Source organism: Dicentrarchus labrax, unplaced genomic scaffold (genome assembly GCF_905237075.1).
Source record: "Dicentrarchus labrax unplaced genomic scaffold, dlabrax2021, whole genome shotgun sequence".
Classification (NCBI taxonomy): Eukaryota; Metazoa; Chordata; class Actinopteri; family Moronidae; genus Dicentrarchus; species Dicentrarchus labrax.
In genome coordinates this window covers 24,555,641-25,054,190 of record NW_026136718.1, presented here as the reverse complement: position 1 = coordinate 25,054,190, position 498,550 = coordinate 24,555,641, and the positions used below count along the sequence as shown (strand labels likewise).

The following is a 498,550-nucleotide window of genomic DNA, read 5'->3' as shown; positions in this document are numbered from 1 at the left end:
CGCTTCTTGCTTTTTTAATTAACAGACAAACAGGGAAGTCATCTTCTGACACAAAATCATGTCTGTTTGCAGCAGTGCGGCTGCCGGTCTTTGCATTCACACACTCCATGTTTAAAGTTGGGTTTCATTCCACTTGACAAGGTTAAACACACAGGAAGATTACCAGCAGTACAGAATAATAGAGATAAAGAGTTTACAGAGGATCACAGTTATCTAAAAGGAGTCCCTTGATTATGTGTATTTTGGCAGTGCACTTTATTTAGATTGTTTTAAAGTCTTTCTCATCCTCAGTACTTTCATAGTGTACTCAGAAGTTATGCATGTATTGTAAAGCAGCAACAACAAAAAGTGTTTCAGCTCTAGTGGTCAATAATGAGACTCCCTGGCCATGTAAAAGCTTTGTTAAAGTTACTTTATTCTGCTTTATCAGGTTTTTCAAAAGAAAAATACACACACGAATACCAAAAAAACAACTTTGGAGTAAGTTTCTGCGGTGTGCCTGTGTGGATAACCTTGAGTTCACCAGCTTGCCTGTGCAAGCTACATGCTAAGGTTATAGTCAGAGCAGAGGCGTGTTAGTGGGCTAGAATTCCAATTTAATCAAATCAAAGCATGTAGATTTAGGACTTTCTCAAGGCCAGCTGAGAGGAGCCAGGAATGCAGCCTGCAGAGTCGAACTTGCTGGAATTTTCCACGCATACCAGAAACAGTCCCTTGCCAGTGTGCCATCTGCTGGATGATGGGTCAGTAACTTCCACAAAATATGAGGATATAGTACAAGTAATAGCTACCATCCTTACAAATCTCCACAATCTCAGTGTTTGCTCTAGCTTCCTCTTTTCTCTCACATGCCCAGGGCTGCAGAATGCAGGAGTTCCAAGAGCATATGAGGAGGAGTTGTTAAATTTGGGACAACTTCTGCACAGATTAGTTTCAAAGCCTTGGTATGTGTCTCTACATGGATTCAGTTTGGTATTTAAACAGAGTATCCACTCTCAGTGATAGGGAGCTTTGGTGCCGAGATTCAAATGGTAAACAAGTGGGTCTTATTTCTTAGCACCACCCTTAGTAATGATCCAATAAGAATCATCTGCCTGAATCAACCCCCTTTCCTGCACTGCTATCACAAAACCTATTAGTTAGTATCAAGCTGTAGATCTGTGTGTGTTTCTTCCTCACCTCACAGCACTTTCTGTTTAGTCTTTGACTTTAGGCTTATAAATGCATCTATACTGTACACCCAAGATTCCCCACCAGGGGTACTTTATTAGCAAATGAACAGAGAAGTCAAAATAGTTAGAAATCATGGATGAAAGGTTTCCAGTGGATGGCACGGTGGGGCAGTGGTTAGCACCGTCGCCTCACAGCAAGAAGGTTCTGGGGCCTTTCTGTGTAGTTTGCATGTTCTCCCTGTGTGTGTGTGTGTGTGTTTTCTCACTATATTGAATCTGGTTTTCCTCCCACAGTCCAAAAACAGTGGGTCAAATGGCGACTCTATAAATTGCCTGTAGGAGTGACTGTGAAGGTGAATGGTTGTCTGTGTGTCTCTGTCAGCTCTGTGATTGACTGGTGACTTAGCCCAGTGTCAGCTAAGACTGACTCCAGACCCCCCATGACCCTGGAAAAGGTTAGTGGGGTATAGCTAATGGATAGATCGATGGTTTAAATAATAAGCTAAGAGATAATTAGCCAAAAGTAATGGATAAATGGTTGAAATGTTTAGATAAAAGTAATGTCCCCCAAAAAATAATATAGATGTCTAAAGGTAATATATAAAAATGACATGGAAGTGAATAACGGTTATGGTTTTTTAGCATTTTCATTTATCATTGCTGTAGACTTATTGTGATTCTTAGATTCTCCAGTTGTAAAACTGTGTAGCCTGAAATATGCGTCATACCTAATGTGGCGCCTTTCCTCTATATAGTGCTTAACCTCAATAGTGGTGGCTATAGTCTCGAGTGTCCCTTGCTTGATTCTGAATCCAAAAACATTTAATTGAACGGGAACAGATTAGTTTGCTTTCAACACCCACACTGCTGGCCTACCGGTATGCTTGATCTGCATCGACAAATTAGCATTATATGTTGTTATTTTCTTTTTTGGCCAAAAATGGCTGTTTTGATAGTAAAGATTGCTGACCCCTGGTTTAAAGTGATGTATGAACTGTTGCAATTGGTAATGTTAGCTTACAGTAATAGATAATAAGTTGCAATTGTTAATGTTAGCTTATGGATAAACAGTTAAAAATGTATAACCTCACCTAAAAGTAATGGATAAACAGTTTAATGGTTGAGAGATGCATTTTTTTTTACCAGTTCTAGTGGTATAAAAGTAGTAAAAAAAAACACTGACAAATTAAAAAAATATCCATCTTTTGTAGGGTTACTTCACATCCACCTTAAAAGCAACTGAAATAAAAAGTGGTGTTGGTGAAGGGGGGCATTTAATGTCATCTCTGATATAAAGGGTTGGGAACTGCTGATCTACAGGTCAAGTTATATCTATATAAAATGCCTGCACAGATTCTCAAAGGGTGTTTCAGCATATTCATTTCACACTGTGATTGAACAGAATTGGAACATTGTCCAGCATTGGTGACAAAGCACACTTTCTCAACAACTGGCATTTAGAGATTTTAAGAGTCTCAGATTACCTCTGACACGCTGCAGGAGTGACAAATATAAACAGAAAAACACAGCTCACATTGAAGATTTGATTTCAAGCTTGCCATTTGCACTGTTGAGGCAACAGAGATAATATTTCCAGTGTATTTCCACTGTACCAGTGGAACATCAACAAGGCCCAAAGTTGTTAAACCAGTTTGAATGCTTTATTTTGTATTATGTACTGTGTTTGTTGCTCCCAAGCACTGCATATTCAATGTGGAGTGTTCATGTTCACATCCTCAGAGACAGACAGAGACAGGCAGCCAGTGTTTTGTCGTGTCATTCCCTCAGTAAACTGTTGCAGGTCTCTACTTGCCCCCTGCACTCCGTCATGCTGTGGCTCAATTCAACTATATCAAATCCTCCTATGTTACATTGCTCCCACTGCCAGGTCAAAGTAGCTGCCTGCATCTAATGCCAATGCGACTGATACTGGTCTACAGGGCTGGTTAAACAGGAACTACACACACCTAGCTCCTGGCTACGGTTCAACAAGAATGTGCAAAAACGTCTACCGCCTCAGCCCTGTGTCTGTGTCAGAAAAATACAACACAACAAATGTTATCCTGGGTTAAAGCATTGTTTAATTTCTCATGAAACAGATATATTTTCTTAATTTTCTTATATCCTAACATGAGAGGTCAAGTCCACTGCAGTTACACAGTGAAACTGTTTTCAGAAACGCTAAAACGAGCTGTGGATGAGCTTTCATAATTTCCTTTCGTAAGAAATCTGGCATTAGCCCTCAGTATATTTGGGTAGGGATCCCATCTGCATTAACCGTCCACAGCCTCCATTAGTATATAGGTGTATTTTCATGTCAGCTTTCTTTTTTTTCCTTTTTTTTTTTTTTGGTTTCCTCCAGCCAAAGCAGTAAATGGATTTAAATCCAACATGGAAACATGGGATTGGCGAGGATGAAAGCAATCCCACCAAGCCCCAGAAGTCAACTGCTTTACCAAAAAAAAAAAAGCCCTCAAACTCTGACATGGACTCAAGAAGAGATCATTCCAGCATTTCTATCAAATATCAAGGAAAATATATGCATAACACATTTAATTCACATGTACATTTAAATTGTTAATTTTCAAAGGAAACTTAGAAACACCATCTTTTTTATTTTCTTTCCTTTTTTTATTCAATTTCTGAACAATAATATAATATTAAATAAAGTTAGATTTGCTTAAAATGTATAATTTTTAATTGAACTTTCTTATGAAACTGACTTTTTCTTGTCAGCGCCTACACCATTATTTCAGTTAATACTTGAAGCCTGACAGTGCTCGCTCCTTCTAAATTCTGGAAAACCTCCCACTCTTTACGTTTGCTAGAAACAAATCCAACCATCCGGCCTCATTAATATGCATTTATGCACATTTGAAATGAAGAAATGAACATATTTTTGATTACAATTTATTCTTACTAATGTATCATATTTAACAGCTAGTGCATCCCTCAGTGCTCTCATTAGAGGTATCTCTGAAGCCCAGGAAATGCCAGGTGGAAGTGCTGATGCAAGAAAGCAGAGTGACGCCTCCCGTGCTCAACACGTTCACATCATTGTTATCTGTTCTACATCACACAGACAGACGCTCTTGATATCTGCTGCACTTTGAAATACTTGCATGCACGGGACTGCAAGCATTTCTTGATTGTATCGCATGAATTTAACAGAAAATCAAGCAATTTCACAAATTGTGATATATGGATTCCATTGAGCTTTAATGATCTGTAAAGTGTCAATTCAAACATTAAAAAAAACTCCAGTAAGCTTGTAGGCTGCTGCTCAAAACTTTCATACGTTTTAAGAAGGTTTTTGATGTTTTTAAGTCCTTTTTGACACAGAAACCACCAGCCTTTGTTCTGTGTCTTGTGTGCAGATGTGGAAAGATTCTCGAAGGGTATAAATGAAAATCAAAAAGAGTGAATCAGAAAGGTCTCTCAAATCACTCAGCTCCTATCTGAAAGTTAAATGTCTGTTTTACATGTTTTTACATACAGTAGATAAACCTGTGAGGACATTATTTATTGCATTTGGCACTCCCATTTTCTTATCAGATGTCAGTTGTTTTATCACAACCCGTGTCTACTGTATGTCCTTTGACGTTAGTTTGCATTCTCGCTTTTATTATGTTGTACCTGAGTGAGTGATGCAGCAGTATATTGATTTGATCTCTGACATTAGCCGACCATCATAAAATTATGGAAATATATAGATTTATCATTAATGCAGGAGTGTTCCTGCCCTGTGTGTTGCTGTCATCCATCCTGTGGAGGTGTGTAGTACTGATGTTACTACAGTGTTTGGTTGAATCCAGAGTGATTTTAATAAAAAGGGAAGTTTATTTATTTATTAATCTTATTTCAAAAGTGAAATTACATGTAGATCTCATGTAAAGAGCAATTTCATTACCAATCTCACAATTAATAATTAATATAATGTAGTGTTAGATCCACTTAAAATATATATTTCTAGGAAATAATCAAACTTGATATTTGTGCACAATATTTAATATAATGTCTTAATGCAGTTTATCACCTGACAAAGTCTTGTACCCTTATGACAACATATGACACGCACTGGTAATAGAGCGATCCAAAAATCACATGTAGTCAAGTTTCTGAAATGTTTATATTCATTTAAACTTTAAATTCAAGGACGGTTTGCCAAGAATACATTCTATGATATGTTTGCAGCGACGCTGTGCTCCACATTCATTTATCTTGCTGGGATTGAAACAGCGGCACAGGTTTTGAGAAACAGAAGAAAGAAGTCTCACCTTTTTTCTGCTGGAAGGAGTGAGGCATGATGGGATCTGTAGTGGGAATCAGGAGGCAGTGCTGAGCCTTGAATTCAAAGCTGTGAGCCCAGTTCAGGAAGCGAAGGGGCCTCTTCTGCAAGTTCCAAAAGTCTTTTCAGTGGTGCCAGTCACTGAGATCAGTCAACTTTTGCTACCTGACTATGGTAAGATCCAGAGCACAGCAAAACACAACCCGTCTTACTGTTTTCACCAGAGTTTTATTTTTCTGGCAAGTAGCTAGATGATCCAGGATGCAGAGTCTGACTGGTGCCCGAGCCTTCCTCTGAGTGGCAGCTAAAGCTGGAGGGATGAAGCTGTCTTCAGTGCAAAAGGGCACAGGATCTGTGTCTCGCGGTGGCGGAGCAGCTCTGGTGAAGCCTCGTGTCTGTCATTGTTCAGCAGGATGGGAATGCTTCTGGAAAGGCGGGCGCGGCAGCGAGGCTGAAGTGAGTCAAGTCGACTGAGCACGCTCCATGTTAGTGTAACGGTCCACAGGGCATCTCTGGCTCTCTGAGCTGATAGGCCGCCTGCACTCTAGCGTTCATTGATTGTAGCACTCGTTCGCTCTACTTTTCCACGAATGCTAAAACTCTGGGGCAGGCTCAGTTTTTGGCACAAAAAAAGAAGAGATTAAACAGCCTGTAAAATAATCCCAGTTTTTTCTATATATAATTCATTTGAATGAAGAGTCTAAAATCCCATTAAGCCTCAGGAGCACAAACCATAGACTAACAGTGCCTTTAACATGGAGGAACTCTTGGAGCTCAGGCCATCTGCCGGATCAGAGTTTCTCATATACGGCAATGACACATTGTTTTATAAACAGTGCTTTTATACAACAAACATTTCAGTGTCCTAGAGCATTAATCTACCTAAGCTTATCTCAATCCATGGAACTAGATATTGCTCTTTATAACTTGTCTAGTGGAGGGGGTGTTATTACATCACACCAGCTGTCACTTCAACCTGGCACAGCCAATAGGAAGGTCAGTAATGTGGCTGCTGGACAGAAAATTAGGGAGGAAAATCCTGAAAACAGTACAACAATATTTGGGGAAAATGTTAATATCACTTTTACATTATTATTATTATTTAATTTTTTTTCTCACTAAAAATGGTGGCAATATCTAATATAATAAGAGTATATCTGCATGTAATCAAAATGTAATCATTTTTATTTTTTGGCTGCAAAAGCAAAACACTTACACCAGGGATAAAGCACCTTCCTGCACACAAATCCATAGTGTTAATGTAAGAGTATCAGTGAGCATGGGTATCGGTGTGTAATCGTTCTTGACACCTGATGTTGAACTCAGATTAAATGAATACACATGCTGTCTGTGCAGATAAGCTCACCTCAGCGGGTAAGAACTCCCAAAGCTCTTGCTATTAACAGCGTTACATGCTGCACAGCTTTACTGTGTCAGCATCAGGCACTGTGTTGCTTACGATGGTGCTGTCATCATTACAGAGAAATGAGAGATGAATGCATCAGAATGTGCACTTATACAAGAAGAACCAAACACTGGAGGAAAATTATATGTATATATATATATATATATATATATAGATATATGGGGTTTTTGACAGATCTGTACAGTATGTTCATCGCAGCCATGGGATAATCCATTGGATGAGTGGACTAATATTCAGCCAATCCTACTAAAGCCAAATTAGTCCAACACATTTCCATCATATTTTAGAATAAAGCAGACCCAACAATCTGAGCTCTTGGGATAGCGACGGCAAATGACCGGTGAGCCCTCAGATCCCTGTGATCCAGGGATAAACTCCTCATGAAGAAGCTTAAACCTCTGAAATGACACACAAATGAAAGCCAACAACAGGTCACGCTGCCTTAGAGGAAAACTTTGATTACTGTATTATTGTCCTCTTACTGTCACCGGCAGCCACAGTGAGGCAGAAAAGAACCTGGGCAGGGCTGAAGTGAAATAACAATAAAGACTGGACACTGACTGGAGTCCAAAACATCGACCCCCCACTCCCACTCTGGGGCTTATAAGAGGATGGCTTCTGTAGAGCAGTGTATGAGTGACCTTAATCATCAGAGGGATATTTGGGTTTTATTCGGCAGCGATGCAATGCATGCGGTCATCTCTGTGTTTGACTGGCAGGCATAAAAAATGAGAGGGGGGCAAGGTCGGTTTGCAAAGTGTAGGCTAATCCATATCATCCCGTTACAGAGGCTGCGCTGCCTTCGGCCCCCGGGCCAAACATTTTGATGTTGATAATGATGTCGGATTATGCTGTCATCTGATGTAATTTCGGCCTGCATCAAATTAACAAAAGAGGGATCAACCAAATTCTTTAAAAAGGACGATTTTTTTCGTTGCAACCTTCTAGATGCAAACTTGATTTGATTTCATGAAGTGTTTATTTTTACGGGTTTTAAAGTCCAGGCAGACTTTGTATTTCTGGCTTGGCCTTTCCCATGGACACATAAGATCAGCGATTCACAGCATCCTCGCTTTCTACAGCATGCCTTGCAGACAGTAATTCATATCAGCAGGGTCTGAAAAAAAAATAGTCTGGAAGTTGAAGAGAGTGACCCTGCACTGTCTGCACCAGTACCTACTTTCTTTTCCAAGAAAACATTTAATCAAAATGAAACCTCTGGGAATGCGTGAGCCTGAATTTATAGATTATTAATCAATGAGTCTATCGAATGTGTCTTTGTCACTTGAATTCTTTTTAACACTTATGGATTTGAAATCACAGATCTCAGACAACCTGCTTTATTGCGTAGATGCAGTTTCCTGGAGCGACTCCGGGCTGTTTGCGTGTATGATAACCTTTGTGAGGCAGTAGACTGCAGGTAATTATCACATCAGTGAAGGATAATGCTTGCTTGTCATTTATACTTACCTGCTATCACGTAGATCTGTAATCTAGCTCCACTACTAGCCTTTGTTGTACCAACATGGGGCTCCCTGGCGGCTCCTATCAGCTTTAATAAAGGTCATAAGTGCCTAATATTGTGCTTTGAATTAGATAGCATTTATAGAGTGAAGAGAAAATATACTTCTGAGAGAGACATGGGCTACATATAACAGATGATTCTAAGTGACAGCTTTGTCATAGATTTTCTAGGTTTGCCTTTCTTCAGCAAAAACGCTATAAAAAACGAGTATACACAAAGTGTTATTTTCAGTATCAGGAATAAAATGTGTTTGAGGCATTCAGGTGTGATTTTTCATTGTGTCAGTAATCTATTGAAAGAACAAATACTCAAACAAAGATCAAATTCAGCGTTCATGTTTCAAAAGGCAAGTATGTTTTTGTCTTCCTATTTTATGAAATTATCCAAACAATATTAATGCAGACAGCTACATAAAGAAGACCGTAAAGGAAAGTCTGGCCACTCAGAAAAAATACTTTTTACTGCGTGGCTATAACAGATCCCGAATTTCATGTTTTATTTTTTGCCATTGTCAAATAGATAGTTGTTATTGTATTTCATTTTCAACCATGCTGTGTGAAAAACACACTTTTGCTTAAAACTAGTTTGTAAGTGTCTTCTTGGAGCTGAAATATAGCTGAATTCTCCTCAACTTGGACATAATAGCCTGGGACATAAGACTTTGTTAGCAGTGTCAGCACTTGTGTGCCAAGTATGAAACACAGAAACTAATCCATTCTTTCCATGGACAGGGTGGCCATTTGCTTCACATCAAAAAGGAGGACACTTTGCATACACAGACACGCAAGCAGATATTTGTTTGGTATGATCCGGTTTTAAATTTTAATGTTTTTCCACCAGATTACATAAAGGTGCATACACATACCACATAGCTAATAATAAATATACAAGATACAGCTCATGACAACTGCCCTTCCAATTCAGATTACATAGGTCTAATAAACATCATACAGAAACTGTTCTTAATGTTTTATCTGGGGATAAAGGGATTTGCCTTTACATATGAGTATGAGCATTTTCAGAATTTCAGTCCAACAACTGATGTTAGCTCACCTTACCTTCTCTGCTGAGAGCTTGATTGACAGCCTGGTGGTAACTTAGCAACTGCAGTGAGCACACATGGCTCATTTGAATATTAAAATGAGCCATGTGTTGGCAGGTCACAACACGAAAATGTAACCAATGAAATTATTTATTTTGACAGACATTTTTAGCCAATAAGTATTAAACTAATGAGGTAATGTGTCAAAAGGCGGACTGTTTTAGTTATTTTCTCAAAAGGAGGACAAATGAGTGTCAGGCTTAAGGCTGCAGACTGTCTGTCTAAAGCCGGACGAATGGCCACCCTATCCATGGATAATGTAATGTTGTCAGTTAATACCAACATATTATAATTCGAAATGGCCAGAAGTAACTAATGACTCCATCATTGTCTAAGCTAACCAACAAGCTAACGTTAGCTTTGCACAATTTCATAATATCTCTTGTCCCTTCTTAGACATATATGGACTCATGGACTCAAATTTAATATTTACACCTCCAAGACAAAAACAGTCAAGACCAGTGAAGACCGAAGACAGATTATGTGCATTTTCTCAACATGGTTCAGTCTACCAGTGCTCAATGTGTAAATCCTCTAAATTGTCTTACAGGTGTCTCATTTCTTGAATTTCAACCAAAAGAAAAATGAGAGTAGCACAAGCTCTCAAATGAGTCTCAATACCATGCCACCAGTTGGATGCACTACCTCAATTATGCCTCGGTTTATCACTTCCAGAATCTAGCTGACGTTAATTCAACAACATAACATTAGCAGCAGTAAGGGTTAACGGATAATTTCCTCATTTAAAACTTTAGACACAGCTTACACGCGTAACCGGTTGAACCTTCAGGAAGCCGGAGGAACCGGAGAAAACCCACGCAGGCATGGTGAGAACATCCAAACTCCTCACAGAAAGGACCCAGAACCTTCCTGCTTTGAGGTGACATGCAGCACCCGGCCCTCCGTTCTATAAAATAATGTATTGCTTATCCAGCTTCAGTCTCTCAGAGAATGATCATCTACACTCACAGCCTTTTAAAACCTTACACTTTGCTTTTGATTTAGCATAGTCTCTGCCTTATCAATTATTTGCAAATGACTTGATTTTGTATTTGCTTTGCTATTCTTTTACTGTAGACAAACAGTGTATGAATAATTAACGATGTTTGTTGCTGGGAGGAAACTATCAAATTTAGCAGGCTTTTCAACTAAACATGATAAACAAACCGTGGCATCATGTTAGAATACTTGGCTAAATTAACATCTGTTTGTCCTTTTAAGGTAAATGATGACAGTCTTTTGGTGAGACTGAACTTTCACTTTATTTTTTATTCATTGGTACAAGCTGTAGTGCAGGAATTCATCGTTTGTGTGTTTGCGGGTTGGGTGCAGTCTGACAGCCCTCAGATTTTAGGAATGTCTCCCTTGTATGTTTGTAGTTTCTCAGCACAGGAATGTCAGCATGGTTTACAGTCCGAAGATGCTGGTCCACTCGTTGTCTTCACCTCATACGGGAACAGAGAAGAAAACAATTAGGATCTCTGCATCCTGAGCAGGAAAACAAACCTTCAGGAACTGATACACTGAATTCAAAGCCTTAGTTTGGTGTGGAGAAAATGAATCTGTTGGGAGTTGTTGCTTTGAACATGTTGAACATCTTGTCCAGGCTGTACTCTCTCCTCTCTGTCTCTCTCTGTCTTTTTTTCTGCATGCATTTTGGTATATGTTATGCACAAAGGATACCTCTATATCTGATGAAGAGCCAGTTGGGATCTTAGAACTTACTTTTTCTAATGTAATAAGAACAGAATCTTTTAGGGAGCAGTCAACAGTGTTGCATCCTTGGAAGGCAGATATCCTAAATACTAAATACTGCGCAATTATTCATATTATGTTCTTGTCTAATCACTTTGAGGTAAAATATACGTTAGACCAAGTCACTTATGAAAGTAGCAATAACACATTTTAAATAAAAAAGTTTAATTCATAAGCAATAAAAGCCCCCTTTGTTCAATTTAATACACTCAGTGTACTACTCACTGTAGTTTGCTGCTACAGCCTTCTTTGTCCTGGTATGAAACACAAAACAGCATGGAATTAGCATAAAGTGTATGATATAATCTGTTTTCATTCCCATATCTTAAGCTCAAAGGTCAAAGGTCAAAGGATGCCTTTAAAAATGGCAATGCCAGTTTTTAGATGGCAAAAACGTAGCCTGAATTTGGAGCGTTATTTAGTCCCCTTCCTGACATGCAAGTATGACATGGTTGGTAGCAATGGATGTGTTAGGTCATCTAGAGCCTCTGAAAGACAGTGTGGAGTGTCAGAGGTAAGGATAATGGGGTGAGACTTGGGGTGGCCATATTTCCAGTGCCACCCCCCCGACACGCCCCTGATTACTGAGACTGCTGACTTAATTACTGATACTGCTCTGTGCTGCCGGTACACTACATTTTCCCATTATCCTGAAATTGTCACTGTGGCTGCAACAGCCACTGTTCAGCAGTACTAAAGTTATAGCAAAAGGCTAGCTTTAAATCTCCAAATGTCTCACACTACAGAGCTAAAACAGATTAAACAACACTGCAATGGTAATTGATTTTTATTTCAAGAAACACTAGACCTCCCCTGCATCCAACACTTGAAATTATTGTGCCTGTCCAGCCCGCAGGCCTCTGCTTCCTACAGTAAATACTTCTTTGCTGGGCTTTTGGTTCAGAATGGATCAACTACGTAGTGATTCATTTTTAAGATGTGTTTTATATCATTTCTGCAACCACGCCGTCCGGACGGCTGCACGTGTCGTCCAGGTTTTTGGTTGATAATATCAACCAGACAAAGCGCTCAGCTACTCTGTGGTTGCTGAGGAACAGAGCCAGCTGAATCTATCTTCCTCAGAGGTAAGAAAGCTGATAATGTTCATTGAAAAAAAATAAATGCCATGTTAAATGGCAAACCCCCAAAAAACTGATTTGAGGATACAGCAACAAAATCCTGCTGCTTTAAAAATGCTTCAAAGGTGCAGCATGAAGCTCACAAGTACAGATCATTTATGCTAAAACCTTTGCTGTAGGCAGGGATTGTCTCCGTCTCCCATTTTAATACATATTTACATGCTAAAACATAAGAATTAGAATTCATTAGTGTAATCTGAGGTCTAGATCTAGATTGGGAGTTGTTTGATTAGTAGCTTTGGGACATTGTTTTTGTAGTGAGTCTGCCTGTCTCCTACTTTTGTTTTTCCTTATTTGGCATGACTCTCTGTAATATGGTTGTGCTTGAAGACTAATCTCTGCTATCTCAGCTCTAATTAACAGAGCGTACATAGTTCCCAGACACATTTGTTGTTTTTGTTTTTTCGGCAAAGATCCCCGTGTTGTTTTTGTGCAAAGCACCTGGACTTGCCTGCCTACTGACAGTCATTATAGTGAGATACCAAATGGCATTACCTACAAATTAACAAAAACATAAGTTGCACTCATCTTGGTTTCACATGACGGGATGTATACTGCATGATGTCAACGTTGTCACCGTCAGCCATCTATTCCTGAAAACTGGGCTGGGTTTGAAACTAAGAGAGCTGCATTTAGAAGACAATTGGTTTTTTTGTTTTCTTTTTCAGCATGTAGGTGAAAAACACATGCTTTCACTCACACTTTTATGAGGAAGTACACATCAACTATGCAGCTGCCGTGTATAGTGTTTGAGGTTTACCTACTTCAGAGGAAGTGGTGTGGGGGAGAAGACAGTGTTACAACCAGCAAATAAAACAGGATATCCGATGCTGGAACAATTGAAACACTAAAATATAACAAACGAGGTTGTTTTTTCTGGTTGTCCTTTCTGGCCTTTATTGACTTCTGTTAAACGTGACAAAGTTGGATCAAACATCAAACATATCTCCAATGTGAATTATCTATTGTGGTGGACGCTGTGAGCACATTTCTTTTCATATGTTTTGGTACAGTGAGGATAAAATTGAAACCCATCATATCAATGACATGCGTAGCGACACTCCCTGACTGCCGAACATCAAAGAGCCCTTGATTTCCTCTAACCGAGCATGTTAATTGGTGCTTGATTGATAACTTGGGTTCACAGGCGATGGCATGTGTCGTCTAAACTGTTCCAGGGTGTCTTTTTGAAATCAGTGGAAGAAGAATCACTGGCGGGCCCATTAAAAAATTGCCAGTGTACACACTTGCAAATAAGCTGTCACACATTACAAATGAGATTACCTTTTTCAGTGTGCCCTGGAACTTCGAGATGAGGGGATGCAGGAGTACGACACTAAAATAGCTCAAATCGTTTGGTTTTTATCAGTGTGCTTGATCTGCAAGTGCTGTTTATGCTTCCTTCATGCATGGTGAAAAAAAGTATATTCACAGCTTGGAGCACAATGTAATCAGTTGCAGTAAAGTAAGAATTATCGGTTAGAAGATAGAGCTCAGAGTGAATTATTCTTTTTTTGCATTTGGCTTCTAAAAATAATGACAGAGCTTTAATTTCTTGTAAATATTTTCATTAAACTAGCTCATAGAAAACTAATCAGTAATTATATCATTTATTTCTTCATTCATAAGAGATAAAAGCAACAATATATGAATGCGTTGGCACGTGCAAATACACACAATGTCAGTACTGTGAACAACACTGTGACACGGCTATGAGAACAGAATCAGAGGCGAAAAAGCAGTTATCATATTTGCATTCAATCGCGAGCATGCAAACTAATTGTCTAGTTTGCATAGCAAAGATCACTGAGGTCAGGTAAAGCCCACATGAGGCAAGAGCTTTGTTGGACATCTGATAGTGGCTTGCATGTGTCAAACATCAGAAGCGTGTCGAGCTTTGACCAACGAGAAGCGGCAGAACAACTGCAAATTCAAGTGAAGCAGAGGATAACGAGTGAAACACAGGAGCTCAGTCATTATAAGTTAGAATATGTTCAAGTGTTGTTCAAATACTTAGCAGGAGAACATTTCACCAAAAATGTGGAATGCCTCTAGAAACCAAATGTTGATTAGAGGTGCGGAAAATGTCGGCCCTTTCACTGTTGACATCTTGTCAAATATGCCATAGCAGAAGAGACGCAAGCATAAAGCATAACATTATTAATTATTATAGTAACTTAATTTACTGAATTGACTTATATGGTACATATATATGGAACAGAGCAATTGTTAATGTAACAAGTTATACCTGTGCCTATTTTTTAAATGTTTTTGGGGGGTTTTGCCTTCATTTGATAGGACAAATGAAGATTAAAAGAATAGGGGAGGGGGGAAAGAGGGGATGACATGCAGCAAAGGGCCACAGGTCGGATGCAGCAAGGACTCGGTACATTAGGTGCCAGCTCTACCAGCCCCGCACTGCCTGCTATTTAGCACGGTGTAAGATAACTGTGTAAGCTAACTCCATACTACATACTCATTTTAAGCAGATTTTGATAAAGTTCAGTTGAGTTTAAAAAATATATATTGAGAAAGTCAGTATGCACACTAGAGAATGTTTAATTTCTTCAGTTTGCTGTTGATCTTCTTCCAAAAGGCAATGTAAGGCCTGTAGAAATGAATGCAAAAACTAATAATTTGTGGATGGCGGCGAAGATTTTGAAACCAAAAACTCAAAAACAGCATTAAAACTTCACTAATCACTATGTTATGTTAACAAATGGTCAAATGACTCTGTAATATGAAAGGGGTTGCTTGTAGTGACCAACTCATAGAGATTTATCGCCCAACGGCAGTTTCTCGAGGCTGTGTGAAACAACTTTTGTCTCGTTTTTATTTTTATGGCATACAAGTTTACCAGTTTGGTTCAGTCTCAGGACTCTCTTAGATGTCGTTTCAAGTCTCAACAAAAAGCTGTTTGTAGTGAAGATGCTCTGATAAACCGATTGTATACCATTTAATTGCCAGGCAGACAAAGTTAGCAGTTTGCAACTTTGTTGTGGTTAATGTAGCGGCGCATTTAGCTGCTAAACAGCCAGTGATCTCCCTCAGAAGTTGGCGGAGACCAAAACAAAGCTAAAAGGAAAGTGAGTGTCTGTCTTATATTTGTCAGTTGGCCAGAAACACAACTCCAAATAAATCCTGATGTCCTTATTTGCTGGAAGTGTAAACAGGGAACTGTTAGCTAGCGTGTACGCCATATCCTGTTCTGCTGCTCCAAAATCCGTCTAAAATATTAATGCTTCTCTTTTAATCTTTGTAGAATACATTTTGCTTTCTCTGCACCATAGCAAGTTATATTATAAAGTCAGTTTGATTGACATGTATTGTATCACTTCCTGTCAGCACAGTACATAATGATGAAGTTATAAAATAAATGATTGCTTCCTTCCAACATAGATGCCCAGAAAAAGTTTTTCATTTTTATGGTGACATTTAAAAAAATATTATCCCAAGATGTAATGCTAACGTTTGGTCTTATCGCAGTACCCTCTATTGTCCTTGCAATGCAGTTCACCGTAATGTGTGGGGGCACCAAATGTGCAAGTTCGGGTCCTGTCCGCAGGTGACTAATGTGATTAATTGATCCCCTAATTAAAGCCAACCATATGCTGTTCAACCCCTTAAATATCTCTTATTCCATGTAAGTAAAAAAAACTTAAGTGTGACTGTCCAAACACGTCAGCTCACATATTCACACCCACAGAAATACACTGTGCTTCCCTCAACACAGAAACCATGAAGAATGGAAAACCTCACACAAATTGTTGACTATGTGACAAACACAGTACAAGCACTAAGGCCTTGTTCACATTTGCAGTGCATGCATGCAAAGCAAAGTTCGCTAACCTAACTAGAGGAGGTACAAAACTATGACTGAAACTAATAAACAAACAAACAAACCAAGGAATGTATGAATCACATCCGGCCAAATGTCTGATTTGACTTTATGTTCTGATGTTACTTGACAGGTATAGAGACAATACAGAGTGAAGTCTTTCTCATGGTTCCAGAAGATAGACAGTGCATGACAGCGTATGGGAGCATAGCAGCATAGACTGTGAATTTGAATCTGTTCAAATTACAGCATGTGGCAATTCACACTTCATTGGATGAGTGCTCTGTGTTAAAACCGAAACACTTGCTGAGCTGCTTCCTTTTTAGCCAGCCCCTTGAAATTTCAAAGGCCTTTGTCAAAATTATTATGAGTTTTCAGCAGGACACCTTGAAAAAAGATTACCAATTATAAAAAAAGGTAATATTAAATTTTATAATTCAAATACAGTGTAACACACAACATAAGTCATTTGCCTTGACTGAAATCAGTATTCCTAATATGAATTAAGTGGCATTTGGTAGTTCAGAATGTGCCTTCTTTAAAGTCCCCCTCCACTCATAAATCAGTTATTATTCTTGGACCCTACAGTTTGGTGTTTGAGCTTCACTGTGCAGAATGATGTACATGCAGAGTTTGACACTAGAAGCATGTTTCACATGTCCATCCTGGTCCAATATAAAACTTACACAAGTGTGATGTAGAAACTTGAAACCACCAGTTCACACATACTGAGAATGGACTTTACAGTGAAGTAGGCGACATCTTGTGTCCAGCAGGAAAACTTTAGAAATTAACAACATTTAATTTTTAATGAGGTAGAAGGAGATGATGACTTTTAAAGATTTTAATGTGGAAATTATTATATATTAATTATATTATATATTCTTTGTGATATCATCAGTGTGTAGTATTCAGTAGCATCTAGTGGTGAAGTTGCAGACTGCAGCCATTTGAATACAGTTCAGCCTTTTAAGCATGTAGGAGAGACAATGGTGGCAGTGAAACTTGTGAAAAATATAAAAGGCCCCCTCCATAGTCAGTGTTTTGTTTGTCTGTTCTGGGCTACTGTATAAAAATGGCTGTTCAACATGGTGGCCTCCGTAGAAGAGGACCCTCTGTTGATAAAAACGGCTCATTCTAAGGGAATGAGAACACAACAATTATTATTCTCAGGTGATTATACACTCATCAAAACATACCTATGACATTTCTGAGAAAAGATTATGCTAAAAGTTACACACCGCGCCTTTAAGAGTAGTACACTGGTGCATACAGTATAAACAACAATAAAATATATTACATACAGCACATAACGTGGAATGACTCTAGTACTGTCATTGTTGAGACACGTCAGAGAAGTGTTGAGGTCTATCATCATTTGTGAGGTCATAGTTTGAGGTGAAGTTGTAACACATTTTACATTTTTATATTTCTGTATCTGGTAGACAAGGCTTACACTGTAGACTACAGTTATTGTTACTGAACAGGACTGCGTTTTGAAGAGTGCATCTTTTACAAACAGGATATACAATTCCTGACATGTTTCAGTTAATAACACGATTGGTTAACAACATATGTGGCATATTAAAGACAGAGTCCTGGGGTTTAAGTGTTAGGGGAGAGAAAAAAGGGGGTGAAACTGCATTCCTGTATACATTATATTGTGCATTTTTTCCCGTTCCATACATCCGTCTATAAATAAAGCGGCGCTGGCGGAGCCGTGGTGTTTGGGCTCGGTGACACCGCTGGCCTGCTGCCTTACATGGGCAAACTTGTGAACTGACTGAGACGGCTGGAATTTCAGAGCGTGACGTCACTGCCTACAACTCTCCCAGAATTGGGATCAAGAAGTTTCACTTTTTTTGGTGGGATTTGAACCTCTGTTATATTTCCTAGAAAGCGAGGTAAGCGGAACTATCGAGCACTTTTGTGTCGCTTTAAAGCTGTGTGTGACTATCGGCTGTGTTAGAACTGGTGTGATTTAACGTGTGACTGGTAAACGCAGCGTCGGAGGAGCTCGCCTCCAGTTTGTTCGGCCTTGTTGGGTTATAATATGAATTTTACTGTAGCTCGGACGGAGTTCACAATGAGGGCGTGGACTCCAACGATAGCCTTGGCTGCCTTGGTGCTAATGTTACATGAGGATACTAACAAAGCTAACTTCGTCGCTAGCTAATGCTGAGCCAGGCTCGGTCATGCGTTGAAAATATAAGACATTGTGAACCGTCAGGTTTTGCCAAAAGGGACCCTGGGCGTCTCTGGTGTTTCTGTTTTTAGCCTGGTGGTCTGCTGCTGAGCAATGCGGAAGACAGACTGTCACCGGAGAAACATGAGAGCCCCTAACTGCAGGGAAATATGTCGCTGAATTTCACTTTAGTACTCTCATAAGCGCCCATTGACTAAAGTGTCCCGTTACAGAAATAACTGTTGGCTAAGTAAGTGTTTGCTAACGTTAACTTAGTTTTGGCGTCGTCGTTAAAGGAGATAAAGTTACCGCTTAACGTGTGAACGGGACGCACTTGTTTACGACAGCATAGATTCGCCACGTTGTTTAAGTAGTTTTGGTGATGGGCTTTTATTAAGTTAGCCAAAACTGTTGTTCCCGGTCACTAGTTATGACTTAAGTATCCATTAGACTGTATAAATGACAGTGTAATTCATTGTACATGCACATATACGTTTGTTGAGGCACAACTAACACATAGTTTGGTTACATTAGGCCCTTAAAGAGTGGACTAACATCACAGTGCAGGCCTACAGTATACTTTTAGCCCTGGTTTGGATGAAAAGACAAGGCAGGAAACCATCACTGTTTGATTTGTGACATAGAAATGCAGACAGGCCAGACCTGGCTCCACCCAAAGTTTAAGTGGTAATTTAAAGTCATTGCAGGTGACTTTTCCATAATCTAGCTAATTCTAACTAATGTAAGCCCAAACAATGTCAAGATATTCCTGTCAGTCATTTTCTTTTACGTGCATGTCAACAAGGGCGAACTGACCCATGCCATGTACTGTATCTGGACCATTTATCACAGAACAAGAAGTTACCAAAGACAGTTCTGAATAAAGTGACTTCACCCTTGAGATAAGAAGTGAAATGTTATCCACTTTGAATGCTTCAGAAAGGGAAGTTTTTGTCAGAGCGCATAGTCTGCCCTGTTGTTGACATCCTGTGTTCACAACCTTGTATATTTAAAAAAGAAAAAGAAAAAATAAATTCAACCAACAAACCCCATCAGTTTCTAGCTATGACGGAGAATTCCAGCATCGTTTATGAGTGTCAAGTGTTGCTCCATGCATTACATGTATTGTGAAGTTGTGTGAGCATAGCTTCAGGCCACAGTATTTCCTCTAAAGCTTAACATGGGTTGTAGTTACTCACAGATGACTAACTGACTGCCTGCCTGTAAACAGCTTTAAGGTCTTCAATTGTATTCATTTTTTTTGGGTAAAAAAAAGAACCATGGTCCAGACTATAGTTATTGTTCTGCCAGAAAATGTAGCTAATGTGAAAAATAAGCTTCACTTTCTTCAATTCAAACTTTGACTTAGATGTTGGATTTCAAATCAATAACACCAAGGTCCCCTGTGTGTGCTGTCATCAAACCGAATACATCTGCGTCGCTCAGACACATTTTTGACTCAGGCAACATTAAACGGAACTGTCTTTAAAATCTCTGGCTAAAAAGGACTCATTTGACAGCGTTGATGATGTTAAAGTTAAAAGATGAGTGCCTCAGCTGCCTTTGAGCGCGGGCCCCCCTGGTAGGTTTAGTCAAGTTGTTCTACTGTTTGTGTTTCTTGGCATATTTTAATGAGGGTCTCCTTTTCTGGAAGGAACAGCGGCAGTTTCTCAGACTCAAAATGCAGTTTTAGAGTAGAGCGTGATGTCAAGACAGTGGGCTTTCAGAAAGTGTCACACGTATGAATGTTACCAAGAAGCCAGTGTGCATCTCTATGATCTTTCGTAAGTGTGGTCTATTGGTACCTTTCGTGTATTTCTATTACATTTGATCCACAGGGCTAAGCATCCAATTTTACAAAAAGTAAGTATCAGGCAATCTTTGCCAGAACGTTATTTAAAAACACTTACTGCTGTGCTAAAGGTATTTCCAGAATCTTCAAAGACTCTTATAACCATGCGGATGAAAAATACTCCGTCTGCTCCACAATAAAAGTTGCACCTCTTTTTCCTAATCCAAACTAAGAGGGTAGCCGAAAAAGACGCGTCTCCTTGCTCAATTTGCATAACTTGAACCAAAAGAAAAGACCGGTTGTATAGCTTCTTTCTGATATTTTATATTTTCATACAAAATAGTGTGTTAATGTGTCATTTCAATCTACCTAGATTAGAAGATGCAGTCGCAACTTGAGAAACCAGTTAAAAGTTAATTGTATCATGCAACACAGAATATTGGTGGTTAGAAGATTGAGGAATCTGAAACTACGACCTTTAGGTTTTTATTTTAGTACATTTTGGATGCTTATCCCTGAGTGTAATGGTAATACACCAGAGGCCTCATATTGGGCTCGTGAACCAGGGAACACTTGTACAATACCTGTGTGTTTCTCACAGTCATATTGGTAGTGCAACAGCCTTCATTGTATAACCTGAAGGTTAGTGACTGATCCAAGACTCTTGAATGCATCTCACCTGGACCAAAACATGCATAGAACACAGAGAAAGGTTACATAGTTATGTTAGAGGAAATCAAAAACAAGTGTATACTTTAGAATGACACAATGAAGCATGATCAGACTTACAACACAACTCACATAGCAAGTACATGTCAGTGCCCGCTTAACATTTCTGCTGTGTTCTCAGGTAGGGCTGTGACATGTAGTAGGCTGGTTTGCACAACAGTACTGTTGTTTGTCTATTACTTAAATCCACGTGGATTCTAATTGTTCTGTAGGAATTGTCCTACAGAACAATGGCATTGTTTGTACAGGACAATGCCTGCATCATTCCCACAAGACTCCTTCACAACTGAAACATATTCCTCAGTGAGGTTTTTTTGTAAGTGTCTAATTAATGACATGCACTGACTTAACATGAGTTTGCCTCTCCTCAGACTCCTTTCTCGAGTTTTACACTTAAATGGAGCGAAGCCTGCGAACTAGTTCAGGCAGTCAACTCGAGCTGCGCTGATTACACACATGACATGCCTTATTCCATAATCACTAACCAGGCACTCCCTTCCAATCTGGCGGTCTATTTAAACTGCACGATTTCCCAGCTCTCCCTCTGCTCTGTCAATGCCGCTGTTGCCCTGCATCTGTATTGCTGCTGCTGCTGCTGCTCTGTAAGCTATTGCTGCCTGCTGCGCTTCAAGCCCCACCACCACTCCAGCATCAACCTGTAGGCTCCGACTCGAGTTAAGGTATAGACTATGCATGCAGTTTGTCTCCTTCCACTAGCCTACCCTATTAGCTCTCTCAGCTGTGCAGCAGTAGGAAGTACTGTAATCTTATGCAGTGTGTTTGCAGGTTTATTGCTCTAGATAGTATGCATCTTGTTCCTTTTTAAAAAGGCTTTGTCGTTGTGTCAGAAAGCTCCATCCTCAAGGTCTACGGGAGAACTTGTGGCCTTCAGATAATGAGAGAGGAAGTATCTGTACATCCTCTCCAAACTCTGAGAGACTGGTGCCGGGCAAAACTAAATTCAGAGCAAAGATGAGTGCTGTCCTATGTTTTTACCATGACCAATGAAGCTTAATTTCCTGTTGCTAGTGTACTTGATGTAAGTTATTGTGCAAAGCATAAACTGACATAGTTATTGGACACAAACTCAGTCAGGTATGTTATCGATCTCGAAGTAAAAAAAACTCCACCCACTTCACTACTAAACTAAACCACACAGCTTGTCAGCTCAATGATTATTACCAAGTAATTGGTTAAAGTAATTTATCAACGTATGTATGTTTCAGCTATAGGTTTACTGGGTGTGTATTAGGAAAATAAGCAGCAAAGACGTCACAGGACATGACAGACGTCATTTTACATATTATAGCATCTGTGTATTAATTAAAAGCATCAATAGATGAACGTGTTATCAAAATATTGCAAGTTAAATCCTTAAACTGCACATGGTAGCCTTTTGTATTCAGTACTGAGAGAGCAAAGAAATGCTCTCTATTATCACCAGTGATATCAAGAATGAAATTCATTAAGAATTACAATAGTAAGTGAATATTATATTAGAAGAATATAGTATATAATTATATTGTTGATAATTCGATGAGTGCTGCTAATTTGATATACAAATGACTGGATCGTTGTTATGAAATTTGTGAGACAATTTCACATTCGATTTAATTTTGATCTTCTCCTCACTAAATGATTGTTACACTGTGGTGAAATATTTTCTGCAGTGTCACTTGTCAGCATTGTTTTGCCTGTACTGTGTCTTTGCATTGAAATATTACTCCAGCGGGCTGTGACAGGTGCCTGGTGAAAGATGACTAAAATTTAAATGGACAACTTACGGTCAGGTTCATACAGGATTTATAGGAGCCGGCCCGTGATTCATCTTTTCACTGATGAACGACACAGTCATGAAAAAAAAAAAAAAAAGAAATCTATGAGTTGACAGAACCCACTTACCATGTTGGTGTGGTCCTGCTCAGCACAATTATAGTCATGTAATCCATTTGAGTAATACAGAGGTCTCTCTTGTTTCTCAATCTCAACAGATTTCAACATACAGTAAAGGACATCGCTTCAACAATCTCCCAGAAATCCCAGAAATCCAGAGAGGAGGAAAGGTAAGATCATTTTTGCTGTACTTCGCTGCATTGGACTTTACATACTTGTGCTTTAATGTCAGGTGTTAGTAGAACGTTTTTGTTTGGAAGGTTGTGTGTTTTAACTTCTAGTTCAAAGCACAAGAATATGGACATATCATTTAGCAACCCAGAGCCAAGTTACCCTCAGAAACGATCACAAATTTATCACAAAATATGTTTTGTTGTCCCCAATGTGAGTACTTGTTGGTAAATCATTGTTTTGCATGATATCTTTCAGTAAGAATTCTTATTAACTTGTAATTGCTGTGAGGTCTTGGTGAGCTTTTGTACGGCAGGTGTAATGTCACCTTTTTTGAGGCCATGTTTCAAACTGCAGGGAAAGTAGGGTACTACTGCGCACTGTATGTGAACAACGTTGTATAAAGCCTTTTGTGGTTCCAGAGTGAGCTCCAGAATATCTGAGAAACTGCCTTAAATGATGTCACTTGAGTGAAAAAAAAAAAAAAGTCTGGAATGTGGAGTTTAAAAGGAGTGATGTTATCAGACCTCTGTAGCCCACTCCTTATCTCCGCTTGAGGGTAGTGTCTCGAGGCTACATTAGCCACTACCTGCATGAAACACTTCCAACTGGTGATCGAGTTGCATTGTGGGTAATGTAGGTGCCAGATTTTGATAAGGAAAAATAATAACATGTAAATAAAACATGGAATAAAAAAAAAGATGACATGTTTTTTTGCTGCATCAGTTTAGCATCCAGTGCAGTCAAAGCATGTGGTGTCATTATGTATCTCAACTGGCTCATAGCTGAGTTTATTGCATACAATCTGGTTTGGCTTATTGTAAAAAGCACACATTATACAGCTACGGCCAAATCTTTTATTCTAGTCTTTAGATCTTTTATATTATTTTTAAGGCTCTAATCTCTGCATTGACATTGCAGCCACATTCTCATGTGGTCCTGTTTAGCCGTCTCTTCTAATTTTTCTCATGTTTTCTCAAGTGCCTGACAAATGTTGCATTAGAGTTACATCGATTCTTATTAGACTGTCCAGACTGATTTAGCTTAGCTGCAGATCAAAATTGTACCAGATTTCTGACTTTAGGAATTATGGAGAAAAGCAGAGGCTGTATTTAAAATGCAAACAAATAAATATTTTTAAAAGAATCTGTGGACATTTAAGAATTTCAGCCCCCTGAATGCGGTCTGTTCCTTTGGGATTTATATGAAGTGGGTTGTGCCGTTTGAGGAAACAAGCACTCTCAAGCCAAATTGCTCTTTAAAACAATTCCAACCCCGACAGGACGGTGTAATGTTCTCTCTTAACGGCTCTTAATATTACCGCGATCTCCGCTGACCTATGCCACTCATGGGGAGTAATCAGACTTTAATTATACATTCTTAATCACTTGAAGACAATCTGTGTGACAAGACTGCTTCTCACAGTAAATGGGCTCTCTATACCTTCTAATCTGGCCCTGGTTACCTGATGAAGGAAAAAAAGTGACATATGTCTATCTTTCCCTTCATTTTTGCAATTTATTGATATTCCCATTCACAGTTTCAAGCTATCTCATCTTCTCCTCCCTACATTTTGACTATCTACCCATAAAAACGCAGCTTCTAGGGCAGGCTCACAGTGTTATCCATCTTAGGTCAGACCGAACCCAAACCGATTGTGAAAAGTTCTCTACAATCATCATTATTATTCCTAGTGAAAGGTATGCACCACAGAACTGGCTCTGCCGAGTGACTGACTCTGGCTCACAGACTATGGCATTCCAAGTTAAAAGCAAACCAAACTGATATTGCCCTCAATACTGTCTTCATATTTTCTCCATATTTGGAAATGTTTACCTCCTCATGATGGTTGACAGAGGTTGGAAGAGGGGATGTGAGTCATTTCAGCTGCATAAGGCTTTCTAGGGGTGAGAGGAGCCTTCCAAGTGACTGCCATTTAGTGAAGCTAGCAGTTTTCTGTGCTTGAATGATCTAAGGAGAAACTGTGAGTATCATTCTGTGCTCAATTTTAGTTTTAATATTTTAGTTTTATGGTTGAAATTTGTTATTGCCAAAACAGCCTTGAATATTCATATGAGTTGAAAGAAGCTAAATTGATTGATTCATCCATGTCTTATTTTTGCATTGTCAAAAACTGTGTATATGCTGCTTGTGGGGAACTTGTGTCACTATTTGTCACTGCTTGATTGAAAGTTTGAGAGGTGTAAAGGAGATGCCATTGCTATTTCCTTGCATCAGACACAACCCCAATACACAATGTTCCCGTCGACTCGGCAAGCATGGAAAAGACAGGGAATTGATATTGACTGCTCGCCGGCTCACCAGATGTTTTGGGAAAGTTTTTTTGAGAAGTTTGGACTAACTCAGCACTGCAGTGAGAAATTCTTTGACCACGAGGCTGACCTTGTATACAACTGTCTGTCAGCAATATGAGGAGGTTAGGGATGAAGGTGAGAAGTCTGTTGTGTCTGACCAAATTGAATAAACAGCAAAGGATAGAAATGGTTAAATAGCCCAGTATGTTTTCCTGTAGATGACTTGTGGTTTTGTGAGTTGGGGGCAGCTCAGGTCATTGAAGAATTCTGGTTTTGCAAACATCCACTCTAACTGATATCTACAAATTTCACAGGTCTGACCTTCCTCCTGGCTCTTACTTTCACAACATATAGTAGCTGGTGCCTGGCAGTAGTAGTAGTGGGGAGAGGTAAATGATTTTACTTAGCTTTAAGGGCTGTTGCTGCTGACTTTAGCGGTGGTGTGGTGTGGTATGATTATCTAATTACTTTTATCTTTTAAATTATGCTCAGACTGTTCAGCCCATAGAGGTACTTAGCCTGTTTGTGTGCCAGTGTCAATTGTTCTTTTTTTATTTTTATATATAGTTTTATTGGAAACTCGATTCTGTATGCTTACACAGTCTATGAACTGATACATATATCATATTTTCAGCCATGCTTGACTTTTTCCCCCTATATTAGTAATAGTACTGACCAGTTCTAACTATAAGCTTGTCTATCTGGCACCATCATCAGGTCAAAATATTAATTTGTCCAGTACTTTGGTTTATGCCCAAATACCTGCAAAACTACTTAGAGTCCCATCATTCAGTTCAGTGTTATTTGTACGCCGCCAAATAATAGAGGTTATCTCGGGACACTTCTTTCATATAGTGCAGGTTTAGACACTACTCCTTATTAAATTATTTACAGAGACCCAACAATTCCCACCATGAGCAAGCACTTGGCAACAGTGGCAAGGAAGAGCTTGGTGGATGGCCGTCTGCCTCGACTGGTTGGGTTTAGAGAGAATTAGTAAATGTTAGCATGCTAACAGGTTAAATTAAGATGGCAAACAGTATACCTGCTAAACATTAGCATATTACCAATATGCTAATACATTTTCATTTTCATGTTAACATGTTGACATCAGCTTATAGCTCAAAGCATCACTGTGCTTAAGTACAGCCTCACAGCTAGCATGGCGGTAGACTATTAGACTTGTTTTTTTCACGTAGTGTAAAAGTGCTTTGAGTGGTTGGAAGACTAGAAAGGCACTATACAAGTACAGGTCCATTTACCATCCATTTACCATAAGATTTACAATAATCTAACAAATATTGAACCATTACCAGTGCAATTTATTGAAATTATTGTAGTTTGTTACTATTTTTATTCACAGTTCCAATAATAAGCAGTGACTGACACCGATCGTTGGTTACATCAGTCTCTGAAATGACTTAATCTGCTCTCATTCTACTTTGCGGCCCTTAATTTCAAGATGTTGGCATTGGCAGATTGGGAGAGATTGTATGTGTTTTCAAGACAAGTCTTTCAAATGAATCTCGTCAACAAATTAAGGCTTGATTAACAAGAGCAATTACACTGAGGGTCCAACTGAGCTGAGGAGAATCAAGCTAAAGTGGAGGAGATTATCTTTCTTATTAAGGAGAATCACTTTAAGGGTTTGATTACTTTCTGTTTTTATGTTAAATTCTTGATTACTCTTTAACTAAGGAGGCCTTCTAAACAGCTGTTTTTTCTATACTGTTGAGAGTTAGAGTGCAGTTTGAACACTGAGACTGTATGTAAACGTGCAGTGCCGCTTCTGTTTACTCTCGGCAAAAAAAATCTGTCGTGGCACCAACAGTGTTAGAAATGACATATTGAAGATTTATTAGAGCTTTGGGGATTTTTCTGGATGATTGGAATTGAAATGCAGAAGTAGTATTTGAAATGTATTTCACCCTAAGCAAATACTATCCAGTAACATATGTGGCAGTCATGACAGCTTGAAGTACTCTATTATATGTCAGTATATGCTTGGCACAATCTAAGTTGAATTTTTTCTCTTTCCCAGTCAAGCTGGATGGTGAGTCAATAAACAACAATCGGAGACGCATTATTTTTCAATAGATGTCAAGGCTCTGGCTGTGTCTCTCATTTAAATGTTGATTTGGCTGCATGCTGGTGACCACTATTGTGTTGGAACATAAATCACTGCTTCAGTTTAAGGTCTTTGGCACTAAGAGATTCCCCTCAAAACTTTTCCTACGTTTTATTTTTCTCCCAATACAAAAAATGACCCACACCCACTGCATGATGTCATGGCCTTCCTTCATGGTGGGATGCTCTTTGATATATGATAGGATGTCAACAGCCTCCGCCAGACACTTTCTTGTGTCTGAAGAATTCAGTTTTTATTTTTTAGAATAAAATACCTTTTTGCTTAACACATCCTATTCCTTCATTTACTTTTTTGTTTTTCAGTAAAGCTTTCACTCTGGTTTTAGAGTCCAGATTTCCCTTGGGAAAAGCCTTGTGTTGCTGCCACTGAACTCTGTAGTTTTTCAAAATGTCTAAATTCTTCTCAAATGTGTCTCATCAGTTCGCCCTCTAATTTACAATTCTGGAAAGCCCCTAATTTATATTCCCTAGCTTACTATGAAATAGGACTTTGGCATTTCAGGGCACCTGTATCGACATCCCAGGACATTTACAGTTGTGCATTTAGGTGCATTAAATATGTGTCTCTGGATTATATTGTAATATGGATTTATTGACTCTTAGTATTTTTATCATTAATACTTTTGAAAACTAAAACAATTCTTTTTTTAATAAAATTAAATCTGACGTCAGAATTTCAACCATGATATTACCGACCATATTGCATGTTAAACTTGTACATGACCTCATTGCTGATTACTCATTAGGAAAAGCCAAGTCAACAATGGCCATTTCCAACATAACTGATACAGTCAGGAAGCTCCTAAACATCAACAACAGCTAAGTATTGTTGGCAAACTGAAACGAAAATGGTCTCTCTCCAAAGTGGTGATGATCTTCTGAAACTTTTGGGGTATTTTTGTGGGCCTTTTTTCTGCTTTAGTTTAGTTAATACTTTTTGGAAAATCAGTACTAGCAGGGCAGCAAGGACTTTTTCAGAGTTAGGCAACAAGACTAGAACTCTTTTTGCTTTTTGTTGAAATGAGTACCTGAAAAAGATACTGGGATACCCAGAAAACTCTTTTGTCAAAACTTTTACTTTGCTTTGAGCCTGATTACACCCATCCTTTTTACCATTCTGGATAGTGAAAATGTCTATTTACTCATCATCAACACTTCTGTGTAAACAGTAAACAGCAGTAATCTTTGACATTGACATAATCAGTGGAGTGATTGTGTGCCAGAAGTGACATTTTCTCGGTTCCCCTATCATTTAAGATCAGATGCCACTAATTGATTAATCTCACATTAGGGAGAGGCTCGAGGCTAATGGGACACTACACAATGTGACTGATACAGTTGCTTGGCATGCAGTGACAGATGCCAGCCTGTAATGACTCCAAATTACTGAAGCATGTTGTGAGCAAAACACAGAGCCGTGATGATGTGCAAAAACGTATGACCTGAAAACCACATAAATCAGACTAAAATAAGGAAAGGATAAAGGATGATAGTGGGAATGGTTAGTGTTGCAACTTAAAATATGCTTTTACTTTTCTATGTCAACAAAAAGTAGCGAAACCAATCAAAGAACCTGTATTTATGGTGTAAAATTTGCTAAATTATCAACATTGTGAATTACTGGAAATGTCAAAGAAGCTTCTTCAAATGAATTTAATTTTTTTATTTAATTTTTTATTTAAAAAGCTCTTGAAAGTAGACTTAAATCTTTTAAAAGTGTCCATTATACATTACAATCACATTACAAAGCAGTCTTGACAGAAAATCGAGACTGTAAAGTCCAGGAAAGTGTTAAGGGTTAAAAAGAATGTAAATGGCCCATTAAAGCCGGTGCTATTTGCCTTCTCAAGTAATTCTACAACCATTTTGAATTGAACTCTTAACCTGACAGGAGTTCCTCTTGATCTTGATTAAGAGAAAAAAAGGAAAGGAAGGCTTGCTCCTATAGACAGATAGAAACAGTTAAAGAGGTGTGTAAAACTGGATGTTTCAGGATATCAGTTTTGGAGAACCTGATGATGTAGGATTTTAGAGCTTTGTGCTTGTGTTTCACATGTTCAGGAAGTGCTTAACTGAGTAGAAAGAGTTACATCAGGCACAACATGCTACGTCAGGCACAACAGTCTCTTGTTGTGTCATTGTAGCTGTGAGTCGCTGGTGTCAGCAGCAGAAAGTTTTACCCTATCACTCTTTGAAAGAGCTATGTTAACAGAGCTGTATTTATCAGTCTATTGGCACACTGTACGTGGGCATATTTCATGTGGCTCATTGGCAGGATTAATTGCCAACAAGTCCCCTGTGGTCCAGGAATGCAATTACCTACTGACCCAAATCATTCTCCTGGCTGGAAGTCAGTGTCTCTGTTCTGGCAGTTACACCTGGGACTAAGTCTTCACATAACCTCACACTCACCCCTCGCTGCGTCCTAATGTCAAGGCAGTCTGTGATTTTAATGTTTGTGTGATATTCCCGGCATGTATGCAAATTAGAGGAGTGACGAGTTATTTATTACCCATGAGACCACTTTGTGCTATCAGGAATTAAACAGAGATATTCAATTACCTTCTAATTTTACCTCCTTATTTGGGGTTGATGTGCATTAGTGTGGTATCCTCTTTTCAGGAATAGATGTACTTTGAATTTAGGCCATATCTGTTGAAAGTTAGGTTTTCCTTACTTGAGCTATTAATTTAAAGGTCCAGTGTGTAACATTTAGGAGGATCTATTGGCAGAAATGGATTATAATTTTCATAGTGTATAATCACCTGAATATAGGAGTCCTTGCTTTTTTGTTACCTTAGAATGAGCTGTTTTTATCTACAGACGCGTGGGTCGCCCTCCATGGAGTCTGCCATGTTGTACTGGCATGTTTCTACAGTAGTCCAGAAGGGACAAACCAAACGGTAGTTTATTTGCCATAACCACAATCTTTCCCAAACCTCACCCATACTGTAGCCGCCATACACAGGTTTTATAGACAGTAAATTTTGACATTAGATGTAAAGAAAAGATTTAATTCAATGTACTCTCACTGGGTCTTCAGAATTGTCCTACATTGATGTTACTGTCTGGTAATATTGTGGCATTTTTTCACAATTTCCTGACATTTTGTAGACAAACAGAGAAAGAGAAATACATATTATAGAGTGCAGACAGGGGATGTTTGTTGTGAAAGAGTCACCTCAACATGATTTCCTTCTCTTGTATAGTAATATTGTCTATGATGTCAATTGGTGGCTTATACTGATTACCCTAAATTGGATTTCAAACGGGACATAGAAACAAACAAAGATAAAAGCCAAGGCTTAACTGAATGGAAGCCATTTATTGCTGGTGCTGTTACGAGCACTAATGCAGTAAGATGTAGACTTTAAAGCATTGCTAATGCTATTACAAGTATACACAGTGAAAGAGATGGAGGGGACTACTACATACTGTTGGTTTGTCACAGCATAAAGAGAAAAGCTTCTTTGCGTCTCCACAAGTGCATTTACTTTCACTATTGTCATGTCATATCTAAATACATAGGAGGTTAAAGGTTATGGTCTGGGTCTTAGTGAGTTGCCCCATAATCTGCTTTATTAATGGATTACCAAATTGTATATGATGTAGCATGTATTGTGGATCAAGTACCGTAGTGCAGCCACTATAAGCACACAGCCTATACATGGCTTGCCTGTTATTTGAGCTCCCTGCCTGCTTTTTAGGTCTCGGGCTGTGGGCTTTAAGCTGAGGTTGAGAGGGACCTTACGTGTCAGGTTTGAGGTCACTTGTGTTAATAGTAGACTGATCCAGTACATTAGATACATTCCCTAATCTATTTTATTTGTTGTAGAAGCATCAAATTAGGCATAAACATACAAGGCAAAGCCCTAGATTCTTCTTGCCACCTTGGAGGGAATCACTTGCTTTTTGCAAATTGCCTTTTTTTACAGGGTTTTTTTTAATGATAAAAGCATTGAGAAGCTAGCCTCTGGATTTTTTTCTCCCACACGTAGGGATGGGATGACAACTCATTATAAAGTTATTATAAAGTTTTGGTTTCTGTTAATATCATTTTGAGACAGCACTATTCGTTTACAGTAATACTTCTTGGTATGTAAAGAGGGGTGCTTGTTTTTCTCCCATGTGCTGCAGTAGTGGTATTTTGCAATAGGCACTTTGTTTTGTTGCATGGTGGAGAGATATTGTTAATTCATATGTTTAAATATGAAATTAAATTTAAAACTAATATTATATGTAGAGATAGTATTGGCTAAGTTGATCACTCAGCCTTGCTGCCAATATGGCCCAGTGTGCATTTGCAGTATTACAACCAAAAAAAAAAAAATAGGCAGGACAACTCCAACAACAAACAAGGTCAATTATTACTCTTTGTATTATGAATTATAATCCGTGGAGGTTTTATATCTAGCAGGCAGGTTGGTTTATGCACTGGGTGAGCAATTTTCATTCAAGTGAATGGGCGCCATTTTGGAGTCAGTAAATTCCTCTAATACATCCATGCTTGAACTACATTCTCGTTAAAACTCAAATGTTTTTGACATGTGAAATCCAAATGCCCCCTAATATGATATTGCTTTGTAGCTACTATAACCCTCAAGCCAATGGTCGAGTGTGGTTTTATATGATGGGGGGGAGCTAGCAATCACCCCAAATCACATTTGATTGGATACATTTATGTATAGTATATGTGCTTAAGTGCAGGATCAATTGTCATTGTAGATATCACATTATTTAAATGTATTACAGGAAGAGAAAAGAGGGATTTTAGTCTAAAAATACATATATTTTGCATATACTGAGCAATAACTGTCAACACAAGGACACCAAGAAATCCTGGAAAATATATTTGATACTTCACTGTGGTTTTGGTGATTATAAAGCTCACAAAATCTCTTTGTGACGCTGTTGTCAATGACGGGTGAACCATCAGAGTAACCGTTAACCAATCATAATCTCTGAATTTACTGCAACAGTGGAAGCTTCTGAAGATTTGAATGGTTTTGACAGGAGCACAGAGCTCAGTGCAGGCCCTCTGCGGTATGGATACTGGTCTCTCTGCATGTGCTCTCTGTAACATGGATACTGCACATGCAGACAAAAGCATACATTTGACAATGATTCTTGTATTGAGATAGAATTCAACAGTGCATTAAAGTTACATTTGAGATTGACAGGACCAGAAGAAATGTGCATCCTAAGCACTGAATGCTCACAGACTTTCAGATTGTGAGTGCAGGAGGGTACAAAGGGTCCAAATACTGTATAAGAAATTGGATAATGGGACATTGGTTGTTACCTGGGGAGAGGCTTTGCTGTGGCCATTATTCTTTCATCTGAAGTTCAGACTTAGAGAGAGTGTACATATTGGCACTAAAAGTCTGTAAGAGAGCCCTTCAAACACTTGACTTGTTCACTACAGGACAGCCCTGAGCTCTAAGACTTATCAGAAATGAATGTCAAAGTCTGAGAGTCTGTAAAAGTGGACTTTGGGTCTGGGTCATGGGGCAGAAGGAGGGCACACAGGAAATATGTCACATATAATTGTAGTGGTCGATGTTCGAGCTCACAGTCAGTCAAGCAGGTAACTGAGTGTACAAACTGGGAAATCTGCAGACAGACGACACAGGTTGGACTACTACGGCAGCACCACATTACAGGCCTGGTAGGCAGGTGACTGGGTAAGGTGAAACTCACTGGAGGCAACCAGTGGGAAGGTAAGGAATGACATACTGTAGAAAATTCTAGACAATCCATTGAGATTAGGCTGCGTCTGTCTGAATGTGCCTGAAGTTGAAGAGGAGATAGGGAGATAATGTACACAAAGAAATACATTCAAGTGTTTTTTTGTTAGCTTGTTTTGTTGAAGTTTATTCCACTCTACATTCCCTGCATATACTGACTGAAAGGTTAATACAAGGACTCAAAGTGAGGTATATTATTAGTCAGAAAGAATTTGTATTTTGAATTCTAGTGGAAGGAGATGAAAATTGTAAGATGATGATTCTTCAGAAAATTCTACCCCTCGTCAAACTATGTGTACTTACATCTACAAGAGGTATAATCAAAAATTCCAACTGGGGCTTTGACAGTCACTCCAGTGCATTCAGCCTGGGAGCTTCCTCACCTCTAAGTGAGAGCCGGCTGTATTCTTGGTCCAGGTGAAGCTCTCATGAATGGTTTGCAGGTCAGGTATAAATCAAATGAGCCACTTGTTTCCTGTCAAGGGTATTTCCTGCACTCCATTCTACCCTCAGGCGGATTCCTGTAAGCCCACTGGTTCTGTACTGTACCTGGTTCAAAAAAGGTAACATGCTCTAATTTAATTTGAACATGCCTTTCACTTTGCTGCGATGCTGTAAAGAAGTGGTTATAAATACACCATAAAGCCCAGGGAAAAGGCCAAGGTGTTTTCAGGGATATGTATTTTTCATTGGCTTGGACTCGCTTTTCAGGCTGTAAACATTAAGGTCCAATCAAGCTGTCCATTGTAGGAGCACTTAGAAAGAATGTGTCCACAGAGAGGGTCTGTATGAGAATAATGTTTGGGTCAGCTGTTGTTAAAAAAAGGCTTCATGAGTATTCAAACACATCATATATAACCTGTAAAAATAGCCGAATGATCCTGAGTGCAGCATGAAGACCAAGATGAGAGCTAGAGGAAGAATGTGACACATGTGCACTTGTTTTTAGTCTCCTTCAAGCCCGTCCATCATAACTTGATAAATAAAGACCTTTTCAGGGCCTAAATTACATTTCTTTGACAGATTGGGAGTCTTTAGAAATGTGTTAATGGTCTAATGTACTTGGATGATCACTTGTGTTTGATAGCAAATTACTCTATCTGAATGTTTAATGGGTTTGATAATTTGAGTTTTTAACTCATTGTGTTTTTTTCCTCGGTCTACAAGGCTGAAAATTGTTTAACCTAAGTTATCATAATGGATTTGGCATTGAATGAAATTGGCTCATTTTATTTGACTTTTTAAAAAATATGCTTTTACATTTCTGAGGGTCTGTGGTGTGATGGCAAATCTTTATGAATAACCTATTTAACTCAATTTAATCTAATGTAATGTGGGAAATGCATGGTTAATTAGCTGCAGTTGTGTAAGGTCAGTTCCAACTATTGAAAAGTAGTCCAGGTTAGGTTGTGGTAGTCAGTGGTAGGCAGTATTTTCAAAATGGGTACACAAAAGTCTTTTTTTACTTGGTTATTGACTTATTGGCAATATTGGTGTCTCATTTATTATTGCTGTCACATGACTGCTTTACAAACTTGACTAAGATTTTGTGTCCTCTCAAGCTAAATTTCTGTAAGCCAGAGGTTTTCAGACTGCGAGGCACTCCTTCTCAGGGGGCTGTGGGAGAGTTGAAGGGGGGTTTTGGAGGGAGAGACGTGAGACGAAGATTCTGCGAGAGGGTCAAAATTGTACTTCTTTTCTGAGTCATATCTCAGTAAAATCTGAATATATAGACATGATACACATAGTTTTAAATGCAATGTGACTTCCAGAGGATATCATTATACTTGAATAAATGTTCATAAAGCGGCTTAGAAATTTAAAGAAGAAAAAAATGCTTCCCGTAACTCCAGAATTTGCCTGAAAATCGTCATGATTTTAAGTTTTCTTCGCTATCAAAGTTATCCAGTTGTAGTTGATTGTACATCCATCGGTACATTGCAAACAGGAACTGCTAATAACTAATTGAGCGTACTTTAATGGTGCCGAATCGCAAAAATGTTAACTCACTGAAACCATGTCAACATTATATTCCTATTTACATCTCACAAAGCATTATGGGAACTGTAGTTCCATATTGTGGAATGGGAATTCTGTCTGGGTGTTATTTGGCCTTTTTTGGTCTTGATTTGACTGGAGTACACATTGGAAGATCACAAGAAAGTAACATTCAAGTCTCTCTTACAGCAGAGGTCAGCAGTTTAAGTTCAACCATTGGTCAATTCAATTCCGACTGAATGAAAGAGCTGTTGTTCTTGTTGGCTTAGAAAAAATATCATCAGCATGCCATTTATTTTGCACTGCCCATTATTCGTGTTTGTGAGAAGCAAATCTGTGATAGTTAAATTAAGCAGTTTAAAGATCCAGTGTGTAACATTTAGGAGGATCTATTCCAGAAATGGAGAATAGTATTCATAGGTTTGTTTTCATTAATAAAACTAACACTGGATGTACATAGGGCCTTTTGCGTTTTTTGTGAGTTTCGCCGCCACCATAGTTTCTCCTATAAACTTCACAGCCCGCTCTCATTCCCAGGTGGTCAAATACAGATGTAAGTTGTGTTCATTTAGTTGCAATCTACAACTTCACCACTAAATTCTACACATACACACAAAAAGGGACTTGTTTCATTCAAATAAAGTATATATTTGTATATTTATTGTGTCATTCATTTCAGCACCAGGTTTCGATACGGTGGTGCAGAACGAGGCTCAGGAGTCAGGTTAGGTTTGAATGCCTCACTTAATTTTGCTCACATTTATTAGGATTTACATGAACCTTGTATTTACATGGTTATCTATAGCAGATCTATGTCAAATCATGTACATTTTGATGTAAACTATGAAAGTGAAAGTGTTCTTTGGCACTGCTGCTATTTGCCTACCACTGCCTTACAGGCACCTCTAGTGCCAGCAAAGTTACAGTTCTGCTCAGTTCTGCTTTAAACTTATTGGGACTGGCTACAGTTGGCAACTGAGAGACAAACAAAAACCCACAAGCCCGTCTGACCTGCGCTTTCCACAATATCTGTCCAGATCACCAATTACACAACCCTGTCTTTGCTGGCTACGTCCCCAGATGTCTTGGCACAGAACGTGTTGAAACCCTTTTGTTTTGTTAAGATTTGTAGCCCAGAGACAGTAAACCTAAGATCAATCAAATTTTAGTGGATAGGTTTCAAGTCCCACCACTTCTTTCAGAAAAAATCAAAGCAATTGGTCAGATATTGATGTTAGTAGATCAAGTCTTTTTCTTTTTTTTTGTAACATATTTCATGCAGATTTCTTAGCTGGAGAGGAAATCACTATGACTACTGGTTTTAATAGATGGATTTCTATGACTATAGCTGTTTGGCAGCTGCAGAACGTCTGCTCATAGTAGTAATAGACTGTTGTTGTAGCACTCAGTAAATCTAGCCTGGGTAAATAAGGTATAAATAAAATATCCAAACCACATAGAAATGGTGCACAATTTAAGATGATGGCAAGACACGCAAACAGGAAGTGAGGCATATTTCCATAAGACTTAATAAGGTCCCCAGCTAGCTGTTACTTTCTCACTCAGCTCTGTATGGGTAGATGGCACAGTAGTTGTGATAACAGCACAAGTTTGGCCTTGATAGTAGTACATTGGGGGAAAAGCTGATGATGCTATTGGAGAGTAGACAGTTTTAACTATTTTTCTACCTTTTTGTTACAACATATGTCCCAACAAAGAGTGCTGACGATGACCTCTTTAGTATTCTTACTAAAAAAGACAAGATGTTGTAGAGTTTCTGTCAACTTTCAATGCTTTGAGAACAACGAATTCTGTTCCATTTATCTGCTTGGTATTGGGGTGACAACAGAAGTCTAATTGGCAGTTATGTCAAAGCTTCAGCAATTAGAAGTAGAGCTATTTGCAAGGCTAGCTATCACTAAGGAAAATGTGAGAAAAAGATGTTTTTATATGATGTTATTTTTGGTAGTTCTTCCACACTGACAGCAATATTAACATACAATAGCAGGGTGTAAACAGGTGCTACCAGTGATACTAATTAAGGTGCCATTCCATTCAGGTCAAACAGAGTCAGGGTGCTGCTGTTGGCTCACTGGAAAAGGCTCTGCTACACTAAATGGACAGAACCTCAGTTAATGTCATTGATGACAGCTGTGATTACCCTACTGTTTTATATTTGTGGAGCTACACTCACTGGGGCTACAGCTAACAATTGTTTTTCATTTTTTTCCCATTTAATTGATTAATCCTTGAGGGTATAAAATCAGAAATTGTGAAAAAATGTCAAATGTCTTGCATTGTCTGACTTGATTATTGAGTTAAATGATAGATTATCAAAATGGTTGCAGATTCACTTTCTGTTAATAATCAACGTTTCAGCTCTAATATTTGCACATTTGTTCACAATGTTGGAATTGTTGGTTTAAGAAAATATTTAGACTCCATTAGGTTATTTGTATGTCTTCTGATGTACCGTTTTAATAAGTAAAAACATACCAAGTGCACACATTTCCACATTTAACTGATCGTTAAGAGAAGCATTCTCTTTCTGTGGTAACTTAAAGTATACACCACTATTCGGTTCTCAACACTAAAACTCCTAATTAAAAGTGAAGAGTAAAATAGTTTTTGTGGTAAACACATTAAAATTACTCAGTAATTGAGACTGCATTTTGAATAGAATCAAAAAAGAGTGTCAGACTGCATGAAAAGGCACCAAAATAGAGCTTGTTCATCAACATCATTTCCCTGGAGGAACATGTCCCCAGCACCCCGGCTGCTGGTTACTTTTCCTCTGCGCACGGCTACTCGCTGTGCTTGTGGAACAACAGCGCCTCTGAAAATAGGGAGCATATGCTACAACAAGGAACGCCACTTCAAGCAATACTTGTTCCTCAACATTAGCACAGCGTAAAGAAACCGACGTGAAGTTGAGAAAGGACTTAGTTGTCAGTTGCATGTTCTCAAAACATTGTGTTATACTTGCAAAAAAAGTGAGAAGGAGGCACGGATAACAATCCCGAACTGGCGCCCACCAGTAATTATGATGTGGGTACAAAGAGATTTTTGCCATTCTGAAGGGAGAAGGGGAGTGTAGGTGTATTAATTCCTATTCCTTCCTGCTTCCTCGACTTGGAAGTTCAGATTTAGAAAAATAGACCCCCCTCCCTCAAAAGAAAAAAAAAAAACAAGAACTGTCACATTGACTGACGCCAATCGTATGTAGCATGTGTTCCCACCACTGCTCCCTATAGTATATGCCACACTGTGGCAATGTGGGAAACTGACAATGTCAATTTATCAGAACAAAAGAATTCCTCAGCAAGAGGAATACACATCTTTGGGCCCTGGAGACAAAAATCATTCCACCCCCACCCTTACCTGTATCTAAACAGAATGTAGGACATTCACAACGCCAGAAATAGAAATTTCAGTCACAATTATCATTTTTGAATGTATCCCCTGCAGTCAAAAGTTAGTATTTCACTTTAGGAGTTAGAGCTGCACTTTAATGCTAACTTTCTTAAAGTCAACAATTGAATAAAAGAAGCTGAGATGAATTAAACACCCAAACAGCTGCTGCAACCCAATATCGGACAGTTTAAATGAGCTGATCCAGATCTATTCTGCCCTAAATGACTGTCTTTGTTTTACATATTACATTTCTGCTGCTTTAATTTCGGAGCTGTATAATTATACTGTGTTTCTTTCCAGGTGTGTGTCTGTCTGATCCTGTAGCCCCCACCGCCACTTAGTGTTAAAATTTGGGTAAGTACTCGACCTCATTTTTCCCTCCCTTCCACAACAGTACAATACTGTTTATTCACAGACTAGAGGGTCCTCCATAAACACTGCTGTAATTCCCTGCCTGTTTGTCTCTTTAATTTAATTTAATTTACCTTACACTGTTTCCCTGTAGACAATATTAACATATTTTATATATACCGTATATACGTTTACATGTACAGTCACATACATTTGTTTTTTGACCATCTCACACACGTATCTCCCAGATTTAGTGAAAGCTTAGTAACAATCTTGTTTTCTTTTCACCATACTACCTCTCCCACACACATTATTTCTCAATTTGTTTCAAGAAACATTATTAAAATATGACAGGTATTGTTTTCAACATTGCAGTGTTAATATTCTAATTCTATTTTAATATGCTAATGGTTCATTCTTGTTTTACTTAAGTACACGTTTATAAGTGTGCTTCTGCAATTCTAATAACTAAATACAAAAAACACTCCATTGTTGATTCTCAGACAGGAAGTCTTTTTTTGTGTTTTAGTTTTTAATTATTATTATTATTATTATTAGAAGATTGTGACGTCTTGGTTTTGGCATCCATATTAGTTGATTACAGTTTAGATCCCCCTGTCTAGTGAATGGATATGTGTCATAGAAAGTTGGCTGGAGGTCGTCCCAGTGACGTACAGTAAGTGTTCCCATGATTCATTCTTAATTTATTCAATTAGCCTTGGTTATGAGAAAAAGGAGTCATGTGTTTTAGATAGAAAATATGGAAAAAAACAGTACCCTCTCTATTCAAAGAAGGCTTTGTCTAGTTTTCTCTTTAGTCCTCAGATAGACATAAGCCATATTTCTGCAGCTCCATCAAAGTGTTCCCACAGTCCCGCTGAAGTTGCCTCCAGTGTAGGGATTGATTTTTTTTTATTCAGTGTAGGTTTAAACTCATGATTGTCATAGCACCACTGCAAGACTAGATGGACCCTTTGTGGTGACTTTGGCGATGAGGCCAAAATAAAATAAAAATACAGGTCACAAGATGTGCTGAGGTCTACAGATACTCAATCCCATACACAACAAAAGAAACCGCTGTACAACAATTGCAAACATTTACTTAGCTTCACACAATCAGTAATAATGATCTGAGCTGAAAAATGTGGAATCATTAAGAAGTATAAATTGAACTTGACTTTGACAGTAAGTAACACTAGTGACCTAATTGCTGTAACTGACTAGCGTGCCACTATTTGTGATATGTGTGTGTATGACAACAGTAAACAGTTTATCTGCGTTGCGTTTAGGTTGCATGTTGTCAGTGGCAACTGAAACACGGGAGAGAAATTTGTAGGTTTGAAAATAAAGAGAAAGGATTTTATGAGAACAAAAATAGCTGCTAATGATGAAATGGTTACTTGTAGACCTTATTGCTGCATATTCACTCTGCATTTGGTGCATTAGTTAAGCCTACAGTGATTCTTTGTCTTTATCTCTTGATTAGCTGACTCTTTGGTTTTATTTCTGATAAGCTGCTGAGAACTCCCTTAACAGCCACATCAAAATGATGTTTGCATGTCCTGATAACACTAATGGTCCTTGCTATAATTGATTTAAGATACAATTCCGTCAGTGTTGTAGTCATGCTGGTGTGTTATTAATTCTAATAGAGAAATGTAGTCTTGATTGTTGTTTTTCAGTCCTGTCACTTAAATGTATGCCACTCAGTTGTTTGTGTGTATTCTCACTTTAAAGCAGGTTTGTTTGTATTAAATGGAGGAAAAAATAAATATACAGCAAATACAGTATATTGCACAAACTGTAATTGCAGACATTGAAATTAGCAGGCTCTGAGGTGTCTGTGTTTAGCAAAGCATGCACAGTGGTTGAATACCAAAATTTGATATATTTTTGAAACAGATGGCAAGGTGCTCATATGGGAACCTGAGCTCTTCTTCACTGAATATGAAAATGTTAAACAGGTGGTTCAAGAAGCTTCCTTCCCTGCTATTGCTTTCATTAACACACTTTTATTTTTCCAGTAATAATAAGCTAACTTGCACCCTCTGAGATACAGGCCAGACAAAAGGGCTGCTTCCTTTTATTTTATTTTTGTTGCAAAAAATGGCAAAACTGTGGTCTTGTAATGTATTATTAGACAAAACCCTCTCCACCAACATCACCAACCAACATAAAAGACATGCACACTCGCACAGTGTGAGCGTGTTTTTCTGATGTGTGATCTGACAGGTCCTTTGTTTATTAGAGCATGGGTTTATTTTGTGATCATTTTTTAGTAGATATGTGAAACTACCATGTAGTCATATTCATAGGTGTGCAGACTCTATATCTCAGACTTTACCAACCATTAACTTCCTGCACTTGTAATTTTCCAACCACATATGTTCTAGCTAGACAGCAGTCAAGTACTGACCCAGAGCTAATGCAAGTCAATTGTAAATAACAGTCTGAATCTCTCACTTATACTTTTAAGCACATCAACAAACATATTTTAATGAACTTAATCAGACTCTGGAGCATTTGGTGCAGCAGCTTGTTTTGCCAGTCTGTGAAAGTATAATGTGAGCTAACATAACATTAGCTCAGCAGCTAGTATAGTGCAGACTGAGCGCTGTCGGCTGGATCAATTTAGATGATACCTTTTATACCTTTCATTATTACTGTAACTTATCAATAAATATGAAATCATTGGAATAATGAAAGCAAATGTTAAGCATTCAAGAGGGTAGCTATTAAATGTGAATGACAGTAAATTAGTTTGGTTTTCTAGATACAAAGAGATCAGGGTTGTCTGCGGTTGACCTTTAGGTAAAATACATCATTATTTGTCAGTGACACAGTTAAACGCTGATGAATGGGCTGTATTTTCTCCATCACTGTATTTTTAATTAATTATTAATTTTAATTATATTACTATTATGTAATAATATAATTATATTATAATTTCTTTAGTTTAATTAAAAATGAAATTAGTATATGTTTGATGCATAATAATATCATTTTAAGTTTGACAGTTTTGTTGAATGCAGTTTCAGCGTAGACAAACGTAGACAATCCAGCCTCAGACACCATGTTACACTGGGTTATGTTAACCTGAACAGCTTCTCATAGGTACATAACCTTCACCTTAACATGTGTATTGCTGTGTATATCCTACAATTGGAAAAAAAATAATTTGCTTTTATTAAAGTGATTTAATTGTTGGAACATTAAGGTTGATGTATCCTTCAGAAAAGCCAATGGCAGTGTTTAACTTTTCCCTATTGAAAGGTAGAAAATTGCCATGGAAACTATTTGCTTGCATTTTCAGATAGCATATTTATCAGGGTCATCAGTGATGGTAATATCACTTGTTGTTTTACAAACTCAATGAGCTGAGCGATCTTGTTTGCTTATTTTACTCCTGTAGTACAGTAATATTGTTTATATTGTAGAGAGTGCAGATGGTCAGGAGTAGAAGAATGAGTCTGCCTGATGTCGATTTATTAAAATGTAGATTTATTGTAATGTATACGCTAACATCTCAATCTACAGTCATAAAAGATTCCCAGATTTATTCTCACAAATCACTTACAGAACAGAGCTGTTTGTCTTTGTAATAAAGACAGTAAGGTGAATCATTTCACAGAAAGAGAAATATTTGTATTGATTTTAACATGACCTTTCTGTCATCATTTATGATGAAAACTAAACGATCAACAACACCACAGTGCCGGACTTTTGTCCTTTCAGTTGCTTGGAGACATTTCAGCTTAACATAAGCAAAGAGAAGTGTGAGCAGTATGTAGTGAAGGTTCAACCACCTAAATGCATTTGCAACATGCAACACACCTCACTATCAGTATACACCACAGCTTTGCACATACGTATACACAGTAACTCATACAGTATATACACCCTCTGACTGAGCAACATGCACACAGGCACATTTTTTGTGGAGCACCCACAGAAAAACCTGATAGTTTTCCTCCTTTTAAGCTGTAATTTAAATGCAGTGTGTTACATACAGTAATGACACAGTGAATCAATCACGTTTTAAGGTCAAACAGTAGCACAACACCCTACACACAGATGTTTGGTTTCATTTCTCAGTTGCAGCATCACAGTAGCACAGACGTGGACTGATGGAGACTGCCTTACATGCTTGGGCCACGGTGATGGTACAAACTTAACTTGCCAGGGATGGTTCTTGGTTTCTCAGACTGTTTGTTTGGATTCCTGGCTCACAGTTTGTCTGTTTGGGCCAGGTTCTTGAAGCACACATCAAATCGACGGATGACTAGCCAGGCTGGCTGCCAGCTGAATTTCAAGAACAGTTTAGCTTCAGTGTAGAATTTAAAATGCTTAACTCTTTGTTGGGCTTGACTAGAGCTACAGTTAAATGGTTTTCCTTGACTCATTTTGGAATATAAGGGCCTTATGTAAATGGACAAATCCTTCAGTGGTTTCTGGACTCTCAGGGAAATTATATTATGGCCTCTTTTTTATTTTTTTTGTTTTAGGAAATTGTGTAGTCTTGTCTCTCATTCAATAGCCCAGATTCATCCCTACCTCATACAGTTCCATCCTACTGCAAGTAAGGTAAACATCTTTTAGATAAATGTAAGTAATTCACAGTGTTTCCCCGTATTTCCTTCAGAACTTTTCCAACCTGATAATCTCAACAGTATTGTTGCATTTGGTGTTTAAAACGTTAAAAATTCATACAGCTTCTTATTCAAATCTGTGTTTTTGTTTTTCACTTACAATGCAAAATACCATCGGAAATAGTCTCTATTTTGCTCACATCAATTCAATAAAATATATTTATGATAGTTAAGCTTTAACTATCAAAAGCATCTTGGGTCCATATTAAAATGTACAAATGTTACTAAATGTCAGAACTTATTTTCTGGCTGTCCAGTGTTGTCTTTCACAAGCCCTGCTGTGTCGTGACTATGAAACTGTAGTATATTGGCTTACAAAGTTCTTAAGTAGAACATATGTATTTTATGCTGTGTAGAACAACGCACAGGCAAACCTCCAATCATTGAAGCACCATATGGCCGGTTCCATTTCCAACTAGTGATTATACACAAACTGTGCACAAGTTGTACATTTCAGTTTTAATGCTTAGTTTTTGTGATTCCTAATCATATTCAATATTCGCTGCAACTGACAGCTCCAATCGTCAGTAAGTAGGTCTTCTTGTTAGGTCACAGTGATAGCCCAAGTGTGCCCTGATTGGATGGTCCACAAATTACATACCACACAACAATAATGATGCTCATGAATATTATACCATTGGCTTACATGGTGCCTGAAGAGTTTTACATTCATAAACACTGCTTAACAAAGACCCTGGATAGCTCTGTTGTGGCACCTTTTATTATGGGATTGTGCAACTAATTAACATCAAATTTGGCAGATCTGGATGAAAGAGGCTGGCAGTGCAGTCATGCAACAGGAGTAATATTTCCCCCTTCTTTTCTGCCTGCTTGACTTTGTTCATTTCTTTACCCTTCCTTTATTTTCCCCAGAAAATACACATTACTATTGAGGTTCTTCCCAGTCTCACTGCAGTAGATAAGAATCAGTGAGTTATGACGGTTGAGGTGGACATGGCCAAATGGTCAGAGCTAGATTACATAGCATCTGAAATAAATAATTTTCTTGTGATGTCTATCCTAAAGATGCTATCACAAGCAGGTGCACCAAGGTACTCTGTCACAGGCTGTGTGGGTTTATGCCATCAAAAAGTGAACTGCTCTATGTGCCAGACTCACCTTATTAGACACAAAACAACGTCTTTATACTTGAATGTGTTAGACTTGCATGTTTCTTTCTCTCTTTCAATTAAAACACATTAGTGATTAGTGTTAAAAGCTGATCCAGTACACTCATTACATTTCGATTTGATTAGCAGGCCCACAAAATAATACTTTTTCTAAAATCGCCAGCATTTGCCCCCAGAATTGTATTCCTGGTAGTGTGGATACTTTGAACAACACTTAGACCTTCTGATTATGAAATTAAGGTGAAACAGTGTAACCGAACAGTTCGATAAATGGAAAATGGATAATATATGCAAAATCCAAGTAACTGAAATAGTTTTTGTGGTTTCCAGTCAGTCATCAGTAGTTCTGAAATCCTGGCTACAGCCCTGGTCTGTGATGAGCTGCATTCTTGTCACTTATGGTAACACAGTGGCTGTAATGTATTAGTTCTCAGAAGTCCACAGAAACTTCAACTCCTTTAACATAACCCACCTCTTCAGTTTCCCATGTGTATAGTCAGTATGTTACAGACCCCAAAATATGGCTGAACACACTACTTCTGCTAGTAATTTGCATTTGCTTCTGTTTTGAAGGGTGAAACTGCCAGCTTGAAAGCGATGTAGATTTTAGGTTTAATATCAACGTTTTTGTATTTTGTGTTTTTCATTTATTTTCAAATAGAATCTGACTGTAAAAAACGCTTAATTTCAATACCTTTTTAGAATTTCTGAGCTTTTTTATGAATTCTCCTCCTGATTTTGGCTCCATGCAGTTTTAGAAAAAGATGAAAAGCTAAATAAAACCAATACAGTTTAATTCTTATGTTGTGTTTAGCTGATTAAACTGTCTTTCACATGAAAGTTGTGCAGTCTTAATTTTTTACACCTCAGTGAATGGCAGTTTGTTTTCAAAGCAAATCATTTGGTTAACTTTACTAGCAGAGTGCATATTTAGGATGCAAACACAGTGAGCAGGAATCTATTTCATTGAATCAATGCTGCCCTGTTGCCTGGGAGGGCCCACGCGCCTTAACAATGCAGTGGAAAATAATGGTGTATTGAACTGGCATATGATAGAGTAGTTGTACCCTTTGTTCACAGCTCGGCAGATATGTTTGATGCTTGCTATCAAGCTGCGTGTTTACACACAGAGGATGAAGGACTATTTAGTGGAGCTTTCCATGAGAAATTTGAGCACAATTGAGCTGCAATCACTTTCTGAAAGGAAAGTGAGGAGCAGAAAACAAGTAAATAAGACATGCTTAAGATGGAAAGATTAAGACAACCCCAGAGTGATTAAGAGGGCTGACATAGATACCCTGGCTGGATTTTTAGATAGACCAGTGAGTGGTTTGGATTTGGTTTTAAGCAGCAGAAACACATAAACAGCAACAGCCACCAGTCAATTAAGAATAAATCCTTCCAAAAACAACTAGTTTAACTTTGCTTTTCAATTAATCTTCTTTGGGTGTCACCGAGGGTCATAGCGCTGCAGAGTGAGCAGTGGAGAAGTAAAAGATTAAATAAGAGTCCACAACAACTGGGCACGAGGCCTAAGGCCCAAAGCATTTAACCAAGCCCCGCGGATGCTGCACAGATGCTTCTAGAAAAGCAGGATTTTCAGCACTTTGTTTTTCTTCAGGAGCTAGACAAAGATCTGATTTATAAGGTGATCCAAGGATAAATTATGGAAGTCCAAATGTGTCCAATTTTTAGAATTACACAATCTCCTAAATGTTTCAGTTCTATCAAGGCTGTTCAAGAATGTTGAACATTACAAAAACACATCTGTGCTGTAATAACCTGTTTATCTGCTGTGGAGGAAAATCTCTTTGTGATGTACTTTGGGGTGAATCTAAATAATCAAATCACACTGTTTACTGTGCAAATGAAACAAATCTTATTGACCTTATGAGTTTCCACAACAAGGAAGTACTCCATTGTTTTGTATTTTAACTTCTGGCAGTGGGAATGTGTTGCATTGTGTAGGTGGACATCTGCTGCTTGTGATCACTTTGCACTGCATTTGAGCAAATATCTGATAAGTTTTATAATATTATGTACAGTGTTAATAATAGGCCTTGGCAATAAAACATTAGCAATATGTATCTGCAATAGACGCTTCATGACTAGCAATAAGAAATTGTTTCAATCATTTTCAATAGAATGTCAATAGTAAGCAAGAAACAAAACTGGTAATGGAACACACATGAATACAGTGACATGCGTTAGTCAGCAACCTTAGGCACGCATGCCAATGGCAGCTTTTGTAGCTTAACCAATAGCATAATAGCAATAAACGTACAAGAGATTTTTTTGGAAATGTTGACGTGCCCTCTTATCCGCATGCAGAATGACCTCTTTTGCAGCCATTGGCATTTACACACCCTGTCTTATTAAAGCATCTCATGGATGTATACATGGTTTTGATGTGGATGTTTTCATAAAGATGGCAGCCTTCTTTATAATGCTCTCGTATATAATTACAGTGTCCTGATTATGGGTAAAAAAGGTTTTCTTTCAAATGTTGCTATCCACGTTGCCTATATGGATGGAATAAAATTACAGATCCACTGGAGAATTCCATTTTTGATGTGTTGTCATAATTAAACTTAATGTTGATATGGCACACAGATTAACGAGAAATAAAAAAAATGGCACTATAGTTTTATTTTGCCCCAAAATGTAGATTATCAACTTATCTCAAGCTCCTTTTATAATATCTATCTCCCACAGTGGCTGAGAACCTTATAGTGAGCTGAGCCAGTGGTTTTGTGTGTGTTAAAGAGAGTATGAGGAAACCCTGGCTCAGTGTGACATGATGAAGCTATGGACCTAAAGCTCCTCATTGTTATGTATCTGTGGTCCTGCAGTCCAGCGCTGCAGAATATAGAGAGGGGGAAGGAAAAAAGGCGCTGTCGCTGCCAACCCTTGCCCGAGCCTTTTTCTGCTCCTAAGAAAAGAGTGTACAATTGAAGCAATACCTGTAAGTTAAAACAAAGGGCCAATGCGCCCAGGCTCTTTCATCGGGCCAAGTACAAATGATTTGGATACAATTGTGACGCGAAATCTCTGTCTGCTGCAATTGCTTAAATAGTAGCTCAAGTGTTAAAAAAAACCTTGGATGAAATTGTCATGAGCTTACACTTATTCATGTCTTTATATCCTGTGCTGTTCTAAGGGGATTCTTGAGCAAAGTCATCTGTATTCAGTAAACAAAGTGTTATTGATGAGTTGATTCTATGTGGCTTTGCCAGTGAGCGAGCCGGGAAAGGGATTATGTCCCCAAGCCAAACCCAATAGAAGTTTGAATAAGGGGATAGATGTGCAGTGCTCATTGTAGCAGTAGAGATAAGCTGTGTTCAACATTAAAATAACAGCTCAATACCTCTGATATGAAAAGGTTTGAAAATTTCAGACTCGCTTAAGTGGGAAATATCTGCGTTTACTGTCACAGAACGGTAAATCAACAAAAGTTTTTGACCCGAGTACCAAAGGCAGCAGAGTTTGACTGGATGTTTGTTACCAAACGTCCGTAATTGAAGGAGCTTTTTTGAAGACCTTCGATGAGGTTTCATTTATTGAGGGATTTAAGCATCTCCACTCAGTGAGATTGGAAAGGTGTATGACAGTACAGCAGCATATGGCAGTCACTGTGAGAAATCCAGAAATCCGCTAATCCACCATTCTTAAAGTATAGGGATTATACCTTCTGTGACTTGTCTCTGTTTTTACGTCTTGCTTTCCATTCGTGTGTGCACAGTTTAGTTTCAGTCGCTGTTGTTATTCAGCTATGAGCGGTGTTACTTTGTGCTTAATGTTGCATCTGGTCAGCAGGAGTTTTGCAAGGATCTTGTTTACAACCACTTTAGGATGTTCTTTTCACTTAGCTTTATGATGTTTTTCAGCAAATAAACAGTAAACCTCTCCTTAGATACCCTGCGTGGAGTGTAGATGACAGTATCATTTTTCTGACTCCGTGTTGTTTGACTGCTAGGAAGAACAGCTAACAAATGTGCAGTCATTTCAGCATACCTTGAAGGCCATGAAAACATTTCAAATATTCCTCTATAACACTGAATATTTATCAGAAAATGTGCAACAAACAAATGTAAAGTTAGCTATTATTGTTAGCTTTTGTTAGAAACATAAATAACATAAATGGGAGCTCTCTGTCACCAGAAATATAGCCTAAGCGGAATCGACAAAAAAACTTGAATAGTCTACACTCAGTGTCAATTTATAAAAAGGGTTTCTCTCACAACTTCATAGGGGTCTCCCACACATACTCCTTGGGAGGTTTGTGTTAATTCAGTCTGACTTTTTAAGATCTCGCAGTGTTTGGGATGTCGGAGAGATTATGCATTGACATCAAAGTTGAGACTTCAGAGCTGTATTCTGTTACTGTGATGAAATTTTTGTACATGTTAATAAACCAATACCAGTGGTGAATCAGGCTGAAATGGTTAGTCTTAGATCAGATTAGATTGTTGCACTTTAGCCCATGTCACGAAAAGTGGTACTCTCACACCTAAAGTCTAGTCTTCGGGATGCTTTCCCATCTGTAGTGTGATTCACTGGGCCCACCCCAAAGAAAGAAAGTGATTAATTTTTTTTTTTTTATCATGCAGTTTTGGTGATGTCCTGAATCATCATGCTACATGGACCCATTAACAGTCGAGACCTCTCATATCATAAATAGAAAGAAATCAGACAAAAGAGGGGTATCCTTTGTCTTATTATGGTGCGATGGTCACAGTGAGTTTCACAATTTCTTTTTAAATGAGGAACTTGGAAAACACACAGAAGACTAACACGTCTGTTTTAACCCCCTTTCACTGTCTGATTGATCAGGGAAAATCCCTGCGTTCAAGAGCTAATGTGCATATGTATTACCACTTGTACAAAATAATCTTGTATGAATACACTCAGTGGCCACCTTATTAGGTATGCTTGAACAATCTATTGCAATTCATTAAAACTGTTTAGCTTTAAAGTTTACTTCCTTGATGCCTTTAATGTTTTTATTGACATTGTCGGAAATGTGTAAATTCCATTATAACTGTATTGTAACTGAGGTCATAGTTAAAGGTGGCTCTACTGGACTACATTATATTGAGAGGTGTAATGTAAAGTAAATGTAAAGCAGTCCGCAACATGAACGCTAAGTAAGACCTCAGTGCCAAAATATACAATTGAATTAACACCTTGATTAGTGTCAAAAAAACATTGCATTAGATACTGTACACAGTACTTTAGAGAGATACTGTGATTGTGATGTGATTCACAATCACAATTTTCATTTTCACTGAAAAATGAACATTAAAATCAAGATGACATTGTGTTCATGTGTTTTTACGTCTAGAGAACAAGATTTTAGGCCAGGAATCTCTGCAGAACTACAGTACTTCATTATAATGTACTTCATTTGACCTTTATCATAAAATTGCAGCTTCTTGCGATTTGGATATTGCACTTATTTGTGCAACATTATGAGTGTAGATGCATTGTGTACACACAATGTTTATAAGATCAATGCATTATAAAGTTCCACTAGGAAGCTGCAATGTTGTGACTGCGACAATGAACGCAAATTCAGAACATTCCCACGAATTCTGCATAACCTTGCAATTTTTGACCAGTTCTTGTAGTTTCCTGCTCAAACGTCGAGCCATACGTCATCAAACTCACTTCCTTGTCCGTGTTAAAGATGTAGACCATGCAGATGTGTGAGGATTTTATTCTCACTGGAACAAGTTGCCCTCGATTTTAACTGAAAAACACCAACTATTTGTTGGAATTTTCTCTTTCTCCAGAAAATAACGCAAAAGAACAACAACAAAACAAACAAAAAACAAAACATTGCAACATGCATTGTAAGTTTTTGAAAAAGCTGCCCTAAAATCAGGCACTTTAGTCCCCCAAAAACCAACCCCACAAAAGCCAGGAGGGACTTTTTATTAGTTCACCGTCAACAGATGGATTCTACCATAGTTTGGCTTTTTAATTCACTCTAAACATGAATATTCATGCTTCAAACAAACATGGGTGGTCTTGGTCGACACCAGAGTTCGATTGACAGCATTCACATTAGACTTACTGAACAGGTTCTGTGTTAAAGCACACGTACAATTCATTGGTACTCTACTAATCCCTAAATGAGAGCTGACACAACTCTGTGAGCTCTTGGCAGTATAACAAAGGCAGAACTGACCAAAGAAAAAAATTATCAGTCGATGCTTCAAATAAAATTGGGATATAAGAGTTCTCCTAATTGCCTTTTTTTTGGCTTAAATAATAATGGTACAATGCAACATTTTTGCTCTAAGTTAAAAATACCAATCATATTTTAGTGGTGTCATAAAGATTGGCATAAATGCATTTTAAACCTGATTAAAACGCAGTGAGATAACCATATCCATCCCAATCACCACTGGTTTTAAATAAACATGTATTCAAAACTGATTTACAACTCCTTGACCACACACATACCATTATAAAGATACACACAGCTGACAGTTTGATCCCCCAAATTACACGGTTGCCTCCTTTTTATCATATTTCATCACTTCAGTCCTCACCAGCACAAGCAGTTACGGTCGTACGGCCAGTCGCTTGACTTGTTTGTGAGTTCAGGATCGTAATTAACTCTGTCCAACAGTAAAATGTGTCCTCTTGCAGTTCATACTTTTCTCGTGAGATGAGGATTCCAGTCTGTCCGTGTCTTCGTAAATTACATTTCAGAGAGTTTTTAGAGAGTCTATGAATGTGTTTTTTTTTTACAGAGAAACCCCAGTCAACTTAATTATCACCTAGACTTACATCGTAGACTGTCCTTGAAACGCCCAGCTATATTGTATGTTTGCTACAATCCAAGTCTTCTTACTTTTCACCATTGCCTCGTTATACATCTGTAGAGCAACTGCTTCCATACTGAACAAATATTTAAAATAGAGGGAGCAGCTCCTCTAGTATCAGTCTACCAGCAGACCCCGCTGAGAGTCACTTCTAACATCAAGTGTTCATTCTGAAATGAAAGGCAGCAATTAACACATCAAGGCTGAAGATGGTACCATGCTCGTTTTTCTTCCTATTGTCCAGGCAGGTAGCTACAGCAAAAAAGGCTTCCTGTTGTATGATAAGCATTTCCTCTGCTGTGATAAGAGGCCCTAGGATAATGCCTGTCAGATGAGGCCAATTAATGATGGCTTGATGTGATGTTTGATCTGTTCAAGGCAAGTCTGCAGCTCCTCTCACTCACTGTTGTTCCCTCCCAGATAAGCTTTACTTTGTTGACTTTGCCCCAATCCGTTCCAAAGCCAAAGGCCCTTATTAGCTACCTATCCGAGAGTGACATGTGTAGCTATAGGCCAGCGTTGAACAATGTTCTTCATTGTCCCCTCTGTAGTTTCTGGATTAACGGTTTGATTTTAATTTTATGCTGTCAGAGGCACAACACAGCTGTTTGGCATTTTTGGAGGCAAGGACCAATGTTCTCGCTGAAGCTGCTCAGCACAGGCAGTTTAGATGTTAAATCACTCATCGCACACATTATTTATTTTGCTGTACACAGAAGTGCAGTATGCTAGAACATTACACAATTAGAAGGTTGGCCAAAAAAAGATGATGTAGGCCAATCTAAGAGTCTGCCAAGCTTTGGGAGATCTTCAGTGCTTTTTGTTTTTGAAAGGTTTTCAGTATAGTCAGATTCACACTGTTATGTTAAGGCCGAAATAAAAAGAAATCTAGAGAGCGATATAGTGGCTAGTTTTTTAACTTGACCATACTTTCTACATATTCATGACTAAATAATAACTACTAAAGGTAGTCAGTCACATTTGACAAGGGGATAACGATAAAAGAATAAAAATGTGGTTCAAACATAGTTAGATAGTTTTTAGCCATGCTCACGTCCCCCGGAGGATGAATCCTGCTGACTTTGGTGATCTCCTGACTTTCCTCTAGTGCCACCATTAGGTTGACCTTTTAGTTCTTTATTGAAATATCTCAACAACCGTTTGGATGGATTGCAGTGAAATTTGGTTCATAGTCCCCAGAAGATGAGCTGCAATAACTTTGGTTTTCCCTTAACCTTTCATCTAGCATCGTTATCTGGTCAAAATGTCATTGTGTTCAATACTTTGGTTTATGACTAAATACCTGCAAAACTGTCATTCCCATCAGCCCCATTGAACAAAGCAAAAATTATACCTGCCTGACATCAACATGCTAGTGTTATCACGTAGAGCCTCACAGAGCTGCTAGCCTGGCTGTAGACTCTCTTGGTCTTATTTACTGATTTGAGATACTGCATGCTCGCTTTTTTTGTATTCTTCAGTCTTTATTTTGGCCCCTCCTATCTTTACAAGTCATTTTTTCCCATTTCTGTTATTCTTTACAGTATCATTGCATTGGTTTTTCAACCACTTTCGAGAGAGTTTGCCTAAAAATTGGCTGATAAATAGGGGGAATTAGTTTATTACAAACTACTTTAAGTCCTTCTGTTGTATCTTACAAATGAGGTAGAATGTGTCTCAATTGCTAAAACAATGTTAAACTAAAAAATGAAATCTTGATTTAAAATGTGAATGCTGTAGCTAAAGTAAAATGACTCCCTCTAATGCTCTGCCCCTTTGTCTGCTGTATTGTATACAGGAATGAATTTCTTGCTGCCCGACACAATGAGATGTGCTACGCTTTCTGAGCATTGTTATTCCGTTGAACACCTTACCTTAGTTCTATTCTTAATAATGGTTAATGTTTTTCTTGAATAATGTAGCCACATCATTGTGAAATAGCATTAGTTTTGTCCCATCTAGAGGTGTTGCATTCATGCCATCCATCCCTGTATGCTTCTGTAGCAGAACATGACCCATTACAATCAAGAGAAGGTAGATCATCTTCTGTAATTTGCTATTGATTTGCTGAAAATGTGAAATATACAGATCCTTTCTTTGTTTGTTGATGCAAATATATTTTTTCAAGTCTGCTATCTACCACAGAGGTATACGGGAGATGGTTAAGGTTGTGTTGTGATATATTTACAGCTGTCAGTCAGTAACCTCCTGAGACTCAGATAAGATAAACTCCTGAGACGTCGCATCTTACCACTTGCAGTATCAAGGAGCACATACTCCAGTCATGCAAGCCATCCAATTCTATTTGATATATCCCAAGCCAATACAAGCTGTCAGTCAGCATTAAAGTCAGATTCACATATTTACAGAAAAGTTGTGCTGCTGTCATTAGGGAGCAAAGGCCAACAACTCAAGTAAACTACTCAACAGCTGTTCAGAAAAGTCATGCAAATCTTGTTATGAAGTTTTGAGGTGTTACTTTAACAAACATAGTTATTATCTAGTGGAATAAGTGATATTTTTATGCCCAGATGACGCACGGAAGTAATTCTTGTTTTTGCTGTAATTCTGTAACTCTGCAAATGAATGTTGACACGTTTGAGCACAAAAGAAGCGTAGACAGAGTATTCAAACAGTAGATTTTTTTCAGCAAGTATTTTGACCCTTCAAACTTTCTCTGTGCCTCCTTTTGTGCATGAATGTTACAAAAAAAAATCCCCAAAAAGGTGAAGTAGAGATTGGAAAAAAAAAAAAAAAAACCCGGAAGGTTTTTTGAGAGTACTCTGTATTACAAATTACTGTAGTAATTTCAGAACAATTACCTGAGTGAGAGACTCCCTCATATGGAGAAGCCAGAACAGATAAAAAAAACACTGCCCATCTGAGGATCTCGGATTATGTCCAGGCTCAAACGGTACCAAGAGGTCAGATAACGTAACAAAATAGTTGAGTCTTAATAATAAAAAAAATACAGGTTATCCCACACAGCTATGGACCGTCCGTACCAGTAAGTAGATAACATCTTTTCTAATTAGTCTCAGCAGAGATAAAGCAAAAATGTCCACACACTAGTTCATCTCCTGCTGTATGTGTTTCTCAGCCTGATATCTCCTGCTAGAGTTAGCTCCAAAGCAGGTAGACACAGAGTGAACAAAGCAGAATCAACACACTGTTCTGTCAACTCCTGTGACTTCACCTCTAGTAACCTGATAACAGTAAACATCACTTTGCGGTTGTTCTGTGTCTCTTTGCGGTTGTTCTGTGTCTCTTTGCGGTTGTTCTGTGTCTCTTTGCGGTTGTTTTGTGTCTCTTTGTGACCATTTCATGTGTCCATTTGTAGTCATATTGTGTTTCTCTTTGTGGTCGTTGTCATATTGCGTCTTTGTGGTCCCCTGGGACTCTTTGAGCTGGTAGGCCCGTTAAGTAATCCATCCAGGCACACATGCATAAATACATACATACACATGCTCCCCCATAAACAAACACACTGAAAAAGACTGAAACACTGAATCAAATTAGACTCAAACGTCTCTGATAGTCTCAAATCATATCTTATGCAAGGAGAGAATCCTTGAAAATGGCAGACTGAACACCTCCAGTTTTAACGGCAATGTAATGGGGCTTCTGTAATGAATCTAAGTAGGCTCAGATGTACAGTAGCAGAGCTTTTTCACACCTCGAAGCTATTTTCAACTTGAGAATACATTTCACATGATGTCTAAACAGTTAAATGAAAGCATTGCAGCTACCTTTTCATTTCTCACCCGTTATTATGTTTTTTTTCCCTTCTGCTCGGCTCAGGGAGGTGGTGCGGGGTGGTGGAGGGGGGTGGGGTTTTTACTCTTTGTAGTAGTCACAGCTCCAAATCTCATTTGTAATGGTTATCAACTGGTTGGGGTCTTCACAATAGCTAATGGGGAAAACAAATCGGTATTTGCCATGTTTATCATTTGATTAACCTTCATATTATCCCTCTGTGTAATTACCCTAATTATGAGAGGCTTTACACTGGCTGTCTGATAGCTCTTTGTACAAACAGGTCTGAAAATGTTCTGGCCTTTAACAAATGGAGAACTCCTTGTGTTTAAAAGCTGACTCTGAGCCAGGTAGGCTGTAGCTGTACAACATGTTCTGATACTGTTCCCGTCAATGATGAAAGAATAATTTGCAATTTAAAACTTACACCAAGTGACAGTTTAAAACTCTGCCTGCTGTCAGAAATAATTGAAGCATGTGATAATGTGTTAATCAAATTGATTGTGCAGAAAGCTTTTGTTGGTAGGTATGAAACAAAGAGCACACTGTGGTACCGCTGATACAGAAGTAGACAGGTAACCGTTGAGGTCCGTTGCTGCAACCCGCCCAACAAGTTTGTTCTCGCCTCTCTGGGGAACTCTTGCTGCTGTCCGCTCCTGTCAAACTGCAAACAGCACCCTCTCGTCGGGTTACTGTCTCAGCGTAGACACGATGAGTTGTGATTGAGACCCTCTTCTTCACTGAGCTTTGAGCGCACTTGCTTTGACACAACAAAAAGGTGATTTTGCCTGCTAGCTTTCTCACTCCTTGTTGTCATGACTGGTTTGTGTTAAGTGGCCAGTGTTGGTACAAGGACTGACTTACAGCAGGTGACTTTGAGACAGGAGTGATTGTTGTTGGTATAAGAGGTGAAGTTGCTTCACGTATCAAGAACCCAGAAGATCCTTTTTTCACACAGTTAAGTCAGACCTTTGTAAAATCACTGGTTCATGTTCTGTGTGACGGCTGCTGTTCTTCCCTTGAAATGCTGTAGACCAGTGATAAACGGAAATAAATGACAGGGCCAAAATTTGACTATGACAAAAATGATATGGCTACAGTACTTGAAACCTTTTAATGAGATTTTCAGAAATCTAATTGAGATGTAACAGATATAATATAATGCTCATAGAAATATCATGGTCAATACCTACATTTGGACAGTGGCATAAAAGAAAAGATTGAGAGAAAATTAATGGAAACTATTTAGCTGATTAATCGGACAAGTCATTTCTGACTCTCTGATAATTAATCAGCCGTTTTAGTCGGTTTTAGGCCAATCCTTCTCTGCTTTCAGCTTCTCAGTTGTTTACTGATCTCTGAATTTCTGAGGGGTTTTGACTCTTCGTTCTACCAAACAAAACATTTAAAGACATTGCCTTAGACCTTGGAATATTTTCAATCTATCAATGAAAGTTGCCTTGTGGAGTTTTCTTGTAAAAAACATCGACAACAACAACAGTTTGTGTCACTATACAAGTGCATGCATTGCATGTATGCATTGTGTGTATCTTTGAGGTCTGAATTAATTAGCTTCCTCGTTAAACATTGCAGATCCAATTATTTAAATATTTTAAATCAGGCATTGTTTATAGTCGTGTTAATTACTAGCAGTCTTCTTCACTGCCTTTGCTGGAGCAAAACTGATAACTGTTGATTAGTGGAACAATGTTAAACCGGCAGCATCCTTGTGCATGACACAAACAAAATGGGGACCAGCTTGTAAAAACATTGCTCCATGGCACTAATATTGATTAAAAAGCCAAATCCAAAGGGTCATTTTAATTGGTTAAATATTGGCTATTTTAATTAATAATGAAAATAATTGTTCATTGCTATCTCTGTAATTTATAGTTTTAATTCTAAAGCATTATTTACCCCAAAGATAGACAAAGATTAATCTGCTTTACATTTGCAAGAGTTTTGTTACAAAGAAGAGACAGCAGCCAACGTAACATCTTAAAATGTCTTTTTATGCCACTACCATGTTGACAGATATGACGTGTTTTACTGAGAGGTCGTGGCTTTGGCTGTTGCCTCGCTTAATATGAGGCATAATTAATTAATCAAAGAGATAATATTTGATGGCTTGCAGAGGTACGTATGCAAAATCCTTGCGGATATATACAAGTAATGTCTCTTTTTCTTTTATCCTTCTGGGGACTTACAAAGACCTCTCACTGTGTTGGGACTTACCAGTGATGTTTTACTTTACTTAATCCATACCCTACATGTTTTATAGGGATAAGTAAAATAACAAATTACTGTCTCACATTTGAGTAGAGGACATTCCTGTCTTAAAGGGATAAAGAAGTTAATTCTTACTTACTTTCTCACATTTACATGCGCTAAAATCCTAAATTTGTCAAGTGGATTATTTCTAGGTCATTGTGTATGATTAAAAAACTGCTGGCTATGTACAGATAATGTCACTAGTTAGCCATGTAAACCTGAGGTACCTGTGCTGCGTATTTCAGTATTCTGACAATATAATAACCAATATTTTTCATTCATTGTATTATTTACTGACTGATAATCAAGGATGGATACATGAAGAATTTGAATTTGGCCTAAAATAGAAGACTACTGAAATGAAATGTCAATGACTAAATTATCAGCATCAGTATAAAAGCTCATTCTTTGATCCTCAGTTGGCGTTGAGATGATCTTGTCATGTAGCTGAGCTGTTTGCAGTGGCTATGTTTCAGAACATGATGTTTGACTTGCCTAGTCCTCTGACGGTATTGCGCTCCCCATATTAAATTTTAAACACTTGAAAGAGGTCCAAAACAGATTTTTGCTTTTATTAATATGTCAACAACATGGTGTCAGACTTCCGGCACTCTCAAATATTTACCCATCTGCACAAAACATTTCAGGATCCATAATGACCACTTGAACTCTTTGCTCTTCCCTGTTTCCAAACAGCGGAACGTGGGGAGCGAGCTCTTGTTTGTGTAATGTCGCATTAACCTGTTCAGCCATTCAACCAGCCCTCTAAAGCAGAGCAAGTCCAATGCTGGGACAACTCGGCAGCAGCCTCCTGCAGATGGGAACCTTTAATTTTTAAAGCGTTTTCATCCGCTTGGCTGATCCTCCGCACGTTGCGTCACAAACCGTGAGTGCTAATCCCAGTTGCCTACCACCCCTCTATTTGGCATAAAAAATCTGCCAGCCAAAGTGTGTCTCCATCTTCATTTTTGCAGTGTCTTTTTAAAGTGATGTTTTGATTGGTGCTCAGTGAACCAAGGGCTGCATAGTTAACTAAACTCTACTCATGGGACGAAGCACAAGGTGGGAGAAAAGCAGCATAATTGCTGGCCTTAGTTGCTCAAAATGTAAAATGCAAAGCTCACGCCAGCAGTGGACACTGATGTTCCCGGCTATGATTTTTTAAAAACATTTATTTATACAGGGAAATTTCCCTAAGAGCCAGGTTCTCTCTTTGCAGGAATGCCTTGATCACACTCACACGGTTGCACACTTTCACACCTGCAGGCTGCCCAGTACAACCAGTCTGATCCGCCGGCCACAGAGCAGCTCCACTGGTGCAGCTGGAAGATTAAAGGACTTTGTCAATGGTACCTCAGTGGTGGTAAATAGGTAAAGGCTTTTCCCCACTCAAGTCTTAAGAGTTGAAAATGTATAGTATTAATATAAATACCTCAAAATAATGTGACATCAGATACTGAAGATCACATTTTATTTTTAAGAGCTTTATTTTAAATTTAAAAAATCCACATTGAGTAAAAATGTCAAATAGTGCAGTTGCCAATGTGCCCGTATGTGTAATTTAAAGCTTGTTGTGAGTCTTCAAATACTGCATACACAGTACCTGCATAAAGTGTGACTTTTCACTGCTATTTACACTTTCAGTCTCTTGACTAGCAACATTGAAAACACAATGAGCCACACTGGGTGACATGTTTTTTAGTCTGATGATGCTGTAATTTCCATCACACATATACCGTCCTGTTCCTATGTGCTCACTGGAGCACCACATGCTGAAAATAGTCCCCAACAAATGCACTATTTATTACTGTTTAAGTAATGTTCGCTAAAAACATCTGGTGTACAGGCTAGATTTAGATTCTCAGCTTTTACTTAACTTCTATATTTTCAAAGGTGAAATACACTTGAGACTCCTCCTGTAACAGAAGTCAGTCACCCATCAATCTTTGTGTATTCGTCTATGATAAAAAAGGCAACAGGAAGAAGGTATACAAGCTGCTAAAGTACTTTAAAAGCAGAAGATCCTGAACACTGCCAGATCAAGTTCTGCAGTTTTTTTAATGTTTTCAACAGCAGTCTCCCAGCCACAAAGAAGATTTGCTCGAAAGCATGTCATGCTTTCCCCCCCAAAAAACTCTGAACCCTACTATTTTATACTAGAATTCTGTACTCTCTGTGGTCCTCTTTGGATGGTTTTGTTTGATAGTTTCCTTGGTGGGTATGAAAGATTAATGCAGCAGAAACACCTGCAGCAGTTCCTCAATGACAGCTGTAAAAGTGCAGCGGAACAGCTGTGAGAAGACAGCCCCGACTGCCGTGCCCCCATAAAGCAAACTGTTAAACATGGTGTCACAGCTTTGTGAGTCATCTTGTAACTGCCCCGGCAATCAGAATTGACTTTCCTTTCATGAGGCTTCAATACGGAGGCAGCCTTTTTCTGTGAGACTGCATGTGTACTTTCGACCTATGCCATATGCCTTGCTAATAGCAATGTAATACGTGTAAGTGGGTGTGCATTTGTACATGGCTTCTCATGCTGTGTTCACTCTTTTTTGTGTGTGTGTGTGTGTGTGTGTGTGTTTGTGAGGTGGGGACTTTTAGTTTTTATCACATAGCAAAACATAGCTGATACAGAAGAGTGATAAGCAAATGCATAATTTATCTTATTAGGTAGCAGGAAATCACTTAACACTAAGTCACAGTTTAACAAACAAAAAAGCATGTCACGTTTACTTCATCACATTATCAGACCCAGATCAGAATATATTTACATTTATGTTTACAGTCCATATACATATAGTATGTGCTGTATATATTGTGTTTGTGTGGGTTTCCTCTAGCTGCTCTGGTTTCCGCGGGGTGAAATGGAAACTCTACAGGGTTGTGAATGTGCTCATCTGCCTGTGATAGACTGATGACCTGTCCTAGGTGTACCCTGCCACTGCTGCATGCTAGTGTCAGAAAACAGATGCATAGAAGACAGTTAATACAAAATATTTTCTAACCCGGGAGGGTTACAATGTGCTCTAAAGTGCTCCTTAGTGTCTGTATGATTCAGATCTGTGAAAGTAACTGAGAAACTGAAATCTACAGTGGGTATTAAATGTAAAGGAAATGAGGAATGCAAGATAGAGTACAGCATGTTATGTACAAAACGAGACCCCGTTTCATAAACAGCCATTAATGATGTACAGATGGAGTTGGACTATACACCAGAAAATGTGACTTTATTGGTAGAAATGAAAGACACGAGATAAAGCATTCCAAACTTGCATCGTTGGCCAAAATATGATAATAACTAAAATGTACTAAAAATAAAACAGGAAATAAGTCTCATGATCATATACTGTATCCCTTTGAGCAGGAGTTGGTGGTATTTGTTGAACCGCTTCATCACTAACATGAATCTCAACAGCTTGCAGTTTGTCACATACAGGAGCTATGGGAGACCAACTTTTTCCAGCATGGAAATAGAATGAACAAACTAACCTCGTTCACAGTTTGACCATTCCTACAAGTGTTCCACCCTAATGTGAATGGTACAGTTAACTTTACTATTAAAGCAAATCATTATCATCAGGCTGAGATGCTTATCTGATCTCTCTGGTTTTCTGGTTTATAGATATAATGCATGAATGCAAACACCATACTGGATGCACCTTGTAGTGTAGTTAGACTGTACTGGCACATAAAACAAACTAAATCTTCATTCTGAACAGTAAAATCTTTACATGCACTATATTGTTATATATGGGTTTAAAAATGACGTGCCACCGCAGTAATTGTGGCTTGTTTGCTTCGTCTATGAAGCAGCAGTCCTTTAAACCTAACATTCAAACTAAACAAAATTAGTGTTAAAATGAAAGTACTTTATCACTGTTGCGAAGAGAAAAGGCCTATAGAGTGGGTATTTTTAACTTATGCATTTGTCAGGGTTCTGTTTGTGAAAAATTGATTTTTTTTTAAAAGGCAGAGTTGAAATTATGTGTGTACTGAACCTTTTCTAGCCTAAAAAAACCTGCTGAGACGCTTTTGGTGTAAACGGCATCGTGAGTCATTGAACATGTTTAGGAGGTCTGCTTCTGTCCCTGTGGCAGTTGAACTTCAGACTCCTAAGCTTCCTTCTTCTGTGCTGCCCCTTAAAATCAAACTACAGTGGCTTCTTTGTTTTGGCATGTGTCTCGTGATCTGAAAGGTGATGAAAAGGATCTGTTGAAATATACTGTTGCTTTAACATACATAATCCATTTGATGTACTGAAAACTCTTGACATTATGTGACTGCCAGCCCTCAGAGATAAAAAGACATACTGTTATATTTGAATAGTGGTCACGTACTGCACTGCTGAGTGACTTTTTCCTCCTCACTTCCCCTCGGCCTTCTCAACTTCAGTCTCTAACTGTCGTCTTAGAGGATAAGACTGGTAATCTATATTTTTCTCATCTCAAACAAAGTTCATGAAAAGGCCAAAACCAACAATAAATTGATCCTATTAACAATTATTGTGTGAGTATCCTAAGCCCTATCTATCGTATTCCTCTGTGCCATAGAGCTCCATCGCTATCTAAAAACTGTCCAATCAGTGAGTTGCACCGTTGCTGTGGGTGACGTGTTCATGATGATGAACAAGGCCACCGCAGTTTATTTTGAATCAATCCCACATATGACGTCCTGCTGTTGAAATGTTACATCTTACATCTGAATGTGTATTAATCCGCCGCTGAAAATAGTCCACAACAAATGCACTATTTACCCCTGTTTAAGTAATGTTTGCTAAAAACTACAGTGTCCAGCTGCTTTAGGAAGTCAGAAAGCAGAGAGAGGTCGTCTCAACACATTGTTTGATTTGGTCCTTTAATAGGATTTGGAGATAATAAGAAAACTGTTGATTAACTCCAGCTTTATTCTGTAACATATTAAAAAGGTTGGCTCAACAAAGACAAACCCATATATTTCTACTCTGCTCTTGTGGTATCTGATAATACTGATATTTTTGTTTTTGAGCTATGTCACTTGAGATTTCTACCTCCACCTCAATACAATGGGAGTGATTGTGGTTCTTAAAAACTCCACAGAAACATTTATTTTCAGAAACCGTGTCCTTGTTACTCTTTATATACCACAGAACACGCTGTTAACCATTTCTGATAGGGACCATTTCTCCATTATAAAGTACATTTAATTTAAACTTGAACAGTTCAGAATAATAATTAGGTATTTAAGATTTTAATGTTATTCTGTAGTCACGTAATCTATGAATCACCAGGACGGTTATATACTGAGGTTATCAGTGTGTTGGGTTTAGCACGTGAATCAGAAGAAAGTTTATTTTAAATAACAAAGTGATTTAAGTGGGTTTAATGTACACTGCAGTACCCAGTACGCATAAAGTGGCATCCCACTGTGAATTATTTGCCTTTATCAAAGAATGTAACCACATACGGAAACAGAAATGTTCTATTCAACATGTCGTGTATTGAGTCTTACTCACACATGCTAAGATCATTTCTTCTTTTTTCCCTCCTTTTAATTCATCTTTTATTTTGTTAGCCATTTGAGTGTCGAGAAATGAAAGCATTTGCATTGAAAGGACAGGTGGGTGTGAGACACCAGCGCGTGTCTGAATCGTAGCATTAAGAGCGGGGAAAAATATCAAAAGTAAGAACCATTCAGACGGCAGGAGGAGCAGGGATTTGAGCAGATATTAAAAGATGATTGTGCGTGGGCTTCTTCTACTGTGCTCCAGAGAAAGAATGTAAACCCTGTATCAGTCAGACTGAGGATAATAAACAGCAAAAACATCAGAACACAGCACAACAAACACAAACAAAAAGATGGATGGGAAAAAGCGCAGCGTATAAATAGTTCAAATATTTCAAGTGATTTCAGAATGCGATGGTGAAATACTGGATGTTTGTGTCCTCAGCCACAGCAAGTTCTTGTGCTCTGTTGTAGTGTTCTTTTCACTGTAACTGTATCAAGGCCAGACTTGGCCACATAATACACTTAATATTAACATAATATTCAAATTAAAGTCATTATATTGAGTTTGGATATCGATGTTAGCTGCATTTTAATGTGACACTATTTTATATTTCAATGTTAGTGTAACATATTGTAAAAATATGAATAAATAAGATGAATAAATAAGTAGCATTAGAAAATGACATGACTTGTGGATCTGTGTCCTGTTGTAGCGCTGATCTGATCTCTCTTGATGCTGCGTCACCACGCACAATCATTTTGGTTTTAAAATACTTTGTTGTTTTCGCCACTCCTTGTCACATATCACTTTTTTGATTTGTTGTTCTCATTGCAAGACAGCATGAGAGGTTCAGAGTTCAAAGCGATTTTCTTTCCACTTTGATACTGTGTTACTCTATTAAATTGGACACATGCACACTGTCAGATCCGTGTGTGCGTGTTTCTTATTTGACAAAACAATATTACCAGCTGCTTTAATAGTCTGACTCAGTAGATGAAATACAAAAAGTAGACTTGAATCTCACACACGTATAATAACTACAGCTTGTGCTGCATGTGGAGGCCAGCCACCTGAACCAGTCCTTAGAAATGGTGGGAAACAATGTGACAAATGTGAGGTGTTTTACACAGTTGGTTACTGAGCATGTCAACAAGTCTGTCCCTGCAGTCCCTGCCCAATTATATAAGGAATAAAAAAGGAAATACAGCTGGTAACTTCCTACTTTCCTATTTTAGCCATGTTAGCAAATGTCGTTGTTAGTTGGTCAGTCCGTCCACTACACACCAAAATATCATAACAATTATTGGATGGATGAATGATTACAATGAATCCTATATAACTTTGGTGATCAATGCATTCTTTCTTTTCATATTCAATGTAGAATCCAAAATCCAAAATAAAAAAAAAAAGAAAAATTCTTTAATCATTTATGAATCCAACAGGAAAAAACAAATCAATCAAATTTGTGTGACCAGGAAGTTTAGATACTGACTTTATAGCCTAACTGTACCAGATGTGCTCGGGCAATGGTGCTACTTGATTTAATGTAATAAATATTAGCTTGAACATCAATATAAGTGTTTTTGTTTTAGGTATTTTGGAAAAGTCTACATGTACGCAGACAAGAAACAGGAAATATAATGCTTCCATGGATACAATGAGTTAAACTGTGGGCAGCAACCTGAGCCCTGTTTTATGTATACATTTTGAAAGTAAGTTTGTTGAATTAACTATTAACAGTTGATTTTATGCTGTGTACCATGTACTGACAACTCTAACTGAATTACTCTGATACTGAAGAAATCTTAAAAATTGATGGATTCTCAAGCAAGTTCTAAAGCGTTCCCAGTCCTGTCCCAGTACACGCAAACAGTGAGTTAGTGTGTGCTGCAAATTTAGCCTCATTTTTTATTTGTCAAAATTAACAACAAAACACGTATTTTGTTGTTGTTCAAGCTCATTATCATTACATTAAATCAGGTACCGCCATCGCCCAAGTTTATTTACCACATGCAAGTGTATCGAGGGCAAGACACAGAAGTCAGGAATTCCCTGGTCACGCAAACTGACACATTAAATATCAAAATCAATTTACGTCTGTGGTCCGTTTTTTCATAAAATCAAACAAAAGTTGGATTCATAAGTGAATACAAATACATTAGTTTTTAAATGTTCTAATTTTGAATTCTATATTGAATATGAGATTGTGATCCCATGGGTTTGAGTGCAACCTGTGGCATTTTGCTGCATGTCAGTTTGGATATAAAGCAACTTACTTTTATTAATAATAATTATGTGTATTATTTTAAGCAAAGTGGTCATTTTTGCAGTTTGCAGTTAAATACTAATCTACCAAAGGATATGACTGTTCTAGGGACTGCTGCAGTTTGGCTTAGGAGGCTGTTTTTTACGGGCCTCGTACTTCACTGGCAACATCACTGAAGTCTCTGTACTTGAAGAAACAGATTATGTATCATTTCTACCAATGATTCCAGCTGGCAGTACTTTTAAACTGAAAACACTTCATCCTATTGTGATCCAAAGTTAAGGTCATTTTTGACCTTAGCTGTAAAGGCTTTTTAGTGGTTTCAGACAGTCTCCATCACCTATGTTGACTGACATTATGCCAACCTTGTCTTTCTTCATCAGAACCATGTGGAACCCAGTGAACAGTAACGACCAGACAGGACAGGTGACTGCTAGGATGGAGACTACTCCGTCTTTGGGTAGTGCGAGCATTTCCATCTCGCAGCAGCAGGCACCCAAGAAATTTGCCCCTGTGGTCGCACCGAAGCCCAAGTTCAACCCTTACAAACAGATGGGAGAACCCACCCACTCTGACAGTGCAGGTAACAACACAACAGAAAGCACTAAATCACACATATCAAGCAATTTCAGGTTAAACCTTTATACTGTCACTTTAGACACAGATTGGACTGGCCTCCTCTGTGTGTCTAGCATTTATATTTAATATTATTATATTAAGAACAGCCTTCTAGCTAGCTGGAGTTTATCTGTAGCATGTCATTTGTGTCTCACAGTCAGTGTCTTCACTGTGTTAACAGCGTGACGATCAGACCAGGCCCAAAATGCCCAGAACCTCCCACATTACGAATATCAACCATTACTTCAAACAATGAATTCCACAGCTTTCCCTCAGGAACAAGTGAACTTGAGTAGCAATGTCATTGTATTGATTGTGAGTAGTCCTTCTGTCTACAACAGACTGATTTTAAATCAGCACAAAACCCCAACTTCAAATGTCAAACTGTATTTCACTTTAAAACAGCCCAACCATATTCCTTAATTTGTCCATATTCTTACAGAACTATTATATTATTATAAACAAAAGTAATGTTTAACATATTTGTATAAGGAATACATATCACCTTTTATTTGCCGGATAGCATAGTATTTTAATATTGGTTTTTCATAGACTAATATATTTTCACAGTATAACGTGTGTTTGGTCAGACCTCACCAAAGCTTTCTCCAGCACCTGCAAAACATAGAGAAGCAGTGAATAATGTAAAAAAGAGCTGGAGAATGCGAAGCATAACAAGGCACTGAAACACAACATGGTAATATTGATCATCCACCCTTAAATAGAGGCAAGTGTAATTCTAGTTTATTGCAACACGGATCCTGTTTTTGGCCCACTTTTATCAGTTACGAGAAAATCTGAGTTGTTTTCTGACTGAAAGCAAAATTAATTTTTGTCTTGTTATTAAACTGCGACTAGTATAGTACATATAGGCCAATCACGTGTGGCTGTGTGTTTTTATGTGGCAGCCAAGACTCTGACTAATATCATAATTCACCAGGAACTACAGTACTTTCTTATTTGTCACTGGGTTATCTGTCTTGCCTCTGTACATTTATCAAGTGGAGCCATAAAGCCACAACTGCACATTTTGCTGATGAAGTTTTGCTTCCCACTCACACTCACATCTTTGCATTGACTGTGTATTCAGCTGTGCAACCTCTAAAAAAAATTTGCTTCATGTTCAGTCTGAACACACCTCTAGAAAGCTTTACAGAACCTGCTCACAGCAGCAACAGCTACTGGTGCTGTGACACGCATGTTTCTGAGTGGTCAATAAGGTACGGGGTCCTCTGTGGCTAGGATGTATAGATTTAAATATGTAACATTTCTGCATTAAAATGTCTAAAAACGTTAGGCTTACATTATCCCAAATAACCACATCTTTTGTTATTGTTTTGAGTACATACATAGTGGCAGATATTACATATTACACGTTTGAATGAAGTTAAAATTCACCCGTGATGAACTCTGGCTCATGCTACTTTACATTGTTAAAGTTCTAGATGTTAATTGTGACAGAGGCCTGGTTGCACGCCTAATTTCTAATAAACATGCAGTGCAAGTACTGTGGTTTGCAGTCATGTGTGAGTTCAGGAAGTCTTGTCTTGTCGCCTCTTTTAGGCCCCTTGGGAGCTGATGGTCTGTTTGTATGAAAAAGGTTCTAGTGCTGCAGTTAATCTGTAATAAACACATTCACTAATAGTTTCAAGATTATTATTTGTACATGTAACCTTATTATTAGTGTTTGTTCCATTGCAATAGGGTCACAGTCTTGCATTATTAAGGTTTAGATGTCAGACAAAGATGATTTAAAATAATGCAGAATTAGTTTAGCAAACACAGCGGCTGTGCTTTACGGAGCGTAACTGTATCTGTATCTGTTTTACATGAGACAGATATGACTCCACAGTGCAACAACTGTATCCAAAATCACCGTTGATGAGTAATATCTGATGAGAGACAGGCTCATATTGTAAGATATAATATGTAAAAGCTTCTTCGGACAAGTAAAGAAATAAAGTGTGTGTTTCATTGTTAGCATATGGCCGTATTTTTCTGTTCAGAAACATGACTCAAGGAAACACAATGAAGGGATGATCTATGTAAATTAAGAGAAACCACTCTCTATTTGCTAAAAATATTTTTACAGTCATTCATGCTTCGTTTTTGCATATGACTAGCAGTTTATAGGAAAACAATACACAACTTAGTGTAAAGAAATATAAATTCCCTGTATCTCTGTGATTATGATTGACTATTTTTATTATTTTACTTCATAATTTTTTATACATTCATTCATTCATTCATTCATTCATTCATTCATTCATTCTTTCTTTCTACAAAAAAACATAGGCATTACTATTGAGTGCAGTTTATTTGTGTTAAATCTTCTTGCTCACAAAGTTGTTACAGTGAAGGTAGAACATGACACCCGTCCATATACTGTACCTCCCTCCTCCCCATCTGGTGTGTTGTGATGTGAACATTATCTAAACCTCTACCCTCAAACCCCCTGAGAGCCCTAGATTTCCAAAACAGGGGAAACGGTTATGAAATTCAGCAAGCAGTGAGCACACTGTCAGGTTGAAAACACTGCTGTCTGTGGGGGTTTGTGGTTAGAGTTGTGGACCTGTCTGGTACTCCAGATGTTAGTTTTGTAAAAAAATAAAAGTTCTTAGACGGCTTCTGTTTGAGTTCTGCCCACCAAGGAGGGAAAAAAAGAACATCACTGGTGCTGATGTTAAAGTTGTCCTGAATTAAATGTGGTTTAAAAGCTTCCTATTTGGTCAGCTTGGCCCACAGTGAAAACATACTAGATACATTATTGTGACAGACTCAGACAGGACACAGGCTTTTGTCTGCAGTATATTAAATTAAACAATATTAGAATACGAAACACAGAAGAAAAACAAAATGAACCCTTTACCTCTTTGTATTGACATTAACTCTGGCCACATATTTTTAGCAAATAAAGTTTTATTCCCAGTTGATGATTTGTGCAATTATTAAAGCCTTGTAATTCCAAAATGTCCTTTTACTGCAAAACATTTAATCTAGACCCGTTGCCACTGTCTTATTTTGCACAATTAATCATTGTCTGGGTATTAAGAGGATTAATGAAACAATATAAAAAGGGTCGGGATACATTTGTAGATTATATAATTGTTGTAATGCTGTACTTTGTAATGTAAATGTTTTAGTTTTATGAATTCAGTCATACAAGAGTTACATTGTTATTATCTCCTGACCTCTGTGACTTGAGAAAAAACGGTTAATCCCACTTTTTCTATTCTATCTCACTGTTCACGCTGACTGTGACAGTAATTACATAAACTGGGTAGTGCTTAGAATCTTTCCTCATAAAGATTCAGTTGAGGTCAACTATACACTTGATTGAAAAAGGAAATATGGAGGAAACACTAATTAATAACTGTTATCAGGGTTGATTTTAACATTATCTTATTGCGCCTATGTAATTCCCTGTAGGTTGCAGCATCTTGTAGTGAAAATTCAAGTGGTGAAATCCTCTGTCTTTGAGGCTGCTACAGCATTATTTTTCATTAAAACATTAATTTTAATAAAGACACTGCTGATTGGTTGTTGTCAGCATTTTTAACATGCAAATACGTAAAGCCATCAGCAGACATCTCCACTTGTCAAAGGATAAGACGTCTTTATGAACAGATTATCTGGGTCTCTCTGTATTTATTTATTTAATATCTTTTATATCAAATGTGGGGACTGTCTGATGTAAAATTGAGGATTAGCATAAAAATTAGGGACGAGTCAATTTGGCACAGTGCCTCACTGTCCTTTTGTCTAGCAGAGGCCAGTATCAGGGCTGGAATGAGCAGTCCGATGTTTATTGTGGGGACAAAGAAGCCAGTGCAGACGGGGCGGTACACATTCAGCAAGGTCTGCCCTCAGATTTCTTTTTTTAGAGAACTTGTTCTGATTAAAAGCCCCAGCAGGAGGAAGTGAAAGACATACGGGTCTCAGACGGTGACCCCCTCACTCAAAATTCCTTACAACAGATCAGACTTTAGGATTTAAGTTGATCTCACATGGTACATGTACTGTAGGAAGGTCATGATTGCTTTATGAAGGCGATTGTTACCATGTAGAGCAGCCAGAGCTCCACTTCTTTTCTACACGTTCTTTCCTGCAACATCTGAACTTCGATTTTTTTTCCTGTGTTTTGGCAAGTTTTAGGGAATTTTAAATGTACACTGATATGAATGTAGTAGATGTGTGATTAGATCAGGAGGAGCTCTGCAACTCACTGTGTGAGAAATGGACAAAATATCCTGAATACAACGTAGTGCAATCCAGTGCAATAGCCCTGCAATAAAAACTACCTTTCTGAAGCTTAACGCCTTCAGTTGTGTTAAAACAGTATTGACAACAGTGTGTCATTTACTGTATGCTGTCAAGCTTTGAAAAACCGTTAAAAAGCCTTCATGTTATTGGAGGATGTAACAGGTGCAATGCACTGTGGTATAAACCAGCCTTCCTTGAACCCTGTTGTAAAAAAAGGGACCTCACATCCCTGTTCTATGCTAGCAGCTTACTTTCTAGCTTGACATCCTACTTGTTTTGATTTAAACTCATAGAAATGATATCATTGATCAGATATTTTCCACGCGTTATTGCATTTCTGTGCAGCTGTCTGCATGGATCAGCACGTGCTGACTGATGACTAGTTGGAGTCTGCACGCTGCTCTTCTCTGTTTCAGTGTAAACCACGCATGACAACAGAGTGTTAAACGTGATGTCGAGGACAGAGGTCATAATCCTGAAACAGGCTGAAGATTCAGTTTCTGTTTCTCCTTGCCTTTTATTAAATGCTCTTGACTTCCTAATCAATATTTTTAGAGAAATCTTAAGCTCCTGCCTTCCTTGCATTATTGTTTAATTTACTACTTTTATCTTTGCTATACAGTAGTTCACACAGTTTCTTCAAATGTCTGTTTAGAATGATTTCAGTCAAGTGTTTGAATGGGGATTTATTTTTCTGTATGAAGTGAATGTAAATATTTGTATGGTGTGATGAAAGAGTGTTGGACACCAAAAGCAAATGATTCACACTGGAATGAGTCATCTTTAACCACTGCATTCAGAATATTATAATATCTGATGGAAATCTGTAACTTAATATTTTGCATTTTCTTTTTCAAAAGCCTCCAAACAACGTAACCTGATACTGAAGTCATTTTGTGACGGTAACATGGTGTTTTGTCTCATAATGTCTTGGCTGCTTGTCACGAAGGCTAATAAGTTTTTTGTAGCGAGGTAATCATAGTGAAAGTTCCAAACATCCGAGAAGCGCTGTTTTTGAACAAACTTTTCACACTAAGTTTCCAGAAACCCGCTAATTGTTTGCTCAGAGCAGTTCAAAAGTGTCGAACATGTGCATAAGCTGTTTTTATTCCTCCCTGCTTGACTGGCCAGAGGCAAACTGACTACCGGTTGTTATGTCAGAGTCCCTCACGGGTGTCACCAGGAGAATTTACAGGAAATCCACCAATGAGTGTGTAAGTGTCCCCATAGAAACCACAGGCTCATGCTCTGAGCGAATACAAAGGACACTTTTATCTAAGTAGAACACTTCAACTACTTGTTGTATTTTGTCTGCAGTGTGTGTGTAAAGTCGGTATCAGTGAACTGTGTGATTCTTTTCATCTGTGCTTCAAAGTTTATATGTTGTTTTCTTTGTTCTCGTGATGTCTTTTACAGTGTCTAACTTTTTGTCTGCATTGTATAACATTTCATCTGTTGCTGGTTCTCATGCAGACAGAATGAGACATTTCACTTCTCTAATTCGTACTTATCGTCGCATTGTGAAAAAACATTTCTCCATATCCTGTCTGTTCTTTCAAAGTGGTGTCTAAATAATCAAAGGAAGTTTGAATGCTGAGTAAGATTTCAAACGAATTGTGTGATAAGCAATGTAAAATATACAGTACTGACACTGTGTCGCTCAACAAGAAGGCTGATACTGACGTTGATATTCGAGATTTTAAATACATGTGATTACATATATTGGCCGATGGTATTTTTTTTATAAACTCATAACATAAACAAAAAACCACAAACTGACAAATGAAAGAGAGACGGCAAATGAGTACACAGCAGGTATAACATGACCAACAAGTATTGTCTAATGGGAATTTGTGTTAGCTTTAACTTTAGCGTCCACTTTCTGAGCAGGAGCTAGTTTGTATAGCTCAGTAGCTCCCACTTTGACCATTCTTAAGTCCCTCCCCTTTTTGCTTTGTCCTCAGTTGAACAAACCTTTGTCAGAACCTCGGTCAACTTTTCCTGTACTCACAACCGCTGTGGACTTGGTGCGTGCATATGGAAAAGACGAGCAACTTTTGAAGAGGGTTAAAAGATAAACGCGACATATATAGTCACATCTTAAGTTGGCTGATGTTAGCCAAATGCTAGCTAACTAGCCAGCTAATTTACATAATTTGTTAGTTAGCTAGTTTGCTAGCGTTTTGCTAATGTTAACTTAAGATGTGGCTATATATGACCTTTTTATTTTTTAACCAGCATCAAAATTTGCTCCTTTTTTCAATAAAGACGAGACTCTTAAAAAAATACAGAAATATGCACAATAGCTACAGTGTAATCATCATTTATATTACTATATATATATATATATATATATATTATTATTTTTTTAGATTGTGACCAAGGTATGTGCTGAGCAGGAGTACAGTTGAAAACCATGTAGTGCTCACTGGTGGACAAACTATGTTATGGTGATACAGATTCCGACATTTCTTGGTACCAGTATCTGAGTATGTGATGTGTAGTGTGTACATTACATACTTTATACCATTAACAGCTCTTATATATGATCTTCAAAGCTATTTGATAACATCTCAGTTGCTACAGTTAAAAAACCCTATGAAAGTGTCCTCCATCAAGCAATTAAGACATGTAATAAATAACATTAAGTATCCATTAAATGATAATTATGTTTAAATGTCCCCATTTACACTCTGGAACTGTACTTGTCAGCACGGGAATACCCTCACAAACATGTCATGTTAAAAGGTTATAAAGCCGTGCGATATATGTTCAAAGTTGATGTATGGCCTGTTACATCACATACTGAATTACTGGCTTTAAGTTTACAGTAGATTCTCAGCGTGGCAGAAGCTGCTTGGAAAGGTTTCATGTTATGAAACTGGCTGAGTTTACACAGCAGTGACATTTGACTGGCTTCATTTACTCTCTCTCCCATTTGTTTATAAGAAATGACAGCCACGCTTCCCTCTCTGCCTTTGATGAATCACACTTTCACTCATCAGCAAACCTTGCTAACATCGCATTTTGAGGCACTAATTGTTTCAACTTTTCAGATAAAGAGGCCAACTCTGGCTTCAAACCATTCACCCTTTCACAGTATTTGTTTCTTTGCTTTCATACAAAACATAATCCGTCTATTGTTCCTGATCTGAATTTTCCTCCCATGGGAATTCTCTTTAGAGTAGCAGAAGCCAATTTTGGTCTGCTCCTTTACACTTAAAACAAGTATATCTCCAAAGACCTCAAATCCCTCCCTTGCATCTCTAAACCAAATGAAGTCATAAATCACTCTTCTACACATATCATGCTAATTAAGCGCAAGGCTCAGCTGCTCTTCTCCAGCGGAAGATGGAATAAAATGGCTCCATAATTATGTCAAAACAATGTGCTCTCAACCTCTGCCACAGCACATTTGGAACGGGTATGTGGAGATAAAGCATGTGGACTGACACCCAGGACTTAAAACACTTTGTCCATTTTGTCTGGAAGGGATTATGGATTTTTGCTACTGAATAAAGTAAAGCCACTTCTCAGGTTTTCTTTACTTTTTAATGCAGATTCCTTCAGGTTTGTGCAAATTTAAAACAATGAACAATTTAGATTTTAGGGGTCAGGTACTGTACTGTACCTTTTTAACTAAACATTCCAACACTTTGATGCAAGTAGAGCTGTCACGTGACACGTGGACCCACACTATCTCACTCCCCTGCCGTTATTTTGGCTAATGAATACTAACAGATACCAGCACCTCAAGCTTTCAGCAATAAATCAAGATCAGATTGTGGGATATAATTTATGTTCCGTGCACCCAAACACACAGGCAAACATGGTGTGGTTTTTTTTAATTTTTTTTTTTATAGTAACTCCCTGTTTGAGGTTTCTTTAGTTTTATCTGGTCTGCTCTTTCTTCTGCAAACACTTTCCTTCAGGGAAATGTTGGATGCATTATGAGAAAGGCAGTTGTGCTGGGCTTTGTCCTAAGTCTATAAAGAGCAGATGGCCGACGCGGACATACGTGTAACTCTGATAATATTGTACATGTGTAAATCTGTAAACATATGCTCAACCTTCAGCCCCCATAGAATATACTAATCTGTACCACAGAGCAGAACTACTTAAAAATAGACCTGCAGTGGGTTTTTTTCCTCCCTACCAAACTAATGGTATTTCTTTTTTTTTTTTATTTTTTATAACACAATCCATAATTTCAAAGCCTTTACACATAGACATGGATGTATACGATTATCACAGCTGTCTGTCATTAGTTATATACAGTACTTGATGTGTTTTATAAATGTACCACTTACTTGAAAAACAAAGTTTAATATTAGTCCCAGTGTCACAGCTGGATCCATCTCCACCCTTTTATCTTCCCCTTAACAATACTCTGGTTCCCGATAACCAATTATACCTCTTATGGCCTCTCAAATAACTTTAATCACTGATTAGGATTCCTTGTTCACAAAGAAGCTACTTAAAAGTAATTGCTCAATAAAGAGAGGGGAAGTTGTCGTATTAAGTAGGTCTTCCTGCTGCTTCTCTCATTAGTGCTCACTTGGAGCTTTCAACTCCCTATTGTCACAAATGGAGCCAGCTTCATTCACAGCACTGAAGCCGTTCTCACTCTGCCTAGTTCACACTGCTTTAAAGCCTGACAGCATAAGCATGGCGCAAACCCGCAGAACAGAAAGTGCTTAACACCTCAAACACGTGCTGATTTCAGATTTATTAGAAATAGAAGAAATATTGGCCGCATAGTTCAAGTTTTTTGTGGACCCAGGGATTGATCCCTGGAGATGGTGCCTCTGGCTTGGTCAAATTTTTAAATAAACACAGTTGGCTGTGTGGGAAGCCAGTGAGGGACCTGTACTGGTTGGTTTGAAACAGGGTGAAAAAGATGCAAAATAGATCCACAAAGTGTTCAAATTTAACATCACCACTATTGCATGCATGCGTGTGTGTGTGTGTGTGTGTGCGTTTGTGTGTGTGTGTGTGTGTGTGTGTGTGTGTGCGGGTGTGTGTGTGGGTGGGTGGGTGTGTGTGTGTGTGTGTGCGTGCGTGCGTGCGTGTTTGCGTGCGTTTTAAGAAAGAGAAGTAGAAAAGTTGGAAGAAAACACATATATCTTTGTAATATTTGAATATGTGTTTAGAGGTTTTTTCAGTATGTAGATGTTTTTTTTCAGATTTTCACTGATTTCGTAATATTTAAAAAAAACCACCATGTTTTGGAAAGTTCTGGTTATTTTCTGCTTTTAATATGGAACCATATTTTTTAAAAAAAAGGAAATAAGTTGAGTTGCTTGTCACTTACTCTCCCTTTATCTCACTCTTTTTTTAGACCAGTCTATGAGTCGGCTACATACAGAAAGTGTGTTTAAATATTATTAACATTAACCAAATTTGCTTCCCTAATGCTAATATTAGCTGCAGCCAGTGCTTGCTTATACTCTAAATGATTGTTATTCTGTCAGTCTGGAAGCTTATGTTTGACCAGTTAGCTGTGTTCAGTACTGCAAATTCAACCCTGATACTCGTCGGGTTATCAGAAAGAACTACTGTGGGGCTTTAAGGGGGGCATGTATTGATCCCAGGAACTGAAACTGGAACTAGGTTTCTGTGGCCATGGAAATGCAGATTAATATATCAAGTTCCTAAAAAAGTTCCTCAAATAGTTCCTGCGGTCATATAGGGTTACATGACACCAAACATGCAGCGTGCTGTTTTTTAGTTAGGTTAGTTTTGCTGTAATGCAACATTATTTGATGTTTTGATGTTTTTGGATGTAGGCATTTGTACATTTTAAATGTGAATACTTGTCCAATATGATAGGAACATGGCAGGAGACCAGCAGACAGCAAAGTAAACAGGGAAGTGTGTGAATGATGACAAAAGCATCAAACTAACAATTAAAGGTACCATGTAGAGCTTTGGACCACTAGTAGTGCCGTGGAGTTTTGTTTTTATGAGTGTGCAGATAGTTCCTGTTATAGAATGATTTTACTTATGGAAATAAGCTATAATATTATGTGCCACTTAATTGAAAGGGCTTCTATTAAATCGCTATTTCTTTGCTGACCCTCAATCAACCACAAATGGCTTCAAGGTTGAGTGCAGGCGTGTATGAGAGAAAATGATTTTGCTTGGAAGGATTACAGGGAAAATAAACACTACTAGCGACTATGTTCAACATTAGCACATTAACACATTTCAATCCTAAATGACTGAAAATGTCACAAAGACAGGTACTCAAAAAATGAGGTTGAGGAGGGAAATAACCAGAAAGATCCTTTCAGCAAAGATCCTTAATGACCCCTGTTCCAGCTCCAAGTCTTGCTTTCCACTGTTCCACATACAGAACTCGTAAGACCTTTTCAATAAAACATGCATCTCTGAAACATTTACAACTCTTGTGTTTCCTGAAATGATAAATCCAAAACATCTTTGATGTTCGAGAGAAATGTACATGAAACCTAATGTTTTAATTCTCTGTAAGCCACAAGTTACAAGTGACTTATATTCTGGCAAAAAAGGATGTGGGCCTGAGCGAGAGGGGAGGGAGGAGTGGGGCAGAGCCTTGTTGTTGAGCAGCATATTTTATTTTCTCTCCCAGAGGTTTAGAGGAGCTGTTACACTCTGGAGTTTTAGCGGAGGTCACAAGGTTATTATATAAACAATTCACATGGAGGCCCTAGAGCACCCAGAGGGGATGTTTAATGCAATGCTCACAATTTCTGAAATGTTGTAATGCTCAAGACGCAGACATGTGTCCAATTTTAACCATGCTACATTATCTTTCTTTCTTTCTTTTTTTTCTCTCGGCTGTTTTGTCGAAGCAACTGAAAACCACGCTTAATTAATTTGGTCAGCTGCCTTGGATAAACTACATTGATGACATCAATTAGATTCTAATGAAAACAGATAAAAGCCATGGAAAGCAAATGGAATTTCTGAACAGGACTCATCAAAGTCCTAGCATTGGAACAAATTCCCATTACGTCTCATAAAAGCCTTTAATTTGCAAAGCTCATGTCTGGTTTGGTACTTAGAAGTACATGGTCAAATGATTCAGTCTTAAGTCCTGTGCCAAGAGAAGCCAAATCAGAATTTAATTTGGCACGTTAGTCCTTATCCTGTCTCAAACATGTGGTTGGATGCAATCCTTGGATTAGCGTGGACTTTAGAACTACAAATTTGGCTTGTTTCTCCTCTTCTGGCAGAACAAACACCTAGTCTAACCCATTTGTAACACAACATTTACATTTCCAATCTCAGGGGAAAAAAACACATGCTTACTCCAGATTAGTGCTTCTCAGTTAACCAAATTGCTGCAATTATGTGTGTCAATCCACTGACGTGGGATGACAAGACTCCATTTATTTGTCTTTCATTTTTTTTGTAATAACTGTATTGACCATCTTTCGAATGTCTGATTTGATTTTACACTTCAAGACAAATGAGTCCAAACTTGTCAGCATTTTGTACAGATGCTGGTTTTAAGAAATTGTGCACTTTAAGTAAATACTCAATACACTGGTCTTCCTTTCCTACATGATATATTATATTTCAAACAAGAAACTGTTATCTTAATTTACTGTGTTTTAAATATTGAACTTTAAAACACCTGTACCATAATAATCATTCAGATCCTGATGAGTATTTGCAGGACCGTAAAGTCACTAACACTAGTGAGCAATGCATCTCTGTTGAACTGAACACAAACACGTGTGACACTAATGAGAGCAGTGAGACTGAACCAAAGCAATAAAGTGATAAACCAAAACAAAGAGCTAAAGGATTCTAAAGCGCTCTGTATAGCTGTTAGTTGATAATTCAATGTGGGTTCATCACTTTGAGCAGACCCTTTCCCATTACACATAGCCATTTCATCCATTGTTAATATAAAAAAGAAAGAAGATTAAAGCTGCTACAATCAACATTTCTTTCTTTCTGTCTTAAGTTGTAAAATTCAAGCATTTGTTGCTATGGTAACTAACATAACTGTACAACTCTTCACAATGTGTTTTTTATTTGTTGTAGCTTCCACAAATAAAAAAGGTTTACAATAAACTTTCATGTTTTTTTTTTTTAAATGGATGCACATGGTTGCACAGGAATGTGTGATCACATTCTCTACAGATCAGCATGCAGGAGCTCAGGCCGATCTATTCATATATTTATACTCAGTAACCTCAGTAACCTTACTGTGTTATCTACTTTTAATCAGAACTGTTCTCTGTCTAGATATTTCTTTTGATGTAACTGAAGGAGTTTATATGACTCACTTTAACCATAGAGTTGTACCCCCGTGTTTTTTTTTTTTTTTACTTTTTCTTTACAACTACTTTTACTTTTTCTTTACTATTTTGCAAGTTTTCTTTAATATCATTTCTGAAAATGTGAATAAAATAAGTTCTATTCATTAACTTTTTTGTGTTAATTCGGTGGTATAGTGTCTGTTGGAACTGTGACAGTTTGAATGTAGGAAAAAAGGGGAAGTATTTAATAAGCCGTTTTTGTTTCTCTTGGTTTGTGTGTGTTTGTGTCTGTGTGTGTGTGTCCATCCCAGTGGACTACCCTCCCCCTCCACCACCTGCGGAAGACTCAACCGGTTTCCCACCATCCTCTGGTTCCTTTCCTCCTCCTCCGATGAACTCATACGATTATCAGGTGAGAGAAACTGTTGTTGCATAACATTTTCTTGGTTGTCAGTAACTCTCTGAGAGTCAGCACAGAAAGCAAAGACAGCCGCGAGCTCTACACTGAGTTCATGCACCAAGTCCAGCAAAACTGTCTGTCCATTTGAGTTGCAGCCAACTGCAGAGACGTCCAGCTCCAGATGCTGCCTGGAGCCAGCCACCCCAACTCAAGGACCCACACACAAACATACTTTCTTCAGTTCTGAGAGCTCTGATGCAGGAAGGATAGAAGGCTGACACCTATTGGTGGAGCCTGGTCACTTTTCTTTGCTTTGCTGGTCATAATACCCACAGGCATTTGTCCCTCCCGGGATATCTGGCCTCTGCGCTCTTACTGACACTCTCAGCACTTGACCTCTGCTGCGAAATCCTCCAAGTGCTTTACATTCCTTTGTTCAATGTAAGCAGGAAGAAAAATCCTCCTTAAGCCCCACATTTGATCTGACCAGTTTTCTATCCTAAATGAATGCTTCCTTTGTAACTTTGGAGACAGAATGTTACATAATTTGAATAAGTTATGCAATGCGTGTAAATTCACCGCTCTTCCCACACAAACTGTACATAGACAGTACAAGACTGCATCCTGGAGATTAGCAGCATGATCTTTGTCCATCCATGTCGTTAGACCTAAATGTAAACTATAAGTTGTACATTATTTTAAAAGGTGCAGTACAACCACAGTTACACTTCTCAATTTCATGGTTTTATTTAACCAAGGGGCTGAGCTAGTCAACAGAGCTGCTTTCCCTTAACACATAGAACGGGACACTCGAGCAGTTAGATATTAAATAAGTCATTGACAGGATTTACTGCGGCTATAGCTCAGGAGGTAGAGCAGGTCATCCACTAATCAGAAGGTTAACGGTTTGATCCCGCTCCTCCTGCTGCATGTCAAAGTGTCCTTGAGCAAATACTGAACCCCAAATTGCTCCCAATGCCGTGCACCAGTGTATGAATGTTAGTTTCTGTTTGTGATGGCCTTCACTGTATGAATGTGTGTAAATGTGGCATATAGTCTAAAAGCGCTTTGAGTGGTCAAAAGGCTAGAAAGGCCCCAAACTTCCACACAAATCCTTTCTTCCACTGTTTATTTCCTAAATTCACAGAATTTTTAGTCAAATTAAAGTGTTTTTACTAAGGACTCACCAGTCTGCTTTTTATGATACCAGATCTATTACCAAAACCAAGATGAATGATCCCACACAGTTAGGTATATAGATATCAAACCCACGTACAAAGAACACTAGTATCAGATCAGTATTTCATATTGGCCGGGTAACATGAAGCTAAACTACACATGCTTTCTTAACAGCAATTAGAGACACCAACATCCTTTTAAGGCTTGTGCTTTTAACGTTTAACTAAAATGTTCTAAAAGTTTTTATAAAATTGTGCTGTTACAATTTTATAACAATTGACTAAACAACAGAATTTAACATGGATCTGTCACATCTGGCCCGTAAAAAGGTCTGTTTTGGTGCTGATAGTTGTACTGTACCAAGTATAACTGTATTTAGTATTTAGTATAGGGGTCGACACCGTGGCTCATCGGTTTCCACCTTGCTGGCAAACCGGACCCCACCCATACTGGGATGGAAGTATGACTCATTTGATTTGGCACAGGCTTTTCTACACGAGATAATTGTCTGGGCTTTGGACCGGCAATTAGGAATGCAGTGGCTGGGTAGCAGCCCGCGGCTCAGTGTCTTGCCCGAGGACAGGAGGGGGTTGGGATCCAACCACCAACACTGTGATCAGTAGAGGACCTGCTCTACTACCTGAGCCGCAGCCGCCACGCTACATCTCCTATGAATAAGAATAGTTTTTAAAATAATGTCTACGCTTACTTGGAAGTAATCAGAGGTTAATCAACAGGTTAACAAAACAGGTAAAAGCCCATAATGACCTTTTAATGTGTCTGGCGAGTTGCAGTGCCTCCGTGTACGTACTGTATTGCTGGGCGTAGGCCATTTGACATTATTGTTAAAATCAGTTATTAGTAAGTAGATATATATATGATGAAAGCATCAAATATCTAAAAATTGTCCCATAATCATCTCCCTTATGTCTAAATCATTCATTTATATATTATTGGATGATAGTAAGGGTAACATTAATGTGATTTTACAGTATATGGTTGTCTCCAAATTTGCTTCACAGTCTGCCTTCAAACTAAAAATAGTCAGGTGTCCATATGTTTAGTGAAACAGGTTTTGTTCGCTGTAATCACGCCTCCTGGTCACAGAGGGAATTCTGTAACTTTGGAAGATGTCCACTTGATTTGTCTAACTTGGACTGGTGAAGCTGCATATTAGCTTCAGTTGAACTTTGTAATGTATTTTTGCATAAAACAAATGCTTTGTGCATTTTGTCTTACATCGGAACAAGTGAAGAAGGGGCCTTCTAACAGCCAGTATGAACAAGAGGAGTGGACTACAGTGAGCAAAAACTGTTTCAGTGTACATATGGGCACCTGACTAATGTTTTATGAAAAGGTGTGAGCATATTCTTTAATTATTTAAATTTAATTTATTTTTTTAGCTCATGAAAAGCTGACTTTATGGAGATGCAGGTTTTTTTTTACCAGACAGCTACCATCTATATTAAATGTACATGATAACAGAGATAATCTCTAAAGTTAGTTTCTTTCCCTATTTACTGTTGCCATTTCTACATCAGTCATTTTATTCTGCACAGTATAGACAGTAGAACTAAAAGATATTTTAGGCTTGAAATTACATAAGAAATTAAGTCCATAATTAGTTTTAGACTGCTTTACTGTTTTCATCTCTAACTGTTCTTCTCCTATCATACTGGCTGTACTATCACCCTGGCCATGCAACTTAATTCCTTAATACACCCCTGTTATCTTAATTATGTGTCCTGTGGCCAGAGAAGAACACTTTAATTGTAGGCGCCGTTCAGAAAAAGGGAAGGATATCAATCAAAATGGGTTTATATCTTGTCCGCCGTGCCTCAGTAGAGAAATTATACACTCTGAATGAATAAATCAATGATGAAATGGCATTTCCTCAGACGAAGGCAGAAACATTCTCTTGTCTTCATCACCCTGACTGAGAGAGATGTCTGGATTATGACACGTTAATGCCGAAACCTTTGGCAGGAGAGAGAAAGAAAAAAGCAGCTAGTTCTCATCATGGCTGTTGTCCACATTACGAAGCCCTACACTGCAAATTCCAACCCATCACAAAGACTGCAATGTTTCCTTTCATCCTCCTCGTTATCACCGTTAAACAAGTTTGCCTGTTTTTCTTTTGTTGATTTGAGACAAGCCATTAGTGTTTTGCTTTGTTTACCCCCGCTCATGATTGCCTTAGATGTTTTTATGCAGCAGCTCCGCTCCAAATGGAGGCAAACCCTGCCTGTAATAGATTGTGACAGGTAATCCAAACACATAACATTAGAATAAGAAGCAGTCACTGATCCAGCCAACTCAAAAAGCCCCCGCAGGCAATTGCAAGAAGTCTTCTTGCAGTTGCAGCATAGTTCAGAAGACTAAAAATATATCTGTCATTCCATGGAGAAATTCCCGGGAATTTTGTAGAAAACAGAGTGTCACTAATGGTCAAATAATTTTAACTTCTTTCAAGATTTTTGTGCAACAGATTTGCTTTACTTTTTCAGAGGTATTTTAGGTATTTTTTTTATACATTGTCGTTGTGTTTTCTCTGAGGTGAAAGTGAAAAAATGCAGATGAATAAATCAGTGAGGTCTCAGTCTGCTGGAGTGATCCTGTTACTGACGCTTTCAAGCTTCCTCTGATAATAAACTAGTTAAATAAAAATCGCAGCCATTCTTATCATCTTTTATAGAGCACATGTTTAAAATATGGGATAAAAAAATATCTGACTTTAATTTTAAAAAAAAAGAAGACATTTTTGTTTAAAATATTGAATGAGATTGTGATGAATAATACATGAAGAATGAGATACTGTAAATCCAAGTGCGCTGAAAAGCAGCAGGTGAATAGTGCACTGCCTTATGAAAGTTGTCTCTCAGACAATACATTGCTTCTTATTTCTCACCGCATTTCTGAGAGAGAAGTCTTTGCTATTGATGTGTGGCTTTCAAAAGGATTGTCTGAGGTCAAGGTGAAACATGAACTCAGAAACTGTAATCCAAAGTGTTGAAGTGTGAAAAAAGCAGGAGAGAATGTCTCTGAGCAGCACAAAGTCAGAATTACTTGTCATTGATGATTATCTGTCTTTAGCTTGAGTGCTCCGATCACAAGTAGACAGCTCTAGGTACATCAGACTGCATAATTAAAGATGGACCTATTCTCCGTGATGTCACCCATAGGTTTTTAAAAAAAGCTGTTGTGTGTTTCGCTATCTTGGCAGTGCCTGACTCCGCCGCCTCAGAGTTAATCCAAAGATGGGCAAAGAGGTGGAGCATGGGAGGAGCTGAGGCAGGCCAAATGAAGCCTGGTTGCTGAAACCAGCTGCCTGTGACAGCACCCACCTGTCACTCAAAGCGGCCATTCCCTTAATTATGCATAACTTGAAACCTCTATATAATTTAAACATGTAGGTTTAAACCCCTGTGTAGTTCTCATAAACAGTGAAATTAGCTAGAGACCAAACCTGTTTTTTGTTCCAGGCTGTAAACGTGTTTATTTCTGCTGTAAGGTTGGGCATTTTAATATGGGGCCTTATGGAGGTTGACTCACTTCTCTAGCCAACCTCAAGTGGCCGTTAGAGGAACTACAGTTTTTAGCTCTTCCGTATTGGCTTCCCTTACCAGCAACAGAGGTTGCCACTTACCCACATACGTCTCAAGTGGCTTGTGATTGGATCTCACTTTCCCGCTCTACATGTGAATAAACACGTACGCCATTCCCATTTGCGAAGACCAAATTAGTTGTTGTTTTTAACTGGCGGGAGGCCTGGTCTCATGCCTAGTCTGCCAGAAGTGAAAGACTGTATTTTTTTATTTTTTTTTCCCACAAATGGAAATCAGATTGCGTGTTTCGTGTGTACTCCGTCCATGAGAATCCATTTTCCCTGTTGCTGTGGCTTCTTGTTGTTTTGCACTTCAGTACGATGCTGTTGGCGTGCAAATTGAGTATGTACTTCCACCAAGGCAGATTATGTGATTTGAGTAGGCGGTCCTTCACTGTGGCCCAGGACACATTCGTGTATGCATGGCTAGAAGAATGTGGTCAGATGCGGCCCAGACCACGACCAAATTCTGAGTGATCACATCTCAATTTATATTGGTTGCATTCACATCTGTACATAGAGCTGTCCGCTTATGATCAGATCACCTAAGATGCATATAAATATCTCATTTAACCAATGCCTCGTGTTAAATTCACTAACTGTACTGCACACATATGTGACGTTTGTACACAGATGAAAGGACCAGAGAAGACCCTGGAGGAGAGACGCTCCAGTCTGGATGCTGAGATCGACTCCCTCACCAGCATCCTGGCAGACCTGGAGAGCAGCTCGCCATACAAACCACGGATTCCAACACAAGTATGATACCAACACTACTTCACACCTGAAATATACACTGACAGTCAGTGGGGGAAAGTAACTATGTACATTTACTTAAGTGCTGTATTTGTCATTTCGAGGCACTTGTACTTTACTTGAGTATTTACATTTACTCCTACTTTATACCATAGTTCTGTGTGGGATGTATTGTATTGTATTTCTGGTTGCTTTTCAGACTAAAGAGCCACTCTTTAATATATGAAGCCCAGTTAACTGAGTAACTAGTTAGTGTATTAAATAAAGGAGCTGAGCATTTTCCTGGAGGATGATACACTTAAGCAGGTACTGCAGTATGAACGGTGCTAATGGGTAAAAACACCCCAAAACTTTTCACAATGGTTGAATTGTCATTTTAAATGACTGAAACCAAATGTTTTGCAGTAATGACAAAGTGAGTCTCGACCTATATCATTAGTTGATATTAAATGATATTAAGAGCAACTTCAAAAAGTCAAAGCCTTGGGCAGTTCACTAAATTGTTTGACACACAATAAATGTAGGACAGGCAGATAAAAAAACCTAACCAATTGTGTTTGGAGTGGGAACGCTCAGAGGGGCTTTTTAACAGCATGCGGATCATATCTCTAGTGAGATACTCGAGCAATAATGTAGTACCTGAAAGGTTGTTCTCTGTGAGGGCTACAGACGTGACTACACTGGCACCACCAGTGTACAAAATTCTTAAAGGTACGACAGTGTTTTTGCTGTGGGTTATTTACTGTGTAGTTACCATGTCTACATGTTTTATTTATTTATTAAAGGATGCATAAGACTGAAAACAGGGTTAAGATGATAAATTATTGACAGAGCTATTCATTTAGCTGCAGATGAGGGTCTGTGCCCTCATATACAAATACAATGTACTGACCCATTATGTCAGTGCATGACAGACTTATGTGGAGGGAAAAAATTATAGTTTTATAGAACTGCACATCTGTGAATACACTCTTTTTTTCAGACTAGCAGAATGCACATAAAAGGCTTCGTTTGTGGAAATGACACTTGAAACATGGTATTTTGGGGGAAGTGCACAGTGTGACAAGGACACACAAAAGACAGTTGGTTGCAAGTGCTTACGTCCTTTGGTTTGGTGACTCCTGGATCTCTGGTTAGAGGGAGTGAAATGGGTGTACTACACACAAAGTGAAAATTATTGCACCACACAGGGGAAGCAGCGGATGCAGAGTGAAAGGAACTGAACCATGTGGTTCTGAAATGATACACATTAAAGGCAAGTAAGTCAAATATGACTTGAAGATTTCTAGTATGCTTATTGTTGTGGTAAGCCGGTGTGTTCATGGGTGGGTTCATAAAGACTGGAAACAGCCGGCTTTGTCCAAAGGTACCAAAATCCACCCACTGGCCCCTCTAAAGGTCACTAATTAACATGTTATGTATTTTTTAATCTGTACAAAAACAGAAGTTTAAAAACAGTATTTCACTCTTTTATGGGATTTGTGTGCGTGAGCCTTGTAGCTGCGTGTGGCAAGAAAACGAATAAGCGTATTTCCCAAAATGTTGAACTACTACTACTAAAAATGTTTTTGTAATTTATGAGTGTAGCTGCACAGTTAACATTATATATAGTATCTTCTACACACTGCTAGCTGTCAATGTTGTCATGACATTTCACACTGTGGAGACCAATTCAAAGCAAATTCACAAAAAGAGTAAAATAAAAAGAAGTGTACATCCTTAAAAAGGCCCACATATACACATTAGATAGGAGGAGCAACACTTTTTGGGATGTAGAGCTACCAGGTGCTGAAACACATGGTATATTTTCCTTATATACGTTTGTTGGGGTAGAAACATGTGCTGTATAAATTAGAGCAGGACTCTGAAAGCTTTTGTCAACATAACTTGAAAAATTGATGTGCACCTGTAGGGCTCTGAAAGCCCAGCTGGCGGGCAAGCGGGTGAGCAGTCATACTAACTAATGTCTGGCTGTCGTGGTGCTTTTACCTGTCAGGGTTAAAGTCGTCACACATTTATTTTTATCACAACCTGCTGCAAGCCTTTGGAGTTATGGGTGGGAAGACACACCACCTGTGTCCCAGCAGAGTACACATACATGTTATGACATGTATTAATCATGAAATGTTATGTATCAGACATTTTGTTGACTTAACCCTGCTTTCACAGTCAGCTTCTCACTGCTATCATGATGCCCTTTTACTGTTGCTGTGTTCTCTCTGAGAGCTTTTTGCACATGTAAAAGATGTGCTTTCTATTTAATTGTTTATTTTTCAGTATTACAAGCATATGCATACAGACACACACACACACACACACACACACACACACACACACACACACACACATTGTTACCCTCTCCTCAGCTGATGCTGATTCTAGCTGATTAACTCAGGTTGACCTTTTCCCCTACCCAGCTGCTCCTGTCAGTCCGTGCTCGGCTTCTTTCAATGCATTATTCTACACAACATAACACTGGTCTGTTTCGTGGGCCAGGTTTCATGCTCCAGCATTGGCACGACTGCTGCACAGTAATCTTCCGCTTGTATAAGCAAAGAGTAACCAGCAGTTTTGATTTACAGCTTTCTGTGCGCAAGCAATTACAGAGCCAGCTCTCCAAAATCAATAGGCCACCCCGCGCTCTCCCTTTCAAGCTTCTAGGAGAGGAATCCTCCTAGTCCTGCCGACGTTAAAATTTGGAATCAGCAAAGGGACCTTATGTGTGCTCGCCTCCCAGATGAAATTGAAATGGACGTTGCTGCTCATTCATAAAAATCTAAGTAGCATTCCTGCAAACATTCAGCCGGCACTGATGCTTCACAGACATCAAAACAATTTTGTTTGCTTTAGTTGGTATTCTCTGTGGCATAACAGTGGGTAATGAAATGTGATCATTATATAATTCCCATTTGTTCTCTCTCCACTTCCATCCTAGATGCCATTTGTTATTTGACACAGTTAACTAAGTTTGCGTTACAGTTTGTTTGCTTTATCTTGCGACAGCAAAAATTAGTCCAGACCTGATGATAATGTTATGCTCTTTATTCTGGTGTTTCTTGTCAAGCCAGATTTGAATCAGAAATGTTATTGCACTGAATACCATGAACGTTATTTATCATTTCTAAAAGTAAACAAAGTGTGTGTTTGAAACAGAAACCTTTGCATTCTCAGCATTTCATGCCACACAGTAGGCCATACTTGCAATATACTCACAGCCTGCACATGTTCTGTTTGACTGAAGGACATGGACAGAAAACCAGCAGCCAGTAAAGTAAATAGTGAGCGGTACTAAAGAAGTATCAGATGGACTATTGGAACTGAAATGTTGTGTCACTAAGTGTTAATGTGTGGAAAGGACAAGGTTGAATCGGGGTGTTTTCAGGTCAGATCGCTGGAAAGTGTGTTTGTGAATGTGTGTGCGTTGCTCTCGTGCTGTACATCTGTCTTGTAGGATTTGAGTTTTAGACCTTGAGAGTGAGAACATTTTTCAAAAGTGAGGACATTTTGGCCAGTGCTGATTCCTTCTAAGGGCTGTGTCTAGAGTGACTTTAGCACTCTCTCCACCAAAAACCTGAACCTGGCACAAGTTTTGCTGCAATGCAACATCACCTGGCAGTGTTGTGCACTGGCCAATCAAATGCATGCCAACTCACATTCTTTGACCGAAACAGATTTTATTCTATTTCTACTGTTTACCTCATGACCACCACAACCAAAGAGAAAATTATTGCTTCTGGGATAACTTTCAAAAGTTGTAAAATCCGCTCTCACAGTATTATAAAACAGTGGCGTCTGATAAGCCTCATGGCTCTACTACTCGACGTTGACTTTCTGGAGCGGTTTAATGCAGGGTTGGTTTTGGTCTGAATGCACAATTAGACTTGGTTGTAGGGTTGCAGTTAGAGTTATTTTAGGGTAAGGGTTGGGGTTAGGGTCAGAGTGCTAGGGTTTGCATTATGTTAGTGAGGGTTCTCACAAATTTAACCACGATCAAACACCATAATGGCAAACCACACCCCTCCATCCCCTTTACAAAACACAAAAACAAAACTGAAAAAAATTGAATTATGCAATAAAACATAATTCAACAGCAGCCAGCTTTACCAATTACCACACATTTAGCTAGAAAGGAGCAGCTAATCCGTCACCTGGTGAGCTGTCTTGTTGACATATTGTAGATCCCTACAAATGTTTTGGCCCTACATCACAGATTGTTTAAGATTTGGCAACGCTTTTTGTCCTCAATTCTAAGTCTTGCACGGTGATTGGAAGAAACACAAGAGAGCGTCTTCGTGCTAAATCCTTCAAGTGTGCTGCACTGCAATCTGAGCTCAACCAGCCCCACTAATATGCAGCGTAGGCCTGTCTAAGCACATCAGATCTGTTGTGGGGGAGTTAACAAGGAGGCCCAGATGAGTGTCAAAATAGTGCGCTCATCAAACGCCAGAGCAGCGGCGCTGCTTTGGTGGAGGCTACAGAAGCGTCAACTACTGTGACCTCTGATTCACACTGACCTCTGGTGCATTTCTAGTAATCAAACACATCACCATGCAGTACCTCCTGCTGGGATTCTACAACATTCAATTTGTCCTTGATATAGTAAAAAAAACGCCGTATTTTAACACATTTAGTATGTGCCTTTAGGTCATTAACAACATAAACAACTAAGCATGGCCATCCGAACTTAAGTCTGTCACTGGATGGTAATCGAGAATATAATAAGACTTCAACATACAAATGTGTCACAGTATTTAAATCCACACAAGCTCTTTCTCATCTGATTTGTTTATTGTATTTTTCTGTATAATGTGTTTTGTCCATTACCAATTTGTATTCAGCTCCCTCATAGACAGAGATTGATAGTTTTGGCCAACAGCTTGTAGCAGCTGGCTGGAAATTAGCAATCATATTCTGCTAATATGCACATGAAACCCCCCCAAAAAGAACACAAGCAAAAGAGTAAACAGTATCAGCTTGTCCAGACACAATAGTTTATTGTCTTCCCCTTTTACACATAGTAAAATGTAACTGGTGTTGTAAATGTATCACCCAGTCCCTGATTTAAAGAGAATAGAAAACATTGAACACAGTTGTTGGTAATGCTTTACACACAACACTCAAAAACAAGTTATTTGGTTTAGTCTTTTCTTGTATTATTATTATTATTATTATTATAACGTTTTATTATGTTTTATTGTGATCACTGAAAAGATCCGAAGATTTGTCAAGGATTAAAGTGTTCACAGTACTGACGCACTTTACTTTACTAGTTATCCACTGTATAACCAATTAAGTAACCAAGTTAATTAAACTCTAATGGGCTTCCTCCATTAAAGCTGCACCCTGTTCTGATCTGATTCAATCTGGTGTGATAAGATCTAAGTTGAAATTAAAAAGCTCTTCCTGTCTTATTCATCCACACGCTGCGAAACGCTAATGTGCAGCATAATAAATAAAATATTGAAAGCCTCCCTATTTGACATACACTTACCACCAGGATAAACTCCTCCAGTTGTGCTGTGTGTGTGCGTGTGTGTCTGTGTGTGCGTGCGTGCGTGCGTGTGTGTCTATGCGTGCGTGCGTGCGTGCGTGCGTGCGTGCGTGCGTGCGTTGTCAGAAATTCTGAGACCAAAGATGTGTGACTCACTTACAGTCACGGCCCACCTCAATTAGCAGTCAGTCAGTGAAGTGCACTGAAGCAGTCTCTTTGTTTGTGTCCGTGTTGGAAACTGAAGTGTGCATTTGTTAATGCTGTCTAGAAAAATTCTGTGAACCGGAATGTTGAGTTTCCTTGGTGCCTCCCAGGAAAGAGGTTGTGATTCTGTGACACGGACTTCAGAGTGTACATTATTAAACATTGCAGTTAAACATGTGTTTTTGGATTGCGATGTAACATTAATGGAGTGAGACTAGAGGTCTTCACTCGGTTCCTTGTATTTGAAACCTTGCCTAGGACTCAAATTGGGTTTGATTGGCTTGGGTAGGATCCGGGGTAGTCCCCACCCAGACTGAACAATGCTGGTTTGAAAACACCCTTAAAATTCCCCTTTTGCACATTACTGTTTGCATTTCCACCTCATCTGAAGAACTGTATAGATCCGGGGTCTCAAAGATTGTCTTGGGGCCACTACATCTCATAGGAGGGCCACTTCAGTGTTTAACTACTACAAGAAAGCCCAATATTCTATATTCAATATTTCTTTTACTAACCTAATTAGACAGCTGACAGAAAAGAGATACTGGCATGACCCACATGTTTCGTTGTGGCAGGCTTCCCAGGGGTTAGTTTCAGATCAGGTCCATATTCTTGGTCCTGTGGAAACCTCTAAATGACACTCACATGGCTTTTACTCTACTATAGATAGATTAACAGCCAACACCAACTTGAAAAATCTCTGCTATGAAGGGTTAATTTAGTTTCTCAGTGTTTCAGGAAACTGAATAAAAACTAAGCTAAACCTTTTTTTTTTAAACATAATCAAGCAGAAATGTAAAAGAAAAACCTTAGTTCATATCCCATCTGTTTTTGGTAAAAAGCTGAAACATACTGTAGAGATGTGGGCAGCTATATTTATTTAAAAATACTGCAAAACCAATCTGCTGGTGTTCTTCGAGTATCCCAACCCAGCTTGTGTATTTGCATTTACATCAGTAGCAGGTACAGTATAGCTCTGTTTCATTCACACCGTATGAAATAGCAAAGGGAAGGGCATAATGTTACTGTCACTGCACTGCTACGTCAGCAGACAGCACTGCACACATTGGTCTGTTTGTATTTTTACTCTGTGTCAAATAGCTTGATGTCTGTATAATAAGTTGTCATGTCCATACAAAGCAGATGGGCATTATTGAAGTCTACTGACAGTTTAGCTGTAGCCAAGTGCTTGAAATGCTGCTGAGATGGATCCTTCCACATGAGTGCCCTGAGGAGGCCTCACTTCACACTGTGCCAGTCAAGCCATGCCGTGACACTCCCATCTCTCAACAGGCAGAGCATTGCGGATGGCACTCGCTGTCACAACATGGCAGAATGATAGGCCCTCGCTGCTCGCTCCCAAGTCTCCCACTGATCATGGCGTCTGCTGTACGATCACAGAGAATGCAGAGTCTAGACCACCCTGGCAGTGTCTCAGCTCCCTGAGAGTATGATAGGGTTTGTGACCTTTCTTCTGCTCCCCCCTATGAGGTACAAACTCTGGAGGCATCTCGAGGGACGGCCTCACCATTTCAATTCTTTATCCCTTCAGGAGCACTCATCATCCCTTACACCTTAAATCTGTGTATCTGCGTATGATGGGTGCTGAAATGATTAACATGGAATAGCTATGCTCATATTTCATGTCGGGTATAATCATGTGCCAAATCCTGTTAAATGTGAGATGCAAGGCATAAGAAAGCTATGTCATTCCATCACTAGGGTACGTAATGTACATAAAAACATAAAGAAAACATGGTACATATGTAGAAATACCTCGAATACCGAATAGAAACCATAAGGTTAATGAACGGTCCATGAATCAGCTTAAAGTCACAGTGAATTGGAAGTAAAAGCATCAAGCTGTGGAGGACTATTGGCCTCCACCCACACCTCCCTCACTCGCTTTAGATTGGATAGATAAGATGAGGAATGAATAAATTAGACATCAGTTACATTCTTTGGAAATGTAAACAAGTTTTTTTCCTACTAATTTCCAAAAACACATTTGCATATATTTTGCATATAACAAGAAATAAATTAACAAATAACACAGTGATGTGGGATTAGAACCTAGAAGATGTTGTTTTTTTTTTGCTGTCTTTATATTGGTAAAGTGTGCAGCTGTGTGTAGCCTAGCTCCTCTGACCTCTCTCAGCGGTCTTTATGTGAAAGTGAATCTGTACTACAGCACCTGCTATTAGGATTCAAACTTTTATTTTATTATTTTAAAGGAATAGTTTGGCAGTTTAGCTCATTTGTATTCTCACAGAAAAATGAGAAACTATATCGTTAAATGTTAGCTTAGCTTAGCATGAAGACTGGAAACAGTGGGAAACAGCTAGCCTGGCTCTGAACGACGGTATCAAGATCAACCTACCAGCACCCCTTAAGCTCACTTATTAACATGTCATATATTATGTTTTTTTTACCTTTAGACAAAGCCAGGCTAGCCGTTTCCCCTCTGTTAATTGGCTTGTATATGTAATGTTTCTCAAAATGTTGAATAATTGAAACTATTTATATTTTTAGTTTTCCCCTCATCCAGGATATCTACCAGGGCTCTCTGCTTATGTCATCTTACCAACTTTTTAGATTTAATTTTAGGTAAATATCAAAGCTGTTCAGCCCTCCCTGTCCAATTATTGTTTCAGCCATGAGTGGACCAACCCACGATAGCTCAACTGGCCTCCTCTGTCGAGCTGGTGACATTTAACCTGAGATGTCTTGGGCTTGTGGGAAATGTTGTTTGTTAAAGGCTATTAAAAACATATTCAATAAATTACTTTATTAAATCTTTTTTGATGTACCATCCTTATCCAGACTTATGGAGTGAGCTGAACAATATACTGTTGAGCAAGATTATGTTTATAGGCTGGATTTTATTGGAGGTTGGTTCTTCTGAAACATCCCGGAAGTTCTGGTCTCAAATTTATTTGCACAATGTTTACTTTGACTTGAAGTATTGTTTAGCCATGAAACCAATGCTTAAACATTTTAATGGTATAATAGTATGTTTATGGTTAGTTTTCCCCTATTATTGTATGTTGTTGGATCTCTGTAAATAATTATATTTATAAGGAATACTCTATTTAAAGTGTCCTGAGATAACTTTTGTATGATTTGGCAGTATACAGATCCAATTGAATTGTTTGACATCTCAGGTGTCAGAGGTTCATATTCAGTTTATTTTGAGAAAATACAGAAGAAGTGTTTCTTAGTGTACTTTCTGGGCACATATGTTTACTATATATGTTGACTGGAAGCAGCTCATGGATCTAGAAAGTGACTCATTCAAATATTCATCCATTTATTCACCTGTCCTATTTGTCACATGTGGGCAGTTGGAGGCTTTGCAGTGTGTACACTATGACATTGTGTGCCCTTGTTTTTAGTACACCTCCTTTTACTGTGTCCTATAATGCCAGGAATGCCCTTCACATGTTTTGGCTGTCACAACACTGAGACACTTTGATTTAAGCTTCTCTTAAGGCGGAATAAATCAGCATCAGTCAGGAACACATATAATAAGGTACATGTAGTGACACATTACATGTTAGTTATCTGTGCTGGTTTGTCATATGGTTCCCAGCGAACACAAAGGTCAGTCATAAGGAAAATGAATGGTCAGCCACTGCTATGTTGTGTGGACAAATTTAAACAAAGCAAATAATGTATTTTTTTTCTTTGATGGTGACAGTCAGGAATGTTGGCTTCAATTGTTTCCAGCTTCTGCTGCTCTCACAGGAATGACACTGGTATTCTAGCCAACCTCTTTAATTTCTTATAAAAGGTCAAAGCTGTAGGCATCTATTTTTTGCAGTGGATATTTTACTCTTCAGGGCTCTGACGCCATGAGTGCGCAATTGTGTGTTTCTGCAGTTTATCTCCAAGAGCTGCCAGAACTGCATCAAGATGACACTCCAGCTCTGTAATTATAGGGCTTGGTGGTATTCAACTTTTTCCTCTCTGTTTGTTTTATATGGTGCTATTCTCTTTGATTGCTTTGTTGCTGCATGGAGCAGAGATGTTGCCACAATGCCGGTGGCTCCCATTGACCTTAAGGTCAATCTGGCAGCAGGTTCTGAGTTTTGACAGGGGCAGCCAACTGTGGAGAGAGGAGCACGCCTTCGGGCACTCAATGTGTTCCGTCAGTGTTTGTTAGTCAAATAAACTGCGTAGTATCACCCCTTTTGTCTTTTATTAACAGGGTGAACCAATGACAAATTTAGTTTGAGCCAAGAAACTGTGACAGTCAATGTAACCTGCCTCTTTACATCATGAAGTCATAGTAACAATGCTAAAAGGCTTACCATTAACTGTCATTGCACATTATCACTCGTCCCAATAATGTGCAAGCTTACAGTACAAACACACAAACACACGCAGCCGTCTGTGGGATTGATGACATCGACATACTGTAAGCGATGGACGTTTTCAGCTGTGCAGTATTTCACCTCCTGAAGCAGGAGGGGGTCACAAGTGCACGAAAACCTCATTACAGGAATGAGTCAGGGATGTGTGTGGTGAAAGACTGGCCTGTAGTACTGCAGGAGGTGAATGAAACAATTAGTTTCTGCTGTGTGAGAGCGGCAAAACACACATTTCCCTCTTTTGTAAAAGATAGCCTGCAGAAGTGCCACGATCGGTGACTCTCGGGGACTTTTCTTTTCTCACACAGTTGCCCAGAAAATGATTTTTTAGTTGCATCAGTGAGTAATACGCCCTACTTTGTATGATGTTGTTACATCATACTAGAAATATTACATACTTTTTTCTGAAACCTAGTTTTTTTTAGAGGATTACATAAGTGTGAATTTTGGAACGTGGACTTAATGTTCATCTACATTGTCTTCGGGTTGTCTGGGTGGTAAAACCAAAGAGTGTGCATGTGCATGTCATGTGCTGTACATGTGACTGCTACCATTCTGTGTTGTCATATCTCTCCCTGTATTTTAAGTGTGTCTGTAATTTCTGTACAGTACATCACAGACGGAAAAAAATACGTAGCCACTGTGAAGAGACAAAATGGAAAAAGATCTACAGTCTTTTTATGCCAAACAAATGAACTGAAAAAATGAATATTTTTTTTTGTGAAATCATTTTTGGTGCAGATTGAGTTAGTCTAAGCAGTGCTTGACCTTGTGATATTCCAAATAACACTGTTGCACATGTACTTATTCAGTCATGATGATTGCAACTTTCTTGATCAAATAATATTTTGGGAATTTGTACTAATGATATTAACCATTTTAGTTTTTGTTTTGTTTGAAAAAGAGCTAGACCCATCTGTTGGCGGAAGTAACAATAAATTGCAGTCCAGAAATGCAGTCTGACAGTGCCACCGTTAGTTTGTCCTGCAGAGAGCACTGACAAATAGATTTTTTGTCAAATGTCCTGTTCAGTATGCATGGTGGTCACATTTAAAAAATTATTTTTGGATATAAGGGATCCATATTGAAATTGTTTGTGTTTATCTTAAAGGACCAGTGTGTAGGGTTGAGTGGCATCTAGAGGTGAAGTTGCAGATTACAACTAACTGAACACTACGTGAACAGGCTGTTAAGTATGTAGGAGAAACTATGGTGGCAGAAAAAAACTCAAAAGCCCCTATCTACAGCCAGTGTTTGTTTACTCTGGGCTACTGTAGGAACATGGTGATTCAACATAGTGGACTCCATGGACGGTGACCCAAGGTGTCTGTAGATAAAAAAGATTTTTTAAGGTAACAAAACAATTCCTATATTCTGGTAATTATACACTAATGTAAACATACCTGTAATTATTATATTCCATTTCTGCCAGAAAATCCACCTAAATGTTACACACTGGATCTTTAAATGAAAATTACTATCAGAAGATAGATCGTACTATTGTGTATCAATGTTTCTTTTTAAGTCTGTTTATGCAAAACTACAGGCTTAAGCTGCAGAATCAATATCATAGCTGTGATATTATCAAGAACTAAAACTACTTGGGGAATTGGTAACTGATTTTGTAGAAATGTTGACTTTTTATTTCAGCTTCAAAACCCTCATGAGTTTCCTCCCAAAGCAGTCCTAGTTACCCTCAGATAATGTTAGTGTTTCTGATTTTCCATTCTTTTACAGTCTGACTCTTGTGAGTAAAGTTTAGGATGTACTTTGTGAATATTTTCTATGTTTTCAGATTTAAATTGAACTGTACAATTTCACAGTAATACCACAAAACCAAAGAAACATCCACACAGAAAAATAGACATGTCACCAGAAGTCAGGTTTCCATCCAATTTTACCCATTTTAGGCCCGGGCCCACCCATTTTGACCCAGGCCTATAGTGAGTAGTGAGTGATTTTCATTCTAGCTGTTCATCCAATAAGCAGCCTGAGGAAAGCTTTGAGTGAAAGCTTCTCAGCCAATCAGCGGCTTCTACCCCACGTGTGAACTCTCAAGCCTGCCCACGGGCTGCATCGTCACCAGCAAGTGATCCAATAAATTGAATGACGTTGGCGCGCAAGCTTTTCAAGCAAGCTCAATGAGACAGACACAGACGGTAGCTATTAGCTAATATGAAACGTAAACATGGCAAAGCAAAGCAGCTTGTTTTCATTTAAATTCACCAAGAAATGCTCCGAGGAGCAGGAGGAGGAAACTCCTGCCATTGTAACGTTACGAGTGACGAGTTATGATCCAGCTCGGCCGACCTCTCCCCATCAAGTCCTCCTGTAGCCACCCCCTCACACCCGCAAGGCAAGTCACAGTTAGGCTAACGTTAACATTAGTGTCTGGCTGTCTGTATGCACATTTTCTGGAGGGAAAAATATTATTGGCAGTAGGCAGAGGTAACTTATGATAGCGTTTTATGTGTTATAGGAGGAGACTGGGTTCAGCAGCCTAGCACAAACGCCGTTCCCCAAGAAGACGTTTGAATTGAATTGTGTGCATATGTGATTATTTATCAGCTATCTCTGATTGTTATGCTGTTGTTTATATGGTTAGATACTTTATTCATTTAATTATTCTGAAGAAATAAGCTACAGGAGAAATAATTTTGGATCGTTTTCCTGCTGTTTGTGTTTAGCAGCTGTGTCGGATTCAATGCTGCTGTTATTTCATGTCGATACAGTTCTTCTGTCATTCTGAATGTATAAGAAACAGTTAAATAATTTTGGACAGTTCTCTGCCCGCCGTGCTGGGTGAATAAATGGAGAGAGAAACAGACCCTCCAAAGATATAACTCCGTTTCAGTCTTTTTGTGTATTGAACGTTCAAAAGAGGTAAATTAAGTTAGGCTTACTGCCAAGGTGTATGTCTTTGTCCGCTTCAGCACTGAGCTGAGGACAGCGACACAAGAGCCACACAGGTGTCCTCAATGCCGCAGAAAAGCACTGAAACGGAGATGAAGGGGAACCCGTTTTTTTTGGCTTATTTTAACTGGCCCATCCAATTTTCTGGAGGCCCACCCACAATCAAAATCCTGGCGCCACTAGTGACCTGAAGTGGTGGAAAACGATGTAGAAAATGTGATGGAAATGTGTTTGTTTGTTTCATGTAGTAATTTGAGGAAATTAAAAGTCTCCTCATTTCTGCCACAATTTCTCATCTCTCCAGTCGAAGACTAAGTGCCAAATAAGTCAAATTAATCATGTACGTCATGATTAAACGCTCAGTCTGCTTCCATTGCACTTAGTTTCATTTTGTTTTTATCAATACATATTATACACCTGAGCCAAATAATGCATATTAATTAAGCAATAAAAGGCTTCTCAAAAGACGAAAAAGTAAATGCAGTTACATGTAATGCAGTTACATGTAATACCGTTACATGTAATACCATGGTATAATTAGTGGTGGTAATACCAGGCACAGCGGTAGCACTTCAGGACAAATGTTATACAGGGCACCCATTAAAACTTTCATTTTAATTTGTATGGCGTGGGTGGAAAACATCGCTGAAATATTAACTTGTTTAAAGCGAGGGTGTCATGCAACTATCACTTGAAGGAACAAAAAAAAAAATCCGATATGGAGATATAAGATACGCCGAGCAAAAAGTTCCCAATATGTGTATAACACACTTTATCTGCAAACGGAAAGATAGTTCAAAACAGCTAGAGGTCTCGCCAAGTTCCACAGAGACATTGTGTAATCATATTTAATGTGCCTTATCTTGAACTATTTTAAGAAGAGAATTGATACCCTCAATTGCATGACTATATTGAGGCTGACGGATTCTTAAATGTGACTATTGCCTGATTGTGCAGAGACAAGATGACTGAAAGTGGAGGGAAGATTAGTAAGTGTTGACTGGGAATTCTTCCATGGTCATAGTGTAAGTGCTGAAATAGACGGATGCAAATGGACTGCAGAGCCAACAGTCAAGCGCGTCTTTGTATGAATAAGGAGCAAGAAAAAGTTGAGTGAAAAATATCCAAGGTCTTAGATGAGCCTGAAAAGATGCAGAACTTCTTCCTCTTTAGGGGTTTTCCCCAAGCTTGCTTAAAAAAAAAATCCCCCCACCCTCTTGGTTTGAAATGCAAAGTTAACAGTTTTACTCAGCCCCCCAAGGCTTGTATAGTCTCTCCTAATCTTTTTTAATGTGTCAAAAGGCTTTCTTGAGAGTCTCTGTGAAATTTCACACTTAAGTTGTTTGCAAAGTCAGTCTGAATTACAGTGCAGAGTGAGGGTTCACTTTTCTGAAGGCGTTAGGGAAAACTTTTTTAAAACTGTGTGTTTTGTTTGTGTATGGAGGGGGTGTTAGAGACAACAACACAGTATGCATTCACACTGATGATATATGTTATGTTGGACTTCAAAGTTCCAAACTGTACCATAGGTCTGACCATACAAAAAAGACTGAATCAGTGATAATGTATCTAAATGTAGGTGTGCATGTAAACGAGTCTTCATTAAGTAACATTGTGTGAAAACATTACTGCAAAGTACTTTTGTGTTAATTGTAACACTCTTAAACATTAGCCCTGGGCAATGATTCAGTATTATCTTTTGTCAGCTTTCAGTGGAATTTTATTATTTTGATTTGATCTGATTATTTTCAATAATTTAAATGACTTATTAAAGTAGTATTTAATGTGTGGAGAGTTTTGTCTACAAAACAAAACAGTGGAAGCCGATTATTGCATTGACCTCAATTATTTTTCATACTCCGATATATTCTGGAACAACATATGGAGGTTTCTTGTTATAACAACATACCAAGTTATAATGTTCTAACTAGAAACACTACTTATTTTAACCAAATACACTGCTTTTGTCATGATAATGGGATATGTTTTTAACAAGAAAAGCTTTTTTTTTAAATTGCATAATTTGGTTTGCAGTAATAACGAGAAAATATTTCAGAATTACATGAAATATATTTTGTTATAGCATGAAAGGATCTCCTTAAAACAAGAAACTTTTCATGTAATAATGAGAAACTGAGCAAATATTGTTGTCATGGTGGAAGCAATATCCTGCCATAATAAATCGTTATGGAAACATTTTCTTATAAATAATGTAATATGGATTTTTACCATATCACCCCACCTCTAGTTAAAATATTACCACACAAAGTGAATACAATAAAATTGCTATTTAAAATAATGCATTAATAATGGATTAAACTAAGATATAAAAATCGGAATTATATTTAACTATGGGAGAGGGTGTTTCATCTATCCTAACTGAGGCAATATACTGTCCAATTCAAAATGAATCCTTATTGAATGTGAACACAGGACGGAACGATTTAATAGCCAAATATTGCTCCTGAACAAGAAAGTGACATGATCATTACATATTGTCTGTGTTCTCCCTATCAATCTCGTCACTTAGTAGTCAAGATTTAATGTCAGACCACACTCATTAGCATTGACAGGTCAAAGGCATGCAGCTACTAAAACGATGGCTTTAATATGAAAATCCTCTCCACTACACAGACATTTTGTTCAGATTGTACGCATTTGATTAGTTTCATCACCCTCAGAAAGGGATGAATCCATTCTCTTAATGTAATTTGTGGAAAATGTACCATGACAGTGTAATTATTTTGAGGGGGCCAATTTGCATTTCCAGTGCTCTGCTAACTAAATGCTACTGTAGGTTCTAAGGCCTTAAAGATAAATTAATAATCTAGAGTATTTAAAACCCATGAAACATTTAAATTAAGTAATTTCACTTCCTGAAGGGCATACTGGAGATTTTTCCATACATATGCAGAGAGACACACTTTTTAAATAAACATCAGCACTAATCACTGAGCCTGAAATCAGAGTGAGAGCAGAAAATATTTTCTGGAGCTTTTAATGGTTCCTTAGGGGCTCCCCTCTGACTTAGATTAGATGGGATTTAGACAAAGTTGATGCATGCACCTCTTTTACCAAAACTTGGAATTTTTTGAAATGTCAGTACATTATTAGGATCACAGACTGAATTTTTCTGAATACTTTTACACTGATAGAATTACAGCACGAGTGTGTTTTATTCAATTTAAGCAAGGAATTACAAAGGAGTGCAGCAGTGCAGCAAAACAGCTATTTGGGGCATTGCTGTGCAGCAGGCTTTGATCAACTTTTAAGAGAAATCGATTGGAATTGTTGCTCTGCCCCAATTTGGAAGACATCTCATCAAACTGAGTTGCAAAGGGTCTAAAGACTACAAGTGTTCATTTTTGTTCCCCTAGTGCTGCAAATTTAGTAATTGACTCTGATTTTTGGCTTCAGGCAGTAACCTAATAAGGCCATCCAAGGTTAATGATAGACCCTTTTTAGACTGGCTGAACGTCTGACACCGATATGTAGTGGTAGTGAAAAACAATTATTACTTACATGAGAGACACTCAGGGCAGAAGGCTCTGACATCTGAGTGAAACGTTGTTATTCTGTGTGTTATTCGCTGATATATTTTGTCATAGTTTTGTCATAGCATCAAATGCCACAGTTGTTCAGACGGTGAGTATCCCAGCAGTGGATTGTGTTGCTGCTTTGCAGCCGTCTCTTCCCAGGAACACTAGCACCACAAATCTCAGTGATTTAACATCTTTCCCGTCCAAACAGCTGGAGTCAGCACAAGTGTCATGTGCCATTGCCAATCCGCTGTCATGGCGTCCTCTGCCAAACAATTTATTGCTTCCCTTCCTGCTTTATTAGCCATAGATTATGGGTGGTCGTGGACAGTGTAGAGCCTCTGCTGTCGAGGTAGCCTTGTAATTGACTCTGGGGAGGCAGGGTGGATAATCATTTGAGTGTAAACCGCAGTATCAGTAAACAGCAATTGAATACAACAGTTGTAGTTCCACCATCCAGCAGGATTTCATTTAATTTCATTTAGTTATCCGTTTTTCAGTTTGTCCTGTTCCTGTTACTTGTTAGTTACAAAGCTTTTTAGCTATGCTAGCATCATGTCTGTCGATCAACTGATTGATGGATTTCCATGACATTTTTTTACACACATTCATGGTGCCCAGTGGATGAATCCTACTGATTTTGCTGATACATTGACTTTTCAAGTTTTTTTTTTTTTTTTTTTTTTGTGGTATAACTTTTAGATGAATTTCATGAATTTTAAATCCCCATTCGTTCATCCTTCCAACTTTTCATGTAGCACCATCATCAGGTCAAAATTTTATGCCAAACTAAAATGGTAAAATCATACCTGCTTAATGCAACATGACAACATTGCCATTGTGAGCATATTGATGGTAGCATTTTAAATGTATTTTTAGATTAGTAGTCAACCGTTTAAAATTCATAGCTTCCATTTCCAGCCCATACCCTTCAGTGTGTCTTACATTGAGCAGTGTAATTAAGTCTTTTTTTGTGTGTTTTTCAGAATTCTGGATCCTCGGCAGCCTCCACCCCCAGTGCTCCAGTGACTGGGTACAAGCGTATGGTCATTCCAACCCAGCCACCTCTGACTGCCACTAAGAAGTCTACGCCCAAACCTCAGGCTCCTGGGGGAGTCTCGTCCATCCCCCCGTCCTCTGTAAGCCCGGTGGCCAAGCCTCAAAGCCACATAGCTCCTCAGCCTGTCCCAGCTTCTTACGCTACAGCCTCAACCCCAAGCCAGCCCACCTTCAATGTCCAGGTGAGGTCGGCCCAGCCTGGTCCACAGCATCAAGCCCCAGGTGGGCACCATTTTGGCCAGCAGCCCATTCGTAGCCCTGCACAGGTGCAGTACATGCCTGCCCAGCCCAAAGGTCCCGACTTTGCCTATGGGCCACCACAGCCTGGCTTCTCCCCGATGTCTCAGGGTGCATATCAAGAACAGCACCATCCAGGAGTAGGTGGCTTAAGTTCCAGGAGACCTGAGCTGGCCCCCGCCCAAACATACCAACCTCCAGGGCCCAAGAAGACCTACATTACAGATGTACCACCAAGCTTGGCTCCCTACACCTCTGGACCAGCTGTTCCACCAAAGGTAAGACTGTTTATCATACATTCAACACACTCCACCAGTTGTCATCATTTTTAGGTATTGTAAACACAGTTGGGGAAAAATGTGTTTTGAGATTATAGAAGAAAGTTAGTAATTTTGGTTAAGTCAACAATTAGTCACACCATTTATCTATCCATCCTTTCATCCTTGTTATAATTTTCCACTTTTCATACTGTGGATTGGTGGCATTGGGCTAAGCAGCCTAGCCCAGGCATCCTTTTCCCCAGTCATGTCTCCCTCTCTGGAGAATCCTGAGGGGTTCCCAGGCCAGCTGGGATATTAAATCCCTCCAGCATGTTCTAGGTTTGCAATGGTGATTCCTCACAGTTAGATATCCCTGGAATACCTCCAGAGGGAGGAGTCTGCAAGGCGTCCTGATTGGACGCTTGAACCACCTTAACTTGCTCTTGTCAAAATGAAAGGGTAGCAGTCCTTCTTCAAACCTCTCTGGAATATTTGAGCTCCTCTATCTCAAAGGCTGAGCCCAGACACCATGGGAAGAAAACTAATTTTGGCCCCTTACGTTCCAAAATTCTGTCCTTGTTGTATGACAGTAGTTCAGGGTTTGAACATGCATAAGGTAAATAAAGAGCTTCATCTGCATAACTGAAATCACTTAATTAATGCCACTTAACCTTTATTTCTATATGCAATCATATAGAAGTGCACATGCAAGCATGATATTTAAATCTCAAAACAAATGCATTGCATCTGCCTTACCAACACAGGCCAATTAACCTCATTCTCACCAGTGTTCAGTCAACCACATGTTTAACAATACACTTTGTCATATGCCCTTGGGGAAACTCTGGAGTTTGAAGAAGAGAGGGTCAAGAGAAATCTCAATGAGTTTGTCACTGTACCATCAATATACATGCACTTACACAGAATCACAGTCACATCTGTATACATGGCAGCCATTACATGTGTACTGCACTAGTCGAACTCTTCCCCTTCACTGAGATTAAAGATTCATGGTCAATTTTATTGTCATGAACATGATTCTAAGCATGGTAAACTTGGCCTCATGGCCGGGCCTCAGAGTGTTGACCCTCTACATAAGAGACATAAGAGGTCAGCCTGGTGTTGTCAAACTGGTGTTTCAGTTCAAGTCATTCCTTGTCAGTTCATCTTTCTTTGTGGTATCTTTTCAGTTATGTTATTAGAGGTGGGCGATATATATCGTTTGCGATAATATCGTCATTGTTGTTTTGACGATGTGCAAATTTCCATTATCGAGTATTTAAATTACTTAGCCAAAAATATTGAAACGCACGCGGAAACTCCTCACATCCACTTAATACACGGTGCAGTAACTCTCTCTACAGCATGGCAGGATTCAGTCACACGACTAGTGGGCCTACGTGATCACATGACGTGATCACATAACCTCTCGCTAGCATCCTCCTTGCAACAGTTTAGCAGCACGTTGTGATGGTAGAGAGAAAATGCAAGCAACTCCAGTCCCTGAAGCTACCGGTACTTCAGATGATTTAGTGCCGAGACGTGGGTCTACCTCTCTGGCATGGAAATGGTTTAGTTTCGAAAATAACTTTTTTAGCGCAGCGCTCAGAGCACTTCAAGTTGAAATCTGTTCAACTTTTAACACCGCTGGGCGCTCGGAAAATGAGTTTTTGAGCTCTCAGCGCTAAAAACGCGTTTGGTGGACACAAGCCCTATCTCAGACAATTCCAATCACATTTTAAAGGATATCGACTGATTATCGTTATCGCCAAAATCCCCAAAAATAACGAGACATAATTTTTTTTCCCATATCGCCCACCCCTACATGTTATATGCTACTTCATAATGTAGAAATGTTTGTGTGTGTGTGTGTGTGTGTGTGTGTGTGTGTGTGTGTGTGTGTGTGTGTGTGTGTGTGTGTGTGTGTACAGTATGCATACATTTGCGCAGCTTCAGATGGCAATTCACTGGGGCCATCTTTCATTGAAATGCTCAGAATAAACAGTTGTTTTAACCTTTATGAATTTTTGAAAGATCTTCTCTGCTGGGAGTATACACCATCTGATTTCATTCGTCTCAAAAAAGGCAGCTCATATTCGTGTGTGTGTGTGTGTGTGTGTGTGTGTGTGTGTGTGTGTGTGTGTGTGTGTGTGTGTGTGTGTGTGTGTGTGTGTGTGTGTGTGTGTGTGTGTGTGTGTGTGTGTGTGTGTGTGTGTATGTATATATGTATATATACCCACTGTGCATTTTAAACCTAAGCTTATAGCTTTGTGGTGATTTTTATTCTTCATGTAATTATGTTAGGGTGGAATATAGGTAAAAACATGATTCTTTATGTTTTTATGGTCGTTTGTAGTATGTATGTATGTATGTATATGTATATTTATGTGTATGTGTGTATGTATGTGTGTGTGCCCAGCTATAATTTGTTAAGATTAAATAATAGCGTGGGATTTCTCCAAATAGAGCAAAAGTATAAATGGATGAAGAATGTTTTGGCCAGGGACATGCAGCTTTAGTGTCAGTCTTTTAGAACAGTATTATGTATAAAGCCAACAAATGCATGATTATGACCCCTTTTACATGATTCTTGTTTTGAAACAAGTCAGCTGGAAACATTACAAACTCAGCTGGACGCAGCGTTTTCAAATGACTCACGGTGCTAGCATTAGCTTAGTTGGAAAGCTAACAGCTGACAATATCTGCTTGTGACCCCTAACAAAGTCCCCGCATTTATCTGCCCCTGTCTGGTTTCAAATATTACAATCAATTTGAAGTAGGGTGGCCATTCGTCCGGCTTTAGACAGACAGTCCGGTTGTTAAACCCCCTGTCCGGCTGCAGGCGCAGCCTTAAGCCGGACACTCATTTATCCTCCTTTTGAGAAAATAACTAAAAATGACGCCTTTGACACATTACCTCATTAGTTTAATACTTATTGGCTAAAAATGTCTGTCAAAATAAATAATTTCATTGGTTACATTTTCGTGTTGTGACCTGCCAACACATGGCTCATTTTAATATTCAAATGAGCCATGTGTGCTCACTGCAGTTGCTAAGTTACCACCAGGCTGTCAATCAAGCTCTCAGTGACAGAGAAGGTAAGGTGAGCTAACGTCAGTTGTTGGACTGAAATTCTGAAAATGCTCATACTCATATGTAAAGGCAAATCCCTTTATCCCCAGATAAAACATTAAGAACAAATATCTGCTTGCGTGTCCCTGTGTATGCAAAGTGTCCTCCTTTTTGATGTGAAGGAAATGGCCACCCTAATTTGAAGTAGTAAATCTGTCACTGTTATTAGTGTAAACTTCATTATGTGCTTTGTGAGAACAGAAAGTGTGATGGGCGCAGCAACAGTAACTGGGGGGGCAGGCCTTAGTAAACAGTCACTTAGACTGGATTGTCTTCTTATTTTCTATGCTTTGTGCACCAGGGCGATAAATGTTAATTATTTTAATTTTATTTTTTATTTAATAGTACATTTTTAAATTATTTTTTAATAATAATAGTTCATTCTTAGACAGTGTTGTAGGGGTACTATGTCATTCACTCAAAGGAATTAAATACCAACACAAAAAACAACAACACACATTTATGATAAGGTTAAAAAGCATTACATTTTAATCTTGGCAAGAACGGTATGAGACTGTCATAGGCCTGGCCTCAAGCCTTCAAAAGCACTGCAAGATGTTGGATCAACCACTAGTCCTTTTTATAGAACTGTACATATCTGAAAAGAATTACAAAATACTGTTGTCCCTTAGAACAGAGTAGTCAATGCCACAGAGACAGCTATTCTAATCTCAATATATCCAGCCGTCGACAATCTCTGGAAAGTGAAAGGCCCTTGAGTTTTCTTTAATTCAAGGATTTTATGCTAGTTCAAAATACAAACTGGGCCTCCCAGCCTCTGGGAATAGCTCATCAAGGACTATACTTTACTAAATACAAATTAGCTTCAACATTGCAGAGAGTATCTTAAAAATAAGTCTAATTATATTTGTTCGGAACAAAAGTCTACATTTTGCTTGAAAAGCTTGCTTTGGTCCCAGTATGATGCATTATTAAAAAACAAAAGGTGGCGTTTAATAGATTTGTGAGCATCTCTTTGATTTCAGATAAAAGCAAAACACTAATTTTACAGATATAGCGTACACTATATATATTTGTCTCTTTCCCAAGGATATACTGTGGCAGAATAATGGGCTCTGTGCCCTCCCCGTGTGCTTTATTGGAATGCTTTGAAACATATCGGGGAACTTAATGCTCTATATGCGCACACTCAGCTAGATGATGTGCTGTAAATGACTCTGTGGTGTCACATCATATTTGACCCGAGCCCTTCTGCCATACACACACACACAACTTTTGTATCTAAACCTTAGCTCTAATCAGATTTCTTGTTTATTTGTGTCCCATATAGCAGATATTTAATGCCAAAATAAACCAGAGACATTATAAAAGCAAGATTAGACTGAAAGCAAAATCTGTCATCTTTGCCTTTATGATCATCACTCTGCTTGACCCAATGTCGTGAGATGATCATAACATTTTACAAATGGTGTTAAATCTACTTAAAATAAGTCAGTTGTGCCCCTTTTAATCTGTTGTGTAAATAAACCAAAAACATAGTCAATTAAAGGAACTATTTACACATTTGTCATCACTTTTGTTAATGGTGACTTTATGTAATACCCGAGACTTTCTCAGTAGGGGGTCTGTGACTTTGATTGAGGACTTTATTCAAGAGATCATTACACATAATTGAGGGTATTCATAGAAGGTCAGTGTCATTAGAAGTCCAAGATGAACTCCTTGAAAGAAATTCTAAGATTTAGACTTTTTCTGATTAGTTTGGTTGGTCTGCCCCCCACCTCACCCTACATCTCCCACATGCCACCAGCACCCAATCTTCCAATGTGTCCTTACTCACACGTAAAGTGAAGGTGTAAAAACAGCTCCTCACATCAACATGCTCCAAGGACGCTTAATTACCCAAATCCACCAGTGTTTGATCTCTATTGTAGTCGAAAAAAATTAACAGATTTCATGGCTGCCGGTTAACATACCAATTTCCACGAGTCTCTCCATCTTTCCCGAAATTGGAGGAAAGCTAAGCTGGATGATGACTTGTGTTATTGCTGAGCTTGAGTGACGTTTGACAGGGGAGGATTATTTTGAACTGCTCAATCCCTGCAGCCAGTTAAAGCCCCCTCGAAGGTCAATGATGGTTTCAACTGTCAAACATGTTTAAATATCTGACATTTCTCTGCCTTCTGGTCCTGGCCACTTTGCCTTCTGACCTGCACAAGAACATTTGCATATGGTGCCATCAGGATGTGTCCAAAAGACCGTCTATATACGTGTGAGGGACCTGGCATGAATCCTTTATTACCCAAAATTCCACCACCTCCAAAAGAATGCAGTTAGCAACATGTGAAAAACCATCCAAAAAAAGTGTAAATATTACTTGAGGGACTATTTGACAGTGCATTAAGTCCTTAATTCTGTATTTAAATGGTAAAACTAACACATACAACTAGATTGCATCACAAACACCAGTTCATTCTTGCTAATTTAATAGGTATCATGCAACATGCTTCAGAAATTTTGTGCAGATCAACCAAGAAAAATGTTATTTATATAGAATTTGTAAAAAATACAATTACTAAGGGTGTTACAGCAAAACAAGGCATAATTAAGTTAATAAAATCCACAATGTAAAAATAAAATCAGCTAAAATGACAAAATGATAGTCAAAACAATTAAAATAAAGTCAAAAAAAAAAAGAAAATAAGTTAAATGAGGGAAGACTGCACCACTAATGTGACCTGAGACAAATAAATAATTACACTTAGATTACAGGCATTTAGTTTGACATTATGAAATAAAGCACCCAGACTACATGAGAGACTGTTAATAATGGGGCCAGGAGGGGTATTCATAAGGATGTCTAATTTGATTCATTCAAGTGCAGGACATTTTTAGACACACAGTTTATAATTTTTCCAGGGCAAGACATAATATAGGACTTATGTAGTACCAGGCTATCTAGGGGCATACAGTTGTGTAGCATTTACAAATCAATGAACGTCCATATTACTGTATGTCTGTGGAAGATATGTCCCAGAGGTTGTATGTAAATAGGAAATGATAGGGGACCTGGGATTGATCCCTGAGGGACTCCACAAAAACAAAAGATTTTGCTTTGGACAATAGCCAATGGTTTTAGTTTTTCTACTAATATGGAAACTTAACCACTCATGATAGTCTCAGATTATTCTTATTCTGCATTGTCTGAAATGTATAGTAAGAGAGCTGTTCTTTGATGTACAAGAGAAGTACTCATATTTACGCCTGCCTACATCATAAGTAATGCCTTCTCCTCAGGTGATTGACCTCGGCTGCCCTACCCTCAAGAACTATGAGCAACTGACTGAGTGCAGAGTTACTAGCTGTGCTATAGATTACCAGAGAGGATTCTTTGCTTGGTGCAGGGTTACCATGTGTAACTACAAAGTGAGAGCCCAGGGCTTCGACAAGATGAAGACATGTTATCTGCAGCCCTGTGATCTTCCCTCCGTGTAGATGCACCTTGAAACAAATTGCACTTTATTCTGCACCAAACAAACTGCTTTTTCTAAATTGTGTATTGATAGACAAATAGTTTCATATTTTTTATTGTATAGATGTTTTTAAGCAACCTTTTTAATAAACATAGTAAATTTGTTCAGATCATTGACACATTCACTATATATTTTTGACCCCTAATACATTTTCATTTCTTTCACAGCACTATTGAACCATTACATTGAAAGTTCATCAAAACAATTTTGTGTGTTTTCTCTTGTATTATCTAGAGAATATTCCTCTGGCTACATGAAAAAGACATAAATACTTCGTCAGAATCCTATGGAATTTAAAAAAAAAAAAAAGTGTAATATCAGAAAAAGAAGCCTTACATTTCTCTCACTGTGTACCTTAACACATTTCTTTATTTGCAATTTAAATGCCACCATTTGTTTAAAGAACTAAATCACATGATTCCTATTTCGGTGTAGCAATTTCTGCCAAATGAATGTACAGTGGAGCTTTTAGAAAAGTGACACCACAAAAATAAGCTGTGTATGTGTGTGTATGCACGCAATTTGGGTGAAAGGTGCACCTAATGATCCTGAAAACATAATTAGAACATATTCCATGCAGTTTCTCAGACAGTGATATTGTCTTTACAGCACAATTAAAAACAAAATGAGTCATAATTTTGAAAAAACACACCCACTCATATCTAAGTATGAATACTCCAATTACACCTGTGAGCCACTCTGCCCTTTCAACAATTTCTTAGTTTCTTCTAACACTGTTCAAGAAATCAAGATCATACAAGAATCACAAATAACAGACTCTTTGCACTTGAATGTGTGCACATGTTAATTATGATTCATTCTCTCATACAAAAAGTATTCACCTAAAGTGAACAGCTTGAGTACAGCAAATGTCTCTGCATTAATACCACACATTAATAATGAAAAGTATAGCCCAATATGTCCAAGTTTTTGGTGTTTACTGTTGATGTTTCTTGGTGCAGTACATCCGTCTGTAGACCAGAGCACCCATGCCTATGCACATGCACCCTTGTGTGCATGCGAACAAACAAAACATGGATCCGTCTATTGCACTACTAGTGGTAGAAACATTGACAGGGTATCTTTAAGTTGTGAGAACACTGTTGCTAGGGGACTGACAATAAAAAAGACACTGTCCTCTTTCATTTAAAAAAAAGGCTAATGAGGCTGTGATTTCTGCCCTTATTCTCTGCTTTTTTATGATAGCAACAGTCAATAAGTACTTAATAAAGAAAAATGGAAAGATAACCTCCATTGGCTCCATAAAAATAGAAGTTCTTCCATGAAGTGAATACCATAGCACTGGGTCATTCAAGTCAACTCCTCTTGTAAACACAGTAAATCTGACGAAGGCACTATGTTCAATACATCATAGATATGTTTTTTACTCAAAGCTGCAATGGGCATTGGGTCTGGATGTGCATGACAATTTGTTGTTGATGTTTTCAAACTGGGCTATGAACTTTGTGAGTTTAAAAAATATCAATAGAGAGTGGGGGGATATTTGGGGGTTTGGGGCAGAATCTGTAAGGTGCTAGGCTTTAGAGACAGCAGCTTAAAAGGCTGTTGGTAACTTAATGCATACACTGTCATTATACATCATACAGCAACTAAGAGTGTAAAAAAATCATTCTTAGAAATAAATAAAGATGAGATGTGTAGTGTAAATATTTAGATGAAAATAACATTATCATAATCATTTGAATAGGAGTCTATGCAGAAAAGGCCACTTGAGGCAGTCACATCCTATCACACTCTCTGCTCATGTCAGTTTGGAATATTAAATCTATTGGCACATATCAGTGGACTGACTTATACCTTGTAACCATGCAGCACACATTCTTCTCAGAAGTCGTTACACCTCTAATGCAGGTCAGACTGTGTGACATGGATCTGTTGGATTCCTCTGGCACTGCACATGTACAAGCTTCTGTATATAATTAGTGCTGTGCCTATAACCATGTTGTTGGATGACATGGTGTTTGGTGGTGGTGCGCACAGGCTCTGGTTACTGAATGCTTCATGGACTAAAGGTTAGTCCACCAGACCTGAAGCTTGAGGTCAATGATGGATGTGGATCTCCTTATGTTTCACTTTCTCATGCTAACACATCAGAAAGCTTCCTTCCAGTAGCTGCTTCCAGACTTAAAACAAGGCTGTAACAAATCTCAAATGCAAATTTAGCCACAAGCGACCACAAAAACGAATTAGGCCCATTAAGGGTAACAGGGGCATTAGTTGTATTGATAAATATGGGGAACTATCATGTTAAAGTGATTAAGCTATGCACCTTTTGTGATTGGCCTTTGCAAATATGGAAATGATTTCTCATTTTCAGATAGTGTGGATTGGTCATCCAAAAACTAAAACGTGTCACTAGGGTATAAGAGTTATAGCCTCATTTAAAGGGGATTAATATAAAGCTTTTCATGTAAAGCCATTTTGAGGACTACTAAATTAATAAAATGATTACTAATTAATTAAGATTTTTAATTATTCACTAGCATTAATGACAAACTCTTAGAGTGGATTACAGAACTAACTATATCTAGTGTTAGATGTATTAAACAAACAGCTGGCAAATTAAAGGTACACTGTGGAGTGTTTGACCACTAGTAGTGCTGTGGAGCAATGTTTTGCAGCGGTTTTGACTTTGCTGCATGTCCTGGAATTTATCTTGTACTCACCAGAAGGATGGAAACAAAGTCAACAAATGAAGTTGCAGGATTTTACAAAAGAAAAAAAAGCAAGCCATGTCTGACAAGTTCAAGTGTCTGCTTTGTGATGCCCTTTATTGATGGACTTGCAAATGGATTTATTGGAAAAATGTATATTAAAGTTTTGGCTATTTATGAAATACGTCTTTGTGCCATAGGGTTTAAGGTTTTCTGGTGATTGTAAAATCTTTCTCTGGGATTCTTCAGAATACTTGCCATGAATTAAAGGTTATTTTAAATAATAAATAAATAATTATTCTTATTCTGTAATGTTATTCTCATTGCATATACATTTGTTTATGTGGTAGTAAACAATAGTTACCCTTAAAAGTCCATTATCTTTGAGGTGGAAAAAACCCAGTGCCAACTGTTTATCAGCCTGCTCTCATAATGTTACCAGGTTTAATACGTCCAAGTGCTTAGTGGTGAGTGTAACAAATCCAGGCATTTTTCAAAGGAAAAAATCTTGGGAAATACCAGGATCTTAATTCCCGGCATTCAACCCTTGTGTATTGTTATGAAATATCTCCCATGCACAGATGCAATTCTACCATTTTACATCTAACATTAGATTGAGCACATCAAACGTACTATAATCAAAGGGTTTCAACGTATAGATCTAAATTCCTAATTATCTACAAAACCTTAAAAAGTTAATTGATTTTAAATTAAATGAAGACTAGTTCAGCACTTTGAGTAAGTATGGCTCATTTTTGTACATTAACTTGTTGATTTCACTCAGAAATTAAGGACTTGGCCTTGTCTTTTTGTGTTACTCATTTTTGTTAGTTTGTTGATTGCCTGGTTTATTCAGTCAGTGGTAACCCTCGGTAGATCAGAAGTGTTTGTCACATAAGTGTTCATAAATAATAGGCCCTGCCACCCTCTTCTCCTCTGGCCCCCTCTGAGATGAACAGCATGGCTGGTAAATAACTGGCTGGATCGATAACTGTCATTGCAGTTCAGTGAGCCTCGGCAATCTAAAATGTCTGAGCAGTTTGTTTATTTTCTTGTTTTCTACCTCTTCCTCACTGGCCTGTAGTGAAGAGATGCAGATGTATCCTGCAGTACTGAGATTATTCTGCAGCTTTAAATGTGGTTAGATTATAGCTACTGTGGCATGCTGGGTGACAGTTAGTCATGTGACAACAATAAATTAATTCATGTAGCTGTATGTTGACAGTGTTGCTAACACATTTATATCTGTTGATTTTAAAATATTTGAACCTCTTTTCATGACAAGCATACGAGTCATATAAAGAATTAATTTCATTATTTTACTTTGGTTAATGAAAAATGCAACTGGTCAAGTGAATGACACTGACTCGTGTTGATCCAAGCATTTTGCCTACTTTTCACCACATAAACAATCTACATGAAGGAGTAAAGTTGCCTCGGTTCAGTCAGACACCAGGCAGTCTAAACCACCTGCATAAACAGTGGCCCCTGCTGGCTCCTCGTGGGCATGGTCTCCTGTCAGTTCCAGTACCTTTCTGCACATAAACAAGTTTTCTTTGTTGTTTTTTTTTATTGTTGCTGAAACCAGATTTCTCTCCTAACATCCTCCTCTGTCCACAGAAGGGCCCTTGTCCGCCCCTGGCTCAGAGTCCGTGAAACGTGTGCACTTTCGAAACATTTTTTCTCATCAAGGAAGAATCCCTCAGCAGATCAGGCTTTGTGTATTGTTGGCTTCAGCATTTTGGTGGTAGTGTTTGGTCAACAGATATCCTTCAGGGTGTCATTCAGTTAAACCACGTAGTTGCTTAGGTGGAAAGGAGAAGGATATATCATGGTTTGCTTAGGAGGCAAAATTACACAGGAGATCGTCAACACTGTGTATTACAAAAGGGAAGTAAAGGATGCCAATACATCGATTTGAAGACATAACCTGTATGAATCTTCATTATGTCCACCACATGTGTTTAAATATAGATCCGTGCTACCACATGAGGAAACGGCAGGGAGATGCTTTGAGCTCTCACCCAAACCAGGGAAACCTGCATCCTGTGTAATATGGTGTTTGCTACATTCACAGGATTGTAATGGTATACAAAGAGACGCCAAATAAGTTTTATCTCGTCCCAACAATTTGTGCAGTCATTTGTTGTTGTTGTTTTTTTCATACTGCTTGTGGCTCCCCTCTCTACACTCTCAGATTTTCAAATATCTGTTTGCAGGGGGATGTGTCAGTTCCGAACAGATGACCTAGTTTTTACACACGCACAATCTTACAAACATTGAAAGGCCCCTCTACATACATTACATAAAATTCATCCCTTTATATGAATTCAGTTTACAGCAAGAGATTTGAGTGGCTGTGGAAAATGTCAATTATGGAATTGGTTAATTTTTAATTATCGTTGGCTGCTCTGTACACAGCTGCTCTACAGTTGACTGTTATTTTTTCTTAGCATTTAATTGGAGCTGAAACAGCATGACCTATTTTGTTTGGAGAGAATGTATACTTTATCTGTGCCTCCTCAGAAGGTGGCCTTGAGCTTAATATGCAGCGTTGTGATGGTTCTTCTCAAAGTGTAATGCATTACAGATTACTCATAACCTGTTTAACACAGCAAGCAGCAAATTCATCAACTGGATTACATAAAGCCACTAACATGTGATTCCTTTTTCATACTTAACAAATTCTTCAATTAAACATGCAGCTGTCAGAAAAATGACAAAGCAACTTTCCCACAAATTTTATTTTTGTCCAAACAACTTTTATTTGAAGAGTAATTCCCGCCCTGTCCTTACGCAGATGAGAGTGGCATTTTGACATCACCTGTGTAATCAAAACAGAGCTGTCCTTTGTATTATCGCAAATATAACTCCGTCTGGTCAGTCTAAGGAATGAATCACAGTAATGAGGTGCTCTCCAAGGTTTCTATTGAAGTGTGCTGCTGTGTCACAGTGACACAAACAATTTCTGGCTTTCAAAGGCAGTTGAGAAAATGGGTCTCTGCAGTATGGAATCAAATAAAGCCATCATTATAAAGTGACGGCTCTTAATACACAAGTGTTTAACCCGTATATGTTTGATTCTAGACACACGACATACTGCCCCCCTCCCCCCTTCATCAAATCACCTACTAACACACACGCACACACAAACACACACCAACTCACTGAAAGGATACTGTGACTGATCCAGCAATCCTTTCATTGTTTTGGTAAAGCAGAGTCGCCTAAGCTGCTATAATCATTCGTTTAGTGTTGCTGCAAAAAAAGCTTTTTTTAGATATTCCAATCCAATAAAAAAATTCAATCCCTCATGAACCCTAACTAATGCAATGGTCCATTTGCTGTTGTTTTTGTTAATATTACTATTATTTTAATAAGCCCTCTCCCTTCAAAGGCTCTGTGTCCATTTCAAATAATATAATTGTGATTCAGGGAGACAAAAGCCAGGATGTCAGATTGAGAGCTGGCTAAAGCTTCTCTTTTTAAAAGCCTGAGTTAAAGCTGCAGCTCCATTGACACTAAAGAGCATGTTGTATTGTGAAGTCCATCATCATTTAATCTGTGGATAAATATGTCTGTGAGTGATTATGTCTTTCTTTAGTTTGTGCTGATCATGCAGGAAATGTTCAGCTATTGTAAAAGGTAAGACAATTGCTTTTGGTTTAAGGTGCAATATTGCGTTTACAGGAAGTATAAAAGAAGCAATACACGGCTGATAGATGACTGCAGGTTTGGAGACACAGATTAGTGTTGTTTAGCACTTGTCTTTCAATGGGCTCCCTCTACAGTGTCTGTACTGTTCCCCTTCTGGTTACCACTTTCAGCTCAGTGGTTTGTGCTGTTTGTGCAGCGGCTCTCAATCTCATTGTCTTTGCACACTGCATAAAAAAGTACTGGCCGGAATATGAGAATACAGTTTGTGATTCCTCAAAAGTTGAACTGAAATTTTAACTCTCCTCACTTTTTGTGTAAGGAAATATAAACTTTAATGACTTGTACATTCAAAAAAGGATAAAATCGTATTTGTGGAAACAATGTGTAAGCTTCAAGCCTCAAGCTGGCAGCCATGGGTTTGCGTCTGTACATCTGTGTGTACATGTATTGCAATTTAACATTCTTGCGGTATATCATTACATTTCTAGTCCTTTACAACATTTGGGAGTCATCATGCTGTTAAGTTTGTATTTCATCTGGAATTTGGAAGCTAGCAAACTAGGCTACCTACCTTCCACATAGAAAAGAGAAGCTAGTTAGCCTATTTAACCTAACGTTTGCACTGATTTGCACTAGTCTTTACTTTTTGTTCATTTTATTTTAACACTTGCCAAGTCATTAGCAGCCTTCGCACACTCTGTACTGTGTTTTGTATTGCGTTATACAAAGGAGGGGGTTCAGGTAGCGTGAATCCCGTGATTCCAATCATGACACTGAGTCGTGTAGAGAGTGGTAAAATCATGGATGGGACTAAGCAGTGGCAAACAATGTTGGTGTCCAGCCTGTGTTACTGTTAGAATTTAAATAATATAACAAACAATGTTTAGTGCCTGCCTGCAGCCATATTGAACTAATCAAAAATTTGCATCCCCTAGAAAAACATAGGGGGCACTCTCACTGCAGTAAATTAATGAAATTTAGATTTATTCTTTTTGGTGATAACCATTTTGGCCAAATGCAAGTCAAAACAAACACTACGTATATATAAACTGACTTCTATGAAAAAATACATTTTAATTTCAGTTTGACTTAAATATTTTGTTGTTGTATGCCTGTTGGCTGTCTGTATGTCTGGATCCAGACACCAGGACAAAGCAGAGTTAACCCTTGGGTTGGACTGCTATGATTTATCCCACAGATCTGTTTCACTTGTTCTCTACCATAGTAGGTGATATGTAAATAGTTCCAGCTTCCAGTTCACTTGCCCTCCTTTGTTCCACCTCCACTAACAAAGGTTTGGATCTGATGCCCTGAGAACAGTTGTCTCTCCTGTTCACTCTCTATCACTGTGGTGGAAGCAGGAAAGACAGAGCCTGAGGTTTGGTTCTTAGTGGGACACAATGCTGTCAGGGCATCAGGTGAGAGCACGTACCGAGCCCCCCCTGCCCACCCACACCCACCATCCACTCCTCACCTAATCAGTTCTGACACAATGCCAATTCCACAGTGGGTGGCGCACACAGCTTTATTCATAGATGTGGCAGTTGAGCAGAGATCAGCTCTCAGACCCAGGCTTTCTCTGCTCGCCTTTCACTGTTATGCTGTATCAGGTAGCACGCAACAGTGGTCATTTACAGATGTTATTGTTGTTTTTGATTTTAAGTGGTCTGGCATTTAACAACTCTCTGCAAATCGTTTGTCAAGTGGATGGCATTTGATGGTCCATCGGGACGTCTTTTGTGGGCATTACAACTGATAGGATTTCTGCCATTAAAAAGCAGACGGCAGATGACCTGAAACGATAAGCCTCGACATACTGAGGAAAAAAGTGGGAAATGGGTGCAGCTGTTAACCCAGTCACCGCTGAATTTAAGCACTAACTTCAATGAAACTGCGGCTGAGTGTCCCGAGGGCGCAGGCAAACAATTTACTGAACTGAGCCAGACATAACTGAAAAACCATGTCTGTACCACGTATAGCTGCTGTATGGTTTCTATTGTTGCCTCTGAAAAGCTGAACAGGAACTGCGAAGCAATCATAAAGCATGCAGGGAAGCAATTTCTTTCTCTTATTCAAGTGAAAAATTATTCCGTGCTGTCACAAAAGACTCCCTAACAAGGTGCTTTAAACTCTCTGGCAGTGCATTGCTGCAGGGTGTCAAAGAGTGGATAAGGTATAAATGAAGCTTAAACTCAAAAGTCTGTTTCTGGTAATAGCAGCATTTCGTTCCCTCTCCAATGTGCTTTTGATGTGGAGCTAAGATTAACAGTGTTAAATCGTCCTCTTCACTGTCTCAAACTAACAACACAGGCATAATGAGCAATGTGTCGTCAACAAGAGCATTTCTTTGAGGTGTACGAATATTATACAGACATATTATCTACACTTTTATGCAGGTGGTTGTATTCCAATTCAACCCCCTCCACGTAAACCTCCACTGACCGTTGTGTATTATTAAAAAGAAAGTCATGTAATTTGAGTCAACAACAGAGGAAAATCCACCCACCGAGGAATGTTCCTTTTATCTCTTCTTAATCCTCCATGATGTGGTCATTGCCGTTTATGGTTGAGTGACCAAGGAGGCGCAAGGTGCCAGGAATTCCAAGAGCTCCGGCCCAGTTGCTCTCTAGAGAGTGCTCCGGCTTGGCAGAAAGATTTGCACATCGAACGTGTCGATCCCTCACAGTTAATGAGGCCTACTGTTTGGGCTTCCATTATCAGCCTGCTGCATCCTGAGCCGGGCCGAGAAAAAGTCACGCATCATAAAGTTCTGGGTGCTGTTTGATACATCGTGGACAGTAATCAGAGCTCAGCATTTCTCACCGTCTCTGGAAATAAACTCAGTAGACCATTGCATGTCCTCACACCACATCTACTGTATATTTGCATTACCACCTCTAAATATTATGCACATTTTTAGGTTAATACTCGTATATAGGGCATCTACTGTAATAGGTTTAATACAACACATTATTACACTGGCTGTTGCTGCAACACCTGTTTTCATCCTCTGTCTGAAGCGCTCCAGAGTAGCCCAGTCCGCTCTCATTGGTCACGCTTGCTGAGCTAACGTTAGTTCTGCAGCATAAAGTTACACAAAAAACAACATCAAAAAACAGTTACCGGCATCCAAACTACTACTCTCGTGGTTTATTTGGCTTCAACTGAGGCTTAACGGTCACACAGTTTCTCTTTACTGCCCCTCAATATTACAACATCAGTTCAGCATCACCCCCGGGCCGGCTAGCCACATTACCACCGCACAACATGCTAACACCAAGTTAAACAGACCAACTTACAAAATGAACAGTAAAACAACATAAACAAGGCAAAGCTTCCAAGTTTGACGTTGTGTGACCGACAGCCAGTATTGATCCATCCTTAGCTTGAACATAGTAGCTTAGCTTGATGAAGTAGTAAAGTAAAATGCACAAACACACTCAACCATAACATTTCCTCCAAAAATAAAGTGACGACTCCAAGTCCCCCTCAGATGATGGAGGAGACAATACGTCTGTGCAGTCAACAACAGAGCTCTTCCCCTTATCTCTTAGATGATTTACAGACATTTCCATCCAAACAATAAAGGTATTCCACCAGGTTAGGTTTTCACATGCACAAGTAAGCCTAAAGCATAAAATGGCCTCTTTAATATATTGTTAAAATGACACCTATTTTACATATTCTATTGAAACCTTGACTGACACATACAATGAGTCAAATTACCGGAAATTACGTGCATACAAATTTGGTCATCAATAGTACCAAAAGAGTTGCTTGACACGATCTGTAATTACTCTTTCATTCTGAATACAAAAACATTTCTTCACTCAATCTCCTATTGATAAATCTGGTTCCTTTATGTGCCACAGTAAACCATGGATAGATTAATACAAAACCAGACAGGTGGCTAACATTCACCCAACTCCCAGATGTCACAATTAGGAACACCTCAAAGGTCAGCTCAGATCTCAGCCTGTGTTACAATATTGAAAATCAAATCTACTGTAAAGATCCAGCCGGCCCCAGATCTAGGGAAGGTCATCGGAGTGTCACTGATTTCTGAAAAAGCTCAGCCACACAGCAAGAAAAGAGTCAAGTTCAGGCCTCCAGGGTGTCTGCAAAGGACACACACACCTGTGACTGGATTGCGCTAGGAGCTGGGGATGAGGGATGGGGGATGGGGGAGCTGCGAATGATTGGCAGAAAATGTCAGGCACAACACGTCAGCCCCATACAGACACACAGCAGGCAGATGTCAGAGACTGCATGATAAGAGGGAGGGCAGGCTCACAAGGAAAGGAAGGAAGTGGCATCTTCAGAGAGTTATGTCATCCTTCCAAAGTCTCTTACAGATTAGGCCTCAACGCAGCTCACACCTGAAATCTTTTGTGCACAGAGTATGACTGAATAACTATCTCCTGACCTATCACCCAAATGTACAAGACTTAAAAAGTAGCTTTCTTCTACTGTTTGCCTCCTCTTTTCTTTCTGTTATCATTATTTTCCAAAATACAAGGATTAGTCAGGGTCACAGTTTTTTCCACACGCTTGTATTGCACAGAAGGATATGCACAACCTTCTGGGCTGCACCACCACTGGGGCCTGAGCCAGGGTCAGATATCTCAGAGGGGAAAGGCAGACTCAAGACCATCCACTGCATGTTGATTACAGTGAATGTGCTTTGTTTGACCTTGTGACAGCGCTTCATCCATTTATTGAAGTCAGGTTTTTTTGTGAATCTTTAAGTCGAACCTGGACGTATTTTGTTAAGCGATACATTCTTGCACTTTTTCTTTGCATTGTTAGGCAGCATTTGTATCGCGTAGACCAGAGGTGATATCCATCAGCGAGGTGCAAATAAATGCATGAAACTGATGAAATGTTCTTCATTACCTCGCTCGGCTTTGTGAATGACAATTTTCTTGCTTTCCTTATTCCCAGGGCAGTGCACCCATCGCCCACCCTGAAGACGAGCTGGAGCGCCTGACCAAGAAGATGCTGTTTGACATGGATAACCCGCCATCTGAGGAATATTTTGGTAAGAAAGATAGCTCATCTCACACACACTTGGTTAGCAGTAGACTTTTGACAGAAAACATTTTGACATACCACATACACTAATCCTATATATTTGATGCTTTCTGTTTTAAGATCTATGCAGGAAGGTAATGGGGCAGGACAGCATTTGTGAGTTTTAGCATGCTAGCTAGGCTTGGAATCTGTTTGATGCTAGCTGCGAGGTGTTCTGTGTTTGGGGGATAGAAAGATGGATAGTATCAAATTATAATAACATAATAAAGCCACTAAGAGCTTCAGCAATTAAATAGTGATCATTTTAATTTTTTTTTTTACATACAATGAAATACATTGAAACAAAATAGAATTTTTCCTGTCTGATCTTTTCAGCATTACAGCATTTGGCCTAACACCTGTTTAGCCAACTCCTCACAGATCTACAGCAGCAAAAGCATGTCAGACAATGGACGGCATAAACTGAGACAGCATCCTCTTTCCCATATTGGCAGCATATATACAGCATGTAAAATTATCTATTTTATTTGTATTAGTTTATCTAACAGTTATTTCACCAGGAAGTCTCTTGAGATACATTACTTGCTCAAAAAATGTCAGTTTAGAGTAGGTAGCACAGTTTCTTATTACCACATTGTAACAGGGTCACTTTTCTTGTGCCTGTTATGAATCACCAAACAAAAGAATATAATAATTTCAGCTACAAGCGGACCTTTTCCTCTGCTGTGAGTGTGACACAACAGCCACTTCACAGTGTAGCATTCATAGGTGAGAGTAGCAAAGTGGCTAAAATTAGCCTATGAGTCACTCTTTGATTCACATCAACAACCCTAATACTGGGAAAAGGTTTGCAGTCACATGCACACACACGCACACACACACACACACACACACACACACACACACACACACACACACACACACAGTCCCCAAAAAACATTAGTGCAGGGAGTGTGGTCTATTTAGGAGCACTGTCACTCTTCACTGTGATGTTTTGTGAAACTAAAAGAAGAAACAAACCGGCCCCTAAATGAGTCTGAAGAAAAGTACTGGTTGTACTACAAAACCAAAGCCATGTCACATTTTTGGTGATAAAGGCTAAATTAAACAATGTGGGATAGTGGGTTAATAGAATAAAACTGGCATAAGGTTTCCTAGATTAGCCCACCCAGTGACCCACAAAGTTAGTTTTGTATCACAGGAACAATGTTTTTGGAAAATGTCTGGAGGCTATTGAGTACAGTGCAGGTGTGTGTGTGATACAGACAAGGTTGGTCTAGTATTCTTGGTGCTTCCTATCCATTGATTTCCATGTGTAGACACAGCAGCATATCTACCAGTCTGGGAATCAGTCCTCAAGGTAGAGTCTCCAAACTATATCAATGTGATCAAATGATAAGGCTCAACTCTTGCTCAGGGTATAATGAGAATGAGAGATAAAGGCTTCGGACAGATGAAACATCCTGATTTTGATAAATCTCTGTATCTCGTTAGATTGTCCAGCGGTTGTTGTTTTTTTTGTACAGTAGTTCTCTCCCATTTGTTTCTCTGAAGCACTTGATATTTAATTTTGTTCTCATTTGAAAAAAATATATAAATATAACTGCCAGGATTAAACAAAATACCAATTTTTAATACTATTTTGCAAAATAGGATTCAAAAGACAAGGATTCTGTGCATTTATATTTCATTTCTATTTTTCCGCCCTCTGTACCCTTTGCTGCCAGCGAGTGCCATCCCTCTGCTGCTCTCTCTTCTCTAGCCTTTAATCCCCTTTGCCCTGGAATTAGTTCCCATGCCCATTAGATACCTCACTCAATACATTCAATGGGACTCTGGAGCAGGCTTTATATCAGCACATAATCACACAGCACACCATGATAGCATGTGTAGGTGTATTATAGCTACAGGGACATGTATTTAACTGGTATTAAGGGATATTCGGCTTCACGTTGGTGCGCACTGATGTAAAAACCTTAATTGGTTCACATTAGACATAGGTCAAATGGATCTGCTGGCTTAAGCAAAGTGTAGTCATTTTAAAGAGGAATGGCCATCAAAGCCTTGTTGGCCTAATTTTTGGGTGAATGTGTATGTGAAGCAGAACTGGCATGAACTGTGGGCTGCCATACCATGCATGCATTTGCCACTATTTGCCAACTATAAGGCTGACTGGCTGAAGGCTGGTAAAACAAGGACATGGGAGAAATGGGTCACATGTGAGCCGAGGTAGCCAGAACAAGTTAGGGATAGCGTGTGCGTCCCCAGCTGACAGCGGCTGGCTGTTACTGGAGTGGAGTGGAGTGGAGGGAGGGAGGGAGGCAGGAGGGTCATCTTGTGGTTAAACAAGGCGACAGCTGAATTAACCGAGAGAAAGAAAGAGGATGAGGGCAGGAGCCTTCGACTGAGGTGACTGCAGGGACTCATTAGGAGAAAGTTCAAGCACAGGCACATGCTGCTTTGCAAATCCACAGAGCCCCCCGTCCTCCCCCGCTGAATAATGCACATATAGCCGCCACTCTAATGTTAAAACTGACTTCAGTCCGGTATGTTCTTCACAGTATATCCAGGGCTGTGGGAGAATAGGTCCCAAGGCATGAGACTTTTGTAATTACAAAGAATCTAATGGCACACAAGCCTCTCCTTTTTTGGTGGGGTTCAGGGGGGAAGAGGGCTAGCATTTGTTGAAACCCTAAGGCTAGTAATTAACAAGATTAATCAAAGTGGGGCTGCGATCTCTAGCGCACTACTGGACTGGATCATTGTCTTCCTATAGCAAAGTTTTATTGGTGTCACTAATGTCTTTGATGAGCTCCTAATCTGAAACAGCCAGTTTCCATTGGTCCAGAGGGGGTTAATTGAATCGAGTTAACGTTACACTCTGGCACTGTGATGTCACAAGGAAACTTTTCATTAGACTCAATTGAGCTCCATCTGTAGCTTATAAGTTACACAACATTATTACGTTCCATACAACAAGTTCTGTCCAGCAATTACACAGGTCATAGCTTTGAGGACATTTTTTTTCCTGGCAAAACGGGAACACAAAAAGCAGCCGTTTTTTAAAAAGCAAATGCCTCTCAAACTGTAAAAAACCTGAAAATAATGCACTATAAAAGAAAGGCTTTTCTTGCGAGAAACCCAGTTTGCAAGCCAGAAATTCCTCCTATGATTGAAGCTTCTTTGAAAAGCAACTGATTAGTCCTGATTTAGAGTTCCAGATTAGATTTGAGTAATCTGAAAGAGCCTTTTCTCCAAATGTCATCATCCGTCATATTTAATCCACTTAGGTTGTGCGTAGGTGTACTGTGTTTGTGGAAATCTAATAAGACACAGCTACTCAGCTTGCAGTACAGATGCCTTGGCATTTGTGCATCAGAGGAACTTACAATATTTTGTCATCACTACATTTCTGTCAACCAAAACCAGGACATAAAGCTGAATAATTGAAAGGATGAGATGCTTTGCATTATTTACAATTAGTGCTGATGATACTTATGCAGTGTAGTTCATTCTGCCGCAGAGAATCTCTTTTTATTTCTCCTTTTAATACCAAAATGACAAGTTGAGAACTCCTTCATACGATCCCAGGCTTTCGGTATTCCACTGTATAGAATTAAGAAAGAAGTGAAATTTTAATATCCAATCAATATTTATACAAAGTGATTTTCCAGAGGGATTTTTGAGCAGTGGCATAAATGTTTTTGTAATGTTATTATCAGATGTTAGAGAGATAGTCATTGGAAATAAGCAGAGAGATTCATTTGGGCATACTGTACTCCGCACAGTACTCTGAGCTGTCGGGAAAGCCTTTCCTCCTGGTTTGAGCTAGCCTTTGTTTTATGATAAGAGCCAGAGAAGAAAAGGCAGGCTTTGCCATTTTTCCTCATAATGTCAGCTGGAGGAGCCCTCATAATTTATAAGACACCTCACATGAAATGTTCATGAGGAATCTTGGAAGAGATACAAATGGCAGTGTAACTCCAGTAACAGTACAGGCCAGAGGAGTCAGAGCAGATCAGCTAAGGTAATTGGGTCAGAAAAAGTTTAGGTTCACCCAGTCTGCTGTTGTGGAGCTGCTTCTGTTTCTTTATAACACAACTGAGCATCATAACTTAATGTATTAATAGGCTTCCAGTTTAGACAGCTTTGTGCATTGTCTAAGATACTCTGGTGGAATTAATTTGCATATTACTGAGGTCGCCCTCAGCAACCTCTTAGGAGTTTGCTTTTAGATGTGTCTCTACATGTCATAACAAGTGGGATGTGTGTCAGAGTAAAACCTTTCTGCTGGCTTGAAAAGACGCCCTCCTACCCCCCCCAACCCCGTTTCTCCACCACGCTCCACCTCCACAGTCTCCAAATGCCTTTGGCCAACCGTCTCCCCCAATACAGATAACTGTTCCTGTTTAGTGTATGAAGGTGTACCTTTAAAGTTCATTTGCATGTACAGAGACAAAACCTACGCTTAACTTGCAGGTACAATATAAAAATGCATTTAGATTTGCAGACATTTTCATGAATAAAATGCTGCTAAAGTTCTGTAGTTCTAAAAGTTTTAATCATTAACATTTGATTAACATTAAAATTAACATTTTCATTATAGGACCAGTGTGTAGGATTTAGTGGCATCTAACGGTGAATTTGCAGATTTCAACCACTTGAATACAACTTAGCCTTTCAAGCATTTAGGAGAAACTACGATGGCCATGAAACTAAAGAAAAACACAAAAGGCCCTATATACAGTGAAACGTGGTGGCCTCCATAGAGCAGGACATGCCCCCCCCCAGATAAAAAAAACATCTCATTCTGACAAAAACACAACAGTTTCTATTTTCAGGTGATTATACACCAATTAAAACATACCTATTGTAATATTATAAATGGCATATTATTTTCCATTTATGCCAATAGATCCTTCTAAATGTTACACACTGGATCTTTAAATCAAACCCTGTTTTTTAATATTATTTACGGCCTGGACACACAGGAAACATGAGCAATGCATGATAACTGCCTCGCTAAGCTGCTGTGGTTCGCAGCCATATTTTTCTACATTGAATTAGCCTTCAAAAATTATGATGATAATATGACAAGTCTTGTTGAGGTCTAACCCAACATTTCCTACTGCTGCTGCTGCAGAAGCTTTCAACTGGTAAAAAAAAATGGGGTGGCTTTTATTGGGAACCGGTCACCAACATTAGTGCCGACACAGCATAAGCACATGAGGTCAGTTCATAGTTGCACTCTAAATTCAAACACCTGTTACACAGTAACCACAGGTATTACCAAATTAACCAGGACTGAAATCTTAAGGATTATATATTTATATATTTAAGATGAATTAAAATGTTGAAGAAAATTAAAACACTAATTGAAATGTAATTAAATTAAATAATATAAAAATAAAGTATTTAACAAAATAAAAATACTAAAATACAATAAATCACAACATTACATTAGTACATGTACTTGTCTCAAGCAATAGAATTGTTGGATTCAGTTTTGTCCTGTACCTACAATATGACCACAGCTCATTTTAGTTTGAACCTGCCTCCAGTCTTTTTTCCCACACTAATCTCCTCATAGGCCCTTTAGCTTCAAGAGCCTATTTCCTCTTTCACTATCAGAGGATTTCCCCCAATCACAGGGGCTAAGTGTGGCCTCTTTGTTGTGCTGTGCTGTACTTTGTGTTTATATGTATGCTGCAGCAATCACTATGAGACAGAAGAGCATAATGTTGCTGGAAGGAGGTCAGTGACCACCCAGGGGCAGGGGGGGGCATCATATGAGGCAGTCTGGTGACATGGCAACCAAAGCCCCTGCATCACTCTACCACCTACAGTGGATTATAATGTATGACTGCAAAAGACTAGATTATACAACACAATAGCTACGGATGATCCATCATAGCTGCCTTTTAAGAAAAATGCAGTATGTATGTCAGTGTGAGGCTGCGGATTTGACTTTCAGGACCCTTTTTTTTCTCATGTAAATAATGTTAACGGCTTTGAATCTACAAATTCTACCAAAACCTCCAGTTTTAGATTTCTGTTCTTTTATGAATACAATCTTAGTTTTTCTTCTATGTCATCACCTAGTTGTGTTTTCAATACTTAATTATATTTGTTACCACTTGGAGCAGTGGGGCAGTTTCATAAGGCCTGAAGTAGTGTTTCCAGTGTAGTTTATGGGTCCTCTTTGCCACTTTTTTTCTCTCATTATCTTGTTCCAGCACTGCCGCTGACCTCGCAATGCTGCTTTCTAGTTTCTCAGCTGATGCAGTGTGCCAGCGTGGGGCTTCTCTTCCCGGCGACAGAAGCCCGCTTTTTTGGCAGCGGTTCACGTGAGGTGACTGGCCCCTCCCTCCCTCTCTCCTCCCCTTCCTCCCCCGCCAGGCTCGGCGCTTGCTATCCTGCCTCGTTGAGACAGCTCCACTGAGGCTTGCAAGATCAGCTGCCGTGCGAGCCCAGCTGAGGCTTCCGGGCACTCACGTTGCTAGATTTCATTTGTGAGTGAGCGTTTGACCTCAGGAATGAGTAGACATCCGCATGCTCATGCACGCAAACGCATGCATAGTTACAATCACACGGGTGTGCACGGATAAACAGCATATAAACACACAGACCTCTTTGAACACACAGCTTGCCCACATACAGTCTGCTGCACACACACTCACCTATTCACCGCCTTTCCTTTCTCTCTCTCTGTCTCTCTCTCTCTCTGTCTCTCTCTCTCTCTCTCTCTCTCTCTCTCTCTCTCTCTCTCATTCACCCCATTCGCCAGCCCCACTCACTCCCTGGCACCCCTCCATGTCGCTCCTGCCAACCTGCTCCCAAAACATGTAACCTACACTCAGTCCCCCTCACTCTGCCGCCGCGGGCCCTGACAGGCCGAGCGGTAATGCTTAGTGGCACAGGCTCGCCTATCCTCCATCCTCCACCATCGCCGCAGCAGTTCTGCAGATTGCTATTTGCTGACATTGGGGATGAGATTAAAGGCAGGGGTTAGGAAAGAGGCATTCAGAGATTGAAATGCAGCGATGACAGCTATTTCTCTCGTCATCCTAAGGCAACCGAAGGCCACAGCATTGTCAGGCTGCACGGAGGGCAATCTGAAGCAACAAAGTAGATTAACCTAGAGGGGAGAGATGAAACAGCGCACAAATCATGGCCTCTGGCAGTTCAGTAGCAGGCAGTTACACTCCTAATGTGTTCAACAGACTTATTTTCTGCTGTTAACCACTCGCTGACCTATTGTTTATGTCTTTAATTAAGTGTGAAGAAGTTATCACAAATGTGTACCTTCATTTGGCCCACCTTTTTGAGGGTGTCACTATAAATAAATGCTATATTACAGGGTGGAAACACTTATTCAAAAATTAAGCCCAATAAAAATGTGAAGTATGGCAATTCTGTTAGTTATGATTTAATTCTTTCCTTTTAGCACTGTTGTGTTGTTAATACTGAAACACAATGTGTGCAGGAGTTGACTGTGTGTTGTGTCTTTACCACCATATCTATCAGATATTTTAATCCAAGCGCAAAACTTTAGTTGAAGTCCCAAAATGGATTTTGTGGTTCTTTTATTAGTTTTGGATACGAGCTACAGTTGCTGGCTTTGCCTTTGGGGTTTGCAAGGGTTGCACCAGCAGAATTGTATTCTTTAGTAACATAGTGTGAAAAGTTTGGTCTCCCACAAAAAAGTTCCTTGCGATCCTTCTTTACATGCACGATCTTTGATTTCTGACGATGTAAGATCAAATTGAGCTGCAAGTGTGCTCCCTCTCTGCCTTTCATGCTGCTTCAATATCACGGCGTGAAAAAACAAAGAAGGCAAAGACTGAGGGAAATCTGAAGCGTTCTGCCACTCAACATCCCCCATTCCCAAACAACAGCGTCTCACTGCCACTACAAATACATTAGAAATCAATTATTTATGGAACAGAGTCAGGGCCTCTTTAATCTTTTCCTTTTATCCAATTAAATTGTCTAACCATTCTAAGCCTCTATAGCTCACAGGGAATGTGCTTCTTTAAAAAAAAGAAAAGAAGAAAAGATTTTCTCTTCAGTCCTTCTTTTGACTTTCGATGTAACAGAGAAGAGACACTTCTGAGGGTTGAAGAATGAAAGGAAAGAAAGTGAGTAAAGTGTAAATGAACTCCCCCTCCCGCCCCGTCACCATTGCATTGGTTCTACAGGAACTATTTGAAGTTTTGATATTAAGACTCTGGTTCCATTCCCCGTGCAAAGGGACGCTGGGGAGCAGCGAGGCCTTTCATGATTCCTTTATGCCCAGCTGAAATAGTTCGAAAGTATTTGCGATCATCTCCACAGGGGTAAATACGATGTTGCTTCAATTGCTGTCCTGTATTATTCAAGGAGTCAATTGAAGTAGTGTCTGAAAATTGAAAATGCTTACTTCCGACGCAGACGTGTGAAATTATTGATGTGAAGCATTGTAAAACACTCCACACTTCCCTCTATTATCATACAGTAAGACTGTTAGAGAAGAAAAGTTACAGACTCACTCAAAAGCTTCACATTTTTACACTTTGTGGAATAATTTTCACAATTTCCCCCAATGAAAGACATCCTAGTATGCTTTAGAGCTAAATGTGTTGTGATATATTTGATGAAACACGACGACTCCAAGACCATGTTTAATTCTTTCAGCTCGAGTTGGATAACTGCAGAGTTGATTACAAAATTGACAACAACATTAATTGACAGCAGTTTAATCATTTAAGTCATTAATTAAGCAAAAGTACCAAACATTCACCAGGTGTACCTTCTCAAAAGGTTTTAAAGCAGTAAGAAAATTTTATGTGTTTTAGAGTTTTGGACTGGCAGTCCGTCAAAACGAGCATTTTGATATCACTTTGGACATTTGCTACTTTCTGACATTTTGTTGAAAAAACAATCATTTGAATAAAATGGACAGACTAATTAATAATGCAAACAGAGCTGAAACGATTTGTTGACTTATTAGTCATAAGTCAATTGACAGGAAATTAATCAGCAACAATTTTTATAATTAATTAAGATTCTCTGGTTTCAGATTCTTAAATGTGAATATTTGCTCTTTGATAGTTAACTGTATATCTTGAGGTCTTGTCACACAAACAAAACAAGCAATATGAAGACTTTCCCTTAGGAAATTTTAATGGCCATTTTCACCCATTTTATTATATTTTATAGATTAACCTATTGATAAAGAAAATAATGATTAGATTAATCAATAATAGAAAAATAATAATTAGTGGTAGCCCTAGTTTATATTACCATTGCATAATCGGTGGTAATCATGGATCCTAAAACAGTCCACACAACAGATTGAACATACAATAATAATGACTAAATAGTAATTTACCATTGGAGACCATCATCTCTTCCAACAAACGCTTGGCATGATGGGAGACTGAGAAATGGGATGAAAGAAAATTATTTTAATAAACTGTTTTTCTTTGTCCTCTATTTTGGTAAACTTAATATCTTAAGATGTCAGCTGAGGCTTTAGGACATTTTATAGTCCAAACGATTAATCGATTAATCAAAAATATAAACAGTCGTCACAGTAATTGATAATGATAATCACTAGTTACAGCCCTAATAGAGTGTCATGTCTGATATGACATCACATACAACAATATGCCAGTTTCATTACGTAGTCTCAGCGCATTTAGATTCTTATTATTAATTATTGCTTTGCATTTTGGGTTATATTTAGAATAGTAATAAAGCATACAGTAGTTTCAGGGCCAAACGTAAACGGCCTCAGAGCTGCTGCTCTTTGTTAAATGATCATGTGAATCCATGTGTGGGCTGCTGATGTGTGAGCACAGGGCGGCATGACATGTCTGTTGTTATACATACAGTGTTTGATACATGTGTCTGTGTTTGTATATTATCGTCTACATGTGTGGCATGTCTGGTGCAAATAGATTTTTTTTCATTGTGTGTGTGCTTCTGTGTGTGTGTGCATGCGTGCGTGTGTGTAAAACTGTGTACACTGTACACACAGTCGCGCACAAATAGCTCCTGAGGGCCCTCGCGATCACAGACTGCCAAAAGGAAAAGGATTTCCGAGAGGTTTCCTTCTCGCTATTTAAAGTGGGAGCCCTGTGGGACATGTTTGGCATTCTCATCCACTCACTGAAGATGGCCTGTGATCTGAAGCCACTAACAGGCTCAGCATGCTCTGTCTCTGTCTCTCGCTCACTCTCTCTCCCTTTCTCTTTCCCTCTGGCTCTCTGAAGTGATTACCCTGCTTGTGATTCCACTGACACCCACATGTCCCCCCGAGACGTGCCTTCACTAGTTTGTTTAATCTGCCTCCCTGTACAGTAGGTAACGCAGCCATAATTGAGGTGTGGATAGAGCTGTGGGAACAGATAAAACCGATAGCAGGTTTTATTTTATGAAAACTTGTCTGTGTTATAAATTGTGGTGGATGACAGCAGTCGCTTAATTAACGTACAAAATGCCACTGTGATAAGAATTCAAAATGTTAACATCTAATAGTGCAATCTGTCAGACCTTTGTTTCTTAATGTGTCCCCAGTCAATAAACGATGAAACCCATAATATAAGAGTCACAAAGATCAGCGTTTCATTAAGGATATCGAAATGTTGCTGGAAAAGTTGTGGATCCAGTCGTTCGTTAAGCAACTTTTCTCAGTTTCCACCCAGGCTGACAATAAGATAATGAGTTATCTGAGATTAGAATACCATTAGCGGGCCTTGCAGTCAAGCAGATATTTGATCTCAACAACATATGACTTCCAAAAGTTGTGCTGATACCTGAGACAGATTCAGCTTTACACTCTATTTGAATTTTTTGATATGAAAACAGCAAGTGGAACTGTGAAAATGCAAGCATCAGATACTCTATCTCCCCCGGTTAGTGTCTCGCCTCTGTCTGTAACACGCTTGAACTGCTCTGTTCAGAACATACAGAGTGTCAATCATCGCCCAAATCAGCCTTTAGATGAAGCAAAAAATGAAAAAGAACAAAAATGATCTATACAACTGAACTTGAATTAATTAAATATACTGTATCATACTTCCTCTGAGAGATTGCATCTGTCGTCAGATGTGTAAAAAATAAAACATTCTGAGATATCTTTTTAAACCCTATTATTGTAAGATACCAGTAATTAAATTGACAGTGTTATTAATTGGGTTGAAGATAACTTGCATTGAGTCGAGGACATCTTAAACTCAATTAAAGATATCTCCAACTCAATTAAAGATATCCAAATGCCATGTCCCGCAATATGCAATCAGGCTCTTTCTGGCGCAATAATATCAGTTCACTTGTGCCCCTTTTACAAAGACTTAGTTGTACTTCTAAAGTTTTCCTTTTATCATTTAAAGCCTGATATTTTGAAATAGATGTCGTCCATGTCACACTTTGGTGATGTGTATAGTTTCTTTAATGTCGCCTAATTATAGTATTTAATCCTTCCTTATCCAGCGTTTGAAATAGAAATGAAGATTGGGCACTTCTGACATCAGAAAAGGAAACCTTTTAAGGGATAGCTTAAAATTTGTGGAACAGGGTAGTATGAGTTGATGCATGGGCCACAGCTCAGCCTGAAGTACGGATCCTGTGGCTGAACAGATCCACAGTGAGCCCGCAGCCTGTCGGACAGAAATGAACAGCAATAAATGGAGGCTGGTGGCAGAAACATTTACAAAGACTTAAAAATGAAATGTCACCATCCACAACGGAATATAGGCGCTTTAGTTTCTGATCTCTGATGCTTGATTGTACTTCCAAACAACTGATTAATCAGCTAAAACTTAAATGGCAACAGTGTTGATAATTAGGCTTTAAGTCTTTTACCAGGAAAAAATTCTAAACATCTCAAATGTGAGGACCTGCTGCTTTTCTCTTGTTGTTTATTGAAAAAATATCTATACATTTGGGTTTCTGACTGATGATCAGATAAAATGGGTAATTTGAAGATGTCAACATGGGCATTTTCTAGAGGTTTTTTTTTTTACACTTTCTAGATTAGAAGGTTAATCAAAAAAAGACCTGGAACAGACTCGCGAACCTGAAGTTAATTAAATGTCCTCATAGTTTTATGTGATTGCCACCAGTTTTAATCATGTCAACTTTGTTTCTTGGCAATCGCATCACTTTGGCATGGCACATGGCTCTAAATACAACAATACCCATGAGCCTCAGCCGCTGTTGCAATGGAGAAGAGACGCAAATCAGAGCTACAGCCAATTCAAAACGTTTAGTTGATAAATTAATCCCATATTGAACCAGTGGATGTTTCTAACCAAATAACACCTACATACAGTTTTTCCACCAAATGAGTTAAACCACTTTTGTTCTGTTCAAGATCCACCATTTTTGAGCAGAACCATTGTGATCAAGGATTCCTCAACAGAGGGTGTTTTACAATAGACCAAGGTTATTATAGTTCAATTAAAACCAAAACTAGGTCTGGAAAAAAAACATTTTAGTTAACTGAGAAAGTGGAATTCAGAAAAAAAACTAAAACGATACTGTGTACTTACAACAACTTAAATAAAATAAAAATATAGAGGAAATGTCTTTAGTTTTTAGTCTTTGTCAATTTTGGTCAAATTTGCCAACAAGCATGAGGAGGCATTGTTTATTGAGACTGGGATACATGAGAGTCAATTGCCTTTTGTATTGTAATAACAAACGTATTAAATATTACCCCTAACAAATACCCCCCATATTATAATTTAAAAAATGTAATCTCCTAAAAGGCTTCTTGAGTCGTAATATCTAGACAGGTGTGTATCTTTGATTTTTTTTATATTTCTAACATCCGTGGTACTGATAATTCGAACAAGAGAGTTTTATGTCCATCTGAGCTGTAATACTTTTTTTACTTCTGCAACCAGGGGCCACAAAAATAGCTCCTTTCACTACACAACTCATAATCAAAATAATCAGTATTTGCAACCATACTTGATTCTCCTCTCAGATCCCTTTGTATCATGAAACTATTCAAAAACACAATAGTTCCAGGATAATAGATACGTGATCTTTGCACTTGAAAGGATTATTTTCACATAATTTTTAAGAAATGTGTCTCTTGGCAAAGCCCATTTCTTTTGACCTGTCTGGGTTTGAGATGTTGTATCACTGTCCTGAAAGAGATTCGCTGCACACAGTTGGATGCTTCCTCTCAGGTCAAGCTGTTTACTATCATCAGAGCGTCTGCCAGTGCTTGGAAACAGAGTTACACTTCACAGCTCTGCTGCATAACAGTATACATGATTGGATCATTTATTTTGATCTTTATGGTTTTTCAGTGAGGGGGCTGTGACTGTTGGTTTCCTGATGAATGTGATCTGACCTTAAATATCTGGATTTATGATGAATCTGCTCTCATTCTCCCCTCCTCTTCCTCTCCCCAGGGCGCTGTGCCAGCTGTGGAGAGAACGTTGTGGGTGAAGGCACCGGCTGCACTGCCATGGACCAGGTCTTCCATGTCGACTGCTTCGTCTGCATGACCTGCAGCACCAAGCTGCGTGGCAAGCCTTTCTTCGCTGTGGAGAAGAAGGCGTACTGTGAGCCTTGCTATATTGTAAGTAACTTTTTTTCCCTTCAAATCCACCTGCCTCACCGCTTGGTTTGGCTCACTCTCGTTCCATGTTTCAAAGGTGCACTTTATGATATCAGGAGTGGGGACATTTTAGGCCTGTGCCTGGAATGTTCATATATTTCCACTTTCTGGCAACCACATTTCATTTCATCAAAGTCCGACAAGCTGCCTGCTCTCACCACACACATCTTCATTTCCTCTTTTTCTTTGGATTTTTTGTTTTGTTTTTGGTCACTCAATGAAACTGTCTTTCACGATTTCTTCTCCTGAAAGTGGTTTCTTGCCGTCACCCAGCTTTTAAGGCCACGTAGAAGTACATGAGAAGATGCTGGAAATAATGTACAATAGGCAATTACTATTAGTACAGGAACTGAGTTTCTCTCAGCTCTACACAACTTTTGTTCATTTTTGAGCTGATTGTTTTGGTTAAACTCAATGAATGCAGGTTTAAGACACTTTAAGACAAAATTTCCAGTTTTATTGTTGCCGGTTTTTGACAGTGATATTAAATGTTAATAGAAGCTGTAAAATTTATTAGCGTAGCTTCAGATTTAACCTTAGTGATAGTCATGAGCAGCGAATACAAGGCTAGCACAAAACTTTTTCTAGCCCAGGACAACCTGATAGATTATTCATTTGTTCTGCCTGAATAATGAATCAGAGATGCATTCATAGAGGATTTTCAGATATCTCTTCCTTGGTGAATTAGATGATGATTATATTGTGTTCACTTGCACATCATTCAGTGAGCTGATGCATAACTATCTGTAGTTAAAGCTGATAAGCAGTCAGATATGCTTTAAATGCACTTGAGTTAATAAAAGAGTTTCAAAATCACGTTGGAATGTAACATCGTGTTCATTCTCTTTGTGGATCCGCTAATACTGAAGATTCTATCTCATCTGTTTCCTCATTTTTACTTTTCTAAATAACTCTTCTGATCAAAAGTTGACCGGACTGAGGAAATGACTGACAATGAGATATCCCAGAAGGCTTTTAAGTTATTTCTAATTTTGGGTATTTTTATTTCTTCTTACAAAACTGTGACCTGTTTTCCTGTCGCCAAGTTGCGCAACAGACATGAAAGTATTTCCTTGCACAATATTGTCAGGAAAGATGCATCATCTTGCAAGACCACAAGGAAACCCTTTTTGCAGAAGTTTTTCCCTCATTCAGTTTCATTAGAATATGGTTCAGTTTCTGTCAAAGACATGCAGGTTAATAGGTTAATTGGTGACTCTAAATCACCCCTAGGTGTGAATGTGAGGGTGAATGGTTGTATGTCTGTATGTGTCAGCCCTGTGATGAACCAGCCTCTCATCTGGGATCGGCTCCGGGCCCCCCGCAACCTTGTAAAGGATAAGGGGTTATAGATAATGGATGGAGTGTGTTAATTCCTGTTTACAAAACTGAAATTACTGAAATAAATGCATAAAAATACAGTTGTATCCAATGTGGTGATACGTTTGGATATGGACAGATACGTTTTTTATCCAGAAGATTACAGAAATGGATCTTTGACAGATTGTATTTTTATTTTTATATGATATACAGCTCTGGATACATTTCCATAAACTTATATACCCATGGACCTTTCCTGACACGGGTCCTCTTTGTCCAGTGTATGACCTACTATCCTGTCGCCTGTCAGTATTTCCTTGCACAATATTGTCAGGAAAGACACATCATCTTGCAAGACCACAAGAAAATCCTTTTGCAGAAGTGTTTCCCTCATTCGGTTTCATTAGAATATGGTTCAGTTTTCTGGATTTCCAGTTGCTGGATGTGACATGATCCAAGTTTCTTATAGTCAGCAATATTATGGGTAAGTTTGTGGGTCATTCCTGGAAGCTGAGATGGGAAGTAGCTGTAAAGCATTGAAATTAGCCTATACAGTGGAAATTTTTCGGTTACATATTTGAATTTTCATTCTTGCTTTTTTATTATAAGTTATATAGATTTTTGCATTAATATGTTTCATATCAAAGTCTGTTTACAAGACTTTTGCATGAGTGAAAAAAGTTTTGTAAAGCCTTTTGACACATCCAGAGGGATCTGCGCAAAATCTGATAAGCCGTCAGTGTCGGTTGGGGTTGACGACTACAAGTTTGACAATAAAAATAAATGGGGGTGTGGAGTTTACCAAACCTCTGGAGCCCACTCCTTATCTCTGCTTAAGGCTAGCAACATGAGGCTACATTAGCAGCTGCTAGCATGTTGACTACTGACAGTTCAATTGCATTGTGGGTCATAAAGTTACCATGTTTTAACAAGGAAAAATGATTTGTGATGGAAAAAAAGACTATATCTCTGGTTTTGCAGTATCGATTTGATCCTTTTTTAAACATTGCACTCCTGGACTTGTGTTACAGGGATTCAGTGCTAAGGAAGTGGAGCACTTTTTTTTTCTATTCCTGCAGTTCGTGAACGGTAAAACTCGGGGTTTGTTCCTACAGTCAAATTGGAGCCACACTTGCCAACAAATGCTGTCTGGTAGTTATTTGTCCACAGAATAGAAATGTTCCACTGTCCAGATAGTAGATAATACACTTTGAAAGAAAGATTATTATTTATATATTATTTATATATTATTAATTATATATTATGTTAATGAGGAGTTATGGCTTTGCTTTTAGTGGATAAGGGATGAAGCATCTTGATGACCAGGGCAGCATGAAGGTAACTGCTGATATATACAGTAGATTATTTTTAGAAAACATCTTGGAATAATGACAATTCTTTGTCCTAAAGAAATAAATTAGAACACACTGATATTATTGATTCTTCTGAAGCAGCACCTATTAACTTGTGCTTACAGTTTTCCTTCACATCACTTGCAGGAAATGGCTTGATATGCACTTTACCAGTAAAGTCTCGAAGTTGAGCTAAATGACGTTTAAACCAGTGGCAGGCCATCTCCTAAATCATCCCTTTTCAGAGGCACTCACTGTGATTGTAGTTGTCTTGTCTGGAAGTTCTCCAACTCTGATACATGCGCTAAAGAGGAGCGGGATAATTTAAGAACTTTATTTATGCATTTCATCAGCATAAATGTTCTTCTGGCACAAGATCAAAAGGATGGGGGAAATCTGAATTTCTTAATGAAAGTAATTTCTTCTTCTTTTATTCCCATCCTCAGGGTCATACGCCTCTGTACGATTAGAGAATGAACGTGAGAGTTGAGTCTCTGAAGAGAAATGTCATATCCCAGAGAGAAAGAGGAAAACTTCAAGTTAGCCTCTAAGTCAGTCAGTCTAGGAATCTCTAAGAGCAAACGAACATTAAAGATTCACTGTGAATTTGTTTTTTGACTGTAGATTCTGTACTGTTCTCCCTCTTCTACTTGCCATGTAATACATTATATTAGCAGCATATTAAACCCTTATTAACCCCCTGTTTTCCATATTGAAGGGGCACTCAAGTTCTAGTCTAGTCTAGTCTCTAATCGGCACTCCCATAAGGTTGTGGAACCTTTCAAAGAAGTATTATATATGGGTTTAGTTAGTGTGATATTGTATAGACTTAACTGTTGACTTTTCCTGACCTTTCAGGAATTTGGGGAAATAGAATTATTCACTCTTTTGCCAGGAATTAGATGAGAAGATTGATACCACTCTTATGTCTGTATGCTAAATATTAAGCTTGAGCCTGCAGGTGGTTAGCTTAGCGTAACATAAAGACTGGAAGCAAGGGGGAACAACTAGCCTGCCTCTGTCCAGATTTAGAAAAAATAAAACAAAAGAAGACATCATTCAGCTGTTTTCACAGGGTGAATTATACTTTCTATGATGTGTAAACTGACCTTGGATTCATTAAATTGGTGTAGTTGCCCTATATATATAGTATGTATTCAATTAGAAAACAATATCTATCTAGAATCTGTCTATCTTATATAGTTGATACTTTTTGACTAATTCTAATTTTTTATACTATGTACTATTTTTATTATTATTATTAACTTGTTTTATATATTCTATATCCTATATGTTGCACCCTCTGGCAGTGGATTGCATTTGATGCAGAATACAGTACAGGTATAACAGGTGCCGGAGGAAACTTTCTGTGTGTAGAATCTGTATAATAGTATGCAAAAATCTATTAATCCCTTTGCCAAGAATTGCAGGAATACATTTTGCACACCACACTGATTGCCATCCAATAAAGTTGTCTGCCATGTATCAGAGTAGGCGATCAGCAGCTTCCTTATCTAGGCTAAGACTTTACATATTCTGTGGAACAATGCTGGCATTTGTATTGGCACGATCCATCTCTTCCGCTGGGTGATTTGCCTCATTCAAACTGTTTGTCTAGATATCATTAATTCCTTTTAGTAATGTGCAGGAACTCACCCACCTCTGTTATCGTCACCTGTGTACTTCCTGATTTTACAACCTGCTATCTCTCTGTCTAACCAACCTCAGTCACACCACTGGCGCAGCAGTCAGCCTTTGTCCTCGGCACTTCCCTGGCTTGCCTCCATAGAGGACTAATCTCTGCCTATTTGAATACACAATGACGGTGATAAACTCTGCCGACGTTCACTTAATGTCTCGTTTTGCATGGAGAGCTTTGTAATCGTGTTAATGTGACAACACCGGGTCACCATTGGTTTCTTTGTTTTTTTTTTTCTTGTCTGATGTGCCTCAGCCTGAGGTGTCCCACAGCTTTCCCCATTTCATGTTTGCACACATGATAAGACATAAAGTACGAGTGTGTGTGCAAACACCACCCAGTGAGCCGTCCATCATTGTTACTGAGAGACAGCAGTTTTGAGTTTTAGTGCCACTAAGTGTTTTCCAAGAAAGCTCTCATGTGAAACATTTTTCAGTAGATTCAAAATATTGCTGACTGGATGTTTTCTGTAAACTGGAACAAATTAATCACAGGGCATCTGGAAATTCACAAATAGGAGACAAACCCAGTGGGGCCGTACGATATTACAACAATATTTTCCATAACAGCCAGGCGTCTTAACTGGGTCTCTTGTAATTGGAGATCCAATTATGTAACCAGATCTATGATGACATTTATTGTATGTTATCATGTGTTAACTCAAAACGTGAAGACCTGGGTCTGTTGATTCAAACTAAACTTTTATAGACAGCCACAGATTTAAGATTGAATGTTTATCTTGTTAATTGAGTCAGTCATCTTGCAGTTAAATGCACATTAAGGTGTGGAAAGATGAAGGTTTGATGCTTTTTTACACGCTTGAAGGATGCGACCTGAGACAAAGCTGTTGCTGCAAGAGTTTAACATTTAAGAAGAGTGTTCCACTTTAGACAAACCTGTTGTAATTTGAAAGGCCAAGAGTACACTCTGCTTTAATGTGAACACACCAGGTACATACAGAGTCAATTGTGTTATGATTACGTTCCAGGTATGTGGTGAGTGTAATGCACTGTTTTTTGTATTCACTTAATTCAGATTTTCATGAAATCAGACCATGTTTTGATACTATTTATGGGCTGCATTTTTTCAGCAATAGCCGTTCAGTAGATTTACATTATCTATTTAGTTCTCTATAGAGTGGTTTTCATTGTTAGTGGCGGAGCCCGCCATTCCCACGCTGAACTCGTAAGAGGGATTCATAGGGAAACAATGCTTCATGTAATCCAGCGTTACAGTTTGAGGCTGACATTAATGAGATAGAATTACAATGTTCACCCTGCTACCAACGTGTCAGAGCTGTATTCAATTACTGCTAATGTGAACTAAATAAATTAAAACACAGGGTAGCTTTTACTGTGAAGCAGTTACAAAATATTCTGTGTATTTGTCACCAAAGTTAGCGGTGACCACAATTGTCCCTAAAAACGAGTCATTTACGGCATTTTTTTAATTCGTGGAAGATTAAAATTTTTTGCATGAGAGTAATGGAACATTCTGTAGCAGCACATTTCCAACTTCTTAACAAAGTAACCTAATGTTACTGTGACCTGCTGTGTTTTCCACAGCAGGTCACAGTAACTACTTCTGTCTCATGGCTGCAGTTATTATTGCTTTTTTTTTAATCAAAACACGTTGTTGCTCTTTTGCTGTATGTCTGACAAAGTAGCTGCTTGAGTAGTGTTTACTTTAGTATTAAGCTACACTTGCTGTAATCAACAGTAACTTCTGGTGTCGCCAAGTACCAGGTCTGGAATCTTAAGGAGCTTTAACATGTCATACCACAGAATCCCATTTCTTACTATATTCACTTAAATAAAAGCAGCTACAACAGTATTTATTGACCCTGATTTAGAAACATTAATATGAGACATTTTCACAGCTTTACATCAAAGACCAGTGTAGCGAATGAAGTCATTATGCACTTGCAGTCATTATACCTTCTAGATAGTTCAAGCCTAAATGTTCTTGGTCAGTGGGATTATAGAAGTCTACACATCTATTTGAAATTGTTCTCTTAGAAATGAATAGTAATGTTATATCTCCTTTCACTCTAGGAAGTCTGCCTCTGACCACAAGAGCATATTAGTTAAACGAGCTGAGGGCAACAAGGACTCTTCCTCCTATCTGATAGTTTAGCTGGTCTTTGAAGAAGTTTAGCAGTGGGATTCGGTGTCACTGAGGTTAATTGCTTACACTGGGTACCATGCCTACTGTTCTTTAGTCCATTCTATGTCGTCCATATGTGCGTTGTAACGAAGGCATTTCCAATGCCCAAATTTTGCCCACGTAATTTACTTTAAAACGGCTTCTTAGCTGCCCTTTGCTTCAGGTACTATGCTGGTAAACAGATCTATTCAATCTGCGTAACTGATACTAGTGAACGGTAAAAGGGTTGCAGACAATGCTCAGTTCCCTGTTTGAGGCAGAATAACATCCCCACTTTCCTGTTTATACTACCACTTCCCATGAATATAGATCATCCGAAGTGCAGCCAGTTTAAGTGTACCATAATGAGACTGATGTAAGTAACACAAGGTCACGCCAGGAGCAGCGCTTCATATTGAAAGAGCAGTAATAAAGAGATAGGGATTTGCCCACACAAAAACCTTAATCTATTTCTGCCTCTTTTGACAGAATTTCAGAGACCACCAAGGTCACGGACGCCAAGTTGCTTGAATGTAATTACGTTCATTATCTGGTGTTGTACTACCGCTCTGTTATTTAAAATAAATGGGCTTTGGTCTCATTGGCTACACTCTCCGAAAGATTTTCCATTCTGCTATTGTAAAGGAGGAACTGCACACAGCAGCCCTGACCTGCAGTCACCAGGAAACGTTCTGATTGACTGACGAGCTTTCACCCTCTGTGTCTGTTTGTCTGTCTTGGAAAGTGGGGATGTCATTCGCCCATTCATGTCGCCTTTTTTATGGCTTAACTATCTGTGGGCTTTCTTTTTTGTGTCATTAATTTTCTTATGCAGATCCACGTTTTTAGCACAAACTCTTAATAAGAATTTCTATCATCAGCTAAGGCTCACTTGAAAATAAATTATCTAATGGAGGACAATTTTATATTTTTCTGAAGTTTTTGTTTTTGTTGTATTTTATGTTTAAAGTATAATTTACCCAATTTTTCAAACGTGCAAAAAGAAAATTATCTGCATTTTCTGGCTAGGTGAAAATCATACTTTATTGAGTTGCTTTCTTCTCCTGAACCCAAAAATCTTAATTTATGAATTGAATGCTTCGCCTTCTGCTAAATGTGTTAGGGAAGCTTGGGGGAAAAGAAATGCATGATGTTCCCAAGAAGATATTCAATTCTGTTTAGGCCAAATTCACACATTTTGTACACACATTAATATAATTTAAAGTAATTTGTTGGTTTTATTCAAAAGTAATGTTACACAAATTGTATTCCTCTGTGTGTCAATTTTGTGATAGAATAAATGCAAAATCAAACTACTATTACTTTTATTGTGTCCAATGTTAGGTCAAATGTTGGTCTGGTGTTTCTAACCTGTTTTCCAATGCATAAAAAATATATACCTTCCCGCAGCTTTGATAATTCCACCTTGTTTCCAAAGGTTGTCAGAAGATTGTCAAAATGTGCTCTGCTAGTTCAGTAATTTCCAACCAACCAAACAACCAAACTTGTACCCCACATAGATTGTGGAGTAGTTCAACTAGTTTAAAAGAAATAGATTTTTTTATTTTATTATGAAATATATACACAAATACATACACATATATATATTGTCCAAATGGCTGTGATACTGATAATTAGTACATTGTCCCAATAACCAGCTACCAGTTAAAATATGCTGACAATAGGCACACACCTCCCACCAACCTGAATCTTGAAGCCACTTATTGCCACTAAGAGTGCATGAAAACTAGTTAACATGCTAGCAGAGAAGCTGAAATAGTTATATCTCAAAGTAAAAGATCCAAGGTTGAAATAGTAAGCTGAACTTAATGGATAAAAAAATTAAAATGAGCTAAAAGCAATGGATAAATGGTTAAAAGATTCAGCTTCTTGGGCTCCAAGTGTTGAAGAATGCAAATTTGTCATAAACATCAACAATTCACAACAATATTGTAACAATATCCACTTTTTGTTGTGTTACTTAACACCCACTTTAACGTCAACTGAAATGAAAATATTTGCAACTTGATGGGTGGTGTTGATGATGGCGTACTTGAGCTCATGTGTTTGCGAAGTGGCGGTACATCAGACAAAAAGGATTGAGGCCCACACTTCTACTTGTGTTTATTGAGTTTTATAAATGAGATCAAACGCACCGTACTCATACAGTCTAGATAGCAAAGGGAAGTCTCCGAGGGTGGCACAGCACCCAGAGGTGACAGGCCTGGTGCCAGCTGTATAAGGGCTCCTGGTGATGGATGTCCTCCACAGCACATCACACCAAACTACTCTCCCACCTAACAATGGGATATCCCCAAGAACTCCCCTAAAGCCCCTGCTGTCATTGACAGAGGGGATATACAATACAATACATCCAATCACAGTGTGAGCTCTCCTCACAGCCACAGTGATGTAAACAGTACAACACAAAGAAAGAAAGTTTGTAATGTTGCTTCGCCAACAGTAATATGGCTCTAATTAGAAATGACTGCACACCACCCACACACCTGTCACTTCTCTGTGATGGATATCCAGGTAGTCAGATCCAGAGGCTTGCAGCCAGTGTGGTGAGTTCAGGGCCCCCATATGCTCGTCGTTGGGGCACTGCAGCTCTCTGTTGGCGGCTCTGCATGTGTGCGAGCAGCTACACAGCTGCCGCTCACACTGGGAGAGCTGCCACGCACACGCCGAGCAGCGACGGCAGGTATACACCCACCCTGGTTTTACTTGTCGTCTGAGGCATGCTCGTGAACAGAGAGTGGCTCGGATTTCTGCTGACTTCGTCATCAAATATTCATGGCTGTCTGCATTAGCTTGCAGAGTTCTAATTGAGTTCTGTATATTCAGACGTGATTAACTCGGTCTAATTCCTCAAAGGAGTGAGCCAATTAGATAGCACTTGCATGAATAGGATTTCACATCTTAGTACGTCTCCAGACTTGCCAAGACAATTATGTGTGTGTATAATTACGCTGTACAGTGGGTGTGAGCCCACTAAACTCAAGCAGGTCATTATTTCTTATTACTGATCCACACTACAGGAAATGCAGCTGTCCTATCCATTACTAGCAAGTAAATGAAAAGCATGAGTGTTGTTATTAGAATACACTGTTTGGACAAGAGAGGAGAGAGTGATTCCAAACACCGGGCCCTCTAAACCTTCCTCATGTTTTTTGTCTAAGCACATTTCCTCCCCCCCAGAAGCAAGCAGGAGAAAAATATCCGTGACCCAGTGCTGACCCACCACAATGTCACTCTAACTCATGGCATGAGAGAACTACTGCCGGGGTCTTTGTCAGTTTCTCTCTGTAACCAGAGTAGGAGACATTGCCCAAAGTCCAGAGGGGTCACATTCTGCTGTGGAGCTGAATTTAAGGCAGAGAGGCAGACAGGCAGGGCAGCCACTTTGCCTGAGCCAGAAAGAGAGAGAGAGAGAGAGAGAGAGAGAGAGAGAGAGAGAGAGAGAGAGATCAGGGCCCCCACTGCCACCTTTTATTCTTTAAAGAAAGGCCTGAGCAAGGCATGATCTGTGTGTCGGCCCTGTCCCTTCATGTTGGCTGTGGCATGATATTATCACTTGGCTAAAATAAGAAATGTGCGTGAACAAATAAAGCCACTCGGCAAGAGTGCAAGAGTACGTATGAATATTTAAATCTTATTTGACACTTTGTTACTTTGTCAAAACTCATGCTCTAAAGGGAAACCTGCACAGATGGAGCAGCTGCTGGTGAAAAGGATCTCATGACTGAGGCTGCTCATAAAGCGTCCAGGCAGAGATATGGACTAAATGTAAAAAACAAGTAAGGATAGAAGGCTCTGGCAGGATGCCACCACCATTCCTGCACGCAGTGGTCATCCATAACCCAGTGTGGATTTATTACACAGACAGACAGACAGACTGAGCTGAGCAGGGTAGACCTACACTCGGAGGAAGCGGGACCGTTCCAGGTCAGAGACACCGAAAACCTCGGCACGCTCGACGTGACTGACTGGCGTGCACACAGATGAGTGTCACAAATGCTGTGAATAATACAGCCGATACTTTCAAGGTCAGTGATCCTCTGCGTTCCCATACCATTAGGAGAATCACTTTCCACTGCCTGACATGCTCGCTCACACCCACGCGCAAACAAAAAAAACATACACACCTCAGTCATCTGCATCCAGGCAGCTGCAAAGACTCGAGTGGGTGATTTACATAACATGCTTATAAATGACAGGATATTGTAAAGGAGTCAAGTCATGTTAATATATCTTCATATGCTCGCACTGCGGCCCTGATGTTTAGAAACTGCACACACAGATGGATGGAGTCAGGATGCCAGGGAGTGTCGGTCACTGGAAAGCAATTACTGATATGTAAAATAAAATTTTTGTTGGATATCGAGGGCTGGGGATTGGGATGGTGTCGGGGTCTTGGGTGAGTTGGACCACAGGGAGGGGAAACGGCAGGGGGTCTCTCACTCGTTAACCTTCGCAGGAGGTGGTGGGAGAGATGATTATGATCACTGAACCCAACCAGCTAAAAGGAAACTACACACACACACACACACACACACAGACCTCTCCACCTCCGTGGCCTGAGCAGACCACAGATCAGGGAAGGTTGGTGCTCCCACAATCCCTTTGCAAATGTGTGGAGATTTAAATGAGCTCCCATCCTCCCTTAACCAAAGCAGATTTCTGGCATTTTCCACAGGCCAAGACCTCCATGATTTGGCCTGAGAATGTGGAAAACAAGTTTCCTATCTATTGCTTTGTCAGATGATTTTTCAACTGATTCAAGGTAGCTCCCAAAACCTTTTGATTACTATAAATGTAATACACTGCTGCATTTTACTTTGACTTTAACAAATATCACCGATGCTGCTGTGTGAATCCTAATTGTGGATTCACACAGCAGCATGAGTTTCTGTAAACACTGACATGGGACAGTTTGCCAAATCTGCTTTTTAAATATGCATGAACAGAAGCTGGTGCCAAGTCAGCTGTGAGTGAGGTAACTTTGCTTCCTCCTCGTGAAAGCACTTCAAATAATGGAAGACACACACAAATATACTGTAAACTGAAGAATACTGAGAGCTGTTCAGCCATGACCTTTGCATTCTGTTCTGGTGTGAAGTTATTCGACACTAGTATGTTGATTAAGAACGTGCTCCATTAAATGGGATTTTGTAAATAAATAGATGGACATTGGAAATAAGTTAATCATCTCTAGTGTATTTCAGGCATCTTAATGAAGGTTAAGTGGGGCTTAGCAGTCCTTAAATAGTCCTCTTGATGGTCAGCGAGCAGCAGGTGTTTTACTTGAAAAGATGGAATTTGTAGTATTTTTAGAGAATGGACAAAATGACGCCTTTAAATAAAATGCAACACACCAAAATAGCAGTGAAATAAATATTACCTGTATAAAGCTCAAGGGCTTTTGTTATTGTTGATACTGTCACAGCAGTTTTATTCTGTCACCATGTTTAAAGGAATATTTTGCTTTTCACTTTCTTGTCTGTGTGAAACATTCATAGCCAGCAGCCGCTTAGCTTAGTTTAGCCTTAAGACTGGAAGACTGGGAAGGGGGAGGGGGGGACAGCGTGCTTGGCTCTGTCCAAAGGTTGCAAAATCCACCTGGCAGCACTAAAGTTCATCCATTAACACGTTATATCTCAGTTCTTTAGTCTGTACAAAAAAAGATGTGGTTTTACGGAGGACTAGCCGGGGCGCAGTGAGATATTGGAGTCTTGTCATGACTGTGAGTTTGCCAGGCAACCAGCGGAGAGTCCAGGAAGGCACTACATCTGGCCAAGAAGCTCATCAGCTGCTGGGGCTTGCTTCATATTTAGGCTACATAATTATACTGTCAATGGTACAGACCAAGGCACTCGACTGTGAGGCCCACACTCTGTAATGCAACTTCAAGGATCATTGTGTGACGCACACTGGTCCAAAAAGCTCTCTTCTTATAGACAGTCATGAAAAGGAGTGGCTGTAAACTGTGAATTTTACAAACCACTCGACTCTTTTTATGATCAGAATTTGATCCATTCAGTCCAATAAAATTTGGAAAGTCTAGGAAAGCCTTGTGATTCAATTATTTTATCCCGTTTGTGTGTGTGTGGAGCCAACAGGAAGTCAGCCAGCAGAAGGGCTCTAGTGAGCATGCTCTATGGGCCAAAAAACATAGAAGCGTGAGGTAGGCTGCGGAGGCCTTTTCTGCGTACGTGCCCAGGAAGCAACTTTCATGGGAATGAATGCAGCAGCCATTTTTGAACACAGTATCCAGTTCTCCTTAATACATCCATGGTACAGACGTGAGAGCTGAGTCTCCTCTTCTAACTCAGCAAAAATAAACTTATTTCCCAAAAACAATTCCTTCTTTTTAATACCCTAAAGCCGTAGTTTGCATTAGACTGCGTTATATTGTGACATTATTTCTGTTGACCCATGCAGTTAGTAACATTCTAACATTCTCTATAGTATCCTCTCACTATGAATCATTGTTCCTTCCTCTCTATTATTTCCCACTTCTTCTTGCTTCTCTTCTTTTGTAGCACTTGCAGTTGAAAAACAAGCCTCTTGTTGGCAAAATAATCTTCACTTCGTCCTGCTTGATTGACCCATATTAAGCAATAAACGGGAGAGAGGCTGCTTGTCAAGGTTCATTAAGTCAGCAGACACCTTCCCTCAGGAAGTAGGAGGGTCAATGATTTGACTCATAGTTCACGACCAAGTCAGTATCTCTTATTCACTGCAGAGGGAACCAAAAGCAGCAGCAGCACTCAGACCTTTCTTTCAAACAAGCTCTTGTCCGAGCTACCTTCAGTAGGGTGTAGTTAATTCACACAGCATGGCCTGGCACTGACCGGCACATTCTGTGAAGGTCCGTACACACACACACACACACACACACACACCAAATCAGATCATCTGTAAATTTGGCCCTTTCTGAGTTCAGTGTGCCAGGTCATAAATCGCGTGCAGTCTCACTGAAGTCCAGCCTGCCTCCTGTCAGCCCGACTCGGCCACTCGAAAAAAAAAGAACAGAAAGGTGTAAAATTTGTGTTGATACGGTCGGAGGAGATGGTGAACAGCTTGAGCTTAGCAGTGTGCCACAGCAGATTTCCAACTGCTTACTGTTTCATCTGCAAACAAGGAAATTACGTCTTTGTTCCAGCAGTGTTTTACCTGTAGCTGTGTGTTTGCATGGAAAAGTACAAACCATAGACTGAATTAATTGTGATATTTTAATTACAACTTTTCTTGCCTTACAGTATATTAAAGTAAACCAAAAAAAGTGGAGGTGACACCATAGGCTCTGAGACTAATAAATGAACTGTGACAATTACTACAAATGAACTGAAAATATGTCATTTATCCTAGTCATTTAGTCTAGTATTGGGCCTCTGTTTATTAAAGGTTTTTTAAAATATTTTTTAGTTACTTATTTTTCTAATTTAGTTGTACTGTACGTATTTAAATCAAGTATGAAGGCAGTGTCATTTGATCCAATAAAGTTACAATTTACAAGCTGATTTACTAAAAGAATCCCACACCATTAATATTTTTTTAGATAAAAGACTCAAAATGACACTTAATGATGATTTTTGTCTCTGCCTCTCTGTTTCACTCTGTCAGGCGTGTTTCTCATGTTCAGAGCGGAGCACATGGGACCCTCTTAACTCCCCGTTACATGCTTTGTTTGCCATCACACTCCTCATTCCAACAGACAGCTGTGTCAAACGTTGTTTGGGAGCCTGTTGCGAAATACTGGGAAGCTGGGCAGGACTGTGCAGGCATCAGTGTGTGCGGTGCAGGGTCACAATCGCACTTTGTAGCAAAAGGAAAGGGCTTACAATGAGGAAAAGGGGCCACAATTGACTTTAACGCACTCCGCTCACCCCTCAGTTCAGCAAGAGGCTGTCTGACCTAAATTCACTTTACCTCATCTGCCTAGACATTTGTTTAGCCTTCTGGGCAAACACTTAGAGAAATGTATGAGGGAGAGGAGGGGGGGAAGAATACATATGCTTGAATACATCACATTTAGTCAGGGGAAAAGCAAAACCCGGACATCTGCAGACATATACAGCCCTCTAGTGGCAAACTGCAAAGGACCTGGATGTCTAACAGAGAGGGCATGAAGTGATTTATGCAGAATTTCCCTTAAACCATCTGTGGAGGTTGTACCCAAACACAGACCCAAACTCATGTACATTCTCTGTTTTGACATCAGACCCACGTTTGTGTAATAGGCCTAATAAATGTTACCTAATACCAAATAAAAGGAGTCACGAGTGAATAAAAAAACAACAGAGGCTGAGCAGAATGAATGAATTGAGGTCATAGAATCTAACCATCAGAGAGAAAGAGAGAAATTTTGTCTTTTGAGTACTGTACTCATTACAATGGCCCGGAGGAACTGTGTGCTGTGAAATCATATGCTCTAGTTAAGCTAAACAAGGGCAAGGTATTCCCACATGAAGGGCAGATGAGAATAAGTAAGTGGAAATGCAGACAGATGAGTAAGAGTTGAGGATGGTTTAGTGCTGTTTGGCCCCGGTATCTTACTCACATTCTCAGGTTGCAAATATATTCTCCCCCTCTCTCTCCCTCTCTCCCTCTACCTCTCTCTGTCTCTGTGTGCGTGCGTGAGGCAAACCTCAAGGGCTCAGTGCAGCGAGCTCATTAAAGGCTTCATTCCACTTCCAGGATCGAGCAGGATTGCAATATGGACATTGTTTATACACAAATGTTGCCCTGGGAATAATGTTTATTTCTATTACCGTCTTGGAGGAGGGAAAAAAGGCAAATAAGAATGCGAAGCTTGTCTGCACACATTGCTTTTCATGAAATAATGCCTCTCCAGGAGTGCTTTGAAGAAACGGCCATTCTTCAAACCACCCCCTTTACAGCCTCGGGTCATACATCAGCAGCTCTCATCTCTTGCCCTCTTGCCCTCCAGTGACACATGATCGTGTTGCGAGGAGCCCTGAGAAGCAAAAGTCAGACACCTCACGGAATCATGTCAGGAACATTTTCACATTGTAGTTTCAGTGAACCTCACCGTGTAAAGCTGCTTGGCTCATTAGCATATAGACTATAAATGTCACTGCACGTGCTCCGCAGCCGGACAGGGGATGGCTGGGAGTTTACCTCGGCCGAGCGGTCACAGAAGTGTCATTTTAAACGGCAGGGCCCGGCGGTGTGTCTGGGAGGCAGCCGATGACGCAGCGCAGTGTTGCTACACACCCCGAGCTGTGTTTGGAAACACTGAGGCAGCTTGCTACTACAGTGGGAGCCAATGGGAACAGCTGAACCGTGCACTCTTTAGCCCAGCCAAGCGCAGAAAAAGGGGGAGAGGAGAGAGAGACACAGAGATCCAGGAAATGCCAGAGCGAGAGGCAGTGACAGCGGGACCCATCAGCTCACACACAGCCACATCAGGCTGCACATTGATCACCCTCACATGATATATCCATCCCCCCGTAATTGCATTGCTGTTTAGAGAGGCAGTCGTTATTTATGAAATATTGAAATAACAAATGGCGTCTCCCAGCAGATATTAAGAAGAGAGATGCCACAGATAAGTCAGAGGCAGGCGGCTGCCACGTCCCCCCGCGGGCCGCTTGCCCAGTCGCCTGGCTGCAGAAAACCTGAAGTCATCACAAAGTGGAAATATTTACTGCTCACACTCTTGCATATGGGAGGATGAAGTGTGGGTGAGGGCAGCTGAAAAATGACTGTGTTTGTGTTTCGCGAGGAGCTCTAATCAGATTCCTTCAGCTTCAGAGGCATTTGAGGACAGCCGAGCTAAAGGTCCTGAGTGTGGATTTATGTGTTGCACTGGCACGAATGGGAGCCGAGCCACCTGAGGTGTAACACTGACAGCAGGAAGTAAAAATCACACACTCAAAACTGGAGGAAAGGCAGAAAAAAGTTTTTAAATTTGTCATGCTGGTTGAAATGTGTTAGCAGAGAAGTGCTAATTGTAAACAAGCGCTCAGAAGGCCTTTGGAAATGAATCATCAGAATCACAACATTCATCATCAGGTTGGTTGTGTAATCATGTGGGTGTCTGTGGGTTTGTGTGTTTGTGTCTACAGAACACCCTTGAGACCTGCACCATCTGCAGTAAGCCCATCATGGAGCGGATCCTGCGGGCTACAGGGAAAGCCTACCACCCTCACTGCTTCACCTGCGTGGTGTGCCACCGCAGCCTGGACGGCATCCCTTTCACCGTTGACGCTTCCAACCACATCCACTGCATCGAGGACTTTCACAAGTATGTACATTAGGTTTAGGGTGGCCATTTCCTTTACATCAAAAAGGAGGACACTTTGGATACAAGGGGACACGCAAGCAGATATTTGTTTGGTATGATCCGGTTTTAAATTTTAATGTTTTTCCACCAGATTACATAAAGGTGCATACACATACCACATAGCTAATAATAAATATACAAGATACAGCTCATGACAACGTGGCCTTCCAATTCAGATTACATAGGTCTAATCAACATCATACAGAAACTGCTCTTAATGTTTTTATCTGGATAGATAAAGGGTAAAAAAAAAAATGCAGCACCTTCTGTTTCATATGTATAGGCTTTGCCTATCTACATATGAGTGTGAGCATTTTCAGAATTTCAGTCAACAACCAACGTTAACTCATGTTAGTTCTCTGTGGCTGAGAGCTTGATTGACAGCCTGGTGGTAGCAACTGTGGTGATTGGGTGTTGTGGGAATCAACACATGGCTCATTTGAATATTAAAATTAGCCATGTGTTGATAGGTCACAAACGAAAATGTAACCAATGAAATTACTTATTTTGACACACATTTTTAGCCAATAAGTATTAAACCTACGAGGTAATGTGTCAAAAAGCGACATTTTTAGTTATTTTCTCAAAAGGAGGACAAATGAGTGTCCGGCTTAAGGCTGCGCCTGCAGCCAGACAGGGCATTTAAAAGCCGGACTGTCCACCCTAATTAGATTTTCATTTATGTTTACTGTCATTACAATGGCTCAAATGACTTTTGACTTCTCATTGATTTGGTCCATCTTTACTGTTTAATTCAGTCTCATCATTGTCCTTTGCAGGTGCACAAGGTAACAAAAGTGCTCTTTCCTGTAGACTACCTGCCCAGCATCAAATTGCAGTTAGCGACTAGCTGGTGATCACAGTGAAGAATTTAGAAGCTAAAGAGGCAGATATTTCCCTCAGGAACTGGTGGAGACTAGTGCAGAGTTTAAAGGAGAGTGGACATTTGTCAGGAGTAATATGTCCCAATTTCCTTCTCCAATTTGAAAGCCTTAAAATAGCTTCAGATTTGTCTTATTTACTGTAAATATTGTAACCAGTTAGCAAGCAGGATACTTGCTGTTTCATCCAGTCCAAGAAATGCCTTGATTTTGTGTTTTCAGTTACGACATTGTGCAAAGCCTACAACCCCACAATGAACACAGGACGTCTGAGGTACTGCATACAGTCACGACGTCCAACGGTTGTAATAGCTCCAATTTGTACGCTAATGCTCTTACAACCACAGTGTCATATTAACTTGTTAAATAAACAGGACACGCTGTTGAGCTTTTTAAAAGTTCTTTGATAGATGCTAGAGGCTAGCAGTTTTACCCTGATTCTAGTATTCTAGTCAAGCTAAGCTATATCAGTCATCTAACTACCAATAAGACAAATTAAAGCTAGGGTACGCAACGTTGGAGAAACTAACAAGATGCCGATAGTATTTTAAAAAATCCTACCCCCTCCCTTCAGGACTCCCTCAAAAGCCACTCCCCCAACACACATGAACATGCAGTGTGGAGCACACACTTCTGTGTTTCTTTTCTTGCTTTGTTTAGCAGTGTAAACTGTGGGAGGTACAGGTGGGACTATACATTTTATCTGCCATTCTTGTGCGACTACCTTGGTAGCTTTAGCAATGTCTGCCTGGCCGGATGGTACAGATACCAGATTTTTTTTTTTTCCGGAGGACTTGATTCATTGATTGCTGCCGGCATGTAAAGAGAATTTTAACCAATATAACAGAAATACATTACCTTCCATAGATTTAATTTTCATATGAACAGCATCTTAGCATCTTTCAGCTATTGTTTTGGTTAGTGTGGTTCACTCTAAAGGCTCTCATCAACCTTTTGTTTTAGCAGGCAGCAGTTTTTGGCAATAAAACACTGATAAAAACACTGTAGACTTCCTGTCTAGCACAAAAATGGCAGTCAATCTGCCAGATATTTTTGTCAGGAATTGGTGGACACCAAACCAGAGCTAAAAAGAGAATTTATGACTTACATTTGGCAGGAGGATATAGGCATTACTCTGAATGAATGTTAATGTTGTTTAATGTCCGCTGGATGTGTAAATAGGCAACTTACTGTTTGAGAACACTTCAGCAATCACAAGGTGATAATATGTCAGTGTTGTGTTTACACTTGTTCCACTGCCCCCAAGTGGCTGAAATCAACTGATGCCACTTTAAACTCCTTAAGCTAACACATTGGACTGAGCTGTATTCAAGCCCAATCAGTATGGGATCTTAGTGCCTCCTTTTTGGGAAGTACTGCAGGCAATGTCACAAGCCTCTGACCTTGCAACTGAAGACATGAATTTAATAGTAAATTCCTGTCATTGTGTCACAGTCCGATTGCATAACCACCACCTTACCAGAAATGTTCCTTTGCTCAGTGACCAGAAGGGAAACAGAAGTAAACAGCTGGCTCTTGGTGTGAGAGTACAGCTTTTGCTTTGTGGAATCACTGCACTGGGCCGTTGTTTAATTCCACATGACAAGTGTGACCTCAACAGTGCAGCCCTTTGTGTCGAGGAATAGTCACGCCCGGGCCTGAGCTGTTTCTCTGGCTAACACCGTGTGGCCGGGGTTCCCCAAAGCCACACACTCCTGTCACTTCCTGATTCCCAGGCCTTCAGTCGGCATGTGAGATAGATGGCCTTCAGTCACCTGACAGGACCTGAAATCTCAGGGTGCTTTTCATATCCTCATTGATCCTATTGTTAGATAGACCTCCTTCTGCTAAAGGCATTTCCACAGTTACTGATTTGAAGGCTTGTAAAGGTTACTGGGAGAGTCACATGATATTTGTAAAAGTCTGACTATGTTTAGCTTTTCCTCAAATATTCTATTTATATAACATATTTCAAAAAGGGGCAAATTTAGCTTTTAGTGCCACCTCAGTGGTTGAGTGAATAAATGTACAATCTGTGCCTTTTTCTTTGTTTAAATAATTGTCTCACATGTACAATAATATATAAATATATCCTATTGTTTTCTCTCTTAAGATTAGTTCATAGATTGATTTGTGCAGTAGTTCCCAAACTTGGGGTTAGGACCCCCACAAGGGGTCATGAGGTGATTAACAAAAGAGGAAACTAGAAAGAAATAATTTCTGCAAATGTATTTTTATTTTTTGTTTTTTCTGGTCAATTACTAGATAATTCTACCTTTTTAGACCAAAAATTATTTATTGCTCACAACCAGTAGACGTACAGTATACTCACAACTCACAAGTTGTGTCTCACAAGGCAAAAAGGATAGGAAACGGTGGACTAGTCAACTGACAGAAAATTATGTTGAAACAATTTTGGCAAATGATTAATCATTTAGGTCATTTATTAAGCAGAAATGACACACCTTCTGTTATTCCAGCTTCTTGATTTTTTTTTTTCTCTCTGGTCTATTGTTGTAAATATAATACCTTTGGGTTTTGCACTGTTGGCCAGACAAGCAATTTGAACATGTCATCTTGAGCTCTGGTGGGAATATTTTACAATTATTATTTTTTTCAACGATTAATCGTTAATTAAGGATGTAACAGCCAGTTTAATCTGTAATGAAAATCATTGTTAGCTGCAGCCCTACTGTATTTACAGGCTTAAAGAGCATCACCATGCAAAATAATGAATGAGGATAGATCACAATATTTCCTGCTGTTGTGTGCTAATTTCTGTTATTCTTGGTTCTCTTTCACAGGAAGTTTGCTCCTCGCTGCTGTGTGTGCTCTGAGCCTATAATGCCAGCGCCGGGCCAGGAGGAGACCGTCCGTATTGTGGCCCTGGACCGTGACTTCCACGTGCAGTGTTACCGTTGTGAGGTATGTTCTCTGTGTGTTTCTCTTCTGTATGTGAGCTCCCCATAATAAGCAGTGGTGGTTATGTGTACCATTTCGCACGGCTCATTACAGCATGAAGGTATAAGGCATAACGTACAAGCCCTGAGTCCCCCAAGTAACCTTTTCAGCGAGACAACTGAATCATCCCTCTCTTACCTGCCTCAAAATAGCTTTCCATCTCTCCACTGCAAAGTTCATGGACTTACATAGTAACCAATCTGTCAGCCGCCGCTCGCTGGCTGATAAGCAGCGCTGAGACATTACGTGCCCGGCTAAAAGAGAAGTAACGTGTCACATTGTCAAAGAGCCGTGCCAGTGTGAGTACACAGAGCGTTTGGCAGACATAAAGGTCAAAGGAAAGCAAAGCAGATTAGTTCAGCTGAAGGGGCTCAACAAGAGAAGAATTTTGTCACTAGGGAGACATGAGTAGACAGAGTTGTATTTCCCAGAGTGTGTGTGTGAGAGAGAGAGGGGGGGTTGAGAGTGTAACCAAGCGTCCCTGACAATGAGAAAATAATGCTAAAGTGATGCATGTATCTGTATTTGTGTGTGTGAAATTGTCCTTATGGTTTGTTATTACCCTTTTAAAAAGAGTGTAGAGCGCTGTGTTACAGCTGCTAGATCAGAAAACAAACTGAAGGCTGCAGTCAGACACTGTACTTTAATAGATCAACATTTCAATTTAAAAAACGTATTCCTCAAACATTATTAAGTAGTCACAGCAGAGGAGGAAATACACAATATATAGACACAAACACAATAATCAGTATTTGTAATCTGCATAAAAGTCAATCGACTCCCAGACACACATACTGTGTGTGTATAGATGGCAAGAATAAATGGAAGAACTTGTGGCTCTATGAGGCTGTGCTTTGACTAACATCAGCATGCTAACATGCTCACAGTGACGATACTAACATGCTGATGTTTAGCGGTTATTTTGTTACATTTTTTTGCCCCTGATCCAAGTCCAAAGCACAGTTCAGTAAAAAAAGGATCCGATTTTGATCGGCTTTATAAACACAGTAGTACAGCTGAGGCTGATGGGAATGTAATTGGTTTTGAAGGTATGCAATCATAAAGTACTGGACCAAAGATTTTGACCTCATCATGAAGTTCATCCATCATCATAAAAGTTCAGTTCATCCTGACGGAGGTGTGAATGCATTTACCAAATATCAAAACAATCCATTCAACAGTTGTTGACACATTTCACTCAAAACCACGAATGTGAACCTGCTGGTGGCGCTTGATGACAGTTCAAAGATAACCAAAGTCATGAGGATTCATCATCTTGGGACCACAAATTTCTGTAATTTCATTGTAGTTCATCCAACAGTTGTTCTTTCTGGACCAAAGTGGTAGCCCAACCGACACAATATTGCCATACATAGTCACCCCCCTCGCATGGATAGAGAATAATAATAATATTTTATTAGTGCAAAAAGATTGAACTAGCAAACACAACTTCCTAACAGCAATAGGCCAAAATGTACCGATGAAACAAAAACAAGAGAAAGAAAGACAAATATGCATCAACATATCCACTCCTGGAAGAGACCAGATGAAATATATTCATCTTAAGATCTGTAAAAGGAGTGTCATTTTAAAATCGCACTTAAAGTAACTGTATGACCCAACTGTAAAGACCTCTAAAGACAATGTTTAAAAACTTCAAACTCTTAGGTGCCACAAAGTGAAGACAAGGAGATCTTTTGTCTGACTGTTACCCTGTAATAACCTGTTGCCCCTCCAGACTCACCAGCTGCTACCAGGCTTTTCTGCAGAGAGCCTCCTGTAGCCTGACACTGGCTGAGTCTTTAAACAGCAGTAAATGTCTCGTTTAGGGTGTGAGCACAGTGAGCGTATGAATGTGCCTGATCGGTGAGCGTGGCTAATGACTCTGTTTGTGTTGTGTGGACTAACAGAGTATCTGTGTCCTGCAGGACTGTGGCTCTCTGCTCTCAGAGGGGGATAACCAGGGCTGCTACCCTCTGGACGGACACGTCCTCTGCAAAAACTGTAACACCAGTCGCATCCAGGCCCTCACCGCCAAGGCCACAACTGACCTCTGAGCAACCCACCGCCCGGTCACCTCCACTGTGATAACCCAGCGCTCTCTCTCTCTCTCTCTCTCTCTCTCTCTCTCTCTCTCTCTCTCTCTCTCTCTCTCTCTCGCACGCAAACATACCGATCCACAGAAGCTTGCATTCCACAGCATATACATTTATATCCCTCTATATATATTCACTATCAGTAACAAGAAATAGCCTCACATGTTCACCTGCATACATGTTTTACTCGGTACAGTCACAGCAGAAGAGGCTGTGTCTTTTTAACTGTGTTCTTGTTAAGCAATAGTAGGGAAATATAAAAAGATTGATGCCTTTTTCTTGTCTGTATGTTAAATGTGAGGCTGCAGTCAGCAGGTGGATAGCTTAGCTTAGCATAATAATTAGCATAATAACTGGAAACGGATAGCCTTAAACTTAACTGTACCCTTAAAGGACCAGTGTGTAGGACTTAGTGGCGTCTGGCAATGTAGCTTCTGATTGCACCACCCTCGCTTCACCCTCCTGTCCCATGCGTGTAGGAGTAACTACAGTGGCTGTGAAAAATGCCCTATCTAGAGCCAGTGTTTGGTTTGGCCATTCTGGGCTACCGTAGAAACATGGCGGTTCAACACAGCAGACTCCTGCACCTTCCGTAGATATAAAAGGCTCATTTGAATTCACATGTTGTATCTTACCTTTGGACAGAGTCAGGCTAGTTGTTTGCCCCTGTTTCCATACTTTATGCTAAGCTAAGCTTCAGAGGTAGCCTTGACTGTACAGATATAAAAGTGGCAATCAATCTCAACAAAAAAGAAAATAAGCATATTTCCCTAGATGTCAAACTATCACTCCCAATCCACTAGTTAACAGTTACAATATAAATATACACTCAGTGTTATTATCTTATATTATAATAATCTTACACCAGCACGCTGTAGCCAGGGTGCACATGCATGCTCGTATGCATGCAAGCCCAGATATTTCTCGCTGACCGGTTCTTGGGATCTTAAATGGAGTCTGACTCCACCAAAACATGCAAAATGTTTGACACATTTGCCCTACAGGTGAAGACCTCATGGATGGATGTGTGTATGTCTGTAGCTTTAGCAGTATTTAGAAAAAGCATGAGTGTACAGTATGTTGGTTACAACATTGATTTTATCCTTTAGTGTTTATTGCAGTGCACATCCACAGACGGTACACAAATAGGGATACAGTTACACACTGAAGCTCATTGTTGCAAAACAGTTCTGGATAACTGAACACCAAAGAATTGAATTTAAACTGCCATATTTACTGTACCGTATGCAGCTACATCAAATATTACATTATATTGATTGGGACCACAGGAATCACAAAATGACAAACACAGAATCCTCAATAGGCAGCTGTTGAATGCAATTCCCTTTTGAACATGATATTTTCTTTGTACTTTCCGATTGAATTTGCTTTCATGTATAGGATTATTTCCTGTTGGCCTGAACAGTACAATCATGGCATTTCATTCATATAGATACGGCCTTATATTTGAGTTTAATTATATAGTTTTTGGGCAGATAGATATGTAACTTTTTCTCTCATTTACCATTACATAGATTAGATTAGTGATTGTAGTGTAAGCAGTCTGGTAGAGATAACGGATTTGAGATGGCTATGCAATTTTTAATGTTAATTGCATCGACACTTTATAAGAAATTTTATGAATAAGGAAATATTTTACCTGTACAGATTCAAGCATAAGTGTCCTTATAGTAATCCTTTAATCAAAACTATGCTGTTGGTACTTTGTGACTTTGTGCGTCACTGTGCTGTTTGTCAGTATTGATTGTACCATTGACACTTGTCTTTTATATTTAGTGTTTGTTTCAAGTTGATGGGCAAAGAAGGGACCACGAGAGTTTCCCCAAGATGACTAATTTCATTATTTGTTCCATCCAAGAGTCATTGACCAGTAGTTTGATTTGATAGTAACTTCAATATAATTATAGAGCAACATGAGTTGTAAGACTTTTGATGGTGGTGAGTTCAAGGTACCTGTGGAGTTTTTAACCACTAGCGGCGTGGTGGAGCAATGCTATTAGTCCCTGTTTTGTTTGGACCTTGCATCCATATGGACCAGTATGCAGAGACGGGGCCATTGGGGTCACCTAAGGCACAGCCCTTCCCTGGGATCTGATTGGCTGGATGGATATAAACAACGCACCATTTTAGGTACAAACAATCGGCTTTGCAAACAAATGTTTAACAATAAAGGAAATGAATTTAACAAACTTGAAACACTGAATGTAAACATAAATTGAATTTGTTTACAAGCAAACTCCACAGGATACCTTTAAAGTTTCGAACTGGTTTGCCTATTTATTAGCTGGATTGGTTTACAGTCGTCCACATTATGTAAAGTATTTCCCAAGCCCTGATTACAGATGTGTTGTGCATGTGGATGGATATATTATGAACAAAGCAGTTAATTCTAATTGTTAGAGAATTCTCTGTACTTCTCTGTGCTGTTTTCCTCACACATTAAGAAGTGGTATTTAGTGCCATTTGGATATCAGAAAGTGATTATACAAACAAAACCTCTCTATATACTGTATCTACTGTAATCAGTATGTCTGGTTACATCAGAGTGATCCAGCTGACTGTGGCAGTGCTCAACCAGGGTACCACATTGTAAATAACTCTGCTAATAAGCCCATTAATAAACTGACAGTGAGTAGTCATTTGACTTTCATCAGACCGTGGCTGGGACACATTTCCTACATAAAAGTAGAGCAAATTGTAGACCATTTCAAATCTAGTATTTCACATTGCCCAGAAGCACAGTGACTGCTCAGTACCACTGGTCCTCTACAAGGTTAGGCAACCTAAACTCGATTTCCACAGGAATTTTTCCATTAAGACAGTTACAAAAACCAAAAGAGAACAAGACTTTTACAGTTGAATAAAAATCATAACCGATGAGTGCATTCCTGGAGGGGAAAAAAAGAGAAAAATGTCTTAATAAATATGCTAAAATTAAGATATAATTAGAGATACAATTGACAGTAATCTCAAGCATCTTTTATGAATTATTCAAAATAGATTATAAACATTACATCGAGCTGCGGGAGAAGAAACATTCAAATCAGTGTCTGTCTCTAGTTACAGAAGACATTTATTGTCCTCATTTTATCTCTGCTGCTGTAAACAAATGCATACAATAAATCACACCAGCTACATTACGACCATACTTAGAGCTGGGGCTTTGACCATTTGACACTTTCCTAAGTGAGTCATCTGATTACCCCCGGTTGTTAGGCAACAGAGGACAAAAAATACAGACTATATATCATGATGACACACATGTTGCCAGGTTTCGGCTAACAGATATGTTGCATTGCATGATCACTGTCTGTTAAAGGTCGATTCGGGGCTTCCTGACCTGCCTGGATAATTAGACAGCAGTATCACACATCTGGGGATGAAAACACAAATGAAGATTTCAAAGTGGCTTAACAGGCAGAAACTGAAAATCCTCCTGTCGAAGAACAGTATCACAGTGCTCATTTAAAATTCTAACTCAGGTACTTTTCATAGCCAATTGCCTCTAAAACAATACTAGCTTAGTAAGTGTTAGTGAGTTAGTGAGTGGACCTTTGTGCTTTGGTTTTCTTCAGTTGTCTTCAAGTTTTCTGAAGCCAAAATGATCCATTATTCAGACCGGCCTCTGGTTCTTACTCTACAGGAAAACATGCCATTGCAATAGTGTAGCAACATTTGCTGTGCTTTCAGGCATGACCATCGCACAGTTGAATCCTTCTAGCGCTGTGTTTAACTTAATTAGTGACAATGCGAGGAAGCATGCAGTAATTATGAGCTACAAACAAATACGTAAGAATGTAGTTCACAACATTACATGCAGAAAGTGTGCTTTCCACAGCAACTGGTGACTGCCCAAATCAGGAATTCTGTATGATGTTTAGTGAATGTACCAGTTCGCAATCAAACATTCATTTATTTTATGCAGCATATAATGCAGCCATCAATTAGAACTGTTGTTTAAAGCACATGTTCAGACCTTGTGTATGTTTGAGAGGATGCAGTAGTGTTATACACCAGAGTAAGAGCTGTTGTCACAGTTTAGTAAAGAGAATTTTATGCAGTGCTGCGTTATAACTTCAACCAATGTAACTTTTACCAATAATTAAAATCTGCACAAATCAATTTTTGTATTAACAATGGCTCAAATGCAGTTCCCCTCAGCCCTACAGAGCATTTTAGCATCCTTCAGCTCTTTGTTTTACAGTCCATAGCTTTACTGTTTTGGTTCAGTCTCACAGCTCCCACTGTACGCTACCTGCTCAGCAGCACGCAGCAGACAGACAGTTGAACATAGAGGAGCATTTAGCAGCTAAAGACACAGATATTTCCCTCAGGAGCTGGTGGAAACCAAACCAGAGCAAAAAGGAGAATTAATATTGCACTCCAGATGAATGTTAATGCTTACTTTGCGTGCGGCATGTGCTAACACATTCCCCATATCAACTTTACAAGGTGATAATGAGTCTTTTTGTGCTTTCATTAAGTAGCAAACTGCTCAGTTAACATTATTCTGATACTGATTCATGTCTTTTTATGGTTTTAACATTTTGAAATTAAATGTTGCAAAATATTTTATTACTGGCTTATTAGCAAGTTTTCTACAAAGTACCCTGGTCTGGTCCACAGAGTTAAGCCTCTGCTGTAGGTTGTCAGTGTGCCATTAAAGCTGTATTAAACTCTCCTGTTTAGGGTATTTGTATGAACAGTCTGTGTAACCATCACACATTTTCATGGGAGCATATCTGACAAGAAGATTGATGCTACGAGTATAAAGACAAGACCGTTTAATGATTTTTTTATTTGTTCAGTGTATTTGTGTTGTCTACTGTCTTTGTTCTACCCATGTGTGTTAAAGTGCCTTTGACTGAGCAGTATTGAGTCACTATACTGTTGCTGTGTATTTCATAGTGCACGGTGCCTCACTCAAAGATTTAGCCATGTTTACTTGTCTTTACCAAAGTAAATAAAGAAGATCCCTTCGTTTGGGCCAACTCCTCTGAATCCATACAGTGGATGTTTCCATCCTGCACGGTGCTTCAGGCTGCAGCCGCAGAGTCTGAATGTTGTTGAGTGTGAAACTCGCCTTAAAGAGCTTGACCCTCTGTTGTTAAACTAAAGCGTCTGATCTGTTCTTGATCTTTGGAAGGGGCATGTAGTCAGCTGTCTTTCCTTTCTTCAATAAAAGCTTTGCAATAGCATCGAGTCTCTGTGTCTGTCTTTGTAGTATTTTGTTAAATTCTATGAAACAAATATCAAAATCTCCTCCTTTGCCCCTGTCAGTCCTGCCCTGCCTGCCGCTGGTTAGCACTTGCCCTCTGGCTTCAGGTCCGTGGGACTGCCCAGGTAATGAGCTCCTTCTCTCCATCTGCTCCTCATGCTCCCCTGAAACCTCCCGGTGACCTCCTGAGCGGCACACCGGTATCACCCACTGCTACTTTGCTCTCTTCAAGAGTAATTTAAAAGCCCTTCAGTGGCAGCAAATGCCCCATGCTTACACAGCTCCGATTCATTTCCTCCTGTCTCACGCTGCGAGTCCCCAACCACTCTTTAGACCAATTGGAATCACCTGCTTAATAGAAATCCTACACTTGCTATAGTCTTTTGAGTGTTCATCTGGGACAACGGTTTAATTACACAGAGATACAGTGTGCACTCTCCTCTCTTTTTTTCTTCTTTTTGTGGCCACGATCAGCAAATGCACTCAGCTATGAAGTATGCTTACTGCTGGGATCGGCTTGATGGAGTTGTTAGAATAATTTAAAGACCTCCTGAAAGTATTTTTCAAGACCCGCTTGATTTAATCCTTTCCATTTGTCATCTTTACTTGTGTGCTGCATATCAGCAGTAAGTCACCGAGCATTTCATTTCCTTTCTGCAGATTGCTAAATTGAAGCAGCAATCAGAAACGTAAGAGCGGGCAAAGTGATCTCTATGGACCCAACTAGAAAGCCAGTGTTATTTGAAATGTCAGAAACAGAACGATGGGGGTGGGGGGTGTTCTGGTCAAAGAGAAGTGATGCATATTAGAGTTTGAAATCAAACAGAAATATTTATCCACAGCCGACCTGATGCTTACAGTAAATACAGTGGTTACATCATCGGCTTACTGCTCTCCAGCCTCTGATGTCAGCCATGAGTCGGAGAGCGTGTATTCAGCCCCTCAGTCCTCTGCAAGTAAACTGAAGATTTCCAAATGGCATCAACATGGAGATTTCCTAGTAATTTTTTCCTAAATATGCTGGAGGCGATTCTGAGTGTGTATGTGTGTGTGTGCGTGTGCGTGTGCATACGTGAGAGAAAGAAAGAGAGAGAGAGAGAGAGGCCCTCCAGCAGTTTAGCCGAGGACTTGCTTTACTGCACATAAATCTGGTGTTTACAAACAAATTGATGAGTGATGGGCCCTCCAGCCAACATGATGTACCCTCCAATTTCTTCCTCTGCATAAAATTCCAGCGTTGAGTCTCCGGGGGCCTGCTTCGGCATTTTTGAATGTCTTCTTCTAATACGCAGAATTATGGCCTGAATTATTTACCGGGAAGCTGAGATGAGCACGAGGGAGCAAAATGGGCCACTATCATGCATAATCTCGCGCACTCTGGTTTAAATGAAGCTGTCATATGGTCAGATTTACATAACATTACAATGTGGGCCCACATCGCAGAGCTCTGAACTTAATGTTATTAGCTTTAAAGTGAATTCCCACTGTGCATTTACATCAAGAGCATTGATTTTGGGCGTCCTTGAGTTGGCTAAAGGCAGTGATGTAATCACTGAGTCAGTGTTGCTCTCGGTAGAACTCTGAGACACAAATCCAAGTCATCCCAATGTGAACGTTGTATGAAATCATTATTAGTGCCTTTTCTTGTTCTACAACTGGCTGTGAGCGTCCAAGGACCGGCCAAGGTGCCCACAGAGTTCAAGGGTGTCTGTAGATTATTTCCTTTAAACCATTTTAAAGAATGAGAGCACTTGATTCAGTGTTTTATAAAGAGAAGAGAAACAGAAGATAATGTAACATAGATGGAAAGCTAAACAGACTTATTAGTACTAGGTATTTTCACAAGTTGCTCAGAAACTAAACTTTCTCCTCGTTAATGTGCCTCCATTACAGACTGATGCAAAAGTCTGAATGTTGCATGACTCATTCGCAAAAGAACACTAAACATTTTAGATGCCATTATCCATGCAGCAGAGTCTCTAAAACTACTACAATCATGCAAAATGAAAATGTTACCTCTGGCAGTCACTCTGTTGTACAAGCGTCATTCAGGCTGGTTTATGAGGACTGTGTTCGGTTCTGCTAATATTCTGCTAAAAAGGGACTACTGCACTCTTCTTCTTCTTTATGATAATCCATTAATATTTAATAATACACCCCAAACGTCATTTTTAGCATTGAATGTTCAATAAATAATTTTTACCCAACAAAACCATCACAATGATTTACTATAATTTATTATAATTAATGTATGTTATTATATATATATATTGTTTTATATCATGTTGCTGTATGTTCATGTTCAAGAGTTGTAGTTAAAACGGTATTTTACTGACTTTACTGCTTTTGTACTTCTGCATGATAATGTAAAATTTTGCTTTACTTAGTAAAAACAGAACTGTTAGTAAAAACAGAAATTTAATATTTGATCAGTTTAGTTCAGAATCATTTAACTCCCTTTTTGTACAATTTGTACATTCAAATGTGCAATTATATTCATCATGCTACCAAAACGTGCTAACTGCCTTAACTGACCGTAGTAACCTACCTTTAGTTCCAGAGAGTAACAATGTGGTGTGAAAAAAAGCACTTTCCAGTAAAAAAAAAAAAACAATTCTGCCCCTCTACATTTACTTTTGAATTTATGTAGTGTGAAAGTTAGGATCACATTCTTTTTTTCAGCAGAAGCTTCATACATCCTGAACATGAAGTACAGTACAGAGTTTTCTGGGGAAATGTTTTTTCAGTGGAAGAACATTATTTTGAGAGACTCTGCGTCAGGCCATCGCTCACAGCACAGTAGTGAGAATCCCTCTAAACCTTAAAATAATTATCCAGTGCAGCGACTAATAGCAGACTGTCAGAGACACAGTTTGAGCTTGTAAAGGTGAAAATGCAACAAGCTGTTTAAGTAATATTTTGAAATGAATATACAGCACCACAGGACTACAGACTGTGGTTGTGATGATGTATGGCTTGTACCAGAGGCAGCACAGCTACATATTAGCCTGAACACACTTCCTTCATGCTCTGTTACTTTCAGCATCCTTCATCTGAAAAAGAGCTGCCGTCCAGAGAGTAACGGTGCGGATACACACTACAGGTTAGCTTTATGATTTACATAAGAACCAGCTGCAACCATGGAGCCACAATGGACATGCTGACACACTGTACATTATCACAGAAAGACTTGAAGCAGACTCCACTATCTGCGGTCTGGCAGAGATTAATAAATGAATGGTAACTGATTGAATAGGGGTGTGTGGTGTGAACACTTGTTAAGCTGCCAGTGATAATAGAGGCTTGGGTTCAGCCGGATGAAACACAGCGTGGTACTGTAGTACTGCTAATTACTGCTGTTCACTTGTTTTGAGAGCAAACTATCAACACGTCTGTCCAAAAATCTGCCATGAAATAACACAAAATCAACTCGTCATTGGACGTGTGAGACTCCACTGATAACATTTCTTTGAATTGCTGTGCAAAGGCCGTCCTTTCATAACTGAGATTCATTAGAGGCGCTCCAGTATCAGTCACTTAGTTACAGTTATACAATGGTCACAGAGAAATCTGTCCCTGTATTGTTATTTCATTCACATACTCCCACACACACAGGAAGAGACAATGGGCAGAGTCCAGCAGAAATAGCAGTTTGATTCATTTTTCTCTTTCAGATTACAGTCATTTTGTCAGTGGTGGATGCTTCTGTCTCTGTGGTTCCACATTTAGCTGTTTCAGCCGACTGATGCTGTTTGGATCTCCTCTCCTCATCCAGGCAGAAGGTGAAGAGGTCCATGTGTTTACAGAGAGGGAGCTGAAAGGACTTAAATACAGATCGGCTATTAAAAACATCTACTGTCTACTACTGAAACAGCAGTAACAAGATAAGATCCCTAATTAAAGCTGTGCTGGGTCATATTTGCTGAAACTTTCACTATATCCTGACAGACCCTGTGATCAGGTTCTAGTGCTCCTAATGGTATTTGCAAGAATCCACCGGGCCTGAATGAAAACAACCAGTCAGAGCTGAGAAAAATAGTTGATTATTGAGTCTCATTTCCAGGTCATAAAATACAGACACTGAATGAGATTCAACAATGAATTGTCTTCAAGCCTCCAATCCAGAGTGTCTTTATATCTTTCTCAGCTCTGATTGGTTGTTTCTGTTCAGGCAGATATAGTGAAAGTTCCAGCAAACATTTTTTAGTTCTATTCACTAGTTCTATAAACGTATTGCAGCTTTAACATATACAGTATAAGCATAGACAAAACACAGAAATTCACATCACATAATTTAAATGCACAATATCCATTTCCTTATCAAAATCTGGTTCCTACATTTCCCACAATGCATCTCAACCACTGACAGTTCGGTCTTAGACTTGTGTTTCTTATTCTCATAGCAGCCAATGTAGCCTCGAGCTGCTGGTATGAAGTGACATCACTTCAGGACATTTATTATTTATCCCTCTGGAGCCACAAATGGCTTATACAACTTTTTTCACATGTGCTTTAATATAACACCTGTAAGCAGACGTGTCTGTCTACTTTAGCTAGAATTAATTGCAGCCATGATCTTCTCCATGTTTAACCAGCTGTTTTGTTGCCCTCAAACCCTCAAAATAACTTGACCTGAGTTTATTTGCAATATTTTTCTAACCCGAATCAGTGCGGTTGCCATGTGCAAATGTTGTAGAAAGCTTGTCACTGAACGTAATCCTGTGGTTTTGCAGTCTGGCAATTATCAATCTCAGCTGTATGTTAGCATGCTGACCTGCTTTACTAGGATGGTGAACATACTAAACATACATGATAATCATCAGCATGTTAGCAGTGATCAGTATGTAGCATTTAGCCCTAACTAAGTAGAGCCTCAAAAAGCCGCTATCATGGCAGTAGACGCTGTTGGAAGTTTAGCGTATTCTTCAAAAATAAAGTTAATTATAAAATCCACCCACAGGAACATGTTTTGTTCCAGGGGTTAAAATAAGATCATATTCATGAATTTAAATTATTTTAATACTTTTAATAGCATTTCTTACAAATTAAGCAGATAACAGAAGCACAGAAGTCATCTCATTTCAATAAAATGTACATAAAAAGTTTTATTGCATTAATTAGATAACAATATATTTTTATATATTAGATATATTGTTGTTCCTAAATAGTGTTTCCTTGTCTTCATTCAGTTGAGTGGTACTTCCATCCCAGGTATTGTTGCTCATGAGACTCAGTGATAAAAAACTGAGAAGTTTGACTCGAAATCTAGTTTGAACGTATTGATCCTAACTGTGAGGGATTTATTACTTCAAACTCAAACATGTCACAGTTGTGTTTTATGTGTTTTACACTACAATAGGGTAATAATGCAGTGCTGCTCACTGCCATTTGCCTCTCTCCACATCCCAACCGTCACTCACCCTCACCCCTCCTGCTCCAGTCGGACTGTCAAGCTCACGTTGCATCCACAGCTTCAGACCGAATGATGGCTGATTTATATGCAACACAGGGGCAGGATTCAGATCCACATAAATCCAAAGACTTTACTGACTTAGTGTAGGTGCGTCTCCCCCGCTCCATTGAAAGGTAAAGCGGTTCTCATGATTTAAGGCGCTCTTTGAGCTGTCACCTCTTGACCTAAGGGTAAGAGGCAGAGAGTCGTCCGTGGATTTAATGCAAAACCTTGTGTTTCAGAGTGAACTTTCATTCTCACACTAAAGCAGGCTGTCTGATTAAGCCAGCGGAGGATATCTGAATGCAAGAGCAGTGTGCGCCAAATGAATACCATTTTCTTGTTTCCTTGACAGTTGGTGGGATTGTTGAGTGCGACCAATTATACCTGAACCTCCACAGAGAACCTTTTAATTGATATAGAGCTAAGTGTTTCCATGTGAACCAGGCTGCTTGCTGTGCTTACAAACAGGAATGTGTTATATCAGTGCAAACAAGCACTCAGGTGAAGATACGGTTCTGGTGTTGTGGTAGGCCAGTAGTTCCAAGCTATGTGTGTCTGACATACTGTACCCCCACGTCCCCACCAGATGAGCTCAAACACCTCTTCATCACCACCTCCCAGGTTCCAGATGTGTTTATTTCAATTGGTTTCAAAGTGGAAGTTAAGTAACAGTAGAAGAAGTAGTTGTCTTTGTTTCGGTCAGTTTGGTCAAGTTTGCATTCTTACTGACTCAACCTTCTATTACTTTTAGATCATTATTTTAATTCTTTATCCATTGCTATTAGATTCCTGCACCAGTTTGATAACTAGTTTTTATGAATCTCAATGGCAACACATATAGCTGGTAGGGTTGGAGGATTGGACAGACATATCAGTCCATCACCGGTTGTTTTGTTTTTCTGGCTGATTTCTGGGCCAATTTTTGTCATTTTTGTCAGATAATTTAATGATCTGTCTCTGAAGAATGAGACCTGAAGTTCACACACTAAGCCAGAGGAAAACAGCTGTAGTCAGAATATGTTCACATCTAACATGTTAAGGGACCAGAGTTGGTGATTGTGGGAACAGTGTTCAGACTAATAAAGATGGTTCTTTTGCATCTCTGTCGAGTTTGAGTTAACAAGGCAATTAAGCTAGTCTTAGTTCGGTAAAAGAGGAACTTGAATTCTGAAGGTCTTTTTATATATTTTCCTTCCCTTTCCTGACATTTGGTGAGTTTATTTTATTTATTTAAGCTTGAGCAGTTTTTGCACATAGCAAACTCCCAACTCATCTCCCATCTAGAGAGTTGCACATGTGCAGTAGCAATCAGGCAATCATGAGAAGTTTAGTTGGACGGCGTTAGAGGATGATTCAGAGGTGCATACAGTTTCCAAAAAACGTTGCTGAAATACCGTCACAAGAGCTAACAGCATCTCTCTTGCATGGCAGCTAAGAGTTTCTTTGTTGTTATTTTAAAATCACTAATACATAAAACCATTTGTTTAGGGGAAAATAAAAATTTACAAAAATCTGCTTGCCTGAAGTAAATGTTTTCCTGTCCCTATGTTATTACATCAGGCAAGTAAAAACAACATTAGAGCCCCACTAAGAGCTCAGCATAACAGTTTGGATATTTATATTCCTCCTAAACAGGCTATGGACGTTATATATTTCTTTTAATAAAATCATAATTTCCATTTTTTTCTAATTAGTTGACCTTTTCAATTTTTCCATGTACAACCTGGCAACTCCAGAAGTAGCCCTAGTTGGGAATCAATAGGCAGCAGGTGCTGTAATATTCTGCTCAATGATACCTGAATTGATACTTCAGATTTGGTCATCAGTCTCTGCATATTATACCAATTTTGAAAAGATTGATTTTTTTTTTTTTTACCTTTTTGGTGGGTTGTAGTACAAATTGTTGCTTTTCTTTACAGAACAACATGTTAAGAACCCATCTTTATTGATGTAAACGGATGCTTCGCACTGATGTCAAAGCTCAAGACAGCTCTGGAAATAAGGCAATTTTGATCAAGTGTTTTCAGGTGTTTTTTCTTCAGAGGAGGTCGTATAATTGAAATTTCGCCTCAGGGAAAATGCCAGAGAAGTTACCCTTTCACATCCGTCTAGCAATCTTTCTCTTAGCTCATGAGCTTTTAATGAATGTGCGTTTGAGGTGTCTGAATTCTCTCAGAAGCACAGAATTCAAATAGTGTTGGAAACTTCAGACATCACAGAGTTCAACTGTTAACCCCACATGATGAAATGAGACAACTCTTGAACACTTCAGCTTCATTTTTGTGTTTGAATTTCTCTCTTCACATATCACCGATGTGATAATTACACTTAAATAAGATAACATTGATTTCCAAAATTATCTCAAATGCCAGCTCCCAAGCCAAGGTCTTTTTTCTTTTAACGATAAAAAATCCTATTGTGTCTTTGTAGTGTAAACTTCTGCAGCCACTGTCATTGATGCATTGAAATGGGTTTTAAAGTAGGATACATACAAAGACTGTGCATGAAGATGAAGATTGCATAAGGGTGGATTAGCGTATCTTGCTTGGACGCACTCCTTCCACCACACAGCTTTCAACAAAGGAGCCTTTGCGAGACAGATTAAGAATTAACAAGTGTAACTTACTGTCTTACTGGATCCATCTGTTGTTTCCAGTTAGGCTTAATAATGTGAACTTTTACCAAAGTAAATGTTTAAATCAATGAATGATTGAACAACTTTCATGAGTGCATAGTCATTGAAATACCAGAGACACATCTGTATGTTTTACAATATTAAAATCAGAGGGTGAAGGGTAGAGAGAAATGGGCTATACCCATGTGGCCTCAATTACTTACATTGCTAAAAAAAAAAAAAAAGAAGGAAAGAATACTTATTCTTTTAATCCCAGGACTGAGAATTATTTGATCACACATAATAAGTCCAGCCACAAATGCTATTAAAACTTAAAACCGGGATCCTTTGGACCTAGAACAAAGGCAGTGGAAACATCAGTGATAAATTATTCACATCAAACTTGTCGCCCCTCCCTCCCCCATCACTGTTTTGCCCAGACACTCCAAACTAATCCAACTCTGCCTCTTTGGCTTGAATTACTGGAGAAGAGACTTCAGATTCCTAAACTTCTGCACCTCTGCTCTGTCATAAAATTCACATGCTGTTCTCTATGCCTTCTTTCCATGGTTTTATTGAACTGATATCAATAGCATTATGCAATGTGTTGCAAAGTCTGGTAACCACTGTATGTATTATTTTACATTTTTGCTTGACTGGATGCAACCTATACAGTTTCAGTTTGGCTCATTACATAGATTTTGGGCATGCTAGCAGCAGACTCTGTGGATGGCAGTTTCATTCAGTCCATTACTTTGGTCACGACTGAAATATCTCGACATTTATTTGATTTCAGTGAAATTGGGAACCAAGTCTGAACATATCGTAACATCACCCATTGTTTTGAGTACCGCTTTGAAGCCTTGAGATCGCCATGATGTTTTTTGGAACCAGCCGTGGCGACGTACTGCGGTCCTTAGCTGCACGGTTTCAATTCATCCATAGCTAGAAACAATGGCGGCCCACCTGGGCACACAAGTTCTCATATTACAGATACAGAACAGTACACTAATATATGTTTCTAAAGCATACCCTGCTTTATCATCTGTTTGTATGGAAGAAGACTTGAAAACAAGAGACTGTTAAAACTCATGAGGAAACTGTTTATTAAGCTTAAGTGAGAAGTTGGGTCATTTCTCTATAAGACTCCATACTATCAGACTTCATTTTTGCAGCCTGTGGAACGTTTTTATGTTTCAAATGACAACATTCAAAGGCCGCCACAGGGAAGTCTGTGCCACCCCACCCCCCTCACCCCTGCATAACTTACATAGCAAAAAATACAATTAAGGGCAACACACGATAATTTGATTATGTGACTATACACGCCAGGACGTAGTGTTACAGTACATCGATGATTCGACTCTGCATCACATTAAACAGTGTTAAGCCGTTCCATTAACCTGCTCAAGCTGTATTTCTGTGTCCTCTCCCAGGCTGAGGTCTCCAGTTTATCAAATGCCCCTGAGTCAGTGGTTTAGACAGTATTTCGTTCAGGATCAACCAGCTGTGATTAAGGGGATTTAGGGGGGATTTTGTGGATTACCACTCCAACATTTGTGTATAAACAGCTGAATGTCACAGGCTGTGTGTACTATCATGACCGAGTCCATTCACTTCACAGAGTGGATTAAGTGAAAAGGTATCAACACAATGCTGCTGCCACAGAAAACAGCTCCTCTCTGAAATTTATGATTCAGATTTTACACTTTTCCTTTGTTGTTGAGTGGCTTTTGCTCGAGAGTGCAATACATTACCAGTAATCAATGACAGATACAACATGCTTGTTCTTACAGTGTTACCCCAGTACAGATATCTAATATTTTTGGTTTTGGTTTGCTTTTCAAGCAAACAAAAAGATCGAGTTAGGAAGAAATAAATCAAGCAAATTAGCTATTTTAATATCAATAGAGTGTTTGTTTCTTTGGGGTTTTTATGGCATGAGAGTGTTGTCCTTCTTTCCCTGCTCCTCTGTGTTTTATGGTGTAATCAACATTATTGATTATGTCTCCAAGGCCAGTTGTAGTAGCTGTGCTGTGAATGTGCCACAATTCAGTGAGCGTGTTTGTGCTCTTGGATCTCTGATAGATAAATTCATTGTCCTCATGTTGTGGTTGCTCTAACCAAGTGACATTGTCAGTTATAAATGACTTGCCCACATTTAAAAACACAGTCTGGCAGTCTCTTTTTGCAGGTCATGAATTGTTTATTATAAATATATATGCAATTTAATAAATGCATGACTATGGTTATGCATGGATTAATATATAAATGAATGTATGACACACTATAAACTCACATGACTATGAGGTAATAATAATACCTTAATTATTGATCTTCAGTATGTCATATGTTAATTATCATTTTATATTAAATCATTTGTAATTATGAAGTAATTGTGAGGTCATTTGTAATAATTGTTGACTCACAATTAGGGTCTTTCTATCCAATTTTCTTCTACTACTATTGTATTTTTGATGTGTGCCCACTCACAGCATATTTTAGAGAGCTCTTAATGTCTTAATTACATGTTGTTGCTGTCGGTTGAAAACCCCAGAAAAAAACCCTCACAGCAGTTTAAGATTATGTCAAAAATGTTCTTTGTTCACATGGAAACATGGATCATTTTCTCAGCTCAGTTGGCATTTCAGAGATCATTAGTGATAACTTAGTTATAGCTCATTAAAGGAACTGTTTGAAATATTTTCTTATTTACTTTTTGCTGGGTTAGATGAGAAGATATCATGTCTGTCCATTATGAGCTATAGCCAGCTGCCAAGTGGCTAAGCTTAGCTTAGCATAAAGACTGGAAGTGGAGGGGAATCAGCTAGCCTGGCTTTGTGCAGATAAACTGCCTACCAGCTCACTAATTAACATGTTATAACTTTTGTACAAAATGTACAAAAATGAAAATGTAAAAATGACTATTAGTTTTCTTTATGGGTTGTCACATGCTGCAACTATTTCTTGGCAGGGAACAGTGACGTACATAAAGATGGCTGACATGAAAGATCCCCAGTAGTGAAGCCAGAACATCTTGATCGCACCCTGGTGGCTGACTGCAGTATATGTCATAAACCCGCCACCTCCATGTTAGCAGATGAGACATGGGCCATACTACAAAATCAGTGTCCACGTCAAATACATTTTTCCCAAATACGGTTTCTGTTATTTTAGGTACATCTTATCACGCTGGTGTATGTTCAAAGGTTTATTTTTCTAATTATGGTTTTAATTGCTCATTTCTGGCCTAATTTTTTTACAGTGGGAGCAAGTGGAGATGCAACATCCAACTTTTATAAGCTGATGGCAGGGAGTAGTGACATCCTGGAGTCTCCGCTAGTTGCCTTCTGATTGAGGAGGTTACCAACTCCTAACTCGCTGTGAAACCAAGTTGTTTTTACATTACAGTTTTTGAGCCATTTTTCTTCCTAGTTTGGAATTACTTTTTCCCTCTACACTGCAGTGCTTGTTGCTGCTTAACTCCTGTTGGCTTGCAGAGCGTGTATCTCAGACTCCTCTGATATACTGAGCATGGAGTCATCAGCTGCTTCTTTTCACCTTCCAGCCAAGAGGTTCACTGGGTTGTAGTTAGAGCTATGTATAGACACGAATATGGCAATACGATACGTATCATTATACAGGGGTTACGAGTCAATATATTGCAATAGTACAAGCAGGGTGATATGTTGCAATTTTTTCCCCTGTAACATCCAACATCATAACCCTGAGTTTCTGTTTACAACACTGCTATGCTATGTTTTTGAGAATCAAATATTGCAAAGCAAAATATCACGATATGATATTTTTTTTTTGGAGCTTGACTTTACACTTTGCCCATAGTATTTGATGAACAGGAAATTTAGTCCAGTATTTTAGTTTCTGTGTGTACTAATGTGGGTAAAGTATTCAAATAATATCAGATTTCTCTGGATACAAATGACATATTACAGATTCCTGGAAGTGGTAGGGTACTGCCATGGGAAAATCAGGTGTTGAAATCAATGCTAGTAAAGTGTCTGTAAATGTTAAACATCAATCGCCTGAATATAGGCCATGTGAAATATTTAGACCACTTGTCAGCAAATGACACCTTCGCAGTTGCAATGTTACTCTCTTAAAACTAAATCCTACTTGTCTCGTTCTTTATCACTCCATCTAGAAATCCATCTGAGAGTGTGAAGCAAAGTTTACTCCCTTCTTCTCTCATCTCATTCCACCGGCAGCCCTGTAGCTCTGCCGTCTGCGCCTCTCACATCACGAGACAGATAAATGACCTGATTTGAATACATTCTGTTACAGTATATGTCCAGACTTTCTCGGCACATGATCGTTTGAAGCACATCTGCACGCTGTTCAGCTAAAGGGCCCACACACAACACTGGTGGATGTTGAAGGAAATTATTTCAAATACGATGCTGTTTCTGTGGTCTGTAGTGGTGGTCAGTGTGTCTGGTGTGTATTTTAAAATTCATACCAGAATTTAGGGAACTTAAATCTAGCTTTCAGCATCAGTAACTAAAAGACAATGCACTAGTGTCAACACTTGTATTTCAGACCCACAGTGTGAAGTGTTGTTTATAGCATGAGTCACGGAAACAGTGATTCAAGCTGATGTTAGTACCAAACAATAACCTATGATATTAACTTTGGTTGAAAGCGTTAGTGCTTCATTGATTCTCTATCATTTGTGAATGGTGAATGTTTTTTTAGTGGAAAAACTAAATGACTGATTTCTATGATGTTACTTTTTTAAAATCCCTGATGCACAGCATGAACAATGTGATACATAATTTTCATTTTCTTACCTTGTCCTCTGCTAAAGGTCAGCATTAATGCCTTCCTTGGGCTCTTTCTGCAACAGTCTCCTAGCAACCTGTCCTTATTCAAGGTAATTACAGTGAAGAAGGTGTCGTCTCCAGCTGATAGGTGTCCAACTGTTCTTTGAGTTGTAAGACATCTCTCAGTAGTTATGTAAAGCTGAGAGGAAGTGCTTAATAAACTGACATCTGTGGCTAAAATCAGTAGCTTAACTCTTATTCCAGCAGGTATAGCCATATAACAGCTTGTCTCATAAATCTGTTGACTTTCTTCAAAATGTCAGTCTTTGTAGCTTGAGTGATCTTTAGTGAACGAATCCACAATTAACTTGGTCATCTGAACTGAATAAGAATTCACCATGTTAGCATCTCTTTATACAGTGCAGCTATCTTTGTTTCTTGGGTAAGTTCTTCGATCAGAGTTTCTGATTACTGCCCTTTTGGAAAATACACTGTTTTATTGGCTTACCAGATATTAAGTACATTTGTTCTTTAATGCATTTAAATAGCTCCACAATGTTCTTGTCTAGGCTATATGTACCTTGTTAGCTAGAAAGCTATTTCATATTTTTCGTCCAAGAATCTGGACTTTTTGGACGTTTTGGGCAATCTCACCGCTCTTATTGAGCCCATTCCCAGCTGCTGCAAGTAGCTGTTTTCCAGCACCACATAGCGGGCAGACAAAGTTAGTCAGTAAAGAGACAGATATTTGGTGTTGGTGGAGATTGAAACAGAGTCAATATTGGACTAGATTTATTGGTCGGACAGAAACTTGAGTCCATATTTGCTCCATGTCTGCTGGATGTGTATGTGCATATATATGTGCTAATGTTGTGTTTACTTAATGCAGGTGTAATCACGCAGTCTATAGACGGACTTATTTGTTACACGCACTAACAACTCATAACGGTGACAACAAAGTGAGCTTATTACCAACTTTTGACTAATCTCCACAGGATGGTTGTGAAAACTGTCATAAACCAGAATTAGTTTTCAGACTTAATTTGCTAGCACATGCTCATTGATTAATACATACATACATTCATTTAATTCTTGCCCTGTAATCAAATTAAATACACAATTCAAATCTAAAATAGTGTAAATTGTAATGGTGGAATAAAATCTTTTAGAGCCAGGAAACCAGAGAAAATGCCTTTGGAAAAAATATTTCACAGAGATGAGCTCTATAAAGGATTTTGGATTATTAGGTGTGTTCAGGTGTAGCTAAATTTGGCATTTTCCGCATTTTGATGACTATTTACACACTGAGCAAGTTCTACAGAATAATTTCTTAAGATGTGTGTGTCTGATTAGAAGTCCCCCCACCCCCACCTCTTCTTAAATTTTAATAAGCCCTTTTGAGGATAACCATGCTTTCCGTGTTTTTAGCATTAGCCTGCTCCTCGCTCACTGGCCACGCGTGTTTCGCATGCTCTCCATCTCACTGTAAATGATTCAGAACTACATGATCAAAGTCATTTTGAAGATCTAGTATGTGGTTCAGGTTTGCATGGTAGACAGCACACTCTCATGCTCCTAGCACACTCTCCCATTCTCACAATATCCACGCACACTGCCTGCGGAAACCTAATTTGTGGATTAACCTCGCATTTACATCTTGGAATGTGGCACCTTCCGAGGGAAAGTGTGAGCGATACCGCCTCGCATTTGAAGAAATCATTAACAATTAAGAGCAGGAGTAAGGGATGACTCAAAATGGTTGCAGAGAAGCACGGAAGCAGCAACGGCAGCTGAAATAGTAATGTGTTTTCCTGTGTAGCTGTCAGCTCTCTTATCTCATATCCTTTGAGTGGCAAAGACTTGACGTGGGATTCCAACAATACAGATAATGTTCTCTTCCTGCTCTCAGAAACAGTTAATGGGAAAATCCATCCTAACACGGATTTCACATATGTTATTCCTGTGTTATCACACATTTGCGTCTACCCTTTGAAAAACTTTCATATTGTATCCACAGAACAAGGACATGTCTATCTTTGATGACAAGATGAACTGGCTGTACATTAGTGGCTCTGCTGTGTGAATGGAAGGTACTTTCTTCTGCCTTGCTGAACTCTCACTACTGTATGAGCTAATGTACAGTATCTACTTTTAGGAGAAAGAAGTGAAGAATACGGTCAGGATGAGCAGAGTGCAAGCCAACTGACATCTCTTTTAAATTGTTTTTAAATAAACTGTAGCAGCCTAAAATCTTCAGGTTAAAAGGTTAGGGGGTCATAAATCAGACATACACTTTATATTTAGTCCTTTCTCTGAGGCAGTGCTCGGTGCTCACCTCGCTCTCCCAATCTGCTCATGTTTTATACATGTCACCCTTCACACCGTGTCTTCATCTTACATGTTCCCCAGGCATACATTGAGAAACTGGAGAGATCTATGTTTTGTTTCTGTCAAATGTTTTTCTCCAGGGCAGAGTTTGGGCAGCCTGATGATTGAGGATATGAGGAAGAGAGACGTTGGGTCCTTGAGCACGCTTAGTAATGTCTCCACAGGCCTGTGGTGATGCTGTAGAGGTGCTGTGTAGACTCTTAGACCTGCGAGGAATTTAACATTTACTAAAGTTGCTGCAATGCTGCTTTTGAAGATCCAGTGTGTAACATTTAGGAGGATCTATTGGCAGAAATGGAATAAAATATTCATAGGTATGTTTTCATTAGTGTATAATCACCTGAATATAACAATCATTGTGTTTTTGTTACCTCAGAATGAGATAGTGGGTCCTCTTCTAAGGAGTCTGCCATGTTGAACCACCATGTTTCTACAGTGGCCCAGAATGGACAAATCAAACACTGGCTCTATAGACAGGGCCTTTCGCAGCCACCATAGTTTCTCCTATTCGCTTGAAATGGGAGGGAGACATGAGGGAGTTTGTAATCTGCAACTACACCACTAGATGCCACTAAATCCTGCACACTTATATATAATGTAAGGATTTGTAGTTTTCCTGCAGAATTAGCCTACATATCTTAACCCTTTAATGGGTTTCTCAACCATTTGGTTTTTCAGGTGGTTTCCATCTAGGAAGTTACCGGCAGAACTCACTTCATTTTTTTCCCAGTTTCGTTTAGGGCTTACTGAACAAAATGATGTTAAAGAAATCCCCTAAAAGCCAGATAAATTGACTTTTTTAGAGACTATAGGGCTATGCTAGCGGCTCTGTGAGCTTGTACTTACATAAATAAATAAATAAATATGCTAAATGTTAATGCAAACATGCTGAGGGTTAGGTTATGCTTGAACATAACTAGCTCGTAATACGTTCATTCTGAATGGCCACACTCGAAGGTTTAGTGAAAAGCTGTTCATCTTAGACAGATGTGATATTGTTTATGGGGATTGTTTCTCAAATGTTTGGCCACATGTGGAGGGAGGGGATTTCCGAAGGTATTCAGCAAGCAGTGATGACAGAGAACACTGGCAGCTTAACATGCTCATAATGAAGCTGCTGATGTTTAGCAGTTTAGCATGCTTATACTATGTTCACTGTCTTTGCTTTTGCATGTTAACATCCGAACATGAACTAATTAACTAAGTATGAAGTATAGCTGAGGCTAACAGGAGTGCCTTTAGTTAAGAGGTATTTAGCCATAAGCTACAGTATTAGACATGCTGTAATTCTGACCTGATGTTGGCGCTGAATAAAAAGTCAGAGGATCACCAACATGCTTACAGTTCATCCTGAAGGGGCATGAATGTATGTACCAAATTTCATAATAATCAATACAAAATTTGAGCTATTTCAGTCTGGAACAAAGCGGTGAACCAACCAAACTAACAGACTGACTGTTGGTTGACCAAGCTGGATATCGTCATGGAATACATAACAGCACAAAAACAGTTGAGGACAGTGACCTCTTCCCTCTGACCACTGGGGGAGATACAACTTGTATGTAAAGGAAATACTTTGTTTTTTGTGTTTGAATACAAGCACTGGTTTGAAGAATACCACAAGGAGGATCCATTTCCCCACAAAGCTGTTTCATCACCACACAGATGTTCAGGTCTGATTTAATACTACATAGATTGCACTGCGTATGTGACTTTCTGATATTTTTACCGTGACCATTAGTAAACCTTTAGCCATGGCTCTAGGGATGCCAGTGGCTCTCGGCCAGAAGCAAAGAAATGAAGAAAAACAAAACATCCCATTGCTTTTTTCTGGATGGCACTGTTAAAAGGTTAGAACACAAGTGTATGTCAGTGAATGTCACTGCAACTCACTCTCAGAAGAAATGAACAATATTTTCAGTTTACGTTATGGGAATTTTAATGGCATTTTTTGTAGACTAGAGAATTCAATTTAGGTCTTTTTAAGTCATGATTTGCATCTACAATACTGCTCAAAGTGGAATGCTTTCATACAGTAGACAACTTCAAAATTATATATTACCATTTGGCTGTTGTTTTTGGCCAAGTGTGCATGCGCTTCCAAAACCATCAGCCCCCAGGCCAGGATCCCAGAGGAGATAAGGGATGAAGAATAGATGGCATTCTGAGCTCTCAAGCCTCACGCACATGTTTTTATTTTTACCTCCAGACTTCTTGGGAGCCATCTGTTCAAACATTTAAAGAATACCTTGCTCTCACCAGCCAGAGAGAGTGGAGCAGCTTGACCAGCAAACATTACGAATGTGCTGTCGAGTAAATGTAGCTCCCAAGATAGAAGGGCAAAAAGATTTGTTTGTGAAGAAACTAGGAAAGAGTCAACTGCTACAAGGAAATCTTCTGATACTGTGGAAGAACACAGAGCAACAGTGGCTGTGTCTGCAAACATGTTTTATGTGTGAATCAGACCAGCTGGATTAACTTTTGGCTGATTGAAGAATTGATCAACTTCCTGCTGCTGTTTTTACTGCACATATTTGTGGGCTGCTCAGGGAACAGCTTGTTCTTGGCATTGTGTCTCAGAACCAGTCATGACATTCAAATATTATAGGGAAGATCCAGAAAAGAGACTAGGCTGACCACACTAAGTCTTTCAGTGTATATTCTCCTTATATTCCACTCTGAATTACAGACCCCTTAATCACTGTTTAATGCATTAGGTGTAAAGGTAAAGTAGAATTTGAGCTCCAAAGTCATATTATCTGTGTTATTCAGATATGAGCTGGAAGCTCATTTTCCAAAGAATGTTATCAGGTTTAAACTTCTAGTTTTAAAGACAATTTTTTTTTGCTTTCCCGTCTCTCTGTTCATAATTGGCTTTCTTAAGCAGATGGCAGTTTTTACAAAAAGCTGAATTGTGACACTGAGTGCCTCCCTCAAGACTTCTCCGCCATTTTCTGAGAAAGCCTCTGAATAGATCCCGACAAGCCATTACTGTTCTTCACTTTCCCCCTGTTTATTTCTATTTACAGCAGTTAATACAATTATTCCCAGTCGTGACCTATTTAAGCGGTGCATGCTACGAGCCATTAGCATTCAGCGAGACTACAAAGTTACCACATTGATGGATTTGTGAAAGGAGGTTGTGTTTTTTAGTGCGCGCGTAGGTGGAGGTTCAGAGGCCTCTTGTTTGTCTTCATTTAACTGATTTTCTGTTGCCATAGGAGCAAGGCTCTTTTTTTCTCCCATGAAAGTGCAGCACTTCAGAGCGCACTGTCTGGATTCAGATCTACAAGAAGGTGTCAGGGGAGTTGTCCAGGATTTTACACTTATCATCGCTTCCATTAGATGACTTGCAGCTCACTTTGGAGAAAATGTTTAGTTCAGAATGTCTTTATTATTGCAGAAACCATTCATGAGTAGGCTACATAGTAATGTGGATTTAGCAGATCTTTAAAAACAGCATATATGTGCTGGAGCATGTACTGTTGGAAGAGAAGATAAATCTTCTGTGAGTATAATAAAGTGCATTGCTTGTCTTTTGTTTTGTCATCCTTGTGCCTTGATTTCTTTTGGAGAATTTTCTAAGATGCCTTTTGTTGCTTAAGATTTATCACTCTACCCGAGGAGAGTTCAAAGACTTCTAAGTAAATCAGCCAGAAAAGATTAAAGTCAGCTGACTATCTTGGATACATGCCATTCACTGCCCTCCGCTGCTTTGGACCTTTCCCCAGCCACAAAGTTAGACAACCAAATGGCTCACACCTGTAGGCCAGTGTCTCCCAACCTTTTTATCTGATGTACCCCCATCTTCTTATAAGAGGAACTCAAGTACCTCTTCATCAGCACCATCCGTCATCTTCAAAATGTATTCATTTCAGTTGATTTTAAAGTGGATGTTGAGTAATACAACAAAAAGTGGATATTTTTAAATTTTTTTAGTGAATTGTACATTTTCAGTGTTCTATGTTTAGTCAAGTTTACATTCTTACTACAACTGCTTGGAGTCACAATAGCTGCATCTGTTTTCATTAATGTATGATTACATGAATATATAAATCATTGTGTTTTTGTTACCTTAGAATGAGTCGTTTTTATCTACAGACTCCACAGGTTGCCTTCAATGGAGTCTGCCATGTTAAACGACCATTTTCGACTCCTACACACTATAGTTCAACTCTTTATCCAACACTTTCAGCTAATTATTTCTACCATTCATTTATTACTTTTAGCCTGTTTATCCCTTAAAGTGTGTAACATTTAAGAGGATCTACTTGCAGACATAGAATATAGTATTTGTAGGTATGTTTTTATTAGTGTACCATTACCTGAAAATAAGAATTGTTTGTTTGTTGCGAGCTGTTTTTATCTACAGATAATTATTTAAACAGTTTTTACATTAGTTCCCACTTTTGCTAACTATTTTGTTTATCCATTCATTTTATGTCATTATTTCAGCAGTTTATCTAAGTTAATAATTTAAATAATTTATTAATTACTTTTAGCTAACTATTGAGAGGCCTCTGCTAGCTTGCTAACTAGTTTCCATGCACTCACAGTGGCAGCAAATGGCTTTCAGATGTTACAATTGACTCAGGTTGGTGAGCTGTGTACTGGCCAAAAGCCTGTTACACAGGCACAACACAAATATGGGGAAATAAATTGTATCTGTTGGTCTACTCCACAATCTTTCCACGTATACCCTGGTAGCTGTAGTACCCCCTGGGGTACAAGTACAAGTACCAATGGCTGGGAATCACTGCTGTAGGTCCCCGAGTTCACCTGTCTGGAGACTGGGGCTCTCTAATATGCTGGTAAAAGGTAAAAGACAGGCAATAAAGATGTCTTATTATGGCATTCCACAGCCCGACAGTAGCTGCTTTTAGTAAGGAGTAGTTTCCTATGCGGTCTTGTCCATGTTCAAACAGATCATTGAAAGAGGAGAAACCACAGAAATGCATGGCCTTCAGTAGCAAACTGACTGAAACCATACACGAGTCTTGCTGAACATTTAAATAAAAGTCATATAACTTCAAGATTATAATGAAAAGATGATGACTGGATGTTTCTATTAAAGGTCTTGTGTGATGTGATCTATCCCTTTTAACAATGCCAGTGAGTCCTTTTGAAAAAGTGGGTCAATAGAGCTATTTTTAGTAGCCATTGCACACCCCTTTTTACAAACAAGCAAAGGCACAAATTCTGGATGAAGCGTCACCCAGCTATGTTGAACAAACATTCGGGGGGAAATGAAGGTGTTCGACTTGCCGGTAAATGGGGTGAACTATTTATCTGGTTTCAAACTTCACCTCTCTGCAGTGATGAGAAGCTGCGTGAGGGCATGAAATGACTGAGTGGGGGGGGGGCTTTGCCTCCTGGATTGGCTTTGATAAACTAGGGACTTGTAAGATTTGTAGGGCTCTCTGTTCTAAAGTGGGCTTCTGTTTCATCATCTCAAGTCCCGGTGTCTTGCGTGGCTACCTTGTTGTAATTCCTCCTCATTTTCTGGGTTTCTCTCCCACATTGTCTTTCATTCCCAAAGAAATCACTTGAAAAGGAAGTGTTTGCTGCCTTCTCCTCTGTTAGAAGTGACACTGTGGGCGATGATGTGATGGAGGCGTACCAGAGACAACATCCTCACATGCACCTTACTGGTTTAATGTTCCACAATTGCACACAAAAGTTTGTCAACTAAACAGAGCACAAAGTGGCATATGTTGAGACTAGAATCTGAGCTGCGCAGAAAAAACAATTTCAACAAGAAATGAAAGGAATAAACAACAAAAATTAGGCCTGTTTCAGGATTATACACTGTTAAGGATGGCGGGGAAGCAGTGAATTGCTGCTCGTCTTGCAATCAAGCCCAATAAATCACATGAGGCTGCACACTGCCCCAACAAACGGGCAAGAGAATGTCAGTGGAGCAGAAGGCGATTTTGCGGCAGAGCAGAAAATGCACTGTATTCCTACAGGCATTGCATGACAAATCTGTGAACTTCTACTAAGTAGAGGTGGAGCATTGTTTGTATGAATTCCTGAATGGCTGTTTCACTTCAGGCGAACTAGAGACAAAGGAAACATAAGCATCGTAAATTATGGCTCATTTTGCCCTTCACTTTGACATCAAATTAAGGTGAAATGTTGCTGATGCTTAAAGAAAGCATTGGCACTTGGACTGACTGTATGTGTTTATGTTTCCCACATGACTTTACATGCATGCCAGTGACACCTCAGCACCAGGGGAAAACATTTACAGCCCTTAGTTACCAAAAGCAAAATCACTATTGTTGTAGCACCAGTGGGTTTATGAGCGAAACCTCAACAGTGCAATATCTTCTTCCTTCCAGTCAAAGTGGCAGAGGTCGTATGTTTCCAGGAAACCCTGCTAATATTACTCACCTCGAGTGAAACTCCCATGATGTAATATCCAGTAAACCTCAGAATTTGTGTGTAGAAGTTTCATGTTTCTCTTGTAAAATGAGTAGTGAGAGAAAAATGCTGATGCCTGTTTTGAAGAAATGAAAGTGTAAAAACAAGTTTCCTGTAGAGTTTATTGAGGTTATGTAATATCAAATGAGCCTGGCAGGAAACTGATGAAGCCCAAAATATACTGCCTTGCTCAAAGGCAGCAGTTAAGAATAAATGTGTTACTTGCCACCCTTAATTCATCAGCTACGACTTGGCTTTCATCCTCCTCCTGTTAGTACCACATATCAAAGCAATCATTTTCTGGCTACTTTTCAGTGCCAGTCTCACTCGAGCTCAAGGCTAAAGTGCAACTCAGATGAGTCAGAAACATCACAATTTATGATGAATTATATGATATCTGATCGGTGCCTCCTGCGTGGCTGGGCCAAGTGGGAGCAGTCAGTGTGTCCAGGGTGACACGGTATGTCACAGAGAAACAGTTTGGATTGGTAATGACATGTGCCAGGAGGGCTTGTCTGCTTTAAAGTCAGAGGTGATGTGAGGAAGATGAGACAGAATCAGGATGGTAAGAGAGGGAAGAAAGAGAGCAAAGGCATGTTGACATGAGTGCATTTATTCTTAAGTGTACAGTATGCTAGAATGATAGGATCTATATTAATCATGTTATATTATCTGTCAGGTTACTGGCTAATATAGGTTGACTGGTGAGTTAATACATGTTAAACATGTTGTAATTATACATGTAGAACATACATTTTCTCCCTCTGGTCCTGCTGTCCATGTTGTGCTGGTGTTTTATCATCACTGGAACAACACTGCCACTTAGTGGCTGGATTATCTCTCCCTCTGGACAAAACTCATTGCAAGGCTGGCTTAAGTACACTCATACAGCTCTTAGCCCTGTGTGATATTTGCACCACAACTGAACTCATGAGGATCACTTGAGGTTTTGGCCTGTGGGGAAAAACGCTTTGCATGCTTAAATGTGGGGCAGTGGGAATGGAAAGGAATTTGGGGCGAAAGTTTTGTTTGAACAGCTTGTATCCCCCTGTCTGCTGTTATGATTTAATACCAAGCTATCTATTATTACACAAGTGGTATTTATGGACTTTTGTACCACCAATATCTGCAAAGCTTGCTGCAACTGTAGCGGGGTTTCAGCCTCAGGAACTATATGTAAACATTTTAAACTACTCTCATGCATCTCATTGTCTCTGCTCTGACACTGATTCAGCCTCTTCTTGAACTGTGTGTCTTTTTATACTGTGAGATTTACTGTCTGTGTATTGTGCAATAATAATGCACTATTTGTAGTTACTTCTATACACCAGTGCCACCCATGGCTGAAGGAACCTCTTTGTGCATTGTGTTCCTATGCTTGAGCACTACATTGTCCCACACGGGTAAAACGGTAATTTGATCAAATACATTTAGGAATGTTGAATTTGTAAGCAAAATACTGAAATATAAATGGTCATTTGAGTCAGGGAGCTAGGAGGCTAGCTTATTGTATTTATTTATGTATATATATATATATACACATATATATATATTGGGGACTTTTTGCCTTTAATGGATGGGACAGCTGAAAATAGACAGGAAGGGGGTGAGAGAGGGGATGACATAGGGCCACAGCTTATATATACTGTGAATGGGCCACAGGTTGGTCTTGCACTCCATGGCTGCTGCAGCAAGCACTCAGCCCCAGCACATGGCTTATTTTAACATTAAGACTGATAGCAGGGGGAAACAGCTAGTCTCTGTATTATGGTCTTCAAATGATATCATGTGAACATGGCATAGTGGTGATGGCAAGACTCTAGGACTCTAGGAGGTGCTGGTATAGATTTTTGAACTTCAGAAAGTCTAGGCTTTTTCCTTTGTTTCTAGTCTTTATTCTAAGCTAAGCTAACTGTTTCACATAGGGTTTCTAGGGGGTTACTTGCTATTACTATGTTTTGTTGTCATGTCATCACTGTAACCTAACCTAGAGGTGGTATTAGGTTGTGTTATTGAACCCACTTTTAGTGTTATGCTAGGTTAAGCGAACCGCCTCTTTGCTCTGTTTTCATACTTTACAGACAGACATGAGAGCAGTATAGATGTTATCATCAAACTCTCGACAAGAAAGCAAATGCATATTTCCCAGCAAAACCAAACAAAACAAACTTTTCAAATACAGTTTTATTTTCCTGCTTTTAAAACATGTGTACTACTAGTTGCACTCAGCTGTAGCTTTACATGCCATCTCTTAACCCCAAATGTGAGCCCGTGAAACCACAAGCCATTCAAGCGAAACTCTGGACGTATGAGGGTCAGGGCCTTGAACCTTTTATCTTTGAGAAATGACAGCCTCATGTCACACTGATTCATGCATGTACTATCACTTTCAAGCTCACCAGGCACCAAACAGACTCTGCTGAAACTCTCCATCATTGACCTAAAACTTCCTTGTGAACGTACCTGACAGGTCAGGTCTCAGCCTGCTGGTCATAACGGCCAAGGTCAAGTGAAACAGTTGTCTGCAGTCATCTGGAAGTGGAGCCTCTGGGTAGTAAACACTGTGGTCAACTCACGGTCAGTATGTGCAGCTCTCCCACGCCACATTGTTGTCAGCTCAAGACAACATACAGTGATCCTGAGATGCACATTACTGTCAGAAAGAATTAAGTGTGCTCCAATTGAAATGCAAAAGTTAACTTCAGATTAAAACTATGGCTGTAATTGGTCCAAAGTGTTTACTGATTTAACTCTTTTTCTACTGGGTAGTTAAAGAAGGAAGTGTGTTCCCTTCATACTATTGCTATGTGTATGTATGTGTATTATTTTTCCTTTCTTTCTTGTGACCTGGTGGTGCTTTGAATAATATCCAAATTAGGGAACCCTGTACGGATGCAATGACAACTGTTTAACTTTATTTCAGCCTTGTTTTTCTATCTGTTAATCAATGCTCAAAAATGAAAGAAGGCCTTCACATACAGTTGAATCGGGCCATTTGCCATGCATGCTGGGACAAATTAAAGTCTTCTGTAAAGCTTTTGCTGGGCTAAACATTGAAGGTTAGGAGTTTTCCAGCTCATCAGGCTTCAGCTGAGTTAATGAACCCTCATAGCCGTGCCCCCGCGCTCTGGTCTGAGCATTACTCACGGGCTAAGCAGGGGAAAAAGAAGCTGCCAGTGTTGCTACGCTTCAACAAGCTACTGCACACACACAGATCATGAGTGTGGAAGTTACCAGGTCACAGAGGTCTACGCAACATCTGCTGATCCTGTGTGATATCTCAGGAGAGTTAAATCAGGCTTTGCTGCAATATGGATAAACAAACACAAACGTGCTGGGACATAATTGAATTACTTCTATCCACCAAGAACATTGAAGATGAAGGGTGGATGCCCCTGGACATGTTTGTGTTTGTTTGAGCTGTAAAGTCAACTGATGTCATCTCGCAGAGGATTCACTGGCCCAGATTCTCTCACGTTTCTTTCGACAACTGTACAACATGCCCATCATGAAGAAATATAATTTCAATGTATTAATAATTTTGTTCTTTTTTTTCTTTTCACTAATTCTCTTTATTGAATTTCCCAAGTTATAAAGAAAAAAGAAACTCTTAAGTACACAGAATATTTCTATGCCCTCTGACACTGCTTACAACAATAAATTTAAATTGTGAAATTAAAAACTGCCATGGGAATTACAACAAGAAAAGAAACAATTTACTCATAGGGATCCGACTCTTTTTAGGAAATTGTTTTCAGTGGTCGTTTAAGGGGCACTCTGTGTTAGCTCGTTTTCATGGCGTTCGTGGCCTTTTTCACCATTTCAGTTTTTCTTTCATAACATTTATTTGGCGACAGCTCAGCATACAGTTATTACAAAAATTGACTATTTCCAGGATATTTGGTCATTTTAATCAAAGTCCATGACTAGAAAACTACTCTCAAACCTCCAGGTTTTCCAGGACGTGTGGGAACGCTGAATAATACTGATACTGCTTATTCACAAGATCTTAAAGGAGAAGTTCGATATTTTGGGAAATATGCTTATACCCGTTATGCTTAGCTTAGCATAAAGACTGTAAACAGGGGTTCAGACGTTAGCAAAATCCACCCACCAGCAGCTCCAAAACCCACTAATTACATCTCATCTTGCTTAATTCATACAAAAAACAAAGTGTTAATATTAGATACATTCCTTTTATATATATATATATTATATATATATATATATATATATGTATATATATACATATATATATATATATATATATATATATATATATATATGTATATATATACATATATATATATATATATATATATATATATATATATATATGTATATATATACATAATGCAACACTTTTGTTTTTGCCCCCATTCATCATGAGCTGAACTCAAAGATCTAAGACTTTCTCGATGTACACAAAAGGCCTTTCTTTCTCAAATATTGTTCACAAATCTGTCAAAATCTGTCAGTGAGCACTTCTCCTTTGCCGAGATAATCCATCCACCTCACAGGTGTTGCATATCAAGATGCTGATCAGACAACATGGGTATTGCACAGGTGTGCCTTAGGCTGGCCACAATAAAAGGCCACTTGAAAATGTGCAGTTCCATCACACAGCACAATGCCACAGATGTCGCAAGTTTTGAGGGAGCCTGCAATTGGCATGCTGACTGCAGGAATGTCCACCAGAGCTGTTGCCCGTGAATTGAATGTTCGTTTCTCTACCATAAGCCATCTCCAAAGGCGTTTCAGAGAATTTGGCAGTACATCCAACCGCCCTCACAACCGCAGACCACGTGTAACCACACCAGCCCAGGACCTCCACATCCAGCATGTTCACCTCCAAGATCGTCTGAGACCAGCCAGCCGGACAGCTGCTGCAACAATCGGTTTGCATAACCAAAGAATTTCTGCACAAACTGTCAAGAACTGTCTCAGGGAAGCTCATCTGCATGCTCGTCGTCCTCATCGGGGTCTCAACCTGACTGCAGTTCGTCGTCGTAACCGACTTGAGTGGGCAAATGCTCACATTCGACTGTGTCTGTCCCTTTGGAGAGGTGTTCTCTTTACGGATGAATCCCGGTTTTCACTGTACAGGGCAGATGGCAGACAGCATGTATGGCGTCGTGTGGGTGAGCGGTTTGCTGATGTCAATGTTGTGGATCGAGCTGACCATGGTGGCGGTCACCTCATGTTGCAGCATGATAATACACGGCCCCATGTTGCAAGGATCTGTACACAATTCCTGGAAGACGAAAACATCCCAGTTCTTGCATGGCCAGCATACTCACCAGACATGTCACCCATTGAGCATGTTTGGGATGCTCTGGATCGGCGTATATGACAGCTTGTTCCAGGTCCTGCCAACATTCCACAGGCCACAATCAACAACCTGATCAACTCTATGTGAAGGAGATGTGTTGCACTGCGTGAGGCAAATGGTTGTCACACCAGATACTGACTCGTTTCCCAACTCCCCCGGACCCCCCCAATACAGTGAAACTGCACATTTTCAAGTGGCCTTTTATTGTGGCCAGCCTAAGGCACACCTGTGTAATACCCATGCTGTCTGATTAGCATCTTGATATGCCACACCTGTGAGGTGAATGGATTATCTTGGCAAAGGAGAAGTGCTCACTGACACAGATTTTGACAGATTTGTGAACAATATTTAAGAGAAATAGGCCTTTTGTGTACATAGAGAAAGTCTTAGATCTTTGAGTTCAGCTCATAATGAAGTGGGGCAAAAACAAAAGCGTTGAGTTTATAATTTCATTCACTGTATGTATGTATATATATACATATATATATATATATATATATATATATATATATATATATATATATATATACATATATATATATACATATATATATACATATATATATATATATATTTTTTTTTTTTTTTTTTTTTTTGGGCCTTTTTGTCTTAATTGGATAAGAAAGCTGAAGGTAGACAGGAAAGGGGGAGAGATAGAGATACAAACTCATGTCCACTTCAGCAAGGCCTCAGAGCAGCTCTACCAGGTGAGCTATCTGGGCGTCCCTTTAATTCAACTGGTCTTTTAAATTATTCCACGAGGAACAAAATTAGCCACTACTATGTTTTTTTACCCCAGTGACCATTTAACATAATGTACAATCTTACATTTCAGGAGCCCATCTACAAGGGGAGCGTCAGGGATTGCTTTCTATGTCTCATTCAGTAGTGTAGGGCCCAGATAAAGTTCACATTTCGCTTTAAGTATGTCCACTGACTCCCCAATGCACATCTGAGTCTGGAAGATTGTACTACTACACACTACACTAATACAGTAAACTTGTAATCAAACAGTTTACATATTCAGCAGATACAGACCAGCATCATTTGAGGTCACCATTTTGACCACCTGATGAATAAGCACTCTCTCTTTTAGCTCTGTTTTGGTCTCCACCAACTCCTGAGGGAAGTGTCGCTCTCTTTAGATGTTAAATGCTCCACTATGTTCACCAGGTAACTTCGTCTGTGTGCTTTTTGGTGCTGAAGAGGTAGTGTTGTGGGTTTTTCAGGCTTTTTTGCTGAAAACAGCTGCCTGCTGCAGTCATTAAGTTACACTAAGAGAACTATGAGTGAACCAAACAATGGCAATGAAGACCAGAAAACCAAAACAATACGCTGAAAGAGGCTAAAATGCTCCATAAAGCTTAAGAGTTGGGTAATAATTGTGTGGGTTTGTCACTAGGACAACCCCTTTAACCTTACACACAGTCATTTGATCCATTGTTATAACAAAAATATTTATTAAAGCATCTTTAAATTAGAATTAAGTGTCAAAAAAGGTATTTGGGGCCTTATGTGAAAAGGTATTTTGATGTTAAGCAAACATACATCTAAACATTCACTATCTTACACACTACCACAGCAAACACACACAAACAATCATACTTCATACACTTCAGAATATGCAAAATACAAGTTACTGGTGAACATTAACTGCACTTAGCTACAAAGGAGAACACATGCTACACTACTATACTACTTACCGTGCCATTATAGTGCACTATACGCAGCGATGTTTCATCTGAAACATCCACTGGAAATATGACATGTATTATTCAACCTATTATTAATTCATGTTAAATTCATCGGTGATAAACATGTGTGTCTTTGGAGAGCACCAAAAAACTGCATGGAGAGACTGAAGCAGAAACTTAAGGAGATACAGTACCAAGTGAACGCTTACAGCTTGACAACACTGAACATTTCCAGTTATGCAGTGTTGATTACTTGGCCTAGATACAACAATATGGATTATTCTTATCCACGCTTCTCCCAATGATGTGATGCATCACGGGGCAAAGGGTTTCTTAGTTCAGTGGTTTACATAAAGCATGTCGCATCAGAAATACAATGTTATGGTGCTGTCATGCTGAGATATTTCCATAGAACTTCCACCAGGTCAGTGATTCAATTATGCTCTGCTCTATAGATTGCAGTTATCACAGAATCAAATAAAGGAACAACAGCGAGGAGATTTACAGATTTCATGGAGATTTTGAAGAAATTCCAGCTTCTTGCACCAGTGCGTCTATTTGAGCAGAAGAAGAATTCTTAAAAATCATTATTAACCCATCACTGAAGCAAAAAAGCTCTGGATTGATTAGAAGTAATTACTTGACTGTAGACCAAAAAAAACCTAAATGAGATCTGGACTGAAAGCCACTGGCCATTCAAACAACACTAAAGAGCATGAAAATCTCAGCCTGCAGTCCGTGGGAGTAGCTAAGCAACCGTGCAGAAAGAACGCCTTTAGAAATCTGTCTGCATTTCTTTGACGGCTGCAGATTACAACTGGATTGGTTTTAAACTTCCAACAAGGCGTTGGAAGCGCTCCCTGACAGAGTTGTGATTGGGAATGAGTGGCCTTACGGTATGCTATGTCAGAAGACATTAGCTTACATGCAGACTGATGTTTAAATGGGGATTCTATTCAAAGATTTGTGGGAGGGAAAAGTCTTATTCGCTTTCAATGATCTGGTTCATCCCACAATTGCTTGATTGTGTGATTGTCCAGTTGAATCATGAATGCCATTCACTGGTATTTTAGGAAAAGATGCAGGAACATAAGCTTGAGAGAGGAAATCAAAACCAGCTAAATCTTTCATAAACCGTATGAATAGTGTGTTGCACAAATGTGTAGGGTTAATCTAGGCATCTGAATAATTTAGGCAACCTAAATTATTATTCTTCAGTCTTCATCCTGTGCTAACAGAACAGTGATAGAAATAAGCAACATTCATTGATTAAAATATCCAATTAACCGTTAAATTTGATATTTGTCTGTGGTTGTTTTGTGGTGATGGGAGATGGGATTGTGTTTAACCAAAAAAAGTCTCCTTGCTCCATAATTGCTTCATAACCAAACTACAACCAAATAACCTACAAAAACTATATATTTCACAAAATGAACAACATTCTGATGTTTTTGATGCAGTGTGTGATGTTGATCCCATTCATCATGGTATAAGCCTTTCTGTTTTTTCCTGTGTTGCTATAGGCCATTTACATACAATTTAAATTACTACAGCATCAAGAAAAAATAAATTTGTATGAAGTAAGTTACCCGACAACAATCGACATCATATGTTCTCTCAGAAATGCTCAAACTGGCAGAAGTAACACCCAACTTCTAATGAGAACACTCTGTTCAGATCCTGTACAACCCAGATGGATCCCAGCAGCATGACAGCACATGGCCTGTTTCAGTGTCATTTAGTCCGAGTACCAGAAAAAAATAATGGCATCAACATTAAAAAATGTATGTTATTACTTACGTCCTCCAAAGTGGGGCCCTAGTTTTAAACTGCATGGTTTTTGGGCACTTGGGCGTTGAAAAACTGAGCAAAACTAAGCCAAAAAAACAATTTAGTATAATTCCATGTGACCTATCAGTATGTTGTGTGTGGCAAAATAGCACATGGACAGCACTGGCTTTTAAAAGTTAACATTTCTATCAAAATGAAATACTCAACATACACAAAAAGGGTTTGTAATTGTGGATACATTAGTTTTTTCCCTCGAAAGACACACAATATTGAGATGATGTGAGCAAAATAGTCTAATGTACTGTAACACAAGCAGAGCAACCAGTCCCCCCTGGCAAGTATAGACTACCTGCTAGACAGGAGAGGAGCCCTGGCCTCCTACAGGTTGATCCAGTCAGGCACCTTGAAACAAGTTGGGTCATTATGACATAATGAAAAAGAGAGGGAAATTAGCACTGTGTGCGTGCAGTTGAAATCCTAAACCAGTCTCATAATATAGAATTCAAACTGAGATCATATTATTACAGTACAGTATGAGACTGGTCCCAAACCAGCAGCGCAGAAAGTAAATGCGCAGTGTTTGTGGTAGTCTCTATGTAAATCCGATCCAAGTAATGAAAGGACCTGTGTGCTTAGATACAGCCTGCTGCAGTGTACGCCCTTTAAAACAAATGTTAGACACGGAACAAGGAAGTTCAGCACCTGTTGTCGCTGCCTCTTTATAGACAGAAAACACCTACTGCGGTAATTGGAGGTAAGTAAGTCATTTATTTACTCATTAGGCTAATGCATTACTATCACTTTGAACTGTAGACCAGAGAGATTTAGGTTAGTCTTCCAGGGAGTAATGATGTGAGGAGCGACTTAAGTTTCGATACTGCGTCAATTGGAGGGCAACAAGTGGTGAAAGCGTCTCTGCTGTGGCTTTAAATGTACTGAAAGAAGCTTTCATTTGATTCATACCTACACATTAGTGTTGTTGATGTTGATGATTTTTTTTTAAAGAGGTGTTGCGAAGCTTCATCATGTTAGAAGCTGAGGAGGAAGGAATGCCCAGTGAGGAACAGCAGCATCAGCTCAGCTCTTCTTCCGGCGGGCAGGAGGACACTCAACCTGCTGAGGGCGGAGCGGCCCCCTCCACTGCCCGCACGGAGGGCACAGAGGAGCGGGCTGCTGAGAGCCGAGCGGCCCCCTCCACTGCCCGCACGGAGGGCACAGAGGAGCGGCCTGCTGAGGGCGGAGCGGCCCCCTCCACTGCCCGCACGGAGGGCACAGAGGAGCGGGCTGCTGAGGGCCGAGCGGCCCCCTCCACTGCCCGCACGGAGGGCACAGAGGAGCGGGCAGTGAAGGGCGGAGCGGCGCCCTCCCAGTATAGTGCCACCTCTGTGGAGTCATCTCTGGAACAGTTCAAGCTCAGGAGGTTCTTCGTGTTGAGGGTAAAGACTTTTACTTTTCCACTTTGTTGCTCAAATGGAATAAATGTGCCAGTTTAGAAACCTCCCCTCCCGGTGAAACTTCTAGTATATTTAGAATGAATGGGAAGTGCTGGTTTACAAGCTTTCAGTTACTTGTAACTAAATGAAAACTAAACTTCAATGTTTTGGCACCTTTTTCTACCACATTTCCTCAGTTCTTCATACATTTAGTTGGCAGCTGTAGTTATCAGTATGTTTATTTATTTATTTTATATTAAGGTGCCCTGTGGCCTACAACACTAAACATAGGCCTACATGTTAGCTTAGCATTTAATGTATTTAGCCAGAGTTAGCATAATGCTAATTTTGTCTGCAGTTCCTGGTAAGTAGCAATATAGTTTATGAAAAATTATATATTTGTATAGATTAAACCAAAAAGCAGAAACTAGTTGCATTAAAATACTGCTTACATACTAATATAGACAATAAAAAATGGATATATATATATATATGTATATATATACATATATATATATATATATATACATATATATATATATATACATATATATATATACAGACATCTTTGGAGACTGAAATGTAAAAGGAGGTTGAGCGGTGTTGATTTAACTCTATATGGCTAAACCAGTAAATTTGCTTTGCTTTAATATTATGATTGCAGATAGTATCAGTATCAGTATCAGTATCAGTATCTGGGTATATCATTACACTCATATGCCAATAAGTGGCAGGAAATGCAGTACAGAAATGCTAAAGATATGACTGAGGTCATTTAAAGGCAGTCTTTCCTTAACGAGGTCGGCTGAGCACCAAACTCACATTACAGTAAGACTGTCAGGAGCCTCAGTATGAACTCTTAATCTTTTAACTTCTCCAACTTGGCATTGAAATAATAAAACACAAAATGAAAAACAGAGTCACATGGTATAAAAATGTTGGATGTGTAGTGTATTATGAAGCTTTCTCTTGTTTTTTCAAGTACCTGAATTACTTATACAGGAAGCTGCACGCTCAGCTTTCTTCATTTGCAGTCATTTTCATGTGCCGTGGATTCATGATTTTGTTTTTTGTTATTTTGTGTGACACACAGACGCGCTGACATTTTGTTGGAGTACCAGTCCCAGCTGCATATCTGCCTCAAAGATTACCCCTTAAGCTTTCTGTGCACACATTGTGATTGTCACAGTGGAAAATTAGAAAGTGACACCCGTGCATTTCTGTCTCCTCAGCCTGGCACTCTGAATCAGGCCATCAAAGACATTGAAGCTCTGGTGGATAAAGAAGTAGATGGCAACGTTCGCAGCATTTGGCTGATGGCAGAGTGAGTTCATGAGACCATGTTCTGTGGCACAGTGTCATGTTCGTGTTGTCATACAGTTTAATGTGTGCCGAGTGAAAACCTTGTATCATTTTTGGTAACACTTTACCTAATGAGCAATATTTAGACACTTAAATGGGTAAATGATAAATGGGTTATGATATTCTATAATGTAGTTGTAAGCACATATGATGACAGTTTTTAATGTCTTTTAATGTATTTGTCAACAAGTAAGTACTCAAGGTCCACTTACTAGGTTTCTCTCCCAGTTTTCAGCTGCATTTCATGGCCTTCATCAACATATTATGTTTGCTCAGTTGTCATGGAGACTGAAGGAGTAAATTAATACTACTTTAATTATTTAAATAAAATAATTCATAAATATAATAAATACATTATACGCATTTCCTGTATAAAAAGTGATTACAGCTATTACATTTTATTGTCAATCATTTGTTATACTGTAGACTGTTTATAGATCAGCTATGGATGCTTCACAGTATGCAACAAACGATCATTGTTATTAATCCGAATAATCCACAGGTTATTTTATCAACTCAACAATGAATCATTGCGTCTATACAGTGTCTACAAATAGTGAAGAAGTCCCAGAACAACAGACCTTTATCACAGCAGCTATTTTGGCATAAAATTGTAGAGTAAACAGAGATGTTACCAACATCAAACAGAGTCAGGGTGCTGCTTTTGTGCATGTTGTCTCACTGAAAATACTCTACTGTACTGTACACTAAATACACTAAACACAACCATAATTAGTGTCACCTGTGTTTACCCTACTACTTTCATGTCAAAATGGCTGCTGTGAAGAAGGTCTATTTTAGTCCAAGCTGACATATCATGCGTCCAATACATGTCCAAACATCAGCCCAAAACCCAAAGATGTTTAAGTTAACTAACTAAGAAGGCTAAGAAAACTAGCAAATATTTACATTTGAGAATCTAAAACCAATTTAGTATTTCATACACCATTAATCGATTATCAAATGTATTGGCAATTAATTTATTTTTTTTATCAACTAATTGATTACTTGACTAATTGTTTCAGTTCTAGTTGTCATATACTTAAAAACACATTTGTATGTGCTCCCAGTACATTATAATTATAATGTCTTATAAACCTTTAGCAAATGTTTAGAAACTTAAATGTTAAATAGGGGAAGTGGTGAAACTATTGTTTTTTCTTAAAGTTGTTGTTGAACTGTCAGAGAAAAACACTCCAAAACTGCTGATCTGGAGTTTTAAGGTTTTCACCAAACAGTAATGTGGCAACTGTAAATGCACAATGAGTTTACAGTATCATGTGTTGTTCATTAATAATTCATCAGTAACATTTGTACTGTACATCTGCAAATAACCTGCTGCTCATAGGGAGAGAGTGGGTTGGTTATGGGCCTTTACTGTACTACAGTACAAAAACATTTCAAATACCAATGTTCTTGCCAAAGCCAAACTCCAAGAATATCCCAGAAGTCCGTTAAGAGGTAGTGATCTAACTGCCTCGAACACAGAGCAAAATGAAGTGACTGCAGGACATTTACCAAGTGTGCTTGCGGATGTCAAGTTGTATCACTCCAGCAAAAGCTTTCAGGAAACATTTAAAAGGCTGGCCATGTGAGAATGAATAATACATCCCATTTATGCAGCTCTGTCCAACACACGTTAACGTTTGTCCTACATTTGGCCTTCAGTTATCGACGTTATAGAAGCCGTTGTAGGATTTCTTGACACAGAAAGAGTGCATTATATGGTAATTCAGTGACGCTGCTGCTGAATATCCCAGAGGGAGGCCGGTGTTTAATGTCAGAAAAGCATGAGAAATTCCTCAAATCTGGCTTTGCTGAGGATTGTCACTAGCTTTAGAAAGAGTGCGATGATCTCGCTTCATCTATTTTTATCATTTTTGACTGTTCCTCTTTTGTGCGGCATTTTTTTTATTTCTCTCATTTTCTGAAATTTCGTTTATCATAAAGGGCTTTATTTTTACTAATAAATAGAGTAGGTGTTTTTTTTTATGTAAAATAAGTCAAGTGTCAAGTGGATTATTAAAAGAGAAAATAAAACGTAACTGATCTAGTTCATTTAAAGGAATAGTTTAAAGTTTGGGAAATGCACGTTATTGATGTTTTGTTTTTTTTAATGAGAGTTAAATGAGAAAATTGACACCACCAATATGAAGCTAGAATCAACAGGCGCTTCACTTAGCTTAGCATAAAGCCTGAAATGGGGAAACAGCTAACCTGGCTCTGTCTTAAGGTAAACACACTGAGTTATTATGTAAAAATCGATACCACTCATGTCTTGTGCTAAATATGAAACCACAGTAGTTAGCTTAGAAAACCCTTGGAATGTTTTCACACGTTTTTGCATGGATTAAGAAATGTTACATAATGTGTTAATTAGCAAACAAGCTAGCTGTTTCACTCTGCTTCCATTCTTTATGCTAAGCTAGGTTTATTGGCTGGTGTGGCCTCCTATTTAAAGGGTGTCCTTTGGGTCCTAGATTCAGTTGAGTTCAGTTATCTTTATTATCCCAAATGGGAAACTTGATTTGCTGTCAGGGGCACAAACAAGGAAAACAAAGAACAACACAAATACAGACAAAAACAAAAGTACCAAAAACATTAAAGTTGTTCCTACAAATATAATATAGAGTAAACCATAATAGAAACAACAATGCAAAAAGATGGATAATTCCATATGCAAACTACTAAAATAGGATTTAAAAATGTTCATGTGCAGATTAAATGCCGAGAACATTTCAAATTACATGTGCAAATTAAGCAGGGATATTGCACAAGTAATAAAGGAGTTACTCCTGTTGCAATTCAACCTTGGTACTCAAACTCAAGGTGAAGGGGGTGGTTTGTACAGTCCAGTACGGACCTGGCCTTGCAGAGAACCTGCTGGTCCAAGATAGCCATTGTAAGACACCTATCACCTTCCTAGTAACCATACCAAGTTTTTATCAATGACTGATCCAAGATATACTGTTACGCAATTTCAATGCCAATTCCTTTGATGAAGGTATGAGATGGTGGGTGGGATGATTTCATTCTGAAATCAATGACCATATCTTTGGTCTTTGTAATATTTAATTTGAGAAAGGCCTCATCACACCATTTAACAAAGTCATCTACCACCGGCCTGTGCTCAGATTCATCTTTATGGAACAAGCTAATGATAACTGTGTCATCAGCAAATTTCAGGATGCTGGCTTCCACAGTCATTGGTGTAGAGTATGTACTCTCACCCTCTGATCAGCATGTTTACTCCAGACCTTGACTTCTCTTGTCTTGACCTTCTCCCTCTTTAGCGTTGGGTGGTGCAGGGGTGATATTGACGGTGCTGTGGTCAGAGGAACCAAGGGGGGGCCTAGGAGACTCCTTGTACGCTCCTTTTATAGAACCAAAACATAAATCTAGACTCTTATTTGTCCTGGTTGTTCAGGTGATGTACTGGTAAAGATTAATTGATGTATTTAATGTGCAGTTATTAAAGTGTCCCATTAACAGGCTTTGCTTTTGGCTGAATGTGCACTACTGTCACAAATAACTGGGGGAACTCCCTGGGAAGATAAAAAGGGCGGACAGAGACAGACGACAGTTCACCGTCAGCTGTGCATATAGACTCTCTAATGGTGACATTATTGCACTACTGCTGATTTATATATACACAGACTCCGCCTCCTTGGGATTTCCCCATAGCATACACGTTCCTGTCCAGCCTGACAGGTGCTCCAAAGCCGCTGATTGTCAGATTGTCTGAAGGCGTGAGCCATGTCTCACTAAAAGCCATGATGTCTGAGACGGACTCCTCCTCTTCTCCCTCATTTCCTCGCCTTAGAGATATATATATATTATATATTTCTGTCCCAATCCTGTGCCCAATGCCTAACGATCTCAGTGTTTAAATCTTGAATGAAAAGCGGATCCATATATATGTCCACTGAAGTTTGGGTTGTCCCATTGCATTAAGAACTCCTGAGATTATTGCCATGCTGGGTGGCGTGGTTGAAGTTGGACACTCTGGGCATAGTAGAGCCATAAAAACCTTAAAAAGTCTAAAATCCAATTTAAGTCCTTACAATTTATTAAATATGATTTTGACAGGTCTTATCAATTGATTGGGTTAATTACGTTGACGTTACTTTATATAAAGTTGCATTTTTCTATCTCACTTTTGAGATGTGTTTTCAGAAAAAATTCGTATTGATCATGCACTGTTTTTCCTACATATTCTTGTATGTATTTTTTTGCTTGTATGAATGTAAAATAGGCCTTAAATTGCATTAATTCTTAACTTAAAGGTCTAAAAAAAAGTCTTAAACTCAATCTGCTAAAACCTGTAGAAACCCTGTATTTAGTGTACAGACAATGAGATTGCTGTCGACCTTCTTATCTAACTCTCAGCAAGAAAGCGAATAAGCGTGTTTCCCAAAATGTCAAATTATTCCTTTGTGTGCTACAAAGTATCCCAGTGTGTCCTACAGAGGTACGTCAGTTCAGGCCTCAGCGTCGTCTTGCTGAGAAGCGCTGTGTTGTTGTGTCAAGCTCAGTGCCAGCAGCGTGTCAGACACCCACAGTCTGATCATGGATCTCTGCAACACCTCTGTGCTATCCACGACACCAATGCCCAGTCAAGGTTAACTCATTTCATTAGCACAGTCAAAGCTCTTCACCCACACCTTTCCCATAATGCCTTGGCTGTTCAGTGAACTGTCTTTTCTGGCCTGCGGCTGCCAGCATCAATCTAGACTGTTTCACTTGGAGTTGGCCACATGAACCCGGCTCAGCGGGCCGTAAGAAAGAGAGCTACTCCAAGAGAATCCACGCCACCATGAATTAGTTGTGTGCACAGCTTTGAAGGAGAGAGTGTGTGTGAGATGATGCTTTTTGTGACATCAATTAGTGGGACAGCCCTTTTGAACACACTTTGAGTACATAACGGAAAGCAGACTTTAGTTTGTTGCTTTAAAGGTGTATCTATTAATAAGAGTTTTCTTTTTTTGTTGGTTAAATGTAACAACTTAGAAATGCTTGCATGCATATTGTATGATCTTTGCCAAGGGCATTTTTGGAAATTGTGAGGCTTTTACAGTACATAATTGAGCAGTTTTGCTATACATGTTTTTTGTATCAACTTCAAATAACCTCCTGCAGAATACCAACATTAAAACTGCACTTCACACCAAAAGTCACATAGTGAAAGTTACTCTCCATAGCAGTGGTTCCCAGCACAGGGGTCGGGACCTCCATAAGGAGTCCTGGAGTTACCACTGGTTGCCTGGCAACTGTTCTTGGCCAAGAAGCATTCCATCACCTAACCTCCGTAAATTGTCCTTTTAGCATTTAATTTCTTTGCACAGATTAAGTAAACAAGATACGAGTTTAGAGGTGCTGGTAGACACTTTTACCTTTTTGACAGAGCCAGGCTATATTTGTCCATTAGCCTTTAATATATATTATATAGTAAATTACTGGATATTTTATTTAAAGATGTATTGATATAAAATAAGGAAAATTGGTTGAACTAACAGGTAAACATGTGTAACCAGTGATAAGAGATCACAAATAGGCTTGCCTGTTTAGGGCTCACAGCAAAATATTGGGATCTGGTGCTCAGTCTAAAGTTAACACCATAACCTACACTCAGTTGCCAGTTTATTAGGTACACCTATTTCTATTAGTTTGTACTAATGCAGTCTAATACAACAGTTCTGTAATAAATCCTCCCTCTGCGTAGACCGTGCTTTTCAGTTTTTGATGAAACTGTTTTAGAGAGGTGTTGATTCAACTATATGATCAATTTGGAGGCTGCCGTTTGTTGTGCCGTTAGATTGTATTACGTTATACTGACAGGTGTTTCCTCACTGATATAAATGTGCTCTAGTTGTACCGAAAAAACTGGCAACCAAGTGCATACCAGTGCTACTCCTTACTCACTGTATAGCTAAAGACATAAAAGGGGTCAGATGGATTAGCCGTGACATCCTCTGCCCACCTTCCCTCATTGTACAGACAGATAATGACACATTGGTTAAGAATTGAGTGAGCCAGTAAATTTTGTTCCAAATCTAAAATGTAGATACCAAGAAATGATTTGTCACTGTAGCTCAAACACACACTCTCTCTCTCTCTCTCTCTGGTTGTTTCAGGGTGGATCACTGGAACAATGAAAAAGAGCGTCTTGTTCTCATAACAGACAGCTCTCTCCTGGTCTTCAAGTACGACTTTGTCATGTTCAACTGTGATCAAATCCAGAGGATCCCACTGAACTTTGTGGACCGCATCTCCCATGGCACCTTCAGCTTCCCAAAGCGCTCCCTGCTTCAGTAAGTGCCCTCATTAGCCCTGGACTAGTCCTTCAACGGTAAACTTGTATCTCCTATCAATAAAACCTTCAGCCGCGGAGGAAAGTGAAACAATTTCACTTACTATAAACACATTCATTGACGTTTAAATATTGTGCAAAACAGCATTGTGTTAGAGAGAAAGCCTTGGACCTCTGGTGTCCTGTCAGCTTTAGTCATTTTCAGTAAGTCTACTATAAAATTTCTCTGTAGCGTTTAGTTGGAGAATTCCAAATATTAGCCCTAATTTTCTGCTCTGTGCTGTAATGTGTTAAAAATCCCATTTAACAGCAGACGATTAACCATAAAGCTAAAACAAAAATGAAAACATGCCTTGTCGCATTTTTTGCTCATATGTAATTGTTTTAAAGTAATGCATCATACAACACATTCTTAAGCTCTTTCCTCCAAATATTAAGGAGGAAAGAAATTAGTAGCATGCAGCCTTTTTAACAAATTTCAAAGATTGCAAGAGTATGCATGATTTGCTAAAAACTATCAAAGGCGATTTGAGTTGTCAGTAAAAAGAGTGACACAATGTTGAGGGTAGCATCAGAAGGCTGCGTGGTGAGGGTGGGAGGCTACATGCAGAGGATCGGTACGGGGAGCAGCCAGGGACAGCAGAGCTGAAACGGGCATGGCAGAAAGACGAGAGTGCAGAGGGTTTTTCGGGGGTAAGGAGTGCATAGCTGTCACTTGGTGCTGTCGCTTAACTGATTAGTGGCAAAATTAATGTAGCCCTTTCATCTAAACCTTTTAAAGACGGCTCAGGGGATACCAAACCAACTAAAACTAATTTGATGAATAAAACGTAATGTGCTGTGAAGAGCTTAGAGAGCGCTGCCTTTATTGGAGGCTTTATCTCTGCACATTACGTTAAATTATACATAAAACGCTCGTGAAAGCCACCCGGGAGTCCGACAGTAAAGAGACGGTTTCAAATAAGAAAGACTCAAGCCTCAAACATTTCTTCTTTCTGTTCGCCATCACTGCTTCCTCCCTCTTCCTCTTTATCTTCCTCTCTGTTTCTCCCTCAGGAAGTGTCTTCTTTTTCCGTCTAAGTCATCCCGTCTTAGTTTTGGCAGAAACCGATCTACAGTAAAGTTCATGTATATATGAAAATGAATCCTCCAGACCGATGTGATAGTACAGGAAAATGTTTCCACATCACAAAATCAATTTGAGAGAAAAGTACAAAAAGTCAGACTGTAAAGATTATTCAGCTGCTAGTTTAATGTTAGATGTATTTTTCAGTATCTCTTTACATTAAGTCTATTTAGAATCAGTATAGAAACATTTAATAATTGTTGTAACACAGAATAACTTATTTATAAGCAGGTATAGGTTTTTATCAGCTTGAAGCAGATTTTTTGCCATTGGGGGCAACGTAACCTGACTGCGCCAGATGGTTTGTTACACATAACCCTCTGGGAAGTCATCGTTGGAAACTTTCAAAAAATACTCGGCAGGTGGTAGGATGAACCATCTGTCTATCACCGTCTGTCATGAGTGATCTTCTAAAACTTTTTTCTCAACCAAGAGTTTCACGGCCACCATAGTTTCTCCTACAAATTTGGAATGCTGAGCTGTATTCAAATGGTAGCAACCTTCAACTTCACCGCTAGATGCCACCAAATCCTCCAAACTGGTCTTTTAAGACCTTTCAGATACATGTCATACATGTCTTCAGTTTTGATATAGCAAAAAGCTCAGACAGTGATGGAATAATATTTATTTTCCACTGCTCACTGAAAGCAAATAAATACAACTACATATATGCTGATGTAAATAAGGACATCCTCCTATCAGTATATCAGTATGATTCAGCTGCTTTTTCAGCTGTCATGGTAACAACACTTGACTGTTAGTCTTAGAGATATTACTGTTCACATTCAGGAGCGTGAGAATACAAGACATCTCCTGCTGACAGTTGTCATCTGACCACTTGATGTCAGTGTGCACCCTTGGTAGAGACGGTTCAAAGCAGGAGCACGCCACATCACATTTCTTCATCTGTTTGATGTTGTCATGGATGACTCCGCAGCTGCTAGTGTGAATCAGTGCTGCTAGAAAGTCCTCCTACTGTATGGGCTGCAACACATTTGACACCTTCACAGTTGCGTCAGAAAAGTCAGGCCATTTTCTGGCCACAATTAGGTATTTAATTGCATTAAATGTTGCACAGTTGTTGATAAGCACTTTCCCCAATGTCTTTTGCCACACTGATAGAGGTATTGCACATATAAATTGCTTGTAAATCTTAGAGCTTTTTTTGCATAAGTTCTTACAACATTTGTTTGTAAAATGCCATGAAATCAAAGTTTAGACATCACAGGCTACCACCATCATTTGTTTGGATTTTCTCTCTTTTTGGATATTATTGTGCTAACCTGTGCAACTAGGCTTCCTGAGCATGTGAATATTTTATAATAGAATTAATAGAATTAAACTTGCTGAATTGAGACTAAAAGCACTTTCATGAACGTTTGACCCCTGTGCTCCCAGACCATCAGCTTCAGAACAAAGAATATCAGACTCCCTCTATGGAGCGTCTTATTTGGCGTCAGCGCCTTCGTCTGTGCTCCATAAGCTTCCCCAAAACCTTGATGATGCCAATAGAAAGTGTTGAGGGAGTGTCAGTATTTTTAGTCCTGATGATTTTGTTTTCATCGCATTCTCCAGGTGCGCCCATGAAGAAAAAGCACAATATACTCTGCATCTTGGGAAAGATGTGTTTTAAGTGCCTTCTTTCCAAACTGTCTAGACAAACTAATTACCCAGCACATCATCTATTTTTTTATTCCTGTCTGAAAGAGTTGGGTGTGGAGGTTTAAAGAAGCCCCACAAGAGGTTGCTTCAGTTACTGTTTTAGGAAATATATATATTTATGAAAGTTGGAAATAATCCCAGCACTGCACTCTCTGTTCCTCATCTGATCAGATTTCTTTTTTTTGAATAAGGCTTCATAGGGAAGGATTCCTTATTCAGCCCCCACCTTCAACTACCCAAAACAGATTTATTAACTTTTTCACATCCTGCTGACATAAGAGTGCTTATGATTTTGAATTGTTGTAATATACACATCAATATGGTGTAAAATCTATCTTTGTGTCAGTCCTTTGTGGCAGTAGTTCTCTTAGATCTGGCTTAAAAGCAATCATCCTCCCCTGAGTCTGCAGTCTTTCCGACCACACCTATGCAAACCAACGCAGCTTACACATTCAGACAGCAGAGGGCAGTCAGTACATAGCAGCTGATTAAGATAGCATCAGCATAATTTACTGTGGGATATATCATCAGATTATAATTTAGTCAGAGCCACAGCTGATGTGAGCAGGCGAGCTCAGTGCTGAAAGTTGTGCTTAGAATGGCAGAAGGGTGAACACACACCACAGGTTCTCTTTAAATGACGGACACTCCTGTTTTTACCCTGTAACCAAATCAACCTATGATTGACTTAAAGCACAGTAGAAAGTTGAAGCACAAGTCAGTGAGGCTAAACATTTAGGGGTCATCCCTGATGGGCAACTTTCCTGGGTTAGTCACTCAAATAAATAAGTTGGAGAAATGGGAAGAGGATTATTTATTGTATGTCTTAGTCCAAGTTTCACCTTACAGGTTATTCAAACCGCTGTCTCATCTCGAGTACGGCTCAGTAACAAGCTTCTGTTAGTTCAGAACAGAGTGGCGTGTCTAGTGCCTCTCTAAGATCAAATATGATAATGAATATATGAAAAACTGTACACAGACCATGAATGGCTGACAGTACAGAGAGTCAAGAGAAGTTAGAGAGGTTAGAGAGGCACTCCTGTGATTCAGTGTTACACTTCCCTAAAGTTGAGGGACTCTCAAGGGAGAGATAATAAAGAGAACTGTCAAAAGACTGTGTAGCAGAAGCTGGGATATCCAACATTTTTTTCTAGTCTGGATGGAACTCTAAAAACACTGTATCCTACACTTCCCATAATGCAACTCACTATGATGACACCACTATGACATCTTCCATTTTTTTTTACTTTGGTCCCCCGAGAGCCTTAAAAGATGTTATACATCCGTTTTAACAGGCTGAGAGGTAAACCGAGCTTCATCTTCAATCTTTATGCATGTCCCTCAGATTATTTATTTTTAAGATACATGCTAAGCAGGACATTCTACAGTTGAGGACTTCAGTACTCTCATTTCTAAATTAGCTCAAACCTGGCTTGGCATTTCTGTACTGCAATTTCTTGTTACTTAACTTAACCAGCATATACACCAATACCAGCCTGGCTGATGTATCCGTCTAGTTTTGCGTGGGATAATATGCCATTCTGTATTATTAAAAAAATTGTTTTAGCTAGTCTTTGATTTTGACTTTCTTTGCTGTGTGGATGTGCAAACCAATTGAGATTTATTATTTTCACTTTCACTTTCAATTTGCTACGTTTGTTTTTTAACTAAAACTAGTGGAAGTGTAAACAATTGTTGATTGTACTGTTGGGTGTAACTGCAACAGGCCCTTTAAAGTATTTGTTATTAGGTACTGGCATTGCACAGCATATGCTAATACATGAGGAACGTTCAATTTGTTTCCTTGATAGCTGCAATTTGACACTCCCTGCTTCTTTGACTGATTCCCAGTAATTCTGACTTCAACCGCACTTAAACAGGACGTCCACTGCATACATACAAAATACAAATATTAAGCACAGACTGAATTGTCTCAAGTAAAGATTCCACAGCGTATTGCCAGATATTGTATTCTACCTCTAGCAGTCACCAAGCAGAAAGAAAAAATAAACTCAAATCCCCAAAAACAAAGCACAGATCAGGAGCAGAGTTTGCGGACAGGCTCCTCCCAGGGTGTACAGCATACATTGATAAATACCTATAGACGTGTAATGTTTTGGGCATTCTGCTCTAAATTCATACACCTTGGGATGGGAGCAGCTTTCAGCTTGTGGACTCTGCTTTTTCAAGCTGGAAATATCTTTGCCAACAGCCTGCAGCTATGATATCACAGCGTGTGCATTATGACATCTACAGTAACATAGCTGTATGTTTTAGGCTTCAGAGGTTGCATGAGCAGCTTTAGCATAAATAATGTAAATTTCCTTTTGAGGCTTGAGTATCATAGGAAATTTAACAGGTGTGTGTGTTTTCCTTTGTTTTCCTTGCTGTCCACCCTTTTCCTTTCTTTCTAGTCCTTTCACATGTTGAATGAAACCTTGTTGGATGGATACATGTATGGATGGCTGACAAACCTGCAGGCTCTATTGAGCAATCAGAGCAGATTTGTTTGTTCGCTTTGAGACAGTGTGGGACACTTGCCATGACAACTGGAGCTGGGCTTGATATTTATCTTGTGTGTTGACTTATGAGTCCGAAGCGCTTGAAAGCCCAGGGAGGAATTTTTCGTCACTTGCCCTCAAGCTCAGAATACAGTGTTTCTCTTATGCATGTGTGCGTTTAGTATAAACACCATGGATTAAGTGTAACGCCACTTGGAAGGTCAGTAGAAGGTGGATTTCCTCGGTTTGGCCTCTTTATTGAGGTGGTAAGTGTAAGCCAGGTTTTGGACATTTATTTTGACACAAACTGTATCTCCTTTAGAAACTCATTCATGACAAAGGTGTTGCCTGCTTTCACCATTTGTATTTTGTGATTGTATCAAAGTGAGGCAGAGTGAAAGTCCAAACCCCAGCTCTGCCATATAAACACAGTGAAGACTTCCAAGGCCTCTGGCTGGAAAGCCCAGCCCTGCTCTGCCTGTTTGGGCTGGTCCCTCTCCCAGTGATAGCTTACCTGTGGAATTTGCCAAAGCTTTTTTATATCCCCATTTATACTAGGGCAATAGCTGTGTGCTCTTACAAAGGGCAATGTGTACAAATGTAAACCCACCATCCCCACTTGCTTTTGCTGAAATATAATCAGTCTTTTAGCCTGGGCTTTGCTTTTGTACCAAGTTTTTTTTTCTTTCCTCCCTTTTCTCCCTGCACAACACTGGCTCTGGAGGAGGCACACAATGTTCAGCAGCAGCATTGTCATTTTGAAAATACTTGTGTAAACAGGGCTAGGTGATTACATTATGATGCAGCCCCTCCCTGGGACCATGACATATCAACAGCTACACCACTATTGTTTAGCCTCAGGTGTTTAATTCTGTTTGGCAGGAAGTGCTCTTGCACAAGGTTTGTGGTAAAATGAGCCAACCAGTGTGACAGATCATTAAGGGAATCAGAACACTGTTGGGAAATCGCCTGCATGCTGATTTATTTATCTTCTTTCTTACTTTTTTATGCAAAGCAGTAGGAACATTAAAGATAAGTTTATTTCCACAAACTTAGATTAATACTTCCATGAGTAGCTGCAGCTGTTGCCAGAATCACAAAAACACAACGCCAGATTGTTTGATTGCCATCACAAGCTACACTTTATGAGCACTGTTTGCACAATTATATGGGTTAAATTGTTTAGCAAGTTGCCTCTTGAAAGCTGTCTACAGTGTCTACACACAGTATTGATCACTGAATAAACCCGAGTGTTTGCACATCCACACATCAAGGGCAGAGGTTACAAAGGCAGCAAGGACTGATTTGTGGATTTCTGGCTGTCAGGACTACAAAAATACTTTATTCTCAGTGTTAAAAGTATGCAGACATACTTGCAGCTCAAATGTTTCAACAATGCACAATGCCCTAGGAAATGATGAAATCTTGACAGGCATCTCTGATATTGTATCAGTGTTTGCATGAGAGCTGTGTGTGGGCGTTTCTCTTTTTTCCAGCTAATTCGTTACCTTCTTCTAAGGAAAGCAGGAAATGCCATGTCATCGAAAGAAAACCTAAATGAAAAACAACAGCAGATATGTATTCCCTCGTGCTGTCAAAATGTTTAAACCCAACTGCTGGTTGTATGTTTTACCAAAAATACATGCCTATCAAATATTTCCACCTGACCTGTTCTGTGTTTTTTATTTGTATAATTCAACTACTGTAACTGTAATCTTTGTTTTGTTCTGCTATGAGTGTAATTATGTCGAACAGAGGAGTCAAACCTGTCACTGCAGGTTTTTCTAGCTACTGTTTTGAATAGTGGTTAATCCAGGAGTTGTTTACCTGCTTTGTTAAACAGGTGACAATCCGCCGGCTACAAAGAGAAAGGGATGGTAATGTAGCTGAAAATGAGTGTTTAGTTGTATTAAAATCATTCTGAATTTACAAAGACCAATCAGGCTAGAGTATTTAAATGTATGTATGTATGTATCTTAATGTAGCATTAGTGCACAGACTTCTAAGGATACTTGCAGAAAGTCCCTGACCAAAAGCTTGCCTCAATAATGTAATGTTGCACTTATAATCATTATACAGTGATTTCCTATCTGCAGCACATCCAACAATCCTTTATTTGGTGAGCAGTGATCTTTAAGATTAAGATATAAGATTACATACGGGGGCTGTATCCATACATGTCTATCACAATTTCCAGCGCTCAAAGTGACACTCCATTTGTACACATCACTATTTGAATATTCTGCAGGAAGGTTTGCCTAAAAAGAAATGCAGAGGAGGGTGTTTTGAACTCTCTGTGACCCTGTACCTTTTGAACAGTAACAAAGACACTATATGGGTATATAGATAAAACGTATGAGAGCCCTAGATTACATTTGATGGACAAAAAGAAAGTAGAGAATTGTATGGATCTTCACAGCATGTAGATCATTTCCAAGATCTGCAAGTGTTTGCTCTCAGTCGTCTGAGGTTTCAGTAGGCTGAGGAAAGACATGACCCCAGGGCGTTTTCATTAAAAACTATGGTGTTAACTTTAAAATGACTGAAGAGAGAACAGCAGAAGAAAGAGACTATGATGAGCACACTGTAGATTACCTCTAAACCCAGTAAACATGAGTTTGCCCTCAGATTAAGTGTTCGGCCTGGACATAGATTAGTGTTTTTCATGTCAGAAGGTAGCTATACATTTTTATTTGTGCACACATTTACTGTAAAGTACTTCCAGGCAGAGAGCAGTAGTAAACAGTGACATTGGGTGAAAAAGGGGGGGGACATTGGTTTGTCAGGCTCAAACAATAGGTTTTAGTTCCTCTTATTTAATGCCTTTTTGGGCTTTTTAGGCAGATGATTCTGGCCTAAATGATTCTACCTAAAAATATCAAATCCAAGGGGAACAGGTTGCATCTATAAACAACTGTGTTCTTTCAGGAATTTCTTTCTTTCTTTTTAGGAATTAAGTGTATCCGTCTTTTGATCAACAATTAATAATAAATTGACTTACTTTACTGTTACTTGAAAACTAACGTACTACATACAGTTTTGAACTGGTCTCCATTTAATACTGATACCTATATATGACCTACATAAACAAACGACCATCAGCAAGGCAATTTTACTAGGGCTGTGTATTTTTGTAGGTTAAACAGTAACTACACAGCCACAGTGCAGTAACAGTAACTACACAGCCAATAACTACACAGCCACAGTGCAGTAACAGTAACTACACAGCCACTAACTACACAGCCACAGTGCAGTCACTGCAGTTTTGTTTTTTTAGCACCGGTACTTCTCCTCCATGATGCCTGGGATAAAAGCCATAGGTGAAAACAATTCTGTGCCACAAAATTGTCACTTATAACTGCCTATAAGTTGTTGACATTCTGAATGTGGCCAGAGGCAAAGAAAGCATTTATATTCAGTGTTTTGTGTATAATTCTCAATGGAAAACAAACCAACCCCTTTTTTTTAGAAAGCAGTGAGTATGTTATTGATCTGGTGACAACATAAACTGCGGAATCTGAAGTTTTGTCACGTTTGACTCAGATGTGTCACTGACATAGAGAGACATTTTGTCATTTGTGTTCCTCTGTCTGTCTGTGTGTTTAGGAGAGAGGGGGAGGGGGTGCGAATCTTCTGGGACCGGCTGAGAGAGCCCACCTTTACCTCCAAGTGGAACCCCTTTGCCACTGACTTCCCCTTCATCACCTTCACCTACCACCCTGTGAAGAACATCAGTGATTCACTCGCTGATCTCTGCGACGTAAGTGACTCAACACCCAAATCACAAAACAAACAAACAAATGTTCTCACCTGGTGGTGTGGAGCCATGCAAATAGTTGTGGTTTTATTTGCTGAGGTTTTGAGATATCTGAGATGTCTGCCACAACACCATTGCAATTAGGTGCTTGTAACATTGAACAAAATTTAAAAAATCCTGAGCATCACTTTCCTGGAACAATATCCTGGGTACTTAGGGCTATACACAGACCTCACTGTCAACAGCGTTCATTGGGACTACTTCCAGTGTAAGCACAAGTTTGAAAGTCACATATCTCAAACTCGGACTTTGCAGGACTTTGTATCGCGAGGAGAAAGTTTGTGACCTTTCAATTTGTCAGAATGTATGTGTTGGAATATTTTATGTGATTGTATCTATGATTAATCCAGGTGGAGGTGTGTCCTCTGAGAGTCATAGAGACAGTTGACTATGATCACATAAAAAATGTGGTCAAATGAATCATCACGCAGAAAAGACTTACTGGAATTAGTTATCTGGGGCAGTATTCATTAAGCTTCCTAGTACTTCCTACGAATTCAAGTCAAGTCATAGAAGTATAAAATTTTCTTAGAATTCTAATGTTTTCTGATAATTTCCCCTTACAGTGAAGACTGTATCCTGGTAAAGGTAAGACTTATTATTGACATCTCCTAAGGTAGGAGTAGGGAGGAGAAAATGGCGGAAATATAAAGAGGTGGGAGAAATATTCTCCAAACACTGATTCACAGTAAGATAATGACACTCTACAGATTAGATGGTGTAAGAATAATGTTTGTGGTCTATCTCTTTAGAGATGGCGTTCACGTCTCCCACCCGACGCAATAACCAGAGAAATAAAAAGTGATCACAACAGTGCAGCAGCCTTCCATCAGCAGAGTGAACACACAAACAAGTTATTATCATTAATACGACATATTAAATACTAACTACTAGCATGATAAATAAACATAGGCAAATAAATATAACGACTATCAGCATGGGAGTGGGCTACTGCGTTTTCAGTTCGAAGGCTACTTTTAAAATAGGCATTTCAATTTATTTATAATTCCACCATGTCTTAATAGAGACTACATTCTATGATTACTCCTTTTTTTTAATTTTTTTTTTTTTATCATACCTAGCAATGAGGTCAACCACCCTTCCTAATGAAAGGAAATGTTTCTGTCCATTCCTTCTTCAGAAAACCTAAATTAGTCCTAAGCCAGGACTCTTTGCTAGAAATGTTCAGAGCCTCTGAATCCTTAGACGGCCCAGGCACTTGAACTACTTCTTTTTAGTTTTGGACTACTTGTGCTGACAAATTTGTGTTTCATATGCAAAACAAAAAAATGACGCGTTTGCAAAGCGTATACAGGAATTTCAACATAACCAAGATGTTTATGAGCAATCACAGCTGCTGACTCAGCATGAACAAGAGAGAAGAATGGAGCAATCTCCTGCTATGTAATAAAACTTCAACAGTGTCACACATGTTTTGCAACGTTTCAAACATGTCATACATGTTGTTTCTGCTATCACACCGAGTAAAAGAAAGGGTATAATTATACACACTTCAATGACTGCTTTCAAATGTAGACTGGCAACTGAGCCTGTCTGACTCACTTGTGCAAAGACCTGGAAGAAATTAACTTAGAATGCAATGTAATCGTAGACTTAATTATGATATGACACAAGGAATGTGCCTCGTTGGGCAAGAATAACTCTATGATACTGTAATACTGTAGACAGCAGATGGGTCTTTTACATTTGACCCCTGACCTCTGCTTCTTTCCTGTTAAGTTGTGAATTATGGTCTACATGGTGTTGACCAGGAATCTTAGTCAGATGACTTAAAGGTTCAGTGTGTAACATTTAGAAGGATCTATTGGCAGAAACTGAATTTAATATTAATAGGTATTTTTTCAATAGTGTGTAATCACTACACATTATCATTGATCAAAATAAGAATCATTGTGTTTCTGTGACCTTAGAATAAGCTGTTTTTATCTACAGATGACAGATTTGAGCATTTTTGGAAACATCTGGGATAATGTAAGTACACAGCTCAAAAAAATATATGACACAGGTCTAGAGTTTATAGACATTTTAAGATAAGATAAGATATTCCTTTATTTGTCCCACAATGGGGACAAATTCCATTGTTGCAGCAGCAAAGTGGATAGAGAAAAAACAGTATAAAAAACAGCAAGAGTAGGAAAATAATGAATAAAAACACTATGTACAAGAGAAAAAAACAGGGGAGCAGTGCTGGTTGTTAAACAGTCTGACAGCAGCAGGAAGGAAGGACCTACGATATCTCTCCTTCACACGTTTGGGGTGAAGGAGTCTGTCGCTGAAGGAGCTGCTCAGTGTAGTGATGGTGTCCTGCATGTGGTGGGAGACATTGTCCATCAGTGATGATAGCTCTGCTATTATCCTTCTCTCTCCCACCACCTGCACTGAGTCGAGGGGGCAACCCAGGACAGAGCTGGCCTTCTTAATCATTAATCTTAATGCAGAAGTGTTACGTATTATAGCTTAAAAAAACACCTCTTTGGCTGTATTTTATTTTGAAAGTGGAACTGGACTCTTCACTTTCTGGTTAAATTAAAAAAGCGATGTTCTCCTCTCTGAGTTTATGCTCAGTGGATTCAGACTGCCAAGCTGCACCAGCAGCTTTCGTTATTAGCAGCATGAGAATTCCTATTGCTTGCTCAAATGTAGTTAATCCCTCTAAAATAAGATATTGTGATCTCATGTATACAACACCCACCCCAAGGCGAGAAGTCAAAAAGCTGTAAAAAGCAAATAAACTTGTTTTCAGATATGTTTCTGATCCTTCCTCCCCCCTCCACAGATCCATAACTTTCGCGAGCAGCTCAAGGATGCGGCGCAGAAAGTCCACGCCTTGAAGCCAGTTCCTGGGAAGGCCAACGGCGTCTTGGTCCTGAAGCAGCCAATCCAAATCGAGGCTTACGTGGGCCTCATGTCTTTCCTTGGAAACCAGAACAAACTGGGATACTGCATGGCTCGAGGAAACCTTGGCTTCTAACTTGTCTACATTTTCTAATAGTTTGGTTCAAATTGTGTGCTATAATTTATAATGCTTGAATTCATGTCGACAAGCTTGTTTACAGAGAGTTCATTCAAATTCTACAAGGATTGACCAAAAATGTTTCCATATTCAGGTTTGTGTCACAGCCTGGGTTCTCAGGATGTTCTGTGTGAGGTTTAAACAACTGTGTGATCTCCCCCACTGCTTATTACCAGTGTGTGGTGTCTGAGCACTCAGAAATATCCACATTTCAACACAGCTCTTCACTGGATGACGGATCCCCCACTGCTCTCAAGGAGCTTTGTTATTTGCTCCTCAGTGATATGGTAATTCAACTCTTTCGCAATGGGACTCCTTTCTTCCTCCCCCGGTGTCTCTGTTAAAAGCTCATTCCCATGCCATTCTGCCCCTTAGAGATTCACTGGAGCATGGGGGCACATTTGTCAGTTTAGTTGTATCATTCCTTGTGTATTTTTACAGTGCATACAGTTTTGGAATTTCCCCTTGATTTGTGTGTTTACTGTGTGTAGCGCTGCCTTGTTTCGGTATCATCTGTTAGTCTTGTGAGCCTGTCACAGACTTAAAATGTAGGCTTATCTTATGTCATATTCTGTTCTCTGCCTTTTTAGCGGTTTGGAATATGCAATATGGTACTATCATACCCTGCTTTGTCCGTACTAAATAAGAATTTATGTTTGCTGAAGGATAAACCCAATGGTGAGAATTGACACTTCAGAAATGCCATAATTAATGATGTCCTGCTGCTGCAGTTATAGTACAATAACATTAGCACACATTTAGTTATTATAAAATGAAATTATTGATTTCCATCCTGGTTGATTTAGTGACACCCGCGGTTGCTGTTGGTACTGGTGTTTACAGTCAGCCAAGAAAACCCGTGTACTAACCAGTGTATTAATAAAGAAGTTGATCAAAAATTAAATGAAAGCGAAGATTAAGGAATTGCTGTAATCACTACCTGTATTTGCATTTTGTTTTGTTAAAACGTGGTGTCTCATGTCCTGTAAGAGTTTTACAGAGATCCAGGGTTGAGGGGGTGGGAGGGGTGGGGGATGGGGGGTCGCCACTAGGTCTTTTTTTTTGGTTCCAATATGCCTGTACTGTTGTCTGACTGCTGTACTTGTTTACATTTAAAAACAATAAAAAGTTGTTCACAAAAAAAAAAAACTGATTTCATGCTTCACGCAGTGCAAGTAGTTTTTCACACAGCAGCAGGGAATATTTAAATTGGGTTACCTTGCTCAAGAGTAACAGCTTGTTGTGGCAGCAACTGACTGTTCTATTAGACCCTGCAATATTTAAAACTAATGTGGTGTTAAAAATGACCAAAATGGCCATGTCTTTAGTTGTGGTGGTGTTTTTGATGAATGATAGTGGTCAGCACTGACGTTAGTGACAAATACAGTTTCGTATGACCGTTTTAGTGTAAAGCAGGATGCTTAGGCCTGCTTCAGCAGTAACGTATTACAGCTATAAAGAGAGCAGTGCTGGGTAAGTTGCTTGAAAAATCTGGCTTTCCGCGGGGTCTTTGAAAGTCTTAAATCTTTTAAAAATGTTTTAAAAATTTGGATTAATAAAGTTAACATTGATTTTTCTTTCTTGCTTTTAAATGTATTTTTTGAAAAAACATGCTACATAATGAAACCAACGTGGAACAAATACAGATTTTCCTTCATATGCTTTGTACTTGTTTTTTATATCACATTATTTTACTAATTGCTTAGCATCAATTAATTAGCAGCATTACTCAGTACATGACATTCAGCTACGTTTAAGGCGCCTTTAAACAACTTCAGAGCTTCTACACCCACACATTGCATCTTCATATGTTGTTGTTGTTTATTTAAAATCACATGTATGTGCCTCTAGTCTTCGAGGGGTCCTAAACATTTGCACGTGTAGAAATAGAAATGAGACATTTTGGTTACACTCACAGTAAAGCTGCGTGGTTCACACGCCAGCCAACTCTTAACTAAACTAGGTGATTCCTCAGCGTAGGCTTACCTATGGTTATAGTTAACAAGCCAGCTAAGAGCACAACACATGTTAATAAGACAACTTTGAAATTACCTGGAGTTGCATTTCTTGTTACAGTAACGTTGGATTGCTTACATGTATTGTTTACTTTGAAGGTATGCTGTTTGAATCTAGTATGGGAATGGCAGGCCCCGCCAGTAGCAAAGGAAACTACTGTATAGAGAGGTTATTACAGAATTGAAATACATTGGATGGATAGTGCTGATAGGATTTAATCTCATGAAAACCTTAAGCATTATAGTTTAAAAGCTTCAAAAGTGAAACTGTACACTGGTAAACACACAGTTTTGTTCACAAATGACACATCCATTCCTGAGTGACAAATACAAGTGAATGCAACTAAGCCAGCAGTATTTAGTCTCTGCTAAAGTTTTCTCTTCAGGAAACAAGGTTAAGTAGCGAGCTTCCAAGGAATACATACAGCTGTTATTGCACAAGGTAAAGTATATGGTAAAGTTCAGCACCGTTAGTATCATGTATCATCACCTTAGGGTTTGAAGGGGTTAACATGTTTCTTCCCAGAATGAGGACGTGTCTCTAATCCTGGATCAAGCGCTGCTCTGGCCTGGAGCGAAGCACCTCATCCATATTTCTGCTCTTCAAGTTGTAAAAGATGTTCAGAAAACAGAATTAACTGCCAGATAAATGAGCACTCATAAAGTTTTGCCCCTCAAGAAAACTTTGGTTGAGTTTTACATTTAGGTCACCTGATGCTTCAGAGGACACTATTTGACAAATATCCAACTGTGTCTGTTTATTTTGTTTGGTTTCCATGGATTACATTTGTACCTATAATCATTTTATTCTTTAATTGTCATGACATTATCTTAGCTGCAGGTAAAGCAGTTACCAAAAACACTGAGCAGTAACATGACAAAGAAGTCTTCAAAGACTGTCATGTCACACATCATTTGAAATAATAAGGACTGCCTAAGATGTAATGTTTGTGATTATGTTGCTGTTCAGATGATGCAGTTTACATGTTCTGTCATGTTTGAATTGAATTTAAATGAAGCTCCAATCTGCCCTTTTCTCTTGTTTTCTGTCAACCTTTATTTCCGTAACAGTTGAGAGCATCACTTCAGTTGGCGGATGTCTAAATGTGATGTGACTTGCTTTTAATGCCAGGATATAGAATGAATTCGGGACAGTGTGTGTGCAGGAGGGAGCGTGGGTGTGTTGTTATGTATGATCCATCTCTGTCCTCAGATGCTCTTTTTTGCAGTGGAGATCATTATGTTCAGCCCTCCAGGTACTTCATCTGAATTAAAGCTCTGATTTGCTCTCAACATTGCATGTACAGTCTGTACTCAGAACAGGACAGGTGGGCACATATGGAACATCAGATTAGTACACATACTTTATTATTAGCCATAATTGACAGATATTTAAATTTAACTTTATTTGAAAATGGAAAACCTTTTACTTTTACATTAAAGCAGCATTATTAGATTTTTTTGCCACTTTGTTGCAGCAGATACAAGCTGTAAATACAACGACATATAGAATTATTGGTTTATAAAGTTAATATGGCTAGCATGTTAGCAAATAGTTGTCTATTTACGCATCCAATAAACACAGAGCAACATCATCATTCATTTAGAGTTATGTTCCTGGTGACCTGACAGAGTAGTTTAGTTTTGATCTCTACCAATTCCTGAGAAAAATATCTTCCTCTAGCAAGCTAAATGCTCTGCTTTACTATAGATATCATACAGTGGGTTATGGTAACCCCTGAAACAGCTGCTTAGAAACAACGCTGATTATAGCAATGAAACTGAGTCAAAACAATAAAGTTGTAGGCTGTAAATCTCTATCTCTAAATTTCTGTAAATCATTTTATAAGGAGTACGGTCTAGACCTGCACTATTTTGAAAAGTGTCCTGAGAGATAACTCCTGTTATGATTTGGCGCTATACAAATAAAATTGAATTGAATTGAATTGAATTGAATTTTAAATCCAAAACAATGAGCTGAAAGATGCTAAAACACTCCAAATGTCCCCTGTCACATTACAAATATATAAAAAAGATTTGTGCTGCTTTAAGTTAATGAATAAAGATCATTTTATTTGATTACATAACGATATGATTTTTTACAGTGTAGTTGAAGTATGAGACTGACATACAGCTTTAAAAATGATTAATACTACCTGCAATTCTACAATGTGGACTAACCAACAGTGTTTACAATATAGAGTATAATAATTGAGTCTTAAACTACTTGAACTACGGTATTTTCTTAGTTAGGCACATTCTGGCCTAAATCTTATAATGAACAAATTAAACAGCCACTTTTATGTATTTTACTTATTAATGTGAGTAATTAAACTCTTTCATCACATTTCCTTCTAAGTGAGTATCATTGCTTTGTCAAAGAGAACACATGGACTCAGAAGATAAATGACTTTCAAAGCTAATGATTGCATTCCTTTCTGGAAAGGTAAGTTAGTGCCTCGGGCTAGAAAATAAGGCTTGTACTTTTCTTCAATTATTTTCCACCAGTAGAACATCAAACTGATCAACTGGCTTTCTGTGTTTATGGACTGACACTAGTGGACTGGTATCTCTGCTCCTATATTATATGGCATTGTATTTTGTGAATTGTAACTCTGGTTTTGAGAGGCGTTGTTGTTGTTTGTACTACTTCAATCTGTAAAAACATATCTTAAAAGATTTTTTAGTCCTATTCTTGGAACACAAGAAGCACAATGCATATGGAAACTGTATTAAGTTAGCAATTAGTAAGTTAACTTGAGGCCTGTTGTAGAGACTGCCTGGTACAAGTGGTTTTGATGGAGGTCAAGGTCACAGGATGGTCTCATCGGAAGTCTCCATGTCTAGTTCGACAGGTCCAAGTGGTTATTTTGCTTGATTGTGATGTGAGATGATTTTCCCACTGCCCTGAAGTGGAATGTGATCGGAAAAGTGAGAGGCTTAAAAACTGCCCATCAGTGCCTGTGACCCTGGATGGCCCCAGCAAACAACCAGAGCTGCCTGGGATGCTTGGGGCGAGTAACATAAGACAAATTCTGCGAGACACTCTTGCAATCCTGGTGTGGCACGCAGTCGTCTCATCTCTCTGAAATACCTTCAAAGCCCTCAAAGATATGCCAACTTGGATACCAGGCTTCTTTTCACAGGTCATGCAACCTCAAGTCACCATTTTCATTTCTCTGACATCTGTGTTGCTTGTTTGTTTGGTAAACATGTTACACCTGTCAGAGGAATGCTGGTTGCTAACGGGCCAAGTCCAACAGCATTTATTATATTCTGCGTCTCTTTCCCCTTCTTCTCGCCTCTCTCGTTTTTCCATCTGTTGCCCTCGCAGCAGTGAACACAGTAAGTGTGAAGGAGTGAATGTGTGAGGAAAAGTGTGTGTGTGTTTGTTCTTGCATGTGCTGTACGTGGATGTGTTGGCACACACGCACTCACAGAGGCTACTGGGTTGTTGTCTGGATTGCTGTCTTGTAATGGAGATAGAGACACTGTTTTTATTTATCCCTCCCCCAGCTGTCACTGTTGTGTCTGGAGCGAGTTCGCTGAACTCAGGGCTATGGGACACTTGGAGAACTGTCAAATCCACTAACCCTCCAAACTATGTAGAATGTTATAGCCCAGAACACACCCTGGATTCTTATTATGGAAAACAAAAGCTGACAGGGACATTCAGGAAATGTGCAACCTTTATCTTACCTTTATATTTCTGTGTACAGTGAAACCAGAGCAGCAACAAATACGATTCTTTTATAATTATTTTCCTTTTTTATGCATTTAAACGTGGAATCAAGTAAAGGGAAATTATGTTAGTGTGGTTTTTCTTTAACATTTAAGTTTTAAAGGATTACATTTTTTTCAGGCTTATCACCAAATCACAGATATTGTGCATCCCAGAGCCTCCATATGTAGCTGGTATATTTCAAATGTGTGTATGATAAGTAAGACAAAAATATAACACCAAATACAAATAATTGCTACCACAGCCACAAACAATTACATCAGTTTTGTTTCCCTTGCAGGCATTTTCTTCCAGTATTCAGATCCTTTTCTTAATTTTTATTCACTATTACTCATGTAGCAAGCACAATGGCCACAGTTGAAAAATATTTTATTATTGGATTAATGTTACTAAAGAATAATGCTGTAGCTCGTTTAGGTGGAGTTAGGTATATATAAGCAGTATATAATGTTGGTCATTTTAATTTTAATTTTATAAATTGATATTTTGTGTATAAAAACAGAGTCTGCATAGTAACTGCAGCCAGTCAGATAAATGTAGTGCAGTAATAAATTGTACACAAGTGCAGTACTTGAGTAAATATACTTAGTTACATTCCAATGCTGCTTTCCTCAATATTAAACAATATACTGTTAGTATTAAAGTTGATAAATTGATACATTTTATACACAGCATATTGTTACGCCAAGTGTTTCACATCTTTCTTGACTGGTTGTTTTCTTTTGGGTGCCTTGGATTCTTTCAAATGCCATTAGTTGCACGAGGAGGAGCCAGAGGAATCTTACTTTTTTACAGATTATCTGCCTCTTATACTGCTGTCAGAATATAGTGAAGGTTTAAGCAAATATGACAAAAAGTTATTTCTATAACAGTTACCTACTGCAGCTTTAAAGCTGCTGAGAAGATAAATGTGAGGGCTCATTCGCAAATTGCTTGTAATAGTTAGTTAAAGTTGGTTATTGTAAAAAGGAACTCTATTATCACATTACATTATAGTAACTAACTGTTGAAAACTGATCAAACATTTGGAGCCCTCACAGAAAAAGGGTTGTAAATTATATACTATATGGTTATGGTTTATATGAAGCAAATTAATAACGAAATATACACTCCCAGTGTTCAGTCATTACTTAAATAAACCTCAGCAGAGTGTACCAGTATGATTATGTTAGATATGTCAAGTGTCAAGTGAGCTGCAGCTCCAGTCTGTACATGCAGCTTGTGCAACTGATGAAAATCACCATACTGGCACGTATTCAACACTAGATGAGGACTATTCACTGGGCGGAAGATGATTGCATTCCCTGCCATATTCCACATTTCAGACAGTATATGAGAGTGAATCTGCGTTGCCATGTCAGTCATCCAGCTCCTTGTTTTAGGATGCCCCCATTAGACGGCGGGCAGACGGTCAGCGGTGCTGAGGCTAAGCACTGATGACAAGCTGCTGGAAAGCCTGCAGTAGAGAATGAACAGAGTCTGCACGGGGACCGGCCTGAGCCTCAGACATGTACACACACACACACACACAGACACACACACACACACACACACCACACACACACACACACACACACACTAAACCCACATTCATATTAAAGTCACATACACATACACGTCATAGCTGTCTGCAATCCGATGCCCCTGATAACATTTTATTGCTATGGTGGAAAACATGTCTGATTTATGTCCGAGTTATGATTTACAGTAGTTTGTCGTTAACTTAAATCAACCTTAAATGCCATTTATTTAAGTTCAGGGTTTATTATTTAACATCCACTTTCCTGCCAACAGGGGGAAACACCACTCTGCCTTTTTCTACATACCGTGCATACATAGATACAGTATATGCAGTCTTAGGAAGGGTACTGCTCCAGCTAGTAAGTTTTATTCAAACATTACAAATTGCAATATAGTTTGCAATAACACAGTTGTAAATGTGTAAGTGTAATCATGTCCAATGGGCCTTTCATCAGGGATTAAACCTCTCAGGTGAGTTCATGTTTCACAGCTTTATTATTAAGCCAGGCTTCATTCACACCACAAAGCTTTACTTCATATTCTATAGTGGCGATTCCAGAGGTAACACATACGCAAGGCAGAATTTTAAGAAAATGTTGATGAAATGATGCAAAACATATCTGAAATATTCCCATCTGATGGATTGTTTCACTCAGTGTGGACAGATATCCTGAGTTAAGTGCTGGAACAAGCTGATAGTGTATACTGTATGTGAAACTGTCACAGAGTTGAGGGGCAATTAAAAGGTAAAAATGTAATCATAAAATGCAGGAAATGTAATATTGATATTATATTTGAATATTTTGCTGATTAAGCAGAGTTAGGGGAAAAAAATATAACTTTGAAATCTGTCATATTTATACTAACTGTGCCACTTCCAGTCCTAATGTTGTTATCAATATTAGTAATAGTAGAATAATTGTTACTGTTGTTGTTGTTTTTACCTTTATCCTGAGCTTGTTGTTAAAAGTATTTAAAAAGTGTATTCTGCTTTGTAATGCGATGGCTCATGTGAATCTATAGCATTATTAAAAAACAGAGAACAAAATTTAAAAAAGGTTTAAACTATTAGATCGCAATAAAAAAAATGTAACCTTTTTTTCAATTGCCACAACTTTACCAAAAATTTGACCAATCATCGTAGTTTCGTGTGAATTTTACTATTTATACCAGTCCAAACCAGTGCAAACCATTGTGCCGTACGTCACCAAACTTTCACTGGAACAAGTTGCCTTTTTAATGAATTATAATTAAAAAATCACAACTACTATTGCAATTATTCCCCTCAATTTAATTTTAAAAAAAACATCCATCGGAATATTTAGAAAAGCTACTTGAGTGCATGTTGTTGCAGTTTTACTAAAGCAACATTTTCAATACTTCAGTAGTATTATTGGTATTACAGCGTGGTACTGCTACTTTTACTGATGATTTAAACACTTCAACTGCTGCGATGTTTTAGGCATTTTCTTTAAATTCTTTATTTTCCTTTTTGGTGCATACAAAACCCCACACCAAACCACAGTCTATCAGTTTGAAAACATACCACTCATGAGCCATATGTCAAAATAGTGTTATTATCCTTTAAGAATGTTAATCACACTGGTCTGAGCAGTGGCCATTTCTGCCTCAGGGGTCTGTTTCCTCAGCAAGTGGAGCAGTTTATGAGTGAGGTTAAGATGTCAGTCTGAGCCCTAGTTAAAGACAGCGCTCCTTTAACTGTCCCCCAGCCTGACCTCCGGCACAGGAGGGAAGAATGTGATGGCTTGACGCTAAGTGAGTGCCCCAGCTCTCCCTTCCCCCTGACCCCCTCCGCCCAACAGCAGCAGCAGCAGCCCCTGGGCTTCTTGTGTCGGCCACTGTGTCCCCAGCAACCTCCTCACAGTTTGCAAATATGTCCTTGATATGGCTGGCATGTCGTACGCAGATGTCCCAGTGGCAGGAGATAAATTTGAGAGCAAGGAGATGTCAGGCTGGCGACAGCTGTGGGCTACAATTTCACCAGATGTCCACCGTTGCTAACCTTCAGTAGACATGAGCTGGACGCCCCTGGACGTACTTTACATGCACAGTAAATATTTTCTCAACGTGGAGCTTATAGGAGGCGCAAACCAGAATCCGTTTGTCACGGCTCACATGCCCGCAGCCTTCAGGGGGCCTGATTTATAAGATCTGCAGGCACGTACTGATGAGATGCAGCCTATGTTTTACCTGAAGAGAATCACAGCTGGACCCGAGCTGAGAAATAAACAGTATGCCTACGTGCTCTCAGTGCTCACTGGGTGATCCTGGAGATGGGTTTCCTCCTGGAAAGGGCTTTTTTAAAACAAACTGTTTTTTGTCCTTTGTTTCAAAACCTGCTGGTGGCACTGTGACACCTTGCTATTGGTCAGGCAGCGCTGACGGGTGTGATGTCTGTGTGTGGACAGAGTTTACATTCCAGCAGTGTTCAGTCTGCCATGAGACACTAGGTGCCACTGACATGGCTGTGGCATTTCCTGTTGTGCCACGGTGCACACAGCTCTGACTCTGGCACGTAGTGCAGATTGGTCACAGACGCTCCTCGGTCAGTTCAACATGATCTGAACCAAGCCCGAAATGACTTAAGTTACATTTCTGCACTTCCTGGCATTGCTGAAATCTATTCAACCCCTTTAAAAATTGTTTTGATAAGTGGGGTAGCTTGATGTTTTGAAAGGCCTCGCATGGTGAAAGATAAGCTTCTTTTCTTTGTGCAATGACTCTCTGTGACTAATACTGACGGAGGGAGAAGAGGTGTGATGACGCCTCCGTGTGTGTGTCTGTCTGTGTGTGTGTGTGTATGTGCATTCTATAGAAATGCCTTCACAGAATCACCTTACAGTAAGTTTGGCACTTGAACTTTCGTCCGAGTTCACCCCACGGTTGATCTCTTTCCCATCCTTTGCTATCAGTGCAGTCCACCTGAGGGTGTTGGAGAGGCTTGTGTGTGTGTGTGTGTGTGTGTGTGTGTGTGTGTGTGTGTGTGTGTGTGTGTGTCTGTGTGTGTCTGTGTGTGTGTGTGTGTGTGTGTGTGTGTGTGTATGTGTGTGTGTGTGTGTGTGTGTGTGTTGCAACTAAGCACTTGGCTGTGTCAGAATGGGGTGGGGCTGAAAAGGAGCAATTTTGCGGCTGTAGATTACATGGAAAAGCTGACTGATGACATATTCATCACATTTTCCACTCTTCCATTTTTTTTCCCCAAACAAAACCGGTGGAATAATGGATGCCAACAGCCAACAATGTGTATCGTATAGCACCCAAAACAGCACTGGCCATGCATTCATTTAAACTTACCAACAGCTTGATGTGTTTACTTTAGCAGTGAAAGTTCAGAGATTTGTCATCGCGCGGGGGGGGGGTTCTCAGACTCTAGCTAAGTGAGAGTGGCATGACTCCGAGATCTTTTGGGATCACTTAACTTAGCTGCATATGAGCGTCTGTCAGGATTACACATATTTCAAATGGTTTATGTGCCTTATGTAGAAGCAACAAGCTGTACTGTAAGAGCTGAGTGAGGAGAGCCTGAGTGCAGCAGCCGAATGGGATCCGCAGGCCCCTGAGGCTCAACAAACCTGTCCTGCAACCTTCTCAGCCAGCCTCCTGTAGTCTTAAGAACGGATTTGTTTTTCAGACCTGTTATTTTCCTGCTTGGTTAATACTGACTCCTTGTATTACAAAGCAAAAACAAACACACAAAGCAACAACAGTATATTTCATGCAAGCATAGCAACGCATTTCAAACATAATGTTCTTTGGTAATCTGACAAACCTCGATTTTTTACGCTTTTCTGACATTGGGTGATTATTGGTTATTATGAGATTAACATTTTAACAGGAATTTCAAGAGGCAATTTAACACTCATCTCTGTTCCGGTCAACCTTCCTTTGGTCTGAGTTTGTCTGAAGTAGAACAATAAGGCTGAGATTTGTTGCTATTGACCTTTTTCACAGCAGCCATTTTGAAATAGTAGGGTAAACACATGTGTTACCAACGATAGTAATAAAGGTTCTGTTTCATTCAGGTCAAGCAGCGTCAGGGTGCTGCTATTGTGCATGTTGGCTCACTGGAACTACACTAAATGGAACAGAGCCTTAATTAGAAACATTGGTAACACCCATGTTTACCCCACAATTGCACGTCAAAATGGTTGCTATGAAAAAGGTCTATTTCTACATGTGATAGGCAGTGGTTGCCTTCTGTGCTTCTGGAGTGTTTTACACATATCTTTCATTATGGGACTTCATGAAAACGTTCTCCCCACAGTAAGAAACATCTTCAGCAACTGAGCTGAACATATAAATATGCACATCTATTATTTATATTCTCTTGTGGAGTTTCTGCACACAGTTTCAGTTTGACAGTGGCAATCACCTGCATTATACCAATAATAATATAATAAATAGTAAACACGTGTGTAGACTGGACCAGTAAACCCAAATACATTTTGGCAAGACGTTTATTCACGAATAATTGATACAGAATTTTGAAACTGAACTGAAAATATTATTTTTTTATCATTTGGCATTTTGTTGTTGTTGTTGTTTTTTTGGATAGTGACAGGAAAGAGTATCAGAAAAGTTGGGGAGAGAGAGAGTGGATGACATGCAGGACTCAGCTGGGATGTACAGCATGTTACTGTCTGGTTAAAAGCTTATTAAAAGACTCACTGTGGAGCTATTAACCTTACAAACAGTGCTAGCACAGGCATATACCAAGGAGATGCGCTATCACCACTGCTGTTCTGCATAGGCCTGAACCCCCTCAGTCAAATCATCACAAAGAGTGGTTACGGGTACCAATTCCGAAGTGGAGCAACAATTAGCCACCTGCTCTACATGGATGACATCAAACTGTACGCCAGGAATGAGCGAGAAATCAACTCAATGATCCACACCACCAGGATCTACAGTAACGACATAGGGATGTCATTCGGATTGGACAAGTGCGGCCGGGTGGTCTCAAAGAGAGGCAAGATGATCAGAACTGAAGGGGTTGACCTACCAGAGGGCAACATAGGTGATATCCAAGACAGCTACAAATACCTTGGTATCCCACAGGCTAATGGAAACCATGAGGAAGCCGCAAGGAAGTCAACCAAAACCAAATACCTCCAGAGAGTAAGGCAGGTCCTGAAAAGTCAGCTGAATGGCAGGAACAAGATCCAAGCCATCAACATGTATGCACTACCAGTCATCAGATACCCTGATGGGATCATAAGCTGGCCAAAGGAGGAGATAGAAGCCACAGATATCAAGACAAGAAAGCTCCTCACCATGCATGGAGGGTTTCACCCCAAATCCAGCACCCTGAGACTGTGCGCTAAGCGGAAAGAGGGAGGCCCGAGGACTAGTGAGCATCAAGGCCACTATCCAGGATGAAACATCAAAAATCCAAGAGTACATCAGAAAAATGGCCACAAAGGATGAACTGCTAGGTGAATGTCTCAGGCAACAAAACCCGATTAGAGTACGGAGGAAGAGGAACAGACAACCTGGAGGGACAAGCCCCTACATGGCATGTACCACCGCCAAATTGAAGAAGTGGCTGATATCGAGAAGACCTACCAATGGCTAGAAAAGGCTGGGCTCAGAGACAGCACAGAGGCACTGATCATGGCAGCACAAGAACAGGCCCTAGAGAGCCATAGAGGCCAAGATCTACAAGAGTAGATCTGACCCAAGATGCAAACTATGCAAAGATGCCCCTGAGACAGTCCAGCACATAGTAGCAGGGTGTAAGATGCTAGCCGGGTCAGCGTACATGGAGAGACACAACCAAGTGGCTGGAATAGTGTACAGGAACATCTGTACCCAGTATGGAATAGAAGTACCCAAATCCCAATGGGCCGCACCACAGAAAGTGGCTAAGAACAACAGGGCCAAGGTGCTGTGGGACTTCAGCTTCCAGACTGACAAACAGGTCCTGGCTAACCAACCGGACATAGTGGTGGTAGACAAGGAGCAGAAGAAAGCAGTGGTGATAGATATGGCCATACCAGCAGACGCCAACATCAGAAAGAAGGAACACGAAATGGTTGAAAAGTACCAAGGGTTGAAAGAACAGCTGGAGCAGATGTGGAAGGTCAAGGCAAGCGTGATCCCCGTGGTAGTAGGAGCACTCGGGGCAGTGACCCCCAAACTGGGGGAGTGGCTCCAACAGATCCCAGGAACAACATCAGAAGCCTCAGTCCAGAAGAGCGCAGTCCTAGGAACAGCTATGATACTGCGCAGAACCCTCAAACTCCCAGGCCTCTGGTAGAGGACCCGAGCTTGAGGATGACACACAGATACCACCCCATTTTATATATATATATATATATATATATATATATATATATATGCCAGCTGGCAGTTAGCTTAGCAGGGGGGGACAGCTAGCTACCCCTAACCCTATACCTATAGATATTTTGTATCTTATTGTATCCATACAAATCCCAAAATGTAAAAAGGTGTATGAAAAGATATGGTTTATGTGGGATTAAGCACTGGAACTAATTTATGACCTGATGTAATGACTTATTTAGTGAGCTTTAGGATGCATTTTCTACCTGTGGACAGAACCAGGCTAACTGTTTACCCCTCCAAGTCTTTGTGCTAAGCTAAGCTAAAAAGCTGCTGGCTGTGGCTTCATATTGACCGTACAAACATGAGAGTGGTATACTGATCTTCTCATCTAACTCCCGGCAAGAAAGCAAACGTATTACCCAAAATGTCAAACCCCTCCTTGAAAGAGTCCAAAATAAATGTAAATGTAATGTCCTCAGTTACATTTCATCACATGGATGATAACGTTGAGTAAAGTAGTATGTTCTCTTGGTGAAGTAACTTAAATTCTATATGAAGCTACGTATGATACCATCATTTTGCAAAAATAAGAATGTATAAAAAAGTATACACTGTAAAACCAGTTAATTTAACCAATTGTAAGTAAAACTAACTCTATTAACTTTTGTAACCTAAAAGAAACATTCTTCATCAAGTTGCTTTAGCAATTTTACGTGACACTGACTTAATTTTGTAATTTGTATTTGTACTGTGAAAACTACATACCAATTAAAAAGTACTTAATCAGGAATGTTTCTGTATCTTACAAAACTGAATAGAAATTAAAATTACTAGTAAAAGTTGCTTAATCAAGAACCTTTTTCTTCATTAATCTTGTTTAAACCTGAGTCTTCACAGAAATACTGTAGATGATAAAATAACATAGTAGGGATATCTTGTGTCTGGTATGAGATCTGTATCAGAACTGTGATTTGATTGTGGTACAGGTTTATGACTAACAGAAGGTGTTTGAAATTCAGCGCTGAGCCAGGTGTAACTCAGACACGCTGCCAAGTAACTCACTCCACTTTGGTTCTGTAAAGTTAGAGGCTGACACTGACACCGTCGTTCATGAACTTATCAGAAGTGGAGGTCTGTTCTACTCGATCAGCATCTGTATCCTGAAAACACCACATCACCTGCTGTGGAGGCCTTTTGCAGCACTGGCATGATTTGGCATCAGATAGAGACATCATGTACGGCTATAGCAAGAGTAAGACGAGAAGAGCGGAACTGGCCTTCAGCGTGTTGCCATGTCTGTTTCACACAAGCTCCCTGCACAGCCAGTGCCATGGCACCTAAACAGACACAATCACAAAACCTTCTCACTAGCAGAGACTGACGTGTGACGTTATCCCGCAGGAACCTGGTCTACCTGACACCGCAAACGCTCCTTTCCTACTGCCTCCTGCTCTCCTGGATCAACTTTCATATGTGGTCATTGCAATGTAAATTCTCTGAGCCTATCAATTAGCGAAAAGGATTACACGGGTCTTCACATGAGCTAACGTCACCTCATGTACATGAAAAATAGGTCGGCAAAAAAAAGAATGACAAAACTAATAAAATCAAGGTCATTGTTGGATGTTGAGGCCGATCCTGTTTTATTGACTGTGACTCATGATTGGAATTTAACAGTGAAATCAGCACCAATGAAAGCAAGCCTTTCTCCTCCTGTTAAGCCGGCACCATATGCTCTCTCATGAATTGAGGCTTATGTGAATGCAAGATTTGTTTTCTTCTATATAAAAGAGAAAATGACGATGTCCCAGTTTTGTGGTATTTAGGGAGTTTTTGTTCTGGCAGCGCGATGCACAGCATGTTGGATGTGTAATTGTTTGATGGCTTTGGTATGTTGCAGATGAACTATATCCATCTACTCATCAGAGACTCTAAGAAATGCCTCTGAAAGATCCACTTTCATTCAAGCATCCCAGAACATTGACAGCGTGTTTTATTTTTAAAGCGTATCCGGTGACAAAGGACACTTCAACCCCTCGCTTAGATTACATGTGGACGAGTGTAAGCTCATGGATGGGGGGGTAATGTGTCTTTGAGCTGCCCCCAGGCATCATTATGTCCTACGCATACATGCTTTTTAATGGGTTGAGGGGCAGACCAATCATACTTGTCAACCTGTTGCCAGGAGACCGGCGGTGTGGTTGCTAAACACCGGTCCACAACTTTTACATCATGGACTATATTTCTGAAAGTTAGAATATGAAAGATTGTATTACCTCACAGAAGTGCTGAAGCAGGTCCCGGGAACACCTGCTCTTTCAGTGTAAAATATCATCACCCAGCTCCTGAGTCCTTTCAATTGAGAGGATGATCACCTTCTAACCCTAATAAATCGTCTGCCTAGAAATGATTAGTAAGGCAGAGGAACATGTTTAGTTGCAGTGAGCATTTTCAGTTATGCATATGTAACTTACCTGAGGTGATAATGGTTGAGTTACATTTTATCTTTAGTTTGCTAATGAGCAAGATTTAGCAGTAAGCTGAGGCGCACGTTTATTTCAGTGTAGACCACTTGAATATCACATTAGGCAATTATTTGTGTAATTATATGCTAGCACATGTTTCAGTTCATTTCCCCATTGTGAATGTGAAATTATACTGCGTTATGCTAATACCACCACATGAGTGATGTTGACTGACATCAAAAGACAGCAAAGACAGGTTTAGTGTTGGATTAGCTGTGATTGATGGTTCGTGGTTCACTGGTTGTCTGCTTCTCAGATCTGGGACTGGTTGGAGGGAAGCTTTGATTGTGTTAACCAGAAGTTCTCCGCTTCTAGTCCGTTATGGGATTCTATGCTCTTGGGAAGAAAAACAAAGTGATCCACTGGTACTGTTTGAACCGGAACAGGTTTTAAACCACAGTTTCATGTTTTTGTTTATTCTGCAATCCATTGTGGCCTGCTGGTTATCCAGATCTACCATACTGTAGCCAAGGTTCTGTTTGAGGAAACACTGTTTTCAGTGTTGTTCTCTGAAAGCAGTGCTCCCCTTTATACCCGCCTCCTTTTTTGAAAAGTCTGCATTCAGATTACCCCTTAATATTAGTGCATTACAACCCATTAATAAATGAGTAATTCCAGTTAAGGTACATAAACATACCAATGTTTTCCATAAAATCAAACGTGAACTTAAAGATACACTAATTAGTAGGGTATTTTTTGTAATAACAACAGATCAAACAGGCTGTATGTAATGTGGACGGTGTAGCTGAAACAATTAATCAGTTCCGATATTTTTAAGCAAAAATGTCAAACATCACTGGTTCCAGATTCTCAAATGTGAGGATCTGAAGCTTTTCTTTGTCATATATGGAAGTAAACTGAATGTCTGTATTTTGGCCATCAACAAACATCAACACAGTACATTTCAGTACACCACCCTGGGCTCACAGAAATAATAATGAATCGATTTATTAAGAAAATAATCGTCAGTTGAAGCTTTAGTAACTTGTAATAACCCACATCGAATTATCACCCAATTACTTGATTCCTGTTAGCTCTACTGAGCTTTTAGCCACTTTTAGCTCATTATTTTTGTTTTCTATCGTTGTTTTGGGGGGTCTTTTCCCCTTATTTGAGATAGGACAGCTGAAGAGAGACAGGAAAGGGTGGAGAGAGAGGGGATGACATGCAGCAAAGGGCCTCAGGTCGGATTCAAACCTATGGCTGCTGCAGCAAAGACTCTTTGTACATGCCTTGGTACATGGGTTGCCAGCTCTACCAGGTGACCCCCTTTGTTTTGGTTTTCTAAAGCTCTCACTTTCTAAAACAACCTTGGTTCCAGCCCAAGCAGGCAGCATGTTAAACGGACTGTGTGCTACCTGCCCAGAACCGAACAGCTGAAAGACAAAATTAGCACCTAATGCTAGTTAGTAACTGTGTTCACTAGCTATTTGCTAACATTTAGCAGTTAAAGAGCCCAGTATTTCCCTCAGGAGTTGAAGTAGACAGAACAAATTGAAAAGAGTAAATGTTGGGCTTAAAGGTCACCGGACACACGACTCCAAATGAAGATTTATGTTGTGAAAAAGTAAGGAAATAAAAAAAAAAATATGAATGAATGCTGCTTTTTAAAGGACCAGTGTGTAGGATTTAGTGGAATATAGCAGTGAAGTTGCAGATTGAAACAAACTGAACACAGCTTGCGACTGTATTTGATGAAACTTGCAAAAAACCTGAAAGGCCCTGTGTAGAGCCAGTGTTCGGTCTGTCCGTTCTGGGCTTCTGTAGAAACATGGTGGGCTCCATAGAAGGCAACCCCCGGTGTATGTAGATAAAAACTGCTCATTTTAATGTAATGAAAACACAGTTCCAATATTCAGATGATTATACACTAATGAAAATATTATGATGATATTATATTCCATTTCTACCAATAGATCCTCCTAAATGTTAAACACTGGACCTTGTATACTTCATATTTATATTGTATACGTTTATTATTTTCCAGTTGTTTCCAGTTTTTTATCTTGTTAAAATGTTTGTTCTCCACTTCCATTATAACAAATTAATACAGAATAATAATAATTATAATAATCATAATTATCATCATCATCACTCATATGGTGTATAAGCATCTAACAAACAAATGTGGTTTCAACTGACTGGATACATTACTCAGCTTTGGCTCACTGCCTTTTTGTTGCTGCAGGCAAGATTGATTTTCCCAACGTGACAACAGCCTGATATCTGGTGCAAAAGTCATTGTGAGAAAAGACACACACAAAAAAAACTTGAATCGCATCGTGGGAAAGCATCAATAATTGTCTGGGAGTCTGAATATTCCTGCAAATGTGATTCAGTGAATAGAAATACAGGTTTTACTGGTCACATGAAAAAACTCATGATAGTTTACAGCTTTTTATCTTTAGCGCCGTTATGGAGGTGCAGGACCGGTTCTATGGGGCTGAAAATATTCCACGCTCCAGGAACTGAATTTATATGCTCTGCTTAAAGTTTTTGATTCATTTTGTTGTTTCATAGGAGCAGTGGACTCATGTTCTCGACCATAATGCTTGACGGCCCCATGAACTTCCCCCGACATATTGTCAGTTAAAATAGTGGTTTCCCTATAGAGATGTTATGAACAATGCCAAGTTGCTGGGCAGTTTAGTGCATAGGCTGTAAATTATCACCTCTCAGACACTGCACCGGACACTGGTAGTTTTGACTCATCTGGATTTCCCCTGCATTAGTCACCAACTGGAATATACACACAGACGCACACAAGTATGCCCACATAACCCCCTCACGGTGTGAGAGTGATTGGCCACAGTGTGGTGTATGTGACTGACACTGATAATACATCTCTCCATAGTGCAGCAAACGTCGAGCTACTTCATCAGCTGCTCCACCAACTGCTCTTTGGCATCCCGTATGTAAACTCTTGACATTAATAAGGCTGTGTGAATGGGGCCTTATAATGCCTTCAGGACAATGAACACACCAAAATGAATTAAAGTGATATTGGCTGTACAGTCACACAGGCTGGTTGCCATCTATGGTTTTGACTGCAGTACAATTGCAGATTAAAGCAAGCTTAGCGCTCTCAAATCAGAGCCTTGCGAGGATAATAACCACATTAGACATATGTGCACTCCTACTGATGACAGTACCAGAGATGTCACTGACGTAGCTGCCAACTCATAAACACACACATACATCTCAAATGAAGTAATAGGGGTTCGGTGACTGGTTTCCAACGTTTAAGCCTTAGAGTAATTAATGATGTAAGGGTTTCAGATGTCGTTGTAAATATCAGATTTAATGACATCTTGAGGTCAGTTTGTCCTTGTTATGTTGATAGGCAGACACGGTCAAAGCTACAGTGTGTGTAAATGGTTTATTAGAGGGATTTTTTTGTATTAATAACATAATAATCACCCTGAACTTTTACAAGTAAGTTTTTAGTGTAGTTGTGTTTATGTGATCAGAGATTGAACTATGTTTTCCAACTGGGGAACTTAATCTAAGAGAGCAAGCTGATTAACAACAAGTGATATTTCCAGCAGTGACCTTGGGGGATAGTTGCTAAGACACTCAGTCACAGTTCAGTGGCACTTGTTGTGCTTCAGTGCACATGGTAACAGCCGTGATATCTTCTTCAAGGTTTGACATCCAGCTATTCTTTATTTTATCCATGAACCAACTTTTTCAGAAAATCTGATAAAAGTGAGTTTTATGGAATAATATTGCATCTCTAGATACTGGAGTCCAAATCCTGTGTAATATTCTACATCAACAACTACAGCTTCATCTACAATCAAACTTTTATAAAATGTATTTTTAGGAATGGCAGTGTCGGTTGGTTGTTCCACTTTGGAACTTTCCACTCAAAAGTTTTTACAGATTGAGTCCCCAAAGGATGAATCCTAATGGCTTTGGTAATCCCTGATTTTCTTGTCTAGCGCCACCATGTGGTTGTTTTTTAGTGTCTCCTTTACTATTGATGGGTCACAAAAATGTGTAGCCAACATAGATTCATGTCCCTCTGAATTAATTATTACTAATGAATTATAATGACTTTGGTAATACTTTAAGTGCAGTGATCTATAGGCAGAAATGGAATATAATGTTATGGTTTCGTTAGTGTATAATCACCTGAAAATATGAATTGTTGTGTTTCTGTTACCTTAGAATGAGCTGTTTTGCAAGTCTCTTTGAGTCCAACATTTTAAACCGCCATATTTGTACAGTAGCCTAGAACGGACAAACACTAGCTCTAGATAGGGCCTTTTGCATTTTTTTTAATTTTATTTAGTGCTAATGGGCTAAAGTTAGCATGCTAACACAGAAAACCATGGCCAGGGTAAACATTACCTGCTAAACATCAGAATGTAAGCATGCTCATGTTAGCGTCTAGCACAAAATGAACCTCTAACCCCACAGAGCCAGTAGCATAGCATAGACACTATACTATATAAACACTAATATATCTCCAAAATATCAGGGAGTCACATAAGCACACAGATTTACTTTACAGATATCAATGTGAATGCCAGCGGTATATTACTTATGACCACTGTAAACATAAAGGAAATCTGTGTTTGATCGATCACTTTGGGCCTGTTTACTGAGTAAGTGGCTGAGTGTGACAATTTTAATATGAAGTTCTTGTGTGATAGCTAACATTTGTGCTTGGTTAGGTCTTCAAAATAACAGCTGTGTGACCACAGTGTCACGTCACCAGGTTGGCACACAGTATGCACGTCTGCTGTCTCTCTTAGGTGCACAGCAGGCAGTCAGAGGGGAGAGAGACTGTATGTCTTTATTATAAGTACAAGAGAGCAGCTTAGAGGTTTGTGTCCCCTGGATACACCACATCTATTTATTATCATTCCCCCCGCTGTGACCCTACCTTTTATTTTAGACCGCTGATTCATCTGCAGTTTATCTCTGAAAACCACACAAGACCTCTAGGTTTACAGTGTCATACTGCTTGGGTGAGAGGGAGAGTCGGATGTTGAATCGGAAGAATGTGCCAGGATGTGGCACGATACATGTGCGTGCTTAAGAGTTTATGTAGGCTACTGTAAAGGATTTTCAAACCACAATATTTTGTCTAGTGTCTGCTTAAGCCTAAAGAAGATATAGGAGGGCCCTTTGCTTCTCGTTTTCAGCTAAGGGTCATATTTTCACCAACTACCCTCCACTAACATCTCATTAGACATGTGAGATCTTCGCCAAAGAGCATGTTTCACTTCCTTAAAACCAAATATTTAGGTGATTTTTGTTGTTTCATTAAATGAATCTTCATGCTTTTGCTGAATCGGCACAGAATCAACCATCTCTGGTGTTCAGCTACGTGTATTTATGGCTATGTTCAGCATGCCCAGATCCTCCCGGGCTTTGGTGAGAAGCGTGACGCAACAGATGTGTCCTCAACCCGCAAACCACTTGGAAATCTGGGTGGAAATGTCAGAACTGGCCAGAGGACCACATGGAGGAGTAGAGTAGGGGTGAGCTTTTCAGGATAGTGGCTAGCTGTGTTTGTTGGGTGGGGAGGTGCAGGGTCAAATGTAGTTGCTTGATATGTATATCCTAGCAACTGAGAGTGAGTGATATCTTGTCCAACTGTAGATGGGGATTGGTCAGAGAGCTGGCACAAGCCCCTCCTATTTGTTGGGTAGCCTAAGAAAAAATACCTAAATTCAAAACATCTCTCAGACTTTCTCCACTCTGCACTGTACCCTCCGGCACTTTAATCCAGGCCTGTTTGTTTATTTTTTGTATTTATTTATTTATTTTTCATTATTTGTATTTATTCTTGTAGCTTATGCACAGCTGTTGATACATGTGCCTTTATGACGAGCTGATCGTTTTGAAGATCTCAGCAAAGTGAAGTCTGGCATGACAACATGAATTCACCTTACACAGCTGTGCAGTATTACCCAGAGTTTCCCTTTCACCGGTGAGTACATACATACTGTATAAACTGATGACTAACAGAATTAGATATTAAATCTTTACACTTAATTGGCATAGTGCATGGATTTATAATGTGGAACAATTTGGCAAATGTGTATTCAGCTTTAATCTTTTACATGTACTGAACAGAGCAAATAGAGAAGATGTGACTTATTGAACAGGCTGGGAATCTCCCTGTTCTGTGTTTGACCTGGTCCGCCACTCAGACTGGTACTGTCTGGAGGTCCAAAGTGGCCTGAGAACAGTTGTTTCTGCCTGGATCCTCAGCTGCCGCTCTGTCCTGATATATTTATAAGTGTGGCATACTTATGGCAACAATGCATGTGTAAAGGGCCATCACGGCCGAAGTGGCATTGCGGTTGCTTGGCCTTCTTCTGATCCTTACTGTCGAATACTGTTGGTCATTTCAATGCCCGTTTAATGCATCATTTAAAAACATTTAAGATATTTTGCAGATGTTTTCATCTAGAATGAAAGATGACAGAATGAAACCATTTTATCAGATGCATGTAGTTTAGTTGCATTTTACTGTACTACTGTATCTTGTGTATCTTGGATCATAAATGTCCTCTATATTTCTGCCAAAGTCACAATGATAACACAATGTCAACATTATGTTGCTTCACTGGCAGTTCTGCTTATACATTACATTTAGAGCTGTTAATTTATTAGCACAAGATACAAACATAATACAATAAAGGATTAAAACACGCTTGTGTTCTTCTGAGATAAAAAAAAACCCCCAACACTTTTGGTTAGGGTTATTTGGATATTTTATTATTTGGATAGTCTGCCTACAGATAGTTTCTAGAGTATTTGTAACATTTCAACTGTTTTGCTTTGTCTGTAGATGTTTAACAGATTATCTATAGAGTATTTGTGACAGTTCATGAAACCGAACCAAACCTTAACCATCACACTGGTGTAATGTCAGATTCGGTTATTGAATATAACTAATAATTAGTTGTTAAATAAGTTGTTCAAATGTTACTCTACAAACTGTCTGTAGGTGGAGGAATATCCAAATAAAGTGTAAACAACAATGCTAAAGAGTTTATAGAGGCATCTGACCAAAAAATTATTAAATCAATGACAACTAAAATTAGATGTTATCAATAAAGGAACGATAAGGTAATTTATGAAACACAAGAGAACATCAAACAGAAAAAAAAGAAAACACAATAAATAACAGGCAACTGTTAATGATAAAATATAAAATAAAATTAAATACTGCAATTTTTAAAACAACGTATCGATCAATATGATGAATAACATTTATCAATATAGTGTAGATGTTACCACTTGCAGGCTTACTAAACAAATAGACAATTAAATTAAAATATGTATATATGTGCATTTATGTATCAGTGTATACTGTGTACATATCAAAGCAAACTCATCAGTGTTAAATTAAGTCACTCCACTACATTCCCACAGCGTGTCTAATCAATAATAATTATTGTGTTCAGAGTTATACATTCATGTTGTCTTTTTCAGATGACACTAAATCAATACAGTGTTTCCTTGTTCTTTATTCTGCTTCCATTTGTGCTGTACTGCACTCATTTCTGTCTGGTTCACATGATTTTATTACTGCTAACAAACTGTATTGTGTTTTAAATATTTTATATGTAGTCTTTATATAATAATTGTTTTTATTACACATTATTTGGCGCATTGTTTTAATGCAATGTCACAGTGTCCTTGTAGCACGCATCAAGCGCTGTGCTTTGATCAAACAGAAAGTTCAGCCTTACAATAATTAATATATTCGACCTTGATAACTACACTGCTACATCTTTAAAACCTTTTATATAATGCTTTCAAAGCAAACCTGCTACCAGTGGGGCTTTCATCTTATTTTGAACAAGGAATGTTTTGGTTGCATTAATTTTCTATAGTGTTGATTTTTTTAGATTTTATTCAGCTTTCAAGTATCAAGGTATCTTCTTGGTCCACTAATTCTCATCTCCTCGCTTATTTTCTTTGCATTCCAAACCCTTTGCCTTAGAGGATTTGACTTCAGACTGTTTCACTTCTATAAAAGTAAGGGGATGAGAGGAGGAGAAACTTTGGGGCTTTCTATTGTTTTGCAGTCATGTCCCTCTTCCAGCCAGGGCTGACAGATGAGGGGGAGAGGTCTTAGGGCCTTTGAACAAGTGATTAATAAAGACACTGGAGAAGGGCCCCGATCGGCTGGGCTGTTTGTTTTGATTGCATTTTCATCGGTCGGTGTGCCCAACCTGCCAAGAGACAATGGCCATCCCTGTTTAGTGCTGACCTCTGCCCCAGTCTCGTCTGGAGGCGCTGCACTGTCTTTAAGTGGATGCTGAACAGCCTTCGCCTCAGGCTAACTAAAAAACGTTTTGAGTAACCAGACACCCACAAGCACACAACAACCAGAACAGGGATAAACCCTCCAATCTGAACATTTTTAACATTTTAAATATAATTTTAAAAAATAATTCAATGAATAGATTTTTAAATTTTATTTGTAAAGCTAAGGCAAAATTGCGCCATTCAAAATTATTTAATTTCATTATTTATTATTGTCCATATTTCATAAAATTATACTGCTGTTGACTGATTCTAATCTCAACCAATATACAGTCTGTAAAAATGTACATGTAGGTGAAAGTTGACATATATTTCATACTGTTAAATGGCCTTGCTCTTGGATAGATAACAATGCATTTTGAACACTGTCCAATAAGTTATAATGAAAACTTTTACAATTACAAGACACATACTGTATGTAAGAAAACATGGGCATCCCTAAAACTGGATTGAGCACAAATGTTTAAGTCTGCAGGACATCAGAGGGTGCAGGCTCATTATAATGAAACTGAAATGTATTTATAGGCTTACATGGATACATGTTGAACCTGATGCACAACGTTTGTGATTATATTCTGGATTCTGAATGGTCAACAGACAATGCTGAGAAACAAAGTTCAAACGCCTTTAAGACAATAATAATAATAATGGGGTGACTGTTGAACGAGTTCTGCCAATCTGCCTATTTCAAAGGGAAATTATACATTGAGTGCTGTTTAACTGAGGCAGAGGTCAGTAGGAGGACCACACCTTAATCCTCCCTTCTCCATTGACAGAGATGACGCCACACCCACTCTACCTGCGATTTACTCATTTGTTTTTTTTATTCATTCAATTTGTTTTGTCGTTTTTTTCCTGTGACTGCCATATATTCTTTTAAACTAATGGTGGATGCATCTGCTACGAAACCCATAGTCTTTTTATTTATATTTATTTATTTATAGATATCTTCCTCCTGCAACTGATATTAAGAAAAGTGTGATAGTGAAATTAAAAATACTGAAACAATATAGGCCTGAATAATTTCTAATTTTTGGACCACATTTGATTCCAAATTCAACTTATAGCTTAAAGATGCAAACATAGAAGTACAAGTTTACAAAACTATGGTTACACATACAAACTGTGTATGTACAGCCTTTTGAATAGGCCTAGAGCTAAGATTCCATATAAGACAAGCTGCTGAGGCAACTTATAATTACAATAAATGATAATTATGGACAATATATCACAACCATAACAAATACACTGTCTGTGTTTTGTAAAAAATGTTGCAACATTTGAATGAACCCGATTTGTTTTAGAGGTTTTACAAACATAAAATCAGTCGCCATCTTTATCTGTGCTCCCGACACTCTGGTTACCATGACAATGAACAAGGTCCTTGAAGGCAAGCCGAGTAAACTCAAACAGCATTATAGTTTAACTCCTGACAATGAAGGTAATGTGTCTTTACTGCTAGAATGTGTGTTGGTACAATAAACTCCAGCAGCCAGAGCTAATTGTGCAGGAGAGACACCAAGTTATGGAAAAATAATATCTAAAATAATATCTAGGCTAGCTGAGGAGAACTGAGCTAGTTGGCATTATAATGACATGGCTAACTCTTGCTAAATAGGCTAGCTATAGTTAACTAACATTAGCTATATTTTAAGTAACTTCAGCCCAGTAATTAATTGCTGGTGAAAATGTAGTTTGTTTATACTGTTAACAAAACAACTAGTGTTAACTGTTGCTGTCAGGTCCATCAAAATTAGAAAATATTTAGCTTTTTTGTTTCCATCATTAACTAGTCAGCTGGCATATGAATAAATTGAAGTCAAATAATTTTGAATGCATACACTGTTTAGGTCGTTTCTTTAATGGTCTATATGAGTGTATTTATTCTGTCAAAATGTTCCTTCCTTTGAGTATATTCAAGTATATTCACCAATGTGCTTGACAACAATACCAAAAAGGATACATGTCCCGTTTTCAACATAAAGATAGCAGCAATGTATAATTCCCAGTAGTTGCCCATCATTGCTCCTCTTAAGCAGTCAAAGCCGCCACATAGTGCTGATATTGCAAAATATATAATAGTATGATATATTTTAATAATATATACTATTTTAATTTTGATGTAAAGTACATATTCCATCCGCTTTTTATGCCGTTTGACGTTCGCAAACTTAGTTAATCTTTATTCTAAATGCATCACTCCCACATGTGTACCTCTTGCACCAGTTGAATTATTTGCATCATTAGATATGCCTGTGTTTGTAAGTCAGGTATTAATATCATTCATCACGCAGTGTTGGGGAATTCCAAAACCTAAAATAGTGCCAGCTTCAGATTATGGCCCCCCCATCTCCTCCACCCCCTCCCCCCGCCCAAGCCCGTCCAGCTGTACACATACCAGAAGTTGCAGCAGTGCTATCATATAGACTGTGGGGGGAATTCCGCCTGTCTCAGACTGCAGCGTGCGCCACTTCAGCAGGAACAATGGCAGGCTGAGCTCTGAAACAGGTGTAATGTTTCAGGGGAGCAGGTCAAAGTGCCTCTGTCTGAATGGTGCATAATCACCATTATGTGTAGTACAAATATTCAGTATTATGCAGGCTGACTTCTTCACAATGGAAGCGCCCTTCATGAATGGCTGCCAGCAGGACTCCTCCTCCTCCTCCCTTTCTGCACAGGCTGGGTGGCCAAATCTCAGCCCTGCACGTCAACATTTATGTTCAGTGTTTGCTGACATTGCAACTTTTAAAAACTACCTATTAAAATAGTTGTGCCTTTTTCAAAAACGACAACAGTAAAGTAACTATTGATAATTTGGAATATGAGTCGTAAAATGAATATGATTGTGGTTGCTTCTGTCTCCTTGCAGACTCAGGGACCCTTCATCTCGTTTGTCCTGGAGAGAGAGCTCATTCCTCACCACAATGTCCCAGAATCAGTCAGCACAGACAACTGACTCCTTCAGCCAAGATGTATTCAACCAACTGTTTGATATGCTGGACCAGTAAGTGAATACTACACATGAAAATAAATGCAAAAACACACACAGATAGTGACTTACAAAAGAATTGTGTATCAACTGTTTCTGTGTTTCAGATCTGCCATTCATTCAGTCCAGCCCATTGAGCTGAACTTCACAGACAGTCCAGCTGATGGGTCCGCAGGAAACACTATTCAGATCAGTATGGACTGCATTACCATGCATGAGCCAGATGAGACGCTTTCTGTAAGTACGTAGGTTTGCTGTTCAAGGAAAACTATTTTACTTTTCAAAGGTAATTCCTGGTGCCTCAGACCCACCATGATCACAGATAAAATATATATATTATTTTCAAAATCACATGACTTGCTTAGAATTATTATTCGATTTCCAGTTCATTTAGTGCTGAGTCAGTTCCCTTAATATAATCAACATAAATGTTATAAATATTTGACCAAAGTTAAACCTGTCCGTTTTTTGCCTTGTGATATAAAGCAATATACTTTCTTAATCAGGCTAGTTACAATGCTTCTTTTTCCCTCTGAGCCATTCACCAAAAACAACTAGTATCTTGAAATGTTACACCATTTTTATTCCTGTATGTGCTTATTCTTAGTTGTGGCTGATAAATAAATGCGCCATCTGAGATTACTTTCATTGTGAGTTAATGGGACTTCCAGTGGTAAACTCCATAGGTTGTACAATACAGAGTTTACTTTCAATTTTCATATTAACAATGGAATTTCCCCAGGACTGTTGTGAAGATGTGGTGCAGAGCAGTTCAACAGCCAGTGAATAGGGCTGGTTTATCTGTTTTTACCTTGAGATGATCTGTTGTTATCTCCATCTTAAGTTGTGCCTGACCTGTGTGGCCCCTCTCAAAGACTGTTGATGGTAGACTGTGCATTCAGACAGTCACAGGCCTGATGATGTGCTTTAGGTAGTGGAATTTGAGTTGAGCATGAAGTACGATTGTGAGCTTGCTTCTTGTGATTACACAGACCAGATATTCACATTGTAGTGCAGTCAAGTAAATAAGAGCTGTTTGGTATTAGATGTGTGTATAAATCGATGCACTGTATGAACTCCCTTGTGTTTGACCTATAAGGGACATATCTTTGTCAGTTCTGCTACTGAGGGATGATGTGCATGTTCCCCTCCCAGTGCAGGAATGCTGTTGTCCAGCCAGGGTGGAAAAAAATAGCAAATAAAATTTTGTTCAAGGAGCTGAGTAATGTTACCCTGCGCATCGCCCAAGGGGGCCTGTGCTCTCTTGAACTGGTGATTAATGGCCCCACCCCCACCACCCACTTTCCTCTACACCAAAGAGGGGCGTGGTGCGTTGATTGGCACGCCAGCAACTCGGGCAGCATCCGTGTGGGGCTAAGAGCCCGCTGCCATGGCGGCTTGCCAATCTCCAAGCCCTGATCGTTCTTACCAAGTCAAGTGTCTGTTTTGATGGAACGAGGCGGTGGGCAAAAACTACCCTCACCCTACCCCCATCCTATTCCACCCATGTGGAGGTGTGCCTCTTTCATGAGTCATTAGAATGCAGCTCACTGTTTAGTGCCCTGGGGGACTTATTTGTATTGTGTAGGGTTTATGTTTAATCTGAAATTCCTTTTTCTTTTGGATTTTTTTTTCTGTAGCTGCAGGGCAACAATTTAACGCAGCACCTGCCTCACTTGCAGAGGTCCCTGCTCTCATCTATCAGTACGCATCTTCCATATGTAAAGGTGGGGGGTGGCAACAAGGGGGGAGGAGGGGAGCTAGCAGAGGGTAGAATAACATGAAGGAATGTAGCTGAAATAGTGGCAGGAGAAATGCTATATCCTACCCCAAACAGCTGATTTTACACCCAGATAAAGCTCTGATCAGCTGTGCCTGGAAGACGCAGTGTTGAGCAGAGGGACAGAAGTCCTTTTCACAGACAGGATAGAGTTTAAACAACTTAAAGAACAGAGTAACTCAATCAACACACAGCTTCTCTGAGATCTAATTACATGTTTGTGTTTGGATTCGTACTTTTTTCACCACACCTTTGTGTGTCTTATGGCTGTTGTTCTTCATCTCAGCAGCTGATAAGTTTTCATTAGTGTTTCCCAAGTTTAACATATAAATCGAATCTTAATGCTGTCATCTGAAAAGAATCTGCCAGTTGTGGTGCAATCATTTCCGTTTGTCATGTCAGCATCGGATGTAGCTTCTTTGTTATTTTGAAAGCACTCTTTATTCGTCATTACATCCACCTTACCTGACAAAAGTATGTGAAAAGTAAGTCCATCTGGCCTTTTATTTGTCTGCATAAGCAGACATTTTAGGTAGCTCTACCTCCCAAACTACACTAGTTTTACTGTAAAGTTGAGTAACAAGAAGCACAACTTTAAGCTCAACTTGGATTATTCATTAGGGACTCTTACAGTATTAAATCCAAAGTAAGCCTGCGCATTAAATGCCCGAGCACAATAAGCTCTTCTTTTATTTTTTGATGCTCCACCAGTTTGCCTCGAGCACATTAAGAAGTGTGTTTTAAGGCGTAGTACCAAGGAATGAGTTCTTGCTACGGTTCACTTGAATAAATGTTGAGTCAGTGACTCAGTATGAGACCTTGCCTGGCTTTGGATGTGGGGATGCAACAGCATGAGCCTCTATCTTGGATTTTTAAATTTTTTTAACATCTTTCTTGCAGCTTAGGCCAGACTTAATTCAGACTTTTATACAGCAGTATTATATCATGGTAGGTTCGACTGAAAAACTTACAGGTCACACCCTTTGAGAGGGTGCATGAATAAATCCTTCAGCACTAATCCCATAATCATCTATAGTAAAAAACAAGTTAACCTTGATTGATTTTAATTCAGTGCTTGCATGAGAGTTTTCAGTTGTAAAAAAAAGGTGGTTTTGTTTTATTTATTAAAAAGCTTAAAGTTGTTTACCACCATGTTTAAAACGATACGATACTATTGTTCAATAGTATTGAAAGTACCAAAGCTATAATAAAAAAAATAATCTCAACCCAAGGCAATCAACTGATCCTCAATCAATGTTAATTACTATTAACATTATTACAAATGTGTTGGTGTATTTTCATTGACTCTCTCTGTACCAGCATTGTGTGCAGGTACATTTTTTTAAAGGAAAAAAATATCATGTTATTTCATTTACATAATTTTGTGTTCCTAGGAGTAATGTTTTTTATACTAGTATTGTTTGAAGTTTAAATTCTGGTACCGTGACGACCTTATTTTGAAGTAAGCAGGACACAAGAACAAGAACAGTATTAGAGATAAACGATCTTCTTTGATATCAGAAATGATGTTAAAATTAACAAACAAGATTTGGTTAGGATATTAGTTTTGGTTTGTTTCTGGGCCTTTTTGACCAAAGGGTACTAGGAACTAATGAGCCCTAGTAACTTAACTAAACTAAATTAGGAGCTAAAAGTCCCCTTTGTTCTTTACTGTTGCATTTCCACTGCACCTGAAGAACTGTGGCATTTAGACCGATAACAAACAGAAGCGACGGCTTTGTTTGAGACGTAATTTTTACACGAAACAAGACATCGACACTTTGAAATGTACTGTTGCTGGCTGATGTCTGAAAGGATGTCGGACTGCTAACATGCAGAGAGATTGTATGTACATTTTATGTATGTAAAACAAACAAAGGAGTTGCATTTAATATTTTTCTTTTTCTCCTCTTGTTATTTTATTTTATTATTAGAGCGGTCGGGAAAACATCTTCATAGCTGTCATTTAAACATTAACATTAAACAGACATCCCATGTAGTCCTGAAGTTAGTGCTAGCTACAACCAGTGCTTTCCTGCAGTCTGATGTATGTGTCTTGTGACTTGTGCTTGACCAATCAGCCATGTTCAATCTTACTTTAATCTCCACCCTGATAGATCTTTGCCTATTGGAAAGTACCACTGTTAGACTTTTTTGAAGGCAGAACCCATGGCCTAGAAACCAAAACTAGACTTAGGTTTAAAGTAAGTTCCCTTAGCTCCTGCAAAGTTTCTGATACTCCTGTGGCCGATAGGGTTGCAGCGGTACACTGTAATCTGTATATTTTCCTGACCGTCAGTGGATACACAGTCTATTAACTATAACCCTGATAGTAAATAATGACTCTGCTGCGGTCTGAAGAGCTTAAACTCGATGATGACTGATAAATCACTCAGTTCTTCATGTCCAACTGCAGTTGGTCTTTTTTCCCTTTTAAAACTATTCTTGAAATTGTTCAGAAATTGTTCTGTAGGTAAATAGGCTTTACCAAAAGCAGCAGTACTTAAGCTTCTTTTTTTTCTCACTGGTGCATTTCAGGATTTGGTGGCCGTTGATTGTGAGGGTTTTAGGAATTGCCACCCAAGTGATGCTCTGTCTCTCTGCGTCTGTCAGTGTGGATGGGAGTTTACACTGTTTTCAGCGCAGGTGTCTGTGCCTTCGCAGTCACTGCAGCTTGACACTTGATACTAAACTAATCTAGCTGATTTAAGGAACAGGCTCTTTAAAGGGAAAAACTTTAGTAAAGCCTCTTTTGTCTGAGCCCAGGGATCTGCAGATCTTTAGCTGTTGCCTGGTCAGACTCACTGCTTAGCCTCTCAGCGTTGTAGCATCCGAGGTGATGCAGTTAATAGAGATGTGACTGAGTTTATGATGGGCAGGCAATATGTTACCAGTGAACTAGGTTTAGGGTTTAGGGGTTTAGCGATAATGATTTTGTGCCATGAACAAGCATCATGTAAGGGTTGTTTTTATTATCGGTTTGTTTTTGTCTTCTCTGTTTAATTATATGAGAACATGCATTGCATTGCAAACTGCATGTAATGTAAGTTTAACATATGTGTTGAATTTTGTAGTTTATTGCAGCTGCATTATATAGCCAATATATTAAGTCTGTCCTCTCCTGAATACGGCTACTGTTCTATATTTTACTACAGCCTCACCCCAACACTGAGTACTCTAACTTCTTTTCAGATGCCAATGTTGTTTTAACATAATTAGAAGTTTGTTTAGCTAAACTAATTATCACGCTCTGAGGGTTTGGCTAGGTCTTCACTGACTCCTGGTCCCTTGGGAGGCCATTGAATCGGGCTCTTTAAAGTGTTGATTTGCCTTTGTGCCGGGCTGACCTGTAGGCTCATAGCCCCGGGGGCCTGCACAGGGTGTGGCTGATGATTGGAGACACTGACTTCAGGTCATAGTTGTGGCTAAGTTTTCAGACAGCTTTCAAATCATTCTGACCACAGGGCAAGAGTTTTAGCCCGCTGGCTCTGTGGTAATAGAAGTGATTTGCACCCTACTGACCAGTCTCCTCCCTTATCATGTCCCAGTGCAGCGTTATCCACTCATGTTCACATCTGCAGTCTTACTCCACTCCATATTGCTCTTACAGTAGATTACCTTTTAAGTATAAATTTATATTAACTTTTTTGCTACTATTTTTTTTGCTTGTTTAGCAAATTGTTCTGTGTTTTCTAGGAGACTTAATACCGCTAACAAGCTGACATCTCTGCTGTAAACTGCAACAGTATGCAATAAACGTATTAGGGCCTTTCTATGCCCACTGGGCCCTAAATGCAGCAATTTCAGCTCCTCAGTCGAAAAATGGAACATAAATATATGAAGGCAAATCGTTCTTAAATTCATGAGGTAGTTTTAATGCAGCTGTCGCATTTCTAGAGAGCCCGCTGGTCAGTGTCACAATGCATGTTTCCAAAACAGATCTACATCAGTCATCTCTGATAGATACAAGCAATCTACAGGAGTCACATTGTTTCTCTGGGGGGCTCTGCATTGGAATAGCTTAAGGGATGCAAAGGGGAGCAATTATTATGCTAACTAGCTGCTGTAGGTATACTTTCCCAACCCCAGACTCTACTTCTCACTCTGGGGCTCGCTGGCCTCATGGAGTTTTTCGTATTTATTTGTAAATCTTTCTCATTATTATTCACATTAATAGAATTTGTCCATTTGGATTTTTTGTATATCATCTACCTACGAGGAATCAGGGATAAATGAAATGTCTTTTGAATGGCTTAATTTAAATAACTTTTGACTGCACAAGTAGAAATTATGAAAGGATCTTGCTATTAAGATAAAATGTTCCTAGGTGAAAATTATTTGAAGTTTACATTTTTTTCGGTATTTTTAGCTACTTTATTTAGATTGTCGTATTTTGTGCTGTTGGGGAGAGTAAGGAAAATGCAAGCATATGATCAAACCATTTATATTTTTTGTTGTAGTTGATATTGAGCACCGCTACCAAGACAAAATAGTTATTCTCTACTCAGCTAATATCTTTGAGGACGCCTGCAGAGCCTCAAAGGAAGGGTAGGAGACGCTTGTTCAGGGGATGGGTGTGGACTCAGGTATTGGACAGGTAGCTCCTTAGACCCCTCCCCTCTCTTCCCCAGTATATATGACCTTCCCATAGATTCCTATAGAAGCTTCTGCTCGTCCACTTTGCATCTGTAGTCCACATCACTCCTTCAGAGTGTGGAAAAGAGATTTGTGGAATCCTGGAGCCAGTGGAGCAAACAGCAGCAGCTCTGCTCAACCTCAGCGCCAACATGTTGTACCTGGAGACGGGGACCACCACATCTTACAGCGAGGTAAGACCAACGCAGGAACTGGTGATGGGGCATCAGCCATTGCGCCCATTCCTTTAGTTGGTTCCCCAGAGCGCCATTGGACTACTGAAATATCACATATGAGTTAAAGGCCTTGTACTTCGGGACCTAAATCTTTCGTCAGTGTTCTAAATGATCACACAATTTTGCATAAATGTGTATCATTTATTATAGGATACCTTTTGATTTAACACTGACATCTAATGTTGATTAAGTAAAATAAAATATAAATAGCCTGTTTTAATCAAGTAGCGATTACCATAAAAAAAGACTTAACGCGGGGAAGATGTTTTTGCATTCGACAGTATGTGTGTGTTTGCGTGCACATCTGTGTGCGTGTGGCAGAGAGCAGGGGAATGTAAACACCTGGAGAATCTCTTTGAATGCTTGTCCTCCTTGTGAAATGGCTGCTGTCTGGCTGCCATGGATTTAGTCAGTTGACGTGATTTACTTTGAGTCTGATTGTTGTTGATTGTGTGATTTACGTGTTTGAAAATCTGACCTCCATGAAGGCTTTGGAGGGTTTTGATTTTCTGCAGAGAAGTTTCTGTTCCTTTCATGTAAAAGCTCAGGAACACATAAATAATTAAAAAGAAAACATAAAAACACCATATTGTAGGTTATTTTATTGATTAGAAGCTATTCTGGTATTATTTTTGAGATTTATTTGATAAGAAATATAGAGAAGGATACTCCTGTTTTCATTTGCTTTTTGTGAAGCGATTGTCTTTCTCCAAGATGTCTGACATTTACATCTGATGTTCTTCAGTTCTGTCACAGACAAAAGTTTTTAATGCATTAATCTGCAATAATTTCTCAGTTTATAAAAAAATAAAAGCAAAAGCATCAAGATTAATGGATCTGTGTTTGCAGAGCTCGATGTTAAACACTTTAGTTTTAAAGTGAATTAAATATGAAAACAAGTTTGTACTGAAATTACTTTCAGATTTGTTTTTTTAATCAGGCAACACTGTATTCTGATGTTGGTCATTGTATGGTTTTGCATCCATACAGTTTAACCATAATGATACAATAGCAGGTAGAAAAACTGTCCCTGTCAGACTTACAGTATTTGAGAACAGAATTGTTTGTTAAAAAACAAAACTGTTGTTTATCACTAAGTCTTATCTATGTGAAATACATTATGTGTTCTAGCCTCGGCTCTCATTTTTCTTTTTTCTTGGCTGATTTAGTAAAACTATTGTCTCATTCTCTTGTTGTGTTTTTTACCAACCAAATCCTGCATTCAAACTTAAAGCTGAGCAAGTGAGCGGTGATAGATTCTCAGATTGCAGGTTGCAGATAGCAGGTGTGTCAGGTCACTGTCTTTTAAGTTGTTGAGCAGGGGGTCTTTAAGTGGTGTCCAGCTCAATCCCTCCTGTGTGTGAGGTATCAGGTTCCCCCGTCCCCAGTCTCCTGGGAGCCGCTGCAGCCATTAGAATGTGGCTGGCCAGGCGCTGCTGTTTAGTCCAGGATCGTAATTGCTTTAATGGTGTGTTGATGTAGATACAATCACCTGCTCTGCCCACCCCAGCAGGTATAAGGTGTAGATAGACCCCCACCCAGCCCCACCTCAACCCCCAACCCTGTTGAGCCTTTAATGTCTCCCTCCCCTGTGGTCACTCATCACTGTCCCCTAGACGCACTTGTATGCTGGCCCAAAGTACATGGAGCAGGTCACCAGAGAGCCTGGAATGGGAACTATTCCCCCCTCAGGCCAGGTCTTTCCATGGTTCCTGTCATCTATTGGTCATCCAAGCCATGGTTTTATCAGTGCTTACTTTGTGACCACCCAACAGTAGCAGCAACATGTTTAGCTATAAGTGATACATTTTTATGTGTTACAGTCTTTAAACAAGTTTACAGTTTATGCAACAATATGACATTCATGGTGTTGATGGGGGGGGCTGTTATATTTGCAGAAGGGGAGCATTTTACTAGTAGATGTGCTTCTTGCACAATTATTACAGAAATCAGAAAATCTTTGGTACTTAGTGACACTGTTGCTAATGACACTCAAAGTAACGTGTTCATTAAAACACAGTCATAACCACTGCACTGACCTTGCAGACATTCATGTTTTAACAGGACCGCACACTCCACTAGCTGCAGAGAGCATGATTGTAGTAATACTATATTTATATATGTGTATGTTTTTATGTATATATATATATGTGTGTATGTAATATATTTGTTGAACCCATTAATGAGGTATGTTCTAAATAAGTCATTCATTTGTCCACTGGCCTAGCAATAACTACAAGACAAGAAGTAATTTGAATGTATCAGCATGCCATACCAAATGCCACTGTGTTGGCATTAACTATACATTTTAAATGAGTGCTGCTATGTGTATATGAAAAGTCTTTGATATGTGTTCTGGATAATTCAGATTCCTACATTGTATCAACAGGCCATCACTCTAAAGGTCAACGTTCTCCTTTTCCTGTCGGCCTCAAATGCTTACCCTAGCATTTATCCCAGACAAAGAAATTAGCTTGAAGGCCTCAAACAGACAGCACAACCTTTCAAAAACTTTATTAAAGGCTGTTGAGGATGTCAAGGCTGCTGATTTACCGTGTTTCTGCTTAGCCGCCTGATATCCCAGAGGCCTAAACACAGCGTCGGCTATAAACAGAAGGAATTTTTAAGAGCAGCTAAAGTGGTTATTAAATGGTTGCTGTATTACAGTGGAATAAGATCTGATGAAAGGCCTGAAACTCCCTCGCACAACCTTTTTTAAAGGCTTGATATCCCACTTCCAGTCAATTAAACATTAAAACATGGTGAGTTTAGGTGAGACTCAGTATCTGGTCAATTATGGCCTTATCCTCATCCCTGATCCTTATATTCATTTAGAGCATGAGAAGCATTATCCAGGGCCCTGTATTTAATGTTAAGTACTCTATGTCAGGCATTCTGCTTTATGCCCCTGCTTTTATCTGTGATTGGTCTCTGGCCAGCATCAACCTTTCTTTTAGAATAATAATTTGACATTGATAATTGGTGCCTGTCACATCCACCTTTGCAGCTGCAAACATCAGGTACTGGGGGAGGCTGTGTCATCTCTGAACGGCTGAGCGCTTTGCTGCCACTGCACTCTATTGCGCCACAATTCAAAAGAAATCCCTCTGATATAATGATAGCTGACTCATCATATACGGGAAAACACTGTCCAAACAGGAAATTGTGTCACCCTGTTAGTTCCCATGCAAAACTGGGAATATTTCCCTTCTTTTCATTCACATAGGCTAAAATAAATAAATAGTTCCTGAGTATCTGATAAGCCTCTGTTATATTTAGTCACACCAGTTTGAACCACGCCCACGTTTTCTCCTCCGAGATCAGATGCACAGGGCTGCTCTTCAGCCAATTGAGTTTAAACCTTTATAATGCATGTGTGTAATTAGCCCATTGTAAGGGAGCGTGTGTTTGGGGAAGCCTCTGCTAAAGGCTTGAGGGTCTCCACCAGAGTGGAGTTTTCTTTCTTTCTGAGTGTGTGTGTGTATGTGTGTTCCATTCACCAAACACTTGTCTCCTAACACCTGCATGCCCAGCATAATTGTTCTCCGGACAAGCTCTTATAAGCCCTGGTGTCATTGTTTCCAGGGGGTTAAGCAGCCTTGCGCCGCACACACAGAGACCCCTCATGCAAACTGCTAGATACCCTGTGGCGCTGTTGCACAAGTATGCTGAGGTTGACTCGGATGACCTCTCTCAGGTGTGTCTGACTGTGTGAGTCTGTCTGTGGATCTGTATATAATAAAGCAGCAACATTGCTTCATAAGTCACAACCTGTGATTAATAGTTATATAGCCTACCTAGTCTGTGTTTTGTTGGTCATCTGGCACACCACTAACACCTGGCAGTGCAATGGGTGTGAGCCGGACAGCTGTGGTCAGCCGTGCTTGAAATAAACAAGAGGCCCTGGAGAGATTAATGGCTGTCTAAAGAGCGAGAGCCATGGCACCTCGTCCAGGAATGTGCCATTTATAAATGGAAAGGAATGGGGTGAATGGCAAGCGGAGCAAGCAGGAAGGGGCTGGCTCTGACCCAGATGTATTCTCCATCCTGTTTTAAAGGCAGATATTTAAATTCCACTCCCCCTGTCTGAATAGTTGTGGCTGTGGAAAAGGGAATCAGAGGGCGAGATAGCACAGTTTGTAGCTTAGGGCTTGGCTGGTAATTTGAGCGGTCGAATTATAAAATCAGATTCTGTATTTCTACCATATAGGCATTTCTGAGGCTGATGATCTCAGGATTATTAACACGGTTTCAGGGAGGAGCTAGGCCATAAACACAACACAAGGAAAGATGGTTTATGTTACTCTTATACTGTGGACCTTTTTTTGGAAACCAGATACTTCCTCTGCTTCCAGTAGCATGTTTTCTTCAGGTGTAGTGAGCTTTCACCACCTTCAGTCTTCACTTGATATGCAATATTCTCTGATTAGTTTCATGTGTTCTTATTGGTAAATTTGTTTTAAACACAGTTTTACACATTTTTTAATCATCATTTTACCTGAAACTATGGTATTATGTAGTAACTTACCAATTGTATCTTGGTGTTAGCTGAACACCGGTTACTAAAAGATTTTTATCATGTTTTAATAACAATTTGTTTCCTTCCTGTCAGATTGAAGCACCTTAAAATTCATCACTAATGACTGAAGACATTCCTTTGTCCCCCCCACCCCCCATGCCCTCCATTTTGTCTCCAGTCGCAGTATACAAACCTGGGGCTCCTGAACAGCATGGATCAGAACATTCAGAATGGTGGCTCAACCTCCACCAGCCCCTACAACAACGACCATGCACAGAACAACGTGACAGCCCCATCACCCTACGCCCAGCCCAGCTCTACCTTTGATGCCCTTTCTCCCTCACCGGCCATCCCATCCAACACAGATTATGCAGGGCCCCACACCTTTGATGTGTCGTTCCAGCAGTCTAGTACAGCAAAGTCTGCCACCTGGACGGTAAGACATTAATTCTTCAAAGTTGGTGTGATTCTAGTTCATGGTTGAGCAGTCCTCAAAAAAACTGAATACTGCATGATGCATTGAGGGCCAATCTAGCCTTTGTAACACTAGCATCTTTAATTCAGTGGGGTTTTTTTTATTTAGGGTATTTTTCACTGGTCTTTTTGAAAAACCGAAACATGTTCTAGGGGTTTCCTGCACATAAGTACATACACATAAATGGGTATCTACTACTGTCCTGGAGAGTACTGAGTGAACACCTTTAAAAGGGATAGATTAATCTTTTGGGAAATACACTTATTTGCTTATCTAGATCTATAACCATTGCATTAGATATAAAGCTACAGCCAATAGCCAGTTAGCTTGGGTTAGCTTAGGAAACAGCTAGCCTGGCTCTGTCCAAAGGTTACAAAATTCCCGTACCAGCATCTGGAAGGCTCATTAATTAACATGTTATATCTTTTTGTGTAATCAGTACAAAAACAAAGGTGTAAAAATGATTATTTTGTCTCTGGGAGCAGTTGCCAGGCAGCCAGCAGATCTTATGAGTTGTTGTTTTTACACAACAAGATAGCAAAAGTCCTAAATCCTTTAACCAAGATTTTAATCTCCCATGAGTATCTATTGGCACACTGTCACTATACTCCTATAGGAAAATTTCACACAGAGGCAGGTAAGTTGTCAGTCACAATATGCTGTGAGTGGACCTTCTGTTGTCATTATTCCCAGTACCATAACTGTTTGGTACTGGGTGATAAACCAAAATATGTCTGAAATATATATTCATTTTAACAGAGTTGTGTGTCATATGAGCAGGCATATGCTCGTCATTAGAAATACGGACCCACAGAGAAACATTTATGCACCAGCTGTCATCGTAACAGGTCATCATATGAGGCAGTGATTTGTCAGGATGGAGATTAAGGAGGTACTTCTTATCTGACAATCTGTGCTCCAGGCAGATTGAGGTGCACATAATTTCAAAGTCCTGTGTTGCACAATCACATCTGGCAATAAAGAATGTCATTTGAGATGTATTAGCTTCAAATCATGAGTAATCCTCAGGCATTTCTTGCTAAGGCTAAGACATTACACTCCACTTCGTGGAAAAAAAAGTTGAAAAGCATGATCTCACTAAAAAGCCACATTAACCAAAGTCTTACTTATCTCTCACATGTGATCCTTGATCTATAAATAATGTGCATGGATGTTGAAAATTACTGATCACATTCTAGTAATGTTCAAACTCCAGTTTACACACAACTTGGGTAATGTTCACTGGCACTTTGTTGATGACAGAGGTAAACAGGCTCAACAGTTGGTCCAGGTGTGGTGATGTCTTGCACAGCTAGATGTCACCATGTGATGCTCCGTAAACCTACACAACCAGCTCCTCCTGCTCTGTCATTATGTGTGACAGGGCTGAGGGACAGCTGTTGCATCAGAGCCCCACCTGCTCAGTTGTTTATGCGTCTGATGTGCACTGCTGTGTGTAGACACTGTAACTACAAGTTCAGTGTTTCAATGCACCCTAGCGGACAATCGTAGGTGACAGAAGTGTCACCCTCAGACAAGGTTTTGTCGTTGTATGTAATAGGGTCCCTGAGCAATAATTGAGATGTCACAGTTGTGTGATTTGCTTCTTAGACTATATGTGACATGTTGCCAATTTACATAATAGACCTACATTACAGTGAGGTATTTGCAGATGGGAACTTTGGATGAGACATTTCAAATGGAAATGATCATTAAAAAGGTCTGTCATTAGTGTGAGATTTATAAATAACACGTGATCCCTGTCAGATTTGTCCAGAGGGACTCCGCAGTAAAACCTGCTGAGCTTAATGCAGTGAATTTAATGCACTGTGCCTTCAAAGTAAACAGGTTGAAGTCAGGGAGTGCTGGGCGATCTCACTGTATTCCTTGGCCACGCCGAGTGTGGGACTGTGACATTTACCCAATTCCCACACTGCCTCACTCATCCCTCTCATTTTCACAGTCCAAAAACAAAAGTGTTTGTCTGCTGTGCAACTGTGAGGAAGGTAAGAGTGTGGTTTGTGAGAGGCACGCCCCACAGTCTGAGCCACACTGGTTTTAGGACACATCCCCATCATAGACGCATGTAGTGTGTCCCATAGTCATAACACATGATGCAAGACTGGTTTGATTGGTCTGACTTAACGTGGAAAAGTAGTGGATTCTTACTTATTATCAACAGAGTAATAATACAAAAAGTAGTAATACAAAATATCTGGTGGCACATCTGACCTGTCACTATTAACTCATCTATGTTGAGTTAATTGTCTTTGCATGATATATAGATTAGAATATAAAATGTATTATGAACTTAGTCCGCTGTGTTAGTGGATGAGCTACAGAAAGGCTCTCACACTTCACATCCTTTAATTATTAGTTTCTAATTTTGTACAAAACTGCATCTAAAAACAGTCAAACAACATATCAGTACAGTCTCAGAGTTGTTTTCTCATTTAGGTTAAAAGTCACTAAAGATGCCTTACGTAACTGCAAAATGCCGTCACTAAATCCTGCCAGAGTATTTGTCACAATTCGGCCTCAGTGAACATTGTTTTGTTGTGCTGCTGCTCATTTCCCATAATGGCTCATAGAGAGTGGTCTACAGCAGCAGTCAACCCACTTGTAAAGAATTGTGATTATAGTGTTGGTTCCCATCGCGAAGGAGGCTCCCTCACCTGATCTCAGGAGATCTTTCGCAAAGCTCCCATAATCTCAACCCAATAGCTCAACTGCTGGACCGCTGGACCGATGGCACAGAGCCACTAAAGATGTCACTGCCACAGCTTTGCTCTGTGCATAGATCCGCTAATGCCCCCCTTTTTGAAGGCCTGTGGGATCTTCCACGGGACTTAGTGGACTGTGTACTGTGCTTTTTGATGACTGTTCTTATGGAGACACACCTAATCCCTAACCCACACCTTAACCTCTTCCTGTCTAGGATGACTGTGACACACACACATACACAGAGACAACACATCAACATTTCCCAGAATTGCTCTCACACGGTTTCCTTGTTGGCCCTCCTACAGTCGGCATGGTGCTCCCGCTTTTATCATTCAGTCAAAAAAAAAACAAAAAAAAAACACTCGGCCAGGTCAAATGAATACACGGGATAGAGATGTTTTATCTTCTTTGCTTTACTAAATTAATGGGGTGTTGCAAATGAGGCCGCCATTGTTGGCTACTGATTGCTATTGTGAGGCTGAAGATTGGTTGTGTTTGCCATGTGTTTTAACTGCCACCACATATCGTAGTCAAAGGAGAGGAATGTCATGGTGTGGGCTATCACTGGGACGCTGTAGAGCTCGGGGGATTACAGTAATGGATTGAGGGCCTGTAGATAATACTTGTGTAAATACTGTGTGCCTCTTTCCTGAACCCTGTGCTCTTGGAGTGGGCTCTGTCTTTTTGAGAGAGTTAAGCTTGATGGTTGCATCTCACATTGCGCCGGAGGAGGAGGAGGAGGAGGCGGAGGAGGAGGAGGAGGAGGAGAGCCCTTGAATGCTCAAAGAGAAGAGTGTTCTAGCGAAAGGCGGCAAGACGCAGCTTGCCCCTGGAACATCTGCGGGCCCGTCCCACGCCTCACGAGATGGGGCTGAGACTTGTTTGTGTCAAGAAGCTTGTCACGACTCGCCCATCACAGGGAGACAAGCCCTAAAAGCTACAGATGGGAAAAGGTAGAGGGGAAATTTTTTAAAAAGGTAGAGTTGAAAAGGTTTTTTATGATATGGGCTATGGGATTTCGCCATAATTGGTGTGGAAAAGCCCATTCTCTTACAGTTTAGATTACAAGATTCTTTTTTACCCCTAACAAACAACCCTATACACATACCTGCAGCGATGATTTACCTCAACAGAAAACAGGATCATGCTGTAGTTGTATGAAAACAAGAAAAGATATTAGTCTGTCATCAGGAGAAAATGATCAGAACTAACCAAATCCTTTCAAAACAGAAATCACTGTAGAGTTATGACTGAACTTTAGAATAAAACAAACATGATTGCAGCTTCAATGCTTCCTTCAAGGAAAACATCACAATCATTTTAGTGATTTAAAAATAAGTTTCAGCTTTTGAAAAGGATGAAGGATTTTTTTTCTTCATGTCTCCCCATCCGTTGGCTTTTATTTTCGGTTTCAAATGCACTGAACTCAGTTGTAGTTACAGTCATTTGCTTTTGAAGACAAGGGTCCGAACGGTTAATCCCAAGAGTGACAGATGCATATTGGACTCTCTCAGCACTGGCTTCATAAAATTAAGGCACATGTCAGTGTACAGGTTTGCCTCGGGACAGGTGTCATCACTGAGATTGTGTGGTCAAGATTGGTGCTGATGACTGCAACATAACATTTCTTTTATTTTTTAAGAATAAAGTATAGAGAATGGTAATTATACTATAGAGCTTTACATTTTACCCCATATTCATTTTCTCCCAGGAAGCAGGTGTTTTACTTCAGTTTCAGAGAAAAGAGGAGGGGAAAAAAAGCCTTTGCGTTATTGTTGAATTAAACAGGTTTGGGAGAAGCTTTAGGCATGACATGACATGTCAGGTATGAAGAAGACAAGACCAGAGGCGCCAAACAGTGCTTGTTTAAGGCCTGATGTTTGTCAGGACTTGACTTCTGCATGCGCCCGCAGCGCCTGTCAGGGAGAAAAGAACGCTACAGCTGTGGGCCTGCCTCAACCTGCGCTGAACGGGAAGTGTGTGTGTGTGGTGTTTGTGTGTTCAAGTGTTGCATGTGTTAGAAAGTAATTGTACACATGCAGCACTGTAAAAGCATCAGAACAAATTGTATGTTGCATGCAGTCAGATTATCATAAGAACATATTTTCATTATTACAGCAGCATCCAAGCTACAGAGGAGTCAGTGGGTTATTTTGTTTTGTCCAGCAGAGTTACAGCAGCAGTCAGAGTAGGTTGTGAGCCACTTCAGGTCATTCACTATTTTCTTCCACCCCTCTGCCATATGTGCCAGTTGAAAGCAAATGTGTCACGTGTGGTTCTTGCAAACACTTTAGAACAGTTTTCTTTCAAATGATTGTGATTAAGCAGCTCTGTATTGTGCACTGTGTGTTCCTTGGCTGCGCAATTCACATTGTGACCAATGAAAGGCTCATAATTACATGTTAACACCTGAGCACCGCACCCTGTGTGAGCCACTGAATCCCATCAGTCAACTGGCTGTCCTCCACCCTGAACAGTGTTAGCTTTAGTTGCCGTGCTGCTTTCAGCGTTCAGCAGCAGCTCCTGCTCTCACTGCTGAGCAAACAGCACTAGCGGCACATAGTTGTGTGCTTAAAGTTTGTAGCTTCAGGGCTGGGATGGTTCTCTGGTGTTTATGTGTGTGCGTATGTGTGTGTGCTAGTTTGAGACAGTAGGGTATGATCTAAACAAACTTTGGTTTTATGCCTCTAACAGCTTTGATTAGATCTTAGTGCTCTGAGTTGTGCTGTGTTCGCCTTCAGCTACTCAAAACCAGCACCATGTAATTATTCAAAACACTACGTACTGACCCTTTACACAGCACATCTCTCTTTCTCTCTGCTGCCTCATAATCCGCTGCCCTCTCTTTCTCTTTTGCTCTTTCCCCCATCTCTCTGCTTGGCTTCTCCACCTCATTTAGCTGAGTGACAGAGGCGTACGGGGAGTATCAGGTTAGGAGCGAGGGGACGACTGCAACCATTCATCTTAGGCTTTTTTTTTTTTTTTGGAAGGCTGCTTTGATTTTAAGGAAGAGTCAGTTCAGTCATTGTGTTGACGTACATGTCCCAGAGCTTGAACTGTGCTCATCAGTCATTATCATGTTAACTTGATGTATTTATGGCAAATTAGAACACTTGACACTGATTTTATTAGTATAACCTTACTGCCTGCTTCAAAACTGAACATTATCTTAACTTTCTAGCAGTGAATATTAGCAGCAGTATGCAGTGCTGTGTCAGTTCATCCTGTGCATGTACAGTCTGTAATGAGGTCACTTGAGGAAAGGAGCGTAGCTGAGAATTTGGGTTATTATTAACCCGCCTTTATTAGTGGATCCAATCTCTGGGTAAAATGCACAGCAGTAACATGTGTAGTTCTGTGAGCGAGAGTATGGGAACGAGAGGTACTGTTTTGGGTTTGTCCTGATGAAAGGAAAGGTTGTGCCTGGGGAGCAGAGCAGAAAATGTCCGTGCCAAGCTTGTGTAATATTTAAAGTCAGCACAGACGGGTACTGGGATGAGCTCCTTTTCTCTGCAACCGCACTTCATAGAGGTGGAATTTTATGTTGCATTGTTCTCCAACACAGCCCCAAGCAGTTTTCACAATGTTCACTTTTCTTCACTAAGAAATGAACCTGACAGGAAAATTTCCCCCTCCACCCAGTGTCTCCTGCACATAGAGGGTTTAAGGCTGTGCTTACACAGCACTGATTTGAATGGTTTGTTTACACAGTTGGGTTATGCCTATTAGTAACAATTCAGTCTTTCTGATGGCTTACTGGTTATCAATTCTAACAGTGCCAGGGGATCAAGGTACATTCATTATTCATGACTCCTGGCTTAAAAAACTTGAATTTGAGCCAGTTTGTGTGAGCAGCCATCGCTGATGGATCGTGTATAACTCCTAAAAACTGAGTCATTTTCATCCAACCCCACAAGGAAAACTGCACTCAACCTTGTGTAGTGTTCCCTCTTCTGAACCTTCGTTCTGTATGATGAGTGGCCATCAGATGCTTTAGCAGAATACTCCTCCCTTGAAGATGAAAGCCAGGCCCAGTTTAATTGCTGCTGGAGGGGTCCATTTTATGGCGCTCCTCGGAAGTCCCAGAGGCTCTCAGCGAGACATCTTTGAGGTTGCCCAATACACACCCGTAGCACCAAAAGTTGTGTGTGTGTTTATTTAAGTAGGTCATAATCACAGTCTTGTCTTTAACCCTTTTTGCTTCAGGGGGAAACAGAAGTGCAGAGTCCAGGCAACAGGTGTTACAGAGGTCGACCTGTGCTTTTAAAATTTAGGCAAAAATGTTTTGAAGCCTCAAAACAGTTTGAACTTTTCTCAGTAAATATTGTTTTTATCGATTTATCTGCAGTTTTAATAATTTTTTTTTTCTTGTAAATTCTCTTTTCCAGTACTCAACAGACCTGAAGAAGTTATACTGCCAAATTGCCAAGACATGTCCCATCCAGATCAAAGTCCTGACCACCCCACCACAGGGGGCTGTTATCAGAGCCATGCCCGTTTACAAGAAAGCCGAACATGTGACCGAGGTAGTGAAACGCTGCCCAAACCACGAGCTGAGCCGCGAGTTCAATGACGGTCAGTTCTTTTAATTTATTGAAGACTAAGTTGTGCCCCATGTATCACCTCAGTGACCATTGTTTGCTGTCAACATTTAATCACACGACTCCTCCGGCTTCCAGGTCAGATAGCTCCTCCGAGCCACCTGATCCGCGTGGAGGGAAACAACCACGCCCAGTACGTGGAGGACACCATCACTGGAAGACAGAGCGTATTAGTTCCTTACGAGCCTCCCCAGGTGAGCTGTCTGTCATCATGGAGCGAGGCCAGCTGAATGCCCCGTCAGCGACACCTCACCACCTCAGACTGCACTGACAGATAGAGCAGTGACAGAGCCCTTCTGAGAGCCTGGCCTCTAACGTCCAGCCACTCAGTCCCCTAATGCCCCTCAGTATGAACACTACTCCACCTCAATGCAGGCCTCAGAAGGAAATAGTCCTGTTTGTCTGTCTTTTATTTTTCTAATATTTTAAACCCCATAATTCTAGTTCAAGTGTCCCCTTTATAAGCTTTAACTCTTCTTTAGTAGGCCGTGATGTTTAAATAATGTCTAAATATTAAACTGTGCTCTGTTGTGCAGCTGTAATTGACTCTAAAACCAGTGTTAAGCAGGAGAAACCTGATTTCCCTGCCATGCATATGCTCAAGAAGTAGACGTGTGCCTCTGCATGACAAAAGATATGTGTCCTTTTATCCAAAAACATTCAAAAACTCTCTTTAGAGCCTGGTTTCCCACTACGCTAAGTGCTCCAAAAAAAAGCTGCATTACAAACCTAAATAGAGAATTCTTATTAGTGAGTGATTTAGATGCAGGTTTAACCATGTTGTGTCTGTGCATGTAACTTAGAGAAGAAAACTGTTTCTTTGGTGTCAACCAGCGATGCCACTCACCGTCAGTGTTGTCCTCTTTTCTCAGGTGGGGACAGAATTTACCACCATTCTGTACAACTTCATGTGCAACTCGAGCTGCGTGGGTGGAATGAACAGACGCCCAATTCTCATCATTGTCACTCTGGAAACCAGAGAGTAAGAGACACCCTCACCCTCAGTGATTGCCTGCCGTGCCTCCAGTGCAGCGGCGGGACTGTTTCTGACCCGCTGTGTGTCCCTGTCTTCTCCCAGTGGTCAGGTATTAGGCCGCCGGTGCTTCGAGGCCAGGATCTGCGCCTGCCCGGGCCGAGACCGGAAGGCGGACGAGGATAGCATCCGCAAGCAGCATGTAACGGATGCCACAAAGACCAGTGACGGTATGAAGCGCCGTAAGTAGGGCTGGGGCTGGTGGTGGGCTGACAAGCTTTGGTCTTACCCGACAGGCTGCCTGTGTCGAGGACCCTCAGCCGCTGCATTCACTAACACAACTCTCTGCTACTCTTTCCCTTGCTTGTTTCCCCCTTCTGCTCTGGCTTAGACTAACTGTTCAGCACGTTAGCCAGTGGTACTCACACTTTACTCCCCTCTTGTTTCAGCCTTCCGCCAGGTCTCCCATGGCATACAGATCTCCAACATCAAGAAGAGAAGATCTACAGATGAGGAGGTTTTTTGTTTGCCTGTAAGTGTTACTCTGCTTTTTCAGGGAATTGCTTCAAAACAATGTGAGTGCATCTGAGCCGCTTACTGACGTTCTTTTCTTTTCTTTCTTATAGATCAAAGGCCGTGAAATTTATGAGATTTTGGTAAAAATCAAAGAGTCTCTGGAACTCATGCAGTTTCTGCCACAGCACACTATAGAGTCGTACAGGCAGCAGCAGCAGAATCTCCTTCAGAAACAGTGAGTACCCGTTCAGATTCATTATACAGTGATGCTCATTTGTTCTCAAGCTCATTATGAAAGACAGACCTACATGACTTGCAAGGCTCACCCTCGGTTTCAAGTGGACTAGTATTCCTTGTGCTGCTTTTCTTTTTAGCTTTGCTCCCTTGATCTCTGGTTTGCTTGCACGGAAGCTTTTTTGTTTTTTTGGATGACATTTGTTTTTGTTTTGAATAGACTGCAGTGATTTAACTGACTTAACGTGACTGACTTGTTGCTGGAACAGTGGATTGCACTGATAAAGGCTATGCATGAGATTTCTTGATTCTATTTATTGCTGCCACTGAAGCAGCTATCATATAAAAGCTGATAATAATTGCTCTAAAATGGAAGTCATTCAGCGTTTCTCAGCAGTTGAGTTTGTCTAGAATGTGCCCAAAGCTTCCAACCCGGAGGGTGAGCCTTGCATCAAGTAGAACTGTTTTTTTTTCTCTCCTCTGCTCTCTCATGGGACAAGAGCCAGAGCTGATGAATCGTGACAAATGTACCTGGCTATGCTTTGTTAAGGAGAAGCTTCCAAAGATTGGTGGTAACGCCTTTGGGTGCTTTGCCAGGTTTTTGCACAACAGCACCCAACAAAGTCCGTGCCACAGCCTTATCTATTCGTTTGAGCATAATTAAAACTGTCTGAGACGCACATGTTCACACACACTTTTCCTTATCCACGCCCATTTCACTATAAGCTATGGAAAAGAGGAGATGGGTGTAAATGATAGTTTGACAGCCTCACGATGATAATTATTGCTTATATTATAGTTTCCCATTAAGAGACTGGCAGACAGCCTCACAGTGAGATAATGCTTGCATTTGCTGGTTTTTACTCCATTGCTGTTTGTTGTTGGCTACCTGTTGCTGTCAGGCCATAAAGTATTGGTAAATGTTATTAACAATCATTTTATAAACAGACATTTAACAAAGTCAAAATGAATTTCAGGTTTTAGTGGATTTATTGAACAGTTTAGATTCTAAATTAATATTTTAAGTCTGAATATTGGAAGGGAATATTTCTCTTTATATTTACTCTTCTTAATTTTGCTATCGTGCATGTTTTTCTGAGTTTTCTGTGTTTAAATTCTTAAAATCCTCATAGCTTGTTTCTCTCTTGTGTAATTTACCCCTCCTACATTGTTCCTCTCACAGCCTTTGAAATAAAAGGTTCTGTCAGCAGCAAATGTTTCCAGGCCTTTTTCTTTCCTTCACTGTGTAAATGTGAAATAACACACCAGCACTGAAATGCTGTTATCTGTGTTTGTAGAGTGCCATCTTCTGGACAGTGTCAGTAGTGCAGAACGTTGTCTGTCACACAAACTTTGTAAAGTTCTCTCTTTTTTTAACTTTTCTGAACCTCTGGGCCTCTCTGGGGTCACTCCTCTTTCCTCCTCCGTCAGTGAGCCCTTATTTCTGCTCTCTCTCTTCTTTCTGGTTCCTCCCTGCAGTCTGATAAAAACCCGTCTTGGTAGCCAGCTCATGGAACCTGCAGGAGAGCAGAGGCGGCGCTGCAGCTCCTCCTGAAACTCTGCTCCACATTCCTCCTCCTCCTCCTCCTCCTCCTCCTCCTCCTGAGTAACACGGACCTCGTCTCTGTCTCCTTTTTATCAACTTTGATTTTTCTGGTCTCCTCCCTTTCTGCCTTTTCCTGGGATTCTGCACTGAGGACTTGACACTCAAACTTCCTGTTTTTAACACCTGTTGCTGCTCCAACATCATGGATTATCTCTTCTTCATGTGTTCAGCCATTATTAGCAGTATCAGTGTGACATGTAGGCTGTGGCTCTACATGCTGGACAAAGCCTTTGTTTATCCACTCCTGCCTACTGAAGTGGCCTTTTAAATTCATTATGATTTGTAGACTGGTTTGCATGTGTTATTTTTTGTCTATAAAAAGGGATATTTTGCAGGGGTTGTCTATTGTGATGGCATCCTCTGTGTCATTAATGTGTTGCATAGAGTGTTTGTGAAACGTTCATCCCATTCAGCCTTTTATGATGGCTGAAGTTGGACAGGAACCAAGCTTAAATGTCTGTTTTTCTTTCTTACTTGACCTACGGAGAAGTGAATGTGTTTGTGCCTTTGCATCGTCATGAGAGCTGGACTCACAAAATCTACCTTGTGGGGTTTTCTGGGGGAAAGAGACTTTTATTATTATTGAGATAACTTTTTGCTAATGCTGGTCATGTTTTCTAAAGTCACTGCAGGACAGTTTGTGTGTTTGTTTTGAACTGCAGATGTGCACTCTGGGATGTATGGAGCAGATTTGCCTCTGTGACCATTCTGTTTGAAACAGATCGTATTTTTGTGGCTGCTGCACTTTTGTCTGTTGGAACATAATAAATGGCTTTTTTTTGTTGCTTGAACTCTGTCCTTTCACTGCTCTGCTATTCCACCATTGAAACATGTGGTCAGTATGCAGAGGACACCTCTCTCTCTGTGTGCCCAAAACTTTAGTTTAATTACTGTAATAGTCTAAACTGCTGTTGTCAGAATAGTTCTTATTGTTTCCATTAAAGGACAATAGTGACCAGGCCTTTGTCATTAAGTCTGAGTGCTGCTGAACGTTGATGGTAACCTCCTCTCTCCCGCCCCAGGACTTCAATGCCGTCTCAGCCCTCCTACGGCTCCTGCTCCCCAACTCACGGAAAAGTCAACAAGCTGCCCTCTGTCAGCCAGCTAATGAACCCCCAGCAGCGTAACACACTCACCCCATCCAGCATGTCTGGAGGCCTGACTGACAGTAAGTGTGCCCCTTTGTTTCTCATCCTGTCTATCTCAGGCCGTCTTCCCCCCCCCTCTCCACCAGTCGCCTCGTCCCTCCTGGGCTTATTGTATACTTATAAAAGCAGCATGTCAGGGCAGGCAGGAGGGGACCTGAACACCTCTCAGACCCCAGCCTCCCCTCCACCTCCCGACAGAAAGCTTCCTTCTCAAAAAGAATGTGATCCCTGTGAGACTCTCCCGCAGGACCTGTTATGATGCATTATGTGTCATGTTAAGAGTAACCTCTGCATGCCCCCCTCCCCTCCCATACCCATGTGTTTCAGTTGACGTTACGTCTCTTTATCTCTAAATCCCAGAGCAGTAAGATAAAGCTCACAGTAGCTCCTTTTGTCTCTGCAGTGTCTCCTATGATGGGCACTCACATCCCCATGAACGCTGACATGAGTTCACTGAGCCCCACACACGCACTGCAGCCACAGCTACCCATGGTGCCTTCCTCCCACTGTACTCCCCCTCCTCCATACCCAATGGACAGCAGCATCTCCAGGTACCTCACAAATCCACAGCGGGACACATCTACATTTTTTCTTCTCCCTGAGTTCAGTTTGAAATTCGTAAAAACTTTATATAGCACTTTAAAAACAACACGGTTCACTAGGCAGAAAACCAATAAATATATAGTGCAATAAAATATAAATGACCTCCTCAGCAGGTTCTGGACCAAACAGGGGACACTGAGGCAAAACGTAGAATCCACACACTGAAACTTGCTCCCACGATGCGTTTCCATCAACGTTTCCATCTATCAGATCTTCATCAGGCACAAAACAGCACAAACAAACATTATATTAGAAATAAAAAGATATGTGAAGGACTATAAAATAAAACAAAAAGCTCATAAATGATAAGAAGTAAAACTAAATTATAGTTTTAAACCAAATTCTAAATAGATCATATAAATAATAAGTACGTAATGTTTGCCCCTGCTGTTTTGTGCCTGATGAAGATCTGATTGATCAAATGTTGTACAGTAAATAGAATAGACAAAAAGAGGGCATGACATTGTGCAAACTTTTTACCTTTCTGTCTCTAAATGTACAGAACATTTTCATGCTGAAGAATTAGATACATTTAGCAGCCACCCAGGCCTTAAATTGTAATAAAACATATTGTTTTACATGTATTATATTTATATTTGCTTTAAATATTTTTGCCTCTAACTAACTTTAAATAAGTGTATTAACTTTATCACATTATGCTTAATATGCTAAACATAGAGATACTTTGATCAGTATAAAAGCAGGTCTTACAAAGTCTTGAGTAGAGTGATAGATTGATACATGAACTATATGAACACTGAGTCAGTGAACATCAGTTTGAACCTCCTCCTCTCTTCCTCCCACAGCTTCCTTATACGGCTGGGCTGCGCAGGCTGCTTGGACTACTTCACAGCACAGGGCCTAAGCAACATCTACCAGATTGAGAACTATAACATGGAGGTGAGCCCTTGCCTATCCAACACGAGTCATATGATGGGTTAGAGAGAAGAGTGGCCTCCCCTGCGAATACTAACGCTCCCCTGTGTAATGACCATTAGGACCTGTCCAGGCTGAAGATCCCTGCAGAGTTCCAGCACATCATCTGGAAGGGCATCATGGAGCACCGACAGGCCATGGATTTTTCCCCACCTCCCCACATAGTGCGCACCACCAGCGGGGCCTCCACCGTCAGTGTGGGCTCCTCCGAGGCCCGAGGCGAGCGCGTCATCGACGCCGTACGCTTCACCCTGCGCCAGACCATCTCCTTCCCGCCGCGCGACGAGTGGTCTGACTTCTCTTTTGACCTGGATTCTCGCCGCAACAAACAGCAGCGCATCAAAGAGGAGGGAGAGTAAGACATCTGTCCTCTTCTCGATGTTCCCATTTCTCATTTCACGCCTGCTGTTGGAACATTTCATTTGAAAAGGTGGTATTAGTGCAAATACTGCTGAGAACAAAATACATATTCAAATAGAAATGCACTTATTTTCATTATTGTTCTGGTTGTCGTTGCAGAGGAGAAATAAACGGTGTTGATCAAGGGTGCATTTTATTATGTTCTAATTTCTTGAGAGCACTTAAGAAATGCTGAGGATTTCAAGATTGCTTTGAGTTAATAAGTGTTCATGATTCATTCCCATGTAAAAGCATGACTGGAAACAAAACTTGCATTAGAGGGCTTCTTAGTAGGGCTTATATTTCTGCTATGGGCCATAGCAAAAGTGTATTTTAATTTTTAATAGACTTCTAAGTTTTCACCATTATGGTTGTACAAGTTAGTCAGGTACACTGGTGTTCATTTGTGGCAGAAGTCAGCATTGATTGTATACATTTCAAACATTTCCTGTCAGAAGTATTATGTCAATTGATGGGCAGTTTGTTTTTCTGCTGTACTTTCTATATTTTACTGTTTTATGTCTGTTGTGAGACCAATGCATCATCTTTTTGTGTCAGGTTGTGAAGTATGCGTGTTTAAGTGACAAATGGTCATTCATTTGATGTAGCCATATATAGGCCTAATGTTCTTGACCCAGTGTTTTACAGTAAAATACTATGACTGATGTCCTTCTGTGTTTGTTGCTCTTGTTGTTTTACTGCTGTGCAAAAGTGGTTGATTGCATTTTAAGAGCAGACTTTTGCTCTTGCCGGATGCTTAGCACAAGTATTTTTTTTACTCATGAAATATGTTTTGGTAGAGGTTTATTTCATTTGATAACTGGCCAGAACCTATGATATAAATGTATATAAATTTGTATAGTTCTGTTTTTCTCCCTAAAGAACAAAGCATACTGATGTGAATATTGCCTGGTAGCTTTACCAGTAAGAACAATGTTTGTATTAATTCAAAGGCGTGCATACAGTATGTGTGTACCTACACTACCCCATAGACCCTTTTCAAACTTGTTTCAAGTAGCCAGAACTGTTAGAAAGCAGACACCATCTGCATTTTCATATTTTTGTACAATGTATTGTAAATATGTTGCAATATACTGAGGGTATTTTGATATAAATCTGAAATAAATATCCATACTTGCTGTATTGCATGTTAATACTCCTTTGTGTCAAATTATTTTATCTATGGCTTCATTTAAATATGAATTTATTTTTACAGTTCAACACAGGTTAAACCACCAGCCACAATTCTGTTCAATTGAATGAATATCACTGACTGTGAGGGTCGAATCAATATCGATAAATATACATTTTTAGTATTACATTCCATACTGAAGTCATCTAAATGTCAACCTTTCCTGCTGATATAGAGACAGTTATGGAATAACTAAATCTTACCAGACGGATCCCTGAGACTACATCTAATCAAATTCAAGTCTGAGGGGTCCTTGACAACAAAAATACTGAGAGCACTGTTCTAAGACAGCTGAGTGGAGAAGAATGTAACTGACGCTGAAATGACCAACAAAAGGTAGACGTTTTTTTATTTGCTCATCCTTCAAGCCGACACTAGGCAGAGTAGAGAACTCTGCTACAGTAAAGTCTCAGCTTCTCTCTGTCAGCACCAAAAGCTGATGACAAAGATGACGGGGTGAAATACATTTAGCCAAAGCAAGCGTCTTAATTCCTACCTTTATTTCTCCTGAGTGCCAAATTTCATAGATGTGTAACTCAATCTTGTTACTGTATATCTAGCTATTTACATAGAACATAGAAATGTGACAACTCGTCCAACACAGTTCTGAACAGACAATACTCACGGTTCACTTACGGTATTTACATTTTCAAAAAAAATAGTCATCTTTTTACATTCTGTTACATTTTATACAGACTGTGAGAATCAGTGTGATCAGTCTGTGTGGGAATCCCGACGTCTGCTGCAGAGTTACTCCACCTCAGCCACGTGAGCGACCTCCACCTCCATGGTCTGAATCACCTCGGGCGATTCCTCGAGCTTGGCCTCTGTGAGTGCCTGCTGGGCAAGGACGTAGTTCACGACCTGCATGATGCCCTGATCCGAAAGCGTCGCCACCGAGCCGTCACCCGCAGCCTCCACGGCCTGCACCGCCTCCACGGCCTCCACCGTCTCCTCCGTGATCAGCACCGTCTCGATCTCCTCCGAGGGCTGCTGCTGCGCCGGCCGGAGCTCGGGGGGCAGCTCGGACGCCAGGATGCTGACGGCGTGCTCCACCTGGGTGCCCTGGTTGTGGAACTGGAGGGTGTCTTTCTCCAGCATGATCTTCCCGGGCAGGTTGTCCCCGTGGTACTTGGCCATGTGTTTACGTAGGGTGCGTGCGTCGATGTGGGCCTCCTGGCACATGGGGCATACGTACGGTCGCTCTCCCGTGTGCGTGCGGACGTGGCGCTTGAGAGACCTGGCGTCGGCCCAGGCGACGCCACAAGTCAGACACTCAAATGGCTTCACTCCTAGAAGAGAGGGAGGAAGGGAGAAACACACATAATGAAAATGAGCTTCCACAAAGACGGGATTGTCTCTTCCTGTCCTGTTAGGAGTCTCACCCTGGTGGTTGTTGACGTGGCGTCTGTACTCCCGCAGCTGAGTGAACTTTCTCCCACACTGCTCACACTCCCTCTCCAGGTTCTGCTTTACTCGGCCCTTCTTCCCGTGCGTGGCTTTCTTCACGTGCCTCCTGAACAGAGCCTTCTCAAAGAACTCCTTCCCACACACATTACACCTGAGGAGACACATGAAACGTGATCGATATGCAGACTCCCAGTAGCCAGACACCGTTCTGGGTGGCGTGTTTACAAAAGCACTCACTTAAAGGGCTCCGCCACGCTGTGGGACTTGACGTGGGAGTACCAGTCCTTCTTCCAGCTGTAGCATTTCCCACACACCTGGCACTGGAACGGCTTCAGGCCCATGTGCTTGTTCATGTGCTGCTGGAGATCTTTGGCTTCATAGAACCTCTTATCGCAGCTGCAGGTAACATGAGAAAAAACATTTAACCATCAACCCACTGAATGCCTCGAGTCATGTGACATCAGTGAGAGAGTGGAACAGTTACTCACTGAGCGCAGGCAAATGGACGGACGTCAGGTTTGGGTTGGTGCTTTTTCAGGTGTTTGCTCAAAGCTGAGGCTCGATGGAACGTTGCTCCACAAGTGTTGCATAGATACTTTGATTCACCTGTTTAAAAGGTTATATGAGATATAAACATTAACATAGAAGCTAACAACTATTTACTGTGTAAAGAAATAGTGGAGTCATGGTGACCCGAGCAGAGAATGATGTCATTGTTATTGCAGCCTCTCTGTGGTTTGTTTACAAATGTGGTCTGTCAGTGCATGCGAGTCCCTCAGTGTACAACTGAACACAGAATCTGAAACTTCTGTTCTTCTCACCTACCTCTGTGAATGAAGGATTTATTACGACCAACAGCGGAACAGTGGAAAGACTAAGTGAGTTTTATCTTGTTTCTGTCCACTTGGTATAAAGTTATGATGTTACGATGATATATGAGTATGGCGAGCGATATAACGGCTGGTTCTGGTTCAACAGAAGGTCTATCACTGTAGTCCGCAATGACACTTAGAATAACAACCGGAGTCTATCAGTGACTAAACAAGAAATTTAAGTGGACGTACTTTGACAGGCAGATTTGTTCCTGAGGATTAGTTCACGTTGCCATCACTACTGCAGCGCTTTTCACAAATATTTTCACATCTAACTTAGTAAGTGAACTGTTTATTTTGACCAAACCATCATGGGAAAGACCATGTGCTGACTAAAAGACAGTTCTGTTGAGTTTTATTTGTTTAAGTGTGTTTTATGATTATCTGCTAGGTAAAAAAGTTTTGTCTATGGAGTCTGGTCAGCCTTGGCGCCCCTTGTTTTGGTCCGAGATGCTGGTGCTTTAGTGCGACATCTAGTGTCTAGTGTCTGAATTTAGTATATATATAACCTTTAAGGGATATCATGGTGAAAAAGGGTCAGCTTGCCCATCCAAAAAAACATTCCCTCACTTCTGGTTAGCGCTGTCCAGCTGCGCATCACTTTGGATTTATCCACCTGGGTTTTAAGATATCTGTCTCTCTCACATTTCTTGGAGTGGCGGAGACAGAAACCTCAAAACCTGGACAAATGAAACCAAAACCACGAGACATTCCATAAAAGCACATTTGGTTTGTGTGATCGGACCCTTTAAGGACACTGAGCTGGAGGCAGACTGACCTGTGTGGACGCTGGTGTGCTCCTCCATGCTCCGCTTGCTCACAAAAGACTTCTTACAGAATTCACACTGGAACTGTTTGGTGACGTCGTGCAGCGCTCTGTGCATCTTCAGGCTGTGTTTGTGGGCGAACGTCTTGCCGCAGACCTTGCAGGAGTGAGGCCGCACGCCCGTGTGGTTCAGCATGTGGATCCGCAGTGAGTAGAGCTTCGGTAGGGTCTTCCCGCAGATGTCACACACAAATTCCCGTTTGGTGTGTGGCGATAACGTCTTGTCCTCCAGATCGCTGTCCACCTTGCTCTCTGAGCTCTGTTCTGCTGAGGGTTTGGTGACGACTGCTCGCTGGCTGCTCTGCTGTTTGTGTCGGGCGAGGTGGGCGCGAAGTGAGGCGGCGTACTGGAACTCTTTGCTACACAGCTACAGGGACACAGAAACAGCACGGTCAGCACGTTTTCACAACACAGCATTAGCCATTAAATGTGACATGCTAATCAACGCCAACACTCACGCTGCACTTGTATCCACGCGCTTTCTCGTGTTTTAGCGTGTGCATAATGAGAGAGTAGCGTCTCGGGAAGGACATGCCGCACTCGGAGCATGTGTGCTCTCCATCCACCGCGCTCTCCGTCGGCGTTTGATCCTGCTGGCTTGCAGTCTCTGGCTTTGCCACGTTCATCCCAGCCTCGTCTGTGCTGGGCTCTTCTATCGACACGCTCTCCACTGCAATGCCCTCCGGATCTGCCCCCGACCCCGACTCCGTCACAGACTGTACATCACCCTGAGCCTCCACTGGCTGCTTTGGTGGTCTTCCTCTTTTACCTGGCCTCGGACCCACCTGAAAACACAACCATGTTCAATGTCTGTCGCTCTAAACAAAACACGTCATAGAAAATAAAATCATTTACATACGTTGCTTGATTGAAATGTAACTGTACCTTAGGGGTGGTGGCCCGTGGCGAGGTCGAACCTTTCTTCCCCTCCTCTTCCTCCTCCAGCCCCATATGTAAACGTGCATAACCGCCCTCAGCTATAGAGCGCTGCCTGAGTCGTCTTTTGTTGGGGTCATCTGACGCCGTCTCCTGCTTGTCTCCGTGGCTTTCATCAGCAGAGGGGTCCTCCTCCTCCAACGGCACAAACTCCTCTACCTCCACTTCCTTCTTCACCTTGGCTGGACGCCCTCGTTTACGTTTCAGGGGTGTAGGTGCTGATTCTGCTTTCTCCTGAGGTGGCGGTGCAGCTTCGGGGGCGGCTTCAGACGCCAGTTTGACAACCTCCGAGAGGCTCCCTTTGTCTGGGTCCACATTTATAACAAAGCTTCCTGCTTCAGCGGGCTGTGGCTGCTCCATCGCCAGGCAGGCCGACACTACGGCGAGGGACTCGCTGGCTCCGGCCTGTCCACTGTGGGTGACCACAGTCATCGTCTCCTCCTCCATCCCCTCTGCAGTGTGTGAGATAAGAGTGACAGTCTCTCCTGGCTCGGCCTGTCCGCTGTGAGTGATCAGAGTCACAGTTTCACTCGGTGCAGCCTCCCCATGATGCTCTTTGTCTCCCTCTACAGCTTCAGTGACAACTGTCATCGGCTGCTGGATGTAGGCCTCTTCAGGAGGAGCAATAAAAGCTAACGGCTCGCCTGTAACAGCAACCCCGCTGTGGGTGACCACCGCCCTGCCATCACTCTGTATGGTGACCACGTAGGACCCGGAGTCGTCTTTCAAGCCTTCCTGAGGAGCCGGTTGGCTCGACAACACAGTGTGCACGTCTCCTTTTTGGTACACCGTCAGCTTCTGCTCCTCCACCTGCTTGTGCACCGACTCGCATATCTGGAGCACCTCGGTCATCAGCAGATGTCGGGCTAGGTTGGCGATATCTGCCATTATGCAGAAATTAAACGTGAGCAGGGACGTGTACGCAAAATCCAGCAGCGGGAGGAAGCTGGCTTTGGTGAAACCTGGAGAGAGAGAAGGTTGAGGGTAAAAACTGAGCAACTACGCCAAACACTCAGATACAGAAAACAGCACAAAGTCTCACCAGAGAGGTCCACCACAGCTTCATGTGTGGAGGCAGCCCCCTTCTCAAAAAAGAGCTCGTGGAAGTATTCGCTGCACGCTGCCAGCACAGCTTTGTGAGCACGGTACTCCTCTCCTTCGATCAGCAGGGTGATGTCGCAGAACTGATTGTTTAGGCGCTGCTGGTTGAGTTTGTCCAACATCGTCTGACTGTGTTTAGGCAGGAACTGATTGACCTCACCCTTGCTGTCCACCTGGAAAGAGCGAACGCACAATACACAACAACAACAACAACAACAGAGACTCAGTTGTAGAGTAAACAATATCACATCTCTGTGACTGAAACAGCAAAGTGTGATACGTACAAAGACCAGTTCATGCTTGGCCATCGTCTTGGCCAACTTGGACCTCAGCTGACAAGACGAGTCGGTGAGGAATAAACGATCATCCCCCCCTTCTTCCTCCTCTTCCTCCTCCTCCTCATCGTTCAGGTTGGCAGCCGCTCTGCGTCTGCCCGGCCGGGAGAACAGCCGAGGTCCCGAGCCGTCATCAGCACTCCGCCTGCTCTGACACTGAGCACACTCTCTGATGTGGTCTTTCACATTCTTCAGGATACCTGCCAAAACACAGGACACCATCACTTTAAACGACTCCTATTAAGACAATTATTTTCAATATCCAGCTGTTTCTGCTAAAATAATCGCCTCAAGTACAGTTGAGTTTTTTGTATACGTTTTTTCTGAGTGGTGCATTCACGTGCAATCAGATTTGTGCAAATTCACTGACATTTAGCAACATAAAATCATAATTATCTTTTAATTTTTGGGAGTGTGTATCAAACAAACATGTGATCTTAATTCTGGAAAACAAGATTTTTCCACCAGTGCCCCTCTGTAGCACTACAGTACTTCATTATAATGCTATTTTATCACACATTTGACCTTTTATCGAAGCATTACAGCACTTGCGATTTGCACATTGCACTTGGTCATGTTGCGAATTCGATGATATTTAGATTAATTGTGCAGCCCTACTGATGGCCCCTGACTATGTGACGTTATGGATATTTCAGATTACATTCAATGCATATCAGTAACACTTGGGAACAACTGTTACACTGTACAATGAACCCAAACAGTGAACACAGTAACTGCAGGAAGTCTGTGTACAAACGAGCGATATGATGAATTTTAAGCAGATTGTTTCCTGTAAATATTACAGTTGTTTTAACGACACAGAAATGAAGTTCCCCCCGGGTTGGGAACCACTGTTCAAACTGTGGGCACTAATAAAGACCTCATATTAACGAGGCTGCAGCCCTTTAATGAACCAGCAGATGGAGACAGAGAGCAACCGGCTGTGACGGGTGGCGTATTTATATTTGTTACAGGCTCGTGTTTACGCGGGTTCCCCGGCTGGTTGAATCACCGCACAGTGCCAATGAACAGCCAGCTGCTGGGACCGGGCTCCGGTAACCTACCTCTCCACCAGTACTTCTGAGAGATGGACTCCCAGGTGAGTTGCTGGTTGAGGTGCTCCCCTCCTTCGGCAATAATGTGCGCCTCGTTGATAAGTTCCTTCCTCCGGTCGTCCTGCAGCACCACCTCCAGCTCCGTGAAGTCATTCTGGCCCTTCAGTCGACGCTGATAAAACAGAGTCCCGTTCCGTACAACGTAGCAGGTCGCCGCTTTACGGATTTTTCTCTTGGTATTGCCAGGCGTCCCCGGCGCATATGGCTCCCGTTCATCAGTCAGATAGCGTATGATGGCCAAGTAGCTTTCTTCACACGACATGTCTCAGCTGACCCGCGCTTTCCACTCTGGATTATGGCTTTATCTCGAAGAGGAGGGCCCTCTTCGGCTTGTAAAATTGTGATATAAATTTTATACAGAGCTCAGATTGTAGATAACATGAAATAGAGACGCCACAACAACATTTCAAATGTGTGTTTCCTAAGGTGGAACTGCAGTTCGTAACCGTCAGGGTAGACTTGCCCGAACAGACAAAATGGCTGCTGCACAACCGGAACTTGCGTAAGCAAAAGCGGAAGCGCGTCGTGAGCGTTATCCACCACAAGAGGGCGCAATGTGCAAACTTACTAATCCAAACATGATCACTTCACTTTGATTAGTTTTCAGTTTCTTATTTTCATGTATTTATTAATTTATGATTCCATTTATGAATTTAAGGATCATTATTATTCTCAATTGTTTCTTTATTGTAATGAAGGAAATTACATTTATGGTGCCTGTGTTAAAAGTGTGTATTAAAGTGTGTATATTAGGGCTGCACAATTAATTGAAATGTTATCGATATAAAATGGCCAAGAGCAATATCTTTGAGAAACACATTTGTGTGACGAACAGCATTATAATGAAGTACTGTAGTTCTGAAGAGCTGCCCTGGCCTACAAATCTTGTTCTCTAGCTTTAAGAAAACAGATTTGTTTAATACAAACCCCCAAAAATGTCACATAATCATGATTTTAATATTTTTATTGAATGAAAATTTAATTTGTGATGCAAAAATGATCCTTCCCACACTAATCGTGGATCATACTACAACAGCAATATCTGTCCAAATGATCACAATATGATGTTTTTATTATATCATATCGATGTGTATGTATGTATATGAAATATAGTTAATAAATGTAGTTTATCATACTGTACCACTGAAGTAGTCCTTTATTTCACCCTTTGGGACTGTTGGCCCATGTATGAGTTAAATGAAGCAAATGTTGCAGTATCTAAAGTTTAATTTATTGGGAGACAGCAGACTACGTTTTACTGCACTGGTGGAGTAAAAGTGAGCAGCTACTCTTCCAGTAACAATAAATCAGTATAGCTTTGTTACTTTTCACCTTCATTTCAGTCCCAACCTACAGTGATTACTGTTAGTGTCTATTCTTGAGCTGTGACAGTGTATGAGCATCCTATCAATAGTGTACAAATATAGGAAATTAGGGGCAGTTTTTAATATAAATGTGCGTCACCCAGGACATCTCTATAAATGCTTTGGAAAAACAAAATAAAACAGATGCACCAAGCTTAGATAAACACCAGAAATATTCAGTGTGGTGGAAGGCAGAGTCATTTTGGTGTGAGAGTGAAAAGGCCGTCATGTAGTGAGTCCTTTGAGACAAAGGCAGGCTCACGTCTGTTAAAAGTTTTAGGCCAGCAGTTTACATTTCTGACCTTCTCAGCCCTCACTTCTCCACCTGGACCCTGAAGTCCTTTACTCACACTCTCCTTTTCACTGTCCAAGTTCAAATCCAAGGATGATGGAACATTTTCCATTGTTGTCCCCAGCTGTGGAACAGTTTACCTCTCTCTGTCTGGTTTTCCCTAACTGTCAGCGTTCTGTCTAAAAATCAATTATTTACATTAACTTTCCAGTCCACACAAACATTTGTTAAACTGTGCCTTATTATATAAAGCTGGCTTTATTTGTACTCCACTATTCTCTTCATCCTTTTCAAACTTGTGAGTGAAGTGAGAGGAGTTTTTGATTCATTTCCTGTATGAAAGTGTTTTTTTGTGGTATTTGTCAGTATGAAAGCAGGTTACTCCATACAGGCAATGTTAAAGATCACACATTCTCTTATGTCCTCAGAAACACATAAAACAGCTTGTAAACTTTAACATTTGGCATTGAGGAGATCAGACCTGGTTTTACATAATCAGCTTGACAGAAGTGTCAATAAGCTGACCCTCTCAGTGGTGGAGATAAGTCGAATATCTGTGTCTACTGTACACAACTGATTCCACATTAGCTTCAGTTATGGGAGCTCACTTATCGCCTCGTATCTTTAGATGAGCCAGCTATCTGTCATTTGTAAGAAACAAGATAAGAGTTGTTATGGTTTCAAAAACAAATCACAGTTTACAGTCTCCATACATGGTGGGGCATACGGGGTCTGCTGCAGTGCCGACGATGCTTTTTGTTTATTGATGTCTGAGAGGAAATTCTCTTTTTGGTTTCAGCTTCAGAGAACAGAGACATAAAGAGGATGATACCACTGTGGGTAGTGGGGACTTTCCAGTACACAGGCATGAAACCAGCCTCTTTAAAAGACGGTCCATCCACCAACATGTCTGTAGGGCGAGTACCAACGTAAGTGCCTGTCTTCACTGATATTAAATCTACCCATTACTGACGTATTGTGAGTGAGGCCCCTATAAGGCTCCTTTTGGAACCACACAGGGTACTAGGAGCGCAACAAATGATTGTTTTCACTAATCCGTCAAACATATTCTAAAACGAGTGATTAATCATTTACTCTAGAACAAGTGTAAGAGTCTGCAACCATGCCAGCGGCTCTGTGAGCTAAATGCTAACACCAACATGCCAACATTCTCACAACGACATGCAGATATTTAGCGTGTTCACTATCTTGGTTTAGCATGTTATCACTTACTTACTAATAACCACTAAATACAAAGAACAGCTGAGGCTGATGGGAATAGTTTTGCAGGTATTAGGTCACAAACCAAAGCACTGGAAACAATTTAAATGATGTTAAATGGTCATGTACCAAAGTCAGCACGATGCATTTTTGGGGAATTCAGTCTAGAACAAAGCGGTGTACCGACCTACATTGCCATCCCTGCAGCCACACTGCTAGCATGGGTAGCACGGCTAAAACCAATTGCTCATCACAAGGTCTCAGAGCCCAAGGTGACCTCTCCAGTATGCTTGTATTATCAATCCTCTGGACTACAATCCCAAAGATATTCAGGCTAAAATGATAAAGAACAGGAAAAACAGTGTTAAAACTGTAGAAGCTGGACCAGTGAGACCCTCTCTGGGTACCATACATTTATTTAAGCTTTGAGAAAACAGGCCTTTCAGGCAGCTCAGAAACCTTCATTGTCAGTTTCAAGCAGCGTTTTTATCCCCCACAATAAAATCAAGGTAGTGAGTGTGAATCATCCCGTGTCCTTCCATCTCTTAATCACATACAGATGCCAGAGATAAACTGAAAGAAACACTGCATTTCAATCCTCTGTTCTAGCATCCTTAGTATTGCTCCAACTGGCCTTAGTGTGGCACTACAACCCTTGTAAAAGTGTCTGTACGTCACACATGATCCTTAAATCGCTATGTTCTGCTGCTCCGTTATTTCTGAATTACTCTGAGCCGGAGGGGAGGGGCGACACATCATTTGTTGCTCATCCATGTGTCACATACCAAACCTGACATCAAACCCTGGTCAGTAATGTGTTTTCACCACTGCATTCCAGCATTCAGAGCTTACACTGACTGGACCAAGGGAGTTAAAGTTACAGCTCAAAATGAAGCGATGCATGTGTAACTGCTGCCCTGGCAGGGACTTTTGGGGATCAATAATTTTACTGGTACCGTGTAATGAAACAAAATATTGTCATAGCTCTGGAAAATGTGGAAATATCCACTGTAGTACAATCATACAGATACACTGTCTACTGTCTCTGTGTGTCTGACACATTTCAACTCAGCCAGTGTCTGTTGCTGCTCTATTTAGCTGCTTCAGAACCAGCCTCGCTGGAACACAAATCCCTGACTCACGGCACACAAAAGGAGTGAACCTGTAACTCACTTTTCACTCTCAGCTGCCTCTTCATTGCACATAAAAAGACAAAAAAAACACATGTGTTGGACTGTTAGATTATTTCAGGTCTTTTGTCATTTCCATTCCCATACAGAGTTGGTTTGATGTATTTGGTTCCCACTCCTATGAGGCAGAGATTTAATATGTTTATTCTCAGTTGCTGTTGGCAGGAAGCTCAACATGTGTCGCTGAGTGTTTATATGAACGCTGGGAAAGAGTTTATTTGCATCCTGTCAGTGTGTTTCTGTGTCAGAGGACATTTGTTTGCTCCACCCAGCCATCAGTTGAGGCTTAATACCACATCACAGGTTACTGAATGTTAAATATCATCTGTGAGTCGCATTCAAACTTCGTTCCAACAAAGACACCTCTGTTTAGATTCTCTGTTTAATCGAGTGTCACCGCTCAGCGTGATAGCTGATCTGCACATCTTGTCACTTCCTCCTTGTGAGGTATTTGCTCCACTGTTCATTTCCTCCTCTCAAGAGGTCCTGTTAGGTTTCATGCAGGTTTTCTGCTACAGAGACAAAGGCATTCGTGACTCAAAACAGGAAGGCTGGTGTATGTTTCATGACAGGTAAAAAACAACACACGCTCAGCACTGAAAGCTGCATATATAAGAGGAGGACAATCCAAGGCACTCAGAGTTCAGCTATGATTAAAGCTGAAAGCTTAAAGGAATAATTTGACATTTTTGGAATTGAAAAATGGGGAATCAGCTTCACTTGTAGGCTACACAGATTTAGGCAAAATTTTTCTCTGTATGCACCTCTATTTTGTGTATGTATTAAGTATGCACGCCCATTCTCCTTACTGATCTTTATCTGTGCCGTTGGTGTTATACAGTCTTACTGAGGTTCTGTGATCCAGCTGGAACTTTCAGTCAGTGTTTTGTCTGAAAGCTACCTCTAAGGCTAAGATACATTTTTCTTAAATGGAAATGTTTGATTTCCCATCCAGCCCTGGAAGGTTGTTTATTTTTTTAAATTCTGGGTGCATTTGTATTCATAGTTGCCACATAATCTATATGCATTTATGGGCTGCCATGTCTCTCAATTTATAGTGAATGACTGAGTGAATGAATTCTCCCTAAAAAGCCACTACTGACACACTACTACTGCTTGTTTCACGATTTGATCAAAGCTGCACCCGTCCAGAGTAGATATGTTGTAACAACATCTGTCATGTATAGTCCACCTCACGTGACGCACAGACACACGTCAGCCAAAATGGTTCACACTAATGCTCTCCCTATTCTTTAACCTTGAAATGAGTAAACATAGCCTCTGGCATCGTAGTGCAGAGAAATAGTACTGATCAGTGCCCCTATTACCCGCATGGTTGGCCATTTGGCGTTTGGTTGTATATTTGCTGTTGAATCTTTTTCCACTCTCAGTTGAAGCAGGCCAGTATTGACTGTACACACACAATTTTCCAAGAATAAAGACATTCAATTATTTCCAGTTCATCCTAAAGCCAGAGTTTTAGCCATGATATATTAAATGATCAAGATCTCAAGGCATTGTGAATTTGAGCTTATCTTAACTGTCCTGGAATAAACACAAACTCTGTTTGTAGTCATTTTATATGGGCCACTACACGCACTGCAGTTGAAGCAAGAAGTTGAAAAAATGAAAATATTGATTTGACCTATATCAAAGCATTCCTGTCTGCCTAAAATCTTAGAATAACTGCTAAACTCGTGACTACCTTCCTTTCTAGCCACAGCCGTGGCTGCAAGTGCTGTTATGGATGACATTGTTAAAGCACTTGATCTTTACAATTTTATACTGTTCACAACATTTTGTTAAATAAGTTGCTTTCCACTTGGTTTTGGTGAATCAAAATCACATGTTTCTGGTAGAGTTAAGACTGCAGCTGCTTCTTCAGATGTTTTTTTTTTTTTTTTTGGGGCTTTTATCGCCTTTATTTGATAGGACAGTTGAAGACAGACAGGAAAGGGGGGAGAGAGAGAGAGGGGATGATACACAGCAAAGGGCCACAGGTCGGATTCGAACCCTGGGCCTCTGCAGCAAGGACTCAGCCTCGGTACATGGGTCGCCAGCTCTGCCCACTGAGCTAACCGGGCGCCCTTCAGATGATTTTAAATTCATCAAGAATCAATATGAGGTCCCCTGATTTTTACTCTGTAATAAATATTTGTTTTCCAGAACTGCAGTGTACATTGTTATGCCGACGATACAATTTCATGCATTTCAGCTCTACTGAAAACCAACCTGGCCTTCTCCATGTTACAACCTTCTCTCTACCAACTCCAGAACTTTTTTATAAATGTAAAGCTTTACACTCCAAACAATTCACAAGAATACAATGCTTTGATGATCCTCAAGAAGACTGTCCTCACTCCAAAACAAAAAATCCTAATTAGATTGTCATCCGTGTCAACAGAACTTGTTTCTTGTTTTAAATCAGAAAAAATATACAATCCACTATTCTGTGTACACTGGATTATGGAAATATCCTGTATGCTCTCTGCTGTTGAACTGCATTTACCATGGTGGTAAATGGCATCACATTCAGTGACTGCTCGAGCACATAACCCCTTGTTGTACAATGTTTATACACTTTGTTTCTGCTGACCTTATGGGCAGAGCCAGGGTAGCTGTTTCCTCCTGTTTCCAGTCTTTATGCTAAGCTAAACTAACTGAATTTAAATCTAAAATTGACGATGTACATGTGACCAGTATCAATCCTCTCATATACAGTAATCCACCAGAAAAGCAAATATACATATTTGCCAAAATGGCGAACGTCTGCTTCAAAGGTCCAGTGTGTAAAATTTAGGAGAATCTATTGGTATGTAGAGGTATAGGTATGTTTTCATTAGTTATTAAGCTTTTGTTACCTTGGAATGAAATGTCACCTTCCATGGTGTCTGCCATGTTTAACCACCTTGTTTGTACAGTAGCCCAGAAGAGACAAACCCAATACTGGCTGTAGATGTTGTTTCTCCTTTGTGCTTGGAGGGGAGGGTGAAGCAGAGGTGTTGTGATCTGCAAATACACCGCTAGATGCCACTAAATCCTACACACTGAACCTTTTTTTTTGAAGTTATTTTTTTGGCCTTTATTGGATAGGGACAGCCTAAGATAGACAGGAAAGGGGGCAGAGAGAGGTGGGATGACACGCAGCAAAGGGCCGCAGGTCAAATTCGAACCCTGGGCCGCTGCAGCAACTCTGTACATGGGTCGCGAGCTCTACTGACTGAGCTAACTACACTGAACCTTTAACTAAGATGTAGACTACAAAATTACACTTGTGCCATATTAACAGACAATGTGTATTATGCATGGAAGAGGAGGAAGAAAGAAACCATATTATGGATCTCAGGTCCACAGTAGATTAATGCCCTCAGGTTTTTACACTAATAGTTCTGAACTGGAGCTAAAAGGCAGTCAGAAAGATCTTGTGTCTGACCCAGACTCCTGGGCAAGATAAAGGTGTCCGACTGACTAAGGGCAAACACTGCTGGGGAACTGAACAAGTGGAGACAGCCTTATCTTTCATTGTCTTGCTCTTGCTGTGTCCAAGGCCAGACATAGTAATAGAAAGCTTGCTATGGCTCTCTGGCACTGGAGTACTTTTCCATTACACACTGCCTGAGGAGAATCTCTGTGCCAGCTGTAAACATGCCAGAGACAGACAGGGAAGATGCAGGCACACCTGTATTTGAAAACTCACCATTTTATCCATAAAGTAATAAAAGTTGAGGGAAACCTTCGTATCACAAGTCAGAGTTTTCCCAAATCCTTCCACTTGTGATTCAGGTGCTGCTGAATAAATCCAACATGGAGGACACTGGCAATCAGCTCCGTTTGTCAAGGAAACTGAGCTTTGCAGCACAGAGGCCATGAATGGAGGATGATGATGTAAGAGCTCTCAATCATGGCTCTGCTTATGTCACCACTTTTGCTTATCCTTCAGTGCTTTGTTGTCTGGCTGGCTTAGAGCAACTGACATTTTGTGGGTGTTTTCAGAAAATTGGCAGCAATACAACCGGTGAGCTTGTTTCTTGTCTTAGAACGTCCGGTGCTCTTTGGGTGCTGTGTTGTGCTCCCCCACAACAAGTCTTGAGGATTGCTGAGATCAGAAAATAGCACTTTAGTTTTATACTAAATTTGATCATCAATGATTAGTGTATTGCAATTGGATTAGGATGTGCTTCATTGATTATGAATTTAACTTTTGATTTTTTTAGAGGAAGAATGTTTTGCTGCTTCTTTTGTTACACAGTTTGGCTTGAATTATTATCTAGCAGGTAAGGACTGAGAACTGAAGCACACAGTTCAGAGAGTAAGGTGCTATAATACTCTCATATCTATGAACAGAAACAGCACAAATCCTGGATGAAGTTTTGAACTAATGGTCTTTGAGACCAATAGGAAAACTTCTGACTTTTATCCTAACTGGAAATCTCTGATTTTATATATATATATATATATATATATATATATATATATATATATATATATATATATATATAACTTGTTAACTAATGAACATTAACATTAATTTCTGGTTGGATAAAAAAAGTTTCCATTTTTCACTCAGAATATATGCATATGGTGATGTGTTCTTTATATTTTCCTCATTCCCAATTCTTATTTCCTATAAGACAAAATTCACAATATATTGCTTACAGTATCGCAATGTATCGTAACCTAACCCCTGTACCTCGCAATACGTGTTGTATCGCCAGATTCTTGCCTATACACAGTCCTAGTTTTCACAGACTGAGTAGTATTAAGCATGACTAGTTATTACTAAGTTATTTCACTGGTAAAATCGGTTGAGTGCTCCTCTAAAAGTTTTAATCAGACATCCAACTTGGTTATCCTTTTGATTTACACATGTGACTCTATTAGCTTACATTTATACAGTATAATGTACAGGGTTAATAGAAAAACGTGGATGAGGATTTGTGGATATCAAGAACATCACCGCGTGTCCTGTGAGCATTGTTCTGTACTTTGTATGTATTTTCTATATCCTGAGAAACTCCGAGTCCCCGTTGGGCTCCACACAACAAAGACACGAGCACGTGCTCAATGGTGTGAGAAGAGCCTGTTTTGTGTAACACAATGCTGTTAGAGTCCTGCTCTTCTCTCTGCCTGGGCCTCCAGCCAACAGACCGATTAACATGCTGACAAGCCTCAGTACATCTTTTACACTCACTGCCTTGACCTTTCACCTGCAGGGAGATCCAGTAAAGTCACAGAATAAGGACTGACACCTTTTAAAAACAAAGACTTTGCTCTCCATGGCACCATTTGTTTTATTCTCCGGCTTCCAGGAAATGCAGCCACAAGCTCATCGCGGCTAATGAGAGAGAGACAAAACCGCTATTGGAAATATTGTGGTGTAACATTTCCCGCTAAGAGTCTGAATGACTGGAAACACACAATGCTGGCTTACTCGTCATGGATCCATTCGACTCTCTCCATCACAGGCCATAAACTGCCCAATTTATTCTGTGCCGTTGCCTGTTTCACTAGCAAGACTTCACCAGTGAGGAATCCAAGAGCAATAATGATGCTTTTGTCTGGAGGTGCGCTGTGAGCAGAGAAAGTGAGAAAGCCAAAGGGAAGGCTGGGAACCAGTAGGTCACTGAGCTCACCTTACACCTCTTGTTCCCACAATGTTTTGGCTGCCTTCCCAAATCAAATCCCAAACTTTTTGCTCCACAGACCCAGAGGGGAAAAAGTGAGTAAGCTGTTGTTCTTAACTTTAAATCTCAACCAGCTTCTATTATCTGACACCATCATTTTGTGATCACGAGTTGACTGTGTAAACACAAGTGCAGAGCTCCCTCCTGAGTCCTCAATGCAAAGAATCTTTCCCCAGAGCCAGCAACTGGGAACTGTAACACTTGGGAAGTAGAGGATTTCCATCAGCTCATTGTTCATATTTATTCCCACAAAATTATTGTTTACAGATTCACCAAGAATTGCTGGAATAATGCTGTTATTCACTGCACATCAGCTGGAGAGTTTCTTCTCAATGGTTTGAGATGTGCTTGAGCTCTTATTGGAAATCCCAAAGTGCTGCCTGAGACTCTCTTTTCAAGCACCATCACGAACGCGAGGATGTCAGATGAATACTCAAAATCAGGTCGTCGTTTGTGACTAAATATGAAAAGCACAATCACGGCAGCAGACGTGACGCACCCAACACCATTAACCTGTGCCGTGCCCAACAGGCCACATGTTGCCACATGTTTCTTTTTTGTCTTGAACTTTCTCATGGACAACAACCTCTGTATTGTGGAGATCTCTACTGTACAGACTGTACTGCACATGCTCACACATGTGTGCCAGGTCAGACTGAGGTAGGCTGTCGGCTTTCTGATGGAGTGATGTGGTTTAAAATGAAAACCCTGCTGCAGCCATTGAAGTGAGACTGTGTAAGTTTAACACTGACTGTGACACTGGCTCTTGCTCAGTTAAATACATGAGGGGGTTTAGCTGCTGCAGCCTGACTTGCTCTGATATGACCAGCAGCTTAGTGTGGCTATTGTTTACTTTTGTTTGCTGACTTTCTGACTCATCTCTACTTACAGTTGCACTCCTGCGCTATAGTTAAACATTCAAATATTTGATCACAAAGGTAAAACAAGACGAAACACACTGTACCTCACCAGGAGAGATGTTTGTTGTTCCCCTCGTGTGGTCCCATCCCACTCAACGACTTTAAAGCAACCTAGAACAAGAAAATCTTGCAAAATGGAGGGAAATTAACTGCCATTATCCTGTGGCTGTTTATAGCTTTTTAGCAAAACTTTCAGTCTTGATTTAATGTGAACAAAACTAATTAAATCTTCAGAGAAGAAGCCAAAAATCCTGTCTTGGAGGGATCGGTTAACCAAAAAATACAAAAAACATATGTTCTTACTTACTGTACTAGGGGTAATTAGTCATGCAGATATGTATGGCAGAAAGAAATAGTCCCTATTAAAATTCCTGAGAAAGCGGTTTGTGGATTATCCGCAGTAACAAAGACATTGTTTTGGAAAAAATATTTTGCTTTTGAATTTTTCAAATGTCATTTTTTAATTCTGTCCACTACACATTTATTTCACCTCCATTGTCCTGGTATGGGGGCAGAAATCAAAGGGACAGATATTTTGATTGAATGGAGCCTTTAAATCACTTCCAGCTGTTTCATGTTCTCTGCTGTGTACATATACTGTGAACTCACACCATTATAACTTACATCTTCTTAGAAAAGCGGTACAGTTCTGTAGTAAAGAATTGGTCAATCTGAGTTGTGGTGGGTCTACCCTGCGCTGCGCCCCTTGTTGTCTGACATGAAACGAGGCAGCTGTTTTTGTCCTCAAGTGAGAGCAGTGAGAGCGGGCAGAGGCTCCCTAAAATAAACAGGCTATCTGTGCAGCCCCGGGGCTGGGTCGGGGTCACACTCCATGGTGCTCGCTCACTTGGGCTCTCCCTGCTCACATCCAAACACAGCGCCTCACTTCTTTTCTGGTTAAGAGCAGAGCATTTCACTTGAATTAAAACAGTATGTTAGTAAAGCGATCAGCGGGAAAGTTTGAAGAATCGTCACTGTGCCTGATTTAATGTCTCTGAAGGAGTCACAGAACGCTGGAAAGAACTTCAAATTAGTAACATTTCCTCCCATCTCATGCTCAGCTAGTTGAATTGGGAGGCAAACACTCATCAGTAGTTTGTTAATAGAAGTAAAAATTCTGGATTTTTACAAAGTTAAACAAGGATTACTTTGCGAGTATACAAAAAACAACTCAAATGAAAATGCAGCAGTGTGGGTAATTATTGTGCCTTGCATAAGCAAGCACAATACTACTATCCCTCGGGCTTATTATTGTGCCTTGCATAAGCAAGCACAATACTACTCTTCCCCATACTTATTATTGTGCCTTGCATAAGCAAGCACAATACTACTATCCCTCGGGCTTATTATTGTGCCTTGCATAAGCAAGCACAATACTACTATCCCTCATACTTATTATATTTTATTCTTCCGTACGTTTTTCGGCGCGCTACTCCTCCCGCAGCTTTTGTCGCACATACACAAAAAAGGTATCAAAACGTGCGGCTCGGCCGGGAATCGAGTGCTATGACTTTTCTAAGAATTTCGCCAAACGGTTTGCCGATAAATCGCCAAAAACCGGTCAAAAAAATGAATGGGTGTGTATTGCGAGAACCTCCAACTGAAAAAAACTGCCAGAGTGCGTGACATCATCGCTAGAGTGTGGGGAGAAGGGAAAAATTTGTTGAAAAATAAATTTGTAAACTGCTGTCATGGCCACAAATTTCACTCTACAGAAATAATTTATAGATAGAAACGTAGGAAAATTCGTTGGGGTCGCAGTGATACCACTGCTGAAGCTGTCAGACAAATAGTTTTGGCGGGAGACGCACTGATGCGCCAGCAACGCCCTCTCACGGCCCCATCTACTCCCATGTTAATTTTAGAGGACAATTCTTGAAAAACGCTCGTTGAACCTCTTCTCTCTCAATCTCCCCAGGTCACATTTTTTAACTTTAGCCACTGAAACTCGGCACTGCTATAGTCAACAAGATGACGACGCTCACGGTCTTTTCGGTTTTCATTTCGGTCGTTCCTGGCCATGCTTTTGAGGGGATTCATTTTAAATGTTTCTGTCTCTCTGAGGAGTTAGAGACAGAGAGAGCGCGCGCAGCTGCTGTGGGCTCCCCTGATTGCCATGACAACCAAAGCCTGCTCACACACACACACACACACACACACACACAGCTAGCTACAGAGAATGACAAGACATTAATAAGCTAGCGCTAGCTGGCTAGCTAAAGATAGTTAGCAGGCGGCTAACAAGCAAACAATTTAAAGCTGAATGATTTTAATATTAACACAAAATAAGTTCAATACACCTTAAATATTTTACCCTACTATGAGCTGTTACTTAATTTACATTAGCACTCCTTCAGGAGAATAATACAATTAAACACATTAACCAAAGCTAGCACTCAGCTAGCGATTAGCGCTTAGCTAGCGATTAGCATGTAGCTAGCGATTAGCGGTTAGCTAGCGATTAGCATGTAACTAGCGATTAGCACGTAGCTAGCGATTAGCACGTAGCTAGCGATAAGCACGTAGCTAAGCACTAGCTTTGGTTTATGTGTTTATATGTGCTAGCTTTAGCTAGCTAGCTAAAGAGAATGACATGATATTAATATGCTAGCGCTAGCTAAGGAGGATGACAGGTTATCAATATGCTATAGGGAGGATTACATGGCATTAATAATCTAGAGCTAGCTGGCTAGCTAAAGATAATTAGCAGGTGGCTAACAAGCAAACAATTTAAAGCTGAATTATTTTAATATTAACACAAAATAAGAACAATACACCTTAAATATTTTACCCTACTATGAGCTGTTCCTTAATTTACATTAGCACTCCTTCAGGAGCATAATACAATTAAACACATTAACCAAAGCTAGCACTTAGCTACCAATTATCGGTTAGCACTTAGCTAGCGATTAGCGCAGAGCTAGCGATTAGCGGTTAAATAGCGGTTAGCACGTAGACATGGTATTAACATATGGGCCAGAGCAAGGCACAATCAAAATTGCTTTAGGAATTTTCTAGTTATTGTGCCTTGCATAAGCAAGCACAATACTATTATCCCTCGGGCTTATTAATATTATTCTTCCGTACGTTTTTCGGCGCGCTACTCCTCCCGGAGCTTTTGTCGCACATACACAAAAAAGGTATCAAAACGTGCGGCTCGGCCGGGAATCGAGTGCTATGACTTTTCTAAGAATTTCGCCAAACGGTTTGCCGATAAATCGCCAAAAACCGGTCCAAAAAATGAATGGGTGTGTATTGCGAGAACCTCCAACCGAAAAAAACTGCCAGAGTGCGTGACATCATCGCTAGAGTGTGGGGAGAGAGAAAAATTTGTCGAAAAATAAATTTGTAAACTGCTGTCATGGCCACAAATTTCACTGTACAGAAATAATTTATAGATAGAAACGTAGGTAAATTCGTTGGGGTCGCAGTGATACCACTGCTGAAGCTGTCAGACAAATAGTTTTGGCGGGAAACGCACTGATGCGCCAGCAACTCCCTCTCACGGCCCCATCTACTCCCATGTTAAAATGGAGAGGAGGATTCTTGAAACACGCTCGTTGAACCTCTTCTCTCTCAATCTCCCCAGGTCACATTTTTTAACTTTAACCACTGAAACTCGGCAGGGCTATAGTCAACAAGATGACGACGCTCACGGTCTTTTCGGTTTTCATTTCGGTCGTTCCTGGCCATGCTTTTTAGGGGATTCATTTTAAATGTTTTCTGTCTCTCTGAGGAGTTAGAGACAGAGAGAGAGCGTGCGCAGCTGCTGTGGGCTCCCCTGATTGCCATGACAACCAAAGCCTGCTCACACACACACACACACACACACACACAGCTAGCTACAGAGAATGACAAGACATTAATAAGCTAGCGCTAGCTGGCTAGCTAAAGATAATTAGCAGGTGGCTAACAAACAAACAATTTAAAGCTGAATGATTTTAATATTAACACAAAATAAGTTCAATACACTTTAAATATTTTACCCTACTATGAGCTGTTCCTTAATTTACATTAGCACTCCTTCAGGAGCATAATACAATTAAACACATTAACCAAAGCTAGCACTTAGCTAGCGTTAGCGCTTAGCTAGCGATTAGCATGTAGCTAGCGATTAGCATGTAGCTAGCGATTAGTATGTAGCTAGCGATTAGCAGTTAGCTAGCGATTAGCACGTAGCTAGCGGTTAGCTAGCGATTAGCACGTAGCTAAGCGCTAGCTTTGGTTTAAGTGTTTATGTGTGCTAGCTCTAGCTAGCTAGCTAAAGAGAATGACATGATATTAATATGCTAGCGCTAGCTAAGGATGATGACAGGTTATCAATATGCTATAGGGAGGATTACATGGCATTAATAATCTAGCGCTAGCTGGCTAGCTAAAGATAATTAGAAGGTGGCTAACAAGCAAACAATTTAAAGCTGAATGATTTTAATATTAACACAAAATAAGTTCAATACACCTTAAATATTTTACCCTACTATGAGCTGTTCCTTCATTTATATTAGCACTCCTTCAGGAGCATAATACAATTAAACACATTAACCAAAGCTAGCACTTAGCTAGCGATTAGCGGTTAGCTAGCGATTAGCGCACAGCTAGCGATTAGCGCTTAGCTAGCGATTAGCACGTAGCTAGCGATTAGCGCTTAGCTAGCGATTAGCGCTTAGCTAGCGATTAGCACGTAGCTAAGCGCTACCTTTGGTTAATGTGTTTATGTGTGCTAGCTCTAGCTAAAGAGAATTACATGGTATTAATATGCTAGCGCTAGCGTGCTAGAGAGCAAGACATGGCTAGACATGGTATTAACATATGGGCCAGAGCAAGGCACAATCAAAATTGCTTTAGGAATTTTCTAGTTATAATATTTTATTCTTCCGTACGCTTTTTCGGCGCGCTTCTTCTCCCAGAGCTTTGATCGCACGTACACAAAAAAGGTATCAGAACGTGCGGCTCGTTGAGGACATTAGTGCTATGACTTTTCTAAGAATTTCGCCAAACGGTTCGCCGATAAATCGCCAAAAACCGGTCCAAAAAATGAATGGGTGTGTATTGCGAGAACCTCCAACTGAAAAAAACTGCCAGAGTGCGTGACATCATCGCTAGAGTGTGGGGAGAGAGAAAAATTTGTCGAAAAATAAATTTGTAAACTGCTGTCATGGCCACAAATTTCACTCTACAGAAATAATTTATAGATAGAAACGTAGGTAAATCCGTTGGGGTCGCAGTGATACTACTGCTGAAGCTGTCAGACAAATAGTTTTGGCGGGAGACGCACTGATGCGCCAGCAACGCCCTCTCACGGCCCCATCTACTCCCATGTTAAAATGGAGAGGAGGATTCTTGAAAAACGCTCGTTGAACCTCTTCTCTCTCAATCTCCCCAGGTCACATTTTTTAACTTTAGCCACTGAAACTCGGCAGCGCTATAGTCAACAAGATGACGACGCTCACGGTCTTTTCGGTTTTCATTTCGGCCGTTCCTGTCCATGCTTTTGAGGGGATTCATTTTAAATGTTTTCTGTCTCTCTGAGGAGTTAGAGACAGAGAGAGAGCGTGCGCAGCTGCTGTGGGCTCCCCTGATTGCCATGACAACCAAAGCCTGCTCACACACACACACACACACACACACACACACACAGCTAGCTACAGAGAATGACAAGACATTAATAAGCTAGCGCTAGCTGGATAGCTAAAGATAATTAGCAGGTGGCTAACAAGCAAACAATTTAAAGCTGAATGATTTTAATATTAACACAAAATAAGAACAATACACCTTAAATATTTTACCCTACTATGAGCTGTTCCTTAATTTACATTAGCACTCCTTCAGGAGCATAATACAATTAAACACATTAACCAAAGCTAGCACTTAGCTAGCTATTAGCGCACGGCTAGCGATTAGCGCTAAGCTAGCGATTAGCGCACAGCTAGCGATTAGCGCACAGCTAGCCATTAGCAGTTAGCTAGCGATTAGCGCTTAGCTAGCGATTAGCGGTTAGCAAGCGATTCGCACGTAGCTAGCAATTAGGTCTTAGCTAGCGATTAGCACATAGCTAAGTGCTACCTTTGGTTAATGTGTTTATGTGTGCTAGCTCTAGCTAGCTAGCTAAAGAGAATGACATGATATTAATATGCTAGCGCTAGCTAAGGAGGATGACAGGTTATCAATATGCTATAGGGAGGATTACATGGCATTAATAATCTAGCGCTAGCTGGCTAGCTAAAGATAATTAGAAGGTGGCTAACAAGCAAACAATTTAAAGCTGAATGATTTTAATATTAACACAAAATAAGTTCAATACACCTTAAATATTTTACCCTACTCTGAGCTGTTCCTTAATTTACATTAGCACTCCTTCAGGAGCATAATACAATTAAACACATTAACCAAAGCTAGCACTTAGCTAGCGATTAGCAGTTAGCTAGCGATTAGCAGTTAGCTTGCGATTAGCATGTAGCTAGCGATTAGCGGTTAGCTAGCGATTAGCACGTAGCTAGCGATTAGCGCTTAGCTAGCGATTAGCAGTTAGCTAGCGATTAGCACATAGCTAGCGATTAGCACGTAGCTAGCGATTAGCGCTTAGCTACCGATTAGCGCATGACTAGCGATTAGCACATAGCTAAGTGCTACCTTTGGTTAATGTGTTTATGTGTGCTAGCTCTAGCTAAAGAGAATGACATGGTATTAACATATGGGCCAGAGCAAGGCACAATCAAAATTGCTTTAGGAATTTTCTAGTTATAATATTTTATTCTTCCGTACGTTTTTCGGCGCGCTTCTTCTCCCGGAGCTTTTGTCGCACGTACACAAAAAAGGTATCAAAACGTGCGGCTCGGCCGGGAATCGAGTGCTATGACTTTTCTAAGAATTTCGCCAATCGGTTTTCCGATAAATCGCCAAAAACCGGTCCAAAAAATGAATGGGTGTGTATTGCGAGAACCTCCAACTGAAAAAAACTGCCAGAGTGCGTGATGTCATCGCTAGAGTGTGGGGAGAGAGAAAAATTTGTCGAAAAAAAAATTTGTAAACTGCTGTCATGGCCACAAATTTCACTCTACCGAAATAATTTATAGATAGAAACGTAGATAAATCCGTTGGGGTCGCAGTGATACTACTGCTGAAGCTGTCAGACAAATAGTTCTGGCGGGAGACGCACTGATGCGCCAGCAACGCCCTCTCACGGCCCCATCTACTCCCATATTAAAAAGGAGAGGAGGATTCTTGAAACACGCTCGTTGAACCTTTTCTCTCTCAATCTCCCCAGGTCACATTTTTTTACTTTAACCACTGAAACTCGGCAGCGCTATAGTCAACAAGATGACGACGCTCACGGTCTTTTCGGTTTTCATTTCGGTCGTTCCTGGCCATGCTTTTGAGGGGATTCATTTTAAATGTTTTCTGTCTCTCTGAGGAGTTAGAGACAGAGAGAGAGCGTGCGCAGCTGCTGTGGGCTCCCCTGATTGCCATGACAACCAAAGCCTGCTCACACACACACACACACACACACACACACACAGCTAGCTACAGAGAATGACAAGACATTAATAAGCTAGCGCTAGCTGGCTAGCTAAAGATAATTAGCAGGTGGCTAACAAACAAACAATTTAAAGCTGAATGATTTTAATATTAACACAAAATAAGAACAATACACCTTAAATATTTTACCCTACTATGAGCTGTTCCTTAATTTACATTAGCACTCCTTCAGGAGCATAATACAATTAAACACATTAACCAAAGCTAGCACTTAGCTAGCGATTAGCGCACGGCTAGCGATTAGCGCACAGCTAGCGATTAGCGCTTAGCTAGCGATTAGCATGTAGCTAGCGATTAGCATGTAGCTAGCGATTAGCGGTTAGCTAGCGATTAGCATGTAGCTAGCGATTAGCGCTTAGCTAGCGATTAGCACGTAGCTAGCGATTAGCGCTTAGCTAGCGATTAGCACGTAGCTAAGCGCTACCTTTGGTTAATGTGTTTATGTGTGCTAGCTCTAGCTAAAGAGAATTACATGGTATTAATATGCTAGCGCTAGCGTGCTAGAGAGCAAGACATGGTATTAACATATGGGCCAGAGCAAGGCACAATCAAAATTGCTTTAGGAATTTTCTAGTTATTATTATTCTTCCGTACGTTTTTCGGCGCGCTTCTTCTCCCGCAGCTTTTGTCGCACATACACAAATAAGGTATCAAAACGTGCGGCTCGGCCGGGAATGGTGTGCTATGACTTTTCTAAGAATTTCGCCAAACGGTTTGCCGGTAAATCGCCAAAAACCGGTCCAAAAAATGAATGGGTGTGTATTGCGAGAACCTCCAACTGAAAAAAACCGCCAGAGTGCGTGACATCATCGCTAGAGTGTGGGGAGAGAGAAAAATTTGTCGAAAAATAAATTTGTAAACTGCTGTCATGGCCACAAATTTCACTCTACAGAAATAATTTATAGATAGAAACGTAGGTAAATTCGTTGGGGTCGCAGTGATACTACTGCTGAAGCTGTCAGACAAATAGTTTTGGCGGGAAACGCACTGATGCGCCAGCAACGCCCTCTCACGGCCCCATCTACTCCCATGTTAATTTTAGAGGAGGAATCCTGAAAAACGCTCGTTGAACCTCTTCCCTCTCAATCTCCCCAGGTCACATTTTTTAACTTTAGCCACTGAAACTCGGCAACGCTATAGTCAACAAGATGACGACGCCCACGGTCTTTTCGGTTTTCATTTCGGTCGTTCCTGGCCATGCTTTTGAGGGGATTCGTTTTAATTGTTTTCTGTCTCTCTCAAGAGTTAGAGACAGAGAGAGTGCGTTGCGCAGCTGCTGTGGGCTCCCCTGATTGCCATGACAACCAAAGCCTGCTCACACACACACACACACACACACACACAGCTAGCTACAGAGAATGACAAGCATTAATAAGCTAGCGCTAGCTGGCTAGCTAAAGATAATTAGCAGGTGGCTAACAAACAAACAATTTAAAGCTGAATGATTTTAATATTAACACAAAATAAGTTCAATACACCTTAAATATTTTACCCTACTATGAGCTGTTCCTTAATTTACATTAGCACTCCTTCAGGAGCATAATACAATTAAACACATTAACCAAAGCTAGCACTTAGCTAGCGATTAGCGCTTAGCTAGCGATTAGCATGTAGATAGCGATTAGCGGTTAGCTAGCGATTAGCACGTAGCTAGCGATTAGCGGTTAGCTAGCGATTAGCACGTAGCTAAGCGCTAGCTTTGGTTTATGTGTTTATGTGTGCTAGCTTTAGCTAGCTAGCTAAAGAGAATGACATGATATTAATATGCTAGCGCTAGCTAAGGAGGATGACAGGTTATCAATATGCTATAGGGAGGATTACATGGCATTAATAATCTAGCGCTAGCTGGCTAGCTAAAGATAATTAGCAGGTGGCTAACAAGCAAACAATTTAAAGCTGAATGATTTTAATATTAACACAAAATAAGAACAATACACCTTAAATATTTTACCCTACTATGAGCTGTTCCTTAATTTACATTAGCACTCCTTCAGGAGCATAATACAATTAAACATATTAACCAAAGCTAGCACTTAGCTAGAAATTATCGGTTAGCACTTAGCTAGCGATTAGCGGTTAAATAGCGGTTAGCACGTAGACATGGTATTAACATATGGGCCAGAGCAAGGCACAATCAAAATTGCTTTAGGAATTTTCTAGTTATTATTCTTCTTCCGTACGTTTTTCGGCGCGCTTCTTCTCCCGCAGCTTTTGTCGCACATACACAAAAAAGGTATCAAAACGTGCGGCTCGGCCGGGAATCGAGTGCTATGACTTTTCTAAGAATTTCGCCAAACGGTTTGCCGATGAATCGCCAAAAACCGGTCAAAAAAATGAATGGGTGTGTATTGCGAGAACCTCCAACTGAAAAAAACTGCCAGAGTGCGTGACATCATCGCTAGAGTGTGGGGAGAAGGGAAAAATTTGTCGAAAAATAAATTTGTAAACTGCTGTCATGGCCACAAATTTCACTCTACAGAAATAATTTATAGATAGAAACGTAGGTAAATCCGTTGGGGTCGCAGTGATACTACTGCTGAAGCTGTCAGACAAATAGTTTTGGCGGGAGACGCACTGATGCGCCAGCAACGCCCTCTCACGGCCCCATCTACTCCCATGTTAATTTTAGAGGACAAATCTTGAAAAACGCTTGTTGAACCTCTTCTCTCTCAATCTCCCCAGGTCACATTTTTTAACTTTAGCCACTGAAACTCGGCAGTGCTACAGTCAACAAGATGACGACGCTCACGGTCTTTTCGGTTTTCATTTCGGTCGTTCCTGGCCATGCTTTTGAGGGGATTCATTTTAAATGTTTTCTGTCTCTCTGAGGAGTTAGAGACAGAGAGAGCGTGCGCAGCTGCTGTGGGCTCCCCTGATTGCCATGACAACCAAAGCCTGCTCACACACACACACACACACACACACACACACACACAGCTAGCTACAGAGGCTGACAAGACATTAATAAGCTAGCGCTAGCTAGCTGGCTAGCTAAAGATAATTAGAAGGTGGCTAACAAACAAACAATTTAAAGCTGAATGATTTTAATATTTACGTAAAATAAGAACAATACACCTTAAATATTTTACCCTACTATGAGCTGTTCCTTAATTTACATTAGCACTCCTTCAGGAGCATAATACAATTAAACACATTAACCAAAGCTAGCACTTAGCTAGCGATTAGCGGTTAGCTAGCGATTAGCGCACAGCTAGCGATTAGCATGTAGCTAGCGATTAGCATGTAGCTAGCGATTAGCATGTAGCTAAGCACTACCTTTGGTTTATGTGTTTATATGTGCTAGCTTTAGCTAGCTAGCTAAAGAGAATGACATGATATTAATATGCTAGCGCTAGCTAAGGAGGATGACAGGTTATCAATATGCTATAGGGAGGATTACATGGCATTAATAAGCTAGCGCTAGCTGGCTAGCTAAAGATAATTAGAAGGTGGCTAACAAACAAACAATTTAAAGCTGAATGATTTTAATATTAACACAAAATAAGTTCAATACACCTTAAATATTTTACCCTACTGTGAGCTGTTACTTCATTTACATTAGCACTCCTTCAGGAGCATAATACAATTAAACACATTAACCACAGCTAGCACTTGGCTAGCAACTAGCGGTTAGCAGTTAGCTAGCGATTAGCGCAGAGCTAGCGATTAGCGGTTAGCACGTAGACATGGTATTAACATATGGGCCAGAGCAAGGCACAATCAAAATTGCTTTAGGAATTTTCTAGTTATATATGATCTGCAATATTCACCAAAGTTCCCCCCACTTTCTAGCTGTAATCTCTGCTGTATTCTGTTCAGTCCTCAGCCTCTCAATCACTCTCGGACTTGGACATGGGCTTATGGGAAATTATGTTTCTTAAAAACATAAATATTAAAAAAAAATCTTTATTAAAGAATGACTCTCCTTATATGGAGTGAGCCACATGCCGTACTATTGACAAAGGCAATGTTCCAAGGAGGGGTTTGTTGTTAATTGTTATTACACAATGTCAGTGGGATTTGGAATGGCGTTTCCTTACGAGTGGAACAGAACAGAGTCGTCAGTCCAGATATTTCAGTCTTGTCCATGGTGGTGGACTCACAACCTAATGTCATTTCCACTGCATTCCATCGTGGGGGACAATAATGGCATTAAAACCGGACTGTCAGTCGACAGGAAAAGCACAGGGCAACTGATGACACAAACAGTGGCTCTGGTTTCAGCTTTAATTCATGTTCTTAGTTACACCTGTGCTTTACCTCTCAGACTGTCGGCAGCTATATACATGCTGGGTATACAATCACACTTCTAGTCTAGTTAGCCTTGTTTTGGTACATTTTAACAAACCTCTGAAGTAATATAAAGTATTAGTACAGAAACACATGTATTGATCAATAACCAGTAGTACATTCTGGCCAAGCTCTGCACTCTGGAGCACTAAAATCTATTTAAGAAAGGGTTTTTCAGCATGACTGCAGTAGCCTGTTATTGTCAGGAGCTGTTATTTGTCTCATTCTTTGCTCTGGCAGCACAGAAGCCTCACTGGATCACAGCTAATGAACACAGGCATTAACTGCTTCTGAGTGAAAGACGTACTCTGGGATTGGCTGCGAGTACAAAAACATCACATGCTCTCTCTTTTACTCATGATTGGTGCTTGATTGAAGAGGCATAATGGTTTGTTCTTGTTGATGATTATTAAGTGCTATAATTGATACAAGTGCTTTTCTTTGTCTCATCACTTGGTTGTTTTGTAATGTATTGTGCAAATAACAATGTAAACAAATGTATACGTCATTATTAGAAAGAGAAAGATTTTACATGAATTAGAGACAAGTTTGAGGTTAACTTTAAAACATGTAATACATCACAAGCCACCCAATCACTTCTTTCCATTTTGTGCAGTACTGTATGTTTTTTTTATAGAATAGGAGAGAGCCAGGTTATTTCCACCTGTTCGAGACTTTATGCTAAGCTAAACTACCTGCTGGCCATAGTCGCATACCAAACAGATAGATATAACAGTAATATTAATCTTATCTTCTAAGAGAATAACCGTATTTCTCAAAATGACTAATTCTCTGATATTTTTTTTATAATTAGGCCTTCTTTAAGATTTAAGATAGTTTTTCCTGCACTTTTTATATTCAACAAACTATCTCATGAATACAGAACTGATTGGCTGCTGCTATGGTAATCCCTGATGTCGGACCGTTCCAGAAGCATGTTATGGCAATATAAAGCAGTGCCGAGTTTACCAAGTTAAGCCCAAAGGAGCTGTTGATATCGTCAGGGCTGAGTTCATCCTCTCTGTGCATTTGGATGGCTTATACTCACATACTGTAGCTAGATTATCCTTTCTCCCACAACCCTCTCCCTCTACAAGTTTAGCTTATTCAGTTACTTTGATATTCACAAATTAATATTCTAACATACTCAGATGGTTAACTTGGTACATTATACATGCTTATATGATACAATCATACCTATTACCTTACATTGTGAGCATGTTACAGGCTCACAGGGCCGCTAGCATGACTGTAGAGGCTCGTTCCTTCATTTGAATGGAGCAGCGTGGGGTCGTCCAGCTCAAAAGGTTCCTGGTAGATCACTAACATGAAGACTGACTACTGTTTACCTGCCGACCGTCATGGCAAAAGATAGTTGCTGCTGTGATAAAGGAGTCCAGTCTGTTACAGACTGTTACAAAAAATCTTAAAACACATTCATCTGTTAGTCCAACTGGACTTTCTGGATCGCATTTCATTTTATCCCCATTACCTTAAACGACACCCTCCCACCAACACAGCGGGCTGTTTTTGGTCTGTATCCCAAAAACTATTGTCTTTCAACGTGCATTAAATATGAAGACAGTTTATTCCTTAATATGCACCGTAAATTAAATGTTGTATTATTGTTGTCATTTGTGTGCATTTTCATCATTATTCAATATTTGAAGTTTTGTCAGATGGTATTCGCCTGTATGATGTTACCGAGTTGTATTTTTCATGTAATAATCCGTCACATTCCTCTGTGACTCAATTTAGGTTCACAACCACAAGTGTTTGTTCCATAAAACAAGTTTGTATTAGGGTCTATAGCAATGTTAATAATCCAGGCATATGGGTCATGTAGTCTGCTCTAACCAGTAGCAGGTTTTTCATCACAAGTTAAATCCCTTTTTTTCTCTGGGGCTTTGTTACCATAAATGTATACTTAGCTCTTAATTATATAGTGGCTAACTACAGATTCCAAAAGTGATTGCAGTAAGGAGACTTTAATAGCTTTGTGGCTCCTCCCATAAACTCTAATTACAGCCAGTGTGAATATTGTTTTGAAAGGATTGTTTTTCATCCAGCTGTAATGAAACGTGTTGGAGGGCGAAGAGGATGGAGCAGGACAATATATCCTTCCATCTGACCCGGCTCAGGAAGAAGGCTTCCACCACAGAGGCAGTGGCTCTCTGACGGCAGGAGGCCTCTGCCGGCGTGTGGCTCGCCACCGTCCACAGGCTCAGGGGACAGCTGTGTCGCGCTGCCGTGTTTGGCCCTGTGCCCCGAGACAGCAGTTGCCATAAACAAACAGTGCTGAAAGCTACTGGCCCAGTCCCCAGCTCTTTTCAAGACGGTGCAGTGAGCCGGCTGACCTTCACCCAGCTCACTCCATTGAGTTCGAAAAGATTTTAACAGCACTTGGGAGAGTTAAGCTAGTAAAGAAATGCTGTTTGTCCCGTCCAAAACAAGTGTAATGAGGACACTTTATTTTTCCGTATTTGCTCTGTCACTGCCCACCTTCAATTCATGTGTTATTATATTGGAAAAAAAACCCATTCATACTTGGCAAGTTCATAGGAACAATGAGTTGTTTGATGAAGTGGGAAAGTTGGAGAACCTTTTGCTACACAAGCCCCCAATTACAGGATAAATGATTAGCAAGAAAACAGTTAATATGTTTTAACTCAAGGTCCAGTTACTAGCTTTTTCTGGAATCTTTAACCTCATTACATGACCTTCATCAGTAAATGGAGTTTGGTTAGTTGTCATGAAAAATGATATGTGGCTGTTAAGAGTTCCATAGACTTCTTGTCTATAGTGGAGTGAAAGCTCATACTATATAATATGGTTGAAAGATGGAGAAAAGGCAGAACTTGAGTTGAGTTTTATTCCTCAATGTAAAGATGCCTTTCATACATTGATAGTTCACTTGATGAATGTAGTTAACTATAGGTTACTTGTGTGTAGGATTTAGTGGCATCTAGCAGTGTGGTTGCTGATTACAACTCACTCGTTTTACCCCCCTTTCCAAACACAAGGAAAAAACTACGGTGGCTGCAAGGCGTGCTAAAAACGGGAACAGCCCTATCTAGAGCCAGTGTTTGGTTTGTCCGTTCTGGTCTACTGTAGAAACATGGCGGCTTCCATGGAATGCAACCTGTAGCATCTGTACATAAAAACATTCAAAGGTAATGAAACACAATAATTCTTATATTCTTATATAATATACTTATGTTTCCATTAGTGTATAATCACCTGAATAAAAGAACGGTTGTGTTTTTGTTACCTTAGAATGAGCCTCCTATCTCTACAGAGGGAGTGGGCCCAGAACGGACAAACCAAACACTGGCTCTAGACGGGGCCTTTTAGGTTTCGCAGGCACCGTAGTTTCTTACATGCTTGGAATGGGGTAGAGGTGAGGGTGTTGTAATCTGCAGCTACACTGTTAGGTGTTACGGTAATCCCTGATGTCGGACCCTTCCAGCAGCATGTTATGGCAATATAAAACAGTGCTGAGTTTACCTTCAGCCAAGTTAAGCCCAAAGGAGCTGTTGATATCGTCAGGGCTGAGTTCATCCTCTCTGTGCATTTGGAAGGCTTATACTCACATACTGTAGCTAGATTATCCTTTCTCCGACAACCCTCTCCCTCTACAAGTTAAGCTTATTGTATTCAGTTACTTTGATATTCATGAGATTTAAATTCATATTCTTAATTTTAATTTTAAATATCATATACCTATACTTACTTTATCTTTTTCAACATTCAAAACCGAAGGAATGAACACATCATACATTTTTATATAATAAATGATTGTACAAAGTAATCAGAAGAAGGGGACGGTTTTAATCCCATTTTCACATGGTATAGTTACATCAGTTCCAGTACAGCGCACTGTATTGCTGTAATTGCCAAACTGAACGAGACCCTTTCATAAAGGAGGGATATGAAGTCAATTGAAAACAGGTGGGACTCTTCATTGCATGCAAAGCTCGTGTTGCCAGTGATTCTGAAAGAGCTTTCCGTTACTTCTAACACATACACGATTGTTCCAGGCATTACTTCCAAGACAATATCCCGATCAGCCACGCCCTGCAGCTCACTGAATGTTTTTATGAAAATGGTGTTTTGTTTGGCCACCATGGTCATGTGACCCCAACTAAGCGATCTCAGAGCAGAACCTGACACAGTGTTTCCACCACCATGACCACACGATCAAATAATCAAGTTTGTTTTGAAAAAAAAAAACACTTTCATGTCCTTCCAAAGGACTTCCAGTTGCAAATAAAACACTTAAGCCGTCTGATGTGTCTGAGGGGTGTACTACAAAGCAATTTTGACTAGCAAAGTTTTTCTTTGCGTTAGCTGGCTCAACAAAATCTAAAATCCCCATTCATCTTTGCTAACCCAGGTTTTGTTCATCACTTTCTGTGCACATTCCTATGAAAGAGGATGTCTGACGCTTAATTCAACTCTTCTTACACATAAAATTGAACAATTGTGTGTCGCCTACTTCTGTCATGAGGAACATGTCGTTTTAATGGAGAGCTATGCAACAGTTGCTGAAAATAAGGCAAGAGATGCCGGCAGAAAATTGCTAATTGACTCAATGCCCTCTCAATGTCTTTGGTTTATTTCTGACTACTGCACATGGTGGAGCTCTTAACCTTTAAACTTGATACAGCATATTTAAACATTATGCTCAAGAATTGATCGTAGGTCTGTCCCATAATAAACAATATGTGGAAATCACATTACTTTTTGGCTAAATCAGAGTGAAATTAATTTAATTTATGTAATATTATCTATGATAAATACCAATAGAGTAATACATTTTCAAACTGGAGTTCTATTACCTGCAGTGTAAAATGGGCTTGGCAGCAAATCAGGACCAACGTGAAGCATACAGTTAACACGGCTTCATTCTGTGCCAATACTAACATACAGCTCAATAGGTTTGCATATAACGAATCCCCTCAGCTGAGAATCTGATTTAGATCTCAACCTCCTCCAGAGCAGGTTAGGTGCGCAGCATAAGTAACAATGGCGATCTAGTCAAGTAAAAACAGAGCCACCTTCGTGCCATTGAAAACTCTGGCTTTAGGATCAACACACCTCGCCAACACAATAATCTTGCTTCATAGCACACCCCTCGAAAAATCCCCAAATCCCCTGTAGACCCTGTGTGTTGATGTTTATTTAACAGTTCCCTTTATATGAGCAGTCATTTTTCATGCTAGACTAGAAAACAGTGATTATACAGGCATATATGACATGCCTGTGGTAGAGCGATTCATCAAAAGTAAATACGTCAACAAAAACATGAGTCAGACTACTTTTGTATAATGACAGTATTATGTTTTTGTTTACATGTAGGAGTAAATATGTATTTGTAGTTAAAAGTGTTTATGGATAGGAAAACAATGCTGCTCACAATCTACAAATTTTCAAATTCACAGTCAAAGTCTGTCATTCTGCACAGGATGTACTTCCACTGCCGATCTCTGAAACAAAGTACAAGACAAAATCCCATCAGTTCAACAATCATAAATTACCATACTTTATTGTTTCTTCTGTTTTGTGTTTTTTCTGACAATAAATTCTGGTCCCATGGGCATTATTATGAGGATGTTTTCTTCCAACTCAGCCATGAGAGGATTTCAACAATTTTTGGATGGTTATGGAGCCAAACTGCTGCTCCATGAGATCAGAAGTTGTTAGGAAAAAAACAGATGTTGTGAGCAAACCTTAGCACTCCGCTGAAGGTGGTCTGGGCACCTCGGATGAAGTAGCCATAACTAGGGACCACCAGCTCTCCTTCTTCTCTGTAGTATTCAGGAATGTCGGTGGTCTTCCTGTGGAAAGCATCAAAAGTCATGTTTGTGTAATATTTTGGAGAATGTATGTAAAACCTTTAAAATGATAGTTCTACATTTTGGGAAATATGCTTATTTTCTTTCTTGCTAAGATTCCACTCTTGTGTCTGTACACTAAATATGAAGCTAGAGCCAGAAGACGTTGGCTTAGCTTAACTCAAAAACTGAGCACAGGGGCAAACAGCTTTTCTGGCTCTGTTCAAAGCTGAAAAAAAATCTCCCTACCAGCACCTCTAAATCTCACTAATTACCTTGTTATATCTGGTTTGTTTAATCTGTACAAAAACTATGAAAAACTGCGTAAGACTGTGTACTGAACCATAGGTTTTATGGTGGTTATGTGCAGAACATGCTCCGCTAGCAACCTTTCAGCTAAGAAATAGTCCCCCATATAATCGCTGTTAAACCAGGAGGTTGTCATTTCTTCGATTTCTGTATGCACAAAACAAAATGAGCAGTATGAGCTTTAGAGGTGCTGGTTGGCAGAGCTAGCGGTTTTCCGCTGCTTCCAGTCTGCTGCAGTCTGCAAGCTAAGAAAGGGAATAAGCCAAGGATATTTCCCAAAATGTAAACGTCTTATATCCCGGTGAGAACGTACATGCAGGAGTAGGGACAGCGGCGTTTGTAATAGCAGCAGTAGAACTGCCATTCCCGGTCAAGAACAGATTCAAAGTACTTGCTTTGTACACCCGCTACTAGGCCGTTGCGAGTGCATGTTGAAGTCCTGCAAAGACACAAGAGTCATTAAGTTATAAAACAGTTTTAATTTATGACACTGAAAAAGATCTAAAATGACACCACGTACCCTCCTGTTACTTCCAAGTCATTATTTTCTTTGCTTTCAAACATAAAGTTGCTCAAGTTTATACTATATTCTTTGGAGTAAATAGTGGTTGGTTGAAGGTGTAGTTTGTTTACGGTCCATACACTTTGCTGTCACCACAACACATCCAAGAATACCAGGTCCAAGCAGCAGGAGCTGCATAATGTGTAGAAGTTTGTCATGGCAACATAGGCACAGCCATCAGCCATTGCGCCAATGGGGGTGTTTCCCTGCAGGGTAATGTCCCAGCCGGTGTAATTCAAACAGACAGCTATGTTAAAAGGAGGCGGGCGTGGCAGTGATAGAGCGTTAACAGTGTTTGCCTTTTAATCAGTGGACTGGGCGCAGTCAAGCTTAACTGAAAAGAAATGTGAAGAGCACAAATGTGTTCTGCTCTCCAACCTAGAAAAAGCAATCTGAAGCAGATATAGTTTAGCCAGCGATGTGTTTGGGTTGTTAAGGCTGCTGTTTACACAGAGATGTCAGCATACAGTTCTCCCTCCAAAAAGGTTGATCCAAATCCTTTAATTATATCAACCTTTGCAGTTGATAGTTATTTGAAGATGTTTACATGAGGTTTGTGTGATAAATTAAAAGATCACCTGACTCCACATAAAGGAAACCAGTCATAAGAAGTAAATTAAAGGCCTACTGGCTCAATCTGCTGTGTGTTATTGCTGCATAGTCTGTTTTTACTATCTAGTTTTGCTAGTTTTTGTGAATGGCATGTTGCAAAAGTTCAGGAACATGCTGTAACCTGTGGCCTATAAAATACAGTCTGATTTCTCAGACGGGCCATTGACAGAGCCTGTGGGGGCCATTGATGATTCTTGTTAAAATCCACTAGGGGCAGTCATATTTCCAGAAACTGTCTGCCGGAGAAACTTGGAGCTTCTGGAGTGAGACCGTGATTCATACAGGCCCTGGAGGACCTGGCTGTGTTCCTCTGAATGAGAAAACAGTGGACACAATGTAATGAATATAAAGTCTGAGTTAAAATATTGTGTGGTAGCAGAGACAAATAAGTAAGCTTTGCAGGCTGTAAAGATTGGACTGTACCAGTGATTTGTAGGTCGACTTGGTTAAGTTTTGTGTGTTTGTGTTAAAGGTCTTCGTAACAGCTAATTTGTTTCAGACTAGTTTAATACATCTGCTTGCACTTAAAGCTTAAAAAATGTCTTAGCTGGTAATAGTCTTGTGTAGGATGCTAGGAACCATCTGTTGCACCTTCAGTCAAAAACGATCATGGATGTTTTTAGGAGAACTGGATACAGGGCTGGAGGCAGGGCTACATTTATTCCTATGAATGCTGCTCAATGGGCCATGAAGCCAAACTAGTTTGACTTCCTGGTATAAAATGACTACATCTTTTTTATAATTCCACATCATATGGAACCAGAGACTTCCACTGGCCAACCCGGCTAACTTCTGGTTTAGCCCTCCACTAGTTTGAAAAGATAAAAGGATTTAATTGCACAGCTTTCCAAATGTTACAGGACAAAATGGATACAGTTCAGACATTTTGTGGGAGTTGTGATGGATCGTTTTACAGTCGCGCACTTCCTGGGGGCTGGAAAACGATCAACTATGTAAAACAGGAAGTCGCTGTAGCATCACAAGCTAACACCCACACATTTTTGTACTTTTTGTATTGTATTGTATACTTTATTCATGCATACGTGGAGAAATGTGTTAGTAGTATTTATGCCGATTCGAATGAGTGGGAAATATCCAATCATGCTAACCTAGCTAACTTTTTTTTTTTTTAAAGTTATTTTGATCGGTCTTTTTATTGCCTTTATTTGATAGGGACGGCCGAAGATAGACAGGAGGGGGGGGGGATGGGCCGCAGGTCGGGTTCGAACCCTGGGCCACTGCAGCAAGGACTCGGCCTCAGAACGTGGGTTGCCAGCTCTACCCACTGAGCTAACCGGGCGCCCTGCTAACTTTTTTTAATATGAGCATGTTTTATTTTTGTGATATGAAATTTAAATCTTCCCAGTTTACACCATTATTACACTGCACCGTGTGGACCATTTTCCATATTATCTTTCCTCACTCTAAACGGGCCATATGTTAGCTAGCTAATGTTTTAGTTTTGTCGCTTAAGCTAGCAGTTACGCAGCAGTTGCTAATTTGTTTGTAAAAACTACTCTGTAGATAAGGATGGTTTGTGTGGCGCAACCTGCTTTAAGTTAATGTTAGCTGAGCTTGACCTTGTGAAGGGCTGGTGTAACCTGGTCTATCAGTGACCAAAGACATCCTCTGGTTGCAGCTGTATCTTTCTTTACGGAGGTCTTTTGGAGGTCTGACATTTGTGTGTATGTCACCCACCCACCAACAACACCGGTGGTTTTGTTCATACAACAGTTTCAGCAGAAAACTCCACACAGGCCTGGTATGGGCCTTTGTTGTCTGCTAATAGTGACCTTTAACAGCCTGTGTTGTTGGTCAAAGTATGTCCTACAGTGAAAAAGGCATAAGTTAGTAATTAAAGCATTTTAAACTTTGATCTGTACTTCCTCCTGTTGATTGGAACAATCAGCAACAAAAAGACCAAAGATGTGTCTATTACGTGGCTTTCACATGGTAATAAATGTCCTTCTGAAATGCTTATCTGGGCCTAGATGACCAAATGAACAAAAATAATAAATCCAATGTTCACAGCTGCTGTGCAGAATAAAAGAGAAAATGAATAGAGAAATACCCTTACTGCATTTACTGCACACATGGAGTCTGACTCAGATGTTCCCAAATGACTAATTTACTCATCTCCTTTCAGTCCATTTCTGAATTAGTGTAGTTATATATTATTCTGCCACATTTCTATGTTGTGTTTTTGTTCTATGTTCACCTTTATTGGACAGTAGACAGTAAAGAGGCAGGCAGGAAACGTGGGGAGAGATTGTGGTATGACATGCAACTCAACGTCCCCGTCTGGAACCAGCAGCATGTGCTGCAACTATTCGCCTACCAATTCGCTCCATCTGCAATACTCATTCATATCACTGCTGATCACATCACTGTTGACTAAGGCAATTAGTGTATTGTTGTTTGCAGTAAGATTATATACTAGAGAAAAACACTTAATCAGAGTGAATTCTGTATTCTGAATTCTGGCTTCACATACCAAGAAAACTAAATAAAACGTTAATTTAAACTAAACCAGCTAATGTGGTATTTTAATGTTTAATATACTCTAAATACTCAAAGTAAACAGCACACTTAATGATTTTGCTGTAAACCCTGAACAGATGTTTTTTCCAGTATGCCTCAACTCACAGCTGGACAGTCAAAGAAAGCAGACAGCAGGTGGTCAGAAAGTAAATAAATCACTGGCATACAACAGAGGACCCACCACTCCAACCCAGCACGGTTGATGTCGTCCCACCAGCAGTCAGTGGGCTCCCCCAGACCCTCAGGTGTGGGCTGGCACTCAAACGTCCACAAGCGGTCCGAGCCATCCTGCTCGCTGAAGTAGCTCCTGATGGCCACGAGAACCTCTCCGTGGGGACACTGGAAGTTGAAGCCCTGTCGGTAGCTGTTGACCCAGGCCATGTCATGATGGTCATGAGACTGAGCTGCCACTGTGACCAGCAGAGACGACACTAACACCACCAGAGCAGGATTCATGTTGAAGAAATCCGTCCGTCTGCTGTGCTTCCTAACAGCTGCCCCGCTTTAAACTCCTCCAAGTCTTTTGTTGTCCAGATGTTTTGTATCCAGGAGTGATGTGTAATTCGCTGCACTCGGGACAAATCCAAATGTGGACCTCACTTGACAATTTAAGGTGGACTCTGAGACAGAGCATTAACAAAGTCCCACCGTAGATGAGGGTTTACCTTAAAAGACAGCACTTTCAGATTACATGCAATTCAGATATTTCTGTGACGCTTTATTTGACTCTGGAGAATGTGTTGAAGTGTTAACCATCCATTGCTCGGGTTGTTAACTCTGTAGTGTGATGATCTTTTTTATGGCTTTTTCAATATAACTAGACAGTTTGATTTTATCATGAGCATCACATTGAAAACACATTTTTGTGTAAAATCTAGTGAAATGCTTAATAATTTTGACAAAATTGAATATAATGATTTTATTGAGCTATGCCTCAATATCAACAATGTGCCAACATGTGGGCAAGGGATATTAAAGCAGTAAAGTTGCAGTCATAAGTATTGTGGGTAAGCTACGGCCAAGAACAAAAAAGCATTAATCAAATATGTAATAAGTTCAGAAAAGAGTGTCACTTAAATAATTAAGCTGGTGAAATTCTATATTGTTCCTAATTCGTATCATAGTTGAGCAACGGTAAGTAGGCACAGCAGACCTGTCATGCTTCGGACAAATGGGCTTTCGGTCCAATGCGACATCTTTTGGACTATTGGGGTTTTGGAATAATGGGCCGCCAGAACAATGGCATGGCACCAGTAACCCAGCGTTAGCGTTATTTCGGAGGCCATTCATGTCTTCGTAATCTAACTGGTGAGAATGAGTTTTGTCCTGGACCAGCTTTAGCCTCAGTCTCAGTCTCTTTTTATGCATGTAGTCATCAAGTGCATATTTACAGAGTTATCATTTTAAAGGAGTTAAATACTTTAAAAAGTCAGCCATGGACGGTGTTTTCAACCGATTCAAAGGACTAACTTTAAAAAAATCCAAATAATAGGCATCATCAACAGTCACAGCTGGAAATGATAAGTCTTCTTTTGTCAACCTCTGTCTGAAATGTAGGACACATTGTTTCTAAAATTATATATGGTTCTTTGGCTTCCAGTGGTAAATCTGCCATCATTGTAAACTATATAATGTATAATGTGAGCTTGACAGGTTGTCCAGACAGACAGAGCACATCAGTGAGCCACAACATTGCACTGGGCGACATGTTCCTTAATTACATACACAAACACACACACTACAGTCCATCCTGTGCTCTAAGTATATATCAGCCATATCCCGAAACTTTAATTACCAATAATTTAGCAAAGAAATATCTAGTCTTCAATCACATAAGGACTCTGTCTGTATACCGCCTGGCTCTACATGTAGGTAATTGAATAAGGGGTCAGAAAGGCCATGCTACTTTATCAATACCACACAGGACCATCCATTACAAATAATAATTAGCATTGGCTTGTGAATAAAGCTGTTTTGTAAAGATACAGATCACTCAGTGCTAACATGAGCCTTACATTCAGTAGAAATCACACACAGATGAATCAGTGCAGAATCACTGCATTTTATTTCACTCTGCCACAGTATAACAGCTGTTTCCAGAGCTTCTCCTGTTCCTGTGAAACCGAGTTCTTGTAAAAGCTAATTGGCAGACAAATTAGGCTCTGTTAGAAAATGAGCTCATATTATTTCTGAAGTGTGGTGTTAAAATAGTTTGTTGATTTTGGTCATGCTTACATATTTTATGTCCTGATAATATATATTTAGTGTTACCACATTATCTCCTAGGACAAGATGTTGGAAGAGAGCATAATAATGAAATTTAGATTTTTAATTTCTTCAGGAAGTGGGTGTCCCACATTACACCCATACACACATAACTACATTTTTAGTGGTAATGACTTTATGGATATTTCTATGGAAACAAAACTGATGGCTTGATGTTTTCCTAATTTAATTTGTCCTTCCATCCATTATCTATAACCGCCTTATCCATTATGGGAGGCTGTAGCCAATCCCAGCTAACACTGACACATAAAACAACCATTTAGAGTCACCAATTAACCTGTTAACCTGCATGTCTTTGCACTGTGGGAGGAAGAGGGATCACCTGGAGGGCACTCATGCAGACGTGGGGAGCTAATGTAAGATACATTATTCAAATGTTTGAAATTTAAAGGTTTTATTTGTCACATGCTTATTAAATGTGTGCAGTGAAATGCATGGCTTTAAATTCACATCCAACGCTAAAAGGCTTGGCTGCAGTAAAGAATAATTATTCAAATACAAAGAAAAATTCTTAAAATAAGAAAAAAAAAAAAATACACGTACAAGTAAGTAAGTGCTAAGGTGGGCTGTGCAGTTTTTCCAGTATATAACAAGTGTATGTGTACATAGGTCACTGTTGTAAGGCAAATTATACAATAAATAAGGTTACATGAATATGTTCTTTTAGAACATCGTTAATAATATTCCTCCACGTAAAAATAAGATTTTATATCTACTACACCAGAATAACATTTACATTAAAATAATGCCAAATATTCTAAATCACTCCAGGAAGTCTTGTTATTGTCTTTTCTGATCCATGCTAATAAATCTATCATCAGCCATGTGAATTCAGGGTAAATGTCTGACAAAACAACTTCACAGAAACTGATCCTAACTGTACATAAAGTAACCTATGATGAAAGCACGTGGACATATTAAGTAAACTGTGGCATTCTGACGTAGTGTGGTTAAACAATACAGACATAATGATTAAACTGTACAATATATACAATACCACCATATATTGTGCACTTTTCTGGACATTAATACAACCTAATAGATACTTTGCATGTCTGACATATGCAGGTTTGTTGGCTTTAGTGAGGAGAGAAATCCATTGAATCACTGTGTGCCCGAGAATCTGATCCCATGTGAGAGATCATCCTCAAAGCATCTAAAAATAAATAACAGCACATGTTCAGGAATAACGTGAGTGACTGCATGAGGAGTTCCACAAAAGTCAAAATGGAGCAGAGAGGTATTTATAGACACTATTTTCTATTTAAAAATGTCTATTTAGAGCAGTGCTGTTGGTTCTGAGAGAATGTAGGGCCTCATTCACAATACTTTGATCTTACTGTGACATACAGACTACACTGTGCCAAAGACCAAACAGTGGAGGCAGCCAGGCCTCTGATTGAAGGTCAGTCCACACAATATCTTTGTACAAATCAACTAAGATCTGAACTGCTTGTACATCACTTGCATTCAGATGCTGCAAATTTAGCAAAAGAAACATCCTTTGAGCCACTGACCATGATTAAAAATGTTTCAGGAATTCAGGAAGCATATGAACTTGTATGAGTGAACTAGAACGTTTCATTTATTTGAATGCAATCCAGTGGTGAATAAGTCTCTAAAAATGACACAATAACAACATCTTTGGGTCAGATGTGCACAAATTAATGCCAGTCTTTTCTAAGGTAAATATTTGGGAGCTACAGTGCACATCTGCTTTTCATTGAATCCAGGACCTGCTTTCACGCAGTCCTGGCCCTATGGCAAAACTTGCAGGACAACACGTTTTCAAAGGCCACTATACGCTTATTACGACCCTTGCTGTGTGCTGTTGTGCAGCAGATTGTAGGTTTGCAATGATGTAATTAACTGTTCACCATGCGCTGGGGTCCAGTACACCAGTCAGCTCCAGTTCTAAAGTCTTAAATGTTTTTCATAATTTGACCCAGCTCCTTCCATAAAAGGACAAGAGAGCAGCCAGCCTCCCACTGTCGCCAATACGCTGACGGAGGAGATACTGGACAATGATACTGGACAGTTCTGCAAAACCCCAGATGAATTATTCCCTGTATGGCTAAACTAGACTACTAAATTAAGGTTAAAAGAAAGATTGTGGTCATGGTTAAAACATGCTAGCAGCTCTGTGAGGCTGAACTTAGTTACAGCTAGCTCAGTGAGCTAGCAAATGTTACAGTTTGCTAATGTTCAAATCCTCTCATCCATGAGTAGATGCCACTCATGCGTGGTGATACGGTTGGCAGGTGTTGTTCGGGAGAACACTGCTGTTGTTTTTCAAATGTATTTTTTTTTGTTTGTTTAGTGCCATCTAGTTCCGTTATTCAAGGCAGGTATCAGCAAAACAGTCTAGATGGATAGATAGCCCTAAAGGGAAGATAAAAAATATGAATTATTGATTTTGTGATGAACTTTCCCTTTATGTCAGCATACTAACATGCTCACAGTGAGGCTAATGTTTCACAAGTATAATGCTGACCATGTTCACCATTTTAATTTAGCATGTTAACAATTTCTAATTAGCACTAAACACAAAGTGCAGACAGCAATCAGGAGGAGTCTCATTCATTTAAAAGAGGTAAAAGAGGAGAAAAGTAGTAGTTGAGTGTCAATTTAGTAGTTGAGTGTTAAGTGAACACTGATGAATTGGAACTTCTCTTCTTTTGCAGAGCAAAAAACATTGAGAACAAAACAGCTTAATGCCTTGTTTGAGGACAGAGGTCTCCTGGTAAATTCATTGGTTGTTGTAAAGATTAAACCAGTGTTTCAATAACCACACTTACATCCCATCACCCCACCTTTTATGGGATGTCTGATGGTAAAGTGTACTACTGTGTTTATTATAATGGGAAATATAAAAGCTGAATCCAAACATCCAAATTATTATACAGCAGTTTCACAATCAGAATCAGAATCAGAATTGGGTTTATTCTGATTTACACATACGCACAGATAATCTCCATACAGAGCTCGTCAGGGAAGCTCTGGTCTCTCAGCACCAGGACAGACTTTCATTGTCCCAGTGGCCAGAATGAGTCTTGTATTCAAATCAGGGGGCATTAGCAGCTGCCAAGCAGATAGTGTCCCATTCAGAAATGTTTCTACAAAGATGACATCTTGAAGCAATCTGCACAAGAGCAGCACGACCTGTGATTCTCCCGACTGTGTACAGTGTGTTCGACCAAATAACAGAAATATGTTAGAAAATGATACTGCAGTTTTATATCTGAGAAACAAACTCTCCCTGGCACTTATTCTCAGATCTGTGTACTTTATTTATCAGCCTGAAACTGTCATCTCCTGTTAATTATCACCACGTAGAAGGATTGTTTAAAATAGAGTGAAAAGTTTCCCTGTGACAAATAAATGTTGTAATATGTGAGAATCTGAACAGGATCGAGGGTCATGAGAAGGCAGAGCTATGAATAACTTCTCTGGTCAAATTAGATCATCAACGCCTGCAAACTTAGCATATGCTAGACAAATTATCCCACATGCAATATGCATGTCTGACATATGCAGGTTTGAATATGATTACACATGATGCTGTATTATATCTACACATGGTGGGAATTACTCTGTATTGAATATCACCTACAAAGTAAAATAGAATAGAATATGTGGTCCATCTGCTAATACCAGTCCCCCCACTGTCTGCCTGTCTCAGATGCAGTGGCCTTTAAAACTAAAGTGTTAGCTTTGGTTCAGTGTATGTGATGTCACAAAACAGTAGACAGACACCATTGACAGTATATATAATGGACAGAGCTGCCAGGTCTGTGAAGGGAAGCCGACACGGAAGTGTCTTTTACCTGCATAATGGCCAGCAGGGGGCAGCGTCATAGGTAAGGGATAATCACCTCAAGGCAGGGCAATCAACAGTTTGATTCGTATTGCATGGTTATTAAATGTATAGTCTGTTTGAGTTCATCTCCCTCAAAAAGTAGTCCCCTTTAGAACTACGGTGAATAATGTTAGCTCAGCTGTTGCTAATTAGTTTCTATAGCAACCACACAAGGCTGCATCTGATCACTAGTTTAATAACGTAGTTGCTACATTGTATCTTGCTTGCAAAACTATGTATCGACTGACCCTCCGATAGATTTCCGACACATTTTAGAAACTTTTTTAAACAAGGTTTATTTTTACAATGGACCTCATGTTTGAAAAATACAAGCGGCGTATTGATCTACTATTTGATGACGCTGTGCTCAGTCAGCAGTAAGTACAACCGACAAGTCAGCGGGCAACCTGCCGGGTTAATGCCCTCCTCCCAGCCAATCAGAATCAAGCATTCTTAAACGAAGTAGAATAAACTGCAATATCACACTGATACCATGCACTCTTATGGAAAAATGACTCAATTTCTTGATTTATTAGCTCAGTGAACAGTTTCCTAATGAGTTTATGACCTCAATCGATAGTTTAAAATCTTCTTCCACACAACACAAAGATCATTTAGTAAATTACGGTCCAATTTAGAGTAAAATAGACGATGAAGCAGGGTATGCTTAAGGTTGTGGCTACCTTGCGATTGACAGGTTGCGATTGTTGAGCTGGATCTCTTGCAAGCTCCGACAAGCCGGCTGTTGGTATTATGAAGCGTGTCTTGAGCAAATGAGGAAGTCAGATGACGTTATTATAGAGTTACAAAGAGGAAGGTGGTCAGGGTGGATAAATGGGTCATCGAGGCGTCAAATTTCAACATGTGACACTGCTGTTTTTTCCCTGTTTCCCACTGACACTCAATGATGGTTTCTTTTAACCATGACAAAAATCCTTCCCTAACCTTAACCAAGTCATTTTTCTTTTAACTATGATGCCAAAGGTTAACCAAGTTACTTAACTATAGCAGATTCAGAGTAGAAACTGATTCTATTTTGTAAAAGTACCAAAATTTGATACGGAGTACCCTATTGCTCACCTGGTAGGGCTGGCGCCCCATGTCCAAAGGCTGAGTCCTTGCTGCAGGGGCCATGGGTTCGAATCCGACCTCTGGTCCTTTGCCTTTATGTCATCCCCTGTCCCTGCCCCCCTTTTCTGTCACTCTTCAGCTGTCCTAACCAATATATATAATATATATATAATATATATATAAGGAATTTGTTATACATTTGGAAGGCACAGACAAATGTTGTCATCCTTCCGATAGGGGAATAAGGTCACAAAACACATTTTGTTGTTTAATTTGAAGGACTTGTTGCAACTGGGTTATCTCAGCTTGGGTTTAGAGACTACACATTTATAACAGAAAGCCTGTGTTAGAAACTAGGGGTGTGGATTCTGAAAGACGTGGAAGTTTAGCAGGCCGGAAAGCTCTCATAAAATATACTATCAGGCGGGGTTTAAAGTGCCAATCATGAACCACAACGCCCCTGGTTTAAGTCCGGCTAGGGATCAGCTCTCTCTTTCCTCATTTCCTGCCATCTCTCTACTGTTGATTTCCGATTAAGGCATAAAAAGGCGATAATTGCATTATGGGAAATGTAGGATCAAGTATTTATGGAGCTTCAACCACATCAGGGACTAAAAGTCTCTTTTGACTATTCTTTCTGTCTTTCTCCAAAGTCCAGAAAGTCCAACATATTGAATGTCAGTTAAGTGCATTAATAAGCAATGTGTATAACCTGATGATCTGCTAGATGAGTATGAAAATGTCATGCAAATATCATCCAGGTAGCTCCAAACAACATGATCATGTGGTAATTAACTGGCTTTGTATCCATGACAATTTAATATAAACTACAAGACATCAACCTTTACTAATCCTTCATCAAAAAATATTATAATAAATTATTAGACTACTAGCAACAGACATTCTTATGTGTGACCTCGCAAAAACATACTTTTTTCTATATTTTTTTGGGGGGGGGCTTATTTGCTTTATTGGATAGGACAGATGAAGATAGACAGGAGAGGAGGAGATAGAGGGGGTGATATGCAGCAAGGGGCCACAGGTAGCAGTTTTAGTAAAAGTAGTCATTTAAAAAAAAAAATGTTTCCTATATTTCAGTACAAAGATGTTATCACTCAAAATGTGAAAACGTATGTTTATCATGAGAAGAAAAAGGCTCTAGTTTGGTTTCGTTCTGTCAGTGCTGTTTTTGCTTTGTAAGTTCTTTATACAACTTGTACCCTCCTCCTACGTGTGAAGAATCATATCACATAATTATCTTTGAAGATAAGAATGAATCAGCGGCTTTGTATCAAAACAAACCATCAAAACCAATTCAATCTAGACTTTTTAGGCTCTAATTATGAATGAATAGCGTGATACTGCACTTCTAAAAACACAACTATCTTTGGTATGCAAGGTTACGCAACTGCCACTGTGAGGATGTCAAAAGGTCCCTCAGCATGGTCCATTTTCCCATAAGACCTTTGCTGTTTAATAGTGCTTCACTGATGAAATTAAGGGGCTGGCCAAAAGGCCACCATAATAACGTCTACAAAACAAATCACTTTGCTTCAGGCTGTAACCTCATTAGAACAATGCGTCGTGGTTGCTTGGAGGATGTGTCTGAGCCGTGGCTGGCGAGGCAGGCAGGCAGAGATAAGCCTCACTGACAGTAGTGATAATGGCAGAGCAGGAATGATTGCCTTGAAAATAATCATGCCCAAAGTATTTCAGGCGCATGATACCATGTTCTCATTTATTTGGCTATATCACTGCCACAACTTCCCCCTCGGACTTCAAGGTTATCTGGGAGATGATATTCAAGCGTCAAGATGTTTTACTGTTGACTAGAGCAAAGTTATCAATTTGTTGCAATGTATAAATAAAATGCACATATCTGTTTCATATTTTGACATTGGCACTCACAAATTAAGTGACTGTATTAGTTATGCTTGGAAAACCAGAACAGTTCAATAACTCTGTCTCATCTCCTCTGACAGATCCTGGAAAGTTGGACTACCAGACCAGGAGCAAACTCATTTCCAGAGTCCCAGCACCACTGCAGTCATCTCAGTAATTATTGTGTAAGTTGAACTAGAATCACTCACTTTTTGTGAAAGGAAACATAAACTATAATACTGCAGCTATATAGCTATATCAAAAGAGGATCAAATATAGACATATTTGTGTAAGTTGGCAGAAGTTGACAGCTGAGACTTGGCATTGCAGGGAAACAAGCTGCCAACCTTTATGTTATGCTACTGACACAAGGAGAACATCTCTACATACTGTAGAGACTAAAATATGATACAATGTGTTGTTCCCCCCTTTTCGACAGGCCTTCGGTGTTGCTTATGTACCATCAGTGATTTAAGATGTCTGTCCTTTACTGCATTCGACACTAAGATACCTCACTGTGCTGTGAAAGGACCAGTGTGTAGGATTTAGTGGCATCTAGCGGAAACAGACTGCAACCATTTGAATACAGCTTAGCCTTTCAAGTATGTGGGAGGAACTACGGTGGTTGGGAAACTCATGAAACTTGCAAAAGGCCATATCTAGAGCCAGTGTTTGCTTTAGGGTGTGGTTCCTAGAAAGATGGTGGTTCAACATAGTGGACTCCATGGAAGGCAGCACGCTGTGTCTGTAGATTAAGAACGGCTAAAAACAGGTGATAACATACCTAATGAATGTTATATTCCATTTCTGCTAATAGATCCTCCTAAATGTTACACACTGGACCTTTAAGTTTGCATTTCACAGGAAGTTAGCAGACTAGGCTAACTAGCTTCCGCTCAAAAAGTGGAAGTTAGTTAAACTAGCTTACAAACATTATCAGTGACTCACACTAGATGTTATTTTTCATGTAGTCATTCACACTTGTGTCATGTGTCACACATTATACAAAGGAGGGGTCTAACTAACGTTAGCGGTCTTTCACAGGTCCAGATATGGTGACGGCAAATGACCACACTGTCAGAACTCAACAGGAAGTCCCGTAACCTCGGTCCTCCAGGGCTCTGTTGTGGTGTGCTCATAATGCAGCTCGGACCCGTGAACTGGCATTTTCCTGGGACGCAGTGAGGTGACTTTAATGTTATTGTCACTGTGCTGCAAGAGGGCTTGTTCTCTGAAATAAGTGATTTTTAATAAATGTTTGTTGAGTATTCTGTTTCTTATGTAGTACAATTAACTGCTATCTCAATGTCATTTAATGGAATATCTCCACAAACAGACCTGGCATCTTTAATCTAATCTGCAGCAGAGAGAAGTTGGCTGGTAGTGATGGTAAATCACTCAGTGGAGTAGAAAATGTGGTAAGTGACACTGATTGTGCTGATGCTGTATTGTTTTATTGTTGTCTCCAATGTTATTCAAATGACTCTGACAGAAATTATGGGTTAGAAGCTATTTCACTGTATTTCTTCCTATGGCTCAGTAGTTTAGGAGCATATTTGAAATTCAAATCAAAACTGTGCGATTAGCTTCAAAGGTGAACCCTGTCCAAGGTCAGTTTTCATGCATGTTATTTATTCGGTGATACCACATTTCAGCCCTAGCACGTCAGTAGTAGGTAATGAAAACTAATGCACCATATTTCTTCATCGTTACAAACTGAGTGTCTTTGCTCCAAATTATCCACAATTTCAGTTAAGCTTGTGTGAAATGTATCCATTATCGAATCCTGCTGATTCCAGTTCCATTACAAAACATACTTGGGTTGATTCATACACTTTTTTTCCATTTCCAAACTGCACGCCCACACCGCATATTAATTTCTTCACTGTTTGAAGAACTGGGTCAGTGAATGCTTACAGACACTGGGTTATGGAGCTGCATGTCAACACAGCTACTACAGCAACATACAGCATGTGAAATGGTTTTAGATTTAGTTCTGAATCAAAAGTCCTTTAAAATAGCATCAACTTGGCAACTGTTGATTTTAAAGTGTGTTTAAATATGAGCATTTAACAAGTAAACGCAAACAAAACTGAAAATAAATAGCTCATTGGAAATACATTTATTCACTTTCTTCCAAATCGTTTGAAACTGCTCCCATGCTAGTAAGCTGACTACGAAGCTGAAGACAGCAGACAGTTAGCAAGCTTAGCATAAAGTCTTGGTTAGTAAGTTTAAATTTTCAAGTTTTGTTTCCCAAAAGGGGTACGTGTATATTTCAAGATAATTATAGTATCCAAATAGCACTACATTGTTAGTATCCTTCTGAACCGGTTTCATAAACATACTTGCTATCAATCCCATAATTAACACTCTGCAAAAGAGCTCAGTGAAATACAGTAAAGATCAAACTGGACTTGGACTGAAATACTTTTGGCATCTAAAAGTTCTGACCATATCAATTATGAACTATAGCTATGTTTTCCATTAAAAGTATTCAGTTAGAAATGCACATTTTAATGTATCAACCAGACAGAAAGCACACAAGTAAGGTTGTTGTCATCTTTTACAATTGCAATAATCTATAATAATAATAATAATAATAATGATACACTCAATCCATAATAAACACTGCAGTGAATAAGTATAGTGAAGCTGTGATGCAGAATTTAACCCTATTGGTAATACCTATGATTAAGCAGAGACCTCTAAAAATCGTTTTTTGAATGTTTTAAGAGGATGAACTTTTGCTGTGGTCACTGTACGGAAAATAATATATGACGTCCAGTTTATTGATTTTGCCATGTAACTCAGACAACTGCTCCCCCCATTACCCTGCAGGGCATACTCTCCACTGGCACGCTCTATAGCAAACATCCCCTCTGCCTCAGTCTGTCTGTAATTGAATAGTGAGAGTGCAAATGCACTAAACACTGCTGACAAATGGCAATTTATTCTTTTGTCCATTATGTTGTAAATACTTTGTATAAATAAGTCATACATTTGAGTCATACAATTTGAACTATGCTGTAAAATTCAAATGCCAATCCATAATGTGTGTAAAGTTCTTAGTAACTGCTAGCTAGTTTCAAAGTATGGATTTACTAAATGGTTGCACCATTAAAACTTACAACATGTCTTAGCTAGTAAAGGATTTAGTAATCAGGTGCTATGAAACATTGGTAATGCCATACAACTAAAAGCAATAAACTGTTAACAGGAACTTACTTTAGCATCACAAGCTGTAACATAACTGTCAAAATGAGTTCACTTATATCTGCGTACATGGAGAGATGTGTGTTTCACAGTGATTTCAGATTATGCTAACCTAACTGATGCTAGTTAAGTTAAAATCTTCCCAGTTCATGTTATTATTACACATTTTATTCTTCAGTCTTAATGGGACATATAGCCAAGCTAATGTCACTTGTCAGTTCAAACACAGTTACACCTGACAGTTGCTGTGTGTAAATATTTAGTAACAAATAATCTCTAAGTAAGAATAGCTGGCTGTGTTTTAATTTAGTGATGCATTAATCCCCACTTAGTAAGCACTTACTTTAACTAGGCTAGGCTAAAATTTAATTTACGAACAGCTTGTGCAACTGACACCTAGTGTGCTGGAAACTGAGTCAAAGAGCTATAAGCAGTCAAAAATAATGAAACTGAACATCCTCACACACATTTGTGCTTTTATTTGATTTAAATCTGGCTGCAGTTAATGTTGGAGTGTGTTAAACATTGGCATCTTTTACACTTTCTTTCTGTCACAGTTTACATTAGCAGCAACTTTGTTAAGAAGTCTCTGACATTATGTAGTAGTATGTTTTGACCTCTACAATAAATATCTGATATGGACAGTCAATTACCATACAGTGTTCAGCTGGGAGCAGTTCTGTGGGATATTACTGGAATCTCCAGTGTCCTGTTGATCATTTTGTGCACAGTGTGATCGCATGGTAAGGCATGCTTATTCACCTGTGACACAGCATAAAGGGGAGGGCTGCACACAGGGAGAGGGCTGCCCCACTAATGTAAAGGTCAAACTATATGGCCTCAGAGGATCCACATGTTGTTCAGGAAGTTAGGGAGGAAAGGATGTGCAGGCCCCTCCTTAAATACTCCTTAAAAATGAGAAGTTCACGTCAACTTTTCCGGGCGTTACCAAGACCACAAGGTGTGTCATTTGAAGAGTAAGAAAGACATGTTTGTATGTGAATACAGCACAGGAACAGTCAACCCTGGTTAATGAGTACAAAACACACTGGCAAGAGGACATTCAAATCATACTTGGAATTTCTCTCCCTTCACAAGTCTATTAATGTAACCATTAAATGTCTTTTGTAAAAAGTAATTCACTCACCTCATATCTGAGAGAAGATTGTGGAAAATATTTGAGGAAATAAGGATTATTGTGACATTGAAATCAGTATTGGTCATATTAAGAAGTTGTCTTATCTTTATGGCTTAGCATGAACTGATAAGTCTTCTCTTATCTTGAAAGACAGTTGCAATTGTGCACAGTCTGTCAACACCAAAGTAGAAATGTGAAGTACAGCCAGTGAAACACTCCCGCGCACTGCACTGACAACATTCTCAAACGATTTATGGTCATCATCTTGTGCACCTGCCTTAATGCTTTAACAGAAAGCTATCATTTTCAGTCAGGTGTCTTTCAAAGTGCAGACAGTGTTGTTAACTGCGTTGCCACAGCTCAGATTCACTGCTGTTCCATCCTAAAAACCATAGCTCAACCTGACTTTCACACCTTACATTCTGGGGAACTGAATTCCTGTCTGTCTCTTTTCTTCAAAGTAATGTAGCAAAGTCAAGAAATTGTAGACGAGAGCAGAGGAGGAGAGGATGACGTAAATCTACTTGTAAGTAATGGAAGATTTAGAAATGGATCAAATATCTTTGATCTTTGAATATGACTACTATAGCTGGCAAAGGTCATTCTTACTTTTGCTACTAGAAGAAATACATTATTACAGTGGACAAATGATAAGAGCCCTTCTGTTAATGGCTGGTGTAGTAAGTTATATTTGAGCTGGTTCCTTTGGAATACCCTACAAGTATTCTGCACACCAAAGTACAGCAGTGTTATTTTAATCTTTTATCTTAGACCTGATGTTTCTTCCATTATTTTAGAGGGTGTTTACTGAACCTCAACTCTTGTAATCTGTGATTTACCTGCAACATATTTGTGTTTGTTTATGTAATTGTTTCTTATGTTTGTGTTATTATGGTGGAAAAATAAGAAAATCCAATAAATATATTGTTTTAAAAAAATAGAGATGCTTGTGTTTTATATTGAATACATCCCTTTAAGTTTGCCAAAGACTATTCATTGCTTTAAGTCAAAGCACACACTATGTTTGTAGTTCCACAGGGAAATATGCAGGCTGTGGCCTTATTTTAGTGCAGGGGCAAAGAAGCATTAAAGCTGCTATGGTCAATATTTTTATATTAACAATTGATCCAATAACTATGTATAATGTGAAAGGTGTCCGTTAAAGTGACAAACCCACAGATCATAATAATATTTTTATTATTCTCTATTCTCTTTTTGAGGCTTTAACTTTACTGTTTTGACTCACTCTCAGCGCTCTAGTTAGTGCTGCTGGACGCAGGAGATGCTGTGTCTAGCAGAAACCTTGGATACGACCGCTGTATGCTACCTGTCCAGCAACCAAAGAGCAAACTGACAGAGTTAGCAACTAGCTGGCGAACATATATAAAAAGCCAGATATCTCCCTCGGGAGTTAGTGGCGTCAAAACAAAGCTAAAAAGAAAACGTTGGACTGTTTGCTAACAATGTTGTCATATCAACTTTATAAGGTGATAATATGTCAGTGTGTTGTGTTAGTAAGTAATTCTTCTTTCTCTGTCAGTGTTTCTTGTCCCTTCCTAGTTTATAACACAGTGAATACAATACAGTGAACAAATCATGTGTACGTTAGAAACCATGGCAATTTATTTAGAATGCAAACTGAGGAGCAATTTTTGTGCAAATCTGGCCTGACGTGGTTTATTTCTGCAACCAGAAGTTAATCCTACCAGAGCGCATTATAGCAGGAAAACAATCACCACGGTTACTGTAACTTGCATGAGAAGAGTTCAGTATTTCTCCTTTTCTTTCTCATCTGACCATGAAAGATTGTTTTGAGCTGAGGTGTTTCGCTCTGCCTCAGTGTGCATTCAGTGCGCTGTCAAAAAGCCAATCCAGGAGGCCATCGTTCCTCCAGTCCGCTGCATAGACACACTATTGTTGATGAGCCCAAGTCCAGCTCACACGCTGCATACCAGATTCCATCCACAACCTATCTCAGAATGCTGCACCTCCTGGTAATCTTGGCAAACCCTTGATCTATGTAAACAGTGGGCTGCTATGTTATCACTGCAGAATCAATAGTCTTACAAAGGAGTGTATTACATTGTTTACTTATAATGGTGTGAAAACAGGCCAGCACATAGAACTGGCTATTTTACTCCGGGCTGAACAGAATTACTGATGATTACTCAGGAAGAAAGTTGTAGTTTACTTCAGTTTAAAACTCAACCCATTTAGAAAAATAAAGACCAGATCTGTTTTTATTATGTACAACATCTGGTTTACATCATTTTATTTGAACTGGCACTTCTCATACATCCAACATTGATTACTAAAACCTTGTGTCTTTTGTAATTAAAAAGGGCTATGACATTAATTGGTGCGTTTTTTTGCACTCAACTTGGTAATTTAACAGTGTCGTCAGTACTGTCACACCTTAAAGATGTCTTTCTGCCTCTGGAATTTGTATTTATGGGAGTGTTATTTTTGTCTCACAGAAGCCATACTGTGTTGTTTCTGTAGCAAACAGAAATATAAAACACTTCCTGTGATCCAGAAGATTTGGAGGTATGTAAAATGTATGTATAGTAGCAGATATTAAACCTTGTATAAGATATATGTTCAGTCACCACCGTGTTTTAACAACTGGCACTACAGAGTAAGAAAACCTAAATACATTTATGTGAAACTTTACAGATTAGTATCTGTAGCCTCACAGGGAGGAGAGAAAGCAGACTGAGAGAGTAATGCTCAGAATGAGAAACAACATAGTGCAATTCAGTGAAACAAATTCATCTGCAATCAGTAGCTCAGTTTATATGATGTGTTTTTCAACTTTATAACCTATAATGGTGAGTTTATGACTTTATACTATGAGCTGACAGACACTAAAAGGTCCAGTGTGTAACATTTAGGAGGATCTATTGTCAGAAATGGAAAACTATAACTATATTTCCATTAGTGTAATGTATCACCTGAAAATAAGAATCATTGTGTTTTTGTTACCTGAGAAGGAGCCGTTTCTATCTGTGCTGCAGGTCACCTTCCATGGAGGCCGCCATGTTGAACCTCCATGTTTCTACAATAGCCCAGAACGGACAAACAAAACACTGGCATTAGATAGGGCCGTTGACGTTTCTTGTGAGTTTCACGGCCACCGTAGTTTCTCCTTTGCACTTGGAAGGGGAAGGTGAAGCGAGCGAGGTGCAATCTGAAGCCACTAAATCCTACACACTGGACCTTTAATGGGCACTGATTCAACTGATCCTATTACAGTTTAATGAGAACTATTGTTAGCATGGTAGCATATTTTGTTCCCGGCACGCACTACATGTGGAGCTCTCCCTTCATTCTTCTAGCATGGATAAAGTTACAGGATAGACTTACTGTGTACTGTCTGTGGCATTACCATTGACTAATGAGTTTGTTCATGATAATACAAATCAATGGAAATGGGTATTATGCAGTTCAGTCCTCTGTGGGTCTTCTATGTGCAATCATGCCATCATCCTCTGACTTCTCAGCACACAGTGTCATCATTTTGTGACTCATGACCAAGTGACACTGACTACCAGAGTGCATTTCAACAAAATATGGATTACTGTTTACAACGAATGACTTTCCTGATTGTTTAAAACAAAACAAAAACACTTTTCTAGACTACCTGTAAAAGGCTGTCTGATTAAAGCTCCAGTGTATTTGTCAACCTCTTTGAATTCGTACCTTCCTTCCTGTTGAGCTTCTGTTCCCAGCTTTCAGTTCTCTGTATCAACAGTTTGTCTCTAGACTTTTCTATGTGTGTTTGCACTGTACATGTGCACATACATATCCTAAACTAAACCTACCTACGTAACCTTTCAATGCCGCCTAATTTGATCTGAAATATTATGGTTATTTTGTTAGCATTTAGCAACCACAGCATTACATACAGGTGCAATAACAAAACTTGTAGATACTGAGTGCTAACAACATGATCAAATGTTGTATCTAAGCTGTTTAGAAAGACAAGCTAGAGCAAAGTATATCGTCTTGCTGAGGCTCGTGGAACAGAAGCTAGCTTTAAAAAAATGGGGGCTTTCAGTTCCCTGTTTGCTAGTTTTCAACTTGTGAATGCTGTTCCTCATCCTCAGTGTGATCAGTATACAATCATTATGTTCCAGTCTTATATATTAAATACATTTTCAGTACTTTTCCAGCTATAATTTGGCTACTTTATGAAGATTTTAAAAACAGATGTGCTAATTGCCACTTTTCTAGCGGAGACACAATTCTAACTTATATTCACCCTAGCTAACAATTATAAACACATTTGTAGCAGCGTTTCAAAAAAGTTTAATGAGTTTAAATATAGAAAAATATATTATCGTAATATTTTGTTTTGTGATATTGTATCAGTTTTCAAAAACACTATAGATGTATGTGTTTAAACCCCCAACCACTAGATAGTGGCACTACATATAAACCGATGATGTTGGATATGACAGTGACTGTGATACATACAGATCCCACTGTTCTGGTTGCAAAAACAAAGGAAGCTTTTATTAAAGTTAGATTTTATGCATATGGTGGTGTGTTCCTTACACTTTGATAAATTTCCTAAAGAGGAAAATCACAACATACCGCCAATCTTAAACATGAATTCACGATATTAAGTAATAAAGGAAGGCCCCTACCAGAAAACTTTGTGCACTTAAGTCTGAATATAATTTATTCTAGCCTCTTGTTAATTTTTTGGTTTGCATTTATTAATATTGTATTATCTTATGTCATTGTGTTGAATAAAATTAATATTACAGTAGAAGGTGTATGTTGGGAAAAAGTTGGACAAAGTTGAGTTTGTACCGTATTTGTTACTAATAAAATAAAAAATAAAAAAATAAAAACTTTTGGGCGCCATACTGCTGGGTCTGAAAGTATGTAATAACCAGATGTTGGCATAAGCTAATATTACTGAATCTATAGCTGTTGTGTTTGTATTTGTCGCCACATTAAAGAGTGGAGAACACACCGGTTGCCATGGCACCGGCATCATTTAAAACGGTCGAGGCAACTGTTGGACATTTTCTGTCGGGCCCACAGTCTGTGTGCGCCCATCGGTGTGCTAACTAGCCCCCCTTCGTTCCCCTCTTACGCAGAAAGCGGCGGAAGGTTGTGATTTGCTAGCCTCAGCCCTCCCTCTTCGGGGGGTAACTTATTGCGAGAGTCGGCGGGCGGAGCCGGTTTCCCCGAGAGATAAATTGTGTGTGGTACAATTGGTGGAGTCGGGTACGAAACTGTCCTTTCGCTTTTCCTGTGAGGGACAGTCGACAGTCTGAGCTGAAAGCAGCCCAACCAAACCGTAAAATCACACCGAGAAAACCCCAGGGATACTACCGGGAGTAAACATGTCGAGAAATAAAGACAGTGACGGCGGATGGAGGACATTTGTGTGGAATTCAGAGAAGAGGGAGTTTCTGGGACGAACCGGGTGCAGTTGGTGTAAGTACTCGTTATCTGGTTTTTTTTCTTCTCAGTTTTTACTCAGCTAACCGAGCCAGCTCCTGTCCGGAGACGACGGCTCAATGTCAGATAAATGAAGGAGCACGTTTTGGCTGAGAGAGTGGAAAGTGTCGCTGCTCAGTGGGGATTTTTGCTCTCCATTTCCTGAGTGTACAGACAGCACCTGTTAGAGCTCACTGTCTGACAGCCTGCGTCGTGACTTCGGCTTTTCAATGGAGGCTGTGTGAAGAAGTTGCTCTTTCAAATCAGAATTCACTCATTTGTGGGAACCAAAAAAAGGTCTTTTCTCACAGAGTTAGTCTTACAGACAAGCTACAGGTCGAATGAAGGGGGGAAATAAAGCTTAATCATGTTTTTTTTTTAATGAATTAACTCGCACTATAAATGAATTAGTTGCCCCCTCGTGTATTTGACTGTTTAACAGTAGCTCGTGACATTTTGACTTTGTTAAAATGATACTGCTCGTTTTATGGTTAATAACAGCAATAGGAAGAGATTAGCAGAGGCGTAGCCCATATTGGGCCACTCATTAATAAACGTCCTTTATGAAAAGGTCATCTTGAAGGACAGCCTGTGGTGGGCCAGGACTTTACACTCAACCACAAGGTGAAAGTTGGGTTGTTGTGTACCCCTCCTCTTATATTTCAGCCTGCCTGTGAGAGTGGAGGAGAAACAGGACATTTTATTCCTCTCAATAATAAGCCGATGAGCTAATCTCCGGCCCGGCTTTCACTCAAACCTGAGATTACTGGATCCAGCTTTAATCGTTTCACCACTCTTTTCAATACTTTAAGACGGAGAAGTGTTCGCTTAATACGGCCAGCAGCGCTTCTCGGTTTGATAGGATATCCACACGCCATTATATAGTGCCAATTAAGTTTCCCTAAACCGTTTAACAAAGTATAAATGCCAGTTATTCTCCCAGTGTAAAAACGCAGCCGGGTTCGGCCAGACGCCGCTTGGCAACATGGTGCTGTGAACAGATCACGACTCACATGTCTCAAGGGCCGCCCCTCTCCATCTTAGTTATTTTATTGTCCTCAAAGAGCCGAGACGTTGGTCGGCAACTCTCTGCCAGTTTCTGAAGCACTCACTAAACCTCAAATCCCAATGAAAGCTCGAATAAAACTGTTTGTTCCCGACAAAAGGCTTTTTCTCTAAGCAAAAATCAATGCCGTAGTACCGCCGCCATGGCTGCGAGCTGTAGTCAATGGCGAGTTTATAGCGAATTTACAGGAGATACTTTTAGATGAAAATGTCCATCCGCCACATGTTATTGGTGTCGTAATGCTGGCTGTAGTTATACTGTTAGTATGCATCTATTAGTCTATTACAGGGTACTGTGGGTCTCTGTCGTGAGCGGGAGTGATGTCGCACTAACTAAAAGCAACAGGTATGTCTGTGCCCTTGAGTTGGTGAAACCTTCACGGTCCGTCAGCCCATATTCCTGAAGAAATGTCCAGTAATAACGCTATAAACGGTGTTTATAAGGGGACTACTTTATATTTCAGTTTTGTTTCCAGTCTGCGAAATATAGGAAATCACGAGTGTCTGTGGCAGTGGCTTTTTTTTTTCTTTCTTTCTTCATTACCAGTGTTTATGTGTGTTAATTTCGACATTTCAGACTGCGGCTTAGTCAGAAAACGTGCCACAGATCTGGTAAAGCGGTGACTAGGTTGGAGCCAGAGTCAGTAAAAAGTGGAGGGACATCAGTGAGGTGTGAATGTGGTGACGGCCGCCTTCACAACATGCCGCAGCAGCGTGTGGTGGGGGAGGTGCTCTCCATTCAAACTCTGCCTCTCACCACCAGTAGGCCAGTTTCTGTGCTATTTACATTTCTGGCCAACTGTGTTGTTATCTTCCACTTCTGGCTACAAAATGGTGCTGTGTGTGTGGACCGCCCATTTGCACTTTACTCTCACGCCTATAAATCCCAGGTAATTAATTGGCTATGAATATTAAGCATGCCTACATACACACAGTGGGCCTGGTTCTGCCTTTAACCAGCTCAGAAATGTGCCTCAAAGGCACTGCTGACAGGAACTGACTGTTAAGCCTGTTTGCCTGCGTTTACCGGCTTCCATGACAGAAACTGTCATTTGTTTTGCAAATACTGCTCACCTATACAACAGGTTCTGATCAGCCCATTATTTATTTTTTTGATGGCCCATTCTAAAGAAATCAGTTCGCACGGTTGTAAGCCTGCACAACTCGTCAGCATGAGGGTCCGTCTATAGTTTCCCACTCAACAGGTGCATCTCACAGCGCTCCCGCTATGGTTGCAGATATGCTCATTAGAAAATAGCTCACCATGTATGTACACTGCAGTGACAACCTGTGGCCATGTTGAAACACAGAATCAGAGCAATACTGTCAGATATTTAACTTTGATTCACATGTTTTCCTCTCTTTTTTGAACTCATCAGTCAGAAAAAGTTCATTAGATGTCCGTGCTTATGTTCAGTTTTTGTAGTTGTGGTACAAAACCACCTGCCTCATATGCATCGTGCTGTGTACACTGCATGAGTCAACCTCTGAGCATAAAAGAAAGGGCTCTCGTGTGCTGGAAACACTGCACATGTGTTCTCAGTGTGTGTCAAATGCAAAAACTCAACCATATCAGAGCAACTCAAGGCGTGGAGGGGGCCTGCTATAGTCTACTGCCAGAGATATGGCAGTGCAGATGGACCTGTTATCAGCCTGCCAAACTGGTTTCAGTTTGGCGGGCTGGCGCAGTGGCTGATTTGGACATGCAACAGCAAATGCATCAGGAATGGGAACGCCGATGATGATTCCATAATCAGACAGTGTTCAGCAACCCAAAATAAAAAATGGTATGATGCCAGAAGATGTCTGTTACTGTTACTGTTAAATGTCAGTGACAGAAACAAACTGGGATTTATTATAATACTTGTAGTATAGGTAGCAGTTTCAGAAGTTTATTTTTTTTTTTAAGTTTCAAGGCCCCATGCACATTAATACATTGCAAAATAAAATTACACCTGGAGCGACATGGATGTTCAAATAAACTTATTACTGCCAAGAAGAGGGTAGGGAAGTTATTCTTGGGCTGATTTTAAGGTATGCAGTGGGATCAGACTATAAACGGTACATTTTGAGTTTCATTTGAGCTATGGTTGTAGGATACAAAAATCCCATTGGAGGTGCTTTTTGGGTTTCTGGTTGTAGTATAGATACACTATTGTATAGGTGGATACAAACAAGAACAATCGGGGTAATCGAAATGTGACAGAGTATACACATTTAAGTATTGGTGTATCTCCTCCTGACTGTACTTGACTGAAAGTAAGCAAACAAGAAAATGTTAATTACAAGTCTACGCCAGCGGCATGAATAAAGCTAGGGACAGACAAAGTAAAGCCTTTTTGTTCAGTTAAGTGAAGACCGTGTTTTTATGCCAAACCTGTTTTAAGTGGCGACACTGCGGGGGAAGGGTCTCCGTGAGAGGTGGCTGTGGCGCTGATGGGAATGACTAGTGACTCATCCTGTTGAACTGGAACCGCAGCCCTCCTGCTGATGCATAATTGGAGTAAATTTTAAATTAGGTGGAGAAAAAAACCCTCATTATTGTTCCAAAATGGCTTCTACAATGAGAAGAGAAAGGGACCACACTGTGTGGATCTATTGATTGCAATTCCTGAGGTTTATATAGATAGAGATATAAGACAGCAAACCAAGATGTTCTTTGGGGAAACTCAGCTTTACTCATTAATTTTTGTTCTTTTAAGTATGTTGGTCCTTGAATCAAAACTTGTGTTCTGCTGTGACATTCAAATCAGTCTGTTTGTATGAACTGATTGTCGACATTTTTTTGACATCACTTAATGTTTGATGAAAAGTGCAAAATGCTAAAGATATTCAATTTACAATGACTTAAAATAAAAGTAGAAAATAACTCACATTTGAGGAGCTGAAATCAGAGAATATAGTAAGTAGAAAGTAACTGAAAAGATTAATGATCAAGAGTTGTACATTATTAATGAAATGTCTCTTTTCCTCTACAGTTAAAATCATCCTGTTCTACGTGATATTCTACCTATGCTTGGCTGGAATTTTCATCGGGACCATTCAGGCACTGCTGCTCACATTAAGTAGCTACAAACCCACCTATCAGGACAGAGTCGCCCCGCCAGGTAAATATATTCTCCACCTTTTCACTTTGACCCTTTTTGAGTGATCTGCTGCAGTGAACGATATTTCAACAGCTAAAGCAAACAGCAGTGATGGAAAGGGCTCTATTACGCTGATTAGAACTGTTTTTACGCCATGTCTCTGTGATGATGTTGTTGTGGATGTGGGTATAGATGACTGTTGGGGTGGGCCTTTAAGCAGCTACTCTATCAGAAGTCTGTGTGACCTTAGATAGGTTCAGCCATTTTGTCCTTCACTCCTCTCAGCCAGTCAATGTTTCCCCCCTCAGGCTACAGGGGAACTGTTGTAGCTTACACCCATTGTGACTGAAATGCTTCGTGTGTGCTATGATTGTGTCACAGCCGACATGTTTCAAAATATATGTTTGAAACCACAGTTTGTAGTTTTATTATTTTAAGAAACTGATTTAGTGTAGCTAAGAGGCCTCTAAGCTTGTTTCTCTGGAAGAACTTCTAATCTTTAATCTTGGGAAAACACTGCTCCAGTCACACCACAAGCGTTTAGAAATTTCCTGCGAGCCTGGAGACGGCGCAGATTGTAAGTGCCCGGCCTGGTCTGGTTGTGCCAGTACTTGTTTGCACAGCACATGCTCTAGCCTTGGCGGTATTTTTAGCAGCCATTGTAAATGACTGGCTTCATGCACACAGGTTAGTTTGCCTGCCGTTTCGACTGTTGACAGTCAAAGAGCAGCCTGGCAGAGAAAGCAGTGTGGAGCGCTTTGAGCTGAAGTGAGTTTCCAGTAGTGGCAAGATAAAGGAAGCAGGGAGTAGTTTTTTTTTTTTTTTTTTTTTTTTTCTTCAGAGCTCAAGCCCGCCTCTCACTCTGGGGCTAAAAGTTTCCATTGTGAGAGAGACACACGTGAGAGTGGATGGGTGGGGGCAGGGGATTGGTGAACTTTCACAAGGCACCACTGAAATTCAAGTGACTAAATGTTAGTTCTCTGCCTCTGTTGCACAAACACCTCTGCTCATGCTCACAACTACAGCAGCAAAGGAACAGAAACAGCAGTGAGGCAGAGAAAAGGTTCACAAATGTCATGTTTCTTTTCACTCCTCTTACCCATCGCATTCTCTTCATGCCACGCCTCACTGAGGCCTTGTGCACAAGGTCTGTGGAAAATTACTGCTATAACGAGCTGACAGAGACCATCTGAGGAAATCCCCAAGACCCCACATTGTGTGTTGTCCTAAGATAATAGACCTCTGGGCTCTACAAAGAATAGCTCACGTGATATAGTGTAGCTTCTGTCAGCAACAGTTTTATATTGTGTTTGCTGCATGTAACTCTCTTAGAATCAATATTTCCTTTTATTTTGTAGCTTATCAAAACAATTTTGTGTTTTTCAGGTCTGTCACACACCCCACCCTCAGAAAAATCTGAAATTGCTTTCACTAAGTCTGATGAGAAGACATATGAGAAGTACATCAAAACCATGAATAAGATACTTCAAGTGTATGATGAAGAGCGCCAGCAAGATGTCTTGAAATATGAGGACTGTGGAGGCAAGTATAAGCCAATCATACAGGGATTGTCCTACTTTCTGGCTGATCCCTGATGGGTATGTAACAGCAGTCAATCAAGAGTTCATATTTATGTATTTACATCTATTAGCAGTAAATGCTCATAAGAAACATCAAAGTCTACAGAAATACTTTGAAAATATTTGACGTTCTTCTAATTTAATTTACATACTAGAAAGGATGTGTTTGAAAAAAGACTGCGGCTTTGTGTGTATGGTATGTGTACAGGTCTAATGTGTGTCTGTTTGGTACCATTTACAGACACTCCTCGGACATACATCGACCGTGGTAGTCTGGATAGTGACACAGGAATGAGGAAAGCGTGCCGTTTCCGCAGGTCTTGGCTAGGTAGCTGCTCAGGGGAGAGCGATAAAAGTTTTGGCTTCAGTGAGGGAAAGCCGTGCATCATTGTCAAGCTCAACAGGATTGTCAATTTCAAACCAAAGGTAGGTTCACTGCACACTTACAACATTGCAGCTTTTGTAATTATAGGTGCTATTCACACTGATAAGGGCACAATAAAAAAAAAACAATAAAACAGTCATAAACCAGTGACGTTTAAATAGGATTTAGCTAACAGAAGAAATGTCACATGAGACATGCACTGTATAGCAAACTGTTAACTGCTAATGTTACTCACCAACCTGATGACAAATCTGTTAGGCCGAAGGAAAGGAGCCACTTCTTTGTTTGATGTGTTATATTAGAAAACATTAGAAATTAAATGAAGCAGCTCAAAAACATTACTGGGAACGTAATTGAGTCGAATCCAGCAGCAATAAATCAGACATTGCTCACAAATGTAGCACACACTGTAGGTAAAGATACAGTACATACATTTTCAGCAGTTTTGTTCTCACTTGAATGCAGCAAAGTCACAGTATACTGAGAAATTGCAATGTAGATTGTTTGCTCTATGAAAACCTTAACGTGAGGTAGAACAGATGTGTGTGTAGGATGCTTTTTGTTATTTTCAAACTACTAGCTCTGGTTCTTCAACCGGTTCCGTTCAAGGTTCCTGGAACCTTGGTGCTATCTAACAAGCCTGTGTTTCTACCGGTTTTGAGAGGAGCCATTGTAATCAGATTGCGTCATTGACAGTGCACAATGCGCCTGTAGAATATGACACACACACTTCGGTTCCCAAGGAAAACCTTCCAACCTTCAGGTTTTTGGTTTCGTTTTGGTTGAAATGCTCCAAAAACTAGGTGCACAAACTGGAATGGAGCCGGTTCCCTGTTGGAGGAAAAGGCCTATGAATTTCTGAAGGTCATTCAGGTGTTGAATTTCTTTCTGAACATGCTTCATTTCTTTAAAGGGGAATACCAATTTTACACATCAAAGTCTGTTTACAGGTCTTGGGGCATACTACTGCATATATGAATAAAGACAGATGTCTTTAAGTGATGTCACTTGAGTGTGTAGACTACTTCTGTTAGTTTTATTTTAAACTTTCCATAGTGAGTCTGACTGTTATAGGAACAAAATTATATATCAGCGCAGTACTCTTAATCTGTAATCTAATAACATACCATAAGAGTGGCATTTGTATGCTCTCTGCAATCAAATGTCCCAAATTGTAACTGAATTACTCATCAGGATTTGCAAAACATTGCTTTTTACGGTACATTTGGAACCTTGCTGCACTGAATGGAAACTGAAACCACAATAAGTTGCAGCATATAAAACCACATGTTGTAGCAGCGACATGCTTGTGCTGCTTGCCACAATCAAACCTAACGGAACGACCTGCTCACAATGTTCATCAACCTGTCTCTTTTTGAAGGTTCCCGCTAGTAATCAGTCACTCCCAGAGGCTCTGCAGGGCAAAGTACAGCCCAACCTGATCCCCGTCTACTGCAAAAATAAGGTACGTCTGATATGACAGCATCTGGCCATGGTATATTAACATATATATATACTAGTAGAATAGTTGTCTCTAGTATTCACGCTGTAAAAAGGTTTTAAGTCAACTGTTGTGCTTGCAGAGAGAAGAGGATGAAGGCAAGATAGGAGAGATCAAGTACTTTGGCTTGGGCGAAGGCTTTCCTCTTCAGTACTACCCGTACTACGGAAAACTGGTGCATGGCCAGTACCTGCAGCCGCTGCTGGCCATTCAGTTTACCAACCTCACTATGGATCAGGAGCTGCGCATTGAGTGCAAAGCATATGGAGAAAACATCCAGTACAGTGAGAAAGACCGCTACCAAGGACGTTTTGATGTTAAGTTCACAATCACCTCGTGACCTCAGCCATGATGAGCACTCTCATTTTGAAACAAATAAAATGTAGAGAATAAAAGAGTTCAGATAAACACCACTAGTCTTTGAACATTCATAATATACAGGACCTACACTTAATCTGTGTGCTTTACACTAGCTTTTCTGTGTGTTTGTCGAGGGTTAGAATGTAAAATTCAAGAGTAGCAATAGCAAATATTTATTCTACTGTACATGAAAATATTCCTTGAGCCATGGGATGTGTTCATCTATTACCGTAAAACTGCGATTCCACTACTGACGTGTAGCGAGCTGTGTTTCTGTCCCCAAAGTATTTCATCCTAATGTGGTTTCTATATATTTTTGGAGTGTCCAGTGCTGTAGTCTAGTCCTGTTGTAATCTCTTCTGTCTTATGTCAGCTTTAGTGGTCCAAGGTGTGTGTGTGTGTGCGTGTGTTCGTGTCGGTGTGCAGGTGTTTATGTGAGCGTGTGGAGTGTGTGTCAATGTGCTCTGACTAACTGAAATACTAGCATGGTACTCTGAACCTTTAAGGCCCATGTATGAGTAAATGACTGCGCTCCATGGAATCTGTTTTTTTGTGTGTTTCTTTATCCTAGCTGTTCAAGTTGACTGCAAGGATCCATTTGTACACCTCTTCTTTGTTGGTCACCTTTAGCTGTAGGATATGGTTTAATGACATTTCTGTTTGATACTCTTACATCTGTTCATTCTTAATTCATAGTGTAGAGCTTTGTGGGTCCAGCCTAGAAGACTGTCACCTCCATGGAAACAGTGGCAACTCAGTGCTTTGAAATCTGTTTTGCTGGAGACATCACATGACGTGATGCTACTTACTATTGAATGTTTTAGCCATTTTCATGGTGGAAGAATTTTATATTTATGCAGTTGTACATTTTTTTCAAAGTTTAATGTATGAATCCAATACCAAAGTCGCTGGTCAAAAAGTTAGAGAATATCAGAGGCAATGCAGTATCCCATGTAATAAGATGTTTAGTTGGTGTGAAAATACTTAATTCAATGTTGAAGATCAAAACACTTGTCAGGAGTCTGCTCTTGTCACTTTATTTAATCTGCATAAGGCTGAAACAATAAACAAAAAAATGAGACAACTGTGAAGTCTTTGAATATGTAGTTACACATCTTTTCTCCTTTACATTCACCCGTCCAAAATCTTGAAGAAATACTGCACCTGTAGGAAAGAAATGAAAATGAATAACATCAAAGTATCAGCCAGTCCTCTCTGATATCAGAACAGTGACACTGAAAGAGTAAATTCTCTGTACAAGCCCTTTCTTGGCCACTGCGTCCCAGTCTTGGGAAAATGGCAGCTCAGTCAGTCACAGGCTAATGTTTAACAAGGAGGCATTTGTCCGAGCCACAGATCAGGAGTTTTCCTGAACAATGACGCTCGATGGGTCAGACCCCACTCCCTGCAAAACAATGGTTTTGTTTCAAATTCCTCTCCCATTCTTGTTCTCCTCAAAACCAGTGTGAGCTGAGGTTGCCCCGGCCCACAGAGCGGAGTCATGAGACTCGTCTAAAGACACGGCTTCACAGAGTCGGGGGTTTTGTTCTTGGCTAAATGCAAGGTAGTTATTTATGCATGCGCTGAAAAGACAATGAGGAAACCTATGTGCAGGATCAGAGGAACTACACAGATGAAATTATGTGGGTGTATTCTACGTTACAAGGAGGGTACAATGTGCTTGTGTCAGTGACAGCACCCACCTCCAGAACACCGTCTTCAGGGAGGTCTGTGCAGTGGACTGCGTTTTTCACTTTATCTTTGCCATAAAGTGCACGCAATGTGGTTGGGCGAAGATGCCGCGAAATTTCCTGTTGAATGAAAAACATGATGAAACACTGATAAATCATCTAACAAACAACATGGCACACTTTCCGAATACCGAGGCCCGGGTGGAATGGTGATGCAGTGGCGTTTTGAAACTGAACATCCTGTCCTGTTGTATGTTACTAAGACAATGTGATTACTCAGCAACTGGACATGTGATCCTGGAGAGGAAGTGACTAAACGCTGACACTTTTTTCACACATTTCTGCATGTAAGTAACATTAACCACAGCATAGTCTCAGCCTCCTGCTATAATACTGCCACAGGTTGATACTTTTCCTTCAGGGCTTACTAAATGGTCTCCATGTTCATATGACATATGCCAGATAACAGTTTCCATACTACCCCCTTCTTAGTGATGTTGGAAAACAACACAATTTCCACACCTTTAAATAGTTTCTATATCACTGTACACAGCAAATACATTATTTAGACCCTATGTTCTCCCTTTTACTGCTTTCCTGCAGGCAGGAGCTTCATCTTGAGTGTCTGTCTATTTCAATTCAACATCAGACACTCCCAAGGTCGGAGCCGGGCTCTATTGCCCTTTGCTACTCGGTGCCTCCAGGAAATGCAACCCTCCCACAGGGTCCGCCATCGGGGGAGGGACAATATGTGAATAATTACTTCACCAAGAGGACTGTTGGCTCTAAAGGAATGCAGAAGTTATATATAACATATAGTACTCATGTAGATACTGAGGCAGCAGGATCAACATCAAAGCAAATCTACTTACAACGGATCAAAAGTAACCAATGTAACTGAACTGTGTCCTTTTTACATTCACACTGCTGAAGGTTTGTTTCGCCTCACATTTTGTGGAGAAAAGAATCTGACTGTGTCTTCCAGCAGGGAAACATTTCCTATGACAAGTTCTTTATCCTCCTGTGGTTTATGAGAGCGCAGACAAAAGGCAGGAACAAGTTTTAAGGTCATCAATCAACCCAGCCTTCTCTTTCGAGCCATTCATCGTTAAAACAAAAACCTCGTGGAAAACAAGTCTCCTGGTTGAAATGATTCTACTACACAACACTGAATTGACTATGAAAGAAAAAACATGTTGCAAGGATCCTGGGAACTGTGGATCACCCGAGTTACAATTTTGCTTAGAATGAATTATTATTATATATTATATTAGATTATTATAGAAAAATCACAGAAAGGGTTAGACAAGAGTACAAGAAATGATTCAAACAAATAAACTAAACACTGTATTTCACTGTGCTGGCACATATTAGGTCATTCAAGAGGACCAACAAATGCAACAGCACCTACTGGCTGGCGGGTTTCAGTCAATCACCTCGATCTCCTACAGTCAGGGTAACCACACTAGGAGCTGGGCTGAAGGGGGGGCAGTGTTGGTCTGTTGGTCCAGAGACCGAAATATCTTCAGACAATAAATCCTGCTTGCTTTGGTGATCCTCTAACACCAGCATCCACGAGGTCAACATTTTTAATTTGTCCAAAACTTTGGTTTATGATCAAATACTAGTGGACGATTTGATGACATTCCCATCAGCCCCAGCTGTACTCTGGGTTTGGTGCTAATTAGGCCAACATGCTAAAGCAAGATGGTGATGATGGTAAACATAATACCTGCTAGTACTAATAGCAGCTAGTGTGTTAGTATTGTCACCGCATGTTAGCATGCCGAGGTTAGCATTTAGCTTAAAGCACTGTAACAGAGCTGTTAGAGTGGCTGTAAACTTCTCCTGTAGCTTCTCCTTTCAGCCAATTCAGTGTCAGTATGGGTGACAAGAGGCGAGGTGCCATGTTTTAAACTGTTAGCCTAGCAAATGTCTTGTGATAAATGATGTCATTGCTAGGCAAATTTAATTAAGACTACAGGAGGAGTTCCACAAATAAACGTTGAAAATTAAAAACCAGTTATTATCGGCTAAGCTGTAACAGTGCTTCTGATTTGTATAATTAAAATCATCAATCAGATTGTATCAGTCAGAAGAGAGGTGGACAAGAAGAAAGAATAGCAGGAACCCAAATATGGCTGCTAAGCTGTGAAATTATCATTGTCAGTGAAGTAAAACATCTGTATGTTGTGGGTGTGCATCTGGAAACTAAATACAGAAGCCTGTGCATAACTATCTGTCCAATGGCCCTGATCAGGCAGTAGCTTCTCATGTCTCCCAGGAGGCTAAAGCTGAAGATGGCAAAGGGGGAATTAAGGGAGATTTACTTAGTGATAAAAAGAATTCTTTGCAGAGCACTGCTCTCTGTAATTGCGTTAGTTACCCATGAGTGACCTGCAGTCAGAGATTAATTTGATTTTAATGAGTCTCCCAGTTTGCTGGACTGATGTTCACGTAATGGCTGCTGGCTTTTGTGGACAGTAATGGCAGGGGCGGAGTGACCCGGCCGTAACGTGACCGTCCAGCAATCGAAAAGTCTCATGTCTGATCCTTCATGCGCCGCTGACTGTGCGACCCTGCTGCAGCGAGCCAGACAGAAGGCTCACTTCATTACCGGAGGAGTCTGCTAAACTTATTCTCAGCACTTACACAACATACAAATACAGTACACACATTTACATCCATCAGTGAAGGCCAACAACTGCTCAGATTCTACTCAGAACATTTTTGCCACATTTAGCTTGGTGGAAAAAAGGCTTTTGAAAGAGGCTTTTCAATTTGAGGAAAACAGCCCAAAGTGTGTTTTTATCTCTGCACTTCACTAAATAAGACATCACAGGGATTATTGTATGTCATTTTAGGAAATTAAGCAACATTTTCTAATTCCACATAATACAACGAGGATGGGGTGTATTTATTATTTTTAATACAACAAAACAGTCTTAAAGGAAATCCAAAAATCTGAGTAATACACGTCTTGCCATAACATGTACATTTTAAAAATGTCTGTGTTTTACAAATGGCTCATAGAGCATTCTTACTGATAACAAAGATGTCTAACCTCAGCCTTAAGTTTGTAACTGAGTTACTAACTAATAACTTATTTTGTTTTATCTTATCATGGAAAGCTTTATTGTTTTCATGACTTTGTACTGCCATTTATTCTCTTACTACTATCACTACTACAATTACTACTACTGTCAGTACATTGCCTCTTTCATTTTTAGTCCACATAAAGATTAAACAGATAAAGGAAGAAAAGAACCAAAGCCTAGTTTCTATTATTTACTTACTCTGTTATTCTATGAATTTAATTATCCTTCTCTTTGTGTGAAGCATGAAGGAACTGCAGGCTTTCATTTTGTATTAAAACCTTGTGTTGTCCTTTATTCCATGTAATGGCTACTGATGCTACAGAGCTTGAAAGGAACAATGCCAATCTCTTGTAACCATATACATCATACAACACATTATTGGTTTAAAAACAAAAAAAATACATTAACTTGTGTAATCAGGGTACATTTCTTTTCTACTATCTGTATCTTTTGAAGATACTACACTGCACTAAATATGGCATAGTGGTCACCAGGGACAACTGACACCTTTCTCTACAAACGCATTACATAGATGGGTCAAAAATCAATAGGAAAAGCATATTTTTAACCGCCATGATGCAGGAATAGTAGCCTCATGTAACAGGACACCCAAACCTATTTGATCATCTCTTACACTCATCATCTACTGTCAGACAAAGTGAGGCAGCACAGCATGTTGTGACCACCACACACTGCTGGTGTGTAGTGGGGGGCACTGATGATTTATTAAGCTGCTGATTCAAAGGGGAAGAATATACTTACAGATTATAGAAGAAAATAATACTGTATGGAAGAGGGTAGAGCGTACAGGCTGGGGTCAGGACTGCCTAACAGAGGACCGTTGTGTCTGTCCACTCTGATATCAGGACACATCACAAGACAGAGCACAATCTCATGACTGTGTGAGTGCAATGCAGGGCAGTTCACGGGTGTGGAGGTGTGAATACATGGCGGCCCTTAATGGCAATATATGACGCCTAGTTAAAGGCGCCATATATCTTGTGTAATATATTTAGATGTTTCTGCTCTCTTCTGTGAGGTGATATTACAGTTAAATGTATCTCCCATCAACTCTAATATGATAAAGTGTGTTTTTGTGTCACTTGATGCAGCCATTCAGCTGTACGGTCATGTGTTTGTTCACACAAGACCTGTGCTGTTTATAGATTAGTCTTAAGTCAACTGGAATTAATCAATAGCCCTTAACTATTAATAAACATTCTGACCTCTTCATACAGTCTGGTTGGTCCAGTCCAATCTGTCAGCCTGATAATGACATCTGGAATGTCTTTACACGCTGCTTTTGACTAGAAAATGTACTGTACTTTGGTACTTAGCAGAACAATGTTACATGGACATACACATGCCCTGTCGGTGACCTCATCAGCTCACCTCAAACTCTCCCATCGACAACATTTATTTCTCTGAGACCTCAGTGCTGCTGTGACCTTCCATTTATCTTGTGTATCAAGTGACTGGACTGCACTGGAGAGTAGGAGTGCAAATGTTTAGGTGATTCGTCAGACAATACTGAGGTGAGTCCGAGGTCAGGGAGTGATGAAACAGCTTGACCTGCCAGTTAGTCAGTAAAGTCTGAAGCAATCAAAGAAGTCCAGTCCAGTCTGCAACTTATACAAGAGCATATACGCTGAGAATGGACTTTACAGTGAAGTAGGAGACATCTTTAGAAATGAACCAAATGTGTAATTCTTAATGAGGTAGAAGTAGATGTAGATGCCTTTTTATGGATTTCAATGCGGAAAAAACATATCAGACATACATTATTGTTCCAAGTTTGTCTTAATACATGTCTGAAGGGGCTCTTTAAACGTAAAATAGTTATTTATGAAAAATAGTCCAGGGCAATTCGCTGTTATAGTATATTTCATACTATTAGTATAATTTGTGGACTATTCATTATGCTTTTTGTCATTTTTCTACAAAGTAAACGTATGCTTTAGGGATAATTTGAAATACGATACAATCATATAAACATTTTGCACACGGGGTCCTCAAGTGTTGCAAGTAATAAACCAAACCGGAAGCAGATCTGGGGAGGGTAACTAATAAAATAACAGAGGGCGGTTGCAAAGCCTAATTACTTTGGCATCAATGAGCAGTGGTGTAGTGTCATGTGACCTGGAAATCATTAGCCAATCACTAACCCCTTTCCTGCTCTGTGGCTGCATTGTCAGTAACATTTTTACAGTAGCCCGGAAGCACTGATAAGTTACGGACATAAAGCATAGCAAACAATTCAATGAATTAAATAAAACAACCAGAAAATGACAAGGCATAAAAAAGCTCAACTATTTGTAACAAGATTGACAGCTGAGTCATGGACAACTGAGTTGAGATCTATCATTTTTGTGGTCACTAAACAGTGACTGGAGGCAGAGCGTCTTATCATTAGATTTCACATCACGCACCAGCACAGCCCTGCAGCACTGCTTCCACAGCACCCACGGACACACACACACATGCAATGTTCACACACTCGCTCACACTCTTTTATCTAATCACATAAGCTCTTTACAATGTACACTTAGTAAGGGCTAAATCAACATTCTCCAGTTCATCACATCATCTCATTCAGGATTCCTTAAAACCAACAGGTGTGTATTACTTTTCATGGGATCAACTCTGAAACAAAATATTGAGCTTGATTTAAAAATATGGGGCTTTGTCAGTCATCTGGCTGCCAGCTGCCAGGCTTACTGACTTCTCAGCAGATGTGTTCCAGACTGAGATCACATAGTAAAAACTAAACTTTAGCCAGATTTAACCACGCTTACAAAAGATACAAGAGAGACAGAGAGTGCCACAAAACTGGCTGCGTTGGCACCGCTGTGCTCTGTTCAGGATAAAACGTACACACTTTAATTTATAGGAAAAATATTAGAGGCAACAAAATGCAATTAAATATTAGAACCTTCAAGAGGGTATGATTTATTATTGTTATTATTATTATCATCATTATAATTTATTAGCTAGGTGTACCGAGTAACATGTGTCTTCTGTTGCTGGTCTTTGATAACAAGGGCATTTGAAAAACTCAGTCCAAAAGAAGGATGATGGACAATTATTTGCACATGACATATTGATTTTCACCACATTTCACCCAATTATTTTGACATTTTACTTGTCAGAGAGGCTTCTAGAATAGAATCTACTGAGGAAATACCATAGCAAATCACACTGAACATTATTTAACTCACTGGATCAGCGGGCCCACAGAATTCCCTGAATGACTGCGGTGCGTTGGTGCCATGGATCTCCAGGACCATGCAGGGTCCAGAACACAGCTCGGTCACCATACTCTGCAGGGAGAGAGCGGAAATACAGTCAAAACTGGAATAATTAATTTGACTCCTTTTTACCCTAATGAAGAATTATACTGATAATGTTAATACTCAATGACTCAACTCCATACATGTCGTTGACTTTCATCAAATTTCCCCCAACTATTGACACAACAACAACTTTTACTCATCAGACACTTTTCTAGATCTTTACAAAAGACTGAGCAGTGTTTGTGTCAACATCAAAAGTAACACTTGACAGGCCTATGATGGAGGTACTGGCTATGATGGCACAACAATACAGTGTTTCTACTCACAGGATACTCGGTGACAACACCTTTGTAAACTTCATAGAACTCTTCTGCATTTGCCCTGTCCACGTTGAACTGTGAAAAGGAAATGTACTCATGAAAAACAAGTACAAAAATGATTGCTTCATAATGGAATACAGATATTGCACTCTGGAAAATAAAACATGACAGCAGTAGAGGATACAATGAAGAAATTTTCCTTAATCAAATGGAAATACTTCACTTAGTGTATGAGCTGACAGCAGCTCCATTATTGACCTTTTGTAGTTTAAATCAAAAATGACTAACCATTATTCAGGATATGAAATCATATCCTTAAAGGCACTGCTGAATGTGCACTGACTTTATTCCCATTAATGCACAACACGCTCTGCATGTGGCTACAGTGATAAAACCCTGATTGATTTATTTTTTTCCTACGGCCCAGAATCACATCTGATGTTAAACGAATGGACTGTGAGAGGTCACTGTTTGCAGCACCGAGTTATGAGGTCAGACTGTGTCAGAAAAAGTCAATACAGTGCATGTATTGGTTACACGAGTATAGCTAAGATAAATGGGCATATGAGCAAAAAACTAATATTCTTAGAAAACTAGTCTGCATTAGCTTAGTGAAAGGACAGCAAGTACAGCACATGTATGACAGACTCTACAAGACCATAGCATAAGCAATTATTAAACATTTACCATCTGAAGGGCTGAGATTTCAAATCCAGCAGCAGATATGGAGTTTAGGATCTTGCCCGTCAGACCTGCAAACACATCAAAGCTGTTCATATCTATGAGCTTTTATGATCCTTGGGTTTACACAGATTGACAAGAGAGGTGTTTAGTGCTACAATAAACTCTTTAATGTGACACTAACCAAAGAACTTGTGTAGCAGCAGTCACTGTTAAGTTAATATTAAATGACTAGAGGTATATCATTGAATGTGCTACAAAGCCATCATAATCCTCCTACTCAGACATAAATTTTATCTTATGTTGCAACGACCTCAGATTGTAGTGTGTCCTTCGGACAAACAACTGTGAGATCATCTTACAGTCCTGTCTATTGGAGGAGAGGAGACATTATTTTCGTCTGCACAATCAACACTTTAGAGAGCGAGATACAGAGCTGTACCTCTTGTCACTGTGGCTGTACATTATTGTGAAAATGGTAGAACCACAGTGACAAAGGTGCAACAGTGACAGTGAAGGTCAGACTGCAGCAGACACACATAATTGAAAGATGGCGCCAGTCTTGTAATCTCAGTCTGACATCCTGATAAAAAAGTAGCCTGTGTACTCAGGATACAAGCTGTCTACATTTTCCATTCATTCTACGAGCTGCTGTGTGTATTTACCAGGCGCCACAGCGAGTGCTGATGAATTTCTCTCTTATTTGGTAAATCTTTCAGTCACGGTCCAGTTTTGTGTGTATTAGGTGGGTAACCACCCCCTGAGTCCTCTGTGCCCTCCCCAGGCAGCCGCCAGCAGCCTGCCTAGGATAGGCACACACTCAGCCCAGCTCCCAAAAGCAGCTGGTGCTGTTGCTAGGAGATCCTATTCTGGGTGCCTGGCAACAGAAGCTTCTCTATTCCAGTCATGTCTGAGTGCATTTTCAGTCACAACGTCCTTTGTCACCGCTGTGATTGGCTTGTGCCCTGCACACGTAGCTGTAGTGTAATTTGGCCTCTTAAGTGGTCTTCAAGGAAAATCAAAGCAAGCTTTTTGACTCTATTTGTCTTTGAACTGACTGAAAAATCCCACTTTGTGCTCAACAGGCCAAGCCCCTCAGACTGGGTTACTATTTTTAGTTCAGACCAAAGGTGTCACCTAACATATGGGGGTAAGCATTGTGTTGTTACAGTACTTTTTACTGATGAAATCCAAAACCCTTGCTATAAGGCAAGATTAACTGAAAATACAAAGCCAGAATTATTCCTATAAGCTCAGTTTGTGCTTTGTGTTGCTGTAGGACTTTGTACAGGACTATTCTAATCAAAAATGGACTGAAAATGTACGGCAGATGGACACCAGACCAGTCAAGAAATAATTAAAAGTGACTTGGAAGATGACGATACTCACCTTAAATTTCCTCAGAAATTGATTTGGTTGGGTATACAGAATGAATAGCTCTTTAAGTCAACAATACAGTGCTGAACGGCTGTGGCTGTTTGATTTGGAACAATAACAGGCAGCTGGTTACAGCCCTCATTTTATAACGACGTTAAGAAAACTAAGAGAGACAAAAGTAGATTTTAATTTCACATAAACTGACACACCCTAAATAACAACACCCCTTGTGTGTACTGTCTATAATAAATGATAACCATCATACTGGTATTAATTTACATATCCATACAAGATATTTGTGAGTGCAAGGGTTGCTCAACTATGCCCTCCAGCAAAACAAAGCATTCCTGAGTTTACACTGGTTTTTAATGGGTCCTCTCTCATAGACCTTTCTCACGGCAAACACTTCAACTTGTCATAGCAGGAAAAGCACAGGTGTAACTACGGTAATAACATTATTGATGGCGTCATTCCAGTTAGGTGTGGCAGAGGGTTATACCAGTGAGCAGCATGCACAGTCCCAGGATCCTGGCACATCTGGATATCATACAGGCATTATTAATGAGAAAGGTCTACACACTGGGAATAAAATAACCTTCAACACATAAATACTATTAATGGTATTATATCTGCTGAGTCCTCCTAATTATGTGGCTTCCTTTCTGATGTCCCCTTTGAATAAACACTGCAAGCAATGATTTGCATCTCAAAATGTCATCTCAGCTTACAGTGTGCCTACGTGTGTGTGCCTGGTACTTTTTGTTTGTGGAAAAAAAGAGAGGGTTCCATGACGTTATGTAGGCAAGTGTTTTAGCAGCACTGTTAGGATATGCTTTGAGCTAAATGCTAAGTTCAGCATGCTAACATGCTCAAAATGACAACATGTTGATGCTTAACACACATTATGTTTACCATAATCACCATCTTGCAGTTGAGGCTGATGGGAATGTCATTAGTTGCAGGTATTTGGTTATAAATAAAAGTAGTGGGGAAAATTTGACGATGTTAGTGCAAGAGGAAGAGTCACCACTATCGTCAGGTCAGCACTGAAAGCGAGAGCACAAATACATCTAGTGGAAACTAGGTATAAACCTGGTCCAAATCAGATACCACAGCAATTACTACTAGGTAAATTAATATGGGACCATGGTGAGCTTGTTTATTCTAATGAACTACGTTTGGGCGTATATGTCCAGAACAACCAGTCCAGGTCTCTACTCAGTCAACAACTGCTCTGTGTGCATACTTCAGCCCTGTCCGGAGAATTTCACATTTCACAGGTCAGAGCTCTAGTGGCATGCTCCCTGAACAGGGATCAGGGCAGGGATTTGGAAAAATCCAAAGCCAAATTTGGTAACCGTGTAGTGGCTTTGTGTAACACAAACACATTAAGCGCCATAGGCAGAAGGGAAAAACTATTTTAAAATTCAGTGGTATTGCACCTGCATAATTCATGGATGTATCAACAGACAAGGATAGATTCATTAATGATGTAAATATCTGTTAGCTGCAAATAGACAGGTACATGTTCCCTACCTTCTGATATGGCATGAGGTTTGATGATGCAGCATGTGCAGTCTGTATAGAGGGCTGTATTAGAGGGGCCGTGGCCAATTGTGGATGGGAAAAAAAACTCAAGCTCCTAATAAAACAAACAGAACAAAAACAATTTGGAGTGCATCATCATTTCCAAGTATGTGGAGCATATGTCTGCACATATGAACATGAATAGAGCTAACAGGCTAGCTTCACAGCCTTACTCTTGCTGCTGCAGCAATTGAGTCAGAGCCATGTCCAACATTTTTGATGCCATCTGTTCCAAACTGGGCACGGACACTCTGCGGTGCCTCCTTCCGCGCCACAGTGGAGTCTGCAGGTCCCAGGAGCCTCCTCCAGATAGACATGGCCTCATCACCCATCAGCTCCATGGCAACCACAGGGCCCGAGGACACAAACTGCACCAGGTTACTGCAAAATGAAGGAGCGACGATGGAATAACTCATGCATACAAATGGAATTCCTACCAGCAGTAGCTTAGCTGTGTTAAATATGTTTAAATGTCACTACAGTGCCATTATGATTATTGTCACAGGTTCTGTTAATGATGGCTGGCTACCAGAAGTGTTCTCTGCAGGCTCACACCTGCTCAGAACTGGCAAATCATTTAAAGGCACTCACTTGAAGAAAGGCTTTGACTGATGTTCCACATAAAAGTCTGCCGCTTGGCTCCTGTAATGTAAGGAAACCATAAACCATGAAGTTAATTATCTCAGGTATTCAGTGTGAACTCAATGTGCCAAACTACGGACAAAAACATTTATAGAGGTCAATAATATTTATATCTTCTTTCTCTCCAAAGTAAAAGGTAACTGTGAGGAAGTGGTCCTTTTTGGTGTGTGTGATTTTAGTTTCTTAATTGTTTGGGGCGAAGACAATGGTTCTAAGGTGAGTACTGAAATTAGATTTTACTACAACCACTGAGGACACTTACAGTTACAGTTACACAGTTAGACACGTACACATTTTAGGCAGATTTTAGAACTTTAATAACCAGTATTTTTTCATCAGGATTTTATTACTGGCAATGTGGAGAAAGTTTTGATACTGATGACCTTCATATTGCATATAGACAGCATTAAATAAAGGCTTCTTCTGCATTTCCCCCCAGAGTTGTATTCCTTGCTTTGAAACATTTTGAAAAAAATTCCAGTAAGTATAATTGAACAGTCACCTGATTAAATGAAATAGTTTTTGGTTGGTTTTTGAGAGGGGCGAGGGTGCATTGTTGTGACCTTCGTATTTCAAGAATCCTGCCTATAGCACAGAATTCAATCTTTCATATGTTTTCAAGTCATTTTAATACTGGTCAGATCCTTTAAAATACCACAGCGTACAAACACTAGTACAAGTGAAAGTCCTGTATTAAAAATACCCTAAGAATCAAATGTATAAGACAAAATTGCTCATTATACTCTTATTGCTGTATCTGAGACTGAGATGGGTTTGATAATACAATTGCACCATGAACGAGCACCTGATAAAACCGTTAATTAAATAGCAACCTCGTCTGCCACTTTGCACGCCATATGTTCCTAATGTGTGAGAGAAAGCAGAGCCATCCATCTGTTTGTGTGAGGACACTGGCACCAAACAGCCTGTGTTTCCCTCTTTGACAAGAGTTGGTCTGATACATTATCACAGTATCATTAGACACTCCTTTGACATTACCACGTAAGCTTTGTCATTTTGGCTTTGGTCACAATCAGGTTGGAGGAGTATATCAGTTCAAGGACATCTCCGATCTTGGTAACAACATCTGGCTTTATCAAAGCAAGAGTTCTGGAAGAATGGAGACAAAAGTGAAACATTGTGATTGTGTCATTAAGATTAGACACTGTAACAAAAACACTTTCATGCTTTTATTAAAATGGTTTGAGATGTGTTTATGATGTGCAGGGCTGAGTATTCTACCTCCTTATGCATTGGGTAGCAAGCCAATTGTGTCCATAGCACAGAGAAAAACCAAAGGTTGGTGTACTTGGTCAGTCTTTTTTATTTATTCCATAAATGGTCAAAATAAATAAAATAAGTTTGTCACTTATATTTTGGGAAGAAAAATGTTTTTTGGTGTCTGTTCCAAAAATGAATATATCACAAATAAAAAATGTATTTATCAAGTTAGTCAAACACACAACCAAAGTCATAATGTGTGTTTTTGTGTTAACAAATTTAACTGACAGCAGTCTGCTTTATAATCATCCAATAACTAACAACAATATAAATGCAGATGACATACATACATAACATGCTACACAAATGTATGACATAAATGATCTAACACCTGCAATTTCTTTTACCATAATTCCAACCACAAACCATACTGAGGGCTGTGAGCAATCCTACACAGTATTTTTAAATTGTCTAAAAGTAATGTTAAAATTAAGATTATGAGCCACAGCTATGGGGATTATTTGCAAGATAAAGCTGTAAGGCATGTACAGTAACCGGAGAGGATTATGCAGACACAATCATACCTTTCTTTTTTGCTGCCGAGTTTGTTTGCTGTGTACTGATCTCCATAGTCAATCAGATTAAGCTGTCGTGAGAACACATTCACTCGATTCCCAACGAACAGGTCCTCAGGATGGAGGTCATCATATTTGGTCCTTCTCAAAAATATTCGCTGGTTTTTTACATCAAACTGAAAATAAAAACAAACAAAATTAAAAAGAACAGACTTAAGCAGTTCATAATCAGGGCCCATTTTTTCAGATGATTATTGTAATTGGCAATTCTTTGACATAAAAATACATAAACAGAATAAAAATCTTGTCCAAGAAGTCTCTTTAAATATTCAAAGCGTGGGGCTAAAAATATTGATAAATTCTAACAGTAGTCTTTCCTTTATGAGCAGCCAAATAAAGCTGAAGCATCCAATGCAACAACATATTTAAAGAATATCAACTGCAGTAGTAAATGCTTACCATTTCCACTGAGCCATCTTTAGGGTAGTAGAACAGTTGGTAGCGCCGCAGGAGTGCTGCAGTAGGGTCATACCACTCGGTAAGAAAGGCGTAACGATCCTCCTGATAAAGCCAAGGAATAACCCATACTGAGCTTTAAAAAGGTCATAAGGATATTATAATCTTGCATGACATCAAAATTGATTTGTGTAGGTCTTAATCCCTGACATAAATGCAAATGGTTTTAAATTAATCCTAAATGAGAAAAAGTAAACACTGATGAGTAAGAGACCAAATTATTAAAGTAGATCTTTTTATGTATTTGATCCTATTAACTACAAACTCAAATGTACTTCATATCACTGTTAACTATTTTTGCTTTAGTGTTTCAGATGTTTCCAGATCATGTCTTTCTACTAGCCAGCAAATGTTTCGATTATGATAAAAACTTGCAGCGACTTTAAACATGCTTGAGAGGCAATGCAACACAGTGAACATCAGTGTTAATTTTGCAGAGTAGTGCAGTGAAAAATGTTCAAATCTTACTGTCACCTGCACAACCCCACAACACTAATGTGACAAAAATAAATGTAGAATTGAGCATCATCGTGTTGGGATTACCTAACCTCATAATATTTCACTGCAAGCTAATTTAAATCATCCAGAAACACCAGGGTCTTTGAAGAGTTGAGTTTAGTCACATGGCAGACCGTGGTTAGGTAGGTTTTCCACATTTAGCAAGTCTGGGTTCTTACAAATTCAATGTTAAAGGTGTCAGGAACTTTCTGGTTAGCATGGCAGCTAATTTAAAAGCAGCGAAGTTGTATTAAATGACAGTGACTAACAATTAAGAGTCATTAATATCAACATTTTAATGTGTCGATAGGTCTGATTCTATTCATCTTGTCAACCAAAAAGGATTTAGAGCTCAAAAGGCAGTGGACACTAATAAATGCAATTGACTGTCTCAAGTTAATTTATCAGTTTGGCTATAAAAAAAAACCAAAACACTTATAACTTATTACTTATTACTAAAGTGGCAGCTCATTTGTTAGCACTGTCACCTCACAGTAACGGGAGCCGGTGCTTGACTTCCAGCATTGTCTGTCCGGTTTCCTCCCACAGTCTAAAGCTATACAAGTGAGGTGAATGGAAGACGTGATCCTGCCCCTACTACTGTGTGTGTGTGTGTGTGTGTGTGTATAAAGGACATGTCCAAGGTGTTCCTTGTCTTCTGCACATAGTTAACTTATAAAAGCTCCAGCCTGTGACCCTGACTGAGTAGGCAAAGAGAATAAACAACCTCTTCCTTCTGCTCTACAGAAATGTAAGTAAAATGTGTTGGATTAAATAATCTTATCTAACGAATCATCCAGGAACTATTTGTGAACACAAACACTGAGCACTGATATTGGAGACATGTTTTAACTATCTTATCTAGTTTACCCACTATCACTATCAGTGCTCTTGTGCATAAGGGCAGAACAGGTTCTTACTGACACAGCAACCTACTGCTATGTTCTGTGTTTTAAAGTGATTTATTTAAACAATTATCATTAAAGTAACTGTTAATATTAGTCAACAAGCTTGAATCCAGGCTGAGAAACCAGGACTTCCTCACAGTAAAAGTCAAAATGTATTAACCGCCTAGCCCCAGTTTGTGCCTTTCATGTATTAACACAAAGCGAACACCCAACTTAGCATAACTAGCTAACGTTACACAGAACATGGAAACACGTTACACCGTTATAAACTCTTTATACTGACGTCAGACTTAGTTCACCGGTAACGCTATGCTAGTACTGGAACTGTAACGTTACATTACGTTACCAACTAACGTTAACGTAATGTAACGTTACTTACTTTAGCTAGTCAATGCTTAACGTTACATAACGTGAGTTACTGGACATTGGATAGTTAGTTACCAGCAGTTATTGTTGTTGTAAATGTGACTTTAAGTCATATATTAACGTTACTTACTCTGGTAACTCTAAAATGCCAACGTTAATAAAACCCCTTTACTCAGACTAAAACAATAAATGTTTAACGGTAGTTCGTAACGTTAACTTATGCTAACTGTTATCTTGTGTTTGCTATGCTAACGTTAGCAAACAACTATCCGTTTGGTCGGTTGAAGAGATGGAGGTCAATGGTGAAGACTTTTTAATTAACGAAATGAGTTCGCGTTATTGTTATCGAACGGGGACATTTTAACTCACCATTTTTGACAAATGAACAAATGCTACATGTCCCAGTGCTGTCTTCAGCTAGCAAACATTAGCTGTCCCGGGCTATGTTTCGTTTCTATAGTAACTGTAGTGACAAGCCAAGGTGCGTTCAGGTGCATTCACCTAACGGTTTACATGGGACTCGTTTCTTGCTATAGCAAGAAAAGTTAACCACTTCAGTCAGATTTCAAAAATAATATGAAGTATACAACATAAAATATAGTGTGTTTTCACACACGTCAGCGTCACCACCCCAATAGGTAGGCAAACGTGAATATGAATATAATATGAGGGTAGGTGAGAGGGGTAAACGTTGATATTTCGTAAAAACTGCAAAATTACATGATACTGTTAGCTTAGTTCAAGTGGCCATTTTACATTTCAGGGTAAAAAATTACAAGAACTGATTGATTCAGGTGCTGGGCTGAGCGTATATATAACACCTTCTGAGTCTACCTATCTGCGCTGTTATTGTTTTATGCGCCATCTAGTGGTGATATTGTGGAGGTCGGAATCACCCCGATCTGTCAAATTTCGAGCGGCTTTAAACACAACGTTTGACTCTTCTCTGTCACCCGGAACAACAACAGTCTGAAAAGTGACACGGAGTATTTCATGTTTATCTGAACTATTTTAATTTAGGTTGTAGCGTTAGGTTTTTGTTTTTTTTTAAAGCAGGCTATGTAAACAGTTGTATGCCCTCTCTTACGTATGCGTTTAGAGTGAACAGGACATAACTTCAGTGCCTCTTAAAACTGTTCTCCATGGGTTCCCCTGCTCGTCTGAGACCTTACATGAATGATAATGGACCATTAATCTTAGATGGCGGACTAGCAACTGAACTGGAAGCGCAAGGAGCTCATTTACAGGTAACACATAAAAAAACTACAATTACCTGATTCACTGCATTAACTCTCTCTCTATTCTATCAGTCAGCATTGGTTCCTCAGTTAAATTGTCATGTGCCAGCACATATGCTACATTGCACAGCTTCATGTAATGAGAGCCAATGAACTGTACATTTTACCAGCTAAGAGCAGACATAGTTACATCTTAACCGTGTGGTTTAAATGGAGCATAATATCCCAAATATTCAAGCTGGACATGGGGAATTTATCTAAATGTAACTTATGTGGGGGTGCTTTTATGAACAACACTGAAACTAACTGACTCATTGACCATGATCTTGGGTCACATGATATAACACTGGATATCAGACAGTTAAAATTAATTTTTACCCTGTAGGCCTAATAACTGTGTTTCCATGGTAACAATCAATGACAGTGGTTAGCAACTGATGAAAAAAAAAGCATGACTTATAATTTGTTGTTTGATGATAGTGTGGTGAAATTAACAGTGGGAATGGCAGTGGTGGCAGATGTATTCACTTAAATAAAGTAAACCAAAAGTAACAATACCAATACCACCATTTTCTGTATTTCTCAATAATATGAATATACTGCTTATATTTTTATGTTAATATTTTGGAACAGAAGAAAAATAAAGCAAATAAATCTTAATTCAAAGGTGGTTCACTTATAAAAAATATATATTATAATTATAATTCCATGTCTTGGTCCATTTGTCCAAGACATTTTATTAGTACAAGTACAGTAGAAGTAAACATCTTATTGGAGAAACTGAGATAAGTATTTCTCTCACAGTCAAACACATCCAGATTTTAAAATCTAAAACTGAAATGTGTGTGTGTGTGTGTGTGTGTGTGTGTGTGTGTGTGTGTGTGTGTGTGTGTGTGTGTGTGTGTGTGTGTCTCACACACGTAGGGTGATCCTTTGTGGAGCGCCAGGCTTTTGCATACTAATCCCCAGGCCGTACGAGATGCTCATTACAGGTAGGTCCATGCAAAATATTCCAGCTGCCTGATTAGTCGATTAATCGATTGGTCGATTGAAAGAGAATTAACTACTATTTTGATCATCTTTAAGGTTATTTTCAAGTAAATATGCCAATCATTCTCCAGTTCCAGTATCTTTATAGATATATAGATAAACAACTCTAGACATGAGTTTTTAAAAATGGGACCACAGTTCATAGATGTGATGTATCAACAGGTTTCTCCTCAGTGGGGCTGATGTCATCACAACAGCTACATATCAGGCCAGTGTTACAGGATTCATCAATCACCTGGACCTAAGCTCTGAAGGCGCCAGAGAGCTGCTAATGTCTGGAGTTCAACTGGCCAAAGAGACGGTAGAGAGATTTGTCTCTGACAGTCGTCCAGCAGGTACAGACATATCCTTGATATTACTGAAGGTGTGAAACACTGTCTTTATGATGCTATTATATTGGGTTTATTCATTTGTTTATAAGGGCAGAGATGTCCCTTGGTGGCTGGCTCTGTTGGACCGTACGGGGCCTTTCTGCTCAACGGCTCCGAGTACACAGGGGCTTATGCAGAGGATATGACTGTTGAAGTGAGTGGCCCCCAGCTACTCACATTGGTTACATAAGAAGTAATTACTCATGCTGTATGAAGGTGACAAACAGAAAATAAAAACATGGTAACAGTCTTTTACTGCAGAATGAAGTGGTCTCGTGTCTTTCTTCTCTTCCAAGGATCTTAAAGTTTGGCACCGGCCGCAGATGGACTGCTTAGTAGCAGCAGGAGCTGATCTCATTGCTTTTGAGACAGTCCCAAGTATCAAAGAGGCGGAGGCTCTGGTTGAGCTGCTCAGAGAGTTCCCCAACTCTAAAGCCTGGCTCGCCTTTTCTTGTAAGGTAACCACTACTGATGAACTGCATAACAGATGTCGATGCATTGTGCAGTGTACAAAGTGACTCATGCTTTGTACTATATGCTGTCAGGATGGGAAGTGTATATCAGATGGCAGCCTGTTCACTGACGCAGTGCAGATTGCTAATAGATCCCCGCAGCTGGTCGCTGTAGGAGTCAACTGCTGCTCGCCAGTGCTGGTGGCGCCGCTGCTGGACTCTGCCAGGTCACTGCTGAGCCCAGACATGAGCTGGGTGGTGTACCCCAACAGTGGAGAGGAGTGGAACACTAAGCAGGGGTAAGTCAAGTTTTAAGGGTAAAGACACAGCTTCAACAACCACTGTGGCATGTCAAACTCTCCTTTAATAAAATACTATACATCTTTAGCTCATTTATCGTAAGTCACCATTAAAGGAGGGCCAGAAAGACCAGACCCTACTTAAGACCCATCTCTTGTTCAGAAGTGTTGTTCATCTTTCTGTATTTTCCAACTATTTGTGGAAAAGTGTAACTACAGTACATAATATAATGGTCGTTTGGGAGTTTGTAGATGGAAAAGCAACAATTATTTAACTGCTATAGTTACAAGTTACTTTGCAGATTAAGAGAAATAGATATGATTACTTTATATGATACAGTTCTCTCAATTAAATTGCTCACGGTATATAAAGTAGTAAAATCAGCCCCACCTACACCATTTTAAATGCTTCGAGTTAATGATGACCCAATAATATATAACATTATATAATAGTATAATACTTGCATAAGGAGGACTTAACCTTTAAGTACATTTATCTGACAAAAGTGTTGTACTTCTGTACTACTAAGTAAACCTTTGAATGCAGGACTTTTACTTGTAATGGAGTAATATTTAACAGTGTGGTATTGCTACTTTTGTTTGAATACCCCTACTGACTGTTTTCTTTCACCTTACAAAGGTGGCTAACATCAGAGAAAACATCAGCATTAATACCTGAACTCAGCCGTACGTGGATGAAGCAAGGTGCTGCTTTGATAGGTAAGGGGACCTGTTTTCTCCTCCATTAACCGTTGCTGTTTTTCTGTACTTTCTCTGATCAGTCTCTGTTTGTCCATCAGGAGGATGCTGCCGTATCGGCCCCGCTCACATAGCAGAGTTACGACAACAGTTAAAAGGAAGTTGCACTTCTCCAGCCTCTGCAGTGTGACTGAAAATGTAACCGTTTGATTGTTGTGAAGAAAGACGTCTGTTCCAGGAGTTTATAAAAATCTTAATTTATTGTAAAATAAATAAATAAAGCACTACATCAAAGGATACGATGATATTTGTGTGGATCAAGACAAATGGCAAAGGTGCAAACAGAGTAGTGAGAACAAATTGTGGCTGTATATAAACATGAAATCAAACCATGCAGTCTTCACTTTTCGTGGTTTCACATTTTAAACGATTCTGAGGGATTGAGGGATTCCACTATCACTTCTGTACAGCTCCTGTCTCTTAAAAACTGGGATCATCTACGCGACAGTGTCACAGTAGGTTTCACAAAGCACAACAAAATGTCAGCTGCTTTCACAACACTTGAACTGGACAGCATTTCCACTGAACTAACCACTGTACATCAGGCGCAAAACAAGCCTACTTACCTGTACAATGAATTACGGGAGGTGTTTCATCTTTGAACACAATTTACAGCAAAGGTGTGTGTTTTCTCGACAGCACTAGTTGATTATAATGTGCACTCTGCAGTGGGTTTAAGATGAGGTGATATAACTATAATTAAATCAAGAGAAATGTGTATATATGATATGTAGTGTCAAGTCCTAATCTGCCGCTTTTAGTATAACACAGGAATAGACAAAATAACAGAAACACCTTACAATACAGTGGCCGTGAAGTTGTAACCACTCAATAAAGCTCATGTTGCACTTCACTTCTTAAAAAAGCTCATTTTTGAGGCCGTAGTTGGATGTGCTGTTAGGAAAATGCCCTGTGCACTTCATGTCATGACTTTCCCCTTTCATTCACATAACACACTGAACTCTTGTTTGCAACTGATGCATTAGCAACTCAAACAGAAAGTATACTGTATTGAAAACAAAAAAACAGTTTATAGAAAGACCTCTACTGACTGACGCACACTGCTTCCGTTTAATGTGGCTCATTTGTGTAGCTGCCGTTGTTATTGATTTATAGTAGTTGGTGGTGTATCATCTGATGACAGCATAATAAAAAGTTTCAGTCAGCAGACCCTCACGCACACGAACCATAACAGAATACTTGAATGAAAGTATTGGAAACTACAACATGGCCCCAAAAATGACAGTTGAGTTGCATCTGCATCAAACAGTCTTAAAAAACATTCATTCTCCAATATTGAAGTGTAGGTCTAATGATGTTCTATAATTTACTTATGTTCAACCAACCAATCCCATGAAAAGACATCAATGAATTGATCATATTAGCAGGTGTCTTTGTATCCAAAGCCCGATATATCTTATTCCTCTGTGTCACAGAGCTATTGTTTCATAAACTTAAAAACACTCCAGTGAGGCACACTGTTGTACGCAGTTCCTTCATGACAGTAAACATGAGCACTGTAGTTTCAGTTAATCCCACACACACTGTCCCGCTGCCGTAAATACACACTGCTGCACCAAATGTGTATTAATCCACCTGTAAAAATAGTCCCCAACATATATACTATTTACTCCTGTTCAAGTAACATTCGTTAAAAACTACATTGCCCAGCTGTATGCGCCTTTTTTAAAGCAGCTATAATCGCTAATTTCATCAATCACAGTGTATTCAATGACAATGAAAACAACATGGAATGGGGTTGCTTGTAGTGATGAACCTAAAGAGAATTATGATCCATAAAAGCAGTTCTCCTCAGCTTTACAGAGCTTTATAGTGAGTTTCACTAGATACTTTCACTTGCAGGCAGCTGTTTGCAAAAAAACACCTCCAACAGTCCACTGTACGCTACCTGCTCGGCACCAAACTGCAGACAGACACAGTTAGCGACTAGCTGGTGAACATAGAGGAGCATTTAGCAGCTAAAGAGTCAGATATTTCCCTCAGGAGTTGGTGGAGACCAAAACACAGAGCTAAAAGAGAGTGAATATTGGATGCTAATATTGCTTCGTAACTGCTGGATGTTTGATTGTTGTCTAACAAGTTCACTTGTTTACGCTGCCCCCTAGTGACTAAAAACTGTTATTGCAGTATTAACAAATGACCCCTTACCTAAGGGGTTTAGAAAGTACTGAGAGTCTAACACATTTTTTACATCTTTTCATGGGATTTGTTGGCAGTAAAATATAGAAGAACACCAGACGTATCCTTTTAAAATGTATCTTAGGTCTACTGTACTGTATTGTAATGTCTGTTATTTTTGCCCCCCCCTCATTTGTCCCAAAAAACCTTTTCAGTCTGTGATGTCTTCTTCAAGGTCGCTGTCAGGGGAGCTCCTCTGTCTGTACTCTGTAGTGTTAGACTGGCGTTTCCAGCTGGTGTCTTTCTGACTGCCCATACTGTGTGAGCGTCCCAGGTAGGCCAGGCGCTTGGATGACGTCCTGTCCTCCGTTTCGTCTGCGACGCTCCCGTGGGCCCGCTCAGCGCCGGAGTGGTGGAACTCGTGGCGCAGGTTCTCCAGGTTTAGAGCCCAGGGGCCAAGCTTCTGCCAGTTCACCCTCTGGAAGGCCATGATGCAGTGCAGGTTGCCGCCCACCTGTGAGCCAGGGAACGCTCTTTCAGTTAGGCTCTGACCCAGAAAGGTTAACATAATCAGTGGTATTTTAAATAACAGGTGCAAGGAAGGGAACCTTTTTGGTCTTGCGGCGCTGAATCCCCCTCTCAGTGTGACGAATGTCAAGGTATTCTGGATTCTGCGTGTTGAGGTCAGTCACAATGTCCAGCCATCTGAAAAGAGAGGCTTCCTGTTAAACAGCTCAGCTACAGCACATGATCGAATATGGAAGACTGAATAATAAAGCTTACTTTTTACAGTGAATAGCTGGGTGCTTCCTACTGGGCTCACCAATAAGGATCCAGTACTCCATTTCATTTGTGGGTAGAGGGCCCCTTTACACAAAAAAGAACAAAAGTCATCAATTTAAACGATTGAAATTATTCGCCAATTAATAAATTAATAAATCAACAGAAACATAATCAAATATTTTGTTAACTGATCAGTCATTTTAGCCGATTTCAAGCAAAACTGTCTGTTTCTGTTTCTCCATTTTACATCATTGCAATATTGGGATTTTAACTTTTAGTTAATTACATTTACAAACATCACTTTGGACTCAGTTCTTATATTTCATAGACAACACAGAAAATTAACCAGGAAATTACTCGATAATAATCAACTGAAGCTGCAGTAATGCGACCTACCTATATGCCTTTGCTGCTTTGAGTGGCGTGCCTTCAAAGCCCACTGGGCAGAAGTAGTGGTTCTGGCAGTGGTAAATGTAGGCCATAGACTCATCCTTCAGCCCTTGTGTCAGTTTCATCAATGCTCCTTCAGCTAAAAACACCTGAGTGGTTATCACTTCTGTTTGACGTCTCCATGAACAGACATGCAGTTGAGTCTGACAGCTGAGGGACTCACCTGTTTCTCCTGCTGTCTTGTGTTTTCCATGTGGTTTGTACAGAATGTAGGAGCAGCCTCGCACTCGGAAGTTGTCGTTGATTTGTCGGAACCACCTGTAAGAAAAATGGACTGATTACAGAGCTGCATACATTTAGGAGGAAGTGGTTATTTAAACAGAGGCAAGAAGCTGTGTGTACCGCATCAGTGTAGCATTTCCAGTGAAAGGACCGAACTTGATTTCTTCAAATGGCGGCTGAAACCCCAGAATATGCAGAGCCTCCTCCTGAGAGATGGGTGGAAGGCTAGCAAAGCAAATAAATATACACTTAGTCTCAGGAGCTGTATCTCCAGTGAAGTGACAACATTATGCGTCGCTTACCTTCCTGCACCCAGAGTGCTGTACAAGAAATTCCAGCAGGACACCAATGAGGAGATTCCACATGAAGTCTTGTACTGCGGCCGACTGATGCAGTACCTGGAGCAGAAAATAAACCTCAGAATACATTATATTATTGAAAATGTGCTCCTGCTCCCTGATGTGAAGCTTACATCACTGGGTCTGTCTTTAAAACGTTTGAGGCACTAAACATTACCATCTTCTGAGGTCGAGCACTTTTCTCTGTTTGATCTCCTCCAGTGAGGCATGAGAAGGGACGTCTTGAAGATTTCGGCTGGGTCTGTCTGATGACTTCATCTTCTTGGTGCTGCTCTTCTTCACATTGCCTGAAATATTAGTTAACACAATCAAACAGGAGTTCAGCAATCAAATGGGAGATATATGATCAAAACATTTGATGGTATTTAAAACAGGAATAGCAGCTTTGGGTCAATGTAAAATCATTGGCTTCTATAATAATATCGTTCTTACTTGTTCTTGTTTTTCTAGTGAGCACAGCATTGAAGTCTGTGGTATCAATCTCCCAGGCCAAAATAGGCTTACTGTGGCCAGAGGACACTTCCACCATGTCACAGTCCCCATCTGATCCCACATGGGCCTCTCCTGGCTGGCCTGTGCTCAAGTCAGCTGATGATGGCCCATCACCCTGCTTGTTCGGGACCACATCCCTGGCTGTGTTTGGGGGACAGTACACAGAGGCAGCCTGGTTTAGAAGGGCATAATCGGAGCAGACTGTGTAGAACTTCTCACGGGAGTGTGTGACCGGGCAGGTCCACGGCAGATGGAGTTCGGCACTCGAAGCCCTCCTCACTCTGGCAGCGTCCCGGGCGAGGGAGCTGATCAGACTGCGTTCCTCCTCCCCATCGGTGGGCCTGGGCAGCCCCGATGGTTCTGCTGGCCCAGAAAGGTTTGCTCCTTGACCTTCTGATGTATTAGGCATTGAACAGCCACTTATATGATGGAGGGCAGAATTAGCTGAGGCTGGCTGTGTGGGGCTGAAGGGATGGCTGTGGGGCTGGAGGATGAGAGGACAGGCATGTTTTAGAGACACTACACAGATATGAAAGGAAGATGGAGGTGCTGTGATAGAGACCCAGCACTGTGGATCACATAAAACAACCTTTATTCAACGTTATTCAAAGTCACAGCCCTGCATGTCATGGTTTCAACTTCCAGCGACATTAGACAGGATCACACAACATTACCTTACACCTAGAATAAGTCACCTATTATAAAGGACTACAGGGGCTCTTACTGCCCGGCTGTTGGGTTACAGAGCATTAACAGATCACCTGTACAGCCGATGTACGCGGGACGGACACACAGCTCCAGCTATCTGAATCAGTGGTGGACGGTAGTTAGCAGATGTAAACACGCCCAGCTGTTACGTTGTTTTCTTTCAGCATACCTTGTGCAATGTCTTAAGACCAAACGGGACTGGACCTTTGCACAACGTCAAGCTCGCCACACATCAGTAAACCCGGCTCCATATTAGTTTGGGACATGTTAAACATACACGATAATGATTCCGGTCCGTCGTCCTGCTGACCCGTATCTTCTTCCTGTGCAGGGTTGACGGACTGAACCATTGTGAAAAGCAACCGGGGTGTCCAGAAATAAAATAAAGCTAGCGTTAGATAATAACATGAAAACACTCGAGTAAACGATTAAGTTAAATACAGGAGTAGTTTACTTGCATTCACACCCCGCATTATACTACATTATATGAAATATACTTTAAATATACATGGCACTTTCTCAGTGTGTACAACCCGTGTTAATAAATGATGGTGTGATCCTACAGTTCTAACCAATCACAGCAGCGACTGTGGGGATGTTTCAAAGTTTACTTCACAGACTGAAGGTAAGTCTTTCAAATGTCACTTTATAATATCCGATTTCATAAACTGTATCTCCACCCAACGCACTGAGCCGAACTCTTTCCTTTAAAAGCTGTAACAGTAACGGTGTCTGAATTGGACCAAAAAGGCTCCAGTACCCTGACCTCCGTTTAAATAAGGAAACATTTCCAGTGCTGTTTTCCTTCTGTTAGCTAGCTGTGTGTTTACATGGACACCGGCGTTGAGGATCACCTCACCAGCATCAAACTGGACTTTCTAGGGTGGTCCGGGGGTTTGCATCAAAGCGTCAAAGTAAAGTTATTTTTAGGTAAAGTAAAGTAAAGTAAAGGGAGAAAACACTGTGGTCTAACGTTAACCTCCAGGAAGGAAGTGCGCCTGTATTTGGAGCCAATTGAACCGGGTCTGCCACGGTGCAGTCGGGTTTTTTTGTTTGTTTGTTCATGAAATGACTCATTTCATCATCAGAATTTGATCTGTTCGGTCCAATAACAATTTGAAAGTCTAGAAGAGCCTCACGATTAAATATGTTTACCTCTATTATAGTTAGCAGAGGGCTAAACTTTATGTAATAAAATAGAAGATCAACTTTATTTTAATGGTATTTATCATTTTTCCAATAAGAGTTTCACTGCACTGATACTTTTCATCACAGTATGTTACAGTTCAACATGCAACACTTTACTGAAACACAAGGTGTCATTAACAGGGACTTTACTACTATCTTTTCATTTGATAGACACCTGCCACTGAAATAATAATGAAAGGGTGAAAATGGTGGTTGCTGCAGATACCTCACCTTTGAGGTTATGCATTAATAAAGTTGTATGAAACTTAAAGAAAACCTTTGAAAGACTGCAGTGTCATTTTGGAAATGTGGATTTGAATACACTGACTTTACAGGAAGCCATGGTAAAGAAGCTGGTGATCATCGACACAGACTGCGGCATAGACGATGCTCAGGCTATAATGATGGCCCTGGCAGCACCCAACATTGAGGTCTTGGCTGTTACCTGTGTGTTTGGGAACGCAGCGGTTGAGAAAGTGTGTCAAAACGTTCTGAGGGTGCTCTCCGTCTGTAAGTGTAAGGGGGTAAGTTCACTGAAGCTCATATGACCTGATCTGCCATGGTGAGGGTTTAGTTAGGTTTAGGCCACCGTAGTTTCCTCTACAGTTTGCCCAGTTTGTTGCAATCTGCAATCTGCAACTTTTCATAACATGAAAAATCACTTTTATCAATAGTCAAAGTCTGTATGTTACAAATATGAGGATAAATACTAAAATGGTGTTTATTATATTATTATTCTTATTATTCTTATTATTATTCTTATTATTATTATTAATAAATATTTTTTCAAATTCCAACACTCCATATGTGTGCATGATGTTAACTTGTTATGAGTTAATGGGTATCAGATACTTGTTGGTGCTCTTTGTAGTCTCTGAGACACAGACAATTTCTTATCATACTTATAAACAATAAAAATTGAGGGATCTTTTTATTATTTTCAGTACACACATGTGACAGGCTCCTATGTATATATTCCATATGAATAAAAGTTGCACACAACTATTATTAGTCATACAGCAGGTGAAAACATTTGCTAGAGGGGCCATTCTTTATTTGTTTCAATGGGTTTTAATCCCCTTGGAAACTAATGGAGGAAGTGGGTCCGTTTACTTCTGTTAGACCTCAGATCTTGCTTCTTTTAAATAACTTCTAATTCTCAAATACACAGTACACAGTACTTCACACACACTATCTAAACTCTCTAATCTCTAACCATTATTTCATACTTGCCTCCGTTTTTCTGCAGATTCCGGTGTTCCGAGGTTCTGGCGGTCCTCTAGTTGGAGCCAGTAAACCAGTGAGTGACCACTTTGGAACTGATGGACTTGGGGATGTGATTGAGGAAAAAGATCCAAACTGGGAGGAGAAAATCCAGAGAGAGCACGCGGTCAGTGCAATGATTAGGCTGGTGACTGAAAACCAGAAGCAGGTAATAAAACCTCTCTGTGCGCTGCCCGTAATGTGCTGCTGCTCTCTCGTGTGGTTCTACTAAAATGTGCTTCCCTCAGGTCTCCCTGGTGGCCATTGGCCCACTCACCAATCTAGCACTGGCTGTCAGACTGGATCCGTGTTTTCCCCAAAAGCTCAAAGATCTGTACATTATGGGTGGCAACATGGAAGGTAAAACCACCACATGAGTGCAGCGTTTGTTCTTGAAACATGTAGGCTCCTTTAACTCGATTCTCCCTTTGTAGGAAAAGGAAATGTGACACTATGTGCAGAGTTCAACTTTGCAATGGATCCAGAGTCTGCCTATGTTGTTCTTGAAGAATTTCTCTGCCCTACATACCTGGCATCATGGGAATATTCATGCAGAAACGCACTGACTTGGGTAAGATGCTCGTTAAGAATCACATATAACCCCGCACTACTGTTCAGTTTCACGCTGATTTCACTGATTTCACTTGTGCAGGAGTTCTTTGAAGAGTTGATCAATCAGGACACACCGGCCGCACGCTTTATGAAGAGGATAACCTCTAAATGCTGGGCTTACTCCAAAGAGGCAATGATGAATAAGAGGGACCTGTACTTTGGACCTGGCTTCGTCTCTTACGATGCCTACGCGATGGCGGCCTGTATTGACAGCAGCATTGTAACGGAGAGAATCGAGTGTCCCGTCCGTGTGGAGCTGCAGGGTTCGATCGCTAGAGGCATGATGGGGCTGGATCGCACAAATATGCTGAAGAAGAGCCACAGCGTGTGTGTTCTGACCAAATGTGACGTTGCCAAGTTTCGTAAGTTACTCATGAAGTCTGTAAGACAACCTAAAAAGAAGTAATTGTTGGTGACGGACGTCTCGGTAAGAAGAAAAAAAGACACTGTATCACCCTGAATATCATTAAATAGAAAATAATTTTATTTTTTTAATGCACTGTATGAAAATGTTGACAAATAGTAGTAGTTAGTATTCTTTGACCAATTTATTCTCACAAAAGGCTCTGATATATTTCATCAAATGTTCATGTTTGTGTTAACTGTGCCATAATTAAATGAAAAACATAAAGGGACAATTATTGAACAAGATTTTCCATTTTGACAAGTCACATCGAAAATTAAACAACAACATCAAATCAAAGTGGAGAAGCATATTGGATTATAGAGCAGCACAGACCTGCCAATACTAAATGCAAAGTACGGTCAGAAGTTCTCATTAAGGAGCTGCAGGGGAGGTTTTCTTTCAACTGGAAAACATCATCCATGTCAAAAAGAACAAGACAAGGTTGAAACCTCGTGTAAAGCTGGTCTGCATATAGTCAATGTGCTGTATTGTGGTCAAACTGTCAGTGCGGGTGTCTATAATTTGGCAGAACATTTTATCAGGGCAGTAGTAAGAAAAATACTTCCAACTCATTCTTATGTTTGATTTGAAAGCACTTGATCTAATCATGATTACTATTCTTCAAAAAATCCAAATTGATTTCCAAACGGAATCTTGAGGCCGATATGAGACACAGGACCAGGATCAAGATCAATAATAGACAGCGAGAGCAATGAAAAAGAGGCTCTCTGCAAAGTCACACAGCTGGAGGAAGTCAAGACTTCCCTGACCCATCAGAGGTAAGAACACTCCAACTGAAAATCGCCCTCCTCAGGAGTCAGCACTTTTCACGATGAGTAGATAAATTCTTTCAACAATGTTATAAAACGCTTGTGTTTTTTAGTGAAACAGACTTTCTTCCACAAATCCAACAGGGTTCATCCTCAACATCTGTGTGTACACACAACGTGTAGATCCTGAATGAATGTTTTGCAAATTTCTACTTTCTGTGTTCTTTTAATAAATAAGGCCAGTCTGTAGAGGCATTAAACATGCACAATGTAATTTATCCCACTAGGGGGTCTTTCACATCAAAACAACAATAAAAGACTAAATCTGATGGCGTTGTGAAGTAGCGTGGGATCATGGGAGTTTCAGGAGGCTTTTACCGGGAATCAAATCATCCACAGAGGTCTCCTCTCCAAAAGAATAAGAATAAATCAGTTTTGTGTTGTGTGATGTCCCAGAGGGCCTGCGGAAGTGAGCTCAGCTTGTTTCTCTGATAACTTAAGATCCAGATGTTCCAGAGGTTTGGAGCCAGATTATCTCTCCAAAACAACAACAACATGTTGATTAAAACATTTTCACCTTCCATCCTCGGTCATACTGTAGCCCTATTTAACATATGCAATGTAACATTTTACAAAAGAAATCTATTTCTTTATGTTTGTAGAATTGATGATCCACTCAGCTGGTGTCTGTAGTGTAGCTGCTGTTAGCATCCTGCTGTACCGGGGATTGATGGACTTGTTGCTAAAAGAAGCTAACTGTGCTGTTGGGAGCCAAAAACAGCAATAAAAACACTTTTTTTCTTTATTCCCTGTCGTCAAACTGGTGGGTTTGGTCAACTACTGTTAGCTGCACAGCGAAGTAGCTAACAACATCCAACATTACCCTGGCAATCTTTTGGTAAGTCCGTGTGGAAACTACAGATGCTCTCGGTACCGCTGCTGTCAGACCGGCCTCCTGCTGTTAGCTGCATGCTAACAGCAACTAACAGCAGCTGTTTTACACAAAGAACAAATTATTGGATTTTGAAAAAAAAAAAAAGAAACAGATTTTTATACTTTTTTGGCACATGTTAAATACAGGTACAATACAATATATATATTTACTGTCACCACAGAGGTTATCTTGACCTTAAACAAGCCCACAGTCTGACCATGGCCCCGCCCCCTGGCTGTGATTGGACAGCTGATTGTTTTTCTTGTCACATGAGTGCGGTATTCGCAGGTTGATCGCTGCTGGACTAAACTCAGATGCAATACACCACTTTGTTTTGTGTGTTGTGACTTTTAAAATGTATGTCACATAAAGTGAATTATCACAGTGAATCATAACACAGTCACTACAAATTAGGAAATACTACAAACAACTTTGTTTCCTTCATGTTGTTCTCTGAGGAACAGATTCCTCTTTAGCAGCTCTTTAAATAAACTGGAGGGACCTCCCCACCTGCTCCTCTGCCACCCCTCTCATCCTACCCCCCAACCACACTCCCAGCACCCCTACTACCCCCCATTATTCCAATTTAATATTTCCAGTGACACCCAAATGTCATATAAGGCAGCATGGTGGTGGAGTGACAAAATATCTAAAAAAAATATACATAAACTGTACTTAAATTGTTTTGTGTTTGTAAGAGTTCAAAGTTACACTACACTGAACATGCTGTATATTCACAGAAAATCAGTACTAAAGGGAGTTGAACACAAACCCATTCCAAATAACCTTCCTCTTCATCTGCTGGATGTGTAAATAAGCCAATGCTTGCCATAAAGTTGGGTTGTGTTCACGTGTTTCTGCTGCCCTCAAGTGGCCAAAAACAAGATTGCAGGTTTGAATGAAATAAAATAACAGGAAAAACGGTTTTTGCTTAAGTCCTTTATTTAAATTTGCTGACAAAGTGAGGCGATGTACAACAGAAACCTCTTAACTTAACTTTAATCACTCGACCAATTTACTCTCACAGAAGTCTTTGATATTTTAGGGCAGAGGCCGCTTTAACGTGAGTTCCTGGGCCGTTGGTGTTCTGAAGAATCACATTTCAGATTATGAAAGATCTCTGCTGCCAAATAAGAGCTTAGTTTGATTTAAATGCAAATTTAACTTTTCAAACCAACTTTTATGAGAAACCAATGAGAACCAAAATAATTGTGAAAACACATGGCTTAAAATAAGATAACATTAATACTGAACTTTATTGGTTCTGTGCCATGTACCAAACTGAGAAGGAATGCAGCATTACCAGCCTTTCTATAACAGCAAAATGTATGCAATGGCATCAGCATACCATGCTATCAATATTTTTAATTTAGGGGCACCTGTTAAAACAAATCCAAATAAAAAGCATTTCTGCCCCCATGAATAAAAAGCTGCAGAGAACTAAATTGCGGGGTTGGCAACCTACAGCACTGGGCTACCAAACGCATGACACTTCAGGTAACATTGCTTTCTGTTGGGATTCTCTGATTATAAAAGATTTGATTTTGCGTACAGAGTACATCAAATCCATGACGTGCTTCTTTTAAGTGCAGTCACGCTCTGTTTAATTGCCGTTGTCAGAGGAACTAGGCCAGGGCTCAGAGCTGCGCCGGCTCAGGGTGGGGCGCCACATGCTCCACGGGTTGTAGGTGCGACTCATCTCGGTGGGAGCTGGCGGCGACGGAGTCGGACTGCTGACCAGATCAGTCAGAGTTGTTGAGTTGGTCGTAGGAGGAAAAGGGTGCAAGGCTGAATCTGCACTTGTTGACCAAATGGAGCTGCTGAAAGGTGTGGTTGCAGACCAGGGATTGCGGGTGTTTCCCAGGAGTGACTATAAAAAGAATATATATATATAGAAGCTTCACGATAGTATCATAGCAGTAGGAAGAGTATGTGTGAGCTGCATTAAAAACAAATAATGGATCTTACTGCAGTTGGGGCAGTTGGTGAGCTGGAGCTGCTGGGCCAGGAGTGCAGAGAGTCATTGCTTGGTATGTCCCAGATGGAGGAGGGTACAGGGGTGAACTCAGGCCAGCTCTGCTGAGGCTCCAACGTCTTTGGGAGATTCATTCCACTGAAAACTAAAACAACACACACACACACACACACACACACACACACACACACACAGACAGACAGACACACAGACTTCAGTTTGAATGCAGCCAGTCAACCATTAACAGTGACACCTATTACTCCACATTCTTCTGTTTGTTCATAAACCCGTGATTACCTCCTGTCAGGTTGAAGGGATTGTTGGTTCCAAAAGCTGAGAACGAGTTGGTAGAATGAAAGTTTGGACTACTGGCTGTGTCCATAGGACTCCATAATCCAGAGCTGTGGGAGAGGAAAATATATACACAACATTAAATTGGGATGTCATGTCCAGATGTAAATACATTGTGTCATTTTCTCACATTACCTGTCCGAGCTGTCACTTTCCACTGATGTCATGTGTGCCAGACTCTTTCCTTGGCTGTCAGTTTTACCTGGGCCAGAGCCACCTGACGGGTACGTAAAATGTAAGTGTTCTCTCGTATAAACAGCCACCACATGAACAATGTACAGACAATAACATTAAGTACTTATTTACCTGGGCTTTTGTCATAACCAGCAGCTACAGCAGCAAATGTGGGGGTCCCATTTTTGCCAGGGAGCGGAGTGGCTGGAGACAGTTTATTTCCTGGGGCCTTCTTTTGGTTTCCCTCACTGCAAAAATGAGACAAAAAATCACCAGGACTCTGGATTAGTTTTAGTTAGAATAAAACTACAGTGTAGCAAAATAGCATGCTTTACTATAATAATATATATTACAATAAACTTTATTTATAAATAACTTTTCAATAAGTTACAAGGTGCTTTACTTGGGAAAATCAAGATTACCAATTCAGAACTTTTAAATTAAAGGACCAGTGTGTACAACTAGTGGCATCTAGGTGTGTGGCAGATTGCAACTCCCTCGCTTTATCCTCTCCTTCCAAACACAAAGGAGAAACTATGGTGGCCACAGAACAAGATAAATGCAACCGGCCCTATCTACAGCCAGTGTTGGGGCTGTTCTGGGCTACTGTAGAAACATGGCGGACTCTGTGGAAGGCGACCCGCGGTCTCTGTAGATATAAAATACTCATTCGAAGGTAATAAGAGAACATTTCGGTGCCTGACTTTTTTTTTTTTTTTACCGCCCTCCGGTGTTCCGGTGTCAACTTGCGTGACGTCAGTGCCGTTACTCAGCACACTTGTTGATCAGAACTGATAGTGAGAGGATCAATGAAGATGCCGAAGGCAAAACGCTCCAAGGTTTGGCTGCATTTCACGTCTAAGGATGCAGACTCAGCGACATGCAACAGATGCCATAAAACAATTGCATGCAAGGGAGGTAACACGTCGAATTTGATGACACATCTGGCGACACGTGGTGTTTATTTAAAGCCCAACAACGCACCGTGTTTTATAACCTACGTGACGCAAGGCCAAGCACTTCAGCAGCCGCAGCCAGTGTCGGCCTCACCGGACAAATTGAAGAGACTCCCAGCCCTGCCAGTGTGGTGGTGGACATCACAGATGATGATGATGATGATGATGACAGCAGCCTTTCCTCTTCGGGTAAATCTAGTAATTTAATGCCAACCGCAAATCATGCATGTCAAGTAGGCTAGCAAACACTGTTGCCATTCAACAGCGTGAGTGACAACGTGTGCTATGTCGTTAACTTAATATTGTGTTCAATTTGGCCCTGGAAATAAAAGGGTATTGTTTTTTGACAAAGTGTGTGTGGTTTCGTTTTTTTAAGTACCGATTCAAGAACCGTTTAAGCACCGGAACCGAGTAGGCACCGGTATCGGATAAAAACCCAACCGATACCCAACCCTACTAATAATAAACATGCCTATATTCAGTTTCTTCCAGTAGTGCCTCCTAACAAACTGGATCTTTAAATGAAATCAAACCACTAAAACTGCAGAATACAGAGCAGAAAAAAATGCTCCTCAGTTGGATGTTTGTGCCTGGAAGAGGTCTGTCAGAAACTAGCCCTCAGTTTCTAGCTGCCAATTTGATATTTATTTCTGATTCCTTTTTATTTAGCTAGAAAAAGATTTGGGACATCTAGCACTTGATTTCTAAGTAATGTAGGTTGTCTTCTTTGCTGTTTTTAACCGGTTTACCAGGTTTGTAACAGGCCCTGTTTACACCTGGTATTAATGTGTATTTTGGGTAATCCGTTCACAAGTGGACAGCTCTAAGCACAAGGTGTGAATGCATCCAAGGCGCATTGAGGATGCACTCAGATCCGATTGCTCAGACCATTTGGAGGTGGTCAGAGCCACATATGCCCACATTGTTTTAGCAATGTGTACACAAATGTGTCCTGGGTCACACTGAAGGACTGCCTACTCAACCAGTGTCCTGCAAATACAGTAAACCAGTACAGGCTACTTCTTTGTTACCTGTGGAGAACATCCCGAGACTCCTTTCATCGCGCTATTTTGTGAGTTGTTGAGTTAGGAGAAACTTTATAAACTTTGTGAAACACTGTCTGTGTTAAATTCTTAATTATTTGGGCATTCTTGTCAGTTCCACTTTTTCAGCATCAAATATTGTGTCGTATTATTGGCGAAGGTACTGTGCATCTGACCACGTAGATACCTGTTACTGTTGAGTACACTGCTGTATGTGCCCCGGGACAGTAAGCTGGGGGAGGTTGGAGGAGGGGAGCAGGTCCCAGCTGTGACGGATCTCTTCAGGAAAGGGTCTGCGTTTATTGTCTGAAGGGAGATCTGCTGAAGACTGTCAGCTTCTGCATGTGGAGATCAGGAAAAAATCAGATCTTCACTATGCTGATCAGTGAGTTTGACATAGGATACACACTGGGTATGCTGGGTATGGTGGTGGTGGATATGGTTTCAGATCTTGACTTACGGACACTGTTTTTGGAAAGTGGTACATCCCACTCTGGAGATGCAAACTCCTTCTCCCCCTCAGAGCTGCTGCTGTGGCCCAGCTCCGGCACTGAACCGCTGGACAACAATTTGGCCAACAGAGAGGGACGCCCATCCTCCAGCTTTCCATCTACTGTCAAAACAAACATGTCACAAACACATCTGGTATTGAAGCAAAGAGCAAAGAGACCTAACTTAACATTTAGTAACTCACATCTCTGTTTCGGCACAGGTCTTGTCTTTGGGATGCTGGTGAGAGGGTAGAGAGTCTTGGATGTGAAGCTCTTTCGTTGTTTGTTCTCCAGTGGTGTTACATATGGCAGCTCCAGAGAACTGGAACAATAAAAAATAAATAAAAAAAGCAATAGACAAAGATGATATCTATCACCTGTAATTCAATAAACAGACCTGGATTTTTCTGCTAGGTTCTCTTTCTTTGTGGTTACTTGTTTCTTGGTTTTGGGTTTGATTAGGAAATTTGAAGGTTCTTCTTTCACTTTTCCTGTTGTTACTGTCCTTCCTTTCTTTTTCACTGGTTCCTGGAAGAAATGGTGGGAAAGGGTATAATAATAATAGAATGCTTATCATAATGTAATTACCATAGTAGGAGGACTTCCCCCTAATTGTTGACTCAACCGTTGAGTCAATGAGAAGAGTTAGTCGATACACTTTTCATTAGTCGTATAGTCAACAGGGAGAGAGGAATAAAACGGAGGAAGAGGAGCGAGTTAATTTGTAACTAACTGTTATAAATCATCCATTGTATTGATCAGTCCACCAGTATCTCTTTTGGTGAAGTTGTTCCCTTTTTTTTAAACAATGAAACTTGTGTGACGTTATACTGTGTTGAAATAAAGGAACTAAATGTTCAGTCTCTTTCTTTTTGACTTGAAAGTCATGTCTCAAAGACAACCAGCAAAGTAAATGAAACATATTAATAATGATCTTAAATATTTGATCTTTAAATATTTCAAGTTAGAATTATTTGCCACAAGGCAGAAAATAGGCAATGTACTGGAGAGGAGGGGAAACTACTGAGATACTTGTCCATAAACTAATTAATTTATAATGAAAGGCTAATTTCTCTCATTTGAATGTAGAGTTTTCTCCATTTAATTCTGGTTACAGCAGCTGCTATTGGAAGTGTGCATTAGGTTATGGGGACGTTGCACAGTTCCTGGTTAGAAACTGCGTACAGCACAGGATGTGAGCCGGTCTACAACGTAGTTATTTCACTGTACCTCTTTTATGTTCGTCTCCACATCTGGATTGGAAGTCTCTGTGGTAGTGGAGGAGCTGTCGTCGTTGTCAGCCAGGTTGTCTTTAAGCTCGTCTCCCTGAGTCTTTACTGTTGATTTTTTCTCTTTCTCTTCCTTCTTCCGCAGGGCTTTCGCTTTGCCCCGCAGCTTCCCTTTGGATTCCATCACTGCAAACAATATTAACACATACCTCAAAGACCTGTCAGTGATTACAGAGGCCTTTTACCTCCTACTCTCTCCTGATAAAAATAATGTGTGTACCTTTGTTTTGTATTGACTGAGAGCTCTGTTCCTGTAAAGGCTCGCCACTAAGCGAATCTGGACGGTCGAGGTCGTTGTCCATGGCTCCTATCAGGTTGGCATATTCTGCATCCTCAGGAACGAGGCCTCGGTGAGGCAACGATGATCCAGCTAAACTTTGACTCTGGAGTTCTAGTTGTTTGGTACTCCGAGCCTTCCGGTTGGTCAGCTGGCAGGCAGCTGGAGGGCCTTCTTGGCCTGAGGTTGTACTTCCTTTGGTCAGCTGGGAGGAAGTAGCTTGCATAGATGGGCGGCTGAAGCCGATCCTGGACCTCTTATCTTGGCTGTCTGAGTCAGACAAGGTGCGGCTGTTGCCTTGTCGGCCTCCAACCCGAGCTGCTCCGTTGCTGGATGCATATACTCTGGAGTTCTGGGGTGAGTCGCCGTAATCGTTCAACCTGAATGGTGAAAGAACTTTGTTAAATCACACTGTACATGCTGCGTCTGCCATCTGCTTTTACATTTTCTGCCATTTGAACCAACTTTCTTTGAATCCCTTCACGACTCTATTATGTGGTATCACTGTAAAGGTAACCATTCATTTCTTTTTGTGGCTGATCTCTTAAATTCAGAAAGAAGCGAAGCTCCTAGAAGTGACTTCAATTTAATTAAATAATTTTTCATACATACATACGACATTGCATATCTGAAGTAAAAAAGTAAGGGAGAGGAACTCTTACAATATTTACAAGCTTAAGAGTCAGAGAGACAGAGTGAGAGAGAAGCTCAAACGAACTATATACATATTTACAAGCTATAGGAGCACCCTAATGCAGAGATCCAGAGAGAGAAGGTCAAATGTGCCCTACGTGCCACACCTACTGACTGTGCACGGAGCAAGAGAAGTGTTGGACACAGATGCCACTTTTCAAATGTGAACACCAACACCGTACAAATTGAGAATATTTCTTTCTTTGCACTCATTCGCCAATCAGATAGCTCTCACTCACCAATTGCCTCAGGTCAAATATGCAAAGTTTCCTGAATGACCAGTGATAAGGGCCAACTACTGATCACAGTCCCAGACACTGCAACAACTGTGGGCGATTAGCGGTTAGCCACAGACCGCTGCCATTGACTGTCAGAGCCCTTTGAACAACCCAATCTATCAGAATGATTTAGAGCCTTTTGAACGACCATTAACTACAGACAAACCTGGGCTGTTCAAGAGTAAATTAAATGGCTCCAATACTGGTTTTTAATGTTAGATCCATCCTTCTCTTCATTAGATTAGCATCATATCTTACTGTACATTGTTGATATCATATGGTTTAAGCAACCAATGTCCAAGATTTACACTTACTTTGAATCACTGTGAATTTGCACAATTTCCCTGAGATTAAATGGTCTCCCAGTCTCCAAGGTGGAGTTGGATTCCACTGACACACGTCTCTTGAAAGGCTCCCATATGCTCTGAGCCTCCAGGTAGGCGGCAGCAATCACCAACAGAAACATAGAACTGAAGACATAAACACAACAGATGTCCACTGTTAGTTAGGTTGTTTTATTGCTTGTGGTGCTGTCTAAATGCTCCCCTCACCTCATACTCACCTCATAATGAGAGACACTATGATGTAGAGCTCTAGCTCCCAGCTCGGTCTGGGCAGGGTCTCTGCACATGCAGCTAACATGTGATAGGGCAAGGAGGCGTTCAGGACAAACACAAACTCAGAGCCTCCACATGTCACCAATTTCAGCTCCCGGATCACTCGAGATGAAGTGAAGTCGGGTGTAAACCTGTTAGGAAAGGAAGGATATGTACAAATTTAAAAGGCTGTTCTCAACTGTACAAAAACCTTGTAAACCTGCAGTCCATCAGTGGTTTGGTACATAGTTTTCCATTGTCAAAAGTCATGGACGGTATCAACAGAACCACTTTTTCCATCCCATTTTTTTGGTAACCCTTCTGTTGAGGTACCTAGCACACTGAACTAGGACGGTGAGGTGGAGCTAGAAACAGTGTAGATCACAGAGTTGTCTTGTCATTTGCGCTCTGATGTAGGATTTCCCACACAAAGCTTATGACGTTGTTGTAGGCTAACAAACAACCACATACCGTGAGTGCATAGCGAGAAACGCGCATGAGAGAGAACGACAGAAAAGTGACTGACTAGGTGCGGAGCCGAGGGACCGATTAGCATTAAGTTATTATTCTGGCAGTAGACGTACAGTGTACGTTACAGTGGGTCAGTTAGTGAACGCTGCTGCTTCTCAACTCCGCCTACATGGTACGGGTTTCAAGCGTACCATTGACCTGGTAGGTATCTTAGAGATTCAGGAACTTATGAGCCACTTAGATGCACCAGGATATATTTGTTTTGTAAATGACCACAATGGACTAATTTGACTCAATGAAAGGACAGACCAGTGATAGTGAGTGTGTGGTTGCATTTAAGTCCCTTTCTTTCAACAACAGCAGTGAATGTCCTTTTACTGAGTGACTGACAAACCATTGTTAAAATGAACATTCCTGAGGTGAAGAAACATGCAGTGAGCGTTTGTTTGAGAAAGGCAGCTGCATGTCGAATTTTCTTCTAATGCTTTAAAACCACCCAGGAGTCACAAACTGAAGGAAGTGCACATCTTTAATATGGGATGTTTACTCTGCTGATGGTCTGGATCGATAAGGAAATACTTACAACCTATTAAGTAACCGTGTTTGGTAAATTTGTGTTCAAACTGGTGTCTAGTGTTGTGTGATTAGTCGGAAGACAAATATATATTTGTTAATAATTACATGTGATAGCGGGTAAGAGACACGGGTGCAGTTAATAACATTAATAATGGCTACATTGATACTGTACATGCTGGGTAGATGGTTTACTGTCTGTGACACTTACTGTAAATGTAACAAAGCTGACAGTTTGTTACTTTTAGTTCCACTTGTGCTTTTCCTGCTATGACAAGTGTCTGCCATGAGAAAAGCCTAACACTATGCTATTTATCATCCAACATTTGCACTATAAGCTGCAGTGCAAAGGTTGGCGACGGGGGAGGGGGCTGTAAACATGGCACATAGCAAAGCCAGCGGGCTAACAACAGCAGCCCACAAAGTTGTAAATGATACGGCGTTTTATTAAACATTTTACTTCATTCATTTATCTCAGTCACCGTCCTTAACACTCACTACACTCTCCTTCTCTGCTGCTGGTTTTATTTCTCCTGCAGTTATAAAACAAGAATATAAACACCATATTTGATGAATGATAGGTCAATCCCACCCCCACTATCAAACAGGCACAACATCAGACAGCCTCAAGGTTTCACGTGTCAAAGTTCAATTAGACTGAACTCATTCCGTTCCACACAGAAATGAACAGGAAGCAAAAATGTGGTCTGACTGGGCCATTGTCCATAAGCCACACCTGCAACCCCTCAGAGAACTACCTGAGAGTCACCTACCAAACTAACTGGATCACTCTTCTCCAAGTACTGCTCATTTTCAATATGCATGAAGCTATCCGAGGCCAACAAGACACTGCAAGTGACGGTGTGATAAATCTCCTTACCTCTCTTTTACTTGCTGCCCTGTGGCTTTTCAAACAAAATGATAGCAAACAAGTGGGAACGCTGAGCATGCGAATCAAAATCAATGTACTGGGACACATAAATGTAACAGAGCTATCATTACGTTATTAGTTTCACCTGTGGTCTACCTCCTATTACAGGTTACAATAGGCACCTTTTCACAGCAGATTCTGACTTGTTATAGTAGGAAGAGCACAGGTATTACCAATAACATTAATGTTCTTTTCAAGTGTCCAGCGTGACCGTGAGCCAGCATGCACAATACCAAGACCCTGAAACTGATTTTTTTTGTTTTTTTGTTTTCACTTTGTGCTTTTACTACTTCTGTCTTGTAAGGGAAACCAAACTTTATGTACCAGTGAGAATGATGAAGGTGTAAATTGTCCTGCCCTAACAGGTGCAAGTAAACAGTCTGTTCACACCTACACAGTTCAGAGAGGTCGAATCAGGCAAAATAAGTGGAAACAACTGTAAGCTGAACCCTGTCTGTGTAGAGCTTTCGAAACATGACACTTTTTGCTCACTTACTTTTTAAAATAATTTAATTGTTGTTGCGGTAACAGGGTTTAATTGCTTTAAGTTAAAATAACAGCAAAGCAGAATTGACCATCTAGTGGCATTTGTAAACCACTTAAAAATGCCACCTTAGATGATAGAATGATGAAATATTTCACAGGAAACCAGCAGGATACAGCTTTAACACTGAGGTGTCAGACTTGGTAGGGGAAGTGCAACTCATATTTATCTACAACCACTACAGTTCCTTCGCTGTAGAATGATCTACAACATTTCTGCTACAAATTTGGACAAACAGACAGAGTGTTAGATCAGTAGTTATAGCCAGAGAGGCATTTAGACCCCCAGAGCTGGTCCCACTCTGACTTTTGAGTAAAACCTGATTGAAGAAAAACGTCCTGATATTTGGGGAGAATGTGTGTCCATTTTGAGGGTGGACCTTAAGTGATGAAGAAAAATGAGACCTGAGGGGAGCAAGGAGAGACAGAGAGCCGATTCATCCTCTTACTGAAGGCTTACTCAGCCAGCGAGGCTGAGGACGAGTATTAATAGAGCTTGTGGGTGATGGGGAGAACACACACACACAGACACACACAGACACACAGACACACAGACACACAGACACACAGACACACACAGAAGTTCCCATGCAGTACCCACATTCTTATGCCCTCATATGGTTCTCAAACTGTAGGTCCAAATTAGACCCAGCCAAATACTCATGGACAGAGGGAAATAACTTACAGTATGATGAGGTCTTTTGAAGCGTTTGGCTTAAGTGCAAATTCTTGACAGTTGAGAACTTTGAATCCATATCCTTCACAAGCCTGTCCGTTGATTTCTGCCGATCTGATGGTGATCGGGAGCAGGCCTGTGTTCTCCACTCTGAAGGTTCTTTTGAGAGTGAAGTTTGGCTCCTTGACTTTCGTCTCTGAAATGAATGAAGGCTGATTAATGAACAATGAATATTTTGAAAACAGAAAGGCGTGCTATTATTCTGTGTGTTTCATTCGTTTTTATGACTTACCTTTCAGACAGGGGACGCAATTGTGTGGATTTGTATTATTTTCATCAGCGAGATTCTTGGGCTAAACATAAGGTATTTAATTCATCACTCTTTATTTAATGTGTGAACACAGGAGCAAGTGTTGGGATTTTGTTCTCAATACATCACATGTATGCATGGGGTTGAATTCCCTTTGCTTTTCATTATTTGGATTTTGACCAAAAGGTTTAGGACTGAAATAAGTTGAAGACTGTACTTTTTAACAATAATGATAGTGGTAATGATATAATATTATATAATACTGATATGTCTCAGCATTTTGTTCACTTCCGTGAAGAAAGTAAATGTAAAGTAAATGATCTAATAGAACAATGGCCAAGCATCAGGGACAGAAAACACAGAATTTGCCAAAAAAGAAGCCTGTATGATTGTAAATGATTTTAACAAAAATACATAATGCAGACAGAGAACTGTATAAAAGGAGGAAATCATCTGATCAAAATTCATCAAATCAGTTTTACATAAGCTTCTTGAAGTTACACGGAGTGCACCATTTGGCTTAATTGTACAGTTTTTAATATAATTGGAAATATCTATAAAATATGTCACTATGTCAGGGTTTTTTCAATGATAGAAAGGGGGTCCACTAAAGGAAGAAGGTTGGGAACCACTGTCCTAGAGGCATTCAAAACCAGTTTATGGATAGTTGTTAGCCTGCTAGCTGTTATTGCTAACTGTTAACTGTAGTAGCTAAATTGCTAAAGCACACAATTATTCTTCTTCTGGAGTGAGGCCAACTTGCTTTGGACATTACCTAGGGAAAAACAGTTGTGTCTGTGACCTGGTCGATGGAGACATATATGTGGCTTAGTGTAAATGAAAGTGCATTAAACATCTGGATTTTATCTGTTTATGAGATGCCTGAAAGGGTAAATGGGGGCCCATGGTGACACAGATGTGGACCCGCAGCAACACAAACTCACTCTCTGTGCAGTCTTTCAGCAGGGCTTCAGTCATCTTGAACCTCAAAGAGCTGCCTTGTCCCGGAGGCTTCCCTGCGACTTTCAGGCTCTCTGTCGTACCTCGGCCGTGAAGTAGGATTGTGTCGATCACAGTCAGATTATTCCTAAACAGATTCCCATCAGAGCAAAACAATTTCAGAAGAGAAACACAGATTTACTGAAGGCTAGTTTGGTTGGTTCAGTTACATAACTGACATTACCTGACTATGAGGAGGGAGGAGACACTGTGGTTGCTGATGGGAGTGAACCTCACGCTGAACGACTTGACTTCTCCAGGCAACAGGAGGAGGTTGTACACAAAGGGTCTGGTTGATCCCTCTACGAACCCTGTACTGCTCTTCATTAGGGATGTCTGCCAAACAAACACAGGGCCTGTTAGAGACAAACAGCTTCCACATGCTGCCTCAGCAGAGGACAAGAGGACTGTGATTAGCCATGCAGCTATACGGCGACCAGCTGATTCTCTGAATTCCTGATAATGTTAACGTCAGTCCTGCAGCACTCACTTGATTTCTGTGAACCTGGAACTCTAAGGTATTTGTGTCAATGTTGATGTTGGACAAATTTCCTAATGGAAACCTGGGAAATAAAATCAGAGAAGATTAGTGTCAGAGTGAGATGAGGGGATAAAGAACAAGAACGTGCAGGGAGGTCGTGGAGATTTCTCACCGATCAGCGAGCTTTCCAGAAAACACTGAGGGGTTGGGTAACAGGGCCACGGGGAGAATTTGGACATAGACAAGGACGTCTGCAGGATTCTGCAGAATCACCTCCTCCTCCTGCAGAGATACAGAGAGATTTCCCACCTCAATTTCAAACGCAGATGTTTAACAACACTTTCAGACATTCCTGCGTGTGTTTGTGCACAAGTAGTAACAAGAGGAGAATTGTTTCTACTCACAGAGGAGCTGTTTGTGTTGGTCAGAGGGAACATAATTTGTTGGGAGGAGTTGACCAGTGAAGGCCAGGTCAAGTGCGCTGTTATTTTAGCTTGCACGTTTTTCTGAAGGTCTGTGTTGACTTCAAAGACAGCCTCAATCCTTTAGCAAAAAAAAGCAAACATATTGTGACAGTCTGTAAATAACCCATCTGTGCAGAGCAGTAAAACCGTAACATGTGTTGACAACCAAATCCTAAAGATCAATAACCCCCAACGTGCTTACTTGTGGCCTGAGCGCTCTTTCAGCTCTTTCCATCGTCTGAGGAGTTTCTGGTGGAGGTCCACATCAGCATCCCAGATGTCCTCCTGTAACGCCAGCCCATGAGGCTTGGACTCAGCTGTCAAAGAAAAATACATGTATTTTAAAAATCCTTTGTCTCGTTTTGTGAGAATTGAAATTTACACACACACTCTTACAAACACTTACATTTAAGCACAAATGGCAGCCCCACATAACAGTGATCACCACACTGCAAGCTGGCGTCAAAATAAATATTTGCCACCTGAAAAAGATGGAGGAAAGAAAATAAGTTTATGTTTATAAGGACACGTATGGCTCACTAATGTTGCTCAGTGGGATGAGGGGCTACCTTAGATTTACGTCTCGGCTCCAGCTCGTCTTTGTTGTTGCGGAGCCGTTTGTAATAGAAACGTATATCTTCTGTCAGGGAGCGGATCTGCTGTAGCCTCACTTTCTGTGTAAAAGAGCTCTGTATGCTGAAGCTTTGATGAACAACTTTTCCCTGAAGACAAAACAAACACAGATATGTCAAGAGCTGTAACACCTTAGGCTTTCAACAGGAAAATAGAGCTGTGCATATTGTCTCATCTTCTACTTGTTGTCAGTGCAGGACAGGTGTGAAATCTAACTTAATGTTTACTTACTGGAAATGAAGGTGGTAAAACAATGTGTTTGGGAGAGCTGTTTAATGCACCCACAGCAATGAGAGCTTTCACTGGGATGGCTAATATCTGAAGGAAAAGAGAAACAATTATGTCAGCATTAGACTGAACGCTGGTTGTGCATTTCTCTGAGAAAGAACGGCATAAATAAGCAGATCTGACTGGATACCTACCTCATAATCTGTGGTAATGTGTATGGCCCCATCATACATGCCCTCCAGCGCTTTGGCCACAAGTGTCACTCTGAAGGCCGCATAATAGCCAGATGCTAATATCACCTTTGTAGAGACAAAAATATGTGTGTTAGTTTTTGTTTTTTCTAAATGCAAAAATACCCCATGGTTCTCAGGCTGCAGACTCTCAACATGAGGAAGTGGTTAACTGTAAAGTACCTTGTTTTTTTGTTGTTTTCTGCAGTCATCATCAATGTTGTGACCTTCAAATAGGATCTATCTGTGATCTAAGTGGTTCTGAGATATTAAGATATTAAAGTTTTCATATCCTATATAGAAAAACTGAAATCAAGTAATGTTCTCTTTTATATTTAATTGGTCAAAGTAATGTATGCGCCCTTATGGTACCCTAAACATACAGTATCAAAATCACATTCATTTGTTTTTGGAACAGGTGTTATGCAGACTTTCTGATACAGAGAATTCTTTTTCTGCTTGGAATAAGGTTCAATCTGGTAAGGAATAACAAAGTTCAGTCTTTATTTTAATACACAAAATCAATGTAATAATTACAGAACTGAGTTATGATATAAGATGTCTGGCCAGGTTTACAAAAATTTAAATTCAAAACAAAGAAGATCAATCTGTGCTCATGCTTTCTCTCCTCTCTCATTTTCTGCTCGTTGCTACTTTGCCTCTATCTGGTGTTCTTGTTTGTGCTTCATGTGTCTTTTTGCTGACCCCACGTGTAATTCTGCATTTACTTGGACAACCTACAGTAGCTGTCAGCGTCTGAGCTTGTGCTTGTCTGCTGCAGCAGTGCACAAGTTACAAACAGACACAAACAGAAGTGAGCAGCACAGTAAGTGTGTGAGCCACTAGAGTCACACTAACTTTTCACAGCAGCCATTCTGACATGAAAGGGTAAAGCAGGGTGATATTATGGTTCTAATAAAGGTTCTGTTCCATTCAGGTCAAACAGAGCCAGGGTGCTGCTATTGTGCATGTTGTCTCACTGGTAAGGCTAAGTGGAATGCAACCTTAATTAATATCGTTACTATTTTAATGTCAAAATGGCTGCTGTGAAAAAGGTCTATTCTTGCAATGTTTGCATGAACACAAGCTAGTTGTTTAGCAAAGAAGCTTACAAAAGTGACTCATCAATTTTGAGGTTTCCAAACATCTGCTTGCAACTTATTTCATGACCTGTTCCACTCTTATAAGCTTAGTCACAGAGAGGTGGGGCAACATGGTTGAAAAGCAGAATCTGATTGGCTCTCCTGTTTACATTCTGAGCACTGATTGGCTCTCACAATTGGAACCTTACAGACCAGAATCAGAGAATGACTTTAGAGCTACAACCTTTTCGTATGTCAAATTATAGCACCAATAATGCATAATGGTAAAAATAAACCTACAGATATGTGGATGGCTCATCAAAGAATAGTGTCATGAACAGTACTAAGCTTGTGTGTGTTTGCGGAGTAATGAAATCTAATTCAACAACACTACAAACTAAAATGACCATGATGTTGAACTCAGCATATGACACATTCTAACAGTGGGATTTAATGCTGGCCCGTTGTACTGGATTGCATTAGATCACAACATGAAGCCACAAGCAGCTCTGGAATGACGATGGCGAGTGGCTGTCTTACCGTTTTGTGACTGGAAGCTGAAGTGTTCTGCAGCTCTCGCAGGCGACTCAGGGCCACTGTTGTGTTTCCTTTCTCTGTCTTCAGCAGCTCCATGGACAGGCTGTCTCCTGTGACCAGCCAGGACTTTATCTCCAGCTGGAGGACAGAAAGGACAAACGTGTATGATACTCTTTGCACTAGGATTAGTGTCCAAATGCTGAACAATGTGTGACTGTACTTTAAATTGCTCAAACACTTTATCAACTATCACAGTGGAAATGAATATGGCTTATGTTGCAAGTAACAAGTTTTGTAGTGAAAATGTCTGAAAGCACACGTCAGCATATTTAAAAGACGACGTAGAACTGCATTGCACAATGGACCTGATAGTGGATTGGACAATGAACAGGAAAGACAATCTGGACTACAGCAAGTTAAGTCCTTCCCAGTTTTACTTTTATTCCAGGATAAAAACTCTAAAATCTATAAAAACAATTACTAATAATCTGTTTTAATAATAATTTTGTTTTTCAATACACACAGTATACGATCTCACCTCTATGGGATTACTGTTGACCACCACAAATATGATGCTGCTGGTGTCTGTTGCACTGCGAACACCAAAGTCCAAGAGGTTCTCCTTCAGACTGGGAGGCAGGACCAGCGGCTGTTCACAGCAGGCAACAGAAAACAAAACACCACATTACAGATGGGCACATACTCACTGAGACTCATCATCTGCCCTACAAAGGCAAAACGCAGTAACTACATATTTGGTTAAAATGTCTTTAAGGCCTGAATGGGACTTCTTGGCATCTGTTTTACTATATAGAAAATGATTATGCCATAACAATGTTACTGCGTTCTGGCTTTGTACTGCTGCCCTGGCTGCAGTAACTAGTTAAACTGTGGCTTCTAGAAAGCACCATCACACTTCCTGCACTCTGTCACAGACAAACAGCCAGCTGGACAGCTTAACAAGAGAGCTATATGCAGTAAAAGCTAGCAGGTGAAACAGCCACAATCAGCCTTGTCTAAAGCTAAAAGTATCAGCTACAAATATCCATACGCCTGCTAAATGAAGCTAGCTTAGCAGATTTCAGTAGCTCAGGATTCGACTCGAGTGGAGTTCATTCAATTTGTTGTTTGTATTCAAAATGTACTGAATTGTAAACTAATTGCTAATATTGTAAATAATCAAAATAAAGAGTACTTTTAACAAAGACCATTTAAAATGGGCAAGAAAGCTGTAGCAAGATGTTTTATTGGTAGATACTGCGTTTTTCCTTTGCATTCCCTGAAGATTATCAGTGTCTGCATTTTTCATGTATTATCAGGATCGATATCTGATCTTTATTATACCTTGGAGAGAAATTAGATTTACAGTAGAGGGCAAGAACACAAACACAACATACATGAGGACATTAAACATTAATCAGAATAATTATGTAGCTTCTTTGGCTGTAATTTGGGGGCGTGAAATAATCATAAACACATAAAATTGAGTTATTACAACCTTTCTATCGGTTACGCAGTTTGCCAACTAGCCTGTATGAAGAACACAGACTGTCAATGTAATGAACACTGGGGTGAGAGCATTTTAGAGAGCAAGATTAATGAGCTCTTCCTTAATTACCTCTTTGATGGTAAATAAAGAAAATTAAGATTTTTTTTTCATAAATAAACTGAATGTCCAGTGTGTACCTCCAAGAAGCCTGTGTAGGCCCGGACAGGCAGGTGAAACTTTGATGCGTTTGTGATGAGCAGGATATTGCTGTCTATGTGAATGGAGGGTCGGACTGGCCGGAAGAGGAGGGAGAAGATGTAACGCGACTCGTGTGGGGGAATAACGATGGGTGCACTGAAGTTCTGCACCTAAAATAGAAAGAGAAACAGTGATGTCATATTGACCTCTATACACAGTGTATTGCACTTCACAATCATCTCTGTTAACCCACTTACATTAAACATGGTTTTGGCCTCTTCGGGGAAGGACACATTGTGTATCCGGATGGCAAAGCTGAAGGCATTAGTGAGGAATATGGGTCTGTCCACTGGGTCGACAGGACTGTCCCTGATGTGGAACAATGTAGCTGTATGGTCAAACCCCAGGTAACTGCCAGAACAGAGGAGAGACCAGAGAAACCTTTAAGAAAACTCTTACAGGAACATTTTTCTCCAATAAAATACATAAAGCCTCCCACGCACCATGAATATCCAAATCCATAACTCACCCTTCTAAAACTTCTGCCTGGTACGGGATTTCAAGCTTGGAGTAACTCTTTTCTTTTGCTTTAACAGTTATTTTACCAGAGAACTGATATGGTCTTCTCGCTTTTGAGGCTGAAATGAAAAAGATCAAAACAGTGGATAAGTACACTGCAAAAAGATAGAAGCCTCCAAACAAGAGGAAGTTGTGCAATACTAGAGAAAACATCTTGCCTTAACTCTTGCTAGAGTTAAGGCAAGATGTAAAACTCGTACAGCCGAAGAATGTCCAGATCATTACTAATAAACAGTCAAAGCGTATTACACAAGGAGAAAAGATGTTGACGTCTGATTGCTTTATTTTTACAGATACATGAATAAACCTAAAATTCTAAAAAGTTGATAAAAACACATCTTTACTTCTTGTAAAACCGACTTTTCTATATCTGTCTGTGAGTGAAGAGGACAGAAAAGGGAAACTGACATGCAGATTCACACTTCAGTGGAAATCTTACTGCACTATTTTAAAGTAACAATGAAGTCAATGTACTTTTAGTCCTTAAGATATTTTTTGTTAACTTGTGGCTGCATCAAATCCTGTTTTTTTTTGCAGGACTGCATTAGTTTAGGCAACCTAATAAACAGGCAAATGAGTGTGTATTTGTGTTGAATATTACCACATTAAAAGAACACTACTTACCATCAAAACTAATACTTGCAACTTTGGTATATCTGCTCTCTCCAGCCTTCAGTGTGACTGCTTTGAAATCTATTGTGACTGCTTCATTTGATGGCGTTGTACGTACACTCTGTAAAGCATAAATAAAGGATGGTGTTACATAAGGGTTAAGATGAGTATGTCATGATTTAAAAAGGTTACTAAGGATACCTACTGTGATTGGAACATCTTTTGTTCCTGAATTTAAAAGGTGTAGATTCAGCAGTTTGGGTCGATCTGTAAGACAAAGTAATTGAAGAAAAGAAGGAGAGTGAGCAAAGAGAAAGATCGGTCCAGAAAAACTGCAAGATGTAGCTTCTTTTGTAGGACCTCCATACCTTGTGACCGCAGGGTGCCAAAGTCAAGCATCTCTGTGGACGAGTAAATACCAGGGGCTGCAAAAAAACAGAAAAATATTTACCTGACCTGAAAAAAAGAGTATCACAATAAATGTATTCACAAGGGTTAGGTAGCACACCTGATGTGACCTCCACCTCTACAGGGAGGATGATGAACTGGTCCTCATTGGGGGCATTGGTTTTGATTCTGATGAAAGCTGTGTGGTTGTCCACGTCTCTCGACGAGAAGCTGGCTCTCATCACCCCCTTTGTCTCAAATGGAGGAATCTCCTGGAGGGAGAAGGTCAGCATGGGTGACAGTGACTCGACTCTGGCTGCTATCATCGCTCATCTTCAAATCAAATCAAGACTCAACACAAACACTGAAACAAAAACACTGTGACGTGGACTAACCCATAATTTTCCAGTGCCTCCTTGTTGACCTGTGGGAAGCTCTAGATGTAGATCCCCACCACTGGAGTACATCTCAACAACCTGGAGTAAGACATGGAAAAGGCACACACCACATACATATCAAATTGATTAATCAATCAGAAGGTCCACAAGGGCCAATGTAACCACTGGAGATTCCGATTATTCTAAATTACCTGCAGTGGTTCACTGTACGGGTTGTGGATGTGTATTAGAGGCGAGAAGCTGCTGTTTACTGGGACTCGAGCCCCGATGAAGGGCCGCAGTCTGTAGGGGTTTGGAATACCAACCCCAAAAACCTTCAGGGCAGAGATTGAAAAGCAACATTAGACACATTTCTTCTGGCACTAATCATTCAACTCATAAAAATGAAGCATTGTTTCATGTTGGTCTATACCTGGTATGTGAACACTCCATGATGTGATGTATTAATAAATAAAGTGTTTTCTACATTCCCAACTACTCGGGCGAGAAACACGACATCAAATGACGTGTTCCCTCCAGGTGGAATTATCTGTTGAAAGAAGAGCAGATGAAAAACAAATTGGCACAGTATAAACCATGTGCAGTCCAGCTAAGAATTTAACAGAATACAGGGTTTCACAGTTATTCACATGTACTGACCCACAAACAGCCGGGTTAATAACCTGAAAGATCTTAAAGCTCACTTCCACAACAGCAGACCTTAAAGGTCCACTGCTATGAAAACATTACAGCTACACTCTAACTTTAGCATTTTACTGACGACTGTGCTTGGAAGTGGTAAATGACTGTTGAGTGAGGTTTTTCCCCCCTGAATCCTTTCCTGTGAATTTATAGTAACATGAACAATCTACAGTTCAAATATCTTGTTCATTTACAAAGACTAAAACGTTGTGTAACAAAACAGATCTTCCATCTGCGGCAGAATGTTCAGAGAGTATCAAAAATGCTGATAGTGGAGGGAGTAGTAGGGCAAAGGAATTCAGAAAACATTTAAACATCTACTTCAGTGTGTGAGAAATTCACTGTTGGATAAAGGCTTGGAGTAAGCACGGGAGCAAAAATAGAAAAAAAGTATAATGAGAACGTACACTCTAACCTGAGTATTATTCGTTTAGTAAGGCAAGTATTTCAAGCAGGAAACAATATATAAGCCGTTACATTTCATACTACACACTGAGGCGTAAGTTTGGTTTCAGAAGGGTACACACTGTATGTATTCTTTATACTTTTAAGACCAAACAATTTACTTCCTCTTTCTCTGCATGTTTGGAGGTAAAAAAGAAATGATGAAGAAACTGGCTTTCCATAATGTCAGTGTATCAAAACTAAAAAACAGAATACTATATATTAATATAATACTATATAAACCTCTGTTGGGTTCTTAATGTACCAACACTAAACCTACTTAAAATTATGATTAGCTTCCTTGATAGATAATCTTGCTTTGCCGCCTTGTTACACTGCTCTGACAACACTAAAAACTGATGAGCATTGACATTTATATCAACTCGTCTCTTTTGGATTTTGGCAGCTGGACAGTCAGAGGACAATGTTCAGAGAGATTTTGGGGTATAAAATTAAAATTACATTGCTACATTCAACTGGTAATTCTAAATTTCCCAGACACAAACATATCAGGTTGCATACTTCAGTGTGCCACAATGTAATGCATACAGGAAATGGACAAGATACACATAGCTACAAAATGTGTAATGTGCCATTAGAACATGTGACCACAGCAGAGACCTCTGGGGAATGTGGTCTCTAACTATATATGCATAGAAGAGTCGTACTGTAAACACATTTAGTAAATTAACACTTACAACACTTAATAACACAAAATAAAAAGTAATAGAAACAAGATTTGCATTGGTTATAGGCAGTTAATGAGTAAGTATTAAGAAAAACAAACGTCCTAAATAACACCCGTTGAAATATATTCTCCTATCAGGTATTTCATGACAGTAAACTGGCTCTATGCCATGGAGCAAGAAGAATTTGAGTAGTTAAGTCCTTCCAAAGCAAAACTGTAACTCTGAACTGCAAACAACCTCGAACTGTTCTTAAAGTTGCTTGAAAATCATAGAAATCTATTTAACCTACACTAATGGAGCCTAATCATAAATATAATCTCAAAATGAAGGATCTCCGTGTGTTATCTCCAAATGTAAAAAGCCTTTATACAAACATATCCCGTGACAGAGAACTAGAGGCCACAGAGCACTATCTTCAAAACCGCAACAACTTCCCTTCCACTGAAAGTCTTTGTGAACTAGACTCTGATGCCCTGAAGGTGAAATTATTTTTGAATTCACCACTGATACACATTAATGTGGTCTTTGTAATGTCTACATGGACTTCAAACCAAATGTTGTCTTCCAGCCTAAAAAACCCCATAACTTAGTCTGTTTAATGAAAAAAGTGAGCTATGAGTGCCCTCTCTTAATATGTGGATCAATTTCCACTGCAGGAGCCAAATCATGAATATATTTAGGAAAAATCACAACATATTTCTTTTGGCAACAACTGCTCACTGCAAGGCTTATTTAAAAGTCAGTTTTTGGATTACTGTATTCCTGTAATTCTGAGTAAGACAACACTAAGAGAGCATGTTGCCAAAAATTCCTAGCAGGTTTTCAAGTGAGGAAGCTTATCAGGTAACTATTTGAAAACTAAGAGCTGAAAAAGATATTTAGTTGTGGTTAAAAACCTCAGGCACACATTGTTTAAGACAACAAAACAGCAACAAATAGGTTTCTCTAGAATAAGTTTATATAATCAATGTCTTAGGGCAATACATTAGCTGAAATTGCAGTGTCCTAGCATCACTTAAACAGGCCATGGTTTAAGTGTGCAGAAACTGTGCCTAAAGCAACAGAACGGGTCTTTCCTGTAAAGTTCTTCATCTGCCAGAGCTGGAACATTTTGAGACTTTCTGCTCCAACAGTCTGACAAACATCAAATGTTATGTACACAGCAGTGCTAGTTAGATCAGCCGGTACTTATATATACTTATATATACACTATATTCATGGGGACGGGTCAGACTGTGCTGGCATTTGTGTTTATTATGAGTTCCTGATCATTTTATATTATCAGAAACTCATAACAGAAGTTGTCTGGGTAGTCATTCAAAATGTGCGAACACAGATATTTCTTTAACAACAACCGCGGCTGCAACACAATCAAGCTAGCTGAGCTCGTTGTAAGATAGTTAACACCCATCGTAACTTTGTGACCAAAAACCAAAGATGGTCTGTTGTCACGTCACATGACCACCTCATTATTTTGGACAAGTGTTCCCAACTTTGGGAAATGTATAGCAGCATGTATATACTTATATGCTGTCATTCGTCCCCGCACTGTCTCTAAAAAGTGGAAGACTGCATTCCCCAGAGACCTTTTGCATGGTCACATGGTCTGATGACACATGTGATTTGCATCAGAAGTTCCCACTTTATTGTCAGCGTTTATGTGCTGCTCTTTATGTATTTGCTGTTGATGCCTGAAGAAGGTTCCTGACTACTACTAAGTCTACTTGAGTTTAAAGCAAAAAAAGAAAAAGAAGCAAATAGAGCCATTGTGTTTCCTGATCAGTGTCCTTTGTTTACAATACTCCTGTTAAGTTATCACACTGATTTATAAATGTTTAAAAATGCTCATGGTGCGATCAACACACAGCCATGTGACTTAAGATCAAGGAAACAGGTCTTTTCCCATAATAACAAGATAATGTGCATTTCCAAAGCTCTTAATAGACAAGTATTAGATTTGTTGTGACAACATGTATGTGCTTATGACAAAGATAAATGTATCTTTATAAAGTGTTAAGTACTTACCCTATTCTGGAAAAAGGATGCATGAAAATGTGCTGTTGTTGCTGATATCGATATCAAACTAATTTCTTCTGAGCTAGGATTATGTAAATAAACTTTCTCCATTTTTGGCATTCCAACGGGCCTGTAAAGGAAGAAAAGAAGCCTTTGTAAGAGCAAGTAAACTTAAATATATTTTACACAAAGATCAAAACTTAATTTAAACTTTAACAGAGGATGCAAGACACCAAAACTTAAAGAAGGGTCAACTAGTTTGGTGAAGAATTTAACTTTAAAAACAGACCAATTATGTTAAGATTTTTAATGACAGTAAGGACTAGAAGAGAGATGGGAAACCTGAAGAAGGGTTTGGAGCATCAAGAGTCAGAGTTTTCAAAGTAAAATGCCAGACACAATCTTCCTGTGTAGCCACTCAACAGAGATTAATGATGCTTTTTTTCTCCTCTAGATCTAAATTGTTTATTTACTGTAAAGGACATTATAAGTGTTTTGCATGTTCAAGCCCACTCAAGGGACTATAGCTGCTGCACTTTACATTGCTGCCAATCAACTTCCAGAACACACCAGAAACACTTTGATTTCCTACCTGTGGTTTCCTTCATTTCAATATGAAAATAAACTCGTAGTTGGGGTTTCTTTATAACTCTCCCTGCTTGAAAAGGCATAACTGTGCAATGACAAAGCCATGCCATTATTATTATGTTCACTGTGACAGATTACTTCTAAGCCTAAAATATCTATTGTATGGCCGTTTGAACAAAGTGGATAATGAGGCATGTGTTGTTCCTGCAAACGCAAGTGAGGCATATGTAAACATGTCAATCATCTCAACATCTTATGTGGTGCATCTAAAGTTGAGCCTCTATCAATGGGCTGATCCCACCCTGCCTTCATTTACAGTGTATTAGAGACAGGGTGTGAATGTCTCAAGGTTTCATTTTCATGCCCTCAAAACATTCACAGCTGATAAGTGGATTGTTTATTGAGGGAGCAGGACAGGCTGAGACAGCTGGGTCTCTCGCTGTGAGTTGGTGTAGGGGTACGGCGCTCTGAGAGCTACTGAATCATTTGCACTGCACCCTGGGTACAGTGGTAGGCCGCACTTGAAGCTGGGTCATACTACATGGGTGTGCACCTACTCTCAGAGTGGAATGTGATCTATGATGTCTGGCCTAGGTGAAGCTAGGTGCTGGTGCTGGACTAAAGAATGTTGTTTTGTTAAGTGCATTAAATGTCTCCACTGCAATCTATTCATTGTTGACAGGCTGAGGTCACCTCAGCTTAACTCAAAAGTTTTACCTTACACATTATATAGAGAGCTATAGGACATACTGACTGAGCATCTGTCAACTGTCCACTGGGTTTTTAAAAATGTCGATTCATATCATATTAAATAAAAAATATTTTTCTAGTAAAATAGTTTGTCTCTTCATGTCAAAAAGAGAAAAGCTACTAAAAATTGCTAATAGCATGTGTCAAGCAACGTGAAATGTAACCAAAACAGATTATACCAAAACAATATAGAATAAATAGAATAAAATAATACATTTTTGTGACAATATATCAAACACTCACTGTTCATGAAAGTCCAACATTGGAGGTTCAAATCGTATAGGTCGGCAGTTCCCACGGTGCGGGGACGTGCTGTGAGAGACAGGAAGATGTGACAGCAGCAACAGCAGGATAGGAAAAATAGTATCCATTTGTGTGTGCATTTCCAACAAATGAGAAGCTAAACACACAAGCACAGATGTCACAGTCTGTGTCCACGTTTTTCTAACACTGCATTAAAACGGCCATGGGACCACTCCCATCTGCGCTGCCCTTTTTCCATACGTGGAGTCTCCATGAAAATCCATAAACTAAATAATTAGAAAAGAAAATCAACCGTCAAGAAAAAACCACCCTATCTTTTCTTGTCACCTTCAGAGTGCCGTCTAGCTCACACGAAGGCAACAACTAAGCACAGAGTGCTACACCCGCCTGGTCTTAGGACACAGGCATAACTCACCAAACCTGTTCAACAACAGGTGTATTTTAACAATAGACAAGGCCGTCCCAAAAGAGAAGCAGCTCTTCTCTGGCGGAGGTGAGAGCCTTTATCTAAATCTCATGGAAAGAGAAGTTCATCAGTGATACAGGTGTGGTGCGTGGCCAGGTATGCAAGTCATTTGATAGATGAAAAAGCAGAGGCATCAACGTCACATGCTCATTTTGACATTTTGAACGATTTGTGGAAAAGTTAAGATAGCCACAAAGATGTTACATGCAAGGGAAACACAACAGCTGAAATGTTTTATTCTCCCATATTTGGCCCCAGAATTGATGTGGCAGTGCCCAACACCACCCACTAACACATCACTCACTTGTATTCACTCTAACATTACCCTGGAGTCAAGACAATTGACCAGAGATCAATTTCACCTATTTACTACCAGGCCTGAGCGTACGGGAGCGGACAATGGCTGTAGCACTGAGCTCCAATAGCAGGGCTGACTCAAGACGGGATGGATTTCCATCCCCTGAGGCGCACTGTAATCCACACAGAGCCCCGACCATGCAGTGTTCCTCCTGGATAATCTGTCATCTACAGTCTGTCCTCACTTCTCTCATTAATATAACAACTACTGACAAAATTCTTGTGGGATTAGGGATTCAAATGGATCCTGGCTGTGAATTCTGTGCGGCCTTTCACTCTGCGCTTCGGAGCTAATGTGTTGAATGTCAGTGTGTAATTGGAGTAGCCGGGGAGATCATGGGGAGGGCTGTGCCTCTTGGCCTCTGATCTGCATATGTCCAGTGTCAGGCAATCCTTAAGATGAGTGCATAAAAAGTGACTGCAAATAGCATTTTAAATCCAGTGGAAGTGACTGGCATGGTGACAACTTTCTTCACAAAAGAAGAACACACTGAGTCATAAACAGGAGATTATAATTAACAGCAAAAAGATTTCCAAATACTGCGCACGCACGCACGCACGCACACGCACGCACACACGCACACACACACGCAGGGAAAAAAAAGGGAAGTTCGACATTAAAAAACCTGAATCCACACAGTCAAACAGCAAAAATACCCTTCCCCCCTTGAGGGGAGTGGTCATGCTATGTCTGTGCAAGATAACCCTTTTATGGATTAGAACACACAGACAAAACACACGTGTAGAGTAGGAACAGAGTATCGATCTTAAGTGGAGGCTGTGACACAAAAACATGATGTTCAAAAGCCAACTGGCTGATTTTTACACATTTCCTGCCTTGGAAACAGTGTTTATTTGTTCAAGCAGTACCTGTTGGACAGCCCTTACCAGCCAGTCACACACTGAAGACACACACTTAATACTGCAAAATCTTTGCAGGATTCAAGCATTTTAGTGGACTCATTATAAAGTTCTTAGACAGTCACTATAATCCTCACCATGACAAGATTTAAGAGCATGATGTCTGTCTGTGACTGACAATACAAAGCAAACTTCCCCAAAGCACTCCTATGTCAGTTATCTTTGTCTCTGCAGTCAAAGCATTTAAGCAATCCTGACTAGGAGGCAATGTGACGTAAACCAAGAACCCTTGTAAGGCTCCACTGGTCCCTGCTGCCTCGTCAGTGTGGGCACAACCTCTCACGATAACCGTCTGTGCGGTCTGCCCGGCTGCTAGACTCAACTCTTCAAAGCAGTGGCGGCAGGAGAGAGGCACGCTGTGGTCAGGTCTAACGACAAGCGACGCAGAGCGAGTGGTTTCCCTGACAACTCGTGTCAGTAACAGCACACGTTTCAGAGGTCTGAGGGGGTCGGTGCATATGGGTGCCATCTCAGGAAAGAAATGGAATCTATCTGGCTCTTAACTGATTTCATGCTATTAACGAAATGTGTTTGTGCCTTTAAGTTGTTGTGTTGCCTTGTGGGCTCTGGCAGCTTGTGATGATGATGCTCTAGCTTTTTATCTTTGGTTGTTAACTGATACTTTGTAGCATGCCACATGCAATAAAATTCCCTCCCAGGTTTGTTAGCCTTGACAAAAAAAACATTCTGTACTTGCTTGTCCACATGACCCCAGGGACTGATAATGAATTTGCCAATTTATTACAGTGTCAGCAGCATCTTTGTTGTCTTGTCAATTAATTCAAGGACTCCTCGGGCTACACTATATAAGCTCAACTTTACATTTAGCTTGGAGCAACACAGAACACGCAAAAGAATGCGGTCCAGGTACTATGCAACCTGTATTCTTTATGTAGTAGATGTACAATAGCAGCACGTGCCTATACCCACCCACACTGACATAATAGTATTTAACCACACAAACATATTTCATTTGAGATTGCTGCTGCACAAGTGAGAAGAATATTTAAGAAGTAAAAAATAAAAGCTTACCTTTGTTGATGATATAAACTAAAATCAATGTCAGACTCTGCCTGCAAAAACAACAGAGATATAAGCAATCATTTCAATGTGATTTAACAAGACAGTACATTATGACAGTCAATGGCAGGCCTCATTTACACCATTTCCTGCTCTGTAATGGTGTAAATGTTTCTGTGTATGTGGTAAGAAATAGCACAGTTTTAATGGCAACAACAAAGAGGAAGAAAAATAGCACGTACCTGTAAAAGGCTTCCCTCGCCAAAATGTAAAACTTCTAGAATTGTGTCTGACTGGATGAATGCTGCAAAAATAATAACAGGAAGATCCTATGAGTGTTATCATCATCATCACTTAACCACAGAGTGAAACGCTTATTTTTTCAGCAGTTTTGGACATTTAACACTTGTGAATACAGGAACATATAGCAGAATTTTACAAGTCTGAAAATAGCTTCAACTAGTAACTCCTCCCAAAACAAAGTCATCTATCGTGGCCATTATACCTGAAACACAAAGTTATATTGCTAGTGAAGATAACTCCCTACTTGAACTTTCATCTCTAGCACTTTAAGAACAGACAAGAGAAGATCAGGTCTGTGTTCATATTCTGCTCGACTTGGTGTGGAAGTTTGGCAGCTTGTACCAAGAGGAAACATTTCATCTAGCACTACGAACACACAACACACTCGTCTGTTTCACAGGGCATTACTGTCTATGAGCCTCACCTTGAATTGTTTCCAAGACAGAATAAACTTAAGTCAATACGCCCTAATAAATCCCTGGCAATCACAGTATTATCAATAGGATTTTCAGGACAAGGTGTTTCTTGCATTGACTGTCATATGACTCATTCCAAGTATGAATCGACAAGCTTGGAGAGCCTAAAATTCAACTCAGTACTCAGCATTTATTACGCTTTCACTCTACTGAGAAGCTTTGCACCTGACACCACCGAAATCCCCCTGCTTGTGCAGCAAGTTCAACCTTTGCAGATCATGTTCACAGCACACTTTCAGCTTGGAAACCTGTTACTATGTTGACATGTATGGACAAATCAAACTGCTGAATTTAATTAACTACCGCTGGATACAATGCGTGTTTTAGATTATAATGCAACAGCAGTTCCAGGTGATCTAATCACTTGATGCAACAACTCACAGTTTCATTTCCTTTTTATATTTCACTACCGGAATTACACAAGTACATCACAAACAGCTAACATTAGAGCTATTCTGTAATGGCTGAATCTGGTCAGAGGGGTAATGAATATTTCCAAGTTCAAGTCACCGTTTATGTGTGAGCGGTGAGAAATAACTTCCTACCGTCCCTGAAGAAGAGACGAGACTAAATAGTGGACAGCCACAGTGAAAGTTACAAGTCTACACAAACTTAAGGGTTTTCTATAACTTTAAAACATTACTTCTCGTCAGGCTGTTAGATGATTTAGAAAACTGCTGTCAAAATACAACAAATAGGAAAAAATTCAAAATGCCCTCAACAAAAAATACACTTCCTCAATCTGCACTAACAGTGAGTCTAATGGTTGCAACTTATGGCCGAGGTTTGGGTTTTGTTGGCGATTTCCAAACTGAAAGGAAGTTTTATCATTCAGTCACTTTCCCTGGCATGGACCTGTGTAAATCTGTACAGATAGTCGGGTAGTGAGGTGCAACTGGCAGTGATCTTTGCTAAGTTTGTAGTGTTGACTTTGCTAGAAGCATGACTTCCCAGTATTTGCCAAACAACCCATGCAATGCTGCCTTTATCAGTCAAAGGATTTCTTGTAAAAATGAACGCTTGGATTATGCTTCAGGTTTATGGAACTAATGTAAACCATTTATCGGCACCACACGTTTCAAAGCTGGCACAGTTTATCTCGGACGTGGACTGCAGCTGTCTTATCACTGTGAGCTGACACGATCAGTAGATCTGACAGCTGGACACTTCAGTCCGCTGGATAAATAACATGCGGCTGTCATTTGGCCTGTGAACCGATCAGTGCCAAGCTGGAAACAAACCAGGGTCCAAATCAAAACTCTGTCAGCCACGTTTACAGTCACCTGACTGATTCAAACATTTCCTTTATTGAGCCCAGAATGAGGAAGTTATGTTACGCAGCCTGCCAGCGACGGGGTGGCAATATTGGCATTCATTTAGCCAATCTGACATCTATTACCTCCAGTGCACTACAATCACACCGTAGCTCTTGTCAGCTAACATTAGTACTAGCCATGGTGCTAACAAGCGGCTCTTTCCGTCCCTGCTTTGGACTATTTTGTATGTTTGTTGGGCGGAGTGTTAGCCGAAGTTAGCCATATATGGAAGGGATGACAACATAACAACAAGCTGTAGACGAAGCTCACATTTAGAGTAACGTTAAAGGCCACATATAAGCTAACTAGTGGTAGCACTTTCCCCCTCCACTAACGCTGTGCTTTGTATCAATTCAACTGTCAGCTGTGACTCGTTAATGGTGGAGAGGAACAGCTACCATTGAGCGGTGCTGGGAAGGTATTAATGTTAGCGAGGTAACTTAGCGGGCTAGCTGTGATAAAGTTGGCCCGTAGAGGTAACCTCAACCCACACTTCACACAAATGTCTACGGAAGTTAGCGCTAGCTAACGCGGACGTAGCCAGCTAAGTTACAAACCTTGTTTATTGGCCCGCGTCGTGTGAATAAAAGCAATAAATAACATCCTCAATAATCCGATGCATGGTGTTCTTGTTCTTGTGTGAGAGTGGCGACAACTCTGGGCTCTCTCTCGACTCGCCATGCTGCAGATCTTTCTGTTACGATAACAACCGAGCGAGTGAGCGGACATGCCCGTGTAAACCTCTGCTGACTCTGTCAATCATAGCCGTGGAGAAAAAACCCGAAGTGCACCGAGCAGAAGCTCACTGCCGAACAGGACGTCGGCCTCGCTTCTTCTTCTCTTCCTCTTCCGCTTCATGGGTGCCGCGTCACGCGTTCACCCGCACAGCGGTGTATACTGCAGCCTGCTGCAGCGGAGGGAGAGGGGGAGAGCAGGGGAGAGAGAGGGGGAGAGAGGGGGAGAGAGAGGGGGAGAGAGAGGGGTGAGAGAGGGGGAGAGAGAGGGGGAGAGCAGGGGAGAGCAGGGGAGAGAGAGGGGTGAGAGAGGGGGAGAGCAGGGGAGAGAGAGGGGGAGAGCAGGGGAGAGAGAGGGAGAGCAGGGTGAGAGAGAGGGGGAGAGCAGGGGGAGAGCAGGGGAGAGAGAGGGGGAGAGCAGGGGAGAGAGAGGGAGAGCAGGGTGAGAGAGAGAGAGGGGGAGAGCAGGGGAGAGAGAGAGGGGTGAGAGAGGGGTGAGAGAGGGAGAGCAGGGGTGAGAGAGAGGGGGAGAGCAGGGGAGAGAGAGAGAGGGAGAGCAGGGTGAGAGAGAGGGAGAGCAGGGTGAGAGAGGGAGAGCAGGGGGAGAGAGAGGGGGAGAGAGAGGGGGGAGAGCAGGGGAGAGCAGGGGGAGAGAGGGGGGAGAGCAGGGGAGAGCAGGGGAGAGAGAGGGAGAGCAGGGTGAGAGAGAGAGAGGGGGAGAGCAGGGGAGAGAGAGAGAGGGGGTGAGAGAGGGGTGAGAGAGGGAGAGCAGGGTGAGAGAGAGGGGGGAGAGCAGGGGAGAGAGAGGGAGAGAGAGAGGGAGAGCAGGGTGAGAGAGAGGGAGAGCAGGGTGAGAGAGGGAGAGCAGGGGAGAGAGAGGGGGAGAGAGAGGGGGAGAGCAGGGGAGAGCAGGGGAGAGAGAGGGAGAGAGAGAGGGAGAGCAGGGTGAGAGGGAGGGAGAGCAGGGGAGAGAGAGGGGGGAGAGCAGGGGAGAGAGAGGGAGAGAGAGAGGGAGAGCAGGGTGAGAGAGGGAGAGCAGGGGAGAGGGAGGGGGAGCAGGGTGAGAGGGGGAGAACAGGGGAGAGAGAGGGAGAGCAGGGTGAGAGGGGGAGAGCAGGGGAGAGAGAGGGAGAGCAGGGTGAGAGGGGGAGAGCAGGGGAGAGAGAGGGGTGAGAGCAGGGGAGAGAGAGGGAGAGCAGGGTGAGAGGGGGGTGAGAGGGAGAGAGGGGGGCAGCAGGGGGAGAGCAGGGGTGAGAGAAGGGTGAGAGGGGCAGAGGGGGGCCAGAGGGGAGTGAGCCCCACTGCCCATCTGTCTTATTAATGGGGTTTATTCATGTTTGTGCTGTTTGATTGCTCAGTGATATTTACTGGGTGCTCTAATCCACCACTAATACTGCCATGTTTTACTGTTAACTGGTAATTCAATAGTTCCTTAATTGATTTAAATCATTACAAATATGAATTTCTCTAGTGCTGTCTTTTTTTATTCAAACTTCATTAAATGCATTCACTCATTAACTGTCCTTAAACACAGATACTTGTACTTTACTAGAGTATTTCCTACTTTTTACAGTTTTAGCTTCCATTATCAGTTTTTCATTTTCACATTAATTCTTTGTTTTATTTTATTTTATTTTATTTGATCCCAATTAGTTTCCTTCCTTGCTAATCTCCATCGGGTCTAAAATAGTAAGAAATCGCAGACACAGACACAGTGGACAACTGTAAGCCCAGTGAAAGAACCAATGAATGAAGGATTTACTGTAATAGAAATCGAGATAAATAATCTTTTATATTTAAAATAATACAAGTGATGATGAAACTAGTTTAATGGTTAATGGTTGACAGCAATAAAGGCAGTTTATTGCTGATAGTTGAAAATGATGGATAAGATTGAGGATAAACTTAGATAGTATGAGACCAGTGAGCCTATAGGAAATGATAAACCATGGTGTCCTTATAAATTGTCTCTTAAAGCTGATGGTTGATTGTGTGGTGAACCAAAACCCCTTTGATGTCTGATTTATAATTTTTTATTAATATCGACAGCGAATGATATTTTGCCACCTTTATTTAGACTTAAAGGACTATGTTCTGACATCTACTACCATCATATCAAATCACTAAAGAGCACATGCTGAGATAACACAAACTTATTACTTGTTTGATAATTACAAGAGTGACAAAGGTTGTTTTCTGCTGGGTGCCACACCTCTTCCCATTATCAGAACAACACTGTCAATATGTTTAAGACAGAGGAGGATCAAGAGTTATTCCTGTCTAATGTTGAGCCTTGCTACAGTAATTGCCCTGTCACTGATCACATATTAAAAATCATGTTGCTATACTCTCTATCCACCGCAGTTCAGTCATTAGTCATTAACATGTCACTATAATACTTTTTGTTGTGGCAAATTGTATGTCTTGTAAATCCTAATGTTTCTGCAAATACAAATGTTATTATTTTATAATTAAATGTAGGCTTTTCTTCATGTTTTTTCAGGTCTGTTTCAGAAATGAAAATCACAATGATTCAAGTTCCTTTTTTTCAAGCTAGTTCTGGCGAGCAGCTGCCCAGGGTCTCCAGGGGACTTGAAAGCCCCAGTTTATTCCATGTCATTTGGGTCTAATTTGATTAATTGCAAATTAGCTGTTCCATTTGTATCACTGGTAACATCTTTGTTTACCCTGCTATTTCATGTCAAAATGTCTGCTGTAAAGAAGGTCTATTGTTTTGGTTTATGTTTTGCTTATTTATTAAGTTGTGTTTTATCAAACTGCTTCCAGTTTTTCTGTGTGTGTCAAGTAATTGCCACTCAGAAAACCCGCAGGGCGGGGCAGTATTATTCCATCCACAGTACTGCAAGGCTGCAAACTACAACTGTTTTTATTATGTGTACATCTGACAATTTAGCCGTCATTGTTGATTGTTTAGTGAATAGAGTGTCAGAGAGCAGTGGAAAACACCCATCATTATTGTCTGAAACCAAAGTTAACATATTCAAATAACTCTTGCATAATTATTCAAATAGACCAACAGTCAAAAACAGAGACACTAAGTTTGCTATCATAGAAAAAGAGCGAGTCTTGCAAATATTATCATCTTAAAAATGACTTACACGATTAAATAAATTATCAATCAATACATTTTCTGTCAATCAACTATTTGATTAATAAACTTATAATTTCAGTTCCAGAACACAGGTGGGTTTGCCCGGAGGAATAATGAAACTGTCTGCATATAGTGGGGTTAATAGGGGCCCAACAATACATTTTTCCCTGGTTCCATAGCTTGAGGATTGTATGTTAGTGTTGGCGGATTCACTTTGAGTGAATTTGTCTCCATACAGCTCTACTTTGGTTTCACCTTGTGTTTCACTCACTCATGTAACCTGCAAATTGTCGCCCCTTCATTCCACTGCACTCATGCATACACGTGGACATCCCTGCACTCCCTGTTCCCCAACCACATGCCTCTGACACACCTGGTAGAGATCTGCTGTCTACTGAATGAACTCACTCTTCTAATGTACGTGTTTGTTGCTGTAGCCTGTAGGTGCTGGCCTGATGGATGGAGCACAGGGAGAGCGGAGGAACGGGAATTGTACCTGACAGCAGAGTACATTGCCAGAGGGGTTGTAATAAATGTTCACATTCAAGTTTGTGTGAAGCAAGCATCAGCAGCAGCAAGACACATTTTGGAGCTGATTTATTGCTGCGTGTCACCTCTGAGACAAACTTTACTCATAAACACAATGAGCAGTTGGGATGGTTAGAATATTTAGGCAACATGCTGGATAGCAAACAAAATACTGTTTGTTTACATCAAACCTGTTGTCTGATATTTCAGTGACAGCTGAACAAGCTCTGGTATGGGAGTTTCTTCAGAACAGGTTAATTATAATTACTACCCTGTCATTATTGGGGAGGTGTATAAACAAGTTAGACAATAGATTGTGGCAGATCACGTCAGGCCTGATCACGCCATTGGTAGAACTGTGAGCAACCAACAAGTAAAACTAGATTTATTAAAGTGGTGCCAAATACAGTCTTAAACTCATTATAATGTGGTTAAATGTAAAGATTATCAACAGCTTTGATCATTTCCTTTTGTAAGTAATATTAGCTTTTGAAATAACATTGAAATCATATGTCATATCGATATCTAAACATGATAAATGAATGACTACATTACATAGTTGCGGGGGCAGGTGCATGAATACTAGCTCACCAAAATGACAATTACATTATTACACCCCTGCTCATATGACACGTCAAAATGTCACTGTGTCAAAGCCATCATTAAACCACCTTTAAGGACACATTGGGGGGCTGAGTGTGATTCCTTAAGCTTCCTGCAGAGGGCACAAATGTACTAAAATGAACCCCACAGCCTTTTCTTAGATATCACCATTTTGCCAGAAAACAGTTAAGCATTTGAATTTGCTTGCTCCTTGTCCAAACATATGAATCTATTAATAAAAGTGAGAATATGATAAAATGTAAGTTGTGGGAGCTCTTCTTGTGTGGTAAATATGACTATAAAGCATTGCATGTTTTCAACAGCTGATTTTAATTTGTACATTTGTACCAACCTTTTGAAGACATTACCATCTTTAGTTAAGTGTTGCTTTGATTTTTCACCCATATGGACACACTATCTTCCCATTTACTCACTTCTTACATTAATGTACTGCATGGTACATACCTGTGCATACTTCACTATTTCCCTTTACATATCTACATTCACTGTGTGTATATTCCCTCCGGTTATTCCCACTTCTCACCTATAACATTCAAATGAGGCACCTTGCCATACCAATACATAATGAAATCTACAGCACATGCTAGATTGGATTGCGTCCTCACTAAGACCAAAAAAGTGGTCTTCACACTGGTTTAAAAATACTGCTGTTGGTTTATAAAGCACTGAGTGGTTTAGGGCCCAAATACATTTCTGATCCTCTGCTTTGTTATGAACCATGAAGACCTCTCAGGTTGTCTGCGACAGGTCTGCTTCCTGTCAGAGTTAACTAAACATGTAGAAGCAGCTCTCGGTTTTTATGCACCACATATCTGGAACAATCTCCCAGAAAACTGCAGGTCAGCTTGAACTCTATTAAACATTTTCTAACCAACACTTTTTACTGATGTTGATGTTTTTTTAGATCTTGTCTTGATGCCTTTCACATTTTATGGAAAGCCTTGTCTTGTTGTTGAAATGTGCTATACACACAAAATTGCCCTGCCTATCTATTTCTGCATCCCATCATTGCGAGCTCACTCTGATTTGACCCTCTGTTCATTCTTGCTGTGTTCTTCAACCTCTTCACATGCTGCAGATACATCTGAATGGATCCTCAACCGAAGGGTCAAGCAGCATGTGATGTGAATGTGATTGTAGGGGAGAATTGTGAATGTGAAGAAAAGAGCCAACATACAAACGCTTGTGCTGCCGACTAATTGCAAGTGGGAACAAACATCACAAGTGTGGCTGATTGTGGCACAGGTAAAACCACTGCACAATCAGAGGATTAGGAAACAAACAAATCAATGAAAAACTCTCATGCATGTAGGGACTGTAGACTAGAGTTCAGGTTTTCCTCATTTCTGGCATGTTGTGTTTGACGTCTAAGGCCAACAGATTTCTCCTTGAGGTTGTTATAGCAACCCTGTGTAAGTGTTTGGCTGAGGATAAATCATCCTCTCTGTTCAGTATAAAACAATGACAAGGTACAAGTTATCATCCCCAGCATCTGATGAACAGGGTACAACTCATCAGCACAAGAGGACTCGCAGCAGCGCCACGGCCACTTAAACCGATATTGGCTGCCAAGACACATCTGAGGGCCTACTTATTATGTAGCTTGTGCTCTAATGTTACATTACAGGCATGTATGGTATGTTTTATCCTTTTTTCATTACAAATATGATTTCATGTTGTTGGTTTCTTTGGTAAGTAAGTCTATTTAACAAGAACTTTTTGGCACTTTGACTCAGCTTTGAAATAACTGAATTACTAATATAAAGACCTATATAGAGATGGTCACTCCCATTCACCCTCTCAACGCATTTCAAAGCACGTACCAATCTGCATAGCAACAGTGTACAGTGATGTGTTTACTCTCTGGACACACATTAGCCAGAGACTGAGACGATGTTTCCACTTGGGGTCTCACTACTGACTATCCTGAAATATGCCTTTTAACTTACAGAAAATACATAAGTATTTTTAAACACAGCTATAATCTGTATTTATTTTATATCAACAGTGGATCACATATACTTGGAGTGGCTGGTTTTCCCCACTTGCAGTTTTAATGTTTTGGTTGGCTGTTTTTGTGCTGGGTATAATAGACTCTGGCTTTAGCCTACACCTTTTCAGCCATTGCTATTATCTGTATTTGACATTTATTCATTATTTGGTGGTTGTTTTGTGGAGCCATTTAGTTATTTTGTTTTAGTTTCTAATTTGCAACTCCTACGGAGCCCCTAAAGGGACATGGAAAAAATAAATAAAAATGAAACGTTTCTAGTGCGCACTAGATACTATCTTGTGCACTAGATCCGTTTCTAGTGCACACAAGATATGGATGGAGTGTTGTGGCAATCAACACATGGCTCATGTGAATATTAAAATTAGCCATGTGTTGATAGGTCACAACACGAAAATGTAACCAATGAAATTACTTATTTTGACACACATTTTAAGCCAATAAGTATTAAACTAACAAGGTAATGTGTCAAAAGGCGGACTGTTTTTGTTATTTTCTCAAAAGGAGGACAAATGAGTGTCCGGCTGCAGGACAGGGCATTTAAATGTGGACTGTAACAAAAGAGGTTACAGATTAATTTACATTTATTTTTTAGTTACAGACAAATTAGTTTAATATTCATTTGAATATTAAAATTAGCCATGTGTTGATTCGCCACAACACTGATGTATCTAGTGCACACTAGGTAGTACTAGGTAGTATCTACACAAGATAGTATCTAGTGCTCACTAGATACTATCTAGTGCGCACAAGATAGTATCTAGTGCGCACTAGAAACATTTCTTTTTTTTTTTTTCCCCCATGTCCCTTTAGGGGCTCCGTACAACTCAGCATTTGGAATAGTAAAGAATATAAATAATCCTATAGGGTTTCACTTATACCAGTTTTCTTTACTGTGATGTGAACTGCTAACATGTCAGAAAGGTGGATATCATTTCCCCTGGTTCTTACGGTTAAGAACATTAAAATACACACGTTAGCCATGCTAGCCCCATGGCTCTTTAGATGGCAATGTTGGTCTGTTGCTGGTCCATACTTTGGTCCAGACTGAAAAATCTCCGTTATTTCTTTGATTGACAGCCACAAAGTGTATTCATGGTCCCCAGAAGATGAATCCTGCTGGTGATTGCGCCACCATGAGGTCTTTACTTCTTGGCTTTGAGTGACAACAATTGAATGGATTGCCATGAACTTGTTCCCCTCAGGTTTAACTGTAATAACGTATCTTTTAATCTAGTTCCATTATCAAGTCAAAAACTACTACTAATTACTACTAGTACTAATTAGCATGTATGTTGTATGTATGCATGCTAACATGCTAAACTAAGAATGTAAAAAGGGTAAAGCCTAAGTACAGCCTCACAAAGATGCTAACATGGCTGTAAACTCTTGGCTCCAGATCTCTGAATCACTGCCTACATCGAGTCCTTTCAGCAATTCAAATAGCCTTATTAAACAGTGATTTAAATAATGAAGTGAAATTTAAATGGCAATTCAGTCTGATTATCAGGCTAATTCTGCTGTGGGTTTGGAAATGAATCCTCTCCACACAAACCCAGCCAGGCTCCTCCACCGCTGTTTGCCAGTATTGTTCTCCTGCTCTCTGATTTAGACCCCAGAAGCTTTACCCGTTGTCTCATGGAATCAGACAGAATTGGACCTGTGAGCAGACATTATGAATAACTATATAGAAATAGCCAATCTTGGGGCTAATCGTCTTGTGTGCTTATAGAGGCATCAGTTTTAAATTGAGACTGTTTTATGACCAGTTAAAAAGTCCTTGTGCTACATCTAGCGTGGTGACATTGGGAGAGAAGATTTTAGAGCACACCATTCAACTTTACAACAGCATACTCTATGGTGAGCATCTTCTGTCACTTTTCTCCTCTCCTTCTTTTCATGTACACGAGCTACAGAGGAGCGTGTGCTACCAGCTGGCGATCAGGCCTGATTAGACACTCATCACATTAGTTTGGATTCAGCTCATTGTTGAATGGCTGAGGGTTATAAATGAAGGGGCTGCACAGTCTGATTGACTTGGAAATGCACACAAAAGCCAGCATGCAGTAGACAATTGTTGCACTGTGTCACGCTGCACTCTGAAAAAGCAAGGGTTTAGGATGCAATAATTACCATGTGCCTTCTGGCAGAGTAAAGAGGCTTTCAATAGATCTCTATGCACCTGGAGACAGTCCTAAACCTAATGAGGTTTGGACAAGGGGAGAGTGATTGGTCTACCACTGATTGCTTTTATTTTACCACAGCAGCATCTAAGTGAATTAAGGGATTCTGGCTATAGCTTTACATGTTTTCTGTCCACATATTTTATGTATTGTCTGTAACAGTTGGTTTGAACAATGATCCGGTACTTAAAAGGACACAATGCTACAAAAGTCTTGACATAGGATTATATTAAATCAGACGCAACATGTCGAGTAGCTTAAAGAAATTTTATTTCTGGCTGTTAGTGTCTACAGACCCTCTATATATAAGCACCTTTTCTGTGTATCTAGTACACCGTTTTGCATTAATGGATTGCCCTGAACCCACTCTCAGTGAGGACAATCCTAAAGTCTATTACAGTGCTAATTCCCTTCAGTTTGAGATGACCACAGCCGCACACATAAACCCACAAACCCCGATCAGGATCTGCAGTAGTAGTAGAAGCATTGTTCATATCTGAATAAAAGGGATGATTTTTATAAACAATTTTTAGAAATATCTGAGTGGATACAAAGACAGTCAGAGAAAATATGCCAAAGCGGTGACCACAGATAACTTAGAGCAGTCTGGGTGTTCATCATTTGACTGCGATATGGACACAAAACCGAAAATGTTATACAAAAGTGACATATCTTTAAGTGACCACATCCATGAGGGGGCATTATGTGGCTGAAATAGGTACTCAAGTCTAAGCTGGGATTAGTGGTGCAGCGCCGTATATTGCCAAGGGATTTCTCTTTTAACCTTATGGCTCCAGGTGACACTGTGGCGCTGAGCTGGTGTGCTGACAGGAGAAACATTATGATGTAGGAGGCTTCTCTCAGTCGGCTCTAATCACCCAAACTATTGTTCATCAAGTGATACTCTTCCAGATAATATGACCTTTCACGCGGCCCATTCAGAAGCTATTTTGTGTGTGGATAAATAGTCTTTTCTCATAAATCTTATACTTACAAACAAAAAAGTACATTCTTGGCGTACCAGTAATTAAAGTGATGTTAGAGAAGTCATCAAAAAGACTTCCTGTAATCATCAGCTACATATTTGTATATTTATCTACTTGTAATTTTATTAAAGTCCCCTCCACTCAAAAATCTGAGTTTCTTCTTGTTCTTACAGTGTGATGTTTGACTGATGTATGTGCAGAGTTTGACGTTAAAAGGATGTTTTCACATTTATCTGCTGAAAGTGGAAAATTTCTTTGTGCTCTGTCCAACTCCATCCTGGTCCAGTATGCAACTCGTACAGTGTGACGTAGAAACTTGAAGCCACCAGTGCACATCCACTGAGAATGGACTTTACAGTGAAGTATGGAGACATCTTCTGTCCAGCAGGAAAACTTTAGAAATGAACAACATTTGCATTTTGATTGTAATTTTTAATGACATGGATGCCTTTTTAAGGATTTTAATGTTGAAATGAAACTTATTTTGCTGAATAAAAACTGTATTACCAATATTTTGTGGATAAATAGAGGGCAGCAGTGGGGATATTGTACTGAGGCTCGATAGAAATGTCAGCCTAATTGAAATCCATTGTGGGCCTGTTCATATCCCACTCAATACACTGCTGCAGTAATAGTGTGTTCACTTTACTCAACTTTGAAACTGTAACTAAACTTTTTTTTTGTGAAAAGAACATATCAGATACAAATGTTTATTCAAAGTAGAGCAATGTATGCTAAAACATGTCTGGAGGGGGTATTTAAGTCTAAAGGATCTGCATACTTCATCTGTCATAGCAGAGTAGAAGTATAAAGTAGCATAAAATGAAAATACTCAAGTAGATGTGATTAGTTACATTCCACCACTGGTTGATACACTGTAGGTTTAAACTGTACACACATCACACACTACTGTTCCCTCTGCATCTGTACTATAGTTTCCCTTGATGAAATAACACCAGCATTCATATAATACTTGGTGTCTGTGATATCTGGTTGTAGTTTTAAAATGCGTTATATGTTCACTGTCCTGTTGTGTCAGTGCTGTGAGTTGTGGATGGCAGGTCCAGTGATGCACAGGTCTCCTCCCCTTGTCTGATCTGAGACCTGTGAGCTCTGTACTCTCTGTGCTCATCCAGCAGAGCTCCTGCTACCAAATATGGACAGCCGGCATCGATGTTTGTGCTGACGCTGCGGTCGGACGAAAGGGATCGGAAATATTCGGCTGGAGAAATATATTTGATTTCAGTTTTGAAGATGGGATTATACGGAAGCAATCAGAGGGGAACTGCTGGTTTGGTCGGCTTAAAAAACTCAGTGTGAAAAGGCTTCAAACAGGTGAGCTGACTGCGTCCGCTGTGGCTACAGGGAATGAAACAGTTCTTTAGATAAAGAAAATAGTTGAGGAGGTTATCAGGATTTCCGGTATTTTCACAAAAACTTTACTAGAATATTATTGTATTGATTTGGGATAGCTGTGGCTCATTTTATAAAAGGAATCTGCATAATCTGTGAACTCTCAGGTGTTCTGCATCTGTCGCAGCAACAGGTTCGCTGTCGAAGATGATCAAATAATTCAAATTAAAGCAAGTCAAGGCTTTTATATTCTAAAAATGTAAAATAAATAAATGAATAAATACAATAATAATAATGATAATAATAATAATAATAATAATAATAATAATAATAATAATAATAATAAAGAATAGAAAAATAAGTGGATTTATAGCAAACATAAACTGTAGACAACAGAAACAGCACTTGATACAGCACGTATCAGTATCACATAGATTGATACATGGAGGCACATACTAAAGCAGAACAAGATATTTGAATGTAATTTGAATCATTAGTGTATAAGTTAAACAGTGCAGACCTAACAGCTTATTTAAGATATGTGTTTTTGTTGGAGATTGTGAAGAAACCAGCAAAAAAGAAAAGCATCTTTAAAAGCATGATTATTGAGGATAATGATAATAAGTTCTTTGGGGGTGAATAAAAAAGTATATCAGGTATAGGGGAGTCCTGATGAACACACAACCTTACCACAAGTCTCAAGCCTCTTAAGTGAGTCTTTGGTGCAGCACAGAAACTAATCTCCAGCAACAAAAACAATCTTTTAAACACTGGGCCTGATGTTAAAGAGTCCTTCATTACACACAACAACAATTACAACATCGCTGAATCAGATAACTCAGACACTACTTGCAAGTGTCGTCCTCATATTCAAATATCAGATATGAGTCAGGCTCAGGTTTTTGAGCCTCAGTGAATTCAGTTCTTTTAGAGAGTTACTGGACATAAAGACATGGATACAGAGACTACGTATTGTGTATTTTCTTAACTTGTATTTGTATGTTCAAATTCCATCTGTGAAAAAAAACGCTGTGTCATATTGCTCATGTTCACTAGAATGCTAATAGGATTTTAAAATTTATTTGAGCATGATTCAAAATAACATTCAAATGGCAGATATATATTCATCACAAAGTAAGGAAGTGTTATGCATTTCAATATGTTTTGGAACAATTGCACCATCATCCTCTAGTCTGTGACGGATTAATGGCCGTGGTTGTCATGTTAGAAAGCAAGAGAATGCAGATGAAACATAAAAAAACAGACATAAATCAAACAATCGCACTGATTTCAGCTTATTGCAAATATGCATTCTTTCAAGAAAACTACTGCAGGGCTCAGAGATGATTATGTAACTCATATTTAGTGTACAGACACACCATTGGCTTCACCTTTTGTCACCCTTCAAGCCTTGGCTTCTTGGTGATTGTCAGTGTGATTTAATTCAGTGGGGGTTGGTTAACTCCCTGGTATTAGCACTAATCTACATGAGTGCACGTGTTACAACCATTGGTGTTCCCCAGAGATCAGTGAGTCATTATTTACAAGTAAAAAAACACTCCCCGACTAATTTTGCACATTATATTTTTAGAATTGTTTTCCTGGCTTTGAATTCCTGGAGACAGGAGCATATGGTTGACCTGGCTGCTTCTACCGTCTTTACCGAGAACTGAAGAGAATCAGTGCCCTCAGCCAATCCAATCCAATCCACTTTATTTATATAGCACGATTTTAACAAACACAAGGTTTCCAAAGTGCTTTTCAAATAGAGCAGGTCTAGACCAAACTCCTTATAAGATTATTTACAGAGACCCAACAGTACCACCATGAGCAAGCACTTGGCAACAAGGGCAAGGAAAACCTACCTGTTAAAAGGCAGAAACCTAGGATAGACCCTTCGGCTCTAGCCACGCCCAGTTGTACCTGTTCTTTAAGTGGTGCCCTAATAGACTTAACTTGGTGTATGCACGACCGAACATAGAAACTACAGTCTACCTGTAAGCCATAGCTTAGTTATTTTAAAAAACCAGCTGATCGTTCAGAGAGAGAGCACTGATCCTGTTTAGTGTTAAGGACATAATGAGGATGTATTTTTAGGCACTACTCTCAGACAGACAGTCAAAAGTGGTGTTCAGTAAACACATCAACAACACTGCTCTCATAAGGGAAATTACTGGATTTTGCTGTATGATGGTTTGTACAATCTGATGTATTCGCTGTAACGTTACAGCCATAAAGTGTGTTTTTTTCTGTATTTGTGTGCTCCAGGCCAGCAGAGACAACATGGCAAAAGTCTGCAGTGAAAAGTCCATTTTAGCCACGCAGCAGTTATCCACCAACACACATGATGAGGAGCTGGCTGTCATTGAAAATGGAGACAGCAGGTCTGATATCGGCATGAAATTCTTAAGATTTAAATTATGTGTACTACTTTTTTGGGGAATTGTTGACTACTTCTCTACCACACCAGTGTTTTTTTGCATTGTTGCCTAAATGCTTTAACTGTTCCAACAACTGTGGACACATTTTTGGTACCTTCTGTACCTGTAAGTCACCTGGTACCATTTGTATGGCATGATCTTGAGCATGTCACTGTAATTTTTCTTCCAGGGCTCACTCCCTTTGTGAAGACAACGCCGAGGGAGCGCTGTCTTCGGAGTCCCACAGAGACTCCTTTACAGGTGCTGGGGCAATGGCCAGGTAAACTTCAATAGTAATACTTTGCTTAGTCTTAGTTCTTAGTCAGTATTTAACCAATGGTGGAAAGTACATTTACTCAAGTAGTGTATTTAAGTACAATTTTGACATACTTGAGTGTTACCATTTAATTCTACTTTATACTCCCCTATATTATACAGCAAAATTTAGCACTATTTTTCTCCACTGGCATTCATTTGACAGCTAGTTACTAGTTACATTTAAGATATAAAGACATACAAACATGTGATGAGCTGGTTGCATTTAAATTACTGTCTGAGGCTCAAACTGGTCAAATGTCCAATATTTCACAAAAAAGTCTGAAGACAAAAAAATAAATAAAAATCCAGAAATATTTCTGTCCACTCCCATTAATCATCTCACAATCTACCTTTGAAGCAGCCTGACCCTTAGGTTGAGAACCATTGGACTAAACTCATTGTACTCCTTGAATGTTGCTTACACCTTGATGCATCATATTGACAAATATATACATTGATTTACATAATACAGGTCTGAATACGCTCTCCACCACTGGTACATATTCTGTGAGATAGTATATCTCTATAATAGTCTGTTCCTAGACTAGACGGCTGTCACTTTGTTCCGTTTTCCCTCCCGCTAACCTTCTAGGCTCTCTTACTTCTTCTTCATGCTGTGGAACTGGGCGTCTCACAGAGTGAACCCTGAAGTGGAGAGACATGACTCTTTCCTTGAGCGCTTCAGAGGCCCTGAGCTCAAAGACATCTCCAGTCGAGAGAGCAATGCCCAGTCTGTGGGCTACAACGACACAATCCGTAAGAGAAAGTAAGTACTAGACTGTGTGGCAGCGTTGCCGGTGCACAGTTTATTTTTCTGGACTCACACTGACAGTGATCTCTCTGTTTGAAATGACAAACAAACCCACCGGACAGTACAATTAATCACATGAGTGTCAGTTCCTCAAAGCTCTGATGAGTCAAACTGAGCTGAATGATGAAATGATTCCAAGTGAGACAGAATATGTGGATTAGGTTTGGTTACAAAAAGGATTTGAATCGACTCCTTCACATGTGACTGGATCGCTTCAAAGCACGGTACAGAACTGTGAAGAGATATGGAGCTGAACAAGACTGTTGACGCTCACCTGCCATTGTTAGATCAGGAGGTGAATAAAAGTGAAACGAATAAAGACTTCAACCACAGCAAATGCACATACCTCCTACTATGAACTAAAAACTAACAATATGTCAACACAACAAGCATGAGGAGGCATTGGTGCATATGTTTATTGAGACTGGAGGGTCTACTTGACTGTGAGTCAGTGTGTTTGTATTGTAACACTTATTCTGACAGATACCTCCCATATTATAATAAAAAACTAAAACTGACACTGACACTTATATAAAACTTAAAGCTGAAGTAGAGCCAGGGCATGAGATACAACAATCAGCTATCTCAAAGCTTCCAACCCAACGCGTCTTTATATCTTTCTCTGCTCTAATTGGTTGTTTTCATTTAGGTCTGGCGGATTCTTGGAAATGCCATTAGGAACACTAGAAGGACCTGATCTTTTCACAGATTATCTGTCTCATGTTAGGACACAGTGAAAACGAAAGATAAACGAGCAAACCCTTTCTGGAAACTAACTGAAACAAAACTGAACTGAAAACATAAATGAAAATGAAAACTAATTAAAACTACCAACTCTAATACCTAACGCTATTATATTTCTCTGCTAGCTAACCACTTGTTAACCATTAAGTGTGGTTTTATACGATGGACGGTGTAAGCTCGACACCCTAAATCACATTTGATTGGATACATTTATGTAAACACGCCATAGGTCAAGGTGAAATAGATTTTTGACATTAGCATGTAACAAGAGATAAATGAAAAATGTATGTGTCATTTCAGTGCTTTAATGTCTGACACTGTGAGGGTTCACTGTCCAAAAAACTTGTCCTTTATTTCTTTCCAAAGTCTTGCCAGTAAGTGGCCGCTAGCTACTTACAACATGAATAACTGCAACAACACAGACGAGTAAGTGTGTGCAAATCTGTCAAAAAATAGAATCAAAATAGAAGTAGAATAGAAAAATGAGTCACGGATCATGCTGGACATTCATAGCATCTGGTGTATCATGTAGCTAATGTGGTATATTTTGCGGTAAATAGCATAGCTATAGTCCTTTAGACAACATGTCTTCCAATTCTCCATTCCTGTCTCCTCCTGTATTAGACAGATAAAACCTTTGTTCCTTTGCTTGCTTGAGGGATTTTCTTTTGTTGCAAGTTGTGATGTGGATTGAACTGATTTTACCTTTGGCCAATATTTAGATATAAAATGTACAGGCATATTCTGATTGTTAGCTCATAGTGGTTTTGAAGTGAAAGAAGACATGGAAACGTACCTGTGTTACGTTGCCATCTGCTGGACAAATATATGACCTGCACCAGCTCTTTCAACAAAGCCTTGAATCCCAAACTCTAGACGACCTCCTTCTGTAGTCCTGTAGCCCGCTGACAGTCCCGCTTAGATATCCTCCACCCTTTTTCACAAATATAAAAAAACTAAACTTGTGGTCCGTAGCAAAAAAGAGGAGAAAAAAGAGGAGATTAAAAAAGATGAGAAAAAGGAGGAGGAGAAAAAAGACGAGAAGAAAGACGGGGACAAGAAGGAAGAGGAAAAGAAGGATGAGAAGAAAGATGAGAAAAAGGATGAGAAGAAAGACGAGAAGAAAGATGATAAGAAGGATGATAAAAAAGATGATAAAAAGAAAGAGGAGCCACCGTAAGTATACAATCAGATACATATTGGGACTAGGACATTTTATTACAATAAACAGACGTCTTTTTCATTCTTACTGTATGTAAAAAAAATAAAAAAAATAAAAATCTTGTGACAACATCAAGTAATGTTGAGTTGTTTTTAGGAAAGAAATCTGGATTATGGATCCTGCTGCAGACCAGTACTACAAATGGCTGACCGTCATCGCAGGCCCAGTATTTTATAACCTGATAATGATTGTGACAAGGTATTGTCCATTTATCATCCGTTAAAACTTCACTCCGCGTTCCCAAAATATTTTTGCAAATGCATTCTCCTTGTCTTCTAGAGCCTGTTTTAACGAACTCCAGGACTCGTATACAAACCTCTGGATAGTCTTGGACTACACCTCAGACTTAGTCTACTTAGGAGACACATTTGTCAGATCAAGAACAGGTTGGATACTTTCACATGTTTCAATACAGAATTTAAATATGTAAACCAATTTGTGTCCATTGTAGTTTTGGATTTGACTCCTAATTTAGTTTTTCTGTTTGTCCCCTTAGGTTACCTGGAACAAGGCCTGCTGGTAAAAGATGCCAAGAAACTGAGAAGTAAATACAGAACAACATCTCAGTTCAAATACGATATGATCTCAATGATACCCACTGATCTTCTGTTTCTGAAATTTGGATATAACAACCCAGAATTCAGATTCAACCGTCTTTGCAAAATCTCTAGGCTTTTCGAGTTCTTTGAGCGGACTGAAACCAGAACCAGCTTTCCAAACATGTTTCGTATTAGCAATCTCGTACTTTATATCCTCATTATTATCCACTGGAATGCTTGTATGTTCTTTGCCATATCGAAAACCATAGGTTTTGGATCTGACACGTGGGTATATCCCAATATCAGCCACCCTGAGCACGGCCGCTTGGCCAGAAAGTACATCTACTCCCTGTATTGGTCCACACTGACCCTCACCACTATTGGAGAGACGCCTCCACCAGTTAGGGATGTTGAATACCTCTTTGTCATTTCTGACTTCCTCACTGGTGTGCTGATCTTCGCTAGTATCGTCGGTAACGTTGGTGCCATGATCTCCAACATGAACGCCTCTCGAGCTGATTTCCAGGCGAAGATCGACTCCATCAAGCAGTACATGCAGTTCCGAAAGGTCACCAAAGACCTGGAGGCCAGGGTCATCAAGTGGTTTGACTACTTGTGGACCGAAAAGAAAACCTGCGATGAGAAGGAAGTTTTGAAGAACCTCCCAGACAAGCTAAAGGCTGAGATTGCCATCAACGTCCATTTGGATACGCTGAAAAAAGTGCGTATCTTCCAAGATTGTGAAGCCGGTCTGCTGATTGAATTGGTGCTCAAGCTGCAGCCACAAGTGTTCAGTCCTGGAGATTACATCTGTAAGAAGGGGGATATTGGTAGGGAGATGTACATCATCAAGGAGGGGAAGCTAGCTGTGGTTGCTGATGATGGGGTCACTCAGTTTGTAGTGCTCAGCGATGGCGCATACTTTGGGGAAATCAGCATCTTGGGTATCAAGGGTAGTAAAGCAGGCAACAGGAGAACAGCCAACATCAGAAGCGTAGGCTACTCTGATCTCTTTGCCCTGTCCAAGGACGACTTGATGGAAGCTCTCACTGAGTATCCAGATGCTAAAAAAGCTCTGGAGGAGAAGGGGAAAGCCATTCTGATGAAAGACAACCTGATTGATGAGGCGGTAGCCAACGCTGGCGCCGACCCCAAAGACCTGGAGGAGAAGATTGTCCAACTGCAGAGCAACCTGGACGTCATGCAGACCAAATTCGCTCAGCTGATGGCTCAGTTAACCTCCAGCCAGACAAGAATGAAGCAGAGGGTCACTGAGATGGAGGCCAAAGTGAAATCCATTCGACCGGAGGACCTGGCAGAAGTGGTGGCCGACAAAGACAAAAAAGTGCAGTAATCTGAGACACGTACCGGAGGACTTTACAGGAAATGAAGGGATTTTTCAGTAAATGGTAGAGTGACACTTTTTAAGGTCCATGTTTATATCTATTTATACATCTGTGTTTATTATGATCATAATGTGTCAAATTGTGTACAGTGTATGCAGCAAAGGAATATTTTTGGGTGTATGCTATGATTGACAACCAATTTCGTGGTCATGGAACTGCTTGAGCATGTTGGTCAGAAGCACTCGTGTATGCAAACAAATGGCTTTTCATAGCCTTAGAATAATGAGGAATGTTTTTTTTTCCTGATATTGAAATTTTTTCCCCAGAAAATATATTGATCTGTAAAGTATGAAGTACAATTCATACGTAATAATGCAACTGCAATATTCATTTGATACGATATGTGAATGTACAAAATAAACCCAAATGCAGTTCTGTTTATAAGTTACTATCAGCATACATCAGTTGTTAAATTGCAATGTTATATGTAAATAAACATTAAAATGTTCATATAACATATACTGTGTGTCTAGAGAGTCATTTTGTAGAAAAGAGTGTGACTATTACAGTATAATACATCGTTTTGGATTGTTTCTCAGTCTCATTAAACTGTCTTTACTGACTTTAAAGCCCCTGAACCTGGCTTCAAATCTAAAGTATTTCTCTATGGTTTAAATATTAATTACTATAAAAGCAATTATCAGTTAAAACACAAAGAGTTTAACACTCAGAAACGAATTAATCTGCTTCATCCAACCTGTGTGGGTATGGTTTGATTAGATTTGATTGATCAAACCTACAATGCTGATTAATCTCTATTCGTGCAACTACCTTTTTCGATCTGACCTCCACTGTTTTGTGGTAATGTAGGATCTCATTAGTGGTAGTAAGAACATGATAGAGAAAACTCGTTTTCAGGCCCTTTAAATGTGCATTTGTTGGCCACTTGAAGGCAGAAGAAATAAGATGATAACACTGACGTGTTTTTAAGGTAATGAGGCGAACTTGTTGGCAGTTTCTTAATTACACATCTGGGAGATGTGGAGAAACATAAGCACTTACTTGGAGTCATGTTACTGGACAGCCAGTTAAAGTAAAACCAATATTTACTCTCCTTTTGGCTCTGTTTTTGCTCTTAATCAACCTCTTTGAAAAATATGCATGTTTAGCTTCTACATGTTAATGCTCCTCTATGTTGATGAGCTGCTTGCTAACTTTGTCTGTCCAAAGATCAGTGCTGAGCAGATAGTTTACAGTTGATTTTTAGAGCTTTTTACTGTAAACAGTTGACTGCTGTGGCCAAAAACTACGCCATAAGAACGAGACTAAACAAAACAGTAAAATTGCAAAACCATGAGCTGAAAGATGCTATAAAGCTACGTATAGAGAGAGAGAAACTGCAGTCGTATATTGTTAGAAGAAATTCCTTCAGTTCATATTAAAGACAATGTCAATACTTTTTTTAACCTTTATTTACTTTGCATAATAGTTGCTTTACGTAAGAGTTTCACATTATTTGCACATTCCTTATGTACCTGAGATATTTGGCCAAATAAAACATTTCATGTGACTCTTTTCCTTATATAGGCATTGCACATTTGGCAACTGCACTTACAACTGTGCAATCAGGAACACTTAATAGCAAACAAACCAAGGGGAGAGAAACACTTCTTTCAGGATGTGAAAGTCTAAACTGACCAGTCAGTAACTACATTTTAAAACCTTGCAAGCTATTGAAACCACACTATCTGGTCAGGTTCACTGTCTCACAACACACAGTATTCATGTTCTATGTAATATAACAGGCACAGCACAGAAATACTTTAAAATAACCTCTAGGTTAGTGGTGAGTTTGCTCTCACGCCGACAGGAAATTGTTCAAATATAAGCTTTTCAGAGAGGCTATTTGGATTAGCAGTTTTATGAAAGGCTTCACCTCAATATACTACAATGACAATCATAACCAAGGAGCACCATTATGCTCAGTCCACTCAGTTGTGGGAAGAGAGCCTGAAGACTGAATACTGCTACACCATGAGGAACTGAAAAACATGAGAATTTAAACAGAGTCTATGTGCTGTCATTTAATAAAAACCTGTGTATAAGTGCACTTTCACAGTTTCACAAATGAAATATTGTTCATGGTTGCACAGAAACAAAACACACAAGAAAAAATAAATTATTTAAGTGTCGTGTTAAACTCTTTGGGAAACCTAATCTACTGTATATGAAACTAACTCAATGGAAGTTCAGCCTCAGAGTGAAAGGCCGACAGTGGAGTATGAATGGTAAGGGCTGGTTAGGCACAGGGTTATTGCAGCACTTTGTTTCATGTCATTTAGCTCTGTATTTTTGTGATACTCCCTTTTTTTTATTTATTAAAATGCAGTCACAAAAGCTTCTTTGTGGACCTGTCACAGCATCCCAAATCCTTTGGCATAAGTGATGGCCTTGAGGAGTCTTTCTTTCAGTTTTTCCTTAGAGGAGTATTCTGGGAGCAGCAGTGCATTAAAGCAGGTGTGAGAGGTTGGTAGCCTGAAAGAAAGGATGAGAAAGTAAGAGTACTGCTGGGCCTGACAGCAAAAATGGGATAAATGTGAGCTGAGAGAAGCTTATCGTGTGGGTTTGGGCATCAACAGACTGTTTTGAATGACACAATGAAAAAAAAAAAAACAGTATGTTTGATGATAGAAAAACCCCAAAGGGTGACTCTTCTGTACCTGTCTGTGTCGGAGCCATTCTTGGCGATGATCATTTTTAATTTTCCGAGTCCGCCGACAGGTGCTCTGTCTGTGCCGGTGGTAAACTGAAGAAACAACCTCTTCTGCTCCTCTCCAAACGAGTGAATCGTTTCCCAGAAGTCTCTGTATGCAGAAAGTAACAGACAACTTTAACCAACGATGATCTGACTGCTAAAATCAGTCTAAGTCTTGCAGCTAAAAATATGTCTTTAGATTATGACTTAGCTGGTGTATGTGGGAAAAAAAGGAAACTCTGACTTACTTGATGATTTGACTGTCTTTGCTATAACCTCCATCGTATTCTGTTGTCTTTTCAAGAGCTTCAAAGTCAAGTTTCTGTGAAGAGATTAGTCTGTAAGTCATAAAACACTGGCTGCAATAAAATAACAAAAATATAAATTAAGGTTTGTCCTCACCCTGCTTCCACAGATAAGCAACTCTACTTCCTCAGGTCTGAACAAATATTTAAGTGGGGACTCATTTGTGACAATTAGGAAACCTTTTTTGAAGGCTTTGAATTGTCTCTCCACGCTCTTGTTCAGTATGTACTCAGTATACAGGTCCACAAACTCCTGTCAAAAAAAAAAGCAACAACACCTGTTAAATATACAGAAAATAAACTGCTCATTATTTACCATCTTCCATAACAGCAGTAAAGTGAATGTAAACCTTCAACCAACAGTGAGTCAGTGTATTCTGTGCATTTTAAGTGTTGTTTCTATACACTTTCAACAGAGGAAAGAATGTCTCAAGGAAATGGCTGAATTGCATCATTTTCAGCCATTTCATATACATCGAGTTCCTGTTGCTGAGCTTGTGAAATGTATAAATAAAAGAAAAAAGGAACAAGAAATGTGTCCCTCATTGATTCTAATAATATTGTAGCTAGACAGTATCTACAACAGCAATTGTATAATTACTTTTTAATTTGGTGAGGAATTCACATCGAACCCCTGTACTGACTTTAAATCACTCTCTCTTCTACCATGATAGTTACTTCAGCTCTTGTATAAATTAACCGAACTATCCTTTACACAGAACAGTTTTGTGGCCTAGACAAAATCATTTCAGACATTTTACCTGTCTGTTCTCCTTAGTAACAGGCATCTGGTCTCCCTGTTCCTTTAAGTCATATAAGACCGGGTTTCCAAAAAGGTCTGTGTGTGATATCTGGAAGGTGAGCATCATGTCTTTCTCTACATTGCCGGTATACTCGAGCAACTGCTTCAGACTCTGGTACAAAGCCTGCAACAAGAAAAGAAGAAACGTCTGTTGTTAAAAAAATGCTCTCAGAATATGCTTATTTGCTTTCTTGTCAAGAGTTTGTTCAGAAGATCACTGCCATCTCATCTCATCTGTCCTTTAAACGTGAAGGTACAGCTAGATGACAGTAAGCTTAGCTTACCATACAGACCGGTAACAGCTAGCCTGTCTCTGTTAGACAAATTTAAATCCACTCAGCAGCACCTGTAAACCTCACTTACACGGTAGAGTAAGAATGGCAAGTTGTAGATGTGTGGGAGGTTATGTTAATGGGAAATGGACTGTACTTATATAGCCCACCCATTCACACACACCAATGAAATAGCATCGGGAGCAATTTGGGGTTCAGTCTCTTGCTCAATGAAACTTCAACATGCAGCAGGAGGAGCCGGGGATCGAACCACCAACCTTCTGATTAGTGGACGACCCGCTATGTTCTGTATTTGGTGGCCTCATCTTCAACGGTTGCCTGGCAACGTTACGTGACAACAAGAGCCAAGCGTGCTCTTACCCCCTGGTTCCAGTCTTAATGCTAAGCTAAAAGCTAACGGTCACCTGGCTTTAGTTTCAGATGAGAGTGGTATTGATCTTCTCATCTAACTCTCGGCAAAAAAGAAAAGAAGTGTATTTCCAAAAATGTCATTCAGTGCAACAGTTTTTTTTATATGCTAAAAGTTAATGAGTGAATAAAGATTTAGCTTTATGCTTGTGGTTTCTTTCCAGCAACACTTAAATCTGCTTTCTTGATCTTACCAGTAACATTACAACACCATACACAATAGAAGGCGTTTTCTAAATGTTTGGAAATACAGAGCTGATGTATTGTCTTTGACTGTAAATTAAGTTTGGAGAAAGTTACTGTACTGGATGTGAGTCCGACAGGTCCAAGAAGGCCCCTTTCTTGCCCATGAGTTTCCTGTAAACAACCATAGGGAAATGTACGTCCAGGATACAGTTGTTGTAAATGGCGAGCCCGAGGACGAGTCCAACGAGAGTGTACTGCGCTTCATTCTCCAGTGAGGACGAATTAAACCAAAAAAGTTTGGTGTTGTCGTCGTAGGTGAACATTCCTGTTGAGAATGTCAGAAAAGAAAGAGAGAAAAAGCCAGAAGCAAAAATTAAATACTCAAAGGAATAGTTTTTGTGAAATACACTCATTAGCTTAGCTTAGCACAAAGACTGGAAACGGGGGAACAGCTAGCTTTGCTCCCAAAGGTAAGAAAAGTACCTCTAAAGCTCACTATTATCTTTTCTATCTCACAGGTTTAATCTGTGCAAAAACATTTCCTGTCTTCTTTACCGTGAGGTTGCCAGGCAACAAGTTGAGGCCAGGAAGGCGTTGTACCTGGCCAAGAAATATACCTGCACATAACCTCCCGTAAAACCACATCCTGCCTATTTTACACTTCAATGTTTGTGTGAATTAAACAAACAAGATAAAACGTGTTAATTAGTGAACTTTAGAGGTCGGCAGATTTTTTATTTTTTTGTGTTTCCAGAATGTTAAGCTAAGGTCTCCCGGCTGTAGCTTCATATTCAATATTCAATGACACATGGGGAGCAAATGTAAACACTGTCAAAATGATTTAATTTCTCACCTATGTCGGGATTGAAAATTTCCTCCAAGACCAATTGGAAGAACTCCTTTGAAACCCCGCCCTCGTCTACACCTTGCTCCCCCTCAAACTCAACAAACAGCTGCTTCTTCAGGTCAGACGGGTTCTCCATGGAGATCATCTCCAGCTGTAACACAGGGCAGTTGAATTAACTGACAAACACTGCGGGACTAAGCTTCAATTTGACATCTCATCCACATGCAACAGTTACGCGTCACGCCGTAACTCACTCTGACGAGGGCGTCGTCGATGATGTGATCTCTGCGTACTTTGAGCTTGAGATAGGGGTTGGGCTGCTGGCCCTGGACCATGCTGTAGAGGGCCGTGAGGCGTCGCTCGCTGTACATCCTTATCCTGTTGTCGTAGTACAGTCCTTGGCTCTTGGTGATGACATTGAGGATGAAGGGGCACGACTGGAAAGAAAACTTGGTTTCGGCGTTGACTTTGAAGAAGGTGAAATCCTTGTCCATCTCCACCACTTCGTTCAGTGACTCGTTGACAAAATCCTCAAAGGGGATGAGGGGTTTTATGCTATCTATCGGCCTGAGACCCAGTTCTCTCTCCAGAGGATCGACCCGGGGACCCTTCATATACAGTCGCTCCTCACCTAGCAGCTCATGCAGGGTGAGCTCATCAGACTCTGGGTCTTCCTCGTCCTCCTCATTGTGCTCCACATCCACATCACCAGCCTGGATACTTGCGTAGAAGGCAACTTTTAAACACTGAGTCGCAGCCACCACAGTCTCGTCATCATTTACCAGATTTTCACTATCATATTCATTGCTGACGACTGTGAAAGTGATGAGCTGCTGGAAGGTCTCCATCATGCGGCGGATGTGTGGGAGACCGTACGTGGACCAGAGCTTCGACAGCCTGGCGAGAGCAGTCACCGGCAGTTTGCTCATCGCCTTGCAGAACTGCGGCAATGCCACTTCAAGGTACTCTGGGCTGTGGAGGTTACTGTTCTCCAGCACGATGATGAAGATATTCAGGTAATCTGGGTTTGTTTCGTACACATCAAGGTATTCCAGGTCAAGTTCCATGTTTGGAGTAAGGTAAATGAGTGCGTTTACGAAAGCTGCCTCGGCCTGATCGATGGTTAGCAGCCTGTCGTAGACCCTCCTCACGGCGCAGATGTCCACTGTAACTTCACAAGGGTCGAACGTTTCATTAACACCCTCGTCTGGTAAAGCAGCCGCAGAGGAAGCACCCATCTTCTCTGAGGTTTGCTCACTCTGCTTCTCATGCTTGTCGGCATCTGGTGGTTTACAAGAGTCATGGTTTTCAGCAGTGTTGGGTTCATCCTTCCTGAAGCTCTTCATCAGCACCTCTGCGCTGGAGAAAACCCTGCCGATAATGCGGACTAGTGCAGAGTAGTCCCCTTTCTCCTCGCAGAAACTCAGGATCCTATATACACTGTTCTCTGTGAGGTAATGAACATCTGGACCAAAACAGTAAAAGAAAAATTAACACACTGAGCCGATTCAAAGTCAAAGTCCACAAGAATCTGAGTCAGTTTTACAGTACCTGAGAAGTCCTCCTTCTGGGGAAAGACGTCCGTATCGCTCATCTTACTGTCCAGATGAGTGTTTTCATTGGCGCTGGAGTGTGGGGCGTCAGATTCTTTCTTTGAGGGATTGCAGAGTTTGGCGTTAATCTTAAACAGCTCAAGCGCTTTGGCAGCCGCTGAATTGTTATCCAACGGTTGAAAATCACAACATGATGCGCAAAACTCATTCGTGCAGTCGCCATTTCCACAGCCTTCAGTTAACTGCCGAAAGTAGCGCTCAATTAGATGCTTAGCAGCCGCTCTGTTCCTGCATTAGGATATTTAAACAGGAAGTAGGACTGATGAGTCATCCATGGTTAGGAAAAAGAAGCATTAACACATTCTTGCAATGCAAATAATAAAACATGTGAAATACATTTAAAATAAAGACACAATGACACAGAGATGGGAACTGACAGCATGTATATTAGTTTAGATACTGGTTGAAGTGAGTGCAGACAGAGCGACTTACATTCGGCTGGATTCAGGTATCCTCCTGCAGGCCCAAGTTACAGTCCTGAAAGGAAAGTTCAGCAATACTGTAAAGTTTGACTGATCCTACTGTGCACAGAGAGCCAATAACAAAAGGAGGCAGCTGCTTTTCAATCACAGTTAGTCAACTGATTCAGATATCTGATGCTATAGTGTGTCAGGCTATATTATCATCTGATCTAATTCATATTTACTTTAATCATTTAACTACGGAGCGAGGCAACAAAACTTGATGGGGTCACTCATTCAGTTACAGTGGTAACAACTGTTCATGTCACCCTTGGGTCAACAGTGTAAGAGAGCAACCAACTTTCTCTCTTCTGCGTTTAAATGAGTAGAACAGAAGAGTATTAACATGTGTTTGATATATAACTGTATGGTCTTTTGAAGCAGCTGTCTGTATGAGACATCTCCAGCAGGTCTGGACAACAACGGGGCATTATGTAACTGGTTTTAATTTATGACAGTCAGATCACATTAATTCATGCATTACAAGCTGCAACATCATCTGATCTCATATAAAAGAACTTTTAGGATATTATTTGTAATTGTAGTGACAAACATTGTGTGTCCAATCACCGCCTTCCCGTGGCTGTAACATCTATTCATTTAGCAGACAGATAGAGTGGCTGTAGTTTCACCATACTGTAAAGAGGTTATGTTCAGATTATAATTGATAAGTGCACCCTCTTATAAATAATGAATGACGTTAGCGCTGCTGTGCCACGTGCGTAAAAAGGCCCATTGTTAATTTGGAGACGCTGCTGTGTGACGGCTACAGGCATTTAATAATGGTAACTCAACAAGATACACTTTCTGTGTGTTAATAAAGCCTTATGTCGGTGTCTGTGGAGGCAGCAGGTCACCTGCAGGCAGCTACTGTGAGTCTCATTAAGGGGAGAGAGAGAGAGAAAGAGAGAGAGAGATTGAAAGCGGCTGTAAAACGTCAAAAACAATATTAATATTAATAGAAATAGTATTTTCCCTCCACGACACAAACAATGAGATATAGAAATGTCTTGTTCGTGAACCCTGGTATTAAAACCTAGTTAAATTACACGTGTTAGTAATCCGCCACATGCAGAAACACTGTGCAGCTGTCTCTGACCGGCTGTCACTGTTTGTGTTTGACGACTTCAACCGCTGCTAGCTAGCTGATCAGCTAATCGATAAAGCAGCTCGGGAAGTGAACACAACACGACACAGCGTTACACTGAGGCTGTGGGCCAGCTTCCAGTACTAACCTGTGATTTCAACAGTGGTATACAGTCCTGTCTGTGTGTCTGTGTGTCTGTCAGTGACAGTGCAAAAACAGAGCCGTGGTGTCAGAGTGAGAGCTGCTGCTTCCTCCACACTCCGTCCACTCCGACTCAAACTCCTCCGCTCACTGCAAACACACGGAGCCTGAACGCGACACAGGTCCGGGAGGAAGGTAGGAATGGCGGCACTTTTTGTTCCTAAGTCAGAGCAAAATATCCTTTTCTACCATCTTGTAAACAAGAGCGTGATATATCCCGGCATGCAGCGCGAGGCTGTCAAACACCATGCCCCCCCTCCCCCCTCCTCCTCCTCCCCCCTCCTCCTTCTCCCCCTCCTACCTCCACAAGCCACCGAAATACACCATAAACAAATAAAAATAAACAGTGTTTACCTAAAAAAAACCAATACACACAGTTTAATCTTTCATACACTTTATTTTCAGGTCATTAGTTAACCGCTGAGATTGGACTGACCTCGGTTTATACAGCACTATGCGTTATGTGGATGGATTAGACACTATGTGTACATGGAACTTGTTTTCTTATATTAAGAGAAATTCATATAATAGAAAATATAAACAAAGATCAGCATGGTTTTTTAATATCTTGATATAAATACCACAATGTAAACATAAACTACGATTACAAATGAGTCCTGTGTCAGCATTTATCATCATCAAAATGTACTTTAAGTATCAAAAGTAGATAAAAGTACTAATTATGTAGAAATATGTGCCCTGTTGTTATCGTATATTATTGGACTGTCAACACTGATGCTTTTTGTGATGTAGCAGTTTTATTTTGTATCAGCTGAGATTGAGTTAATTTCACTTTATAAAGCCAACCTTTTTCTCTAATGTACCCCCACAGCCCCGTCTGATGGACTAAAGTACCCCTTCATCAACACCACCCATCATATTCTAAACACGTTCATTTGAACTACTTTTATCCTTTTCTCCTTTTTTCAAAGGCAAACTATTTCACTGTTTATTTATTAAAACAATCTACAGTATTTGATCCACTACTTTAGGTTTTTTATGTTTCTTTCTAATCATTTCAGCTAACAATTTCAACCATCTCTCAGTTAATTTTAGCTATCTATTTAACCGTTTAAGCATTAATATTGGACATTATGGATACATAGTTACAGTAAGTTGATAATTAGCTATTCATCTCAACCATTCTTTCATTGCTTTATGTTACATCACTTCTCTTCTCTTCCCCCTTTCCCCTCGGGGCTGGGTTAATCTATAACAATGCATCATATTTCATGAGATGAGACTGTAAAATCTTTATCTGCAAAGTAGTAGCTGCCAAATAAATGTAGTGATGTATGAAATACAATATTTCCTTATAAAATGCAGTAGAGGTACATTTTAAAGTCACATAAAATAGAAATACTCAAATAGACTATTATACCTCAAAACTGACCTAAAATACAGTACCTGAGTAATACTTCTAGTTGATATGTTTCACCATTGGATGTGTGTATGTGTAGCAGTAATTCATACACAGAGGCTATTTTTCATCCCAGTTTTGGGAAATATGTGATTAAAGTGGGTCATTATGTCACAGACTTAATTTTGGCTTAAGCATAAACACAGTAAAGACCTTATAGATTAGTCTCTGTGAGTAGAGCTGTTCATTCATACCTTTTGTTATTTAGTATCATAACTTCCCTTAATTATACATCTCTGCAGAGACACACGTATGGGGCTACAGTAGCTGTGTTGATGGAGGCTAAGACACAGCACAATCTCTAAATCATATTCATAAACCATAAATCAGACCTGGAATATATAGCAGGTAGTCAAACCCCTGCCAGCTCATTCTGCAACAGAGCCTTGTAAATTATGCATTATCTAATCCGCATGCATTGCTCTTGTGGTGCTGATGTTTGTTATTCTGTCAGCGTCCAAGCCTGATATAGAGTTTTACACTTAATGTGACATTTGGTTTCTTTACCTATCAGTCCTCTGTGACACACTGAGCAGTAAACACAGGTAAATATAAAGGATAACTGAGAGAGAAATGCAAATCTATTCATATTCTTAAAATAACTGAGTACATTACCACCTTAATTGAGAGCATGTTCCTAAAGGTATGAAGCTGCTTTTCATTAAAATATATATATATATGATTGTATGAGGGAGATTCCAAATAAATGTGTCATGTTGTTGAAAGGATGTCTTGCTCAGCATTAATTACCATCCTTTTGTCTGAGTGTATAGATTTGACACTACTGTAGTACAGTCTGCAGTAACCCACATGCACACTGGGAGTCGCTGTAAGCACACAGAGCATCGTGCTCACTGCTCATGGACGGTTTCCTCACAAGGTGATTTCTTGTTTTTTATATTTTAGATGATGTGTTTCACATAATACTGTTGATAAAAACAGACACATTGTAAAGTTAAAGTAATTACCTTCACACAGCACAGGGGTTCTCAGACCTTTGTACTTGTGGCATCTCGTCACAGGTTATATTACGTCTACTGTTGTAACCAGTTCAACCTTTCATTGTTTTATTTGATTTATTCATTCCTAAACAGCAAACACTATCCAGTACATCACAAGTAAAAACCAAAGCTTTTGGAGCCCTTGCTTGGACCACACCCATCTTCAAACTGCCTTCATTTTGATCTCAAATACACAAGTGTGAAGATTCGTGACTGCATCTTGCACAGATGTGTGACAGTATGATATTGACGGGATCTGTCCGTCACACAGAGAGACATACATATAAACAAACACACCAAAGTACTCTAATATACTACAAATAAGTGACAGCCAGCAAGAAAACTCAACTCAGTTGAGTTTATTGAGTTTATTAAGTGCCCACGTGTTCACAGGTCAAACATAAATCAGACCACTATTCATGGGAAAGTGCAAACAACGCAGTAGTAAAAACATTTTACAAGGTTTTGTTGGTGGAGCTTGTCAGTGTCATTCATTTACTTAAAGGTCTACTGTGTAACATTGGCAGAAATAGAATATAGGCTAGGTATGTTTCCATTAATGTATAATCAGCTCAATATAGTAATCATAATGTTTTCGTTACCTTGGAATGAGCAGGTCACCTTCTATGGAGGCCGCCATGTTTCTACAGTAGCCCAGAGTGGACAAAACAAACACTGACGGCCACCGTACTTTCTCAGAGACACTTAACAGCCTGTTCTCATTCCTATGTTGTCAAATATAGACACAAGCAATATTTCGTTGGTTGCAATCCATAATCTGCATCTAACCAGCTAGATGGCAGTAAAAACCTGCACACCGGTCCTTTCGGTGTGGACGTGGTGATTCTTCCTCAGACTGTTGCTGTGTGAGCTCTGAGCAATGCCCGTCCTTTTGCATTACACAAAGGTCAAGTGTGTGGTGGTGCCTGTCTGGCAAATGCATTGCATGGGTATACCTTCACAGTGGTCAGGGTAAAAGAAAAAGGGTATACAGTTCATCAAAGAGGGTTTATTTACAATTACAGTGGAAAAACAATGAGAAACATTTCTTTTCTTTTATGGCCCAAAATTGTAGTAGTAGGTAACTACTAACTAGGTTGTGTTTTTGTTACCTTAGAAGGAGCTCTTGTTATCTACAGATGCCGGTGGGTTGCCTTCCATGGAGTCCACCATGTTGAACTGGCATGTTTCTACAGTAGCCCAGAACAGACAAATCAGTTGTAATCTGCAACTACACCACTAGATGCCACTAGTCCCAAATCCAACACACTGGTCCTTTAACAGAATTAGCCTTACTATAAAACTTACCACAAAATAGGCAATGAAACATGTGATGCCTCAGACTTTTGAGGATAATAGATATTGTGCATCATGGCATGTCTCTCTTCCTGGAACATATCAATTAACCTCGACCGTACCAATGGCAGTTTAGGAATGTGACTGCAGGGTGGTGCAGGGTTCAGGAGAGGACACTGAAGGTTGCGTGTAGGACACGTCCGTGGTGTGGAGGGTAGGATTATTTTATCACAGTTCTTAAGTGATTCCTGGAAGTGTGCCATACAGCGAGCAGAGACAGGGTCTCACTCAGGCAATCAAGACAGAGTTTATGTCCTGTGTGATCAGGATACATGAACATCTCTGATCAGCACTCTCACCTCTGGCTCATAATCCAAGCTCATCAGCTCAGGGGATTTTCAACACCTCAGCAGAGTGTCAATGTTCACATCATCACAACAAGCGGGTAAAGGGCAAAATGAAATGTTTATGGGGCAAAAACAAGGAATTTGCTTATGTCTTAGTTTATGCCTCACATAAAAAACATGTTCCTCCTCTTTGTCTATGTTGAGTTTGTCTGTTTTTAGCCATCCTCACTGTGTGGGTCTAGTGATGGCAATGAAGATCAATGGTCCAGACTGAAATATATAATAACTACTGGCTGTCCTCAGATGATCAATACAGTTGACTTTGGTGATCCTCTAGTGCCACCACTTTAAGTGTTTAGTGAAATATCTTAAAAACTATTACATTTTGTTCAGATATCCATGGTGCCCAGTTGAACCTTAAGGAGTCTTGGACGATCTCATTACTTTTCATCCAGTTTTTAACTCATCTGGTAAAATATCTTAACATCTTATACAGACATTCATGATCCCCAGAGGATGAATCCTACCAAGTTTGGTGATCCGCTGACTTTTCATGTAGCACCACGAAGTGACGAGACGTCTCACTTTGGTGCACATCAGTTTAAGATTCACTTTGTGTTTAGTATGGATAAGACTTGCATTGGTGCACCAGCATAAAATTTCAAGATGCAGTTAAACAGTGTGCACTGGATACAATTTGGAATAAACTCAGCATGATTGTTTCTAACATCTTTGCATCAGGAAAAGCTAATTCAATTAATAAATTAATTATATATAATTATTAATATTAATATTACATTTATTATTTAGAAATGTGACCAAATGGTGCCTGCACCCCATGTACTAAGCCCTTACCGCAGCGGCCTGGGTTTTGATTCCAACCTGTGGCCCTTTTCTGCAGGACATCTCCCTTATACTTAGTGCTAATTAGCCAATGTTAGCATGCTAACGTGCCAAACTAAGATGGTGAACGTGGCAAGTATTACACCTTCTAAACATCACAATGTTAGGCACCCCCTGAAAACCTTGTTTTTGCTGACCTCTAGTGGTTTAACCTCTCACCAGGCTGCAGTGATGTACAGGTGTACTGTAGGACACTGTGACATCACCTCTGGGTGTGGTTACAGGTCCAACAGAGCACAATTCAGACCACACCTATCAGTAATGCTGGCTGTGGTTAGAGGTTAAAGAGACCTGAAACTTTCATCTAGAAAGGACAGTGAAACACTTCTTTTCATCCAGATGTTAAATGATCATATTTCTAAGAATAATAATAATCTCCAGTTCCCTCCTACAGGTGAACTGGAGACTATAAATTACCCGTAGGTGTTCGTCTATCTTTGTGTTATTCGTCTGTGTGTGTCTCTGCTGTTTGTGTTGGATGGATTCCTGTGTCAGTGTGAAGTTAGACTGAAAAAGAGCGATAATAATTTCACTAAGCCACTCCTACGTGATCGTGCAGAATGGAGCCTTACAATGCCTCCACCAACTGGAAGACAGATGGCCCTGGCTTGCAAAAAGCCTTCATTTGTTATTTGGAATCAAAAGTGATGCAGTGCATATCTCCACTGGTGTAAATGAACAAGTCCTCAAGTCTTCTCAGCAGAACCCCACACCGAAGAGTGGAGAGCAGAGGCTGCAAGGCTTTTTAAAACATAAACTATTCCAATAATCCAGCTCTCTGACGGCTTCATTGGACCAGATTATATACGAGGCAGCTTAGGAAATTGAAAATGTCCTGATTTAAGCTTGTTAAAACAATGGGTCATGAAGCGGGTCACGGCGACTTTAATGACCAGAATCAATGAAGCTCTTCTATGATAAAATGCAAATCAAACTCCATTAGGTTCAGCAGAATTAGTCTCCTGTCTGTGTGTAGACTGCAGGTAATCAAAAAAGTCATTAAAGAAAATGAAAGAAGACTAGAGGAGAGTGTAAGGAATCCTTCATTTCCAGAGAGGAGCCAGAGAGGAGGAGGAGGAAGAGAGAGAGTTTAATTATATTATCAATCTTTTACATGAATTCCCACAACACAATATGTGACTCCAGTGACAAAAATCCATTTTATTGCATGTGCTGCTTATTTAATGCCACTGAGAGCAGATAAATCACACAAAAAAACAGAGTAAAGCTCTGCACAATGGCACAAAGTTCCACACTTTACACACGCAGTATGCAGAAAAAACAGCTGATCAATCCGGCTGGTTTACACTTGGGCTTTGAAAGAGATGGAGAGAGCAGCACTGCGAGGGGAGAGGAGTCATCATTATCTCTGTGTTCCGACCAGGAACCTGCTCTTGCACAGTGCAGCAGCGGTCAGTAATTTGGCCGTCCCGCTGCAGCATCAGCAGAGCCTTGTCCGTCCCTTTTCCCTCATTGTGCCTTAAAAGAAACATTAATAACACTCCCCTCTCTGGAAAGCCATCGCAGATGTTACGCACACCAGGCAAATACAAACCGCTGCAACACCACGCCAAAGATCATCCATCTTCTGAAGGGCTCTTATATCACACCTTTGTACAGATGTGTGAGCAGACTGAGAGCTGAATTTATGCAGATTTGCTGTATATCACTGAGCTGAAGACCATTAGCTCCTTCAGAAACTGGAGCCAGAGCTTCTTTGAAAACCAAATGGTCTAAGGGAGGTGAAGGATCAAGCTATGCAGTTGCAAACTGGTGTTTGTTTGTACCTGACGCCTTTCAGCATCATGAGAAGTTACATTTTTAGCATGTGTGGTGGATCCTGAGGGAATGAAACCCCTAACCCAGGCACCGTTATTGTCATGATCTACCCACCGGGCTACACAGAAGTGTAATACTGACATTGAAACTAATTCGAAGGTGTCTCTCCCTTTTATTCTAGTGGGAAAGCCCATTAGAGTCCATAATGCACAGGCTTACAACCATTATGTTTAAGTTCAGAGGGTCAAACACATTTAAGACAGCAGTAATTAGAAAATAAATAAAGCAAAAAGGAGGATAACATAATGTATTACATGACCTATACTGTACCATTCCTGCACTGCACTCACTGCCTTCATCAGTTTATAGCCGCAGTACGCATCTGTTTTCAGTGACACCCACTGTACGCTACCTGGTGCCAAACGACAAAGTTAGTATTTACCTGCTGAACAAAGTGGAGCACTTAGCATCTAAAGAGCCAGATATTTCCATCATGAGTTGTTGGTTACCAAACAAAGGTCTTTTTTGTATAATTCATTCAGAATTTGGAGTCTGCATGCTCTGCATCTTGAGAAACAAAGAAGTGAGTTGGTGACATATGGCTCAATGTTTTGCGCAGGAAACTGTAATGATTGGTCAAATTGGCAGAAAACAAGTCATTGGTAGCGCAGAATTCACAGGGACTGGTTGAATTTGCATTAATGGTTGCGATTGCAACATTGCAACTTAATGAATGGTAATGTTATGTTCATCAGGTGGATACAAATCATAAATTCAGTGAATTTATTATCAGCTACACTGCATTTAAAGTTAGTGAGCATTAGCTAGTGGTTATATCAGACGGTATGCAGGCTGTAGCCAGGATGCACTGAACTGAACAAGGGTGTGTTATGAATTCAGCTAATCATTAGTGAAAGGAAAATTGTGTTATTTCTTCTTTTAAAAGTTAAATATTTTGCAGGGAAAGATAGTTGATTGTTGAGTCTCATTCCCATCAAATACCAATACTATAGGACTCAGGGGATGAGACAGAATTCAATTCAATTCAATTTTATTTGTATAGCGCCAATTCATAACAGAAGTTATCTCAGGACACTTTTCAAATAGAGCAGGTCTAGACTGAACTCTTTATAACGTTTATTTTTTAGAACAATCAACCATCTTCAAGCCTTCAAACCAAAGCATCTTTATATCTTTCTCGGCTCTGATTGGTTGTTTTCGTTCAAGCCCAGTGGATTCTTGTCAGTCTTGTCAAATGTCATTAGGAGCAGTAGGATGAGGCAGAGGAACCTGATTTTTTCAGGTTATCTTTCTCATGGATTACTTAAAGGACAGTAAACATTTCAGCAAATATTATAGTTAGTTAGTAATATTAAGTTATTTTTATAAGTTTCCTACAACAGCTTTAACATTGAGAAAGCGTCTATTTGAACCAAACCATAATATGTTCCTAAACATAACCAAGTACTTTTGTTGCCTAAACTTCACCAAACTGCGACTGAAAATTGAAGATTATTTAAAAAGAAACAAAAATTATGAGTCAAGTTGAACCCCAGTCAACAGATATACAAGTTATTTGCGTAACACTTTCATCCCACCACTACTTTCTTCCTTTAATTTGGTGCCTTTTATTCTATTTATAAAGCTTTTTTTTTTTTTTTTAAATAAGCTGTCTGAACATCATCTGCCAAGCATGGGCACCTGGCCAATCCTAGAGTTTGAATGCTAACAGGGCCTGAATTGACAAGAAAAGCAGAGGGATTTATAATTACTCGTCACAGAATGCTGGGAAATCAGCAACACCTGTGCTTTCCTTACTGTAAGTCAAAGGTCAAAATTAAAATCCCCAGATTCACCATATCATATTAAATGTAAATATTACTGTATTACAGATCCTTCAGTCCTTTAAATATATTATAACCCAGTTTTTATGAACTAACTGAGGTGTAGTGCTTGAAGAGTCAATGCAAAGACAACATACAAATGAGTGTACTGAGACATTTTATTAAGCAAAGAGTACATTTTTCTGAACAGAGAACAGGTAGCAAAGTCTAAATATTTTAGTATTATCATTTTAATTTTGTTCACAAGAAGCCACGGTGCAAGTCATTAGTAAAAAAATAACTTGCACTATACTTAAAATAAAGTTTTTCCAGGTTGGTGAAGGTGTTTGCTGCTGTTGTGGGCTGGAGCTCTTCAGTGTTTCCAACTTGCTACAACCCATTTCTTTAGAAAAGCTCGACCAACAGCTGTCATCTTGGTTCTATTACGTAGGTAATAGAACCAAGATGACCCCCCCCCCCCATTAGTGTCACATAGAGAGCGTAAAACATGAAACTTACAGTAGCCCTACCTTGTAACCAAAACCTGAATGAAAAACTGAACTCAGATGTGTTCAAGGCCGTGTGCGGTGATGAGAGTGAACGTTCCTGTGAAGGATCTGTGTAAGTGGCTGTGTTGGAATTCAGCAGTGAATACGCTCGAGCTTCATTCTGGCACATAAAGTGCGACGCCAAAAGCACAGAACAGACAGAACCTATAAAACAAAGTGGACAGACTGCAGCGTCAGAATGTGAACAACATGCCAGCAAAAGGCACCGTGTGCAAAAACAGACAGGAGGAGAGAAGCCACATAGCATGTAGCCTCATAAATATCATCTACACCAACACAAACTGCTCCTCTTCAAACAAATACAGATTCAGCATCGTAAGCAAACTCTTAGATTTGTAATTTCTTATCCAGTGTTAAGGCACATACTATTGCTTGGAAAATACAGAAATATATATGATCTTTGGTAAATGATACACTTTCCAAAAATGTACTGCAATGTCACAAGAGATACAACAATCATAAAATATTAAAAGGTGCACTGAACAAGCATCTTTCCAATTTTCTATACTTTTACTAGTTAGTTTGTGCATGATGAGAAAGTACATCACGACTCCCTTCAAAAGTGTGAAAGGAAATAAAACTTTCCATCCTTTTCATACTGTATGTGAAGCCACCAGCAACAATACTCAATGGCAATTCTAAAATAATGCTTTCAAAGTGCAAATTTAAATCTTAAAGCCACATCTTTTGCATTTGGGAAAGAGCTCCTTTCACCTTTGAGCTTCTGGTTTACAGCTGAGCACCAGCAGAACTAATTAGACTGGGTTGAGATAAACTCTTTATAATAAAGAAATAAACTGTTTAAGGACCTTCAAGTAAACCTGATTATGAAATGTGATGGTAGCTTGTTGTCAACCTACTGTACAGTGCTTAAAGAACAGTTTGATATCTTGGGAAATATGCTCATTTGCTTTCCTAATGAGAGTTAGAGGACACTCATGTCTGTATGCTAAATATGAAGCTACAGATCGGAGACAGTTAACCTAGCTTAGCCTCTGTCCAAAGGTAAATCTGCCTGTCAGCACTTCTAAAATTCCCCAATTACCAGTTTTCACTGGGTTCCTTGCAACCTCACAGTGACAAGAGTCCAGTTTTTACCAGAATTAAACAAACAAGATATAAAATCTTAAACAGTGAGCTTTATAGTAGTCTGCTGGTAGGAAGGTTGATATCACTCTGAAGTTTATGTGAAGCTAAAGCCAGACAACAGTTAGCTTAGCATAAAGACTAGAAGCAGAGAGAAACAGCTAGCCTAGCTGTCCAAAGGCATTCACACACTGGCTCACTAACAGGCAATATCTTGTTGGGTTTTTTATCCATACAAAAACTGAAACATTGGGTGGTTTTAAAGAAGTTATATTCTGGACTACTTCTTGGTCGGGAGCAGTGACCTCATGCAGTTTCCACTGGTTGCTTGGCAACCTTACTCAAGTGTGTGTACGGATTAAACAAACAAGATGTAAAATCTCAATTAATGGGCTGTAGAGGTTCTGGTAGGTGGACAGAGCAAGGCTAGCTCTTTCCCCCTGTTTCCAGTCTTTATGCTAAGCTACGCTAACTGGCTGCAGCTTCACATTTAACAGACACACATGTAAGTGATATCAATCTAATGCAAGTCTTGGTAAGAAAGCAATTTTTTTTTTTAAATGTCAAACTATTCTTTTAATGTGAATCTGGCTGGCACTCTTAAACAGATCCAATGAGTCAATGGCACACACACACACACACACACACACACACACACACACACACACACACACACACACACACACACACACACACACACACACACACACACACACACACACACACACACACACACACACACACACACACACACACACACACACACACAGAGCATCATTTCTGGTAGATTCTTCCTGTATAAAGACTGAAATTAAGACTTCTTGGAGATAATGCATAATTATATTTAAAGCCAACAGCTTCTATAATTATTCACTGGAATGTACTGTACGACAGAACAGCTATAAACACGCTTTTCAGTCTTTAAAATGTAACAAAAAGAAAGTCTGCAAATCCAGCAACGAGACTGAAATGTGCACTGAGCCAATGCCACTATTTGCTGATTTAAAGATACATTTCTGCAGAGAAACAGGTTTCTGCAGGGATTAAAACATATAAAACTTCTCTTCTCAGGTATATAAACACTGATTCAAGGCCACTGTGATCCAGGTCTTAATGCATTTACAGGCAAAGCTGAACTAATGAACAGAGTACCATTTCAGAGAGAGAGCGAGAATTTTCCCAAATAAGCCAGCAGTGGAATGTCTCTACTCTGCTCTTCCCTAGATTAAAACCTGATCATGTGTTGAGATGCATCGTTGTGATATAAACATTTCCCAGGATTACAAAAACACCAGAAGATATTCCAGTTCTTCAATCTCCTAAACCTCAAAAATATCTTTAGCTTTAAACATCCAAAATATAAAGTACCTATTTGTAGCTTTTATAAAAGAATCTCCTTGAAAAATACAATTAAATTAGATTTTAAAAAACTATCGTGCAAATTGTTTTTAGTGTTTAAGTGAGTGACACACTTAAGACTGTAAGACATCACAAGGTGGTGTGCAGAAGCTGTTCTACCGCCTGCTCTGTCCTCTGTGCTGGATGAATGGTGTGGTCAGGCTTGAGTCTTTCCTCTGAATTCCTCGTGTATTTGGCACACTGGGAGTCTCCATCAGGGGGCAGGTTGAGCTGGACGCTGTCTGTCTGTGCGAGCACAGGCGTGGAGGTGATCCAGCTGGACAGACTCACATCCGACACCTCTAAAGTCTTGTCCAGACACTCAGAGTCTTTGGTGGAAGGAGGCCACGGCTCCCCCGAGAGCGGAGGGGCGTCTTTGGTGTAAGGAAGAGTGTCTATTTCTGTAGGAACTAGTGTGCAGAGATCTGAGAGGCCCTTCTCACTGTCTCTGGGCCCCAGCGGGCTTCTCCGGCCCCGTTCGTCCATTTGTAAAACGGGCTCCTGCGATGCCCTGGAGCTGGGGAAGCTCCTCTGGTCTTTTATATTGCAACCTTTAGGGGAAGGCTTAGCGAGGGACAGGAAGGGAGGCTTGGGGCTGAGCGGTGACCCCACCTTGACCCTGCTGAGGCTGAGGATGTTCCTGCAGGTTTCAGCAGGGAGTTTATCCAACTGTCTTCCAACTTGGACTGGGCTGGGAAAAAGCGTGCCTTGACACGCCCTGTAGAAATATCTGGAAAGTAAAACAGAGCCAGACTTAAAGACACACATCAGCACTACTCCAAAGATGAATGCCAGGCTCTTGGGATAAACATGAAAGGCATCTGGTTCAGATAAAATTCATGGAACGGGGTCATAAATATTTGAGAAACGGGCTTGTGTAGTCAGTCAAACACAAATCAAGCACAGTGTACCTGGGCAGAAGGGCTGCTACAGGCGTGATGACACAGAGCAGGTAGAAGAGGGGGTCCTGCAGCAGCCTCTGCATGGTCCAGTAGGGGTTAGAGGGAGAGTAGCAGGTAGGACAGGAGGCATTGTAGCACAGAGCCACTGTGAAGAATAAGGCTATACTGAAGGCGATAGACAGCCAGTTCATCCAGGTCTGCAGGGGAAAAAGACAAGGAAAACTATTTGAAAACTATTTGATGAAAGAAATAAATATATATATATATATATATATTAGTGCTGTCAGTTAAACACGTTATTAACGGCGTTAACGCAAACCCATTTTAAGACCAAAGTGATCTGTGTGTTTTGTTGTTGTGAACTGAGCTATCATCGAAGCACGTCCAGTCTGAAATACCACTTGATGGCCAAACACACAGCTGATGCAAATTCTCCGCCCCCTCGTCAAAGCCAGGCGACAATGGATGATTTTTCAATAAAAACAACATTTGCAAAAAGCATTCTTGCAATTAAATAAAGGCGGACATCACTGATGACCATTTATTTTAAAGAGAATTGTATTTTCCTTTTAATATAAAAAGATATAATATATATATTATTTTAAACTTATTTTAAACAATTGCACCTACTTAACTTCTTTGACTATTCTGTGTTTTCTTCTCCCTGATGCGTGGCCATTGGTCTATTAGCTCTTTGGTTATTATACTGTGGACTTTTCTAATGCAGGACGAGGCTGTTTAGCAGAGAGTGAAGGCTCTGTGACTATAGCTTGTGTTCAAGTCTTCATGCGCCCTCATTCTGTAAGATTTTTATAAATGTATATACTGAATAATAACCTATAAAATAACAAAAACTGAAGGAAATGCAAAATGAGATATAGGCCTACTGTATATTTGAAAAAAAAAAGAAATTTCTTATTTTTTTCTTACAGCCCTTAAAATCAAGGTCTCCCGGCCCCCCAGAAGCTTTGGCGACCCTAATTGGGGTTTTCTGATATCATGCAAAGACAAATGTCTGTTAATGTTAAAATGTACACCAACACAGATTTTATTTTGGATTTGCAGTTTGGTGCTGGGCGGGTACTATACACTAGATTTATCAATGTGTTTTTGCTGAAAACAACTACCTAGTGCGACTGAAATGATGCTATGACGTGCTGAGAGTGAACAAAAACAGGAACAACCAAAACAATGAGTTGAAAGACTCTAAAAAGCTCCACAGAGCTGAGAGACTGCAGAGTCAGGTAATAATTCTCTATGGGGTCTTCACTAAGGAAAAACAGCACTCATGTCACCCAGAGGCCCTCTGGAGCTGATAGACATCTGACAGAGTGAATTCCATACAATGGTTAGCTGGTTGTCCCTCCTGACACACACACACACACACACAAGCACATAATTAATTACTGCCTCACAGCTACTGTATGGGGGAAGAGAAAGAACGCTGCCTGCTGTCACCTCAAATACCTTTAATTGACTTTCACAGCCGTTTACCAATCATGCATGCATTATGTTCCCGAGCAGCCGGAGAATGAAGTACCTGCCAGCTGAGCATTTGGAAATGTTTACTTTCGGTCGATGCTGCTCACTGTGAATACTTCTCTGCACGAGGGGGCCATCATGTCCAGGAAGGTAGTTAGTGAAAAGGACATTTTTCATGTACAAAACTTGTCAGGCTAAATTTACAACCTCAGCATAATGGAAAAGACTCTGATTCAATGCAGGGTCATAAATTTAAAATGGCTCATGACCAAGACTGCCGGGCCGTTTTACGAGAACAGCACGTGGGTACCTGAGAATAAAACTAAAGCAGGAGGGAGGGAATGTGGTGGAGGGGGGATAAACAGGTATTTTGGAGCTCTGTAGCGGTGTGCTGTGATGTGGTGGAGCCAGTTTGCAGAGGGCCTGGACAGACAGAGGCAGAGACGCTGTCAAGCTGATATATAGGCTCTGATGCTGCAGAGCTTTCTGGTTCAATCTAATCAGCTGGAGTTAAATATCCATGTGCCTGTCAGCCTTCACACCAGCACTCTCAGAAATCCAATATGCTGATCTGATTGAGAAAAAGCAACACTGAGAGAAAGAAGGCATCTCAAAGTGAAGAAATCTTCGAGTATTGCCATCAATGACTCTAAAATTAGGTTCCTTACCCAGGTTTTGGTCTCAATGCCCAAGTGCACCAGAATGGTGAATAAAGCGAGGGTGGTAAAGGGAGTTCCCCATGTAAACAGGTCCACGTCAGAGTCAGCATAGGCCTGGGGAGAGGAAGAAGAAAAACGGGAGGAGACAGGGCGAAACAAGCGGAAATGATGAGTAAGTAAGAGCAACAAGGAATTTCTGAGTGAAGACGAGTTGATGGAAATTAAAACCAGACTCACAAAGTAAGGAATGAAGAAGCAGACCAGACTTTGGTAGAAGGCATCAATCATGTTCATCCAGAACATATATGGCTTATATTCCTGCAAGATAAAACCAGAGATTTATGGGCATACGCCTAATCATAATAATAATAATAATCAGTGACTGAGCAGAGGTTGAGATCATACCACTAATGATTAATAACATATCTGAGGTCAACAATTTCAACTATCCTGAAGTAAATGCTGATGGTTCCAATTATAATAACAAATAATAATATCCGTTTTTCTACAGTAAAATTATTTTGACCAAATTATAAATTTAAACATTTGTTATATAACATATTCATTCAATTCACAAACATATTTTTTTTATTGTAACAATCCCATAAGGTCCCAAAATGTATTTGTTTATCTTCCCTGATCAATTATTGGGACAGCGGGACATCCTCAAACTAGATCCCTGCTGGGGTAAAGTCAGAGTAGGTCTGCTATGTTACAGGTTCTCTATTTGATTGATGAAGACCACAAGATGTGGTTGAAAGCACTGAAGGAAAGCTAGTAAGTTGAGTTTTTGAATTTGTTGTCAAACGAAAAAGAAAACAGTCAAACACGATCTACTCTATCTAAGACTACAAAAGTTAAATACATTTTGTTTTTGCTGAATTTGATTTAGATACTGTACATATGGTTGGTTTGTATGTGGCTGAGTCAGTGTGCCTTAGCTAAAAACACCCCTCTACCCTATCTATGTGAAACTAAAATGTTACACTGTATCGTAACATTAACAACACTGTCAACTATTTATGGACATAACAGCCCCCAACAGAAATATCATGGGGAAAGCTATGATAATAATAATGATAACCACTTTAATAAAATCGTCTGTTTTACTATACAAAGTAAAGTAGATACTGGATAAACTCCATCAGCTAAGGAAAAACACGTCTTCCTTTTCACTACTAACTTCTTTAAACACAGATCTTTTCACGCCAAAAGAAGAGGCGACCAATACACAAGTAGACTGGACCTCGGAGTTCTGGCCGTTCACATAGAGCTGAGGTAGTTGTTGGAGAGTCTCTGCTGACACGTCTTTGTCCAGAGTGCCAGTGATGAGTTGTGGGAAGGCGGAAAACATCAGGTTGAAGAAGATAAGATACCACTGGTCAATCATGGCTGAACCTGAGAACCCACAGTAGAACTGATACCAGAAGATGAGTGCTACAAACATCTGTGGGAACAAAAGACAACAGGGATGAACTCCCACGAGGAGGCAGGACAGAAAAGCAAGAACTCACGCCAGTCTGGGGAAATCACCCTCTTGTTAGTCAACTGATAAAAGTTACATATATGCTGCCTGTAAAAATGTTCAATTTCACACGCATGCTTGCACAGATGTAAGATAGGTATTTACACAATTAACAATGGCTTACAGCATTCTTGTAGAAGAAATAGAGAATCATGTTAGCCAGCCGGGAGTAACACCAGTGTCCGTGGACCAGCAGGAGCTTCTGGAGATACCGGAAACGTGGGAGAGCAAAGTCACTCGCCATCACCGCCTGCAAAACACCAGAAGGACCCAACATTCAGTCCCCTCCATCCTGTGCTTTCTCTGTCCCTCACGCCAACACACACTCACACACAGGTGACTAGTGCAGTTATTAGGGAATAACTAAGGGAAATAGCTTCCCCCCACTACACTCGCCTGCCTCTTTTTTAATGAATCTTTAGTGGGCATGATCTTTCCAAAGCAATAACCCTTAAACGAGTTGTCCACCTTTTGGGATTCATCGTTACAGCAGCAGGAAGCTGTCAGTCTCATCCATCAACGTCTATAACAAAACCCTCCCTGTAGTCACGCTAGGTTTATAACTTACATTTTAAACGGCACCCTTTATGACATATCTCAACTGCCAACGTTATTTGTCAACAAGAAAAATAACAGCAGATGCCTCGTTGTGCAGCAATTTAAGTTTCTGCTGCGCTCTAATAACGTGCTCGTAACGACTGCATAGGGAGTGCGCTCCTGATAGCAGAGAGGTGTGTTAATCCTAATGCAGTGTGTGCTGGAACTGAGCGCAGAAATGTGTGTGTCAGCGCGCTATGGAATCTCGAGGACTGACCGCTGTCTCATTAAGAGCAAATTTGATTAACGATGATTAATCTAGCGGCCCGGTTAAGGACAGGATACTGAGACTTTAACAGATGTGCTACACAGCAGTGCGCCTCCAAAGCCTTCCCTGGAAGTTAATTGGGAATCTCCATCATTGCAATGCAAGATCACCTTTCCGGAACAGGCTGCTGAAGTGAAAAGAGAATGAGGGGGAGGGTCAATGCAGCTTTTTTTTTTTTTTTTTTTTTACCATGCTATTGCCAACTGCCTTGGCTGTGGCCATGACCTTAGAGCAGGGAGAGAAGCTGGTGTGGATGGAGTCGAGACTAAAGCACCCATAAAGAGTACTGCTTCACTGCAGGACACAGGACAAGCTTCCTGACTCAGCAGCACACAGGCAATCCTATTTAGAGGATGTGTATTGAATGTGGGCTAAAACATGCACTTAAGAGTAATGAAAACCCATTAACTATGCTAAAGAATGTCAGTGCTTCCCTTGTTCCCTTATCTTCCATCCCATAGCTCCTCTCAACCTCCCATACTGTATTTTTTTTTTTTACGATCCCCTTCAAATCACCACGCAGCCTCATCCATCTCTCTCTCCGTCCCTCCCATTCCCATACAGTCCCCGCCCACATTTCTCCTTACCTGCATGCCCTCCTGTCCCGAGATGCCCACGCCCACGTCCGCTACCTGGATCATGCTGACATCATTGGCCCCATCACCTGTGATTAATTAAAGGAGAGAAAGACAGAAAGTAGTCCTTCAGAATATGAGACTGGGTACATAGCCTCAAGATACATAAAAGAACTGAGCTGCATTGTTATGTATGTGGGAGGAACATCAAGCTTTAACAGAGCTGTCTTCAGCTGTTATATTAGTTATATGCGTGTGCGTATTATTCGCCATGTGCCCTTCACTGGCTCTACACGAGCAGTGTTTTTGTTGTTGCTCCACTTTGCGGATGGTGTTTTTGTCCCTATAGATGGTGGAGTGGGAGATGAAGTGTTGGTGGGCAGAGAGGGTTTTGTTGTCACGATAGTAAACACGACTGGAGTGGCAGCATCGGCTGAATAAGAGAAGTAGGTGGTGACGAGTTCTCATACAGAGGTTACTGGTTTTTGTTAGCTGGCAAATACTGTTCCAATATGACAAAATCTATCCAACCACACTGGTGCTGCAGCAGTGTGCTGAGTGGCATATGAATAGCCCACGATGGATTTCAATACGGAGTCACATTTCTATAGAGCTACAGTACAATATCCCCACTGCTCCCCTCTACTGAAAAGGTATCTACAAAATACTGGTAATACGGAAAAGTAATTCAACCCTTAATTGCAGATATTCTCATCCAATGGAAAAGTAATAAACTTTAAAGATCCCCTCCAGACACATATACAAATAGTCTGCTTGGAACAATAATGTGTGTCTGATATGTTCTACAAAAAAGTATAATTTCTACATTAAAATCCTTAAAATTTCATCTACCGCATCAAAGTTTCAAAAATCTATAAAAATGCAAATGTTGTTAATTTCAAAAGTTACCCAGATGTCTCCTTCTTCACTCCATTTTCAGTGTATGTGCACGGTGGCTTCAAGTTTTTTATATCACACTCATAAGTTGCAACCAGACTCTGGCTCTTCACTTTAATGCTGAATAATAACCCCAAGCTCAACAACCCAGCTAGGTAGCATGTTAAGGCAAATAAAAGAGGGGTTAGTTATTGTGGCTGTGTACAGCAGCCTGTAGCTGGTTGATTTAGAGTTACTTTAAAATAGTTTTTGCTCAAGCTAGTAATAGCTAACTTCTTTAATTCAGTAGCAGCTGGTTACGAGGTTGAAAACTGATTGGGAAAAATGCTATTATGAAATCAAACGGACTTTTAAAGACATTTTTGAAACAAAACACTTCATAATAATGATTGTGGCTTTCATAATAAAATACTGCATTATAATTACTTCTTACATTTTTCTGAACCTATTGGTTAATTTATATATCTTTCTATTCATATGATTATTGATTTTATAATGTCCTATTTATTTACTGAACACTGAACACTTACATATTGGACTGAAAGTAACGATTATGTTAATTGACTATTGTATAAATGTTAGAAAATAGTAAAAATTGCTCATCACAGTTTCGCAGACTGTAAGGTGATTTCTTCAGTGTAACCAACAAAAGACTAAATTTACAGTGATATAAAACAGAGAAAAGCAGACAATCAGGACATTCTAGAGTCTCAAATAATAAAATGGTCATCATAATTGTTGGTGATGCATTTTCTGATAATCGACTAATCGATAGACTGACTAATTATTTCATCACTACAGAAGTGCATTAACACCATTGCCTGGTTCTAACTAACTCTTCAGCCCAGTGTACATGGCATGTCTTTATTATATTCATACTTGTATCTTTTTCTTGTCAACTCTAAACTATTACTACCACAGAAAGAAACCAAATGACAGCGCAATGTTACGTGGGGTGAAATATAATTTCCATATTGACTACAGTCGGTGGAGGCTCCGTTCTTGTATAACAGCAGATGAGGTCTGAAAATGTGATCAAGCTCTAATATCTATCAGCACTCTAATCTTATCATCTGCTGTCCCCTCAGAGATGTAAAATAAAAGAGTGTGAGGAGCTGCAGTGTTTCCTCCACATTACTGCTAACATAGCAATGACAGAAAAGTGCTTGGCTGGCAAAAACAGGATCCTCCTGAGAACAGCGGGAACACATAAATGGAAAACAGGGAAAAGACATTCATAAGTCACACTGACATCCTCATGTCACCTCCAATATGCTACAGCTTCATTAAGCCGAAGTGTGTAATTACTGAGGTGCCTTAAAATAACATTGTTTTGACTCAGTGGTCACAGCGAGGGTGCAGAAGGTGTATATGATGATGAGTGTGCACTTCACTGTTTTAACTCATATTGACACAAAAGCAAGGGGAACCTCCAGAAGCTTCACTGCGTCGAATTTAGAGCAAATCTGCCCCATTGATATTTATGATAACAGGGACATTATGGAGGAAGAAATGTCACTAATTATTGAAAAGGAAAAGATCTTTTTAACGATTGAAGACTTTGGGGAATTTGTTTAAGTTTGTCTGTGTATGACTAATAACTGCTGCAGGGTTATGATGATGAGTGATGTGCTGCAGGAGCTCATTGAATTATAAATATTTAGTTTGCTAAGGTGGCCAAAACATTTTAGCGTCTCACATTAAAATGATCAGCTGCTCAGATGTATGTTTTAGACACACTGCCAGACGAGCCAGAACATAATGTACCTTGTGACCAGGAGGACAAATCTGAGGAGGGGGACGTGAAAGAGCAGCTCTTGCAACTCTATCATTACCACCAATACACAAAACCAAACGTTGTGGCTGCCACTAGGTGTTACTAAAGAGCACTATTTCAGCCTCTTGAAGTCCCAATGATGCCAGAGGTTATGTGAACAAATTGAGATGCTTATCCCCGTTACTCCTCATACACATGGGAAATAATCTGGGAGCAGAACTGGATGCAGCTTGTTTTACACGTTTGTTGCAGTGACGAAGGTGTGATTAAAAAAAATAGCATTTTGGAGAGGCAGCATGATTCTTAAAGAAGTCACAACTTTTTGAGACTACTGATGAAGTTTCTGATGTTAAGGGCTTCCATCTTACCTGGATGGCCGTCAGGTCAGTTTCACTACAATCACCAGCTGCTAAATTTGAGTTTTGTCCATTAACGATATAAAGAATAATTTTCTTATAAGTTTCTTAAAATTAAAATGGAAAGGAGTTTCATAACATGAACTATTTCAAAAATTAAAAACTTTAGTTAAGACAGTATGCAGTTAAAGGAGAGTCCTTTGAGCATTTTTAAGTTGATATTTTCCCTGTTGGCAGCTGTCTGCGGGGGCTCAGGCGTGTTTTGATCTGTCTGGATGCTACTGGATCTTACAACCTGACGATAGCCTGAAGGTTCAAGACTGCAGCTTATAGTTTTATCACTTTAATGAACACTGGGCTCTTTTTTCCACTGGCAGTCAAAGCACATCTAAAGCATTTGGGTCAAGAGCTCAAATAAAAAAGGAGTATTATATGAATACAAATGAGCGTGAAAGTGGATCTTGAACTTTTGCTTACCTATGGCTAGAGTCATGACCTTCAGCTTGTTCCGCACCAGTTTGACCACCATGCTCTTCTGCAGCGGTGTGGAGCGGCAGCAGAGCACTGAACGACAGCTCCGCGCGACAGCCAGAAACTTATCCTCCAAACTCTTATCCAGGGCATAGGCCAAAGTCCGCCCGTCAATTACCAGGCCCAGCCGGTGCACCATGAAGGGAGGGGTGTGGGAGGATGAGGAGGAGGACGGAGATGAAGAGGGATAGATTTCAAAGGTTGTAAAGTTACTGTGGAAGGCCTTGGCGGCTTGGTCTGTAGAGCTGCAGAGGAATTTGGCCTGGATGTAGTGTAAACTCTCCTCCAGCAACAACGCACACGCCTCCTGGTTCAGAGACAGACACAGAGTGGGCTGCAGTTCAGGATCAGGTCACCAAGTTGTTTAATATCACACTGCCTGACCTGCTTCACATCTGTCAGACAGATGCTTCAGTACAGAATTAAACACTGTTGTCCTCAAATGACCGTCCAGCTTAATTTTTTTTTTTAAATGAAGGTGTTTTCAATGAAGAAAAGCAAAAAAATTATCTTAAAGGAAGAGTTTGACTTTTTGGGAAATACGTATATTCACACTCTCTTGCCGTCAGATGAGATGATCAATACCACTCTGAGGTCTGCACAGTAAATATGAAGCTGCAGCTAGCAGCCGGTTAACTTAGCTGGAAATGAGTAAAAACAGCGAGACTGGCTCAGTCTAAAGGTAACAAAAACATGAACTATAAAAGTCTGGCAAGCTCACTGCAAGGACAAGACCCCAGGATGCCACTGCACCCGGCCAAGAGGTAGTCTGGTACATAATCCACATAGTACACTTTTTGAGTTTCAGTATGGATTAACAAAAAAGATATATCATATTAATCAGTAAATTAAAGAGCTGCTGGTAGGTGATTTTTTTAGCTTTGTTGTTACTCTCTGTTTCCAGACCTTTTGTTAAGCCTGTTGTCGCTTCATATTTACTATACAGCGAGAGAGTGGTATTGATCTTCTCACCTAACTTGCTGCAAGAAAGCTAATAAGTGCATTTCCCAAAATGTAGAACTACAAAAAATATGTATATTACACAATCTGGGGAAAAACTGTAGCATATTCAACGTGTTAGCATGCTAACATTAGCTAATTAGCACTAAACAGTGCTGAATGCAGGTATTTAGTCAGTAACCAAATGGAAATATTGGCACTAGAGGAAAGGTCAGGGGATCACCTAAGTCTTTAAGACTCGTCCTCTAGCACGGAGCTAACTTCAGTGAAGTTTATGAAACAGTTGCTTCTGCTGCTCACCTGAGAATCAGCATTCAGTGTCAGGATCTCTTCCTCAGGGTCCAGCAGCTTGCAGGCGTACGCAATATTGACAGCTGTCTCCTGTTTGTCGCCCGTCAGCACCCATATCTGCAGGCCGGCCTTCCGCAGAGAAGCTATAGTTTCAGGCACTCCGTCCTGCAACCGGTCCTCAATGCCCGTCGCTCCTGTAGGTGGAAGAAGCATGAGCCAAAAGTAAAATTGTAAACAAATTCAAATGAGTATTAAGGTATGTTCCAAGTTATAGTGTGTAGTGTAGTGTGGATCTAAAATAAATAAATCAAACAATTACCCAGAAGCTGCAGATTTGTCTCCAGTCGCAGGGCCGACTCAAACAGCAGCTCCTCTCTTCCCTGGATGGCCGTCTCAGCCTCCAGGTGATGCTGCAGCCAGCAGGCATACTGCTCCTTGCTCATAATCTGACACAGACACACAAACACATGGACATATACACACCATTGCCTGTTAAAGTATTTGGGGAATTTAACAGTGGAGCAGCTCCTTTGCCTACATGGCAGAGGAGGATCCACAGGAGAATGTGAGACCTTGAGAAGGTGTTTTATCACATCACTTTGGTGATGGGCTTTGCACAAGCAGGGATATAATGAGCCCGGCTTGTGAGAGCATAAATTAACAGTCTGGGAAAGTGGCACAGATTGCAGCTGAGTCACGAAGAATGCCACTTAAGAAGGGCCAGTCTATGTGATCATCTGTGATGGGCTACAAACACAACCTGCCGAAAAGCCACTGAGACACATCATCTCCAACTTCTCACGCAGTTTAATGAGAGAGAGCATTTGTTCAGCACTTCTTAAGCACTTCTTAAGAGGTTTATGGATCCTTGTTACCTTTTTTGCAATGCACAGTGTGCGAAGGCCATCTGCAGCATACAGGTTCAGGTAGTTTTGAGTCCGGTTGACTATCTTTTTCTGGCGTTTTCCTTTGGAGCTTCCTTAAAACAAATAGTAAAGGACAGAAGAATGAAGATTAAATATCATTGTTTTTAGAGAATGTGCATAAGTGGTTCAGCATATCGGTTCCAGATTGCCAAAGGCTTCTTCCAAGAGGCACATGAAAGCCATCTGTCTTCACACCTAAATTAACCATGTATGCTGCGCCTCAATATATTTCACCAAGTCTTCATGTTAGTCATCGAGCTGTGTCTGGACTATACTGAGCAAGATGTGATAGCAAGATTTTCTATCTCATCTTACAAACATGATTAATCTATTTCAATTAACTGTGTAAATGATCTTAACATGATTGATTATTACATGTAATTTTAGATGTATTGAAGATCTGTGTTTTGTAATCTTGCTTAAGTGTCTCTCTGGTGCAGCATCTTGGGCATCTTTCTGGCAGGGGGACAGTGTACAAACAGATTGGATTTATCAGTCTCCTGACACAGATGTACCAGCCAACTCGCCAGCCTAGTAATCTGACTAATAACACAACAGCTTGGCAGGCAGTCACTGCTACACATGCACCGCCATGCAAAAATTATTTTTACTGAGAAGAACAAATTAACACAAAACTCTGAAAAAATAATCTGAAGAATCCTAACACACAAAAAGGATGATCATTTTCTTTGGTTGTCGGTACAGAAGTCATATGGCAGTTTCTTCTTTGTCACTAGAACTCTTGTTTTTCTCTTTGGTTGTAAAAAAAAATTATTCCAAGGACAGCAGGACTTTTCCTTTTTGACAGAAAGCTGCTAGGACCAGCCGGCCCCACAGACGCAGGTGGAACTTTGCACAATGTTTATTTTTCCTACCACTGAAAATGGGAAAATCCACCTTAAATAGGATTTGTGTCCGTCCGGTATGTTAAAGTTTCCCACTATGCTAAAAAACTGTGTGTTTCAGCTTTGCAAATGTTTTACGAGAAGGGAAATGCATTCAGCACATTTGTTAGACCTCAAGGACACACACAATACATGTTAGTAACACTAAATTTAAACAGCGTTTGTGTTCAAGAAAACTCCACAGAGAACCTTCAAACACGCAGTAAATGTTTTTCTCATGCTTAAAGGAAACAAGCAGAAACCGGCTGTAAACACAACATTGACATAGTATAACCCTTTAAATTGAGATGGCTTATTTCACATCCAGCATGTGATGAGAGTGGACAAGAGCAGGGCGGTAAAATAAGGTGAGACTGGCAGAGAATACTGACAATGGTAATGGTAGACGGCACTGCTGTAGAAAGTTTAAATTGTTTAACTTTTTGCCGTCCTCCGCCACGGAATTTACAACCAAAATGTTTTTCCCATGGCGTCCAGAAGGTGTGAATCCATGTCAAAAAACCAAACAGTTGTTGACCAGAAAAGCAAAATAATGAGCTGAAAGACAACAAAAACTACTGGGCTGACCACAGAGACACATGAGCTACATTTGCTACCAGGCGATCATATTTTAAAGTGGATTCAAGCAGACCTATTTACCGGCATAGGAAATTACATCTTGCTTGATTTGACTGGCTGTCTGAGTCAATTGTGAATTTTGATTGTTGAAAACCGCAGCGCACACATGGTGCGCCGCTTGCGTGTCTGTGCGATCAGCCCCTTAGAGTTAAGCGGAGCTACAGAGTTGAGTGAACATTATATGTCAGTTTGTGGCCGACCCTTTTTTACCTTACATTAGTGAAAATTGGAAATTAGGATAAATAACATTAAAACACATATTCTGTTTTACAGTGGAATTTGTTATTAAACAGCAGGAGTGAAACCAGAGTTACGCCATGACACACTTCTAAGCCCCAAGAGTTTGCAGTCTACCTCCATGTCCAGTGTTGACACCGAACAAGTCCCTCGCAGCCTGAATGGAACCATTATGAACGTTTGTGTTATAAGGAGGCCCAACTCATACTGCTGGTTTCACCAATGGTAAAACAAAGCAGTGAGTTGTCTGTGTGAAGACACACCCAGTTGGCCATTAAGTTGCTGAACTGAGACACACGGTGGAGGAGGGGACCGGGGTGTGTGCGTGTTTGACAACTGTCCCGATGGAGTCTCTCTCCTACAGTGAGCAGCAGCACTCTGTGAATTTTAAGTAAGTGAAAAACTTCTGAAAATGACACACTGTGCCAGCTCTATAAAGGGCATTAAAATGATGAACAATCAGCACAGCCCTGAGCCTAAATGCAAAGGGACTCGCATGGTCCTCATAATGGAAAATCAATACAATAAATCATATTGTAATTCAGAATTCCTTCAAAGAATAGGACTGCACGTCAGCTAGAAAAAATGGCAAAACAAGATGGGAGTGCTTTCCTCCAGTGATGTGTTGCAGTTAACAAGTCTTCATTCAGGCCAGGAGGATTATTAAGTAGGAAACCATTTCTCTGTGAAGCTGAGCTGCCTTGTAGAGACGAACTGCCTAGCTCTAATGAACAGGAGGGAGCCACTAACCAGGCATGTGAAATAAATGAATTACCCACACGACCTGACAGCACGCTTTTACTGAACGGCAGCCGGCTGCACAGGTTGGTTCAGCCCATCAAAATATAAACATGAGGAATATATACGACCAGTTTATGGGGATTTTACACCCACCACATCCCAAAAAGAAATCTAGATATTATTAAATCAGGGTCAACGTGTAAAGAAAAGACAAATTTAGATATCTTAGAGGGGGTACTGAAGCTCCAGTGATTTAGTATTGCAAATCTGGGAAAGACAAATTGAAATAAAAACAAAATCAGTCAAAATTAACTTCAAGAGCAATAAACACCAAGTTGACAAGTAACTCAGTTTTGCCAGCTGTCATCCTGTGAAATCAGGACCCACATGGACAAATTCCTGTTATTTACAGTCATGGAGCATTATTAATCGTTAAATCTCGTATGTCAGGAACGTGACATAGACAGTAATGTATTTAGACAGGAAACGGGACAAGAAAGGAGGCATTTTGTACCGTAATATTACAGTTGGATTCAATAGTAGTTCAGCTCTTGAATTCCCACTGAAAATCACTAAAATCCACATATATTATCACAAAATCACAACCAAACAGAGACCCCCCCTTTATAACTGGTTTCAGTCTCCACTCAAGCCCAAAGCTCCCTCACAGAAGCCACTATACAAGTAAACTAAACATCATGTGTAAAAGCACCAGAATGGATTTCAAAGTGGTGCTAAAATTACCGCATTAGTAGACTAACATAAAATGTACAACAACAATTTAAATATTAACTAATTGTTAAAATGATTAAACAAGAAAAAAGACATTTGCTGGTGTCAGCTTTTGAGACGTGAGGTTTTTCTGCGTTTCTGTTTTAGATCATTGCAAACAGAACACCTCTGAATAAAGAAAATAATCTTTATTTGCAGCACTACAAACTGTGTGTTGTGTCAAACCTTCAGTCTGTGGGCTGAAACGGTCCTTGCCAAGCACCCCTGGACAGATGTCTGGTGACTGTGTACAAAGCATTAGTGAAAAGTGCCTGTGTAGCTCTTTGTGTGCCTGGAATACTAACAACCCGGTACACCTTTGCCATTAGGACGTTAAAGAACTTGAAGAGTATGGAACAAGATCACAGGGGAAAAAATACACAAGGAAGGAAGTGTTTTTTTAAGGCACCAATCAAGAGGTTTGCAGCAGGGACTTGCTCTAAAAATACTAGTTCTTACATAACAGGTTACCTTATAGGTTTACATCAGTGGAAAGTATGAAGGTTTGGGGTGGGGGGATGGTCAAACATTGGGTGCTCTATAAAAACAAAGACCTCCTCCCTGTGCAGGCATGTTAGTCCACAGACAGTGCAAAGTATTATTACCATTTTTCAAAACCAGAAGCAGCTACAACTGAAAACAAGCCATCACTTGGGATAAACCAGAGTGAAAATATTCTTAAATTTCTGTCATGTGCAGTGAGCTCATGTGCCATGTGAAGATAACATCAAATGATTTGTCGCCAATCCCGGATTCACAGCCACAATTTATCAATTCTGGTGGAGAAGTCTGCAGACATGATACAGCACCGGCAACAACAATCTGAAAATGGCTTTTCCTACCTGTGTCAGGGGGTTTGATCAGATCCATGATGACAGAGTCTGCTCCCTTAGTGTAGACAGTGATCTGATCCGTCAGAGGGTGCCTAACCACCACGGACATGCGTTTCCTGGTGGAGTCAAAGCCCAGAGTGTGCAGCAGCTCAAAGTTCAGCTTCCCCAGGTGTGGCAGTTCCATGGTCACCTGGTCAGGGAGGCGTCCGACGAGGGAGCACTTGTAGGCCCTGGCAGCGTAGACTAGCGCAGCCTCGTCCGGCGACTCTGCCTCATAGCGCAGTTCGCCCTCCTCCAGGTTCCAAGCCTTCCCGTCGTAGCACGGCAGGACAGGGCCAAAGTTGTGCTCCAGGTCCCTGGGAGGCTGCTCCTCGTCCAATTTGGTGAGCGTGCTCTCTGCAGAGGGGGAAGACAGCATGCTGGAGCATCCCTTGTTGGAGGAGCGGTTGGTGATGAGGCTGGAGGAGCTGCTGTTGTTGGAGCCTGAGGTCAGTCGGCTAGGGGTGAAGCGTTTAATGAAATCCTCAATGGTCTTAACAGGGGACTTCAGCTCAAACCTCACCCGGACCTGGAGGACAAGGAAACCTGAGTTAAGCAGCAACAAGAAGCAAAAATAATTTAACTACAAACATCATTATTATGAAGTCTAATGTTCAGCCTTAAAGGTCCAGTGTGTAACTTTTAGGAGGATCTATTGGCAGAAATGGAATATAATATTCATAGGTATGTTTTCATTAGTGTATAATCACCTGAATATAGTAATCGTTGTGTTTTTGTTACCTTAGAATGAACTGTTTTTATCTATCGCCATGTTTCTACAGTAGCCCAGAACGGACAAAGCAAACACTGGCTGTAGAAAGTGGCTCTCACATTTTTTCACGAGTTTCAAGGCCACCATAGTTTCTCCTACACACTTCACAGCCCATTCTCATTTTCATCAATCTGCAACTTCTCCACTAGATGCCATTAAATCCTACACACTGGTCCTTTTAGAGATCTGTGAGTTGGGTTTCTGTGAAAATTTGAGCCTTAAGGTGCTTTTGAGGACCCAGGTCCAACTCTATTGATATGGAAGAGTTGACTGATGAAAATGCACCTCCTGGCTATTATCCTTTGGCCAATGCTTTATCCCAAGGTGGTGCAGTACAATAGCACAGAGTGTGACTCACGCTGAGGACTCCTGGCAGCAGGAGTTCTCACATACATAGATATAAATCATTCAGGTGCCGGGTTAGACGCAAGGGCATCATAATAAAATGTGAACAATTACATTGGGCCAAAAGGCAAAGAAAGCACAAACTATAAAAATACGAAAAAAAGGAGACTGTATCAAAGCCAGTGCTTCTGTGCAGATTTACATTTCCTTCTATCTTATCAGATAACCTCCAAACAGAAACACAGAGTACATAAATAATGTGTCACTTTGTAAAGCTTAATCTTAACTGGTTTGTGCCTCTGACTGGTGCACACAGTGTGAGGCAAGGAGAGGATATCACCTCTCAACAGGACAACCACACCCGTGCTCACACAAAAACAAAACAAAACACGGATACACAACTGCGACTGGACCGAGCACATCAAAGATAGAGGCAGAAAAACGGTCAAATGTACGTGCACGGACACACGTTTTTGTGCTTTTAAGACTGTGTTTTCTTAGGAAAAGTAGCCAAAAGAACATGCAACAAATTTAATTCTTTGTGTGAAAAGATGGAAACTACTCCCATGTTGTTCAAAAAAAGCAAAACAAAAAACATGCAACATTAGAGGCACCCTCGTGTTAGAGCTTTGGAAAGATATCAGTGGATTTAGTCTCTGTTGGATCCTCTATTGATGCTCCTTATAATACCACTCCTTTTTGGGTGGCTTGGGAGGAGGTTCCCAGCACTGTAGTTTTGTGACAACTTAAAACAAAGTAATGTCTACTTGTGTCTATATGTTTATCAGCTGTGACCAGTTCAACAAAAGATTATTTTCCTTAATTTGTTTGAATAATATTTCATCAAACACATTAAATTATCAGGAAATTTACAAGAAAACAAACGTCCACAACCACCACACAGTGTTAGTAATCTTGTGACCCTTCCGATTTAACTTGCAACATTTTGTTGGGGTCCCGACCCAGGTTGGACTGGCCTAAGGGTCTATTTATGTCCCGCGGACAGGGGCTAGGACTTTTTTTCGCATGTCATACCCTCTCTCCTTTCCTGTTAATGTTATAAAGGCAAAACTGACCCAAAAAAGAAACATTTTTTATAGAGGACTGTGAAAGGTTATTACAGCACCATGAATCTTGTTATGTTGTTATGTTATTCAAATACTCCGGTGGTGAGAAAAAGCTGCTAAACGCATTGTGTTTATTCCACATTATTTAATATTTTCTAGTATAGGCTGACTTATTTATCATCACTTGATTTGCAGTGATACACTGAAGTGCATGAAGACACTCTGATAGGGGATGAAATGATGAAGCATCAGTCCTGTTAGTTTTCTGTTTACTCCTGCAAGAGTGCCCTGTCACTGAAACCTAGGCAGCCCTATATTATAAGTTTAGCTTCTTCACCAGTCGTAGAGACACATCTATTGTAGTAATTAAACACAAGGACCACTTTGCCTGCTAGTTAGACAAGACAATTCTCTCTCTCTCTCTCTCTCTCTCTCTCTCTCTCTGTGTAAGAAATGTAAGTCAAACACGAACCTGGAACTGTGAACATAAGAGCTCTAAATATAGTAAAATATATAAACTGATTAAAATCAGTGCAATAAAATAAACTAAAATAATAAACTATCTGAGAGCCGATCTCAAGTCAACGTCCTCATTTCTAAATGGTTATGGGAAACCCCTTATTGACCTGAAGATGGTTTGACTGGATAGATTTTGTTGAGGTGAGTTGTACCTTCTGCCTGGGCTGGTTGGGGGAAGACACCACCACCGTGTTGCAGATGGTGAGAGCGATGAAGAAATCAATGACGTCAGCGAGGTCAGAGGGCAGCTGGGACATGGGCTGGCTGTGGAAGCGCATAAAGTCCATCTGACTGCTGCATTCATTGACTTTGTCTAAGAGCTGAGGGTCGGGGGTGATATCTTTCTCCTGCAGGTCAGAGGACGGTTTATCAGCGGACAGCACAGAGTACGAGAAATGTGTGAAGGTGAGGCGCACTGACCATGGGGCTGCTGAAGGCTGTGTGCTTAGACAGGATGCTGGCTCGTTTGGCCTCCGCCCTGCTGCCCGTCCTGCGGTGGGACTTTGTGCTCTGAGAGCGCAGCACCACCCGGGCGCTCTGGTGGCTGGTCACACTGTCCCGTCTGGGCAGGGTCCCGCCGTGAGACGTACATTCTTCTTCCTCAGAATCCATCTCCTGGTACATAGCAAGTCTCCTAGCTGGATAACACACACGCATCATTAAGAGTGACTTTAAAAGGCAAGGACTGCTAGCTGTTTTGATAAGGGAGTGTGTGCTGGATTGTCTCACCATTGGCATCATGGGAGTACTCCACCCCTGCCACAGTGCAGCGGCGAAACACCATCTTGTTCTCAGTCAGCGTGCCTGTCTTGTCAGAGAAGATGTATTGCATCTGGCCGAGATCCTCAGTGATATTCAGAGCTCTGCACTGCAGGTGAGAGTCTGTCTCCTCATCGTACAGCTCCATGTCCTGATGGATGAAGTACACTTGGCAGATCTTGACAATCTCAATCGACACAAAAAGGGAGATGGGTATCAGCACCTAGGAAGGAAAGGAGTTCCTGTTAGAGAGGAGGCAGTGCTGGTTATGAGTTTTTCCAGCCTACTGTGTCAGACATTTACAGTATTTTCATTTGAAAGCAGTGATTCCCAATCAGGAGTACTTGTAGGCCCAGTGGGTTCTTCTGCAGATTATTGGGGGTTTGTGGAAAGATTGTTGAGTATATCAACTAATTTGAAAAAATAGGAATTAAGATTCGGAAAAATATATTCACACAGAGTCAACTGTCACACCTGAAGAGTTTGAAGTATGTGAAAACTAGTTAGTGAGCAAGCACAAGTTGAAACAGTTAGCTAAAAGTGATGGATAAATGGTTAAAATAGCTGAAAGTAACAGTTGAAATAGTGAAAGGGATGGATAAACACTCAAAATGCTAAATGCAGTGTGCAAAGCTAACTTTTATGTCCACCAACCAAATATCTAGTGAATGTTCAAAGAAAAATGAAAGATTTTTACCAGCCAGTGGTGAGTGAAGCAAATCTATCTGCCACTTACATATTTTACAGCATTTAGCTGGTAATGTGGTGCAAATCTTGTGCCCTGGACAAATGTTTAAAACACATAGCTCACTAAAAGTAATAAATAAAGTAAAATTAAAGTAATGGTACAATGGCTAAAATAGACAGCTAAAGTAATGAAGAATGGATTAAATAGTGAGCAAAGTTAAAGATTAATGGTTCAAGTTTTACTAAAAGTAGTGGATAAATAGTTGAAGTGGTTAACTAAAATTAATAATTAAACGGTTTAAATAGTTAACTAAAGGTAATGGATAAATGGATGAAATTCATGGGATCAAGGACGAGTTCATTTAACAGATCTGTGGGAGAATGTCTGACAAAAAAAGTTTGGGAATTACTGTTCAAGCTTTTCAGTTTTTTCCTTGCCAAAAGTCAAAATATGAATAATTTAGGAAATGATATACAAGTGTAGTAGGTATATGTTTGATTGTTTAAAGAAATGTGGGTGTAATCCCGAGTGAGACATTTCCAGGCCACATTTCTGGAAAGTAGTTCCGGAGAAGTGAGTCATAGCTTTTGGGAGGGTAGTTCAGCCTGTACACTCTCCCCGTGCCTGAATGCCAACAGAGTCATGTGTTTATTTGAAAGTGTATCAAGCAATGTCTGGCAATACTGGTACGTCTCCAACCTCAAACAGTTACGGTTTGTACAGTGAATCTGCTATCGTCACTGACTTCTCATTAATTTCAAAAGTTTGCAGATAGCAGGGGAACTAGCTGCTACATCTGACACAGGACAGGCTGACATTTTTTCACTGACATTTTTGCATGCAAGCAAAAAAACCCAACCACAAATCAACCAAATCAATAGCTGTCAGGAGGCACTTTTTCCTATTTTGATCCTCTATTATAAAGATTGTTTTGCAGTTTCTCACTGCAGATTAAGTGTGAAGATAAAGATCTAGAGGTCACACACCCTGGGGGGAGACACACTATTCCATTTATTTACAGCGATGCTTGTGTGCAACATTTCAAGCTTAATGATACTGTGTGTCTTGTTTATATCGTTATCTGTGCTTTTGTTTCTTTAAGCTTCTCTGTGTTTCATACCTGAAAGACGATGATCATAGTAAGGAAGAGATAAATAGCGGACATGATGGGTGATAAGTCTGTCCCATCTGGACTAAGAACATCGAACACAGGTCTCTTATCTCCGTACTGAAACATCCACAGCCCATGACCTGGAACAGCAACACCACAAGGTCAACTCAAATAAACACTGGAATGACAGGATATAAATAAAAAGCACAGTAAAAAATGCAATACAAAGAGAGACTTTCTTTACTCTTTCACAATAGAGATAAATAAATGCAGGTTTTAAATTGAATTGTTTTAACAGAAACCACAAAACAACAGTTTAAAGTGCTACGCACCAACAGCAGCAAACAGGCACATGACCAGCAGGATGATGACACACCAGAACACGTCTACATTCATCTGTCTCTCCAGTTTACTGCGCTTGTAGCGCGGGCCGTTGTTGTTTAGCATGGCTTTGGTCTCGTGACCTGCAAAGACACACGGCATGTTAGCAGCGGCAGGTCAGAGGTCAATTATGGAGTGTGACAGCTGACAACAGGGTTAATTTGGAGGCCAACCTGCGTAAATGACTATTCCCACAGCCTCTTCTGTGTTGCGGATGGTGCAGCCTCTCAGCAGCAGGTTCTCTTTGTAAAGTGCATCTCTTCTGCCACTTCGATGGATTCTGTCAAGTTAGAAGATGCATAAAAATTACTATAAGCACTTGTCCAAAAGGTTATCAAACAAAGGCAAAATGATCACGGTTATGTCTTCACACTCTGGTCAAAAACACTGATGGTCCAGGAGAAATAAGTAAGTATCTCTCTACACCAGAGCCCCCAAGACAACATCAGTTTATTCTACTGAGCACCTCAATCGATCACGCTCTGAAGCATCATGGTCTTCCCTCACCAGGAGCCCTTATCTCAGCACAAATTCCCTCTGATATAGAAGCACCGCCCAACAGAAACCCCTTGAGCTTACAGTCAGTCGGGCAATTCACTGCTTCATGGCTGGCCCTCAGATCCCACTTCAGACTCTTAAGTGTAAAACTCGCAGGCTCATTTACAGCGTCAGTGTCATACAAAGACTGAATTCAGCTCTTAGCCAGCCCACAAAGGGAGTTCAAACCCCGATTAGGAAAGGCTTTTTAACTATAAGTGAGATGTATGTTGAGCTGTATTAAATGACGGGCAAATGTGCCTGTTGTGGGAGGGGGGTTGAGCTTTTAATGTCAGCCTTAATCCCATTACTAAATCAAGGATTACAAGTGTATGAGTTAATAGGCCCCACAACCTTTAGCTGGAAGCAGCACTCATCCATCTCTGCTGTAGCCTCTCTCAGAGTAATGCAACTGTCAGCATGTTTACTAACAGGAATGTTCATCCTTTGGCCTCTGACAGCAGGCCCACTGACACGTCACCACCAAACCCTCGTGTTGTCTTAGGGGTCAAAAATGACCCGCCACTATGTTTAACAGCATGGGAAACCCCCTTAATGATCTTTTTAACTTAAACTTCAATGACTTTTCCTAGAATGACCCCAAAATGAGAAAAAGTTAAACATTGCCTTTGTTCATATTTCCATTAGTGCTGTCAGTTAAACAGGCGTCAATTTTTTTATCGCAAGATTAACTTTCGTTTTGGCCTAGCACACTTTGTAGTTTTTTTTTCACATGCTGTTGCAACAACTAGTAACGTTAGAAAAACTACAACACCACACCGGATCTAGCTAGACTGGAAACAAATCAACAGGCACGCCGCACAAACTTGTTTAAGAGTAGTAGACGTTACGTTGTGAGTGGATGGCGAGCGCGAGACGCCGAAATGGATGCCAATAATATTCTGAATGGAAAGTTTACTTTTAAAAAGTTGCCAAATGGTTCCATTGACAAGACCAAAGTGATCTGTGTGTTTTGTTGTTGTGAACTGAGCTATCATCGCAGCACGTCCAGTCTGAAATACCACTTGATGGCCAAACACACAGCTGATTCGAATTCTCCGCCCCCTCGCCAGAGCCAGGCGACAATGGATGATTTTCCAATAAAAACAACATTTGCACAAAGCAAGCCGATCCACTTTTCCATGTTGATAAGAGCATTAAAATGAGAAAAAAAATAATGGGACAAAAAGAAATCAAGGGACATTTAGAATAGATAAAAATGTGAGATTAACTGCGAGTTATCGCGATTAAATATTTTAATGGTTTGACAGCACTAATTTCCATGAAATCTGCACACCAACAGGGTACATTTAGTTTAGGTGTCATTTTTGACCCCGCATTAATAAAATCATTTTCATACTACAGAAAAAAAACCACCCACACACACACACACACACACACACACACACACACACACACACACACACACACACACACACACACACACACACACACACACACACACACACACACACACACACACACACACACACACACACGGTGATTTAGAGCAGGAGGATGTATCTGAAGAAGAAGATGGGGAAGAATACGACCCAGAGCATGACGAATCATCTTCAGATGAAGAAGAAATCCCCCAGGCTAAAAGAGAGACATCTTTGTCAAAGAATGGAAAAATAACATGGTCCTGGTCACCATATGACAACCAGGGCAGGATGGCAGAATGTCAGAAGGATGACTCCAGGGCCCACAAGATATGCAGTTGCCCATGCCCAGGATATCATCTCAACATTCAGCATGTTCATCACACCAGCCATAGAAAAAATCATCCAGGAGATGACAAATTTGGAGGGTTTCCTTAAATATGGAGACATGAAAATGAATGAAAATGATGGATAAGATTGACCTGCGTCCTACATCGGGCTGCTAATCCTAGCAGGTGTGTACAGGTCCCGAGGTGAGGCTGCATCTAGTTTTTGGGATGCAGAGAGTGGAAGGGCAATTTTCCTGCAACCATGCCACTGAAAGTCTTTCATACTTTGTCAAGAATGATACGATTTGATAATTGTGACTCAAGGCCTGCAAGGCGTGTGACAGACACACTTGCGGCCAGAAGAGAGGTCTGGGAGAAGTTGGTGGAACATCTGCCATACCTCTACAACCCTGGGCCTGAAGTAACAGTTGGTGAAGACTGTGTTCCTCTTAAGCACACTGCACAACCTGCTGAGATCAGTGATGGTGAGGACAGGAAACCAGCCATCATCCTGGACTACAGCCACAACAAAGGGGGTGTGGACAACCTGAACAAGGTGCTTACAGAACTTCCAGCTGCAGGAGGAAGACTGCCCGCTGGCCCCTGGTCATCTTCCATAACATCATTGATGTGTCCTCATACAATGCCTTTGTGATATGGAAGAAGATCAACCCCAACATCCCCATCCCTGGATGCCAGAAAAGCGGCAAAAGAGGAGGATGTTCCTGGAGCAGCTGGGAAAGGCACTTGTTGCCCCATACATTCAAAAAAGGGAGTGCCTCCCCTGCACAGCAGCATCTGCAGAACTTGTGAAAGCTGTTTAGGGGGCTGAATCTTGTCCTGATCCACCTGAGGCAGCAGCCAGGGAGGGAAAGAGGAGACGCTAATTCTGCCCCCCAAAGAAGGACTGTAAAACATGTACGATGTGCTGCACATGTGAGAAATACATCTGCAAAGTCCATGCACACAAACTTGCCTACTGTCCCACATGTATTACTTAGAGTTGATTGATTTACTGAATGTGCTTCACGTTTTATTTTTGTTGTGAGGTGGGGGCAATGGTTCAAAAAAGGATACTATTTTCTTGTACAGCATAATATACTATAATAATAACTTGTTTCTCTATAATAAAATTAATTAAAAACTTTTCCACATTTCTTGTACTTTCTTACACAATTGATATAGTTTGCTAAAAAATATGTTTGCACTTATGCAGTACCTTTAGCAATAATAATAATAATAATAAAATAATAATAATATTAATAATAAACCAATACTTTAGTAAAGAAAACAATTATGTAAGGTATGTAATAAAAACGAGTGGATTCCACTGATTAAACACAGTTTTCTTGCACTGTGAAGAGGAAAAACCTAGATATTCACACAGTTGAATGATTTCTTAATGCAAAATAGATTTGGGGTTTAAAATGCAATCAAGCTGCTGTATTTTAGAAGTTTAGTGAAGGAGGGTCATTTTTGACCCTTAGGACAAGTAGTGTATACAATAAGTTAAGACAACACAAGGGTTAATAACCGTGTCCCTGAGCGCCGAGCAGCGTAGTTCACACACAGCTCATCCTAGTTCATAGGATAACACTCAGAGACACTGAGTCTAATCTCACTCCCAGAAAGGTAGTGAGATTAGACTTGGTGCCATTGCCCGTAATGTAATAAAACACTGCTGAGACAACTGCCCCCCTCCTCAACTCTGCTTCTGTGCCCTGTGCTCCACTGTAGCCTGGCAACTGAATGCCTGCAGCATCTGGTCTCCTTCTGAGCAAAGAATAAATGTCATAATCATGTGAGTGTGGGTCAGAGCAGCCACTTTACTGTATGTTTCTAATCTTCTGCCTCATACAGACTTATCCAACACACCAAAAGACTGAGTAGACTGACCTGGCGTAAGTCCAGGTCTCTGAAAACCCTAACAATAGCAGGGAGCAAACATGCCACATCCTACTGATAAACAAGACCATGAATATGCCTATGGAATAGTTCCAACATTTTTGGGAAATGCGCTTATTTGCTGTCTGTACGATCAATATGAAGCTAGAACCAGCAGATGGGTATCTTAGCTTATCACAGAGACTGGAAACAGGGGCTAGCCTGTCTTTGTCAAAAGGTAATAAATAAATCATATCTGCCTACCAGAACCTCTTAAGTGCACTGATTTACACACTTTACCTTGTTTGTTTAAACTGAAGTGTAAAAATGAACTATGTCTTGGCCGGGTGTAGTGACTGTCTGGAGTCTTGTTATCACCATGAAGTTGCCAGGCAGACAACAGAGACTTTATTTATTTATGTAGACTTTAAAACTTCACATTAAAGTCTAACATATTACACTGCAGGCATCAAATAACCCAATTTGTACTGCATTACTGCTAACTGAAGCAGAGGGGTATCCAAGTTCTTAAAGCAATTTAGAATTGCATTTCCACAATGTTGGGACACTCACAAGAGACAGATTAAAAAGGTTCAAATCAAAGCAGCAGATGCTGAGATATTCTGTACTATATCTACATTTACCTTTAAGCAACTCAGTAGCACCTTTCTTTTAAATGCCCATGTCTCTCAAACCCCACATCTCCAGTTGTAACCTAGCCTTTCGGTTGTGAGGTTTTAGTCTCCAAAACAAGCCAAGATAACTCTTCCTCCTCCGGGAGATACTAAACAACTATGTACTACAGCAGTTAAGTGTAATATCAAAAGCTGGTTGACAAACATAAAACACTAAATATGGATGAACAGATATCACTAGTCACATACTGGTTAGTACAATATCCACAAGCTAAATAGCAATTAGCTTAAATGGGATTAATAAGGGAAAGGGACAAAGTATGAGAACAAGGATGGTCTTAATCATTGAATGAAACTTGGTCTTATCTGTCAAAAGCATATCCTGCACTTCTACTGCAATGGAAGTAAGGTGTAACACAGGATATCAGCTGAGAGAGAGGGGCAAGTTGTTGTTGCTAAATACTCAATCCTGCTCTCGTCCAGGTCCAAGAACTACAGCTTCAGTAAACGCATTGCACAGAGCAGCTGCTGCTTCATTTTATTCTGGTCATGAGGAAGCACATACGTCTTCAAATGTGCATGGTCAAACGGGCAAAACCCTGCCACCACATCCCAAGAAAGCAAATCATAATCTTGACTTGGAAAAACTGTTTAAGTCATAATTATAAGTTGGAAACTGCTGGCTTGTCAACAAACCACAGTTTCACATTATTTCCATTTCAGAGCTCAAAATGTCACTGCATTAATTTACAGTGAAATGAAAATGAAACTTGAAACCTTTAGTGTGAGTAAACAAATGAGCTGAGCATCTTGGGTTAAAAACCGTTGTTTTTGTTGCTGTGAGCAGCCATCAACCACATAATGTACAGAGCGGACTGAACAAGAGAGTACTCACATGTAGCCTCGGAATCTGTTCAGGTCATTGTTGGGCTTCTCACATTCAATTATGCTGTTGTACTTTATAGGGTCAAAATCACAATCCTGCAAAAAACAAAAAAACAGCTGATTATTCAGGCAGGGGCAACAACCTCTGACCATATGAGTCCCAATTAAAACTGGATGTTGCCCTGTGCAGTTTAGCAACAGTGCATTACACTGAGAGGTGTTTATGTCATCGATATAGATTGCTCAATATAATGCAATGCATCTAAACAGACTACAGCCCATGTGAAACCTATATGAAGTGACTCCTATTGGTGTTATTGTTGTTGCCTTACAGTGTTTTAAAAAATGGATTTTATTCTACAAAAACAGGCAAAACATCCAAATTACTCCATTTCTAATGATATGAAACTGTTAAAAGCAACCAAATCATGATTCATATTTTCACTTGATATTATTATTATATTTTTATACTGATTAACTAATTATCATAAATGACCAATATTACCATTCTACTACTTAAAATGAATTGTCACCAAAAGCAGAAAAAACCTTTAGGTTTGGTAAACAGCAACGACCGGTATTAGTAACTTGTTGCAGACACAACTTCAATATACACAGTAGTAAAACTGAAAATGATGATTTAGTATTTTTAATATGGGTAAATGCCCACTACCAGGGGAAATGCTTATTTCCAATCGGCAGAAGAAAAACCATTTAACACACAAGTAGTTTAAATGAACACTTTGGGTGTCTGGGCAACCTGAGTAATTCAGTAACATGCTGAAACAGCTGGAAGCATAACTAATGTTCAGCATTTTGGGTATGCTGAACTTTTGAATCCAAAAATAACATTTTTACACTCATCCAACACAGACCCAATTTTGACAAGATGGAAACATAATGTAAGGAGCGGCCGTCTCACCAGGTCAAAGAAGCTGCGGACGACCTGCCTCTGCTTGAGGTTGGTCTCTCCGTCCAGTGTGGCAGTCTCGATGTGGCACAGGCGGTCAGGGTCACTGGAGCTCAGCAGCAGAACGTCAGCGGGGAGGATCTCATTACATCGGAGCCTGATGAAGTCTCCCACCCGCACCTCCTTCCAGTACTTCTCCACATAGCTTCTCTCCGCTCTGCCAGAACAATGAGAGGGCAAACGGCTGGTGTAAGATGTGGAGCCATTGTTTTCAATAATTGGTGGTTCTATAAACAGAAGCGTCAGCTCGACTTCCATAAATCTGTACGGGACAGCAAATATGTTGTGCATGAAAGAGGACGGCATGTTTGTTGACGCTAAAGCTGCTGCGAGCAACTCCCAAATTCCACCTAGCCAGAGATAAACCTCTCAACTTCTTCCTCAATATGTTCGTCAAAATACAAAAAAACACAGCAATGCATCTTCATTGGATTATACACAGAGACGTGGGTACACTTTTCAGAGGGTTAAACAAACATAATTCCACCAGGGTTTTCTATTTCTAGTCCATGTCAACAGAGTTATTCTTCTTACCACAAATGAGTGTGTGGTGTAATGTAAGGATACTGTAAATGATGTCACTATTCTGAACGGACAAGACTTTAGTGGTAACCAGGGTTCATTTGTGAACAATGATATTCCTGGTAGCAAATAAGCTAAATAATGCATATCACCAGGCTATAAACAAAAGGAAAAAACACTCAGTTATTTATTCATAACAACCCCCCTGGCATTAATGACTCACATCCCGACTATATAAAAACATGCCTTCACTTGAATTTTGTCACTGAAATGCTGACTGTTTCCATGCACTTTATATTGCAGACTGGACAAACAGATGGCAAACAGAACTAAATCAAAATGACAACGGCAAACTAAAAACTTATGTCAGTAACATTTGCTCTTTTCCCTATTTTTCCATTGCCTGAAAATGGATCAATAGCCTGAGGACAAAGAATAGACTTGCCAAAGTTAGAGCACAGTATTGTTCAATAAGAGACTCAGATTTGTAGAGTTCACTATTGTAGAAAAAGTCGTCTGATTTATACAGAGACTGTAAGAGCAAGATGAAAAATATACTAACTGATACAGCGGGCTGATCAGTCAGCGAGTTCCCTGAAGTGCTTCATTAAATAAATTACTTTGTGCTACAGTGAAAGACTTAAATTGTCAAAGTTTCAATGCAGCATAGAATTTCAAATATTAGTTGATCATCAGAAAATTGAAAGTATTTTCATAGTATATTGATTGATTGAGTGTTTTGATGAACAATCATGTATTGTAGTCAAGCACACCGGATATTGTCTGGCTCCAGCTTCTCACGCTTGAAGATTTTGCTGCTTTTCTTTGTCATATCTGTCATATTATTGGGTTTTGGACTGTTGAACAATTTTAAATACATCACCTTGGGCTGTGATAAACTGTAATTTCACATTTCCCATCTTAAAAAATGAATCAAGAAAACAGGCAGAATAATTGATAATGAAAATAACTGTTAGTTGTAGTGGCAGTTCAAACTGAATAAATAAGCATCAAGTTAACTATTTTTTTGATCATCAATTTTTAATGTAAACCAAACACTACTTACTGTAAGTTCCCATAGATAATCACAAAGATAGAAAATCACTGTTGAAAAAATGTTAGCAAACACGTAACCTACTTTCCCTGCGGGGGATTTACATTTTATATACGTGTGAATCTAATGGGCACATGGTTTATGTTATCTTTGACTTCACACCTTATTAAACATATACCCCGCTGTAACCATAACATACCTAGATAGTGCATCTATGAATACTATGTCTGTTGGAAATACCACTGAGCTCTCTTTCTACTGGTGATCTTTGTTCTTCACAGCTACTGCAAACACTTTGAAGGGGTTTTTCACTGCTGGAAAGATGGTCTCTTCACAGAACTGGCCTGTCTGTGCAGAAGAAAGATGCAAATATATTTTTGAAACTGGGGCTACATGACCAGAGAAAACAGAGAAAAAAAGGGCTGTTGTGGTAGAAAACCTACAATAACCAGAATGCACTGGGCCAGACAGACTACCAAAAGCTCCAGCTGTGGGTGACGTACTGCTTGGTTTGGGAAAAGTGGGAAAAAATGGCGGCCTGGTCACAGACTTTTCTCTTATTATCTCTAACATTTGTGGCGAGAAATGCAGAAACACAATCTTGATTCATATTTGATCAGCTCTACTTAGTTTGACAGTTTGAGTTCTGTGAGCGGCCCCTCTCTCGATCCAACTGTCATACTGGATGACAGTCGCATGTAAACATGTACAATCTGTAGTTTGAACGGCCCTAGAGCCGGCAAAAACCGGCTGGATGACACGAAAGGCTCTGGGTGCAGGCAATATGCTCATCCCACACTGTAACGATACAACGCTGGAGGAAAAGTTTCCCTTAAACGTTAAAATGAGTGCGACAGTCCTGAAAAGAGGAAAATCAAGGGAGTCCTGTGCCTTTTGTATTAAGATTCTCCAAATGCTATAATATGCTTTGTTAGTTGATTGTTTTATCGTTTGTTTTTCTAAGCTTGCATCGAAACCCATGAGAAATATTCCCTGGAACAAACACAGAAAGTGGAACAAGGACGGTCTGTCTGATGAAAATTCATTATTTCTGCCGTCTACTGGCAAAGTCTGTCCTTCAATGCTGCTTAAATGTGAAATCTATCTTTCATTCTTTGTGCATGACTGCAAAATAACTACAGTAAAGAGAGAGCAGGAAAAATGGCCCACACACTTCACTAATTAATCATCCAGTTATAGAGGAATACATCAGTTTAGATAGAAAACAGCAGGATAAACTGCTCAAAGTGGACGTTCAGTGACCTCCAGATCGTAGACAGCAGCAGCGGATGTTGTCCACACTGTGTAAAGCAGATTAAGAACAAACTATTTACATTCCAGTAAACTAAATGTATTAGTGTAATAGTACAAATGCCTGATTTGACTGGGTGTGTCTACGCCTTTGTAGTTGCTCCAATCAGTCATGATAAATGGGAAGAAACATTTACCAGCACGTGGCTGTTCCCATCATTCAGACTTTGTAAATATTAGCATTTCTGATAAAAATGGAATTTCCCATATCATAAATACAAGCTCCTTCTGCTTTGCCACGTGAAGACTGACCGCCTGAAGATGAGATTTATTAGGTAAACCATTTAGATATGGTTGACCTGCAGTTAAAAGTTCTCAGGAAAAAGAAAGTGTTTGAGCGAGTGTGTATTTAACCTTGAGAAAAATTAAATAACGCTGCGGTTTAGTCGAGTCAGCTGTTGCCAGGTTGAGAAAGAGGATGTTTTGTACACTATCGCCAAAGCACAAGAAAATTCAATTATGTCCAACCTTGACAGAACAACATGGGTCAAGACTTTGCTAAAACTGTGCAGCCACTAAACACTGAGCCTTTTGATTACCATGAATTATGCTCTGTACATGGACGACAGTGCTGCTTTTCATTAGCAAAATACACTCTGCACACACAGGCTCGGGAAAATAGTTAATAGTAGAGGAAGCTTGGGGGAGAAACAGGTTGTCAGGTGACATAATGACTCATAATCAATAATGACAGCACTGAGGCAACAGCTGTATTATCAGAGAAACTGTTTCACACCTCCCTGAAAGACAGGTTTACTGGACTTTTGGATTCCACGTGTGATACTTATTCCTCATGTGTTAGCCAGGTTTAACTCTCAGGCCTGAAATGTTTGTTTTTTTTTCCCATCCTGGACCCACAAACTGAGAGACTAGGAGGCTGACAGCTGGGCTCCAGCATGAAGGCCAGCTTGCATGATCTGGCGAGAAAGTAAAGAGAGTGTGTCTTGATTGTTCTTCACTCTCTGCCCTGATCAGCTGCTGTGAATGTGTGTGAGATGCACTGAGGAAGGGCAGATTGTAGGATGGGGACAAATATCTACACACACACACACACACAAACACACACACAAACACAAACACAAGGTTTCAGCAACAGCTGGACGTTGCCGGGGGGTTTAGGCCCAACTTACCTGCTGTAGACCAGACAATCCATGTGATTGATTTCTTTATCCGACCTGTGTCTCCTGTAGTCCTCCCATAAGTCTTTGATGGCAGTGACAGACAGAATAAAAACGACAGGAGCCAGGGCCAGTTCTGGCTGAAACGCATTGACAACTGGAACAAAATTCAGCAAAGCGATGAAAACAAAGTAAACATTGGCAAACCTATGAAACTGTTCAAAAAGGTTCTTTGGCAGGAAAGACAGCACAGTGTATTTAGTCGTCTTAATCTTGTTGTTTGCATAGTGTCGGTTTGGGTTTTCCTCCCCTTTGGCGTTATCATAGAGTAAGTTTGCGTGCACAGTCCTTGTTTTGTTCTCCTTAGTTTTCTTCTTTCTTTGCCTTTTGACTTTTGAGGCTTTGGCCATCCCGGGGTCTTCGGTCTCCCGCGCCATAGCCAGTCCCTGCTTCAAACTTTCCCACAGTTGAGGTTTTCGTGTCCTCTCATACAAAAAGCAACACAAAGTGCTAGCTATGTTATCATTCTTTTACCGTGTTGAAGAGGGGTTTGCGCCAGTCCTTTCGTTTATTCACACAAACAGCTCCTTTTCATCCATGTCGACTCCTCTTTTTCGCGACTCAGAGGAAAAACTTTTGCTTGTTTAGCTTCTCCTTTTTTTCCCTATTGCTGGGAAGGATGCTGAGATAGTAGGGAGGCATAACTCGGACTTCCCACAGCTCGGCAGATGATCTGTAGCTCATGTGGATGGGCCTCTCCCTGTGCTCGCGTACTGCCGCTGCGTGTGTAGAGCAGCGGCAAAAACAGGATGTTAGGGGTCGCCCTCCGAAATCTGACTGCAGGCCCCTCCTCGAAACAACCTGGTTTTTTCCTGTGTCTCCAAGTGCCACGCGGTATTATTGGAGTTTAGGCTGGCTCACAGGAAGCAACCAAATATCGCCAGTGTGATAGTTTAAACTGCTTTTATATATATATATAAGTAAAAGTGGAAACGAGTTATAACACTGAAAAAGGATAATTCATTTTTTTATTACTATCTACAATAATAATAATAATAATAATAGTAATAATGATAATCTAATCTCTTCACTTGAAACTGGAAAACTAAACGCTAGCACCATACTCTCAATCTAAACTTATATGTGCACAATAATGATGCACGGTAACAGATATTTCTCAATAGAATTGTAGTTTTATTCATTTATTCCTTTAGTTGAATTTGCTGACTATACAACAGGACTAGTTTCAGCAGGGACAGTAACTTTGTTTGTGTGCTATCCACGTTTACACAGACTGAAAAATAGTCAGCCATGTTTATTTTCTTTGCTAGCTCACCATCATGACTTTGGCTACCTGAGAGCTCAACGGGCTACCAAATACAACCCTCTGGACTCTAACGAAACCTGAAATAACTCCTCTGTAACGTTCAGCAAAAGAGACAAAGTTAGCAACTAGCTGGTGAAGAAAGTCAAACATCGAGCTACATTTTAGCAACCGTTTTAGTTAGCTTTTTTAAAGAGCTATTTATCTGTTTTATCCCCTTTTTCTATTTATACATTTTAACTTTTTTATTACTCTGCTGTGGACTTTGTATTTACTTATTTATTTATACATGCTAGATGTGAAAGTAGCCAGGTGTTTGGTAACACATTAGCCGTAACATTTAACCATTAGCCAAAACTGTGGCTGTTTGTCCGTCTGTTTGTTTTGATGTTTTTTGGCCAAAAAGTGATGAATGCAGCTTTAAGTCACTATCGGGGCTTTTCTATTGGCAGTTTTGGCCAAAATGAGTCAAACAATTTGGTGTTGATCTGGACTTCCATTACCAGTTTAAACTGTGCCCAGTCGCACCCAATGTAGACCATCTCAATGTGGTCAAAGCGCGCCCGACCGTTGCGATGAGGTCAGATGGGCTTTTTCATCATTCAGTAACGATTCAGCAACATGTTCCTGCTGCTATTGCCAGACACAGCAGATACTTCATCAGTGTCACATGCCAAGAAAAATTGTGTAACAACAGCCTGAAAATCCAACAGCAACAACCATTTCACAGTGTAGTAGTAAACCGCACTACAGAGGGCACTGATCAGTTAAAGATACACCTTGAAGTGTGCTGTGCTGGGCTGATGTGCCAAGTCAAACTGAATCAAGCCAAGCCAGCATATGTTCATGGAAAAGGGCTAAAAGACTCTCTCTGACGTATACCGTATGTGTATCCACATCTGTATTTCATTCATTAACACACTATTATGTACTTTAGTAGTCATTTTGTAGTAAAAGTTTGCTAAATTATCACACAATATTCAATCATGAAAAACTCAGTGGTCCTTTATAACTTTAACCAATGTAAGTTCTATTTTATGAATAAAAAGTATTTTTTTTATTAAATATTATATACTATAAATATAACTATGAATATTAAATTAATTTAACACCATGCTGTTCCTTCCTATACTCTAACACTAGGAGTAACAAAAGTGAGAAATTCCTATACATAGGGTCTTTAAAGTTTGTTGCATGGACTTAAAAGGCACCAATTTAAGATAATGACCCACTCAGTCCTAAAGAATGCTTCAAAGTCCCACAAAAACTTTTTGTACAAGACCATATTGTGAGGAGACATGCCAAAAAGAAACATGGACACATGAGGCTGTGATACACTGACAGTCTCTGGAGGTAGGAATATATCAGAGCCTTGAGTCTCACATTCAAGACTCAAGGCTCTGATATATTCCTACCTCCAGAGACTGACTGGCCACTTAGCCAGCAGGTTCCCCAAAGGAGATAAATCAAAGCCCTATCCCAGGGCAGTCTACAGCAATTTGCTACAGGAGCATCCAGCTGTTGAGCTAAAAACTAATGGCTGATTGTACACTGTGGCATCTTGGCATGGAGAACAATTCAATTTCCCTGTGATGAATGACCAGAGTGAGGTGGATCTGAGACAACAGGCCGATTCTGGCCTCAAAAAGCCAACTAATGCTCTGAGCAAACAATAAGAACAAAACTAAATCAGGCTGTGCTTCTCAACTGAAAATAAAATCATCCTGTACTTTTGTTCCTTTTTTGGAAATAAAGTTTTGTGCATCCTGTGTTTTTCAGAGGGTCTACTCACATGTAGGCTGTCATTATCTGCTGTTACAACAGTGGCAGTGACAGAAAGATAGTTTTAGCTCTGGTTTCTACCACAAATGTTATGAGCTTTTTATTTTCTTTTTTTTTTCTGCACATAATGTCAAATACCCTTCTATTTGCATATGTTAAAGTTGCTTTTGGAGTATTCATCCTTCTTATTATGTCAGTGAGAGGAAATCATATTCAGGTTTTCTGTCCCTTCACTGTCCTTGCTGTGATGGAGCTGGCCCTGGGTCAGCGATTCCCCATAATTCATTCTAAGCTATAAAAACACCCTAAAATACTGGATAATTTCATGTGTGCTTGTGAATATGGAGGCAAAAGACTCAGCAAATGGAAGGGATTTTATACTAACTGTTGGCATCCACGAGACAATGAATATTAAAATCTCATAGTGTCTCCATGGCGACATCAGATGAAGTGATGAGAGGCTGACACTTTTCCATTCCTGTTTTAATACCTGTTCACTCACTTTAATCTCATCCTGGTGTCCTTCAGTGTAACATAAAAATGACATCACCAGGACCGCTCCCCTCCCAGACTGAACTGACATGCTGCCCTTGACTCACAGGACAGCCTGTTGTGTTACTGTATATGGATATCATGCATGTTTGTTCATTAACTCAACATTTTATGAGTACATGTAGCGAGCCAAAGCTGAGCGGGAAAAAGCATATCTGCTGGGCACCACTTTGTAGATTCCCATACGGACATTAGATTGTTAGGACTTATGAGTTAGGTTATGAGGTTCTCGTGATGTGTTAGTTTAGCCAGTGGAGCAGAGCATACACCAACATACACACACAAGGCGTTATAGTGCCTCAGAGACAGCACTGTCCTCTATATCTTTATTTTATCTTATTTTTGCTGATTTAGAATGATTAACAATTAGTTGATTGATTCACTTAAGCTGTTTTGACAATTACATATTCTCATATGGGAAAATTGTACCTAAGTACCGTACTTGAGTAAATGTACTTCACTTGTTCTGGGTGGCACTGTACAGTAGCCTCTTTTTCAATTACCCTCAGGAGGTAGGTCAAATACAGGAAAAATAAACCTCCCTCAGGAATTAAAAAACTAAGACTGTGTAAGAGGAGGCTTGTGCATGAAATCCACTGAGCAGACTGGAGGTGGACAGAGCTACAGCTGCAGTTCATCCTCTCTAACAGACAGCAAACAACCTGCCAGAAGAGGGCATGATACTCCAATCAGTACACACTCTGTGCTTCACTACACTCAGTGCAATGTCTAAACTACAGCATGTGTTTGTTTCACACATGTACTGTATATGTATGTAAGTGTATGTGTGTGTGTGTGTGTGTGTGTGTGTGTGTGTGTGTGTGTGTGTGTGTGTGTGTGTGTGTGTGTGTGTGTGTGTGTTAGTGAGTGGGTGCAAAGAAGGGAATTGTATAAATGAGCATACTGTAGGTGTTACATCACAAATGCAAGATCTTTCATCATAGTTCATAGTTTGTGTTGTTCACTCCCAAATTGCATTATATCAAACCTCAATAAACTCTGTAATAAGTCTGCCTGATGACCACATTGTGACTGTGAACAAAAGAGTGAATGTGAGGGTTTATATTCAGATAACACTAAGTCACTAATGTTGAACAGACACAACTCACGTTTCTTCTCTCACAGGACATTTGACCTTGACAAATTAAGAGGGTTTGGACATTTGTTTGACTGGAAAAGCCTGTGAAATCAGACAATATCTATACTGAGAATAGCATATTCCTGTTGCCTAGAGACAGTGCGATGTTTGGCACCTTAGTTTGGCTGAAGCCATATGTAGGTGTTAACCATGAGGAAGCCATGAATGTAAAGGAAAAGACAGACATTAGCTCCAACTTCTTGTACGATAACAAAATATGCCAACTTTTTACTGTCTGTCTGGCTGTATTTGACTCTGGTGTAACCCTTAAGAGGTTACGCAACAAAGTAGAAACTGAAGCAAACATACAAACAAAATTTGAAAAGTTAGTGGATTTATATTATTTATATTATATTCAGTGGTTACATGTCATCTCCATGTCAGAATCTAAGAATATGAAGTCCAGTGTTGCCAGCTAAACAAAACAGGTCAAGGTAGACAGATGAGGGCAGACACACAGTAAGAAAGTGTGACTGAACATTAGACTCACTGGCCGTAGATCACCTTATTCACGCTCTTTTCATAATGAATCTGCCGGATGGATATTACCTTTGTCACACACATGAGCAATAACTGCCCAGCTCGCTGATTTCCAGGTGAGCCTGGAGGAAACCTGCTGATTCTGTTGAAGTTGCAGATCAATCTGGTGGAATGATGTACAGTGGCTCGAGGCCGGTGTAGCAAAAGTAATCAGATACTGCAGATGGCATCCATAACGCAGGAAAAACACACAAACAGCAGACAGAGGATTAAAATCCCTCACGTGTTAAACTTCCTTATGCAGTGTCTAATGCAGTCACATTCATAACAATGGCCAGTTAATGTGATAATGATGAGTAAATGTGTAAATACATGCTGGCTGATACATTATGTAAATGTTGTTGTCTCTACATGCTATAACTACAATAAATGTTTCCAGAGAGGTTTATACCAATGGTAAGTGTAACATCCAGTCCCCTCAGACTATTCTATTCTGCAAGAATTTTAAAGGAATCAATAAAAAAGAAACACAGTCCCAATTGTTCATTCTGTGTTTAGTCCTCCAGTGGAGATATGTAGGTGATATAGGTGCCTTAAACAAAAGAGAGAGAGAATGGAAAAACCGCACAGTCATAACTCATGCATTTTCTTCAACTCAGGTTTCAGCAAACTGCCTTCTTCAGGATGAGATACATTAACCTGACATTTATACTAACTAATACTAGGTGTTTTACAAATCAGGTCAGTCAACTTAAGAGGCCAAAGCTCAAAGCAGAAAAACGCACAAACATCTTACATTTAAATTAGAGAAAGAACACATGTACACATATAATGGTCTAAAAAAGGTTAAATTAATTGTAAATATCCTTTTAAGGTCCAGTGTGTAACATCTAGGAGAATCTATTGGCAGAAATGGAATATAATATTCATAACTATGTTTTCATTAGTGTATAATCTCCTGAATCGTTGTGATTTAGTTACCTTAGAATAAACCGTTTTTATCTACACTCGCACCGGTCACCTTCCATGGAGTCCGCCATGTTGAACCACCATGTCTCTACAGTAACCCAGAATGGACAAACCAAACACTGGTTCTAGATAGAGCCTTTCATGTGTTTTTGCAAGGTTTGCAGCCACCATGGTTGCTCCTTACAGCCCATTCTCAAGATGCGAGAAGTGTTCAGTTGGTTGCAATCTGTAACTTCACCGCTAGATGGCACTAAATCCTACACACTGGTCCTTTAAGTCTCTTTGTGTGAAATATAAACATACAATATCAGTAAGAATGATGGTGCTGGGGGAAGAGTGGAGGCATCACCAAAGTGAGTACAATTAATCCTTTGAGTGCATGAAGGACTGAAGGCCATCCGTCTAATAGTTGTTGACATATTTCATTAAAAGCTAAAAATGTCAACCTGATGGCGCCAGAGGAAAAGTCACAGGACACCACACCAAAGTCAGTAGAAGTCATTGTCTGGGACACATGGATGTCTGTACTAAATGTGGTGACAATCCATCCAGATGTTGAGATATTTCACAGGACACGTGAAACAGTTTGGGCAGAAGGTCAGTAGGACTCATCCCCTGGGGACCATGAATGTCAATGTGCAACATTTAATGGTAGTCCATCAAATAGTAATTAAGATCAGGGGTGGAGCTAAGCATTGTAAAACACCCGGGGCTTAGCCAAAGGCATCCTCCCTGGGGAGATTTGTTTCCCATTGAAGGCAGCTATATGCACAAAACACCCTCAACAATGTTAAGGATGACAAATTTTCACTCTTGACACCTAAAAAGGAACAAAATAACTATTTACATAACATCGGTAGGGAAGGAATTTGGTGTGAACAGCATTACTAATTCTGAAACCTATTATTAATCTATGCTGGAGTAGAATTCACAAAATACATTTTATAATACTGTTGTCAAGTTATTTTAAAATCATTAAGGGGTCGAGCCTGTTTTTTTTTCAAATTTATGGTGAGCCCCTTGAGCATTTTTAATGGTAACACTTACAGGGATCAGTGCTCTAATTCTGCTCTGCTCTCGATATAGTTTAACATGAGATAAATATATAAAGATGCATAAATTCTAACCTAAAATAGCTGAAAAACATGAAATAAATAATGTTAAAGTAAAATAACAAAATTATTCTATTATATATAAAATTAAATAAATGTATTTTCTCCTCTATCAGGAAGACATATTGGTTAAAACATTTCATAATTGCATGTAACCCTACCTTTTCAGCGTGGCCATCAATGTCTGATAGCTTGACTTTGTGATGCTATGCAGTAAATGTAAAATAAAAATATACTATTAAATCAGATTAGATTATTAATATTGTATGTAGCAGGTGAAGACATTAATGAAGAAACTGATACTTGAAGCAGTTAGTGTCTCCAGACTGCTCAATAAAAACTGTTGGTTTGTGAACTTTGAAGTGTTCAGAACATCTGTGGGATGGGGGGAAAAAAGGGTTCTGATTATATATGGGACAGAAGGACAATGTCACCTCTTGTCAGATCGTTAACTTGGACAGATCATTCTAATTTTAGTCAATAAGACAACTGGTCTGGGACTGTAGCAGCCCCTCTGAATCTGACAACTGGACACACACTTTGAGGAAACAAAGATATCACAGCTGTCCTCAGGGGCAGTGCAGACACCAGTCCACCAATAGCTGAGGTCACCATTCCCCCTTACCAAGTCATTAAAGGAGGTTGGAGGATGACTTGGTATGACATTTGGGCATCCAACTCCAACTCCAAAACCAGTCACTCATCATTATCAACATACAAACAAACATACGATATGTCAAGGGTTAGAGTGTGAGGAAAATACGCTCCAAAACCATCATACATAACCCATCAGTTAGAAATTCTCCATTTCACATGGCCGCTGAGGTGAAAGCAACAAGGAAGTGAGCAGTGACCTTTAACCACGTGTGGCTGGCTCTTCACTGTTATTAAGGGTGAATGACATTTTATTCTGGAACTGCAAATATGTACACGAGAGGTGTCCCAAAAATGAGCAACATACATAAGCCGGTATCAAACATGGAATGTGCTAACACAACATCATCAGGTAGTCCAAAAGTCAGGTGTTCATGTCACTTTAAATTGTGTTCAGCTACTCTAACCCAGTGGTGTGCTGTGAGGCAAGTCCAGACAACCATACATTATTATTGCAATATACACCTATACAAAAAGTTATGGATAAATGATTAATTGGCTATATCAGTACAGCACTCATTTCCAAATGTACAGGCAAATACTAAAAGAATGGCCTTATTATTTTTTTCCCTACGCTCCCTCTAGGAACTCTGCCTCTGATTGGCTGTTCCCTCTGTTGCTTAGGATGGTCTTCATTCTCAGTGCTTTAGTGATTACATTTTGCTCAACTGGGGATGCTGCCCTCTCAGGCTCTCTCTCTGTTACAGATTGCAACTCCCTCTTCACTTTTGCCTTCTATGCGTAAAGGAGAAAAGGCGGTGGCTGCAAAATGCGTGAAAAATGCACAAGGCCCAATCTAGAGCCAGTGTTTAGTTTGTCCTTTCTTTGCTACTGTAGAAACATGATGGTTCAACATGGCAGCCTCTGTAGAAGAGGACCTGCTCATTCTCTAGATGGAAACGGTTCATTCTAAGGTAACGAAAACACAACAGATTCAGGTGATTATACACTAATGAAAACATACCTTTGGATATTATATTCCATTTCTGTCAAAAGATTCTCCTAAATGTTACACACTGGACCTTTAAATGACGATGTACCGGCCCTTTTTTGGCTGAGCTAAATATGCAAGAGTATTAAATGTCACTGTTTATAACACAGGGCGTTTATCCCTTACCGTACAGGCCGCTTAAAAAACAATTGGTGGCATAAATTAAGAGTATACCCACTGTTCCAGGCACCACTACACCTCTGCTCTAACCTATATGTTTAGAACCTGTTCAGGCAGCTTAAATTAGGCCAGCTAAACAATCTAGTTCATATGAGTTGCTTATTCTTTTCCTACATTTCAATCTGCTTTATCTGACTGTGTTTGATTCCTCATAATGCATAGACCTACAATGACAATCAAGCATTTACATAAGGGTTTAGGGTTTATGTAGCCACATGGCAGGTTTCTGGTTACTGGTTCAGTTGTTCACGTCTGATGCTTTTAACAATTCAAAGTTGCTTGATTAAAAAATTGCTTGAGTGATAACATTAATTATTACTTTGCAAAGTTTAGTGATAACAAGTGATTTCTAAAGTAAAACTAAGACTAGTTTTACTCGCTCTAATCATTCATACAAGCTATTATAAACTTGAAAAATTGTGACGAGAGGAACAGATACCAGAGAAAAACCCAGTGTAGACCGCCCTAACCTAAAAAAGTAATTGGTATATGGGATTCACAAGCATACTGTACCAAGTCCACACAACAGCAGTTGTTGGAAGGAGGTGTTGTTGCACACAGGCTTACCTATTATTCCTTCAAGCTGGTTTTCTAGGCATAACATCCATATTGGACTGTTCTCCACCTCACAGTTTACACCAAACATTCAGTGTCAATGCAGGTGCTCTTTATGTGGCGAGGCAGAAAGTAAGGGTGTGGATGTCAGGGAGGTGGATGGAGGATGGGCACATAGCAGTCACAGACCTGCAATTAAGGTTTGCTGTCTTAACCAAGTGTTTAACTGGTCTAACCTTAATCACACCTTAACCATAATTTATTCGTCATAAACATGATCTACTGCGTACCTTAACCATACAGTAGCTGCCATGTGCAGATTTTAAAGAAACAAGGATTTAAAATGTTGCACTGGATGTCAAAACATGTTCCTCCAATACCTATACGGAGCAGAGCTGACCAAAGCTAGCCGGAGGATTCGTCTTCATTTTTAGTTGGCTGGGCCTGATAAAAACAGACCCGCATGGGTAGCTTAAGAGCAAATCTCTGTCATTGATGCTCTATTAGCTGGGATTTCACTGGGGGGGAGGCTCTGGAAACCTGATTGACCACCCCAAGTGCCACCCCATTATCCTTACCTCTTCCACTTCGCACCCTCTAGTGGCCTAAATAACGCTCTAAAATTAGGCAAAATTTTCATGGTGGAAAAACTTGCATGGCGATTTTCAAAGGGATCCCTTGACCTCTGACCTCAAGATATCTGAATGAAAGTCAGTTCTATTGGTACCCACAAGTCTCCCCTTTGCAGACATACCCGCAGACAAATTTGTCTAAACTGTCAACAAATATTGTGAAATCAATAGTGGTGTGAACGCAGCCCTTACTGGGTGTATACAAGGACAGAAAGGCAGAAATAGTAGCCCTGGTACCTCATACTTTCAGATGCCAGAGAGGAAACCTTGTAAAACTTGACACTTTGGCCTTTTCCAAATGCTCAACACATGTAGAAAGGACAAGCAAGCTTTTGTGACCTTTTATTTATCTGTGAAAGTACAAAAATAAGAATGCAGCCTGTGGAGAACCTCATACTGCACCTTTGGTAGCCACCCACACCTTCCTGGGATGCCACCATCACAAACACCTACTCCAACCATGTCCTCAAATCGCTCTAGGGAAACGGCAGACGCTTGTTTGGACATTAGTGTTGAAATCATCACAAACAGAGACTTCCACTAGGCATTACTAGCACACCCTCAGGCACTTGCGGAAAAGTCTGATTAACAGCACGACATTAGCTTTAATAAAGTCAGAGGCGTCTTCTGGGTTCTTCTGGGCGTTTAGCATGCTTTTATTAGCAAATGTAAAGTGCAGCAGCATTAAGGGAAAGCCTGTGTACAAAGAATGCAGGGACTGATTGGTGTTTAATGAGAAAGCTCATTGAATGAACATTTCTCTTGAGAGTTCATGATGCGGATACTGGTCTGCTTAATTAAAGAGACATGTTGCCATTTTGATGTAGAGGAGTTTAAAATTAGTATCTCCCTTAGCTGTGACTGAACATCCTAATTTTAAAGGCTGTACCTTGGAGAATGTTGACTGATGTGACACAAACAAGGGAGCAGAGCTGGGAACCATTTAAGATCAAAATTTAGCAAGATAAAATTTGCTTCGATACAATAAGAAAGTTTAGTGACTAGTCTGAGACACTAAATATGAAAAACTGTTACAATGTGTGTTCAGGTTTCTAAAATGATTGATGATAATGAGCTTACAGTTGCACATGCAAGGTTTGTGTATTGTTTCTTTTTAGCCATGCTACTGATGGCTCTAGGGATATCAGAGTTGGTCCGACAGTTAACCACTTAGGTGATATATTTTCATGGTCTCTAGTGGTTCTCCTTCCTCAAGGGACCTATTTTCTATTACTGAGTACTGAAAATGGATAACTGCAGGAAATTTGTGTAGTTTCCTGTCAATATTGCATCAAAGATGCGTCTTTAGGATTTCTAGGAACTTTTTATACAATTCTCTGTATTATGTTTTTATTTTTTTATTTTAACAATCATACCTACTTAAAGGACCAGTGCGCAGGATTTAGCGGCATCTAGCAGTGAAGTTGCAGACTGCAACTGACTGACCACTGCTCGGGTCTGTATTTGACGACCGGGAAATGAGGAAAGGCCCTATCTACAGCCAGCGTTTGGTTTGTCTGGGCTACTGTAGAAACATGGCGGTTCAACACGGTGGATTGCGTGGAAGAGGACCCACTCCCTCTAGATAAAAACATCTCAATCTAAGGAAACATACCTATATATTTATATTATATTCCATTTCTAAATGTTACTCACTGGACCTTTAATAAAAATGTTTTCTCCTCCCTGATGCTCGGTCATTGCTCTGTTAGCTCTTTGGTTGTTTTAAGTGTTTACCTTCCTATTGCAGGACGAGGCTGTTTAACAGAGACTAAAGGTGTTCAGGTCTTCACTGTGTCCTTGCCTGAGTTTTTTGTTTAAGTTTAGAGCTTAAATAATAATCAAAACTAATAATAACAATATAATTTAGTTTCCTCACAGACATTAATTAAATGCTGAGATACTAAACTGTATACATACTGTACTGCATACATTTTTTAAAAAGTTTTCTTAAACCCCTTAAAATCAAGAAGGCCTCACAATGGTTTAATTCCACTTATCATGTGAAATATCTCAACATCTGCTAAATAGATTGCCATATAAGGTTTACATGCATGTAAACGTCTTGATTATTGGATGGCTTGCAATGAAATTTGGCATATATATTCATGTTTCCTGCAGAATGAATTGTAATAATAATAACTCTAATACCTTTGATTCCCTGACTTTTCATTTAGCGCCATCATCTGGTCATATTATTTGTTTGTCCAATACTTTGGTTTATGACCAAATGCCTGCAGAACTAATGGCATTTCCATCAGTTTACAACTTTTAGCATGCTAATATCCAAGATATGCTAAACATCAGCATGTTAGCATTGTCACTGTCAGCATGTTAGCATGCTGATGTTAAGATTTATCTCAAAGCATTGCTGAGCTTAAGTACAGCCTCACACAACTGCTAGCATAGCTGTAGACTATTAGTCTGGTTTCACACAAACCTGTACTAGTTAATTATTCACAGCGCTTCTGTTTTGTTATTACTGTTGATCCATAGCGCTCGAATAACACCAGTCACTCTCTGCTGTGTGTGCACGATCTGGTTATCAAAGGATTTAGCTGACTGCCTTTCAAATGTATAATGCATTCAGAAGTTCAATGTGCAGAGGCCCAAATAAATCAAAGTAATTAACTCAATAATTGATTTGATGAATTTCCCCGCAAAATGGAGACGTTTTTGCAAAATCTGCAGAAATGTGCAGCTGGTGGGGTTCGGGGAAATCGAGAGAGAGAGAGAGAGAGAGAGAGAGAGAGAGAGATCTTGCATAAACAATGGGCACATTATGCCAGAGGGTAAGGCACTTTTAATTACAAGACACTGGAACCTACTGCCACCATATGACCCTTTAATCAGTGATTGAGTGGTGGATACATGCCTGTCAGATGTGAAAATGAAAGCAGAGAATGGATGACACTTCCTGTCAAGCAGATGATGATTATAATGATTATTTGTACTGAATACAAACAGAAAGTTTGAATATAAGGCAGAAAGGGACTGGTCACAGTTACAGGTTATAGATACTGTTTGCTTGATGCACAGTCATGATGACCTTCCCGTTAACAAAGGTCAAAGGGCACTGTGTGTGTGTGTGTGTGTGTGTGTGACTGACGACTCATGGTGCGCCCTCAAAGTGTTCCCAGAACATCCATTAACCTTCTCTGTATGAACATTAGACATGAATATGGGCCTATAATAACTTCTTCAGCTAAATTAATGCTAGCACGTTAATATGCTCACAGTGACAATGCTGATGTTTAACAGGTATATTGTTACCATGTTCACCTTTTTAATTTAGCATGCATTTGCTAATAAGCACTAGACACAAAGTTCATTTGAGGCTGATGGGAATGTGTTTAGTTTTGCAGGTATTTGGTCATGTGGTCCAAAGTATTTTTTTGGTTTTGACCTGATGATAGTGCTAAATAAAACGTTTAAGGATCATCAAATTAATGAATGTCAGTTCTTAATTTGAATGCAATCTATCCAATAGACATTTCAGAGGATGACTATAAATGTCATCCTCATATGGCAATGGAGGAAATGTCATGGAATCACCAAATCATCTGGATTCACTCTCAGGGGACCACAAATCTCTGTGCAAGATTTTTGAATACAATCAATCCAATAGTTGTTGGGATATTTCGGTCTGGACTAAAGTGGTGGACTGACCGCCATCCCTGAGCAACACCGTCAGTGTGGCTAAAAATAGTGTTGCCATACTATATTTACAATAACATTGCAGTATGAGGAATTAAAACATTACTCTAAAGTAAATTGTTGTTTTCAAATGAAAAAACTGCAGCAGCACTGTTGATTCCCATGACATTGTGGAATGACTTGAATCAATATTTAATTCTAAATTAACAGCAGATTGTTCTTGGGCAGGTATTGATCCCATAGACCTGAGGAAGAGTTATTGCACACAAATCATTAAAAAATATTCTGCTATTCCTGCTCTGCTGACCCATTGGGGCTGGGTAATAGGGACATATTTGACAGTGTAGTGACTTTCCAGGCTGATATTAAACAGATTGTATTTGCATCCATTCAAGAGTATTTGACCCTAAAGGTAGAAAGGCTGGAAAAAATGGCCACCCTTAATCACCAATAAAGTGACAAATTGTCCACCAGTCTACAATTGATCTGGTAATTAAGTGTTGGCTGTATAGTGATTAATAGTTAGAACCCATTTCATTACAAATTTTCTTACAAATCCTGTAGAGTTGCAAAATACTGAAGAATCCAGTAGTTTATAAGTTGAAGTAAAATGTCTGTCCTCATTTAAAGCAACTGACTGTTCACTGGTTGCAATTGAAGAAGAGAGAAAATAATTGTAACTATATCAGAAACCTGAAATGTCCCTTACTGTCTTATATATTATATAACATGGGGAGAGTAAAGTGAGGCTGGATGATTACTTTATCTTTCTGGTCATCAGGCCTTAATGTCACTCTAACTTAATGAGACTTTATATGTCATTATGTTTAATCAAACATAAAATTGCAGAATGTCAGTATTTAATTCAGTGTAATGAGAGAAAAATCCATGCTTATGGTCAGGGTTACCGTGTATGATATGAGACGCTATTGGGGCCATAAATCATTGCCCTCACGCACAGCATTATAATTTAGCCGATACACAGCTATACTCTCCCAAACACACTACATGCACTCTTATACTTTCTCTCAAAAATATAATACACGTCTTTCTGTCACAGTAAAACTCTCTTAAAGGGTAATTACACCCTCAAATTCTGCTAGGACCCTTCTGCCCCCATACTTAAAAAATGCAATTAATGAGTAAGGTAGCAACGGATGGAAAAGCTCTCTCTCTGAGTCTCTGCTGGAAAGACTTCGAGTCTGGTGGAGCTTTCACAGTCACTGAGCACATTTATTGCCCTTTGAGAGAGTCACTATGTGGGTATCTGTGTAGTACCTCTCTGGCGTGTGTCTCAGGGAGAGTGTCAGTATATTTTTATATATACTGACACTTTTTTTTATCACGTTTGCCAGCCCTAAATATTTTGTAATGCTTGCAGCAGTTATCAGCGGGCCCATGTGTTGTGTACTACATTCATTTACAAATGCTTGCTAATGCTAACAGTAGCTAGTGTGAGAGGCACAAACTGTGGCTGGGGTTAGCCAGTGCTCCGCTTGGTGCAGCGGCTGCTACCACAGTCGACGGGCGTTCAACTTAATAAACCTTCAAGTTGGCACAGTACGGAAAGGGCGAGAGAATTCTGCTGGACCAAAATTTCAAAACCAGGCAGACATATACAAGCTGATTTTGAGCAGTTTTTACACATAATTGTATTTACATCATGTGCCAACTAGACTCTATGTGATTATGTTTACAACAGTTCCTCTTTAACAACTGCTGCAACAAAAATCAGGTATCAGTATGCTACAATATCAGTGACACACTAGCCTTGATGCTACTCCAGCCTACATTTTACAGTCTTTTTTTTAAATAAATATGCAGTTACTGTGAAGACTTTAAGATGACTTAGTTGAAACTGGTATTGCTAATAAATCATAGTGTCGAGGCTACGAGCGTTCTATTACATCTGTGTTTTCTGTCCACAGTCAGCACATCTTCAACACTGGTGTTCTCCCCATCTGTCGCTCCAGTACTGTAGCAGCTACAGTGTCATTTAATGCTTCAGAGAGGAGGGTTCCTGCTCAAGTACATTAACATTAAACATTCAGCCATTATTACACATACAAGATGGCATATATTGTAATGTTTATATTTTAGCATTTGTTGCTCTAGGCTAAAATGGTTTTAGTTTTAAAATAACAATTGGATATATCTCTGGTTTACCACAAGAAACCAAACCATGTGGCATGTATTTTGTGTCTTAAATAATTATTGAAACCGGTAGAAAACAGGTACCTTGTGACAGGTATAAATATTACTGCACTCTTATTGCTAAGGCTAACCTATACTTCACCATATTTCACTAAGCTTGAACTCTACTACACAAATATGGATGTCGATCATTTTTTAATACATCCTTAATCTAATCTAAGAGGTAATTGCATTAAAGTCTGTGCATGCAGTTAATAAACTGTTCACATGGGTATCAGTGTGTGTAACAGTCAGTGAGTACAAAAAGCAACATTTCATCCGGAATACTATTTAGAAGTTTGCGTACCGAAGCCAACATAATGAAGTAAAATTATAATAAATTTCATTTTACGGGACATTGATTAATTGTTAATTAATGTATTTTTTATGATCCAAAGGGCATATCCCGCATTCATTTTCCTCTTTCCCCCTCCCTGTGCTCTCCTCTACTATTCCTCACCTCACGTCTGTCAAGGTCGTTCCTCTTAGTTGAGGTGAGGAGTAAAAGGAAAAGATAATATCTGACGTGCTTAGCAGAAAAACAAACTCCAGGTCACTTAATGTATATTCTCTGTGCTGTGTTGGGCCATGTAATGTTGAGAGCATGCCCAAACCAAAGCATGGCTGAATGAATATGGCTATTAAGGGCAAAGGGTCACACTGAGGAGAGTCCTGACCCTGAGGATGTCTACAAATCCTTATTACTCAATGCATACCAGGAGCCGTGCATACATACAATTGAAGGGTAGAAATTCAGTTGCAAATGTGAGGTTCAAAGAACTCAGACAAGATTCCCGTAGCATGAAAAAATGTTTCATCTTCAATAATGTTTTAGATCCATGGATAAAAAAATCCATTATTAAAGTACTCAGCATTCCTAGATAGGGAGGGAGGGATGTCAGGGGCTGATTTGTGAAGGCCATCATTCAGACACCAGTGACATTCTCTTCTACTGTGGGACTCAGTGGCTGGGGTTGTAGCTTTGTAGTCCAAATCCTTCATGAGAGGGAAAAATAATCATACCCCAAGAGATGCAGCATAGGAAAAAAGTGGAAAAACAGCAACCAAGAGAATCTCTATTTCCCCTTATGAGACTTGCTCTAACATCAAGCTTTTGGCTTTGCTGTCTGTGCTGCCTCAGAGGGAGAATTGTGCTATGATACAGTAACCCCTGAAAAGGCTGGGTTTGACTTGGACATATCTCAGAGGAGAGGGGAGGAGAACAGAGAGCTCTGCAACTTGCAGACATCTCTGCTTACAGGAAGTTTTCATAAACAAGTTGTAATTTCAAATCCAGCTGATGAGGTACTTTTTGAGCTCAGGTGGCGTTCATAGCCTTCCAAAAAGGAGCAGGACCTGTATAAACACATTGGAGACTTAATCTGGGGTGAGTCCACAGCAGTAAGCCCCAACCTTTATGGCTTGTGACCTAAAACGAAGCACTTAAGATTTTTCTTCCTCTAAGCACCTTACTTATTGACCTCTGTTGAGGTCACCAAGGTATGGACCTGAGTATTTTTTCTGAAGGGTATAAAATAAAAGTGAAATATTTTGCCTAAAAATAACTACATTGGTGCTTTGATGCATGCCCCAAACCACCCTAGCAAGTTCAGTTTTTGAACCTTGGTATTTCTACTACAGTGCCCGCAAAACACACAAAAGGCCTTATCTACAACCAGTGTTTGCCTTGTCCTTTCTAGGCTACTGTAGAAACATGGCAGACTCCATATAGGAGGACCCGCAGCATCTGTAGATAAAAACAGGTCATTCTAAGGTAACACAAATTCTTATTTTCAGGTGACCATACACTAATGAAAACATATTTATGAATACTATATACCATTTTTGCCATAGTCTGTAAATAGAACTATTTAAATTTTACTCACTAGACCTTTATGAACCACAGCATCAGTCCTGTATGATTACATAATCAGGAAAAACAAATAAACACATTTCAGTAAAATGACTGAATACACAAAACAAAAAAGATATCCTCCAAAGCCCTACTTTCTATCTTTTTGCTCTACATGCAGGTCTGATTATCGACATGTAACTTCTCTTTTTAGATGTCTGCTAACTTAATCCTGAGGCCAAGTGGTGGTGCAGGAGGAGTGTGTGTTTGTAGTATCGGTGCAGGCTCAGAGAAATCAGGTGAACACAGCATATGTACTGTTATCTTATTAATTTAAAGGGTTTCTGGGCGTCCTGCCAGCTGCGATGAAGTATGCCAAGGTAGTGGAGCATCATAGAGCTAATGTTATTTAGAGATATTACAATGATCTACAGTATGCTTCATTACATGCTGGGTTAAGGGTGAGTGTTATACAGGGGCAACTTTGCTTAGTCTGCTGACTTTTTTGCAGGATGAAAGGGTGGTTTAAAGACATCCTGTTATCTGATGTCGTGGGACTGTTTACAGACAGGACAACATATCTGTGATGTGTTGAATGGTGTTTCAGGAAGTACCATCCCCCACATCCCTACTTCCAACGTCTCTGCACAGAAGCTTTGATTGAAAAAAGGCTGCTGGCACCGCCCCGGTTCAGTGTGTTAGGTACCGCAAAAGGAAACACAAAAAATACGGTTTAAATGTGTGATGAACTGAACCGAACTAAACTGGACTGCTTTGTGTAAACAGGCTAATATTTAGTGCTACCAAAAATACTGTCAATTAATTAGAGATATTTTCAAAATGATCAGCAATTGTAAAATGGAGCTATTAAAGCACTATTATTAAAAGAAAAACATATTTTACTTTGTTCCAAAGAAAAATAGAAACAAAGCATGCTGGATATATTCTGAAATGTAATTGAAAGATGTGATGCTTTTGAGGAACCACTGCAAATAAACCAAACAACATGCTGTATTCACTTATTTCTGTTTCCAGCTTTTTCCAGCTGTGTTCCAGAACAATCTGTTCATCTGGGACCATGCTGGGGACCTGTAACACCTACACTATCTTTCCTGCTGCTGTCGTTCCACACTGTCGCTAGCAGTTTTGTTGTGTGAACTTCTCTGACAATATTCTAATTATATTCATTTCATTACTGTAAAGAATATATTTACTCCTGTGCTTTGTGCGAAATGTCTGTCCATGAAAAACACATCTTTAAAACTTTTAAACTCATCATCATCATCATCAATACGACCCTCAGACACAGTAAAGCCCTCTGTACGCACCTCAACAGTGTTCTCTCTCTGCCAAATAACTACACCCTTATACCAACATTATATTCTCCCACGAAGCAGATATTTGCACTGGGCACTGCAGAAGTGCATCTGAGCCTGTCCAAGCATATAAAAAAAGTCTTGTTCCCCCTGAGATGCTGTGTTTTTGGTTTAGACGTGTTGAGTGCTTGGACCCCGGTTTACCTGCTTGCAGATCTACTTTTATCTAAGTATTATCTATTATTATTACATGGGCAAATATTAGTGATATCTCAAAACCCTAACAAAGCCCTAGCACATGGCTACATACATCTAGAGGTAAGAGAGAAAGTATGTTCTTTTAGAATTCGGGTGAACTTAACTTGTACGATATTACAGGTGTTGTATATTGTGCACTGTATATTCTGCTTGGATTGATTGGTGTAAGAAAACTTGAAAGATATACACAGTAGGCCTATATCATTCCTGTAAAGAAAACTAAATGGAATCATTACTTTTTAAAGTTTTGATTATTATTTGATTATTTAACCTAAACTTTGAAGAACTGCACACAAGCTATATTCACAAAGCCTTCACTCTCTGATAAACAGCCTCGTCCTGCCTCAGAAAAGCTCAAACAACCAAAGAGCAAATAGAACAATGAGATGAAATCGCTGAATCTGTCAAAAAAAGAAGCCTATTAAGAATGTAATAAATAGAAAACATAATACAAACAGAGAATTGTATAAAAGGTTCCTAAAAATATCAAGAAAACTAATCTCTGATTAATCTTCACAGAAAATAATCGGCTCAAAATTCATACAAATCCCTCCTTCTACACAGACTTCCTTCAATACTGCATTCACTATAGGTTCATTGTACAGTTTATCAGTTGCTCTATACTGATATTGTTATGCATTGAATAAAATATAAAATAACTCATATAATCCGGGGTCATGGGTTTACATTAACGATAATCATGAATGAATGAATAATAAAAAGGGGTATCTTAAGGTTAAAGATTGGGAACCACTGGCCTACAGTGAATAATTGAACTCATTGTTTCATTTATTTGCAGTTCTGGCTGCCTGTTGTTTAGAAACACTTGAATAATCACATAAATTTTGCCTCCTGCCAAAATCAGGCCACACACTTAAATGTCTAAGCAAAACAGAGTCAACAACCTGGGCATAACTGCTGATTGTAGTAATAACTGTATCGTTAAAAGTGGGAGCGAGAGAAAGGCGATAGAAAGGATGCATTGAAAAGCTGAGACGCTGTGCTTGCCAGAGACTGCTGACAGTGTACGGTCCAGTCCAAAAGGGTCCCACTCTGAGATATCTAATCAATTGTAAAGGGAAAGGGAAAATACATCACAGTAGCAGTGGGTTGGAGAGCTTTTCGGACGTTTGTGAAGAGTATCTCCTCATTCCTCAACATGAGACTGAACAATGGCATCAAAAGCCCTCTGATCATTTCACAGGAACTCCAACACTTTCTTAAGATCTATTGTACACCCATTTCAATTCTACAATGACTGATTATATGTTTCCTCACCACTGAATTGTGGGTGAAATTCATTAAAACACAGCCCGGTTCCTATATGTTGGTTACTGACCTTGAACTAATGGTGAGTTTTCTGGAGCGCACCAACTGCTTACCAAGCCCTTTACTTCTCCCAGTGCGTCTGATGGGAACCTGAAAGCCACAGATATTTTGTTTTTGTGTTCTGACTGCTCACAAACACAGACACTGCAAAAAAATGTCTTTAAGTCCAAACCATTTCACTCCAGCTTTAATTTTTCCGGATAATAAGCATGTTTTCAATGGTGTGCTGAAATAAGGAGGAAAAAACAAATGTTGAAAGTTAACCCTGCTAAATTGTGTGAGAGTTAATTGATGTTAAAGAAATCACTGCAGTCGCATATACAGAAAGATGAATGTGTTAATCAATAGACAGCAAAATGAAGAGCATGGTCCTGATCCTACACTCTCTGCTATGCCATGTTTTGTACACAGGACTGTTTTTTAACTGTCAAGTAAATATTTATGTTAAGATACAGAGATACTGATAGTCTATTACTGACTACAATCCTACATTTTAAAATGGATTGTAAATTTGCAGTTATTAGATTGTACATTATTCAATTGATCAGTGCCATTAAAGACATGGCTGAGCGCTGACTTTGACCTCTTCGCTGACCTGGGTCCAGGTTTCTTTCATAATAGACACTCCACCACCCTTAACGTACAGTTTCAGCCAGAGGCTGGCACTGTACGTGGTAATTTCATATCACAGAAGCAGATCAGACATGTGATGTTGACACAACTCGTTTAGTCATAAACAAGCATTAGGTATTTTTAAAATAAATCTATTGATGTACAGATTTAGCCAGTGTATCAGCTTAGAACAGTAACGCACTCACTGAACTCCTACAGCAGTGTTTTTGGAGAGGCCTTTAAAGACAACATTCTAGCAGTCCAGCCTACTATAAACACATCCATAAATAAGCTTTTAAAGTCTTGCTAAGACATAAATCCTTTACATTTTTGCGATATTTCTACAGGGAAAGTAGACTGATTTTGTACCTATATTGGTAGAATTTAGGTCTGGCTCCACAACTTCACTCTGACATGTTTTTTTCTTTTGTTTTTTTTCATTTTTAGTGAAAGAGAGTCTAATGGGAGGAATTAAAGATTAAACAGAAGAGGCCCAAGAATGAATCCTTGCGGAACTCCACTCAATATTTTTTGTGTTGTGACAGAAACATACGTAGAAGAAGCAGGAAGTATTTGAGATATAGCACAATTCTTAGGGTTTCATACTCAATGGAGTCAAAGACTGTCATGGTAACTAGTTTGATTTGGATACAAGAATGATAACAGTTAAAGTAAATTATTTAAGTATTTTTGTATTTATTAAAGGTCCAGTGGGTAGGATTTAAGAGGATCTATTGACAGAAATGGAAATTATATTATTCATATATATTTTTATAGTTATGTTTTTGTTACCTTAGAATGAGCTGTTTTTATTTACAGACACCGCACGCAGGTCGCCTTCCATGGAGGCCGACATGTTATTTACAATAGCCCAGCACGGACAAACCAAACACTGACTCAAACAAACAAGTTGCATTTCTATTCCATGTTTTTAATGATTATATATAACTTCAATCAAATGCTTTCTCTTATACTTCTTCACATTGTTTTTTGAGTTAGCTTTTTTAAATGCAAAAAGTCTTTTAAAGAGATTTTCTGAGAGGGATGAAGTGTGATTAGGGAACCATCAGTGCAAGTTTCATGTAATCAGTTCAAAGGTTAATTATACAATGTGTGACTGCAGCAGATAGTGACCATGGATAATTTAGCCCTGATTCATCTCTGTGCTGCTAAAATATTTATTCTAAGTCTATAGATCAAAGTGAGAGAGAAGTCTGATGAAGTAACGGTTACAAATAGTTTGAGTTCGTGGGTGGTCTTCCAGAAAAACACACACTGAGAAATCTTTTTTTCAACCCAGCCACTACAAAAGGGCTAATAGTTATCAAATAAAACGCTCTGTAGTATATCAATGATAATATGAGACATTTATTAGAATGAAATTAAATTCAGACCATTTCAGCTCTCCATGCATCTATAATGATGGACTGTATATCTGGGTGCAAATGCAGCAGAACCATCTGGACACAGTGCAGCACAGCTGGTGAGCAGCACTGTTAGCAGCCAGCTGAGGTGTGCTAATAAAAGTGATGAGTTCAGGTGGTAAGCTGTAACCAGCATGACAGTGATACTGTCACCCCCTGTGCATTTGTCTGAGCAGATTATTCTCGTCACCTTAATGGTGTTCCTGCACTGGTCATTTGCATAAATCATATCATAAGGTCATAGAAGGATTTTTATCTACAGAGTGAGCGGGTCCTCCTCTAAGGAGTCTAAGAATACTTAGTTACTATACTTAAGTAGTTTTTTCAGTTTCTTTACTTTACTTTTTACGTACGTGTTTATACAAATATCCGTACTTTCGACTTTTTAAAAAAAAATCTTGCTACTTTAATTTTAATTAATTTGAGGAGAATTGTCAATTAATTCTATGGCCAAAGGTAAGGGTGAAGCAAGGGAGTTGCAATCTGCAACTAGACTGCTAGATGCTACTAAAACCTTTACAGAACATTTAGTTAAAAGGTGAATATCTGCATGTACAGGGCTACTTTGGCCATTACTCCTACAACTTAATGAATGAAGTGTTAAATTACACAATGAATTTGAATTTGAAAGATATTAAATGTATGAAACCAATCCATGAGATCCCATATGAGGCTTTACAATACTGTCACAAATGATACACAGAAACAGAAGAGGCATTCACAAAAAGAAAGGAGCTAACTTTGGACATATAGTCTATTATTAGTGTGGGTCAAACAAACTGTCAGTGTCTTTTTGTGTCAAATTGTGCTCCATATTGTTTTAACAAGTTCTATTTTTTTGACAGGATTTATTCCTGAATGTATCAGTGGACAAGCAGAATTGGGCTGCTGGTGATAGCAGTATCATACTTCTTTGTGCTCATAGTCTGATGAAGAGCTTCTTTGGTGAACCCGGAGATCCAATTTGTCTGCAACCTTGCCTCCTGGTTACTGGTCCACCTTCTCGTAGGGGATTACTCACACGGCAGCGGCTGTTATTGCTCCCGCCTCCAGTTTTAACATCACTCATTTAGATTAATTATCCTGCGTGAATGTACAGATATTCAAACTGTCTGTCTCATTATACCCAGAAATTTATTATTGCCTCGCTCTAATTAGCTTCCTCGTAGTTTCCCAAAGAAGCCCAATAAAGTCTTTCCTTTATTGCTTTTATTGCTCACACATACCCTGAGGTTTGTCAGGAGAGAACACTTGGGGGTGAGAAACAAACAGAAAATTTACTTTTTTCCCCTTTTAATTCACTTATGCCTTAATCTATAGTGTTATGTTCTTATCTTATGGGTAAAAATACCTTACTCTTTACTTTCATTTCAGTCATTAAACTCCACTGTGAAGAGGACTTTACGACTAGCCTGGAACCATCTGATCCCTGATTTACATGCCAATTACCCAGTGACACTCTCTCACCCGCCCATCCGACAGTCTCCCTGTAAAAACCCTAATTATAACGTCAAATCCTCAAAGCAGTGTTTTTTGAGCAGGGTTTACAGTCCAGTGTCCTCAGGGATTTTTATCAGACTTTCTCCAGAAGTTGTCGTGTGTGAACACACTGTGTGCCTGCTTTGATGCAGCAACTTTTTTTGCAGTTTCATTGTCATCGTGCAGTAATTGGTTGACATTTCTCGTGGCCTGTTCTGTGCTTTAAATCATCGTTTTGAACCAAAAGCTTTAGAGATTTGTTTTGCAGTGTGCAGTCTTTTGTTAATGATGCCTAACAGATTTTAAAATGAGAGAGTGACCACTTTCTGAACACAATCTGTGATGCTCAGTGCTTACATAAGGTACAAAAATCTGCTCATAAGACACGAGTACATTCTGTGCATTCAGTATAAGGCTGTTTGGTATTTCTTTATAATACAGGTCAGTAATTGCTCAATAATATCTTCTGAATTTTTCAGAGATAAATTTGTAACTTTGTACTATAGGGAGTTAGAACAGTATCAAGTAAATATTCATTAATTATTAAAGCTACAATAGGTAACTTTTATTAAAAAAACCATGTCCTGACAGTAGTTCATGAGACAGATAATCTGTGAAAAAATTGGGTTCTTCTGGCTTTTTTCTAGGGCTCCTATGGCATTTGCAAGAATCTACCGGGCCTGAACGAAAACAACCAATTAGAGCTGAGAAAGATGTAAAGACACTTTGGATTGGAGGCTTGAAGAAAGCCCAGGGTCCCAAAGCATCTGATGCCCTGGGACTGAGACTCAACTATTAGCTATCTTTCTTGGCTCTGATTGGTTGTTTTTGTTCAGGCCTGGTGGATTCCCGCAAATGCCATTAGGAGCACTAGAACAAGCCAGAGGAACCTGATCAGTCTCATGTACTACTGTCAGGATATAGTGATAATATCAGCAAATATCACAAGAAATTGTTTCCTAAAAATTACGTACGGCCTATAAAAGGACATCTTTATACAATACTCACTTGTACACAAAAAATGGTTGTTTCTCCTGTTCATACAAGCCTACAAGAAAAATAGAAATGCATGGCAAAAATAGCACACTGACAATATTTTAAAAAACTCACAGATCATGTTTTAAGGGGAGCTCCAGTGTTATTAAGAGGACACAAGTTCCCCCTGGCTCCCCTATAGTTCATATATACCAAGAAACAAGAAGTCTACAGCTACTGTAACTCCTCTGTGAAGCTGGTGCTGAGCTAAATGCTAACAATAGCATGCTCACGGTGACAATGCTAACAGGCTGATGTTTATTTAGCAGGTATGGTTACCATGTTCTCTTTCTTAGTTTAGCTTCTTAGCGTGCTAACATTTGCTAATTATTAAATACTGTAAGCTAACATTCATTTCATCTATTACAATTTCAGCTTTTATTTTTCAAAAGGTGTTGCAGTTTGTCGCACTCCTTAGGGCTTTCTGATGTGTAAGATTTGTACATTATGAAAATTAAATATTCACTGAACAGGATCTGGAATGAAAACCACATTTTCCATGTCATATGTGCATATACTGTATCATATGTGGGCCATTTTATGTTCATATCCAGATTAGCTAGTGCGAGCGGGCCACATTTGCACATTTCAGCATCCCTTCATGCTCACATGCAGACCAGCTGGTATCAATTTTGCTGCATCTTAACAGTTTTGGTTTATGCTGCGTTCCAACTAAACGAGAATAAAATTACTCATGCGAGTTAATTACATACAAAGTCAATGCAAAGATGCAAATAGGCATGAATTGGGCAACAAAAATGGCGTGAACACTTGAAATATTCATCCCATTCGTCATTTCGCATGAATTGCAAATATTGAGCTTTGAGCTAAAAATTGTGCATATCACAGGGTGTTTGCAGTGTTGTATGTAAAGGAGCGGAGGGACAGAGCCGCTGCTTAAGGAGGAATAAACACCTGTAGTTACTCTGAATTCTGTTCTTATCTGGAGCCATTTACCAACAAGAGGAGAGCTCAGTTTATTTTTAAACTTTTGGGATTAAAAAGTGAATTCATCTACGTGAGCATAGCCTTGATCGATCCAAACTCCATTCAGAAAACAAACATTTTAAATGTTGTTTGCTTGTTGCCTTGCGGACAGATTTGACTAAATTGGCATCATGATGTAGTTATTTCAGCATTCTTTTGATCTGTTTATTGACATTAAATCACAGCAAAATCTGTTTATTTTAGGCCCATACCACTGTTGTAAGGAAGATTAAAAGGTGAGTAACGCAAGGCGAATATTTCGCTTTGAACAAACCCAGATCAGCCTTTGTCGACTGTGCCACATCTTTGCCAAAGGTGGCCCACATTTGTTTTGTGATATTGGGGCCACATGGACCACTTTAGGGTCACATACAGATTACACATTGCAGAGAGCGCCGCATCTTTGCCAAAAAAGGCCCACATTTGATTTGTGATATTTGGGCCATTTTACATCCATTTTGTGTGGGCCTGCCACATCATTGCCAGAAGTGACTCACATCCAGATGCTATCTGGTGTTACTGGAAAAAAAACAAAGTTGGTGTCTTATATTGTGTGAGACATGTATGGTACTTTATTATTTCAACAGTTAATTTTTTTAAATGGGGAACTTTTTGTAGTGAAGTACAAACATTATGTGTGTAATTCATGACACAATTCAAATTAAGTCAAAAAAATGATTTGCCTCTCGCTGTTCGCTACATATTTTTTCCAAACCGGACACAGCAGAAGGAGAGGTACTTTGCCTCTATTCAACCACAAGAGCATTAGCCTTGTGAGGTCCAACAGTGAAAAGGCTCACTGTCTGTGTTCATCACGAATGTGTTGGATGGAGCTTAGATAAGGGCTCTGTGCAGGCCAGACAAGTGCTTCCACACCAAACTCAAAAATCCTTTTCTTTATGGACATTATGTGGAAACAGGAAACAGAAGTCAGAAGCACACTAAAATCTAAAATATGATTGTACATTGTACTATAAGGAAGACGGGACTGCGATGTATCCCTGTTTGATTCAACCGTTATTAGTCGTTACATCCAAGAACTGTTCCAGTGGGTTGATTAATCTCATCTGTCACCAGAACAAAGCCATTTCATCAGAGTGCCGAGGACCGGAGGTTGCAGAGTCCAGAATAAATGGTAATGTAAGAGAGAGAGAAAAATTTCAGTCAAAAAAATCTGCTGCTTGTGTGTCACATCATCATAATGTACAGCTCACAGCAAAACACGCACCTGCTTTTCATTTATCTGAAGTGCGCAGCTATAAATCAGCAGTAATCTGCAAAATGAATTATTGCAGCTCCAGCATACCACACCGCCGCTCATCCATTCATCCCACACTACACCAATCACAACATCAACACGAGCGGAGGGATCAGGAACAAACAGGCGTAGTGACCGAAATGAGATTAGAATGACTAACGTTTGTTGAAATATAATACAGCAGAGAAAGGATGGAAAGAGTAAATGAAGAATGCAGATGACTGATGAATGAGTAAGGGCATGGTTTAGGTTGTCTCGTGGCTTATGAAAATTACACAAGCGTTGCTCATTTGAGAGCTGCTGTGCCCTGCTGTCACTGGTGTTGATACACACACTATAAAAGTGGGATCATATCTCTGTTAGGGTTGTTTCTGCTGACGTGGTTCCACAAGAAAATTGCCTCCTCTGGCTGGCTCATGGTATCCACTGCTGTGGAAGATATCATTTATGCTTTGACTTTATTATGCTGTAACAGTAAATACACATGATATATGGAAGGTGGTAACGAGTTCAAGTGGATTTTAGCCACGATTGCAAAGTTGGTAAATCGGTGGGTCGGTGGTCCAGACTGAAATATCTTTACAACTCTAACACGGAAGACCTGTATACATCTAGCTCTGAAAAACTGAGTACTTTCTTCCACAACGTGAACTATCAACACTTTCTTAAAAGGAAAAAAGATAATCTGGACGCTCCTATAACAGAAGCTTAATTAAGAACTGCTATTATATGTATGAAACCTGGGAAATCACCTGGCGTAGATGGCTTCCCAGCATCAGAAATATGTAGATATACATATATTCAGTATTGAAGGAAATTTATTTTAAGAAGCATTGCAAAGTGGTTCACTTTCACTTCCACAGTTTCAATGAAGCTATAATATCACTCATTCCAAAAAATTACACATCCAGCTAACTACAGATCGATACAGAAACTAACCACAGATAAATAAGCTTAATAAATGTTGATTGTAAACTACTGTTCAAGGCTGTTTCAAGCATTGAGGCTAGACAAGGTTTTACTGGCAATTATTCAAAAAGATCAGGTGGGGTTTATAAAAAACTGATCCTCAACCAATAACATGAGGAGACTATTACATCAAATGTGGAATATGATGTATCTGTATCAACCCGTCAAGGATTCGGTCTCAGTCCACTCCTGTTCACAGTTTTCCTTGAACCACTAACCACATTGATTAGTGAGGAGTTATAGGAGGCGGCAGAAAACCCAAATGACATTTTGGTATTGAGTCAAGAACCAGCCACCTCTATATCAGTGTTGCTGGAGGTTATTGAAGCACATTCCAAAGTATTTGGGTACAGAATGAATTGGCATAAATCTGAAGCTATGCTGGTGTCTCAAACCTGTTCCAATCTACTGTCTACAGTTAACTTCAAAAGGTTTAAAAGGTATGAAATATTTGAGGATAGAATTAAAGCGAGACATAGGAGAAATTATTACCACCAATACTGAAACTTTGGAGAATTTGAGTATGTTGCACTTAATGTTATCGGGGAAGGTGAACAAAGTAAAGATGGTTATAGTCCCACATAGAAAATTATATAACTGGAGTGATATCAATGTGTGTTCCAAAAGAATTACTACTAAGATATAATAATATGATAAAAATCTTTGGGATGTAAAAAAACCTAGGATCCATATGGACAGGCTCTGAAGGAAGGATGGCAATCTCTACCAAACATAGAATATTACAGTATTTCTTTTTAAATGGCTAAACTTTCCAGACACTGGACTGGAACAAATTCTGAATTAGACTGGATTTTGATTGAACAAGAGCTTACTTCTCCTACTGAGGCTTTAGCCCAAATAATAAAAGGGGAGAACGAGAATAGGACAAATCCCATTCCAACACATTCAAGGACAGTCTGGCAAGAAGCATATAAAAAATATAAGATCTCTCATAATAATCAGAAATATGGATCCATATGTAACAATGCCAAAATAAAAGTAGATAAGTAGACAATTTATTGGGCTTAGTGGTTAAGATGAGGTAATAATAATGAATGACCTATTCGAAGAGGGCAGAGATTCATATAACAAGATGAGGGAGAAGTTCAATCTTGGGGGACAGGCCGATCTTTGAAAATATTTTCAATTCAGACATTTTATTAGGGGGAAAGTTTACTTCCAACATGGAAAAAACCCAGTAGAGCGCTACTTACAACTGCCAACAATGTTTCATAAAGCATCAAAGTGGTAAGAGTTATGTCCTTGGGTGAATAACAATGATTGTAAAAACCTCCAGAGGATATGGGGAAAAGGACCTGGGTTGTATAACTGATGAAGGAATATGAGAGAGGATTCTTTCCAACAATGCAGAATACACCCCATTAAGACTCAGTAGAGTGGGTCTAATTAAAGACAGTTGTGTTGGAAATGTAAAACAGAACCTGGTACATACATACATGCATTATGGGAATGCCCCATGGGTTTTCCCTCATGGAGGAATGCTCTTGGATGGTTAGAATGTGAACTTCCCATAGCACCAATGTTGTGTCTCCTTAGGGAAAAACTACAGGACCACAGTTTTGATTTACAATATTAACGACTGGATTAATAACATGTGCTTGGACATGTGATTCTAAGATGTTGGAAAGAGCTCCAAACTCCTACACTGAAAATGTGGAGGGAACAAACGATTGATACTTGTGAAAAGATGCGCGGAAGACTGAACTGTAAAAATGAGATGGTTAAGGAACAATGGGACAGCTTTGGTGGTTGACCGAGAGGAGCAAACTAATTTGAAATGAGTATGATGGCTTTGTACAGGTGCGTAGTAATGTAATTATTTCCATGTACTAATACATTCATACATAATACATAATACATTTGTGTGTGTGTGTAGGGTTAAGTGGCATCTAGCGGTGTAGTTGCAGATTGCGACTCCTTCGTTTCATGCTCCCCTTCAAAGGAGAACCTACGGGGGCCCTGCAACACCCAAAAAACAGTTTGGCTTGTCCCTTCTCGGTTACTGTAGAAACATGGTGGTTCAACATGAAAGATTCCATGGAAGGCAGCTTGTGGCATCTGTAGATAAAAACGGCTTATTCTAAGATAACAAAAACAACGATTCATATATTCAAGTGATCATAAACTAATAAAAACATACCTATGAATATTATATTCCATTTTTGCCAATAGATCCTCCAAATGTTACACAATGGACTGAAGTGTCTCAAGAACTATTGGATGGCTTGCCATAAAACCTTACACCCGTATACCTGCCATCATTTGAAACTTTCCAACTAAAGCTTATCTCAACGTCTACGAGACTGAGATGGACAGGGACGAACATTCATGGTCCCCAGAGGATGAATTTAAAATAACTTCTTTCTATCTGCAAAGCTCAACATTCTCATCAATTTGTGTTACTTTGCAAATGTTAGAATGCTAACACACTAAACTAAGATGATGAACACGAACATGGTAAACATTTTACCTGCTCAACATCAGCATGTTAGCATTGTTATTGGGAACATTAGCATGCTGACATTAGCATTTAGCCCAATGCACCATTGTCCGTAGTGCCTTTAAGTACAGCCTCACAGAGCTGCTGGCGTAGCTGTAGATGCTTGTGAAACCCAGTAGTGGTTTGTAAGCCACTCCCCACATGAAGGTATTGATGATTAGATATAGGCTAGTTTCATCAGATGTTAGCTTTATGTTTACATTGTTATATCCTCAGTAGAGAAAACCTTAAAAGGTTTAATGTATTCCAATAAGCTTTACATTTGTGTGGCTTGTTTCTTATAAACACAGTAAGGGTTTATCCATAGCTCATAATTGCTAAATAGGTTGAAGGAATGAGTCGTAACTGAAACATACTGAAGACACAATTTTAGAGGATCATGCAGGAAATTCAAGTGCAGTAAAAATATCAAGCC

At 39.9% G+C, this 498,550-nt stretch overlaps 14 protein-coding genes and 5 long non-coding RNA genes across 44 annotated transcripts; 9 read left to right on the top strand and 10 right to left on the bottom strand.

The window, feature by feature from the left end:
• Positions 1-10,767: 10,767 nt before the first annotated feature.
• Positions 10,768-12,974, bottom strand: LOC127350305 (uncharacterized). The gene is made up of 2 exons (XR_007880545.1): positions 11,494-12,974; positions 10,768-10,958 (listed from the first exon to the last, which is right to left on the bottom strand). It is a non-coding gene; the product is annotated as an uncharacterized LOC127350305 (long non-coding RNA).
• Positions 12,975-17,967: 4,993 nt separating this feature from the next.
• On the top strand, positions 17,968-162,140 carry lpp (LIM domain containing preferred translocation partner in lipoma). 4 transcript variants are annotated; one of them, XM_051376057.1, is made up of 12 exons: positions 17,968-18,149; positions 22,943-23,014; positions 38,938-38,991; positions 65,765-65,964; positions 78,832-78,932; positions 84,337-84,462; positions 101,966-102,553; positions 120,439-120,535; positions 133,944-134,113; positions 150,766-150,944; positions 154,669-154,789; positions 156,754-162,140. In XM_051376057.1, the coding sequence occupies exons 4-12, from the start codon at positions 65,769-65,771 to the stop codon at positions 156,880-156,882; spliced, it is 1,707 nt and encodes a 568-aa protein (XP_051232017.1). In that variant the 5' UTR covers positions 17,968-18,149; positions 22,943-23,014; positions 38,938-38,991; positions 65,765-65,768; the 3' UTR covers positions 156,883-162,140. The 4 variants fall into 4 exon arrangements, with proteins under 4 accessions (XP_051232017.1, XP_051232019.1, XP_051232018.1 ...); XM_051376059.1 differs by lacking the exon at positions 65,765-65,964; XM_051376058.1 differs by lacking the exons at positions 17,968-18,149; positions 22,943-23,014 and adding an exon at positions 24,920-24,999.
• A 30,986-nt stretch (positions 162,141-193,126) lies between these two features.
• Positions 193,127-215,545, top strand: tprg1 (tumor protein p63 regulated 1). Its single transcript, XM_051377961.1, has 6 exons — positions 193,127-193,395; positions 193,647-194,077; positions 195,307-195,398; positions 201,571-201,747; positions 210,642-210,795; positions 213,650-215,545. Exons 2-6 carry the CDS (start codon positions 193,667-193,669, stop codon positions 213,842-213,844), a joined length of 1,029 nt encoding a protein of 342 aa, XP_051233921.1. The 5' UTR covers positions 193,127-193,395; positions 193,647-193,666; the 3' UTR covers positions 213,845-215,545.
• Positions 215,546-221,588: 6,043 nt separating this feature from the next.
• On the top strand, positions 221,589-267,824 carry tp63 (tumor protein p63). Of its 10 annotated transcripts, none has more exons than XM_051377954.1 (14): positions 221,589-221,635; positions 241,166-241,300; positions 241,393-241,522; positions 252,634-252,891; positions 260,043-260,229; positions 260,334-260,449; positions 261,128-261,237; positions 261,334-261,470; positions 261,678-261,760; positions 261,855-261,979; positions 264,607-264,752; positions 265,118-265,283; positions 266,142-266,235; positions 266,334-267,824. In XM_051377954.1, exons 1-14 carry the CDS (start codon positions 221,604-221,606, stop codon positions 266,628-266,630), a joined length of 2,016 nt encoding a protein of 671 aa, XP_051233914.1. In that variant the 5' UTR covers positions 221,589-221,603; the 3' UTR covers positions 266,631-267,824. The 10 variants fall into 10 exon arrangements, with proteins under 10 accessions (XP_051233914.1, XP_051233910.1, XP_051233920.1 ...); XM_051377950.1 differs by lacking the exon at positions 221,589-221,635 and adding an exon at positions 235,801-235,942; XM_051377951.1 differs by lacking the exon at positions 221,589-221,635 and adding an exon at positions 235,803-235,942 and having other exon boundaries at positions 261,334-261,458.
• A 361-nt stretch (positions 267,825-268,185) lies between these two features.
• Positions 268,186-274,939, bottom strand: zbtb11 (zinc finger and BTB domain containing 11). The gene is made up of 10 exons (XM_051377949.1): positions 274,407-274,939; positions 273,292-273,542; positions 272,949-273,180; positions 271,856-272,868; positions 271,429-271,755; positions 270,923-271,337; positions 269,761-269,878; positions 269,510-269,668; positions 269,248-269,423; positions 268,186-269,154 (listed from the first exon to the last, which is right to left on the bottom strand). Exons 1-10 carry the CDS (start codon positions 274,717-274,719, stop codon positions 268,613-268,615), a joined length of 3,546 nt encoding a protein of 1,181 aa, XP_051233909.1. The 5' UTR covers positions 274,720-274,939; the 3' UTR covers positions 268,186-268,612.
• On the top strand, positions 274,031-322,829 carry LOC127350901 (uncharacterized). 2 transcript variants are annotated; one of them, XR_007880668.1, is made up of 6 exons: positions 274,031-274,441; positions 276,913-277,042; positions 316,014-316,097; positions 316,957-317,098; positions 317,249-317,330; positions 322,744-322,829. It is a non-coding gene; the product is annotated as an uncharacterized LOC127350901 (long non-coding RNA). The 2 variants fall into 2 exon arrangements; XR_007880667.1 differs by lacking the exon at positions 322,744-322,829 and having other exon boundaries at positions 274,037-274,441; positions 317,249-321,198.
• Positions 287,664-296,210, top strand: LOC127350903 (uncharacterized). Of its 2 annotated transcripts, XR_007880671.1 has the most exons (4): positions 287,668-289,033; positions 290,834-291,364; positions 294,076-294,534; positions 296,114-296,210. It is a non-coding gene; the product is annotated as an uncharacterized LOC127350903 (long non-coding RNA). The 2 variants fall into 2 exon arrangements; XR_007880670.1 differs by lacking the exon at positions 296,114-296,210 and having other exon boundaries at positions 287,664-289,033; positions 294,076-294,830.
• Positions 290,853-296,276, bottom strand: LOC127350904 (uncharacterized). The gene is made up of 2 exons (XR_007880672.1): positions 295,740-296,276; positions 290,853-291,431 (listed from the first exon to the last, which is right to left on the bottom strand). It is a non-coding gene; the product is annotated as an uncharacterized LOC127350904 (long non-coding RNA).
• On the bottom strand, positions 292,732-295,616 carry LOC127350902 (uncharacterized). Its single transcript, XR_007880669.1, has 2 exons — positions 295,324-295,616; positions 292,732-293,736 (listed from the first exon to the last, which is right to left on the bottom strand). It is a non-coding gene; the product is annotated as an uncharacterized LOC127350902 (long non-coding RNA).
• dpt (dermatopontin) lies at positions 300,766-307,448 on the bottom strand. The gene is made up of 4 exons (XM_051377962.1): positions 306,997-307,448; positions 303,414-303,539; positions 302,687-302,794; positions 300,766-302,443 (listed from the first exon to the last, which is right to left on the bottom strand). Exons 1-4 carry the CDS (start codon positions 307,269-307,271, stop codon positions 302,377-302,379), a joined length of 576 nt encoding a protein of 191 aa, XP_051233922.1. The 5' UTR covers positions 307,272-307,448; the 3' UTR covers positions 300,766-302,376.
• A 2,646-nt stretch (positions 322,830-325,475) lies between the features above and the next one.
• atp1b1a (ATPase Na+/K+ transporting subunit beta 1a) lies at positions 325,476-334,787 on the top strand. Its single transcript, XM_051375835.1, has 6 exons — positions 325,476-325,723; positions 329,770-329,898; positions 331,264-331,419; positions 331,699-331,883; positions 333,224-333,307; positions 333,426-334,787. Exons 1-6 carry the CDS (start codon positions 325,630-325,632, stop codon positions 333,681-333,683), a joined length of 906 nt encoding a protein of 301 aa, XP_051231795.1. The 5' UTR covers positions 325,476-325,629; the 3' UTR covers positions 333,684-334,787.
• On the bottom strand, positions 334,725-351,010 carry nme7 (NME/NM23 family member 7). 2 transcript variants are annotated; one of them, XM_051375831.1, is made up of 12 exons: positions 350,846-351,010; positions 348,648-348,749; positions 348,198-348,364; positions 347,392-347,502; positions 346,342-346,392; positions 345,924-346,131; positions 345,700-345,805; positions 342,793-342,857; positions 342,112-342,180; positions 341,711-341,812; positions 335,407-335,514; positions 334,725-334,867 (listed from the first exon to the last, which is right to left on the bottom strand). In XM_051375831.1, exons 1-12 carry the CDS (start codon positions 350,846-350,848, stop codon positions 334,835-334,837), a joined length of 1,125 nt encoding a protein of 374 aa, XP_051231791.1. In that variant the 5' UTR covers positions 350,849-351,010; the 3' UTR covers positions 334,725-334,834. The 2 variants fall into 2 exon arrangements, with proteins under 2 accessions (XP_051231791.1, XP_051231792.1); XM_051375832.1 differs by having other exon boundaries at positions 348,648-348,780; positions 350,846-350,949.
• On the top strand, positions 349,797-354,882 carry zgc:172121 (uncharacterized protein LOC337599 homolog). 2 transcript variants are annotated; one of them, XM_051375834.1, is made up of 9 exons: positions 349,797-349,953; positions 351,576-351,723; positions 352,639-352,706; positions 352,927-353,099; positions 353,186-353,289; positions 353,432-353,593; positions 353,681-353,886; positions 354,527-354,606; positions 354,687-354,882. In XM_051375834.1, exons 2-9 carry the CDS (start codon positions 351,619-351,621, stop codon positions 354,773-354,775), a joined length of 987 nt encoding a protein of 328 aa, XP_051231794.1. In that variant the 5' UTR covers positions 349,797-349,953; positions 351,576-351,618; the 3' UTR covers positions 354,776-354,882. The 2 variants fall into 2 exon arrangements, with proteins under 2 accessions (XP_051231794.1, XP_051231793.1); XM_051375833.1 differs by lacking the exon at positions 349,797-349,953 and having other exon boundaries at positions 351,139-351,723.
• LOC127349848 (basic immunoglobulin-like variable motif-containing protein) lies at positions 354,827-360,132 on the bottom strand. Of its 3 annotated transcripts, none has more exons than XM_051375830.1 (10): positions 360,076-360,132; positions 359,031-359,574; positions 358,756-358,885; positions 358,542-358,637; positions 358,360-358,464; positions 358,181-358,275; positions 357,964-358,096; positions 357,568-357,651; positions 357,393-357,489; positions 354,827-357,298 (listed from the first exon to the last, which is right to left on the bottom strand). In XM_051375830.1, exons 2-10 carry the CDS (start codon positions 359,497-359,499, stop codon positions 356,996-356,998), a joined length of 1,512 nt encoding a protein of 503 aa, XP_051231790.1. In that variant the 5' UTR covers positions 359,500-359,574; positions 360,076-360,132; the 3' UTR covers positions 354,827-356,995. The 3 variants fall into 3 exon arrangements, with proteins under 3 accessions (XP_051231790.1, XP_051231788.1, XP_051231789.1); XM_051375828.1 differs by having other exon boundaries at positions 359,852-360,129; XM_051375829.1 differs by having other exon boundaries at positions 359,968-360,129.
• A 249-nt stretch (positions 360,133-360,381) lies between these two features.
• Positions 360,382-364,366, top strand: si:ch211-201h21.5 (uncharacterized protein LOC555526 homolog). The gene is made up of 6 exons (XM_051376064.1): positions 360,382-360,423; positions 361,322-361,510; positions 362,236-362,418; positions 362,498-362,609; positions 362,684-362,820; positions 362,902-364,366. The coding sequence occupies exons 1-6, from the start codon at positions 360,394-360,396 to the stop codon at positions 363,265-363,267; spliced, it is 1,017 nt and encodes a 338-aa protein (XP_051232024.1). The 5' UTR covers positions 360,382-360,393; the 3' UTR covers positions 363,268-364,366.
• A 1,529-nt stretch (positions 364,367-365,895) lies between these two features.
• On the bottom strand, positions 365,896-396,044 carry tmem131 (transmembrane protein 131). 2 transcript variants are annotated; one of them, XM_051376062.1, is made up of 41 exons: positions 395,764-396,044; positions 393,354-393,415; positions 393,124-393,164; positions 390,327-390,395; positions 388,755-388,875; positions 385,328-385,444; positions 385,107-385,229; positions 384,913-384,993; positions 384,639-384,789; positions 384,499-384,555; positions 384,336-384,397; positions 384,143-384,251; positions 383,469-383,577; positions 383,197-383,350; positions 382,939-383,109; positions 381,791-381,901; positions 381,256-381,390; positions 379,598-379,702; positions 379,407-379,493; positions 379,112-379,264; positions 378,949-379,024; positions 378,745-378,859; positions 378,483-378,621; positions 378,251-378,360; positions 378,088-378,160; positions 377,782-377,933; positions 377,543-377,685; positions 376,298-376,484; positions 373,061-373,246; positions 372,813-372,968; positions 371,471-371,907; positions 371,192-371,376; positions 370,359-370,489; positions 370,165-370,283; positions 369,931-370,080; positions 369,658-369,808; positions 367,604-367,719; positions 367,433-367,514; positions 367,244-367,347; positions 366,940-367,091; positions 365,896-366,841 (listed from the first exon to the last, which is right to left on the bottom strand). In XM_051376062.1, the coding sequence occupies exons 1-41, from the start codon at positions 395,933-395,935 to the stop codon at positions 366,575-366,577; spliced, it is 5,421 nt and encodes a 1,806-aa protein (XP_051232022.1). In that variant the 5' UTR covers positions 395,936-396,044; the 3' UTR covers positions 365,896-366,574. The 2 variants fall into 2 exon arrangements, with proteins under 2 accessions (XP_051232022.1, XP_051232021.1); XM_051376061.1 differs by having other exon boundaries at positions 369,931-370,083; positions 395,764-396,043.
• Positions 396,045-406,476: 10,432 nt separating this feature from the next.
• Positions 406,477-414,656, top strand: cnga3a (cyclic nucleotide gated channel subunit alpha 3a). Of its 6 annotated transcripts, none has more exons than XM_051377604.1 (9): positions 406,477-406,719; positions 409,006-409,121; positions 409,348-409,437; positions 410,068-410,241; positions 411,397-411,456; positions 412,006-412,206; positions 412,349-412,450; positions 412,532-412,638; positions 412,749-414,656. In XM_051377604.1, exons 2-9 carry the CDS (start codon positions 409,021-409,023, stop codon positions 414,143-414,145), a joined length of 2,232 nt encoding a protein of 743 aa, XP_051233564.1. In that variant the 5' UTR covers positions 406,477-406,719; positions 409,006-409,020; the 3' UTR covers positions 414,146-414,656. The 6 variants fall into 6 exon arrangements, with proteins under 6 accessions (XP_051233564.1, XP_051233567.1, XP_051233565.1 ...); XM_051377605.1 differs by having other exon boundaries at positions 406,478-406,719; positions 410,113-410,241; XM_051377607.1 differs by lacking the exon at positions 411,397-411,456.
• A 935-nt stretch (positions 414,657-415,591) lies between these two features.
• ube3a (ubiquitin protein ligase E3A) lies at positions 415,592-423,315 on the bottom strand. 2 transcript variants are annotated; one of them, XM_051377167.1, is made up of 11 exons: positions 423,043-423,315; positions 421,779-421,823; positions 421,285-421,574; positions 419,988-421,198; positions 419,740-419,884; positions 419,006-419,211; positions 417,959-418,123; positions 417,295-417,450; positions 417,141-417,214; positions 416,858-417,001; positions 415,592-416,672 (listed from the first exon to the last, which is right to left on the bottom strand). In XM_051377167.1, coding segments are annotated over exons 2-11 (2,514 nt in total). In that variant the 5' UTR covers positions 421,781-421,823; positions 423,043-423,315; the 3' UTR covers positions 415,592-416,551. The 2 variants fall into 2 exon arrangements, with proteins under 2 accessions (XP_051233127.1, XP_051233128.1); XM_051377168.1 differs by having other exon boundaries at positions 421,285-421,384.
• An 11,004-nt stretch (positions 423,316-434,319) lies between these two features.
• atp10a (ATPase phospholipid transporting 10A) lies at positions 434,320-467,677 on the bottom strand. The gene is made up of 21 exons (XM_051377242.1): positions 466,889-467,677; positions 462,824-463,028; positions 461,912-461,997; positions 456,423-456,529; positions 456,201-456,332; positions 455,878-456,008; positions 454,040-454,292; positions 453,731-453,948; positions 453,463-453,657; positions 450,578-451,136; positions 446,413-446,516; positions 445,857-445,983; positions 445,547-445,731; positions 444,233-444,593; positions 440,738-440,814; positions 439,410-439,535; positions 439,007-439,207; positions 437,998-438,078; positions 437,770-437,874; positions 435,629-435,816; positions 434,320-435,447 (listed from the first exon to the last, which is right to left on the bottom strand). The coding sequence occupies exons 1-21, from the start codon at positions 467,311-467,313 to the stop codon at positions 434,808-434,810; spliced, it is 4,506 nt and encodes a 1,501-aa protein (XP_051233202.1). The 5' UTR covers positions 467,314-467,677; the 3' UTR covers positions 434,320-434,807.
• Positions 467,678-498,550: the final 30,873 nt, after the last annotated feature.

Bases quoted from the DNA above. Each gene is read 5' to 3' on its own strand.
- lpp (XM_051376057.1), top strand. From the start codon at position 65,769: ATGTGGAACCCAGTGAACAGTAACGACCAGACAGGACAGGTGACTGCT. The intron at 84,463-101,965 runs GTATGATACCAA...TGTGTTTTTCAG, and splicing joins AACCACGGATTCCAACACAA to AATTCTGGATCCTCGGCAGC. The intron at 150,945-154,668 runs GTATGTACATTA...TCTCTTTCACAG, and splicing joins TGCATCGAGGACTTTCACAA to GAAGTTTGCTCCTCGCTGCT.
- tprg1 (XM_051377961.1), top strand. From the start codon at position 193,667: ATGTTAGAAGCTGAGGAGGAAGGAATGCCCAGTGAGGAACAGCAGCAT. The intron at 195,399-201,570 runs GTGAGTTCATGA...TGGTTGTTTCAG, and splicing joins AGCATTTGGCTGATGGCAGA to GGTGGATCACTGGAACAATG. The intron at 201,748-210,641 runs GTAAGTGCCCTC...CTGTGTGTTTAG, and splicing joins CCAAAGCGCTCCCTGCTTCA to GAGAGAGGGGGAGGGGGTGC.
- tp63 (XM_051377950.1), top strand. From the start codon at position 235,890: ATGAATTCACCTTACACAGCTGTGCAGTATTACCCAGAGTTTCCCTTT. The intron at 261,238-261,333 runs GTAAGAGACACC...GTCTTCTCCCAG, and splicing joins GTCACTCTGGAAACCAGAGA to TGGTCAGGTATTAGGCCGCC. The intron at 261,980-264,606 runs GTGAGTACCCGT...CTCCCGCCCCAG, and splicing joins CAGAATCTCCTTCAGAAACA to GACTTCAATGCCGTCTCAGC.
- zbtb11 (XM_051377949.1), bottom strand. From the start codon at position 274,719: ATGTCGTGTGAAGAAAGCTACTTGGCCATCATACGCTATCTGACTGAT. The intron at 273,543-274,406 runs GTAGGTTACCGG...GTGTTTTGGCAG, and splicing joins TCAGAAGTACTGGTGGAGAG to GTATCCTGAAGAATGTGAAA. The intron at 271,338-271,428 runs GTGAGTGTTGGC...GTGTCCCTGTAG, and splicing joins CGCGTGGATACAAGTGCAGC to CTGTGTAGCAAAGAGTTCCA.
- dpt (XM_051377962.1), bottom strand. From the start codon at position 307,271: ATGAATCCTGCTCTGGTGGTGTTAGTGTCGTCTCTGCTGGTCACAGTG. The intron at 302,795-303,413 runs GTACGTTCTCAC...TGCTTTCCACAG, and splicing joins CGCTGTCCCTACTCCTGCAT to GAAGACCACCGACATTCCTG. The intron at 302,444-302,686 runs GTTTGCTCACAA...ACTTTGTTTCAG, and splicing joins ACCTTCAGCGGAGTGCTAAG to AGATCGGCAGTGGAAGTACA.
- atp1b1a (XM_051375835.1), top strand. From the start codon at position 325,630: ATGTCGAGAAATAAAGACAGTGACGGCGGATGGAGGACATTTGTGTGG. The intron at 329,899-331,263 runs GTAAATATATTC...TGTGTTTTTCAG, and splicing joins GGACAGAGTCGCCCCGCCAG to GTCTGTCACACACCCCACCC. The intron at 331,884-333,223 runs GTAGGTTCACTG...CTCTTTTTGAAG, and splicing joins TTGTCAATTTCAAACCAAAG to GTTCCCGCTAGTAATCAGTC.
- nme7 (XM_051375831.1), bottom strand. The intron at 342,181-342,792 runs GTAAATGTTTAA...TCCTTTTCACAG, and splicing joins AAATCTCAGCCCTTCAGATG to TTCAACGTGGACAGGGCAAA. The intron at 341,813-342,111 runs GTGAGTAGAAAC...CTCTCCCTGCAG, and splicing joins GTGTTGTCACCGAGTATCCT to AGTATGGTGACCGAGCTGTG.
- zgc:172121 (XM_051375834.1), top strand. From the start codon at position 351,619: ATGGGTTCCCCTGCTCGTCTGAGACCTTACATGAATGATAATGGACCA. The intron at 353,100-353,185 runs GTACAGACATAT...TTTGTTTATAAG, and splicing joins CTCTGACAGTCGTCCAGCAG to GGCAGAGATGTCCCTTGGTG. The intron at 353,594-353,680 runs GTAACCACTACT...ATATGCTGTCAG, and splicing joins GGCTCGCCTTTTCTTGTAAG to GATGGGAAGTGTATATCAGA.
- LOC127349848 (XM_051375830.1), bottom strand. From the start codon at position 359,499: ATGCCTAATACATCAGAAGGTCAAGGAGCAAACCTTTCTGGGCCAGCA. The intron at 358,886-359,030 runs GTAAGAACGATA...CTAATATTTCAG, and splicing joins CACTAGAAAAACAAGAACAA to GCAATGTGAAGAAGAGCAGC. The intron at 358,276-358,359 runs GTACACACAGCT...TTTTTCTTACAG, and splicing joins GGAAATGCTACACTGATGCG to GTGGTTCCGACAAATCAACG.
- si:ch211-201h21.5 (XM_051376064.1), top strand. From the start codon at position 360,394: ATGTTTCAAAGTTTACTTCACAGACTGAAG. The intron at 361,511-362,235 runs GTAAGTTCACTG...GTTTTTCTGCAG, and splicing joins CCGTCTGTAAGTGTAAGGGG to ATTCCGGTGTTCCGAGGTTC. The intron at 362,419-362,497 runs GTAATAAAACCT...TGCTTCCCTCAG, and splicing joins TGACTGAAAACCAGAAGCAG to GTCTCCCTGGTGGCCATTGG.
- tmem131 (XM_051376061.1), bottom strand. From the start codon at position 395,935: ATGTCCGCTCACTCGCTCGGTTGTTATCGTAACAGAAAGATCTGCAGC. The intron at 370,084-370,164 runs GTGAGTTACTAA...TTGTTTTGACAG, and splicing joins ACCTGTGCCGAAACAGAGAT to TAGATGGAAAGCTGGAGGAT. The intron at 367,092-367,243 runs GTAATCACGGGT...GTGTTGTTTTAG, and splicing joins TCCCTTCAACCTGACAGGAG to TTTTCAGTGGAATGAATCTC.
- cnga3a (XM_051377604.1), top strand. From the start codon at position 409,021: ATGGCAAAAGTCTGCAGTGAAAAGTCCATTTTAGCCACGCAGCAGTTA. The intron at 412,451-412,531 runs GTATTGTCCATT...CTTGTCTTCTAG, and splicing joins CTGATAATGATTGTGACAAG to AGCCTGTTTTAACGAACTCC. The intron at 412,639-412,748 runs GTTGGATACTTT...TTGTCCCCTTAG, and splicing joins ATTTGTCAGATCAAGAACAG to GTTACCTGGAACAAGGCCTG.
- ube3a (XM_051377167.1), bottom strand. The intron at 419,885-419,987 runs GTGAGTTACGGC...CCTGTGTTACAG, and splicing joins TCGACGACGCCCTCGTCAGA to CTGGAGATGATCTCCATGGA. The intron at 417,215-417,294 runs GTGAGGACAAAC...ATCTCTTCACAG, and splicing joins TGCTTATCTGTGGAAGCAGG to AAACTTGACTTTGAAGCTCT.
- atp10a (XM_051377242.1), bottom strand. From the start codon at position 467,313: ATGGCGCGGGAGACCGAAGACCCCGGGATGGCCAAAGCCTCAAAAGTC. The intron at 456,333-456,422 runs GTTGGCCTCCAA...GTGTCTTTGCAG, and splicing joins GGGAATAGTCATTTACGCAG to GTCACGAGACCAAAGCCATG. The intron at 446,517-450,577 runs GTAGGAAAAGCC...ATTTGTTTTAAG, and splicing joins GATCAAACCCCCTGACACAG to GAAGCTCCAAAGGAAAACGC.